General features: G+C 37.1%; 1 protein-coding gene, 1 non-coding gene and 1 pseudogene across 2 annotated transcripts; all 3 read right to left on the reverse strand.

Annotated features, from left to right (window-relative positions):
* Positions 1-44,128: 44,128 nt before the first annotated feature.
* HCN1 (hyperpolarization activated cyclic nucleotide gated potassium channel 1) lies at positions 44,129-486,907 on the reverse strand. The gene is made up of 8 exons (XM_065905565.1): positions 486,501-486,907; positions 425,324-425,747; positions 246,659-246,820; positions 170,845-171,063; positions 125,206-125,352; positions 95,664-95,904; positions 48,495-48,659; positions 44,129-44,997 (listed from the first exon to the last, which is right to left on the reverse strand). Exons 1-8 carry the CDS (start codon positions 486,905-486,907, stop codon positions 44,129-44,131), a joined length of 2,634 nt encoding a protein of 877 aa, XP_065761637.1.
* On the reverse strand, positions 195,104-195,206 carry LOC136146779 (U6 spliceosomal RNA). The gene has a single exon (XR_010659065.1). It is a non-coding gene; the product is annotated as a U6 spliceosomal RNA (small nuclear RNA).
* A 22,667-nt stretch (positions 486,908-509,574) lies between the features above and the next one.
* On the reverse strand, positions 509,575-555,762 carry LOC136146418 (translation machinery-associated protein 16-like; annotated as a pseudogene).
* Positions 555,763-576,716: the final 20,954 nt, after the last annotated feature.

Below are 576,716 nucleotides of genomic sequence, written 5' to 3' on the forward strand. Positions count from 1 at the left end.
TCCCGCTCGGGGATTCGGACATCGGGCATAACATTTGGGGGCTCGTCCGGGATCCCTTGACCGGGAGAAGAGAACGCTTCCAGGACAAAGGGGGAAGGAGAAATAATAACACCGGTGCTCAGGAAAGACCACAGTAAATTCAGGGCCCTGTTGGGGAGCAGGAGGGTGCGTATCTGGCACAGAAGGAAGGCTTTCTGTAAAGGGGGATTAGCCGGCGTAAGGCCAAGGCCAGCGGACGCGCTGGGAGGCAGCCGACTCTGCAGGGAAGGCTTTCTAGAAAGGGGGGACCAGCCGGCGTAAGGCCAAGGCCAGCGGACGCGCTGGGAGGCAGCCGACTCCGCGGGGAAGAAAGTTCCTCTCCCGACCCCGAGTCTGGTGAACAGCGGACGCCATTCGGTAAGGTGAAATTCAGGGGGCCCGAAAATCCAGCGCTGTGTCGTCGGCCGACGTTTGTTTGTCCGTGTGTTTGTCTTCGGCTCTCCGTGTTTTTGTGTGTGCCGGCATTGTCTCTATTCTCGTTCTCTTCTGGGGCATCGTTCTTTTCTCTTCTGACTTATTCTCCTTCTCTTCTTCTCCGATCTCCCCTCCACCCCTTTTCTTTTCGGGAGTTTCAGTGAACAGGCGAACGGTTGTGGGGCAATTGATGAATCCTGGCCAGGGCTACACTCTGGCGGACTCTGAAGGCCCTACAATAAGTGAGCCTCAGTAACTAGAGCCCGACGGGGTGAAACTCTCCTTTAACATCCCTAACTGAGGACGTGGCCTAAAATTCTTCTTGTGGGCACGGGTCAGGCACTTAAAGGCCATTAGGGCGCCTGCCACTTGAAGACTCCCGTGAGAGGATAAGGGGGTCACGGAACGGGCTAGAAACCCCTAGGGTGCCCGCCCCCAGCAAGAAAACTTCCGTGCAACGACGTAGGCACATAAACAGTTCCAAAAGCATACCATAAGCCCAACCTCTTGGCCGCCACCACTCCCGATAGGATTTTTGGTGGTCGTTCTCAGTGACTTTCTCTCTCTTTCTTCCTTACCATTTATTTTAACCATGGGTCAGAGAGAATCTACCCCACTTTCTCTCATGACTGACCATTTTTCGGATGTCAGGGTCAGGGCCCATAACTTGTCTTTGCTAGTCAAGAAAAGTAAATTAATAACTTTTTGTTCTGCAGAGTGGCCCGCCTTTCGGGTAGGATGGCCTCCGGAAGGCACCTTTCAACCGTCCATCATACAGGCTGTGAAGGAGAAGATTATGGCTCCTGATCCCTGGGGCCATCCGAATCAGGTCCCCTATGTCATGGTCTGGCAGGATTTAGTGGAAAATCCACCTAAATGGTTAAAACCTTTTGTTTATACACTTCCTAGTTCCTCCAATTCACAGGTCCTGGTGATGGAGATCCCCCCGGAGGAAACCAAAAAGAAAGAAGACCCAAAACCAGTCCTTCAGGAATCATCTTATCCAAACCTGATAGATCTAGAAACGGAGATAAGGCCTCTGCCATATGTGCCCTCCTCGCAACCCCCTCCGAGGAGAGAAGTTCCCACGGGTGAACCGAGAGGTTTAAAAGGGCCAACGGGAACTGACCATGAGGGGGGACCGGCACTGGGGACCCGGGGGAGAACTAGGGGAGATAGGGGTGGGCAAGACCCTGGGGACCCAGAGTTACCTTCATCCACTGTTCAGGCGCTCCCCGTCCGAGTGGGACCAGCTAACCCGGACGGAGAGCGAACCTATCAGTACTGGCCCTTTTCCACGAGTGACCTGTACAATTGGAGAACCCAGAACCCTCCTTTCTCAGAGAAACCCCAAGGCCTCATTGACCTCTTAGATTCCATTTTGTTCACTCATAACCCCACCTGGGACGATTGTCAGCAGCTGTTGCAGGTGCTCTTCACCACGGAAGAACGGGAGCGAATCCTGGCAGAGGCACGGAAACGGGTCCCGGGGGCCGACGGGAGACCAACCGCCCAGCCTCATCTCGTGGACGAGGGGTTTCCTCTGTTGCGGCCTAACTGGGATTTTGAGCGGGTGGAGGGTAGGGAGCATCTCCGAGTGTACCGCCAGACTCTAATGGCTGGCCTGCGGGCTGCAGCAAGAAAGCCGACGAATCTGGCAAAGGTAAATCTAGTAAGGCAAGAGCCCACTGAGAGCCCAGCAGCCTTCCTAGAGAGGCTGATGGAAGCTTTCAGGCAATATACACCTATGGACCCCCAGGCTGAGGAGTCAGGCGCTGCAGTTCTGTTAGCGTTTGTAAATCAGGCAGCCCCAGATATTAGGAAGAAATTACAAAAGGTAGAGGGATTGGGAGAACAGACAATACAGGATTTACTGAAAGTAGCTGAAAAGGTATTTAATAATAGGGAGACCCCAGAAGAAAGGGAAGAACGAATTCGACGGGAGGAAAGGGAATTAGCTGAGAAGATCAGGAAAGAAGATAGGGAACATAGGGCGAGGGAAAACCGGAAGAACCAGAGGGAGCTAGCCCAGATCCTTTTTGCTGGGATAAAGGCCGGAACAGAATTGAGGGAACCTCGAGACCCCCGGATGGGAGAAAAAGAAAAACCAAAAAGGCAGGCCCTAAAGAAGGATCAGTGCGCCTACTGCAAAGAACAGGGGCACTGGAAAAACGAGTGCCCTAAGAGGGACTCAAAGAGAGGAATGACCCAGAGAGAGAAAATTTCCCCTGGAACTCGAGTTCTATATGCGGGGGAAGACAGTGACTAGGGGAGTCAAGACTCGGTGCCCCTCCCCGAGTCCTGGGTAACCATACATGTGGAGGGGAAACCCGTTGGCTTCATGGTAGATACTGGCGCCCAACACTCTGTTTTAAATAAAAAACTGGGACCAATGTCTAAAAAAACCAGCTTAGTGCAAGGAGCCACGGGGACAAAAAGATATTGTTGGACCACAGAACGGAAAGTAAATCTGGGGACCCACCAGGTGTCCCATTCGTTTTTGGTGATACCAGAATGCCCAGCCCCTCTACTTGGACGGGATTTGTTGACTAAAGTTAATGCTCAGATTCATTTTGACCCGGGGGGAATGTCAGTCACGGATGGACTTGGACAACCGATACATGTCTTGTCCCTAGCCTTAAGAGATGAATATAGACTTTTTGTGCCTAAGCCCTCAGAGACCATAGCACTAGATGTACAACCGTGGGTCCATAAATACCCATTGGCCTGGGCAGAAACGGCAGGGATGGGACTAGCCAAACAGAGACATCCGGTCGTCATTGAGCTAAAGGCAGAGGCAGTTCCTGTGAGGGTGAAACAGTACCCCATGAGCCAGGAAGCTCGGCGGGGGATCACTCCCCACATTCGATGTCTCATGGATGCCGGAATTCTCAGGCGATGCTAATCCCCTTGGAACACCCCCTTACTGCCGGTGAAGAAGCCAGGGGGGACAGATTACAGACCTGTCCAAGACCTGCGAGAAGTCAACAAGCGGGTCGACGGAATTGGACCCTGGGTTCACTGCAATCACGTGCGGCAAGCCACGCCGGAAGAACAGGAAAAAGCACGAGCAGAATGGAAGGCGAGTCCTCACCCGTCAAATCCTTTGAAACTGAAACTTGCCCGCCGGGAGGCCTCCTAATTCTCCTGCTGATGGCAGCTCTCATCGACCCAGGAGCGACCAGTCATAACCCCCATCAACCTGCTAAGATCACCTGGAAACTCAACGACGGGCAAACTCATGAGCTGCTCAATGAGACATCAGGAATCCACCCTCCGAACACCTGGTGGCCGGACCTGAACTTCGACCTCTCAAGCCTCTTCGCAAAGCAGGACGGTCTCTATGATAAGTACTATAGGGATGGGATAAAAAACCATAGGTTGGGGTTCTGGGCTTGCCCGGGCTATGTAAGAAATAACTGGAAAACCTGTGGTGGCATAGAAAGCTATTATTGCAAGAGCTGGAGTTGTGTGACCTCTTGTGATGGGCCCCAGAGGTGGGATGTCGGAAACAGAGATCTAGTTAGCTTCACCTTCAAGGACCGTAGACACCATGGCCCTCAGGTACGAGTACAATTTAACCAGGAACGGGCGAAAAAAGAAAACCGCTGGACCTCAGGACTGACTTGGGGTTTTCAGCTTCATGTAAATTGGCCCGGCCCCTACCCAGGCGAGCTTTTGATCATTAAACAGGTTATTGAGCCAGTGCAGGTACATAGTTTAGGTCCCAATCTGATCAAAACGTTACAGGGGCACAAGGCAACCCCCAAGGCAACTACCTTCAGACCAAGTTCGCTGGGAACATTTAACATCTCCTCTACTCCGAGCCTTAGAGGCAAATTGACGGAGACCCCTGGCCCTCTGGCTGTTACCATTAGCTCAACAATTCAGGACCCCCTATGGGCCTTAGTGAATGCAGCCTTTACGGTCTTAAACCATACCAACCCTAACGCGACCCAGTCCTGTTGGCTTTGTTATAATCTTCACCCACCCTTTTATGAGGCTATAGGCCTCAATGTCTCTTACCACTTGTCTTCAGGTCAGAACCCGCCCCAATGCCGATGGGAAGAACGCAAGGTTGGCCTCACAATGAATGAAGTTTGGGGACAGGGACTCTGTTTGGGCACAGTGCCACGTGATAAAACTCCCCTCTGTGCCCGGACTATCAGTAACCTACGCTTACATGGCAAAAATTGGATTGTGCCAGAGGCTGGGGGTTGGTGGATTTGTTCACATACTGGGCTAACCCCATGTTTAAATGTGAAGGTTTTTAACCAGAATCAAGAATTCTGTGTCCTGGTTGCTGTAATGCCAAAAATCTTATACCACTCTGAAGAGGTTATGTACTCACATTGGGACCGGGAATTGCTAAGACAAAAGAGAGAGCCAATCAGTGCGATTACCATGGCAGCCTTGTTCAGTCTTGGGCTGGCAGGAGCAGGGACAGGAATAGCTTCACTGTCTCTGCAAGGCCAAGGGTTTTCCTCCCTACGAGCCGCCATAGATGAAGATACAGCTCGCATAGAAAAATCAATCAGCCACTTAGAGAAGTCTCTGATTTCATTGTCTGAAGTGGTCTTGCAGAATAGGAGAGGATTAGACTTAATTTTTCTCCAACAGGGTGGGGTCTGCGCGGCTCTGGGAGAAGAATGTTGTTTCTATGCGGACCATACAGGAGTGGTAAGAGAATCTATGGCAAAAGTGAGAGAAGGGCTGGCGCAACGTAAGAGGGAACGAGAGGCCCAACAGGGATGGTTTGAGTCTTGGTTTCAACGCTCCCCCTGGCTGACCACCTTAGTTTCCACCCTCCTGGGGCCACTTATAGTGCTATTATTAACACTTACATTTGGCCCTTGTATTTTAAACCGGCTAATGTCATTTATTAAAGAACGTCTCAATACAATTCAGATTATGGTATTAAGGCAGCAATATCAGATGGTAGCCCAGGATGAAGAGAAAGATTCCTCTACAGGAACAAGAAGACAGGGGGGAATGTGAGGCTGACAGGGTTAATTCCATGACAGGCAGCCTGGACCTAAGTTTTAGCTTTCCCCGAAATGGTAAGATTCCCCACCCCCATCAGGTAACCTGAAGCCAGCCAATCAATATGCGCCCAGTAAGAGACAAAGGGGAAAGCTGAAAAGCCCGCGAAAGCCCAGGTTTGAGAAAGCCCGCGAAAGCCCAGGTTTGAAAAAGCACGCGAATGTCTGTACCAATAGAATTGCTTTGTAAACATGTAACCAATCCGCTTAAGCCAGCTACTAATTGATTATGCATGTCCTATAAATTTCTGTAACAGCTTGGGCTCAGGGCTTTTCTGACCCTGCACCACTGTGATGGCGGAGGCAGAAGGCCCTGGCTCGAGTCAGTAATAAACTTCCCTTTTTTTGCGAGTTGCATTGCCTTGGAAGCCTTCTCTCTTCCCGCTCGGGGATTCGGACATCGGGCATAACAAGATCAAGGTAAAAATTCACTAGAGGAACCAAGAATCATGAAGCTTTGCAAGACTTAAGGAAATAGAAATATCAAGCCAAGAGAAAGTGAGACAAGTTATTTAGAGGTAGTGAGAGCAATATAAACAGTAGACAGAGACAAGAGTGACTGAGTTGTCCATGGAGGCAGAGCGTTGGAGTAAAGACCAACAGAGTATTCTGATAAATGCCTTACATCCTTGGAAAATCTGAAAAGGAGGCCAGTTCTACAGTATCTTTACTCACAAAAATACTCATATCAACTAAATAAAGTTGATCCTCTCATCTCTGTTACCTGAAAGAGATTACAATAGGGAAAAACAAATCTGACTCCATATTAGATGTGTTCTATTACCTGTGATTTGTCACGCTGGCTTTGCACCTTTTATAAAAGAATGTTGCCTATAGCCTGAAGTATATGTGACAGTCCATTCTCAGTGCTCTGACCTTAAGGGTCCACTCATATAGAGATAAAAAGTTGCAGAACAGAGAACAATTTTCTTGTTGGAGCTTTGTAGGAGCATGGGCTGCTACAAGAAAAAGGATTCTGATACCAAGAAATTTGCAACAACTAACCCTGCCCCTCCCTCACCTTGCTGTTAAAAGTGCTTTGTTGAAGCCCTTGAAGGGATTTGGGGCACTCAGTACCCATCTCCTTGCATGGCACTGCAAAGAAACTTTATCTGCTTCAAACTCTGGTGTTTTTAGTTTGTTTCACTTCACTGTGGGCTTTCCTGTGGCTCAGAGAGTAAAGAATCCACCTGCAAAGCAAAATCCGTTTGTCAGAAAGATCCCCTGGATAAGGAAATGGCAACCCACTCCAGTATTTTTGCATGGATAATTCCATGAACAGAGGTGCCTGGAGTGCTACACTCCATGGGTTCGCCAAGAGTTGGACACAGCTGAGTGACAAACACTTTGACTCTTTCACTTCACAGTCAGGCATAGAAACTTGCTTCAGGTATCAAGATTATCACAGACCAAAAGTTAATTTCATCAAACATTAAAACTTTTTCATTGGGTCAGGAGTACTGTGACATCAGTCAGTATGCTTATTTAATGAACAGCTATTTGCTTACTGATTCAATTAAAACCTCAATGCTGAGAACAAATACAGGTTAAAAGTGTTCGTGTTTGTCATCAAAATGTATAAGACAGATAAAGAAACAAAGAAATATAGTGGGAAAGGGTAGTATGTTGAAAGTTGACATGGACTGGTATGGAAATACATAGAATGGATATTTAACTTCCTCTGAAGAGTGATGGAAGCATTTCTGGAGGAGATGACATCTGAACTGGTCCTAAAATGATGCAGAGTGGTCACATAGTTGCAGGGGAAAAGCACTTCTGACCATGTTGGAGCTGCTCTTTGACTGGCTTTTTGATGCTTTTGTTATTACAATCATACACAATGGCCTCCTTCATAGAATCCTGTTCCTCTGCTGGACTGTTAAAAGAAAGTGTCATTGTTCAGGATTCTGTTCGCCTGTGGATATCAGGAAGGAAAAAATTAACACATTCCCTGCCTAAGGCTTGACATTCTAGGAGATAATCGTAAGACTAATGGCCTTTTTGTTTCCTTAACTCCTGGTCTTTATTCTGTAAAAGAACCTGACATCCAGACCATGTAAGATGGTTATTTTGAGACATTAGCCAGCCATCTTCTTGGTCAGCTGGCTTTCCAAATAGTTGTATTTCTTCCTGGTCTCAACACTTCTACAATTCAGTTGGCGGGCAGAGGGAGCTTGGATTTGATAACAACCTGTGAAGAAGGGGCATTTCTTTGGTAAATTATTCATGCCATTTTTTAACACCAACTTTTCACAGGTACTATAGGCCAAGTATATTGCTTAACACTACAGAACTGCTACTCTAGTTAGAGAGCAATTTAGAAAGAAACAAAGTGCATTCTATTAATTTCAATTCTTCTGTAATCTCTATCAGTCTCTTCTCATTTTCTTCTTGGTAAAAACAGGGATGTCGTCAGACCTGAAGAGAATGCAGCTTGCTTGGGAAGCACTGCTCATTTTCCTAAGTTTCAGAATTTCCCACAGTTTGTGGTGATCCGCACAGTCAAAAGCTTTGACATAGTCAATAAAGCAGAGATAGACATTTTTCTGAAATTCTCTTGCTTTTTCAATGATCTAACGGATGTTGGCAATTTGATCTCTGGTTCTTCTGCCTTTTTAAAATCCAACTTGAACATCTGGAAGTTCACGATTCACGTACTGCTGAAGCCTGGCTTGGAGAAGTTTGAGCATTACTTTGCTAACGTGTGAGATGAGTACAGTTGTGCGGTAGTTTGAGCATTCTTTGGCATTGCCTTTCTTTGGGATTGGAATGAAAATTGACCTTTTACAGTCCTGTGGCCACTACTGAATTTTCCAAATTTGCTGGCATATTGAGTGTAGCACTTTAACTGCATCAACTTCTAGGATTTTAAATAGCTCAACTGAAATTCCATCACCTCCACTAGTTTTATCGGAGAAGGCAATGTAACACTCCTAGATAGCAGATTCAGGCACACAGTCTATCATCTGCATGTGTGAAACTAAAAAAGCTCTGAAATATTTTGGTTTCTCATTTAAGAGAAAGGACTTCCCTTGTGGCTCAGCTGGTAAAGAATCTGCCTGCAGAGCAGAGACCAGGGTTTGAGTTTGATCCCTGGGCTGGGGAGATCCCCTGGACAAGGGAAAGGCTAACCACTCCCGTATTCTGGCCTGGAGAATTCCATGGACCTTATAGTCCATGGGGTCGCAAAGAGTCAGACACGACTAAACAAACAGCTTTCACTTTCACTTAAGAGAAAAACTTGACCTGACAGGAATTAATGGGAAGTTAATTATAATCTTTATTTATTTCATGTGTTATAATGTCGACATATTGGAAAGTTTTTGTTTTAAAAATGGGTAGAAGTTTTTCAAATAGACTGAAAAACACCAAAGTTTTATCTAGTGCTTTCTGCTACAGATACTTCTAAGAGCTTTGATGCATGCAATCCATGAAGGCATTTTAAAATAAATTAGAATCAGAGCATGATTTTTGTTGTAAAATCAGATATCAATTCTAAGATAGGTTATTTGGTAATGAGGAAGGAATAATAGGGAGCATGGAAAACAAGTCTTCACTGTCACTAACGTATGTGAAAAAGTAAATTACCTTCTTTGGACCTCAATTTCAGTGATTGCATGTGGGAATATTAAGGAAAATGTCATTAAATTCTCTTTCAGTTCTTAATCATGTGTACTCTATTTTTTTAAGTATTGTTCTGCATTTAAATTTTTAAAATTTTATTAATTTATTTATTGGCTATGCTGGCTCTTCATTGCTGCGTGTAAGCTTTCTCTAGCTGTGGCGGGCGGGGGGGGGGTAGCTATTCTTCAGTTGCAGTGTGCAGGCTTCTCCTTGCCATGGCTTCTCTTGTTGCAGAGCACGGACTCTCAGGCAGGGACTAAGTAGTTATGGCACGTGTAATCTTCCTTGACTAGGGATCGAACTCATGTCCCCTTTGAGTTCTTGGTAGGTGGATTCTTAACCACTAGATCACCAGGGAAGTTCCACTGGTACTATTCTAAAAATAACACTCTCTGGTTGTGAAGGCATGTGAGTGAAGGCAGTTATCCTTTCCTGCATCATTAACTTAGCAGTAACCATCCCACAGAAAAAGAAATGCAAGAAAGTAAAGTGCTTGCCTAAGGAGGCCTTACAAGTAGCTGAGAAAGGCAGAGAAGCCAAAGGCAAAGAAGAATGGGAAAGATATACCCAACTGAATGCAGAGTTCCAAAAAAATAGCAAGGAGAGATAAGAAAGCCTTCTTAAGTGAACCATGCAAAGAAATAGAGGAAAACAACAGAATGGGACAGACTAGAGATCTCTTAAAGAATACTGGAGATACCAAGGGAACATTTCATGCAAAGATGGGCACAATAAAGGACAGAAACGGTATGGACTTAACAGAAGCAGAAGATATTAAAGAAGAGGTGGCAAGAATACACAGAAGAACTATACAAAAAAAAAAAATTAATGACCTAGATAACCACGATGCTGTGATCATTCACCTAGAGCCAGACATCCTGGAATGTGAAGTCAAGTGGGCCTTAGGAAGCACCACTATGAACAAAGCTAGTGAAGGTGATGGCATTATAGTTGAGCTATTTAAAATCCTAGAAGTTGATGCAGTTAAAGTGCTACACTCAATATGCCAGCAAATTTGGAAAATTCAGTAGTGGCCACAGGACTGTAAAATGTCAATTTTCATTCCAATCCCAAAGAAAGGCAATGCCAAAGAATGCTCAAACTACCGCACAACTGTACTCATCTCACACGTTAGCAAAGTAATGCTCAAACTTCTCCAAGCCAGGCTTCAGCAGTACGTGAATCGTGAACTTCCAGATGTTCAAGTTGGATTTTAAAAAGGCAGAAGAACCAGAGATCAAATTGCCAACATCCATTAGATTGTCGAAAAAGCAAGAGAGTTTCAGAAGAACATCTATCTCTGCTTTATTGACTATGTCAAAGCTTTTGACTGTGCGGATCACAAAAACTGTGGGAAATTCTGAAAGAGATGGGAATACCAGACCACCTGACCTGCCTCCTGGGAAATCTGTATGCAGGTCAAGAAGCAACATTTAGAACTGGACATGGAACAACAGACTGGTTCCAAATTGGGAAAGGAGTATGTCAAGTCTGTATATTGTCACCCTGCTTATTTAACTTATATGCAGTGTACACCATGAGAAATGCCGGATGTGCTGGATGAAGCACAGCTGGAATCAAGGTTGCCGGGATATATATCAATAACCTCAGATATGCAGATGACACCACCCTTATGACAGAAAGCAAAGAAGAACTAAAGAGCCTCCTGATAAAAACTAAAGAGGAGAGTGAAAAAGTTGGCTTAATACTCAATATTTGGAAAACTAAGATCATGGCATCTGCTCCCATCACTTCATGGCAAAAGATGGGGAAACATTGGAAACACTGAGAGACTTTATTATTTTGAGCTCCAAAATCACTGCAGATGGTGACTGCAGCCATGAACTTAAAAGATACTTGCTCCTTGGAAGATAAGCTATTGCCTACCTAGGCAGCATATTAAAAAGCAGAGGCATTACTTTGCCACCAAAACTCCATCTAGTCAAAGCTATGCTTTTTCCAGCAGTCATGAACACATGTGAGAGTAGGACTATAAAGAGAGCTGAGCATTGAAGCTTTTGGAACTTAGCTTCCAATTAGTTGGCCTAATTGATGCTTTTGACTTGTGATGTTGGAGAAGACTCTTGTATTCCTTTGGACTGCAAGGAGATCAAACCAGTTAATCCTAAAGGAAATCAGTCCTGAATATACATTGGAAGGACTGATGCTGAAGCTGAAACTCCAATATTTTGGCCACCTGATGTGAAGAACTGACTCATTTGAAAAGACCCTGATGCTGGGAAAGATTGAAGGCAGGAAGGAGAAGCGGATGACAGAGGATGAGTTGGTTGTATGGCATCACCAACTTGATGGACATGAGTATAAGTACACTCTGGGAGTTGGTGATGGACAGGGCGGCCTGGCATGCTGCAGTCATGGGGTCTTAAAGAGTCTGTCACAACTGAGTGACAGAACTGAACTAATTACATTATTACCCATGGTCTTCTGGAATGTAATGCCATCAAGCACAAGACTTTAAGGTGACCATTCAATGCCTAAAGGAAAAAAGAATGACAAAAATGCAGTCTCTTGGATAGGCTGACGACTTCTAATTGCTCTGTAAAGCTTGAAAAAGGATAATAATCTGGAAATTTTTTTTACTTTTGGTTCAAGTCAAAGGTAAGTGTTGAATAAATGTCCATAAAAGTATTAAATAATTTTTTTTATTTAAAACTAGAGGAATGAGGTAGCTCAAATCCAAGTGCAAAATTTAAATGTTATCTTACCTCATAACAACGTCAATTGAATTTACCATTTTCCTTGGCTTGTTTGGTTTTGTTTAATTTAAAGCAATAATTAGGAAATAAGAAGTCCTTGAAAATTGGAGTGGAAAATACATAGAAAAAATGAGAACAAATCTAACTATCCCAAATTTTTAATATATTGTCAACTAAAATCATTCTCTTACTTAAAATCTTGATTGAGATAATTATTTTGCAAGATAAGGTTATTTCCTATATGACTAAACTGCATCATCCATCAATATCTCAAGCTTTAAATACTAAATACTATTAGATCTCCAGTAGCATATTGGGTACCTACCAACCTGGGGAGTTCATCTTTCAGTGTCCTATCTTTTTGCCTTTTCATACTGTTCATGGGACTCTCAAGGCAAGAATACTGAAGCAGTTTGCCATTCCCTTCTCCAGTGGACCACATTCTGTCAGATGCTTAAAATTCTCCAAACCAAGCTTCAGCAATACGTGAACCATGAACTTCCAGAAGGTTAAGCTGGTTTTAGAAAAGGCAGAGCAACCAGAGATGAAATTGCCAACATCTGCTGGATCATTGAAAGAGCAAGAGAGTTCCAGAAAAACATCTATTTCTGCTTTATTGACTATGCCAAAGCCTTTGACTGTGTGGATCACAATAAACTGTAGAAAATTCTGAAAGAGATGGGAATGCCAGACCACCTGACCTGCCTCTTGAGAAATCTGTATGCAGGTCAGGAAGCAACAGTTAGAACTGGACATGAAACAACAGAGTGGTTCCAAACAGGAAAAAGAGTACATCAAGGCTGTATATTGTCACCCTGCTTATTTAATATATATGCAGAGTACATCATGAGAAACGCTGGGCTGGAAGAAGCACAAGCTGGAATCAAGATTGCCGGAGGAAATATCAATAACCTCAGATATGCAGATGACACCACCTTTATAGCAGAAAGTGAAGAAGAACTTAGATGAAAGGGAAAGAGGAGGATGAAAAAGTTGGCCTAAAGCTCAACATTCAGAAAACTAAGATCATGGCATCCGGTCCCATCACTTCATGGCAAATAGATGGGGAACCAGTGGAAACACTGGCTGATTTTATTTTGGGGGGCTCCAAAATCACTGCAGATGGTGATTGCAGCCATGAAATTAAAAGACGCTTACTCCTTGGAAGGAAAGTTATGACCAACCTAGATAGCATATTGAAAAGGAGAGACATTACTTTGCCAACAAAAGTCCATCTAGTCAAGGCTATGGTTTTTCCAGTGATCATGTGTGGATGCGAGAGTTGGACTATAAAGAAAACAGTGCCGAAGAACTGATGCTTTTGAACTGTGGTGTTGGAGAAGACTCTTGAGAGTCCCTTGGACTGCAAAGAGATCCAACCAGTCCGTCCTAAAGGAAATCAGTCCTAGGTGTTCATTGGAAGGACTGATGTTGAAGTTGAAACTCCAATAATTTGGCCACCTGATGCGAAAGCTGACTCATTGGAAAAGACCCTGATGCTGGGAAAGATTGAGGGCAGGAGGTCAAGGGGATGACAGAGGATGAGATGGTTGGATGTCATCACTGACTCAATGAACATGGGTTTGGGTGGACTCCAGGAGATGGACAGGGAAGCTTGGTGTGCTGCGGTTCACGGGGTCGCAAAGAGTTGGACACGACTGAGCAACTGAACTGAACTGACTATTAGATCTCCTTGTGGTGTGTGTGTGTGTGTTTGTGTGTGTGTGGTCAGTAAAGCCCACATCAGATGAAGAAGTATTCACATCAAAAAGAATCTAAGACATTGATAAAGAAAGTGAAAGTGAAGTCGCTTAGTCGTGTCCTACTCTTTGCGACCCCATGGTCTGTAGCCTGTGAGGTTCCTCAATCCATGGAATTTTCCAGACAAGAGTACTGGAGTGGGTTGCTGCTTCCTTTTGTAAAAATCAGGAAAATACATGTGTAACTTGCTCAGAAAGTATTATTTTTCAGCCACTCAGTCCTGTCCAACTCTGTGATCCCATGGACTGCAGCATGCCAGGTTTCCCTGTCCTTTACCATCTCCTGGAGTTTGCTCAAACTCATGTCCATTGAGTTGTTGTTGCCATCCAACCATCTTGGCTTCTATTGTCCCCTTCTCCTCCTGCCTTGAATTTTTTCCAGCATCAGGGATTTTTCCAGTGAGTTGACTCTTCACATGAGATGGCCAAATATCGGAGCTTCAGCTTCAGCATCAGTCCTTCCAAAGAATATTCAGGACTGATTTCCTTTAGGAATGATTGGTTTGATCTCCTTGCAGTCCAAGGGACTCTCAAGAGTCTTCTCAATACCACAGTTCGAAAGTATCAATTCTTTAGTGCTCAACCTTCTTTATGGTCTAGCTCTCATATCTGTCTATGACTACTGGAGAAGCCATAGCTTTGGCTCTACAGATCTTTGCTGGCAAAGTAATCTCTTTCTCTCTCTTTTTTTTAATACGCTAAGTTTGTCATAGCTTTTCTTCCAAGAATCAAGTGTCTTTTAATTCATTTCAGAAAGTGTTGATCTTGGTGAAGGAGAATGCAATTGTCAAGTGAATTTTGCTTATTGAAATATTACCTGAGATTTTAGGTCAAATGATCAAATGATCTTTGCTAAGCAGTTTAAAGATATCTCTAATTTTCATCTTGATTGATTGATCAAAACCTGAATTCAATAGTGACCTACTCTAAAAGAATTTGAAATGTCAGAAGTTTTGTTATATTCTGGAAACACAGACCTAAAAATTTTGATGCTAAGGCACAGTTATCCTGCATTGCTCTTCTCTCCATCTCCCAATCATGACCATGAGAAATACCTTAATCAGACTAGTGAGTCTACCATCTGTGAAATACATTTTAGGGCCTGTTCTGTAAACACCAGCACTCCTTTGTAGTTAAAACAGGTTGTCTCATTTATTGTTGTGATCTTAAATGAGTTTCTTATCCTCTTTGTGCTTCAGTTTGCTCATCTATAAAGTGGGTGGGTAGTAGTGGCTACCTCACAGGGGTGTCATGAGAATTATATAAATTAATATTAATATGTGCAAAACACATAAAATGACTGACATACAGTAAGCAGTATAAGAGAGTTGATAAATAAAATAATATAACTTTGGACTTCTGCTCCAGGTCAAGATGGAGCAACAAGTACCAAATACATCTGCTCACCTGAAATGATTAAAATATTGGGAAAACTATATGAGAGAAATCCCATTCAAGTCTCTGAACAGCAGGCAAGCAAGGACAGCAATCCCTGAGAAATGGGAAGCAAAGGAAGTGAGACCTGTAATTACCCACTATTATTGTCTGAGGAAAGTTTCCCAGTAGGGACTCTGGAAGGAGATCCCAGACAGAGCCAGGTGGAGCTCTTCAGTTTAGGAGATAGTGCTGTGAATCTGGGGATGACAAGGCGGCTAGAACTTATAGGTCAGAGTATTGGAGAGAAGGAAGATGCAACCAAAGACAACTGCAGACAACTGCAGTCACCCTCAAGTGCTCAGATAAAGATCAGAGCTTGCCGGTGAGAAACTATTCCAGGCTGGGGATACATAGCTGAAAACACTAGAGGGAAAAGTACTAGAAGCTTTCATAGAAGGAAATTGATAAAAGATGAAAACTTAGATCTACATAAAAGTATAAAGAGAATCAGAAATAGTTAATACATACTGAATTACATTTTTTTCTTATTTTATCCCTTCCATAGATAATCAACTGTTTAGAGAAAAGATAGGAACAATGTATGGGAAGTTTATTGCATATATAGAAGTTAAAAGTATAAATAATAAGAGCACAAAGTCTTGGAGAAAAGAAATGAGAGCATTATGAGAGTTTTGAATACTCAGTATTATGAGAATATTATGAAACAATTATGTGAGTCCCCTACTGTATGTGAGGGGCTTCCTTGATGGCTCAGATGGTAAAAAAAATCTGCCTGCAATGCAGGATACCCACGTTGGATCTGTGAGTTGGGAAGATCCCCTGGAGAAGGGAATGGCAATCCACTCCAGTATTCTTTCTTGGAGGATTTCATGGACAGAGGAACCTGGTGGGCTGCAGTCCATGGGGTTGCAAGAGTCAGACACAACTGAGTGACTAACACTTTCACATTTTTCACTTTTCACTATATGTGAAATAGTGTAATAAAACTTGAAAAGTGTAGGTGATTAAATATATATCATAGATACATAAATAAAAATCATAAAGCAACCACTTAAGTAGAGCAACAAAAAGATAAAGTTAGTAAGCCAAAAGAGGAGATGAAAGACAATTAGAGAGACTTAATCCAAAATAAAGCAATAAAAGGGGAAAATCAGTAAAACTACAAGAAATATCAGAAGCTCTCACTTTCTATCTTCCTCCATTTTAGCTCCTTGGATAAACTTTTGTTCTATGTACTTTCTGTTTACTAGTTCAAAGTATTTAGAGTGGGTGGGCTCATGAAAATTTCTACAACAACTCCATTGTTTAGTGTTGATAGCTTCTTAAGAGTCTTTCTTGATTCTGGAGTAACAGAGCAGTGAAGTGAAAATTCATTCCTTGATATCCCAAGTCTCCTTGTCCTCACATTACTTTGTTGCTACTAATCCACACAAAGGGGAAGTTTGACCTTGGGTATATTTCCAAGTCTTACTATTTTCATTTATAGTCTCTTCCTCAGGCAGGGTGCCTTTTATTTCAGCTACTTTACTGTGGGTGTGGTGTGCTCAGTCATATCACTCTTTGCAACCCAATGGACTGTACCTTTCCAGGGTCCTCACTCCGTGGTATTTTCCAGGCAAGATTACTAGGGTGGGTTGCCATTTCCTACTCCAGGGGATCTTCTTGATACAGGAATGCACCTGCCTTGGCAGGCAGATTCTTTACCACTGTGCCACCCAGGAAGCCCTGGAGTGAAAGCAAATGAAAATAGAACCAAATACAGATAAACAAATCCGAGACAGAGTGTTTGTTGTCAGTTTTTTTTTTAATCTATCTTGTCCATTGCTAGTTCCCCCAAACCTATAGCATTCATGAAATGTTTAATTATGCATAATTTTGAATAAATGAATGAATCTTAGATTACACAGTTTATACAGTTTCAATGTTGTAGTTTCTTTTTCATGCTCCATGAATTTATAATCCTTACTCTAGTTCTTTTTTGGTAGAAATGAACAAAGATGAAATTTGTGCTTAAATATTGAAATTACATGTAGTAGCCACATGAACTTGAATGAATTGTTTAACTTAACTGAGTCTTAGATTCCTCGTTGCAAATAGAAAACTATTTAAAAATAAGCTAATGCATATTACAAAATAATTAAGAGTTTATTTGGGCAAAAATTATTGGAATTGGCTAACAGAGCCAAGAGGCTTCCCTGGTAGCTCAGACGGTAAAGAATTCACCTGCATTGCAAGAGACCTGGGTTTGATCCCTGGGTCAGGAAGATACCCTGCAGAAGGGAATGGCTATCCACTCCAGTATTCTTGCCTGGAGAATTCCATGGACAAATGAGCCTGGCTGGCTATAGTCCATGGGGTCACAGAGTCAGACATGACTGAGCTACTAATGGCTTCAGATTCAACAGAGCAAAACTGGAAGCAGTTAGGAGCACTTCCTGGACAGAAGCTAGTGAAAAGACTTATAGAGAGGAGGAGTAAGCAAAGCCTGGAAATAATCTGATTGGCTACATCTTCAACATTTGCCTTATTTCAAAAAGCCGAGTTGTCTGTGATTGTTTGTCTTTAGGTTTTGAATTTTAACCTTAAGTCATTGACATACTTAAGTTTCAGTTTGCTTGCTAGGCTGCTACAGTATTAGAACCAACTCTGTCTAATGACCTCCTTGTTTAATTAATTTAACAGACCATTATAATTACCTTAAAGAGTGGTTGGAAGGGTAAAAGTGGATTATTTCCTTAAATGCAATGGCAACTATGAATGAAAACAACAACAATAAACACATTCCTTTTACAAATATTTCTTTTACTTTTCTTTTGTATCTGGTCCCTGAAGGACTAAGAAAAATATATATATATACACATATATATATAGTGTGTCTTCATTCTCCTATGTCACTAAGACAAAATTAAGTCAATTTCTCACTCTCTAGAGTTTACAGTTTATGGAACACTTCAGTTAGCTTTTAATGCCCCAACTCCTCATATATTTTCCACTTGCCTCATTAATGTTCTGTCTTCTACCTTCTGACTCACAGAGAGCTTAATTAACTCAGTTCTGGGGTTACCTATTTGCTGACTCATTTTACCTAACCTTCAATCCTTTAACTTTGCGCTTTGCTTCAGGTTATCTGTCTAGGTTTATTTTGTTTCCTTGAGGACGCATGCGGTATATTCTTCAGAATGAAACATATGTTCACGTTTAAGCATAAATTTATAAAATTTTAGGTGATCAGAGGTTGACTAAGAGAACCATTCCTCTTTAGAAACAAAAGTCAAAGTTTTCTCAATAGTGGAAAAAAAAAAAAGGAGTTCGTGTTATGAGGGAAGTTTGAGAGACAGAGAATGCCAGAAAGAAAATGGGCTTTAAGAGTGTTCACTAGTAGAGGGAAGTCTGGAATTACAGGAATAAAAAGAAGAAACTGTTGGAGTCATGGAAAAGTAGGTATTTCTGCATGACTTCTGATTCAGTTCTTGAATGTTTAAATAAAGCATATTTAACATTTAAGGTGTGGGTTGTGTCCAACATGGAAAAGTTCTGCCAGACATAATTTGAGATTCTGATTTGAAGACATATAGAAGCTACAAAGTGAAGTGAAGTGAAAGTTGCTCAGTCATCTCCGACTCTTTGCAACCCCATGGGCTATACAGTCAATGGAATTCTCCAGGCCAGAATACTGGAAGGGGTAGCCTTTCCCTTCTCCTGTGGATCTTCCCAACCCAGGAATTGAACCAAGGTCTCCTGCATTGCAGGCAGATTCTTTACTAACTGATCCACAAGGGAAGCCCAAGAATATAGGAGTGGGTAGCTTAGAGCATACCTATAGAATTATAGCCTAGAGGATACCTATAGAATATAGAATATAGGAGTGGGTATCCAGTGGCTCTTCCCGACATAGGAATTGAACTGGGGTCTTCTGCATTGCAGGTAGATTCTTTACCAACTGAACTATCAGGGAAGCCCTGTAAAAGCTACAGCTACAGGTTCTATATCTAAGGTTGAAGGGTAGCCATTTTAAATAATTTCTGTGATTGCACAGAAGTAGATCTTAAGTAACGTGGATTTTCTGCCATTACCACATTAAAAGATTAGCCTGGAAATGTCAATAGAACTTTTTAGTGGCTTTCCCATAGAGCATAATTAAGCTCAGAAAGTTTTAACTCAAATGAAAATGCGCAATTCAAGAGAATCAATATCCGGAAACCAACTCCATTTTATTTCTCCTTAAGGCGTTGCTTCTCAGAGTGTTGTCTACCACCTACCTGCTACACCCTGGATGTTTGTTAAAGATGTGGATTTCTAAGCTCTACCTAAGTCTCACAGAATCACTGACCTAAAACATAAAAACAAACAAACAAAAAAAAGATTCCTCAATTAAGGTAGGAGCGCTACGAGTCTAATGCTCAAAGTACCCAAAGACATCTGACTGTTGAAATACTGATGATACACTTGGTTTAAGCTATTTTTAGTTTAGTAAATGAGCAAAACATCATATTCTAGCCATAATTATGCTAGCAGGTGTGCATCAGGTAATCAACTTGACTGAATATACATCTTGGCTTCATATAGGCTGTATGAAAATTATTAAGATAAAACTGTTGGTCTTCCTATCATGATCACAGGGATGGGGAGGGGGCATCATAGAAAGCAATGTTCGATTAGAAAGTATTTGTTAGGGGAAGATCTGCTTGTCTCATTAGTTATATTTTAAGATGACACTTCATGGTCATAAGGTAGGAACCTATGCTCAGATGTAGGTACAAAGCTTAATGTAAAAAGTCAGATCCCTAATAAGACAAAGAACATTACTAGATACTCTGAATGTGGGAGGATTATATATAGTTTAGTAAAATGAATATTTAGTCGTATAATTCTGCTCTCTTGAGCCAGTGCAAGTAAACTTACTTCTTAGATACTTGTACTTTTTGTCCAGATCTATGAGTGAAATGGTTCCAGTTATGATTAGCTTTTTTAATATCGTATGATTTTCAGTTCAACAAAAATTTTGGGGGTACTTGTTCTCTAGGTATTGGGGAAACTGGTGAATAAGAGAGAAAATTCTTAATGATTTAGTAAAGCTTGAATTGAATGGAAGACATGTCATTCCTGGTTACTCCCTTCTCATAGTCATCAGAAAATAATATGCTAGTGATAGCACTTCTGTTCTGGACAAACACATATATTAGGTTGTTAGCATCATTGGCAACCATACAAACCTTGTTCTGTTAATCTTATGGTCAGCTAAAAATTCTGGTGGTCCAAGTTCAAAAATCAGAAGATCATTGATAGAGCAGCTAATGTAGTCTGGGAATTGGATTCTTCCCGAAGAGGGCAATAAAAACATTGAAGAGATTGATAGAGTACATACTGAAAAAGAATGCAGTCTACTTTGGATAGAATGGTTTCCAAAGTGTCTTAGTCAGGAGTCATTTTATTCTCAAGTAACAGAACTCATATTGGGTCCAAATGTTAAGAGATCAAGGTCTCTGATTTATACTTTGTTCATGTGGAAGATGCATTTATTCTTTCTGCTCATGCACAGTCTTCACTCTATTAAATAAAGGATCAATCCATCTCCAGCTTCATCTTGCCTTTTTAAAGCTTTATTAAGATATCATTGATACACAAGAAGTTGCATACATTTAATTTACACCTCTAGATGAGTTTGGATATATGCATATATCCTTGACACCATCACTACAATCAAGGTACTAAACATAGCCAATACCTTCACAATTTTTCCTGTGTTCTTTGTTTGTTATGTGTGTGTGTAGGTGGGTGGGTGGCATAAGAATACTTAATATGAGATCTATCTTCTTAACACATTTTGAAGTGCACGAATATTCTGTTAACTATAGATATTATGTTGTTTAGCAGATCTCTAGAACTTATTCATCGTGCAAACCTGCAACTTTATACTCATTAAACAATAACTCCAAATCCCCTCTTCTTGCCAACTCTATTTTCTGTCCCCATGTATCTGATTATTTGAGAAGCTCAATAAAAGTGGAATCATGATGTACCTATCCTATCAAATACCCAACAGAAATTATATAGCCAGCCTCAGGCGAGGAATCGATCCAGTTGACAAGTGTTTACCCCTGGATCTTCTAATTCAGGATGATCATACTGACAAAGTGTAAACATTCCATACATCAATGATACTTGGCAAAATACCAATACTAGATAAGCCTTATTATCTTGACTTCTCTATACCTACAGGTAGTAGTTGATATTTGCTGAGGAAAAGGATATAACTATGCCAAATATTTTCTGATTGAAATATGTCATCAGAAAAGTCAAAAGACACTTGAATGTGACCAGTATAGTAATGGATCTTCTTTCTACAAGTCTCCCCTTTCTGCGTTCCGAGATTTCGTATATTCTCTCTCCATAAACAATCCTCTTTCCTTCTTCACCCTCACTTAGGAATGACAGGCTGGTCTCAAAGTTGATTATGGAAACAGAAATCATCTGCATCTCCAGGCCACCCTGGACATCACCATTAACATCATCATCATCATCATCATCATCATCATTGTCATCAATTATAATGCTAGTAATGACATCAGCAATAACAACAGCAATTGTGCCTGTATCATTTTTTTTTTCGTTTGTTACAATGGAAAATGTCACCTATCAATTCTACTAGCACTTATGTCTCCATCTCCTTTCACTTTTTAAGATAATTTTTTCCTGCAGCTACACTCAATTGCTGTGAAAATATGAGATAATACAAATTCTTCTTAGATTCCCTGACCCAGAATATTTGGGAAACTACAGAGATTCATGGTTCAGATAAGCATTTTAATAGGTCTAACACCATATACAAAAATAAACTCAAAATGGATTAAAGACCTAAATGTAGGACCAGATACTATATAATTCCTAGGAAAATAGAGGCAGAACACTCTTTGACATGAACTGCAGCAATAATTTTTTTTAATCCATCTCCTAAAGTAAAAGGAAGAAAAACAAAAAATAAACAAATCAGACCTAAATAAACTTAAAAGCTTTTGCACAACAAAAGAAACCATTGACAAAACAAAAAGACAACCTAATAAACAGGAAAGATATTTGCGAATGATATGACTAGTAAGGAGTTAGTATACAAAGTGTGTAATCAGCTCAACAAATAAAACAGCTCATGCAAGTCAATATCAAAAAAATAAAACTCACATTTTAAAAAATGGACAGAATAATTGAATAGACATTTTTTTAAAGACAAAATGCAGATGGTCAACAAGCAAATGAAAAGATGCTCAACATCACTAATCATCAGGGAAATACAACTCAAAACCACATGAGATATCACCTCATGCGTATCAGAATGCCTACCATCAAATTAATACAAATAGCAAATTTGGGGGAGGATATGGAGAAAAGGGAATCCTCTTATACTGTTGGCAGAAATGTAAATTGGTGTAGCTACTGTCGAAAACAGTATGGAGGTTTTTTTTTTTTTTTTTTAAACTAGAAATAGAATTATGGTATGACCAAGCAGTTCCATTCCTGGGTATATATACCCAAAATAAAGACAAAAATACTTAATCAGAAAGATACATGCAACCCAAACTTCATAGCAGCATTATTTAATTATCTACACTCACCAAGATACAGAAGCAACCTAAGTGTCCATCAACAGATGATTGGATAAAGATTTGGGGTGGGTGTGTGTGCGTGCACATGTTCAGTAGCTCAGTTGTGTCTGACTCTTTGTGACTCCATGGACTATAGCCCACCAGGCTCCTCTGTCCATGGAGTTTTCCAGGCAGGAATACTGGAATGTGTTGCCAGTCCCTTTTCCAGGGTCATTTACTTGCATTTAAGCTTTATTCTGTTTCACCTGCAAATGTTTTTCTCTGCACAGTTAGACACCTGGGTTTACATGTACTCGTATGCTACCAATTTGACAATCTAAGACAAAGACAGTATCTTCCTCCCAGTTCCAGGTGAATATGTTCCAAGGAAGAACTTGTGCTGATCTGGCTTGGTCTAACCCATGTAATCAGTCACAGTAGCTGCAGAGGTGAGACTTTATCTATTAACTCTTGAAGTAAAACAATCAACCCCAAAAGTTAGTGGATTAAATTGCAGTCATTCATTTCTAATATAATTCTGTAGCGCAGTCATTTTGAATTGGGTTTACTGGGTAATTTTTCTGGTCTTAGCTGGGATTATGTATATAGTTGGGGCCAGCTTCTGATCACTGGAAACTTGCTGGCCTTAACTAACATGTGATGTCTCCGCTGAATGTGGTTTCTCATATTTTACCAGGTTATTTTGGGCTTCATATATTGTAACTGGACAGGGCTCCAAAAGAAAGAGTGGAAATATGCAAGGATTCTTGAGGCCTCTGCTTGGATCTTGACTTTACCAAATTGTACTGTGTCTTATTAGTCAAAAATATCATAAGGCCAGGTCAGATGGAAGAGGAAGAAATAGGTAGGTTTAATGGCAGGTTAATGGCAGAACTTGCAACTAGTGAAGATACGGGGAAAGGCAAAGGATGTCAACATCTATGCAGTCACCCACAGAGGTAGTGTGTTGAGAAGAAATAGCATAGCACGCACACAGCTAGTGAGATAATTCCTTTGACTTCACTTTTATTTCTGTTTCTGTCACCTATCTTCTTCTATGACGACTCATTGGAAAAGTCCTTGATGCTGGAAAAGGTTGAGGGCAGAAGGAGAAGAGGGCATCAGAGGATGAGATGGCTGGATGGCATCACCAATACAATGAACATGAAGTTGGGCAAAAAGGTTGAGGGCAGAAGGAGAAGAGGGCATCAGAGGATGAGATGGCTGGATGGCATACACCAATACAATGAACATGAAGTTGGGCAAACTCCAGGAGATGGTGAGGGACAGGGAGGCCTGGCATGTTGCAGTACATGGGGTCACAAAGAGTCAGACACAACTGTGCAACTGAAAAACAAAAATAACAACATGCATTGCTCAACAAATATTACCAGTGCTTTCCTGCCTTAGTACTGAGCTTTGACTAACTGCCCATGTTTCTGATGTTCCTGACACCTCGCTGCATATCTTTTAGCTCTCTGGCCTTTAAACTCATTTTGAGTGGTGGTCTATGGAAAACCCACCACCTCTGGGAAACCTCATATGATTACTCCAGGTGAAGGAAACTTTTTCTACTCAGGACCTGTAGCAGTGGCTTTCAGTGGCACATTGAAATTTTGTGGGAAAAAAATTAATGCCTAGGTTATTGCTGCTACTGCTTTTTATTTGCTAAGTCATGTCCAGCTCTTTGTGACTCTATGGACTGTAGCCCACCAGGCTCCTCTGTCCATGGGATTCTCCAGGCAAGGATGTTGGAGTGGGCTGCCATTTCCTTCTCCAGGGGATCTTCCCTACCCAGAGATTGGAACCACATTTCCTGTGTCTCCTTTGGCAAGCAGATTCTTTATGACTGAGCCGCCTGGGAAGCCCCTATGTGACACCTTAGACCAATTAACCAGGATCTCTGGGAGAAGAGATCCTATCATCAGCTCCCCTGGTGATTCTAATGTACAACAAAGGTAGAGAGCCCCTTTTCCAGAATAATTTCTGATAAAGTTACTCATTTGTTAATTGCCAATGCAGGATTACAGTGGTTTGTTTGATTTTATACTGTGAGCTCTTTAGGGCAGGCATCTTGCTTGTTGCCTTGTACCTCGCTGGCACTCAATATGGGATTGCTGATAAAGTGAGCTAGAATTAGGATCCATTTTTACAATATAATTTAAAATGGTCATATAAATTTTAAGTGAAGCATCTTTTAAAAGATCATACATATTCTTATTTTATAAAGTCAGTAGATAAATTAATTTCTCAGAATTATTTGTAAAGTCAACCAAATTTTTAACATTAAGAAATTGATGTGTATTTTTAATATATTAGTTTGCAAATCTATTTTTTGCACATGGATATACTTGATTTTTTCTTCCCAGCTACTGTTACATTACAAGAAGTCTTTATTTTACGTTTCTTTTCAATGATTCCCCTCTGTGGCCCAGCATAGTGCTAAGTGATTGCTATATTTATTGGTATATTTTAAAAATAATTTTTAACTAGATTACAAATAATTTGTGTATATATAAAACTTCCATAGAATTAAACATTGATTGTTGCAATGGCAGCATGGATGACTAGAAAAATGTGAGTTATACTTGCCTCCAGACATTAGAAAACAATATCCATCTAAGCAGGAAATCAATTCTAAAATACAAATGTTCCTTAATATTTGCAGTAGATGAAGAAATGATTGACTTGAATTGCTAAGTCATTTCACACAATGATAGCAGGGTAAAATATTTCAAAATTGTTCTCACTGAATATTCTTCTATTCCTCCCACATACACGGAAGAAAAAGAAATCACTATACAGTCAAAGTAAATTTACATACATATATACAATCTGAACTCCCTCAGAGGAATGAGAACAAGAAAAATTGCCTGTATTTCTTTGGAATATATTTGCTTAAAGCACAGAGACCTTGTTCCTATTACACTGAGTACTCGTTCTTCTGTAGCTGGAGTATAAAGGTGGATAAGATAATAAAGAGGAAGGGCAAATAGATTTCTTTATGTAAGAGTGTCTGTAGGTGGAGTATGTGTTTACACATATTTGACCTACACTTTTAAAAGACATTAATTCATCACTCAGTAAACATTGCACTGTTTCAACTTCCCTCAAAGGAAAAAAGTAAAAAGCAGCAACAAAGACCAAGTTAGGTATATCTAACAAAAGGGCAGAGAAGGACTGATGTCCTTGAAAAGAAAAAATTGTCCTTACTCACAAAGGCTGTGAAATATAAGCAGCAGCTTTAACATGTGTCAAACTTGACTCAAGACTTTCAGATTTCATAACCAAGAATGAAAAAGTTCTATCTAGACTCACCCACCCAGACTCAGAAAGAGATAGGCAAAGTGACACATTTATATTTACAGCTATTTAACTTGCTGTTTGCTGCTATCGTTTGATTTTCCTATTATTTTGAACTAATTAGTGATCAATATGAAAAAAGCAGATTTGGGAAGCCTAGTGGGGAGACACATTAGGAAAATTAAATACTTAATAAAAAACCCTGTTTTTCTTTATTTTGTGAGAGGGAGAAAATGAATATATAAATTATGAGTTTTTATAATCCCCTCCCTTTCCTCCTCCCTCATAGAAGAGAGTTTCTGCTAGTAGTTGATCACTCAGGTTTTAGTTATACAGAATCAACAGAATCAAGTTAGTGGGTGATAGAGGAAAATACAAAAGATTAATAGATTTCAATTTGGAAAGAGCTTTTGCTCAGAGAGGTTGTCTTGAAGTAGAGAAAGGGAATCCAAAAAACAGTAATAGAGTAGAACTGCTAATATTATACTAATGGAGTTGTTGACTGTATGAGGCCAAAGGAAAGGAAGTGTGGGTACGACTTTCAGATTCATGGGTTGGGCACCTATGGTGTGTGCATATGTGTGCTAAGTTGCTTCAGGCATGTCCGACTCTTTGTAACACTATGGACTGTAGCCTGCCAGGTTCTTCTGTCCATGGGATTTCCCAGGCAAGAATACTGGAGTGGGTTGACATTTTCTTCAAGGGAATCTTCCCGATCCAGGGATCAAACCCATGTCTTTTGCATCTCCTACACTGGCAGGCGTGTTCTTTACCACTATTGCTACCTGGGCAGCTATCATGGTATAGTAGTATTAAAATGAAAAATATAGGAAGAACAGTAGGTTTGAGCATAAAATATAGAGTTTAGTTTTGGATGTGTTTGGACAATTGTGGAATAAACATATGGAGAAAGCAATTGGATGGGTGAGTCTGAAGTCAGAAAGAAGATTAAATGGAGCCGGAGACTTGGGAGTCTTCAGTATCATAACAACTAACACCTGAATGGCGTGTGCTGTGTTTTAGGCACTGCAGTAACATTCACATCAGAGATCCTGGCATTTCAGTACAGGAATCTTGTGAAGAAGGTGCGTCACTATTATCATCATCTCCACTTCAAAGATGACCAAATTTAGGCTCAGAGAGGTTGAGTAACTTGCTGTAAATTATTGAGGTAGGACATGGCAATGGGAATGGAAATTGTTGGGTAAAATTAATAAAAAAAAAAAAAAAAAGGAAGATATGAGTATGCCTATACAGAATAACTTAAAAGAGTTTAGCTCAATTAAGTTGGAGATCACCTCCAACCTGGACATCAAAGTGACACAGTGGTATATGAGGAAGATTATGTGGAATGTAAAGAGGTAGAATGGTGTAAGTGGAGTAAAAGTTTTACAGAAACTGAAGATGAAAAACCAGAGTTAGAGACAAGGGCTTTGATTTGGGAAAACTATAGTGAAAATGGGGTTGGCTGACTAAATATAAGACAATTTGGAGGATAAGAGTAAAAAAGGCAATGTGACAAATTTTGTTTAGGCATAAAACCAGGAAGGGTAAAAAGAGTCATTGTAAACTTAGTTTCTAGCTTGGGTATCAGTAAAAATCTCGTACCACTAAAAAATGTAGGAATATTGAATAGGAAACTTGTGGTTTAGGAGAGTGAAATAATTCAATCTTTAATCCTTTAAAATTGAAGGGGATAAAAGACAATAACAACAGAAGGTGTGCTGTAACAATGTATTAGAAAATTGAATCATGGAAGTCAAGGGAGAAATCTCAAGAAGTGTATTGTTTTATTGGTGGAATAGAAGATAGCTTCAAAAGAAAAGAGAGATTGATAAAAATGTGAACTGTGAAAAAAACTATATGAGGCAATAAGGAAACTTTTGTAACATAGTAGCAGTAGAATTTTAGAAAATGAGGCAAGAATAATGATGAAAATGCAAAGGAAACAGGTCTGAAATGAAATGAGAGAGAAAGGAACAGGACTGGATTGCAGCTACAATGTATAAAAGAAAACCTTTACCTGACCAGTGAGCTGGTCAAGTTTAACTTTGATACTATTGTAGTAGAGAGAATGAACACAACTTTGCTGAAAGAATAGGTGGGAGCGTTTTTAAATGCTAGGGTTAGCTCCTGGAAAAGTAATATTGCAGAAAGTTTGGTCAATGTGATTAGGCCATCCGTATGTTTGTTAGCTGGCATTTATTGAAATTAGGTTCCTACCCTTCCTCAGAGACTAGGAGGCAGGAGCTCTAATTTTCTTGATGATTATATTTCAAAAGAGATGACCTCTAGTTTTTTGAGAAAGACATTCCAGGTTTGTAGATTTACATCTCAAAAAAAGAGACAAAGAATTTACAAAGCAAGATTTCTAAAACAAAGCAATGCTCTTAGAAAAGAAAGTCAGGGGCCCACCATTAGGAAGAAGGCTAATTAAAGTTTAGTTAAGCTTAAGAAGGACATTGAGGATATCTTAGTCAATTGGGATCCACAGGTAGATTTGCTTTATTTAAGATGAAAAATATAACTTTATAGTTAACTTTGCATGGTGATGTCTGACTAATGATAATTTTCTTTGGCACAAAAACTGAGAAGCTATACTTCCATGAGATGATTCAACAGTTATTATTGTAGAAGTTCTCAAGCTATAGAAAGTTATTATTATTTTATACATAGCTTTTTTTGAAGCACTTAATTTCAGATTTACCCATTATTTAGATTCAAGACACAATTTTTGGAAGCTAAAACGCTGAACAATAAAGGATTGTGCACTATCTTAAAGAATTTTGGTTTTATAGGTAATCTTACATGGCAATATTCCTCCAGTTATTCTTTAAGAGAAAGAAGCAAAAATTTTTAATACAGATACCAAATATTCTTTAATTTCTTCTAATATGATATTTAGAATAGTTATCCTTCATTCATTCAATCAATCATTGTATAAAGAGTAGCTACTATGTAGTTGACACAGGCTTCAGTTTTTAAAATTTGTGGTTTATACAAATCACAATATCATTTGTATAAATCACCAACTTCATTGTAGTTCAAATCACAAATTGAACCTCATGTCAGGAGCTCTGCACAAATTTGTTAACTTTTCCATAATATTGAGGCCTCTGCCACCTAATTCATCCTTTACAGTCATCCCTTGGTATCTGTGGGAGATTTGTTCCAGGGATCCCCAGCAGAAACCAAAATTGGAAGATGCTGAAGTCTCTTGCATATAACCTATACAGTTTCCTTCTGTATACTTTAAATCATTTCTAGATTACCTTTAACACAACGTAACACCTAATACAATGTAAATGCTATGTACATAGTTGCCAGCATGTGGCAAATTCATTTTGCTTTTTAGAACTTTCTGGATTTTTAAAAATATTTTAATCCAAATTTATCGAGTCCACAGATTTGGAAACCACAGATACAGAGGGCTGACTGTGGAATGACATTGCTTCTAAAAGGCTTTGGTTTTCTACTCAAAGGCCATCAGTGGCATTTGCCTACCAAGATTGAAAGTTTTCAGGGTTATAATGAAGTCTTTCCTTATTAGTCTAATACCTCTTCTCTATAAAATTTCTTCCCTCCAGTCAAATACACCTGGGAGAATTAAAAGCTAGTTAACTCACTTTAAGTTTTTAGTGGTAGCAGATCTATTTTACTGCTGGTAAAAGTACTGAAAGACTGCAGAATAGTGGACTGCTACAGAACAGGGTAGTTTGATGATTCAGAGATGAATTCACTTTTATCATTTCTACACTAAAATATAAACTGTAGGTTTTGCTTATGCATGACAGGAAGGAACTTATCACTGAGGTAAGAAGTGTGCTAGCAAAAATGACTCAAGTGGTAATAATTGGCTAGGACCAAGAGGAATCAGACTTGATAAGAGCACAGGAAACATTTAAACTCATCATGTCATGCTTAATGTCAAAATTCACACCTATAGGTTTTAGGTGATGCTTGGAGGGATTGGGGGCAGAAGGAGAAGGGGCCGACAGAGGATGAGATGGCTGGATGGCACCACCGACTCGATGGGCATGAGTTTGAGTAAACTCCGGGAGTTTGTGATGGACAGGGAGGCCTGGCGTGCTGCGATTCTTGGGGTTGCAAAGAGTTGGACACAACTGAGTGACTGAACTGAACTGAACTGAAACTGCTAACCTGTACAAGCACCTTATTTTAAGACAAAAAAGGCAAAAAAAGTCACAATACTGTGATTGGTGTGTATAGTAAATTACCTCCCTTAAAAATAGCATGTCTCTTTCATAGTTCATAGTTACATAGTAACTAAATTTAATGTTAGGAAGTAAAGGTAAATTTACTTTCTTCTCTTTTTGCCCTAACAGAGGTTCATTTTCCCCACCCTAATCTATTAAACCTTAATGTCTATTTTAGCAATAAACAGTCCATGAAGTGAACAGGTCTGGTCTTCTACCGACAGGTCAAGTATTTGATTCAATAAATGGAGCTAATTTGAAATTCCTAAAAGTTTCAATTTTCAAATTTCATAATTCTTTGATAATTTTAGTTCTATACTTTTATCACCTATTTACAGATCTCTAACACAATGTTCACCCAGTAACACTAATGCATTCTGACATGAGATGGATATTTTCATATATATATATATATCACAAAATAATAGTGAGAAGTTTAGATCTCAGCTCCTGCTGGGAACAAAGCTTTAAGGACTGAGTCCAGATAATTTCCTGCAGAGTTTCCTCGCTCAAAAGATGTTATGGTTTTGTAACTACAGTAGGAGATTTTAAAGTATCAGTTCTAAAATATGGTCTTGTAACTAACCCTGACGATCTTGCTGCCCAGCCAAGAGCCTGAATTTAAAGGAAGGGTCAGGACAAAAGGTCAAATTCTTAGGGGCAGTATACTTGCCTTCTGCTGGACGAACTGAACTACACTTAGACACTTACAGAGCTCCAGTTCTACAGTTGTAATCTCTCCCAGAACATCAAATAGAAATAGGCAACAGACACTTTAACTGGATCTGTACTTCAAAGAGGAGAGTACTTGGGGGTGTGCTGTCTTTCAGAAACCTTCCTCTTCCTAAATACATCAAAAAAGACAAGGCTTTATATGTGTAACCAAACTCCTGTGTGTGTGTGTGTGTGTGTGTGTGTGTATGTGTACGTACTCTCACATTCTAATCATCATCAACTTTAACAACAACACAGTGACTACTGGCATCATATTACAGGTTCTTCCTTTAAAGAGGTAAGATTATAATAATGCATAAAACATCCCATGTATCATCCATGCTGTCCCATCTGGAGCTTCTCCTCCCAGACACCATGCCTACCTGGCAATCGGGTGAATCCTACCGTCACAAGGTTTATGTTAGGATCAGGTTCATGCTACCATCTCTGCTTCATGTCTCCCGGAGAATCTCTCTGGGACCAGTGTGACAGTGGAGGGTCACTGCCCTTCTGCTCTATTACCCATTACAGGACAGATATAAGAAAGAAACCTAATCAGTAGTAGGATTGATTGATGTTGAAAACACTGGAAATATGGTTGTCAGCTGTTTACAGAGGGCATCTGAAAATACCAGCTGCCTAAAACCTGGGTTTCCTTGGGAGCTCAGACGGCAAAGAATCCACCTGCAATGCGGGAGACCTGGGTTCAATCCCTGGATTGTAAGATCCCCTGGAGGAAGGCTTAGCAACCCAACCAGTATTCTTGCCTGGAGAATCCCCATGGGCAGAGGAGACTGGTGGGTTACAGTCCATGGGGTCACAGAGAGTTGGACACACCTAGGCAACCAAGAACACACACACAATGCCTCCAAGTCTTGGGTCATGAGGAATGGTGTAGTAATTAGAAGCATGACTTCCCATAGAAAATTAAGATTGCATGTATACATAGTTCCTTCCTCTTGGAAAGCTGGGCACGAGATATCAGATTCATCTAGTTCATATTTCAAGCAGACCAGCATGACTTAGAAAATTCTGTTCTTTGCAACTAGAATGTTTGATGTGAGTCAAGCGTTGGGAAAAACTTTTTTGAAAAGTTTATCTCATTTAATACTCCTAATCACCCTGGCAGGCAGAAAGTATTTCAATTCTTACTTGTCCAATTATGGAAACTGAAATATAACAGTTTATATAATTCTCCACAGTGAGGACAGCCAGTTTTGTTCCTGAAAACTGAAAAAGCACTGAAGATGCTTCATGAATCTTCAGTGACTAGAAGCTCATTTATAAAGCATTGTCCAAGTTTATTTATTTTTACAGTGGTAACATGGTATTGTTAGCATTAAAAATATTACAAAAAGCACTAAACATGTTGGATTAATGTGAGATTAAGAAAAATGGCTGGCTATGGCACCAAAATTCATCCCAAAAAAGGAAATGGTAATATCTAACATGTATGAATTGCTTCCTATTTCTAAGCAGTGCCAGAAGGCAGACTAGGAAAGTCAGTGTGACCAACAGTAAGTACATGGATCAGTTTAGTTCAGCTGCTCAGTCATGTCCGTGTCTTTGCAACCCCATGGATCACAGCACGCCAGGCCTCCCTGTCCATCACCAACTCCCAGAGTTTACCCAAACTCATGTCCATTGAGTTGGTGATGCCATCCAACCACCTCATCCTCTGTCATCCCCTTCTCCTCCGGGCCTTAAATCTTTCCCAGCATCAGGTCTTTTCAAATGAGTCAGCTCTTCGCATCAGGTGGCCAAAGTATTCGAGTTTCAGCTTCAACTTCAGTCTTTCCGATGAACACTTAGGACTGATCTCCTTTAGGATAGACTGGTTGGATCTCCTTGCAGTCCAAGGAACTCTCAAGAGCCTCCTCCAACACCACAGTTCAAAAGCATCAATTCTTTGATACTCAGCTTTCTTTATAGTCCAACTCTCACATCCATACATGACTATTGGAAAAGCCATAGCCTTGACTAGACGGACCTTTGTTGGCAAACTAATGTCTCTGCTTTTTAATATGCTGTTGAGGCTGGTCATAACTTTCCTTTCAAGGAGTAAGCGTCTTTCAATTTCATGGCTGCAGTCACCATCTGCAGTGATTTTGGAGCCCCCCAAATAAAGCCAGCCATTGTTTCCACTGTTTCCCCATCTATTTGCCATGAAGTGATGGGACCAGATGCCATGATCTTAGTTTTCTGAATGTTGAGCTTTAAGCCAACTTTTTTACTCTCCTCTTTCACTTTCATCAAGAAGTTCTTTAGTTCATCTTTGCTTTCTGCCATAATGGTGGTGTCATCTGCATATCTGAGGTTATTGATATATCTCCTGGTAACCTTGATTCCAGCTTGTGCTTCATCCAGCACATTTGACATTTCTCATGATGTACTCTGCATATAAATTAAATAAGCAGGGTGACAATATACAGCCTTGACGTACTCCTTTCCCGATTTAGAAATAGTCTGCTGTTCCATGTCCAGTTGTAACTGTTGCTTCCTGACTTGCATACAAATCTCTCAAGAGGAAGGTCAGGGATAGTCATGGGTAAAATTATTAAATAGGGAGTTTGTCATCAGTTTCAATGTCTTCATTAAAAAACTTCAAAATTCTTGCCATGGATGACTCTGTCTATCAACCTCATAATCCTTCACACTGAGATTCAACTAAACTCTAGCATGACTTCTTTTGGCCCAAGTTCACCTCCCTAGAAGGATTCCAGGTCCTTTCAAAATATCTGCCTGAGAAAATTCAGCATTGCCAAAGGAATTTACTGTTTATTCCAGCCAAAACATGACTATGGGCCTCTCTCCTCACTTTTCATAGAGTAGCTACTTCAAAAAACTTGCAACTATGAATCCTTTCTCTCCCCTTTGAGACATTAATGCTCTACCAAACCAGAAATATTTCCTCAAAGACTTAGAAGTCATCTCTTTGAAATGTAGGCATCTAGAGACATAACTCTCCTGTCTCCTATTTCCTGTGAGAGGGTAAGAATGAATGAACCTACTGTAAGTAGCAAGGCATAGGAGGATGCCTAATTATACTGACTGATAAGTCCCTTTTGGCCATAAAGGACTGATAAATCCCTTTTAAATCTATGGTGCTCCTGGCTTCAATCGCAAAATTAAATTCTCTCCTGAAGATATAAAAGTTGTTTCTCTATCAAATAAGTGCCAATCAGCAAACTACATTGACTACCTCTACCCCTCTTAACATCCTTACTGTTTTTCTTTAGCAAGTATATGTATATGTACATGGCTCAGTTGCTTAATCATGTTCAACTCTTTGGGACCCCAAGATCTATAGTCCACCATGATCTGTAATCCTCTGTCCACAGGATTATCCCAGCCAGAAAACCAGATTGGGTTGTCATTTCCTCCTCCAAGGGATCTTCCCAACCCCAGGGATCGAATCCGTCCATGTCTCTTACATCTCCTGCATTGGCGGGCCGACTGTTTACCATTGAGCCACCTGGGAAGCACACTTTGGCATTTAAAAAGCCTCCCACCTTTTTCTTTACCCCGGTGGAGTTTGAGTGAGCTCAGTTTACACTGAGTCTCTTTCTCTCCTACTCTATTTGTCTGAATGATATCTGACTTACTGGCAGTTCTCTAAAATGCCCTTATAATTTATTTACCTCTTCTAAAACTTTATTTGCCCTGTACTTTTCAAATATTAATCCACATATGGATCACCTGGGGATCTTGTTAAAATTCTAAATCTTGCTTGTAGATACAGGGTAGGCATCGGATTCTATATGTCCTTCAATCTCCCACATGATACAGATGAATGAACCTACTTTAAGTAGCAAGGCACAGGAGGATGCCTAATTATACAGACTGATAAATCCCTTTTGGCCATTGTTTAATATTCAACTCAATGACAATCTTGCTGATCATGCTGCTTAAAATAGTAAACCCTCCCAAACTCCCATCCTGATGCTCCCTTCTTTCTTTCCTGCACTGTTTTTCTCTAAAGCTCTTTCACCATCTGCATTATTATGCATTTTCTTATTTATTTATGATGCATCCCCTCCCAGAAGGATATAAGCTTCACAAAGGAACACATTTATGTCCTTCTTGTCCACAGCCATACCACATTATCCAGAATACTTCTCACCACAGCATAGGTGCTCAGGGAGTGATTTTGGTGAACTCATAGACCATCTAAATTATACATAGAACTAATGGCTTAGTATGATTGAACCACTAAGGCAACATGTATACAAAAAATGCAAGCAAATGGAGTGATTAAACAGCAAAGATTCTAAGCAACACAGGGGAAATATTATGGATAAAAGGACTAACAGATCTTCCTTAGGTGTCACCATCCAGGTAAGTCCTCTGGCTCTTCAAAGAATCAGCTGCTACTGGGCAGTTGCAAGGTAGAGTGGTTGATTGCTTAATTAATTATTGCAAAATAAGGCCCATGTTCCTTCTTTTTTTTTTTTATGTAAACATGTCTACTCAATCCAGTTGTTCCTTCTATTTTTGGCTATTTTAATAACTATATTCTGTTTTTTAAATTTTATAAATCTGAAAATAGGAAACCTGTAGGAAATAGAGTTCAATTCTTATTTTCAAATTAATCTGACAACTTTTCTTTTGCTGCTGCCTATGCTTACTCACATTTATTCTTCCTAATTCCAAATATTTATTAATATTTTCTATTATAAAAGGCACAATTATATAAAAGTTAGAAGTCCATTTAGCAGTGATGCTATTACAGAGAATGCAGCACAAATTCCTGTGCATGCAGGCATGCTCGCTTAATCATTTCAGTTGTGTCCGACCCTCTGCCATTCCATGGACTGTAGCCCACCAAGCTCCTCTGTCCATAAGATTCTCCAGACAAAAATACTGGAGTGGGTTGCCATGCCCTCCTCCACAAATTCCTATACACATCAGTATTTAGGACAATGATTCTTAACCCTATCTATACTTTCTTTTTATAACTAGTATTTTGTAATAGCCCCATTACTCTTCTGAAATGAGTGTTATTGTTAGAATAGAAAAATTAAATGAACACATTTTTTGTGTGTAATGTGAATCAGACCTAATAAAAAGATTTTTGTAATAAAAGAATTTTAAAATTAATGTATAAATACTAATACATAGCTAGGGCAGATTTTATTTCTCTTTCTTCATATACAAACCCATACACCAAGGATTGATACCCATTAGACTGGAACTCTTTACAAAAAGAATTCTGCTGTTGTTAAGTACAGGTGGTACATATCTTTGATAGTATGCAGTTTTGTGTGAGTGTACCTAGGATTAGTGGATTTCTTGTGTTTAAATTCTGTAATCCCCTGACAACCTTTCACTCTTGAGTGTGCTCCAATAGGAGCAGAAATCTTCTGTGCATCCTGCCCTAATCTCCTAGAGAGTTCCCTTTCTGCTGAGTCATTCCTTGTTCACCAGTGGGTGTGCTACTCTTTCAGTTGAAAGCTGCACTTTGGTTCTTTCCTATTTCTGAATAGGCTGCATTTTCAGACCTTTTCATACTCATAGTTCAATCCACACACTCTCCTTTCCAATAGTGACTTTTTAAAAAAAATACCCAGTATTTATATTGATGCTATTCTTAATATCTCATAGATAAGAAGTAAGATTAGTTCTGAAACATAGGCATAAAAATAACTCAATGTTTTCCAAAACTTTCCTCCTTCCTAATGTATCCTAGATTTTTAATATGTTGAAACAGAATTCCTACAACCTATGACTTCTCCCTTCACTTTCACCATTATAAGCTAACTAGCTCTGCCTCATAGTTGTATTTGTTACTTATAAAAGCTTTGTGACTTCCTTTGAAATGCTTATCTTCATTTAAGGCATACATTTTTAGCTACATTATAAACAAGAGCACATGATTATTTGAGATAATAATCATAAAAAAAATGTCACTTGTCACAAAAAAATAAGATTACTAGGTGCTTTGTTAAAAAGGAAAAGGTCCATAGAAAATATCTTTAAAGAGACTGAGCCATCTATGAAAATATAACGGAAGGAAAGTAGGAAAAAATGTGGTACTAAATGAAGACAACAATCTCATAATGACCCAAATTCTAAGCCACGTATTCTAAAGTAGATCTCCATGAGCTCTTCAATGTCACATTCCTTTTTGTTATTTAGAACGAAAAAGGTGACGCTCTTCACTATCAAAATGAATATTTAAAACTCTTCTCATGTATATTTTTGATCTCCTTCAGTGTCATTTTTCCTCTTTTCATGCTCTGAACTTGAATTGCTTCTCCAATGTATATTGATGGCCAAGTTTGTTTCCTCGTGGATCCAAGGCCCTGTAACCCCTTTGAATCTTAAAACAATATAAAGTCGGGATGCAGAAGTCTTGAATTGTGTTTATGTACAGAAGATTATATTAGGATAGCTTAAGAACTGAGATGTGAAGTGTCTTAGTTTTTGGCTGATGATCAGTTCTAATTTTTCTTGCTCTCAGATCTAAAATAAATGAATAAAAGTCAGTTTTCAAAATTCCCAGTCATGATCTCCTTATATAACATAAGCCTTTGAGTCTGGCAAATACTTCAGAATCTGGAGAGATAAAGCATCTTTAGAAATGTCACAACTTTATTTTTTTTTGGTTAAGAAACTTTGTTATTTTTGTCATCAGAGAAACACATGTTTTGAGAAATAAGCTGAGACAATAGGTAGGAATTACTTATGGATTATTGCAGATACTTAACATTTTGCAGCTATAAACTAATTCCTTAGGTAGATATTATAGATTGAAGTCACTTTAAAGTGTGTGCAGAAAAGTTTATCATTTATTGTCATACAATGTATTTTACAAGTTAAATGAAAAAGATATTTCTCAAATCTACTTAGGTAAAGACTGCCTGCAATGCAGGAGACACAGGTTTAATCCCTGGGTCAGGAAGATCCCCTGGAGAAGGAAATGGCAACCCACTCCAGTACTTTTGCCTGGAGAATCCCATGGACAGAGGAGCCTGGTGGGCTCCGTGGGGTCACAAAGAGTCAGACAGAACTGAGTGACTAACACTTAGGACCAGAACTTTTCTGAGACGTATTTTACTGTCTTTCTGGAAAGCAGTTAATATTCATGGTAAAATGAGCAGTTTTCTAACAAACTTTCAAGAAATTAAGATCTTTACTGGGAATATGTCCTCACCCACTAGACTCAGACTTATAAAGGGGTTAATAACCTTTAACCAGGGGCTTCCTAGGTGGCTCCAGTGGTAAACAGTCTGCTTGCCAATGCAGGAGACATGAGACACAAGTTCGATCCCTGGGTCAGGAAGATCCCCTGGAGGAGGGCATGGCAACCTTTTCCAGAATTCTTGCTTGGAGAATCCCATGGACAGAGGAGCCCTGGTGTGTTACAGTCCATAGGGTCACGAAGAGTCAGACACGACTGAAGTGACTTAACACACACACACATACACACTCTTTATTTAACCACATAAGTTTCTAAAAAAATTATTGTTGAAATGATATTTTAATTTTTACTTACAAAATAGTTCTATCTAGATGGAATCTTTGAACTGGCTTACCCAGAACTCTCTTGTCAAGTTTGAGCTAATTTTTTTACATACATTTGTTATTCATTTATGTGACAAATTATTTTAATAAAAATATAAAGTCTCAGAGCTTGTCAACATTCATATCTTGGAGTAATTAGCAAAATTATGTAGTAGATTTCTGTTTATGTTGTTTACATAAAGGCTAACAATAAATTAACTTGGGAAAGACTAAGAGTTCATTAGAGGTTTCAGTTTAAGAAGCTTTTATCTGAGAGTTTCAAATATGGAGAAATTAAAATTTAATACCATTTATTCACAGAAATATGATGTCATATGTATGGTAACTAATCATCCCTTCAAAAAGAACCATGTAAAACAAGCCCAAATCAATAGATTTGATCATTGTTTTATATTAGTGTAAAAACAGATGCTTATGCTGAATTTAAAGCTATAGCTGTTTAGTTGCTAAGTCGTTCCAACTCTTTGAGACCCCAGACTTGTAGCTGGCCAGGCTCCTCTGTCCATGAGATTTTCCAGGCAAGAATATTGAAGTGGGTTGCCATTTCCTTCTCCAGGAGATCTTTCCAACCCAGGGATTGAACCTGTGTCTCTTATGTCTCTTGCATTGGCAGGCAGATTCTTTATCACTGAGCCACCAGGGAAGCAAACATTTAGAATCTAGACAGTCTGAATTTGGGAAGCTATATATATTTAAAGGGTCATGGAACATACCTAGGTGGCCTACAAAGATCATTTATGAGCCACATACATAAAAGTAACCACAATTGTTTTTGATCACGAAAGTGATGCCAAACTAGGTGATCTATTGTATTAAGAAAATTGAACTTCAAATGAGTTTTGACTGCTTTCCAAAATGGAATTTACTGTTACCAAGTAGAGGTAAACCACAGTTGGGGATATTTGCATCAACTTGCTACCAGTCCTTAGATTGTACTGAACTGGGGGTCAAGCATATTTTGATTCGTTCTACTGGCTTTGTGATTTATGTTTAGTGTTTTAAGGCAATTACTGTGAAAAGTACAATCACTGGAATCTTTCCATATGCTTGTTTACAAGCCAATATCGTTAATAAAGACTTGATTTTTGGCATGGAGTTATATGCAGACTATATGCTATATAGTGTATGTAAGCTTTTCATCCATTTAATACTATTTAATATTTCTCAAATGAAATACTTCATTGTGTTAAATACCTGAATATCACACTTTGAGAAACTCAGAACTATATGTACCTTCTCAGTACAATTGAGGGGGTAATCAAGTCTGAAAAGCAATCAAATATTACAAAATCACTAAGATTTTCTTCTAAAAAATTATAATAAAATTATCTTCTGGGGGCAGATTTGTGAATATGCCATAAAATTTTTCCTGTAAAGAAAAGTTCATGCTTTTCATACCCTAAAGCTATGAAGGAAATGATGAAGAACAAAATGACATATTAATGGAAATGTCAATTGTTCCCAGCTAAGGAAGGAATGTGGCCTCTGGTGAAAAACTCCAAAATGGGAGAAGGAGAAATATGGCCAGTCTGTTTCTAAATTCTTCATGAATTTAGGCAAGGTATTTCCTACTTTCTTTGTTCTCTTTTAAAAGCAGACATTCTCATCATGATTAACTTCACTGTTGGCCAGTATATAAATCATAGATGCTATTTTTATTAAAAGGAAAGAATCAAAATTATATAAGAAAGTCACTGCTTTCAAGTGCCAGTAGCAGGTATACCTAACCCTGAATACAGCAAATCTTTGTTTCATTCTGTTTTCCTGAAAAAGGACAGAGTGAATAAAGTTATAGAACAATTCAGTGCATGCAGCCAGTCACACTTTTAAAAATTTCTGACCATTCTTTTCAGCTATTGATGCTCAGCATCCAATTATCCTGTAAGCACCTCATTTCATTCATATTGTACAATATAAGTAATTTTTCAAATAGAGCATGTAGTTACAAGCAAAATAATCACACCTGGGTTTCATGGCACATATTCTAGAAGGAGGGGAAGGAAATGGCAACCCACTCCAGTACTCCTGCCTGGAGACTCCTGTGGATGGAGGAGCCTGGTGGGCTCCTGTCCAAGGGGTCTCACAGAGTTGGGCACGACTGGAGCAACTTGGCATGCATGGCATTCTAGAAGGATGGAGGCAGAAGGGAGAGAAACCTTGTTCAAAGAGCTTAATGTTGCAAATGATGATAGTGAGATCCACAGCAGGAAAGCAGCATAGTGAAATTAACACATATAAACACACAAGTGAAAAAGGAGGTGTGTGGGGTGTTTAAAAATAGGCTTGAAGATAGTACAGATCATTTGCATTTTGAAGTGTAAATAATTCAGGATTTGAAATAATACATCTAAAATTCAAAACACATCACATTGTTTAAATCACCCAAGTCCATTAGTTTATTCTAGCAATTTGACTGAGTACTTTGTAGTGTCTTGCAGATGTTACATTATTTTTTTTGTAAATGGAAAAACAGCCACCTACGGAAAGTGAGGCAGCATTCACTTAAGGAGTGGTGATAGAGACGGGGAGACAGGCCATTTACTTGATGACTATCATCTATTTCCACTCCTGCTAATTTTGCTTAACACTTTTGAGAATCCTTCACTCATTGTAATATACTCTGTCTCAAGCTTTTAGGTCTCATTCAAAATTCATTCATTGCATACGGAGGTTCTGTCACTATCCAAAGTCTTTAGAAGGCTGATGGCTATCATAAAATAGGTTTGTATACATAAATTATAGGGCAATGATTTCTCATCCCCATATCCAATAAAGCACAGAAATATTTGTGTTTTGAAACTGGATAAAACCACATGCTAAGAAAGTACAACGTGAAGAAGAAAAAAAACTCGACTTGTACATTATAGAAGAGGAAGAAAACACAGGGATAGCTGGAAAATCCATGTTCTATTTAAGTTCTTTTCTTTCTATAGTGAGAGAATACCTATAATTAATTTTATGATGATTATCAAGTAAAAGCCCTCTTGGACATCTTATGACATAAAGACAGAAAGACAGGGGCAAATCTATACTCTTAAATAAAGTGTTTGACTAGTGCATATTGATAAAATAAAATATTCATGATTTTAGTTTATTTTTTGTTGAATTTATTAATAATCTTTATATATATTTATATATGTATGGCTTTGAGCAAAGACAAAAGAAATTCTCTAATTCATCCCTGATCATACAGTTGTTGTAAGAATCAGCTATTCTACTATTTTCCCAGCAGCAGAAAGATCAATCTTTTCAGTAATACATTTCTTTCTGTACAGTTTAAAACTCCATACTTATGGGCTTAACTATGTACAGAGAAAAGTGGTCACTTTTCAACTAGTAATGAACTTTTATGTTACAGGAATGTGAGTCAATTTTCTTCTTAACCTAAGTATATATATTCATACATGTATATGTATATAATTTACCCTGTACCACTTTATTAGTTTAACATATAAACCTTAGGGTTTTTTTTGTCCATTCTATTACAAAGTGAATAAAAACTTTATGGTTGCACTGAAAGACCATGCAATTCAATTTTGCCTATGTTTCTCAATAGTGCTCAAAATAAAAAATCAAACATTTATATATATAAAAATATTTCACTACCAAACCCATTAGTTCTATCAAATGTAAACCTTTAATAATTTAAAGGACCAATAATGATCTTAATAAATTGAAGTTAATTATCAGTATTTTAATAAAATAAAGGAGTTTTTGTACTGATATGTAAATGGTCTTGCAGCTTCCCCATAGGTCCTAGGTAGACTAAACAAGCCCTTTCTTACACCACTCCTGACACTCCATCATAGGTCACCAGCATGTTCACAATTACACATTGTCTAGCACTGTTGATTCCTTTCACACAAGCTAGAATTTGTTAGAAATTAAACATAACAACTCATTTTGGTATTATAAGTAGTATATCCATAAAAGGCATAACAGGCAGCATGGATCCGTTTTAGAGTTTTGCTTTTGTTTTCTGTCCTCAAGTCTATCTGGAGGGCCTGCCCCACTTCGTGCATGATCTTTGTTAAGTTCTTAAAAGCATCGCCAGTGTCAAAGACACGGAGGACCTCCACTTTAGGTCATTCTCTTAACTTGGGTTATTTACAGAAGTCTGTTATTGGGAATCTTCCAATTGTGTTCCAGTCATCCACCATATCCGAGGGGTGTGTTAGGCACAAATGATTTCTAAGGGACTTCTTTGAGAAGAAGCAGATGTTCACAGATCATGAACAGAGTTAAGGAAACATACAAACAAACAAACAAAAAACCCCGATGCTCGCAGACATTGACTTTGACCTCCTGCTTGATGTCACCAGGTCTGTACTTTTTCCAGCACATTTAAAATAACAAACCTCGTTTCTAAGGACTATGTTAGTCACCACATTCCTTAAGATTTACTAACCATTTAGTTAACAATACACAAAGAGCAAAGTGTATGTTCCCAAACAGGTGATACTATAGTGTATTTATTTTTTTAAATTAACACCACAGTAAACTACCAACTACAGTGAAAGACACAGAACACACTGGCAACTCCAAATCAAGCTGTAGTTTACAAATTGTCATTTAAATGATAAAGATAATAATAACATTAAATGAAAGTGAAAACCTCACTTCTAGACTTAAGTCAGAGATCCAAGTCAGCCTTACAGGAATTTTAAGATAGGCAATTAATGAATGGTTATACTTTTCTAGAAATGAGAAATACTGTAAGCTTTCCCCTACAATGACTGCTTTGAACCTACTTTTTTTCCCCCCAAAGCATGCAGGGCCTATTTTCAGATGCTTGATTATGGCAAGAAAGAAGAAAAGTAATGATTTTTGGTATAATACAAGCAATTTGTAGAACCAAGCATACAATTTTGCATAAAACATTGCAGGTTAAAATAATATTGTAGGTTTCAAGCCATTGCATTACAGTTGAATAGTTGTCACAATTAGGTTTTGTAAAATTTAAAACTCTAAGTTTTGAAGTGAAGCAGTAAAACTAAATTCTTAAACAATGACTTTTACCTTCATACAGCACAGAAGAACTATTTTTATTTGGGTTGAAACAGTTATTTACAGCTAACATTGATTGAGTCTTGGTAAAAGTCTGATAACACTTGAAGAGAAATATCTCTTCAGCTTTCTGAAAGATCAGTGAACATGTTTGAGGTTAGAGATGGTCATATCTCTATGACTATAGAGATCATAGCCAATGCTAGTCTCCTACCATGGCCAAGCATATGGTGTGTTCTTTAACCTAATTTAAAATTCAAAGCACCAAAGTACAATTTAGATTTAGAAAATGGGATCTGCTATTTAATCCTACATAATTAATGATTAACAATTTAGATGCAGAGACACAGCTAATGAGAAAAGTTTTGATTGGTGCTATTCAGCTCACTTGAGTTGCCTTTTTAAAATCAGAGTTTTGTTTCCACAGAATCCAAGAACTCTTCATAAAATAGAGAAATACATGTATCAAAGGAATTAAGTAAAAGTAGGTTAAAAATAAATAATCTTACAACAACATTTGAAATCCTTTAATGATTTAAAGAAAGGAAGACATATAACACTGAATGCTAAACAAGTCTTTTGAACTTCTCTTGAGATTTTCAGATATAGACTTAATAGCATATGTATATATATATATATATATTTTACATTTTGCATGTAGGCCAGAGCTGTCTAAAATATCTCTTCATAGTAGGCTAGAGGGATCTATCAGGAGATAGAATAAAATCAGATCTGAGAAGCGCCTCAGTTCGTTAGAGTATTTCTTTCTGCTTTGACAATCAGCAGGGATCATAAATTTGAAGCAAATCGTGGCTTTTCCGCCTCTGGGTCTGTCGTTAAGACTGAGGGCGCCTCCCTCGGATGAGCGGCTGCTGGTGGAGGCGGGGCCGGGGGGACTCCTCGGTTGGGGGGGATGGCGCCCGACGACATCTGTCGGAACAGGGTGACTCGCTGGGGGACGGTGCCCCTGCCCCCTGCCTGCAGGCCCGAGCCGTGGCCCGTGGTCACGGGCTGAGGGATGGAGGCCAGGGACTCGCCCACAGTGGGGTGCGGTCTGGAGATCAGGGTGGAGACCTCATGGGGCAGCGAGGGCTGCGAGGCAGAGAGGGGCCTGACCTCTCGGCTCAGGCTGGTGTTGTGGAGCGCCTGCGTGCTCTTGTGCACTTCGTTTTTCGGTGTGGAGCTGCCGGGGGTCTGTGGAGGCTGGGGCGGCTGCTGGGGCTGCGGTGGCGGCTGGACCTGCTGCTGCTGGATGAGGGACAACTGGGACGCCGTGGGGGAGGCATAGTGGAAAGTTCGAGCGGCGAGCGGGCTCTGTACAGGAGGGCTGCAGACGGCGGTGGTGTAGGAGCAGGGCGAGAGGATGGCTGACGGCTGGGGGGTCTGGGTGCTGGGGCTAGGGGAGTGCAGGCTGCTGTGAGACAGACTGGTGGCTGTGTACACCGGCGGCGACTGCGTCCTCACGCGAGAGGTCGGCGTGGTAGTTGAAGAGGTGGAATTCAGGGCGGTCACCTGAGGGTAACTGAGGGGAGGGATTGCCTGCACCATTTCCCTGTCGTGTTTCACAATCTGCTTCAGGATCTCGTTCTCCTGATTGTTGAAAACACCCGTGTTCAGGTCCTTCTGGAACTTTTGCAGGAGAATTGAATTTTTCTTCCCTGTCAGCGAAAGGAAGATAGGCACTTAGAACATCTACAAATGACTGATGACAACTCCAAGCGCCGGGGGCTCCTGCAAAGAGGATGACGGCAGTGTTTCATTGAAGAGGCTTCAAAGTGGAGCACTTACCTTTAGACACCAAATAGAAACGCGGCTCCTGCCTCTCATGCTTCCTGTCTCTTTCTGCTAAGTCTTACCTTCTCCAGGAGTCAAGTTGAAAAGTCTGTAATATGGCAAAAGCCATCTTACTGAAGAAATGGAGAGATTAGCCTGAGGGCTACCCTGAGAGAAAAACAGGGCGCTTGGAGCAGGATGGGTCTGACATCAAGATTTCAGTTTCAAGTTCCTTTTTCAAGAAAGCTCAATGGAAAACACACTATGTGACAGGCACTCTACCCAAGGCTCCTGTTGTTGTCCAGTTGCCAAGTCCTGTCTGACTCTTTGTGATCCTGTGGAGTGCAGCACGCCAGCCTTCCCTGTCTTTAGGCAGATTTATTTTATTTAATCCTCAACTCTTTGAGGTAGGTGTGCTCACGATTCTACTTCATCTAAAAGGAGACTGTAACATAGAAAGGTGAAGACCGATGCCCAAGAAAACATGGTTCGTAAGTGACAGAGCTGGGCAAGGAAGCCAGTGGATCTGATCATAGAGTGCCTGCAGACTAGGAAGCAGCAGCATCTGCGTCACGTGAGTGTTTGCTGCGAATGAAGTCTCCTGGGTCTCACCCACTTGTTGCACTGGTGCCGCCTTTCACTCTGATGTCTGGGGGGCTGTTACATGCATGTCTGAGAAAGAAAGGCCTTTGCTTTTGACCAGCGCCCTACTCCAGTGATTCTCTGCTCTACCTGTATATTTATCTCATTGCTGGATTGGTAAGAGTTACTGATTTCCAGCTGCACCCTAACAGCTAAATGAGAATAAGCAGACAAGGGTCCAGATTTTGGTACTTTATAATCAGATTTTGTCAGGGGATTCTTGTGTGCAGCCAGATTGAGAACTTTTTCATAATCTTTCCTCTTCTGAGAGGTTGTTGTGAGGATCAAAGGGCACTGATGTATGGCAAGTGCTTAGCTCCCTCTAGAACCTCAATAAGCACTCTTCTCGCTATTGTCTTTGGTTTGCATTAACAAGACATTCTTTGGAAAAATAACAATTAGCATCAATTGCAGGTTGATGAAAAGGGGGGAAAATTAGTGATTTTTTTAAATGACATCAATAAAAAATACCTTCGTAAATATGGTAACTGAAAAGTAAATCAATTTGCCATATCACTAAATAAAGTATCACATCTAAACTAACAAGGAATATCTTTGAATAGAAATGTGGTGTTATAATTTACTTGGCTGCTGGAAAGGCAATCATTTTGAATGAATGCCAATATGAACAGTTTCTTCTCTTTTTACAGAATTGTCCTAATTTCCCAAAGAACAAAGACTTCTATATTAGTCGAAAATATAAATTCTTACTTAGCATAGTCACTTTAACTACAATGTATGCATTTATAAGCAATGAGCCCAAAACTGAGGATATTTTTTGTGGTCATGTGAATAGTCAACATTTCATAATCTGAGTATCTGGGCCCTTGTGGAAAAATACTATAACTTTTAATGCACTGCTGGAATTTTGTGAAGATTAAAAATGCAAATAGTGGTGCTTACTTGCAATTTTATTGCCTGCATTATGGAATGAAAATAACTTCATGCAAATTTTTCTTATAAAAATTAATTGTAAATTATATGAGATGCGCTATCAGAGTAACAGAAAGTCTCTATTGAAATACCTTGATTTTGATGCCTTTCTAAATATGGTTAGTTGGCTTAGGAAAAACTCATATGTTCAGAAATCAGTCTCTGATTCTACCATGAACACTCACGTACCACAAAGAGGGAAATTATTTTCAAATTAAGTAAAGATGCTTTCAGGAATACTCACGTCTTTCATGGGCACTGTCTCCTGGACACTCCGTCCTGTTACAGCCTCTAAGTTATCAATATGATTTTTAATATGTGTGTTGTGTCTAGTGTGCATGTGTGCTCAGTCATGTCTGACTCTTTCCAATCCCATGGACGGTAGCCCTCCCGGCTCCTCTGTCCATGGAACTTCCCTGGCAAGAATACTGGAGTGGGTTGCCACTTCCTTCTCCTGGGGATCTTCCTGACTCAGGGATTGCATTGACAGGTAGATTCTATTATTCATTACTATTGTGCCACCTGGGAAGCCTTGTTGTGTCTAACTAATGGTAATGTACAAATACTACCTTTACTTTTCCTAACCAAATTTCAGATCCTTATGAAGTCTTCTGTCCTACTAATATAGAGGAAAAGAAAGATGTAAAGTGCAGAAGAAAAGCTAACATAACCATAACACCAATCAAAAGTCCTTACCTTTAATAAGAATGAAGCAGTTGAAGTACCTCTTTCTTTACTTTTCAGTGATCCCAACCCCATCTCCTTTGAGTTCATTGATTCCTTCATCCCTCCCTAACTCTCTTCAGCAATATTCATTGTGTACTAGGTACTGTGAATGTAATAGTGAATTAGACATGATCTCTTCATTCATAAAGCTTAGCATCTCTAGAGAAATTTAAATAATAAAAGCTGTACTGTGATGGAGGAACGTCTCAAGGGTATGGGAGAACGTATCCAGGGTGCTCACACTAATAAGGAGGAGTGGAAGGTCATAGGTTTCTACAGGGAAATGATGTCTAAATTGAAATATGAAGGCTAGTAGGATTAAACTTTTAATCACTAAGCTGGGAAAGGGAGCAGAGAAGGGTCTTGTGGGGGAGGAGAATTTGGGTGTGGAAAAGGAATGCATACCACCTTCTGACATCAGAATGTTCCAGCATATCTTGGGAAGTTAACAGCAAGCCAATCTGATCTAATTTTACTATGGCAATTATTCAAATGTTTAAACTAGTGTAACTAGTAGGGCCTTATATATCAATATTTTAATTTGAAAGCAGAAAAGATTTTAAAATAAGTTGATGTTTGCAAAATAAAGCATCTATGTGGGCATTTCTATTAAGGCTTTTTCTGTTTGAGTCTATATTACAAACATTAAAGTTTCTACTGTGACAAGTAAAATGCACAGGTTTTCAAATCTTAATGTAAAAATAAATGTAAAGTAGATCCCTAAGATTAAAAAAAAAAACTTGTGATAAAATATAGTTTGTAATGTAGACCCATACTATTGTATTTTTAGTTCTATTTTAATGCCATCTAGAATTTGTAATCATTTTTTTTACCTTTTGATATCACTGAGGAAATCAGACTGTGTAGCTAGTAAAAACAGAGATGAATAAACAAACCTAGAATACTTAGAAGAGAAAGTTAGTGCCTCAGATCTTTCTAGAAATATGACTACAGCTAGTTGCTATTTCTATGTTAGTTAATAAGCAATCTGTAAACTAGCATTTGGGACTTATGACTGCAAATATATACTCAACCACTAGATTAAAAGTGAATTGTAAGTAAAGAAGAAAATAAACAGTACCTATCCTATCTAATCGGTCAATGGCAACCGTCTCAAAGGCTCTTCTCATCATTGGATATTCCTCCAGGACCTCATTGAAATTGTCCACAGAAAGTGAGTAAAGACGACAATATGTATCAGCTCGAACACTGGCAGTGCGCCGTCCCTTGGTCAGCAAGCAAATCTCTATAAAAACAAAGAAGAAAGATATGTTAGGTAATTTTCTTTAGAAGGTCGTTAAGACCTACCTTAATAAAAAAATTCTCATGGTTTGAGAAACCAATGATTAGCAACATTTTATATTTTATCAGAAAATCCCTTTTGATAATTAAAAGTACCCAATTGATAATAACTTAATATTAAAATACTTTTTCTTAAACAATTGAGAAAAGCTGAAACAAATTTATCTCCCCCAGCTCTCATTTCAATTCCCCCAAAATAACTAAAAGTTGCAGAAAAAAGAATAATAAATGTAAAATGAGTTGAAAACAGGAAGAAACCATGCTCAGATAAAAGTTTTTATGAATTCTGGAAGGCAGAGAGGAGATGGTATGTTATAGACAGAAACCAAGTGCTCAAAGTAGTTGCTCAGTCGTGTCTGACCCTTTGCAACCCCATGGACTGCAGCCCTCCAGGCTCCTCTGTCTATGGAATTCTCCAAGCAAGAATACTTGAGTGGGTTGCCATTCCCTTCTCCAGGGAATCTTCCCAACCCAGGGTTCGAACCTGGGTCTCTTACATTGCAGGCAGATTCTTTACCATCTGAGCCACCAGGGAAATGAGCACCAAATCATTGGCTTAGAAAGTCCTATGATCAAGCAAAGTTGGATTGCAGGGTCAGATTTATGCATTATAGGAATGCTTTAAGTAGTTCATATATTCCAAATAAGATCAATATAAAAATTATGTTCCAAATGCATAGAGGAATTTTTCAATTATGTAATTTCTAAGGAAAATCCTTTGTTGAAATTTTGATTCCCAACATATGGTAAGCAAATATTTGCAAATTTGGATTTTCATATTAGGTAAAATCAATGATAAAAGTGATGATTTTTTTACTTCATTTTCAAAATTTATTTATTAAAATTCTGTAGATTTTACTTCTTCAAAAAATTTAAAATAATAGAAAAACATTGCTTCAAAATAATGTATTAGAAAAAAAAGGAATGGGAGTATTTCTGAAATACACACTCCCAACAAAAGGAAATATAGCAAAATCATTATTGCACAGGGCCTAAATTCATACTCCTCTGAATTTATTTAAAGAATTTCAGTTCATGTTGATAAACATCATAAGTAAATTATGTTGTAGGCATTATGTCCTTGATGTTAGAATTGGAAACATTAATCAAACAATATCTTCTTTTGTATTAATTATATGCTGGTAATAAAAAGAAAAAAATCATTTTAGTTAAGAATTTATTTAAACTCAATCTGGTAAGAATAATAATATGCAGGCACTGTGGGAGTACAAAAGATGTGCATCTGAACCAATCTGGCAATTGAGAAGATTTTAGGAAATGCCACCTAAGCCATCAGTTACACTGTTATTGTTCATACTGGTAGATGTTTCAAATTTAATAGACAATATTGTGGTGTGGCCAAGGTTTCAAAAGAGGAAGTCACTGAGGTCACCTCCTCCTTCAGGCACACCAAAATTACAACTGCTTACAGAGCAATTATTGATGTGAATGACCAGAAGACTAGCAGGAAAGATCTTCTTCTACAACTAAAGATATAAAGAAGGAATTAGAGCAAGATGGGTAGAAGAGGCAGACACGCTGTGCAGTTAAGTCCCATAACCCTGGGTAGGTGACCCACAAACACGATAATCAAAATGGCAGAGATTCCTTTTAAGGAGAGAGAAGCCTGAACCTGATGGTAGGCTCCCCAGCCTGTGAGTCCTGAAATAGATCCCCAGAAAGTCTAGCTTTAAGGCCAGTGGAACTTGCATTCTGGAGAGTGGGGGTGCTGTGGGAAATAGACTCCAGTCTTTAAGAGTATCTGCAAAACCTCATACCCTCCAACACTGAGTGCAAAAGCAGTAATTTGAAGGATCCGGCATCAAACCTACTAGCTGATCTTTTAGAGTCTCCTGGATTGGCAGGAGGCAACTGGGACATACCCTGAGGACACAGATACTGCTGGCATCCATTTTTGAGAGCTCATAATACCCTGAGGTCACTGGTGCTGGCAAGCACCATTTTGGAATCCTCCTTATATCTTATCAACACTAGAACCCAGCCCCAGCCACTAACTGGTCAGCACTAGCCCTGGGACTCTGGCCATGCAGCCAGCCATGCTGGGATCAAACCTAAACAAAGCAGCAGCCAGAAACCTCTACAGTAGCAGGAGTAAAAGGTACATTAGCTGATACAGAGGCCTGAATCAGCAAACTGGAAAAAAGAGCAGTAAAACATAACTCAGTCTGAACAGAAAAAGGAAAAAAAAAAGTTGTTTTCTTTTTTAAAGTATAGTTTAAGAGACCTTTGGGACATCATTAAGCTTACTAATATTTGCATTATTAGAGTCCCAGAAGGAGAAGAGAGGAAAAGGGGGCAGAGAACACATTTGAAGAACTAATAGCTGAAAAATTCCCTAACTTGGGAAAGGAAATAGACAGTCCAGGTCCAGGAAGCACAGAGAGTTCCAGGGATGATCAACCCAAGGGGGACCACCCTGAGACACATCATAATTAAAAAGGCAAAAATTAAAGATAAAGAGACTATATTAAAAGCAGCAAACTAAAAGCAACTAGTTACATACAAGGGAACTCCCATAAGATCATTAGCTGAGTTTTCAGCAAAACCTTTGCAGGGCAGAAGGGAGTAGCACAATATATATAAAGTGATGAAAGGAAGAAACCTACAACCAAGAATACTCTATCCAGCAAAGCTATCATTCAAATTAGAAAGAGACATAGAGATTTCTACCAACAAGAAAAAGCTGAGAGTTCAGCACCACAAACCAGTTTTACAAGAAATGTTAAAGGGACTTCTCTAAGCAAAAAAGAAAAGGACAGAAAGATAAATATGAAAGCTATGAAAGAAAAAAATCTCATTCGTAAAGGCAAATATACAATAAAGATAGTAGATCAACCAAATATAAATCTAGTAGAAATGTTAAAAGAATTGTGCATTTAGAAATAACATAGTGTTGTAGGTAAATTGTACTTCAGTTATTTAAAAAAAAATGCAGACATGGAAGAAATGCATCAACACGCTAATGGTAGTTATTTCTGGAGGATGGGGTTTCTAGGTGATTGTTCTTTTTTTACATCATGCTTTTATGTAGTTCTATTTGTTTGCAATGAACATTCCTTACTTGTAAAATTAGAAAGAAATAGATGTGATCAAATTGAAAAAAATAATATTGTGAACTGTTCACATTTGTGTGCATGTTTGTGTGTGTGTACCTTTGGTGTGTGTAGGAAGACAAATCTCTATTGGTCATTGTTTAAGTATAAAGTATATTATTATACCATGAAATCTAGGCTTTTCTAATCTAAAAAATGTAATAAAAAGTATTTTAAACCCTATCTTAAAATTAAGCTCCTGTGTCACTATAGTGCTAGTGTTATATACAACTTATGATTGCTAAATTATGTCAGACAAACTGATGAGAAATATTTTTATTGCTAAGTATTGCTTTCCAATCTGTATTAAGTTGTCATATAGAATGATTATAAGCCTCATGGAAAATAACTCAATGACACATAACGAAGATTTTAAAGTGTATCCATACTCTAACCAGAAATTTCACTTGACAATCTAGCCTAAGGAAATAGTCTGTAATCAGAACACTGATATGGTGATATACATTATGCATTTATGGATATATCTGAAAATACGGAATTGCCTTAAATAAACCAAGAATCAGAATCAACAATGTAGTAGTTATTAAAAGTAAAGCTTTTAAGGTCTCTTTTAATAATAGAATGGTCATGAAAGCTGGAATGAGAAAATCAGGATACAACATTGTAATTATAGCATGATAAAAATGATCACATATAGTGTGAGTAATAAAATCTACCAATGACAATAAAATCTACAATATGCACTGCTCTGGTTGGAAAATATTTCTTTATGTAGATATACTGTTTATATTTTTTCTTTTTTTGACTTTCCTTTATCTAAATTGGTTCTTTTTATTTTTTCTTTGAAGGATAGTTGCTTTACATAATTTTGTTGTTTTCTGTCAAATCTCAACATGAATCAGCCATAGGTATACATATAACCCCTCCCTTTTGAAACACCCTCCCTCCCCATCCCACCCCCTAGGTTGAAATAAAATTTTTTAAATGTTACTTAAAAATTAATATCTAAGTGCATAGAATCAAAAAAGAAAACAAGACAGGAGGGAACAAAAACAAACCTAATAATGGTGAATTACGTGTGGGAGATTTCCTCATTTTTACCTTTCATTATTTTTAATGTATTTTTATTTTGGCACTTACATTTTTAATTTACAAATGCTTTTAATTTTCCTATTTCTGTGGCTTTTTCATTATATCTTCCTCTTCTGTTGGGGATGTAATACCATCTATCTTCCAGTAGTTGTTAAGAGTTCTAGGTTTTTTTTTTCCATTTATTTTTATTAGTTGGAGGCTAATTACTTTACAATACTGTCCATACAGTGACATGAATCAGCCATGGATTTATATGTATTCCCCATCCTGATCCCCCCTCCTACCTCCCTCTCACCCGATCCCTCTGGGTCTTCCCAGTGCACCAGCCCCGAGTTCTAGTTTTGAACAATGGACATATGCTACAATATGGATGAACCTCAGAATATTTCACAAATATAATGAAAGAAGCAAGGCCTGACAGTCCACATAGTACATGCTATCACTGATATAAATAGCAAATCTATAAGGACATATAACAGATTAATCCTGGAGAAGGAAAGGTCAACACACGCCAGTATTCTTGCCTGGAGAATTCCATGGGCAGAGGAGCCTGGAGGGCTACAGTACCTGGGGTCATAAGAGTCGGACACGACTTAGTGACTAAATCAACAGATTAGTGGTTGCTTGGGGAAGTGGGTGGAAAAGGAGATCAACAGCAAGTGGGAAGGAAGAATCTTATGGGGATGATAAAAACTTGAACGTGTTTGGTTTGCATAGTGTAGGCGTCATAATTTGGGGAATTTCTAAAAAGATTGAATTGTTTACTTTAAATGACTGAATTATATATGTAAAACATGTTGCAATAACAATGTAAAAGAAAAAATCCAAGAAGTTTTAAAATATATTTTATTTTTGTTATATTTTATATTTAATTTCTGTCCTGTTTTCTGAATTCTTTCTTCTTACTCTAGAATCATTCTTTCTGTCTCTGTGTTTAGATTTTCCCCTTATAATATATTGAATGCTTTTTTCAAGGAACCTATTGATGTCCATTTCTACTTGAGGATGAAAACTCCAGTGATGTGGCAGAATATGTGAATTTGGAGTTTTTCTTTATGGGTGAAGTTTATTCTTACATTTCCCTAAATGCTACAATGAGGAAGGTTGTACTCCAAGGTTGCCAATATCTCTCTTACTTGTTCTAGGTCTCTGCTTTGTTCAATTGCTTTAGAGAAGAACCACTGGCTTTTTTCTCCACTCAGGAAAACAAATGCTTGGTTACAGGCTGTTCTGCAATGTGGAGGGAGGGACAGAGAGTCTATTGTACCGTACATAGACCTTCCATAAATCTCTGTTGTCCGCTTCACTTTTGAGGTGGCCCTCTGTTTCTTAGTAGCAGCTTTTCTAGTGTTCTGCCAGGAGCTTTGCTCTCTTTGGTCACAGCTCTGTGCTTATATATTCCAAGCTCCCTCTACTTTTCCTTCAAGTTTCATCAGTAACCACCAGCATAATTAGAAAGAAAAAAAAAATGTCCCCAACATCAGAAATTTATTTCTTCACAGTTCTGGAGGCTGGAGGTCCCAAATGAGGGTGACTGTATAGCTGAGTTCTGGTGAGAGTGCTCTTCCTGGCTTGCAGATGGCCACGTTCATATTGCATTTTCACATGGCAGAGATGGGGAGAGCTCCCATCTTTTCCCTGATGAATATGCTCATCAGTCCCATCAGGAAGACACCACGCCTATCACCTCAACAAATACTCAATGTGCTCAGTCATGTCTGACTCTTTGTGACCTCATGAACTGCAGTCTGCCAGGCTCCTCTGTCCATGGGATTTCCCACGCAAGAATACTGGAGTGGGTTGCCATTTCCTTTTCCAGGGGATCTTCCTGACCCAGGGATCAAAACTCATGTCTCTGACATCTCCTGCATTGGCAGGCAGATTCTTTTCCACTGCACCACCTGAGAAGCCCCCTATCACCTCATCTAACTCTCATTATTTAAGTTTCCACTTCCAAATTCCATCTCATTGCAGGGTAGGGGTTCAACTTAACTGAATTTGGATTTGGTTGGATTCATGGACACTGAGTTCATAACACCATTCCTCTTGTCCTGAAATACAACTTATATCCTTATTGTTCTTTAAAAAAAAAATCCAAATCCAGCTTTATTGAGGTATAATTGATATGCAAAAAAACCTGCACATATTTAATGCATATGATGTGATGAGTTTGGACATCTACATGTACCTCTGAAAACTTCAGCATATCCTCTCACTTCCAAGTTTCCTTAATTGCATGTTACAGAATACCTGAATTATACTGGTTTACCAATAAAATATCTTAATCATATTAAAAGCAAAAATCTGGGAGTAGGCGGGGCTAGTGCTAAGTTAGCATCTCAGTGATGCCAACGCGCTGTGCTGACATGACTTTATTTTTTTGGTTGACTTCTCATGATCACAAGCTGAAAGCAGCAGCTATAAAAATCTACATCTTCACATAAATGGCGTCCATACAGGGAGAGACTTCCTTCCCACATTTGTTTCTTTTAATTGTAAAGGTAAAACTTCACAATATTCTTTTACTGCTTTTAATTTTGTTTCTAGAAAGGGAAGATATAAAGATATGGTAACATCTTAAGAAATGGATTTTTATTTACTTTTTTGTATGCTGAAAAATTATTTGAACACTTTTTACAATGAGTATGTGTTTCTATATTTTGTATTTTAAAAAATACATATAAAGATTAGAAAAAATATAGCTACTCAATACTTATACTCATTTTGGAGATACAGTAAAAATAGTTTTACTTCAGCAGAGATATAAATGTACTCATGATTTCTCTAAATTATCCTCTAATGATTGTTGGCCTCTATCATCTGGAGTTTTCATATAATTAATGTACAATATATGTAGCTAAATGAAGCAAAAGGACATGCATTACATGGTAAAGGTGCCCATTACTTACTGATGAATCAGTTAAATACTGCCTTTGGTAAGAAAAGAAATCTTAATGGAGGATGTTTTTTAAATAAAAATGAATACATGTGTTATTAGACCTTACTGTTTTTATGACGTTGTTCAGTCTTTTTTCGCTGATTGCTAAGTTGGTAAAGAATCTGCCTGCAATGCAGGAGATCCCAGTTTGATTCCTGGATCGGGATAGACCCCCTGGAGAAGAAATAGGCTTCCTACTCCAGTATTCTTAAGCTTCCCTTGTGGCTCAGCTGGTAAAGAATCCGCCTGCAATGTGGGAGACCTGGGTTCAATCCCTGCGTTGGGAAGATCCCCAGGAGAAGGGAAAGGGTACTCACTCCAGTATTCTGGCCTGGAGAACTGCATGAACTACAGTCCATGGGGTCACAAAAGAGTTGGACATGACTGAGTGACTTTCACTTTTCAGTCTCTTTAAACCCTAAAATTCCTATATTGCTGTCTCGGTAAAGCTTCAGAGATGTTATTGTCCAGCAAATCTTACTTCTTTAGTTCAGTCAGTTCAGTTCAGTCGCTCAGTCATGTCCAACTCATTGAGACCCCATGAACCGCAGCACGCCAGGCCTCCCTGTCCATCACCAACTCTCAGCGTTTACTCAAACTCATGTCCATAGAGTTGGTGATGCCATCCAACCATCTCATCCTCTGTCAACCCCTTCTCCTCCCATCTTCAATCTTTCCCAGCATCAGGGTCTTTTCAAATGAGTCAGTTCTCCTCATCAGGTGGCAAAAGTATTGGAGTTTCAGCTTCAACATCAGTCCTTCCAATGAATATTCAGGACTGATCTCCTTTAGGATGGACTGGTTGGATCTCCTTGCAGTCCAAAGGACTCTCAAGAGTCTTCTCCAACACCACAGTTCAAAAGCATCAATTCTTCAGTGCTCAGCTTTCTTTATAGTCCAACTCTCACATCCATACATGACCACTGGAGAAACCAAAGTTTGGACTAGACAGACCTTTGTTGGCAAAGTAATATCTCTGTTTTTTAATATGCTGTCTAGGTTGGTCAAAACTTTTCTTCCAAGGAGCAAGTGTCTTTTAATTTCATGGCTGCAGTCACCATCTGCAGTGATTTTGAAGCCCCCAAAAATAAAGTCTGACACTGTTTCCACTGTCTCCCCATCTATTTGCCATGAAGTGATGGGACCAGATGACATGATCTTAGTTTTCTGAATGTTGAGTTTTAAGCCAACTTTTTCACTCTCCTCTTTCACTTTCATCAAGAAGCTTTTTCGTTCCTCTTCACTTTCTGCCATAAGGATGGTGTCATCTGCATATCTGAGGTTATTGATATTTCTCCTGGCAATCTTCATTCCATCTTGTGCTTCATCCAGCCCAGTGTTTCTCATACTCTGCATATAAGTTAAATAAGCAGGGTGTCAATATGCAGCCTTGATGTATTCCTTTCCCGATTTGGAACCAGTCTGTTCTTCCATGTCCAGTTCTAACTGTTGTTTCTTGACCTGCATACAGATTTCTCAGGAGGCAGGTCAGGTGGTCTGGTATTCCCATCTCTTTCAGAATTTTCCACAGTTTATTGTAATCCACACAGTCAAAAGCTTTGGCATAGTCAATAAAGCAGAAATAGATGTTTTCCTGGAGCTCTCTTGCTTTTTCGATGATCTAAAGGATGTTGGCAATTTGATTGCTGGTTCCTCTTACTTCTTAATTAAATTTTATTGAAAATAAATGCAATTATGTAATTCTTTATCTTTTGTAATTTTTGAATCAAAACTGATTTTTCAGTTTGGTCGATTTCTTGCCAACTAATGAAGTAGAGTGCTTTCTCGGTGATTATCTACAGCAGTGATGGTCACCTGCTAATTCAGCTATATGCATGCATGCTCAGTCATATTCATGTCCAACTCTTTGTGGACCCATGAATTGTGGCTCGCCAGGCTTCTCTGTCCATGAGGTTTTCCAGGGAAGAATACAGGAGTGGGTTGCCATTTTCTCTGACAGGAATCTTCATGACCCAGGGTTTGAGCCTGCATCTCCTGCACTGAAAGTGGATTCTTTACCACAGATCCACCAGGGAAGCCCCAGGTCAGCTATATACATGCATTCAATTTCTTGGGTTATTTCAGAGTTTGTTTTTTTTTTTGGATGTAGCATAAAGAGTATTGGCCTGGGGGTTAGGAGTCCTGTGTTACTCTTTCAAACTGACTGATCTCGGGTGTGAAGATTTGAACAAATACTTATATTCTCTGGGCCTTCATCTATTCATCTGTAAAATGTAAAATGCAATTGCATCTCTATAGTTAAATCAACATTTAATCTATAATTTCAGACTTCAGTCATATTTTATATCTAAAGTTCCATTGGTTTTTATATCTTTAGTTCCTCCATGGTATCTGGTAGGTGCTTAATGTTTGCTGAATTGAATCACTGAATCAACATACAACATGTTCTACAAAATGGATTTCAATCACCCATGGAAAAACTAAGGGCTAAAGATAGATTTATACTAGCAAAGTCCTTTCAGAAGTTATCCAATGAGCTGTGTTATTTCCCAGCACAAAACTCCTTTGCCATTCTCTCTCAGCATCTCAATAATTTCTTAGTGAGAAACAGAACAAATTATATTCATGAGGTATATTCTAGAAATAGTCACTGGTTAGTGTGGAAAAGAAAAAACAATTTAAATAGTTCCTTTTGTGTTTAATGCCTCCAAACGCTTTGTTTCATGAAGTGAAATAAACAATGCCACACATTTAGCAATGAGAAAAATTAAACTTGATCTTAAAAGTCTTAGATTTCATGAACTGAATTTCCAGATTCCATATGAATGGAGTAGGTCTTTTTTTTTGTAAATTAATTTTCTCTTGATTTTTAGTTATTTTGGGTATCCACTTATTAAGTGAAGAGAGTTCTGTTTAGATCCTTTGCCAGTGAGCTACCAGGTAAGCCACATGATATATCTTTGGGGTTTTTGTGCAATGTGTATAATGGAGAAAGTATCTAGAAGGTTTGATAATGTTTTCTTCAATGTAGATATGTTCCTACTCACCAAGTAGAAAATTAACTTGCTTTTGTGTTCAGATTACTACACAAGGAAAATAAAACAAAATGGAATTGAAAAATGAAATAAAATTGAACTCCAAAAGAATAAGCAGAGTGCAGCTTACAGATGTAACCTTTTAAAACAGATTTTCTAGCATATTTTCTAGATCCTGTTGCTTGATTCAATCTTTCTGCTTATTTTCCTTGTTTGTTTACTCTCTGAGAACTCAGCTAGGAATTTCTAGAGGTGTAATCACTGCTTTTAAAATTTCAGTGCAAATTTACTTGGAAATACATCCTTGCATCAGGATACAAATTTCTAAATGATAATTAAGTGCACAAGTAATGGAAACTTGGAATATTAATTTTAATTCTGCATGATTCTCCTGTTTTTCTTTACAAAATAAGTTATTTTCTTCACAGGTTAAGTTATTTCACTTATCTAAGAGAAAAACTGGAGCTTCCCTGGTGGCTCAGTTGGTAATGAATCCGTCTGCAATGCAGGAGACCTGGGTTTGATCCCTGGGTTGTGTAGATCCCCTGGAGGAGGGTAAGGCAACCCACTCCAGTATTCCTGCCTGGAGAATCCCCATGGACAGAGGAGCCTGGCGGGCTACAGTCCATGGGGTCACAAAGAGTCAGACACGACAGCAACTAAGCATAGCAAAAGGGAAACTGAGAGTAATGCATCCATTACAGGAGTGTCAGAAATCTCTGTTTCCCATTTCAGTATCATACGAAGTGTGTCCAGGAAGATTAAATCTGGCCTCCCACACTACATATGCACACACACACACCTGCTAAGCCACTTCAGTCCTGTCCAACTCTTTGCAACCCTATGAACTGTAGCCCACCAGACTTCTTTGTCCATGGAGTTCTCCAGGCAAGAAGACTGGAGTGGGCTGCCATGCCCTCCTCCAAGTCATCTTCCTGACCCAAAGATTGAACTCGTGTCTCTTAAGTCTCCTATATTGCCAGGTGAGTTCTTTACCACTAGCGCCACCTGGGAAACCCATATGTGTGTGTGTGTGTGTGTTATTCACTCAGTTGTGTCTGACTCTTTGCAACCCCATGGACTTAGCCCCCCAAGCTCCTCTGTTCGTGGGATTCTACAGGCAAGAATACTGGAGTGGGTTGCCATTCACTTCTCCAGGGGATTGTCTCAACCCAGAGATTGAAACTGGATCTCCTGAAGTGCAGGCAGATTCTTTACCCTCTGAGCCATATACCACATATATACATATGCATACTTTCAATGAGCTTCCCTGGTGGCTTAGATGGTAAAGAACCCACCTGCAATGCAGGAGGCCTGGATTCAATCCCTGGGTTGGGAAGATCCCCTGGAGGAGGGCAAGGCAACCCACTCCAGTATTCTTGCCTGGAGAATCCCCATGGACAGAGGAGCCTGGCGAGTATGGTCCCTGGGGTCACAAAGAGCCGGACACGACCAAGTGACTAAGCACAGCGTGGCACCCCTACTGTCAATGATCTTTAGGGTATGTATCAACCACCCAGTGCTATTTGTGCAGACATTAGTTAATCCTGACTATAAACATTTCAGTCCACCTGACATTACTATCACCTATATAAACAGTCATTTACAAGGTAGGTCAAATGGCCTCAATTTTGCAATTCAGCACTATTTCTCTGATCTCTAAAACAGAACTTGAGAACACTGTAAATAGAGTTAATCAGGAACTCATGACGGAAATTTCTAAGTCAATTAAAATTTTTCACCTGAGTTTCTAGAATTTATGGGAAAATCTGTACTTGGTTGATTATATTAACCTTATACTAACCTTTTATTAACCTAAGCAAGAGCTGCTTCCTTCTTTTGCACCCAATATGAGGAAATAAAAGTAATTCTGTTGTGTCTTAAAATCCTAAGTTCCTAGAATTTACTTTGGTTTCTAATCCAGTGTGTCATAATAATGTATGAGAGGAAATATCACTTCTTTGTTTTCTATTTGTGTTTATAATCTTTCCATATTCATACCAGTGAATTAGTAAATTGACATAGGATACGGTAACATCTGGCTTAAATCAATTTGTATATAAAGCATGGTGACAGAAGCACTTTAAGTGTCAAATGGATCTGACTATAAGGAGCTAAAGAAATTTAGAGCAGGATAAAACATGGGGGTTCAATCCCTGGGTTGGGAAGATCCTCTAGAGAAGATGGAGTATTTTTGCCTGGGAAATTCTGGGACAGAGGAGCCTGGAAGGCTATAGTCTATGGGGTCACAAAGAACCAGACAAGACTGAGCATGCATGCGTGTGAAAACATAAAATAGATATAAATTTTGTGGTATTTAATGTATTTTGAAAAATTTTACTTTTTATAATTTTCTGAAACAGAGACTAGATATAATGTATTTTGATATACAGATTGCATTATATTATATGTAGATAGATTTTACAGCATGATAAATATCCTAAGAAACCGAACAACCAATTTTGCTTTTTTCTAAAGATCTGATTATTTTAATCCCGAAGACACAGTCATACTTGCACAGTTAATAGTGTCCTCTACTGCTGCTTATTCTGTTATTTAGTCATTTAAAGTTATTGCCTTGTAATATGAGCTCTCCCCATATGTTTGGTCAATTTATTTCTTTTAAAAACTAGGAATAGGGTGATCACCTGGGGCTGTGAGTATTGAGTCCAGTAGTGACACCGCAGACAAGTTATGCCTTGGCAAAATTGTTACGAGGTTTACCTAAAACAATGTCTATAAAGTGCCTGGTACAAGCTTAGTACAGTATGGACCCTCTCACAACATGAGTTCCCTTCCTTTTCCTTTTAGGTTGCTTCTCCTATCTCTGAATTTTTTCCTGTGATTTTGTTACTAAGTGCTAGAACCAGGAAGAAGTGATGCTTCATATATTCAATAACCCTCTAAATTGGTGAAAGATAATGACCATCTCCCACACCCACCAAACTGTTTATGAAGCAATTTGTTCACAATCTAACCATCCCAATTCTTTAGATTTGTCTCAAATAAGATGGCTTCATATGGATGGATATCTTTTTCTTAATTACCCAGGGAGAATTCACCTTTTGCCTCCAAACAGTTTTGATCCTCTTGCAACATAGCCTCTACAGTACATTATTGCCCTTATTTGTTCATGTGATATTTCTTGATGCTAAACTATGAGGTATTTAAAGAAAACTACACCAATCTAATTTGCAATGTCAACCCCTTACCATATAATATCACACAATAGTCTAAGTCATGCAATATAACCTGGTTCATGAAATGAGGAATGAAAGAGTCAACTGATAAGGAGCAGAAAGACTTAGATCAGGTTGGAAGCATTCTTCATAAAATAAGGTACTCACATTTGAACACAACATCCCAAAGAGCCAGACTTTTCTGACGAGCATTGATGCTATTCACCAGATGCTACATTGCTCTTCTCTTTTATCTGGTTCCTACTGATTCCAAATACTTTAGAACATTATTGTTTTATTCTGCTGGATACATGGAAGTTTCTATTAAGGTTTATAGTTTTCACTCCTTAACCCCTCTTCCCTTCCCCTTCCTTAGGATCAGTTCAGTTCAGTCACTCAGTTGTGTCCTACTCTTTGTGACCCTATGCCAACATGCCAGGCCTCCCTATCCATGGCCAACTCCCAGAGTTTGCTCAAACTCCTGTCCAAGGAATTGGTGATGCCATCCAACCATCTCATCCTCTGTTGTCCCCTTCTCCTCCTAACATCAATCTTTACCAGCATCAGGGTCTTTCCAAATGAGTAAGTTCTTCGCATCAGGTGGCCAAAGTTTTGGAGTTTCAGCTTTAGCATGAGTCCTTCCAATGAATATTCAGGAATGATTTCCTTTAAGATTGACTGGTTGGATCTCCTTGCAGTCCAAGGGACTCTCAAGTCTTCTCCAACACCACAGTTCAAAAGCATCAATTCTTTGGCACTGAGATTTCTTTATAGTCCAATTCTCACATCCATATTTAAGTACTGGAAAAACCACAGCCTTGACTAGATGGACCTTTGCTGGCAAAGTAATGTCTCTGCTTTTTAATATGCTGTCTAGGTTGGTCATAACTTTTCTCCCAAGGAGTAAGTGTCAAATAATTTCAAGGCTGCAATCACCATCTGCAGTGATTTTGGAGCCCCCCAAAAATAAAGTCTGTCACTGTTTCCTTTGATTTCTCATCTATTTTCCATGAAGTGATGGGACCAGATGCCATGAACTTAGTTTTCTGAATGTTGAGTTTTAAGCCAACTTTTTCACTCTCCTCTTTCACTTTCATCAAGAGGCTCTTAAGTTCTCTTTCCGCCATAACATTGGTGTCATTTGCATATCTGAGGTTACCCGGCAATCTTCATTCCATCTTGTGCTTCATCCAGCCCAGGGTTTCTCATGATGCACTCTGCATATAAGTTAAATAAGCAGGGTGGCAATATACAGCCTTGACGTACTCCTTTCCCAATTTGGAACCAGTCCATTGTTCCATGTCTAGTTCTAACTGTTGCTTCCTGACCTGCACACAGATTTCTCAGGAGGCAGGTCAGGTGGTCTGGTATTTCCATCTCTTTACGAATTTTCCAGTTTGTTGTGATCCACGCAGTGAAAAGCTTTGGTGTAGTCAATAAAGCAGAAGTAGATGTTTTTCTGCAACTCTTTCTTTTTTGATGATCCTACGGATGTTGGCAATTTGATCTCTGGTTCCTCTGCCTTTTCTAAAACCAGCTTGAACATCTGGAAGTTCACAGTTCACGTACTGTTGAAGCCTGGCTTGGAGAATTTTGAGCATTACTTTGCTAACGTGTGAGATGAGTGCAATTGTGCAGTAGTTTGAGCATTCTATGGCATTGCCTTTCTTTGGGATTGGAATGAAAACTGATCTTTTCCAGTTCTATGGCCAATGCTGAGTTTTCCAAATTTGCTGGCATATTGAGTGTAGCACTTTCACAGTGTTATCTTTTAGGATTTGAAATAGCTCAACTGAAATTCCATCACCTCCACTAGCTTTGTTCGTAGTGATGCTTCCTAAGGCCCACTTGACTTCACATTCTAGGATGTCTGACTCTAGGTGAGTGATTACACCATCATGATTATCTGGGTCATGAAGATCTTTTCTGTATGGTTCTTCTGTGTATTCTTGCCACCTCTTCTTAATATCTCTGCTTCTATTAGGTCCATATCATTTCTGTCCTTTATAGAGCCCATCTGTGCATGAAATATTCCCTTGGTATCTTTAATTTTCTTGACGGGATCTCTAGTCTTTCCCATTCTATTGTTTCCCTCTATTTCTTTGCACTGAGGCAGGCTTTCTTATCTCTCCTTGCTTGCTATTCTTTGGAACTCTGCATTCAAATGGGTATATGTTTCCTTTTCCCCTTTGCTTTTCACTTCTCTTCTTTTTACAGCTATTTGTAAGGTCTCCTCAGACAGACATTTTGCTTTTTTGAACTTCTTTTTCTTAGGGATGGTCTTGATCCCTGTCTCCTGTATAATGTTACAAACTTCCATCCATAGTTCATCAGGCATTCTGTCTGTCAGATCTAATCCCTTGAATCTACTTGTCACTTCCACTGTATAATTGTAAGGGATTTGATTTAGGTCATACCTGAATGGTCTAGTGGTTTTCCCTACTTTTTTCAATTTAAGTCTGAATTTGGCAATAAGGAGTTCATGATCTGAGCCACAGTCAGTTTCAGGTCTTGCTTTTGCTGACTCTATAGCACTTCTCCATCTTTGGCACAAAGAATATAATCAGTCTGATTTGTGTGTTGACCATCTGGTGATGTCCATGTGTAGAGTCTTCTCTTGTGTTGTTGGAAGAGGGTGTTTGCTATGACCAGTGCGTTCTCTTGGCAAAACTCTATTAGCCTTTGCTCTGCTTCATTCTGTATTCCAAGGCCAAATCTGTCTGTTACTCCAGGTGTTTCTTGGTTTCCTACTTTTGCATTCCAGTCCCCTATAATGAAAAGGACATCTTTTTGGGGTGTTAGTTCTAGAAGGTCTTGTAGGTCTTCATAGAACCATTAAACTTCAGCTTCTTCAGCATTACTGGTTGGGGCATAGACTTGGATTACCTAAGAATATCTCTTTTCATTGTGACTTCTTCAATTGCCTAATGTCTGCATAATTTTAGCTCTACATGATACTATTTATAAACTGATATATACGATACATTTATACCACTTGTCATTGGCAAGTTAAAATACTTTCTGAAGTATTGCATTGATTTTCAGGATATCTACTGGGTAGATAAGAAGCCATCACTGGTATTCCTGTGGTAGCTCACATGATATACAGAAGATTAAAAGGGATGTGTTTTGTGATTGGAACAAAAATCACATAAAAATATCAAAGCTAAGAAGAGTAAGGCCACAGTTTTCCTGCTTCTATCCATCTTTAAAAATCTATCAGACCACTCCAAATCTTTCCTTTTGATTTTAAATCTACTAGCACTCAACTCTTTAAAAGTTAATCAAACACCTTGAATTATAAATGCCTTTAAAAAGCAGCCAGCTTTTTAAAAATTCATCAAATGATTTCTGCTCTTAGATATCTCAATTGTAATTTTTTTGAAGTAATATCTTGACAGCTCTGTTTTCCTATGTGGTTTAACAGAAAATGGGGAAAAAAAAGTACAGCAGAAATAACAGTTTAAATAGAAAATATATTCACTAGATAATTATGAGGTGAGTCTACTAAAGCAAAAAAATGCTTATCCCCCAAATTTTCCCCTAGTTCTCTGTCTTCCTCTCCTTTTCACACAACACACATATACATGTGCATGATAAAAAAGAGACATGATAAATACACATTTTCCTGGCTTATTGAATGTAGAAATCCAAGATCACTGATTCAGAATGAATTCTTTAGTGCAATGCTTCCAACTGACTCAGACTGGATTCTTTAGTGCAATATTTCCCACATTTTAATATGCATAAAAATCACTTTATGCATGCTAGTGTCTTGCTAAAAAGCATGTTAGGATATAATATGTCTAGAGTGGGGCCAGAGACCGCATTTCTAAAATGTCTTAGGTAATGGCAATGATGGACTTTTTTGGGGAAATTAATTTTTGAAGCAGTCAAATTTGCATATAAAATAGGGTTTTTTGTTTTAAGATAAGTTGGGAAAAGGTGGCAAAAAGAAAAGGAATTTCAGGGATAGAATAAATTCAGGTCACTGAATGATTTTCTTGTACCAGCACATTGGTGGAAACTTTAGGAACTATAAAAGAAATGAAGGACACTGATCCTGATTCAAAGGTTTTATAATTAATTAGAAATTCAAGTACAGTATGTAACAACAGCTTGAGAATAATCCCAAAGCTAAATCATCTGTTGGTTTATAAAAATCTAAAAAGTTCAGTTTGTAGAGCTTTGGTGGCATTGAAGGTCTTAGGTAGGCTCCAAAAGAAGTATAGGAATTACAGTGCTTAGGCCATGAGGATGGAGAGGACAGGGAAAAGGGAATGGGAGGGGAAACAAAGGACACTGGAATGAAATAATCATAAGAACAGGTTCAGAGAAGAATTTATAAGGAGATTTTCTTGGAATTGAAAAAATAGCAGTTTCATAGGATTATAGGATTTTGATTAGGCATAGAGAATATTCCTCCTTAAATAAGAAGATTGGTCTTGATCCACAGTGGGATTGCAATGCTTTTAGGGAAAAAATTTGTTTATAAAATATTGTCTTGGAAAAGGAAATTAAATAGAATAGTATGGGGAGAACTAACTCTCTAGATACCATGCCAAATTTTGGAAAGGCATTCAACCCCTTTTTCTCTTGAAGGCAAATTTATTCTTTCAAATTTTCTGGTTTATGACACAAGAATATAGATTTAGGTTTGTCTTACAAAATGAACAATGAAGATTCTTACCAGTTAAAATAAAGAGTTGAAAAGAAGTTTTGACAATAATCAGGGGTATGAGATGATGGGAATCTGCATGAAATAAAGCTACAGAACCAAGAAATGATCTCTTCCGAGAAGCCCTATGAAATGAAGCTTCAAAAGGACTTGAAAGGTGATGAGTCACCCACAATTTTGAATGTAGATGTAAAGGAAAACCACAGAAGGGTAACTGTCCTCTAAGTGAACATAAGATGAAGGTTGTTTTGGAAAAAAAAAAAATCAAGCAAAACTTTGGCATCTAGAGAAACCTTTCTGACATTAAACCTACTAGTAACTCATTTCTATCAAATTGGTTAGAAGCAATATTTGTCAGGTATGACCTAAATCAACTCCCTTATGATTATACAGTGGAAGTGATAAACAGATTCAAAGGATTAGATCTGATAGAATGCCTGAACAATTATGGATGAAGGTTCATAACACTGTACAGGAGGTGGTGATCAAAACCATCCCTCCAAAAAAGAAATTCAAAAAGGCAAAATGGTTTCCTGAGGAGGTCTTACAAATAACAGAGAAAAGAAGAGAAGCAAAAGGCAAAGGAGAAAAGAGAGGACATATATCTGAATGCAGAGTTCCAAAGAATAACACAGAGAGATAAGAAAGCCTTCCTCAGTGATCAATGCAAAGAAATAGAGGAAAAGAGTAAAATAGCAAAGACAAGAGAGATCTTCAAGAAAATTAGAGATACCAACGGAACATTGCATGCAAAGATAGGAATGATTATGGAATTACGGAAACGATATGGATCTAACAGAAGATATTAAGAGAAGGTGGTAAGTTCTTCTGTCTTAATGACCCCATAACCATGATAGTGTGATCACTCACCTAGAGCCAGACATCCTGCAGTGTGAGGTCAGGTGGGACTTAGGAAGCAATACTATGAGCAAAGTTGGTGGAGGTGATAGTGTTCCAGCTGAGCTATTTCAACTCCTAAAGGATTATGCTATTAAAGTACTGCACTCAGTATGCCAGTAAATTTGGAAAACTGGGCAATGGCCACAGGACTGGTAAAGGTCAGTTTTCATTCCAATCCCATAAGGGCAATGCTAAAGAATATTAACTACCACACAACTGCATTCATTTCACATGCTAGCAAGGTAATGATCAACATCCTCCAAGCTAGGCTTCAACAGTACATAAACCAAGAACTTCCAGATGTACAAGCTGGATTTAGAAATGGCAGAGGAACCAGATATCAAGTTGCCAACATCCACTGGATCACAGAAAAAGCAAAAAAATTCCAGAAAAACATTTACTTTTGCTTCATTGACTACACTAAAGCCTTTGACTGTGTGGATCACAACAAACTGTGGAAAATTCTTAAAAAGATGGGAGTAGGGAGCACCTTTCTTAAGAAACCTGTTTGCAGGTCAAGAAGCAATAGTTATAACTTGACATGGGACAGTGGACTGGTTCAATATTGGGAAAGGAGTACATCAAGGCTTTATATTGTCACCCTTCTTATTTAGCTTGTATGCAGAGTACATCATGCAAAATGCTGGGCTGGATAAAGCTCAAGCTAGAATCAAGACTGCTGAGAGAAATATCAATAAACTCAGATATGCAGATGGCATCATCCTAATGGCTGAAAGTGAAGAGGAATGAAAGAGCCTCTTGATGCAGGTGAAAGAGGAAGAGTAAACACACTGGTTTAAAGCTCAACATTCAAAAAAACTAAGATCATGGCATCAGTCCCATCATTTCACAGCAAATACATGGGGAAAAAATGAAAACAGTGAGAGACTTTATTTTCTTGGGCTCAAAAATTACTACAGAAGGTGAGTGCAGCCATGAAATTAAAAGATGCTTGCTCCTTTGAAGAAATGCTATGACAAACCTAGGCAGAGTAGTAAAAAAGCAGAGACATCACTTTGCCAAAAAGGTCTGTATAGTCAAAGCTGTGGTTTTTCCAGGAGTCACGTACAGATGTGAGAGCTGGACCATAGAAAAGGCTGAGTGATGAAGAACTGATGCTTTCAAACTGTGATACTGTAGAGGACTCTTGAGAGTCCCTTGGACAGCAAGGAGATCAAAACAGTCTGCTAAAGGACTGTTAATGCTAAAGGAAATCAACCCTGAATATTCATTGGAAAGACTGATGCTAAAGCTGAAGCACCAATACTTAGGCAATATGATGTGAAGAGTTGACTCACTGGAAAAGACCCTGATGCTGGGAAAGATTGAAGGCAGGAGGAAAAGGGGACGACAGAGGATGAGATGGTTGGATGGCATTATTGACTCACTGGACATGAGTTTGAGCAAGCTCCAGGAGATTGTGAAGGACAGGGAAGCCTTTCATGTTGCAGTCCATGGGGTCACAAAGAGTTGGAGATGACTGAGCAACTGAAAAACAACAAAGTATTTATTTGTGTGTGCCAACTGGTAAACTTTTATCCTCTGACTGAAAATCTGTAATAACTGATTCCAAGATTGATGCCTATCTGAAAGATGGTAATCTGTAATCCGGTTCGAAACCGACAGGATGGCCTGGCTGGAAAGCTCTTCCTGATGGGAATGCTTTATATTGGATTGTGACTAACAGGCTTGATTATGTCTTCCTATGAGGAGACTGACAGTAACGAATGAACAGCTAGAAAAGTCAGAGAGTGCGTAAATTGCGGGACTGGTATATACCTACAGTGGTGCTTCGACCACTGGAATCACTGTTTCTTGAGGGGTGTTCCCACTTGCCATCAAGTTGACTTCTGACTATCTGGAGGTAGCTTGCTGTTCTTCCTTTCTTCATGTGCTCACTTACAATAGACTCTGTCACCTCAGGTGACCTGAGCTTGACTTTGAGCCATTCAGCTCAAAAGCGCCTGACTCATATACACACGTCCATCTGTGACCTCTTTCTAGATGTGCACAGCCATCTATTTTGCTAAAAGCGTCTCCCTTTTCTTTTCTTTCCCTCTCTTGAGAGGCTACAGTGAGTTCTGCAAGTCCAGTACATGAGTACCATAGAGAGGTCTTGAAGTGAGTTGAAAACTTATATCCTATTTGTGTGGAGTTTTCATTTTCTACTTCTGCATAATCCAAAGTATCAGTACACAAGTCAGCCGGAAAGTTCTTTGTGTGCAAGATAATAGCAAAAATTTATTAGGCAAAAATGCAATCCTACTAATATATCCTCACCAAAAAGAAAACAAAATATATACAAAAACAAAAACTTAGGTACATTAAAAATTAATCCTAACAAAACTAAATATCTGTTTATCTTTTACCAACCTAAGAAACATTACTCTATGTGACAATAAATGAGCAAATTTAAGGTAATAACTATAATCATAAAAATGACACGTTTTGAATTTAAAAGTTTGTGTGTAGGCTCAAGTATGTATTATAGATGATAAAATATAACATACATCTAATCTAAATCTAATTAGTTTGTCTAGTTAGCAGTATGTATTACTTGATAGAGTTAAAATGCATTAAAGTGATAATAGCAGAAAGTAAAATATAATTTATTGAATGATTTTACCTGTTCTGTCTTATTTAGAATGATTTAAATTTGAAAGAAAAGCTAGTTTTAAAATGAGAGATTATATCTGGAGTCTTACAGGCAAATCCAACCATAATGTTGTTTTTGCTACTGAGCTAGCAATAGTTTTCACATTTTTAAAAGTTTGTAAAACAATATATGACAGAGACCACATATGGTCCACAAAGCCTTAAATATTTACTATTTGGCTCTTCACAGGAAAAGTAACCCCTAGTTTGTCAACCCCTAACTTAAATATATATATTTCCTATTCCTTTAAATAGATAGCTTTTCTTATATCTTTGCATGTGTGCATGCTTAGTCCTTCACTCATGTCTAACTCTTTGTGACCCCGTGGACTGTAGCTTGCCAGGGTCCTCTATCCACAGGATTCTCCTGGCAAGAATACTAGAGCGGGTTGCCATTTCCTCCTCCAGAAGATCTTCCTGACCCAGGGATCGAACTTGATCAAATAACAAAATCTGGAAGGAGTAGAAATCAGTGGGCTAAAGATGTATGAACCACATTTCAGCTTGTTATTTTAAGCAAAGTGAACTGAAGAATTGGGTCAGATGCCCCAACAGTTTATCTGAACTACATTTTAAAAAAATTCCTCCCTGACCTACTTGGTCAGTATGATAAATGGACATCAGGACAGTCTCCCACCAGAGAGAGTCTGGTTCATCACGGAGAAGTGCTTTATATATTTTCAAATCATATCCAATAAAAGCTTCACTTAACCAGATACTCAGTCAACCAGTATTTTCTTCTCAGTTTTGTGGAAAAATTTGGAGCACGGGAACGTGAAAGTGAAAGGGTTAGTCATGTCTGACTCTTTGCAACCCCACAGACTTTAACGTGCCAGGTTCCTCTGTCCATGGGATTCTCCAAGGCAAGAATACTGGAGTGGGTAGCCATTCCCTTCTCCAGGAAATCTTCCTGACTCAGGGATCAAAACTGGGTTTCCTGCATTGCAGGCAGATTCTTTATCCTCTGAGCCACAAGGAAAGCCCCTTGGAGCAGGGGGAATACATCTAAAAAGACAAAATTATAAAAAGGGCTAATATTTTATCATTTTTATTGCTTTCATTGTAGAATATTTAAGTTGATAAAAGAACAGCATACTATTAAGTACTGTAGGATAGCATAATATCATAGTCAAATGAACTTGTACAGTAGTATAAATAATAACCGTAAAATAAATCCCCACACGTTCATTTTCCAGCTTAAACAATTACTGACTCAATTAAACTTGTTTCACCAATACTCACATATTTCCCATCTCCTTTATTATTCTGAAGTAAACTGCAAATATATTAATTCAGCTTTACATTTCTGTATGCATTACTAACATATAATCTTTCAATAAAAATCACCATAAAAGTTAACAGTTATTTCTTAATATTATCAAGCATTCAATTAGTATGGGGGAAATTTCTGTATTATGTCACAACTCTCTCTCCTTTCTGAGAAGCCTAAATAGAAATGTCCCCTGAACATTTACATGTAAAATAATTAAGTTTTGTAGGATGAAAGATATGCAATCCATTATAGTATTGCACCAGCATAAGAAAAGCCTATTAATGTATTTCCCAAAATTATAATAACCTATTTTAAAAGAACATCAAGTGAAAACAAATAGGGATTTTGCTGTTGTTAGATACCAGTAAAACATAACTAAGATACCTTAGATCTGGAATATCAACTTATCAAGGTATATCCTTATTTACTTTCTCTTTTTTTTTGCATCATCATTATCATCATTAGCGGAAATCCCTAAATAGAAGGATGGATGACAGTGGAAAATTCAGAGATCACATAAGAATGAGGAGCTGAAAGGATTGCAGGAGAAAAAGAAAACAAATGCAAGAAACTTACTTATTCCTGTTATTGAATGTGTTAAATATTGGATCTGTTTTCTAAAATATCAAACTGAATGAGGGTCTTTAGACCAGGGTTTCTTTGCCCCTACTGGTATTTGGGTCTGGATAATTCTCAGATACCAGGACTGTCCTCTGTGTTGAACAATGTTTCTTGGCATCTTTGGCCTCTGTCTACCAGATGTTGGCAGCAAACCTCTCATACTAGAAGCGCCATCACTTTGGGGTGACGGTAGTATTGATGAGGACACATTTTTGGGCTCACGTCTCTGTAAACCCTGCTCGAAAAATCTAAGGTGGCAAACACGATATTGCTTTGTGTGTCTGTACAACTTTCACATCAACTCTACAACAGAAGCTTAAAATTGTATTTTTGATATCAAAGCATTCATAATTAAACTCTTTGGGACATTTGCTTTCATTATGCAGTCTTTTTTGGATAATCTTGGAACACTGTAACATGAATGCTAATCACTTTGTTGATGAGAGAAAGCTATTTAAAACATGTTAAAAATCCTTTTTTGAAAGCTCCATCGATTTTCCTCTGCCACTCAAGTCTCAGGTAACTCCAGTGGTTTACTACTTTAATTATTGAACAAAAAGGATAAAAGAGATCTGCAAAAGAATCCATGGACTTAGATACATAAAAAAAAATGAGAAAAAAGAAAATAAAATTTATATTAGTGTCAATAAATAGCAACCAATGTGCAAATTGCTTATAACAGATAAAGTTTCATTAAGTTGGGACTTTCTGATAGTTGTGGGGACAAAAAAACATCTGAAGATATGGAAACAAAGAATAGAGGTAAGCTCTCTTATGCAGACAGAGTTCACATATGAAGGTGTTTCTTTAGTGTTGGGATGTCTGGTTACATTTTATAGCATTTTCAGCAAAGGAGACACAGATGTAAAGAACAGACTTTTGGATTCATTGGGAGAAGTAGAGGGTGGGATGATTTGAGAGAATAGCATTGAAACATATACATTATCTTATGTAAAACAGATGACCAGTGCAAGTTTGAGGCATGAAGCAGGGCACCCAAATCCAGTACTCAGTGATAACCCGGAGGGATAGGGTGGGAAGGGAAGTGGGAGGGGGGTTCAGGATCAGGGGGGCACGTATACCTGTGACCAGTTCATGTTGATGTATGTCAAAAACCATTACAATATTGTAAAGTAATTATTTTCCAATTAAATAAAAATTTTCATAGCATTTTATCTGATAAAAAGGCAGAAAGTTTTGTTGTGTATGTGTCTGTGTATGTTTTGAAGAAAAAAAATGAATGAAATATGTCCAGTATGTGTCACATAGCACCACCACGTGACACCATGAGGAAGAGCCCCAGCAACAAGCTTATTGTCATGGTGATGACTGATTCCATGGAGTAGATGGTGGGGGGGGGGGGGGGCGGTAATCCATGTCAATCCAATTAAAAATGGTGCAGTACTGGTGCAATACCTAGCTATGGGAAACACTTGCCAGAACTGTGTTGCTGTTCTCAATGCATTTACAACTATCTGGAATTATTTTATTTATTTCCCTTTTGTATTGTCTGTCTCTCTTGATGAAGATGTAAGCTGCAGGAAGGCAGGCTATTGTTTCTCTTCCTCATGACTGTATTTTCATTACCTACAATAGTAACTGACACTTTGCAGTTGTTCAAACATATTTGTTGAAGAAAGAATGAATAATTTAATGAATGAAGTTACGCTACATTTAGATATTATGGATCAATAATGTTAAAAAGTGTTTAATTGGGACCAAGAAGTTGTCAGTACATCTTTTCTAGGTTTGGACACAGATAAAAAATAAGAAAAATATATGAAATAATCATCCACCATCACCATCAGTGCATAAAAGAAAAAAAATTTAACATAGAAATAGCCAGAGTAATTTCAAAATAAAAATTAGGCATAGAATAAAGGACAAGACATTTATTTACTTTTTGGCCACACTAAATGGCATGTGGGATCTTCACTCCCCAACCAGGGATAGAACCTGTGACCCCTTCTTTGGAAGCATGGAGTCTTAACCACTGGACCATCAGGGAAGTCCTAGAACAAGACAGCTAAATAAACACATCTCTAAGGATAACTTCCTCCATTGCTGTTATATTACTTATTTCATCATAAATCAGTGACACACCAGTGTGTTCACTGGGTTTTAGGGAAACAGCTATAAAAAGTGGCTTTCCATCAGGAAACATGGAGATGAATAACTATTAATTGTTATTTTTATCATAAACTCATATGTTTCTCCTGAGCCCCAAATTACTGAGTTAGACTAACTATATATATATGTATATGTATATGTATATATATATAGTAAGAATATTTGGTAATTGGTTTTAGGGTCAGAGGTTTGTCTTCATTCTCCTTGTTCTTAGAGTTGGAGACTTGTCTTTGTTCTTCTTGTCCTCATTGCCAAAGCCCTTCTTGCTGAATAACTTTCTTTAAGGTCTGGTATGTCTTCCCAGCTCCTTTCATTCTCCTACATAAAAGTTTACAGATGGCCTGTATCTTTCTACCATCTCAATGAATTGTCTTTTCTTCTGCAGAGACAGCTGGAGGTATTCTATAACATTTTTTTTTTTTTCACAGACTAATTGACAAGTAGAATACTAGACAGCAGAACTGGATAGGGACCTCTGATCCTTCTCTCCTGTGTAAAAATTATATAACCAGTATTTTGTATAAGAATTCTGGATATTGTAAAGACTATAGACTTGTAAAGACTTTAGACTATAGTCTATAGACTTGGGCTTTCTGAGAACAGACATACCTAGTAATATGTAGAATAGTTATAGAAAATGTGTAAAAAATGTGGATCCAGAAACTTACCTGAGGTGGGTAAGGAAACTGAATAGTAACCTGAGTGAGAGGTGTGTCAAAAGTTTCTTTTGTTTTCCCTGTCTACAGCTCAGAACACTTTCTATGGGAACTGGTTGTTCTAGTATTAAGTGGAGGAGGAGAGACTTTCTAAGTGAAGGCTTCTAATCTAAACCATATAACACAGAAAATTATTTCAGAGATTATTTTAAGAATTCTCACAAGGATGGTACATAAGTGAATACATAAATGCTAAGTTAATTCATTACTTGTAATATATGCTTTAAGACAATAGGGCTTGATTCTGTCTAAGTTCTGGTTGAGAGGCACTGGAGGGTAGTAGAATAACATGAAGTGACGTGAACTGAAGTCGCTCAGTCATGTCCGACTCTTTGTGATCCCATGGACTGTAGCCTACAAGGTTCCTCCATCCATGGAATTTTCCAGGCAAGAGTACTGGAGTGGGTTGCCATTTCCTACTCCAGGGGATCTTCCTGAGCCAGGGATCGAACCCGGATCGCCTGCATTGCAGGCAGACACTTTACCGTCTGAGCCACCAGGGAAGCCTAAATTGGGAGAGGAGTAAATAAGTTATAATAGGAACAATATACACTCATAATTTTGTGAGAATTCCTTATGTTTATGAGGCTAGTGATCATCTCTGTTCTCAAGTTAGTGGCAGCTTTCAGCAGGGAAATTAATTGTCTTAATTTATTGTGAACCACATTCATCTTAATCTTCATTATATGATTTCAGGCCTGGGGTACTGCAAACAGGCTATTGATCCTCCTGAACATTTATAAGCTGCTTGTTCCACAGGCACTCATTCATCTACTCGCCAAATAGATATTAGGCAAACACACGTATTACATAGTTGCAAACATGGCAGATTTTGGTATAGACTGTAAATACAATTCATTCTTTGAATGTGCAGTCAAAACCCAACTCATTTCTTACTTCCTCCCACCGCAAACTCTGCAAACCTGCTTTATCACTATCCCTGCTTTATCACTACCAGGGATATTCACTATCCCTGGTGGTTCAGTGGTAAAGAATCTGCCTGCAGTGCAGGAAGGGCAGGTTCAATCCCTGGGTTGGGAAGATCCCCTAGAGGAGGAACTAGCAACCCACTCCAGTATTCTTGCCTGGAAAATCCCATGGACAGAGGAGACTGGCAGGCTACAGTTCATGGGGTCACAGAGTCAGATACGACTTAGCGGCTGATCTTGAGTGTCATGGTGGCATCACATTTATCAGTTATCAAACCAAAAATATGCTACCATTTGTGGATCCTCCCTTTATCTTATTCTTCATAGAAAGCAGGAATGTAAGTTCCATTAATAATTTACTTTTTTCTTTAGTAGTTTTTCTAATCCTTTGTTGAAGATTAAATCCTCATAACTTCTTGTCTGAGTTATTTGAAGACCTTTCTAACTATCTATTTAGTTGCCCAAGCACCTATGTCTATGAGGATACTCATTTCCAAAAGCAAATGTCATCATGCCAGTCCTCATGCTAAAAGCCTTCAACTCTTATCTATTACCTGTAGGATGAAATCCTAATTTCTTACAAAGACATAGGTCCACATTTACTCATCTCCTGCGGCTGCTTGCCTCCCACTCTGCATCCCCCAAATTTTGAATACTGTGCGTGCTTTTCTTCAAACGGCCATGCTCTCGCCAGCCTCTGCTTTTCTAACTTGCTGCTCCTTCCACTTGGAATGCTCACTCCACAAACATCCTCTTAAATCCACCACCTCCTACTCAGCCTTTGGAACTCAATACCTCCTTCACAGAGAATTTTAAACAGATTCCTCCATTTTAAATTGTTATTTTATTTTATGCTTTTAATGTATTGAATTGTGTTGATTTGCATATTGTTTTGACTTCTTACATGTTTACTTTCTGAAAGACATACTGATTATAGGACACAGTGACTGGCATAATTGGAGTCTCCATAAAGCTTGTTGAACAAATGAATATTAGTCAAAGCATGAACTGGTAATATTTAGTGGATTATATTACTTAATCAATGTTTAATTTTAATGATTACTAGTGTGTAATGATAGATTGAAAATAATGTTATGATAATAAGTCAGTTAGGAAGATAGTGATATGGAATGGGGAAGCAAATGATGAATGAGAAACAAAATATGTTTGTGTTCACATATGTATGTGTCTGTGGATGGCTATTTTGACACACATTATTGATGATCTACAAAAGCCAGAGTCAGAAAATGACATTACAAAGTTTAAAAGGATCTAGTCCAGTTGGCTAGCACAGATAACTTAATTGTAATATATTCAATAAAGAGATAGAAATACACTGAGAATACCATAGACCAGCTTAGAGGTTCACAGCAGGCTTGTTGGAGGAGTAAATATTTTAAAGAATAAATTCAAAGTAGACAAGTAAAGATGAGAAATGACAAGTTTGTGCCACATGTGAAAATGTAACTAGCTATATTATCTTTAATCATTAAATCTATCTGAAGAATTTCACTGGAAAATGATATTTTTTAGAGTTACTCAGACCTTGGGAGAATGAAAAGACATTGAGAGGGTCAATCACTGCAAGCACACCACACTATGGCAAATAATTATCTTATAAAATGGATATAGAGATACATGTGAATATGTATGGACTATTATAACAAACAAATGTTTCAATTTTACTTGTGTCCACTTGCATCCACTTTACCGAATCATGTCTGGTATGTTACACACATGTACACCCCTCAAACACAGGTATATATAAATATTCCTTGCAACTGCCCTACAAAATGAGTAGTATTATCCTGATTTTATATAGTACCATACTCAGCTAAAAGAACTGAATAAAACTACTTAAGGTCGAATGACCAGTTGGTAACAGATTCAACATTTGATTCTCTCTCTGTGTGAGGTCATTCCTGTTCTGTCATGCCACCTTGACAGATATTGCATTGAGCTGCTTAAAATGCTACTCTTAAGGAAAAAAGACTATTTAAGTATATGGTCAGCTCTTTCTTTCCCAGAAAGCATGTTCTGAAATCTTAGAGGTAGCTGATCACATTCATATAAATCACTGTAAAGATGAAAATTAAAAGAAACTGAAACAAAAATATATTTAGTTGATAGCTAAGAAGGAGCAAAGTGATCCAAAGCATAGTTCCAAAGAGACTTAGCATCTGTGCACTGAAACGCTTGTTTTAACAAGTCCAACTGTGTTTCCTAACTATGCCAATCCTTTCCCTTGGCTAATGCAGCATCCAGTTTACAGAATATATCAAACTGCAGCTTTCTTGCTGAGAGGAGCTGAATGCTGCTTTAATTTCCCAGCCGGGAGCTGGTATTTCATCATGAACCAGGCATATTAAATTGTTGTGTAAGTGGAAGGACCACAATGTCAGCCATATGGCAGTTTCTCTTTGCAGAAGAGGAGAGACCTTCAAATCAAACTGTTAAGTCTGATGTCAATTATTAATTTGGAGATATGGACAAGCGATTTGTCTCCCCTAAGGTATTTTTCCTCCCTCCTATGCCCCACAAAAGTGATGAGTACATTTTAAGTTGAAAAAACAGTGTAGGTTAACCCTAATATATCACATTATGAATGTGACTTCCAGAAGTTTATATTCTATAACAGAGGGGAAAATGCTTCTTTACAATCAATTTTCCAAGTCTACATTTAGGGTTGTACTTCACTCTGGAATGAGCTGGATAGATTTCAGACCATCAGATGTGGGTTTCTTGAGCTGAAAAGGCAGAAGTGGTTCCACATCATTTCCATCTCTAAAACAGGTCACCCTTCCTTTCAATGAGGTATCTCCACCCCAATTCTTCTTTGACTCAGCACACTATTGTCCAGTTTTTACAGAAATTGCTTCAATTGTCCATCCAAGAAATTTATATTATAGTGTAGTGGTGAATTTGAGCAAATTCTGGGAGATAGCCGAGGACGGAGAAGCCTAGTGTGCTGCAGTCCATGGGATCACAAAACTTGGACACAATCTAACAACTGAACAACAACTAGTGTGTATCAGATCTCATCCTGCATGTTTCAGGTATAAAACAAGTTCCTTATTCTCATGGAACTCACACTGCAAATAAATAAGTAGATGACCTGTATAATACTGACTGCTATAGAAAAATAAAACAAGGTAATGTGATGGAGTGATAGTGCTTGTCTAAGAATGTGATCATCGCAGAACAGTGGGTGTTTTAGGACTTTTGATATCTCTATGAATAATTTTGTTTGTTTTAATGATTAGGTTTTCCTTGCAAGATTTTCTTCTCTTCAGTTCAAAACATTAGAAGTTTCTGAAGCTGTGATCTAGATTACAGGTTCTTCACTGACATGTTCACAATCTCATCTTCTCTCCCCACTGCTGCTGTAGCAAATTCTAATACTAATCCCTGCAATGATGATGCTGTTAGACTTACTGATGAGGATTTTGAGAGAAGGAAAATCCACTCCTTCAGAGTCACGTGCAGTCAACCCCCTGAAGGTCATCACTTTCACAAAATAATCACTTCTCTCTCCTGTGGGACTCCACCTCATGCCTCGTCCTGGCTCCTCTCAGAACCTCAGGCATTTGGTTCAGGCAGAAGTGGGCCAATGAAAACAGTAAAAGCAAAGAACTGAGCATTAAATCCAAAATCTCTTTCTAAAAAGTTATCCTCTGGGCTGGAACTAAAATTTCACATTGCCTGGTGCCATTTGTTGCTCTCATTTTTCACTCTACTTATATCATTATAGAATTCTCACTCAGAAGCCGGTGGGAATTAGGTTTATTCTTAGGTATTCCTGAAGCCCTATAAACTTAGACTCTTTAAAAACAACAAATTTCATTAGGGAGGGAGTCCACTAAAACCTTTTTACTAAAAAAAAAAAAAAAAAAAAAAAAAAACCTTTTTACTGAATCTTTTCAGCTTTCAGTTATTAAAGGTTTCTATGTTTTGATCTCTTATTTGTTGCCATGGTCTCTGAGCAAAATCTTAAGACAACAACCTGAAAATGTAGCCAAGAACAATTATCACTCCTCTTTTTTTTTTCTTCACACTTTTAGTGACAAAAGGACTTGGGTCCAAGAGGTTCAAACTAATGATGGCAGGGAGTTGATTTTTTTCCCCTAAAACAATACATACCTTCCAGCAAAACTGCAAGGTATAAGGCTACATCCACTTAAAACACATGGGAATTATGACAAATGAGTGATCTAGAAGGGCTCAATAAAACAGAAACGACCTAAGATTTATTCAGCTGGATTCTGACTCCCTGATATATAAGACATCAGGCACCATCCATTCCCATTTTTCTCTGATAAACTCTTTATTGTTTTGGGGAGAACTACAAAAGGAAAATTTAAGTTTGTTTTTTTTTTTTTTTTAAAAACACCTATTTTAGGGCTTTATAACAACTAAGGTTCTGGACAGCAGCAAACTTTCACTGGATAAAGTTCCTATTTAAGGGAAAGAGTTTATGATTCAATTTAAAATTTCTCTTTCTTTATTACTGAAATAGGAATGTATTCTTCAATAAAAGCCCAACATGCAAAATGATACTTTCACAATGCATTTGCTCAAGAAAATTATTTTCCCTGATTTAACGTGCCTAAAAATTTCCATGTAAAATTCTGTCTGGAGCACCAGCATTTTGAAATCCTGTTATATATTATTCTTTATGGTAACACTCTCTTGTCCTATCAGAGATAATCTTATTGCAGCTCAAAGAAGTCACATCTAGTAAGAAAATTAATCTCCATCTGTAATACAGTATCTTGGTAAAGCTGTGTCCACACAGTGCAAGGACGTGAGCCGGCAACTGTGTGTTTAATTTAACCCAAGGTAAAGTCAAGTCGACTGAACTGAACTGAACTGAACTGAAAGTCAAGTCAGAAAATCAAAACTCTAGAATGAACAAATGGCTAGTTCAAGTCCTTTCTTTACTCTGAACTATACAGTTATAACCAGAATGCCCTGATAGTAAAGGCACTAAAACCAAAAAGCAAACTAGACCAGGTCAAGATTCTCAGAAACTTGGAGCCACCTTTTCTTTAGAGCTTATCCCTTCTCCAGTGGATCTTCCTGACCAAGGAATTGAATCAGTGTCTCCTGCAACGCAGGCGGATTCTTTACCAACTGAACTATCTGGGAAGCCCATTTCTCTAGAGCACGTACTTCTTAATCAGATAGGGAAAGGATGGATATATAGAGCACAATATATGGAAGTATTATTTTGGTTCTTTTCTCACTGGAAACTTCATAATGATAATAATAATGATACCTCTACCCATTTATGGGCTTCCCTGGTGGCTCAGGTGGTAAATAATCTGCCTGTAATGTGGGAGACCTGGGTTTGATCCCTGGGTTGGGAAGATCCCCTGGAGAAGGGAAAGGCTACCCACTCCAGTATTCTGGCCTGAAGAATTCCATGGACTGTATAGTCCATTGGGTCACAAAGAGTTGGACACAACTGAGCTACTTTCACTTTCACCATTTATATTGTTTCTTTTAAAAAGATAAACTGTTAAAAATTATGAATCCAAGCATCTCTCTTCTTCAACTTACAACCAGACAGGCAAAAATATGCCTATTATTCACATAAAAATGATTTGGTACCAAATGTTTCCAGTTTCCTGTTGAGCAGAAAGCAGTGGTGATTGTTTTACAATTACAAGTATCTTGTAAACTCCAAGAAAATGATAACTTTTAATGTACTCATATTAAGTCCTTACAATAAGAGGATAAATATATATGAACTAAATTAATAAGTGTATTGTGCAATGGATTCAATTAAGATTTCAAATGTTCCTCCTTTAAGGAGTCTAGACTTTAATTAATGTTCTCATTCATGTGCAGTGTGAATGTATAAGTGCGAGTGGCTATTATTGACTTACTAACATCAATAATATCTAGACACATCTTTGGAACTTACTATTCCTTTTGCTGGGGTGCACATACATATCTCAGAAAAGGGAACCACTCACTGCTTGTCACTAAAACATCCTGTTGTTAAATGTGTTCCTCTTGTGATTTACAGTATGAAGTACAAAGAAACATTTTAAATACTTCTGGCATTTTAAATTTGCTAAGGGTACTAAAACATTTCAATAAATTTACTATACCTTGCAAAATAGGTGATGAAAAGCAATTTAAAGTGATTAAACTTTTCCTACTTCATTATCTTTCTGCTGAACTATTCTGACTGGTAATTTCAGTATTCCCTTCTAAGTAAATTCAACCATGGAGAAATGTCTCTATGGACAGCAGAAGCATGCTTAGACTTAGGAAATGTAGATTTTCTAGCAACAGGCCAGGAGGGAGCAATTGTAGGTGTGTGTGTATGTGTGCAATGTGTTTTATCATCCAGACTAATAGGAAAGGATCTTTGTTCTCTGAAATGCTATAAACTAATAACACTTTAATGACTTGCAGACAATGCACCTGTTACTGCGTGAAGAGCAATGGCCTAAAGTCAGTCCATCTCTGTCACTACTGATCTCTGTGGCCCATGCACCGCTCAGGCTCCTCAATTGCACAAAAGAATGAAATAATGCCTCCTTCTTAATTCCAAATTTTACAAAAATGTTTCTGAATAATTTAACTTTTGAAAAATATATATGTCTTTTCTCCCATTTCCCTTCTAATGCATTTGGGAAATAGATATTGAAAATGATAAAGATCATGCATTTTTGTAGTTACATTAATCTAATGTGAAATTATGTGATATACTTGAAATGAGTACAATGCGGGACACATTAAAGTCTATTTATTTGAAGAATTTGGATTTTATGAAATCTTAAGTGTTTTTTGTTGGGTGTGTGTGTGCATAAACACACATATGTATACAATAAGGGTACTAGGATTTCCAGCGATGAGGTGACCTTTAATTTTAAAGAGCTTTCAAGACTGTTTATTTCATCCTCACACCCCCACCCCCACCATACACACAAACTGATTTCTCATAAATTTCATTGCTATTGCATTAAGACTAACAGTGACTCGGGAGAATATACAAATTGATTATTAGATTCTCTGTTAACCCAACATGAGCACTGATTCAAGAATACTTCAGTAACGTCTTACACGTGTGTCTGCTTCTCTTTGATGCCAGCCGGTGGCATTTGTTGCTACCTGTCATCACAGCACAAATCTATAAGCATTTTGTATATGTTAAGCCATTTAGTCCTCTAAGCAAGCCTAATGAGGTGGAAGTTATTATTATCCTGATGTTACCAATTTGGAAACAGGGGCATAGAGAAGATAGTGACTTTCTCAAAACCCAATAGCATCTTAAGATCCAACTCTAACGCCTACACTCCTTAAGCAGCATCCTTCTGTCACATTTCAAAGAACTTCGCAACCAGCCCCTGACACTTTCTATTTTTCACTACTCATAAAAAAGAGTTGTAGTTAATTTTCATCCACTAGAACATGAATCATCACAAATATCACCTTCCTCCATTTTTTTCAATGCTGGGATCTTGTCCTGGAAAATATCCTCAATGGTAATCCTTCAAAAACATTGTGAACTCTAGAATAAGCAGGAAGACATTTCAAATACTCAGAAAAATATTAAAACAAGCACACTGGCAAAGAGAATATGTCCCCAAGAGTCCCATTCCGACAGCATCACAGATCCGGAAAAGTGCAGATAGTATCTATTTTAATAGTCTCCTTTTACAGATATGAACCTCAGCCCTAAAATGTTAAACAGTCTGCCTGGGGACATGCAGCTGGGTTGGGGTCTTATTGACAAAGAGGGGATTGGTTCCTGACTGTGGATGCTGAGTACTCTGCCATATCGTGTTGTTTCCTAATCCTCTTTACAGTTGTGTTCCTAAAGATAGAATTTGTTAATTTAATTTGCAATATTATGAGAGTAGAACAACCATGCAATGAAATATGCTTAAGCTACTCACACAATCTTTTAAATGGTTCATGGTACAAGGTTCAATAAGGCATGCCACTGTGAAGTTGCAGCTTCAGTGATGTGGACCTTCAGATTTGAAGGCAGGATCTAAATTTAAGAGTAAGTAAAACATGGGCACAGAATAAAAAGCCTTTGTTATCAGCTTAAGTGGACGGCCACATGGACAAGGAGCATGCTAGAGATAGAGTTGAAATGAGGACACAGTGAGAACCTATCCATCTGTCTACCAGCAATTATGCACATAAACTCACCACAGGACATCACTCCAAATGAACCTGTTCAAAGAGTGAATTTTTTAAGGCCATAAACACTATAGGTTGGGGGCATTTATCAAATAAGACCTTAATTATGTTTTATACTAAAATACTATATTATGGTAAAGAGCCTGGCCTGTTTTATATGCATACCTGTTAACTCTTTTATAGGATAAAAATGTAACTTTGGTGCATTATAAAAGTTTTAATTACTTTCAAATGTATACCCAATGCCTCAAAAGGTAACACATATTTTCCACAGAAAGATGGTCTTACTTCACCTTATCCCACTCCGGGCTGATAGTATAAAATAGAAAATGTGAAAGGAAAACAAGCTAATATTAAAATAAAAATTTGGACCTCCATCCTTCCCATGCAATTGCTATGCTTTTATACTTTATTGAAGTGTGCCTACTCAAAGACACACTTCTTCCTGCTTTTTGCACTGAGATTCCACAAGTATGATGAAGTATGATAATGATCCTTAAAGAAAGTGTCACGACAGAATAATAGTTTGCACAACTTTCATCCACAGAACTCAAAGTACTTTACTAATGTTAGCTCATTCATCGCACCTGCCTGTGACAGGGGATGAGCAGATCCACTGAAGTAGGGCAAGAAAATCTTAGTCAGCAATGTTGTACTGAGGCTCTGAAAGCTAAATGTGAGGCTGGAGAGCAAAATAAAAGAACAAAACCAAGAGCTTTAAAAGAAGCAGCCAAGAAGGAATCTAGCTTCTCTATTCAGCACTAAGTAAAGTTACATTTATGACTTCTGTTAAAAACTTATAGGAGAAAAAAGAAGAGCAGTCATCATAATTTTATATTTGAAAAATTGAAAGGAAATATAAATAAAGATCATTTATTAAAAACTTGATCACTGACTTCATGATATAAAATATTATTTAATTAAAGATGACTTCAAAATTAGATTCAATGCCACAAATATCTATCCAATAAAAAGGATATACCAGGAAATGTGCTAAGGATGAAGACACAAATAAAAACATAAAATGATTAGTATAACACAAATCTTTATGTCCCATAGTTTCTGCACATCATTTACATAAATGTTCCAAATAAATCACAGAGAAAACTTAGGGAAGAACAGAAAATAAGAAAATGAGTATAAATAATATATGAGAGAAAGAAGTATTAAGAGTGTAATATTCATGAATTCTAGGGTTTTTATCTTCTTTGCTACTCTATGACAAATACTTAGAACCCTGTCTGGAACACTGAAGATTTTCAATAGCTGTATGTGGCATCACAATGGATATGAGTTTGGGTAAACTCCGGGAGTTGGTGATGGATAGGGAGGCCTGGTGTGCTGTAGTCCATGGGGTCACAAAGAGTAGGACACGACTGAGCGACTGAACTGAACTGAACTGATGTGGAAGAAAAAAGGGAAGGAAGGAAGGAAAACAATATAACTTGCTCCATTTATGGCATAAGTTGAAATAATGATTGTTTTGAAGATTGAAAAATTTCTAAGAAGGCAACAATAGGGGAGAGATAACAGCCCTGTATATTATTCCAGATACAATTGCCTTATAAAGCCCTTTCACCCCATTTTTTAATCTGCATTGTGTTTTTGTTTTTCATTAAAGTATAATTGATTTACAGTTTCAGGTGTATAGCAAAGTGATTCAGTTTTATATATATATTTATATATATATCTATATATATACATATATATTCTTTTCCAGATTCTTTTCTTTTATAGTTTATTGCAAGGTACAGTAAGTCCCCTCCAGACGAACCTTCGAGTTGTGGAGTTTTAAGATGTGAATGTGTGTTCGCATGTCTAGCCCTGTAAGGTGTGAGTGAAGCTGCGGTTTGCCCTCCGTCTCCTGTGCTGACAGTCCTTCGCTCTACCATCTTCCACTTCCTCTCCCTCCTCCAGTCAACTCTTTTCCCCTGTTCCCTCGATGCCAGCCCCTGTATGCCAGCTGCTGTACTGTATCTACTCACTTTTCAAGGCACTGTACTACAAAAGATGTTTTCTTAATTTCTTTTTGTTTTCCTGTATTGCTTGTGTGAAGAATATTACAAGCCTATTACAGTACAGTGCTATATAGCCCATTGTGCTAGCTAATTTTGTCAGCTAGGCTAAATTTGCTGGATTTACAAATGTGCTCTTGGAACAGAACGTGTTCCTATGTAGGGGATTTACTGTATTGAATAAGATTCCCTGCTGGTAACAGAAGCCTGTTTTCTATGTCTGAGGGTCTATTTCTGTTTTGTAAATATGTTATTCTGTATCACTTTTCTATCTTCCAATATACGCACAGTGTTTCTAACAATTGAGATAACTGACACTTGAGTCTTCACATCAAGATCTAGATCTGGTTTTCTAAGCAGATGGGATGACTGGAAACACAGGGCCTCTTTAATGAGTGAGGGTCATGAGGGAGACCTGGGTGGCCGCCATCCGTCTCATTTGGGTTTAGAAGAGCCAATTCTTGTGAATCCTTGACTCCAAGACAGAGCATTGGCTGCCATCAGTCACCGTGTTTGTTCTGATGTTCACATCACACTGGGTTCACTTCACTGCTTCCTGGCTCTGGGGCATCTGAGTCATCATGCTTGACAGGTGCTGGTACTCCAACAGAGGGCCTGATGAGGTCCTTTCACCCTATTTCTACAGCAATCTAGAATAGTTTTATCCAGTAGGGTAGGCACTAGCCACATGTGGCTATTTACATTTAATCTAAAATAATTGCAATAGAATGACATTAAACACTCAATTACTCAGTCACACCAGCATCAAATGCTCAATAGCTGCACACAGCTAGTGTTTGGGCAGTATTAAATAGAGAATATTTCCATCACCACAGAAAGTTCTAGTGAATGGCACTACACTAGATTCTGTTGGTTTTAAATTCTAGAACCATATTATTTGATTCTTAATATAGTGAGATTCATCTAAAATTAGATAGAAGGTAATTTAAATATTAGTAGTGAGTTTCTCAGAAATAGGTAATGCTTTGTGTTTCATTTGGTGTAATTTATAATTTATCATTATTATTTGCATTAGCTTCCTGTCTTGACATACAGATAATGAGTTTAGCATAGTATAGTACCGAAGTGAATGGGATGTTTGGTTGCTTTTTTTATTTTAGAGCTGGAAAGAAAACAGAAGAGAGAGAATAAGGAGTAGCAATGAGGGAAAATATATCTGTTGATCGATTCACCCATTGACTCATTGTACGAGTTCTCCTTGAGTTTATGTAAGAATTCAAGCACTATTCTTTGGTGTTGCAGATTTAAACTGGGAAAAGTCATTGTGTCAAAGCTCAGAAATTTCATAATCCATTATAGAAGACTGACATATAAATGATAACAAAAACAGTTCAATAATAGGTTAAGTGGTAGGAAAGCAGAAAGAAAAAAAAAAAATCTGCCCGAGGGAGACTAAAAAAATTACATTTCAGTGATGTCTTCATATGGGAAGCGAAGTGTCAGCCTAAAGAATGGAGAGGATTTTTTGTTTTATTTTGCTTTCTTTTTTTTTAAACTAAAGGGATAAATCTTTATAAAGGCAACTTTCATTCTTTGCTAATGTAAGAGCTAGCAGCCTTGATTTAATGATAAATCAAGGTTGATTTAAGGATATCTAGAGGGGAAGATACGCATTGAGATTAGGAAAATAAACTGGGCCAGATTGTATAGAGTTACTGAGATTTTGTTTAAAAATTTGGATATTATTCTTCTTCATACAAAGGCAAGGGACACAATTTAGATGAGCCTTCCTAAAAGAGGAATAGCTACAAAAGGATGAAAACACAAAGCATATATAGGTCTGGAGTCTCCTCTCCAGGATCCTGGGAAACAGGCATGACTGGGAAATGTTGGGCTTCAAAATAAGAGGCCCATTGGTCACTCTCAAACCACTAAGGCATGTTTACTTTAAGGAGAACCCTCAAAGAAAACATGAGAGCTTTGCTGGTGCTCAGTGGTAAAGACTCCACCCGACAATGCAGGAGACATGGGTTTGGTCCCTGACCCGGAAAGACCCCATATGCCAAGCAGGGCAACTAAGCCCGTATGCCACAATGAATGACCCTGAGCTCTAGAACCCAGGAGTCACAACTACTGCGCCCACCCTGCAGCTACTAAAGCCTGTGTGCCTTAGAACCCATGCTCCACCACAAGGGAAGACCCTGCAATGAGAAGTCTCTGCCCAGCAACTACAGAGCAGGCCCGGCTCACTGTAACTAGAGAAAAACCTGCATAGCAACTAAGACCCAGCACATTCAAAAATAAATAAACAAAATAATTTTTTTAAAAGATTTCTCTTTAAAAGAAAGAAGAAAAAAAAACATCAGTCCAGGAGATAGTTCTTTCTTAAGACTATCCTTATTGATGATGTATATTCTGCCTAAAAACCTTTTTCCTCCAGTTATGCTTGATGGAAAGCCCTGCTTCTTTCTACCTTTGAGCTATGCATGCAAAATGAAAAAAAAATCTTCCATCTGTTCTTTATTACCAGACATTCCCTTAATAGCATATACAGAGTTTATTACTACAGAAGGTAGCATTTGAATAATACAAATAAAATGCAAATACCAATAATGCAAATAAAATATGAATACCAAAGAAAGCTGGTAATCAAAATGTCACAATTTTTGCTTTCAAGAGAATGAGAAAGAGTATGTCAAAATAGTCAAAACAATTGTACATTCTAAGGTGAATCATAAGCTGCTAGATTTGTTTTGCCTTGCAACAGAACCCCATACTTTTCTTTAAAATCAATTACCTCAGTTTTTGATAGATAGTGAAACTTAGGAGCCAGGTAGAGGCACATTTTAGAAATGAAGTATGTGAATTAGAATGACACACTAGAAATTAGAATTAGAAAGCACATTTGCCTTAAGGGGTTTTTATTTGACTAGGTTCAAGATATGGCCTGGCCTCTCTAATTATAAATACTTCGAGAGTGGTGACTTGTGAACAATCACAGGAATACAAGAAGATCCAGAACTGTAATAAGGACATTTTTGTTTTTTCCTTTTCCTTCTCTAAAGAGAAGGAAACCTCTGCTTCTTTGTCTCTTTTATTAAAGAGGGGAAAATATCATGACTTCAAAGTAAAATGTCTTAACATTCATCCTGATTTTCATAAGTGTCTCAGACATTTGGATATAATCCTTTATCCTGCATTGATGTATTTATACATGACACTACTGAATTGAAGAACTAGAAGGTGAAGATTTAGATGGGGATTAACACCTCTCTCAACTCAATGATTTAGCAAAGATTCATCCTGTGGTTGTACATTGTCTGGTATTTCTAGGTGGGACAGAACCTACAAAAAGATCCAATGGAGTTGTCTTCTTATCATAGAATCAAATATTTCATTAATCAGACCTAAGAAGAGAATGAATGAGGAAGCAAAGGAAAACAAAACAAAACAAAAAGTCTTGAAGAAGATTGATTGTTTTTCCCTGCTGCCACCTCATCTTCCTTATATTTTGGGAGAATGTTTATATTAGTTAAATTAACATTGAACTAATCAAATTGTAACTTTATTATCAACAGATTCCTCACATCTCCTAGTAAATCAGTGTCAGCTTTTAAAAATGTACGATGGACTAGAAATGGAGTAAACTGTAAACCACGGATTGGCAGATGTTTTTAGTCCTCTTACAAACAACGAATAATCACCATGACAGGGGTAGCCTGTGGTTTTTCTAACCTGCAGCTCTACATTTAAAAATGACAGATCATTGTAATCTGGTCAAATGCATTTTGGGCATAAAAATCATAAATATGCACTTTAGCTATATAAAGTGGCTGACAGTCTCGTTGAGGCTGTCAAATTTTAGACATGATTAAGTAGCATTTAATACCAAATGATTTATCATGGCAACCATCATGGGAAGTATTTTCTTTCTTGTAGGTTTATTATACACCACTTTTTTTGAACTTTCCTTGTGGCTCAGTTGGTAAAAGAATCTGCCTGCAATGTGGGAGACTTGGGTTGGAGACCCGGGTTCGATCCCTGGGTTGGGAAGATCCCCTGGAGAAGGGAAAGACTTTCCACTCTAGTATTCTGGCTTGGAGAATCCCATGGAGTGTATAGTCCATGCGGTCACAAAGAGTCAGACACGACTGAGTGAATTTCACTTCACTTCACTTCACTATGTTCTAAGAAGAACCTATGAGACAAACATTTTGAAAGATGTAAAGTCAATGGATTGAATCAATTAGAACACTTGGTGTGGAGAGACAACCACTACGAGGTGAGTGGACAGAAATATTAATAATGAAACACTATATTAGAAAAAAAGCTTTTCTTTAAAATCATGAACTATTGAATACAAAGATACACTATTGGGAATTTTAATGAAGTTAACCTCTCTGGACATATATGTATATCTAGAAACAGTCCTGTATTATTGTAGAAATAAATCAAGTTAGGAAGTTAGATACAGAACACAAAATTCTGAATTTGATCTTTTGAATGTCTCCATATCTCAGTATTTTGCTTGTCATTTAGTTGGAGTGTTTTCTGTAAATTGATTACGCTTACTCACTTAAGACACTTTGGAAGAGTAGAAAGAACATAACGAAGTTGATCCCCAGCTCTTCTGCTTAAAAACACTGTGAACTTGCCATGTTCAACTGATGCAAAATATAAAATTAATATACTACAAAAGTATGCTCTATCACTTTCAAAATTTCACATTAGATACTTAAAAGGGTATAAATTTTAAACCCTACCATGTTAAATAAGTACAAGTTCTTATTATTAGATTCTAACAGCCTTTATCTTATTTGGTGTTTAAATTGAACAAATATCAACTGTATGTGTGAAATTACTGAAAGTAATGCAGACCTACTTTTTTCCATAAAGTGTACACCAAAGAACAGGCCCACTAGCAGCCATTTCAAATCACCATAATGAAAATATGAATGACAGTAAAAGCACTGAACCCAAACCAATTGCTATTTTGGAGAATTTCTTACTGAAGTGAGTTGGATTGAATAAGTAGATATTTGTTTCACAGGAATAAACTATAGGTGAAATATTTGTTAAATGGTTAAAATGAGGGATAACTTCATCAGTAATTTTGTAAAACTATATTTAAAGATGATCATTTATGTCTTAAGAAATTTAGAAAAAGGATGGAGAAAATTTTTATTTTATGTAACTATATAACCTAGTTATAACTAGATTTAGTAATTGAAGATCACCTCATTCCCTTTTTAAAATAAATCTCATTTAATCTTATCTTTCTTACACATTACTTATTGCCAATACAATTTATTTAACATCTTTCATATTCTGTAATTCTCCTATTCAAACATTATATGTGCTTTTTTTTCTCTACCATTCCATCCCCAAATGTTTCCATTTAAAATTCTTAAAGATAATTTAAATAAAAGATAACTCATATACTATACAATGAATCCAGATGGAAAGTGCAATCTATTTTTACAAAGCAATATTGAAATACTATATTAAAAGTGCAGTGGAATTTAACCAAAGCAGTATAGACAGATTTATGTGTACTATAAATTGCAGTCATCAAAGATGAAGAGTAGTTCATAATAAATATAGTAGCTTTTAAACTCAAGAAGCTAAAAGAAGTAAAACTAAAGCAAAAAGTAAAATGAAAGAACAGATTTTATATAGAAAAAATACAGAAATTAGTGAAATGAAAAGCAAAAATAAAAACTGCTTCTTTGAAGATACAACAAAAATAACAAATATTTAAGTAGCTCTGAAAAAAGTGAAGAAAATTAAAAAAAAAAACAGTATCAGGGAGAGAAAAGGCATAGAGATTTAGTAGAGATTAAACACATACGAGGTAATACAGGTGTCTCAGTGGTAAAGAATCCTTTTTCTAATGCAGGGGATACAGGAGACCCGGGTTTGATCCCTGGGTGGGAAAGATCCCCTTAGAAGGAAATGGTAACCTGCTTCAGTATTCTTGCCTGGAAAATCCCATGGATAGAGGAGCCTGGAGAACTATAATCCACGTGGCTGTAAAGAGTGGGACATGACTGTGTGACTGAACATACACATTCTTAATGCATAATGACAACTTTCAGAAATTCCTTTCTAACTTTTATCTATTTGTCACACTTCCATTAATTACCTCAAAAACCTTTTCCCCCAAACCACTCTCCCCCAAAGCTGGATTATACTTTTACTTTTTACTACCAGATTTTATTTATTTTCATCAACTCTCAATTTCTACTTTTTCTTCATGTGAACACTAATTCTCTGAACTTACTAAAGTAGATTTTTTAAAAGTTCTTAGCTTTCCCTAATTTCCTCTTTCTTTTTTCTTAGCATAATCTGCACAATAGTAAGGGGCTGATGCAATGCAGAATCACGACAAGGAAGAAGAGTGGGAAGAAAGGGAAAGATGAAGAATTAAAAATCATCCTTAATGAATGGGGAGAAAGTCAAAGAAGCTAGTCATTGGGTTAACCAAAAACTGGCCAAATATTTTGAGCTGATAGGTTTTACTCAGTTGCAATAAGTTAATGAATGAGAACCTTATGGTTATTTTGGGCTTCCCTGGTGGCTCAGCTGGTAAAGAATCTCCCTGCAATGCTGGAGACCTGGGTTTGATCCCTGGGTTGGGAAGATCCCCTGGAAAAGGGAACGGCTATCTACTCCGGCATTCTGGCCTGGAGAATTCCATGATTGTATAGTCTATGGGGTTGCAAAGAGCTGGACACGAGTGTCCGACTTGCACGGAGTGACTTTCACTTTTCGTACCTATGGTTAATTTGATATATTCCGAATAAGCATTTAATAAAATTAAAACTTTTCCCAATAAAGCTTTATAGCTGTTATTGAAGAAAACTTCTTAAACTCAGCATATTATTGTTGCTTTTATAATCATTATTTTAAAATAAAAATGAATATATTGCCTAGTTTTCAGATTAGCCAACATTTCTAATTTGACTTGAATACTTTCTTTTTACTGATTTTCAGGGGCTCAAATATGCTGGTTCTTTATTATCTAATTGAACAAACAAATAAAATATTATCCCTAGTCTGAATTTATTGAATTAGAGTCTCTGAGAGGCAGAACCTGAACTTAAACAATTTCTCCAATGATTCTGATACACACGTTTTTGCCATCTAATATCAGAAGGAAGACAGGTAATTAACTACAGTGGTCAATATGAGGCAGAAAGAAGTCAGGGCTCTGGAAAGCTGTGAGAAGCAGTGTGTTCACACAGAGTTGGGAGACATTAATTCTGACAGAGAAAACTTCTAAAGGCATATTATAAAGTCTGTGAAGAATTAATCAAAGCAATAAGAGCCATTTATTGAATACCTCACTCATGATAAGAAAAAGTTTCCCTTGAATTTGTCTTATAGAATAAACCTGATATGTTAAGGCAGATTTCCTGACTTTTTCTAAAGAGAACATTTCAGTTTCCTACTGTTGAGTAATATTTAACTATTAATCTTGCCAATGTCTGACACTGTCGTATTAATCATTGTCTTTAATGTCATATCAGAACTGGCACTAAGAGACGTTAATAGTCATTCCCCGTCACTTGTTCTAACAAGTTAAAACTGTAATAACAATGTAGTGAAATGAAATAAAATAGAAGTAAATACAGAAAACATCTTCATAATTTAGAAGTGCAGAAAACCCACTTTAGAAACACAAATGCTCTGATTCAAATTGAATAGACAATAATGAAGATCAGAATGATAAAACAAAAAATTAGAAAGAAAGTTTTAAAGGAAGCAATAATTTTTGAGAAAACAGCTACAGTATATATAAAAAAACATTAGGGACATTTCTGTAAATTTGTTTAAGAAGACAAATAACACATTAAAAAATGCAAAAACAGCAATAGAAAATCAAATAAAAATAATCCATATCTATGAAGAAATGCCTCAGTATCACTGTTAATAATGGAAGTACAAAGTAAATAATAAGGGCATGCCAATTTTACTTACTAGGAGGAAAAATGTAAAAATCAATGGGCAAAGCAAAGTAGAAATTGGCAGTTTCATCAAAGAAATGATTTGATGTTTCTTTCAATTTAAGTGTATGCATAGATTTTGGCCCAGTAAATCAACTCATAGGCAAGTTTTGTACATTTGCACAAATATAAATATATACCTTATTACCATAAAAAGCTGGAAACAACTAAAAATGTCAGAAATTTTAGCAAGGCAAATAGCCCCTTGTGATGGTTAATTTATGTGTCAATTTGACTGGTCATAGGATGCCCAGAAAATTATTATTTGGGATATGTCTACGAGGGTGTTCCTAGATGAGATTAGTATATCCTATTGCTTCCATTTTTCTAGAAATCCCTGACTAATATATCACACAATTAGAAGCTACATTCCCCAGCCTTCCTTATACCTAGAGGTAGTCTTTTAACTACATTCTGGCGAATCATGTGTGAATAGAGGTGAAACTGGCCATTCTGGGCACACATCTAAAGAGCAACTGCTCATTCTCCAATTCCTCTGCCCCCTTCTCCCTTCCTGTGGTCCTTATTGTGGAGAGGGACCAATTTGTCTTGTATAAATAAGGAAAATACTCTAGAGGATGGCAGATCAGCAAAATAAACAAAATCTGCATGCCTAAAAACTGTCTTGGAGGCAGTCATTAAATCCTCTTGGGACTTCTGTGTGAGAGAAAAATATATTTTCTATCTGCTTGCTGCTGCTGCTACTGCTGCTGCTAAGTCGCTTCAGTTGTGTCCGACTCTGTGCGACCCCAAAGACAGCAGCCCACCAGGCTCCCCCGTCCCTGGGATTCTCCAGGCAAGAATACTGGAGTGGGCTGCCATTTCCTTCTCCATTCTATCTGCTTAAGCCACTGTTATCTGGTTGTGGTTTAAGAGGCTGAAGCAATATTCTAACTAATATAATAGTAAATGCATATGCACTGAACACGTGACACTGAAATGTGAAAATATACCAGTTTTCAATGAAAAAATGTTGCCTGCCATATCAGTAAACAAATGATATTCAGCCATCAATCCATCACATTACAGCCACCCAATGGTGAGCCCAGAGCAAACAGGAGAGAAACAGGATGCCCACCACCTACCAGTCAACTTTTGCAGCCACCCCAGACGATGCACTAGAGAGACTAAGGATGAGAAAGCATGGATACCAGCCCCAGATAACTGAAGTGCATATCAAAAGAATAATTTCAATGAGCCCAGACTCTTGCATCTTTTCATACAAATAAAAGCGCTAATTCTTTAATTTGAGATATCTGGGTTTCTCTAGCCAACAGTAATCATTCCATGTTCCAATTACCTGGTCTTTGTTGCAAAAACTGCTATATACCCTGGCTCCTCCCTTACCTCTTGGAGCAGTCTCTCAGAGGCATCTGAGATACTGTGTCCTGGGCTTAAGTCCTCAGTTTTGTTGCCAAATAAAACATAATTCTCAACTTTTAGGTTGTGCATTTTTTTCAGTCGACATACTATAGACACTTTTATCAGAATTCAAATACAAGTCCACATTCAAACCCAATAAATCAACATTCTGACATCTCCACAATTCTGATAAAGATACATATTGCAAGCAAATTAGATTTCATCTGAGTTACATTTTCTTTTTTACTAACCTCCAAAGTATGAGCCATCTGTCAGCTTCATTTCTTTACTGGATTTTGTGATGACACCAGCAACACCATGTTGAATGAAATACATTTTTTTACCCACAGCTCCTTCTCGTATGATATAATCTCCAGGTTGAAACACCTCAAATCTCAACTTGCTCAGCATGGCAGTCACGAAATTAGGATCCGCATTAGCAAAAAGTGGCATTGTAGCCACTAGTTTTCGGCAGTTGAAGTTGACTATCTCCTAAAGATGGCAAGAGTAAAAAAAATTAAGAGAGATTAATCATATCAGGAAGCAAAACAGGTGCTTAAATTAAGATCTCTATATAGTATAACATTGTAATTTAAATTAAGAAACAAAAATACATAAATTCTAATAATCCACATATTTCTTCAAAGTCAGGGATTATGTTTTATTATTGCATTGAAATGTTGTATTCCTAGCACATAGAGTAGTACAGGCAAGTATTAAACATCAATAAATATTAAACAAATGTATACAAGTTCACCTTTTATAACTTCCCATTCCTTTATTATTCTTTATATAAAATTAGAATTAAAATGCAGAAGGGTTTTAGTCTCCCTTTTCTCTGTTTTTATGAAGAGAAGAAGCCACGTCACTTCCTATTAACCTTGATGTTACTGCTTCTGTGGCCCATTATGTTGAACAATCTAATCTGTACCTACTGGCTGGAGTTCTGAAACAAGAGCCCAGCTGCCAATAAAATGCCAACAGCATTCTGATGTTTTTTCTTAATGTCATTCATATTATGGGAAGGAGACTTGATATTGTTCACATTACACAAAGGAGACTCTAATTTGACTATAATCTATAATTATAAATTCAATTTGTTTCTGGGTTAGATCAGAAAATTACCCTTTCAAAACCTCCTGGGTTATCATTGGAAGTTTTGGACTGGACAGAGGCCATATTTTCCTTTTCCTAAATTGCTTTATGTATGGGATCGGGTCTGCTCTAAATTAGAAGATTTATACACCAGATTAGACACAGTGCTATCACTATGAACCAAAACAAGGATATGGGACCAACCAGTTTTGATGCTGAAAGCTAGATATGGAACAAAATAAACAATGGGAATCTAAATTTCATTTCAATGCCATTTCTCAGAAATACCTTCTCCAATGCCCCACCTCCACCCCAAAGAACAGGGATGGACCTGAATTTGTGAGCATGCTTAAGAGACATATAAAAACAAAGTCACTTCTGCCAAGAGACGGAAAAAGGGAAAAAAGATTCAGAAGTATTAAAAGAGAAGGAGATCTGAATTCCTGCTTTGGGAATACTTCTAGATTTCAATATGGGGAAAAAAACTTTCCTCAATCTTCTTCATAAAATAATTTGATATTTGTTATTCCAGGATACTTAAAAAGTTCCAGTTGATGCAGAAGGAACAGAATTTTAAGTCCAACATAGAAAAGAAAGTGTTTCATCCTCAACAATATGCAGTGAATTCAGCAAAGCAGATAAGTATCTCTAACAGTGGAGTTTCATGGAAACTGGTAAAATATTTAAAAATCAGCAGCAATAACCAGAAAGTGAACATAAAGACAAAACCAAGAGAAGGATATTACATGTGGTACTTGGTACAGTTCATCCAAGCTCTATAATGCACAGTAGACATTTGGGTGGCTATATCTAGGGGCATTTGTGATCAATTTTAACTGGTGTTGAAGAGCTGTGGTTGGAGTGGGGGACTATAGTAAGTTCAGCACATAGTAAGTGTTCAATCAATATGCATAATGTATGAGTAGACAGAAAGTGAAGTCACTCAGTCGTGTCCGACTCTCTGTGACCCCATGGACTGTAGCCTACCAGACTCCTCCATCCATGGGATTTTCCAGGCAAGAGTACTGGAGTGGGTTGCCATTTCCATCTCCAGGGGATCTTCCTGACCCAGGGATTGAACCCGGGTCTCCCACATTGTAGACAGATGCTTTACCATCTGAACCACCAGAAGGAAGTGATAAAAAAGAAGAAAAGAAGGAAGGAAGGAAGGAAGGGGGCTAAAAGGGAAAGAAGGAAGATGGAGTTTTGGCACTGGAAAAGAAAGTGCTCACAAAACTTAGTTTATATTCCAATTGGGAAGTGGCCATTTAAAATTCTTAGAATGCTTTCATAAGTCAATAGCTTGAGAAACAAGCCTTATGTATATAAAAATGTGGTTTTTCACTATTAAAAATATTGAGTCTTCCATACAAAAAACCACATGAAGATAAAGGTGAACCACTCAAGGTACCCAAGGTAAAAATTAAAAGGAGACCGAAATATATTATTAAAATGATCGACTGCTTGTTTGAAAGTTAATAATATTATGTGTAAAATGACAAAAAAGTATCCTGCATAGGAAATTGAAAATAAGCCAGGCTCAGGCTGCAGAGAAAATAAGTTTTCAAACAAAATAATGAAATAATCTTTTCATCTATATTCTTTAATTTGAAGTATACAGATTTTTCTCTTCATTGTTTTTTCACTTTTATTTTAGAAAATAATTGAAAGCATATTTTATAAGAAATTAAACTGGTCCTTATTTACAAGGGCAATTCTTTTCTATGATGCATCCCATATTCAGGTGCACCACTGGAGCTGCCTTGATTATATTACTGTGAAAATAATTTCATATTATTGTTAATTTCAAGGAATCCATTCATTTTCTCTGTCTCTGTGGAACTTTTACCTCCTTGTGAATTCTTTCTGATTTAAACTGTAAATTCTAATAGAACTTGGACAGAAAAAAACATAATGGGACAGAAAGTTATTGGCATTTAAAAGCTCTTCCTCTTCCCATGAAGTCTGTTTGCTTTGAGGGTATATAGTTTAAAGGACTTCCCTGGTACCTCAACTGATAAAGAATCTGCCTGCAAAGCACGAGACTCTGGTTCAATTCCTAGGTTGGTAAGATTCCCTGGAGAAGGGATAGGCTACCCACTCCAGGATTCTGGCCTGGAGAATTCCATGGACTACAGTCCATGGGATTGCAAAGAGTCGGACACAACTAATTGACTTTCAGTTTAATGGAAACAATCAAGTGAGTCTTGAGGTTAGTGAAAATTTTAAAAGCTCTTCTCCATCAATCATATTTCTTTATAGCACATTTTCTTAGAGAGAACATATTTAGTTAAGTTATTAATATCACTCTATTAGTAAAACAAAACTTTTAACACTCCTCCTCTTTAATCACAGGTCCTTATAGCACATTCACTTAAATAAAACACACAGTTAAGTTATTAATATCTCTACTCTCCATCCAGATTCTTTATGGCAGTTGTTCTAATGAGAGTTTTTAGCGACATGTCTGGCTTGAATTAGGAGCATTGTCTATATGCAATATATTGAGGAACATTCACTCCCTAAGGGAATCGGACACATGGCCCTGACCTTGAGATAATAAAGTATGACCCCATGAACCCACCAGGCTCCTCTGTACATAGAATTTTCCAGGCAATGGAGTGAGTAGCCATTCCCTTCTACAGAAGATATTCACAACCCAGGGATCAAACTTGGGTCTCCCACATTGCAGGCAGATTCTTCACCATCTGAGCCACCAGTGAAAGTGTTAATCGCTCAGTCATGTACGACTCTTTGTGATTCCATGGACTCATAAAGCCCACCAGGCTTTATCTACCTCAGTGATTCCTCTTTTGCTCTATCTCAGTGATTCCCCTGTCCATGGAATTCTCCAGGCAAGAATACTGGAGTAGGTTGCCATTCCCTTCACCAGGGGATCTTCCTCACACAGGGATCATACCCAGGTCTCCTGCATTACAAGCAGATTCTTTACCAACTGAGCCACCAGGAAAGCTGCAAGGGAAATCCACAAGGGAACCAGACACATGACCCTGACTTTGATGCCAAAGTCCTGCAGATTACTAAGTTTACTTCAAAACTTAAAAAAAGGAAAATTATTTCTTCCCCAAGTATCTTATCATACCAGATAGTATGGGAGTGCTAGAAAACAAATAAAGAAACCAGCAAAAACATCAACAAAAAGCCCACACAATGAAAAGGATATTTCAAAGAACCCAACTAAAAGAGCTACCAAGCTAGTGCTGTAACAACTTGAGTAACAAAACAAATAATGTAATATTGGTTTAACCTCAAATTGAAAGATAAATATGAGCCTGAAAAAAAAAAGTGAAAGAGTTAGTTACTCAGTCGTGTCTAACTCTTCATGACTCCATGGGCTGTAGCCACCAGGCTCCTCTGTCCATGGAATTCTCCAGGCAAGAATACTGGAGTGGGTTGCCATTCCCTTCCCCAGGGGATCTTCCCAACCCAGGGATCGAAGCTGGGTCTCCTGAATTGCAGGCAGATTCTTTACTGTCTGAGCCACCAAGGAATCCCAAAATATGAGCTTGTACATATATAAATAAATAACTTAGTAAGTTAAAAATTAGAGGAAAACAGACAAATCTCCTTTTCAAATTCCAAATAAATCAATGTTTATATATTGAAAACACAGCATAATATAACAGCAAGACAATGACAATGAAGAATCCTACATTTGATCTTACTTTGACATGTCAGTTTAAGATACTGAGGAACATTCACTCCCTAAGAGAATAGGACACATGACCCTTTCTTTTTCCGCAGTCCATCCCAATATTTTGCTAAAGTACAACAGGATTATTCACATTAATTGTTAGTGTAGAGAATACTTTTTAAACTATATTATGGATATTGTTAAAATGCATATCTTAAATATACACAAATCTTAGATGAATTTTTGAAATATATATGAACCCATATAACCTCCTGGATCCATGTACAGAACAATTTTTAGAAGGCTTCCTGTTTTCTTTTTCCAATCAAGCCCAGAGATTCTCACTCTTCCGACTTATATCACTATAAGCAGTTGAACTTGAAATTCACACAAATGGCGTCACATACTGCAGACTCTTTAATGTCTTGCCTCTTTTGCTCATCATCATGTCAGTGTGATTCATCCATGCTGTTGTGTGGCAGCAGTTGTTTCTTTTTCTATTTCAGGCTGTATTTCATTTTATGACTATGCCACAATTTATTTCTCCATTCCACCTTTCATGACACTTGGGTTGCTTCCAGTTTCAGGCTAATAAAATCAGCCTGTTATGAACATTCTTGAAGTGCCTTATGCACTGATTTCTCTTGCATATTTACCTTATGTTGGAACTGCTGGGTAATTGGATAATCATGTTTTTAACTTTGGTAGATACCGCCAAAAGTTTTCTAAAATGATTATATTATTTTCCACATATGCCAGCAGTAAGTATATTGAGTTGCCCTATATCACTGGAAAAACTTGATATTTTAACTCTTAATTTTAGCCATTAGCCATTAGGGCTCAGATGGTAAAGAATCTGCCTGAAGTGTGGGAGACCTGGGTTCGATCCCTGGGTGGGGGAGATCGCCTAGAGAAGGCAACCCACTCCAGTATTCTTGCCTGGAAAATTCCATGGACAGAGGAACCTGGTGGGCTGCAGTCCATGGAGTTGCAAAGAGTCAGACATGACTGACTAACACTTTCACTTTCATTAGCTATTAGGAGATACGCGGTTTTACTCCACGTTTTGCCAGTGATTAATGTTGCTACGCACATTTTCATAGGTTCACTGGTCAAATGAATATTTTGTTTGGTGAAGTGTCCAGTCAATAGTTTTCCCTGATTTTTCTATTTAAGGAGTTCTTTTTATATTCTTGACAGGAGCTCTTTGTTGGGATATGCACTGCAAATAGCTTCTTCCCATCTGTGGTTTGCCTTTTCACTCTCAATGGTATCTTTTACTGTTGGTAATTTGATTTCTAGTTTAACTTTATGACAATAAGAAAACATGGGATTTGATATATTTAGATTGCTTCAAGGATTTATTTTAACCATAAATCTGTGCTTTGGAATCACACATATTCTGTAACCTTGGGAAATTTTATGCAATATCTTCTTTGTTATTAAAAAGAATAGCAATATTTTAAGGTTCCTTCTAGCACTAGAATTCTTTATTGACAACTCAAGTATCATTCTGGAAAATTTTGTAAAACATTTTGTTCTCTTTCATTCTATATTATTTTATTTCACACAGTATAGCTCTAAAAAGTTTTAAGCGTGGTCGCTATAAATATAATTACCATCATTGCAATAATGAATCATAGAGTAATCTTAACAAAACAGAGTTGCTGCTGCATTGCTAAATTCCTACACCCAACACGCTCTGTATTTTTAGACTGTATGAAGCTCACAAGGTTTCCTTCTAAGAACTTATGTTAGACAGACGTTCAAATGGCAGCCAATGTGCAGACTTTTATGTGAACTTTAGAAACAACTAAGTGCATGCAGCCAAATCTGTATCAAATGATACTTTATCACCTAGAGCATCCTATAAAACGGTGCTGCTGATGTTGTCCTAGTTTTCTCTTTTCATTCAGTTGCCTGGAATAGGCAGAATCAAAACAGAGTAACTGGGTATGTTAGGAGTTTCTTTAAAGTAGAAATAAGTTTAAGGATGAACACAATAAAAATAAGAGATGATATTTATGGGGTTCTTCTTGGTTCCAGGTATTTATTTAAACAAAGCTATACAAGTACTGGATTTTCCTGGTAGCTCAGACGGTAAAGAATCTGCCTTCAATGCAGGAGACCTGGGTTCGAACCCTGGGTCAGGACAATCCTCTGGATAAGGGAATGGCAGTTCACTCCAGTATTCTTGCCTGGAGAATCCCATGGACAGAGGAGCCTGGTGGATCACAGTCCATGGGGTCACAAAGAGTCAGACATGACCGAGTGACTAACACTAGGAGTGGAGTCTTTCTCCCACTACTACCACAAGTATTAAATTATTTTATCCTCACAAAATCCTATGCCTTAGGTATTATTACTACCCTACTTTATAGAAGACATTGAATAATATATCAAAGACCACAAAATTTCAAGAAAAACTATGGTTTATTGGATAGCCCTTGACCAATTCTAAGAAGTCATCTTGCATGCTCAGCTTTTAAATTTTTTATTATTATGATCATTTTTATGTTTTATTTATTTTGAATTAATTTTTATTGAAGTGCAGTTGATTTACAGTGTGTTCGTTTCTGCTGTATGGCAAAGTGAATCAGATTTGCCACAGTTTTTAAAACATGCTACTTCATACAATTTGGCTATCTGACTGGCTTTGTAAATCAACAGATTCTGAGATCTTTGAACTGTAAAGCAAGAGACTGCAAGAAGACGGAGGGTGACCAGAGTTTCTTGTTATTGTTTGTTGGGGTATGTCTTGTGTTAAAGGAGACAGTGTCAATGTGTATCCTTTACATCTCCCTTTTAAGAAATGTTTCTTCAGTTATATCTCTGGTTCGCCCTATATACCCCACAAAGGAACACTGTAATTTGACAAATTAAAGATGGTATGTAGAAGGGAAAGAAAGGGAATAATATATATTAGGCACCCATTTTAAGTAGGTACTTTACATATTATGCCTCATTTTTTCCTGGAGAATAAAAACCAAAGGATGAACTTGAATTTGATTTTATTTCCCCACATATATAAAGAATGAAGATAGTGGAGCTGAGAGAGAAAATACATTGTTCAAGGCACAAAGCTGGAATACATCTAGGGAAACTCGTCATTATTATTTGACTAGCCAACCACTGTTCATTCACTCCATTATGGGCCTCCCTATTACCTGGGTCAAAGTCACAAAAGCTGAGCAGTTAAAATTAACTCACACTCCTATATTTTGCAATTCTCTATGCTTAGGAACAAATAGTCACTTTTATTATTTCATAACTTTTTCAATCAAAAACTTTACCCATTTCAGATAAATACCTATTCTTTTTTACATCAATTATTTCTACTTCTCCAATGTAGAAGAATGTAGTTTACATTTTAAACTAATTTGAATGCATTTAAACTAATTTTATGCAGTATACACATTTTCAGGGCAATATATTTGCTGTTACATAATTCTTCAAAAATAAAAAATTCTAGCTAATATATATTAACTATATATATATAGATATATACATGTAAAGGATCTTTGAGTCTATTATATGTGATCCAGTTGCTATGAAAATATAGCTGCTTGAACAATAATTATCAAAAGTTATTTTGAAAACTGAGAAAAATAATGTTTCTTTTATGTACTTATTTAATCTTCAATTATCAACATTCATTTATATATCTAGTAAATAAGAAGCATCTTCTCTGTCCAGAAATTAGTGCAGAATGTAAATATGCAAGAAGACAAATGAAATCTTGAAGCACAGCTAAATTATTTGAACTCATGAACTCATTTCCTCAAACAACCCCATGACATAGTCACAAATGTTGAAGGGAAATAATGAGATATTGGTGTCAGAAATTATACAATAGTTAATTTAAAAATAAGCATCATAAACCTGGAGCCTAAAGATACTTAAAAAGGATGTTAGGCTTCAGGTGGTTGCTCTGAACCTGAAGTTTTATGAGAAGAGATATATACCATATTAGTGTCTTATGGGATACAGATGGTGCTTTCATAGGATTTTGAAAGGAGCCATTACTCATAAGAGGGTAAGTACCACTAGCCTAAATGTAGTATAATGACTTTGATGATGATTATAGTTAATATTTATTGAATGCTTATGACAGAGGAGCTTGGCAGGCTATAGTCTATGGTGTTGTAAAGAGTTGGATATGACTGAACACTTGTCAGTCAGTCACTGAATGCTTTGGGTTTTCTCCTTTAATTACAACAACCTGATATACCTATATCATTAACCCAGCAGTACAGATGAGCCAAAAATTTTCAAATAGATTGTCATTTCACAAAAATCACATAGCATGTAGGAACTGAGTCCAATATTTAAAAGTATACAGTCTGTTTCTAGAGTAACCTTGTCTAATCTAGTAGTCATTGGCCATATTGAGTTACTGACCATTAGTAAATATTTATTTAATTTTAACCACTTACCAGCTTTAAGTTTAAAGCTGATATGAGTTATTAGAAAATATTAAATTGTTTGCAAAAACTTGGAAAGGTGACTATATTTCTTAACTGCAAATTTTATGAAACCTATATACATATCAAGCAGTATAAAAAATTAACATTCTAACTGAAATGTTCTGTCAGAATGGCTATCATCAAAAAGTCTACAAATAATAAATTCTGGAGATGGTGTGGAGAAAATGGAACCCTCCTAAACTGTTGATGAGAATGTAATTTGTTCTCGCCACTATGGAGAACAATATGGAGGTTCCTTAAAAAAACTAAAAATAGAGCCACCATATTATCCAGCAATATTAATTCTGGGCATATATCTGCAGAAAACAATAATTCAAAAAGACATAGGCACCACAGTGTTCACTGCAGCACTGTTTACAACAGCCAAGATATGAAGGCAACCTAGATGTCCATCAACAGATTGATGAATAAAGAAGATGCAGTGCATATATACAATGAAATATTACTCAGCCATAAAAAGAATGAAATTACACCATTTGTAGCAACACAGATGGACCTAGAGACTGTCATAGTAAAGGAGACAAAGACAAATACCATATGATATTGCATAAACGTGGAATCTAAAAAAAGGATGCAAATGAACTCTCTTATGAAACAAAAACAGATCCACAGACATAGAAAACAAACTTATGGTTACTAAAGGGAAATGGAAGGGGGAGGGAGGAATTAGCAGTTTGGGGTTAACATACACACACTATTATATATAAAATAGATAACAGACAAGGATCAACTGTAGAGCCCATAGAACTCTATTCAATATTTTAAATAATCTATAAGCAAAAAGAATCTGAAAAGAATATGTATATTTACATATGTATATATATACATACATATATATATATAACACATATAAAACTGAACTACTGTGCTGTATACCTGAACAACATTGTAAATTAATTATACCTCAATTTAAAAAATAGAGCTGATTCTGGACTTAATCTAAAAAGATGAATGTAAACTATCTCATTAAAGATATTTTTTAAATTGATTACATTTTGAAATTATAATATGGTGAATATACTGAGTTAATAAAATTTATCATACTTAGTTTCATACATTTATTTTTAAAATGTCACTGCTAGTGTGAAGTCAAGTGGGCCTTAGGAAGTATTACTACGGACAAAGATAAAGGAGGTGATGGAATTCCAGCAGAACTATTTAAAATTCCAAAAGATTATGTTGTTAAAGTGCTGAACTCAGTATGTCAGCACATTTGGAAAATTCAGCAGCGGCACAGGACTGGAAAAGGTCAGCTTTCACTCCAATCCCAAAGAAGGGCAATGCCAAAGAATGTTCAAAATACTGTACAATTGTGCTCATTTCACAGGCTAGCAAGCTTATGCTCAAAATTGTTCAAGCTAGTCTTCAGCAAAACATGAAGCAAGAACTTCCAGATGTATGAGATGGGTTTAGAAAATGCAGAGGAACCAGAGATCAAATTGCAAACATTCGCTGGATCACTGGGAAAGCCAGGGAATTCCAGAAAAAAATCTACTTCTGCTTCACTGACTACACTAAAACCTTTGACTATGGAGATCACAAGAAACTTGAAAATTTTTCTTAAAGGGATGGGAATACCAGACAGCCTACCTGCCTCCTGAGACACCTGTATGCATGTCAAGAAGCAACAGTTAGAACTGGATACGGAACAGTGGACTGGCTCCAAATTGGGAAAAGAGTACGTCAAGGCTGTATACTGTCACCTTGAATATTTAACTTATATGTAGAGTACATCATGTGAAATGCCAGACTAGATGAATCACAAGCTGGAATCAAGATTGCCAGGAGAAATATCAACAATCTCAGATGTGCAGATGATACCACTCTAATTGCAGGAAGCAAAGAGGAACTAAAGAGCCTCTTGATAAGGGTGAGAGAGGAGAGTGAAAAAGCTGGCTTAAAACTCAAAATTCAAAAAACTAAGATCATGGCATCTGGTCCCATCACTCCATAGAAAAGAAATAGGGAAAAAGTGGAAACAGTAGCAGATTTTATTTTCTTGGGCTCCAAAATCACTGCTGATGGTGACTATAGCCATGAAATTAAATGATACTTGCCCCTTGGAAGGAAAGCTATGAAAAACCTAGATAGCATATTCAGAAGCAGAGATATCAGTTTGCTAACAAACATTCATATAGTCAAAGCTATGATTTTTCCAATAGTCATGTAGGGGTACGCGAGTTGGACCATAAAGAAGACTTAGTGTCAAAGAATTGAAGCTTTCAAATTGTGGTGCTTAGAAGACTCCTGAGAGTCCCTTGGACAGCAAGATCCAACCAGTCCATCCTAAAAGAAATCAACCCTGAATATTCATTGGAAGGACTGATGTTGAAGCTGAAATTCCAATACTTTGGCCAGCTGATATGAAGAGCCAATTCTTTTTCTGGGAAAGATTGAGGGCAAGAGGAGAAGGGGACAACAGAGGATGAAATGGTTGGTTAGTATCACTGACTCAATGAACATGAATATGAGCAAAGTCTGGGAGATAGTGAAGGACAGGGTAGCCTGGTGTGCTCAGGGTAGGATGTGACCGAGCAACTGAACAACTAGAAAATTTAAACTTACATATGTAATGTGATTCATCTTATATTTTGACTCAACAGAGAGCATTCTTGCAGAAAAAAGCATGATATAATATGTATGAAACGTAGATGCAGTTTTAGATTTTTTTTATTCTTCACGTAAAATATGTTACTTATTGAGGAAACCAACAAGACAAACATAAAGTATAATTTTTTGATATTTATTTCTACTTTGAAGAGAGAGGTGAAACTGAAGGTAAAATTTTCATAGAAGAGTAAAACATTGTTCAGTTTGATTCTTGAAAAGATTAGATTTAGATCTGCTGATTTCTAAGAAGAGCAAATGAATATCTGGGAAAAGCTAACCAACATTTTTTTTTTTTAAAGACCTCACTGAAAAGCTCTAAGAAGTGATCTGCAGTCATTACCTTTAAAACCATTACATGAAGTTTGTGAGGCAATAAATAAATAAAAGTGTTCATATCAGCTTCTGAGGAGTCCTTAGTGTCCTGGGAGAGGGCATTTCTGAAAAGACTGTTGAAATTGTCCAACACAGAGTGGGGTTCATAGCGATTGCCCAGAGTGGGTAAAGTTTGGGTTCGCAGTATGATGTAGAACCATTCTTGGGAAATAACAGAATATATTCAGGATTAGTCTATGGGACTAATCATGGCTCTTACGAAGACAGCGTCAATAAGGAAAAAAATAAGCTCTGATGGCCTGCCAAAGATGGCATTTTCCTACTTGGATGTATTTATAATATTTTTTCCCAGATACAGTTTATCAGGCTCCAGTCCAGATTCAGAGAATCTGAATCTAAATCTTTAAGGGATATGACTCAAAAAATTCTTGTTTTTAATACCACATTTCAAGTCATAAGCAGTCAGATATGGAAACTATGGTCCCTAAAATAAAGAAGTATCCGCAAGTTGAGGAAGGAAGATACATATGTATATATTCAGTGTAAGATAATTGTAAAAAGTAAAATAAACATGGGTGAGACTCTGTGTCTCTTGCTATGTATGTATCTGAGCTTCGTCATTGATACCAAAACCAGCTGACTCAGTGTCTGTACAAAGTGACTCATACCTTAAACTTTTTACTTGTAAGCAACTCTACCTAGATAACTGTAATGATTACATTAAACAATACAAGGAAAATATTTAATTTCACTGTGTTATCTATCATTTACCATTATAAGTAACAGTTGTATTATAAAACAAATGAATGTTAAAATCAAAGTAATGGTAGAGACTATATATTCTATAAAATTTCAGAGAAACAGGAGTTCAGAGTAATTTGGTAAGAAGAGCCTGCCAGGTTCCTCTGTCCATGGAATTTTCCAGGCAAGAATACTGGAGTAGGTTGCCATACCCTTCTCCAGGGGATCTTTCCCACTCAGGGACTGACGGGTCTCCTGCATTGGCAGGTAGACTCTTTATTGTCTGAGCCATCAGGGAAGCCAAGAATATATTAGGTCAGATTTTTTTTCTAAAAGTTGAGTTGAGTAATGGTTATTAAAGACAAAAGTCAAGATAGGAGCAGGGGTTCAGAAGATAAAAATGATAAGATAGTCTTCGAGCACAGTCAGTGATATTCCCTTTGGCCAAAGTAAAAATTCTTATAACTCCCTAATGATGTAGTAATTCAGAAATTGAATTGCAAATTAAATAGACAGTCCATTTTTTTTTAAAGAAGCACATAGTTGAAATTAAAAAAAAAATTCCCTCAGCATTTCCAACAGGCTTATAGTGATCTGGTGGTCTGTATTTTAATTTGCGAGATGGTTGACTGAATGTATAAGTCAATCACCCCATACAAACCTTAATGCTTGAAAATGTTTTAATCACTTATGCAAACATTGACTAACAAGTTAGGTAACTGCTTCAATTTCTGAAAGTCAAAGCATTTCCCTTGATTTCTGTTTCCCCATTACAGAAAATTTATGAAGAGCTGTTTCGTTAGTTGGGATAATGTCTTTTTTTTTTTTTTAAAGAGAGCATTTAACTATCTTTATAATTCCTAAATAATCTGAAAATTAAAAATATGTAATAAAATTCAAAGGTAAGAAATACATGTAGTATTTATTTGGGGGAATTTAAAGGAGTTAGAGATAAGAAAGTGAGGTCTCTTAAAAAACTTTGGTTAGAGATGTGCTATGTGCTTAGTAACTCAGTTGTGTCTGACTCTTTGCCACCCCATGGTCTTAGCCCACCAGGCTCCTCTGTCCATGGCGATTCCCCAGGCAAGAATATTGGAGTGGGTTGCCATGCCATCCTCCAGGGGATCTTCCCAACCCAGGGATCGAACCCAGATCTCCCGTATCATGGGTGCCTTCTTTACCATCTAGCCACCAGAGAAACCGAAGAATACTGGAGTGGGTAGCCTATCTATTCTCCAGGGGATCTTTCTGACCCAGGAATCAAACCAGGGTCTCATGAATTGCAGGCAGATTTTTTACCAACTGAGCTGAAATGAATAACATTTATATGGAGGAAGTTAAAGGAATTAGAGGTAAGATAAGGAGTTAGAAGATTGATGAATTAATGTATAGGGTGCCCTCAATTTTAGTTAACTGCAGTTTTACATCTTATTAAAAAAATAAAAATTGTTATATTAGCAAGCAATTGTATTTTTAAAAATCTTTAAAATCAAAATGAATATACACATATCCCTTAAAATAATAAAAGAAAAAAATCACTATATTTCCATCACTGAAAGTAATTTATGTATTCTTTTAATGTGATTTCTTATCCACCTTAACTTAATTGAAATCATAATAACACTGAATATCTATTATTCCCCACATTTATAACATAAAATGCTTACCATTTTGAGTTATGGTCTTCAATAACATTCTTTTTAATGGCCACACAATATTTTGTCTTGTGTTAATCATAGTTATATTAAGAGAAACCCAATAGAGATAAAGAGATAAATAGTCTGCAATGGACTCTTAAATACTGGCCAGCTTCAATATTTTTCACCATTTCTTATTTTTAAATTCGGCTATAGCATTAATTGCTAGGTTCATAGCCTCATCATTTTATGAGTTAAAAGGTAACTGGCCTAAAATCTCTGCATATACAAATGACAAATTATGATTAAGTGACTTAAATGAAATCTGCCTGCTTGTAAAGAATAGATCAGAACATGGTGAATTTTGAGAGATACAGATTCAAAAATTTAAATGTTTTCTGTAGTTACAGTTCTCATATGCATCTAATTTGGTTCTGAGATATTAAATCACATTTAAACTTTACCAGACGAATGCAAATGAAGCTTGAGATTAATTTGGTCTTTGCATACTCCTACTGTTTTGTCTTCCTAGAACACAGGAACATATTAGGTACCATGCAGGATGTCAGCAGATGACATAAAATTCTCTTAACATTCACTTAAATTTGATTGTACAGGAAAGAAAACAATGTAGAAACAGATCAAAAAGCCTAAATCAAAATATTGTATATTAAGACTTCCCTGGTGGTCCAATGGTTAAGAATCTGCCTGCCAATGCAGGGGACACAGGTTCAATCTCTGGTCCAGGAACTGAGATCCTACACACAGCAGGGCAACTAAGCCTGCGTGCCACAACTACTGAAGCCCGTGAGCTCTAAAGCCTGTACTCTGCAACAAGAAAAGCTGCCGCAGTAAGATGCCCATGCGCCACAAATACAGAGTAGCTCCCACTCGCTATAACTAGAGAAAGCCTGCAAGGAGCAACGACAAGCCTGCGTGCTGCAACAAAGACCCAGGCCAGCCAAAAATAAACAAATTAAAAAAAATTGCATACTGGCAATGACAGTGTTCATTAGAGAATGAGTATCACTGTCCCATTCTGGAATTCTAGGCTGAAGCTCAGTCAGGATTTGTGTAAACACGAGGGAGAGCAGCTCCAGTGGTCTGCAAACTGTGAGCAAGTTGTAGAGTGATTTACAGAACAGGAGTGAAGCCCACTTGGCAGGATAAAAACAGATTAATCTGGACTGTCAAATACAGTGACTACATCAAACAGCTAACCTAAAAAATATTATTCAAACAGGAACTGCGGATAGTACAATGAGAAAAAAATTCTGAGAAGGGATTTGGAGAATTTGATGAAAACCTATTCATGAAATTTTATAATAAAATCCACATAAATTCTTTTTCACCATTAACAGGCCAGCAATAGAAATAACAGTATGTGTACATGTGCAAAGGACATGAGGAAATCAGGCCACTCCCTGAAACTAAGCAGGCATTCAAAGCTGCATTAAACATTTATTTGTTGTCACATTAGTTAGATTTAAGCATTGCACGTGTTGGCCAAGCATTATGGGCTTAATGGTGACACCGCTACATTCATATGTTGAGGTCTTAACTCCCAGTACTTCAGAATGTGCCTGTGTTTGGAGACAGGACTATTAACGAGGAGATGAAGTTAAAATAAAGCTGTGAGAGTAGGTCCTAATCCAGTCTGACTGCCATGAGAAGAAAAAACCTGAGCACATGGGAAGAAAGGTAGCCTTCTGCAAGCAAAGGACAGAAGCCTCAGAAGAATCGAAACCTGCTGACACTTGACCTTGGACTTCAGCCCCGAGGAATGTGAGATAATGATTGTCTGTTGTTTAAGCCACCTTGGTATTTTGTGATTACAGCCCCAACAAATTAACATAGCGAGTTAGGCTGGCTAAAGTGTGGCAGGAAGGAGGAAGCTGCCCCCTTGGAGTATCTGTCAAGACACAGCAGCACGTCAGCGCTGGAAGTACAGCAGTGGCAGGGATAATACGTATGATCCAGCTCAGACGGCTCTGAGAAGCTGTAGAATACAGCCCACACACATCAACAGCTTCTGCGCTCTTCAGTCTGGGGTGAAATAAATTAAAAAACAGAAAACAAAAAAAAAAACTTTACTTACACGAAAAAAGGATTTTGCTTTATTTTTGTATTGAGTGTGAAGTATCATGGGCATTTAGTTGACAAGAGCTACAGGCAGATGGAAATGACTTTAGAAGCAGGACGAGAGTTATAATGATGGGTGCTATTTTATAAGATTCACTTTTTAGATGTTTATAAAATATATACAACAATATTTATAGTTTAAGCATTTCCATGTATACAATTCACAAGAACATTCATAATGTTGTTGAGCGTTGCCACTAGTGATTGTGCGTGCTGAGTCACTTCAGTCGTCTCTGACTCTTGATACCCCATGGACTGTAGCCCGCCAGACTCCTCTGTCCATGGGATTCTCCAGGCAAGAATACTGGAGTGGATTGCCATGCCCTCATCCAGGGATCTTCTTGACCCAGGGATCGAACTGGCATCTCTATGTCTCCTGCACTGGCAGGTGGGTTCTTTACCACTAGCGCCACCTGGGAAGTTCCTCTGTATCTATACCTAGAACATTCTCATGAATTTCAACCAAAGTTCTGTAACTTTTAAACTATAACTTTCTCCCTGCACTCAAATCACTGATAAATTCTACTCTCTGTTGCTATGAATGTGCTTATTCCACCAGCCTCATAAGTGGAATTATACAACACTAGCACAGGATTAATTTTTGAAGTCCTAAACACTGTCACCTAGAAAAAAATTGGGGTGGGGTAAGTACTGAAGTTCAGTTCAGTTCAGTTGCTCAGTCTTGCCTGACTCTTTGTGACCCCAGGGACTGCAGCACACCAGGCCTCCCTGTCCATGACCAACTCCCAGAGTTTACTCAACTCATGTCCATTGAGTCAGTGATGCCATCCAACCATCTCATCCTCTGTCATCCTCTTCTCCTTGCACCTTCAACCTTTCCCAGCACCAGGGTCTTTTCCAAAGAGTCAGTTCTTTGCATCTGGTGGCCAAAGGATTGGAGTTTCAGCTTCACCATCAGTCCCTCCAATGAATATTCAGGACTGATTTCTTTTAGGATGGACTGGTTGGATCTCCTTGCAGTCCAAGGGACTCTCAAGAGTCTTCTCCAACATCATAATTCAAAAGGATCAATTCTTTGGTGCTCAGCTGTCTTTATAGTCCAACTCTCACATCCATACATGACTACTGGAAAAACCATAGCCTTGACTAGACAGACCTTTGTCAGCAAAGTAATGTCTCTGATTTTTAATAGGCTGTCTAGGTTGATCATAACTTTTCTTCCAAGGAGCAAGTGTCTTTTAATTTCATGGCTGCAGTCACCATCTGCAGTGATTTTGGAGTCCAAAAAAATAAAGTTTCTCACTGTTTCCATTGTTTCCCCATCTATTTGCCATGAACTGATGGGATCAGATGCCATGATCTTAGTTTTCTGAATGTTGAGCTTTAAGCCAACTTTTTCACTCTCCTCTTCCACTTTCATCAAGAAGCTCTTTAGTTCTTCACTTTCTGCCATAAAGCTGGTGTCATTTGCATATCTGAGGTTACTGATATTTCTCCCGGCAATCTTGATTCCAGCTTGTGTTTCATCCAACTCAGTGTTTCTCATGATGTACTCTGCATGTAAGTTAAATAAGCAGGGTGACAATATTCAGCCTTGATGTATTCCTTTCCCGATTTAGAACCAGTCTGTTGTTCCATGTCCAGTTCTGTTTCTTCCTGACCTGCATACAGATTTCTTGAGAAGCAGGTCAGGTGGTCTGGTATTCCCATCTCTTTAGGAGTTTTCCACAGGTTGTTGTGATCCACACAGTCAAAGGCTTTGGCATAATCAGTAAAGCAGAGTACTGAAGGGATGTTAGGAAAAATCAAGGAAAAGGTACAGCGATCTGGCTCTTGCTCAATGATACAAACTGTGTTCCTCCTGACCCTCCCAGTTTCCCTTTCCTCCATGTCCTCCCCAGTACTTGCTATATCTTGTCCTTTGATAACAGACATTCCAATAGATGTGAGGTGATATGAGGTGATAGCTCCCTGTGGTTTTGATTTGCATTTTTCTAATAATCAGTTAAATTCAGCACATTTCAATATGTCTCAGGGCCATTTGAATGTCTTTTCTGGGGAAAAAAAAAAGTCTATTCGGGTCCTTCGCCCACTTTTTAAATGGACTACTTGATTTCCTGTTCTTGAGTTATGTCAGTTGTTTATATATTTTGAATATTAACCTATCCTCAGATGTGTGGATTCCAAGTATTTTCTTCCAGTCAGTGGGTTGTCTTTTTATTGTGTTGATTGTTCTGCAGAAACTTTTTAGTTTTATGTAGTTTGGCTAACAGTTTTTATTTTATTGCTTGTATTTTAGGTCTCATCCAAAAAAATCATTTTCAGAGCCCATGTCAAGAAGCATTTTTTCCTATGTTTTCTTCTAAGAGTTTTGTGATTTTAGGTCCATATGTTTAAATCTTTCTTTGGGATTGGAATGAAAACTGACCTTTTCCAGTTCTATGGCCAATGCTGAGTTTTCCAAATTTGCTGGCATATTGAATGTAGCACTTTCACAGTGTCATCTTTCAGGATTTGAAATAGCTCAACTGGAATTACATCACCTCCACTAGCTTTGTTCATAGTGATGCTTCCTAAGGCCCACTTGACTTCACATTCCAGGATGTCTGGCTCTAGGTGACTGATCACAGCATCGTGATTATCTGGTAGGTGAGTGATCACACCATCGTGCTTATCTGGTAGGTGAATGATCGTACCATCGTGATTATCTGGGTCATGAAGATCTTTTTTGTACGGTTCTTCTGTGTATTCTTGCCACCTCTTCTTAATATCTTCTGCTTCTGTTAGGTCTCTACCATTTCTGTCATTTATTGAGCCCATCTTTGCATGAAATGTTCCCTTGGTATCTCTAATTTTCTTGAAAAGATCTCTAGTCTTTCCCATTCTATTGTTTTCCTCTATTTCTTTGCACTGATCACTGAGGAAGGCTTTCTTCTCTCTCCTTGCTATTCTTTGGAACTCCAATACTTTGGCCATCTGATGCAAAGAGCTGACTCATTTGAAAAGACCCTGATGCTGGTAAAGACTGAGGGCAGAAGCAGAAGGGGAAAACAGAGGATAAGATGGTTGGATGGCATCACCAACTCAAAGGACATGGATTTGGGTGACTGTGGGAGTTGGTGATGGACAGTGAGGCCTGGCATGTTGCGGTTCATGGGGTCGCAAAGAGTCGGACACGACTGAGCAACTGAACTGAGCTGAACTGAATTTAAGTCTTTAATCCATTTCAAAGTTTAGTGAGTAATGTCTGCTTTGCTCTGGCAATTAACCATATGTAACTTCCTACATTTCTTGTATTTTTAGTAATGTATTTTAACTTTTTCTTCATTTTTTTTTCATGTTTTTCTATCTTTTCTTGACAAACACACAGTAAAGCACTGTGGGACTAGAAACTACATTTTATAATTTACCTTCTCATCATGCTTGAATCAGTATCTTGTACACATTAAGAAATCAAGAAATGGTTTTTGTCTGTTTGTTTTCTAAAAACTAGGAATACAAGGGAAAAGTTCTAAGATGAAAGACTCAATTTCTTTCCTTAGTAATGTGACCAAGATTAGATCACTTACATATATTTTCTAGCCTTTGGTTACTGTGCCTTTTATGTGAGTATATGACACACAATTCCTGTATAGCTTTATAATACTATGGGTCTGAAAGAAAGTGAAAGTGAAGTCACTCAGTCATGTCCGACTCTTTGCGACCCCGTGGACTATAGCCAACCAGGCTCCTTCGTCCATGGAATTCTCCAGGCAAGGGTACTGAAGCAGGTTACCATTTCCTTCTCCAGGGGATCTTCCCGACCCAGGGATTGAATCCAGGTCTCCAGCATTGGAGGCAGACGCTTTAACCTCTGAGCCACCAGGGAAGCGTCTAGGCTATTTTAATTAATCTGAACTAAACACATTTTAGGAGACATTTAAAAAACCAACAAGTATGTACTTTAAAAGTTTATTCTGAATTACACTAAATATATGTATGCAAATTAGGATTTTTTCCCTAACATTCTATTCAACAAATTAAAGGTCAGAAGGACAGTATTATACTCTCAGCCCAATTCATGTTCTGTGAAAATGAAATATACTGACGTCCTATATTCTGCTGGGACACATGATCTGTACCTATTTTCAGCCCACAGTTCTTCACATGCCATTGTTTAAAAATAGATCAGTTCTGAACTTTGGAGACAGACTTAGAAGTGCATTAACCTCTTTCTCGACTGTTAAGTTTGCCATTTTGCTCTAATCAAATCAGTATAAATCTGATCATGATAAAAATAGACCTTCTTACTTTGTACACATTCCAACAGGCTGTCATAAGCAGGAGGGTATGGCTCACTGAATTTTTCTAATTAGTTTTTTGTTTTAAATATACTCCTGCATTAAAGCGTCATCAGTCTCTGATCCTAGCGTTCCAATGCTAAGTTTTGATGCTAAGATGCTGTCTCCAGCGGGCTGGTTGTTAAACTGGAGGGAGGGCTTGTTAGCAGATTGTTTGAATAAATTCCAAAAGAAATGAGACATACGATAAACCTGGAGTTAGTGTCCCTCTGAGGTATGGTCTAACACCCTCTATATGACCTCTCATAGCACTAACACTCCGTTATAATTGCTGACTTAAATGTCTGTCTTTCATCAAGTTGTAAGAGCCGTGTGGGTTGCGACTATATACTATTTTTCACGGAATCATAGTAATACTAAGAATCAAATTTTACTGTGTACTTACTATGTACCAGGCACTTTTCAAACTTTTAATGTTGTTTTTTCTCACTTAATTTTAAAACATCTCTGTTAGATACTTATCATCATCATTTATATTTAAAGATGAAGAAAGTAAAATATGTACAAGTTGTGAAATAGCTCAAAGTCGTGCAGATACTAAGTTGTGGTGCTGCATTTATATGAGGGTATTGGCACCATGGAGAACAGTGTGGGACTTACCATATGATCCAGCAATCCCACTACTGGGCATGTACCTGGAGAAAATCTTACTTCAAAAAGATACATGCACCCCAATGTTCATTTCAGAACTACTTACAACAGCTGAGACATGGAAGCAACTGAAATGTCCATCCACAGATTAATGGATAAAGATGTGGTATGTGGGATTGCTGGATCATATGGTAAGTCCCACACTGTTCTCCATAGTGCCATTCAGCTTAGTTCAGTTCAGTCACTCAGTCATGTCCGACCTTTGCGACCCCATGAATCGCAGCACGCCAGGCCTCCCTGTCCATCACCAACTCCCGGAGTTTACTCAAACTCATGCCCAGCCATCTCATCCTCTGTCGTCCCCTTCTTCTCCTGCCCCCAATCCCTCCCAGCATCAGGATCTTTTCCAATGAGTCAGCTCTTTGCATGAGGTGGCAAAGTACTGGAGTTTCAGCTTCAGCATCAGTCCTTCCAATGAACACCCAGGACTGATCTCCTTTAGGATGGACTGGTTGGATCTCCTTGCAGTCCAAGGGACTCTCAAGAATCTTCTCCAACACCACAGTTCAAAAGCTCAATTTTTTGGTGCTCAGCTTTCTTCACAGTCCAACTCTCACATCCATACATGACCACTGAAAAAACCATAGTCTTGACTAGATGGACCTTTGTTGACAAAGTAATGTCTTTGCTTTTTAATATGCTGTCTAGGTTGGTCATAACTTTCCTTCCAAGGAGTAAGCTTCTTTTAATTTCATGGCTGCAATCACCATCTGCAGTGATTTTGGAGCCCCCCAAAATAAAGTCTGACACTGTTTCCACTGTTTCCCCATCTATTTCCCATGAAGTGATGGGACCAGATGCCATGATCTTAGTGCCATTAGCCTCATATAAATGCAGCACCACAAACTTAGTATCTGCACAGCTTTGGGCTATTTCATAACTTGTACATATTTTACTTTCTTCATCTTTAAATATAATGATGATGATAAGTACCTAACAGAGTACATACAATGGAATATTATTCAGTCTTAAAATAAGTATACCACACATACAATGGAATATTATTCAGCCTTCAAATAAGTATGAAATAATGCCATTTGCAGCAACATAAATAGGCCTAGAGATGATCATACTAAATTAAGTCACACAGAGAAACACAAATCTAAAAAATGATACAAAAAACTTATTTGCAAAACAGAAACAGACTCACAGACTTAAAAATAAACTTGTGGTTACCAAAGGGGAATGGTGGGGAAGGGGGCTATAAATTAGGAAATTGGGATTAACAAATACACAGTATTATATTAAAATAGATCATCAAAAAGGATCCACTATATAGCACAGGGAACTCTACTTAGTATTCTGTAATAACCCATATGGGAAAAGAATCTGAAAAAGAATAGACATATGTATAACTAAACCACTTTGGTGTATACCTGAAATTAACATAACATTATAAATTAACTATTTGTTATTTGATTGATCAGTTGTGTCTGACCTGTTGTGACCCCATGGACTGTAGCCTGTCAGGCTCCTCTGTCCATGGGATTTTATAGGCAAGAATTCTGGAGTGTGTTGCCATTTCCTTCTCCAGGGGATTTTCCCGACCCAGATATCAAACCCGCAAGTCCTGCATTGGCAGGGGGATTCTTTACCACTGAGCCACCAGTAAACTTCAGTATAAAATAAAAACAAACAAAAATTGAGGCCAGTGGAACCAGGGCCATATTCTACCCCTGACGCTGCATGGCTCCTCCATAGTTGGCTTTCACTCATACATGATGCTATTCAAAACACTGAGAATATTATAAAGGCAATTTAAACCATTCAAAACAATGAAACAGAAGACCTCTGAGCCCACAAGGCAAAACAGGTGCATATTTTAAGTGGATGGAAGAAGAATAGGAGGGCTCTGCAGGCAAACCGGGACTGTGTACAACTGGGACGGAGAGGAGGTTTCTGGAGATCACTAAGTCCATTTTTGCAGACTCAGAATTTTAAGCAGACACAGACACAGATCAACCAGAGAGTGAAGAACATAGATGACAGATAACTAATGCATCACTATAGTGGCTCTAATTTAAAATGCCAAGTTTCTAGGTACTATTCTAAGCAATTTTTTTCAGAAAACTGTAGTTGTTCCTGTATTCTCGGCTCCATGTATATTAGTTGACAGTGAAACAAAGATAGTTTTTTTAGATGACTTTCCAATCACTTCTCAGGATGCTGACAATGCCAGTGGGGCCAGTGCTGTGGTCATATGGCCTAGCTCAAGGATGAAGAACACACAGACTTATGTGTCATTCTGAATTTTCTCCACCTTGAGTGGCTCACTGCTTAGCTTCAGACAGGGAATCCAGCAACTTCTGTTTTACGAACCACTGACATTACCCTAGGCACACCTGGCATAACAATGTAAGAAAAATAGTATTTGTTTTCTACCTATCCCATGGATACTATTAATATTATACAGTTTGGACAAAACACTCAGATACCTTTAAAAATTGTACTGCCTTGGCATACTCCCCCACTCCTCAGGTTTACTCAGAAATAAATCACTAATGTGTATAAACATTGAGAAAGTTAAAAAGAAGATAAAAACAACTGCATGCAAAATAGGACCTTCTGGGTTTTTAGTGTGTATATCAAAACAAACTCACAGAGGAATCTAAAGATGCCAGCATCCTTTCATTATATGTTAGAAACCACATTCTCTATAGTACAATCTAAAGTGATACTAAAAACGTTAAGTGGCCACAGTACACCACAATTCTGGGTATCACTTTTCTTCATGCCAGCATCTCTATTGTGTCTCCAAAATGCTCCCTTCAAGTTCTAATCATCTAATAATCTCCAGCCTCTAACAATTTGACTTTATTTATCCAACAAGCAGTTATTAAAGATGTACTATGGAGGGGCTGGAGCTATGGTGGAAATCAAGAAGTCCTTACATTTTTGGGTCCTGAGTTCCTATAGCAGATCAGACAATTAACAAATAAATAAAAAGAGACAAGACAACAAAGTGATATATACCAACAACAAAGCTCATGTGATGGAGAATGCAAGGAAATTAACTCAGATGAACTTCTCAGTGGAGGTCCTGCTAAGGAGGTAACATTTTATTGAGACCTCAACAATGAGTCAGGTATTTATTGAAGGCATTTCAGCAATTTGTGTCCAATGTATGAAAGAGATAAATCACCTAGTTTCTGCACAGGAATTCTTTCAATAAAGTAGTGCTCTTGAAATATCTACTAGCTAAATTATTTTGCATATGCATGATATGAGTTTCTGGTAAGAACTTTCAAAGGTCACACAAATGAAATTCTTCCTGCCATTTTACATCTAAGAGATTCTTCATATTTAAAAATATTCAAACACATTGAAAATAAAGGATGAAGAATAAAATAGATAAAACACAGATTTAATTGATTATGAGTAAGGAATAATTTCACATTCCTGTATTTTCAAACAATGGGTTTTTTAATGTTTTTTAGAATCTAAAGTTTGACCTGACTTTCACTTTTGTACATTTGTGAGTACCCAGACTTGTGTTAGCAGAAATTGTTGCTCTAAAGTATATATCAGCATCTCAAATTATGCAAAATACTTTCTTAAAAAAGAGGATTCTGGACAATGAAGCATTTTAAGCTAGAAGTCTTATTAAAATGTAAGATAATTGTTGGCTCAAACTTGAATATATGATTAACAATTACATGTGGTATGTGTTTGTGCATACAATGCACATCTTATATTTTTACCTTTTATTAAAATATACATATCAAATAATCTAGTTTTCCCTTTCTAAGTGTCTTGGTTTCATTCATTTTATATTTATAGTATCAATCATTCAATGTCTTATATGCCAGGCACTTTCTGGACACAAGAGGCACAATAGGGACCAAAATACATCTTTGCATAAATTAACACCTCATCTTCTAAATTAGAATACAGCTTTTGAAAGACAGAATGATGTATTTTACTACTTTTAAAATGTTTCTTGTGATCGACCACTATGACCTAAATATAGCAGGTACATAATACTCCAAGTTAACAGAGAACATGATATATTTCCCATTGTTCTTACTAAACTTTTCTTTGTAAAACATATCTGGCTTTTTTAGATCCAGGTTTCATTTGAATAATGACTTCTATTACCTGCTGGCCAGTGTCTTTGCTTCCCTTCCTACGCTACTCTTCCTGTTTCTATAGGTTTAGTTCATATTAAAGTTTGACTTTTGTCTGACTCTGATGCCAGAAGAGCAAAAGTTGAAGAACAAAGGAACAAATATTGTTTTTATCTTTTTAAGGTGTTAAACATTTCAGCATTTCATGCTTCTACTTCTAAGATCTTTAATTTGATTGAGTATCCATATTTTTTTGCCCTGCTTTTCACTCATAATTCAGTAAAAGACCATTTTTCTAATAAACATTTAATGAGCTCCTATCAAATACTAGTCATTGGAGACACCAAGATACTATGGCAGTCTCTATCCTCAAGACGCTCACAGTCTTGAAAGAGACGAAGAGTAAGCTGACAAATGAAATACAGTGATAGGGAGTTTTCAGAGAAAATTTATGAAGAAACTCATGGCTAGTAAGACTGTTTGATGGAAAATTGAAGGAAAGTTGGGTAGAAAGGATTGAAGATAGAGAGGGTAGCATAAAGAAAGGCCAAGAGACAATCAGCAACATTTTTCCTCCCAGGGAAATCATCCACAATTTTCTGTCAGTGAATCATGAATGTAAAGGAGGAGGCAGACCAGAGAGCTTCTCCAGTGCAATTCAAGCAGCTTGGCCTTTTTCTTAGAGGGGATAGGAGGCCATAGTTAGACTCCAAGAGAGTAACATTGAACTTGTGTTGTATATCATTCAATATGAAAGCCAAGGGATGGCATGCATTTGAGCTAATTGATATCACAGGCAGGGAGGAAAGTGGTGGGTGCACGTCAAAAAGTGAAGTAAAAGATGCTGAAGCTTTGAACTATGCTGCTGCTGCTGCTAACTCGCTTCAGTCGTGTCTGACTGTGCAACCGCATAGACGGCAGCCCACCAGGCTCCTCTGTCCCTGGGATTCTCCAGGCCAGAACATGGCATTTGAAAATATAAGGGAAAGATTATTATAAGTGAATGACAGAATAGTTGTAGGAATTGAGGGAATTGGGGGCATGTGTATGGATGTGAGAGTTGGACTATAAAGAAAGCTGAACACTGAAGAACTGATGTTTTTGAACTGTGGTGTTGGAAAAGACTCTTGAGAGTCCCTTGGACTGCAAGGAGATCCAATCAGTCCATCCTAAAGGAGATCAGTCCTGAATATTCACTGGAAGGACTGATGCTGAAACTCCAATACTTTGGCCACTGGTGCGAAGTACCACCTCATTGGAAAAGACCCTGATGCTGGGAAAGATTGAAGGCGGGAGGAGAAGGGGACGACAGAGGATGAGATGGTTGGATAGCATCACCGTTGCAATGGACATGAGTTTGAGTAGGCTCTGGGAGGTGGTGATGGAGAGGGAAGCCTGGCATGCTACAGTCCATGGGTCGCAAAGAGTCAGACACGACTGAGCAACTGAACTGAAGGGGATAAAAATGAAAAGTGGAATTTTTCCACTTAAGATCAGAATCAAAGTGTGGCAGTAACTAATAACAAACACATGATTAAGAAAATTTTCTTGTTATCCTGATTTTATATTACATTAAGCATTTTTAGCATGAAGAAATGTTTCTTAATCATAGCTTTTTAGGGTTCACTTTTATTCTCACTTTCTGTTGGCTTTCTATAGTCCCTCAATGACATTTCCTGTTGGAATCCTTTTCTGCTTCTTTCAAATAAATCAGTAGATTTATTGTATCCATCTGCCTATTGATTCCATCTTTAATCCCTGATACTGTCTATTTAGTTACCTTTGTTTCTACACTATGGCCCATCCTACCCCACCTTTGAATCCTGCCTGACCCTTGAGAACCTAACCTGGTATCAGTATCCTGTTTGGCCCCTTAGTGAAGAGGATTTATATTTAAAACAAAATCTATAATCCAACAAAGATATAAAGCAAAACATATTAATAGATTAAAAAACATGATATATAGCTTTTTAAAAAATACAAAGGTTTAATTCTATTTCTCAAAGCAAAAAGATTTGGATGTTATTATTTGATTGAGGACTCTGTAGAGAAAATAAGTTAATCAATAGCAGATATTCAGCTCCTTCTGTTTCCAAAACTCTTAACTGATGTCTTAAGGCTTAAAAAATATAAATAACTTAAAAAAAATATAAATAACTTTTAATGGATGTAGATACTTAGGGATGGTTATAAATGGTAAAGATGCTAGGTGAAATGGACATATTTACTGAGTATTTTTATATTTGCTACATATAGTAGGAATTTCAAGAAAAATTTAAAATATAGAGGAAGTGACCTTTGCTCTTAAGGAACTTTCAAGACAAAAGTGGAGGAAACTAATGTGGAAAAATTGTGATAATAGACAAAATGGAAAGTAGTACTCAAGCATTATGGACTCGGTGCCCTGGGGGTCAGGGAAAAAAGAGACCAGATCTAATCTGGACAATCAAAGGAAGTAAAAATAAAGAAGTATTATTTGAACTACATTTGCCAACAGATGAGAAACATATCTGGAAAACATATGATGCAAGTTGAGAAATCAGAATTGCTTTTTCCAAAATAGTAAGTTGCACAATTTGGCTATAGGCCACTTTGGAAAATATAGGGCAATAGGGAAAAATAAAGCTGGAAATTTAGCAAGGATCAGAGCATAGAAGGGCTCAAATATGAGCCCAAAGAGGCTCTATTTGATGTAACTGTAAACACAATGTTTCTGAGCAGAGACATGACTATCTCATACACGTAAAAGAAGATTAATTTGGCATCACTGCTTTAAGTGGTAACTAGAGAAAACAGACCAAAGGTTGGAAGGTAAACTAAAGGGACAGTGCAAATAGTCCATGTGACAGCAATAAGGTTAGGGTCATGAACTTGATAAAAGAGACAAGGACACAGGTGTAAGATACATTGTTACAGTGAATTGATAGCATTTGGTGATTGACTGGATGTGCAGAGCAGAGAAAGATTAAAAAAGACAAAAGTTTTACATTCTGTATGACTCAAAATAATAACTAAAATATTTACAGGAAGAGAGACTTCAAAGGATAAATGGCTTAGTGATGGAAGATAATCACTTTAATACATAGTTTACTATATATGTATGGCAAATGGAAATCATGTAGCAATGGCAAAGGGAAATCATATAGCTTTTAAGAAAACAGAGATTATGTCAAGAATTTGGAGGTCAAATTTCCAGAACTAAAGAGAGACATGAAATAAATAAGAAAATAAATCCAGAAATGGAAAGTGAAAAGCCAAAGGCAGTAATGGTTTAGTGTTAGAGGAGCTCCCCCAAAAGATTCAGGATATAGGTGTTATTAAGTGTTTAAAAGAACTGCCAATGGATCCAAGACAAATGATGTCATGACTAAATGTTCACTGATAATTTTCAAGGAAACGATTTTGGTAAAGAAGTGGAGGTTGAACCATAGTGGAAGATAATTATAGAGTAATCTTTCTAGATTGGTAGTAAAAGAAAAGAGAAAGAGAAAACCAGTGTAAGAAACACAATCATGAGAATGTTCTTTTGATCTAGGGGTGACCTGAACATTCTAGTGGGCAGAGGGAAGACATCTAGCAGGGGAAGGAAGGGCCACTTGAGAAAAGAGGTGGTTATAGATGTTGCAAAGTGTTTTAATGAGGTAATATTAAATGAATGACTCACAAGGGTCAAGTAGTCTGTGATTAGGGTCCAGGAGATAAACAGGGAAAACAAAAATAGGAAAAAGGTAGAAATCACAAAGAAGTTAATGAAACAGTTTGGTGAGCAGGAGATGAGAGAGTGGAAGACTGGGAGGCTATGGACAATGAGGACCAATGAAAGGACATGTAACCAGGGATACAGAAAATAAATTGGTATCTTGAGAATCATAATTAGAAGAACAATTCTCCATTCATTTTTTAAAAACACAGAGCCTGTAAATGTGAGAACATAAGGGTGAATAAAGGGAAAAATTGTTTTAACATTCAGTTTTAAATTTTTTTGAGTAATGTCAAAACATGGAATTCAGGATTTTCCAGGAAAAGAGAAAGTAAACAATTACACTCGTGGAGACTGAGGACAATAAATCTTACCTCTCTTAGAGGATCATTGAGTTCATTGAGAATATTTTCCTCATCAAAGATTTTCCCTTGGTATCTGTGTTCATAATAATCATGTATCTTTTGACGCATATCAGCTGGTAACTTATGGAACGACATGTATTGCTCCACTTGCTTATACTGTAAGGAAAGGAAAAAACAAAAATTAGAAAACGTTGTTAGGCTGTATGAGAAACCATGATGTGATTTTGTTATGCTATATTTGACAACTTTTGAGTAACAGTAACAAAATGAAGAAATTCTTTAAGGTGAAAGAATTAATGTACTAGGTTGTAAAGTACCTACTCGATGTCACATACTATAGATGGTATGTGTTTAAGTAAACATTTCCTGTAAAGACCTGAAAAGTTATGGAGAGGAAACGTGGAAGGAGTTCAGAGTGAACTGGGTGTAGCCCCAAAAATCCAGTGATGAGGCAAGATAAAAAATGTAACGCTATTAAAAAAAAAAAATAGCAGTTCTAAAAGAAGTATGCAGTTGCTGTTAAGGATTTGGAGAAAGAATCTCATAACTTTGGATAGAACAAAGGTTTTATCTTAGACCTTATAGCTAAAGATAAGACCTAATTAAAATTTTAATCTGGATGCACAAAGTTTGGCAACCGTTTGTAAGTCATATATACTCACACGACACTCATGCCCTATAAATTAAGAGATTATGTTTGACTTAAATTTACGATGTAGAAAAATATCAGAATGAGACTAGATCCACATAGTTTTATAGCTTAAACTGAATTCAGACACTTAATTTTATTTAAATAAGTACTTTTTAAACCTGATTGTTTATAAAACTTGGGCTGAGGTGGTCTTTGGGGAATGATTTGCATTCCTAACTCCAGAGATTGATTCTGTTGAGGGACTTGCCTTTGTAAATTTATATATGTACTCATATACATAAACACACACTTTAAAAAAAAGTCCCTGCAAATGAAACAGGAACCCAGAAGCACGTATATTACTTGGTAGCTTATTAGAGGAGAATTTCAGGCTTTAAAAAATCAGAATCTGCATCTTAAGAAAGATGCCCTGGATGACTCACACACATTTAGATTTGAGAAATATTCCCTTGATATTTCAAATGCAGGCAGTCATAAGACTATACTTTGAAAAAAATTGGTTAGAACCCCCTAAATTAGTTCCACTGTGCAGATGATAAAGCTGAGTACAAATAAAAAGGTAGGTAATAAAATTGGATAAAGATAATGGAAAAAAATCTTTCCTTAAACATGACATATTTGGTGTATTATCTATGAATATTTTTGTTTCAAATCTTTTCCTGATAACGGAGCTCAAGCCAGAAGTTCTAAAGGACTGGACTCCTTGCCCATAATTATTGTAAATATAACTGGTAATTGATAATAAATATACCTAATGGGAAACAGCAACCCACTGTATTGTGCTTCTTCAAATATTTTTAAGTACATTATTTACTCATAAAATTCATATTTTTTGGACATTCTCTTTTAGAGATTAGTATTCTCAAAGGAAACACAACTTTGTCATGAGATCCCTTTATTTGGTCACCAGACTGTTCCTTAAAGTAAAGCCTGCTGGCCTAACTACTGTGAGTGTGTATGTGTATACCTACAGTAACCCTAGTAGGTTACACACATACACACACGCACTTACATATTAAAATAAAGCCTGCAGGCTTACTGCTACTGTAGGCACACACACACATATATTGATGATTTCGAGCTGTTGTGCTTGGGAATACTCTTGAGAGTCCCTAGGACAGCAGGGAGAACAAACCAGTAAATCCTAAAGCAAATCAACTTTGAATATTCATTGGAAAGACTGATGCTAAAGCTGAAGCTCCAACATTTTGGCCACCTGATGTGAAGAGCCGAATCTTGGAAAAGACCCTGACGCTGGGAAAGATTGAGGGCAGGAGAAGTAGGGGGTGACAGGATGAGATGGTTGGATGGCATCACTGACTCAATGGACACGAGCTTGAGCAAACTCCAGGAAACAGTGAAGGACAGTGAAGCCTGGTGTGCTGCAGTCCATGGGGTCACAAGCAGTCGGGACACTACTGAACAACAACAAATATATATGCATATGCATGTGTGTATGTTCAGTCGCTTCAGTAGTGTCCGACTCTGTGAAACCCTATGAACTGAAGCCAGGATCCTCTGTCAGTGGGATTTTCCATGCAAGAATGCTGGAGTGGGTTGCCATGCTCTCTTCTGGAGATGTTCCCGACCCAGGGATGGAACTTGGGTCTTCTGGTTGCAGGCAGATTCTTTACTTGCTGAGCCATCTGGAAAGCCAATATGGGCTTCAGATATATATACAGACACACACATGCTTATATGAAGCAAATTGATTATGATTTCAGGCTCTGAATTTAGGTACCAATGCTGTCACTGTCATTGTGTGTAAATGGCTTCTTGTATATACTTGAAAAGGACTGGGTTAATTTTTCCTGAAGAAGTCAGAATCTGTGTGCCTAATTAACCTTGGTAGCCTACCCCTAGCTAGAGACCTGGGATTCAGCCTGCTTGACCCCTTGGGCAGCTGGTTCTAAGGAAAGAAGTGTCAGCTTTTCTCTGTCCTAAAAGATTGCTGTGTGGGATAAAGTTCATTTGCAGCTGGACTGGAAAAGCTCTATCCTTATTTTTAGAGACATTTGTATATCTGATTTTTACTTACAGCCAAGAAGAAGGCAGTGGGATATTTGATGTACTGTTTAGAATCTGAAATACCACCGAATACCCACAAGGCTAACTTATGCATGAATGATTGGCAACTAGCCTAGTTGATTTGACTAGTTTGGGTGAACTATTTAAAGACCTACTGAGAGCTTTGTGGTGAGCGCTCCCCAAACCAACCCTTTTGTGACTTCAAGGACAACTGCCAACCTGGTTCCTGTGTCCATAGGATTTCTCAGGCAAGAATACTGGAATGGGTTGCCATTTCCTTCTCCAGAGGATCTTTCCAACCTAGGGATCAAATCCGAGTCTCCTGCATTGGCAAGCAGGTTCTTTACCACACTGAGTCACCAAGGAAACCTGAAGACTGGTCAGCTCTATCAAATATCCAAACTTGGGAAAACAATAAAATAGCTTCAGGCAACAGAACTGCCACAGTTTGGACACTTACAGCATTGATGAAAGTCCTTTCTATTCTGGGCAAATGAAGAATTCTAACCTGCAGAATTCTTTCTGTAGGACCAATATGTGTCAAGTGACCTCTACTCACTTTTCTCAACTGATTGCTTGCCCATACAATGCTTGGGGTGATGAGAATCTAAATGTTAACTGGCATACTGAGCTCTAGATTTCTCCCCTCTCTACATGCATCTCTGGGGTATGGGAGGCAGCATTAAAATTTAGCAGCATTTTAATCATTTTGGGAAATTTGTGCCTGTATACAAAAATCTGCTCATCTAGAGAAAAAAAAATAATCTGCTGTATGAATAATCTGTGAAGTTAAAAAATTAATACTTGATTAGCTAAATAAAAATGTGACCTATAAAATTATTTGATTTTCATGGAAATCAGGATGGGTTGAGTCTACTTATTTTTCCTTCTTTTCAATCCTTTTAGGCTTAAGTTTAATGATCTACAGTAAGAGGGTGTTATACCAATGGATCTTCCTTGTTTCTTCAGACAGAAGTTCTATGAATATTTTTTGTCACTTACTGAGTTCAGTTCATTACTGAGTTCAGTTGACTGTGAGCATATATTACACATTTTAGACATTCATTTGCTCATAGAAATGATTTATCTAACAAGTATTAATTGATTGCTGTGTGCCAGTGGTTTTCAAGGTGTGGTTGCCAAAATGTCAGTATAACCTGGGAACTTAGAAATTCACATTCGTAGTCTCTGCCCCAGGCCCACTGAATCAGAAACTCTGAATTAGAAAGTCTGGCAGTTTGTGTTTTAACAGGTCCTCCATACACTAAAATATCAGAACCACTTCTATATGCCAAGTACTGTGTTATCTTAGGACGTAAGGAAGTACATTTGAGGGAGTGTAGGGGAAAGAAAAAGAAATTCAGTTTCTGACAAGCTAAGTTTAAGATGCTCATGGCACATCCTAATGCTTATATGTAGGTCAGGCACTCAGAAGATAAAACATGCACAGAGTCAGTGACTAAGGGATCAGTAAGGATGCGTCAGATGAAGACATAAAAAGACAAAAAGTGGGACCGATATTTTAAAAGCAGTTGAGTCATGGACCTTGAGCAAGTTAAGGGAACTCACATTAGCCAGCAAGATGTAAGAGCAGACAGAAAAGCTGGGTTAACAAAACCCAAAGAAGGATAAAGTTTCAAACGATAAGGGGTCACTCAAAAGGAGTATATTCGGAGAGAAGAGATATTGAACCATGCTCCGAGAATTTGGGATTATGTTAGAACATGACACTTACTGAAAAGCTACAAATAATAAACAAATCTTTGAAGAAGATATCTAGCGGTAGATGGACAGGGAAATAAACTAGATGCTAAAATTATGCATAAGCTGGCAAAGTTTTAATAAAAATGAAAAATAACAGTTTCTGTTAATTCTAGTGATGTGTATATATATATATACACATGACACACACATATATATATACATATATATATACACACAAAAGATAACCTGCATATAGATAACTAATCAATAAATTTTTGAAAAGCAAAGATTCAAATACAATTATTTCTTGAATATATAAAATAAAAAATTCATTCGATCAGATTTACAAACTATAAAAGAGGTACCATCTAAAAGTGTAATGTACTTCTATTTTTTAAATGTTCTGTGCAATTAAAGTTATAAGAAGCTGAAGTTGACTGGTTCTATAAAGACCTACAACATCTTCCAGAACTAACACCAGAAAAAGATGTGCTTATCATTATAGGGGATTGGAATGCAAAAGTAGAAAATCAAGAATACAAGGGATAACAGGCAAGTTTAGCCTTGAAGTACAAAATGAAGCAAGGTAAAGGCTAACAGAGCCTTGTCAAGAAAACATACTGGTGATAGCGAATATCTTTTAAAACAACAATCCAAGAAACAGCTCTACACATGGACATCACCTGATGGTCAATACCAAAAGCAGATTGATTATGTTCTCTGCAGCCAAAGATGGAGGAGCTCTGTACAGTCACCAAAAACAAGACCTGGTCGTGACTGGGGCTCAGATCATGAGCTCCTTATTGCAAAATTCAGGCTAAAACTGAAGAAAATAGGGAAAGCCACTAGGCCACTCAGGTATGATCTAAATAAAATCCCTTATGATAATACAGTAGAGGTGCCAAATAGAGTCCAAGGATTAGATCTGGTAGACAGAGTGCCTGAAGAACTATGGACAGAGGTTCTTAACATTGTACAGGAGGAAGTGGCCAAAATCATCTCAAAGAAAAAAGAAATGCAAGAAGGCAAAGTGGTTGTGTAAGGAGACTTTACACATAGCTGAGCAAAGAAAAGCAAAAGGCAAGGGAGAAAGGAAAGATATACCCAACTGAATGCAGAGTTCCAAAGAATAGCAAGGAGAGGTAAGACGGCCTTCTGAAACGAACAATGCAAAGAAATAGAGGGAAATAATAGAATGGGTAAGACTAGAAATCTCTCCAATAAAACTGGAGATATAAATGAAAAATTTCATGCAAGGATGAACACAATAAAGGACAGAAATGGTAAGGACCTAACAGAAGCAGAGAGATTGAGAAGAGGTGGCAAGAATATACAGAACTACACAACATAGATCTTAATGACCCAGATAACCATGATGGTATGGTCACTCACCTAGAGCCAGATATCCTGGAGTGTGAAGTCAAGTGGGCCTTAGGAAGCATTACAACGAACAAAGTAGAGGTGACAGAATTCCAGCTGAGCTATCTCAAACCTTAAAAGATGCTTCTGCTAAAGTGCTGTACTCAATATGTCAGCAAATTTGGAAAACTCAGCAGTGGCCACAGGATTGGAAAAGGACAGCTTTCATCAATCTCAAAGAAGGGCAATGCCAAAGAATGTTCAAACTACCATACAATTACTCTCATTTCACATGCCAGCAAAGATATGCTCAAAATCCTCCAAGCTAGGCTTCAGCAGTGTGTGAACCAAGAACTTTGACATGTACAAGCTGTGTTTAAAAAAGTCAGAGGAACAAGAGATCAGATTGCCAACATTCATTGGATCATGGAAAGCAAGGAAGTTCCAGACAAACATCTAATTCTTCTTTATTGACTATGATAAACGCTTTGACTGTATGGATCACAACAAACTTGGAAAATTCTTAAAGAGATGGGAGTATCAGACCATCTTACCTGTCTCTTGAGAAACCTGCACGAGAGTAAATAAACAGCAATTAGAACTGGACATAGAACAATGAACTGGTTCAGAATTGGGAAAGGAGTATAACAAGGCTATATATTGTCACCCAGCTTATTTAACTTATATGTAGAGTACATCATGAGAAATGCTGGGCTGGACAAAGTACAAGCTGGAATCAAGATTGCAGGGAGAAATATCAATGACCTCAGATATGCAGATGTACCACCCTAATGGCAGAAAGCAAAGAGGAACTAAAGAACCTTGATGAAGGTGAAAGAGGAGAGTGAAAAAGTTGGCTTAAAACTCAACATTCAAAATACTAAGATCATGTCACCTGGTCCCATCACTTCATGGCAAATAGATGAGGAAAAAGTGGAAACAGTGACAGACTTTATTATTTTGGGCTCCAAAATCACTGTGGATGGTGACTGCAGCCATAAAATTAAAAGATGCTTTCTCCTTGGAAGAAAAGCTTTGACAAACCTAGACAGCATAGAGACATCACTAAACAATCTTAGAGACACCACTTTGCTGACAAAGATCCATACAGTCAAAGCTATGGTTTCCAGTGGTCATGGATGGGTGTGAGTTAGATCCTAAAGAAGGCTGAGCATCAAAGAATCGATCCTTTCAAACTGTGGTGCTGAAAAGGATTCTTGAGAGTCCCTTAGACTGCATGGAGATAAAAATCCTAAAGGAAATCAACCTTGAATATGCATTGAAAGGACTGCTGCTGAAGGTGAAGCCCCAATACTTTGGCCACCTGATGGGAAGAACCAATTCATTGGAATAGACCTTTATGGTGGGAAAGATTGGTGGCAGGAGGAGGTGGGAGTGACAGAGTATGAGATGGACATGAATTTGAGCAAACTCTGACAGATAGTGGAGGACAGAGAAGCCTGGCATGCTAGAGTCCATGTTGTCACAAAGAGTTGGACAGGACTTAGTGAATGAAAAGCAGCAGCAACAATTATATAATACACATGTATATGACATATATAATGCATGTGCATGATATTATAGGATTTCAGAAGAGGCATCTCCAATATGCACCACTTTTTCATGTTGACTATATTTTTGCTACAGGCAGTGGAGACCCTGTTGGCTCAAGATAAGCTATTACCCTTCAATTAATTACCTAGGATAATTTAAATTGGGGAATTTTCCCAAGAAAGAGTTATTTCCAGAGATAAATTTTATCTAAGTGGCCCCATCTGTATGAGTGGATAAACATCTAACTACCCACCAACCTTCTTCTTTTTTAATCACCCTGTGAGTTACCCTCCTGTCTTTGAGAGTTCCCGATTCTTCTCCCATTCCCAGAATAGTATGCATACTTTAGTCTGCCTCTTTGTCTCTGAACCTCCCCTGTATGTGGGGTCTCTGATCCTAGCAATTACGTGGGATTCATATACATAACAAAAATTAAATTTGGTTTTCACCTGTTAACTGGTTCAAGTTAATTTAGTTCTTAGGCCAAAGGGAAGAACCTAGAACGATAGAGGATATTTTCTTTCTCCCTGACAATAGTAGAAATAAGCTCAAATAGAGTGTTTATAACGATTACAAGTATTCATTGTCAATTCCAGCAGTCTCACTTCTCCCATGTCATCATTTTTATTTACTTTTAATTAGAGGATAATTGCTTTACAGTGTTTTGTTGGTTTCTGCCATACAACAACACAAATCAGCTCTAACTATATATATCTACAGATAGATAGATAGATATAGATATATATGGATATATGAGGAGGGCATGGCAACCCACTGCAGTGTTCTTGCCTGGAGAATCCCCAGGGACAGAGGAGCCTGGCGGGCTACAGTCCATGGGGTTGCAAGGAGTTGGACAAGACTGAGTGACTAAGCACACATACACATATGTTTATGTGTGTGTGTGTGTGTGTGTGTGTGTGTGTGTATGTGTGTGTGTGTGTGTGTGTGTATACATACATCCCCTCCTTCTTGAGCTCTGGGCCTCTCTCCAATCCATCCTGAATGCCACCCCTCTAGGTTGTCTATAGAGTGCCAGCTTGGGCTCCCTGCGTCATATAGCAGCTTCCCACTAGCTATCTATTTGACACATGGTAGTGTATATATATCAATCCTACTTTATAAATTCATCTCACCCTCTCCTTACCCCACTATATATGTCCACTATGTCCCTATATCTGAATCTCTATTCCTGTCCTGTGACCAAAGGTGTTTAGTCCATATCTCTAAGCAATATGCTTCTGTCTCTATTTCTCATATGGATTAATTATAGGTATCATTTACTGAATTTTTGCCATAGGAAAGAGGTTTAAATACTTACAGTCCCACATATCTTTTCAGTCCTTTTCTCATGCTAGAATTCTGTTACTAGTGCTAATTCTTCCCTATATCTCCTTTATAACTTGACATAATCTATTTATACCTTTATCTTTTGTTCAGAGAACTCTAGGCAAATTTACCAGATGAAAATAACAAACTTCCTCCTTCATCCTACTTTCTAACTTCAGTTATCTCTACTTTTAAGATGTAACAGTGGATATAATTTTGTACTCACAATTGAACCTACCAAACCCATAAAGTGTCTGCATTACTCTGATCATGTGTCATGATGCTAAGTGGAGCATTTGGTAACATTTTCTTTTCTTTCATGAATTTTTAATGACTTTTATTTCTTGCACAAATAGCTCTCATTTTAGTCTCATATTTTTCCAGCTTTCCTGTACTATCCAATATTTATTGAGTTTTCTTCAGGGATTTTCCTTTAGGATTTCCCTACAAGATCCCTGGTTGGGTTCACTGTTCCTAGATCCTATGTTTTTCTTTTGGTTTATGTATTCATGTTGCTGGAATCAATCCCCAAGTAAACAACTAAGAACTATTGAGTGGGAATATAGGTTTTTGGAATGATTTTTATGTCTGAAAATATTTCTGTTAGACTCAGACTTGACTGATAACCTGAATACATGACAGAATTCTAGGTTGAACTCCTCTAGTTGGATGTGGAGCTTTGGGATAACGAATTCACTTAGCTGGATATGGTCCACGTTTCCTATCACTTATTTCATATATTCTTTCTCTGTGTTTACCCCTACATTTCCCTATAATCCCTATTTTTCCTCTACATTTTCCTGCACTCTTGAATATTTCCTGAAATTCCTAGAGCTCATTTTAATTCCAAACATTTTTTCATTTTCTTTGAGCTTTTATTTTCATAAGTTTATTGTGTTCAGATTAGAAATATATCAATATATGAAATTAATAAGCATTTTAAAGGCATCCTTTTATTCCTGAAAAATCTGGAACATCTCAATAGAGGGGAACTGAAAAGTATCCACTGAGTTAGGTTCAGTCAAGTTTTTGGTGACTTTGCAGTTGGCGGTTTCATTGGACTCTGTGTACACAACAGGAGCGGGACAATTCAAAACAAGTTGCAAATGATTTGAGAGTGACTGGAAATAAGACGTGAAGATGGAAATTGCAAATGTGATCATCTCTCTGACACGGTCTAGTTAAAAGCAGAGAGCTAGAATGATGGCTCGGTAGAGGTAAGCAATTCAGAAAAAAAAAAAAGAAAAAAGAAAAAAAAACTATACATTTATATTGTTTTTCTGTTCATGAAATAATACCCTTACCAGAAAACTGAATCACTCTTATTTTAATATTCCCCAGTCCTTTGTGGCTCAGCTGGTAAAGAATCCACCTGCAATGAGGGAGACCTGGGTTCGATCCCTGGGTTGAAAAGATCCCCTGGAGCAGGGAAGTAAAGTAAGTAAGTAAAGTGGTTCAGTGTCCGACTCTTTGCGACCCCGTGGACTGTAGCCTACCAGGTTCCTCTGTCCATGGGATTTTCCAGACAAGATTACAAGGATGGTATAAATCCAGTATTCTGGCCTGGAGAATTCCCTTGGGGTCACAAAGAGTTGTACACAACTGAGTGACTTTTACTTTCATTCCTTCATCCTGGGCTTCCCTAGTGGATCAATGGTGAAGGATATGTCTGCCAACACAGGAGACTCCAGTTCAATCCCTAGGTTGGGAAGACCCCTTGGAGAAGGAAATGGCAACCCACTCCAGTATTCTTGCCTGGAAAATCTGATGGACAGAGGAGCAGTGACTAAACAAAAATAACTCCCTCATCCTAATCCTCAAGACATTACCAAGTTATGTAAATTTGACCTGCCTGCCAAAGTTTTAATAATTTGCCTTTTCTCTACATCACCATTATTATCATTCTAGTCAAAGTAACTTTATTTATCCTTTAAACTAATTCCTAACTTTCTAACCACATTCTCTGTATCTATTTGCACATGCCTTCTTACAATCCTAATTCATTTTTCATAATCCAGACAGAGAAGTCTTTTTAAAATGTTAGGCTTATTGTCACTCCTTTCCCTAAAGCCTTTTAATAGCCTCTCAGGATCAAGTCCAACTTCCTTGGCCTATATGGGCCGATCACGCTCTGCCTCACGCATTCTCTTTTGTTCACCATGCCCTGGTATAGAAAGTGTCTTTCATATTTCATATGAAAGCTCTACCAGTTTTATGGCTAAGAATATATTTTGCTTAATTAATAGTAGTATATACAAACACTACATTCCTCAAGCTATTTATATGGAATTTTATTAGATAATAAATTTAGTTTTAGTTTAATAAAATGATTTGAAAATAATCAGTGCTTCAAATAATAAACTGACTATGGATAATCATCAATAGGTATCTGTGAATATATATGTATATATAATATATATATATATATAATATATATATATGCATACATATATATAAAGTGAGTTTCAAAAACATATGCCAACCAAAATAAGTTATTCTTTTTAGCATGCACAAACATTGTTATTAAGGGCTTCCCAGCTGGTGCTAGTGGTAAAGAATACGCCTGTCAAGGCAGGAGACACAAGAGACTTAGGTTCAATCCCTGCGTTGGGAAAATCCCTTGGAGAAAGAAATGGCAACCCACTCTAGTATTTTTGCCTGGAAAATCCAGGGACAAGTAGCCTGGAGGGATACAGTCCACAGGATCTCAAAGAGTTGGATATGATTGAAGCAACTTAGCATGCTTGTTCTCTTCAGAATATATTTGATGATAGCTACTTTATGATACATTTCCAGAATATTGTTTTACTCATATAATTCATAAGGTTCATTTAATTGTCTTACAAATAGGCAAAAAAGAAAAGTATGACATAGATCATTATACCAAATATAGGCAAAGTAAAAGACATTTAAAGTTTTTACTTATTATTACACATACTATGTATTATACATTTTCAGCATACACCAAAAATAAATTTTAATTCAAAAACAAACAAGAGGAAAAAAAAGGTGTAACTCACTAAACACCTTTAGTATTGCCTCTAAAATTCGTTAAAGCATGAGGGCTTTTTACAGCCCTCACTTCTTGACATAAGTATAGATTTGCTACAGAGATAGATATTGTTAATACCATAAGATCCTCCTTAAAACTCTACACTTATTGTGATATTCAAAATCACATGGCCGCAATTCTTATTTCTAAAAACGTATTTTTCAGTTTTATCTTCAGAATAGTTTTGTTTTGAAAAATAGAAGAATAAAACATCTTTGCAAAGGACAATAAAGGTCAATGAATAACAAAAAATGCATTACGTGTTAGTATAAACCATTGTATAATTTAGTCATGCTATTAAAACATTGTTCTATTTACAAGTAATTGTTGGGAAAATCACTAAATAGCAAATAGTTTAAAAATCCAATTGAATTAAAATACATCTTATGTGCAATATAAATACGACATATAAAAATGATGTTTTTCTTATAGAATAAAAATTAGTGTAAGTTTTATTTTCAAATGATAAGATATTATAAATTTTTAATATAATGAGAAAAATAATAATCAATAAAAATATTTAAAATTTCCCATTAAGACCAAGCTTTTTTGTTTTTTTTAATGTTTAATCCACTCGTTATTGGATTTATGACGAAGCTATCATAACTTTCCAAAGATATTTTCAACATTGTCATTTCTTTACATGGTAAATGAATCTATTTTGTTATTACATTTAAAAATAAAAGAATCCCTTTTTATATGTACATTAAAAGCTAGGTTTCATGCAAGTGAGTTTACCAAGTACTATTTCTAAAATATTTACAGCAGATTGAATCATTTTCAAAAATAATGTTATAAATAGCAAAATGTTCAATTCATACTTACTAAAGAAAAGGTTTCTTTTAGCAAAAATGGATTCCTCGTTATTATGTGAAATTCTTTCAAGCAACATAGTAGATTAAGTCATATGATAATAAATGAATCCAAATACACCTAAATTTGACTTTCAACATATTAAATGTAAACAAAATTAAAAGCTAATGGTACATTTTCCATGGTTGTAAAGTTTTATTTTTTTTCCTGCAGAAATCTGTGTGAAATACTCGCTTTTTTTTTCTTCATTCTACTTTGTCTTTTTGGAAAGCTGAAATCAAATATGGGTTTCTCTATAAGAGAGTGAATTCTTTAGCTGTAAGAATATGGGGAAAGATTTTTGTGATAATGAATATGTATCAATTTGACCTGGAAATCTATCAAATTTATCACCTAACAGATGATCTTAAAATTCTTACAGAATATGCTACTAGATAAAAATAGTTATTCTTCCACCCAGAATGATCTTCCATTACAAGCAGACACTTGACCTCTTGTGTATGAAAACTAGCACTATCTATTTAGATATTTCACAAAATATATTTGATATAAAAGCAAGATTTAAAAAAAATTGGAAATTATATATCATACCTTTTCCTTCTTTCCTTCCTTCTTTCTTCCCTCCCTTCTTCCCTTTCTCTCTCTTTCTTTTTATATTTTTGGTTTTAAATGGCCAGATTTCAAAAAAGTTTGACAAAAGTCAGAGAAAAACTGTTTAAGACTTAACTGAGCAAGTAATTGAAAATCAGAGTAGTAATGAGAATTCAATGTATTTAGCAATTAGAAGAAAATGCTTAACTACAAAATAAATTGTTCATGTAAAACAATTTTAGAAAGTTAATTTTTAGCAGTTATAGAATAAAGGCCAAGGGGGATAGATGACTGCCAGAAATTGAAACAGTCATTGTTATCATTATAACAGTGTTAAAATACATGCTTGGATACTTTGGAAATCCTTTAGAGTGCCTTCCTGCTCTGAATGCTTTGATCGCTATTACTGCAATTTTTCTCAATATGCGTGTTTGTGTGTCTCTCTTTGTGGGTGCATATAAGAAAATGATTTTGATCCTTAATTCAACAAGAGTACAGACTGACATACCATGATCATCTAATCATTCTTTCATTTTTCAATGTTGCTGTTCAATCTCTAAGTCACATTCAACTTTCTGCAACCCCACGGATTGTGGCTTGCCAGGCTCCTCTGTCCTCCACTATCTCAGAGTTTGCTCAAATTCATGTCCATTGAACCAGTGATGCCAACCAATCACCTCATCCTCTCTCACTGCCTTCTTCTGCTGCCCTCCACCTTTCCCACCATCAACGTCTTTTCCAATGAGTTGGCTCTTCGCATCAGGTGGCCGAAGTATTGGAGATTCAGCTTCAGCAACAGTTCTTCCAATGAATGTTCAGGATTGATTTCTTTTAGGACTGACTGGTGGAATCTTCTTGCTATCCAAGGGACTCTTAAGAGTCTTCTCCAGCACCACTATTTGAAAGTATCAATTCTTTGGCACTCAGCCTTCTTTATTATCCAACTCTCACATCTTTTCAAGAGTACTGGAAAAACTGTAGCTTTGACTATATGGACCTTTGTCAGCAAAGTGATGTTTCTGCTTTTCATTATGCTGTCTAGGGTTGCCAAAGCTCTCCTTCCAAGGATCAAGGGTCTTTAATTCCATGGCTTTAGTCACTGTCTACAGTGATTTTGGAGCCCAGGGAAATAAAATTTGTCACTGCTTCCACTTTTTCCCCTCTGTTTGCCATGAAGTGATGAGATCAAATGTCATAATCTTTGTTTTTTGAATGTTGCATTTTAAGTGATCCTATTCACTCTACTCTTTCACCCTCAAGAGGCTTTTGAGTTCCTGTTCACTTTCTGCCATTAGAGTGACATCATGTATTTATCTGAGGTTGTTGATATTTCTCCAAGCAATCATGATTCCAGCCTGTGATTCATCCAGCCCAGCATTTCACATGATGCACTCTGCATATAAGCTAAATAAGCAGGGTGACAACACATAGACTTGTCATACCCCTTTCCCAATTTGGAACCAGCCTGTTGTTCCATGCCCTGTTCTAACTGTTGCTTCTTGACCTGCATACAGGTTTCTCAGGAGACAGGTAAAGTGGTCTGGTACTCTCATATCTTGAATTTTCCACAGTTCGTTGTGATCCATACAGTCAAAGGCTTTAACATAGTCAATGAAGAAGAAGGAGATGCTTGTCTGGAATTCCCTTGCTTTCCATGATCCAACAAATATTGGCGATTTGACCTATTGTTCCTCTGTCTTTTCTAAACCCAGCTTATACATCAAAAGTTCTCTGTTCATGTATTGTTGAAGCATAGCTTGAAGGATTTCGAGCATAACTTTGCCAGCGTGTGAAATGAGAGCAACTGTATGGTAGTCTGAACATTCTTTGGCATTGCCCTTCTTTGGAATTGAAGTGAAAACTGACTTTTTCCAGTCCTGTGGCCACTGCCGAGTTTTCCAAATGTGCTAGGATATTGAGCACACCAATTTAACAGCATACTCTTAGGATTTGAAAGAGTTCAGCTGGAATGCCATCACCTCCTCTAGCTTTGTTTGCAACATTGCTTCCTAAGGCCCTCTTGACTTCACATTCCAGGATGTCTGGCTCTAGATGAGTAACATACTATCATAGTCATCCAGGTCATAAGACCTTTTTTGTATAGTTCTTCTGTGTATTGCTGCATTTTCTTAATCTCATTTGCTTCCGTTAGGTCCTTATGTTTCTGTCCTTTATCATGCCCATCCTTGTATGAAATGTTCCCTTGATTTCTCCAATTTCTTTGAAGAGATCTCCAGTCTTTCCTATTCTATTGCCTTTCTCTACTTCTTTGCATTGTTCATCTAAGAAATCCTTCTTATTTCTCCTTGTTATTCTTTGGAACTCTGCATTCACTTGGGTCTATCTTTCCCTTTCTCCCTTGTCTTTCACTTCTTTCTTCAGTTATTTTTCATTTTTTAATAGGAAAATTTATAGCATTCTATGCTGTCAAAACACTTTCACTTCCCTCCCCTAACGAATTCTTTCATTTACAGATAATCACCTTACCTAAAATTTCAGAGGAATAGCAGCCTTCACACAAGTACATCCATTAACTCATTTAGAAACTTATCTATATTTTCCCCTCTTTTCTTCTTCCTCTTGCCATAATGGAAAAAGTGTCTTTTCTCTCATATGAAACTAATTGTTCAGTTGCGTTTGGATATCATTTCCTCACCCATCCACACAACCATTACCCTATCTGCTATACTTTCTATCTTGTATGTTCAGTGTTCTCTATGTATTGTTGGCTCCAGCCAAATAGCTTTTAAATAAACTCGCCTCTCTACCATTTTAATGAACATGAGTTTGAGCAAACTCCAGGAGACAGTGAAGGACAGGGAAGCCTGGCATGCTATAGTCCATGGGCTTGCAAAGAGTTGGACACAAGTTAGTGACTAAACAACAACCACCTCTCCAGTTAATAGTAATAAAAATAATATCTAATCCTTGGATATTACAAATGATTTTCCAAGAACTCGACTGAACAGCACTCACATATACTTGTTTAATCCTTACAACAATTTTAGGAAAGTGAAAGTGTTAGTCACTCACTTGTGTTTGATTCTTTGCCACCCCATGAACTGTATGGACTGTAGCCTGCCAGGCTTCTCTGTCCATGGAATTCTCCAGGCAAGAATACTGCAGTGAGTTGCCATTTAGCTATTCCCATTATGTTTATGTTACAGATAATGAAACTGAGGCACAGATAATTTAAATAATATATGTAAAATTATGCAGCTAGTTAGTATTTTAGCCAGGATTTGAACCCAGGCAATCTGGATCCAAAGTTCTTGCTCTTAATTCACTACATGATATTCTTGTCTTCAAAAAGTTCCTCTCAATTGAGCACAAATAGCTCTTCATCTACCACTCTATTTTTCTCCTTCCTTTTCTCAATCAATGTATTGAAAGAGTGGTCTACACTCATCATTTTATTGTCTTCTTTTCATTGAAAGTTTACACAATGAAACTTTAAAGAGCTTCCATTCCTTCTATTCTTTAATAATCCTCTTACATTTCCAAAATTTCCCAATGATTACCAATAATCCAATACTTGCAAAGACTTTTTTATTTTATGAACAGCATTGAAAATTAGTAGCAGACATGAATGATGCCCCATGCAACCCCTCTATTCCTGTAAGCTGGACAACTCTACCCTCACCTGTAACTATGGTGGAGAGTCCATCAAGATTTCTGACTCATGGCTTTCTGATAAGCCAAGAAAACTTGCTCATCTCCAGCTAGAGTTGCATGGCAGTTTGGAGATGGAGAAAGAAGTAGGTAATATTCAACCAATGAGGGACTTGAGTTTAATGATTATGTGTATCGCCTCTTAACCTTTGAAAAGACAATTATAAGGAACATTCTGCATGGTTCTTCAGAGAGACTCAGTAAGATTAAGTCACACTTGCCCACAATATAAAACAACTCAATAAATACTCAACTCAGTTTTCACATTAGAAAACAACTCAATAAAATGTGGAGTTTCCCAGGTGGCTCAGTGGTAAAGAATCTGCCTGCCAATGCAGGAGATGAAGGAGACATGGGTTCAATCCTTGGATCACGAAGATACCCTGGAATATGAAATGGTAACCTATTACCAGTATTCCTACTGGACACAATTAAGTGAATGAAAGCAATAGAATACATGTCATTGGTTTCCTTTTTTCCTTCAGCCTTACTCTCCCTGTACCCCGTATTTTCCTCTTGAAATTACTACACACCCAAATCCTTCTCTTAGGCTTTTATAGGACAACCCAAACTAAGACATTACTATTTATTCCTTCCTTTTAGACGTATCTTATCTTTTAGTATCTCCATGTATCTTCTCTTCCTATTTTCTTTCTCCTCTCTGGCTTCCCTCTGAAGTCTTACTCGTTGATATATTTTTCACTGTTGGTCTTTCAAGAATTGTGCCGAAGGCCTTTAAAAAATTTTTCACCTCACATATTTTCTTAAGCAAACTCTTTCTGCTCACATGATTCCAGTCACTATCAACATACTAATATCCAATTCAACGACTCCAGTAACAAACTAACTCCTGATCTCTATACTTATAAGTCCACCTTTCCCTTAAGGATCTTCCTTCAAAAAATGGCTCAAAAGCATATCAGATACAACTTACTCAAAACTGAGAAAATACTTCTCTCTGCATGGTTACTCAGAGGGTCTCAGTAAGACTAAATCACACTTGCTCACATTAGAAAACAAGAAATACTCAACTCAGTTTTCACATTAGAAAATGACACAATAAAACTCAATTCAGTTTTCATACTGTTTTCAGTATGAAAACATACTCCCTTCTCTATCCACACCTTCTCTATGTAACCAGCAGCCTAAGCTATAGATCTGGTTTACAGGACAATCATCTCTCTCCAACACATTTTACCTTTCAGGTTAGATCAGTCACTCAGTTGAGTCCGACTCTTCAAGAACCCATCAACTACAGCATGCCAGGCTTCCCTGTCCATCACCAACTTCCATAGCTTACTCAAACTTATGTCCATAGAGTTGGTGATGCCATCCAACCATCTCATCCTCTGTCATCCCCTTCTCATCCCACCTTGCCTTCAATCTTTCCCGGCATCAGGGTCTTTTCAAATGAGTCAGTTCTTTGCATTAGGTGGCCAAGGTATTGGAATTTCAGCTTCAACATCAATCCTACCAGTGAATATTCAGGACTGATCTCTTTAGGATGGACTGATTGGATCTCCTTGCAGTCCAAAGGACTCTCAAGAGTCTTCTCCAACACCACAGTTCAAAAGCATCAATTCTTTGGCACTTAGCTTTCTTAATAGTACAAATCTCACATCCATATATGACTACTGGAGAAAAGAAATCAAAACATTGATTAGATGGACCTTGGCTGGCAAAGTAATATCTCTGCTTTTTAACATGCTATCTAGGTTGGTGACAGCTTTTCTTCCAAGGAGTAAGTGTATTTTAATTTCATGGCTGCAGTCACCATCTGCAGTTACTTTGGAGCACAAGAAATTAAAGTCTCTCACTGTTTCCATTGTTTCCCCATCTATTTGCCATGAAGTGATGGGACCAGATGCCATGATCTTAGCTTTATAAATGTTGAGTCTTAAGCCAACTTTTTCACTCTCCTCTTTCACTTTCATCAAGAGGATCTTTAGTTCTTCTTTGCTTTCTGCCATTAAGGGTAGTGTTATCTGCATATCGGAGGTTATTGATATTCCTTCCAGTAATCTGGATTCCAGCTTGTGCTTCAGCCAGGCTGGCATTTCACATGATGTACTCTGCATATAAGTTAAATAAGCAGGGTGACAATACACAGCCTTGACGTATTCCTTTCCCAAGTTAGAACCAGTTTGTTGTTCCATGTCCAGTTCTAACTGGTGCTTCTTGACCTACATACAGATTTCTCAGGAGGCAGGTAAGGTGGTCTGCTATTCCCACTTCTTTAAGCACATTCCACAGTTTGTTGTGATCCACACAGTCAAAGGCTTTGACGCAGTCAATAAAGCAGAAGTAGATGTTTTTCTGGAACTTTCTTGCTTTTTCAATGATCCAATGATTGTTGGCAATTTGATCTCTGGTTTCTCTGCATTTTCTAAAACCAGCTTGAACATCTGGAAGTTCAAGGTTCATATACTGCTGAAGCCTGGCTTGGAGAATTTTGAGCATTACTTTACTAGTGTGAGAGATGAGTGCAATTGTGCGGTAGTTTGAGCATTCTTTGGCATTGCCTTTCTTTGGGATTGGAATGAAAATGGACCTTTTCCAGTCCTGTGGTCAATACTGAGTTTTCCAAATTTGCTGACATATTGAGTGCAGCACTTTCACAGTGTCATCTTTCAGGATTTGAAATAGTTCAACTGGAATTCCATCACCTCCACTAGCTTTGTTCATAGTGATGCTTTCTAAGGTCCACTTGACTTCACATTCCAGGATGTCTGGCTCTAAGTGAGTGATCACACCATCGTGATTCCTCTATTTCTTTGCACTGATCTCTGAGGAAAGCTTTCTTATATCTCCTAGGTATTCTTTGGAACTTTGCATTTAAATGCAAATAGCTTTGCTTTTCTCCTTTGCCTTTAGCATCTCTTCCTTTCTCAGCTATTCGTAAGGCCTCTCAGAGAACCATTTTGCCTTTTTGCATTTCTTTTTCTTGGGGATGGCCTTGATCACTGCCTCCTGTACAATGTCACAAACCTCCATCCGTAGTTCTTCAGGCACTCTGTCTATCAGATCTAATCCCTTGAATCTATTTGTCCCTTCCACTGTATAATCGTAAGGGATTTGATTTAGGTCAGATTAAATTGTTTTCTTTACAGGACAATCATATCTCTGTTTCCAACACATTTCACTTTTATCCTTCATAAACTAATCATATTGACCCTTGGAATTCATTTTTAATGTTACTTTCTCTGAGTACTTTTCCCTGATATCTGGCTCAAACTTGAATGTGCATTCAAATAATATGGGGATCTTGTTAACTAGAGATGAGCATTCAGTATGCATGGGGTTGGAACTGAGATTAGGTATTTCTAACAACAACATTGAGTTTGTTATTTAGTTTCCAAGTCGTGTCCAGCTCTTTTGTGACCTGTGGAGAGAGGAGCTTGGTGGGCTGCTGTCCATGGGATTTCCCAGGGAAGAATACTGGAGTGAGTTGCCATTCCTTCTCCAGGGGATCTTCCCAAGCCAGGGATGGAACCCATGTCTCCTGCAAGTCTCCGGCATTGCAGGCAGATTCTCTACTGCTGAGCCACAAGGAAAGCCCCAACAAAGTCATAGGAGATGCTTTTGATGGCTAACAGAAAATCACAGTAGTAAGAATCTAAATTAGCCTAGATGGGCCATTTGTCCTCTGATAACACCAAACCTTTAACCTGGTTCTTTTCCTACTATCAAAATTTCTTATTAAATGGTCTGTATTCTCTACTAGACCATAAGCAGCTTGTGATATTTGCTTACTGCTGTATATCTGTTCTTATTGCACACTGTCTATATACAGTGATTCACATATAATAAGTGTTCAATATTGCTGAATTAATTAGTTACATATATTCTAAAATATTCTCTCTTTTTTGCAAAATATATTATTTAGTTCTCCTTGGTATCAGATTTGAAGTACTATTTTAAAGTACTAACAAAAGAGCTATTTTCATTTGGTAAGGCCAATGTATACTAAACAGTCAAACTGTTTTACTTCTTTTTAAAATGCTAAAGATACATTGCAAAGGAAAAGCAAATATTTATTCACTGTGACAAAATGCCTAGTCTTTTGTATTTTTCCAGAGGATAATATGCCATATTTGAAAGAGTTGAAAGATTCATAATATATTCTTCAACTTTTAATTTAAATGATCCATCATTTAATTTTTAAAAATTACATGGTGAAGGGCAAAGTGTTTCCTAAACTATGAAGCCTATTAGTCACAAATCTAGACGTTATATTTCACCGCAAGTTTGAACCTTATGGGCTTCCCTGGTGGTTCAGATGGTAAAGAATCTGCCTGAAATGAGGAAGACCTCAGTTCGATTCCTGGGTCAGGAAGATCCCCTAAAGAAAGTAATGGTTACCCACACAGTATTCTTACCTGGAGAATCCCATGGACAGAGGAGCCTGGCAGGCAACAGTCCATGGGGTCACAAAGAGTCAGACACAAATGAGCAGCTTTCACTTGAACCTTACAGGTTACCCATGATTGCTGCTTTTAGACTAATAATTTTGGCTAAAGTGATTAAAATCATAAAAATTTAAAAATATTAGCTGCATTGATTGTTGTACATTATGTCCTATGTATGTGTAAGTGTGTGTGCGTGTGTGTGTGTGTGATTCTTCAATGGAATGATGCAGTTTTAGTTATGGTGTGCCTCCATGGGAAGATACTGTCACTCTGCAATGCAGAGTTGAACATTTCTTTTAATAGTGTATTTCCAATCTTCCAACCAAACCTTTAAGCTTTTACTGATGGGTAATAAATTATTTGGAGGCTTCCCTGGTGGCTCAAAGGTAAAAAATTTGCCTGCCAATGTAGGAAAAACTTGATCCCTGGGTGAGGAAGATCCCCTGGAGAAGTAAATGACAACCCACTCCAGTGTTCTTGGCTGGGAAATCCCAAGGCCAGAAGAGTCTGGTGGCCTATAGCCCAAGGGGTCAAAAAACTTGTACATGACTTAGTGACTAAATAACAACAACAATGATTATTTACATAAGCTTTATATAAGTGCATTAAAAAAGATTAATAGTTTGAAATGAAGGACATTGTTAAATATCACTGATACTCTTCATTATTTCTGGTTAAAATATTTAGTACTAGTAATAGCTTGATTTATTTCTGCAAGTCTCTCTAGTTTGTTTTTAATACAGCTGTTTCCATTTCACTGTGTTTAGCTTTCCAAATTTTAAAAAAACCCGAATATCTGATAATACACAACAATTACTAAGTGTAAATATCATCTGGAGAATAACTAAAAGAAGACAATGAATTAATGACTCACCAACAAATTACCATGGAGAAGCAACGTATTTGGTGAAGGAGCTTTTACGATGGTTAAAACTTACACTCTTTTCGATTTATTTGCTTTACAAAAGTGAACAGTTCTAACAAGGATATCATTCCTTCTAGGCAAATTAGAAGTGTAATATAAAAGAAGATTGAAATAGATGTTATTGTAGTACTCATCAACTCTGACATCATGTGGCATTAAGAAGCAATGAATCAGCACACATATAAATTAACCACAACCAGTCAAAACCCATGTTTCAGACCCAAGTATTGATATGTTGTCAGTTTTACCATGGACAGTTTAAGTGTCTCTTTTAATATGATGGAGCAGTTACATTATATAACTACTGTCATAATTTTCGGTAAATACCTACCAGAGAGCAGGGTACCTGCTCTGGTAGCATTGGTAGTTGGTAGCGCAGTCAGTAAAGAATCTTCCTGCCGTGCAGGAGACGTGGGTTTGATCCCTGGGTTTGGAGGATCCCCAGGAGAAGGAAATGGCAACCTACTCCAGTATTCTTGCCTGGAAAATCTCATGGACAGAAGAGCCAAGCTAACAGTCTATGGGGTCGCAAGAGTTGGACACAACTTATCGACTAAACCAACAGAGTAGGTAGATGTTATTAGAAAAAAATGTTAAGTATAGCCCTGTAGAATGAGAAAAAGTTTAGAGGTCTTATTTAAACAAGTCCCAGCCTTTAACAAAAGGTGAATACTGGTGACTGATATTAAAAGAAAATACACATACACATTCATGTTTGCATTCTGCATATACATATATATATACACACACATACACAGAAATAGATTTCTGAACATATGTTTATATACGCAATTCACTTTGAACAACAGTAATCTGCACTTGCCATGACTTATTACCATCTATTGACTCTGCTTTAAATTTGATAGCAAACCAACATCATGCATAATGGTATTAAGGGAAAGAAAACACTTTCAGAAAATCAGTCATGGAATTTATAAAAGAAAAGTATTAAAAGTTTATAAACTCTAGCATTATGAAACTAATACTCTTTGGTTGATATAAAATTTGATTAGTTTTCCAGAACCAAGTTGACACCAAAATTTCCAAATTATTTCCTGAAATGGTGAGATATGACAAAGACTTACAATCTAACTAGCAAAAGTGTCCTATTAAAGTGAACTATTTGACAGGAGAATACAAAGCACACTTGTCAGGGAAACATCTTAGCAGAAGATGAAAGTAATTGATTATTAAGATATTGGACCCCCCACAAGAACAGAGGCATCAGATACAGTATGAAGATGAGTCAAGACATATGAGTCATCAGAGTCACCATTAGTCAAAGTGAAGAAGTAGATCCAATAATGTGATATCCACAGTCAAAGACAGGCGAGCAGAGACAGTAAAATGAAGCAGCTTTCAGTTCTGTTCTATTCAATCAAAAAGGGGCCAGGGTTTTACATTGTTCCTAATAATCAATAAGATTTTTTGTTAATTTATCCTGACAGGAGTAGATCTCATTTCATTTGGTAAGTTTTCATGGCCTCAAGTTTTAATTATTCAAAATCATCTGACACTTCAAGATGATGACACTAGTTTGATCTTTCTTCTTTTCTTCTCAATGCTGGATGATCTTAAGGCAATACTTTCAATCAGTAGTCATTGCTAATGAGGATCTTTTTTAGCCAGGCATTTTCCTATAACTTAGCTGGCAGTTAGAGTGGGTTATAGGCATTTTAAATAGAAATGAGAGGTGACAGAGAAATTTGGAAAGTATTCTAGTGCCCTTCTTCTCTCTGCATCAACATTCATTGATAGAGAATGTTGTCTCTAGTTTTCTGGCTCTGAATTATATATATAATTTATATATAGGGAAGTCCTCACTGTATATCTGCACACTAGGTTTTTTTCAATCCATATTTATATATCCAATTGCTTAATTGGAATCTCTGCCTGGATGTGTAGTAAGGCATTCACATTTAACACATCCAATGCTGAAATTTCCCCCTCCCCATCTCATTTTACTATATAGCACAAATGATGACTTCCTACCAGTAGCTGAGACCAAAACACTGCAGTTGGCTTCCTCATATTTCTTTCTCTAATACACCATTTTGGTAGGCAACCTTATTTGATGCACATATTTTTTCTTTACTGCCTTTCTGGAGTATGTGTGTATGCTCAGTCGCTCAGTCACTCAGTCCTGTCTGACTCTCTGTAACCCAATGGACTGTAGCCCACCAGGCTCCTCTGTCCTTGGAATTTTTCAGGAAAGAATACTGGAGTGTATTGCATTTCCTCCTCCAGGGCATCTTCCTGACCCAGAGATCAAACCTGTGTCTCTTGCATCTCCTGAATTGACAGGGGGATTCTTTACCACTACACAATATCCTTATAAAAAGGGATAGTTTGGACACACAGCCAGACTTGCACAAAAGAAAGATGGTAGGAAGGAAGAGAGAGAATGCTGAGGCTGATAGAACTGATGAGACAGTCTGTAGCAGATTCCCCATCAGAGTCCTCAGAGGGAATCCCTTACTGGAGTATAATTTACATATAGGAAAATTCACGCCTTAAGTGTACATTTTCATGAGCAGTCACTACCATACCCAAATTTTTGAACACTTCCAGAATCTCCCTCGTTTTCCCTTGTGGTCATCCTAACACTCCCACCCCTGGTCCTAGAAAACTACCAATCTGTTCTCTGTCACTTATTTTGCCTTTTCTATAATTTTACACAGATGCAATGATACAATATGTAATCTTTTGCATCTGGCACTTTTTTCACAGTGTGACGTTTCCAAAGTACACTCATATTGTTGAATATGCCAATAAATGTTTTTAAAATCACCAGGTAATCATCCTGGGTCTGCTTTTTAAATATGTTCACCTATTCATCCTTACCTAAACAAACAGTCCAAGTCATCATTATCTCTTATGTAGTTGATTTCAATAAACTCTTAATTGGTCTCTAAATAATAGTTAACTTTTGACTATATTTGTAAGCCAGTAACTAGTACTGTCCTTCTAAAATGTAAGTCTGTCCATGAATAAAACCTGGTTTGTTTTATAAAGTCTGGCCTTGGTTAAAACCCTTCAAGTATTCTGGTCTTAGAGTGGGAGGTGAAAGCTTTCAGTGACCTACAAGTTCCTGCTTCTCCTAGTACCATTCTCTTTGCTCACTGAACTGATCTGACTGATACCTTAAACCTAGAAATACAGGACAGAGTACAAGAGTATCAGAGAAGACATAGAATTATATATCATATATGCCTGAATCATTAGCTTCCTTCAATGGTGAGAAAATCTAAAATGAGATAAATTGTAGAATATATTATAAAATTTGAATTCAGCAATAAATTTTCATATTGAGCCAAGTGGCCTTGGTTTATACTCCAAAACATTCTAGTGTATGTGTTTAAGTTTCTCTATACTTTAATTGTACTTGGTAAAGAAGTGTAAAAATCATGGACTTAATTGATCATTCTGGAACATGAGCATAACAAAATTTAGTTACAGCTTAAGCTGAACTAAGGTGACAAAGGAGAACCTCCAGGAATAGACAATGTGAACTCTGAACGTTGCTAAATCAAGTTTCCAAGTTAGTAACAACAATGACAGCAAGTCAATAGAATACTATGTTAGTGGATTCAATGTTTGATGAGAATTTTACTTTCATTGTGTGGAATTCAAACAAAATCAGCTAATTTTTATTTATTTTTTTATTTTTTTTATTTTTTTGGTGAAATAATAAAAATTGCATGAGATTTATCTTTCCTTCAAATTTTAACACCATATTCATGTGGTTCTATTTCTCTACTAATAGAGTATGTTAAAATACTACAGTGTGAAAAACAACTACTCACATATTTATTTAACAACAAATATATTTCCCTAATATTATCAAATTAAAAAAAAACAGAATGAAATAAAACCCTTGAAAATGGAAATAAATTTGGGATCTGCAAACTATCATAAAATAAAGTGTTATCTATAACACAACTCATTCAGATTCCCAATTTTCCAAACTTAAAAAAAAAATTCCAGCACTTTAATATTTTTCTGTACTACTCCAGATATTTTTAGTGCTTCAGAAAACACTGAGTACATCTCCAATAGCCTATTATAGTTCAGATGAGGAAAATTTTTGAAATGTAAATTGTTTCACATATCTTCTGTACTTTAGTATCAAGTTTATGAAGAAGGAAAGGGAAACTGGAGCTTATAAATAAATGAAAACATGAATGCTTAAATAATAGAAACTACATAGATTTTTTTTGCTGTTTGAAGATTTTATGATTATAAATTGTTTTTCTAAAGCAGACTAATACTTGCTATTTATTAAATTCATATGCCTCGATTATTCTTTTCCAAGTAATTTCTCTAGAACTCTGTTAAACTGTAGAAAATTGTTAGCGCAAGAGCAAAGACCAGAAAATTTTTCTCTTAATTGCAGAATATGTTCTTAGCCAAACACATAAAAATGTTAAAGATAACTATTCTTCATGTGTATTTAAAAAGCTAAACAGTAGTAGGACAATGACTAAGCCAAGCAAGTCACTTAATAACTTAGATTCTCCTTTTTCTTCTTTAAATTGACATTCCACAAATGTATATCTGTTGAGGAGTCCCATGGTTGTTTTATTTCATTCAAGTAAATAAGAAAGAGGGGAAGACTCTCTCAAGGCTAGAAAAGCCTGAAAAGGAAAGACTACAGAAGTCATACTGAGTCAGCAGACACTCGGACAAATGAATTATTAGAAAGCAATCCATGTTTTTAAAATTTACTGGGTGATGATTATAATAGTGAGTAATATTTTTATGATGATTTATAGTTTACAAAGAATATTTGTTCTTTCCATCTACCACATGAGGTAAGCAGAGAAAACCTGGTTATGTTTCTATCTTCATGAAAATATTGAGGAGGTAAAAAGCATGTCTAAGGCCATACAATAATCTCCTTGAGGAGCTGAAACTCTGAATCACATCCTTCACATGCAAAATATATGCCATGTTTTCTGTGGATTATGTGTCCCATAATGTTAATGAAGCTAGTGAAAATATGTTGTAGCTTCCTGATATTATTATTTTTGAATGCTTCTGTTGATTTGAATGTGCAGCCCAGGTTGAGAATTACTGGTCTAAAACAAGAAGAAAGGAATTAGGAATTTGAAATGTGAGGAAAAAAATATACGTAGTAGGAGCTGTTGAGAAAAACAGGATTGCTTTCCTGGAAAAGAAAAAATTTTTTTTTCCATTTATTTTTATTAGTTGGAGACTAATTACTTTACAATATTGTAGTGGTTTTTGCCATACATTGACATGAATCGGCCATGGATTTACATGTGTTCCCCATCCCTATCCCCCCTCCCGCCTCCCTCTCCATCCCGTCCCTCTTGGTCTTCCCAGTGCACCAGCCGTGAGCACTGAAAAGAAAGAGTGTGACTTCTTTGTTCAGCTGTCCCTGGCAGAACTAGGGCCTGTGGTTAGGAGCTGAAAAGAGAGATGCCAAATTAATAGATGGCTTGATGTTCATAAAATTAAAACATTTCAGAAGAAATGTGTGCCTTGTGAAGTTGTAAACTCTCTGTCAAGGAATGTGCTCAAGCAAAAATGAATCAATATAGATCAAGGGAAATGGCAGATACCAGTAAGGAATAAATTGAGATATAAAATCACTCAAAGACTCAAGGTTTTGAGATAGTTAAAGAGTTTCTCATTTTCTTAAACCTAACTTCCATTCTTCAGTTCATGATTAGTTGAAAGTTTGTGCATTGGTTAATGTGTTAAAAACAAATGTGTCTGTTTAAAAAATGGCTTCTGAACTCAGTCATAAAATTTAAGGAAGAAATGTGTTCCCATGGATTGAAGAGAATGCCTCATGTCCAACCTAATTAGTAACAAGCTCCTGCACTGGCATAAACAAGGACACCATGAAATATGGCCAGTGAAGTTCAGACAATGAAAGGGCACAAAACTAAATTATTTACATAACCATACTAAAAGTTTAACTACAAAGGAACATGAAGATACTTCATTTACCACCAAATCTCAAATTTAAAAATCTCTGCACAAATATTAAAACTCTGGGATTCTAAATCTTTCTCAAACCATTTACTTCCCGATCGGGAGTAAAACAGAACATACTGAACATAATTTAAATTGTTCTTGATGATTCGTGGTAATCATTATAAAAAATGCTTCCTATACTATACACAGTTTGGTAGTTACTGCCTGGATTTTTCCATATTTCTGGATGGCTTTTCCCCAGGGTGTCTGATTCCTTTCTCATCTCAGAGGTTCATTATGTAGTACTGTTGGCTTTCCATTAAATTGTCCTTACCTGCTGCTATTGGTGCTTTTCTACCTCCTTTCTTTGTGTTCTATTTTAAACTGTAACTTTCCAAATAGTTAGGGATCTGTATTGTACATGATCACACGCAAACTTTAAGGCCTAACTTGTCAGACTTCTTGCTCAAACTAGCCTAGAAACAATGGCTTTTGGAAAAACAGATAAAGATTAAGAATTTGAGAAGGCAAGAAATTCAAAATTTCCTTTTCTTTTTAAAAAATATTTATTTATTTATGTAATTGATGTATAGATGATTTACAATATTGTGCAAGATTCAGGTGTACAGCCGAAGTGATTCAGTTATGCAAACACTACCTACATGTTGACACCTATTTCCCTAAGATTCAGGAGCATTTTAGCTTAATTATTTTTGGTTTTGTGAATGGCCTACTTAAGACAGTTGGAAGTCAGGTAGCTGTGTGATTGGGTGTTACTATAAATGTGTAATGCCGTAACAATCTAGGTTGCAGCCACAAACCCAAAACTAGTGGAAGAAAATCCCCCAAGAGGGTATATCGAAATATAATATTTAGTATTAAAAATGTTAGCATAAGTCCTGAAAGTCATTTACATAGAATAAAATTTAAGAAAGAGAATTTACTCACCCTATATCCCCAAATATTTTCCCCAATATATACTCCCAAACTAGCACAAAGTATTAATGAATTACATTTATAAGGGTGACCGAACAGGCATTTAAAGCTTCTTTTGGGTCATCCAAGGAAAATTAACATAAATTTAGTACAAAAAAGAGACACTCAGAGCCCAGGGCACATAGAGAAAATAGCTTCCAATCCTGTCATTTCACAGATGAAGAAAAGTTTGCCACCTAGGGTGGCAAACTCGTTTATACTAGTTTAACATCTAGTTAGTAAATGTAAGGAATAAAACCAGGTTTCACAGTTCTTAAATTGTGCCTCTCTATTATCACCATGGCCACCGTACCATTCAGTATATTTTAATATTCTTTGGTACTTTGAAAAACAAATCATTCTTGAGTCAAATTCTTACAGCTCTTGCTATGGCTTGAATATTAGTGTCTCCTCAAAATTCATGTTGAAACCTAACTCCAAGGTGATATTATTAGGAGATGGGGACTTTGGGAGGATGGAGTCCTTATGAATGACTCAGGTTCAACTCCTGGGTCAGGAAGATCCCCTGGAGAAAGGAATAGCTACTTTCTCCAGTATTCTTGCTTGGAGAACTCCATGGACAGAGGAGTCTGGTGGGCTACAATCCAAGAGTCACACATGACTGAGTGACTAACACTTACATACTACAGATATATTTATACTTTATTTTGGAGTCAGATGATCATAATGGAAACTTTTTTGTTATTTACAACATAGGAAACTTTCTGGGACTAAGAGATTAAGACATCCTGTTGCTTGTTCAAATTAAGGTTAATTTCCTTATTCTTTGTAAAATTAGAAAATATTAAATGTTATTTCCTTTTCTAGAGAACATGGCACAGTCAAAAGAAGTGTGCTGTGAGCACAGTAATTATTACCAGCTATCTTCAGCTTCACCGAATCATACAGTGTTTTCTTTAGAAAGGAGATGTTATGATACTACAAAGCTCTTTTCAAGGGAACAAAGCAAGATTCCTTACACAATTTCCTAAAATTAATTTCTTTAAGAATCTTATTAAGTATAGGATTATCAGATGCATACAAATAAGTAGTTTATTAATGGGATATGGGGTATAGTCTTCATAAAACTTGATACCTCTGAAAATAACAATATTTTTTCTGGAAAATTTCAAGAGAAAATTTCAGAACCCACAGAAGTCTAATCTATAATATAAGAATTTCAGATAAGTTTTTATAGAAGTAATAGATCCTAGGGTGCCCTTTCTATCACTGTAGAAACATTAGGGCCAAAATTATCACTCAAATATTCTAGTAAATTGTTAGAGATTACTATGCCATGATATCTTTTGTATGTATAATGCCACTATGTCTTCTTTTAAATTATTATAAAATGTGGACTAATTTTCCTGAAAAAAAATTACTATTTGATAACATGAGTACATAAGTTAAAAATCTGCAGCTAAGTTTCAAATTCCATGAGGAAATTAAAAAAAAAAAAAAATTAACTTTCACTCATTTACAATAATTGGCTATTTCCAGCTAATGTCAATAATACTTAATATTTTAAAATACAAAATAGCAAAATATTAACATAATATTTCCACAGATTTCTCTAGATAAAAAATCAGCTTACACAGTATATCAGAAACATGTGCAATGCTGCTAGCAAAACTCATGAACTGACTTATTTACATTCTAAAACAGTGAGATGCCTGTGTCCTGATATGTTTTATAATCCATTTATACCACTGTTTCTCCACCCATTAAAAAGGTAAAATAATTCTTCTATAGATTTGGTGGGAAATTCTATGACAAATGCATAACAACTACAGCAAACACTGTTTATCTTTTTAATCTATATATTACTTAGGGTTTTTATAAGGCTATATACAGTGCCAAATACATCTTCTTTCAGATAAATCCAAGGTTTGTGTTTAAAATTTAATGACAAATGTAATAAGATATTAATAACCCTCACAGACATCTGAATGTGTATGATGCATCAAACTTGGCCAAAGAAAAACTTTGGAACATGATATCTGTGGGATATTATTTTATTGTCAATAAAAATCAGAAAATTGATTTCATAAAGTGCAAATTAACTATGTATAAAGCTGACTACACTGGCAAAATAATTTTTAAGTGAAAATTTATTTATGTTTGGTTTAAGTGCTCACTTATACTCTAGTTCACCAAATACAAGATCTGAACCAAGGAAGAATGTAATTAATCTGCTTATCGAATGTTTGACCTGAGCACTTCTGCCTTTTTCCAAAAAATTGTTTATATAAATGCTACAGTCTTAGAGTAGTAATTTTAGCTCATAGTGTGGTCTTCTTTGGATGTTATACTCTGCTTTTGGAGTTGGAAGAAAAGCACGGAGACTGAGCTGCAAAGTACTTCTGAAAATTGTATCCTCTTTAGTAACATTTACATCTTTCAAAGCACAGTGAATTGAAAAATAAGAACGCTGTTTTTTGTTAATTAGATGTGTGAATATGAAATGTAACTTAACATCTCTCAGTCTCCACCTTCTTATCTCTAAAACGTGAATTGATTGACAGCAAAATCATAATAAGGGCTTCCCTGGTAGCTCAGGCGGTAATGAATTCACCTGCAATGCGGGAGACCTGGGTTAGATCCCTGGGTCGGGAAGATGCTCTGGCAAAGGGAATAGCTACCGACTCCAGTATTTTTGCCTGGAGAATCCCACAGACAGAGGAGCCTGGCAAGCTATAGTCCACGGGGGTGCAAGAGTCAGTCAGGACTCTGAGTGACTAACACTTTGAAAACCATAATAAAGATATCTAACTAGAAAAATCTTCTTTCCAGTTAAAAGCAAATAAGTTGATTTAGCTTTTAAACTAAGAAAATGTTTATGCTAACTTCTCTAGATAGTACTAAGGATCTAGATGATAATTTAGCCATTTAAAAATGCAGATATGTCCTGTTGATCAGAAACAAGTAGACTGCCAGGTACTTCTCCAGCAAGGATGGGTTTATTGAGGATCAGCAGAAAACTGCAATTTGGAGTCTGCAACCAAGACGAGCCACGTGCAAGCCCCTGCACGAGGGGAGGGAAAGGGAGGTGGGATGGCTAGGGCAAACCAAGTGTGCATGCTTTTTGTGGCTGACACATGGACAGCAAAGAAGAGCACTCTTCCTTTTGGAATCTGCTATTGCTCTGGACTGTGAGAGACCCCCTTTCTGGTCTCCCAACTCTATTTAATTAAGGTTTCTGTTTGCTAGTTTTTTAATAGCTCTGTTGTCACTGTTCAGTTGCTAAGCTGTGTCCAACTCTTTTGAGATCCTATGATCTGCAGCCTTCCAGGCTCCTCTGCCCATGGAATTTTCCAGGAAAGCATACTGGAGTGGGCTACCATTTTCTCCTCCAGGGGACTGTCCCAGAACAGGGATTGTACCCCCATCTCCTGCATTGCAGGTAGATTCTTTACCACTGAACCACCATGGAAGTTCCAACAGTTCTCCTAGATATATTCTAATACTGATGAGCCCCACTACACACTCATTCTCAGAATACTATTTTCTTTGTCATGATTCATTAGAATTGTGTAGATTCACTTTCCAGTTATTAATATGTAAATCTGAGATAAGAGGATGCTATTTTAAAATACATTTATAAAATATATATGATATAACATTCTTTATGCTAGATTTTTCATATTGCTAATTTCAATCCCTGTGACTGCATAAATACTTTATTAATGTTTCAAAGTTTGGAATCTAGTCATCTGATTCATTTATAAAAAGAACAGAGAACTGATTTGTAAATTTAACATCTTAAATTTTGTGATTTCTCCAACATACAACTTCCTGGAGCGTGTATGACTAGAACGCTGTAATATTATTGCCAAGAAGAAGGGAAGAATGAATCATGCAATCAGGGAACAATGTTTCAATAAAGAAAAGTTCCAGGATGATTAAGGCTTTTATCCTTTCACCCTTTAAGAAGTTTAAACATATTTTAGAAAATTATTCTTTGTAAATTTTTCTGACATTTTAAGTAATGTTTGTTTGTGTGTGTTTGTGTGTGTGCTCAGTCACTCATTCGTGTCTGACTCTGTGATCCCATGGACTATATCCCACCAGGCTCCTCTGTCCATGGGATATTTCGCGGTAGGAATACTGGAGAGGATTGTCATTTCCTCCTTCAGAGGATCTTCCCTACCCAGGGATTGAACCCATGTCTCCTGCACTGGCAGGCAATAATTTTATTTACCACTGAGCCACCTGGGAATCCCAAGCAATGTTTCCACCTTCAAAAAAGTGTCCTTCAGTTTTTGGTTTTTTGTTTTGTTTTTTTTGGTTGGTTTGTTTGTAGAATTTCTGGTTGGTTTTTAAGTACTAAATATTGTGACTGAAAAATATGAGTGGATTACATGGAAAATGCAGCTAAAACTAAAAAGGAAAGTTGGATAAACTAGAAAAAAAAATGCCACAACTATCATCTTCCACTGAAGCTCCATGAGGCTGTCTGAGAATGTATACTCTATTGGGAGAAGTGTAAACTGTGTATTACTGTCTGGGTACTGACATTGTATGATTTGGAAGCTCGTCACTTCTAACAGCACCCATGACTCCAAATTCTCATGTCTGTAGGGCCAGCTGAGCTTTACAATCTGCATCAGATGCCAGCAAAACAGAAAGAACTCTCTTTGTAAAACACATTTTACGTGTGTGTGTGTTAGTCGCTCAGTTGTGTTCAACTCTTTGCGACCCCATGGACTGCAGTTCATGGCATCTGGTCCCATCTTCATGGCAAATAGATGGGGAAACAGTGGAAATAGTGACTGACTTTATTTTGGGGGGCTTCAAAATCACTGCAGATGGTGACTGCAACCATGAAATTAAAGGATGCTTGCTCCTTCGAAGAAAAGCTATGACTGACCTAGACAGCATATTAAAAAGCAGAGACGTTGCATTGCCGACAAATGTCCATCTAGTCAAAGCTATGGTTTTTCCTGTAGTCATGTATGGATGTGAGAGTTGGACTATAAAGAAAGCTGAGCGCTGAAGAACTGATGCTTTTGAACTGTGGTGTTGGAGAAGACTCTTGAGAGTCCCTTGGACTGCAGGAAGGTCAAACCAGTCAATCCTAAAGGAAGTCAGTCCTGAATTTGTTGGAAGGACTGATGCTGAAGCTGAATCTCCAATACTTTGGTCCCCTGATGTGAAGAACTCACTCACTGGAAAAGACCTTGATGCTGGGAAAGACTGAGGGCAGGAGGAGAAGGGGACGACAGAGGATGAGGTGCTTGGATGGCATCACAGCCTCAGTGGACATGAATTTGAGCAAGCCCTGGGAATTGATGAAGGAGAGGGAAGGCTGGCGTACTGCAGTTCATGGGGTCACAGAGTCGGACATGACTAAGTGACTGAACTGAACTGAACTGTAGCTTGCCAGGCTCCTCTGTCCATGGAATTCTCCAGGCAAGAACACTGGAGTGGGTTGCCATTTTCTTCTCAAGAGGATCTTCCCAACCTAGGGATCAAATCCAGGTCTCCTGTATTGCAGGCAGATTCTTTACCATCTGAGCCCCCAGGGAAGCATATTTTATAAACTGATCCAAATTTGGTGGAGCCCAGATACTGGGTGGGAGTCCTCCAATCAGCCTGATCTAAATGAGCTGAAAGCGACCCTTGGCAGACAGGCGAGTTTTGGTCCTACACTGCACTGTGCCACAGAGCTGAACGTGGCTTTTATTTTTTCTTATTTCTGATCTTGTTTACAGCTTTTGTCCCCCATTCCTCTCCATGCACCTACTTTTAGCAGCTCTTCATCTACTTTTAATGTGTTGCTTTTTCACTAAATTCGGGGCTGAAGCCTAATTCAGGAAGTCCTGATTACTATTAATTTGATCTCCAAGTAAGTGAGATATTTCTGTTAATAAACAAAAAATAATTTGATGCTCTAATGATCATCTGACCCCTGGAAAAGTAAGGAAGAAATCATACCATTGAAATGAAATTCAGTATTTTATGTTCTCATTGGGGAAAAAAGTTAAAATAATCTATTTCTGTCATTTAATAGACATCATAGATCCTCTTTAATTTTCAATTAATAAAAATACAATACTAAAGTTGAAGATCATTTTTCATAAAATATGCTAATGCTAAGTATTTCAATAGTGACTTTTCCTCAATTGCTTAAAATAACTTTCAAAATTTTACTTCATTAATTTTAATAACAACTTGGTGAATTAGGACAGCAAGAAATCTTTTAAAATGAATATACTATTCTAAGATAATTTCACTTGGCAAAGCTGAAGTAGTGAATGTGGAACATAATCATCTATCTTATGCTATCATCTGAATTATATTATGTCTTATATTATTACCTGATAATGCTCAATATCCTATCATTATATATTAGGTTGATAACATAAGATATACTTTAGGTAAAATTTTTGTTATTGTGTTTTGTTATTGTTAACAGTAGCATAATAATAAACGCAATAATCATATTGCATTTTCTTCTTGGTAAATATTTTATAATTTAAATAAAATAATGTATCTTTTAAGTAAAATATTCAGTTCAGTTCAGTTGCTCAGTCGTGTCCAACTCTTTTTTGCATTAAAGTGGTTTATACTTGTTTCATCTGTATATCAAATGCTCTAAAACTGTATTTCAGGTTCAGACTATCAGTATACTCAGTTCTAAACTCATGAGTTCTTATTTCATTGAATACATTCTTCAGACAAAAAAAAAAAATTCTGACTTTAGATGGAGAAGAGTGAATGCTATGTTATGACACATCTGGTGAAACCCTGTTTTATAAGAATTGTTTTTCATTGAAAATGACAGAAAAATCCACATTGATAATTCAGTATATATGATAATCAGACCACAATTGAAAAGCAAGAGTAAATAAAATGATTTGTACCTAATTTTTGATATAATAGATTTTTAACAGTAATACATCTGTTAATAAGAGTATATATTCCACTAATGTTTCATTTAAAGATACTTCATTACCCCTGGTAGATAAGTTATGGTGCATAAGAGGCATTCTAGATAAGACATTCCAAGTTTACCAACAGATGGCTTAATGGAAGACATAAGTTCTTCCCTCCATTTTATTCTTCTTGTTCATCCCTTTATTCTTCTTTGTCATCTCTTGTTCCATATATCTCCTCATTCTCTATCATCTGTCTTCTTATAGTGTCAGGACATATTCAAAATCTCAATGGCTCTCCATTACTTATCAAATCAGTACAAATGGCTTTAAGCCTTGGATTTATTTTTCAAGTACTTCATAACCCACCCAAAATGTATGCTTCCTAGAAAATCCCAAGCATTTTTCTGACTCCTCATTTTTACTCTAGTATCTGTGGCAGAGGCCATGAATTTCATACCTAAATCCATCTTCTGCCTCTTCCATATTATACAGAGTAGCTAATTGGTCACAAAGTTGTCCAGCTAGACAAAATGTCTCCTCTTCCTTGAAAAATTCTCATCAATTGAAAGTTTTCAACGAGATGTGAGTTGAAGTCATGTGTGTGTCTCTCTTTCCTCTTATAAGGTGGAAGGCAGACATGTCAAAGGCACAGCTTTAAACATACAAACTAGAACAATACCCTAAGGAAGTGGTTCTTGAAGGGTGGTCTCTGGACCAGAAGCAGCAGCTGAAATATTGTTGGAAAGTAAACCGCTCAGGCTTCACCCTAGGCCTAATGAATCAGAAACTCTGGAAGTGGAGCCCACAAATCTGTTTTAACAAGCTCTCCAGGTAATGATGATTCATAGGAAATGCTGGGAAATACTGTCCAGATGATAGTGGAGGAACAACTTGGAAGAAAATGACCATCTGGAGCAGTGCCATCCCACTGACCCAGCCTCTCATCCCACAGAGCTTTTTAGCAAAATGATGCAGCTCCTTAGGTCACTAAATTGTTGGATCTTCTTCTTACAGCAGCTCAGCATTTGCCCCGAGTAGTATTTATTCAACGTGGAATGGCTTGTTTAGTATTTCCATCCCATTCGATACTTTTACCTGGAAATTTGAAATCCTACCTGGGTCTCTACAAGATAGCACTGGTGCATTTACCTAATGACAAAGAACACTGGGATATGTTTGCTATCCTTTAATCTATTATGCACATTGAGGACTGAACACTCTTTTAGGAAAATAAATCTAATATACCACTCTTCTGCTTCAAGGCTTTACCAGACTCTTGTAGCATTTAGCTAAAATACAACATGGTTAAGTAGGCCTATAAAGTGCCATCCACCTTGACCTAAGTCAGTCTCCCAGTCTCATCCAGAGCTGTTTCACTTACCTCTGAGCTCTAGTCACACATTCCTTCTGTCTGTTCCTGATCCTGACAAGTTTTTTCACACTCAGTGGTTTTTCCCAAGCTGTTTACTTCACTATCGTACTTCTATTCATTCTTTAGGTCTCTTCCTAAATATTGTTTTTCTTCACTCCCACTACATCCCACATGAATCAAGCCAAAGACTTAAAATCTCTTAGCAGAGAGATTAATATACTTTTCCATTCTGAGCACTTAAATTTTTTATAATAATTGATTGTGCTCAATGAATCTTGTTACCGTGTCATGCCCCTCCCCACCCCATTGTACTACGAGAAACATGATGAGAAGACACCAGATATACTTGCTCACTTTGTATGCAAAACATCCAGCACCTGTCACATAGTAAGCATTCAATAAATACACATCAAATAGATAAAAACTGGATTCTGTGAGACTCAACTCACATGACATCTTAACTCTGAAGACTTTCTGGATTCTGCTTCTTTAGAAAAGACTGTTGTTTCCAGCAATTTTATTGACCCAAGTGTCCCTATCTACTTAAAAGGTTGGCATTCTTGTTCTGTTAATATGTTTGTGCTAGTGATTTTAACAGTAAGCATTTATGAAGTGATCTTGCTCTTGGACCCTTACAATCTCAGTTAGGAGTGCAGCATATTTCATGTACTATGATACTAGTATATATTTCATGTACTGTGATTCACTTTCTTAAAAGACAGTGTCGATGACTACCTCCCATTGCTAAAATTTTGCAAGGGATAACTTTTTCCTAGCACAACAGTCTCATCATTCCAGCCTTGAAAATTATTCTTAGGCAGAGCATAACCCAATCTTATTTCATACTTTGCCCATCAAGGTAGTTTTCACTTCATTCAAACTGGACACTTCAATATCTACCACACATAGCCACCTCTGGGCCTTTGCACATTTTGTTCCTGTCTGTCAGGAATCTTCTCACGATTAGTGCTTTTTTCTAGGACATTTCCCCCATGGTGACTACCTCTGTCTGCTGATTTCTTCTGCATTCTTCAAGGCACATTTCAAATGGATCTCAGTGATCTAATTAAATAAATGCAAATCCATGCAGTGATTCTTGTACATTGTGGGATCTTGGCAGATTAGTGAATCTTAGTGACAAGCTTTTGCCCTATAAAGATGCTTAATAATGTATTTATGTGTTATGACATATAAGGGACACAAATACAATACATCAAAATACTTGAAACACTGTCATACTGAGTGAAGTAAGCCAGAGAAAAACAAACATAATATGATACCCTTGACATGTGGAATATAAAAAGCAAATGAGCTAATCTACAGAACAGAAATAAAGTTACAGATGTAGAAATCAAATGTATGGTCTCTGGGGGTAAGGGGGAGAGGGAGGAATAAATTGGGAGATTGGGATGGACCCATACACATTACTATACATAAAGAAATAACTAATAAGGACCTACTGTATAGAACAGGGAACTCTACTCAAAACTCTGTAGTGGCCTATAAGGGAAAAGAATTTTAAAAAGAGTTGATATATACATATGTATAACAGATTCACTTTGCTGTACATCTGAAACGAACATAGCACTGTAAATTAATTATACCCTAGTAATTTTTTTAAATTAAAAAAAAAAACTTAAAGGAGGACATTCAAATGAAAATTCATACATTTCTAAAAGATAATATCCATACATCAATCAATAAAAGAAAATAGTAGAAAATGCAACTCTACTTTACAGCCATTACAAGAAACTGTCAGATACCCTGCCAATAGTAAATGTTCACTGCAAAGAACTAAATGAAGGATTGGTGAGAACAAATCTTTAGCAATTTTACAGTCCTTATTTACAACAAAGATGCAGGAAATTTCAGCACTTAATATGGAGTTTCATACAGAAATTATCCCTGAATGAAAGAGGTACCAGTGAGATATATTAAAATACAAAGATTGAAAATCAGTGGTAAAATAAAAATTTACAACTGGCAAAATTCTATTTTTCTCCTTGGTTAAATTAATAACTTCAAACTCTTTTTCTCATTGATTTTGTTCAGTCACTAAATGATGCCCCCATGGACTGTAGCACATCAGGCTTCACTGTCCTTTACTACCTCCAGATATTGCTCATACTAATGTTCGTTGAGTGGATAATGCCATCCAACCATCTCATCCTCTGTCGCCCCCATTTCCTCCTGCCCTCAATCTTTCTCAGCATCAATGTCTTTTCCAATGAGCTGGCTCTTCACATGAGATAGCCAAAGTATTGGAGCTTCAACTTTAGCATCAGTCCTTCCAATGAATATTCAGGGTTGATCTCCTTTAGGATTGACTGGTTTGATGTCCTTGCAGTCCAAGGGTCTCTCAAGAGTCTTCTCCAGCACCATAGTTCAAAAGCATCAATTCCTTAGTGATCAGCCTTCTTTATAGTCCAACTCTCATATCTATACATGGAAAAACCATGGTTTTGATGATACATACCTTTGTCAGCAAAGTGATGTCTATACTTTTGAATATATTGTCTGGGTCTGTCATATCTTTCCTTCCATGGAGCAAGTATTGTTTAATTTCATGGCCTCAGTCACCGCCTGCAGTGATTTTGGAGCCCAAGAAAATAAAATTTGTCATTGCTTCTATTTTTTCCCCTTCTATTCGCCATGAAGGTATAAGACTAGATGTCATAATCTTAAGTTTTTTGAAAGTTGAGCTTTAAGCCAGGTTTTTCACTCTCCTCTTTCACCCTCATCAAGAGGTTCTTTAGTTCCTTTTTGCTTTCTGACACTAGAATGGTATCATCTGCATGTCTGAGGTTGTTGATATTTCTCCCAGCAATCTTGACTCCAGCTTGTGATTCATCTAGCTTGGAATTTTGCATAATGTAATCTGCATATAAGTTAAATAAATAGGATGACATAATTTTGAACCACTCTTTTGTTCCATGTCCAGTTCTAACTGTTGCTTCTTGACCTGCATACAGGTTTCTCAGGAGATAAAGTGGTTTGGTATTCCCATCTCTTTGAGAATTTTCCAGTTTGTTGTGATCCACAAAGTCAAAGTCTTTAGTGTAGTCAGTGAAGCAGGCGTAGATGCTTTTTGGGAATTCCTTTGCTTTCTCTATGATCCAACAAATGTTGGCAATTTGATCTCTGGTTCCTCTGCTGTTTCTAAATTCAGCCTGGACATCTGGAAATTTTCGGTTCACATACTCATGAAGCCTAGCTTGAAGGATTTTGAGCATTAGTTTGCTAGCATGTGAAATGAGTGCAACTGTACGGTAGTTTGAATATTCTTTGGCTCTGACCTATCTTTAAAACAGTACTTATAGTTAATGTAAAAATATTTCTCCCAGTTGAACATGTAAAGTATTATTTGCCAGAGCCCAATTTGTTAGCAGCAGAAGTGGCAACATGAAGCTAACCCAAGGGCTGTGGCACTGTTAGTTTTCTATAAGAAAATCTCACAAATATTCCCAGTCCGAGGACTGTCCTGGCCTGAGAATGTTTGGCAGTACTACCACTTTAACATATCTGAGTACAATAAATTCAGCTCCTGGGAAGCAAAAGTATATAGAATAGCTGAATTTGAGACTTTTCCAACTAATTAAGGAACCATGTGGGAGTTCTGTTCATAGCATTCTCTTTTGTAGTGGAAGAAGACATTCATTTACTAATAATGAAGAAAATCATATGAAACATTTTGCCGATACACACACATTTTAGAACTACCTCTTCCCACTAAGAATGCTTCCAATGAAAATGAGGGCATCCGTCAGTTTTCCTTTAAATACTGGGTCAGTTTGATTTTCCAAGTTCAAGATAATTACAATTTCAAAGACCTTTTGTTCTTCTGAATACAAATACTATCACAAGTCTACACAATGAGTAAATCAAATTAGAAGCTCAACTGACTAATTTATTGACATAATGAAGATGGGGTGCAAAATAAGAGGCAACTTTTCTTCTTTTTAATGGAATAATAGTATTATTTATAAACCATCATGGCCAATGGTCATACTCCAATTTTTTTTCCCTTTGATCTGCCATTACTCTAGTCATAGAATGCTTTTTCAAAATTGAAGACTCAGAATCACATGACAGTCCTGACACTCTCTCCCATCCTTCTTTCTGAAACAAAGGGTTTCATCATGGCTTAAAGCAGAGCACCCTCCTGATCAACCCAGGAATCAAGAAATGGCTTCAACCCCAAAGAAAGATATTTTGATAATGTATCTTTTACTTATAGGAAATCAATCTCAGAATTCCAGAAGGGAAAGCATATTGAAAATTTAGTTTCCAAAACATGACCTGTGTGTAAGCCAAATGCATACATACATACATAAGTATTTGCTGTAACAGCTGAAGCAATATGTTTACATACACATAAATAAACAACAGATCAACATTTCGAAAAAGATGCTCTCATGTATATTCAAGTGACAGAATTCAAAAATTTCGAAGGATAAACTCTTATTCCCATTTATTTGCTAGAAAACAGAGTTGGACAACTATAAATATTCTTAATGCTTACTGTTCCCTCTGAGCATTGCAGCACTGAGGTTTCTGTTTATGGGGGAGGAAATACACAATAACAAAGACACAGATCTTCCTATCAGGGTATTATATTCCTCTGGAACAGATAGAATATACACAATAAACAGATTATTATAGGTTAGGATAATCAGGGAAGGTGTCACAGTCTTACAAAGGGAAGGGTAAAACCTGTGTAAACAGGAAAAGGGGTCAAAGTATGTCAGGAGGAGGATGAAAGGCATGGGGGCAGATCAGAATAATTTGGTTTGTTGTGAGAACAATAATTTTCTGTTTGGAAGAGAGATTTGGCTATGAGATCCATGAGTTTAAAAGTTGGTTTGGCACCATTCTTTTTCCAACAAATTATTTTTTAAGGGTATATTACCCATAATCAGTTCATTTTAAATGACCTGAAATTTGCTTTACTATAAATGGGATTTGATTAGTTCAAAAATGAGAGCAGGTCTTAGTGCCCAGTATTTTATCTTTGTTCATAACATTACCCTATACAAATCTGGAAGACTAGATTGATTAAAAATATTTCTAAGGAATAAGAAGCTTATGTGACAGTCCTGATTATAGTCTTTCATTACAAGAAAAAAATAGAATCTATGGATTATTCATTAAAACAAACAAACAAAAAACACTTTCCTGAACTGACTAGGTTTAGAATATAATATTTTTGATATGATTACATAAAATTGTACAACTGCATGATTTCATTCAGGATTATATATGTTGCCTGCATGGTTGAGAGCCTACTTATGTTAAATATACCTTCTTATCCAAAGGGATCATAAACATTTGCTGACATGATAAAATTTTGTCCATTTGGGTAAATTTAGAATGTTAAGTTTCTTATCATTATTAAAGTAAGAATCAGTAGTTTTTACAATTTTAGGCAACATACACAATATCTGAAGCCCAGAGCAGCACTGGCTTACTGCCTCGTGTTCTATCATTAAATGAATGATTTAGACAAGTCATTCATTGCTGAACCTGCCTTAGATTAATATACACTTTGCTTCTTGGATTCAGAAGCTATTCAGTACATAAAGTTATTTCAATTTGATAATTTCCTCATACAATTAAATACTTGCCATGTTCAAATTTCCACTAAAAATGAATCATGTACGTCAGGTACACCAAGGTGAGTTGAAAATTCCTTATTCTACATTCATAATGTGCTTTGTATTAAAATTCTTGCTTATTCCAAAGAAAAACTGCACACCTAAACACTGCTTTTACTAGAATTATTTGACAGGAAAGAGAGTGACAAGTTTAGAAATAATAGTAGGCTTCCCAGGGGTGCTGAAGTATAAGAACTGAGACACAACAGTATAAAGATACAGAGTGATCTAAAGCAATTTCATTCAAAAAGACGAGATGAACTGTGGATATATCTAGAAAAGGTAGTAACCACCCAAGGTCAACTTAAGAAAATGGAAAGCTCACTGTGAGGAGTATGTCTAGATAGGCATTTCCCAAGTGTTCATTAATCACTTAAAATACAAGGGAGTTTGGCATAGAGGGCAGACAAAATGTTAAATGTTCAGAGCACACACATTAATAGCAAAAATCTTTTCAGTTCACTGTTTCAATTAAGATGTACAAACTTATTTGACCAGGAAACAATTAAATAGGTAATTCAACAATGAGCCAGCTCTGTGACAAGCTAGAGGTATGGGATAGGGTGGGAGGTGAGAGGGAGGCTCAAGAGGGAGGAGACATGTATATTTATGGGCTGATCCATGGTGATGTGTGACAGGAACCAACACAATATTGTAACTATCCTTCAATTAAAAATAAATAAATTAAAAAACAAAACATATATACTCATATATATGTGTGTGTATTTTTATGATTTATTTATGTCATCTGTGGAAGAAGTTTTGAGAAGAGCTGAGATTTTAAAATAAACAGTCTAAAAATCTGCTAGATTAGGATTTATTCTTCCTTCCTCATGTTTACTGAGCTGCGAACCCGAGATATCAGAATGCTGGTTATGTAAGAGGCTCTCTCCTACACAGGTTTACAATTGTAAGTGGGGATCCAACGATGAAGACTTCTGAAGGTGTCAATCTCATTGAAGGTCTACAGAGGTCAGAGAGTAGAAAAAGAACTTTCCTAACAACAATAGTGAGTAGACTTCTTTGAAGGGAATGACTGCTCTTCTGTGAGTACCTTCGCCAGCCTGCTTTGGGATAGGCCTGTGGGAGGACTACCTTCTAACCCTTGACCTTTCAGAGGGACGTCAAGAAAATCACTTGGGGATCTTTGAAACGAGTTCACATAGTTAAGAGACATGAGTCTGGAGTTCAGTTCACATCTGAGAACATGCAAATAGCCTGAGGACACTGAGGTGTGACTCTGCCAAGAAACTGAAGAAGGCGAGACACGAGCCCTTCGTTGCTTTGGTGGAGGAGGCAGTAGTGCTGAGAGAGGGGCTAAGAGATGGATGCCTGGGGCTTCTCTGTGGACCAGATCTGAGTGATACAGCAGGGCTAGCCTGACATCTTGGGTCTCATCCAAGAGCGCCTTCTGGCAGAGCACAGAGCTCTCAGCAGAAAGAGGCTGGTGATGACTGCCAGGTTCTCAGGGCCTCTTTTAGGGAGATGCAGGAGAGGGACTCAATGCCGCTCACCTAAATGACTAGCTGTTTCTGACTAAATTGTTTCAAATGTCAGAAAGTAACAAAAACTTATTCCAGTATCCTTTATCCTCTACCAAACTCTGGTAAAATCAAGAATTCGATGATGAATTATGGCAAACATAAAGTGTTGAAAACTTTTGTAAATAAAGTCACAAATGAAATTATCTTTGGCTGTTTGGTGAAGAATTTATGAGTCTAAGCTGTTATTACTCATCAGGAGACATATTCTAGAACTGTTTGAACCACTACTTTCAGATACATTTTTTAGCAAGGTGCATATATATTATATATTCTGTTATGTTCAACAGAGCTCCCACACTAGAAATTCTTCCTTCAATTATAAAACATTCTTATCTGTAGGAAAGTTATTGATGTTTGTGAAGAATATAAGTACTGTCTGATTATCCAAGGTATGAAGTTAGTCACTCAGTCGTGTCCGACTCTTTGTGACCCCATAGACCGTAGCCCTCCAGGCTCCTCTGTCCATGGAATTCTCCAGGCAAGAACTCTGGAGTGGGTCGCCATTTCCTTCTCCAGGATAGTACCAACCAAATAATTCAGCATATTAAAACAAAATCCAATGAACAAATCAGTGCACAAATCTACTTTCTCTCTTTTGAGAAAAGTTTAGCACAGCAATCATTTCAATTAACACATTGTGCGTAAGAATGCATGATAGCAGCTGTTAGTAGGCATTTTAAAGACTGGAGGGCGTGTGGTGACTTATTTAGATATTAAGGGCAACATATGTTCAGTTATGCATATGGACAATATAAATTATGATTGCAACATGCAGAGAGGCCAAGAGAGATGTGCAACGGCCATCTCTCTGCATTTAATCAGCTCACATTTTTCTAACATGTACAAGAGAAGTCTTTATATTATCTTAACTGTTTAAAAATTATAGACCACAAACCATGACATCACCTCAAATCAGCTTCATACATTTGAAACATGGAATTATTTTTTTGTGAATGAAAATTCAGATTTTCTTTTAAAGAAAATATAGTATTTAAGAGAGAAACTGGAAACAAAAGCTATGAGGACCATCTTGAAGAAACTTCAAAATATGGAAACAGATTGTGGTTTCCTCCTTTGAACATTTTAGCTCATTATAGTTTCGATACAGGGCATAGTTTATTTATCTGAATACTATTAATTAAATTGACAAACCAGCTGGTTGAATATATTAGAGATGAGACTAATTACCTTCTCTTGATATTGCCGCCTTGAGGAATCCAAAGACTGGATGAGAGCCGTGGCGTGGCCGACAAACATGGCGTAGCACGTGGCCCCGACGATCATGCTCAGCATGGTGATCCACAGGTCAGACATGCTCACTGGGGCCTGGGCCCCGTAGCCGATGCACAGCATGTGACTCATCGCTTTGAAGAGTGCGTAGGAATACTGCTTTCCCCAAGAATCGTTCTGCAGCAGAAAAGAAGAGGGAAATAGAGTGAACCATTAGGATAGCAGAAGAAAAATGAGTATGACCGATACACAGAAGCATTATAACATTCTTGTAATAGAGCATTTACACAGATACTTTGCCCCAATAGTTAATCAAAAGACCTGTTGTTTTTTAAAACTTGCTAAATATAATGAAATAGAAATAGTCTACAGTTAAAATATGCAATCCTAGTCAGTTTTGTATGTTTTTAAAACTAAAAATTCCTTTTGGGACAGTGGTGTGAGTGAATGTTGATAAGCTCATTTTAAAATTTCCAGGAAATCTATGTCATTCTCTAGTAATATATTAATATTTGCAAATTGAGAAATGCTGCTGATTGATATGAAGCACATAGACCTAAGTATAAGAATTTTTATCAAAGCTATGATATTAAAATTTTGAAAGTCCAAATGATATATTTGTATAGACCTCAATGAATGCCTCAATACCTTAAATGAAAAATTAACATAATTTGGAAATACAGATCTGATAAGTGAAAAAACTTCCTTGAAGCCTTTTCTGAGTAATGTATATTGAAATTCAAATGTCAAAGTTGATGATGGATGAATCTTACTGGCTTTCTGTAGAATAATAAAATAAAATAAGCAAAATAATATCTTGGAGGACACTGAAAATAAAACAACGCTGACTTCTGAGATTAGTTATTAGATGCAATTTTTGATGTCATTTCAAAACTCTATCTTAAGCTCAATTCTACAAAAATAAGCTGTTCAATATATCTTATATATTGCCTGATAAAACTTAAAGAAATTTTTGATCAATGTATCAAACTGCCTAGTCCAGGATTTACCTTGTTTATGAGAATCAGGGTAAAATAAAAATTTGAAGCCTTTTAGTTTAAAATGTAGGGGGGAAAAGTATTATTGAAGATAATATATAAAGAATTTTCCTTAAAATATTTTATTCATTATAAAACTTGGGATAATAGTGCTACTTGAAAAAAAAATAGTGCTACTTGAGTAACAACATAAACTTATACATTTCAAAAAGTGAAATTCTGGTATCATAATTATATATAATACAAGTAATATGATACTATTGTGGTATCTTTAATGATCATACAATTTTTATGGCTTAGCTTTCTGAAAAATTCATTCCTTAGGTCATCAAAATTTATATGATTAATAATTTCATCTTCAGTGATAAAACTGAAAATTATATCAGCTCCTTTTGGCTAATGCAAGATCACAAATAATTTCTGATACATTTTTAATTTGGGGGAAGATCTTTCTGTTGATGCAACCTTTGCTGGAACTGGAGTATTTTATAGCCTGGGGACAACATTAGGATGAATGTTTGATAAATTATTTTAATATATAAATTTTAGTACATCTGGAGCTGATGATTCTCATGGAATAATTTCTAATAAATGATTTAACTCTTCATAAAATTATAGTCATGAAACTGTGCCTTATTTTTAAATTACAGTTTTTAAGATAACCGTAAATGAACATGGACATTGTAAGAAATAATAGAGAACTATCTCATGTACAATTCATCAGTTTTTCTTAAAGGTGAAATCTTGCAAACTATAGAGCAATGTTACAACAACAAACGACATGAATATAATCCACTGATCTCATTCATATTTCACTAAATGTGTACTCATTTGTATACACAAATTAGTTTTATTCAGTTTTATTACATGTATCGGTTCCTATATTCATCAACGCTGTCAAGATACAGAACAATTCTATCACAACAAAAAACCATTACACTGCTTTTCTATTGAACTTAATGTCAAATGTAAATGTATGCAATGGTATTTTAATGTTTCCTCTGACACTTCCTGTAGCTTTTAATTAAAGAAGGATCAATGCAAGAAGCCAAAAATAGTTTCATGATTCGTATATAACCCATAATACTTGATTATGTTTTATCTTCCTGTATTTTCAATTACAAGGAAAATTTAATTTAAAAATTGTCTTCCTTGTTAATAACTGGCTCATTTAAAACTTCGTATGAAAATAGTGTTATTTTCCACTATAAGTGATGATCTTTAAATTTCTTATTGCTAGGCGGGTGCATATTTGCATTGCAATGTTGCAGGAGTTGTCAAATCTGGGCATTTTAAAATCAAGAATTCTAATAACTCCCTGATAACTTTTATTGAAATGGCTATATGAATTCCTTTGTCATATAATAATTTATTGACAAAGTTTACTGTTTGAGCTCCACAGGGTCTGTCTTGGAACTTAGATTTAATATTTGTGTAGATATTTTGGGGATGGGTTCCTGGGGCTGATAGGGGAGTCTCACCATGGTCCTCCCCTGGCTGGCAGGGGAAGTCCTCTGTGTGTCTCTGTGGCCCAGGGTCTCACCACTGCTGCTTCTGTTGCTGCCCTTGCCACTGCTAACCTGGACCCAGTTCAGGCCTGTCCGCACCGGGGACACACAGCATCCAAGACTGCTGAGGCGTGCATATCTGTGCCTTGCTGCCAGGCCAAATGCTTGGCTTCGGTACTTCCTGCTGTGCCTGTAGGCTTGACCTGTGTATGCACGGCTGCCACCTTGCAGCTCCAATGCTCATATTCATGGCTCCACGTCCCAGTGCACTTTGCTTATGAACATAAATTCAAAGATAACGCTATTGTGAATTTCAGGATGGCTGCAGCAGAACACAAATCCAAGTGCGGAGTCCTTCCTAAAGTAGTTCCTTTTACAACTGCCAGATCATAAACTGCATACACATACAGTGTCTGTCAAATTAACTTGAGTCTGTCAAATTAACTCAAATTACCATGAATTTTAAAATAATGTATTAATATTACAGATATGTTGTTCATTGTTTTAATAGGGCTTTCTACAATTAAGTTTATAGATTAAAACAGAACATGATAAGTTTGAAAAACCCAGCCTCATAAACTTTGGAACTGCTTGAGTCTGCAGACAAATAAAATATAACCAGTCTCATTTAGTTGAAAGAGTTAAAGTTCTTAAAGTGAAAGTCATTTTATTTTTCAATATAATAGATCATGTTGCCATATTAAGCTACCCCTAGTCTCTGTCAGTATAAAATGAAATTCAATTTTAAAGAAAGAAAATTATTTATGATATTATACATGGCAAATTGTGTAATGAACTCATGCAAAAGTTTGCATTTTGGGGAATGAACAGAGCTCATACTCTCAGGAATACACCAAGGGTTCCCCAAATTCTAGATGCTTTATGAACAAGAAATGGAATATTTAATTAACAGAGCAATGTGCTCTATAAAAATCTTGAATGTACCTATTATTTAAAATGATACTTAAATTCTTGAAATTTGTTTTTTTTTCTGAATCAATTAACTTTTATCATAAATTTGTGCTCCAGAAAATTCTCTGTGACTCAGACATCATCAGACCTGACTGCACAAGCTTTGCAGAAAGTCTATGAGAATTAGAACCACATATTTAAGAATCTGACCAGATTCAAGGGTGTCTGAGCTGGAAGGGGCCATAAGAGCATCCATTTCATTTTCCACATTTTCCTGATGAGGACCTCAGGCCTGCAGAGAGGGAGAACTTATAACTGTGATAAATTGTTATAATTTTTTTAAGTGTTTAAAGATGTGGTCATTATTTATAGAGCAACTCTAAAAATTATGCCAACATAACCTTCTTAATAGACAGAGCACGAAGTATAAAATATCAGTGTTAAAATTTTCCTAAGGGTCCCCTGGTTCAGATTGCTTATTTTACTGATGAGGAAACTAGGGATATACTTTATTCTGTCTACTGCCAAGTCATAGCCTGTAGGTGAGTGTATCTAAGCAAGATTTGAGGTAGGAGACTGGTAAATGATAGTACAGCAGTCTTGAGTACTTTTTTCCAGAACAGTGTTGATAAACTGCTGCTCAAATATATTTCCTTTCCTTCCTTGACTGCCTGGTTTTATTTGTTGTAATTTTTTTTTTATGGAAAAAAAAATTCTTGAATTTTTACTCAGTTTCATACTGATAATACTAAAACTGGATACATTACAAACCAAACTATAAAATAAACAAAGGTCTTTTATCCTGTGATCCATTCAAAGAATGGATAGAAAGAAAACAAGCCTGACTAGTTTCTTTCTGGATTTAAATCTCTTTGGAGCTCCTAGAGAACTGTAGGTATTCACCTGTCATGGTGACTTCTACCCTGTATATGATGATCATTTATGCATTATATTTTCTCATAGAGTCTAAATAGCATAATTCAGTAGAGATACTCAACATTTTTTATTACTGTCAAAAGGAGTGAATAAATAAATTTTGACTATAATTAGTTAAAACTAACACAAAAATTTCTTCCTTTATGTTGTTTAGGCATCTTGAAGTAATTAAATATAGTGGAAATAATTAAAAAGTTTAAAAAGGTGTCCAATGGTGGTTGCACTTTCTGTTCATGTTGTTGGTTTTTTAGGAGAAGCAGCATGAGGAACTGGAGAGTAAAGTTTAAACCAATTTCTCTAAGTAATGCAACTAGAGAGCTGTCAAACTATTTTATATAAGAATGTGTGCTGTGTTCATTTTCAGTTATCTCCTAAGGAACACACAACATACATACAGACTCTCTCTTAAATGAGTTGAAATAAATGTCTATTATATATGCTTCATGATTCCTTTGAATCATGGAAAACTTTTCAACTCTTGTTTTATCCATCCCTTTCTCCTCTTCTCTCCATTTCTACTTCCTAAATCAGGCATGGTTTTCTCTGTACCTTTTTCCATATTTACATCAGTTCAGTTCAGTCACTCCGTTGTGTCCAACTCTTTGTGACCCCATGAATTGCAGCACGCCAGGCCTTCCTGTCCATCACAAACTCCTGGAGTTTACCCAAACTCATGTCCATCAAGTCGGTGATGCCATCCAGCCATCTCATCCTCAGTCGTCCCCTTCTCCTCCTGTCCCCGATCCCTCCCAGCATCAGGGTCTTTTCCAATGAGTCAACTCTTCGCATCAGGTGGCCAAAGTACTGGAGTTTCAGCTTTAGTATCAGTCCTTCCAATGAACACCCAGGACCTATCTCCTTCAGGATGGACTCGTTGGATCTCCTTGCAGTCCAAGGGACTCTCAAGAGTCTTCTCCAACACCACAGTTCAAAAGCATCAATTCTCTGGCACTCAGCTTTCTTCACAGTTCAACTCTCACATCCGTACATGACTACTGGAAAAACCACAGCCTTGACTAGACAGACCTATGTTGGCAAAGTAATGTCTCTGCTTTTTAATATGTTATCTAGGGTTGGTCATAAGTTTCCTTCCAAGGAGTAAGCGTCTTTTAATTTCATGGCTGCAATCACCATCTGCAGTAAATTTGGAGCCCCCCAAAATTAAGTCTTGACACCTGTTTCCACTGTTTCCCCATCTATTTCCCATGAAGTGATGGGACCAGATGCCATGATCTTAGTCTTCTGAATGTTGAGCTTTAAGCCAACTTCTTCACTCTCTTTTTTCACTTTCATCAAGAGGCTTTTTAGTTCCTCTTCACTTTCTGTCATAAATACATGCAAAACACACACACACTCAGACACACACACGCACACATTCTGAGATTGTGGCTTTTTATCCTTCAAAAATGAATTATATTATATATTTTTTCTGTATATTGCTTTTCTCACAGAAATATCCCTCCAAAAATCTAGTGATGCCACATAGCTAATTCACCCATTTTCTATTGTTTTCTAGTTTTTTCCATGACAAATTATTCTATACTAAACAACCTAGTACATATAACCCTTATTTTGATTGATCAGTTCTCAGAAAAGTGTTTACTGGGGCAAAAAGCAAAGTTTTAAATTTGATTTTAAAATATATGGCCACACTGAAAAAAACTGTGTCAGGTCAGTTGTTCAGTCATGTCCAACTCTTTGAGACCCCACTAACTACAGCACACCAGGCATCCCTGTTCATCACCAACTCCCAGAGCTTCCTCAAATTCATGTCCATCGAGTCAGTGATGCCATCCAACCAACCATCTTCTGTTGTCCCCTTTCCCTCCTAACTTCAATCTTTCCAAGCACCAGGGTCTTTTCCAGTGAGTGAGTTTTTTAGCATCAGGTGGCCAAAATATTGGAGTTTCAGCTTTGGCATCTGTCTTTCCAATGAATTTTTAGGGATGATCTCCTTTAGGATTGACTGGTTGGATCTCCTTGCAGTCCAAGAGACGCTCAAGAATCTTCTTTAACAACACAGTTCAAAAGCATCAATTATTCAGCACTCAGCTTTCTTTATATTACAACTCTCACATCCATACATGACTGCTGGACAAACAATAGCTTTGACGAGACGGCCATTTGTCGGCAAAGTAATGTCTCTGCTTTTTAATATGCTGTCTAGGTTGGTCATAGCGTTTCTTCCAAGGAGTGTCTTTTAATTTCATGGCTGGTCACCATCTGCAGTGATTTTGGAGCCCAAGAAAATAAAATCTCTCACTGTTTTCATTGTCGCCCCATCTATTTGCCATGAAGTGATGGAACTGGATGCCATGATCTTCGTTTTCTAAATGCTGAGTTATAAACCATCATTTTCACTCTCCTCTTTCACTTTCATCAAGAGGCTCTTTAGTTCTTCTTCACTTTGTACCATAAGGGTACTGTCATCTGCATATCTAGAGAAGACAATGGCGACCCACTTCAGTACTCTTGCCTGGAAAATCCATGGATGGATGAGCCCGGTAGGCTGCAGTTGCTACGAGTCGGACACGACTGAGCGACTTCACTTTCATGCATTGGAGAAGGAAACGGCAACCCACTCCAGTGTTCTTGCCTGGAGAATCCCAGGGATGGGGGAGCCTGGTGGGCTATAGTTCATGGGGTCACAAAGAGTTGGACATGACTGAGTGACTCTGCTTCTTCCACTTTGACAGCTACAAATTTCCTGTACTGGTTTAAAAAACTCCTTAAATCAGAGATTATTCATATGTCCTAAATTTCTTGAGATTATGTTATTTTATGTTTACTTATATTTACATCTTTTATCTAAGTAAGTTTTTTTGCCTTTGGTATACAGAACAAAGTTCACATTTTTCTTTCATTCTAAAGAGATTCTCTCTTGAGACAGCATCAGACTTCTTACCTAATCCCCACTGACAGAAAAAAATGTCTCCTTTGTTATATACTGACTTTACACTATGGGTGTTTGTTTCTGGGCTCCATATTTTGCTCCATTAACCTACTTGACTATTTCCATGTTGATAGAATATGGTTTTAAATTACAGTAACTTTAGAACCTATTTATCTATCTATCTGTCTGTCTATCTACCTACCTATCCATAAAGCAAAGACTCCTCTCAATCATAACAGGAGTTTAAACTGAGTTACTGACTAAAGGAATTTGAGCAAGACCATGTTTTAAGCAGAAAAAGAAAATCTGGATAGATGATTGCAGATGTGGAACAGGATATTTGGGAGAAAACTCTTATAGGAACAGCCATCAAACCCAGAAAATTCATTATCTATCTGTCTATCAAAAGAGTTACTCATGAATTAGCCAGTCTAAAATATAGAATGATAAGTAAGAAAATAAGAAATACACTAGCAAACATATTGATGGCCAGATCTGAAGACGTCACATTTTTTTGCAGTGTAATATGAAAAACTGAAGTTTCTCAACAGAGAATGATACAATCTGAAAGGACAAAATGTATCCTTTAAGAAGACTGATGAAGGATTGTTGCAGAGTCATTCTAAACTGAGGATGACTTTTTCTGCCTAAGGGACATGTGGCAACATAAGGAGATCTTTTTGTTTTTAGAGGGTAGAAGCTAGTGAAGCTGCTAAACATCCTAAATTCGCAGGAACGTTCTCCCACAGCATAGAATTATCTGGCCCCAAATGCCAACAATGATGAGCTGAGAAATCCTAGTGTGGAGGACAGACTTAACAATGGATTGTTGCTGTTACTGCTATTCAGTTGCTAAGTTGTGTCTAACTCTTTGGATTCCATGGACTGTAGCCTGTTAGGCTCCTTGTCCATGGGATTTTCCAGGCAAGAATACTGAAGTCGGTTGCCATTTCCTTCTCCAAACAATGCATATAGAAGTCAACTTAAAAGCTATTACAAGTTCAAGAGAGGTGAAATGAGAGCTAAAATCGTATAAAGGTGTAAAGTATAAAACAACAACAGGTTTTCATAAAATGGTAAAAGAAAGAGGGGTCGTTCCCTGGGGGCTCACTGGTAGAGAATCCACCTGCCAATGTGGGAGATGTGGGTTTGATCCCTGTGTTGGGAAGATCACCTGGAGAAGGAAATGACAACCCACTCCAGTCATCTTGCCTGGGAAATCCCGTGGACAGAGGTGCCTGGAGGGCTACCGTCCATGGGGTTGCAATGAGTCAAACACAACTTCACAACTGAGCACGCCCGTGAAAGAAAGAGGATATTAGAATAACTCAGAGGGTTATGAAATTTTTAGAAAGATTCATACAATATATGCTTTTCTTTATGGAGAAGAGTGGATCCCACCACCTAAAGAGGTGATAGGATCTTCTCTATTATTCTATGAGACCAGTATCATTGAATTTCCACTGCACACATTGTGTTTACAAGAGCCAATGCAGCCTTCACAGTGGTATGTAATATTTAGGTGGCAATCATGTGATTATGAGGATGTTGTTGAAAGAATCCCCCCGAGAGGAGCAGTATTTTATGCCATTAACTCCATTGTCTTTTATCCCTTCTCATCCTTCCCACCACCCCCCGTCCCACTACTGCAATCCTAACAGGAAAAATACAAGTTGGAAAATTAGATTGACTGTGATAAAATACAAATACAGAACTATCTTTGAAAATTAATATGATAAAAAGAGCATGTATAGCTCTAAATTGTTCAAGGCACCTATTATTATAATAAACTAGTATAGTCTTTTCACCATACAATTCTTAAGATGATGATGTTAAGGTGGAAAATATACTGACTTGCTCAAGGTTACCAATTTCTAAGTGGATTAATCCACTTTTATAACCCAGGCAGTCAGACTCGGGGGATAATATTATTATTAACCACTTTATTAACCCAGGCAGTCAGGCTCTAGGGACCATATTATTAACCACACTATATGATACTGATTGTGACTTTGTAAACTTAATTATATTTATAACTTCAGGCAAAATATTGAGGAGAAAGACTGACCAGTTCAAATTTCACATTTCAGCCCTTATTTAATATAGAAAATTAAAATAAGGCAAAGAACAGGTATAGAGAAAGAAAAGAGAATGTTAGAGGCTTTTGTGAAAAACCCAAGAATGTTTCTATTCCCAATACATTCTATTTATTTTATTATGTGTCTGTTCTCTTTTCATCTTTTAAAAATGATTCTATCATAATTTAGTCTACATCAATAATAACATGAATAAGAAACTGTATACTAACAGTGCTTTACCATACAATCTAAATATTACCAGTTTACATGTAATCTGAATCCTACTGAAAGTAAATAAATTATCTGTGAGCTCTGATTAAATTAGAGCTTATATTGTTTTCATTTCAAGTAATGATTTACTAACAAATTGCTCCTTATAGATTAGTTTTTATTATTCAAAGTATTGACTCATTTAATTCATCACTTCATTGACATATCATTGAAACTGATTATTTTTTGAGGAAAATGTACTAAGCCAAGTTATAGGAAAATGTACATATATATATGATAATTTTATTGTACCATCAGGGAAATTTCATATAGAAAAATTGTATTCTGAATTTTCTCTAGGTTGACTTAAAATCCTTTGCAAGCATTTGATTTGACACCCTGTTTGTACTGCTACTGAATTTGGGACAGAGTGAAGGGATGTGGCAAAAACAGAAATATTTATTCTAGAGTGTCTAAGATATCCAGACACAAGACATTCAAATTCAAACTAAACCACTTAATCATACAACATGGCAACAAAAGCTTTCCAGTTCATCATCTTTCACATTAATTAAATTTTTGTTAAGTTAGGAGGCCGATATAGTCCATCTTTGAATACCCAGCAAGTAAGAATATAAATATGTTAAGTAGGTAAAATCTTAGCAAAATCTGATACACAGAATTTAGAGGTTCAAAAATTCTTAAGTTATTAAAGAATCAGAGATAACAAAATCTTCTTTCTTTCAGTCACTCAGTCATGTCCGAATCTTTGCGACCCCATGAATCGCAGCACGCCAGGCCTCCCTGTCCATCACCAACACCCGGAGTTTACTCAAACTCATGCCATTCGAGTCAGTGATGCCATCCAGCCATCTCATCCTCTGTCGTCCCTTTCTCCTCCTGCCCCCAATCCCTCCCAGCATCAGGGTCTTTTCCAATGAGTCAACTCTTCGCATGAGGTGGCCAAAGTATTGGAGTTTTAGCTTCAGCATCAGTCCTTCCAATTAACACCCAGGACCTATCTCCTTCAGGATGGACTGGTTAGATCTCCTTGCAGTCCAAGGGACTCTCAGGAGTCTTCTCCAACACCACAGTTCAAAACCATCAATTTTTCGGCACTCAGCTTTCTTCACAGTCCAACTCTCACATCCATACATGATCACTGGAAAAACCATAGACTTGACCAGACGGACCTTTTTTGGCAAAGTAATGTCTCTGCTTTTTAGTATGCTGTCGAGGTTGGTCATAAGTTTCCTTCCAAGGAGTAAGTGTCTTTTAATTTTATGGTTGCAGCCACCATCTGCAGTGATTTTAGAGCCCCGAAAAATAAAGTCTGACACTGTTTCTACTGTCTCCCCATCTATTTCCCATGAGGTGATGGGACCAGATGCCATGATCTTAGTTTTCTGAATGTCGAGCTTTAAGCCAACTTCTTCACTCCTCTTTCACTTTCATCAAGAGGCTTTTTAGTTCCTCTTCACTTTCTGCCATAGGGCGGTGTCATCTGCATATCTGAGGTTATTGATATTTCTCCCGGCAATCTTGATTCCAGCTTGTGCTTCTTCCAGCCCAGCGTTTCTCATGATGTACTCTGCATATAAGTTAAATAAGCAGGGTGACAATATACAGCCTTGACGTACTCCTTTTCCTATTTGGAACCAGTCTGTTGTTCCATGTCCAGTTCTAACTGTTGCTTCCTGACCTGCATACAGGTTTCTCAAGAGGCAGGTCAGGAGGTCTGGTATCCACATCTCCTTCAGAATTTTCCACAGTTTATTGTAATCCACACAGTTGAAGGCTTTGGCATAGTCAATAAAGCAGAAATAGATGTCTTTCTGGAATTCTCTTGCTTTTCCGATGATCCAGTGGATATAGGCAATTTGCTCTCTGGTTCCTCTGCCTTTTCTAAAACCAGCTTGAACATCTGGAAGTTCTCGGTTCACATATTGCTGAAGCCTGGCTTGGAGAATTTTGAGCATTACTTTACTAGTGTGTGAGATGAGCGCAATTGTGCAGTAGTTTGAGCATTCTTTGGGATTGCCTTTCTTAGGGATTGGAATGAAAACGGACCTTTTCCAGTCCTGTGGCCACTGCTGAGTTTTCCAAATTTGCTGGCATATTGAGTGCAGCACTTTCATACTATAATCTTTCAGGATTTGAAATAGCTCAACTGGAATTTCATCACATCCATTAGCTTTGTTTGTAGTGATGCTTTCTAAGGCCCACTTGACTTCACATTCCAGGATGTCTAACTCTAGGTGAGTGATCCCACCATTGTGATTATCTGGGTCATGAAGATCTTTTCTGTACAGTTCTTCTGTGTACCTCTTCTTAATATCTTCTGCTTCTGTTAGGTTCATAGCATTTCTGTCCTTTATTGAGCCCATTTTTGCATGCAATGTTCCCTTGGTATCTCTAATTTTCTTGAAGAGATCTCTAGTCTTTCCCATTCTGTTGTTTTCCTCTATTTCTTTGCATTGATCACTGAGGAAGGCTTTCTTATCTCTCCTGGCTATTCTTTGGAACTCTGCACTCAAATCGGTATATCTTTCATTTTCTCCTTTGCTTTTCGCTTCTCTTCTTTTCACAGCTATTTGTAAGCCCTCCTCAGACAACCATTTTGCCCTTTTGCATTTCTTTTCCATGGGGATGGTCTTGATCCCTGTCTCCTGTACAATGTCACAAACCTCCGTCCATAGTTCATCAGGCTCTCTGTCTATCAGATCTAGTCCCTTAAATCTATTTCTCACTTCCACTGTATAGTCATAAGGGATTTGATTTAGGTCATACCTGAATGGTCTAGTGGTTATCCCTACTCTCTTCAGTTTAAATCTGAATTTGGCAATAAGGAGTTCATGATCTGAGCCACAGTCAGCTCCAGATCTTGTTTTTTTTCTGACTGTATAGAGCTTCTCCATCTTTGGTTGCAAAGAATATAATCAGTCTGATTTTGGTGTTGGCCATCTGGTGATGTCCATGTGTAGAGTCTTCTCCTGTGTTGTTGGAAGAGGGTGTTTGATATGACCAGTGCGTTCTCTTGGCAAAACTCTATTAGCCTTTGCCCTGCTTCATTCCATACTCCAAGGCCAAATTTTCCATTTCTCCAGCTGTTTCTTGACTTCCTACTTTTGCAGTTCAGTCCCCTGTAATGAAAAGGACATCTCTTTGGGGTGTTAGTTCTAATAGGTCTTGTAGGTCTTCATAGAACCATTCAACTTTGGCTTCTTCAGCGTTACTGGTTGGGGCATAGACTTGGATTACCATGATATTGAATGGTTTAATTTGGAAATGAACAGAGATCATTCTGTCGTTTTTGAGATTGCATCCAAGTACTGCATTTCAGACTCTTTTGTTGACCATGATGGCTACTCCATTTCTTTTAAGGGATTCCTGCCCACAGTAGTAGATATGATGGTCATGTGAGTCAAACTCACCCATTCCAGTCCATTTTAGTTTGCTGATTCCTAGAATGTCGACATTGACTCGCCATCTCCTGTTTGACCACTTCCAATTTGCGTTGATTCATGGACCCAACATTCCAGGTTGCTATGCAATATTGCTCTTTACAGCATCGGACCTTGGTTCTATCACCAGTCCCATCCACAACTGGGTATTGTTTTTGCTTTGGCTCCATCCCTTCATTCTTTATGAAGTTATTTCTCCACTGATCTCCAGTAGCATATTGGGCACCTACCGACCTGGGGAGTTCCTCTTTCAGTATCCTATCATTTTGCCTTCTCATACTGTTCATGGGGTTCTCAAGGCAAGAATACTGAAGTGGTTTGCCATTCCCTTCTCCAGTAGACCACATTCTGTCAGAACCCAGGTAGAGAATCAGCTAGGTTACCAAATTTCTATCAGTGTGTTTAATTACTTTCATGATTATTGAATAAACTTATTACTTATACCAATTATAGCAATGCCAATCAGACCAAAATTTGCACTGAGTCTCCAAGATAAGGAATATAACACAATTTTATATGCTTGAAGTCATAAAAAGTGTCAGTAAAACAGGTCACGAATTCCAAATATATTGAATTCACTTGAACATATTATGATTTTACTTTATCTGTATTTACAAAAACAGAATCAGGGCAGTAAACTTGTTCTCCATCAATTTCACAGTGCTGAAGAATGATACCATCAACGCTTCCCCTATAGCATGGTGTGGTGCAAAGTAAACATTAACCCCAAAGTTCACAAGATAGAGACCCTACCAACACTGTCCTTTTGCTAATTCTATGACCTATCAACTTTGCTATGTAACATTAGCACTGTATCTTTAAAAGTACTGTGGGTTTCCCTCACACCTCAGTTGGTAAGGAATATATCTACAATGCAGGAGACCCCGGTTCGATTCCTGGGCTGGGAAGATCCCCTGGAGAAGGGATAGGCTACCCACTCCAGTGTTCTTGGCCTTTCCCTGTGGCTCAGCTGATAAAGAATCCACCTGCAATGTGGGAGACCTGGGTTCGATTCCTGGGTTGGGAAGGATACCCTGGAGAAGGGAAAGGCTACCCACTCCAGTATTCTGGCCTGGAAAATTCCATAGACTGTATAGTCCACGGGATCGCAAAGAGTCGGACACAACTGAGTGACTTTCAGTTTGAGGAAATAGTGAATTATTTCTCTTCCAGTCACATGATAGAGGCTCTTGAATTCTTGGAATATATATTTGTACTCTTGATAGTAATAATTCCAAATAAATCCAAAGCCACGAATTTTAGCAATGACATTAAAAAAATCAGATATACAGTCACATGTATTATGTCAGTTGGGGAAATTTATTTTTCTCATTTGTAGTGTTATGATCTGCTTACAATGCTTACAGACATTTGCACCTTTGGCATCAAACCTTTTGCATTACAGGAGAGTTTAAACACTTTATTTTTAGCAGTAAAATATAAAGTAACTGAATAACTAAATTGTTGCTAACATAAACAGAATGATGGCTGGTCATTTTAAGAACTTTATTTAGGCACGTTCCCTGGTCAGTTAATCCTTTGAATTCTTTCTTGTTTCGTTAGTGATAACAAAATACAAAATCTGCATTAAGTAGGATTATAAATTAAAGTTTAATAGTGATTTAGATTATGGATATTTTCCTCACATTTTTTAAATGTTGGTGCATTATTTTAAAATAAAAGTTAAACAAATCAATAAATTACTTTTAAATTTGGCATGTCTATTAACTCAAATTTTTTTACTAAGAATTCATTAACACTTATAGAAAGGCACTAATTGGACATTATTTCAAGATTTTAAATGTGATTTTTTTATTAGAATTAGCATTTCAAGAAAAATATTTCATTGTACCTCTTTGCACAAGTAAATATAAGGAGTTGTATTTTACATATTTTCTATAATAAATATTGGTAAATATATTTTATATATACATAAATATAAAGGAACAATGGAAGAGATTAACATAAACAGAACATTTAACTCTGCAAGGTACTATTACATCATCTCAGGCTTCCATGTAGCTAAGTTGGTAAAGAACCTGCCTGTAATACAAGAGACCTGGGTTCAATCCCTGGTCTGGAAAACCCTCTGGAGAAGGAAATTGCAACCCACTCCAGTATTTTTGCCTGGAGAATCCCACGGAGAGGAGTCTGGTGGGCTACAGTTCATGAGGTCGCAAGAGTCAGACATGCCTTAGTGACTAAACCACCAGCATTACATCACCTCATTGCTCCATATAAAATTCTTTAAACCTGATATTGTTATTACAGGGAGGGAATACAAAGCTTGGAAAAATTAAATTTCTTGAAAAAAGAAATTTTTTTCAAAGTTACACACTTGTAGGCAACAAAGTTGGAATGCAGTGACAGGTCTGCTGAAGCATAGCATGATCCTCTCCATTCCAAAGATCATAGCCATGTATTTCGTAACCATTATATGAGTAAAATTCATGATAATTATAATGCAGATTTTCCAAGCACTTTAAGAACATAACTGTACACAGAAATTCTTTACAGTATGTACGTACTTTCATTGCAAGGGGAAAAGGAAATATCTACTGCACCTTAAAGCAATTTAGAGGAAAAATTATCTCAGGTTTTCATCAGAGAAGACCTCTGAGGGAAAATTCCCTGGAGCATCTGAGGTCAATAAAGATGGCTTGGCTATATGGTTGTATTTCACTTTCATATTTTCCTATTGGCCAAGAACTCTCAAAGAGTTCTCCTCCTTTCCTCCTATCCCCACAGCCAAGGATGGAGCAAACTATCTTGGTGTCTAATAAGAAGGAGTCTTTTGAAAGGAAATCCTTGTCTGAGACTTAAGGTGTCTAATAGGAAGGAGTCTTGTGAAAGGAAATCCTTGTCTGAGACTTAATCCTCCAGAGAGTTGGAAGGTGCAGGTGACATCGGGAGGCAAATTCAACATGAAATAGTAACTGATGCTATGTACTGTCACTCAGCACCTGGCTGAAGTAAAATAAGCAATTGATGTCATTTTCTATGTGCTTTTATTTAATATGCACGCAAAGAGTCAGACATGACTTAGTGACTGAACAACAAACATGTGTTAAATTAATTGTATGGGTTTTAGCAAAGCAGCCCTGCACTGATTATTTCCAATTAGCAGATCATCTCCTGTTTATGGCATTCTCAAGTTGTTTAACTCTGCTAATTAGAGGTTTTAGCATCTTACTAATGCTAAAAATGACTAAAATTAAAGTGAAATGAAGAATCATAATCTTTTTGCTAGGCTCAAACTTCTGCTCTTAATAAGAAAAGTAGCTACCTGAGACAGAAAAGAAGCAGAGTGTAAAGAATATTTTTCCAGTCTGAGCATAGCCTTTGAGTGGTTATTAATAATTATTAGATTATAAAATTTACTAAATATGCAATTTATTTATGTTGCCATATAAAAACAAGGAATTAGATTTTCTTTCTAGATAATTTGCACATATGTCAATTTGTATGGCAGATGGTGAACTGTAGAAAGAATCTGTTTTTTATGCAGGTTAAATCAATCTGTTTATTCAAAAGACTGATGCATAAAGTGGCTGTATATAAAAAGGTGGATATGGAATAAGATGTTTATGTGTTTTCCACATAACATAGTCCTCTAAATTTATGAATAGGCTGTGTATGTGTGTGTGTCTTAATTTAACAAGCCTGTTTACAGTATTTTCTATTGCTAGGTACAATTTTAACCTCTTTACAAACATGTAAGTCATGAAGAATTTTATTGAAATACAATGTTCAGAAACAAGTATAACTAAAATATAAAAAAATTTAGACCATAGAAAAAGAAATGTGTAAGCTGTCAAGAAGTTTACTTAATAATTGTTATTTATGTGGAAGTTAAAACAGAGCTTTTCCATTAACACAAAAGTCAGGCTTTCAGTTTTTACTCTGAATCCCACCTTAGTCATAGTAAAATTTGCTCTTAACATTTAACATATCCGTGTAATTTGGATGGTATGGTAAATAAACTTCTCTGCTTTTTCTTTTTATATCTGGATTTGCTACTGGGCCAGGGATCCCACCACCACTTGTAAGAAAGGACAGTGAAATAAAAGAAAACTTCAACCTTTTAAACATATTTATCTATGGTAGACTGACTTTTATCCATAGATTCATAGAAAGTTATAATTGTATGAGACTTGGGCAAAAATTCAGTCTATCCCCTTATAAGCAAACTGAGTTTCAGAATCTCCATGGTGATGATTAAAATGTAAAAACACATAAGTAAATAAACAAATAGTTACATAAGTGAGAGTACTCAGGCTACCCAATTTCATTTTAATCTAACATGCAAGGAACAATATACCTAAGGTCTCAACTCATCTGTCTAAGTATTGAAAAACAAAATGAAGCTCTCATGTCTCTACACGCTTGCAAGTATCACTTCCACTATAGCTGCATAATTACAATGATAATCACAACATCACCACCATCAACAACAAAGCCACCGAGTTCAGCTTATATAGGTCTCTTACAATTAGAATTTAATTTGTCTTTGTGATTATCACAATAGTTTTATGCTAGATAGAGCAGCCTTCATTATATTCATTTTACTGTTGAGGATGAAGTTCAAACTTTTGTTAACTTGCCCGTGGTCTCATGGTAAGAAGCAGTACCTCTCCATTTGTTCATTGCAAATACACTGTGTTTTAAGTTATAGCTTAACAATTGCTATTCTGTACTCTGTTCATATTTGGGTATTTAAGAGGGAAAAATCAGTCATGATATGGTTAAACTATTTCCATTCTGAAAGTGATAGTACAAGTCAAGTTATTATTACAATATATCTAGGTAAAATGATAAAGCCAGCCACTATAATCTGTATTGCTCAGCATTGCCCTCAAGTTATCTATTTCAGGGAAATATACTCTTATTAGATCAATGTCTAATTAAATTATACAGAAGAACATTTCCCTATGCTCAGGCTATTTCAATCACAACTTTGAAAGATAAATGACATCAGTTAAAATTATTGTGTTACTTTAGAGAAATATTTTAAAAATTCATCTTATTTACAGCAAAGTAGTAATTACATAAATCAGCAACAGTACATCTTATTTAATTCTAAACAGAAGACCTTAAATTGCAGACAAACAAATAAAGCCTTCAATTACAATCAATGCTAGAACTCGGTGTATTGATTATGCAATCTAATAAAATAAGCCTAGGAAATCCTCTGCTGTGTAAGGCTGTGCAAAAGGCAGAAGGTATTGAGCACTTAGAGTTATTTTTAGAAATCTAACCCACAACTTAAAGCTCTTTTTTAAAAAAAGCTTTTTATTTTATATTGCAATATAGCCAACTGACAGTGTTGTGATAGTTTCAGGTGGATAGCAAAGGGACTCACCTATAAATATAAATGTATTCATTCTCCCCCAAGATCCCTTGCCATCCAGGCTGCCACAGAACATTGAGCAGAGTTCCCTATGCTACATAATAGGTCCATTTTAAATATAGCAGTGTGTACATATTGATCCCAAACTTCTAACTATCCCTTACCCCCATCCTCCCTGGCTGGTTACTATAAGCTCCTTCTATAAGTCTGTGAATCTGTTTCTGTTTTGTAAATAAGTTCATTTGTATCATTTCTTTGTAGATTTCACATAAAAGGGATATCATACTACAATATTTCTCTTTCTCTGTTCGACTTACTTTACTCAGTATGACGATCTTCACTTAGTATGACAATCTCTAGGTCCACAACTTAAAGCTCTTATCCAATGACATGTATTTCCGTAGTGTTTTCGTAGCATGTATGGCTTGTGCATCAGAGTTACTGATCTGAGAGAATACTCTTGCTCTGGCTTCTAAATCTACACAAGCCTTATACAAATGTAAGTTTTATAACATGTGGACTGCTTGATCTTACCTACAACTTCAGATAAAATTCAAATATCAAATAGTACTTAAGGCAAAACATATCTTGATCAGTAGAAACAAACCAAATATACTTTTTACTAGTACTAGAATGGTTAAATGCTAGAGTCTCAGTTCTGTATAATAAATCAATTCTCCAATCACATTACATTTCATTGTGAGTGTGTGTGTGTGTGTGTGTGTGTGTGTGTGTGTCTATGCATATTAGAAAGAGAAAGGGAGGGCATGTGAGAGGGAGAGAGACAAGAGTTTCTTCTTTTCAAGGCTCAGACTATCTTCCTTCAGCCATATCCCTGAATTCACATACAGACTGACTTGGAAATCTGTAAGCAAACAAACTATAAAACAGACAAAAAAAGAGAGAGAGTTTGAAACAGCTTGTTTTACTTTCTCTTTTCCTTTTTTTCTCCAGCTCTTGGTTCTACCAGCTAACAAAAAGACTAGGAAAATGGTGATTCAGACATAATTCCCATCTGTGATAAGCTCCTTTCAATTCTATAAATCAGAAAAAAAATACATGCACGATCATCCCATATTCAACATGGCATTACTATCCAAAGAAAATGTTGATGTGAAATAAGTTCTTGTTGAACTTCAGGAGATTCCTTTGAAAAATATGCTAATGAGCATATTCTAGCTATTTTCCTGTGGCATGGAGAAGAAAACTAAGGTTATCTTAGTTTTAGAAAAGAAGCAGTTTTTACTCTAGTTCTGCACAATAAAAAAATATCATAATAAAAAGGCAAATGTTACAAAAGATGAAGTGTCCCTAAATTTTTTTGGTAGAATTCTTATCTATTTCCAATTCTAAAATTACCTAATGCCAATGCAACCCACAATTTTAACCACTATGGCTGTGGGACATGATAATCAGTGCTTCGTAAGAAACACTGCTTAGTACAATTCCTGAAGAAGACTGATCTACATCATCTTAACCAAATTTGCCAAATTTGTTACAAACTGGTCGACTTGAAGGAACACAACCAGACAGTTCACGTATATGTCCTCTTAAACTTCCTCTGATATGGAAGGAAACAACTCCACGACTTACTAGCACAGCTAGAGAAGGCCTTAACAATTAATAGCATGTATTTCTCAGTATATAGGGACTGTTCAGGAAAAAAAAAGAAGTAAATATTCAAAGCTTAATGATTTCTCTTGTGCCTCACTTCCATGACTCATGCCAAATTTTCCCAAGCTAGTTCTAAAACGGTTAATCTGCTCTGATGAGTGAACGGTCTTTCACCTTCAACGGGTTTGGGCACTAGTGACATGGGTTAACAAAACCATCTGCGTGAGTTTGGCTGTGGGTATAGGTGTCTGTGGCCCCAAGGCTTGCCTGGAAAGGGTATAACAGAGTGTGCAACCTGTGTGCTGTCCCAGGGAGTACTGTGATACTAGGTTCTCCAGGCAGTGGAGAAGCAGTAGTAAACCTCAGTGGTACCAACTTCCATCAGACTGCAGATGAAGTTTGGAAGGAGAGTCCCAAATTCTCCAGCCAGAGAATCAAGACAAGAAATGGCCTACTCAAAAGTCTCTCCCACATCTTCTAAGATGCTAGAAATTATCTTGAGTCTCTTTATTTTAGGTAAGAAAGTAAAAGCAGTGACATTTTCTGGATGGGCATGATTTAAATGCCTGTACACTACGCTACCTGTATACCAGGGCTTCCCTAGTGGCTCAGCTGGTAAAGAATTTGCCGGCAATGCGGGAGACCTGGGTTTGATCTCTGAGTTGGGAAGATCCCCTGGAGAAGTGAAAGGCTACTCACTCCAGTATTTTCACTTGGAGAATTCCATGGACTGTATTGTCCATGGGGTCACAAAGAGCTGGACACAACTGAGTGACTTTCACACTACCTAAAAGTCAGTATATGCTTCTTCTGTGGCTGGCAGTTCCCTTGGCTGGCCCCAATAAGGTTTAGCATTGACTCTCAAATGCTGGAACTGCATGAGTTTTAGATAGCCCCAAGCAGAGAAGGCAGAAGGAGCATCCCAAGATGATTTCTTTAGAGAAAGAGAGGTAGCTCAGAGGTTAAAGCGCCTGCTTGCAATGCAGGAGACCTGGGTTTGATCCCTGGGTCAGGAAGATCCCCTGGAGAAGGAAATGGCAACCCACTCCAGTACTCTTGCCTGGAGAATCCCATGGACGGAGGAGCCTGGTGGGCTACAGTCCACGGGGTCGCAAAGAGTTGGACACGACTGAGCAACTTAACTTAAAACTTGAATGCCATAAAATTGAAAGCAAATGTCAGAAGTAGACTCTCTCAATTGAAAAGATATAGGACTGGAGTCAGGTATGAATGATGAGGTGCAGACAGATTGCTATTGCTTTGGAATGGTCCATGGCTTGCCTTTGGCTATCATTGGAAATGTATTATTGGTTAGAAAGTAATGGTTTAAAGGATTTTTTATATCCTTTATTTTCTTTTTTAGAGTGAGGTGGCATGCTGGGTTAGTGAAGAGTCACCCTTGAAGGTTGGAAAAGGATAAAAAAGAAAAGATATATGTCTCCATATAAGAATTGGGTCTTTGCGACCCCATGGACTGTAGCCTGCCAGGTTCCTCCGTCCATGGGATTTTCCAGGCAAGAATACTGGAGTGGTTTGCCATTTCCTTCTCCTGGGGATCTTCCCAACCCAGGGATTGAACCTGAGTCTCCTGCATTGCATGCAGACTCCTTACCATCTCCATATAAGGAATGGAAAAGTTTATAGAAACTTGGGGTAGAAAAGAATAACACTCAAAAAAGTAAATCCCAGAGCATCATTTATGATGAAGGTGGAATCTGAGTAACGGGTAGGGAGAGTAGGAATAGAAGTCATAAGGGAAAAAAATATTAATTTTAATTATGTTTATAATGACATTAATACCGTAGAGACATAAGGTAGCTCTATGAAAAGACATAAAATGTATTGACATTCTTTGTAAACCAATAGATGCCATGAAAGTATAAATGACAGTATTAGTGTTATTATTATTATTAGTCAGCACTACACATTGATAATGGCATGTTTGCATGAGGATCTCAATTATATATGCCGATCTGAAGATATTCAGAGTTGATTCTAGTTATGTGTTTTTCTCCATATTTTGTTAGCCACATTATGCAGGAGTAAACTGCACAAGTAAAACGGATCAATATTTTGACAAAGTATAAATACAGAACTTTCAGAGGCAGACAATAAAGGTGAAGAAAAATTAGTATTCAGAATGGTAATACAATCACAGGAATAAGAAGGGACAGGAAATTTTGGTTAAACTACTGATCTTGATAACATTATCGATACAGGAAATATTTTATCTCAGAATTAAGTAAGACATTTCTAAAGACAAATTCCATAGTGAACTAAGAGATTTTCAAAAGCAATGGTCTAACTCTGAAATTTAAAAAAATGATAAATATATATCCATGAACACAAAACACAAGGGATTAAAGCTAAACTAGACACAGAATTCACATATCTCAAAGCCAACAGGTTGTCCCGAAAGTTTAAGAAAAACAACTGAGCCTTGTCATGTACTCCAGATGTTAACAAACTGGACCATTTGAAAAGGAAAGAAGTTCCAGAAAACAAATGTTCATGAGCAATGGACCTTTGTTATCCTAACAACATATAAATAACAACATATAAATCACAGGGGCACTGATGCCATTTACTAAACTAAGCAGGAGTTTCACTTCACATATTTTTATTCACGAGTAAAACATGACAGGTTTCACTTCAATCAAGAACTTATTTATTTGTTAACCTATTTCTCTCTTCCATGATGCCTTTTCCCGTAAAATAAGCAAAAACTCCAAACAAATCTAGTTTACTCTCATTACTTAGGTGAACAGAGTTGAATATGATTTATCAAAATAAGTAACCACTCCCCTTTCTTCTAGCCCTAACAATTTACATGGATGCCCTCTACTTGGCTTTAAACAGATGTCCCAAATTCTGTGTGTCCAAACAGAACTCATCTAAACCAAGCCTACCAGCATGGAAACCCACTGTTCCCAAATCCCCCAGCTCAGTTTACTGACTCCATATTGTAGTTCCCTTCTGTCCACTGGGTGGACCCAAAGCATCCATGCAGAAGGGCAGCTAAGAGGCTTCCCTGGCACTCTAGTGGTTAAGACTGTGCCTTCCAATGCAGGGGACCTTGTTCCATCCCTGGTCCAGGAACTGGGATTCCACATGCTGTGGGGCAGCTGGATCTGTGTGCCACACCTATCACCACAACTAAGACCTGATGATGCCAAATAAATATTAAAAAGAGAGAGCAGCTAAGCAGTATCTGTTTCCACTTTATCATCCGCTCTACCATAGTTCTCAGGCCAGCAGGCTTGAAAGTACATATTTATAACAGAAAAAGTGAAAGTGAAAGTGAAAGTATTAGCCACTCAGTCATGTCCACCTCTTTGCAACTCCATGGACTGTATGTAGCCTGCCGGGCTCCTCTGTCCATGGAATTCTCCAGGCAAGAATACTGGAATGGGTTGCCATTCCCTTCTCCAGGGAAATTTCCTGACCCAGGGACTGAACCGGGGTGTCCTGAATTGCAGGCAGATTCTTTACCATCTGAGCCATGAGGGAGACCCATTTATTACAGAACAATCAACCAAACCTACATAAACAACAATTTTTAAAAATCCTTTTTTTAATCATGTTTTTACAATATGGAAAACAACTTGACATTGCTAATAGTCATACTATTATCGTTCATAGTCATGCTTCTGTGTACTTCTTACAGAATCATGACTCTGGCCAGTTGTATCCCTTCCTACATTTTAAAAAAATCAAATTATACTTCCGTGATGGACATTATGTCATAATTAGGTGCTATCATCTTGTAAGTGGTGGCTGATGCTAAACTGACCCTTCTGTTCTTTTACCATCCTTAGACTTCGATTCTGCTGCTTTATTCCTAAAGCTGGTTAGGGTCTGTTTTATTGTCTACTTTCTCTCTTGAACAGAACATAAAGCTCCTTTCTTTTTATTCTAGCTTTATTGAGATAATCAGGCTCAGCAGTAAAGACTCCCCCTGCCAGTGCAGGGGACATGGGTTCGACCCCTGGTTTGGGAAGATTCCCTGGAGAAGGAAACGGCAACCCACTCCAGTATTGCTGCCCGGGAAATCCCATGGACAGAGAAGACTGGTGGCTACAGTCCATGGGTTTGCAAAAAGTTAGACACAAATTAGGGACTAAACAATACCAAATTTGATAATTGATAAATAACATTGCATTGATTTAAGGTGTACAATATAATGATATATGTATCTATTGTAAAGTGATTATCACAATAAGTTAGTTAACATCCACCACCCCACACAGTTGCAAAAATATAGAATGCTTCAGGAATGTGCATGTCACCCTTGTGAAGGGGCCATGCTAATATCTGTATCCTTCTGATTTAATGTGTGTGCTACAGAAGTGAACACTAAAGCTCCTTTTCTTCACCTCAATGAAAGAATGTTTCATTTTACTTGCATTTTTATTGTCTGGATTATTACAAACTAAGACACAAATGTGGAGAAGGAAATGGCACCCAGTCCTGTATTTTTGCCTGGAGAATTCCATGGACAGAAGAACCTGGCAGGCTACAGCTTACGGAGTCACAAAGAGTTGGACACAACTGAGCAACTAACACATACACACACACACACACACACACACACACAACACAAATGACTAGTTACTATCTCTACTTTAACTCCCTTCTAGTCCATTCTTTAGCAGCACATTCAATCTATGTACACACATGCTTAAAGCTTTCTCATAGACTCAAAATTAAGTCAAAAGTACCAAGGGGATCACACCAAGCTGACATCAATTCTATGTCTCTTTTCAGTCCCACTCCTTAACTTTGGTACCCGCTACACCAAAACCCAGACAGCTCTTGCCACCCTAAACTACTTGCAATTCCCCAACAAGCCAATTCTCTCTCCTCCATGCCTTTACATAGGTTGTTTTCTCTGACTCAGTATGTGCTCTGGCTTCCTTCTGCTTTGGCTAGCCATTTCTATAGTCTTTCAAGATGCAGTTCATTTTCAAACATTCTCAAAGATCTACCTTTATCTCTGCAAATCAGCTTCTCATCTGTATAACCCATCACTTATCATGTGATTGCGCTGTACCACCTGTTTCTCTGGTAGCCTTCACCAGTATAACCAAAGCTTCCTAAACATCTTTGTATCACAAACATCTAGCAGTGGTTGATACTAATGGAATCTAGGAAAAATACCTAACTGACTTCAAAACAGTATTGGAATAGTATTCTACTCTATAATGTTATCATGCATGTGTGTGCTAAGTCAGTTCAGTCATATCGGACTCTGCGACCCTATGGACTGTAGCGTCCCAAGCTCCTCTGTCCACAGGATTTTCCAGGCAAGAATACTGGAGTGGGTTGCTATGCCCTTCTCCAGGGGATCTTTCTCACGCAGGGATTGAACCCACATCTCTTAGGTCTCCTGCATTGGCAGATGGGTTCTTTACCACTAACGCCCCCTGAGAGGCCCTAATGGTATCATAACTACCTTGAATTTTGCTGGAAGTTGAAAAGCCAGATGCTTTCACCTGAACCACAAGAAAACCAAAATCTCTCTTTAAGATTTAGGGTATTTCCACTGTGATTGAAATGTGAACTTTAAACTTAATGAAATCAAACAGATGCTCTTAGCAGTTTGATCAATATTCTTCCAACAGATATCTGTACAGCAGATGGCATAAACAATTCAGCATATATTTAAATACTGATATAAAATTAAAATAACATAAAATCTTTCAAATTTATTAGGAATTTTTTCCTTCATGAGTGCCTTTTCAGGGGGCTGGCATCCCTGACTAATTTTCAGACATGCTCTTACAGATTTCTCCCCTCTTCACTTTCCTTCTTCTTCCAGGAAGAAGGCAAATGCCCCTTTGCAATGTTGTTATTGTCCAGTCACTCGGTTGTGTCACACTTTGCGATCCCATGGACTGCAGCGTGCCAGACCTCCCCATCCTTCACCATCTCCCGGAGCTCGAATTGATATCCATTGAGTCAGTGATGTCATCCAACCACCTCATCCTCTGTTGTGCCCTTATGCTCCTGCCTTCAACCTGTCCCAGCATCAGGGTCTTTTCTAATGTAATGCAATGTTACATTTATGCTTTTCTGGACTCAACTTAAAGCACCACTCTAAGAATGCAAGTATCGTCCTTTACATATTTTTTCAGGAAATAAAGTTGGCACATATACTCAGTATATATAAACTGACAAGAAACCTCACAGAGACTACTTTTGGTTTCCTCAGATGAGGATGACACACTTAGCACTGACAAAGGAGGAAAAAATGTTGTCCATTATTCAAATGTGGAAATGTCACCTGTGTAGTGAAGACAGACCCTATAGGTCTAATAAGACAAGCATGAGAGGCATAAATACGAATATGCAGTATTGTTTATGTGGTGTTATCATTTAGCTTCCAGTCATCCCTGTGCATATAAAAAACTAAATACAAAAACACCCCACTATTTTTACTTTCTCAGTTCAGTTCAGTTGCTCATTCATGTCCAACTCTTTGTGACCCCATGGATTGCAGCACAACAGGCTTCCCTGTCCATCACCAGCTCCCAGAGCCTATTCAAACTCAAGTCCATCACATTGGTGATGCCATCCAACCATCTCGTCCTCTGTCATCCCCTTCTCCTCCTGCCTTCAATCTTTTCCAGCATCAGGGTCTTTTCAAATGAGTCAGTTCTTCGCATCAGATGGCCAAAGTATTAGAGTTTCAGCTTCAGCATCAGTCCTTACAGTGAATATTCAGGACTGATCTCCTTTAGGATGGACTGGTTGGATCTTCTTGCAGTCCAAGGGACTCTCAAGAGTCTTCTCCAACACCACAGTTCAAAAGCATCAATTCTTCAGCGCTCAGCTTTCTTTATAATCCACTTCTCACATCCACACATGACTACTGGAAAAACCATAGCTTTGACTGGATGGACCTTTTTTGGTAAAGTAATGTCTCTACTTTTTAATATGGTGTCTAGGTTGGTCATAACTTTTCTTCTGAGGAGCAAGTGTCTTTTAATTTCATGGCTACACTCGCCACCTGCAGTGATTTTGGAGCCCAAGAAAATAAAGTTTCTTACTGTTTCCATTGTTTCTCCATCTATTTGCCATGAAGTGATGGGACCGGATGCCATAATCTTAGTTTTCTGAATGTTGACATTTAAGCCAACTTTTTCACTCTCCTCTAGAACATAATTAATCAGATATGATTGTTCTCAACATGCTCTGATTGTCTCTTGAGGGTAGATAAAATGGCAGAGGCTTTTTTCCGTACAAGAATAAACCATGAGTCTTTGGTGAACAAGGACACTGAAGTTTATCCCATCCTTTATTATCTCCCATTAGTGGGCTGGTCGCTAAGTGTGTCTGACTCTTGAGACCCTATGGAGTGTAGCCTGCTAGGCTCACAGTCCATGGGATTTCCCAGGCAAGAATACTGGAGTGGGTTGCCATTTCCCTTCTCCAGAGTATCTTCCCGACCCAGAGATCGAACCCTGGTCTCTTGCATTACATGAAGATATTGTCTGAGCCACCAAGGAAGTCCCACTATTCCCCATTACTCCCCCAACATATTAGGACAAAAGCAATTCAAACAGTCTATATTGCCTAATCTTAGAACTCCCTTGGGCTTGCCAGAATCACTCCCCATGTATGGACCAAGTAGCAGAGAATGCACTTGATTACACTAAAGTTTTAAGGTGCTTTGCCAGTATCCCTGAATCAGTCTGACATTCTATACAACTCAAGACTCAAACGCAGCTTTCTCTCAGTGCAGTATCAGGCACATAATCATTAAGTATCAGTATACTGACTATTTTTAGTGGGTGGTCAGAGGTATTGTGTAGCTACTTATAATTTAGTATTAAGAAAATTGCCATTAATAATTTACTTTTCTGCCTAGTACGTTAAGGCAATATTTCTGTAATATATTGTTCTCGGAAAAAGACAGAGCAATTACCGGGGGAACCGCTTCTATCAGCTTTTGGCACTATTAGATCAAGGTCAGAGTTAGGGGCAGAATCTATAGTTTGAGTTTACCAAGTCATGTAGTATCTGACCTTTAAATTGCTGTTTTGTCATGCCATAGCTATTTCAGAGAAAGTGATCCTGTTATATCCAGTTTCATTGCTAAAATAAATGCAAGGTCATTGCCTCCAGCAGGTGACTGGAAAGCATACAGTATAATCTTCTTGATCTTGACACCCAAAACACAACTAAGAGTTTTTCTCAAGGCCTTTTGAATGCACTGAGAGATATAAATAAATAAAACAATACGTTACTCATAGTCAGCTACGATCAATTTAATTTGGCCAAGCATACAAAAGCAGCTTACTTAAATAAGAGCTACCCAGGGTCTCATTAGTGCAGATGAAAAAAAAAAATCAAGGTCATGCTAAAGGTGTATGACTTCATGGTGGAAAATTTCAATCCTCCAAACACCTCCGGGTAAGAAACCGAAAAGCAAGAGGAACAACAACAGTCAGGCAGATTTAAAAATCTCGTTCAGACCATTGGACAAATACTAAGTTAGGAAAAAAGCTGAAATTCTAAATATACTGAGGTATACATTTTTACAAAGTAAGGTTGACATGGCTGAAGGCGGGTGTCGAATATCTCTCATTATAATGAGCAGAACTTAGCATTATCTCCACACAAATGTGAAAGTGGAAGAGTGGGCACCTCAGAATTCTAAAATGACCTTTTCATGTGAATTACATCTTGGGGAAAAAAAATGATTTGTGAATTGTTCTTATGAGTAGATAAAAATGCATTTTTCTGTTTATCTTTTAATCCTGTCCTGCCATATTCTGAATGATAGAAGAAAAGTGATTATAATGTCGAAATGCAAGCAAAGATGAGAAAACATTAATTAAACTATATTTATTGAATAATAAATGTAAATATTAAACATATCTGCCCCATTAAACATGCTTCTATCTACTTTAACATATACTTAATGATATATCATATATATTATACATGAATATATAAAACGAGAATAGTTACCTATCAGAGCTCATCTGAGCTAAAAATTAATGCTGATAGCATTAATGGACTTGTGATCTGTTTAATATCGCAGCTTTTAAAACCAAGAAGGCTGATCTTTTCTAAATGACGTTATGGTAGGAAAAAGGTTATGAGTGTAGACTGGCAAGTCCATAGGAAAATAGTAGTAAGTTTCCAGTTAGAGTCTGATGCTAATGAGTCAATATAACTGTCAACAGCTGGGTCCTAAGATAAATGCAGATGTGTAAAGAGAAAGCAAACAATAGTGGAAATGGAAGCAAACATGGTGCTTAAGGACATCAGCCATCTGGGAACTGCTCCTTTGAGGAGAAGTTGTAAATCAAGTCAGACTGCCTTCTCTGTAAAAGTGTTTTATTTTAATTTGGAGATTTATCTAATTCTATAAGTCATTGGCATAACCCAACCCAGAAGTATTACCAAAGCATAAATTGCACATTCACACTGGAGTTACTTGTCTTCATCACAAAATATTAGGAGATCAATAGCAGTGTCCTTGGGCTCCTCAGGCAAGTGTCCCTTTGTGTCATGAAGCCCCAGCGATGTACAATATATTTTTGCCTGGTATCTCCTTGGACACTTTAAGGAATTTAAAAGGAATATCATATTGTGGTAGTCTAGGTTTGCTTTAAGGTAGCAAATATCTTGTGCCTTATTTGAGGGAGCCTAGAGTGTGGTTCACTATGATACTGTACAGGCTTCCTTTGATAGACAAACTTAAAGACTGTGAACTATTATTTCATATCCTGAAAGAACTATGACATAGTTACCAGGATGGAAAACTCTCATGGAAACACTGGGACAGTTTACCAAGTGGCTATTTATCCAGTACCTACAAATAGTTATTGGGAGGTACCTTGAATGCAAGAAATCCTCACCCCTTGGGAGAGGTTGATACCCTCATATCATGAGGAATGAGCTAGGAAGAAGGCAATAGTTGGATGTCACCCAGAAACCCAAAGGAGTGCTGATAACTAGGCTGCTGGAAAAATCAAGAGCCAGAAGTTCCCTAAGATATTTGAGTAGATAAGCAAGTGTTTCTCTTAGAGACCTCGGAATAAGCTTTCCTGCTGGAAATCTGTCTACCCTTCCATATCTGTCCTTCAGCTCTCTCTGCCCTACCCTTTGCCCAGAAAACTGACTCGTTTGGATAACACAGTAACGTGCGGACTTCCAGTTGGGTTAAGTTAATGAGAAACCTTGACAGATGATCAGACAGAAGAAGAATGCGGTCAGTATTTTGGACTTCCACTTCAAAGAGAGTGAGTGGGCTGTGCTTTCTGTTAAAGGTAATTTCTGTCAAAACAGCCCCACCTACAACTTTGTCTTCTGGGTTTTAGTGTTGGGAGCAGTTCTCTGATTACCATCCTGGGCGCTCTGCTATCTCTTGTGGTCTCTAAATTCCATTTACAACTTAATAAATCGTCTCCTTTTGAAAACTTCCTTCAGTTTTGTAACTTGAGAACGCCAAGTATACTTTGTGTGGACCCTGGCTATGTAGAATTTCAGGTAGAAAGGGCAGAAATACTAACACACCAGGAAAGAGTAATAAACTTGCCCGAGAGTCAAGACATGTAGGCTTAAGATATCAGTCACTAGTGATTCTGTGAACTAATTAGTCATTTCCCTTCTCTGGGCACCTTTTCATTTTTAAAAACTAAATTTGAACTTCTGGGATGAAAATTTTATTTTTGCCTCTAAAATTCTTTCTCTTATTCTAGACACAGAAACAATTTGTTTGATTATAAGACCACGAATGCCTATTTTATACTCTTGCTGCACCCCAGGGCACAATGCTGATCACTTTATCAATATCCATTCCCCATTCCCTACAGAACCCTGTATGATTTGGGGTGACAATATGCCTAGTTTTATAAAAGACATTATTTATACTTCTTGGGGGAGGATGGGACAGCCAAGTGATTCACTACTGGTCAAAAGGTGAAAGTCCAGGTTACTGGGCAGAATTTCTGGAAATCTAAGAGGCTAATACTTTGGCCACCTGATGCAAAGAGCTGACTCATTTGAAAAGACCTTGATGCTGGGAAAGATTGAGGGCAGGAGGAGAAGGGGACAACAGAGGATGAGACGGTTGGATGGCATCACCGACTCAATGGACATGGGTTTGGGTGGACTCTGGGAGTTGGTGATGGACGGGGAGGCCTGGCGTGCTGTGGTTCATGGAGTCGCAAAGAGTCAGACACAACTGAGTAACTGAACTGAACTGAACTGAAGAGGCCATCTTACTGGAGTTACCCTTTTCTGCCCTTTGCCCTTTCTCTTCTTGCCTGAAGTGATCGATGACTGGGGTAGGGACGTCTTCCCTAGAGTGACAGCACAGGCTTACTCCATGGCAGATGGAGACTGGGAGCTGATAGCATCATGGAAGTGGCAACACAGCTATGAATACTACTTTTCTACCTACATGGTGCGTGCTAAATTGCCTCAGTCATGTCCAGCTCTTTTCAACTTCATGGACTATAGCCTGCCAAGCTCATAGGATTGTCCATGGAATTCTCCAGGCAAGAATACTGGAATGGGTAGCCATTCCCTTCTCCAGGGGATCCTCCCAACCCAGGGATCAAAACTGGGTCTCTTACATTGAAGGCAGATTATTTACCACTGAGCCATGGTAGAGCTTCCTTAATCTAGTCTCATGTTTCTGTAATGTAAAGTCTTCTATATTTCTCTAACTCAGAAAACAACCAAGTTGCATACAAACCATGTAGTCCTAGATAACAGGTCAGAGCTCTAGTTGGTGCCCCAGCAAACCCTTGCTTCCCCTTTCCTTATCCTGTATTCAACTTAGTCCCTCAAACTTTACAAGGCCTGTGCTAAAATCACATGTGGCTCTAATTTCTAAATCCAGAAGTGACAGCTAACTTAATTCCTGTGATTCACTTATATTACAATTTCTCAGTTCCACTTACAGTTAGATACCCAAGAGGAACTCCTGCACAGATAAGTATGCAAAGAAGAAAGTTCGCAGCACCATGGCTTTCAACAGGAAAGATCTAGAAGCAGTACATGCATATTGTGGAATATCATACTGCATTGAAAATAAGTGAATTACAGTAACATGCAATCACAGGGATGGATATGTCAACAAAATAATGAGTGAGGAAGCATATCCAACAAGATATATAGCTTATTAACTTTTCCATAAAGTTAAACAAAACAACTAAAACCAAATAGTATATTTTGAAAAATATAACATCACTGAGCAAGACCCTCTGAATAGCCCCCTACCTATGTCCTCTGCTTGCCTTTTGTTTGTAGAGAAACTTGAGTCAAAGAATAAATTTAATGAGATAACTGAAAAAACAAAGAGAGAAAAAAAGTCAAGCAAGACAAAACAATAATACTTTAGCTATTAAACAAAGTCAAGGACCTTTAGTTTTTCCTCAGGGATTATAGTTAATTGATGCCGTGTCCTTTGAACAGTTTTGCAGATACTGAAACCCCCAGCAGATGGAAGAAGTTAACTCTATGCTGCTTACAAGCATGTAGACTGCAGACTGGTTGGAATCCAAAGGCTGATGAAGCCAACTCCCAATTACTTCACTACCAACCAATCATAAAAGGTCCACACACTGATCATGTCCTCTCCTTCAGTACCCTCAGACTCCTCAATACCCACTCCAGGGTGGGCCACAGTTTTGAGGGCTTAGCCTGCTATGACCCTCTTTGCCTGGAAAAGCAATAAAAGTTACTTTTGTCTACTATAGACAAAACTCTGCCTGTGTTTCCATTTGGCACTGGTAAACAGAGGTCGAGTTTTGGCAACAGTACAGCTTAGATATGCACATGTTTTTACAACTGTAGTTTACAGGCAAGGGACTGAAAAATACAGAATTCAATATTGAACGTACACTTTCTAATTTATAATTATTAAATAATTATAACTATAGGTATGTATGTGTAGATAGATAGCTTCCATATCAGTTTGAGATGTATATATATGGTATGAGTTAAACAGGCAAAAAGTCTAATAGCTATTTCATAAATATTTTTAGGCTCACTTGTTTTTTTTTAATTGTTTTTATTGTGTTAAAAGTCACATAATATAAAACATACTATCTTAACCATATTTAACTATACATTTCAATGGTACTAGGGCTTCCCTGGGGGCTCAGACAGTAAAGAATCTCTGCCTGCAATTTGGGAGGCCTCCGTTTGACTCCTGGGTTTGGAAGATCCTTTGGAGAAGGGAATTGAGGACCCACTCCAGTATTCTTGCCTGGAGATTCCATGGACAGAGGAACCTGGTGGGGTACAGTTCATGGGGGTCACAAAGAGTTGCAAAGAGTTGGACACAACTGAGCTACTGACACTCTCAGTGCACTGAGTACATTCACATTTGTTGCAGGCCGGGTGGGAGCGTTGGGGGCTTAGGCTCACTTTTTAAACTACTCAAACTACTCTAGATAACCTTCCAATGTGAGCAAATTGTCCTCTCACTTGCCATAATTTATCAACCTGAAAATATATGTATTAATCAACTATCCCACCCCTTTCATAATTCTGCCACACATTTTACTTGCAACCACTCTGCATTGCCGAGATGCTGAGAAGAAATATTGTGCTCAAACGGGGACTGAAAGTAAAGAGTTAGTTGCTCAGCCATGTCTGACTCTTTGCAACCCCATGGACTGTAGGCCACCAGGCTCCTGTGTCCATGACATTCTCCAGGCAAGAATACTGCCTTAGGTAGCCGTTCCCTTCTCCAGGGGACCTTCCTGATCTAGGGGTTGAAAGTGGGTCTCCTGTATTGCAGGCAGATTCTTTACCACCTGAGCCACCAGGGAAGACCCTAAAGAGGGACTAGGCATTGATTATTGCCTGCAGTTTAAGAGACACAAAATCTTTCAGTGACTGTCTCGTAAACTCAGCTTCCTTCAGATCAGCATTTAAGCCCCACCCACCCAGGCCTCAGCCTACTTTTCTGCCTTCTCTAAGTTTATCTCCATGCTTCTCCACAACTCTCCCTGGCAGCTGAATTCCTTCTCACTCCCAAATAACCTGATGACTTTCCTAAATCAGAATTCCTCTCAAGGAATCTTTTTGTTCACTATATCCTGGGTGTTTGGAAAGATCTCCTCCTCACTTTCTATAGATTTGAAATCTATCCATCCTTCAAAATTCAGCTCAATTTTTGCCTCTTCTGTGGCAATATTTCCTAAGAATCCCTATGACAGTTATCCTTGGTAAAACACTCACTAACACATCCACACTCCATCTTCTTCCACTCCTGTCTCTCTTGCTCACCATCATAGCCCAGGAATTATCCCAGGGTCTGGCCTGTGATGGAGGTTGAATAAAGAGCTTCTGAATGTAAGAATTTGAAAATATCTTCAATCACTCTTTTGGGATATTTTTTAAATTATGTTTTTTTTTTTTTCCTTTCTCTTTTCTTCTCAGCTGAATTTCTTGGAGAGTGAGAACTATGTCAATCCCATGCTTCCCCTGATCGTGCCAATTTGATTGCTTATTCCTAAAAATCTGATTTACTTCAAAAGAATAAACAAAAATAGAATTGGGATTGAATTTATATTAATTGCTCCATTAAAAACTATACAAACCAAGTGCTAATAGCGTCTATAGAAATTAGAGAATTAATATTCATCTTCTGAGTAAGGCATCTAAGGTTCAGAATCAAAAGTTACAGGGACAAAAAACAACTCTTTATAACAAATTTACCAAAATTTTCCAAAGATTTTGGAGAAAATATTACTTTCACTAATAGATGGGGTGGAATGCCACTGTTAAATTACAAATACTATTAAGTTATATTATAAACTGCATTTGGGGATTTCTTTTCCTTAATAAACCATAGCATATTATTTTCGCTTTGCGTATTGCTGGCAATGTTGCAAATTTATCCAAATATAGAGTGCAATCTCAGTATTTTAAGTCTTCATTAGTAAACACATTTATTGAAACAAATGACAGAAAAGAGTGATTTCTTCATATAATGTTTATTATTTATTTGGGGTGTGCTGGTTCTTTGTTGCTGCACAGGCGTTTTCATTTGTTTCCTAGTTGTGTTCAGTGGGGGCTGCTCTCTAGTTGTGGTGTGCAGACTTCTCATTGCGGTGGCTCCTTTGTTGCAGAGCATGGGCTCCAGGGTACACGGGCTTCAGTAGTCGTGGTGCATGGACTTAGTTGCTCCACGGCATGTGGGATCTCCCCAGATCAGGGATTGAATCTGTGTCTCCTGCATTGGCAGGCTGACTCTCCACCACTGAGCCACTAGAGAAGCCCTCTATTGCTACTGTTTATCATGGAAAACATGCTCACTTTTAAAATACTGTGCATATTTTATACATTATATCAATATAAAGTATATATTATATATGCAGATATACACATATATGTGACAGATGTGTTACTCATAAGATATTATCTGCATCATCGCTAATGATAAAGATGTTTTAAATCAAGGAGTCATTGCTTATAATTCTCATTAACAGTCTTTAGTGTTTACTATGTAAACATAATGAAATCACAAAAGATGGCATTGATACTTTATTATAATTACTAGCATATAATTTCTTGCATGCAGTGAAAAATTAATAAGGGATGCATGGTGTTTTGAGCTTTTCTTGCCCCTTGTTGATTGGAATAGCATGAGATTATTATCATAAATACAAATGCAGTGATGTATGCTCACAATTAACAGCTTGTACCTTCTTACCTTGTGCACCACACAATAAAGCACTTATACAATTTATATTCATGTAATAGTAATTAACACCCTCTGTGTGGCATTTCATTTAATACCAAGTAATCCAATTATTGTGTCATTTGACAAACTCAAAAATCATGCATTAAATCCTTGGAGATAAAGGACACAAATGCATGAAATAACTATAAGCTGATTTCTGGAAACAAATTAGTAATGATGTCAAGCAATATTTTCAAGTACTACAGAGTGATTTAGTAATTTTAGCTGAATATGGCAGAAGATATTTCATATATAGAAGGTAGTGATGAAAGGGGAAAGCAAGAAGGCCTACTCAGAGAAGAGAATATTCTAATTCCATGTAAGAGAGAGCAAAGGGATAACTAAGCAGATAAAGGACTAAGTAATGGACCAGTGAGACATGACTTGTTTAAAGCATTTGGGAGAGAGCTTTGAATCAATTCCATGCTGTAGAGTTTGAAATGAATTAGAATCACTAGGTTTCTGGACTGAAAAACTGATTGTCTTTTGTTGATTGATTCATGAATTGATTAAGAGATTTTACCAGAAGGAGGATATGGAATCATCCCAAGAGAGAGGGAGACACTGGCAGATTTCACCTATAATTTAAAAATGAAATCATGATGACATGAAGCAGACCTCTGCTTGGAAATGGCAGAAGGAACACACACAAAGCAAATGACAAACTAAGATTTAGAACTTGATGATGTGGAATCCAAAATGAGTGATGAATAGTGTTGCTGTGATTCCGTAGGAATGAGATAAAAATAGTATACATTTACTTTCCAGAGCCTGGACAAGCGAGATTCCTCCATTCCTCCTCATCTAAAGAATAGCTTCATCTCTCCCTACAGTTAACCCCATTTAACAGTTTGAAAAGGGAAAATTTGCTTAGAATAAAGTGCGATGGATCTAATGAGTGTGATGGATCTAATGGGTGTGATTCTTCACTGAAACATTTACATGTATTCTGAATGCCATTCCACTCCATCTCCTTTAAGGATTATTAATTTGGCACCAGACAAACAAATGGATTATGAAGCAAATGAGAACGATTGGCCATGTCAAGCTCCCCATTCTCTTCATGGGAGCACACACTTTAATATGATCTACTCCCTAAAGAGAATTTAAAAACACTTAAATCTGCTCACCATATGAACCTAAAAAGGTTCATGTGTTTTTGTATTAACTACAGAGGGGGAAAAAATATTTCTTCTTCAATCACCTATTAACTAATGGAAAAGGAATTTTTTTAAACTACAGAGCATATAAAAGGAAAATATAATCCAAATTCACAAAATAACAAAAACTTAGCACTGTATATGCCTAGTTTATGAAAGTCATATTCTCATTGTCATGCTGTGCCTCATATTACATGTCTATAATTCATTTTATATGCCTGTAATTTATAATGTGAATTATGCTATAATATGAAAGGCATATTCATGTATTCTTGCTGTGCTGCAAATGAAATAAGATTAAATTGCTTTGGCATATCAGTATTTTCTATGAATTGACTCCTACACAGCTAACTGACACTGGCCAGCTTTATACTTTTAAAAATGCTTACTTCCTAAGGTGTTTTTTACAGCTGCCTGTTTCCAAGATACCAAGAGTTGAGTACATTGCAATTTCCTACCTTTAGATGTCAAAGAACAACAACAAAAGCCTAATGACTCTTGCTTGAATTTAGTTCACTGGTTTATCTTTTTAAAAAATGTTTCTGTGACCAATGTCCTAAAAACCCAGCTTTTAGTTTATTAAAAACACTAAAATAAAAAAAGAAAAAAAGATCTCCACCCTCCACAGTTTTCCATGTTTAGGGTTAACATTTAAGCCTTAAACTTACTCTGCTGAAATTCTTTTGCTTTTTAAAAAATATCTAAATATTTATCTTTGCTCCAAAATCTACTCAGTCTTTTCTTTTAGATAGCCTTAGCTTCTCTTGCAAATTAGCTTGCAAATATATGGGTATTTTATTAGGTTTGACCAAGCTGTAGATTTTGATGCCATCGTCTGTGAAGAAAATTTACTGTTTAAATGTTGTATTGTTTCAGTTAGTGCTGGAAAACATGTGATATTCCTAATACATGGACACATATATCAAAAGTATAGTTCCACTAAATTACTTTTATTTTCACTTGTGCTTATGGCTATAAGTTATTTTTTAAAATTTTTATAATTAAAACAAAGTGCAAAATACTTATAAATAATAAAAGTCACTTTGGAGTTTGATATATAAACTAGAAAAACACTTTCAACTTAAGAATTAATCCCTAAAAACTTTTATTATTTACCATTGATGAGATTACCTGATTGGATTCATGGTACAATATGTAATGACATTGTTTCTAGGTCATTTACAAAGGAGACAAGGATATACAATGGAAAAAAGACAATCTCTTAAACAAGTGGTGCTGGGAAAACTGGTCAACCACTTGTAAAAGAATGAAACTCAAACACTTTCTAACACCATACACAAAAATAAACTCAAAATGGATTAAAGATCTAAATGTAAGACCAGAAACTATAAAACTCCTAGAGGAGAACATAGGCAAAACACTCTCCGACATAAATCACAGCAAGATCTTCTATGACCCACCTCCCAGAATATTGGAAATAAAAGCAAAAATAAACAAATGGGACCTAATGAAAATTAAAAGCTTTTGCACAACAAAGGAAACTATAAGTAAGGTGAAAAGACAGCCCTCAGATTGGGAGAAAATAATAGCAAATGAGGAAACAGACAAAGGATTAATCTCAAAAATATACAAGCAACTTCAGAAGCTCAATTCCAGAAAAATAAATGACCCAATCAAAAAATGGGCCAAAGAACTAAACAGACATTTCTCCAAAGAAGACATACAGATGGCTAACAAACACATGAAAAGATGCTCAACATCACTCATTATTAGAGAAATGCAAATCAAAACCACAATGAGGTACCATTACACGCCAGTCAGGGTGGCTGCTATCCAAAAGTCTACAAGCAATAAATGCTGGAGAGGGTGTGGAGAAAAGGGAACGCTCTTACACTGTTGGTGGGAATGCAAACTAGTACAGCCACTATGGAAAACAGTGTGGAGATTTCTTAAAAAACTGGAAATAGAACTGCCATATGACCCAGCAATCCCACTCCTGGGCATACACACTGAGGAAACCAGATCTGAAAGAGACACGTGCACCCCAATGTTCATTGCAGCACTGTTTATAATAGCCAGGACATGGAAGTAGCCTAGATGCCCATCCACAGATGAATGGATAAAGAAGCTGTGGTACATATACACAATGGAATATTACTCAGCCGTTAAAAAGAATTCATTTGAATCAGTTCTAATGAGATGGATGAAACTGGAGTCCATTATACAGAGTGAAGTAAGCCAGAAAGATAAAGAACATTAGAGCATACTAACACATATATACGGAATTTAGATAGATGGTAACGATAACCCTACATGCAAAACAGAAAAAGAGACACAGAAGTACAGAACAGACTTTTGAGGGTGGGATGTTTCGAAAGAACAGCATGTATATTATCTAGGGTGAAACAGATCACCAGCTCAGGTGGGATGCATGAGTCAAGTGCTCGGGCCTGGTGGGCTGGGAAGACCCAGAGGAATCGGGTGGAGAGGGAGGTGGGAGGGGGGATCGGGATGGGGAATACGTGTAACTCTATGGCTGATTCATATCAATGTATGACAAAACCCACTGAAAAATAAAAAAATTTAAAAAAATAAAGTACAAGGGAGTGTTTCATGTCCTTGCTTAACTAATCTTTGGTTCTGGGAACAAATCCTACTTCACTAAGATTGTATGGAGGTAATTCTTGATTACTTTCCATTTTCATAATTTCAGGGCATTATCTGAGGGAGAACATTTTGTCTTTAGCCAGTTAACTATGCAGTATGGTAGAAAGATGCGGCATAGTTTAAAGTGAGATGGTCTTAAAATGTGTGTTTGGCTTCTCACTAGCTGTTTTACATTGAAGAGGCTGCTGAATCTCTCTGAGTCTGTATTATCTTATATAAAAATGCAGATTAAAACTTGCAGAATCACTATAAGGATTAAATGAGATAATGAATGTAAAGCACTTGGCACACTGGAAAAAAAACAGTAGATACTTTAAAAAATCTACACATCCTCACTACAAATAAATTAAGTAACATTGCACAATTTGATTTTAGACATGATTTTAATCAGTTTCAAATTTTTTACTGTGAGTTCATTTCTGCTTTGAATTTTCTCCTAAAATTTTGATTATTCATATCAAGGGTCATTTAGGTGTCTATTTTTCCTTCCTCTCTATCAGGATATCTGGTTTATATCATTTTAGCACTAACTTGAAGCAATACAGAAACATTCATTTAAAAAAATATTCAAGTCATTAATTTAGCCTTCACACTTTATGAATCTATAAAAATGAATTGTATTAGTAAACTTTATATTTAAATGGTTAATAGCTAATTTATACATATATTTAATTATTAATTTTGATTTACTAGAGGTAAAAGCTCTTGCACATTTTTATGTTAAACCTTTTTTCTGATTTGTAATGATTTAACATATTTCATCTATTATTAAACTCATACATTATTACCACTCTACAGCCTTAAAAATCAAATCTGGCCTTGGTCCAATACAGAAGAAAGATAGGAAGGCAGGAATGAGTAAAATTGTCCATTAAAATGAAAGAGAAAAGCTGGATTAGAAACAATAGGAAGGACCTATCATTAGATAAGAATGATAGGAAGGATCTATTAGAAATGATAGGACGGACCAAAAAAGCTTAAAAGGACCAAAAGAAATGATAGGAAGGACCAAAAAAAGCTTAAAACATATTGATAAAATATGGATATATAATATAATGGACTTCCCAGGTAGTGCTAGTGGCAAAGAACCCACCTGCCAATTGCTGTTCAGTTGCCAAGTTGTGTCCGACTCTGAACCTCACGGACTGCAGCTCTCCAAGTTCATCTGCCCTTCACTATCTCCCAGAGTTTGCTCAAATTCACGTTCATTAAGTCAGCCATACACATGAGTACTGACTAAAACATGTCTTTGTAGCATCTAGGCCCTGCCACCACTGTGTGTGGCTGACTTCACAAATCTGTTGTAATCAATAGCTTCCTCTCACCTCTCTGACTCTCTTCTCCTGCTAAGCTTTGTTTCCTGGCAGTAATTAAAACCTTCTGCCACTGTTGTAGCTACTGCTGCTGCTGGAAGCATCATAGCCGCCTTGGTTTCGTGGTGTGGCAAACTATTGGCCTCCACTACCATATGGGCCAGAACTTCTGCCTCCAAAGTTTCCGCCTTTCACGGGTCCAAAATTTGAAGATAGATTGCTTTAATTGCCAAAAATCACTGTTGCTTCCACCACCTCCCAAACTGCTCCTATCACTACCAAATCTCTCATGGCCATCTACACTGTCACTATATCCACCTGCCAATGTAGGAGACATAAGAGACGTGAGTCTGATCCCTGAATTGGCAAGATCCCCTGGAGGAGGAAGTGGCAACCCACTCCAGTGTTTCTGCCTGGAAAATCACAATGACAGAAGAGCCTGGTGGGCTACAGTCTATAGGGTCACAAAGACTCTGACACGACTGAACCGACTTAGCACGCGTGCATGCACACATATAGTATTTTACATATAATCTGAAAAGGAGAGAGAAAGGAATAGAGGATTGAGCAAAAAGATTGGAAACAAGAGTATTTTATACCCTAAAGGAAATACTTATTATACAAAGTAATAATAATTACCAAAAATTAATGAGAAATTATCATAAGCTCAATGATTATTCTAAGAACTTTAAATGCCTTATCTCATTTAACTCTCAAAATAACCTTAAGAGATTGGGATTATAGCTGTCTTTGTTTCCAGATGATGAAAGGCTTGAAGAGGTTAAATGGCACTCCAAAGGTCACAGAATTTCTAAGAAACGACAGCAATTATATTATCAAGATTTTGTCCCTATAATCACCTGTGATATCATGTATTATCACTTAACAAGTCACTGTAAAACTTACTGGTTTAAAACACAACATTTATTTTGCTCAGGGATCTAAAATGCAGGCAGGGATCAGCAAGAATGGCTCATCCCTGGTCTATGCAGCTTTATTTGCGGTCTTTCAATCAGGACTAGATAATACACTTCTTGGTTGTCATACACATATAGCTGACAAGTTGGTACGGTTTGTCCACTAACATCACCTGCTGCTGATGACTTGGGAAAGAGAACTCTTATTTTGGAGGGAAAATGAGGATATGAGTTGCATGAAAGATAAGGGGAAGGAGGTACAATCAATTAACTGATTATAGGTCCCAGTGGATTGTAAAAACTGTTGGCATTTTTGCAATTGTAGAAAATGCAGTGAGCTGGAAAGCTATGAGGTAGTGGTCAGAGAGCAGGATGTTTGCAGTCAAGATTCTCAAAGGGATGTAGGTTGGCAATGGAAATGTCTGCCTAACGACTAGCTCTGAGAGGAAATTCCCTGTTTGTTCAGTGGTTAGTGCCCTGAGCGTCTACTGCAGGGGTCATGGGTTCAATCTCAGGGAACTGAGATCCTGCAAGATGGGCAACCAGAAAAAAAAAAAAAGAAAAAAAAAAGACTATGTGTGAAGACGAGCTGTGGTAGAGTGGAGGATAATTTCACTGGAGATGACTCTGAGCTGCTGGAAGAGTCACCAGTTTGGATACTGAGATCGACAAGAAAAGTATCAGGATTACTAGTAGACACAGGACAGTGAGTATGAAGCTGAACCCTTCAAGGAACACAGGAAATAGTTTACATGGGAAGGAGAGGCAGTGGGGACAGACTGTAACAAGAAGGGGTAGTTAATGATACAAGGACACTGAAGCTGGATGTGTCAGGAAAAGGGCAAAAGAATGAACTGTAAACGGCAATACAAACAAGGATTGAGCCAATTATAAGTGCAAAGTACATATATTTTTACCCGTGTGTATGTATGTGCATGCTCAGTCAACCAAAAAAAATACATAAAAATTCTCCCCAAAGATACTGTTTCTTGTAAATCTCTGGATAATTAAATGAGTATAGAAGAGAACATTCAATATTCATTAAATACTCTGGTTTATAATTAGGGAAATTTTACAAAAAGCATAGATAACAATGACATTGGCTATCCAGAAGAAATTGCTTATTTGTGACGCAATCATGTTTTAGTCAATGTTTCCTTTCCAGGTAGTAAGATAGTTGCTTATGTTTCTTTCTCTTCCTTTCTCCTATTTTGTGGCTAGTCTGGTAAAATGTGCAAACTTAATGTGGTTTTCTGAAGGCTAAAATGCTCAGGATACATACCTTTTTCAGATTAGTTGGTTTCCTTTCTTGAGATGAACCCAAAATGTAAACCATATCTTTCTTCACTGTGCCAGCAAGACTTAGGGAATGCCTGATTCACAGTAGGTGTTCAATTAATGTTTGATAAATGACTGACTTCAAACTGATAAAATATCACACGTGGAAAAAATACAAAAATACAAAAAATTACATTGATACAAAAATGAATGTAACCTGAGAGGGAGGATTAATTCATGCACAGTGCACTAGTCAATCAAATGGGAGCGGCATCCCAGGTTAGAGAAACATGAAGGTGAAACGCTGGCTCCCTACAAGGTGTATTCAGTAGAGGTGATTTAATAGCAGTGTCAGGTACAGCTCAAAGTGTTTTTCATTTCTCTGGCGAGTAAAAAGAAATGCATTTAAGTTGGTTATGAAGGATTTATAGACTTAATATTTGAGTCTTGTGATACAAGGTAAGGATTTATAGAGAAAGTGGTAAAGTTTTCACTTTTATAAAGGTTTATAAAATGGTGGATTCCTAGCTACTGATAATATCCCTGGAGAGACACTTGAGGTCTTCCCTCAAACATCTGCCCTAGAAGTATTTCAGTCCAAAGTCCACACTACTGAAATGAACATCCCCAGGCAGCCTTCAGAAATGAAACAAAGACTGTTATTCTTTGCACACTGGATAAACCATAGTCAGTAGGACTCTAGAAAGAAAGTAGAACTGAAGAATTCCAAAAACCGAAAAACAGAAATTAAAGTAGATACAACCTGAAGGGATAAATTTGACATCTTCCTGAGACTAAATTAAATGAGAATTAGATCATCAGTATCGAAAGGCTGAGAAGGTATTTGGTCAAAGCCTGAACAATGATGAAGAATATGGATACATTTAAAATAGTTTTGCAAAACTTGGGGGCTAAATCCCTAATGACTAGTATTTTTGAGTGCTGATTATATGCAGCATATGTTAAGCATTTTGTAGACAGTGTTTATAAATCTTACAACAATCCAATGGAGAGGGCATTGCTGGGTCTTTTGACTTTGAAAAGGAAAATACAGATTAATCAAAATAAAATTTAGTTTTAGTAATATGTAAATTTTCTAAAACAATTATAATCTTTATCATCAAAAGAGCCAACAGATCATTTCAAACTATTGTAATTACAGATCACAGTTATTTCTTTTAAAATAGGACTTGCTATACTATTTTTAGGTTAAAACTAACACAAGAGGGTCCAAAATGAAGGTTAATGAAAAATATCCATCATATTAGACTAAGAACAGCATTAACTGTATTTTTTTCATGATGTAAGAAAATAGATAATTTGAGATACAACTTATATTATGAATTTATAAGGTATATAATGAAATCACTAATCTGTGTATTGAAAAGGGGAAATTTATTACTGCAGAAAAATTTTAAAAGAGATGAATTTGATGGCTGAAGCTTAAATATTATTAAGGCATTTTATTATTCTGATGTATCTTTTGAAGAAAAGAACAAGTAAAAATAAATTTTTTCACTTTAAAAAGTTTTTAAGTTTCTTTTCTAACTTCTTTGAAAAGTTATTCATCCCATTATATAATACTTCTATTTTTTCAGTAAAATTATATATAAAGAAAGAAGATGAGACAGATTTGGCTGTTTGGTAAATAGAAAGTGAAAATGAAGTCGCTTAGTCATGTCTGACTCTTTGTGACCCTGTGGACTGTAGCCCACCAGGCTACTCTGTCCATGGGATTCTCCAGGCAAGAATACTGAAGTGGGTTGCCATTTCCTTCTCCAGGGGATCTTCCCGACCCAGGGATCGAACCTAGCTCTCCCGCATTGCAGGCAGACACTTTAACCTCTGAGCCACCAGGGAAAGAACTAGAAAAATCTGTCAATAAAATGTCATAATTATACTCTAGAAAAGGCTCAGGCAACTAGGTTATATTAATGATATGGACTACATTTTAAAAAAATCAAAAGGATCAGTTAGACATAAAAAAGAATAAACTGTTTATAACACTTTTGGAGATGGGGTGTGGGTTTAAAAATCCATGAAGAGAATAAAAGAAATTATATGAGACTTTGGCAATCTGGAATCTACAACAGTAGTCAAAATGCTCAATGACATTTCCTAGTAACATTCTTTAAAGAAATGTCAATTCACACCAACCTCCTCCTCCAAAAAGATAAAAGAAAAAAAAAGTCACCCAAACATGATAAAATGAATAAATATTAGAGCTGCTATTTTATTCAATAGAACATTTAAGGAAAATCAATCTGTGAAAATGAAATATTGACATGTTTTTAAGAGAATGTGCATTTCAGATTTGCTTTACATGACCCTGCCCCTCCAGAAACCAAAATGAAGTTCTTGCTCATTAGAAAACTTAATTATACTGAAGATTCCATCATTTGAGCATTTTATCTGGACTTCCCAAATTATCTCATGCATGCTAACAAAAAAGACTAAGCTTCAATTTCCTCTATGTTTACAAATATTTAACATTTATGTGCATACAAATACATGACTCGAAGCATACTGTGACAGTACTTGTGCGTAACACGCTGTACGGCTTCTGTGAATGTCAGTGGATATGTCCTCCTTATGTCACAGATCTGCTCATTGCCACAGTTTTTATTTTATTTTGGCAAGTAGATCACTTATAGTTTAGTGTTTGTCCAATGGGCTTTAAACCCAGCAGACAGTCAGTATCAAATTTGTTACCTAAACCCAACAAACTATATGAGATGCTGCAGATATTCTTCTTAGCTCAAACATCTGATGTTGAAGGCAGAGAGGAGATTCTGCATTTTACCAACCTGAGGTACTTGTTACATTTATTTATTTCATATGGGAGGTTGTTTAAACCCACTGAATTCTTACATGGGCCTACGTATAGAGGACACTAATTATGACATAATGATAATAAAATGGTAATATTTATTTGGACTTGAGAAAGTAATGGCGATCTATTCTAGTATTATTGCCTGGGAAAGCCCATGGGCAGAGGAGCCTGTGGACTACAGCCCATAGGGTTGCAAAGAATCAGACACGGCTTAGCCACTAAACAACCGTAACAACAACAAAAATTTACATATGAGCTAGTAAAAAGTGTTTATGAGTTGATAAGAGCTCCAAAAGAAAAGCACTTTATTCAAATTTCATTTTTCATGAAAGGTAACATAACTGTTGGAGAAAGAAATGGCAACCCACTCCCGTATTCTTGCCTTGAGAATCCCATGGACAGAGGAGCCTGGTGAGCAGCTGTCCATGGGGGTCACACAGAGTTGGACGTGACCGACGCGACTTAGGATGCATGCATGCGTTGGAGAAGGCAATGGCAACCCACTCCAGTGTTCTTGCCTGGAGAATCCCAGGGATAGGGGAGCCTGCTTGGCTGCGGTCTGTGGGGTCGCACAGAGTCGGACACGACTGAAGTGACTTAGCAGCGGCAGCAGCAGTAGCAACATAACTGTTAAGTGGGTTCTACTGAATAAAATTTTGGAATATTATAAATACAATAGCTCTAGAGAGCACCCAATCCATTGGGGTGTCACACCATGTTTCCATCAACACTGACAGAGCCTTTGAAGGATGTGGGGAGATGAAGGTCTGGACTCCAGGGTCCTACCCCTAGCTTAGCCAGATCAGCAACATTTTTTTTTAATACATATTCATTTACTTAACATATTGGTCCTCAGTTTTTCACTGAATACTAAGAATTCTAAGGCTAACAACTAATAGTCCAACTTCCTCATTTTACAAATATGTAAAGGGAACTCATGGAAAATAAGTTCTGTTTATGAGATTAAACAATGCAGAAAGGGAAAACTTGGATTAAAGACTAGTGCTTCTAATTTTCTATCTAGTACCCTGCCTGGCATGATGTTGTCTTCTTAATGTTGAAGCATCAAATATCCCTGCTCTAGACACAGGTGAGTATATTCAACAGTTTGGTGTTAACAGATATATACTACTACATATAAAATATACAAAAACTTACTACATAGCACAGAGACGCAGGAACTATATTCCTTATTTTGTAGTAAACTATAATGTAAAATAACCTGAGGGAAAAATATATATAGATATATAGATATATATCTCTGTATATATTTTTTATTTTTTTAAATATATACATGCTGCTGCTGCTGCTAAGTTGCTTCAGTTGTGTCCAACTCTGTGTGATCCCATAGATGGCAGACAGCCAGGCTCCCCTGTCCCTGGGATTCTCCAGGCAAGAACACTGGAGTTTAAGTATCATTTGGGAAATACACTAGCAAAGATCTGCTAATATAATGAATTTTGTGGATACAAATAAATAGGATATGCTCAAGTCACAAAGGAGAATCAATTTCATTGTGTTGTAACCATTGATGTGAATAAATGTAAACATGATTACAGAACAAAAATTATGAAATGTTTTTACTTAATATATTTAAATTTATTTTTACATACCCATGCTTTTTAAATTTGCTTAGCAATACTTTCTTGTGAAAAGACAAACTTTATTTTGATTCCAAGTAACCACAAATTCTTAATTTATACTGAAGGCACTGTATTATTTCTAAGAATATTTCCTAATGACCTCCACTTACATTCATGGTGTGCATATGACAAATTTGTCATACCGTGCACTTAACGCAGGACACAACTTTAAAGTCTGAGAGTAGCAAAGTGAATGAAAACTTTCATAAAGAATGCAGGTTTTAAGGGATGCTCTAGTGGAGAAGAGAAATGGCGTGAAAGCTACTTCAGCTAGATTAGCATAAAATAAAAAAATATAATGGCAAGAATATCAGTATTCTATTGTGGTGCAGCAAACTGTTCGAAAACTGAACAGCTTAAAGTAACCAACACCTCTATCCTCATAGTCTCTGAGAATCAGGGATTAGGGAGCTGCTTATCTGGGTAACTCTGGCTCAGGATCTCTCCTGAGAGGGTCAGTCCAAAAATAAGACAGACACACATGGTCCAAAGGACTACTTGGAGGACCCACTTTCACCTCCTCATATGTCTGCTGGCAGGACGCTCTAGTGCCTTTCCACAGGGCAGCTCACACATGGCAGCTGGCTGCCCACACCCCTCCTTCTCTCCCAACCCCCTGCAATGGATGAGAGACACAGAGAGACAGAAAATAGGAGATGCACTTCTACCGTGTGTGTGTGTGTGTGTGTGTGTGTGTGTGTGTGTGTATTTGATAACACAGACCAACCCTGGTACAATGTGGAAAGTGTGAGTCTCAGGGGACAGGATCATCAGCAACTGGCTGCCACACCAGGTGAAATATTAGCATGCTGCTGCATCCAATTTTGATACCTGAAAAAGGTGCCAGGTTGGGGTTAAGCTGCAATTAAGAATTAAAACAGGCTAGATGCTATATACAAAATTGTGTTTCCTTGCCCCTCACACATACACTTTGTCCATTTGTATGTTGAAGCCCTAACTCCCAATGTGATGGTATTTGGAGATGGAGCTTTGGGAGGCAATAAGCTTAAATGAAGTCACGAGGATGAGGTCTTCATGGTGGGATTAGTCATGAGACCTTATAATAAGAGACCAGAGGGTTTGGTCTCTCTACTCCAAGTCAGGACAGTGAGAAAACAGTCATCTGAAAGCCTGAGAGAGAGCTTTCACCAGGAACCAAAATGAGAGACACCTTGGTTTTGGACTTCCTATCCTTTAGAGGAGTAAGAAATAAATATCTATTGTTTAAGTCATCTAGTCTGTGGTATTATTTTTTTATGGTAGCATGAGCTAAGACACTAATCAATAAAGTCCTAGATGTTAAGACAGAATGACTAAGCCATTAAAGAGCTTTTGTGGCTCAAAATTAGACAAACTTGAGTTAAATCTCAGCTCTACCACTTACAATAGAGATATTAAGGACTCAGAACTCCAGTGTCTTCATATAAAACTGAGACTAGCAATTCACACTTAAGAGTTGAGGATGATTAAATGAGATGGTGTGACCATCAGGGTTCCTAATATATAGTGAGCACAAATATTAAGTAGAAGGCCAAGTAAAATGAGAAATTCCCTGTTTCCTCCACAATAATGCTGAGTATCTCTTATAGTCCTAGCTACAGAAATAATATGCACTTAAATTATGTTTTCATAGAAAATCTGTGAAAATAATCATGGACAGCCTATTACATGCCTAATATGACAGCAATTGCCCTGAAAGAATTTTGTGATATTCTAAATACTCTTTCAGTTCAGTTCAGTTGTTCAGTCGTGTCTGACTCTTTGTAACCCCATGAATCGCAGCACGCCAGGCCTCCCTGTCCATCACAAACTCCTGGAGTTTACTCAGACTCATGCCCATCGAGTCAGTGATACCATCCAGCCATCTCATCCTCTGTCGTCCCCTTCTCCTCCTGCCCCCCAATCCCTCCCAGCATCAGGGTCTTTCCCAATGAGTCAACTCTTTGCATGAGGTGGCCAAAGTATTGGAGTTTCAGCTTCAGCATCAGTCCTTCCAATGAACACCCAGGACTGATCTCCTAGGCCCCATGAACAGCTTTCTTTCATTAAAAGAAAATTTGTGACTCTCATACAGGACTAGACGATATAATTTAATGAATGCTCTGCATGCATTCTCACTTTTTTTTCTATAAATCCCTATCTCCATTTAATAAATTGATTATTTTATGATTTCAACCACCAGTAATCAATTAAAATTTCACTGGAAGGTCACTAAGAAACAGTTTCCCTATGAGTTGAAGTGTAGTTTTCTCTTTCATAAAAGTGTTAGGTAATGGAGTGAGGAGAGAAAGAGCCTGAGTGTAACTTTTTCTCTTAAACTGAAGTATACAACTCAGAGAAAATCTCTCTCTCTTTGTCTCTAATATCATTCCATATATGCTTCAGAGTGGCTATTGTTCAAATTTGATAAAATCAAATTTCAGATAAGAAAACTATATCATTATCAGGGAAACATCATGAACCAACTGATATCTTAGCCTTCACATTAAATACACAGAATAATTTAATAGTTCTGGTAAGATTTTTCTTCTAGGAAAAGAAAACAATGAAGTATAGTGATAAATTAAAGTGATAAATATTATAAATATGTTACTTTTATCTTTTTTAGAAGGAAATATAAATATGTTACTTTTGTCTTTTTTAGAAGGAAATATTCAAATTTCTCTTTTAGTTATTGATTCATTTTTAATTTTTTATTTCACATTGGATGGTAGTTGATTAAGAATGTTGTGCTCATTTCAGGTGTATAGCAAAGTAATTCATTTATACATATACATGTGTACTTATAATTCAGTTGTGTCTGATTTTTTGTGACCCTTTGGACTGTAGCCCACCAGGCTCCTCTGATCATGGGATTTTTCAGGCAAGAATACTGAAGTGGGTCACCATTTTCTCCTCCAGGGGATCTTCTTGACCCAGGGATCGAACCTGCATCTCCTGTGTCTCCTGCCTTGTAGGTGGATTCTTTACCTACTGAGCCATTGGTGAAACCCACATATATACATGTACCTATTCTTTTTCAAATTATTTTCCCATTTAGGTTGTTACATAACACTGTACAGAATTCCTTGTGCTATATAGTATGTCCTGTTGTTTATCCATTTTTGAATATAGCAGCGTATACATGTCAATCACAAATTCCCTAATTATCCCTTCCCTCCACCCTTCCCTTCACCCATCCCCCCGGCAGCCATAAGTTTGTTCTGTAAGTCTAGGAGTCTGTTTCTTTATGTAAATAAGTCAATTTATATCATTTATTTTTAATTTGGCATATAATCCATATTATAAGATACTTCTCTGACTTACTTCACTCAGTTTGACCATTTCTGGATCCATCCATAATGCTGCAAATGGCATTATTTTGTTCTTTTTAATGGGTGAGTAATGTTCCATTTGTATATGTGTACTATGTCTTTTTTATCCATTCCTCTGTCAACAGACATTTAGGTTGCATCCATATCTTGACTACTGTAAAAAGGGCTACAATGAACATTGGGGTGCATGTGTCCTTTCAGATGATATTTTTCTCTGAATATATGTCTAGGAATGAGATTGTGGGACTACGTGGTAGCTCTATTTTTAGTTTTTTAAGGAACCTCCAAGCTATTCTTCATAATGGCTGTACTAATCTGTATTCTCAATGGTATAGGAGGATTCCCTTCTCACCATATGCTCTTCAGCATCACTGTTTGTGAATTTTTGGATGATAACCATTTTGACTGCTGTGAGGTGATACCTCATTGTAGTTTTGATTTGCATTTCTCTAAGAATTAGCAATGCTGACATCTTTTAATGGGCCTCTTAGCCATCTATACATCTTAAATGTCTATTTAGGTCTTCTGTTCATTTTTTGATGGGTTGTTTGTTTTGATGATACTAAGTCACATGAGTGTTTGTAAATTTTGGAGACTAATCCCTTGTTGATCACATCATTTGCAAATATTTTCTCCCATTCTGTGGGTTGTCTTTTCATTTTGTTTATTGTTTCCTTTGCTGTGCAAAAACTTCTGAATTTAATTAGGTCCCATTTGTTTATTTTTATTTCCATTACTCTGGGAGACAGATTGAAAAAGATATTCGTATGAATTATGTCAGAGAGTGCCTACGTTTTCCTCTAAGAGCTTTATAGTATCTGATCTCACATGTAGGTCTTTAAACCATTCATCAAAACAGTAAGGTACTGGCACAAAAGTAGAAATATAGATCAATGGAGCAGAATAGAAAACCCAGAAATAAACCCATGCACTTATGGTGAATTGATCTACAACAAAAGAGGCAAGACTATACAGTGGTGGAAAAAACAGTCTTTTCAATAAATGGTGCTGGGGAAAATGAACAGCAACATGTAAAAAATGAAATTAGAACAGTCTCTAACACCATACACAAATTTCCCTTTTATTCCAAGAGAGTTTGGCTATCATTAAGTTATTCCAGTCACCCTGTATCACTACATAAGTGGAGTGAAATAGAGCAAATGGCTCGTGGAGATGAAAAAAAAAAAATGCTCCCCAGAGTTAAAGACAGCAAGTGGACAAACAGTATATTACTTTTACAAGTGTAGCCTAAGTATTTTAAAATGGATCCCTAATGATTTTATTTGATATCAACACAACTACACAGAGTACTTTTACAAAGACTTCTTAGAAGTAGTGGTATTAAAGGAGATTAAAGGGATGACAAAAAAGAACAAAACTTAATAGTTGTTACGGTACACATCAACAAAGCATCCGCTTAAATTTGTGCTTGAGAGTCTTGCATATAATGAAGTCAGAAAGAAATGGAAAGGGACTTCCCTGGTGGTCCAGTGGTTAAGAATCCACTGTGCAATTCAAGGGAGGATGGTTAGCCCCCATGCCACAACTAGAGAGTCCGTGGGCCACAATGAAACATCCCATGTGCTGCAGTGAAGAGTCTATGTGCCCCAACTAAGACCTGATCCAGTCTAGATAAATAAATAAAACAAAAAACAACAATCAAAGAACTCAAGCATCACAAAAGGTCCGAGACTGCCAGAAATCAAACCTTTGGTTTCTCATCCTTGAACATGATACTTGAAGAAATCAAGCTTAGCCCCAATTATTCCTTGTATAGTAACAAGTCCAATTCAGATGTAGAATTCCCAAGGCAGGAATAACAGTACCATCAACGGGGTGTCTGGCACAGAGCAGACAATGAATAAATACTCGTTGACTGACTGACATAACAAAAGAACAAGTCTAACCAAATTATCTCTCATTAGAAAAACACGAGGTCAGCTTAGTATTTATACCTAAATTAAGTTGGTAGCCTCTCCCACCTATGTGACTGAAGAACCTCGGGCCCCCTCTTCCACCTGACACGCTAAGGAACATGTCACGTGTTTCAGATCAGTCTGATCTATTTATGCAGGCCACCGTGCTCCTTGGCTCTCCCCGGAGGGTGGGCAGCTGCCGCCCCATGGCCGGACCTCACTAATCAGGTCACGCTTCTTTGCTGCTGGCTTTGCCCTGCTTCACTGTCTGGAGCTTTCATTACACACAGCTGACCTCTGCACCGCTCTGGACTCCGCTGCCCCGACCTCTGCCACCTTACTTAGACATGCGCTCACACCCTGGCCCCTTAGCACCCAGGGCTGTAACTTTTTCTGTAAAATGAGAAAGTAGGACTTCCTCCTCTGCTTTCTGCCCTGGAAGGGCTTCTCACAGCGCAGGGCTTCTCACTGGGTCTCATTCATTTTCTTCTCATTACAGAGAAGAAAACCTCCCATCTTCGTGCAGTTTACAAGATGCTTTGTGATTTGGCTAGCCCCTGCCTCTCTTTCCAACATCATTTTTGTGTTCCTCTAGCATGCCACTCTAGCCATACCAGTCAGCTGTCCCTTCGTCCAGGACTGCTCGCCTTTAAATAGATCTGCTTGACCCAGGTCAAGCACTGTACTGTGTTCTCTCTTTAGATTTCTTAGTAGGATTTGTGCTGCCTGAGATTATCTTCTACAGCTGTTTATTTTGTACATCCCTGGGTAAAAATAGACTATTAGGGCAAGATTTTGTTTTATCAGTCTATTTTCCCGCTAGGGGATATGAATAGCCATTCAATAAATAAATAGGTAAGAAGGTAGCTAAGTGGAGAGAGAGAGAAAGTAGATAAAAAATGCTACTAAGGCATCCTTTAATCTCATGCAAATAAGTGGATGCAAATAGATATTGTGGTTTAGGGAGAGGAAGTCTTATATTTAATTACATGTATGATATTCTTCCAAATCATTTTTAGTCCAGCCAAGACACTTTATACTTAAAACTGAAAAACATCTCTAGTGATAAATTTAAGATGCTGGATATGTCTTTGATTTTATCACTACCATAAGGCTGAGTCACTAATGTGGTCAAATTCCCTTTCTCCCATGTCCCTCAGGGTCCTTTTACATTAACTGATTTTTTTTTCCCTTTTGTAAATGGAGTAGAGAGGAGAAATTCTATTAGGGCCTGAGTCTGCAAAGAAAAGGCCAATGAATGCAGGCAGCAAGCCTATAATTCTAGTTTCAACTCTATGAACTAAATGATTAATTTCAGAAGCTGGAAACTGATGGCCTATTGGATCTAAATCAAGCTTGTTGGTATTTTTTTCTTTTGGCACATCATTTTCGAAAAACAATAATTATGTAAAATAATATATATATATATAATTAAATAATAGTTCATATATATCCATGTATCCTTGTGTGTATATATATATCTTTTGTCTTTACAGGCATACCTCAGCAATGTTATGGGCTTGGTTTTCAATCACTGAAATAAATCTAGTATCACAATGAAGTCAGTCATAGGGATATTTTGTTTCCCAGTACATATAAAGTGTGTGCAGTATTATGTCTAAAAAAAATGTGTATACCTTAACTTAAAAAATACTTTATTGCTGAAAAGCACCAACCATCATCTGAGCCTTGAGTGAGTTGTAACCATTTTGCAATAGTAACATCAAAAATAACTGATCATATCACCATAATAAATATAGTAACAATTTTAAAAGTTTGAAATATTGCAAGAATTAACTAAATGTGACACAGAGACACCAAGTGAGCAAATAAAGCTGCAAAAAGGGTGCCTATAGACTTGTTCCATACAGGGCAGCCACAAACTTGCAATTTGTAAAAAAAAAAAAAAAAGAAAAACAAAATGCAAAATGTAATAAACTGAAGCAAAATAAAATTAGGTATGCTGTGTATGTGTGTATCTGTGTGCAAGTCTGTATGTGTGTCTGTATGTATATTAGTTGCTATATCTAAAAGATTATGGCATTTCCCATAAAAATCTGAATATCCAGCTTTCCGTGATCATTCTGGGCAAAACTAGATATAATATTTATGTGATAATTATCAGATGAAATGGAGGAGCAGCTGTGTTCCTTAGACAAGGTAAGATTTCCCTAGTTGACCAGAGGAGAGTGGCTGCTTTTTATTTTACACCTGGTCTAATACAGGCATCTATATTATTGGATTGGCTGGTATAGACATTTAAGCTTGTGACTCATTTGAAGTCAGTTTGATTAGATCAGATAATGTCTGGGTAACACTTTACAAAGGAACTGTGTTTTCCTTTTTATTTATTTTTAACATGCTTGCAACTTAATTTGATAGCCTTAAGTTGTTATGCAATTATTACTTTCTATGTGCAGTCAAATTCATTTATTAAATTGTATTTTTAGAAAGTAAAGATTCCTGCTTATTTATTGATTTAGTTGACTCTTATCAGTTCAGTTCAGTTCAGTTGCACAGTCGTGTGTGACTCTTTGTGACCCCATGGACTGCAGCATGACAGGCTTCCATGTCCATCACCAACTCTCAGAGTTGACTCAAACTCATGTCCATCGAGTTGGTGATGCCATCCAACAATCTCATCCTCTGTCAACCCTAATCCTCCAGCCTTCAACCTTTCCCAGAATCAGGGTCTTTTCCAATGATTCAGTTCTTTGCATCAAGTGGCCAAAATACTGGAGTTTCAGCTTCAGCATCAGTCCTTCCAATGAATATTCAGGACTGATTTCCTTTAGGATGGACTGGTTGGATCTCCTTGCAGTCCAAGGGACTCTCAAGAGTCTTCTCCAACACCACAGTTAAAAAGCTTCCCTCTTTGTAACTCAACTTTCTTTATAGTCCAACTCTCACATCCATACATGACTATAGGAAAAACCATCGCTTTGACTAGATGGACCTTTGTTGGCAAAGGAATGTCTCTGCTTTTTCACATGCTATCTAGTTTGATCATAGCTTTTCTTCCAAGGAGAAAGTGTCTTTTAATTTCATGGCTGCAGTCACCACTGGCAGTGATTTTGGAGCCCCCCAAAATAAATTCTCTTACTGTTTCCATTGTTTCCCCATCTATTTGCCATGAAGTGATGGAACCAGATGCCATGATCTTAGTTTTCTGAATGTTTAGTGTTAAGCCAACTTTTCTTTTTACTACTCCTCCTCTTTCACTTTCATCAAGAAACTCTTTAGTTCCTCTTTGCTTTCTGCCATAATGGTGGTGTCATCTGTATATATGAGGTTATTGATATTTCTCCTGGCAATCTTGATTTCAGCTTATGCTTCATCCAGCCTGGCATTTTGCATGATGTATTCTGCATATAAGTTAAATAAGCAGAGTGACAATATATAGCCTTGACATGCTCCTTTCCCAATTTGGAACCAGTTTGTGTTCCCATGTCCAGTTCTAACTCTTGGTTCTTGACCTGAATACAGATTTCTCAGGAGGAAGATAAGGTGGTCTGGTATTCCCATCTCTTTAAGAATTTTCCACAGTTTATTGTGATCCACCCAGTCAAAGGCTTTGGCATAATCAATAAGGCAGAAGTAGATATTTTTCTGGAATTCTCTTTCTTTTTTGATGATCCAACGGATGTTGGCAATTTGATCTCTGGTTCCTCTGCCTTTTCTAAATCCAGCTTGGACAGCTGGAAGTTCATGGTTCAGAAACTGTTGAAGCCTGGCTTGGAGAATTTTGAGCATTACTTCACTAGTGTGTGAGATGAGTACAGATGTGTGTTAGTTTGAACATTCTTTGGCATTGCCCTTGTTGGGAGCTTCCGTGGTGGCTCAGGATGGTAAAATCATCTGCTTGCAATGCGAGAGGCCCAAGTTCAATCCCTGGGTCAGGAAGATTCCCCTGAAGAAGGAAACAGCAGCCCACTCCATTATTCTTACCTGGAAATTTCCATGGATGGAGGAACCTCATAGGCTATAGTCCATGGGGTCACAAAGAGTCTGGCACAAATGAGTGACTTCCCTTTCACTTCACTTTTCACATTCTTTGGGATTGGAATGCAAACTGGAATTTCCAGTCCTGTGGCCACCACTGAGTTTTCCAAATTTGCTGGCATATTGAGTGCAGCACTTTCACAGTCTCTTCTTTTAGGATTTGAAATAGCTCAACTGGAATTCCATCACCTCCACTAGTTTGTTCACAGTGATGCTTCTATGGCCCACGTCACTTCACATTCCAGGATGTCTGGCTCTAGGTGAGTGCTCACACCATCGTGGTTATCTGGGTCATGAGCATCTTTTCTGTATGGTTCTTCTGTGTATTCTTGCCACCTCTTCGTAATATCTACTGCTTCTGTTAGGTCCATACCATTTCTGTCCTTTATTGTGTCCATCTTTGCAAGAAATGTTCCCTTGGTATCTCTAATTTTCTTGAAGAGATCTCTAGTCTTTCCCATTCTGTTGTTTTCCTCTATTTCTTTGCACTGACCACTGAGGAAGGCTTTCTTATCTCTCCTTGCTATTCTTTGGAACACTGCATTCAAATGGGTATATCTTTCCTTTTCTCATTTGCTTTAGCTTCTCTTCTTTTCTCAGCTATTAGTAAGGTCTCTTCAGACAACCATTTTGCCTTTTTGCACTTCTTTTTCTTGGGGATGATCTTGGTCACTGCCTCCTGTACAATGTCATGAACCTCTGTCCATAGTTCTTCAGGCACTCTGTCTATCAGTTCTAATCCCTTGAATCTATTTGTCACTTCCACTCTATAATCATAAGGGATTTGATTTAGATCATACCTGAATGGTCTAGTGGTTTTCACTACTTTCTTCAATTTAAGTCTGAATTTGGCAATAAGGAGTTTATGATCTGAGCCACAGTCAGCTCCCAGTCTTGTTTTTCACCCTTGTTTTTACCTTATTTGGCAAGGTTAGACTTGTCTAACTCAATGAAACTATGAGCCATGCCAAGTAGTCAGGCGGGTCATGGTGGAGACTTCTGACAAAACGTGGTCAACTAGAGAAGGGAATGGGAAGCCACTTCAGTATTCTTGCCTTGAGAACCCCATGAACAGTTTAAAAAGGCAAAAAGATAGGACACTGAAAGATGAACTCCCCAGGTCAGTAGGTGCCCAATATGCTACTGGAGAACAGTGCAGAAATACTCCAGAAAGAATGAAGAGACATAGCCAAAGCAAAAACAATACCCAGTTGTGGATGTTACTGGTGATAAAAGTAAAGTCCTATGTTGTAAAGAACAACATTGCATAGGAACCTGGAATGTTAGGTCCATGAATCAAGGTAAATTGGAAGTTGTCATACAGGAGATGGCAAGAGTGAACATCGACATTTTAGGAATCAGCGAACTAAAATGGACTGGAATGGGTGAATTTAACTCAGATGATCATTGTATCTACTAGTGTGGGGAAGAATCCTTAGAAGAAATGTAGTAGCCCCCACAGTCAATGAAAGAATCTGGTATGCAGCACTTGGATGCAATCTCAAAAATGACAGAATGATCTCTGTTTGTTTCTAAGGCAAACCATGCAATATCACAATAATCCAAGTCTATGGCCCAACCAGTAATGCTGAAGAGGCTGAAGTTGAACAGTTCTATGAGGACCTACAGACCTTCTAGAACTAATACCCAAAAAAGAGGTCCTTTTCATTACAGGGGACTGAAATGCAAAAGTAGGAAGTCAAGAGTTACCTGGAGTAACAGGCAAATTTGGCCTTGGAGTACAGAATGAAGCAGGGCAAAGACTAAAAGAGTTTTGCGGAGAGGACACTGCTCATACCAAACACCCTCCTCTAACAACACAAGAGAAGATTCTACACATGGAGATCACCAGATGGTCAATACTGAAATCAGATTAATTATATTCTTTGTAGCCGAGGATAGAGTTGACTCTTATAGTAATATGCAATTGTTGGTTTCTAAAGTTGCTGAACTATTTTCTATTCCTGTCATTTTAAACAGAATATTACAGAATATATTAAATTACTGTTTGATAATCAAACTTTTTGATTATGTTGTATATTCAACTGTGGCATGCTATGATGTACAGTATGGGACACTTACATGTTAAATTGGATTGAACTTTCATTAATTCCAATGGAGTCAAGAATGGTTTTTTAAAATAACTTTCAGATATTATCCCCATTTTCTCTTACCATTGAACTCTTGACCAAATTGTTGGGAAATAAGTGAAAATAAGCTATCTAAAGGCTTTAATTAATTGTGTTCTATTTATACTGATGGATTTAACTACAGGTGTTTGGTTGATTGGTTATTTATTTTATAACCCTTCTCCTGTGTTTGCTCTGGATTCTCTAAAGAAATGCAATTTCAGAAATGAAAAATTTATAGAGGAGTTAACTTATAATCTATTATCTCTTTTATCTGATAATAAAGAGATAAGCAATTTTAAGACACTTTTATGTTCAGTTTTCCATAACTTGGTTGTGATGAAAACAATCAATGAAACCAACAAGCAGATGCATTACAATTATATTTGGGATAGCATTATTTTTGGTGAAGTCAAATGTGAAATGTACAGCTTCTGACTTTCTTGCAACTTAATAAGTAATCTTTTGCTCTGATTGTGCTCCAAATGGAAACTGGCAAAAGACTAATTTAATCTAGGGGAATATTTCATTACAATTTTAGAGATTTTTCATATTACAAGTAATAAAGGAAAATAGAACTAATGAGACAAGATGTTAATGGTTTGTGGAAGCAGAGCCACATTACTTCTAAGTTTCTCAGTCAAGGATTCATCGGAGTGATCTGTCAAAATGAGTGATAGTAATTTATGAACTAAATTCAGCTACACAGTGAGTGATGCACTACAAAGAAAAATGCTGCACAAGAAGCCTTTGTTTCTTGTTTACATATTAATAATTGAAAAGATTAACTGTAAAAATAATGAACTCTCCTTTGTTCATCTTGATATAATTCCATTTCTGATCTGCACTCTCACTAGGTTTTTACAATATGTAAGTTGGCTTTAATCTTTCTTAATACCAAAATACTCTGTTAAATAATCAAGTGAGTTATCTGAGAAAAGTGGTTACTGAAAAAAATCAAAGTTAATTATTAATGTGTCATGATGTCCTTAATTTATCTTACATACAAATGAACTTATAAATGGATCAAAATTAGTTTTAAAAGTATAATTTCAGGTATAAAAGTGATAACCAGTGAGCATTTACATTTCCAATATATAATTAACTGTGTATCTTCAGGTCAGAAAATAATTGCATATAGAATTACCAGATCTTAGAATCCGATGTCCAAAATTAAATTAAGTATTTTTCTTATAAAATTATTGTCAGTTAGAATTTTTAAATTTATTTAACACGGGCAATATCTCAATTATTGACACATACTGAAATTATAGTCATCAATTTCCTATGCATTTTTCACATCCTTGATTCAGCCATGTTTGATTCCTGTACCTTTCCTCTTTTTGATTATTATTATAAGACCTTATATTTTGTCATATAAGAAATCCACTCTATTAGCCTCAGTTCATTTTCCTATATAACAAGATCTTCTTGAATAGTAATCTATAATATTGTATATTAGCTATTTATTTTTTGCTTTGTGTTGACTGCATCTTTGGAGGCTTCAACCAGGTTATTGCTAATATGCTGAAAACAACTCGGATCACATCAATATGTTAAAAAGACTTCATATCTTACAGACATCCACTAAACATTTTCTATATTGACATCAAGCTACTAATCTGCATTTTAGTGTAGGAGAGCAGAAAACATGCCCTGTCCAATTCTATTTTTGTTAATCAAAATATTTCATAAAATGTCATGAAGAACATGACAGAAAACTTGCAGAAAACGCTATACAAACTGTAAATACAAGTCTAATGCCCATCTCAAAGAGCATAAGAGTGGACTTTCATATGTCCTTAGCAATGTTTTCAAGAAACCGTTATTTTTTCTTTTATATATCATACATACAAAAGAAGAAAAATGAGAAAAAGTCTGTGTTTTTATGACTTGCTTTCATTAAATGTTTCTCTAGCCAAATACAACCTTTTCTCAGTGCTCACAAACAATTTATTTTATAATTTAGTGTAGAGTTTTGGTTGAAATTAACACGAAATATTGTTGTTGTTGTTTAGTTGCTAAGTCGTCTCCAACTCTTTTGGGGCCCCATGGGCTGTAGCCTGTGAGGCTCTTCTGTCCACAGGATTTCCCAGACAAGAATATTGAAGTGGGTTGCCATTTCCTTCTCCAGGGGATCTTCCTGACCCAAAGATCAAACTAGCATCTGCTGTGTCTCCTGCTTTGGCAGGTGAATTCTTAATCACTGAAACATCAGGCTGTCTTTAGCAGCATTTTTCTGCATTCTCTTTCTCAATTCACACATTATTTACATATACCGTGGGTAATCAGTGCTTTGTCCATTTTGTGGTTTATGAAAGAACCTATTCAATCAGTCCACCATTTCTTCTCAAATATATCACCATTTTAAGGAGCAATTCACATGGATCATGGGTCCAGTCCATGTGGAGTACCAAAGTATTGACTTGGAGTTCAATTTTCCTAGTGTACTCCATCTATTCAGTGTAAAATACTTTACTCCACAGACTGAATTATTAAACAAAATTGAAAATATCCCATACATGACTACTGTAAAATTATGACCAACCTAGACAGCATATTAAAAAGCAGAGACATTACTGTGCCAACAAAGGTCCGTCTAGTCAAGGCTATGGTTTTTCCAGTGGTCATGTATGGATGTGAGAGTTGGACTATAAAGAAAGCTCAGTACCAAAGAAAGGATGCTTTTGAACTGTGGTGTTGGAGAAGACTCTTGAGAGTCCCTTGGACTGCAAGGAGATCCAACCAGTCCATCCTAAAGGAAATCAGTCCTGAATATTCATTGGAAGGACTGATGCTGAAGCTGAAACTCCAGTATTTTGGCCACCTGATGCAAAGAACTGAATCATTGGAAAAGACCCTGATGCTGGGAAAGATTGAAGGTGGGAGGAGAAGGGGACGACAGAGGATGAGATGGTTGGATGGCATCACCGACTCAATGGACATGAGTTTGGGTAAACTCGGGAGTCGATGATGGACAGGAAAGCTTGGCGTGCTGCAGTCCATGGGGCTGCAACAAGTCGGACATGAGTGACTGAACTGAACTGAAAATATTCCATATTTTGTCATTTATTAATATTACCATTCCATGAATCCCAGGTGAAGGGGGCATCTATTTCCTGGTCTTTGGTCCAAGTATTAATAAATGTCATTACTGTTTCTCTTATTTTAAATTTTATTTACAGATATCATTGCGGGTTCAAACCACTTTCCTTAGTATTTCTGTAGGTGGTAGGAAAACAAAAGCAAAGTATTACTCAGATCCTTTTTGTTTTTTTCTTTACCCAGGCTTACGTATTACAAACATTTTTCTTTCCATGCCATTTAATATTTCTAGGTATATGGTATATCAGCTTCCACTTCAAGCTTTCATATCATCCTTTTTTTTTATGGGAGGGTTATACATAAATTTATAGAAAGAAAATCAAGTCTAGTTCACATGCAACTACAACTGTTAATACTGTGTACTGAGCTGTGAAACGTAAAAAGAACTGTTCTAAATATTTGGCACGTATAAGTTCCTTCATTCACTTCAAACTCTGTGAAGTAAATATAATCGCCATCCCCATATTGTGCGTGTGTTCAGTCACATCCGACTTGTGACACCCTGGACTGTAGCTCTCCAGGCTCCTATGTTCACGGAATTATGCAGGCAAGAATACTGGGGTGGGTTGCCATTTCCCTCTCCAGTAACCCCCACGTTTCCTTCTCCTGTAATTCCCACATTACAGATGAGAAAACCAAGGTACAAATAGGCTAAATCTCTTTTCCAAGGTCACACAGCTAAGTATGAGAGAACCAAAAGATGAATCTAATCAATCTATTTCCAGAGCTTGAGCATGTTTAGCCACTTTACGATCATACCATTTCTCATAGTTAGTTCAAGATTACTTGCATTCTTCCTTTCAGATTCTTATCACTTTGCCTTAACCAACAATTTTAAAGTAAACTTTCATCACTTCTATTGTGCTTTGCAAAATAATTTTGTCCATTAGGTAAGCCAAGAATTTGTCATTATTCTGCTTTATGGAGAGTGTGTACCTCCAGCACTGATATCCTTTCCCAGTGCTGTGATTTGCCACAAACCCACCTCCATTTAACTAGCTCAGTAGTATATCCTTTAACAATACCATTTTATTAATGTTTTCTCTGTACCTTTTTGTTTTAATCTTCTCTAACACACTACATTTCCAGTAGATGGGCACATACCTGACACATGGTCTATTCCAATTCCAATTGGGTGAAATTCATATTAAAAAAATATTCAACTGCAAATCTTAGCCCAAATCTGATAATATTTTAGAATTTGCATCATTATGCCCATGTTTATGCATTAGAATATTTGAAATCCAAGCCCATATGTTTTACCTATATCCTTCAAACTGATTCCTTTAGCGAGGTCCTGGGACAGGAATTTATTTTACTGAATCATCTGGACATATGATTTCTTCAAAGTTTTCAGCCAGTCTTCATTCATACATTAATGAAAATCAAGGGCGAGTGCAAGTCAGGATCCTACTGCCTTAGATCTCATTCTGTCCCAACTTTCTGCCTGAACTTTGACAGATCTTCTCAATGTCTCCTTCTTTAGTCATAATATATTCATAACATTGCTTATTGCATGCAAAAGTATCTTTAAAAGGTAAAGAAGTGCTGCAGGCTAGGACACTGAAATTAACCAGCTCTTTATTCATCACTGAATATAGACAATTTGCTGAGCATGGTTGTGAATAAATGTCACAAAACCAATAGATGCATAAAGAACCAAATAATAATAATAATAATAATACTTAATTGCATATACTGTATATTAGATACTGGATAGAAGTTTTAACTCTTATAATATTTTATTAGAAAGAAGTTGGTAGAAATATGCCCATAAACATATTGTTTACTTACTAGATGAGAAATGAAAGATCTTAATGAGAATATATCAGCAAAAGAAACCAGTTATTATAAACAACAGCTGCTGATGATAAAGGCATACATTTCCTTTCCTTTGACTAAGAACAGGCTTCAAAGACATCCAGTGACAATGGCAGATGGCCTCAGTGGTGAACAGAAAGCCCAAAAGAGAAAAGGTAATCTATGTTTTACTGCTTTAGCTATTTGTTTCTTATCTCCTACTTCTATTTTGTATGTTTTATTCTTATGTAAAATAAAGGGTTGGGTTGCTCGGGTGGCTCAGTGGTAAAGAATCCACCTATCCATACAGGAGACATGGGTTTGATCCCTGGGTCAGGAAGATCCCGATCCCCTGAAGAACGAAATAGCAGCTGACCTAGTATACTTGCAAGGAAAATTCCATGGACAGAGGGGCCTAGTGGGCTACAGTCCATGGGGTCACAAGAGTTTGACATAGCTTAATGACTAAACAACAACAAAATAATGGGTTTAGCTTCCTCTTTCTCTTTCAAATTTTGTGATCATTTAATTTTTTTAGTTCAGTTCAGTTCAGTTGCTCAGTCGTGTCCCACTTTTTGTGACCCTATGGAGTACAGCACGCCAGACCTCCCTGTCCATTAACTCCTGGAGCTTACTCAAACTCATGTCCATTGAGTCAGTGAGGCCATCCAACCATCTCATCCTCTGTCGTCCCCTTCTCCTCCTGCCTTCAGTCTTTCCCAGCATCAGTCTTTTCAATGAATTCACGACTGATTTCCCTTAGGATTGACTGGTTTGATCTCCTTGCACTCCAAGGGACTCTCAAGTCTTCTCCAATGTCATAGCTCAAAACCATCAATTCTTTGACTTTTATTTCTTTCTTAATTAATTAATTTTTAGAGAACACTAAACCACTATAATTTGTTCACACAATGCATTATGATACAAATTAAATGATAGAGAAATACATTAGAAGACATTAGAAAGTCATTCTCATAAGTTTTTGTATATAAATGGCATCCAGATCTATCATCTATAAGGTTTTCTTGTTTATATAGTTTATTAAATAAAAATTAATGCATGGAATCTTTTTCAAACTTTTCTAAAGAGCTATTTTTTTTGAAAAACTTCTGACTTCCTGGTAAAATAATAACAAAAACAGAGACAAAATATAATCTCCATGAGTGAAATGGCATATTATCCTCAGGAGAATGACTTTCATAATTGCTATAGAATAATATCAACTTTAACTTGATTTACTGATTACCTATTTCTGCCAAATTTCTTTTTGCTTTTTCTTCTTCCTTAAGAATCAACAACCCAATTGAGAGCATAATTACAAAAGTGCTAGACAGAATGTAATCGTTTAATGGAGTATTAATGCTTTACTTTTAGCTTGGGAGTAGTAGTGAGCTGGTAATGGGTACCATCTGAAACGGTATTTTTCCCAATCATGTTATAATTTTATCTAAATATTTTTAAAAATATGGATCAATAGCTGATCTTAGAACAAATACATAAATTTAAAAATCATCTAAAGGACAAAAACATAGTTCACAACTAATTAAAATGGTGAAACTGAATTATACCCTCATATTATACAACTGAAATTATTATTATTATTTTTTTACTAGAAGGTCTTTCCAAACTTGTATGAGTCAGGATCTTAGATTATCACCTTGACCACAATGGCAAAGGCTAGCACAAAAGTGTTCTGTGTATATAAATCAATTGCTTTGGTGGGTAGCATAAATAGATATAATCAACATTTATTTCTATCTTTTAGAATGTATTTAAAGAAAAATTCTGTTGACTTCATGTTATGCTCTGGAAAATGCTACTGGATTATACAGACTATATGATGGTTTGTTGTTATATATCTTTTTATAAATTAAAAAGATGTAGTGAATCCTCAAATTTTCCTATGTGATTTTTCATCATTATCAAACCTATTCAGTTAGGATAAATGGTTGCAATCCAGAGATGAATGTGCTTACAACTCTATGCATGGAGCATGAGTCAGCAGGTTGTACAGCTGAGCCAGGTGTTAATTAACTCACTTTGTTGGAGCAATGATTCTGAGGCTCCTGGCTGGTAATCCTAGAAAAGTATTTAAGTGCTGATTACACTGCACCCATCTCTATAGTCTCAAAACATAAAGAAGACCAGCCAATGATTCTAGCACAAATTCTTAATATCTTATTTGATAAAATGCCTATGATTTTTGGCATACTGTAAGAATATATATAACTGAAATAAACTAAAGATTCGCAAGCCAAATTCAATTTTTCTTAGGGACTACTCATTTCCAGAATATACTGCATCTTGAAAAATAAGAAAATACTTCTCAGAAATAATGGAGTATATAGTGGGACTATGAAAATGTTCATTCTAACATTCAGAAAATGTTCCCACTGTTGTTTTTTTTATATCCTTTACTTATCACATGGCTTTCTTCATGTCATGTAAAACTTTGATAGATGAGGAATTCAGAATAAATGGGGAGTTAAAATGTCTTTCTTTGCCAGATTCTTTTAGTTTTATGAAAGTAGTAAAACAATACACCTTAAAAACCAACAGACACAAACAAAATGCAATGAGTTTCTCAAATATTTTCATATATATTCTGAGGCCTCCCACTGGTGCAATCGATTTATAGTTGTTTTCTTCAAACCTGAATTGACAATTAATAATGGATGAAGCTCTTTTGGGCCCTGAAGTGAGATAAATAAGATGCTATGGTAAGTTCAGTATTAATTCAAGGGAAAAATCTGATCAGCTCCCATACTGTCATACATCAGTGCCTGTACCTCAGCTCTCATACTGTCCGCTTCTGGCTTCATATAAACCTAATAACAATTCTCTCGGTTAGACTATTCATCTGCAAAACAGGAATGAATGTGTTTTCCTTTTATTCAGAAAAATGAGATGATGTGTTACATGTACTATTACATTTCATCTGTGAAAGTCTCCACAGTATTCATACAAATATAATAGATAGAGATGGAGAATAAAGGTTAGTAAATTAATCTTCTTGGAGAAAATATTGAACAGTAAGATATTTTCCAATTTTAATAGGTACCACTTGTTAGATAAGTTAATTTCATGAATGGTGCTTCACCTAGCCATTGGTCATTTGAAATTTAAAATCTAGTCTATCTAAGAAAAAAATTTTGAAACTTACAGATTGGATTTGTTATCACTGAAGCATCTTGACTTCCCTGGTGGCTCAGAAGGTAAAGAATTTGCCTGCAATGCAGGAAACCCGGGGTCAATCCCTGGATCAGGAATATCCCCTGAAGAAGGGAATGGCTACTCATTCCGGTATTCTTGCCTGGAGAATTCCATGGACAGAGGAGTCTGGTGGACTATAGTCCATGGGGTTGCAAAGAGTTGGACATAACTGAGCAACTATCACATCTTACTATAGTCATAGCTAATATATAATTTAAATAATATCCTTTATTCTTTTCTACTAGGGGACTATAATTCATGCTAAAAAGTTTCTAAAATGTACATTGCATTTGAAAATAATACATCACATTATAAGTTATTTCCATATGTTGGTTCCAATAAAAGAATACACATCTGACAAGGAAGAAGACAGCATGTAAATTATTTCACTTCTGTGACGAGCCTGTCTTTCCATAAAATAGGGAAGAGTCACCAGGCTGGCTTTCCTAATAGGCAGAATGAGGATGGCAAAGGAGAATCAGAGCACTCAGCAGTCTGCTGACCTACTTTGTTATTATAACTCATTAGAGTTATGAATTTTTTTTTTTCAGTAAAGCAACATAGTGACTTGTCAGCAAATTAGGTAACTTTTGATAGGACTTTAAAAAACTCTGTTAAGGCAACACATCTTGTTTTAGAAAAAAAAAATCAGTAACCTAATAATATAATTTCTAATTTATAGAATTCAAATCTAAAATACACTGCTAGACCTTGAGAGGATAAATATAGTTCTAATTGAGATGCTTAGTTTCATTTCTTAGTTATATTATTTCAATCAATCACTGTCTAATTACTTTTATGACCTTTGCAAAACAAAATGTGAATCTATTTTAATTTTATCTTTGTACATTTGCTAGAATATCAAGAGATAATAATATACTCATGCTGTTTCAATATTAACTTATATATGGGGGCTTGCATATGAATAATATGTATTCCTTATTTTTTCAAATTATTCTCTTAAAATTAAAAAACAGCTGTTTCCACTGTAGCCCCTAAGCACATATTTATTTTGACTACTACAATTTTTGAGCTAGAAGTGACTGAAAAGCCTCAATCCCCACACTTTGTTGAAGGTTCCTGGCTCAAAGGAAATCAGTCCTGAATAGTCATTGGAAGGACTGATGCTGATGATGAAGCTGAAGCTTCAATACTTTGGCAACCTGAAATGAAGAGCCAACTCACTGGAATTTACTGATACTGTAAAGATTGAAGGTAGGAGGGGAAGCGGGTGATAAGGAATGAGATGGTTGAATGTCATCATCGACTCAATGAGTTTGAGCAAACTCCAGGAGATAGTGAAGGACAGGGAAGCCTGGTGTGTTGTAGTCCATGGGGTTGCAAAGAGTTGGAACAACTGAAGAACAATGACACTGTCACTCAATGTCTAGGGACCATCCCTCCCACAGGGTCCCACCCAATTGGAAGGGAGCTGGCAAATATGCACAGTGTGTGGCTTCTTGGTTCTTGTACTATGTCCCTGGTATATTATTTCAAATGAAAATAAAATTTTTCAGTAATTACAATTTTTCAATCAAATCTCATATCTTCTCCACATAAATTTTATTAATTAGACTCTTTCAGACACTTTATATCTCTTTTTTGCCTCCTATAATCTTAATATTGTTCATGCTTCCTAATTTTTCTCTAAAGGTATTGTTATTTATATAGATATGAAAGGCACTAAAAGGTCATTGATTTGGACTGTATGACTTTTGAGTACATTATATTGCCCACAAATTGGTCAAGTGAGTACTTATCTTTTAAGAAATAATTTGATGTACAAATTATTATATAAAACAAACTCCAAGGAATAACATTCAAAATGCAAAATAGACTCCTTTACACACCCTTTTCAAATGCTGTTGTTAATTTCCTGTTTGGTTATAAACAATTAATATTTATTTAGCATTGTGCACAGGATGGGTATAGGACATGTGGGGCACACAGACACTCAGAAGGCATATTGCTTGTCCTTTGGAACAGCATCTCTCAAAATGAAATAATACAGACTCCCTCAAATAACAAAACAAAGCATTATAAGGAATGATTTTTGAGTTGACTTAAATCATTTTAACTATGATTATTACTCAAATACAAGTATAAAAGCTAGATATAAGTTTCTTATCCTTAAAGTTCTTGTAAAAATGCTTTAAAAAAGCTAATAAGTACATTTCAATTTAAATTTATTGTGATGGATGATTTTTTTTTTTCTGAAACCAAATAGTTGTATACAAGGTAAATATAGTGCTGATTATTACATATCACTGGGCTTCCCTGGTGGAAGAGAACACATCTGTGATGCAGGAGATGTGAGTTTGATCCCTGGGTGGGGAAGTTTCGCTGGAGAAGAAAATGGCAACCCACTCCAGTGTTCTTGCCAGGGAAATTCCATGGAGAGAGGAGCCTGGTGGCCTATAGTCTATCGGGTCACAAAAGAGTCAGACAGGACTTAGTAATTAAACAGCAACAATTATAGGACTGGTTTTTCTAGAGTATGTAGTTTAAAGGGGTCCCTGATAGCTCAGTTGGTAAAGAATCTGCCTGAAAAGCAGGAAACCCTGGTTCTATTCCTGGGTTGGGAAGATCCGCTGGAGAAGGGACAGGCTACCCATTCCAGTATTCTTGGGCTTCCCTTGTGGTTCAGCTGGTAAAGAATCTGCCCGTAATGCAGGAGACCTGTGTTTGATCCCTGAGTTGGGAAGATCCCCTGAAGAAGGGAAAGGCTACCCAGATAGGACTTAGCAACTAAAAACCAATTATAACACTAGCTTTTCTAGAGTATGTAGTTTAATACATAAATTATGTGTCTTGTGATTAGTGACTTAGTTTTCAAACCTAGTTCTCCATTTTGTCTATGGTGATGAATCTGTATAATGTCTAATTTTATGTCATTTAGGCTTCACTCACTATAAATGGATCATTTATTTATTAAACCTATATGCTATAATTATTATATATAGCAACTCATGACATAATTCACTTCAACTACAAAAGTAAATCTAGAGGTTGATTTAGGGCAGGCAATACTAAACTCATAATATGTTAATACTGAAACATTTCAAACTGTCGCCAACATGTATCCATATATTTATTTACAAGATTGCTAGGAGAAAACCTGTATACTCTCTGAGATTAAACCTTCAGACTTTAGAGAAACATTGCTCTAAGAATGTATTTCTTAGCTGCAAATTCTTGTTTATTCTGTAAAATCATTCCCTAAATTTTGTCGTGATTAATATGCAAGTTCAAATGTATCATACATATTTTTTATTTTATTCATTAGATTCTCAAATAAATATTTTATAATATTTCATATTTTAATTGCCTCTGATTCCTTTAAAAATCAACTGTTACAATATTAGTATAACTGATACCTAAAACATAGTCATAAAGTACCATGGGAATGACAAGATTTTCAAAATTAATCTTATCAAACATTAAGTATCTGGCAATCTTCATCCAGATAAAAATCAAACATTTTTGTTTGATTCAAGCAAAAATAATTTCTTGAATGAAACAAAAGCAAGTATTACAAATGAGCAGCAAGATTAATCCCTGTTCAGTTTGGGTTTTGTAATTCAGTATCTCTTATCTCATCAGTTCAAGTAGCCCAGTATGCTTAGCAGTTGGCTTTTTAAAAAATAGTATTTAAGGAATAATTTTAGTGGAATTTATAAGGACTGGAAAGGAACTGGCTAAAAGAAATTAAGGTAACAATAAATTTACTGAACAAATTACCAGTTAGGGATGTAGTATAGTTATGGCAATGCCTCTGAATTTCTCATCACAGCACATATATGGATAAGTAGCTAGAGATGTATAAATAAGGATATAAATTAAAATGCAAACATCATTTGTTGTTGTTGATTCACTAAGTCTTATCCGACTCTTTTGTGACCCCATGGACTGTAACTTCCAGGCTCTTCTGTCCATGGGATTTCCCATGCAAAAACACTGAAGTGGGTTTCCTTTTCCATTTCCTTCTCCAGGAGATATTCCAGACCCAGGGATCCAACCCACATCTCCTGTTTGGCAGGCAGATTCTTACCATTGAGCCGCTTGGGAAGCCTGCAAACATCATTAAGGAAGATTTAAATATATATGTAGAGAAGGGTACAGATATATTAATATATGTTTATGTGTTTAAGCAAGACTTAATCCATATGCATTATATATATGTAAACAAGAACATAGATATAAATGCAAAAGTGGCTAAGGAGGATTCAAGATAGTATTTAAAATATAATTCATTTAAGAACATGACATGGAAAAGAAAGAAGATATAAGGAATTCACTCAACATTCTACATAATCATTATCTTAAATTGTTTAGTACCAATGTCAAATGTTAAAGCACAGCTGTTAACCCCACACCCCAAAATGACTAGTATCAGTCATGTCCTGCATCCTCCTAATCTGGCTTCTCAATTTTGGCCTTCGCATTTGACTTCTCTTTTTCTACAGTTATGCCTCTTATCAGTCTTGCCACTTTTTAGTGTCAGAGTTCAAATACTCTGATTTATAAACGACTTTTCACTTTAATTGGCATGCTGTGACTATAGGTCTCTTTTTCTTGGAATTTCTCTTTCCTGTTTTCTATAATCTATATACCATAAGGTATTAAAATGTGGTTTAGAACAGAAATCACAGAGTCAAATAGATATGCAGCCTAACCTTGATTGTATAATCTACTAAAGGTGAGAGAATGATTAATTGGTTTAACCACTAAAGATTTCAGTTTTCTGAACTGCAAAACGGAGACCAATGTTTACTTCATTCTTATGCAGCAAGAAATAAATAAGATAGCATTTCTCAAAGTGCTAGGGCTTGTATACTATAAGCATGTATACTATAAGCATGATAATGTAGACATAGGGTGCTTTTTTCTTATAATGGCTTTTCACTTCTTCATAACTTTCTTTGTATGTAAATATACTTTTCTTTGTTTTGTTGAGATGGATGAAAGTTTTTCGAGAACTTTAACATTGTTGTTCAGCCTCTCAGTCATGTCCGACCCTTCGTGACCCCATGGACTGCAGCACAACAGGCTTCCCTGTCCTTAACCATCTCCCAGAGCTTGCTCAAACTCATGTCTATTAAGCCAGTGATGCCATCAAGCCATCTCATCCTCTGTCCCCTTCTGTCCCCTTCTCCTCCTGCCTTCAATCTTTCTCAGCATCGGGGACTTTTCTAATGAGTTGGCTCTTTGCATCAGGCGGTCAAAGTACTGGAGCTTCAGCTTCAGTATCAGTCCTTCCAATGAATATTCAAAGTTGATTTCATTTAGATTTGGCTGGTTAGATCTCCTTGCAGTCCAACGGACTCTCAAGAGTCTTCTCCAGCACCACAGTTCAGAAGCATCAGTTCTTCAGCGCTCAGTCTTCTTTATGCTCCAGTTCTCACATCCATACACGACTACTGGAAAAACCATAGCTTTGACTATATGAACCTTTGTCAGCAAAGTAATGTCTCTGCTTTTAAATATGCTATGTTTCTCATAGCTTTTCTTCCAAGGAGCAAGTGTCTTTTAATTTCATGGCTGCAGTCACCATCTGCAGTAATTTTGGAGCCCCCAAAAATAAACTCTCTCACTGTTTCCATTTTTCCCCATCTATTTGCCATGAACTTATGGGACCAGATGTCATGATCTTAGCTTTTTAAATGTTGAATTTTAAGCCAGTTTTTTCACTCTCTTATTTCACTTTCATTGAGAGGCTCTTTAGTTCTTCTCTTTCTGCCATAAGCATGGTATCAACTGCATATCTGAGATTATTGGTATTTCTTCCAGCAATTTTGATTCCAGCTTGTGCTTCATCTAGTGCAGCATTTTGCATAATGTACTCTGCATATAAGTTAAATAAGCAGGGTGACAATATATAGCCTTGACGGCCTCCTTTCCCAATTTGGAACCAGTCTGTTGTTCCATGTGCAGTTCTAACTATTGCTTCTTGACCTGCATAAAGATTTCTCAGGAGGCAGGTCAAGCGGTCTGGTGTTCCCATCTCTGTAAGGATTTTCCACGGTTTGTTGTGATCCACACAGTCAAAGGCTTTGGAGTAGTCAAGGAAGTAGAAGTACATATTTTTCTGGAACTCTCTTGTTTCTTTGATGATCCAATGGATCTCTGGTTCCTCTGCCTTTTCTACATCCAGTTTGAACATCTGGCAGTTCTTGTTTCACATACTGTTGAAGCCTAACTTGGAGAATTTCACGCATTACTTTGCTAGCATGTGAAATGTGTGCAATTGTGCAGTTGTTTTGAACATTCTTTGACTTTGCCCTTCTTTGGAACTGGAATGAAAACTGACCTTTTCCAGTCCTGAGACCACTGTTGAATTTTCCAAATTTACTGGCATATTGAGTGTAGCACTTTCATAGCATTATCTTTCATATCTTCAAGGTCAAATGACACTGTTGAGAGTCCCTATTGACTAAGGATTATCTTTTATGGTTGCTATCTCTTTATATCATTTATATTCACAATATAGAAAAATTTCTTATCTTTATGGTTGAACATAAGACAATTATTTCCTATGCTCTACATTAGAGTTAAACATGGAAAAATATTAAATAAATGTGAAAGAAAACAGGAGCCAATTTTATAAGCAAAACTGTAGCCAAAAAGAAAAAAAAAAAAAACTAGAAGAGGCAAATTGCAAATGAAGGAGAGGATTTTTCAAATTTTAATAATTTATTTATTTGGCTGCATTGGGTTTAGTTGCAGCATGTGGGATCTAGTTCCCTGACAAGCGATAGAACCCAGACCTCTGACATTAAAAGCTCAGCATCTTAGCCAGTGGGCCACCAAGGATGTCCCAGGAAAGATATTTTGTTCAACATTATAATGTAACAAGTTTGACTTTGATAGATTAAATACACACAGAACCAAAGGAGTACATCCAGTGGTATTTAAAGAAAAACAAGTAAGACGTTACAATTTTTCTTCATTAAATGTACTTAGCACTACACATATTAAGTAGTAAATTTCCTATCATTATAATTATACAATTACATTCCATTTATGGATACCTAAAAATAATCCCTTTACTCTTTTAATAATAACTGCTATTTTTGCAAGATACCTAGAGAGAATTTAAAATAAAAATTATTTGCAAACTTAAATAATAGTTGGCACCAATGATGAATCATATTTTGGCAGCAGTGTTATTTAGTGCTTTTTATAACTATTCACTCAGTCAGTAGTGAGTTTATATGAGCTTCTGTTTTTTTTCTTCACCCCCTAATATCTTTGTATTGTCTTTATGTTTTGCTTCTTCAGTGATAAGAAAAGTGACACCTATAATCAATGAGAATACATAGATTAAAAAGTGAGTTGATCAAACTCCTTGATTTATTTTTTAGATATCAGAAGTTCCATCTAGAACATTTCTCAAATTTTTGATGATAAGTAGTTAGGTTACAACAAATTATTGTGTCTGGTCTGTTCAAGGCACCGGAAATAAAGTATAGAACAAAATCCAGACAGATTTGTTCACCTAATGGCATTGGCATTTACGTTCCAGTGGGGGAAAATAGAAAAATAATAAGTGACAAATGTATGTGTGTTTGTGTGTGTGTGCGGGCCCATGTGTGTGTGTGTGTGTCTGCTGTTAAATTCTTTAAAGATAAAATATAAACTAATTGAGTAATGTATTAGTGTGGTGAGGGAAGGCTTCTGTGAGGCAGAAACCTTTAACCGGTATAAATGAAATGAAGGACAGATCCAGGTGAAAACTAAGTCTCAAAGAAAAGAGTGAAAAGAATAAAGAATGGAGCAAGGAAGGGAGGGAAGAAAGTATGGAGGAAAACACATAGGAATAAACCACAAAAGATAGGAGAAAAGACATTCGTCTTAACACAGGCTATAAACACCTCTAGCCTTCAAACACAAAGCCTGAGCTTCAGTTATTAGGAGATAAAAATGTATATTAAGATGTCAATGTCATTTCCACAATAATAAACTATGGTTAATAACAGAACAGTCTGGGAAAGAGGAGGGTATTTGATTTATGCCAAAGTTAAAATTTTGTGAAAGTCTCATAAAATTTGCCTCTTACAAAATGTGAAACATAAGAGAAGGCAACTCTAATGCACAGTTAACTAATACTTTATTAAAAAGAAAATATGAGAACTTAAAAAACAAATCATTGTGAATATATATGCTAAAAATATTCACCATTGTTTCAGTTCTTTGTGAGTGCAGAATTATGTATTTATATCAAAATGTATGCACTTAAAATTAAAATAAAGTACACTTAACTTTGGAAATAAAAATTTCTATTTCACAGATTTTTATTTTATATTTACATCTTTCTATGGTAAAGTTTAAAGGGCTATGTTTTCCATGATCTTTTCACTAGATGGAAGTACTATCTGAAATAGCACTGCATGTCATACATACCTCATTTGCATTCATATTCACATAACATGTCTTCATGTTTAACCACACCTAAAATTGCATGTCTTGAACACAGTAAATGTTAAAATCATGTTGAAAGGGAGAAGAAGTTATCCTAAGTAATAGGCATTTTTAAAAGAACATACTACTGTGATTTGTGTGTGTGTGTTTGGATGTGTACCTTTGAAATAAAATGTCTCAATATACACCGAGTAAGATCTAAAAATAGATGCTATAACATATACACCACCACCACCTTCCTGTAAATAAAATATAGTTGTAGAAACAGGAACATAACATCTGATTTTATATCCACAGAAGCAAAATTTTCTCTTACCAGTTAAGGAGGATAATTAGATCATTCTAACATAAATATTTAGAACTTTTTTGGCAAAATGTAGAAAACACAGTGTAAAGTAATATGAATTACTTACAACCATCTCATTTAGAGATACCCAGCAATCTGGTGGGAAGTCCTGCAGCAGTGGTACCAGGAACTGAAGACAGCCGTCCCAGTGGCAAAGGAGCAGCATCATGCCAATGAGGTTAAAAATTCTCACCACAGCGCTGGCAAGATCATAGGTCATGTGGAAAATCTGTTGACCAAAATAAAATCAATTCTTATAATCAATGTTTTAAACATTAAGAATACTACCAAGGTCAGTAGACTATCTGCGCTAGATTTATACACTAACTCTATTATATAGTGCTCACAGAGTCAATTTCATAAACTGTCTCCCTTTTGGACCTTTAACATTGTGTGTTCTAAAGTGATCTCACTTTTTGGAGCTATCTCAAAACATAACATGGGAAGAAACACAGAAATTTGGCTATTTTGACACCAGCTAATATCAGAGGCTAATTACAAATAGTCAAATCCATGTAGCTCCATCCTGATTTATCGATCTGATGAAAAAAACCACCATAATGTATGCAGTATTACTTTTGATGTATACTGGACTGTGTGTAGTTGGCTGGGCCCAATTGGATTGTCTGTTGAGCTCTTATAATTAATACACCTCAGCAAGCATAAACTTCAGGTGTGAACAGTTGCTGAGATAATTATTTATTTAATATTTATTTTTTATTGAGATAACACTGGCTAGTAACATAGGTTTCATATATATGACATTATATGTCTACTTCTGTATACATTATAGCATGCCTAGCCCCCAAATTTGGTTTCTATCCATCACCATAACATTTATCCCCTTTACCCATTTTGCCCATCCCCTGCTATTTCCTTTTTGGTTACTTTCTCTCCTTTGGTTACTACTCTTCTCTGTATCTATGTGTCTGCTTTGTTTGTCCATTTATTTTGTTATTTTTTGTTTATTTATTTATTTTTATGTTCCACATAGTAGTGAAATAACATGATGTTAATCTTGCTTCATCTGACTTATTTCACTTGGCATAGGACCCTGAAGGTCCATCCATGTTGTTGCAAATGGTAAGAATTTAACTTTTTTATAGTTGAGTAGTATTCTACTGTATTTGTAAACCACATCCTTTTCATCCATTCATCCGTGGAGGGGCACTTAGGGTGTTTCCACGTCCCGTTTATTATAAATAATATTGCTTGAACATACGGTGCATATATCTTTTAAGATTAGTGTTTTTCATATTCTTTGGATAAATACCCACAAGTGGGATAGCTGAATCATGGTAGATTATTAATGGCCCTGGTAAAGCCTTGCTCACAGAAGATTTGCAATGAGAAGACTGCTTCCTCATGGAGCACATATCTGCAGACAGTCATGCTAACCGAAGAAGGAAGCACCTGGTCTACTTTAAACCAAGCCACAACTTCTTATTGTCTAAGGGTCTTCCCTGGTGACTCAGGCAGTAACGAATCTGCCTGCAATGAGAGAGACCTGGGTTCAATCCCTGAGTTGGGGAGATACCCTGGAGAAGGGCATGGCAACCCACTCCAGTGTACTTTCCTGGAGAATCCCGATGGACAGAGGAGTCTGGCGGGCTACAGTCCATGAGGTCGCAAAGAGTAGGACACGACTGAGTGACTAAGCAGAGAACAGCTTGTAGGGTAAGTCTCAGTGCAAACTTTATTCAACTTCTTGATCAAGTGGCTAATATCACTGGTTAATATTTTCAGTTTTCTTCCATCTATGAGGTAGACATTCTAAAGTGATAAATTCCTATCTAAATCTATTCTTGGTGCCACTGCATGAAAGCCAGAAAACACAAAAACAACACTACAGATGATACTCAGTGAATTGTTAAATGAATGAATGAGAATTTTGCAGAGTTAATAGTAACAGCAAAAGTAACCTGTGACTTTGAGAGTGTAAAGGTTTTGTTTTTGTCTTTTAAGACAGGAAATTTTTTTAAAAATTCATAATTTGCTACCATCCAAGTAATCTGAATTTGAAATTGATTTGATTTCCAGGGTTGTAGCTAACAGAAAGACCATTCTGACCCACTAGCAATACGTTTTAAGTGGTACTTATGAGTCAGCGGAATAAAAAGTAATCAAAATACGTTTTAAAAGTAGTGCTTTAATTTTATTTTCACCAAACCAAACTACAAAATAAGTCAGTGGAAGGCTACTGTGCTTTACATTTGCCCAGATCAGAACATTATGTTGTTCATATGACTTCAAGGTGAGGAATGAGCTGGTTACAAATACTTACTGAATTCTTTTTTATAATATTATAGTTCTAGAATTCTGTCCAGTTGGAGTCTAATAAGTCTAGAGAGAATAGCTGGAAGAATATTTGATTAAGATAAGTTGATTCAGAATACCAAATCCTGCCCTAATATTTGCATAATTGTCACCAGAAGTACAATTTTTTGTAATATTTTCCCCAGGAGCAATGCATAATCCACCCTGCTCTTAAAAAGGTCAAATCCTAGACTGTGCTATATGAATATATCCATAAATTAGCAGAGTAATTCCACAGTGCTTCCACATTCATACTTGATAAGTTAAATTCAAGGTCCTCTCAATCTAATAATCATCTATGAAATCAGTGAGCCTTAACCTATCCTCAAGTATTTGGTTTACTTTACAATGGTTACTTAACCAAAAAATCATCTAGAGTAATTCAAGACTTCTCATGGAATATACTGATCTGTTCTTTTTGGTTTCACAGATGGGAATCATTTAGAGGTTAGGTTGTTTCTATGATCTCAGTTACCAATTGAAGGTTTCAAATATGCTTTCAGAATTCTTACTATTGTAACATTAAGAAAATCTAATGGGCCAGAAGAGGCTCTCTTGACACAGAACATTCTTACTTTTAAGGTATTAAAATAAGGTCAGGTTCTTTGGTTTATCTTTATATATTTGTACTTGCATAACCTGTCATGTCTTTTAAGATGGGAGTATTTCTATGTCATGTTGACACAGAATATAGGAACACAAATAATTAGCTACTCAGTTCATTTTCCACCTAACATATATCCAGAATTCAATATGTGCTAGTCCTAGTCAATGGTAAAATAAGAATTTTAGGAGTCCTTTTGCACCTTTGGTAATTCTTACCTTGAAAGTTATCCAGATTAGCCTACCATACTTTAGGCAAAGTGCAGAAGGTTTCATCTGGTATATGTGAGAAAAGTATGCTTCACAGACATCTTTTTGAACTCTGACAATGACTACAGTCATTGGAGTAATTTTATCAGTTCCTACTCTAACCAGGAACTTATTTGAATGGCCAGCCCATAATCTTCAGAAGAGTCAACCAATTGGCCTCTCATCTTTATTGGTCTGTATCCATAGTCAAAATGCAGTTACCTACTCCTCAGTTTCCCATACCTATTATCAGATCCTCATGCTCTTGAGTGTTTGGGGGGGTGGTGCTTTCTTCTTTCCACTGTTACATCCAAACTCCTACACTGCCCATGAATTCTCTCATACCTCAGCCTCATTATAGAATTCTTCCTCTCCTACTCTACTTTTCCTGAGATGTATGACTGCACCTCATCATCTCCTTAAAAACTCAGCTCCTCTGATAACTTTCTAAATAGAGCTGATTCAGCTCTTTCACACTCCATAAGCCTTAGATTTTGATGACAAGGCCCTCATTTTCTCAGGTCTCCTTCGCCACTTTCAGATGGTTATTTGTCTAGGCATAGCAAAAAAAAAAAAAAAACAAATGCCTTCTCTTCAGTGCCCACTCTATCTAGCTGCTCCACCTGTATCTTTCCCTCATTTCTAGCATCTTAACAACCCCTCAGTCTACTCTCCACACATCTCCATTTATTAAAGGCTGTGTTTTTCCACTGTCTTTTTTCTGCAAAATGTCAATTTCTGAATAATCAAAATGGCCACTTTCTAAACCTAAGCCAATGAAAATTACTGGGTAGGAAACTGTAGATTCTGTTTAATATTTTTTAGAGGATAGTTACCCTATTTGAAGACTTCAACTATGGTTATGCACTTCTTTATTCTTAGCACCTATGTTTTTCCCTCTTACCACCAAAATATCCTATTTTTTCCCCTCTTTTCTTAGGTTCCCAAAGACCATGACCATGCTGCTGAATTTCAGCTTAAATATTACCTTTCCAAAGGGGACACATTCTTATGCTTCAGTTCCCTCACCTCTGATCCCTCATGCTTTCCAACAGACATATATCCACAGCTTTTCTTACTGACTTTTTCCTAGTATCTAAAGATGTGTCTTTTGATATTAATCTGACCTTCTTTTCTTCTTCAGGAACCTAAATAATTAGTTCAGAGCTCTTAATCTATGAGTGGACATTTTTTGTAAAGCACTGAAAAAAATGAATTAATGTAAAAATTAAAATTTAAAAGCAAATACATCTGTAATAATAGTCAACTGCAAATCCTCTTGGATGTCTCAGGAATATCAAATTACTATAATTACTAGATTATGCTTTCTTCAGAATTGCTAACTTCTACATTGATTATACTCCACATATTTAGAAATAATAAAATTTCTCATCTCAAAAATGTTTTAAATTGAAAATGAATCTTCACTTCCCAGGTACTTTCCTACTTTTTTTTCTTTTTCCTTTTTAACCTTCTTGGCTCACCTTCTCAAAAGAGTCTCTTCACTGAAACTTTGAGACAGAAAGAGATCTGGCCTGCTCTGGAGTGGATAAACTGGTTTTCTTTCCATAGCTACACATGCAAATCACCACCTGGTGCAAAATCTGATTTCCTGAAGGACATATTTGTCATAGCTACACGGTACTTCTTCCCTCTCCCTCCTCCCTACATATTAGGGGAACTTAGAGATATTTAAAGCTAACTCCATTTCCCTACATGTGGAATTGAAACTTTAAAAAAGTATGTGCATCTATTTAAGCATTCTTTTTAAGTTGTACAAATATCCTATCATTGAAGCTACAGAGAAGGTTATCTCTTACCACACAACTTCACAGTGAACTAAATAGTACTTATATAGTCAGAACAACTACATACTTAGAGAAGTATAGTTATGGAATAGACTGTATTAGTCATCAGTCATTATCACTAAAAATACACAGCTGACTCTGCATGTCTTATTTTGATCATATCCATGTAGTTCTTTAACAAATATAGTGAAGTCGCTCAGTCGTGTCCGACTCTTTGCGACCCCATGGACTATAGTCTATCAGGTTTTTCTGTCCGTGGAATTTTCTAGGCAACAGTACTGGAGTGGGTTGCCATTCCTTCTCCAGGGTATCTTCCCTATCCAGGGATCAAACCCGGGTCTCCCTCATCACAGACAGACACTTTACCATCTGAGCCACCAGGGAAGATTTAACAAATATATATATATATACACACACACATATATATATATATGTTTCTCATTATATATAATGAAAAAGAAATAAATTTTAGTCATTGCTGTTGTAAAAAAATTGTCATGTTTCCTAGCTATGTTTTATCTTGACTGAGGTAAACTTGACTATCACTGTCGAAGTCTTATCTTGACTAGATTGTAGAAATTTGTTTCATTTCTTTGATACTGTAAAATATATCAGCCATTTCCTATTGTACATATTTTTACACAGAATTTTAATTCCTTATAGCCCAAAATTTAGAAAAAGTATTTCTTCATGAAAAAATTGTTCTTTGTTAAGCTTGCTAGCCAGAGAAAGAGCAGAGATTATGAATTATGAAGAAAATATGGGGAAAGTAATATAATAATATGAATTCTTTGATGATTTTGGTAGGAAACAAAGAAACAGTTACAGTGTAAACCATGAAAGTACAAACCTTGAAAATGGAAGCACAATGTCTAGTGGTACAGAGTTTTGCTCAGCAAAAATTTTTTTTTTCTCCCACAGAGGTTACTCATCTAACAATGAATTTGCATAATTGGGTCAGTGTTAATGAGTACCTAACTGAGATGAAGCATTTCTTCTAAGATCGCTCATTTTCCTTGGAATTTAAACTCAATATAATCTCACAAATGGAAATAGGTCAGAAACAAAAATGCTTATGATGGGTTACATTTTGTTAATTGAATATACCCAAATCTTCACATTTTAAAACTCCTTAGGAAAAAATGGTACCTCTTGTTAACTTACATGAGGACTGCATAGTGTAACAGAACATCTAATTATTGGACAGGGCCCTAGAGAAATGAAAGAGCAAGCATAATCCCCATTTGCATAATTTACTTTAATAAGAAGTAGCTTACACATTGGGAAAATAAAATTACGAATGAATATTGAAAATGACCCTATTAAGAAGAGAGTTGAATGGATTAGTACTATAGAAAAAAAATGAAATTAATTAAAATTAAACAATTTAAGATCATTATTCCTCTTTTACAAATTTCAAATGACTGTAAATGTAGACAATATATACAAATTGTGCAACTACTAAAATACATAGATGAAGAAAATAAAAACAAACACATATTGTATGATGGACCTTTAAACCTTATTTTAATGATGGTTGTGTGAAGGTTGTCTTTTGCTTAATATACCTTTATTTCATTAAGTCAGGACTTATTTTCATGAAGTTAGCACTAAGATATTGATTTAATGAAATATGTTTAATATTCTTCTGAACTTTTTTCCTGTAAAATTAAAGATTTATAGTTATTTTTAATAAAAATTTTAATAATCCCTTTTTATTGTCTAGTAAGTATATGGGTATAACAAAAATCAAGAAAATCATTAAGTGGCTATGTAAGTGTGTGTATGTGTCTTTTTATGTGTAGAGAATGAAGGTGAAAAAAGTCAGACTAATTGGAATATTCTATCAAGTCTGCATAGCTCTTGTGAATTAATTTAAATGATATTTCCCTAACATTGTGTTTTTGGGAGAGGTTTAGGGAATACTTCATTTAAAAACTAACATAATGCTAGTAACAATCCCATATATTTTTTTATAATTTCTCATCAATCTTTTGTTTGCTCTCTCTTTTTTGTCTGTCTTACCAAACTCGTAGTATCTTACATGCTTCAATAAGTACAAATGCACTTATCTCTGCATTTTGAGCTACAGTTAAAAGTATTCTACTTTTTATTACCATGTAGCTCATTTCCTCAGCATACAAAATCCATCGCATGAATTTATGTTTTTTGAAGGGTAAAAATATACCATACAAAGAGATAGAGAAATGTACCTAATACTGATAAGAACAAATGCTTTATTTTGAAGGCTTCAAATCAATAATTTGTGTTTTAATATTCATCTAAATAAGGAACACACTTAAAACAGAGAAGACCACTTCAGCGTACAATCTCTGGTAACTTAACAATATAAGCAAATGAAGCAAGGGATGTTCCAACTCATTTTATATACTCAGTAAGCTGTTTCCCCATAGATAGTTATTCTATAAATATTACATAGTCAATAAACAGCTACTGAAATGCTTAAAAATTACGAAGTAAGGAGGTGACATATTTTTCCATTCTACTCATTTATTATCCAGAAAGAATTTTTGTATTAATCCCCAGTTACATAAATTCTATTAAATTGTCCACCTGACATGTATAAAATTCATAATATATTTCAGTGGTCTCTTGCTAACATATTAATTATACTCCCAAATAATATTATATATTGTTATAGCTTCCATCTTCTATACATTCTGTAAGAAAGAATCTACTTCAATATTTTTGGCCTCACAATCATGAAATTTGTTAAATTCACAAGTGATGATGAGTGTTTGGCATCTCAAACAACTTTTTTGGCTTAAAATATTGAAAATGTAGTGTTCATAGTGTGATAAAAAAAATCTTTAAAATTTGTCATGTACATTTGCATGGAATGTTAAATTGCTTGGTATATAATATATGCTTTTCAAATCTTTGAGCAATTATTTTATTAAATAATAAAGTTAATATGAAATCAAATTACACTTACTAGCCAAAAGTTTTCCCAAGTAAAGGACTTAAAGAACTTGTCTATTGGGCAAATGCATAACTTCATAAGACTGAAGTTCTGCATTAATCAGTTTCTAAAAATTTGCCTTTACTTTTCCACTAAAAAATGGGGTCAAAGAGTTCTGAAATACATAGTACATGCAAAATTCCACAAACTTTTACTTTACAAATTAAAAAGTACAATTTTTTAAAAAGTGAAACACACAGGAAAGTCAACATCTCACACATACACACACACACAGAGACACACACACATCACATCAAAGAGAAGGCAGAGGTAAAATACTATCTTATGTAAGTACTTTGTTGATTAAACAAATAAAGTATCATAAAACTAATGGTAACAAATATACGGTAAAATAAGACAAGGTAGAAGCCATTATATTTAGGTAAATTGCATAATGTGCTTCTCGACATCTGCAGCCTCTATTCATCAATCATAGTCTAGAGAGTTCATGTGCAACCAGCACATAGCCCCATTTGCCAGAAGTCAACAGGGGAAGCAACATAAAGGGAAGCTAGCTTCTGGGGGAAAAAAAAATTGTTAAGTTGAAAATAATGCTTCTTCATAATATTTTAATAGTGGCCATCAGTTACATCATGCATTGGTATGTCATCTAGGTAATTAGATGAGCCAGCTAAGTTCAAATTACTAATTTATTTGAGTGGATTTGTGTCAGTGATGATGTGGAAAAGAAAGTGGTGCTGGTTCACTGTCTTGGCAAATGTCTTGGAAAAAAATCACTAAATACATGATTTGTGGCATGAAGCCAATAAAATAGAACTATGAATCTTAGTGAATAAACCACACCTTGTGCCATTTGATGAAACCTAATAAGTGAGAAGGGGCTTCCCTTGTGGCTTATCTTCCCAGTGGTAAAGAATCCTCCTGCCAATGCAGGAGCTGCAGGAGATGTGCATTTGACTCCTGGGGTAGGAATATCCTCTGGAAAAGGAAATAGCAACCCACTCCACATTTCTTGCTTGAGAAACTCCATGGACAGAGAAGCCTGGCAGGCTAGAGTCCATGGGGTTGCAAAATGTTGGACACAACCAAGCAACTAAGCAAAAACACAATAAATAAGAAAGATATATTATTACTGCAACTTCCTAAAAAGAAACTAAAACTTTATTATTATTTTTGGTCATGCTACGTGGCTTGTGGGATCTTAGTTCCCTGAATCGAACTCAGTCGAACTTAGTCACCCCTGTGGTGGAAGTGCTGAGTGCTAACCACTGGATCACCAGACAATTCTCAGAAACTAAAACTAAAAATAAACAAGAGCTGGCAAAGTTGTTAGCAACTACAAGAAACATTTGAGTAAGATTTGATCTATTGGAAAATAGCATGATTTCATATTAAGCAGTTGGACAACTTTCAGAACTAAATATGCATTATAATGCTTCTTCAATTTACAGGATAGTACATCATGATATCTGGTAGACAACATGAAGTGTTGAAAATATTTAAGTATCAGATTTATTGTAAGAATCACATAAATTGATATATGTGTCATGCTTAGTCACTTCAGTCGTGTCTGACTTTTTGCCATCTTATGGATTACAGCCCACCAGGCTCATCTGTCCATGGAATATTCCAGGCAAGAATACTGGAGTAGGTTGCCATGCCCTCCTCCAGGGGATCTTCCCAGATCAGGGATCAAACCCATGTCTCCCCTATTTCCTGCACTGCAGGCCAATTCTTTACCATTGAGCCACCAGGAAAGCCCAATATATGTGGAAATAACCTTAAAAGCAATAAGCTATTTTTGTATAAATTTAATTTTTCTTATAACCCAAAAACCACCTATCAAATAATGGCCCTATGCAGAAAACTAGGCTAAGCTCAGGATTCTCTGTTGCTCATCAATCACCTCCACCACACATTCACACACACCTGTTTTGTCCCCCCCACCACCCGGACTTCTCCCACCTGTTTTAAGAAGGACTCATTTTTCTCTAGACCTGCTGAATTATTGTTTCCTTTAATTATAATAATATTATTATTATTGTTTCCCTTAATGCATCTTCCAGTATTCATACTTAATCTCAGTTTTTACATTTATTTGGAGAAGGAAATGGCAACCCACTCCAGTATTCTCGCCTGGAAAATTCCATGGACTGAGGAGCCTGGTGGGCAACAGTTCATGGGGTTACAAAGAGTCAGCCATGACTGAGTAACTGAGCACATACCTTTATTTGGGGTGGGAATGTGGTAAGGTCAGTAAGCACATGGGTGAGTATCTTTCTCTCTTACTCTGTTGAGAATAGCTTGTCTGGGTATAGAATTGTAGATTGAAAAGCACTTCCTTCACTTTATTTGAAGACTTGACTCCATTCCTTCTAGTCTAGTGAAACTGTATCTTTCTCCAATTATAAGTTTAATCTCTTGAGTGAAAAGATGATCATTTTTTAATGAGGATAAATGAAAACTTCCCCAATTCTTTACATGTGTGTGTGTGTGGGGGGGGGGGGGGTGTGCACATTGTGAGAGATGGGTTAGGCCTTAAATGAAGCATCCTTCTTGTGATAGCCCTACTGCTCAATTACATTCTGCATTATGCTTTATAACTCCAACAATAAGTGTCTCAAAGATTTCACAGTACAGACTGGCTCTCATGTCCTTTGCAGACTCTTTTGCAGCACATTCCAGAATGCTATTTTCTCTCCTTGTGCCATCTCTCATTCTGCTCCCTTTGGTTTTCAATCTTTTAAAATCTTTGAGTATTTTCTCTTCTCAGTAAGAGTCTTCGGCTCTTGTTCCATTCTGTGTTATACATGCATTTCTTTTTTTCATTTTGATTCTTCAATTGTGTTGGAGTTTAAGACAGGCAGAAGGCCCAGCTATGTGTCTTATCTATCTTCTGGAATCAGAATTCTTTATTTTACAATTTGTCTTTCTGTAAACCTCTAATATAAAATAACTTGTTTCAGTCACTAAATTGTATCTGAATCTTTTGTGACCCCTTGATCTGCAGCCAACAGGCTCCTCTATCCATGTGATTTCCCAGGCAAGAATACTGGAGTGGGTTGCCATTTCCTACTCCAGATAAAAGAATTTACACAAACCAAGTCATAATTGCATATTCTTTTTGGATTGACTGACTTATTCTAATGATCTCTCAATCTAATCAAATGCCAAAAAATTACTGACTAGTTTATCTTTGTAGCATATTTTTCAGCCTAAGTTGCCATCTATCAATAAGTATCCTTGTAAATAATTCATATTTCACACACTTATATTTAAACATATACTTAGAATCACTTTGTCAAGTCCCTCTTCCACTCACGAAATCATGTTAGGCTTTGTTGTAATTGATTGAATTTGTGTTTCTCATTGTTTTTTTCAATATTACTTACCTCATATCGCCAACTTTAGTCTCATTGTCTTTGAAAATATAGTCTACTTGGTATCTAGACTTAGCATTTTATTGTTCGAACTTGATCATAGAAGTTCCCTGCTTGAACTTTTGCAAGAAATCCAGAGAAGCTTCATGATGTTCAAACTCTAAAGGTTCCTTATGATCTGCCCTCTGTCTACCATTCACTGTCATCTTTTATCCTTCCTCTGAAAGTATTCCATGCTTTGGGCAGACAAAAATATTACAGTAGTACTGGCACTAGTGGTAAAGAACCTACCTATCAAGGCAGTAGATGTAAGGGACACAGGTTCTATCCTTGTGTCAGGAAGATCCCCAAGAGGAGGACATGGCAACCCACTTCAGTATTCTCGCTTGGAGAAACCCTTGGACAGAAGAGCCTGGAGGGCTATAGTCCATATGGTCATGAGTAGTTGGAACATGACTGAAGTGACTTAGTATGCATGCACACTTTCCACAACATGATTGCATCCCTTGACATAATATTCTCTCCTGGTATAGTTTTTTTCATTCTATCCCTTTTCTGACTGATGAACATATTCATACTTCAAAACTTGGCTCAATCATCACTTCCTCAGGAAAGACTTGTTTGATCTCTCCAGGAAAAGAATTAAGAGTTTCCTCCCACAGGATCTAGTCCACAACTCTTGAAGTTGTTTAACACTTGACTATAATTATGTGTTTATATATTTGTGTCCTCACTAGACTGTGAGGCCCTAGAGGTCAAGGGCTGTATTCACAAAGCAAAAATTTAATACATGTTTACAAAGTAGAAGGAAGTGAATAAGAGAGGAAAAAAGGAAGGAAAAGAAGGATGGATGGTAGGGAGGAAGGAAGGAAAGGTGGAAAGGATGGAGAGAAGGAGGGACAGAGGGAAGAAATAAGGAAGGGGTTGCCAGTTTAGAAATAAGTGGCTCATTTTACTACATGGGAACTTTAGGATTATTATATATTTTTCCAATTTTTGTGTGTGTGTATATGACACAACGGAGATTTTTATTTGAAGAGAATCATCATGTACTTGTAATGAAATAAATTGATATACAAATTCATTTTTAACTTTGTACCCAGTAATTCCAGAATATCTCTCAACCTTTGTCACATCCTGGTTACACAATCAATGTCCATACAGACATTTTCATCATTGTAGCTTGTCCTTCATTCAAGCTTTAATTACCAAAATTTACTTTTCTAATGACATTTTTCTATCTAGTTTTTTCCCCTCACTGTATTACTCTCACTGAACTTTCTTTCAATTGTTTGAGATAAGCAGTCTTGGAAAAGTTCTATTTTCTTTCATTCTCTACCTGTTCATCATCACTTCCATCATTATCCAGTCTGACACAAAAATATATTATTTCAACCAATGTCTTATCCAAATAGTCAATTCTCTTCTCCTTCACTCTGCTCTCATGGTAATACACTGTTTCAAAATTAAATGACTGTCCACAAGATCACTCTTGTATATGAGCTTCTATATATGATAGAGAGAAGTCCCCAAATGTATAGCTAGCTCATGGTTTTAATATCAACAAGGTTGTCAAGGTTGTTTAGTGATATTGGCATGTTCTAGACCACACATGTCTGATTCTCAAACTTTACCAAGTCTCCCGAAGTCTACGATATCATGCCTGTTCTTCTCATCACAAGAAAATATTTAACTTCCAATTTTACTGAGAAATATTGTCATTTTAAAACATGTGACATCCATTCTACTTCTTGTTTTACAGTATGGTATGTCTCTTTCTCTCTCTCTTTTTTCTATCTTTCTTATTTTACCATATGCTCAGTAAATATGCTTCATTAATTATCCCCTCTCTTCCTTCATAGATTCTTATCTACATTTATCTTCATCAACATTTAAGAATGTTTAAGTGTCTCCTACAAGTATTTTAAAAATTGTACATTGCAACTATAGTCTCTTTTATAATATCTACTTCTCAAATACAATAAAAACATGTTAACACATTCTTTACTTTTTATCCTTATATTCAACTTATAAACACTTTGTAGTTGACACAGAGGTAAATAATTCACCTGTCAATGCAGGAGACGCAAGAAATGAAGGTTGGATCCCTCAGTCAGGAAGATCCCCTAGCGTAGGAAATGGTAACACATTCCACTATTTTTGCCTGGGAAATCCCCATGGACAGAGCAGCCTGGCAGGCTACAGTTCAGAGGACCACAAAGTGGCAGACATTACTGAATGAAAGCACGCACACGCACGTCACCTGTCTGGCAACCAAAAACATTCAAGGTAAAATTGGCGTAGATTGTTGTCGCAATGCATTAAAAAACTTCCAAATCTCATTTGCTTAACTTCACTTCATATTCACTAGGTTATATCTTCTCCTTCTTGACACTCTGTTTTCTCTAATTTTGAGAATGCAATGTTCCTTACTACTCCTTGTTTACTCCCATTTATCTGATCAATTGTATTCAATGTCATTAAGCTACACATTCCATTCTCTCACTGTGTGCTTGTATGTTTAGTGGCTATGTCATGTCCAACTCTTTGTGACCCTTTGGACTGTAACCCACCAGGTTCCTCTGTCCATGGGATTTTCCAGGCAAGAATACTAGAGTGGGTTGCGATTTCCTCCTCCAGGGGATCTTCCGGACCCAGGGATCGAACTCATGTCTCCTGTGTCCTCCTGCATTTCAGGCAGATTCTTTACCTGCTGAGCCATAATTGAAATTACTATAAGTTTCCACTCCACACATTCTCTCTGAGGAATGCTTGTGTGTCCATAACTTCATCTATTGGTTATAATTAGGGGAATCCATTCCTTGACCTCTACTCAAGATAGCACTCTTAATTTTAAAACTCATCACCCAGTTATTCTGAAGATGTCCAAAATGATATCTCCTACCGTCCACATTCCAGGTGCATTCTCTGTAGGAACTAATACATATACAGCTTCAAAGTAGCTTTCTATCACAGTTATGCCAGATTTACTGTTTCCTCACCTTCTACATTCAACTGGTTACTATGTTCTTTAAGTCTCCCCTTAGAAGTTCTTAAATTACAAATTCCTTAATTTATAGTCTTCCTCTTTCACATGGGTTATTTAAAATCTTCTTAAATTATTTCCAACTCTTTAGATTTGCCCTCCTGTACATTGCAACCAGAATATTTTTCTGAAACAAAAATATGATGCCATCACTTTCCTGGTTAGAAATCTTCAACCATCCTGCAATAAATTTGACTTAAAGGCTAAAGTCCTAAGTGTAGCATATACAGTCCTTTATGATCTGGTCACAGCTTACTTCTCAAGACTCATGTATCCCTTTCTCAGCCTCCACATCATTTACTTCTGATTATCATATTTAAACATACCCCTGTCTCTATTAAAAGGGAAATTTGATGGGAAGGGTTATATCTTAGAATCTCAAATGTCTTAGTATCTCAAATGCTTTGGCACACTCTTAATTAAAATAAACATATTGAATTACAGAATAGATGAGTGAAATTTACCACATGTTAACATTAATTCAGTTTCAGGTCTATATAAAATAAATAGCACACAAAGACTGCAATATAGGTGTTATTCAAAAATGATTTGTATCATTTTAAAACATCTGAATGATTTCAGGCTGATGTTTCAGTTAAGTCCAGCTCACTTCAGTCACTCAGTAATGTCCACCTTCTTGCAACCCCATGGACTCTGTCCATTACCAACTTCTGGACTTTACTCAAATTCATGTCCATTGAGTCAGTGATGCCATCCAACCATCTCATCCTCTATCGTCTCTATGTCCTCCCACCTTCAATCTTTACCAGCATCAGGGAACCCAATGATTCAGTTCTTCACATTAGGTGGCCAAAATACTGGAGAGTCAGCTTCAGCATCAGTACTTCCAATGAACACCAAGGACTAATCTCCTTTAGGATGGACTGGTTGGATATTCTTGCTGTCCAAGGGACTCTCAAGAGTCTCCTCCAAAACCACAGTTCAAAAGCATCAATTCTTCAGTACTCACCTTCCTTTATAGTTCAACTCTTATACCCATACATGACTACTGGAAAAACCATAGCTTGGACTAGATGGACCTTTGTTGGCAAAGTATGTCTCTGCTTTTTAATATGCTGTCTAGGTTGGTCATAGCTTTTCTTCCAAGGAGCAAACGTCTTTCAAATTCATGGCTTCAAGTATCTTTTAATTTCATAGCTGTAGTCACTGTCTGTAGTGATTTTGGAGCTCAAAAAAATAGTCTCTCACTGTTTCCATTGTTTTCCCATCTATTTGCCATGAACTGATGGGACCAGATGCCATGATCTTAGTTTTCTTAATGATGAGTTTTAAGCCGACTTTTTCATTCTCCTCTTTCTCTTTCATCAAGAGGCTCTTTAGTTCTTCACTTGCTACCATTACGGTGGTGTCATCTGCATATCTGAGGTTATTGATATTTCTCCCAACAAACTGGATTCCAGCTTGAGCTTCATGCAGTCCAGCATTTCTCGTGATATACTCTGCAAAGATGTTAAATAAGCAGGGTGATGATATACAGCTTTGACATACTCCTTTCCTGATGTGGAACCAGTCTGTTGTTCCACGTCCAGTTCTAACTGTTGCTTCTTGACCTGCATACAGATTTCTCAGGAAGCAGGTCAGGTGGTCTGGTATTCCCATCTGTTCAAGAATTTTCCACAGTTTATTGTGACCCACATAGTCAAAGGCTTTGGCATAGTCAATCAAACAGAAGTAGATATTTTTCTGGAATGCTCTTTTTCAATGATCCAAAGGATGTTGGCAATTTGTTCTCTGGTTCCTCTGCTTTTTAAAAATCCAGCTTGAACATCTGGAAGTTCATGGTTCACGTACTGTTAAAGCCTGGCTTGAAGAATTTTGAGTATTACTTGGCTAGTCTGTTAGATGAATGCAATTGTGCAGTAGTTTGAACATTCTTTGGCATTGCCTTTCTTTGGATTGGAATGAAAACTGACCTTTTCCAATCCTGTGGCTACTGCTGATTTTTCCATATTTGCTGGCATTTTACATGCAGAACTTTCACAGCATTATCTTTCAGGATTTGAAATAACTCAGCTGGAATTCCATCACCTCCACTAGCTTTGTTTATAGTGATGTTTCCTAAGGCCCAGTTGACTTCACATTCCAGGATATCTGGCTCTAGGTGAGTGATCACACCATCGTGGTTATATGGGTCATGAAGATCTTTATTGTATAGTTCTTCTGTGTATTCTTGCCACCTCTTCCAAATACCTTCTGCTTCTGTTAGGTCCATACCATGTCTGTCCTTTATTGTGCCCATCTTTGCAAGAAATGTTCCCTTGGCATTTGTATGGAAATACTAAAAACCTCGAATAGCCAAAGTAATCTTGAGAAAGAAGAATGGAACTGAAGGAATCAACCTGCCTGACTTCAGACTCTACTACAAAGCCACAGTCATCAAGACAGTATGGTACTGGCACAAAGACAGAAATATAGATCAATGGAACAGAATAGAAAGCCCAGAGATAAATCCATGAACCTATGGACACCTTATCTTCGACAAAGGAGGCAAGAATATACAATGGAAAAAAGACAACCTCTTTAACAAGTGGTGTTGGGAAAACTGGTCAACCACTTGTAAAAGAATGAAACTAGAACACTTTCTAACACCATACACAAAAATAAACTCAAAATGGATTAAAGATCTAAATGTAAGACCAGAAACTATAAAACTCCTAGAGGAGAACATAGGCAAAACACTCTCTGACATAAATCACAGCAGGATCCTCTATAACCCACCTCCCAGAATATTGGAAATAAAAGCAAACATAAACAAATGAGACCTAATGAAACTTAACAGCTTTTGCACAAGAAAGGAAACTATAAGCAAGGTGAAAAGACAGCCCTCAGATTGGGAGGAAATAATAGCAAACAAAGCAACAGACAAAGGATTAATCTCAAAAATATAAAAGCAACTCCTACAGCTCAATTCCAGAAAAATAAATGACACAGTCAAAAAATGGGCCAAAGAACTAAACAGACATTTCTCCAAAGAAGACATACAGATGGCTAACAAACACATGAAAAGATGCTCAACATCACTCATTATCAGAGAAAGGCATCTCTAATTTTCTTAAAGCGATCTCTAGTCTTTCTCATTCTGTTGTTTTCCTCTATTTCTTTGCATTGATCACTGAGGAAGGCTTTCTTATCTCTCCTGGCTATTCTTTGGAACTCTGTATTCAAATGGGTATATCTTTCCTTTTCTCCTTTGCCTTCAGCTTCTCTTCTTTTCTCAGCTATTTGTAAGGCCTCCTCAGACAACCATTTTGCCTTTTTGCATTTCTTTTTCTTGGGAATGGCCTTGGTCACTGCCTCCTGTACAATGTCACGAACTTCTGTCCATAGTTCAGGCACTCTGTCTATCAGATCTAATTCCTTTAATCTATTTGTCATTTCCACCCTATAATCCTAAGAGATTTGATTTAGGTCCTACCTGAATGGTCTAGTGGTTTATTTTCCTATTAATTTTGTAAAACTAAGTCAAATCTATGATCTTTTGTTGCTTGAGTGTCAATAATGCAATATTGGTCCGCATAAAGAGGGTGTAAAATAAAATAGTGATTAACCAAATTTTGATTCCACATAATAAATGTGTGAAAACAGTTTAATTACTTTCATGGTCATTTTCATATGTTATATAATAAGTGCTCTTAAACAGAAGAACTTTGTTTCTGTGTTTTGAATGCATGATATGTTAGAAGAATTTTTAAAATATTGCAGGATTGTCAATATTCTCTTTATGATGGTACAGACTATTTTGAGTTTTTGAGACTGTTTTGAATTAACCAAAAATATTGTTCACCTGTGATACTGGATCCAACAACATCAATTCCACTGTATTTTAAGGCAGTCCAGAATCATTATGAATTTGAGCTAATGGGCTAATCCTATAACAGTCAACTAGACTGAGCCAAAATTCACTCTAAAAAATTGCAGATGTGGATGTATTCCTACTGAGTTGGCACAAGTTAAATTCAACAGAATTCAGTATTTCTGATAAATTCTAAATGGAAGAGTCCAAAAGGTTACTATCATTATTATCTGGGCTTTCACCCAGCATTGAAACTCACAAATCACTGTCATGTTTTCTGCTAAAATCAGCATCGATTCTGGACTCCACTTTATTGGATTCACTTGGTGTGTTTATGTAGTATGAGAGTTTATAGAAAATTTTTGTATTATGCTTAGTAGTTTATTTAGAAACAAAAACATGCATTTTCATTTTAGACTAACAAGAGTGAAAAGATGTAATATGTCTACCTCTGTTTTTACATTTCTGTAACCCCTTTTCCTAATGTTCTTCACAAAGAATCAGAATTTCCTAATAGAGATGCAGATGTAGAGAGCAGACTTGTGGACACAGAGGGGGAAGGAGAGAGTGAGACAAATTGAGGGAGAATCGCACTGAAATATATACATTACCATATATAAGGTAGATAGCTAGTGGCAAGTTTTATGATACAGGTAGCTCAACCTGGTGCTCTGTGACAAGCTTGGAGGGGAGGAATGGTGCAGGGGATAGGGGGAAGGGTCAAGAGGGAGGGGACATCTGTATACTTAAGGCTGATTTCATGTTGTTTCATGGCAGAAAACAACACAACTTTGCAAAGCAATTATCCTCCAATTTTTAAAAAATAATCTGAAAAAGAAAAGAAAAATCAGCATTTTCTAAAGGATATAGGTATATATTCAAGGGCCCTGTTTCAATGAGACAAATCCTAGAATTAAATTTAAATGAAAATATCTAGAAAGCATTTCTTAGCTGAGAGGAACAGAAGCTTATATAGGAGCATTTTTATCCTGAAGTAAGACAAAAGCATCATCAAGATTCCCATGGATGCAGTCAGTACCACAAAGCTCTTCCTTGGTTACCCATCAACCAAATTTACACGTAACCATGCTTTCAAACGAAATGCTTTGGAATGGACTATGTCCTCCCAAAATCTACTTTGAAGCACTACCCCTGGATGTGATAGTATTTGGAAATGGAACCTTTGGGAGTTAATTACTGTGAGGGTAGAGTCCTTATGAACACATGGGTGTTCTTATATCAAGAGACCAGAGAGCTTGCTTTCTCTCTGTGCCATACAAGGATACAGCAAGAAGGCTAACATCTGGAAACAAGGAAGGGGACCTTCACTGGACTTCAAATCTGCCTGCATTTTGATCTTGGACTTCCTAACCTCTGGAAGTATGAGAAATATATGCCTTGTTTAAGTGACTCAGTCTATGGCATTTTGTTTTAGCAGCCCAAGCTGAGTAGGATGAGGAGGTATTAGTTTTACTGTTAACCTGCAAATCAGAAAAGTCACATTCATTTAGTAAATTTAAAAAAGCAAGTTAAATATATATTTAAAAAATCATACATCTTGAAAGATTTGACTATCATATTATCAGTGGGAATTCATCCTGAAATCATTACTGTATGTAGTAAATCTAGCTTTAACTGAATGGTATGCATTAGTGTGTAATATGTGTGTTTTTAAGTATATACAAAAATATTTGAATTTTATGGTCAAACAGACTTGTGTCCTAGGAAACCACAGAACCTAGGAAACAAGTTCAGGTCCAAACTCTGGACTAGCGAAGTTCACAAGACTTGCAAGGTCAGAAGTTAACACAGAGTAAAACTGTCATTGCTAGAGTAATAGAGAAATTGGAGAAAGAATAGATAAGTGTTAGATAAATTTGAAAGTAGACTCAATGTCAAAAATTCAGAGAGAAGAGGACTTAGCATCTAAGAGGAACATAAGACCCAGACACTTCCAAGTGTGGCAGGACCAGAGACCAGCTTCACACACTCAGGGAGTTCACTGTTTCAAAAAGACTGGAAAAGATGCTTAGAGACTCATAATCATTCAATTAGTCAGCAACCAGTGGATTTATTCTCTTTTCCCATTCCTTCTGCTTTATTTATATTCTGAACCTATATAATTCTTGATTGGGTGGGAGTAACTGCTTTCTAGATAGCTTCCCTGGCCCTTAGCTGGCTTTTTCACCATTTAATTCTTCTTGAGGGCTTCCCTGGTGCTTCAGAGAGTAAAAATTCCACCTGCAATGCACCAGACCCAGCTTCAGTTCTTAGGTTGGGAAGGTCCCCTGGAGAAAGGAATGGCTATTTTTTTGCCTGGAGAATTCCAGGTGTGTGTCAAGACTTCAGATTTTATGCTACCCAAGCCCCAGGTCAACCACCATTTGGCAGGGGTTGTGGGGGGGAAAAGGTGGGGGGAAACAAAGGAAATTTAATCCCATGTGATATCCTCTTCTATTTTTTTCCCTTAATTTGAAGAATTTCTGCAGTTTAGGTTATAAACCTATTTATGTTTCAGTCATCCTTCAAAAAATAAAATTAAAGAGAAATAACAACAAAAATAAAATTGGAAAGAACTTCACTCAAATTCTCATCTGGATATCATTCTTTCTTTTCCTCTCACAAACCTATGAAAAACTCTGCTCATATTGACTATTTATACTTCCTTATTTGGTTGGATGGCATCACCAACTCTATGGACATGAGTTTGAGCAAGCTCAGGGAGTTGGTGATGGACACAGAAGCCTGCCGTGCTGCAGTCCATGGGATTGCAGAGTCGGACAGGACTGAGCACCTAAACGGAACTGAATTTTCCACTCACTGCCTTATCCTGTAGTCTAGTTTTTGGGCCCATCACCTTTTCCTGATGCAGTCTACATCAATAACCTCTGTTATAACCAATTTATGCTTTGCAGTCCATAATTTCCTTTAACATCTCTATTGCTTTTTACACTTTTGATTTTTGTCTTTCTGGAACTTTCTATTCCCTTGGTTTTCAAGACATCTACTCTATAATACTACTTATTCTAGCCTCATTAATAGATTTTATTGTTATTATGGTTGCCCTTTAATGAAAATTCATTTCCCTAGTTAACTTCTTTCATTCAGCCCCTGCAAAAGCCCCTCTTATAGGTCACATCTTCTCTATTTTATTTTTAAAATATTTTTGTTGAGTTATATCTGCTCTCTATATTTGAGTCTGTTTCTTTTTTTTATACACATTCATCTGGGCACCTTTTTAGATTCTACATATAAGTAACAATGGACTATTTGTCTTTCTCTATCTGACATTTCACTAAGCACAATGCTCTCTAGGCCGCCCATCCATTCTGTTGCAAATGGCATAATTTAATTCTATGACTGAGTAATATTCCATCATATATATGTGTATATACACACACACACACCACAACTTTTTCCATGCATCTAATGATGGACATAGATTTTTTTCCATGCCTTGGCTATTATAAACAGTGCTCCTCTCTGATGATGATTAATAGTGTTGAGCATCTTTTCATGTACCTGTTGACCACTGTATGTCTTCTCTGGAAAACTGTCTATTCAATTCTGCTGTCCATGTTTTAATATATTGTTTGCTTTTTGTATATTGAGTTATATGAGTTGTTTATATATCTTGGATATCAACCCCTTATCAGTCATATAATTTTTAAATATTTTCTCCCATTCATTATATTGCCTTTTCATTTTGTTGATGGTTTCCTTTGCTGTACAAAAGCTTTTAAGTTTACTTAGGTTCCCTTTGGTTATTTTTGCTTTTATTTATTTTGCTTTAACTAAGAGATAGATTCAAAAAATTATTGCTCAGACTTATGTCAAAGAGTAATCTGTCTATATTCTCTTCTAGGGGTTTTATGGTTTCAGGTCTTAAATTTAAGTGGTTAACCATTTTAAGCTTATTTTTGTATATGATGTTAGAGAATGTTCTAATCTCATTCAATTACATGTAGATGTCCAGATTTCCCAGCACTACATATTGAAGAGGCTATTTTCTCTTTATTGTTTACTCTTGCCTCCTTTGGTATAGTTTAATTGACTCTGAGGGCATGGATTTAATTCTGGGCTTTCTATTCTGTTCTATTCATCTAGGTGTCTGTTTCTTGTGCCAGCACCATGCTGTTTTGATTCCTGTAACTTTGTCTGATCAGTGAGCATAACACCTTCAGTTTTGTTCTTTTTTCTCAACATTGTTTTGCAATTTCTGGTAGCCACAGAGAATAAATACCTTGACCATCACAATTATAAAAATCAAGAATTAGTATTCCCACTGCCTTAAATGATTTTCTTATCACTAAGATGAACTTCTCTGACTCTGCAACTGGCTTTTATTTTCAAAATACTCCAAGAGATGTGTCTGCATATGTATTTTTTGTCTTTCATTTGAAATATATCTGTTTATCTTTGACATCCTCATCATCCAGAATAACAGAGAAATTTGGGGATTTATATTTTGTCTAAAAGAGTTTTAATTAATATAATCTTCTAGTTAAATTTCTTACAGTGCCCTTACACTGATATGTATATATCTTACTTAGTCAGGTAGTAAATTGCATAAGGGAAAAGCATATTAACACATTTTGGCTAATGTACACTTTTTTAAAGTTGAAACCTAGGTTGAGAAAGAATTTATTCACTCTTTGAAGTATTAAAATTAAAAAGTACAAACCCTAAGGTCTGTCAAATTGTTCATCATGATCTATAAAAATATTTTAGACATTTATTCATTGAAGTTAATAGAAAAAGACTTATCTTCCTGGCAATTAAAGCAGATGATGTATTTCTGACAGAGAATTCATGTTCTATTTGTCACTACGAAAGATTAAAAAAATATATTTTCCACTGTGACAGAATTGTAATGATATTATAAAATATACACACCAGAATTTACTGCAAAGTATGATTCTGTTTAATTCTAAATGGAATCAACATTCTTTCAGATAAAGATAATGTAATTTGCACTTAAAAATATTTCTTGTTCTTTATTGTTTGTCTTAATTTATAATCTTTTAAATTTATTATATAAACTTGTCCTTAAATCTCTCATATCATCTTTACTGAAACTAGGACACAATAATAGAAACGGTTTGTGATGCATTCCTTTGATTACATTTTAGATTTTTATATCTATAATATATATAAAACATTTTATATATAATACTATATATATAGATTTCCCTAAAGACAGGAAACAAGTTATAAATTAGAATGTGTAGAAACCTTAATTATATTTTTCAGCAAAATATATTTTTCTTTGCTCAAAGAAAAGAATTTATATTTATATAAAAATATAAGCTAGAAAAACAAAGTGGCTTTTTACTATACTTAATTATGTAGAGCAGTATTCTTTCTAATAGACTTCTTTATTAATAATGAAAAGTGAACACGGGGCTAATCTGTAATATTAGCAAACAGAAACGAAAATTTCCAAATGACATATCCATGCATATAGAATGAGCTCAAAAATAAAAACAATAGTGTTTACCATGAATCACATTTGCACCACTATTTTTTTTAATTTCTTTAAAATAGTTCATTATTTCACCATTTAAACAAACAGCTTTAGAGTGGCCGTGATGGCCTGTGAATTTCTTGCCTTTGTTTTCATCTTCTCTACAATTTTAACTCCCTTACAAACTTGGTCTCAGCATAGGCTTACTTCCCCTAAATAATCTTCCCTGGGCCCCTTGGAATTGTATTGGAAAACCATTATGCGTTTCACAGCACCCTTAAGCTTTATTTTAGCACTTATCATGGGGTTCCCCGCTGGATGGCTCAGCGGGTAAGGAACTGCCTGCAATGCAGGAGACACAGGAGATAGGTTTGATCCCTATGTGGGGAAGATCCCCTGGAGAAGTAAATGACAACCCACTCCAGTATAACTGCCTGGAAAATCCCATAGACAGAGGAGCCTGGCAGGTTATAGTCCATGAGGTCCAAAGAGTCAGACACTACTGAACACAAGGCACATGAAGAGGCATAATTGACTTTGTCTATCCTCTTCATAAACGTGCTCGTGTACAGAAGGGCTATGGTTTGTTTTTCATTTTGTTTCCAGTATTTTATATGTATTTTTATCTTTGCATATAGTTGAGTAACATTTATTGAACTGAAAATTTTAGAATTTAAACAAACTTAGCTGATTTCACTGCATATTACTTCCAGAAAACATTTTTATCACTTTAAGATGCACTCAAAGAAGCCATTATAAACACACCAAGACATGACATTCAACCTAATTTCAAAATCTCACCACATAGAATAAATCTGCACTGTATCAGTGACAACACTTTGCATTATACCATCATTCCCAAAGTCAAACAAATCATTCTTTCCAGAAACAGAAAACCTTCATTTCATCACTTTATTGAGAAGATCTGGAATCAACAAAGTGAGGAGATAAGTAGACTAAGCTATCAAACCAATATATTCAAGATTATGGGCGCAGCACGTTGTTCATGGAGTGATTCTTGAGGAAGATATCTATCATTCAGAATGGTGATCCAAAGTTTGTCTACAGAAGAAACATGACAAAAGAGTACCTAGAAAGTGCTTTGAGAAATAACAAAGTCAAGACTAATTCTTTTAGAATCAAAAGCAGATTTTGTACAAAAGAACAATAGAAAGAAAAAGTCAAAGAGAAAAGATATACCCCTTTGTTTTGTTGATGAGGTCAGTAAACTTGGTAAAAAGCGTTTATGAAGCTAGCACAGGCAATGAACAAAAAAGCAGAAGACAAATTATGAGAAAAACAGCAATGAATTTTTAGTCAAATATTTTTAAGTTAAAGGGATGGTGTAATTAATGTGCACAAATATATTACAAAGATACAAGAAAAATGCTAATATTCAAATAGAAAATTATGCAAAGATTATAATTATACAATTTTTTTGTAAAAGAAAAAAAATTTCTTGGATGAAAAATATAAATAATGTTCAATCTCTGAATCTTCCCTAATAGCTCAGCCGGTAAAAAATCTGCCTGCAATGCGGGAGATCTGGGTTCGATCGCTGGGTTGGGAAGGTCCCCTGGAGGAGAGAATGGCTACCCATTCCATTTTTCTGGCCTGGAGAATTCCATGGACTGTATAGTTCATGGGGTCACAAAGAGTTAGACACCACTGAGCAACTTTCACTCAATCTCTGAATAATGTAAAGTTATAAGACAATTTTGAAATAAAAAGTCATTTCTCAACAGTAATATAGGTTAATCCAGAATTGTCTTCTATTGATGATTTGGAAAAATGGATTCATTGACTTCTTTTTGGTGTATAAACTGGTATAACACCTATGCAAAACATTGACAACAATGCATCAATATTTCAAAATACTCCATGTACTTTGAAATAATAACTAGATATGTAAGGGTCAGCTGTGTGAAAATATACAGCCTTGTGTTAAAATATTTACCTGTGGCTCTCATGATACATTCATGAATAAAACAAAGATGTCCATACTCCTGAAGCTTACATTCTAATGGTGAATTAGGAGGTACACACACAAGAAAAATAAACAAAAAAAAAAATATTTAAACCATGTAGTATATTAGAAAGGAGATTATAAGTTTTACTGCCACGTAGGAAAAGAAGAGCCATATCCGAGAGATCAGTAAAGGGAAGTGACTTGGCTGGAATGGAGCAAAAGTGGGCAATTGCAATTTAACTGGGATCATCAGGGTAGGCGGGTCTCAAGAAAAAATTCTTGAAAGACATGACAGAATAAGTCAATTCTGGAAGAAAACAATCACAGTGAGAGACCTCAATCAATGAATGGAAAATTCCTAAAGTGGCAGCATATCTGGCATGTTAAGAAATTGCTAGGTGACCCAGTGGGTCAGTGGTAAAAGAATCCATCTGCAATGTAGGAGATCCAGGAGCCATGGATTCGATCCCTGGGTTAGGAAGAACCCCTAGAGAAGGAAATGGCAACCCACTCCAGCATTCTCGCCTGGGAATTGCCATGGACAGAGGAACCTGGTGGGTTACAGTCCATGAGGTCTCAAAAAGGTTACAGCTGAATGGGTGTGTATGTGCACGTGTGCGCACACACACACACACACACACACACACACTGTGGCTATAACAGGGAGCAGAAGAGCTTTCCTATAAAATAAATTCAAAGAACTAATGCTTGTGGAGTGCATATGTGTGTGGATTTTGTGGAGGGAAAAAAGAACCTGACTGCAATCCACAAGTTTGCTAAATCAAATGATGATGGGAATGGACACTGAGGAAAAATGAGCTAAGCAGAGAGATGAGCTGGGGAAGAGCCTGGAAGTGAGAGGCCCTGGTATGCATGAAACTTTTAAAAAGACATTCGTATAAAGTACCAAAATGCAGAGTAATGAAAAAGAGAAAATTGGGATGGAAAGAAAGGGTTGTGATGAAAAATGATATTGAAAGCTTCAAATATAAGTGACCATAAGCCTTATTTACGAAAGTAAGAATACTATCTATGAGTTTTAAAAAAGGGGATGAAATGACCGGGTACAAGCTTGCTCAGACTCATGTCCATTGAGTCAGTGATGTCATCCAACCATCTTATCCTGCCGTCGCCTTCTCCTCCTTCCTTCAGTCTTTCCCAGCATCAGGGTTCTTCCAACGAGTCAGTTCTTCACATAAGGTGGCCAAAGTATTGGAGCTTCAGCTTCAGCATCAGTCCTTCCAATGAATATTCAGGACTGATTCCTTTAGGATGGACTGGTTGGATCTCCTTGCAGTCCAAGAGACTCTCAAGAGTTTTCTCTAACACCACAGTTCAAAAGCATCAATTCTTTGGCACTCAGCTTTCTTTATAGTACCACTCTCACATCCATACATGACTACTGGAAAAATGTTTTAGAGTTTATAATAAAAAATCCATAAAGTTTTTTTTAAACTATCTATCTCTTTTATTTTAGGGAAAATTTTAGAATTGAAGTAGCATCAATGCAATAAATTTATAAACCAAAAGTCTTAGTTTATCATATTTCTCAGAAAGCTGAAATGAGGGTAAGATTATCAAAATGAGAATCTAACAAAAGGGACATTTCCCCCCTCAGGTAACACGGCAGGATAATTTTAGTTCTGTGGTTATTTAAATTATGAATCAATTTTATACATTAAAAAAAACACTCAAGGTAGGCTGAAATGTGTGACAAACTATCAAAGTAAGCTACAATGGCATGGTAATAATTATCTTTAGCCTGTACTATCCTGCTTGAAGAATAGGAAAAAATAAGACAATTCAACTCTGCCCTTCCAGTTAATGCTAGACTATCTTCTAAAATACAAGTGGACAATTGGTACATTCATTGTGAATAAAACTTAAGGCATTCTAAAATCATCCTTCTTAAAAGCAAAATGAATTACCATAAGAAGAATATTGTTTTAACCACCACTTCCCCAGATTGGCTTTGTTTCACCCAAGTTTTCATTTTTCAGCGTCTGTTTCCTCAGGAAAGAATACTGTCCTGACCACATAGAGGAATCTTCAAGTAAAGACCATGTGGTGCTAAGTGAAACTGCCAAACACTCCCCACAAGCTATAATGACAACCATCACAAAAGGGAACACAGTCCGTCACCCATAAAAATATTTATCTTTAGAAGGTAAAGACGGAAGATGATCTAAAAATGCAAAAAGTTCAATGTTTGATGGAGCTTACAGAAATTTATTTTGCTAAATGTAAACCAAGTGTTTGTTTATAACAGGAGTTAGATTGATGGCTGGCTTGTATCCTGTAAGTACATCATATTCCAGGAGTAATTTTAACATTAGTAACATTTTAACACTAGTAATTGATTTAAGTATGGTAATATAAGTGTGAATGGTTTAAAGATAAAGACAAAAGGTAATAATTTCATGTCTTTTAGCCATCATGCTGTTCTGTTTGATTCACCCCTTTTATCCCCAATTTAAGTCTTTGTTGAGAATACGCTCTCACCTTGGTCTCATCCCAGCCTCCATTAGTTCTCCCCAGGGAAGATCTATGGTATTCTGTCCTTTGCCCTCACCCCTTGTTCCATTCTTTGCTGCCTGACACCTCACCACATTATTCATAACTCACACATTCTTCACCTAAGTATTTGTCAATAATAACTTTAAAGATCTTTAGGATATGCTATATATCAAAGTTCCTTTTTTAAACTATAAAATGCCTATCCCGATACACCTAAAGACCAATGATCTCATCCTGTGGAAAACTGATAAAAATCTATTTCATTCTCCAAACCATCTCCTTCTCCTAATTTCGATAACTGTCACTAGAATGATATTTCACTAATAGGTTGAACCTAAACAGAAGACAAAATACAAGTAAATTCTCAGTCTGGCATGCATTTGAATGTGTGAAAAGCTCGCTGGTTGCTGGTTTAGACGCTAAGACGTGTCTGACTCTTGCAACCCCATGAACTATAGCTCACCAGACTCCTCCGTCCATGAGATTCTCCAGGCAAGAATACTGGAGTGGGTTGCCATTTCCTTCTCCAGGGCATCTTCCCAACCCAGGGATCGAACCTGGGTCTCCTGCATTGCAGGTAGATTCTCTACTGACTTGGCTACGAGGGAAGCCCAAAACAAACAAATGAAAAGCTTGTTCGGCATCAAAAATGTTCCTGCCTTGCCACAATAAAAGTGCCTCTTACATATTTATTGGACTAAAGACACTTTAAACTCGGCTTTTTAAAAGTGTTGTCAACAAACTGCTTACATTAGAATCATTGTGATTCATGTTAAAGTGAACACAGGTGTGATTCACACAATTAACACTTTACTGGAATCTCTAGGAAAAACTCTTGGGCATCTGCAGATCTAATAAGCCTCTCTTTGCATGTTAGAGTTTGATAATCTCTATATATCTGATTTATTTATATATTTAGTTATTTAATATTGCACTCATCCTAAAAAGTTTAAAGTGGTTTACAACACAAGGTAAGTGATAATGAACTGATTTAGGGGAAAAGGGGAAGTAGAAAAAAACAGTAAAAAAAATGTAAAAAGTGATGAGGGCAGGGCATAAAACATCATGTTTGATGAAGGGAGGAGCTTTGCTAGATGAACTACACAAATGGCTACACATTTTTAATTAAAATTTATGACAGGAAATGAAAAAGAACAAGTAAAATCTCTGAAATGAATTTTCAAAGTTAGCTCTGTAATGAAGGGAGTTTTGACGGCTACCTATGATTTGCTAAGAAGCCAGTCTCATAGCCTACTCCTTTTTTCAATGTCCACTCATGGTTTTTAAAATTAAAGTTATCCAAATACCATTTGTATTTTTAACTTCATTCTGTGATAACTCTTTAACCATTATTGGGTTGAAAATCAGTGAGATCAGTGTGAAATTTGTTTTATTGTTCATTTTGTTTGTCTTTTAGGTCTGCTAAACTTTGGCACTGCAAAATAATACACAAGCACTTTCTCTTTATGAAAGTTCAGACAATACCATGGTGGCCTAAATGAGAAGGAAATCCAAAAAGAGGGGATATATGTATACATGTAGCTGATTCGCTTTGCTCTACAGTAGAAACTAATACAACTTTATAAAGCAACCAGCTCCAATAAAAATTATTTTAAAACTAAAGAAACATGTAGAATAAAAAGCAAATGTTTTCTTCCTCCTTTATAAAAGTCTTATATTTCTAACTAGTCAATTCACACACTCATACATTTTACCTCAATATATTCTGGAAATCTGTGACAAGATCAATGACAGATCAAACTTCCAAAAACACATCTGTGGTTGAATGATGCCCTAAGTCCCACGATTTAGCATTCTCTTCTGGAGTAAGTACATTGTCCTAGCCTATCAATTAAGGCACTTATGTCTCAACTGGCAAAATGCCAAAATAAACTCTTAGATGTCCTCTTTGCTTATGACTAATTGAGTTATTTGTTTTCTCACAAAAATGTTTACACCGTCCCACATATTTACACTTTCCTATAGTTTATACCATTCTTAGTAAAACCACATCACCAAACCTTACTTACTAAAAGGCTACTCATTCTTCTAGGTCTAGAAATCTCTTCCCTAAAGCCAACTAACTATAATACAAAGATCATCAGTGGTTTCCCTCTTGACTCCGTGAACTTTTATTCTATAGTTTTCATATGCTGACTTGGAATCCAATTTTTAAATAAAAATCCTATACATATCTCTAAATTTTAATCACTTGGCATACGTCTAGTTCTTAATACATATTTGTTAAATAATGAACTGTATAAAGAGGTTAGACCTAGGCATCCACTGAAAACTCTGATAAGTTCTTTAAGCATGCAAGAGTTCACTGGGAGAGAGAGCATTTACAAGCCAAGCATCAGAGAAAGAGAAGATGGACATGTCAAAACTGGTGATCTGTTCCAGGACTGAGAGTCTAAAATGAGAAGAAGGAATAGAGATCATGCCTTAACTCTTGGACTGTGCCTTTAATGGACATAAAATTCTCTGAAAAGTCAAGAATAAAAGTCCAAGGATGAAGTACAATAAGTTTTTAAACCTGAGTGTGATACTATCCGATGTCATTAACAGCATGTTTCTTAACTCAGTCTTGAGGGAAATTGCCCTTGACATTTTCCCCCACAATTAGTGGGCTACAAGAGAGTTAAAAAGGAAGATAATTAAGAGATACCTGCAATATTAGGGACATTGGATTCAACGCCACTATTGGAAGTATCCTAAGAAATTACACAATTGAATTGAGGAGACTTCCTGCAATATAACTTGAACTTTTCAAACACTGTCAGGTAGGTTTTGAGAATTATTTTTCTACATATTCAGAAAACTCCAATGTTCAGTTTTTTAATATTATGTTTGAAGATAAGGCTTAGAATTTAAATACTGTCCACAAATGTATATAGTTTGTTGGTGGCAGAGAAAAAAGTTGAATAATCACAATATCCTGCCTTACACAGCAGCAAAGCATAACCTGGTGTGGACCCATCCCACTCGGAGACCAAGAGAAGAACAATACAGGTGACATAGTGGCAGAAAAGCAACTAACACTGATGACTGCTGACATCTATCACGACACCAACAAGGATAAATACATCAGCTTCTCTTCCCGTCAGAAAGATAAGGGATTTGAGTCAGTTGTGTTTCAAAGACTCTAATAAAGCTTTAAAATTAGATATTAATCTGCTTCTGTACATATCACTTATTTGTATCTTCTCATATTTCAGTCAGATGGAAAATAGGGAAGCAGATGATGAAACAAAATAGGATCCAATCAGACAGGGTTTAGTGAGAAGGTGACAGTTTGAAGAGGAAAGAGGATTGATTTCAGACATGACTGAAGATTGTGCCTGGGCTGATGGCCTGGAAGATGGATGGATGAGAAGGAATTCAATCTGACACCGTCGCTGAGGGCAAAAGGAAATAATCTGGAATACTGAGGAAGGATCTGGAGTAAAGAGTGAAACAAGGCCTCTCCTGGGGAGGTATGTTTTTGACACGTTGGATTTCTTATCTTGCCTCTTGTCATATGCATCTACTTCATTCTCCTTTTACATTATGCTAATTAATTAGCAGGTGAACACAATCTAATTAAGGTAGAGAAAGGGGGGATCATCAGGTGGTTTTTTTGTCTCTTTCCTTTTCCCATAAAGGAATCAGTATAGCAGAATAAGGGCTTCCCTGGTGGCTCAGATGGTGAAGAATCTGACTGCAGTACAGGAGATATGGGTTCAATCTCTGGGTCAGGAAGATCCCCTGGAGAAGGAAATGGCATTCACTCCAGTATTCTTGCCTGGAAAGTTCCTTGGACAGAGAAACTTGGCAGGCTACAGTTCATGGGATTGCAAAGGTCAGACAGAACTGAGTGATTTTCAATTTCATGGTGGAGTCAAAGGAACACGGCTTTGAAGTTTGTTCATTCATCCAGGTATGAATCTTTTTCTGTTAACAACTGTAATTTTGAATAGCTAGTTTACTCTCTGGGTCTCTGTTTCCTAATTTATAGAACAGAGTCAATAAACTGTCTATTTTGAAAGGCTGTAATTGAGGATTAAGACCTTGATGCTGGGAGGGATTGGGGGCAGGAGGAGAAGGGGACGACAGAAGATGAGATGGCTGGATGGCATCACCGACTCGATGGACATGAGTTTGTGTAAACTCCGGGAGCTGGTAATGGACAGGGAGGCCTGGTGTGCTGCGATTCATGGGATCGCAAAGAGTCAGACATGACTGAGACCCTGAACTTACAAACAAGCACTGAAGATAAGCATTTGATAGGCACTCAAAAAAAGATCTTGATTAGTTTTTTTTAATTGCTTTCCTTTTCTCTTCAATTTGCTTCTTCTTCTTTTGCTAACATCTGATAAATTGAAATCTGACTCCACTAGTATTAACAACCTGGCAAAGATGAAAAAAAGAGGACAAACGCTGAGTCTGAAGCATTTCCAAGATTTATTGATCTTCCATGTGCTGCAATGTCTGGAATAGAAGGTAAGCAGGTTCACAAACAGTGGTGGCACCAAACGGCAGAGAGAGGAACTTCATGCTCCCGACTCACAAACAGGGTCTGCCCCATTTTCTGATATAGACTAGAGGCAGGTCTCTGTTTTATGTAAAAGGCTTTGCCTCTGCAGCTGCCAACACTCTGTACTTCTTCAGCCACCTTAAAAAGATTCCCACCCTTAATCTCCAAAAGTAATGTTGGGTCTATTACCACTGAAAAAATTCGAAAAGAATACTTTCTATAGCAACACAGATGGGGGCCATCAACAACTCTAAGATAGTTTCAGGACCTCCAAAGAGATTGCTGAGCATCACCAACCCTGTGGACCAGAACCTCGGCAAGCAGTGCCCTCATGTAAACTAAACTTCAAACATTACTGTTATACATGTATTGTCCCTAAGCTAAAGTCAAAAGTTAAAGTGTGAGTAGCTCAGTCATGTCTGACTTTGTAGCCCTCCAAGCTCCTCTATCCAAAGAATTCTCCAGGCAAGAATACTAGAGTGGGTAGTCATTCCTTTCTCCAGGGTGTTTTCCCATCTCAGGGATTGAATCGGGTCTCACACATTGCAGGTATATTCTTTACTATCTGAACCACAAGGGAAGCTCACCCTCAAGCTAGGGCATGAGTATATAGAGGTTCCTGGGTGTGTGTGTGCTCAGCTGTGTCCAACTCTTTGAGATCCCATGGACTGTAACCCACCAGGCTCCTCTGTCAAAGGGATTTTTCAGGCAAGAATACTGGAGTGGGTTGCCATTTCCTCCTCCAGGGGATCTTCCCAACCCAGGGAATGAACCTGCATCTCTTTCATCTCCTGCCAGGCAGATTCTTTACCACTTAGCTGCCTGGGAAACCCACAGAAGCTCCTATGGGTACCTATTTGCTGAAATGTTTTTGGATACGTGATCTAGCTTAAACATAAACAAATAAATTAATATATGAAATCAAAACAGATTCACAGACACAGAAAACAAATTTATAGTTACCAAAGGAGTACGGAATGGGGGAAGGACAAATTAGAGGTATGGGATTAACAGATACAAAACACTATACATAAAATAGATGATCAACAAGGATATACTGTATAGCACAAGTAATTATATTCAACATCTTGTAATAATCTATAGTGAAAAAGAATCTGAAAATGTATATGTGTGTGTGTGTATATATATATATATATATATATATATATATACATATATATATAAAAAACTGAATCACTTTACTGTATCCCTGAAACTAACACAATATTATATCAATAAATCAATGCTATTTCAACTAAAAGAAAAAGAAAGGGTATGGTAGAGATTCAAAAAAAAAGAGAGATTCTTGATTTTCTATCTAAGAGCCCTTAATACTTTCTTCCTTAAAATAACTTCATTTTGAAAGTGTCAGAAAGGTTTCTAGTTATAAATAGCATTTTTCAGGTTCCCTCACAGATAGAAGTAGGCAATGAAATGTAAACAGCAGTACTTCCTTAGGGCTTTCCGAAAAGGTCTTTAAGAAGGAAGTGACTCCGAGAGGGCTCATCTCTCCACCTTCCTCTTCTTCCTTTTACAATGAGGACAAGAAGATGAGGGCTCCAGCAGTCATATTGTGATTATAATGTGACCTTAATCATGGAAACCACAGAGTAGGCTGGCGGAACAGAGAGAAAGAAATGGCCTGGGTCCCCGAGGACCACAGAGATCTCATATAACCCTTGAACTCTAGTGTTATTTTGGATCTCTGATAATAATCCCTGAACCTGCTCCTAACTGATAAAGAGCTTATACTTTTATCATGTTAGAACTTTTCAAAAAGAGATTAGAAGATGTTTAGAGTCAAGGTGAAAGTCAGTGTTCGGTCCCGAAGTGAGCACGGATTCCGTGATGAGCTGGTGCCGGGCGTGCGGGAGCAGGGCTGGCCCAGAAGTCATCGGGGAGCGAAGCTGCTCTGGCGATGTGCACACCTTCTTATATAGGGCACAGGTGGCAGCCTGGCAACTGCAAGCCTGGCCTTTTGAGCCATGGCCAAAACTCCATTTGGGTAAGCTCATACCTGTCCATCTGCCCTAATTTCCTGGTAGATTTCACTCATTCATGGGAGTTTTCTGCATAGTGTCCTTTACCATTTACTACATTTGTCAGTGGAAAACATGTTCTAAGAAAATATTCAAACGCAATTGATTGGTGTGTATGTCAATGCGGGCTCTAAAAGAATTCGTTTAACTCAAGTAAGTGATGATTTCCTGCCCTATGAATATCTCCTATGCACACTTTATTCCAGTCCTTCTTACTTAAGCAAATGACTATCAATATTATTAAACTCTGAATGAAAACCATGTTCTTCTTCCTCTCCTCCTCTCTTCCAGGGTTTTCAGATTTATCTCCTCTTTCTTTTGAATGTACAACAAAAAATCAGGGGAGATTACTACAACAAAAAAGCAAGTAGGGACAATGATAACAAAATAAAATTTTAGTCTTACTGCTTTCTTGGTGGCTTAGATGGTAAAGAATCTGTCTGCAACGCAGGAGATATGGGTTCAATCCCTGGGTGGGGAAGATCCCCTGGAGAAGGGATTGGCAACCCACTCCAGTATTCTTGCCTGGAGAATCTCATGGACAGAAGAACCTGGTGGCTAACCAGTCCACAGGGTCACAAAGAGTTGGACACAACTGAGAGACAACACTTTCACTGCTTATTAAGAAATAAAACTGCGTTCATCTTGTTTCAATCATTACAAGTGGTTTCTATTTTATAAATTCCCAATAACTTTTTCAGTAAAGAAATATTAATATATTTTAATAAATATATTATTAAATGCCAGTATTCAATGGCACCTTAGACTAAAGAGTAATTTGTAATTTATTTGTTAATGAAAGTTATTACCTCTTTTTCTCTGAAGATGAGTCAAAAGAAAATCTATTCACATATTTAGAAAAAAATAAAATTCAGGGTTAGAAAAGAAAATGTGCAAAAGATGTAGTGCTGTGATTCACAGCTTTACATACTAGGGAATATTCAAAGGGTCAAAACATGTATTTCTGAGTAATGAATCTATTTACTTCTGTGTGGTGCAGGGGTGAAAGTTAGTAATAGAAGTAGCATGGGTAGATGATGTCAACCATGGTAATTCCATGTGTTCAGAAATAGTTTGGGAAATTATCCTCCTTCATAGATTTTGTAATAGGAGGAGGCATAGCTATTTCACATTTTTTAATTGTCAGGGCTTATATACTTTTAACCCTCAAACATGCTTCAAGATTTATATCATCCAACTATCTCCATTTCACAGATAAGCAAACACTAGGTCATGGAAATTAGGTAATTTCTCAAATTTTACCAAGAATGGGGTCGTAAAGAATCAGATAAAACTTAGTGACTGAAAACAACAATAAAGAATTGGTGAAGCATTTTTCAAATCCATTCTATCTATTACTAAAAACTTGTTTTTTAACCAACACCTCAGGGAGAAAGAACTATTTTTTTTCTAAGAGTCATACGAAGGAGAAATATTACATGTGATGTTTGTCTTATATTTATAAGACAAACCACTCAGGGATGTATCCAGAATTATATACCATCATTTATTGTTGTACCAGTTATATCTCAATCCTTTACATAGGAGTCATTCGTTCTTCATCATTTATGACATATATTTCATGGTGAATTTGTAAGCCACTTAACAGAACGAATAAATAAAATTCATTTTAATAAAATTATTAAAAAATAAAATGAAGCACTAACAAATAGATGATGAAAAATTATCTCACTATACTTTCACAGCTCAGCCTTACTACAGGGAGTAGACGTGTCTCCATGTACAAAAATAATTTCTCATCAAAATCTTTAATGTGTAATTTAAGTGAAATGTTTTAGGAATATTATAAAGGAAAATAACTATAAGAAATATTATAGGAATATAGATACATACATAAACAGTATTTATATATAAGATAAAAATTTTATGTTTTTTAAATTAAGAGATAATATATATCTTCAAATATGTAGGGGGCTTATTGTAATAATCAAACAAATCATCTATTTCAGCTGCTAAAGTAGATACAATTATCCTAGTTGTATAAATTTCAATCCCAATTGTCTACTTTTAAGAAGCATCTCATCTACATTTCCATTAAGGTCGCCTATAATTCATCAGAAGCTTTATATCCCCTCTGACAGTAATTACTTTTTACTTTCTTAAACAAAACAATTGCAACCAATATATTAAAACTGAGCATTCTTCTACCTAATGCCAAACGGAGTTGAAACAGTAAAATCACAGCATTAATAATTTCAGGTCCTTAATATTCATGGCATATTTAATAATAACTTGGGGTCCTGAAAATATTTCTGATTAATACACTTAAACTAAAAATCCAGTCATAATATCAGTTCTATAAAGAATATCAAATTCTATAAAGAATTTGAAAATGGTAAGCACATATCTTTTACCATTTTCCGCACTTGGTGAGTTTACACAGGGAGAATACAAGTTCTATGTGGTGACACAAACTGAGGTTTTCTTAAATATCTTTCTTGTTCAATATTAACTACATTTTTGAGAACAGCACTGTAGATTTAAAAGATCAGTAAGATGATGGAAATTGTGCAGAATCAGCTCTATATATTCTTTTGGTTAGAGCAATGTACGGTGAACCTATCACTAGTTTTGATATATCTAGGCCATTTCAAAATTAAAAGACATATTCTATCAGAGCTTTGCCCGAGTGCAAGCATCACCAATATGAAAATCTGTTATCATATATGACTTTTTAAAGACATATGTGCATACACAAGGACTTCCTTGTGATTTTTTTTATTCCTCCTAAGAAAACAGGCAAAACAGTTCTTTTTCCAATTTCTATGACTTGAATGTTTTTTAATATTTTAAAAATAATTTATATCAAAGAATATTATTGTTATAAAGTAGCATTTTATGTATATCAAGATTTGAAGAAAAATTCACTGAAAACTTAATTAAACGATTTCTTCCAGATGTACATGTCTAGATAGACAAATAAAATAAAATTAACATATTCAGGCCAAGTTCTTAGAAAATACAAGGTTGATATGTGTACCATGTGGGTGAATTAATCCTGGAAGCCTGGATTAAATAAAGTCATAGACCCCAAAGGCTGAGGGAGAGAGGAGAAAAGCAGGTTTTTGAACTGGAAATATTGATTTGACTTTTTCTATTATATTTTTAAAAGACAGAACACAAATGATTTTCACACTCAATGAGAAGCTGGACTACACTGAAAATATAGTAATCTTGACTGGGGACTATGCAACACATATTAAATTAAGATCGTCTAAATTTGGATGAATGTATACAGGACTTACCATCAACATCTGCCAATATTCCTTGTTTAAGCCTTCGCTCAAATTTTACATTTCACTGAGGCCTTCCCTGACCATCTGGTTTACTACTGCAACCTGCTTTCTCCCAACACTTCCCAACAACCCTCTTCCCGCTACTCTTGATCTTTTCAACTTCTTACAATTTTTACCTAAAACTTTTTGAGCTCATAAAACTATGTCATTTACTTTTTATTAGGTTTATTTAGTATTGTATGCCTCTCTGTTAAAATAAAAACTTCATAAGAAAGGGAACATTTTTTTCTATTTTTTCACTAATAGATCTCAAGCACTTAAACTCTAAAAGGCACTTCATTACAGCTTAATAATTATTTGTTAGAAGACTAATAATACTTGGCATTGAGAAACATTGGACAAAAATACTTTTCTGTTACAGAAATCCATAACTATCAAAGAACAGACTGCTTATATTCACTGTAATACAAAAATAATAGCACAAGTCAGTTTTACTTTCACTGCATTCAGAATAATACTGTTTGAAAAATATATGGCATTTCCATATTGTCATAAAATATACTAAAATATCCTTGGGGCTACCAGAGTTCAGAAAGGCACTCTTTTGAATCTGCTGTAACAATCTTTATGCTGGGGGAAGAAAGGAAGCAATTGAGAAACTCCAAAGTTTGCGGTCCTAGAGGGCTTTCAGGCATGTAGTAGGTAAGTCTGAGAATATGATACCCAGAACCATTTAACTGCAGTAAATAATAACACAGCAACTGCTATTCTCCCCTCCATTCCTATGGTTAATGCTTACGTACGTTTATTTAGTCTATGATTTCATAGTGGTTGTTGTAACCACAATTATCTCAAGAAATTAAGAAACCAGAAGCCTTCAAAGCTCATCTCAAAGGCAGCAATGTTTGTGTTATGACAGGTTCTAGCCCTAACGACTTGACTATACAATTCACTGGGTAAAACATTTACTGAATGTCTGCCATAAAAACAAATCAGACCACATCTCTGTCTTCAAATAGTTATTGAGAAAGGCTGGCATGTACCTAATGCACTGTAACACAGGTAAGGCCTCAAAAAATTCCCAAATAGAGATGAAGGACAATGTGCACGGACATCACAGAATGTATGCTGCTTTACTGGAGTTGCAGTTTGGAGTAAGATTTCTGAAGAAAAAAGGAAGAAGAATTATAGCATAAAGTTGTTGGGATGTAAAGTTTCACTGTGCTGTGGGGAAGAACTAATAGTTTTGTCTGATGAGAAGTCACACATGTAGGGGAAAAAAAAAAAAGCATTGTGGATGAAAAGAAAAGTTGAGATGAAGAGCCATGAAATACATGTAATAGAATTTAGATTTTATTCTGGAATCCCTAAAGGCATTTAACAAGAAAATAAAATCATATTTGGAACAATTACAGGGAAGAAAAAACCTGTTTTTCCAATAATAAGCAGTTTGACAAGTATATAAGAACCACCGGAATACAGAAGATTGGTGATTCTTCAGAAATGCCATATATCACTATTGTCATTGTTCAGTCATTAAGTCATGTCCAGCTCTTTTTGACCCCATGGACTGCAGCACTCCAGGCTTCCTTGTCCTTCACTATCTCCCAGAGTTTACTCAAACTCATGTCCATTGAGTTTGTGATGCCATCCAACCATGTCATGCTCTATAATATGTTCCCCACACTCTAATCCACCCAGAGGACAAAGATATCCTCTGCCCCTAAAACTGATGACCAAAAGTATGGTCAGCTGTACCCTGGTTGCTTTTTGTTTAAGCCCACAGCACTAAGACAGCCAACTTGAATTTCTCCAATGAAGACACTAAACTATTTAGCATGATGAGCCTATGATAAATCAACCTATGATACATCAGGCATTGTCTACGTGATAAGTCCAGCAAAATGTGTCCCTAGTCTAAAGAAATTTGATCATACTTGACAGTATGATATAGGCTATTATAGTGGGTGATACGTTATTAACAGAACATAAAAAACAACTAACCTAGTCCATCTGGGGCTTATGATTGAGGTTGTCAAGTTTAGCAAATCCAAACACAGATCATTCAATTATATTTGAATTTCAGATACACAATGAATTATATTTTTACTGTAAGTATAATCCCAAATAGTCAAATGTAAGTGGGGATCTTACCTGGCAACCCTACTGATAACACTTCTTAAAATGTTTCTGCAATAGTATCTTAAAGGATAGGAACTAATCAGATAAAACATCATAAAAAGAAAATTTGAAACAGAGAGAGCAGAATGGCAACTTGGGTAACATATGGTAGCATGAGGGAGAATCACTCATTTGGGAAATCGCAAGGAAATACAAACATGACTAGGTCACAAAATTCCAACAGTGCATGGCAAAGAAGTAATTTAGATAATTTACTAATACAAGGACAGTCAGGGGTCTGATCATGTTGGAATTGGCCTTGCTGATAGATAATTATGAAGTCATGCTTTCCTGAATTGATTGGTCCCTCAGTGATGTCTCACAAATGTATTGGTCATGGGCTCTTTGCTTAATGTATCTAAAAATACTATTACTGTTTTTGAAACAGTTATTTCAAACTTCTGCATTTTCTTCCAGCTTCCTTTTGTGCTCCTTCATCTTAGAATTCTAACCAAAAAGACTTTGCTTCTTTCTTCCCGGAAATAAATTGTGATGCTACAGTTCCCAGTCCACCCCTATCCATTACCCCTCCTCCCAATCTCACCCCCACACAGTGGCCATTGCTGCAGAAGACAGAAGCATAACCATCATTACTGAATTGTTTGACCAACTTTGCTTCTTTCTGACCACGCCACATGGTTTGCAGAATCTTAGTTTCTTGACCAAGGATTGAACCCAGGGCTCTGCAGTGAAGTGCTCTGTCCTAACCACTGGATTGCCAGGGAATTCCCGAGGAATCTTTCCTTTTATCTAATACATACTTTGCTCTAGAACTGACCTCATCCTTTACCAATCACACTTGACCCTTTCCCACCAATATCATCCCTGCTCACCCTGTTATTCAACTTCTCCTTCTCAAGTGCCTCTCTATTCCGTATAAGGACTTGTTCAAGGATCTTCCATCTTAACAGAATCTTCCATCTTAAATAGAAAACCCTTCTTCATATTGTCCACCTTACCCACCTAGTGGCTTCCCTACCTTAAAAATCTTTTCGCTATAAGCCCCTTCTCATTTGAACTCACTGAGACCAGGTTTCTGCCAATTCTCCTCTATAATGAGCCATCTTTCAGCAAGATAATAAGTGAATAAGACTAAGAGTCTGCATACGAAAATTTAAAATTTGCATGTACTGCCCCAGAACTCTAAAATATCACACATATTTTGGAAATAAATTTTTGTTTCCATAAAGATACATGCAAGCTAATTCATATTTGATAAGCCTTGTCATGTCAAACCCTACCCAAAATCAGCCTGAAGTTCATAGATCCTACAGTATAGCACAGAGAACACAATATCTTGTGATAACCATATATATATATATACATATATATGTATATATATATTGTAGTATTCTTGCCTGGAATATCCCACGAACAGAGGATCCTGGTTGGTGATAGTTCATGGGGCCTCAAAGAGTCAGACACAACTGAGCAACTAAGACTATAACTAAATCACTTTGTTGTACAGGAGAAATTAACGCAACATTGTAAGTCAATTATACTGCAATAAATTAAAAATCATCCCTTAATCTCTTCCAAGGTTTACACAAAATGTTATCGGCGCTCTAAGTAATATATAATACTTTGGGAAACCTATTCTCATTTTAGGCAATCCTTTGAGACACTCAAAAACAGAATTGGGGGTTTCTTTCCTGGGGTGTGTAACCTCACTTCTGGTGCCCAGGTCTTCACAGCGTACAGACCTCTGCCACTTCCTCACACTTTCTCCAGTCTCATGCTGAGTCCCTTGGTAAACTGCTTAACCTCCTGAATGTTTTTGACTCCCTGTATGCTCAAGCATTTATTCTGCCCATACAGTGCCCTTTGGTATAAGACATGCCTTATGGTATGGAATATCAGATTATCTTAATTTGAATAATGTGGTTCTGACTCTCAGGGTCACTCATTTTAGCTGGGAAAATCAAAGGAGTATTATAAGAAAAACAATGGAACAAATAAGAAAAATAATGTATGCAATTTTTTTGGAATAAAATTGTATTTCTTACAGAAATGATACAGAGTTTCTTAAAGAAGGTAAGGAAGTAGGCTCAAGCTCATTACTTTTCTTGAATTCAAGATCTGCCCTAGACTTATTAGATAATTATTAAGCACTACCTACCTATAAAATCTATCTGACACTTAAGACGTTTTTTTCATAACACAAATAACAGTTAAACAAACAAAAGCACTTCCATTGATTTCACTTTTTCACCTGAGAATTTTAGAGAACCACTGAATTTCCGGGCACCTAGTATCACACTGCACAAGCAACAGATCACTCACACCTATCAATGTGCAATAGTGAGTGTCAGCCCAGCGGCTCTCTCATACCGTAAGTAATCACCACACATATAGAGCGTTTAACAGGTATTTAACCACAAAGCATTTCTTAGAAGACTCTTTTCAGCATAGAAAAAAAGCGCAGGGACAAGGAGCTACTTTTACCCTTCCAAATTAAAAAAAAAAAAAGTCTTCAGTAATTTTGACAAATAAGTCAACCCAGATCCTTAGACTTCTTTAAATGAAAGAAGACTATGTGTTTCTAAGTAAAACCCTCTCTATCTAAGTATGCCAGGGTCCTTTGCTAAAATTATGTGAGATTCTGGAGTTGGTAACAATTGCGCTCTATTTTTTAAATAATAACATTACATTTTAGTATATTTCTGTTTAGGTTATAAGTATTTTCCATAATCCTCGTATTTTGAATTTAATCCTCAGAACAACCGTTTGAGGAATTAGAAGGAACCAGACACATCCAAAAAGTCAATGGATTGGCAAAGCTGTGACTGTTATTTGACTTTATATAACTTCTAACCCCAGTAGAATTTATAAATTGTTTCACATTTTATATTTGATATGGAAAATAGAATTTTTCTTTCTTATGTATCAGAACAAAATAATTGTGGACTACTTATAAAGATTTTTGTAAAAGATTTTGTTAGACCATTCTACAAATAAATTGAGGCTAAACATGGACTATTGAAACTTTATACTTCAGTTGATTCTGTGTTTTAAATATTAAATTTCACCTGTATAACTATATAAATCTGCAATGAAAGATAGGTATATGAACAGACAGATAGACAGATAGATAGAAGGAAGTAGATATGATTTTAGTTACCCAGAAAAAAAAATGAGGTTTCATGAGGAACTGAAAATTAAAAAATATTTTTAAATGGCATTGGAATGCACACATCTTCATTTGGAAATCACAAACATAGAAATAAGAACTAATTTCTTGTCCAGATTTAAACTCATATAAACCAAAATTTTGAAGTCCACATTTATTCTACCCTTTCTCTTCTCCTCTATATCCATGGCACTTAAGGCTCTAACATTAAAATAAGTTCAGCCTCTTTTCCTTCCTCTTCCTGGAACACACTAGCCTGACTATCCTCATCTCTCAGCTATATCACAAGAGTAACCAAGGCATCTGTCCACTTGTACACCATTATCAACTTAGCAGCCAAATCACTGAAACCTAAGTTATATCCCATCATTCTTCTGCTAAACCCTTCAAATAATTTCCCAACACCAGTTAGAAGACAGTCTTTACAATGGTTTATTAGGTACTAGAGCTACATCTCCACATGTGGCTCCTGAGCAATTGAAATTATACAATCAGAATTGAGATGTATTGTAATTTATGAAGCACACACTGAAATTCAAATACATAGAAAAAATAATACAACAGATTCCATTAATAATTTTATATTGATTATAACTGAAAATAAGCTTGCATATTTTGGGGTAAATAAAATTTAAAAATTTATTACATCTGCTTATTTTTATATTTTTATCATGGCTTCTAAAAAATAAACTTATGTGGTTCACATTATTTTTTCTTCTTGAAAAGCACTGTACTAGAACGTCTGGTACCAGTTACTTCTATGACTGCATCTCCTAATTCCCATCGCATCTCTGGCTAATCTATGGCCACTCAGGCTTCCTTGTTAATTCATTCAATATCAGGCTCATACTTGTTTTAAGGTCTCTCTCAATTCAAGAATAATATCAAATTTTCTATGTCTTACAGCTTATAAACTATGGAGCCAATCAGTGAACAAACTTATAGTAAGCATCAACAATGTCAGATAGCCTTTTAGCCACTGAATTTTTATGGTTAACAACATGCACAGATTCTCTGTACCCAAGAAGACTGCCTTCCATTTGGGATTTGTTATAATGCTTGGAAAATGCAAACTGAAAGGATCTGCATGCAGTCAACATAACGACTGATTAAACATCTGAAGCTCTGCAAAGTGAAGTCTAATCTATTGTGATAAAAATGTAGAGAATTTTGCTCCAGAAAATATCATTGCTATGGAAGCGAGGAGAAACAATTTAGACAGACTCAACAAAAATCAGTCTCTCTCTCTCTCTCTGCTTCTCTCTCTTAACTATACAAAAACATTACCCAGTTTTTCTTTTTTCTGCAGCTCTTCTTTTCACCAAACATTATACTTTAGTATTGCTAATTTGCATATCTCATTTTCCCACAAACAAATGTAGGATATAGTTTATCATGACACGTGGTAAGCACTCAATACATATCCATATATGTCAGGTGCTCAGTTGTGTCCAACTCTTTGCGACCCCGTGGACTGTAGTCCACCAGGCTCCTATGTCCCACAGAGTTCTTCAGGCAAGAATACTGAAGTGGGGTGTCATTTCCTTCTCCAGGGGATCTTCCCAACCCAGGGATCGAACCTGGGTCTCCTGCATTGCAAGCAGATTCTTTACCATCTGAGCCACCTGGGAAGCCCCGTTACATATTTATAAGTGAACATATTAATTAAAAGTCAAATATGCTGCAGTTGCTACTCTAAGTTTTCTGAAATAAAATTAGTATCCTAATTGAAACTGACATTTGACTTTTTGAAAGAGTAAATGAATATTGTAAATTTTTTAATCTATTTTGATTAATTTTTTTTAATTATTCTGTACTTTAAACCAAGTGAATTTAACAGAACTGCTTATCTATTACAGAAAATACTCGATAATAAATTAATGAGAAAAATGATATTTAAAGGACGGTTGATTGTTAATACATTATAATCTTTTGGTGAACCTTTGTATAAGATGAAACTTTTTATATACTGCACACTCATTCTGTTTTTGCTAATAACATTTTTTATTTATTTTTTTAACATTTTTTATTGTATAGAATTTTTCATAAAAACTACACATTTAAACTAGTATTTCTGACAACAGTATTGCCATTTACAAATATCCTGCTAATTGATTATTTTATTCAAAATGAATAGCAAATAAAAAAACAAAACTTCATTCAAAATAATCTCATTTCGGGAGCCAAATAATATAATGGATAGAGGTGTGTAATGAAAGAGGATACATAATATTAATAAGAAAAAAAGTATTAAGGTCCTTACAATCATTTCCAGGTCCAGCTTATTATTTTAATCCTTCACATCGCTTCAGTAAAAAATATTCTAAAAATAATATCAAGAATCTCAGGACATATTTGAGGCAAATCAACATATGAAAGGATACTTTTACTACAACTGATATAGAAAAAATGCTATTATGTTTAATTATTAATAATATTTTCTAATACAATATTTTTTTTTTCAAAAACATTGAAGCATCTGGTGCTATCTGAAGGTTCTCGGATACCTTTGGAATTTATATTATTACAAAAGAATATAACAATGTGCTTTATCTTTTTACCAATTCAAATTTTTATCCTTAATCAAATACTTTGAACATCATTGCTGATTCTCATTTTAAAAGAATAATTTTGCATTTATATTACTAAGAATATTACTAACCAGCAAACAAAACTCGTATGTGTTGCTTTGAGATTTTGAATAATTTTTAGGGATATCAAATAATGAAATACTACCTAGGAATTAAACTGAAAGTTGGCAAATTACAGGGACTCCTAGATCATTTTATCTTATACAAGTACACATAGTATAGGACCATAGAATTGTATTTTTCACAGCTCGTTAAGAAATATATGTATATTCCCATTAAGATCAGTAGTAACAACAAGTTAAAAATACATTATTAGCCTCAAACAGGAGAAGGCAATGGCACCCCACTCCAGTACTCCTGCCTGAAAAATCCCATGGACGGAGGAGCCTGGTGGGCTGCAGTCTATGGGGTCGCAAAGAGTCTGACAAGACTGAGCGACTTCACTCTCACTTTTCACTTTCATGCACTGGAGAAGGAAATGGCACCCCACTCCAGTGTTCTTGCCTGGAGAATCCCAGGGACGGGGGAGCCTGGTGGGCTGCCGGCTATGGGGTCGCACAGAGTCAGACACGACTGAGGCGACTTAGCAGCAGCAGCAGCCCCAAACATATCTTTTTGTCTCTACGTTAATAACATAGTTTCCATAAAACACATATTTCAAATGCCTTAAATCTCTTCTGATTACACAATGTTATACGGTACTTTTATGATGAAATAATGATAGCACATGATTTAAAAAGTGTAAACAGTTCGAATGTTTGTATCTTTTCAAAGGTAACTCTAAAGTCATTTCCCAGAGGCAACCATTGCCAATAGGTCCTTTCTTTTAGAATTTTTATGCATATACACATACACACAAACACGTACAAGCATACACATCTTTTTAAAATAGACATAAAGAAGAATACTTTCATGTGAGTTAATGATCTTGTTGTCTCTATTATTTTGTCTTGAAAGGTTTTCTTTATTAACACATAGAATATGCCTCAATCGAGTTTTAACATCTTCATAGTGTTTTACTATGTATGTCCTAACATTCATTTGACCAGTATTTTGTAGATGAATATAATTTTTAGTTTAAAACAATGGGCTTCCCTGGTAGCTCAGCTGGTAAAGAATCTGCCTGCAATGCAGGAGACTCCGATTTGATTCCTGGGTCAGAAAGATATGCTGGAGCAGGGATAGGTTACCCACTCCAGTGTTATTGGGCTTTCCTCTCCAGTATTCTTAGGGTTCCCTGGTGGCTCAGCTGGTAATGAATCTGCCTTCAGTGTGGGAGACCAGCGTTTGATCCCTGGGTTGGGAAGATCCCCTGGAGAAGGGTAAGGCTACCCACTCCAGGATTCTGGTCTGGAGAGCTCCACCGACTGTATAGTCCATGGCGTTGCTAAGAGTCAGACAGGACTGAGCGACTTTCACTTCACAATGCAATATCAGAAAACCATTTTGAAAATATAAATCTAATGAAAGAAGAAAGTAAGACATTGAACTACACACATATTTCCATCTTCAAGTATTCACTCACAGTTACCATTCTAATACATGACCTTACAATACTTTTATAGTAGTGTAAGGAAATTACCATAAGATAAAATTATTCATGTATTATTAAAATCAGTTCAGTTCAATTTCATTTAATTTGTTTTAACAAATAGTACAATCCTTGAGAGAAAATCATATCTTATTCATCACCTCTCCAGGGTTTAGGACAGAAGGAATATTCAGAAAATAAATTTGACATAGCTTTTATTTTATTTTATTGCTTTTATTTTAAATAGCTAAGAGCTAATTTAATGCTAGATTCCCATTATGTTTATTTTCCTACGAAGGTACTAAAATATTTAAAAACTCTTCTGAAATGCAAAAATTCATATTTTTTTTAGTACAGTTACATTATGCACCACATTACCTAAACTGTGATTATATGCTCCTTTAAATTGTTCTCGAATTTCGTTTGTATTGAAATTGCCCACACAAACATATTGTAAATTTTAGGATAGAAACAAAGTTTTGTTAGCCTCCTGTTTTTTCCATATTATGTGCCACAGTGGTGAAAACACGTAGTTAGCTTAGACCTATAATAAGTTTAAATTACAATATATGTTTGTATTATATTAAAGGTAATTTCAATCTTGGACTATTTTACAACAGCTACAATTGGTTTAGTCGCTAAGTAGTGTCTGACTCTTTTGTAACCCTGTGGACTGCCAGGCTCATCTATCCATTAGATTTTCAAGAAAGTGTACTGGAGTGGATTGCCGTTTTCTTTTTCAGGGGATTTTCCTGACCCAAGGATCAAACCAGCATCTCCTGCTTTTGCAGGCAGATTCTTTACAACTGAGTCCTCAGGAAAGCCCCCAAAGCTACAATACCATTTAGCACTTAACAATCACATTCAAGGAATAGTCTCTAAGATTCAAAAAGATATGATCTCACAAAATAAAATTCAAAAACATAGAAAGGATTTTAGTACAACTACACTTTTATACAATATTTATATCCTTAAGAATGGCAAAATTACTTCTGGTAAACAGATGGACTGAGGTTGATGTTAGCTGATGTATAAATGAATATAATCTAAGAAGAGGAAAAAAGGGAAAGGATACGAACAGACAAATATCAAAGAACAAATCAGAATGGCCAATAAATAGATGAAGAGGTTCAATATCAGCAGTAACTAAAGAATGCATTCACTACTGTTTAACGCGTAAGGCAATCCCGAGTCAAGTAATTTTGATTCTACTCCTTACTAGCTATGTACAAGTTATTTAATATCTGTGCCTTTATTTTCCACTTGTAAACTCAGAATAATTATATACTTAATAAAATTGCTATAAAATTAAACAAGATTATGCTATCAAAATATCTAAAATTAGAACTTAATATAGTAATCACTCAGAAAATGTTAGCCAATAATAATGACAATTATTGACAAGTGACCCATGAAATTAAGAAGAAGAGGAATGAACATTTCATAAATCAGTAAATTAATTAAAGACTAAACTGAGAGAATGTTGGGTCACGAGAGACTTTTATGTTCTGCATGTGAGAAAAATTTGGAAATAATAAAGTAAGAATTATCAAAAGGTATTAGCATTACATGGCAGCATTGTTTAAATCTATAAAAATTGGAAACAATGCAAATGTTACAATGATATAATACATTGTAATAGTTGAAATGAAATATGTAAATAAATAGAAACAATCCTCTTCTTTTCTACATGAAACTTATAGTAGGTTAACACAATATCTGATAAGATGTTAGATATTCAGCAAATAAGTACAGTACTTGAATTAGAATAGCACTGCTTTGAAACCTTTATTGAAAGAATGAATTTAGGCAATGACTGCTAACTTCACAAAGAGAGAGACAGTATGTTCCTTCTGAAGTAAGTACCCACCACCACCTGTGATTTAGTCTTGCCAAAAAAAAAAACCACAAACAACCTGAATCTCACTACCAATTTGAAGAAAATAAAGAGAAAAAAGAACATTTTTAAATTAGCAAACTCTAGACCTTTAGAAAACTCTAAAGGAAAATGAGTAGGTTTCTCCCACAAACAAACAGTTATGGAAAGCAAGAGAAAGCAACAAAGACAGAGATTGATTTCATATCTACTTCATATTAAAAAATATTTAGGTGACATCTTTATTTGGATTCTGATTAGAAAAAAAGTTTTCTATGAAAAAAAGGAAGACAATGTGGAAAATTTGAGCAGTAAATATTTAATGAAAATAAATATTGATTTGCTAAGCATGATAGCATTTTATATTTTCTAAAATCTCAATTTTTAACAGTTGTGTGTTGAAATGTTTATAAAATGAATGGAATTCTATATGGGATTTTCTTCATAATCATGGACAGAGAGCTTTGCCTACAGATGATACAAGACTATGCCAGTCTTGAAAATTGCTAGAACTGGGATGGGATAAATTAAAGTTAATTATACCATTTATTTTTAACATGTTTAAAATTTCTCTAATAAAAAAGTTTTTTTATAAATGGATGGATGCATATGTCTGTAGCAAAAAACATTAAAACACCAATTTGAAAAGTACACATGTGAAAAGTTGTTATTTTCTATCCTTTCCACATTAAAATGTGCATTAATGTATGTTAATTATATATATAATTCACATGTATAAGCAAATACATAATATTTTACCATTCTCAAATGATAATTCAATTTTTCATCAATACAATATGACTATAGCTGAGCACATAGTAGAAACAAGGAATGTTGGTTAACGGAGCTTGGTCAATACATCATCATCTTGAACTAAAGAGTGTTATTATGTCTTAGCAATATCAAGTAGCCTATTGTAAATAACACAAAGTGCAAATTTGGGGTTATCTACAATAGGTTAATAACCCTGCTAACGTCTTCATTTTGTTGAAGTAACAAGGATAGTATAATTATGTATGTCAGAATAAAATAAAATGGGTATTTCTTCACCCTCCTAGATAGAAAATAATTGCAGTTCATACCCAAAGAAACAAAGTCTATTATACCTATTTTACCTACTAAAATATAGTTTAGACAGTAAGATTGCCATTTTCTATGTGAAAATGGAAATTTTTTGGAAAAAAATCATTTTATTATTCTCAAGTCAAGTGACACATTTTAGTTCTAGGAATCAATGTATAAACAACCACATTTTCATGTTTGTTAAGTAAATCAAAGGTGCCGGTTATCAACTGACTGATACCAGTCTACAGGAAACAAAATGCCTCTCAAATTTGATCTTCAATTTAAATAAATAAAATAGTATTGGAATAGAAATGATAATTGAAAATATTACATGTTTGTATCTGGTTTTGATATTTTCTCATTTTAATAAAGAGAAAAATTAAAACAATACCAAATATAAGTTGTGGTTTATTAATAAGAAATTATAGCTCAAATGTATTTTATTTTCATCTTTAACATGAGTAGGAAAGGTTTTAACACCTCTCCCCTAGAACTATTTACTTAAAAGTATAGCTGTCTTTAGAGATCTGTTTTTTGTTACTAAATCAATTGTTACTCTTCCTTTCCATTTCCATTCATTTAATATTAATCTTATTACATCAGAAAGCTCTTTGAGAATAGAAAACCCTTATTAACTCTAAAGAAACATCTCTAAAAATACTTAGAACATGTTATATATTTAGAAGCTATAAAGCTACAAACTAATGGTGATATTGCCTAGTAAAAAGAAATATCCTCAGTGTCGCTATCAACAATAAACAAATATATTATTAATATTTGATTAATATATGATTATTAATATAATGATCAAGAGATCATTAGTCATAAGACTGAGATAAGTAAAAAATCAATTTTTAGAGGAAATGTTTCATAGCAAGTCTATTAGAAGTTTTATCATGAAGTTTTTTTTTTTTTAAGAGTATAGACATTAGCATGTTTCACATCAATTAAAAAAAAAACTAGGGAATCTAGGTTTTGCATTAACATGGACACCCTCAAGTGAACAATTACTCAGCTTATGTGATGCTCCATGGTTTCTGCCCTTCGCCTTCTCTTTGCATCTTGCTTATCTATTGGAGAGGAACACAGCCAAGTTCAATTCATCACGGCTACACGCAGCTTCCCTGCAACGCTGCCAGGGGCGCCCACTCCCTCCATCTGGCCTGAGTCTGAGCATGGCTTCCTCTACAACTATTGCCAGTCTGTTGCCATAGCAGCAGCTAAGAGGGCTGTGACAGTATGCGGAAAGAAGGGAAGCACACTTTATTCCATGCTCCTTGGTGAGGCTGAAATGGTTCCAAGGACCCACTGAGAATGTGACAGGGGAAAAACAGAACAAAACAAACAAACGAAAAAAACAGCTTTACCAAAGATATCCACGATAGAGAAACACCTTTTCCAAAGGGAACTAAATGTGTACTAGTGAGAAATGTTCTAATCCTGCAAACTGAGAGCTAAGGAAAACCATCACATGTTCAAAACGTGAACCATGGATTATATGATGAAGGGCTGAAAGTGATAAAGGAGGGTTTCTAAGCTTTAATTAATGGAAGAGTAGAAAGACAAGCTACAAGCAAAAGTGTCATCAATGTTTGGACATCTCTTTTTAACTAAAATCATGCACTGACTTTTCAAATTGCTATGTCAAAATCTGAATAATATATGGTAAAAACTTTCTAGCTACTATATTATAATTCCATGTTAAAAATCACTATCACCAATATTTAATTCCTGGTTTTAAAGGAGAAATAGTATAGCCTCAGTTTCCAGAAAACTATGTCTTATCAGAATTCACCAAAAATCTATTATATTTACTTAACAGATTCTAAGGGTGGTTAAAGGAATATACAAACATTGTGTGCAGAAAGGTAACATGTCATAAAAACCAAGCACTGAAAACTAAAAGGACAATAAAAATCAATGAATTCTAATCTTAGCTTTAACAAAGTTTGCTGTGAAAGCTTTTGACAAGTAGGAATATTACTAACACTTAGGTTCATGTGATGACTACTGAGTTGGAAATCTGTCTTGAAAGGTCATCTTGTTTATCTCCTCCCTCGAAAAGACTACAGAAAAACCCCAGAAAGGGTCTCCCTGTTCTACTTCTGAAAGTCACAGGGAGTCAGATTATGCCACCTGTTTTACAACCCATATTATTCTCCATGTTTGCAATTTTCACATTTTTTGTAATTTAAATAACAGAAGCAGATGGCCAATTTTTCCTTAAACAGTCAACATCACTTCTGTTTCTATAATCAAAATTGTGCATTATCTTTTCTGGGAAGAATTAGAAAAAGAGAAAGATAAGGACCTTGTATAATCTAAGAATCAGAGCACTGACTGAACAGCTCCAGTCCACAGGGCGGCCTCAATGAAAAGACTGACATCTTCAAGCATTCTCATTAAAGGTCAGCCTTTCCTATATAGATTTAATATTAGCCAATGATGTAACTTTACTAACAAAAGAAGTAATGGTTTTAATGACAATGAGTAAATCTGAGACATTCAAACAATACAAGTGGGCTGAATTTCAGTAATAGAGAAACTTAGAGATAAACCACAAAGCTCATTTACAAGGCTAAAGCATTTCCTTCCAGATTTAAGCCTTTCAAAAGTCAAACTCAAAATTCCTATGGCTGCTGAACAAATAATCTACATCATTATCCCATATATAATTTTATCTGAGTGTTCAGCCTTTTTTTTTTTTAATGCCACTACTCTGTTCTGTCAATCCTGCAAATATTCACTAAATGTCCATCCTGCCTAAGACACCTGGATAAAAAAGAAAATTTCCTTACTTTCAAGGTCTGAAAACATTATCAACACACAACACATTTCTTTTTTGAGTCTTATAAATTACTATCAATGCTAGTATTTAACATGTTCTTAACACCGTGTCATTTTCTGATAAATTGATCTTTTGCATTTGTAACTATGAGGGTACCTCCACACAAACAAGAACCACCAATGAGATTACCACTCAATGAATGTAATATCCCAGAAATTAAAGTAACCCAAGTGGTTTGAATTGGTTGTTCAGGGGAGTGAAACACATTTAGGCTATTTGGGTAACAATAATGCTGCATGATAGAGTACATTCCGTGGATATTAAACTTAACAATTTCAAGTATACATGTTCACAGGCCTGGAAATAAAGACAGGTAAAGAATGAAGAAAGAAAAAAAAAAAATGGAAGGGAAGGAGGAAGAAAGGAAAGGAGGAAGGAAAGGAAGGAAGAAAGGGAAAGAGAGAGGGGGAGGAAGGAAAGAAGGAAGAAACAGGGAAGGAAGGTATGGGGAAAAAGGAAGGGGGAGGATGAAGGAAAGCAGGGAAGTTGGGAAGAGAGGAGGAAGTAGCAGCAGAAACCATTGGAACAGTTGAGAAGACCCCAGTCATTTCTGCACTCCAAGCCTGCATACTGCAGTGTGAGCATGTAAAACACTCAGAAACATCCAGGCTCCTCCTTCCCACTTTATATGTGCCTCTCACAGGACGAGCATCTCAGTGGGTCAAACGTGGTTCCAATGTTTAAAGATAGGACTTCATCTAATATGGCCCCCAAATCCAGGTCAATTATTTCAACTTATGTTCAACTAAGATAAAGTGTTCTATTCTAATTTGCATGAGAAAGTTGGCTGTGTTAAAGTTATTGGCAAATACTATCTATGTGGCTGTTTTGAGGGATTTCCAAGTTTGTTTATTTTTTTCGCTATAATGACATATAACTTGGAATCTAAAAGAGATGTTCCTTGCGATGTATCTTTTTGTGGACAGTAACTATTCTTCAGAGTTTGTCATGTCCTGGTTCCAACAACCTACCAAGCCACACAGGAAAGCTGTATTTTGATTCTAAAATCATCATGCAAACTTCTGGCCATTAATGTAATCTTCCTGCCACCTAGATAAGGAAGAGGGAATTCCCTGAATAGTATAGTAGATATTAATATTATCATCTTTCAAATGGAATGTCATCCATTGTAAATTAATAAAGTTGAATTACGCCAGTATCCTTCATCTCCCAGAATTTTGTCAGATGACAGTAATGCTTAAGAGAAAACATGCAAGACTCTTTGGAGAAATCAGGGGAGATATTCCTGAAGAAGATGCTTCTGTTTAGTCTTAACAATTAGGAGGTTTTCATGCAATCTCACAGGCTTCCCTTGTGGCTCAGATGGTAAAGAATCCCCCTGCAATGTGGGAGACTAGGATTCATTTCTGTGGTTGGGAAGACCCCCTGGAGGAGGGCATGGCAACCCACTCCAGTATTCTTGCCTGAAAAATCCCCATAGACAGAAGATTCTGGCGGGCTATAGTCCATGGGGTCTCAAGGAGTCGGACACGAATGAGCGATTAAATACATCACACACATAAAATCTCACCAAGTGAGGGGCATCACGAGCAGAAGCCTGTATACAAAGAGGACATAAGAACTGATCTGTGTGGTCAGGAAACTTCTTATCACACAACTAGACTACAGCCTCCATAGGGCAATGACTCTTTCATTTGTTCATTTAAAAATTTCTTCTTACCCTTTACTACAGAGCCTGGTTCACAGAAGGTGTTTATTAATCTTTATTTAATAAGACATAAGTAGATAGAACACATAATCATCTGAATTGGGAAGCTGTTGAGCAACAGACCAAGATGTATTCAAGATCATATCGTAAAATTATGATATACCAAATATAATTAGCATTAGGTTTGAGTGTGAATGAGAGGATGCTCCAAATAACAAGGAAGTAAAAGAGAAATTTTTATGTCTCTGGCTTTTTTTTTTTTTTTTTTTTTGGCATCCCAGAGATTGTATGAAGACTACACAGAACAGGGTCCTGACACTTCCTATCATGTCATCATACTTAACATGGCTGCTCTTTTCTCTCACCATCATATGAACATTCCAGCTATGCAAATAAAGAGACAAGGGTATGCCTCCTCAATTTAAGGACAAGAGGATACATAAAGATTTCAGGTTCATCCTGTCTTCAATAACTGTATAAAACCACACCCACCTGCAAGAGGCCCTAGAAATGTAGGATTTATTTTTGATGTCTAGATCTAGTTAAAATTTAGGAGTTCTATTAAAAAGAACAAAATAGAAAATAAATATTGGGTTTGCCAAAAAGTTAGTCTGGATTTTTCTGTTATACCATATGGAAAAACCCAAATGAATTTTTTGGCCAACCCAACAGTAGCAGACAACCAACAGACTCTGCCACCCATTCAATGGAGTTTGGATTTTAACATACGAGAAATATATTTTAATCAGTTGCCTGTGGTGTGTCTCTCAGTCATATTCAACTCTTTGCAACCCCATAGGCTGTAGCCCTCCAGGCTTTGCTCTGTCTATGGGGATTCTCCAGGCAAGAATACTGGTGTGGGTTGCCATGCCCTCCTCCAGGGGATCTTCCTGACTCAGGGATTGAACCCAGGTATCCTGCATTGCAAAAAGTTTGGTGAAAATTTTTGAAGTATACAAATGTTAAGTATACCCCTGTTACAATGATCACATCCAGTGCCTAGATGTTGGTTCCTAATATCATCTTCCATGAGTTTTCAGTTACAAAAAAATGGAACAATTTAAGCAACAATATAAATAGCATAATATTAGACTAAGTTGTTGTTATTCTCGCCCAGTAGTGTCTGACTCTTTGTGACCCTATGGACTGCAGCATATCAGGCCTCCCTGTCCCTCACCTTCTCCTGAAGTTTGCCCAAGTTCATGTCCCTTGCATCAGTGATGCCATCCAGCCATCTCATCCTCTGGCATCCTCTTCTTCTGCCCTCAATCTTTCACAGCATCAGGGACTTTTCCAATGGGTCCGCTGTTGGCATCAGATGACCAGAATACTGGAGCTTCAGCATCAGTCCTTCCAGTGAATATTCAGGACTGATCTCCCTTAAAATTGACTGGTTTGATCTCCCTGTTGTCCAAGGGACTTTTAGGAGTCTTCTCCAGCACCACAGTTCTATGACATCAATTCTTTGGCGTTCTGCCTTCTTTACAGTTCAGCTCTCACAACCGTACCTGACCACAGGGAAGACCATGGCCTTGACTATATGGACCTTTGTTGGCAGAGTAATGTCTCTGCTTTTCAACACACTGTTTAGGTTTGTCATCATTTTCCTGCCAAGAAGCAATTGTCTTCTGATTTCATGGCTGTAGTCTCCCTCTGCAGTGATTTTAGAGCCCAAGAAGAGGAAATCTGTCACTACTTCCAACTTTTCCCCTTCTATTTGCCATGCAGTAATGGGGCCAGATGCCAAGACCTTAGTTTTTTAATATTTAGTATGGGACTAGAATCCAAAATACAAAATAAATATCCATGAGTCCTTAATAATATAAATGAATAATTAAATCAATAAACAAATGTCAGACAAGAGAAAACTCTTCTTTGCAGAAGACTTATAGATGATTTATATAAATAAATTTTATATACACTCCCCTGAAAAAAATAGAGCATAACTTCCCACTCCTTAAGTGGGCTATACCCAGTGATTTTCTTTCAAAGAGCACAGCATAATAAGGGGGGAAAAAAAAGAAACTTTATAGAGGAAAGACCTGAAAAATGCTTCCTCAACCAGGCAATCAAAGTTAACACACCAGGGATAAGTCATATTAATGACATGTACTTTTGATATAAATGTACCATCAGAGAATAGTGTCTTACCTCTGTGGTCTTCTTTCCTGAAACTTGTAATCCTTATCATAAGAAAAATATCATACAGTCTATTTAATATTATCCTTAAAACTGTTAAAACTGTCATTAAAAAACAAGGAAAGTCTAAGAATATGTCACAGTCCAGAGGAACCTAAGGAGACATGAGGGCTTAATGTGGATTTTGCTTGACATCTTAGAACAGAAGAAATTTTTAAAATCAAGAAAATCTGAATAAAACTATAGACTTTGGTTAATAATATTGGCCCATTAGTCTGACAAATGCATCATACAATATAAACTGTTAATAAGCAGGGAGACTTTTTGTAAATATAAAACTATTATAAAATTAAGTTTACTTTTAAAAGTTTTGAGGCTGAGTTTAACAAGTTACACAAAAAGAAGCCAAATTTAATTTGTGACCTGAAATGTTAAGGATAACATCTTTACCTTCACACAAGGTACTAACATCTGCTGAGTGTATAACAATGAGCTGACTTTCCTAGGTGAATTCCTAATCACTCCACTCTATTTACAAAATCTTATTTTATTTTTCTCATTGGCTTCAGACCAAAATTATTTCAATCATATGCAATTTGTTTCATATATTCCACTGTGTACAGTCCCCCAGTCCTGTCTGACTCCTTGTGACTCCATGGACAGCAGCATGCCAGGCCTCCCTGTTCCTCACCATCTCCCAGAGTTTGCTCAAGTTCATGTCCATTGCATCAGAGATGCCATCCAGCCATCTCATCCTCTGGCATCCTCTTCTCCTTCTGGCATCAATCTTTCCCAGCATCAGGGACTTTTCCAATGAGTCGGCTATTGGCATCAAATGACCAAAATACCAGAGCTTCAGTTTCAGCATCATTCCAATGAGTTGGCTATTCGTATCAGATGACCAAAATACTAAAACTTCAGTTTCAGCATCAGTCCTTCCAACAAGTATTCAGGTTTGATTTCTCTTAAGATTGAGTGGTTTGGTCTCCCTGCTGTCCAAGGGACTCTCCTGAGTCTTCTCTAGCACCACAGTTCAAAGGCATCAATTCTTTGGCGTTCTACCTTCGTTATGTTCCAGCTCTAACAATCATACGTGACTAGCAGGGGGAAGACCATCACCTTGATTATAGAAACCTTTGTCGGCAGAGTAATGTCTGCTTTTCAACACGTGGTCTAGGTTTGTCATAGCTTTCTTGCTAAGAAGCAAACATCTTCTGATTTCATGGCTCCACTCATCATCTGCAGTGATTTTAGAGCCCAAGAAGAAGAAATCTGCCACTACTTCCACTTTTTCACCCTCTATTTGCCTTAAAGTAATGGGATCGGATGTCATGATCTTAGTTTTTTTTTAATATTTAGTCTTAAGATGGCTCTTTCACTCTCTTCCTTCACACTCATCAAGAGGTTCTTTAGATCCTCTTTGATTTCTGCTATTAGAGCAGTATTATCTGCATATCTGAGGTTGTTGATATTTCTCCCACCTACCTTGATTCCAACTTGTAACTCATCCAGCACGGCATTTCTCATGATGTGCTCAGTGTATAGATCAAACAAACAGGGTGACAGCAGACAGCCTTGCTCTGCTCCTCTCTCAACCTTGAACCCATCTGTTGTTCCATATGGGGTTCTAACTGTTGCTTCTTGACCTAAATACAGGTTTCTCAGGAGACAGGTAAGATTGACCTGGTATTCCCATCTCTTTAAGAACTTTCCACAGTTTATTATGATCCACACAGTCAAAGGCTTTGTCATAGTCAATGAAAGAGAGATAGAGGGTTTCTTGAAATTCCCTAGCTTTCTCTATGATCTGAATGTTGGCAATTTGATCTCTGGTTCCTCTGCCATTTCTAAACCTAACTTGGACAGCTGGAATTTCTTGGTTTGCATAATGCTGAAGCCTAGCATGCAATATTTTAAGCATGACCTTCCTAGCATGGGAGATGAATGCAATTGTCAAATGATTAGCATGTTCTTTAGAACTACCTTTCTTGAATTAGGATGAGGACTGACCTTTTCCAATCCTGTGGTCACTGCTGGGTCTTCGAGATTTGCTGACATATTGAATGCAACACCTTGATGGCATCATCCTTTAGGGTTTTGAATAGTTCTACTGGAATCCCATTGTATCCTCTAGCTTTATTAACAGCAGTGCTTCCTAAGGCCCACTTGACTTCACTCTCCAGACTGTCTGGCTCTGGGTGACTGACCACACCATCGTAGTAATCTGGTTCATTTAGATCTTTTTCATACAGCTCTTCTGTGTATTCTTTCCATCTCTTCTTTACCTCTTCAGCATCTACTAGGTCTCTACCATTTCTGTCCTTTATTGTGCCCATATTTGGGCCAAATGTTCCCTTGATATCTCCAATTTTCCTGAAGAGATCTCTAGTCTTTCCCCTTCTGTTGTTTTCTTCTAGATTTGTACACTATTCATGGAAGAAGGCATTCTTACCTCTCAGTACTGTTTTCTGGAAATCTGCATTTAGTTTCATACACCTTTCCCTTTCTCTCTTGCTTTTCACTTCTCTCTTTCTCTAGCTATTTGTAAGACCTTCTTAGATAACCACTTTGCCTTTTTGCTATTCTTTATATTTGGGATGGTTTTGTTCACTGACTCCTGTACAACATTATGGACCTCCACCCATAGTTCTTCAAGCACACTGTTTAGAAGTTCTAATCCCTTGACTCTACTCACTACCCTCACTGCATATTCATAGGGGATTTGATTTGTACCTGGCTGCCTTAATGGTTTTCCCCATTTTCCTTAGTTTAAGCCTGAATTTTGCTGAGAAGCTGATGATCAGGGACACAAGTCAGCTCCAGGTCTTGTTTTTGCTGACTGTATACAGCTCCACCATCTTCGGCTACAAAAAAAATATAATCAATTTGACTTCGGTACTGACCATTTGATGATGTCCATGTGTAAAGTCATCTCCTGTGTTGCTGAAAAGGGTATTTGGTATGACCAGTGCATTCTCTTGGCGGAATTCAGTTAGCCTTTGCCCTGCTTCATTTTGTTCTGCAAGACCAAACTTGCATGTTACTCTAGGTATCTCTTGACTTCCTACTTTTGCATTCCAATCCCCAATGATGAATAGAACATCTTTTGTGTGTGTGTGTGTGTGTGTATGTGTGTGTTAGTGCTAGGAGGTCTTCATAGAACTGATCAATTTCAGCTACTTTGGCATCCGTGGTAGGGGCACAGACTTGGATTACTGTGATGTTGAATGGCTTGCTTTGAAGCAAGATCATTCTGTCATTTTTGGTGTTGCACCCAAGTATTGTATATTCCACTGGTCAAAGTCAATTTTTTTTTGGCAAAATGCTACTTTTTCAGAGTACCTGAATGTTTTCTGAAGACTCAAAAACCATGACATTTAGAAAATGATATGGCTAATGTGACTGAAAACTCTAGAAAACTGTTGAACAGCACTTGCGTCAGATGTAATCTATCTCTTTTGTCTTTTCCCAGTTTATGGTTCAAGATTTGACTTCAAGCTAAAACATTAGAAAGCTAGCTTCATATGGCTGTTTCAGACCCAACTTAGTATTAGCATACAACTAATACAATAATATAATTCTGTGGATCTTTATTAGCCAGTAATTTAGATTAAATGTAGAGTTATATAATCTGATTTTCCATATAAGACTCAACATTTTTAGAAGAGCTATGTCCCAGGCATGCTTTTATATTTTTTGTTGTCATTCTTAAAAAAAAAAATACTACTCTAGAAGACAAATGCTCTAGTATTGAAACCCACAGTAGACACTGTCACTTTGATATAAAGGATTCTATGAAACTTACTCTGAATCTTACAAAGGAATTTAGAAGACTTGAGATGAACAAGAAGAAGATATTGAAGAAACTAAAAATTGTACCAAGTTGCAGTAAAGCAATCTTGATTTGCCAAAATATAGGCAAGTATCTTCCTAGGTGGCTCAGTGGTAAAGAACCTGCCTGCCAATGCAGGAGACAAAAGAGGCATGGGTTTGATATTTGGGTCGGGAAGTTTCCCTGGAGGAGGAAAGAGTAATCCACTCCAGTGTTCTTGCCTGGAAAATTCCATGGAGAGAGAAGCACAGGGCTACAGTCCCTGGGGTCACAAACAGTCGAACGTGACTGAGTTTCTGAGCACACACAGACAGCAAGTACACCTGACTGATACAGAAGGTGAATGTGAGGTTTTATACAGAGTGAAGTAACATTTAATAGAATACAAACATTTTTTATTTAGCAATACTTATTTACTATACTCATGCCCCAGAGTGACACAGACTTAAAAGATGGATACAGTACAGCCCAATCTTTCAAAAAAACTTACTCTTCCAGTGAAATATAAAGATGTAAATATAATATTACAATGGAATAGACTGTGGATTACATTTGCAAAAAGTCCACAGTTAAACATATTAAGAAAACATATGGCAGAGTGACAGTACTCAAAACAGATGCCTTAGCATTTGGCGTCACCAATGAGACATGAATACATCAAGAAAATGACTGGAGATTAAATTTTGAAAAGGAGTCAAGAACCAAGTACATCACCTACATCTACTTTAGAAAACAAGAAGTACAATTATAATGTAAATAATTCAGAAGAACCCTGGAATGAAGGCTCATGGGAGGGTACATTAAATTTTTAAAAGGAAGGAAGGAGTGTAGTGGAAAGGTGAGAAAGAAATATGTAGAAACTACATTTCCTACATGATTAAATTGCAGAATCAAATAATCTCCACCTCCATTAAAAAATACATATTTCAAATATATAAAACCATTCAGGTTAGAATAAACAATTATACAGACTATGTTGTTGTTTAGTTGCTAAGTCATATCCAACTCTTTGCAACCTCATGGACTGCAGCCCGGCAGGTTCCTCTGTCTGTGGGATTGCCCAGGCAAGAATACTGGAGTAGGTTGCCATTCTCTTCTCTAGCGGATCTTTCTGACCCATGGATCAAATCCAAGCCTCCTGCCTAGCAGGCAGATTCTTTACCACTGCTTCAACTGGGAAGTCCCTCACCACCTAAAAATCTACATATAGTTAGGATCACATAAAGGAAATACATAAATATCAAAAACTTGCAAGTCAACAAGATAAATATTTTAAGGGGACATAAATTCTCTGGGGCTAAAGGGACACCAAGAGACAAGAAGAAAACATCCAGATATTGATCAACTTCCTTGTTTTCTTTGCTAATAGCTTTTTATCTGCAAAGTTGTTCTCAGAAAAGGACAAGTGAGGATTTTTATTACTGAACGGCCAACAATAGGGCCATCTTAAGCCCAACAGATAAAATATTAGAACGCTGAATAAAATTTCACAAAATTATGTATCCTCCTCACCTTCTAAGTTCAAAAAACAAAATCCTGTATCTACTCATACAGATATATACATATCCTGTGACATCTGCTCAAATATCTTATGCTACTACTCAACATTGTTAGGAATCAATATGTTAAGTTTTAAAAATTTTACCTCAAATACTCTGCCCTGTCTTGCCTTCATTTTCCTGACTACCTCTTATCATCCTTTATTTGGATCATGAAAACAGCCTCCTAAACTTCTCTTCACGTCCACTATATCTGCTTCAATCCAACACTCATATGGCAACCAGAATGACCTCACTATAAAACACTAACTTGATCATGTAATTCAAAACCTTCAAGGAGTATGCTTCAAAAAAGAATTAAGTCTAAATTTCTTCCTGATTTCAAGTCAATATAAGTTGCTTCAATTTTTTTTTCCCAAGGATATTTCTCCCTCAATATTTAATCATTAGTTATCAGGACACAATCCTTCCCCCAGTTATTTCCTTATTCTTAATGAGACAGGTTGAAATGACCTTTGCCTCATCTCTCCCTAGCTGCTGAAATTCTTCCCATTTTTCAACATCCAATTAGGAAGGATGCCGTCAATAAAGCCTTGAACGGAACACACATTTCGTGAATATTTGTGCCCAGTCGCTCAGTTGTGTCCAACTCCTTGTGACCCCATGGACTGAAGCACACCAGGCTCCTCTGTCCGTGGATTTTTCTTTTTTTTTAATTTTTAAAAACTTTTTTATTTTAATTTTTTTATTTTTTATTTATTTATTTTCTGTGGAATTTTCTAGGCAAGAACACTGGAGTGGGCCACCAGGGATCGAACTGTGTCTCTTGCATCTCCTGCATTGGCAAGCAGATTCTTTACCACTGGACCCACCTGGGAAGCCCCTTTTGAAAGTCTGCAGAATTGATTTAAAACCTGTTCCCTCTATCCATGTAAAAAACTCCTGGCCAAAAATTCAGCCTTTACTTGTGCATGTTACTCACTCAGTCATGTCTTATTCTTTGCGACCCCATAGACTATAGCTCGCCAGGCTTCTCTGTTCACGGAATTCTCCAGGCAAGAATACTGGAGTGGGTTGCCATTCCCTTCTCCAGGAGATCTTCCCAATCCAGGGATTGAACCTGGGTCTCCCACATTGCGGGTGGATTCTTTACCATCTGAGCCACCAATTTCAGTCTCTACTTGAATATTTCAAGAATAAGTCATTGTTTCATGAAGAATTCAATGATAAGTATTCTTCTTTACTTTTTATTGAATTGAAATGTGTCTTTTTGAAATTTCCATCCAATTATCCTGAAATTTTTGCTTAGATTGTTTTTAAATGTTCTTCATTTTATGTGTTATCGGTAATAAAATCCCTCATTTATTTTCTGTTTATCCAGTGATAGCTTAGAGATAAGAACTATTCACAGATGTATGCCTACAAAACCTTATTATGGTATACAGGCCATATGGGCTTTCAATTTAACATATGGAGGGCATAAGGAAAATCACAGTTGATGTCAAAACACATGACAACTGCTGTTATATTCTGTGAAGTCCATCATGCTGTATTAAGTTCTAGGACTTTTTTTCTTGTTGAAAACCTAGTTAGTTGTCCAAAGATATTTTAATTATCAAGAAGACAACAAAGTTCTATAAAGCAATTACCATTCAATTAAAATATAAGTTAATTAAATGGGAGCTACCTGGTTGCATGGTGTCAGACTAAGGGATTTCAAGAACTTGCCAAAAGCTATCAGCAGAGTCATTGTTAAAACTACTGAGGTCCGTTAATTTATCCATTCAACAGAGAATGGACCCGAGTATCTGTTGATGTCTTATAGAAATGTAAACAAAATACTGTAACAATATATAGTATTCAATTCAAGAAAAACGTATCGAGCTTCCTCTCTACACAAATCACTTTCTTGCTTAAAATGATATCATTTGTCTTCATGGTTCTTATCACATACCAGGTAAGCTAAATATGAAAATTATTACAACAGCTAGGATTGTATAATGTATAAATAGATACAATATCCATTCAATGATACCATAGTGAGTGAGGTACAGTTCTACTAAAGTCTCACATGGAGTGGATGAAAAGAAAGAGTTCACCAGTCCAGCCAGATATTAGATACTCAACCATGCTATGAAATATCATGTTCTTTCAGATTCTAATAATATCTGCTACTGGTTTCAAATAGTAAATATATACACTTTGAAATGTAACTTTTAAAAAAGTAATGTTAAAATGTACTCCCCATGATAAAATATGAATCCATAAGATATTTTATTAAATTGACTACCAAACATTGCTCTTTCTTTCTTCTAAGACAAATGCAAAACATGAAGGCAGGTATCTTTCCATGATATACAAATGCAAGTCAACTTTTTATTCATGACTCTAAGTTGAGAACTTCCAAGTAGCTATTTTGTTAATATCTCAGCACTACTTATTTGATATATGTGTCCATCAATCATACCTCAGCCAATGAGATTTACTTTCACTACATAAACACATAGATCATTCCCATGCGTGCCCTTCTGTGAGCTGTCTCCTCTTTGGAGTTGACTTCTCTAAATCTGACTCATTCTTTCAGGCTAAGTTCACATCTTTTCTCCTTAATGCAGCCTTTCATAAGAATTACAACACTGAAAATTTTCATCTGTTTACATTTTGAAAATAGTTGAAATTGGAAAAAAAAATTGGCATTTGATTAAATATAGTATACCATCCATATACCCAGAAGAATGGTTCATGGAAAGTAACACATGTGTTAAATTTGTTTTTTAAAAAGGAATAAAAACTGAGAAGTGACATTACTTTTTTTGCTTCTTTTCTAGTCATTTAAGCATTTCTTGAGATGCAAAGATAAGATGGCTAAGAATTCACAAGTAAAACCTCCTCCAACTGGAGAAAGTCATAGTCTGAATTTAGCAAGTGAGTTTATGGTAACAGAGATTTTTATGTAACTGTATTTTCATGTATTATAAACTGCTCTAAACTTTGTCACTTCCAGGGTGATTTGCAACTAGGTTCATGGAATACTCCATCATAGAGTAATCTGATTAATAAACTCAAGCTAATAATGCCTCTGGGGAATGAGTACTGTCTTGAGAATTACTGTAGTCCCCTTCCCTTACACTGTGATTTTTTTTTCATATTATCAAATTAGGATTCAATCTTATTAGAGTCAAAGTTTATTATGTATTTAAAACTCTCCACATCATGTCCCATATTACAGATTCATTAACTTATTAGTTATCTCATCTAAGATGTAAATAAATTTCTACTTGTGAAATTTATCAGGATAACACTGGAGAGTAGAAGTATGTGGGATTTAGACACACATCTTCTATTTCTAAATTACTCTAACGAGAACTTTACGGCCTTCTGCAAACCTATGTTAGGAACAAAAGTATAAGACTTCTTGGAATTTCTATTAACATATTCTGAGCCTTTGTGAATTTGGATATATGTATGCTTCTGTGGAGGTAGAGTGGAGATTAAAGGAAATGCATGCAACCAACTCATCCAAAAATATTATAGATGAATCACTATAGAACTACCCAAAAATAAGCCATGGGCATGTATGATCTCAATACAGACTCTGGGATATTTATGGTTAATAAAAAACTGCATCAAGAATCAACCATGGTAATCAGAATTAGCAGGAATAGCCTCTAAATAATATAATTTGTATTGGGTAAAATGAGGATATATTCAGATAATCCCTTTATTCTTAATTCTATAGTGATGAGTAGATATTTTTGAATAAGTTGTTTGCATGCATTTTTTCTAAGCATCACCTTCAGTTCAGTTCAGTTGCTCAGTCGTGTCCAACTCTTAGCGACCTCATGAACTGCAGCATGCCAGGCTTCCCAGTCCATCACCAATGCCCGGAGCTTAATCAAAGTCATGTCCATCGAGTCGGTGATGCCATCCAACCATCTCATCCTCTGTCGTCCCCTTCTCCTCCCACCTTCAATCTTTCACAGCCTAGGATCTTTTCCAATGAGGCAGTTCTTCACATCAGGTGGCCAAATTATTGGAGCTTCAGCTTCAGCATCAGTCCTTCTAATGAATATTCAGGACTGATCTCCTTTAGGATGGACTGGTTGGAACTCCTTGTAGTCCAAGGGACTCTCAAGAGTCTTCTCCAACACCACAGTTCAAAAGCATCAACTCCTTGGCACTCGGCATTCTTTGTATTCCAAATCTCATATCAAAATATGAATATTGAAAAAAACCATAGCTTTGCAAGACAGATCTTTGTTGGCAAAATAATGTCTCTGTTTTTTAATATGCTGTCTAGGTTTGTCATAGCTTCTATTCCAAGGAACAAGTGTCTCTTAATTTCATGGTTGCAGTCACCATCTGCAGTGATTTTGGAGCCCAGAAAAATAAAGGCAGCCACTGTTTCCATTGTTTCCCCATCTATTTGCCATGAACTGATGGGATCTGATGCCATGGTCTTAGTTTTCTGAATGTTGAGTTTTAAGCCAACTTTTTCACTCTCCTCCTTCAATTTCATCAGGAGGCTCTTTAGTTCTTCTACACTTTCTACCATTAGGGTGGTGTCATCTGCATATCTGAGGTTACTGATGTTTCTTCTAGCAATCTTGATTTTAGCTGTGCTTCTTCCAGCCCAGCATTTCACATGATGTACTCTGCGTATAAGTTAAATAAGCAGGATGACAATATGCAGCCTTCACGTACTCCTTTCCAGATTTGGAATGAGTCTGTTGTTCCATGTTCAGTTCTAACTGTTGCATCTTGACCTGCATACAGATTTCTCAGGAGGCAGGTCAGGTGGTCTGGTATTCCCATCTCTTTCAGAATTTTCCACAGTTTATTGTGATCCACACAGTCAAAGGCTTTGGCATAGTCAATAAAGCAGAAGTATATGTTTTTTTGGAACTCTTGCTTTTTTGATGATCCAGTGGATGTTGGCAGTTTGATCTCTGGTTCCTTTGTTTTTTCTAAATTCAGCTTGAACATTTGAAAGTTCACCTACTGTTGAAGCCTAGCTTGGAGAATTTTGAGCATTACTTTCCTAGCATGTGAGATGAGTGCAATTGTGTGGTAGTTTGAACATTCTTTGGCATTGCCTTTCTTTGGACTGGAATGAAAACTGACCTTTTCCAGTCCTGAGGCCACTGCTGAGATTCCCAAATTTGCTGGCATATTGATTGCAGAACTATCACAACATCATCTTTTAGGATTTGAAATAGCTCAGCTGGAATTCCATCACCTCCACTAGCTTTGTTCAAAGTGATGCTTCCTAAGGTCCACTTGACTTCTCATTCCAAGATGTCTGGCTCTAGATGAGTGATCACACCATCCTGGTTATCTGGGTCATGAAAATCTTTTTTGTATAGTTCTTCTTTGTATTCTTGCCACCTCTTCTTTATATCTTCTGCTTCTGTTAGGTCCATGCCATTTCTCTCCTTTATTGTGCCTATATATGCATGAAATGTTCCCTTGGTATCTCTAATTTTCTTGAAGAGAACGCTAGTCTTTTGCCTTCTATTGTTCTCTACAATTTCTTTGCATTGATCACTGAGGTAGGCTTTCTTATCTTTCCTTGCTATTCTTTGGAACTCTGCATTCAAAGGGTATCTTTCCTTTTCTCTTTTGCCTTTTGTGTCTTTTCTTTTCTCAGCTAATGTAAGGCCTCCTTGGACAACCATTTTGCATTTCAATTTCTTGGGATGGCCTTGATCACTGCCTCCTGTACAATATTGCAAACCTCCGTCCATAGTTCTTCAGGCACTCTGGCTATGAGATCTAATCCCTTGAATCTATTTCTCACTTCCACTGTATAATCGTAAGGGATTTGATTTAGATCACACATGAATGGCCTAGTGGTTTTCCCCACTTTCTTCAATTTAAGTCTGAGTTCGGCATATGGAGTTCATGATCTGAGCCATAGTCAGCTCCCGGTCTTATTTTAGCAGACTGTATAGAGCTTCTCCATCTTTGGCTGCAAAGTATATAATCAATTGATTTTGGTGTTGACCATCTGGTGATGTCCATGTGTAGAGTCTTCTCTTGTGTTGTTGGAAGAAGGTATTTGCTATGACCAATGCATTCTCTTGGCAAAACTCTGTTAGCCTTTGCCCTGCTTTGTTTTGTGCTCCAAGGCCAAATTTGCCTGTTACTCCAGGCATCTCTTCACCTCCTACTTTTGCATTCCAGTCCCCTATATCAAAAAGAACATCTTTTTTGCATGTTAGTTCTAGAAGGTCTTGTAGGTCTTCTTAGAACCATTCAACTTCAGCTTCTTCAGCATTACTTGTTGGGGCATAACTTGGATTACTGTGATACTGAATGGTTTGCCTTGGAAACGAACAGAGTTCATGCTGTCAGTTTTGAGATTGTACCCAAATACTGCTTTTTGGACTCTTTTACTGCCTATGAGGGCTACTCCATTTCTTGTAAGGGATTCTTGCCCATAGTACTAGATATAATGGTCATCTGAGTTAAATTCACCCATTCCAGTCCATTTTAGTTCACTGATTTCTAGAATGTCAATGTTCACTCTTGCCATCTCCTGTTTGACAACTTCCAATTTACCTTGATTCCAGCACCTAACATTCCAGGTTCCTATATAATATTGTTCTTTATAGCACTGGACTTTACTTGCATCACGAGTCACATCCACAACTGGGTGTTGTTTTTGCTTTGGCTCCATCCCTTCATTCTTTCTGGAGTTATTTCTCCACTGATCTCCAGTAGCATATTGTTCACCTACCAACCTGGGGAGTTCATCTTCCGGTGTCGTTTTGCCTTTTCATGCTGCTCATGGGGTTCTCAAGACAAGAATACTGAAGTGGTTTGCCATTCCCCTCTCCAGTGGACCACGTTTTGTCAGAACTCTCCTCTATGACCTGTCTGTCTTGGGTGGCCACACATGGCATGGCTCATGGTTTCATTCAATGAGAAAAGGCTGTGATCCATGTGATCAGATTGATTAGTTTTCTGTGACTATGGTTTTCATTCTGTCTGCTTTCTGATGAATAAGGATAAGCAGCTCATGGGAGCTTCCTGATGGAGAGACTAACTGAGGGGGAAACTGGTCTTGTTCTGCTGGGTGGGGCCATGCACATTAAATCTTTAATCCAATTTTCCTTTGATGGGTGGGGCTGTGTTCCTGTGGGCCTCCCTGTTGTTTGACCTGAGGCCAAACTATTGCAATGAAAATAATGGTGAGCTGCTTCAAAAGGTCCCATGCACACACTGCTGTACTCAGTGCCCCCGACCCTGCAGTGGGCCACCATCGACCCACACCTCCACCGGAGACTCCTGGACACTCTCGGGCAAGTCTGGGTCAGTCTCTTGTGGCATCACTGCTCCTTTCTCCTGGGTTCTGGGACACAGAAGATTTTGTTTGTGCCCTCCAAGAGTCTGTTTCCCCTGTCCTGTGTGAGTTCTGGTGGCTCTATGGTAGGGTCAATGGTGACTTCCTCCAAGAGGGCTTATACCACCCCGAGGTCTGCTGCACCCAGAGCCCCTGCCCCTGTGTCAGGCCACTGCTGACCCCTGCCTCCACAGTAGACACTCAAACACAGTTCTGACTCAGTCTCTGTGGAGTTTCCTGGTGTGCACAAGGTTTTGTTTGAGCCCTCCATGCATTTCTGATGGGTATAGGGGTTTGATTATAAACATGATTTTTCCCCTCCTACTGTCTTTCTGGGGCTTCCCCTTTGCCCTTGGATGTGGGATATCTTTTTTTGGTGGGATCCAACATTCTCCTGTTGATGGTTGTTCAGCAGCAAGTTGTAATTTTGGAGTTCTTGCAGGAGAAGATGATCACACGTCCTTCTACTCCACCATTCTTAGGTTTTGGTAAGGTAATGAAGATAATGGCGACCTCTTTCAAAAGGTCCCATGCACGCACTACCTCACTTCTGCACTCAGTACCCCCGACCCTGCAGCAGGTCACCCTATCCCCATACAAACAAACATATATGCAAATTCACATGTATCTGTACTGTGGAAAACAAAGAGATATTTTCCCTACACACAGATTATCATATAGCCTCAAATGCTATTTGCTTCTCTGAGGCAGAGACTATTCCCAATTGGCCCCTTTTTAAAAAACAGAACAATGATTTTTGTTAGGGATTCACTTATTGCCCAGGTATATTTCACTCTAATTCTAATAAACAGACATGTCTATGTAATAACGTAAGTCAAAGTGTCAGCACTGAGGTTCCCAGGGAACTGATTCAAGTGGTCTGCATGCTATTATCACTGGCTCTTTAGCTCTTTTTAAAAGGAAAAAATGGTGTGGGGCATAATGGTTTGAGTTCCAAATATCTTGTATGCTTGAGGACAAAAAAACCACACCTGGAGATGTTTGCTCATTTGACTGAAAGAAGATCAACATTTCTCTAATGAAATTGTGTTGTTATCATACCAGGTATTTACTGCCTATCTTTGGACTTGTCTCAGCATGGTGGTGGTGGGGGTTTAGTCACTAAATTGTGTCCGACTCTTGTGATCCCATGGACTGTAGCCTGCCAGGATCCTCTGTCCATAGGATTCTCCAGGTGAGAATACTAGAGTAGGTTGCCATTTCCTTCTCCAGAGGATGGGGAACAAACACAATCTTTTACCTACTGTAATCTGGAAATTTTGCTATATGTAGTCTAATGCAATCCTTACTGATACACTGCCATAAGTATTATCAGAAATAAGTACTTTTTTTTGGCTGATGACACAGCATTTAATTGGTTCATCACTAAAAGGCTCTTACCACAAATTAACTAATTCAGTTGCCACAAGTTACAAAGAGACAAGTTAATCTTAGAGGGTTTACCAGGAGAATACATCCCTTTAAATTAGGGCCTTTCTAGGCACTTGATTAACACTTTATTTGGATAATGAGTACATTTGATAAAATCTCTTAAATATTTTCCAGGCTAAAATATATAATCTACAATGCTGAAGATTTGGCACTTTAATCATTGATTTCTCATCTCATTAAAGCAGATCTGAGCTTCTTGTGGGCAAAAATCTCAATTGTGTTTGTAGATATCCCATTCTTCCACATCTACAAAGCACTTGAAGAGCCTTCTTTTCAAGCTCAAGTGCATGTTGATGTCCTTACATTGTTCAAGAAGTCAGCCCCTGGGTGAAGGCATGCTGGTATGGCAAGTCAATCACAGAACTGGCAGAATTACACTGGCTGCTGGTGCCACCGAGATCACCAGGGGTCTGAGCAAAATAAACACATGGAGGAGGTCACATTGAAAGTAGAGTTGACCTAAGATACATACTGCTTGAGGAGAAGGCCCAAGAAAGGAAGTGCTATGACACTACCAGTGTGAAAGAAGTGGCAAGAAGGGACAGTTCTGTGGACATTTCCTTCAAGAGATAAAGAACTGCATGTAAGGATGGATTAGGGAATAGGGAAAATTCAACCTGATGGTCATTATTCACCAAGAAACAACAAAAATAACCATATGGTAATACACTTTGAGCAAAAAGAGAAGCAAAATGTACACTGAAGATGTGTGAAGTTTCCTAAACTAAGAAAAATCAAGAAAATGCCTTCAAATAAGATGGTGAGTGGCCCAAATGTGGACATAAGTACTGATGTTTACAAAAAATAATATACATATAAATTTCAATATAAGTTTCACAGAGAGTGCTAAGAACATCCTGGTGGTTGTGTAGTAGATAGGACAAGAAGTCATCAAAATCAAAGTGTACTCCCACATATCATAGCCATGTTAATCACAGGCAGTATAATTAATTTTATTACAAGGAGTTTAATGTTTCCACAGGGATAAACAATAGTCAAAGCCTGGATCCTGAGGCTAAACGACATTGGAAAGTCAGATTTTGAGTTTTCCCTTTCTAATTTATCAAGATATTAATATAAAAGTAAGACCACTGATCATTGGCATTATTAAAAGTATAAGCTGCCCAGCTGAGACTAAGGAAAATTATTGGATCCTGGAAAAAAGTTTTCATTTTTTTGTCAAGTATAGGCCATACTATAAATTAAGGGTGCATGCACATATGTGCACACGCACACACACACAAACTCTTCAGTATGGGCCTGCTAATCTGTAAGTCAACAGTTCCAAATACTGGGCCATGGTAGTTCTACATTTTATGCTAAGATTTGTTAGCCTTGGATTTGTAATATTTTAAAAGGAAGCAACATGCAGTTTTCTAACTGAGGATATGCAATCAGCATTATGTGAACTTCTCCCTTATATGTTTCAACCCAGAACAGCAAAAAGAAATACATATGGAGTGTGAGTTTTCATCACATAGACTTTATAAAGATTATTTATTCAATAATATTTTTTACTTCATATAACTGATTCAAGGCTCATCTCATTAACCATTGAAACCTATTTTGGAAAATGTAAGAAGGACAAAAGGGAAAATTACATTTTCTGACTTTTACAAACTTGTTGTATTCATTCATTTTGATACATATTTCTATTTTTATCACTTTTATCTCTTACTTTATTTGTTAAATACAAAGTCAACTTAACCAGGTGATTGAAAATATTTATAAGCAGTTTTGAACTCATAGCCAGACTTTCTGTAAAAATACAGGTTCATCTATAACAGTTACTGTTGTTCAGTTGCTGAGACGTGTCTGACTCTTTGTGGACCCGATGGACTGCAGCATGCCAGGCTCCCCTATCCTTAACTATCTCCTGAAGTTTGCTCAAATTCACATCCATTGTGTCAGTGATACTTCTAACCATCTCATCCTCTGCCACCCCTTTCTCCTTTTGCCTTCAGTCTTTCCCAGAATCAGGGTCAAAGTACCTATAAGACTTAAATTCATCACTACAAAGTATTTATAGAAATAATAATAAGAAAAATAATATTATGTGTAAAGTTTATGATACAGATATTTTGGGCATGAATCATAATGTTACCAAAACTATAGTCAGTTCATATATTCTAGGTCTTCTGAATGTATACTTAGACTAATCCCTTCTGTCAGGGCACCTAATTAATATTGCTTTGCTTAGCCCACTTGGTTGGAATTGTCCTTACTGAGCATTATTGGGCATTATACCATTGGTCACAAGAGAGCATGGTACAAAAATATCCTTATGAAACTCATTTTCCAATTATCTGAAGGAGAATATTGAAGTCATTGTTCACTACATGACATGCTGGGTTGTTCCTGAAGAGTCACTGGAGATTAGTCTTTGCATAAGCCTCAGTATTTGGAGTATGTGTGTATTGTGTAACTGATTAGTTTGTATTTGACTTATGGACATTGTGCTTCATGTAACTGGTCTCCTGCTTCCATATTATCTATTAGAAAACACAAAACCATACGTGTTATCTACTTCTTGCAAGTATATAGCATATTATGACCTTTCATGTGTGTGTGTGTGAAGTTGCTTCAGCCATGCCCTATTTTTTGTGATTCTATGGGTCATAGCCCACCAGGCTCCTCTGTCCGTGGGATTCTCTAGGCAAGAATACTAGAGTGGCTTCCCATGTCCTCCTCCAGGGGATCTTCACAACCCAGGGATTGAACACATATCTCTTATGTCTCATAGCAATGGCATGCTGGTTCTTTACCACTAGCACCACCTGGGAAGCCCATGACTTTTTATATATTAATCTTATTCTATTTTCTAACCTTATTATCCTTTAGTATTTATTTCTTCATCTATGAAATCTTAATATTATATGATGCTCATTTTTGCTAGTCACCTAAATTCTCCTTTTTTTGTAGACAAGATAGGAAATGCTAAAATCTTAAAACATTCATGTATGCATTTATTCAGTAAGTATATTTTGAGGACTTAAATTATGACAGAACCTGTGTAAGGTGTTGGTTTTCAAATAAAGAATAAATAGCTCCAGGGAACTTCTCTTTTAGATGGAAATATTTATTCAAACAAATAATTATAATACGCTAAGTGTTATCATATGTACTATGGACAGAAAGCAGTATAAAGCAAGAAGGAGAGGTACTGAATTAGTTCAAGGTTGTGCCAAGATAAAGCTATCACATCCAAAGCAGATGTTTTTATAAGAGTTTAATAAAAGGGTTATTTCAAAGTATGTGGGAAAGATTTTGGTGCATGGAGATGATACCTGGGTCTGGGCCTTGCAGCATCAAGGAGCCCTTTGAACATATGAACATGAAGGGGCAACGAGGGAGGGCAGCTTCAGAAATCCAGAGAGTAACTGTGTGGAGAGAGTACCCTAAAGGAAAGGACAGCCAACCCAGGGGTCTGTCCAGAGGGAGCCTGGAGAACCAATGCCCTAACCTGGCTGGCCTCATCCTCTCCTCCCATCTTCTGATGCCTCCCGTTGGCAGAACTTAACAGGAAGTCAGAGGGCAGTGGGTCAGTTTCCAAGGGCTGTGGTTTACAAAGTGCCCAAAACTAGAGGCTTAGAACAACGGTGATGTGATGTCTCATAGTTCTAGAAGCTCGAACTCTAAAATCAAGATGCCCTCGGGGCTGGTTTCCTCTGAGGACTGTGATGGGGAAACTGCTGCAGACCTGTCTCCTTGGTTCTATCAGCCTCAGCACCCTCTCTGTTTCCTCCTACCATTCTTACCTTTGTGCAACTCTGTCTCTGTGTCCAAACCCTCCCTTTTTAAAGGGTATCAGTCATTGGATTAGGGCTCACGCTCACTTCAACGTGACTTCCTAGTAATGACCCAATTCCACACAAGGCCACATTCTCAGATACCAGGGCACAGGACTTCAACATATTTTAAAAGAGACACAATTCAATCATTCACAGCAAGTAATTTCACTAGCGTGGTCTAGATAGTAAATGATTTTTGTAATTTGACTTACTAACTGTCAGCAAAGATACAACCCAGTTTTCAATAATCAACCATATTATTAAAAAAGGAAACTGCTACCTTTGGCAGAAAAATATTACAAAGTACTGGAGACTTATAAAATATAACTAATCGGGTATAAGATTGGGTAGAGAGGGAGGTGGGAGGGGGGATAGGGATGGGGAATACATGTAAATCCATGGCTGATCCATGTCAATGTATGACAAAAACCACTACAATATTGTAAAGTAATTAGCCTCCAACTAATAAAAAAATAAATGGGAAAAAATATAACTAAAACTCAGATGATTTTAAGAACATTCTAGAGTCCAGCTGTTAATGGATTAGACTTATTTAACTCAACTTATTCTTAAACTTTAAAAGTCTATAAATTAAATGACTTTGAAATTTCATTCAACTGTATTTTCCTATCTTACATAATGGTCATACAAGCTAAAAACCTTGATCTTATTCCAATACTTTAAAATACAGAAATTTATTTTCTTAATAGAAATTTATTTTATTTTCATTCCCTTAAATTATTACAAAAGTCATCTGTCCAGTCATCTATCCAGAAATGGTTTTGCTTTTATTACCTTCAGTTTCATTTTAGTCCACATTACAACTTCACCATATAAATAATTAAATATCTACGACAATTTTAACAGGTTAAAGAAATTATCTTGAAAATCTTTGGCAAAACTCCCACTGTCTTAAAAAGTAATGTTATATTTGCTCATTTGGATTAAATCATGCATGGATTTTCAAATTTGTGTACAGTGAACCACAGTGTGGCCTTCAGCAATAATCTCAAATTACAAGCATTAATCAGTACAATTCTCCTACCACCAAGATCTAGAAGGAAATGTAACTTGAAGGGATAATTCTTTTGCTGACATTGCCAACAGTTTTACCCAGAAGATTCTTTGATTTAGGAGAAATCCTTTAAAATGTGAGACTCTTGTGCCTCTATGTTAGAGAGTATTGACCATCTGCCTCAAGTAAATGTAATGATGTGACAATGATGAAAATAAAGAAGTATTTTTTCACACAGTAGTAAACAGATGAAGTCTTGTACAAACCCAATTGCTTCTTTAAATCCTTTTTTAAATGGCCAGAAAAAATATTAGCAAGTAATTAAAAAGCAAATTAAATATGTTCAAAAAATCATTATTAAGTCCTCCAAACAAGTTCAAATGCACATAAGGAGTATGAAAATAAGAAAGGCTAACTGATTTGTCAAAGTCACAGAACTACTCACAAGCACAAGGTAGGGTTTAAAGTCCTCTGCTACTCTGCTCTGCCCATAGATGCTCTAATAGAGTTCATCCTTGGTCTCCTGGTTGCCTAACTTTCAAAGAGTTAGAGAATTGGTAATAAATTATCAGATTCTATTTCTCAGTTTGGGCCAACCACATCTCCCATTGTGGGGGTCACTTGAGATCCACCTTCAGATTTGTTTCAACCTCAACTTCTGGATTAGTGCTTATCTGAAATGGTAGGATAAAGAAGTTTTGACTAAATTCTCAAGGATATAGCAGTAAATGGCCACTGTTTACTTGACACTGGCTATAAGTGCCCCAGTTTCTACAACTGCGCTCCCTGCATTATGTCAAACTTTTCATCATAATAATATGTCTGTTGCCTTCTAGGTCCTTGACTCCACCTTTCTCTTGCCTGTTATAGTTCTTCATGGCAAATAGATGGGGAAACAATGGAAACATGGATAGACTTTATTTTCTTGGGTTCTAAAATCACTGTAGATGGTGACTGCAGCCATGAAATTAAAAGACATTTGCTCCTTGGAAGAAAAGCTATGCCAAACCTAAACAACATATTAAAAAGCAGAGACATTACTTTGCCGACAAAGGTCTATCTAGTCAAAGCTACAGTTTTTCCAGTAGTCATGTATCGACATGAGAGTTGGATCATAAAGAAAGCTGAGTGCCAAAGAATTGAGGCTTTTGAACTGTGCTGTTGGAGCAGACTCTTGAGAGTCCCTTGGACTGCAAGGAGATCCAACCAGTCCATCCTAAGGGAGATCAGTCCTGAGTGTTCATTGGAAGGACTGATGCTGAAGCTGAAACTCCAATACTTTGGCCACCTGATGCGAAGAGCTGACTCATTGGAAAAGACCCTGATGCTGGGAAAAGTTGAAGGCAAGAGGAAAAGGGGATGACAGAGGATGAGATGGTTGGATGGCATCACCGACTCAATGGACATGAGTTTGAGCAAGCTCCCAGAGTTGGTGATGGACAGGGAAGCCTGGTGTGCTGCAGTCCATGGGGTTGCAAAGAGTTAGACATGACTGAGCAACTGAACTGAACTGTTCCATTCTACCATTCCTTCTGCCCAAAAGCTAGACACTGCTAGTCCTTTATCCAAGCCTGATGACTCTGAGTTTTCCAACCTGCTCTTCTGTAGATTACCATTTTATCTGATCCTTTGGTCTTGGAAAAATTCTTTCTCCTAGAGATAGCCTTCTTTTGGTTTTCCCATTGCCCCTGTCTTTCAGGTACCTTGACTCATCTAATGGACTAAATTTCTATCTTCCTGGGGCCCAGAGCTGGCGAGTTTGTACCAGCATCCCTTTGATTGCCATTCTATACAAACCTTACTTTCCAGTTCTCCATCTTCTTACTGTAGGCCTTGGTTTAGTTTCTAGCCACTTCCAAGACAAACTGTCAAGCTCAGTCAGATAGGTTTCCAGTGTATTATCATGTTTAACCCTCCTGTTCCCTTCGAGTAGTACCCTTAGAGTTTTCTCTTCCAAATTATAAAAAATAGAATGAAAGCTAAGCAAACTGCTGAAGGCTCAAGTTTGGTTTCAGCTCTCTACCAGGAAGTTTTCAATCTCTGCTCACCATACACACACACACACACACACACACACACAGACATATACAGAGACTGACTTTCACATCATTTTACTCCTAGACTAAGACAGATATTCTTACTTTGGGATAAAAAACAACTTTTACATTTTTATTATGTCTTTTCCTGTTTATTTCTAGGAATAAAATCTGAGAAGACTGCAGGTAGATGCTGGGTCATACTAATTTATATATTTATATTATATGACACATACTATATATTTAATAAATACTTAGTAGTTTAAATTGTTGAAAATGATGTGGCCCATAGTCATGTTGGTGGCATATAAGACAAACTACATCTGATCCAAATTCAGGGCTAGCTATGTTTTTAATGCAAAGATACTCCATAGTCCTATAAAAAGGAATAAATTTTAAATGAAAAATAAAATCAGTAAGTTAGCTTTACTTTAACTATTTCTTTACGAATATGTAAGTGGATTTTCTGGTGTTTTAATCTTGTAAATAAGTTAAAACTAAGCAAAGAAATCTTCACCTGTATGCCAGAGTGTTCTCAAACATGGCAAATGGAAGAATTCACTACTTATGAAAACTGACATGGTACATTCTTGAAGAACACTTTTCCTTCAAATACCTGACCTCCCTTCCTTAAGTCCCTCCATTATTTATTTGTACTTATAAATTATTACTTATAAAGTTTCTCTGTTATGACAGTAACCTACAATATTCCCTTGAACAATATTACTAACAGCTTATATTTATGTATAGCATTAGAATTATACCAAGTATTTTAGACCAGTACTGACATTTAGTCTATATGCACCAGTACTATAGAACAGTTGACTTTTATTACTGGGTTTAACTGACTAATATTAATACTTTTCTTCTAACACAGAATTTTTTGTTTTGGTTTTTGGTTGTTTGAACAAGTTTAAGAGGAAGAAAAAGAAAGCATCGTTATAACAATTTTATCAGTGTGGAATCCAAATTTCACGGAGGTTAGGTAACCTTCCAAAACCTCATGCTGTGTAATAAATTTTAAAAGTAAGCAAAGATCTCCAGAAAGAGGAAACGGAAAGACACCAAAGAAAACAGTCTCTTTTCAAATCTTGCCTTAGGGCAATATCTGTGAACTAAGACAAGATAACTCTTTTGAAATGTCTTTGCTTGTGACTTTGTCTCAATAATAAGAAAACTATAGACCACGTCACTAAAACTGAAAGCGAAGTTATTGAAGGCAAATTTAATTGGCATGGTAAATAAAGATTACAGACATGATTATGTAAGTAAAGCCAAGTAAAATTTAGCGAAGGTGCCATTAGCCATACAGAATCTAAAAGTTTACAGAGACAAATGAGGAAAGAAATATCCTACTCTTAAATAAATTCAAGCACGACAAAGACTGATATATACCTTTAAGCTTTAAAATAAAAACAGATCATTTGTAAGTCATTATTCTCTCTTCATTAGTGCTTAAAGTTCCTTAAAATTTTTCTTAATTCTTCAAGTTCTCAAGATCTTTTTGCATTCGGCAGAAAGGAAAACGAGAAGTTCATCATGACATATTAATATTATATTTTTTCTCTGGTTTGATGAATTCAAAGACCCCTCTCCCAAACGTTTCCTTCATTTACTAGACACTCATTGTAAGAAAGCAAAATGCACTTTTTCTCACTTCACTATAAACATAAACATTAGATTTTACTTTACTCTTTCAACATGTATGAGCTAACTAGTCACTAATTAGGTAGATAATGAATAATGAGTGCAACCCAGAGATCAAATAAAGCCAATTTTCATGATTTCCTAAGACAACTGGGAGGTGAAAGTGAGTACAAAGGTCTTTGTGGAGGTTTATTCTAATAGTGAGGTTGACCTATGTATTTCATTTGAGACACAGACTCCGAGTCATCTAAAATGTTTCAAAATAAAGAAGGAAATTCTGTGTAGTTTGGGAGAAAACAGCATGTAATTGATGGTGACTGGAAAAATCCAGAAATGAGGAGTGTACTGAAATCAAGTCATTGTGATCAGATCCAAATGGTATCTTGGGCAGAACACCAAACGGAAACAGGCAAAATCAACAGTACTCATTTGAATGATAAAACAGCTGAAGATAAACATTTTCTCATAAAATAACTCTTAAGAAAATCTAGTATTCTCCACAGTTGCCAAATCACTTTTTATGTTTTATTAAGACATGGTTTGCAATTTTACAGCTTCATTAACTGCAACTAAGCAATTATAAATGTTTCCATATTTTAAATTGAATTAACCTTTAGTATTTTCTACAAAATTGCCAAATCTTCATAGATCAATGTGAAAAATTATAGATGTGACAATTTTATAGTATCATGTAGATAGTCTAGATTCTTTTAAAAAAAATAAATAAAGATACACAGAGCCAAGTAAGGCAAATTTCTGGACTTTCTTATCTCTTTGCATATTTACCCTCCTATACTGTTGGTGGGAATATAAATTGGTGCAGCCACTATAGAGAAGAGTATGAAAATTCCTTTAAAAAAACATCTAAAAATAGAGTTACCATATGATCTAGTAATCCCACTCCTGGGCCTATATCTGGAGAAAATTCTATTTCGAAAAGATGCATGCACTCCAATGTTCACAGCTATTTCCAATAGCCAAGGCATGGAAGGTTTCCCTCATATCTCAGTGTTGGTGAAGAATCTGCTTGCAGTACAGGAGACCTGGGTTCAACTCCTGGGTCAGGAAAATCCCCTGGAGAAGGAAATAGCAAGCTACTCCAGTATTTTAGACTGGAGAATCCCATGGAAAGAGAAGCCTGGCATACAGTCCATGAAGTCACAAGAGATGAACACAATTTAGTGACTAAACAATCAACCAAGGCATGGCAGCAACCTGGCTGTCCAACAAAAGATGAATGGATAAAGAATATACATATACACATATGTATGTGTACATAAATATATATACAAACACACACACACACACATATACACACACAGAATACTACTCAATCGTAAAAAAAAAATGAAAAGATGTCATTTGCAGCAACATGGATGGGCCTAGAGATTATCAAATTAAATGAGGTCAGACAAAGACAAATATCATATGACAACATTTATATGTAGAGTCTGGAAAAATGATGCAAATAAGCTAATTTATGGGAAAACACATAGACTCACAGACATTAAAAACAAACTTATGGTTACCAAAGAGGATGGGGGCAGGAAAACAAATTAGGAGTTTTGGATTAGCATATACATAAAACTATACACAAAATAGACAAACAATAAGGAACTGCTGTATAACACAGGAAACTATATTCAGTATTTTATAATAATCTATAATGGAATACCAGACCACCTGACCTGTCATCTGAGGAATCTGTATGCAGGTCAGGAAGCAACAGTTACAACTGGACATGGAACAACAGACTGGTTCCAAATAGGAAAAGGAGTACGTCAAGGCTGTATATTGACACCCTGCTTATTTAACTTCTATGCAGAGTACATCATGAGAAATGCTGGGCTGGAAGAAGCACAAGCTGGAGTTAAGATTGCCGGAAGAAATATCAATAACCTCAGATGTACAGATGACACCACTCTTATGGCAGAAAGCAAAGAGGAACTAAACAGTCTCTTGATGAAAGTGAAAGAGGAGAGTGAAAAAGTTGGCTTAAAGCTCAACATTCAGAAAACTAAGATCATGGCATCTGGTCCCATCACTTCATGGCAAATAGATGGGAAAACAGTGGAAACAGTGGCAGACTTTATTTTGCGGGGCTCCAAATTCACTGCAGATGGTGACTGCAGCCATGAAATTAAAAGACGCTTGCTCCTTGGAAGGAAAGTTATGACCAACCTAGACAGCATATTAAAAAGTAGAGACATTACTTTGCCAACAAAGGTCTGTCTAGTCAAGACTATGGTTTTTCCAGTGGTCGAGTATGGATGTGAGAGTTGAACTATAAAGAAAGCTGAGCACTGAAGAATTGATGCTTTTGAACTTTGGTGTTGGAGAAGACTCCTGAGTCCCTTGGACTGCAAGGAGATCCAACCAGTCCATCCTGAAGGAGATCAGTCCTGGGTGTTCACTGGAAGGATTGATGTTGAAGCTGAAACTCCAATACTTTGGCCACCTGATGTGAAGAGTTGGAAAAGACCCCGATGCTGGGAAAGTTTGAGGGCAGGAGAAGAGGACGACAGAGGATGAGATGGTTGGATGGCATCACCGACTCAATGGACATGGGATTGGGTGGACTCCGGGAGTTGGTGATGGACAGGGAGGCCTGGTGTGCTGCAGTTCATGGGGTCACAAAGAGTCGGACAGAACTGAGCGGCTGAACTGAACTGAATAATGGAAAAGAATCCGAAAAAGGATGTGTGTGTGTATGACTGAGTCATTTTGCTGTACATCTGAAACTAACACAGCATTGTAAATTAACTATACTTCAGCTATTAAAGTAAAGCCACTAAAATATAAGCAAGAATAATTTTCATTCAACTGTATTCAAAAAAAGCTAGATTGAGAAAAATTACATTTACAAATCATGACTCTAGGTATTAATTCTTTCTATCACCTTTTCTGAGAATGAGAGAAAATCTACCCTTGAATTAAAACAAATAACCAGAGTGCTATAAGTTTTATTTTTATCCCAGCATATGGTACTCAGGCACTTCTCAACTGCGTATTAAGAGATTATCCTACAGTATTTGTTGTCCTTCAGTCAAGGTGGTCAGAATCTCTCTACTGTGTTCATTTGGACCCGTGTACAGTATTCTGAGCTGAATTTTTAAAGTAAGGATATTTTTACTGTGCACCATTTATTTTGACAGTGGTTAACCTGCACTTTTCCTTGCAAATGTAAGTTTGTAAAGAAAAATGTATGTAATTCCCTGAAATATAACACATTCTAATGCACAGGTTCTCTTTTTTTCTTGAAAACTCATCTTATTCAAAGTGACTGTGAGACAAAGTACCCTGGCATGAACTGCCTCTTGAGAGCATGTCACTGGCAGAGACAAACGAGCCCTAATGAGTTTAGGGGAAGTTTGACAGCTAAGATTTTGAGCTCTAAGGGATGAGCTCCTGCACTGAGGAGACAATTCTAAATGGTGTCAGGTTCAGAACAAGCTTTGGAGAATCGGTGCTCTTGGTGTAAAGGGTGCCTTTTTGTGCATGAAGTCTTTTTGTTTTTTAGTAAGCATTGTACATTTGCTCAGTGAGAACTGTTTAGAAAAATAAAAACCCTTACTTGTTCAAGGCAACTCAAAATACAGGCAATAAACAAAAGCAAAACCATTTCACTAAAAGATTGCACGTCAGTTCCTTCAAATGTAGGCTTATTTCAGTGAAATGCCTTATTAAAATGTCATTTCAAGTTTCTCTAAGCCAAGGAATATGGTAAAGCCCTTGTTTTGCAGACTGAAGAGACAATCTCACATGGACTGATTTGCCTTTTATGGTGGGTGATAATTGGCTGATTCATATCCTCATCAATGTATTGCACTATTGAAAGCAATAGGCAGCATTTTCATTACACCAAAAGTTCACATGTACCCTATGATACGTGCACAGCTATAGAAACAGAGCAAGAGTTGGAGAGAGACTCCCACTCCAGACCAGTAGATGCAGAAGAAACAAAAAAGCCTTCCCTTTGGGCAGCTTGCCAAGTGAATAAAACTTGGGGAACAGAACCTGATCTAGAATTCAGCTCCTACTCACCACTCCAAGAGCCATGGTGTACTGTGCAAACTACAGGATTCCTCAGAAGGTAAAGAGTGCAGACAATAGGGTTATTAATGGCTGTGGAGCTCACAGTTCTGTCGGCTTGAAGCCATCTGCTAAGTGACCAGCAGAGGGGAAAAGAGAGAAGAAGCAATGACAAAATGCTAACATCCTTTTAAGATGCGCTATCTAAAAGTGTGAAATTTATAAGAAGATTCAGTTCTACTGAGCAGAGATTTTTTGCTCTCAGCCCACCTATGAATTACTAAAAAATATGCACATCATATGTTCTGATATGCTTATTTAAATGGGAAGTAATAAATCAATGACTCTGGATGAAACTGGTGCACTTTCCAGGGGTTTGCTTCTGCTTGAGATTTTAGGGCAGTCCTGAGATGCTCCAGAAAGGAAGAAAGAAATCAAATATGTAAGAAATTGACAGGAGTTTCTGAAGGAAGATGGAGATGTAGGTGGAGATGCTTTTCTAAGCAAGGGAAAAAAAAAAAAAAAAGCAAGAATCAGGCTCCACATGCATGCATCAATTGGTTTGCCAAAATTAGTTGGGAAGAATGATTTTGGAAATTACAGAACTAATCTTATGCTTTGAATTAATTTACTAAATAGCCCATTATAATGGTTAGTAACACATGGTTTCTTTTCAGAGCAAAGAGAAGGAAAGGTATCAGTCTAAATTAAACATTTCTTCCAAAGTGTAAAATTCAAAATGTGAAAACCCATTTTAAGCATAAATGCATATTTTAACATACACATACATAAATTATATGCTTGACTTGAAAGCTATTGAAACACTAAGACCTAGCAATCCCATCTTTTCAAAAGAAAATATACATGTTCTGTTCAGTGCCACAATTTACCTGCTGTGAAACTAAACCATGTACTACAAAACAGAAAACAAAAGCATCATGCCCTTTGTGTAAAAGAATGCAAATCAGCTACACTATGAATAAAGAAAATAATCTTAACCTAAAACAAAAAGATGAATGATGTTTACACAAAAAATGATGTTCACATTAACATATGAAACAGCAGACTATATAGTACAAACATAAGAACCTTGTTTGGCCCTCATCCATACTATGGATACAAATATCTTAACTCCTTAATGATATCCTCCTAATGAGAAAGAAAATAGGGAAGCAAAACTGATCATTCAAAAATGTTACATATAATTCAATTAATGTCATTGTTTTACATTAAATATTAAAATTTTAACATTAAAGCATTTCCATCATCAACTTTTCAGTGTTAAAATTGAAAATATACAGTCTGCTATATGAATATATATGTATATACATTGATTGCATCTGGTAGTCTTACTCCTTCTTGTAGATTCGGTTTCCATCTGGTGCCATTTCCCTTTGGATTTAAGAACCTACTTTTCAATATCCTATAGTACAGACAGCTTAATGATGAAATATCTGTTTTTATCTATCAAAAATTGTTTATTAATATTCATTTCTGAAGGAGAGCATCTCCATACACAGAATTCTGATTAACAGTTATTTTTGTTTCTTCTTTATCATATTACCTACATAATTATAAAAATTTTAACTTTACATTTCAGCAGTTTGACTATGATGTGCCCAAGATGTGGTTTTCTTTCTTTGTATTCATCACTCTTGGCGTTCACTACATTTCTTGGATCTGTAAATTGATGTCTTTGGGGAAATTTTCACCATTATTTCTTCAGTTTTTCTCCTGCCATAATTATTGTCTCATTTTATTCTGGAATTCCAATAACATTATACCACATGAATTGTCTGTAAGGCTCTGTCAATTTTTCTTCAATCTTTTTTTTCCCCCTGTTCTTCAGATTCAATAAATTCCATCTTCAAGTTAACTGACAATTTGTTTCTGTCACCTTCTCCAATTTTCTGTTAAGGCTACCTAGTGATTTTTTCTCTTTCATTGTAGCTAATGAATTTTAAGCTTTAGAATTTCCATGTCATTCTTTTTATAAAATACCACCGGTATCCATTCATTATGTGCTTATTTTTCTTTAAGTTCTTGAAAATGTAATAGCTGCTCTGAAATTTTATCAACTAATTGAGACAACTTAACCCTGCCAGTGTCAGTCATGGTCTTATAACTGCTTATATTCTTGATTCTCATTTTCCTGTTTCTTCAAGTGGACTGAGTTTTGTTTAGATGCTGAATGTTTAAAATGATAAGTTGAAGAAAATCTGGATTTTGTTACATTTTTTTGAGAATCTTTTTTTTTTTTTTTCCCCTACAAAATAGTCAACTTATCTGAACTAAACCTTCCCTGAGGCTGATAGGAGCTAAATCCCCTATTTTTTCAGGTACTAACTGCTGCTTTTTCTTAAACAACATGCATAATTTATAAGTCAGACAAGGTTTTAGGTAGAGTTTGTACTAAGATTTGGGTGTTTTATCTCTTCTGAAGAAATACCTCCCTTTGAGGATTTCCCTTTACATTTATAGCTTCACTTTTAGTCTCAAATTCTGTCCCTGGACAGCTGAGGCTCATCAGTTGCAGTTTCTGTTCTGAAGGCTCTATTAGAGTAGAATATCCTGAGGCATAAAAAACAACAAATGTAAAAATCTCCTAAAGATACAATTCTTGTCTTTTAAAAGTAGACCCTGTCTCTTACTAATCTCTAGTACTTCCATACAATTAAAGATATATTTTCCCCAGATTTTATGCTTTTTATTTGTTGAAGTTTTACCAAATGACGCAAGCTTCACTATTATTTTAAATTGCTGTCTTAATGCTCATGTGGCCAATTCAGACAATGAATGGACATGAACAGGACCCCTCTCTGAATACACTTGTCAAACATGTTGGAACATGATTTATTGACAAAACATTGGCATTTCATTGTTGTTTTATTGAATTAAAGTACCATGAGATCCCATGGTCCCTTTATTCCTTCCCACCCCCTTCCCTTTCAAGCTGAATGTTTTGGTTTCCTCCAATGTTTCTTGCCTTTTCACCTTTTGCCCTTTGTGCTCTTGGCCATTTGAAGATAATCAGGTAAACAATGTCCCTATAGTCAGCTACAAAACTGGACATGTCAGCTCTAAAGAGTAGCACTAACTTTGTAACTTTGACATTGTACAGGAGGCAGTGATTAAGAAATGAAATGCAAAAATGCAAAATGGTTGTCCAAGGAGGCCTTACAATAGCTGAGAAAAGAAAAGATACAGGCAATGGAGAAAAGGAAAGATATACCCATTTGAATGCAGAGTTCCAAAGAATAGCAAGGAGAGATAAGAAAGACTTCCTCCGTGATCAGTGCAAAGAAATAGAGGAGAACAATAGAATATTTCATGCAAAGATGGGCACAATCAAGGACAGAAATGGTATGGACGTGTAACAGAAGCAAAAGCAGAAGATATCAAGAGGTGGCAAGAATACACAGAAGAACTATACAAAAAAGAATTTCATGATACAGATAACAACAAAGGTGTGATCACTCACCTAGAGCCAGACATCCTGGAATGTGAAGGCAAGTGGGCCTTAGGAAGTATCACTACAAAGCTAGTGGAGGTGATGGAATTCCAGTTGAGCTATTTCAAATCCTAAAAGAAGAGGCTGTGAAAGTGCTGCACTCAATATGCCAGCAAATTTAGTTAACTCAGCAGTGGCCAGAGGACTGGAAAAGGTCAGTTTGCATTACAATCCCAAAGAAAGTCAATGCCAAAGAATTGGTATTGCAAACTACCACACAATTGCACTCATCTCACATGCTAGCAAAGTTATGCTCAAAATTTTCTGAGGCAGGCTTCAACAGTATGGGAACTGTGAATTTTCCAGATGTTCAGGCTGGATTTCAAAAAGGCAGAGGAACCAGAGGTCAAATTGCCAATATCGGTTGGTTCATAGAAAAAAGCAAAAGAGTTCCAGAAAAACATCTACTTCTGCTTTATTGACTATGCCAAAGCCTTTCACTGTGTGGACCACAATAAACTGTGGAAAATTCTGAAGGAGATGGGAATACCAGACCACCTGACCTGCCTCTTGAGAAACCTGTATGCAGGTCAGGAAGTAACAGTTAGAACTGGACATGGAACAACAAACTGGTTCTAAATAGAAAAAGGAGTATGCCAAGGTTGTATATTATCACTCTGTTTATTTAACTTATACACAGAGTACATCATGAGAAACACTGGGCTGGATGAAGCACAAGCTGGATCAAGATTGCCGGAAGAAATATCAATAACCTCTTATATGAAGAGGACCCCACCCTTATGGCAGAAAGCAAAGAAGAACTAGAGTCTCTTGATGAAAGTGAAAGAGGAGAGTGAAAAAGTTGGCTTAAAGCTCAACATTCAGAAAACTAAGATCATGGCATCTGGTCCCATCACTTCATGGCAAATAGATGGGAAAACAGTGGAAACAGTGGCTGACTTTATTTTGGGGGGCTCCAAAATCACTGCAGATGGTGACTAAAGCCATGAAATAAAAAGATGCCTACTCCTTGGAAGGAAAGTTATGACCAACCTAGACAGCATATTAAAAAGCAGAGACATTACTTTGCTGACAAATGTCCATCTAGTCAAAGCTATGCTTTTTCCAGTGGTTATGTATGGATGTGAGAGTTGGACTATAAAGAAAGCTGAGCACCAAAAAATTGATGCTTTTGAATTGTGTTGTTGGAGAAGACTCTTGAGAGTCCCTTGAACTGCATGGAGATCCAACCAGTCCATCCTAAAGAAATCAGTCCTGAATATTCATTGAAAGGACTGATGTTGAAGCTGAAACTCCAATACGTTCCCAACCCCGGGATCTCCCAGGTCTCCCGTACTGCAGCCAGACTCTTTACCATCTGAGCCACCACGGAAGCCCACCTGATATGAAGAGCTGACTCACTGGAAAGAACCTGTTGCTGGGAAAGACTGAAGGCAGGAAGAGAAGAGGATGACAGAGGATGAGATGGTTGGATGGCATCACCGACTCAATGGACATGAGTTTAAGTAAACTCCAGGAGCTGGTGATGGACAGGGAGGCCTGGTGTGCTGCAGTCCATGGGGTCGCAAAGAGTCGGACACGACTGAGCGACTGAACTAAACTGAACTGAACTGAAGGGGATGACAGAGGATGAGATGGTTGGATGGCATTGCTGACTGGATGGACATGAGTTTGAGTAAGCTCCAGGAGTTGGTGATGGACAGGGAATCCTGGCATGCTGCAGTCCATGGGGTCACAAAGAGTTCAACATGACTATGTGACTGAATCGAACTTCGTAAGAGGTTCTAAGGTCAAAAGACCTTTGAAATAGTCAAGATACCCTCCTTTAGCTGTGATATGAAAATAGACCTACTGAATAATGCCATTGAATAATCAATAGTCCTGCTAGAGTTTATACTTTAATTCCCGTATGCAGTATTAGTAAAAATCAAATTACACAGTTAAATTAGTGGTTACCTGAGGGAAAGTAACACTGTAGTTAACAGTTAAATGAACACTATGTTAATTTAACAGCATAAAGTGTGTTAATTCTTGGTGGGGCTTGGTCTGCCCAAATGAACTAAATGAAACTGACCTTGTCATTCCAAGTCTTATCTTAACTGCATTTAGAAGTAGTGAATTCACACTTTAATAGTAACCACTGAGTTTCTTCACATTGGAAATAAGAATTTACTAGTTTCCATGAAATAATATTTTATTTATTATAAAATCAAAAATACTAACTCCATTAATAATAATAACCACATATTAAATAATTACCAAGAAGAAAATATCTAAGATGCTCCACAAATCAATTATAATTTATCCAACAACCCTATATGATAAAATCTATCATAATATTGCTTATTTATAAGGTAAGCTTCATGAATCTAAATCATTTGTTCAGTTACACAGGAGGCAAGTAGCAGCACCAGGATCTAGTATCCAATGCTTCCTTCTAAATGCCCAATAAAAAGGGTTAGCATGAATTTATCTACTACATATGCAATATTCAGTGAATATTTTTGAAAGAGCGAAGGGTAAAAATACAGTACCAAATTGATATCAAGAAATCAGGTAATACTTTAATGTTATTGTAAATAAAATGACAAAGTTCTTAGAGAAAACACACACACACAAATTTAAAATCTTCATGTAGCAATCTGAAGAAACAAAGAAAATCAAGGTTATTAAATGCCCTCAGAAACAAATTTAAGAAGGGCCTAAACCTGGAGTTGCTGTTGTTCAGTCACTTATTTGTGTTCGATTTTTTGTGACCTCATGAACTTTAGCCCTCCAGGCTCCTCTGTTCATGGGGTTTTTCAGGCAAGATTACTGGAGTAGGTTGCCATTTACTTCTCCAGGGGATCTTCCTGGACCAGTGACTGAACTCGTCTGTGTCTCCTGCATTGGCAGGCAGATTCTTTACCACTGAGTCACTGGGAAAGCCCAGACCTAGACTGCTTAGATCCAATAGCTAGTTTCCAAGTTCCAGATACCATGAAAAAGATTCCATAGTACCATATTAAGTTTGTGCCAATGGGCTTTCTTTTCCTCCTGTATACAATAAATAATATTCTCTCCCCACTCTCTGACTTCACAGAGAGGCAAATATGGAAAGAGAAAGCATATTTATTCCACAGGTTGGGGTTTAAAAGCCAGGCCCAATTCTTTCTACCTGTAATGAAGGGCCAGTCTCCAAAATCTCAAATTCTTCTAAATCCCTTTAAACATCAGTATCTTCATCTATCAAGTGAAGATAATAATATCCCTATCTGGATTTAAATATTAAATCACATAGAGAGGTATTCTGGTTATTTTCTTTTCCCTTTTTGTATGTTTTCTATCTGCAAGTCTTTTTAATTTCAAAATATAAAATGAACTTACACATAATAAAAAATATGGAAAACACACAAAAGTGTAAGCACAATTCTATCATTTGAAGATAATTTTTCACACACACACACTCTGGTGGCTCTGTCTGTAAAGAATCCACCTGCAATGCGGGAGACCTGGCTGTGATCCCTGGGTTGGGTAGATCCCCTGGAGGAGGGCATGGCAACCCACTCCAGTATTCTTGCCTGGAGAGTCCCATGGACAGAGGAGCCTGGTGGGCTGAAGTCCAAGAGGATGCAAAGAGTCATACATGACTGAGCGACTAAGCGCAGCACATACTTTTTGCATAATTTCAAGTGAACTCAATGTATAATTTCTCTATTTACTTTAACAGTATATATATTTTTAAATCCCAATGTTTTTAATTGGTATACAATTATATTTGAAAACTCAAAAGTATTTCATTGTCAGACTAGGCCTTAGGTTACTTAATTATTCTCTTATTTTATGATATTCAGATTATCTCTAATTCTAAATAACAATAAGGAAACTTGCAACAAATGCTTTTCCAAATAGAGTTTTTTAATACATTTTGCTTGTTCATCCAGCTATGATTCAAATATTGAAGTCAGACAATATAAATTTTTAAAACTTTAGGTAGAATTATCTAATGACTTTTAAAGGAGTTCTTGCCAACATATACAACAACAAAAAAATGCATGGTGGTGAATTTCTCCCAAAAAAGTATCTTATCTTTGCAATGATTTTCATAATATTTGTTAAAATAGTGAAATGTGCAATGTCACTATTTTATTGGATTTTTTAAATTATTATTCTGTTTTTATAATTTGCCATGTGTTTGTAATTTCTATAGGTGGCCCTAGCAGTAAAGAAACCTCCTGCCAATGCAGGCGATTTAAGACACCTGGTTTGATCTCTGTTTTGGGAAGATCCCCTTGAGGAAGGCATGGAAACCCACTCCAGTATTCCTGCTTAGAGAATCCCATGGGCACAGGGGCCTGGGGCTATAAGCCATAACTTCACAAAGAGTCAGACATGACTGAGCAACTAACATTTTCACTTTCACTTTTCAACTTTTATTTTACACATTTTGCTACTGGTGTTTTTATTTTCTCTTATCAAGCTGTTCAAACTCTACATATACCAATGACAGTAATCTGAAAATAATACTGATATGTTCTGCTTGATGAAAATATTTTACTCTATATTTTACCTTTCAGTTCTAGTAGTCATTTCTAACCTCACATGATCTTAAGTTTCAAAAAAGAAAATAGACATATGCTTATTACATGAAGTAATAAAATGCATTTCAACTGTTGGTTTCCTTTCAATATAATAAAACAAAATTAGAACCCTAAAGCAATTATGTGTATAACTGATTTGCTCTGATGAAACATAATTTTTTGTTAATATACTTTAGTTAGTGCATACCACAATTATTTCATTAGATCCATAAAGAAAAAAATGTTAATCTAAGAGGATAAAATCTAAAATAATGCTCTATTACAAACTGAATAAAACATATGGCCTCTGCTCCACATATATTGCTACAAAATGTCTGTTATACAAATGAATCTATATAAAGTAATTGATGGCAGTGGGACACTGTATTGATAAAGACTCCGTAAGTGCTATCCTAATTCTATACAACATGCAATAACTTCTTGATTATCTAAACCTATCAATCACTTTCAGATGTACAAGCTAGTCTTAGAAAAGGCAGACAAATCAGAGGTCAAATTGCCTACATTTCTTGGGTCACAGAAAAAGCAAGAGAATTTCAGAAAAATGTCTACTTCTTTCTTTGACTACACTAAAGCCTTTGACTGTGTGGATCACAACAAACTGTGGAAAATTCTTAACGGACTGGGAATACCACACTATTTTACCTGCCTCCTGAGAAACCTGTATGCAGGTCAAGAAACTACAATTAGAACTGAACATGGAACAACAGACTGGTTCCAAATTGGGAAAAGAGTACATCAAGGCTGCACAATGTCACCTGGCTTATTTAACTTATACGTAGAGTAAATCATGCAAAATTCCTGGCTGGATGAAGCACAAGCTGGAATCAACATTGCCGGGAGAAATATTAATAACCTCAGATATGCAGATGACATCACCCTTATGGCAGAAAGTGAAGAGGAACTAAAGAGCCTCTTGATGAGGGTGAAAGAGAAGAGTGAAAAAGCTATCTTGAAATGCAACATTCAAAAAACTAAGATCATGGAATCCGGTCCCATCACTTCATGGCAAATAGATGGGGAAACAGTGGAAACAGAGACAGAACTTATTTTGGGGGGCTCCAAAATCACTGCAGACAGTGACTGCAGCCATGAAGTTAAAAGACACTTGCTCCTTGGAAGAAAAGCTATGATCAACCTAGACAGCATATTAAAAGTGGAGACATTACTTTGCCAACAATGGTCCGTCTAGTCAAAGCTATGGTTTTTCCAGTAGTCATGTATCAATGTGAGAGTTGGACCATAAAGAAAGCTGAGCACCGAAGAATTGATGGTTTTGAACTGTGGTGTTGGAGAAGATCTCTTGAGAGTCCCTTGGACTGCAAGGAGATCAAATCAGTCAATCCAAAAGGAAATCAACCCTGAATATTTATTGGAAAGACAGATGCTGAAGTAGAAGCTCCAGTACTTTGGCCACCTGATGAGAAGAACTGACTCACTGGAAAAGACCCTGATTCTGGGAAAGATTGAAGGCAGGAGGAGAAGGGGACAACAGAGGATGAGATGGTTGGATGGCATCACTGACTCAATGGACATGAATCTGTTCAACTTCTGGGAGACAGTGAAAAGCAGGGAAGCTTGGTATGCTGCAGTCCACGGGGTCGCAATGAGTCAGACACAACTGAATGACTGCACAAGAAGTAGTCTCGCCAGCTCTCCCAGGCTATGACCCAGTGGCATCCTCTACACTCCGCCCTCCAGCTGTCCTGAATGTGACTTCCCATTTGCTGACTAGGGTCAGCCCATCTCTGCACATGCCTAGAACACCCAACCCCATCCCTGCTTTAGTCCAGCAATCTTCAAATCAGTTTAATGTTTTTTACCTTAAAGACATCTTCACTGATCCTTTTAGACTTGGCTAAATAGGGCAGCTGTATTTTTTCATTGAATCTTAATTTAAAACCATTACATTTATCACACTTTATTTTACTTGTTTTTTTGCCTGTCATACCCAATAGAAAGTGGGTTCAACAACAGCATAAAACATATAGAATGCTCAATAGGACTGCAAAATTTAAATGATGTTATGTTAATTTAACATCACAATTCTTAATGTTTTAAATAAAACTGGTATTTTTAAAAAGGAATTTTGCGGGGCTTCTCTTCTTGTCTTTTATTTTTCACTGGGGAGAAGCTCAGTAATAAATGAATGAAGGATAAAGTGTACAGAATTTACAAAATTTAAATTCAAATACAGAATAAAAATGAATAACTATATTGTAAATAGTTTTCAATCTCTTTCTTGAACAGTTATGGCTGTGAAACAAGAAATGGACTCCTGAATGGACACATTGTAACACATACATACTTGTAGACATAAAATATCAAAGAAGCATAGTATGTTTAAGCCTTAATTATCCATAAACAAAAGGAGTTAATTTATATTAATTCAATTCAAGTGAAAGAGGCAGATAACTAGAAATGGAATACAATTTAGAGGTTTAGTCAAATACCAATGAAAAAATAGTACGCCGTTAAGTTCAAGTCACATTTAATCCAAACTCTTTCACATTTTCTACCTCAAGGTGCTAAGTCACTTCAGTCATATCCAACACTTTGCGACCCTATGAACCACAGCCCGCCAGGTTCCTCTGTCCATGAGGATTCTCCATGCAAGAATGCGGTAGTGGTTTGCCATTTCCTCCTCCAGAGGACCTTTGCAACCCAGGGATCAACCTGCATCTCTTAAATCTCCTGCCTTCGCAGGCAGGTTCTTTGCCACTAGCACCACCTGGGAAGCCCTCTACCTCATCAGTACCATAAAACCTTAACTGACAGACTGATAGCACTTATAGGGTACAGGAGTTTGAATCACCAAAGGATTACTTAATGTTCACTAAATACCACTGCATTTATTGAAACATGAAATAGAATATAGGAGGTATGTGTATAAGAGATATAGAAAGAGAAAAGAAAAAGAGGAAAAACATACAAAGAAAAGCAAGATCATATATGAAATCTAGTTTAAGATAACGGCTACCTCCAATTAAATGGTAAAACAATCACAGGTAATAAAATTACAGATAATACAATTGCAGAGGGTCTTCGAAGTTGATGACACTGTTCTATTTCTTAAACTTATGAGGATACCTAGATATTTATCAGTATTATTTAAAGAATGGTACAATGTGGACATTTTGAAAACTATATTATAATAAATTAACACACTCAACATGAAATTTCAAAGAAGTTTAAAAATGAATATTTTCTACTGAAGAGCCAGGTAAGACATGAAAATTAATTCTTTTCCTGAGTATTACTGTTTCATAACCCTGGACATAAATATGCACAACCATGAGAAGTTGTCATCAAAGTTTTATGGTTTAACACACATTTTTCCTTACTTAAACAAGAATATGCATAGTCTTAATTGGTAAAAAAAAAAAAATTAGTATGTTTGATTATAGAATACAGCTTCATCTTTTCCTCCCTAATTATTCACATGGAGACTAGAACTCTGAAGATTAAATCTACACAGAGGCAATGTTAAAATAACCAGTTACTATAAAATATAACCAATTTTGTTCTACACTATTCATAATGGCCTAAATTTATTTTGCTAAATAACTTCCCATAAGTTGATTAATGCCTTTCTTTGTATTTTAGCCTAGGGTACATACATCACATCATATCCCAATATCTGACTCTGTTGCGTGTTGGAATTTTTTTTTTCAAGTGCATATCTTTTCTTCTTACAGTATCTGTTGACATAATTTTAATGCTTTTTTAGCCAAGGGAAAAAGAAGTTAAAAAAAAAAAAAAGACTTTTTTCATATTATCAGTTCTTTGGGGACACCGCTGTCCTTTCTCTGAGGTGTTATTTTGATGACTACTACAGTGCGGACAGAGGGAAGAAGACCACCTAAGAGCCCTCGAATAAAGTTAGCTAAGAACTATGACAAGCAATAAGCAGGGGAAAGTCACTTGAGAGGTCAGAGCTGTCCTGTGTATTTTTCAGTGACAGAATTTCTGCTGCTTTTGTTAGGCTTGTGTTTTCAACAGAGCTTAGCTGAAATCAGATCTTGATGAAGTTGGGAGAAGCTATTACACTGAGATATGAAGAGCAACTCTTCAAAAAAAAAATGTTCTGGCCATTTAGAGTACAGTGTATGTTCAGGCAACTGGAGACTTGTTCCAAACAGAAGAGAGCTGGGCTCTCTCATATCCTGTTTTCAGGATATGTTTGATTGGGTAAGAATGTGTACAATAGAAAAATACAAACGTTCTCATCCCTATGTCTTTGCATTATAATTATTTTTTACCTCAACCTGTACCTAAGCGAAATAACTCCAGTCGAACTAGTTTTGTGGCACAAATTAAATTAACTTGATTCTAAAGTATCATGATGTTTTCAACAAAAGCCAAATATGATTACATTATAAATAGTCACCAAAGTTGCTACATGACATATTTCTCTCCTTCTCTGAAGAGTTATAGTACTCTTCTAATTTTAGATTCTTCTTATTCCCATAAGGAAAAACTTTTTGAGTTTAGATGTATATTCAGAGTGATTGTTGATTGCACTGTATCTGGTAAATTAATAAGAAACCATTTCAAAAAAAAAAAATGACAATCAAAGCTGATGTATCCCAAACCAAAAAGTTTACTTTTTACAAAGATTATATTAAAAGACAGGTATTGTTTTGAAATAAACTCAGAAGAAAACATTGGGGAAAATTCTATGGAAGTGTGTTACTTTTCTAGCTAATGATAAACAAATGTCTTGCTCTAGAAATCATTTAAACTGTTACTATCATTTTATTTATATATATACATCTCTTGTCACTTAAAATTTCTACACTTTATTCCAATCCTGTTAACATTTTTAATCTCTTTACTAGGGATATACACCATTGAAAATACAGTTTTGTAGTCTGTATTTGGTAACCATTTTTTCAATTTTTAGATGAAGGAATGAATGAGTAAATGAATGAATGAATATCGTTAGTTTTGCTCACTTCCAAATCAGCTCTATATAACTCCAACTCTACTGACAGAATACACTGAACCTACTGAAAAATCATATGAAGGGACTGCAAAAGTGGAAGTTGACTCCTAAGCTTCTTGTATACGTAAATGAGAAAGCAGGAGCTTCCAGAATAGTAAAAGTAGAAAGGTGGAAAACGGGGTGGTGAATTTCTGGCTTCTACATGTTGATATGAGTTACCTATTGATATTACAAGAACAATATAAGCTATAGAATAGAAAAAATATACTAGTTAGAGTATACATTCATTAAAGCAGCATTGTTGAGATCAAATTAGCAGTTTCCCTACTCAGTCAGGGTGAAAATTCAGGCTGAACTTAACTGCTTACTGAGTATTCTTCATATGGCTTCACATTCATATATATATCTATATTGCTTATCTATATTTTAATATTTTGAGTATGTGCTGAACACTGGTACAGAAAATACATCCTTGTTTATTAAAATCTATCTGATTTGAGTTGATGGATCATTCTTGGTCACTGCAATGTTTGAGGCCCTGATTCCTGTGTCAAGTCACCTTTTAATACGTCAAGTATCTTCATTTACAAATTTGGCCAATAAATATTTAATGTCTTCATCAAAGAAATTACAAAACATTTTGACAGCTAGGACATTGAATAGACTCTTTCCAGAAATTGTCTTTCAAATTTTTTGTAAAAGCAAAGAAATTGTCTTTCAAGTTGATACGTTATGTGAATCCAATATTTTATCAATCATCTCCCCATATCTCACTATCATGTCCAAAGAAACTCTATAAAACAGACTTCTAGACTTAGAAAACAAACTTATGGTTACCAAAGAGAAAAGGTAGGGGGAGAATTCATAGGTTAGGATAAACATATAGACACTACTATATATAAAATAATCAACAAGGACCTACTGTATAGCACAGGGAATTCTACTCAATATTCTACAATAACCTATGTGGGAAAAGAATATGAAAAAAAAATAGGTGTATGCATATGTATAACTGAACCACTTTGTATACCAGAAACTAACACTATATCATAAATCAATTATACTCCAACATAAAATTAAAAGTTAAAATAAAGAAGCTTTGTAAAATGCTTAAATGTATTCTAGACACAATTCATTTTCTATATTTTTTGCTCAAACAGAATAGAAATGTTCTCAAAGAAAAAAATAGGGTTATTTGAATGATATGTTCACAGAGTACGGTGTCATACTCATCTACTTTTATCTCTTTTCTCCAGCATTCAAAAATCATATACTTAATAAATGGTTTTAGAACTGCCTAGTCTATCATCAGTCTTCTGATATGTATCTCTTATCTTCCCAAGAACTTTATAAACTTAAAAAAGCCATGTTTACTGGATTATTTTGATTTTACACCAAGACTACTAAATAACTATCCCCTGCATAGAGTGAAAATTTAAATAATACAATTTTTATAAATAAATTTTATAAGACTAGATTTGACCAAAGAAATAAGTTACGCTCATCATGCATCATTAAGAGATAATATGAGACTTATTATTTTGCGTGAATAAGGTAAAAAAGCCAATGACAGTTTGCTTTATTTTTTAAAAAACAAGTAAATAGTGTATTAAATGAGCTTTTCATTTTAATAGAAAGCATCCATTGCTAAAACACTTACATTTATTCATTCCATAAGGGTTTCCAAAGCTTCATTTAAGCATTACATTGAACTTGAAAAATATGACCATCATCTTCAAAAAATATACTTAATGTATTTTGAATTCACAACCTCCCATCTGCACGTGCTTAGAAGAGCAGTAAAAAACTCATTTGTGGATTGAAGTTTCCTTCAATGTGGTTTCTAGGAAACCATTCATAAAATCACAGCTGCAGCTAATTTTTATTTCTATGGCTTTTGCATTCGTTAGAAAAAGAGAAAAGGAATCAAACTACTTTTGAAAGCAATGCACAGAAAACTAAATTACATCATCTTTGGCTTACAGATCTTAATAATTCACAAAATGGCAACTCATTATCCCTATTCTTAAGCAAAACTTTGATACACACTGGCATCCTATAATAGCCATTATATCTAACTTCTTCACTAGTCTAAATTCGGGGAAGTCACTTTGTATTCTGTGATATGCATGTCTAACTGTCATAATTTTCTGCTCAAATGCCTGGCTGGTTATTGTGATGAAGAAATGGCTAGTGAACAATAATGAACAACTAATCTATAACCAAATGATAAAAATGTACCATGCTATTACTATTACACATCTAATTCATATCAAACACACAACAAAATGCTACCACCGATTTTTAGTAAAATCTTGCTAGCAATTTTTTATTCCATGAAAAAAATGGATATAAATTCAAGTCTAGATAAAAAAGAATAATATCCCAAGATACTAATAGAACTCTCAGATGTCACAACTAAATGTTACCTCTGAACAATCATCAAGAATTAGAAAGTAGTAGAAAACTGGAAATGGGTAAAAGTTATCTTTATTTTCCAAAAGAGGGCAACCACTACCCAGAAAACGCATTGTTGATTCAGATTACGGTCAACATGATATGAAACGTCATTAATTACTAAAGGACATCCACCTTATATGCATCTCAGCAGTAATACTCATTTCTGGCAATTATCTTTTGCTTTTTGGCCAGTTCAGCTTAGTAACTGGAAGAGGACTCCAAGCAATGCCATCAAGAATTTATAATACCCCTTTCATTAAAGACCAGAATGGTGACGGGAAAAAGAAAAAAAAAAAAAAATATATATATATATATATATAATAAAAGATAACTTGGAAATTAGTGGAGAAAAAATCTTAAGAGAGGACTATTTCTCAATTATGTATAAGGCATAACAACTGGCTATGTTTGAGAAGTAATTTTATCATACATGAGTAGCCAAAAGGGTAACAGATTAAGAAGCATAAAGGTATTAGTTGTATATTAGAATATGTCCAAATTCCAAAATAAATTTAGAATATATACATAGTGATCATTAACTTGCTCTCTGACACTTTTGCCCAAATTTTAATTATACCTCAAGAGCGTCCTACATTCTTCAAGAGAAATCCATGAACAAGATGGTGGTTAACAGAAGCAGACTCCTCCTGAAATTCTGCATCTGAGCTTCAGCTGAGGAAAAGGCTGTTCTATAAATAACATCTTCAGTGAAATCTATCACATTCCTCTGAAGAACTGCAGAGGCTTCATTATATCTGACTTCTCCATTAGCTTCCACAGTGGTGCATTCCCACTTTAATGTTTGAGAAGTACTCCCCTTCTCAACCGAGAATTTATTATGTTGTTGTTGTTGACACAGCTCAGCTTTAGAAAAAGCAGCACTGAGCCAACAAAAGAAAGAGAAACAGTAGCAGCAGCTTGTGAACTCTTAGCTGCAGCATGTGGGATCTAGTTCCCTGATCAGGTAGGGATCGAACCCAGGCCCTCTGCTTTGGGAGCGAGGAGTCTTAGGCACTGATATTCTGCGTGTTGCAACAAAGATCTGTGTGCTGTAACTAAAGATCCCTCATGCTGCAACTAAAAATCCTGCATGCCTCAACAAAGATCAAAGTGCCATGTGCCACAACTAAAACCTGGCGCAGCCAAACAAATAATAAGTATTTCAGAAATATAGTAGTCAACAAATTTTCACAACATTTTATTTTACAAGGCAGTTGGAAGTGTTCTTTGCAGTATAGTTACATCTTGCAAACTTGCAACCAAGAAAACTACCATATCCACAGTATTTTATACTACTTAAGTATTTCTACCCATAAATATAATCATGAGCCTTGAAATATGCTCCTTGAACAAACAGTGCAGACTTCCATGACAAAGATATAATTGCATTTAATTTCATTGAAAATGCCATGTCCAAAACAGTTTTTATTCATGACATCTTTCCTTTAAGGAGGAATTGAAGGTAAGCACTTACAAAGACATGAAGGATTGGAAAAGTTTAGAAATATGTTATGTTTTCCTCATCTACTCATTTATCTGACAGAAGTAAAATCTCAGGAAGGTCACGATGACAAATGAAAAAGATTTTCTTGTTGACCAAATCCTAGTGGGGAGTCTCTGAACTTATTTCTCAAGTAGGCCCTTACTTTTGGACTTGTGTGTTCCTTTTCTCATTGTCCAACTTCAGCAAAAATCCCACTAAATCAAGTTAGCCAGAATTCCCACCTTCAACATCTGACCACCTTTGGTATCTGATCAAAGTCCCCGTCTTCCAACACCTCCAGATGGTGTCTCTTTACCTCGGCCTGTCTTCAACGAGATTCCTGTCAGGTCTATTTGGCCAGCATCCCTTCTTAGCCTTAATGTCTCCTCTTAGTAATTTTTCATCCACTGACCCTCCAAACTAATCTTTGGCTATATTTCCCAATAAGTCCTCATCTTACTAGGAATTGAGCTCCATCTATCTTCTCTACTGCAAAATCTCCTTTCAGTAGTCCTTGTGTGGCCGTCCTCCTGGATAAAGTCTGCATTAATGCGTTAACAAGTGTCATGAATAACTTTTTCTTTAAAACTAGCTGCAAAGTTTTACAGATCTGCCTTCATAATAGTACCTATGAATAGACATTAAAGAAAGGTGGATTGGGTAATTTCAAGGATAAATGTATTCTGCATGATATAATGTATATGAAAAGTAGAAAGCACTGCCAATGTAGATTCTCTTAACAACAGATGGAGGCAAACATATGGGGATATGATCTTAAAAGAAGATCACATAAGAATGATAAAACTAATCACAGTCACAGATATATCTGAAAGTACACTGCAACGATTCTATCTTTAAGAATGACAAAGGAGAAATATCATCTGACATCACTTATATGCAGAAGCAAAAAAGAAATAATACAAAAGAACTTATTTACAAAACAGAAAGAGATTCACAGGCTTAAAAGGTCATTTCCATTGGGGAAAGATGGGAGGAAGGAATAGATAGGAACTTGGGATAGACATGTACACACTGCTATATTTAAAATGAATAACCAACAAGGACCTACTATATAGCACACAGAATTCTGCTCAATGTTATGTGGTAGACTGGATGGGAGGAGTGTGTGGGGGAGAACTAGATATATGTATATGTAATGCTCAGTTGCTAAGTCATGTCCAACTCTGCAATTCCATGGTCTGCAGCCCACCAGGCTCTCTGTCCATGGGGTTTTCCTGGCAAGAATACTGGAATGGGTTGCTATTTCCTACTCCAGGAAATCTTCCCAACCCAGGGAAGAAACCCATGTCTTCTGTGTCTCCTGCATTACAAGTAAGTGGATTCCTTCCCAATGAGCTGCTGTGGAAGCCCACATATACGTGGACTGAGTCCCCTTGTTATCCATCTGAAACAAGCACAACATTGTTGATCAGCTACACTCCAGTACAAAACAAAAGGCTAAAAAAAAGAATGCAAGAGTGATATATTCTGTCACTTCTATTCATTCACTGTAGTTGATACCTCTGCTTTTCCCCATCTACCTCAAATTCTTACTAGACCCAAACATCCACGTTAGTTATAGGATGCCTGACCTGGCCTCAGCTCTTTCCCTAGACACATGGTCTATCCTGAATTTCAACTTTTCCTACTCTATCTGACTCATACCTCATAGCAACCAAGCCCAGCACAGTCTTGATAGGGCAAGAAGAAGTCTGCAACTTTGGAGGACTAAATAAGAAGCTGTTGTTTACTATCATTAACACACAGGCCCACTGAAATGTGGAATAGGCAATCCTCATGAAATTGTGACTCCCCGGCAGTGAGTATATAAAATTAGAGGTCAGAGTATTTGTAAAGGGGGTTTTCAAGTTAGGAGGAAGGTTGCTCTGGAAGACCTCTAGGTTTCCTTTCAATTTTAATGCTCTGTTTTTTCACAATTTTGATAAAATTTAATACAGAAAGTTCTTTTTAATCAAATGCAATACTCTCTTACACACAGTCTTTGAACTTAATGAAGTTCAGGCTTAATCTAGAAGAAGGGTCTCAGTCCATGGTTACCAGATTGATTATTTCCTACAGATCGTAAAACCAGGTTAACACAATAAACAAATGCTATTTAGCTGGACACACTACAGTCTAATACAATTTGTGGGGATTCAGAACAATCCTGAAAGCAACTGGCATAAAATCAAGTAGACCAGTGACACTGGGCAAGGAACTAATAAACTGCTGACTTATCAATGTGCATTTTGCTAAGGTCAACTTTTCTTAAAACGTGATCCTTGGTCTGACAAAATGTTTAACTCTTCTTAATAATATGTACATGGACATCTCATTCTTTTCCCTAAATCTAATGGAGGCTCGGAGATAGAGCTGAAGCTCACGCATGAAATATAGATAAGAGATTTCTTTCAATAATATTTTTTTTACATTTTTATAATTCCTTTGATGAGCCTCCTTCAAAAGTGTCCCTAAGGTAAACACCCAAATTAAAACACTCTGATTTGAAATAAACAAGTCTATACTTTTAAATCTTCACAATTACTATCCTTTAAAAATCTTGCAAAATGTTCACGTGGGTCACTTAAGAAATTCTGAAATTCTCATTTTCTTTTTCTTAAAGAAACAACAGAAAACTTCACAAACATTGGTATAATCATGTAACTAAAACTAATATTTACTTATTTGATTCAGACTTTGGAATTCTTTCTCTTCTCCTACTATAGCAATTCATACTATGAATCATGTTATATTTCTTTAATCACTAGTAAACAGACTTATTTCAGCATCTGGAAACTGTCTCCTTCTTGGCAGGAGCTACAAGGCCAAGTGAGGCACAGTGGTTTCACTGGTCTGCAGAGGTTCCCTTCCTTTCTGTGTGGAGAGTCCTCCCTGTTTGAGTCCTGCTGTTGGCACTTCTTCCCACATTGCTACAGATGGCAGAGTAGAAGGACATGCACTCATCTTCTCCTGCGAGAACTCCAAAATTACAACTTGCTGCTGAACAACTATCGACAGGAGAATGCTGGATGCCACCAAAAAGAGATACCCCGTACACAGGGACAAAGTAGAAGCCCCATCAAGATGGTAGGAGGGGTGAAATCACGTTTAGAATCAAACCCACCATACCCAAACCCATACCCACCAGAGATGTTCAGAGAGCTCAAACAAACCTCAGGACCCAGAGAACCCACAAAGACTGAGCCAGAACTACGTTTGGGTGTCTCCTGCAGTGGTATGGGTCAGCAGTGGCCTGGCACAGGTGTAGGGGCTCTGGGTGCGGCAGACCTGGGTATGGCATGAGCCCTCTTGAAGGAGGTTGCCAATAACCCCACCACAGACCCATCAGAACTTACACAGGACTGGGGAAACAAACTCTTGAAGTGCACAAACAAAACCTTGTATGCACCAGGACCCAGGAGAAAGAACCAGTGACCCCACAAGAGACTGACCCGGACTTGCCCATGAGTGTCTAGGAGTCTCTGGCGGAGGCCTGCGGTAGCCTGCTGTAGGGTCAGGGGCACTGAATGCAGTAGTGTGTACATGGGACCTTTTGAAGGAGGTCACAATTATCCTCATTACATCCACCATAGTTTGGCCTCTGGTCAAACAACAAGGAGGGAACACAGCCCCGTCCATCAACAGAAAATTGGATTAATGATTTACTGAGCATGGCCCCACCCATGAGGACAAGACCAGTTCCCCCCTCAGTCAGTCTCTCCCATCAGGAAGCTTCCATAAGCCTCTTACTGTTATCCATCAGAGGGCAGACTGAAAACCACAGTCAAAAAAAACTAACCAAACTGATCACATGGGTCACAGTCTTGTCTAACTCAATGAAACTATGAGCCATGCCATGTAGGGCGACCCAAGGCAGACAGATATGGTGGAGAGTTCTGATAAAAAGTGGCCTACTAGAGAAGGGAATGGCAAACCACTTCAGTATTCTTGCCTTGAGAACCCCATGAACAGCATGAAAAGGCAAAAAAGATAAAGGACACTGAATGATGAACTTCCCATGTCGGTAAGTGACCAATATGCTACTGGAGAACAGTGGAAAAATAACTCCACAAAGAATGAAGAGACCAGGCAAAAGCAAAAACAACACCCAGTTGTGGATGTGACTGGTGATGGAAGTAAAGTTTAATGCTGTAAAGAACAATATTTCATAGGAACCTGGAATGTTAGATCCAGGAATCAAGGTAAATTATATGTTGTCAAACAGGAGATGGCAAGCATGAACACTGACATTTTAGGCATCAGTAAACTACAGTGAACTGGAATGGGTGAATTTAACTAAGATGACCATTATATCTAGTACTGTGGGTAAGACTCCCTTAGAAGAAATGTAGTAGCCATCACATTCAACAAAAGACTCTGAAATGCAGTACTTCGGTGCAATTTCAAAAACAACAGAATGATCTCTGTTCATTTCCAAGGCAAACCATTTAATATCATAGTAATCCAAGTCTATGCCCCAACCAGTAACGCTGAAGAAGCTGAAGTTGAATGGTTCTATGAAGACCTACAAGACCGTCTAGAACTAACACCCAAAAAAGATGTCCTTTTCAATATAGGGGGCTGGAATGCAAAAGTAAAAAGTCAAGCGATACCTAGAATGACAGGTAAATTTGGCCTTGGAGTAAAAAGTGAAGCAGGTCAAAGGCTAACTGAGTTTTGCCAAGAGAATGCACAGGTCATAGCAAACACCATCTTCCAAAAACATAAGAGAAGGCTCTACACATGGACATCACCAAATGGTCAACATCAAAATCAGATTGACTACATTTTTTGTAGCCAAAGATGGAGAAGTTCTATACAGTCAGCAAAACAAGACCGGGAGTTGACTGTGGCTTAGATCATGAACCCCTTATTGCCAAATACAGACTTAAATTGAAGAAAGAAGGAAAAACCATCAGACCATTCGGGTATGACCTAAATCAAATCCCTTACAATTATACAGTGGAAGTGAGAAATAGAGTCAAGGGATTAGGTCTGATAAACACAGTGCCTGAAGACCTATGGATGGAGATTCGTAACATTAAACAGGAGGCAGTGATCAAGATCATCCCCAAGAAAAAGCAATGTAAAAAGACAAAATGATTGTTTGAGGAGGCCTTACAGATAGCTGAGAAAAGAAGAGAAGCTAAAGGCAAAGAAGAAAAGGAAAGATATACCCATTTGAGTGCAGAGTTCCAAAGAATAGCAAGGAGAAATAAGAAAGCCTTCCTCAGTGATCAGTGCAAAGAAACGGAAGAGAACAAAAGAATGTGAAAGACTAGAGATCTCTTCAAGAAAATCAGAGATACCAAGGGAACATTTTGTGCAAAGTTGGGCACAATAAAGGACAGAAATGGTATGGACCTAACAGGAGCAAAAGAGATTAAGAAGAGGTGGCAAGAATACACAGAAAAACTATACAAAAAAAAAAAAAAATATATATATATATATATATATCTTCAGAACCCAGATAATGACAATGGTGTGGTCACTCACCTAGAGCCAGACATCCTGGAATGCAAAGTCAAGTGGACATTAGGAAATATCACTACAAACAAAGCTAGTGGAAGGGATGGAATTCCAGTTGAACTAATTCAAATCCTAAAAGATGATGCTGTGAAAGTGCTTCACTCAATATGCCAGCAAATTTGGAAAACTCAGCAGTGGCCTCAGGACTGGAAAAGGTCCATCGTCATTTCAATCCCAAAGAAAGGCAATGCCAAAGAATGTTCAAACTACCACACAATTGCACTCATCTCACATGCTAGCAAAGTAATGCTCAAAATTCTCCAAGCTAGGCTTCAACAGTAGGTGAACTTTCAGATGTTCAAGCTGGATTTAGAAAAAACAGAGGAACCAGAGATCAAACTTCCAACATCCATTGGATCATCGAAAAAGCAAGAGAGATCCAGAAAAAAAATCTACTCCTTTATTGACTATGCCAAAGCCTTTGACTGTGTGGATCACAATAAACTGTGGAAAATTCTGAAAGAGATGGGAATACCAGATCACCTGACCTGCCTCCTGAGAAATCTGTATGCAGGCCAAGATGCAACTGTAAGAAGTGGACATGGAACAAGAGACTTGTTCCAAATTGGGAAAGGAGTACCTCAAGGCTGTATATTGTCACCCTGATTATTTAACTTATATGGAATGTACATCATGTGAAATGCTGGAATGGATGAAGCACAAGCTGGAATCAAGATCGCCAGAGGAAATATCAATAACCTCAGATATGCAGAGGACACCACCCTAAAGGTAAAAGTGTAAAAGAACTAAAGAGCCTCTTGATGAAATTAAAGGAGGAGAGTAAAAAAGTTGGCTTAAAATTCAACATTCAGAAAATAAGATCATGACATCTGGTCCCATCAGTTCATAGCAAATAGATGGGGAAACAATGAAAACAGTGAGAGACTTTATTTTGGGGGGGCTCCAAAATCACTGCAGATGGTGACTGCAGCCATGAAATTAAAAGACACTTACTCCTTGGAAGAAAATCTATGATCAACTTAGCATACTAAAAAGCAGAGACATTACTTTGCCAACAAATTTCCATCCAGTCAAAGTTATGGTTTTTCCCATACTCATGGTTAGATGTGAGAGTTGGACTATAAAGAAAGCTGGGCGCTAAAGAATTGATGCTTTTGAACTGTGGTGTTGGAGAAGACTCTTGAGAGTCCGTTGGACTGCAAGGAGATCCAACCAGTCTATCCTAATGGAAATCAGTCTTGAATATTCATTGAAAGTACTGTAGCTGAAGCTGAAGCTGAAAGTCCAATACTTTGGCCACATGATGCAAAGAACTGACTCACCAGAAAAGACCCTGGTGATAGGAAAGATTGAAGGCAGGAAGAGAAGGGGACAACAGAGGATGAGATGGTTGGATGGCATCGCTGACTCAACGGACATGAGTTTGAGTAAACTCTGGGCGTTGGTGATGGACAGGGAAGCCTGGTGTGTGTAGTCCATGGGGTTGCAAAAAGTTGGACATGACTGAGTGACTTGACTGAACTGGACTGAAAGACACTCTGCAATAGAAATCCAACTAATCCCCTGTGTTTCTGCTGAAACCTTAACCCTAATTTATCTTTCCCTTCTTTATTAACACATTTCCAAGTAATTCCAAATGTCAGCATAGAAGGTGAGAACTTCTGATAATGTCCTATCTTTCTTCACAGTAAAATGAGTTGACAAGGCTATTGTCCTGTGTCTGCAGCTCAATATCCTTTTCCAGTTCTTTCGCTCTATTAGTCCTATTTCACTGTGCCTCTGTGTAAGCTTTCACAGAGCCTGTGCTTTCTCTAGTCCAAAATCCCTAGGAAAACACTGTACTACCGTAGTATTCCTTCCTTGCTCTTCTGGTTTCCTTCTACTTACTCTATTCCTGTTCGATAATGTGAGAATCACTGAAGATATAGAAATAAATATCTCAGTCTCTCTGTCCCCAGATACGTACTCGCTTCAATTATCTTTTACCTGTTTCAGAAATTCCTCTTCAAACTCTAACCTCTAATATAGACTGTCCACAAAACTCACTTTTCAGTATGTCTTTCCATCAGTTTCCATCATTCTTACTGATTCTCATAAAATTCTTTGATGATCACATATATTTACCACCCTGATCTCTTCTCTGGATTGCCAACCAGCAGCGGAAGTTCATCTTTTGGAGATTTTATGTGTACTTCAAAAATTACATGTCTAAAGCAGGACTCATCTCTCGAACTTTCTTTCTACCCACTCCTAATTTGTATTTTTCTTAACAACTTCATTTTCCAATTTCTTCCCATCTCTGTCAGTCATCTCTATTTCTGTTGCCACGGGTCTATCACATCCTTCCCATGGACTTAGCACAACCTCCAATACCACTGAAAGTTTAGAGCCTTGTTTTTTTAAACACCATTAAGCTAGTGATATCAAATCTTTCTGATGTCCCCCAATGTTCATTTCCAGAATTTGAGGATTTTTTGTTTTTTCATTCTTAATTTGCCTTTTCCATTTCATTCTGTTTTTCAATACAATCCACAGTGATCTAGAAACCCAAATTCTCCAAGTGTTCCTCATGGAACCACTTGAATTTTTCAACAAGAAAGAACTGCAGCTTTTAAATCTTTTACTGTCAACTAACTGGATTTTTGGTGTTGCTGACTTTCTCTACTTGTTCTACATTACAAAATTTTTAATCTATTGCATACTTCTTGTAAATTGCTTGAAATGTCTTATCATTTCTACTGCGTCATGAATATAGGACTTTCTATTTATTACTGTTATTTATTATTATGCTAATTCCTTAGTAAGAAACTGAAATATTATGCCTATGATTTAATGTATATTTGCATAATATTGGAAGTGATAACACAAAGAAAACTCCCACTTTAATATGATTTGTAAAATTACTGCATGGATGAAATAATATTGGGTAAAATAACACTGGATATAATTTTTCATTAAGTGCAGTATCTGAATTTATCAGGGTTGACTTTCTGCAAGTCCTCTATAGTCATTAAGAGCAGACTCTAGAGACAGATGGCCTAGAATTCAAATCCCTGCTCCTTTCAGTTACTAACCATGTGACCTTAAACAAGCTACTTAACCTTCTTGTGCCCTGGGTTCTGCCTCAATAAATCAAATATACTAATTATATCTATTTTATACAGTTGATATGAGACTAGTTGAGTTGATATATGTTATAGACTTCAATTCATATATTGAAGTCCTAGTCTCCAATAAGTCAGAATATAACTGCATTTGGTGATAAAATCTTTAAAGTGGTAATTAAGTTAAAATGAGGTTATTAGTGTGGGCCCTATTCCAACATGACTCATAAGAAGAGAAGTTAGAACACCGGAGGGAAGCCTATGTGTAGACAAAGGGAAATCTGGTGATCCACAAGCCAAGGAGAGTTGCAAGAAGAAACCAACCATAGTCTCCAGAACTGTAAGAAAACTAATTTCTGTTATTTAAGTCATCTAGTTTGTGGTATTTGTTACAGCTGCCCTAGCATAATACAGCAAAAGTAAAATATACTTAAGCACCCAGTAATTGTAAGTACATGATTTTATTCCAGAATTTATGCTTTCATGTGTTCAGTGTTTAATATCCACTTAGTCTATGGTCTCAAGCAAAAATAACACAAACATACAAATGTGTTCATAGCACTTCTTATATCCAAATTTAAGAAAGGGGCCACTTGAAAATTTTAACATTGAAAAAACCATCTGAAGTTGTTCACGGCACACACCTTAATGCTATAGGATCTTTGGAACACTGGCCCTGAATTTGAACCTGGTCCAGAGAACAATCTTCCAAAGTACCTCTGGTACTCTAGTCAGTCTAAACTTTGAACATGTATTGAGAATCTGATACACTTAAGAAAAATAAGTGGGTTCTCTTTTCAGTGGCATCCACTTCTTTCTAAGATGACTGAGTGATGTTGTTAAATACAACAAAACCAAATAATCTGTATTCTAGTCTTACCACCTGGAAAAATCAAGCAGGATACAGCACCCATCATGATAGCAATGATAATCTTTTCCTGATAATTGTATGAGAATCTTCTTAAAAATATATACCAGGAGGCTATTTCCAAATTACATTATGTTTCAGTGATTGCTGAAATGAAAGATAAAATAATAAATCCAATGTGTTTAAAATATCAAAAGTGATATAACTTATAGGTAAAAGACATTCTCTTTAATAATACACTTGAAAAATAATCTACAATAAGATAGAAAAATCGCTGTTAGAACTATTGTTTGATAGAAGGGACTAAATTATTTAAACAAAAATCTGTTGAGTTTATAATCACAATAATCATGCCACAAAAAACACTGTCATATTAAAGTATATAAGGAAAATGAATGCCTATAATTTTATAGTCATATTTAATAACCAACCATTATATAGCTAATTGCAAACATGCATTTATAGGTAGGAGAACCATTAAATCTTTTTTCCAAACCAAAAAGAAAAAAAAATGAAAGTGAACTATAGAAACAATGAAAATTATCTATTTTTGAAATATTTACATACTGGTAATAAATTAGTTTTATTATATTGATGGAACTAAAAATAATCCGATCAAATTGTTTTCAAAACTAAAATAATTTCTAACAAATAAAATGGGATTCTCCAGGCAAGACTACTGGACAGGCTTGCCGTTTCCTTCCCCCGGGGATCTTCCCAACCCAGAGACTGAACCCATATCTCTTAAGTCTCCTGCATTGGCAGGCGGATTTTTACCACTAGTGCCACCTGGTAAGCTCAACAAATAAAAACAATGCATGTATATTAATAAAGAAATTAAAATGTCTAACATAAAAAAAAGTAGAATAATAATTATTGGTATATTTACATACTCTAATTACTTTCTGTATCTGAGCCTCATACTGCATATCTAAGTATTATTCTGAAGAGTTTGTTATTTAACACAGTCATATTGTTTTTTATATTTTTTCTTCAAGGATTCATTTTATGAAAAAAAGTTCTTGTACTTTTCATTAACCTTTCCCAATAGACTACAAGTATTTTAACTGAGAAAAGAAGCGCTTTTATAGGTGCTTAAGGGACCTGTTAAGCTCATATAAAGTTCTGATAAGTTTAGAATATTCTGAGTTTTTCATATCAAAAATGTATAACTCTTTCAGCCCAAATATTTCTGCAAGTCCTATCTCTCTGCTTCTACTCAGAGTGCCCTTTCTTCAACAAATATTTTTAAAAGAGAAAACAAATCATTTGTCTGTTAACGATTTTTTGAGTGTTCACTAAATATATATTTTACAAAAATTTAAACCTTCCCATTTTCATTCCACTCTGGCATGAAAAAAAAATAATCTAAGTAAACAAAGAAATTTCATTCGAGTCTATTCCCACAATGCAAGATATTCCAAGGCTTTTGATCTATCTTCATTTAATTTGTTTAGTTACACTTGATTTTATAGAAAATCTTAAGATGTTCCTCTTTGCATGTTTATCTTTAATTATTTCTAACTGAAAGCTTTCAAATGAGATTTTTGGCATATCATTTGTCAAGTTATTTGATCAAATTTCCAACTTATCTTAAACAAAATGCAAATGAAATTTAGAAGACATATCAGCAAAACACTTAATACCATAATAACACTTACATCATTTTCGAAAGTCATTCCCAAAGGTTAATATATTTTGTAAACCATACCTCTAGCAGGGAGTAAGAAAAAGAATACATGTATTACCAAGATTTTATATATAAATACATATATATACATATACATATATATACTTCTATAAATAATATCAGATTCTTCACTATTGTAAAATAAAGAATCTGACTGGCTTTTGTCCCAGGTTCCTGGGAAAGAACTCAAGTGATAGGAGTGTCTTTGTTATTTAAGAACACATTGGATCACACCTGAGTTTATTCTAAGGCTATTTCTCAGGACTGGAACTAATCATCAGAAAGATGAATCAGGTCATAAAAAGGATGGGGAATTTAAGCCAGTTTACCCCCAGGGAGGGAAGGGGGCGCTGAAAATTAAGTTCAATCATATGGACAATGATTCAGTATTTTAATCATTCAGGTCTAACTGATGAAACTCAATAAAAACTTTGAACACCAAAACTTACTGGTAGGTGACCACATCAATGTACCTAAGGGTGATGCTACCTGATTCCATGAAGATGCAGAGGAAACCTCTTTGTTTGGGACACACTCAGACCTTCTTCTTTGTGTTTCTTCCTTTAGCTGTACCTGATTTACATCCTTTGTCATAAAACTGTAATCATAAGCATAGTGCTTTCATGAATTCTATGAGTCATCCTAATGAATTATCAAATCTGAGGGGCATCATGGAAACCCCTGGACTTGCAGTCAGTTGGTCACAGGTATTTGTGAACTAAGGGTGCCCAGATTTGTGACTGACATCTGAAGTTACAGAAGGCTTCTTGGGTTTCATGTTCTTAAACCTATGAAGTATGACACCCACTCCAGGTGGTTAGTTAGTATCAAAAATGTGTATTAGAATATACCCAATAACACACCTTTTGTGGTTTTGTTTTCTTATTATATCTATATGTATATATGTCATAGCTTCCTAATCTACCAGAGTGCATTTCCCAAACTGCTCTCTCTGACTATCCAACAGCAGAGGGATATCAGAGAAAAAGGTCCTGGAAAAGTCTGTTGACTTAAAATTTAAGCAAATTTTACACATACACACACACACACGCACACATCATAAGCAAAAGCTATGAATGAGTATTTCAGTAAAAAGAAAAAAAAAAAAACCACAGAGTCAAAAAGGTAATTGCTTTGAGATAAAGCCTGTGATTTAGAATATTAAGTGAGAAATGTCAAAATGAAAGTAATAGAAAGATCAAAAGGAGAATGATCACATTTCCTTCCTACAGATTCCCTCAGAGTAAGAATGGCTTATGAAATGAAACACACTCTTGTGTAGATCACACTTAATATAAATTTAATGATTTCCTAACACCAATGGTAACATTTTGCTTTTTGGATGGACAAATAATAATAAAAGATAACAGTAATTTGCCTGTGAAACTAGCTCAGTCATGTCTGAGTCTCTGCGACCCCATGGACTATACAGTCCACGGAATTCTCCAGGCCAGAATACTGGAGTGGGTAGCGTTCCCTTCCCCAGGGGATCTTCCAAACCCAGAGATGGAACCCAGGTCTCCCACATTGCAGGTGGATTCTTTATCAGCTGAGTCACAAGGGAAGCCCGAGAATACTAGAGTGGGTAACCTATCCCTTTCCAGCAGATCTTCCCAACCCAGGAATCGAACTGGGGTCTCCTGCATTGCAGGCAGATTCTTTACCAACTGAGCTATAAGGTATGTGATGGACCATGCATTAATAAAAGTAGACCTTGAAGAAGAGAAAAATATACTGTATTATAGCATAATATAGAAGAATACTGTACTGTAAGTACTATAAGAGCTTAGCTCATAGAGAAAAATTCATAGGAATAAAATTAAATATTTTGATGGATTTTCCTCAAACTACTTTAATCAACCTAGGCTAAATAATTTAACATACATAGATTTATTTTTTATAGTGAATTCATGTAGTAAATTTATGATATGTAGTAAAATCCCTACATCACTTCACTTATCAGTCGAACATATGATGAAAATAATATAAAATTTACAAATAAAAGAATTCCTACATTTTTAAGAAGCCAAACTTCAGGCTAAGTCGCTTCAGTCGTGTCCAACTCTCTGCAACCCTATGGACTGTAGCCCCTCAGGTTTCTCTGCCCATGAGATTCTCCAGGCAAGAATGATGAAGTGGGTTGCCATGCCCTCCTCCAGGCGATCTTCCCAACCAAGGGATTGAACTTGCATCTTTTACATCTCCTGCACTGGCAGGTGGGTTCTTTACCACCAGAGCTACCTGGGAAGCCCAGAAGCCAGATTTAAGAATTCTTAAATCAGAAGAGCATATAAATTAATCCTGCAAAAATTCCAATGACTTTTCACATAAATTCATAAACAAAAGTCTGACAAAATTATAATTTTTAGGAAACTTACAATGACTGCTTATGAACACCCATCATATGCCAGACACTTTTTATGAGGTTTCTTATAAACATTATCTCTAATGCTACTAATAATCCTTCAAGGTAAGCCTTCTGATTTCTGCTTTATACATGAATAACTGAATCTCAGAAAAGGGAGGAGACTAACAAAGAATATATAGCTCTGGAATAACAAAAAGGGAGATTTTAATCCAGGTCTCTTGGCCTTTAAAACTATAGTCCTTTAAGTTAATTATATAGGTTTTTTCCTAGTTTCTATAAATTTTGTTCCAATATCTTCCTAGGTTAGTTTAATTTTTATTTGGTATAAGGCGTTCTTCCATCTTTGCCTCTGGGTTAGAGCAACTTTTTAGTTGTAATTGTACAAACACATAAGGAACCTAGGAGAAAGTATCAAACTCACCATTGACCATTTGGGTCCTCAGACTCACTCATGTATGTAGTAAAATTTGTCTTATCTGACAGAAGGTAATTTGTTAATTAATTAATCAAAGGTTAAACTCTCAGTTAATTCTGCTTCATTCTTGCTCCACACTGACATTTTCAATGATTGATCCCATTCTGGTATTTCACAAATGTATCTCCCACTCAGTATAAGTAATCTGAACATGGAAATTAAGTGCAGACACAACCACAGGAAATGGTTACCTCCAACTCCAAATGTCTATTCTACTAACTGTCATGTTCACATTGAAACAAAGTCAATATTTTTCTCTGCTGTCTTAATGGTATATTCTTAAAATAGCAATTAATTAAGTCTGAATATACATTCCTTTAAGTCTCATTTTATACCAAATATGCCAAGCATTATTTTTATTCTTTATAGAGGATTATATGTCATAATATGATTTTAAAACAGCCTTCTATAATTACCAGTAGGAAGGAATATGAGATGATAAAAAGGAATCATCTCAGATAAACAAGGGACAGTTGGCAGCTTGAGTTACATCTGGTATTAATCTGTTTCAGAGGGAAAGGAAAGAAAGACAGCAGGAGAAAATCATAAAGGGATTTGTAAGGCACACTGGAGCTACACATTTGTATCTGTTAAAAGCTTCCTTTCTTTCTCTGCCCTGTAAACTAAACATACCTTATAAAATAGCCCAGAGTAATTATCTTGTCAGAAGAATCTTGTGTGTATTGTAGTCAAAGAAAATTGAACTGAAATTCATCATGAGAAGAAGATACCGGGCTGGGGGTGGTGGCAGGGGGGTGACAATGAAAACATGAATTAAAATTGAACTGTCATATTTAAGGATCAACCAAACAGAAGTGAAAAATAAACTCGTGAGTTATGATACACAGAATAGATATGTTCTTCTTTGATCCCTTGAATCCTCTGCTACATTAACTAATGTTATATTTGGGGGATGTTATCAAATTCACTATAGATTTTTTTTTTTTAATCTGAGAAACCAATGGAAATAATGAATGGAGGAAGTGTCATCACTAAGTGACATCTTTCCAGGGCATATTCATTCTGTACCCTTGGGTGGCCTCACAAAATCAACCCAAATAAGACATGATTTTCTCCGTAGAATATATTTGTATGAATAATGATACCTCTTTCATCATCTCTAAACAATGTGGTAATGCATAAGATACTTTCCTTGAGAAGTAATATTTTGCATGCAAAGGAATCAACTTATTATAAGATTGTTAAGTCATAAAAATAATAAGTAAGCATTCTATTTGATAAGATCACTAAATTTAAAGGTTGTGTCAATTACGTGTAACTCTATGGCTGATTCATATCAATGTATGACAAAACCCACTGAAATGTTGTGAAGTAATCAGCCTCCAACTAATAAAAAAATAAATAAATAAATAAAGATTGTGTCAATTAAACAGGATTTAAAGCCTTGAGACAAATTACTTTGAAGAATATTCTCATACTGGCAACAAAATACAATTGAATTGCATCCTTGGCATAACTTGATATGGTGTGGAATGAGCTGTGGATAAGCAGCAGAACCTGAATGCTGCTATTTCATTGTGGTTCTGTTAAATCGAAAAGTTCTCATAACAGGTCAATATTATTCTCTTGCCAACAGATGCCAGTGTTGATTATATCATCCTAACAATGGAATTTCTATAATTTTTCTGCATACCTGCTAATCTGACATTCTATTACCACCAATCAGTATAATACCTCCTTAATCCTACACATGTATGACCCTCCTTCTATGACCTCTGTACCTACTCACACTGTTTTCAAGAATGAAATAGGCCTAATAATTAGGGGAAGGTGATTATTTTAAACAATAATTCCCTCACCATTACTCTCCCACATTTACAAAGTCTATAAAGTTCATCTGTATGCAGATCAGGAAACAAAAGTTAGAACTGGATGGAACAACAAACTGGTTCCAAATCAGGAAAGGAGTACGTCAAGGCTGTATACTGTCATCCTGATCATTTAACTTATTTGCATAGGACATCATGAGAAACACTGGGTGGATGAAGCACAGGCTGGAATCAAGATTGCTGGGAGAAATATCAATAACCTCAGATATGCAGATGACAACCACCCTTATGGCAGAAAGTAAAGAGGAATTAAAGAGCCTCTTGATGAAAGTGAGAGAGAGAGTGAAAAAGTTGGCTTAACACTCAACATTCAGAAAGCTAAGATCATGGCATCTAGTCCCACCACTTCATGGCAAATAGATAGGGAAACAGTGGAAATAGTGGCTGTGTCTATTTTGGGGGGCTCCAAAATCACTGCAGATGGTGACTATAGTCATGAAATTAAAAGAAGCTTGCTCTTGCAAGGAAAGTTATGACCAACCTAGACAGCATATTAAAAAACAAAGACATTACTTAGCCAACAAAGGTCTGTCTAGTCAATGTTATGGTTTTTCCAGTGGTCATGTATGGATCGGAGAGTTGGATTGTAAAGAAAGTTGAGCACTGAAGAATTGATGCTTTTGAACTGTAGTGTTGGAGAAGACTCTTGAGAGTCCCTTTGACTGAAAGGAGGTCCAACCAGTCCATCCTAAAGGAGATCAGTCCTGAGTGTTCATTGGAAGGACTGATGCTGAAGCTGAAACTCCAATACTTTGGCCACCTGATGTGAAGAGCTAACTAATTTGAAAAGACCGTGATTCTGGGAAAGATTGAAGACAGGAGGAGAAGGGGATGACGGAGGATGATATGAGTGGATGGCATCACTGACTCAATGGACATGAGTTTGGGTAGACTCCAGGAGTTGGTGATGGACAGGGAGCCCTGGCATGCTGTGGCCACGGGGTCGCAAAGAGTCGAACGCAACTGAACTGAACTGAACTGAAAAAGTTAATATTCAAATGCTCAGTTTTCATCATTCAACAATTTTCTGCTACTAGATAGTTCGATACTTCAGTATACAGAGAATTTTTACAAGGATGTCAAGTTATATTTCCATATATCTTTAATTACAATATTAAATTTTGCATTGTGTTTTTAAATAGCCTTGTCATAAAGGACAACCACAAATTTACAAATCAAAATCCAGAATTAAAAAAAAAGAAGTATTTACTGACACAATTCAAATCAGTAATCAGAAGGTAGAAATTGATAATATTCACCCTCCCCTCAAAAAATAAGAATAAAAAGCAGAATACAGAGGCAGACTAAAATAAAGGATGCTTTTGATTCCAGGCTCTATGCTTAAGTGTAATTTTCCCATCATAATGGCTTTCTGTAAGATCAAGCCTTCTGTATTCTGGGGTAGGTTTCTCCCTATGAGGGAAAATGCCTGAGCAAGAACTCTCAGGTCATGTACTGTGTAACTAACAGGAGCTTTACAAAAGCAGAAACCCTTTGAATAAGGACACATCAAAATTGGGTTTAGTCATAGACACCAATAGTAAAATGGCCAGTCTGTCTCTTCATTGTTATTTCCTGATGCAGGTCAAGAATACCAAAGAATTTGGACACACCCTCCAGGGAAATTGAGTTGCTACTGAAGATTTGTCCTCTTGAAGCTCAAGAAATGTTCGAGGATTTGATACGTTTTTCTTTTGTAAATTAATTAATTTATTTTAATTGGAGGCTAATTCCTTTACAATATTGTAGTGGTTTTTGCCATACATTGACACGAGTCAGCCATAGGAGTACATGTGTCCCCCATCCTGAAACCCCTTACTACCTCCCTCCCCATCCCATCCCTCAGGGTCATCCCAGTGCACCAGCCCTGAGCATCCTGTCCCATGCATCGAACCTGGACTGGTGATCTATTTCACATATGATAATATACATGTTTCAATGCTATTCTCTCCAATCATCCCACCCTTGCCCTCTCCCACAGAGTCCCAAAGTCTGTTCTTTACATCTGGGTCTCTTTTGCTGTCTCACATACAGGGTCATCGTTACCATCTTTCTAAATTCCATAAATATGTGTTATTATACTATATTGGTGTTTTCCTTTCTGACTTACTTCACTCTGTATAATAGACTGCTGGGCATACACACTGAGGGAACCAGAATTGAAAGAGACACATGTACCCTAATGTTCATCGCAGCACTGTTTACAATAGCTAGGGCATGGAAGCAACCTAGACCCCCATCATCAGATGAATGGATAAGAAAGCTATGGTACTGATACTATGTTTTAATTCATAAGGTAATGTCACTTAATTGCTTTAGAAATTATGCACAGCATACAAAAGAATTAAGACAATCAAGATAATTGCATTAAATGGATTAAGACATTTTGAATTGAAACGTAATTCTGGTTTTCCTAGGTGGCATAGTGGTTCAAGAATCCACCTGCCAATGCAGAAGATGCAAGAAACATGGGTTCAATCCCTGGGTCAGGAAGACCAATATGGAGGAGGAAACGGCAACCTGCTCCAGTATTCTTGCCTGGAAAATTCCTTGGACAGTGGAGCCTCGCAGGCTCCAGCCCACGGGGTCACAAAGAGTTGGACATAACTGAGCACTGAGAATACACATATCAGGTAACACTCATCTACCTGCCTTACAAAAATTTCTTCCTCATTTTTGATTTTTCTCTCTCGGTTTTCCCTTTCTTCAAAAATTATTCAGTAACCTACTAAGGGCCAGAAACTGTTCTGGCTCTGTGAATACAAAGTCAAATAAAGAAGGTTCCTTTCTCATATAAAGGTGAAGAGATCTGGTAATAGAAGAGTCTTGTAAGGTGAAAGTACTGTGATGAATATCCACAGAAGGGAAAGAACTGGGGGAGGAAGGGCCAGGTAGCTCTGAGCTGTCCTCAGAACTAAGCATTGGAATGGAGAACTAAATCTTAAGGGTTAACAGAGGTTATCTAGACATGGAAGGTGAGGGAGAAGAGAGCATTTATTTTAGGGAAAAAAAAGAAAAAAGTGCAAAAAGCATGATGACACAAAATACCACTTCTCAAAAGAATTGATTTGGAAAAGTGTTCTGTGGGAAATATTGACTAAACAAGAGTCCTCAACCAACTGAGGGTAAAACTGAGTTCTAACTCCGAACTCCACTGAAGCAGCCATTTGTACTTACCTTGACATGCTTTTAGAACAAAACTGGATTCTGGATTCAGCCTTTTTGGCGTAATTCTTAAAAGCCTGTTCCACTTGCTTGCATTCAATAACCTTATATGTTTATACCTATGCCATCTCTATATTACTTTAATAAATAATCAGAAAATGATTATGGTACCTAAATGCTCACTAAAAGACTTGGCCAAAATTATACTGTCAGTAAAGACTTAAAACCAGTATTATCCTAATACATGACAGGTCTTTCTTTCCACTACACTCACATATAGCCAGGGTTATTGTTATCTCTATAAGTCTGCTTATTACTGTCATTTTAATTGTACATTGAAGAAAATCATTTTATAGACTTTTTTCCTTAAACTACTTTTGAACCAAAATAGTACTAGTCTCGAATGACCCCTCCATGCCTCAATTTCTTCATCATTTAACAGGCACACTACACTAATAGTGCCCAACGCTCAGAAATTATTTAATATGTGTAGTGTATAACATTTTTTAGAAGTACACAGAGTAAGTATATATTAAATGTAATTATTCCATTCTTATTATTTAAAACAAATCCAGCAAGTATTCTACTATTCACTAAATTGGTAAGCAAAACAAACAAACAAACAAAAAAAGAAAATCCTCATTAAACTTTAAAGTATGCTTTAAAACCTTAGAGGAAATAGGACAACCAAAACATCTTTGGTGGTCCTAAAAAAAGAAATTTTATTCAAAACACTGTTTTTGAAAAAGCAACTTTATCTTTAAATGGTGTAATTCTGAAGTGTTTGCCCATGTGGAAAGATAGACTGATGCTTTGGAAATTCAGAGATGCTGGTAAGACTGTTATATACAGTTCAGTCTGTCTGACACGTGAAACCTCAAGTTTATGTGAGTTTACAAATTGGAACTTCAGTGTAAAACTTTTCACCATGTTACCCCTTACGTTTAATTTATTTTTTTGATTGTGTCATACTTTTGTCTTGGTTGTTAATATTTTACAACAGAATAAAAACTATTCACTATAAAGTTCTTCAGTATTATATGATTTGTCTAAATTTCAGCCTTTATATCTGTTCTTATAAAATTAAAATATTCAGCTTTTACACTGATACAAGATTATAGCTAACGTCTTACTATTGTCAATGAAAGCTTAAGAGTAACAAGTACAATTTTAATTTATATTTTTTCAAGTTGGTTATATAGACTTTTTATTGTTAATTATTTGCTTTGAGGCCAAAAATAAAGCATATCGTCTTATGACAGTATATTTTCTTCTTAAGACATAGGATGGCCAATACATATAACTTGATGGTAATATCCAGCTTTTTAACTGCCAAATCTTCCAGAGAGATTTGACTAGTAGCAACCATCGACTGAAGTAAGGAATTTTCAGTGCTTGTTAAACGAATTATCTAAAGTTGTACAATAAAGTAATAGTGCAAATTAAAGTTCTATCACTATTTTAAATTATCAAAGTTATATTTTATTTTAATTATGTTTTATCCATGTTTAATTCAATCTAATCTTTCTTTCCCTCCCTCCATTACCACCCTCTCCCTTTCTCCATTTCCCTACCCCCAAGCAATGTTTATTCCATTTTTAAAGCTGCCATGTTCTTCTGCTGTCTCTGTGTTTCTTTCTTTTACATTTTCCTAGATTCTATGTCATCAAGAGCATAGAATCCACTGACATAATCATTTTTCATCTTATGTCTATGTTTGGCAGGAAGGTTAATCTATTATTAAAAGACTTTCAGTAATAGCCTTTTCATCAGCATACTAGCTCTTTATAGAAACTTCAGAGAAGCAAAAATTAAAATAGAGATAAGACAATCTATTGTTGCTCTCTTGGTTCACATAGAAGTTACAGAAATCAGCAGACCAAATATCTTCCACACTAGATGTCTGAAGCATTACTTAGATCATTCAACTAACTCTTGCCTACATCCTATCCACTCTAAACTGTAAACTGGATAGCTGAACTGACCCAGCTGTAAGCAAAATAAAACAAAACAAAACAAAACCCCAAATACATGACATTATTACTGCTTCCATTGTAAAAAAGAGCAAAACATTCAGAAATCCAAAGACAAATTGGAGACTAAGTCTTTGAGGGTTTTATTACCTTTATCCTAGAATTATTTACCGTTTCTAGCATAAATGTACAAAGAAATTTAATATCTAAAAAACCACTAAGGCTATTTCAAATTCTTGTGTAATAATTTGTCCTCTTCTCTCATGCTCAGATTTTATACTCTAGGAATTATAATACTGCTGAGGATTACAGGCAACCTTGCCCACTTGATAATCTAAATATCTGCTCTGCTTGTATTGTTGAAGAAAATAGTGCAGAGGTCTATTTGTGTATTTCATCTTTCAATGTGGTCTTTATCAACACATTTAATTAAACAGTCCTGAGTTCTAGTGCTTCTCGCTTCCTATAGCAGGCACAATTGGTCGTCCAATTATAGCCAATTTCTCAGTGTTTCCTAAGCACACAGAGAAGTTGATTCTACTGATGCGTACACAGGTCCTTGTGCATCCATATGAATCCAGATTAGTGAACAAATCTGGTAACCATTCCCCTTGCCAATAACTGGTATAAAATTGTGCATGTGGGAAACTTTTCATGGGTGCATCTCGAAAATATCTCTAGATTCTGTAGAGAAAACCAGAGAAGCTAATTTTCTCTCTTCCGGGAATTATAGTACCTGTAATTTCTCTACCATTTTGTGATCTAAGGCAAGCTGGAATGAAGACCAAACCAGACACACTAAAGATGGTAAGACTGAGAGATGACATAAAAGAACTTGGATTTGTGATGAGGACTTTGAGTCATCAAATTAATAAATTCCATACCTGTCCTATCTTAGGATATATCTAGTATAGATTATAACAAATATCCCAATTTTAAAGTCAGTAAGCATTATGGCCATTTGCATTTTATTTCTAAATGCATCTGAAAGCATACAAATGCTTCTTCCTTGGGTACTGTGGCATTTGAGCCAACCAGACCAGAGAAGCTGGCTTAAGCAGTGACATATCTTCCACTCTCCCTTCCATTCACCTGTAGAGACAATACCCATTATTATCTTTCACTCAAATGTTCCTCACTCTATACATTGTTTTGATAACTAATTAATATTGAAGGCTAAGTAATAAATACACACTCTTCAAGAGGCATTTCCTTTCCAAAAATGTACTTTAAATCAGACCTTAACTGATAGGAATGGAGTATCTAATCAACGAATTAGAGGAACTATGAAAGATCTTGGAAGGACTTTTCATTGTCCCTTAATATTCTCCCAATGGTATCTATCTATATATTTAGTCTGTCCTTGGCCTTAAAACTTTGTTCTGTCAAGAGTGCTCAATATATTTAAAGAGAATGAATTTGGATATCTTACGGTCTATTCATGTTGCTCAGTCACTAAGTCCTGTGTGACTCTTTGCAACCCTATGGACTGCAGCACACCAGGCTTCCCTGTCCTTCACTATCTCCCAGAGTTTGCTCAAACTCACATCCATTCAGTCAGTGTTGCCATCCAACTGTCTCATCCTCTACTGCTCCCTTCTCTTCCTGCCCTCAATCTTCCCCAGCATCAGGGTGTTTTCCAATGAATCAGCTCTTCGTATCAAGTAGCCAAAGTACTGGAGCTTCAGCAACAGTCCTTCCAATGAATATTCAGGGTTGATTTCCTTTTGGATTGACTGGTTAGATCTCCTTGCAATCCAAGGGACTCTCAAGAGTCTTCTCCAACATCACAGTTTGAAAGCATCAATTCTTCAGCTCAGACTTTTTTATGGGCCAACTCTAACATCTGTACATGACCACTGGAAAAACCATAGCTTTGACTAGAGAGACCTTGTCAGCAAATTGAGGTCTCTGCTTTTGAATATGCTATCTAGTTTTGTCATGGCTTTTCTTCCAAGGAGTAAGCATCTTTTAATTTCATGGCTGCAGTCACCATCCGCAGTGATCTGGGAGGCCAAGAAAATAAAATCTGTCACTGTTTCCACTATTTCCCCATCTAATTGCCATGAAGTGATGGGACCAGATGCCATGATCTTGGTTTTTTGAATGTTGAGTTCTAAACCAGTTTTTTCACTCTCCTCTTTCACCCTCATCAAGGAGCCCTTTAGTTCCTCTTCACTTTCCGCCATTAAAGTGGTATCTTCTGCTTATCTGAGGAAGTCTGTGTGCATGCTTATTCGCTCAGTCATGTCCAACTCTTTGTGAACCTATAGAGTGTACTCAGGCCTACTACATTATGGTGTCATTCATTTGGAATATATCTGCAAATATTTCTCACAAAAAAACATGGCCTGTCATTTTTGTATTCAGGGATGTACAATTGTTGCATTTCAACCAATGTATAGCCAATGTTGAGGATGATATAATCATACTGTTTAATTGGAGAAACATATTTATTCACTTTTAATGGTGAAATAGTCTTACCACATGTAAAGAGTATTTATAAAGAATTTCAAGAACTAATAATTGACTCAGAATTTATTGATTCATTCAACAAAATGATGAGCACATGTTATGTGTCTGGCACAAATCTAGCTGCTCAGGATATAGCACTGAACTCAAGTCACTGCCTTCGTGGAGGGACTATATAATGATGTGGGTTGAGGAAGAGATTTATTAAAAAAGTGCAATATACAAAATGTCAAGTAGTGATTAGTTATATGGAGAAAAATGCAGAAAAGTAGAATAGGGAGTGTGGAGATAAGGAAAAGGGTTATCTTTTTTTTTTTTTTTTTTTAAATAAAAAGAGGTCAGGAAAGGCCTATATGAAAAGGATATTTGAGTAAACACCTGCATTACAAATTGCTATGGCACGTTGGGCAAAATATTTTGGCACACAGAAACTCATGCTTGAGAGTTTGATGATAGGAGTTCATTAGCTTTTGAAAATTGCTGTGTACATAATTGTGACTATGCATATAAAGGTCTCTATTCAAATTTCCCAACAAAACCTCAGCTTCAAAACATTTAAAACAAAAGTCATCTTCTCCCAAGTCGATTTCTCCTTCCTCTCCTCTCACAACTTAGTATTGTACACAACCACTCATGCATTTTGGTTAAAAAATCTGGACATCATTAAGAAAGCCTTCCTCTAACTGAAGTCCCAGACAGACAAAGGTATTATCTCATCGGGGTGATGCATTTTCTACTACCAAAATCCCATTGCTGACATTACCTGTGAACTTCCTTTATATTTTGTTTATAAATTTGCGTATCATGTCACAGAACTAAAATCAATAGAAGAGGAAGAAAGTCATTTTGTAAGCTACTAAGAGGAATGAATAGTGCTTTCCAGAAATAGGCTTGCAAATTGCTCCCTGAGTGTCATTCCATTCACTATACTCTTTTTCAGAAAAAACCTATGTGGACTGAAAAATGTTAAGATGATTGATTTAACATGTCTATTATTTCCGACTGCTAACATTTAGCCTTGGGAAATTACATTCTGAATCATGTTTTAAGAGCTATCAAGTGAAGTTTCTGGGAAAAAAAATGTATTTATAGGAAATATTTTTAGGATTTGCGATTTTAAAAACCATTTTAAAGAGGCTTCTGAACAACAAAAGCATAAGAAATATTTTTAAGATCTCTTATAAAATTAAAATGTATAAGCATTACTTAAATTTCAGTAGATGCTCAGTAGCACATACTCAATGGTACACCTTACACTGATCATTAAATGTAATATTCCATTTGAAAATGCCATTAAATGACAAGAATGACTGTTTCCTATTTATGATGCCATGAGGATACATAGCTTTTACAGCTGAAAAAGATTTACATAAGTTCTTCCAAACTCCTCAATTAGTCCATCCACCAGATTTTTTAATCACCTTGAACTTAATCCTTCACCTCACCACCCCGAAGGAAATATGCTAAGGCATTTATTCTTGTATTTTAACCTGAAGTATTCTTAGTGTTACAAGTCATGTTTTCAGGTGCCTTGTATCACATGAATAACTGACATCGTATTCTCACCCTGAACCTACATCTTTATTTTGACTAGGTTGGAGTATCACTAAACTGTTTACTGACAGGTACCCTCATTTCAAAGACAGTTAATTGACAAATATTATTAGCAATAATATATTTTAATTATAGTTTTGTGGAAGATAAATAAAATGAATAAATTACTCTTCCTTTCAATGTTACTACAATCTATTATATGAAAAAAACACACATAGAAATTATAGCAACATAAATGGTACATGAAAGAACTGCTAGAGGTCAGGGGAAGATGAAATTCTTCTGACTGGGACCATCCAGAAAGTTTAAAAAAGGAGGTAACATCTGTGCTGGGCCTTGGAGGTTAGATATAATTTTAAAATGTCAAGATGGGAAATTAGCTATGCTATATCATACTGCATTTGGTTAAATGTACCTAAAACTAATTTCACAAATTACCGTTTATTTGCTTTGCAAAACATCTTTTAATTTTAAACATATTCACATAAAAATGTTGAAACTGTAAAACTATAGGCTTGGCATAGATCTATTATAATAATTACTTATAAATACCACTCAATTTTACAAAAGATTTTGCCTCCAGTCCTTAAGTAACAAATCTTCACATGGAGAAAAAGTCATTTAAAATATAATTAACATAACTTTCTAGTTATATTAAAATTTATATTGACAACTAATATGCAAATTATAAAATGAGCTTTATGAAAAACTTTCTGACAACGCACACCTTATTTATGAAATATTTTCATCTTTATGTCTGAGATCTAATTTCCTTAGGAATATGAAGAAATGTATCTGCCCTTTGAAATGAACTTGAAGGGAAAAAAAAAAAACTTACAAATTAAGAAAAAAATATTGTTTTCTGGATTGACATCAAATGTTAGAAATCCTCAAAGTCACACTGACCAGGAATCAGCCTGGTTGGAATCGTGCAGCTGCTCTTTTATATCTCACTTCAAACTCACGGTACTGGAACATAATGTTTGTAATTCATTGCATCGAGGAGATGCACAAACATTGCATACTATGGTTGGTTACAGTAGAGTTAAACAGACTTAAACCTCTGGAAGGAAGGACTCCTCTCTCTCAAGTGCGGTAAGGGAAGATTTGGTTGTTTTCACTGTTATTGTTTTTTCCCTCTTGTCCTTTTATGACTCGCCATTGGGTCCTGAGAATCCAAACTGGATAAACAGGCTCTAAAGGAAGCGCAGATTAATCCAGCACGCCTGTCTTACAGGGCTCACACAAGGACATCAGAGACGTCAACAGCAGGCTCTGAGAGCCTTCCAGGCAGCGAGTAGGTGGTCTCTTCTTGGCAGTGGATATAAATGACTTTAGATTCAAGCTCGACAGTAAAATATCTGAAGCCTTTTGACCTCACACACAGTACATGTTGTTCCTTCCTTGTTGCCATAGAGAAAAAAGAAAGGACAATGCACCGGTAGTCAAGCCTACTTCAGTGTGTTCACAATTGTACTCCAGTGTTTCTGGGAAGCATTAAATAAGAGTGGGCGGCGGCGAGGCAAACTCCACAGTGCCACGCTGTCTTGTAGGGCCACACTGTCTCTAAGCCAAGTTTAGAGACTGCCTGAGTCCTCAATCATAACATTTCATCAGTACCGAGGTATCTGCTTTTCTAAACAGGCAGTGTTCTAAGTTCTTTTCATGTACTAACTCACTTAAATTCTCCCAGTACTCTACAAGATAGACTATTAATATCCCCATTTCACAGATGAGAATATGGAGGCACAGATAAAATAACTCAGCCAATGCCACACAGATAAAAACAATAGGATTGAGATTCACACATGCCAGCTTTGCTCTAGCAAAAAGAGGAAGTTAGATTTTTTATTCTGAGATGGAAGGAAAGATACACAAAATAAAAATAACATTTGAGTTACATGTCCACTATACTCTGTTGCCATTCAAGGCTAATTAGTATGTGCAACTGATTTTCTGCAGATGTCATCACTGTTATTTCATGACTTCAAACTTCCTAAAGTAGCCTCTCATGTCAAAAAGGATGTCTTAAAGCCAAGCTTTATTATTTGTGTATTGTATAAAAATATATGTTTATAAAGGCTAGTCGACATCGTTGTTGTTTGGGCACTAAGTTATGTTCAACTCTTTGCGATCCCATGGACTATAGCCTACCAGGCTCCTCTGTCCATGGAGTTCTCCGGGTAAGAATATTGGAGTGGGTCGCCATTTTCTTCTCCAAGTCAATATACAGAGAATTACTAAATAAACAGAGAAGAAATAAAGCATGAAGTCACTAATTCTAAAACTTGAAGATATCCTAAAAAATGAGTCTACTCCTCAGAGTTGACAAATGAAAAACAGAAACACTGTGATGGTCACATAAACTCCTCATAGCTGATCTGGGTAAGTCTTTTTCCCTCTATACCAAGCTGTGGGGTACAAAGTCATATTTTTCCTACAGTCACCAAGTTCTAGGTTGTACACTACTTCATAAGTTGGGTCCCTTTAATACCAACTCAGACAATCTCCCACGTCCTGTCTCAAGGAACACACAGGAAGAGAGTACCTTCCCTTCCTCCTTTTGATCATGCTTCTATCTCCTACAAGTACCTGCCAGGGTCCCTCAGAAATCCTGAAAAAAAATTAACAAAGAGTAAAATCATCAAGGGGAGAATTTAGCTGTGATGAGTACTCAGTTAAAACAAAAAGAGTACACACTTCAAAAGAAAGAAGTTAAATAAGTGTTGATTTTAAAATGAGATTTTAATTGTTCATATTACAAGTGAACGTTTAGATATCAAATACAGAAAGAAAAACAAAATATTTTCATATTTCGGAGGAAGGAAAGGAATATCACATCAACCTGAATGATAAATTCAAAATAACTGTTGAGTTATATCTGTATAGATAAAAGAGGAGAGAAAGGAAACACAATGGTTTTTGTTTTTAAAACAGTGCAGCTACAGGGTAGAATAAGTGAGGGAATTTCTCATTTTGGTAAAGAATTAATGTATCTGAGATAATGTACCTCCATGGGCTCCCCAGGTGACATGAGTGCTAAAGAACCCAGCAGCCAATTCAGGAGACATTAGAGATGCAGGTTCAATCCCTGGGTCAGGAAGATCCCCTGGAGGAGTTTATGGCAACCCACTCCAACATTCTTGCTTGGAGAGTTTCATGGGCCAGCGCAGCCTGGTGAGCTACAGTCTGTGGGGTCGCAAAGAGTCGGACACAACCGAGCTACTTAGCACGCAAGCATGCACTCAATGCACCTCTTTAAGTCGACAGTTTGCCTTCTGGATAAAATGTACATATGCTAGGAGTCAGAAGAGTAGGCAGTCTTTATGACAACGTTCCTCTGAAATATTACTTGAAAGGTATCCTAGTTAAAGACAGGGTCCTGCTGACAGTTTAAGGATTCAATCTACACAATGACATGAAAGATGTGAAAGGCCTTGAAAAGATTCCCATGTCCAAATTCCTGGAACTATGAATATATTAGGTCACATTGTTAAAGGAGAATTAAGTTTGCAGGATGGCTGTTAATCAGTGGATCTTAAAATACGAAGACTATACTAGACTATCCAGATAGGCTCAATGTAATCACAGGGGTCTTTAAAAGTGGAAGAGGGAAGAAGAGAGTAAACGAAGAGATATGACTAAGGAGTTATACCAAAGCAATTCAAATTGAGAAGGATGCAACACTCCACTGCTGGCTTTAAAAATGCTAGAGAGCCACAAGCCAAGGAATTTAGGCAGCCTTCAGTAACCTGAAAGGCAAAGAAACAAATTCTCCCCTGAAGTCTCCAGAAAAAAACACAGCCTGTCAACACCTTGATATTGACTTAGTGAGCCCACATCAGACTTCTGATCTACGGAACTATGATATCTGTTGCTCCTATAAGCCACTAAATTTGTAGGAACCTGTTACAACAGCAAAACAAAAGTAATACACAGGCCCGGCCCAGCACAGTTGTTTAGTCATTTGTCTGACTCTGCGACCCCATGGACTACAGCACTGCCAGGCTCCTCTGCGGTCCAGTATCTCCCAGACTTTGCTCAAATTCATGTCTATCAAGTCAACAATACTATCTAACCATCTCATCCTTTGCTGTCCCCTCCTCTTTTTGCCTTTAATATTTCCCAGCATCATGGTCTTTTCCAATGAGTCAACTCCAAAATACTGGAGCTTCAGCTTCAGCATCATTCCTTCCAATGAATATTCAGGGTTGATTTCCTTTAGCACAATTAACAGAAAATACATCAGTAAACATATCTGATCTCCTAAGCTAACATGATTTTGCTATATGTAGCAGAATATCTTGGTAAACATTTTGGAATCTGTTATGTTTTAAAAAGTAAATTTCAAAATCAAAAGAAAGAAAAAAAAACAAAAAACAAACAGACATTTCAATTCCACTGGCCATCGATAGCCAAAGTTAACTACAGTCTTCCCATTGTACCTTCAAAATGGTTATAGCTCAATGACTTTCAAATCTATAAAATCAACACTTCTATTTGTAAGAAATATTAGCACCATTTTTATAGCTTTTTATAACTTAAAATTGAAAGGAATAGAGTATTTAAGCTACCTATACACATATATTTTAAAGTACATAATCCTTTATAGGTTAATATGTAGGATAAACAACAAGAAAACAAGATTAATAATGGGCTTCCCTGGTGGCTCAGACAGTAAAAAAAATCTGCCTGCAGTGGAGGAGACCCAGGTTCAGTCCCTGGGTTGGTAAGATCCCCTAGAGAAGGAAATGACAACCCTCTCCAGTATTCTTGCCTGGAGAATTCCATGGACGGAGGAGAATGGCAGGCTGGAGGGCTCACAAAGAGTCAGACACAATGGAGTGACTAACATGTATACATGGTAACTGTATACATTACAAGATTAATGGAATAATGTGCATTTATGCACAGGCAAGGCTATACTAAAAGACTAGTCAAACCTTTGGCCCACAGGTAGAATCACCAGCACAACTGCACACTCAGTGAGATCTGTTGTACTGGTCACTCAGACACTGAGTGGAGTGATTTTGTGTGATACTGAACAATATTGTTTAAGTTCCAAACCAAATGTTACATAATCTCTTCTTGATTTGCACAGCAATTATTTTACTAAAAAGCAGTGTATTATAGCCCCCTTTTTAATTGTGTTGCATTTACAAGATGGAGAGACCTGGTCAGCCAGATGGTCAGCCCTGGTCTGCAGGTATCAGTCCCATTCCCCTCAACTCCCATCAGTCATTCAAATAATAAGAAAAGACTCAGGATTCCATTTTCAAGTCTTTGATCTATTGACTACTTCCTGTTCATCCTTACAGATTCAACTCAGAGGTCATTTCCTCCAGAAGAACTCACTGTCTGCCTGGGAGGCTAGTTTAAGCTTTTGTAACCTTTTTACACCCCAAAACAGGGAGAGGAACAGGATTCTATGAGGCAGGCCATTATGCATGATTATAATAACCTGTATGCTAAGTGGCTTCAGTCGTGTCTGACTCTTTGTGACCCGATTCATTCCGTCCATGGGATTCTCCAGGCAAGAATACTGGAGTGGATTGCCATTTCCTCCTCCAGGGGATCATCACCCTTTGAACTACATTAGTCAAATTTCCTGCCATATTAAGTAAAATAATACATTCTGAACAGGGACCCCTGTAAAACTGAACAGTTTTAAATATTTAACTTTTAGAATCTTAAAGTGTTTAGGATTTATAAAGAAAATAAAAGAATGAAGGAATCCTTAAGTGGAAATGTAATAACTGAAAATACTTCACAAATGAGACAGATCATAGAACATCAATGTGAGTCATCATTTGACTGACTTAGAATAATAGCATAATCTTTCATTTTTCACAGGGGCCAAAAATATCTTAGAGAAAAAAATAAATAATAGAGGATTTCAATTAAATGTTGATTTTCAATTGTCTACATAATCTTCTTTTCACACATTTAAATGGCTTTAATACATTTTATTTATTATATCATATTTTCTAGATGCTAATGTTTGGTTTTGCTTAGGAGCTTTTCTTTTTCTGAAGTGGATTTTTTTTTTATTCTGTTTTTTTGTTGTTAATTTTCTTCTACTTCACTCAGTACAAATAAATGGATTTAAAGAAATGTAGTTAATTTTAGTAAAACTATACAAATGCAAACACTCAATTATTTTCTAATACCTTAGAGGAATCTGTATTTGCATGCCATAAAATATGACTTTACAAACCACCCTAGGTAGTCTCCAGCTCCATGTAAGTGCAAAAGAAAGGTTATTGAAGATTTAGAAACAAGGTGGATTTTCTTGTTTCTCTAGATACCTTCATTTAGGCATTGTCTGAAAATTCAGGCTACTTCTTTAAGAAATTTATCATCAATCAAACTATTTAAATTTTAGAAAATTTAAGGAGATAAAATGCATCTTAAAACACCCTAATGCTTTCATTTTAAATATTATTTAACAAAATCACCTTTTTTAATTTTCAGAAAGCTAATTTTAAAATAATAGATTTTTACCTCAAACCCTTTGGATTACCATTTTTTTTCATTTATGCTATACATCCTTTTCTTATTTTCAGAATGACTTTATTAGTCCTTACACACATACACACACACACACACACACACGCACATATATATTACATATAGGACACAGTGTGCAATGTACTTATTGGCAAACCACAAGTTCAGTCTCCTCATGGCAAACTTACTTATCCCTGACTGTGAGCCATATTTAGCAAGACAGTAAAGCTGGTAAATCTCTGTAACACCTGGGCAGAGCTCCAATGGGAATACCCACACATTTAACAGTCAGGCAAGAAACCTCATTTAACCTTGCTACTGCCACCACAAAGATGAAGAGGAGCAAAACAAATGCATTCCAGGCTTTCTAAAAGGCTACAAAAGGTATCGATATTTGTTATTGTTGTTTTTTGGTTGCTAAGTCATCTTCAACTCTTTTGTAAGCCCTGGACTCCTCTGTTGTGGGATTTCCCAGCCCTTTCTCAAAAGGCAAGAATACAGGAACAAGTTGCCATTTCCTTCTCCAAGGGGTCTTCTCTACCCAGGGATCAAAGCTGTACCTCTAGCATTGCCAGGCAGATTCTTTAACACTGAGCCACCAGGGAATCCCATTTTTATTATCATTCCCTAATTTTTCCTAAATTTAGAGTATCTTGGTTCTGCCCTGATCCTGAGCCAGACACCTTGGGAAGTATACTAATACTTGCAGAGTTCTCAGGGAACTCTAATAAGAGTATCTTGTACTAAATGGCTTCCTTTAGTGAAAGGAAAGTGACATTATGCCTCTCTCCCCAAGTGCCTCAACATCCCAAGACTCAGGAAAAATGTGTTTCTTCTGCTGTCGGATAATGATGCACCTTCTTTGCTTTCAAGTGGCCAACGATGCATCAAGATGTCATGATTTATGATTCTGTTATTTTGAATTCAGATAATTTGCTGCTTCTGGCATCCTCTCTTTGAGATGAAAGAAGAGGCAACAGTTTTACTGAATCAGTCAATCAGTCACAGATAATAGGAATTCTAGTCAAACCAGCCCACTGAGGCATTCCTGACTTGTCTATTGAACATGAGGAGCCCTGGAAACTAGCTCAAAAATGTGTACCATCACCTAACTTTTCCGGGTCCTAGGTTTCTCAACTGAAAAGCAAAATCAGCAGATGAATGATTGCTAAGGCAAATTCTAGCTGTAGCATGAGCTGACTTTCAGGCAATGAAACCCCATCATTAGCAATGCTACAAGGGAGTCTGACAGAGAGAGAGGGATGGAGGCAGGAAGAGAGAAAGAAAGAGGGGAAGGAAAGGAAAGGAGAAAGGAAGAAGAGAAAAGAAAGAAGATAAAGAAAGTAGGTAGGGATAAATAAAATATAAATAGATAACATGTTCCATACATACATTCTCTATTTCTCTAACCTATAGCTTTATCTAATACAAAATTCATCTATTTACTCCAACTGCATATTAGAGATATCTTCTTACATTAATCACATTCATCATCTCTCTCACCCCTAGAAAACCTCACCTCTACCCCCTCCTCCCTGCCTGTCTTCTCTGGTTTGAATAATGACAGAAGGCTAGAAGTCACATCAGTGAAGGTGTAAAGAATGGAATTAGAAACGGGCAGGAAAGTTACCTGGAAATTCTGGCCTGTAGAATGCCTAAGTTAAAACATCTGAAAATAATCTGGAATTGGTGCTCAAGGCAGAAACTGGAGGTGAAATATGTATGTGGGAATCTTGATTATGGTAAGTTATAAATGTGGAATGAGATTTCCAGATAGAGAAATGCAAATAACAAAAAAGGCGATACTGGGGGAGGGGAGGATTTGTTTTAAAGTAATAGAGTCCAAGAGGCACTGAAATGCAGATAAATCCAAACTTATAAAAGCTAAAAGCCAGAAGCCTTCTAACATCCTAGCTGCCAGGACCAGTTAGGCATAAGGAAAAATTCAACATTATCAAACCTGGTTAGTTCACTCATGTTCTGGTCTAGTTGGGGGCTGTAAGGATAATTAAAGTGATATATAACTTAAGAAAGAGATGTCCAAACATCCTATGGAACTTTGTTTCATATAATTATGTTAAATCAAATATGCTTACTTCTTGATTATTCCACATTTAAATTTCAACAAATCATTGTGCAACTCTCAAGATGTGTTTAAAGTACAACTTTGTGGAATGAGTATACACTTTGAGATCCTTTAGTCCAGCATCTTATTCTAGTTCTATCACTGAATAAGTCAGGTAATTTTAGTTTTTATTTGACTCCATTTGAAACACTTAAACAACTAAAAGGCATTCTGTGTCTCAGTGTCTTATGGATAATCATGGCATTTGGCTGACTGAGGTTACTGAGAATTAAATAATTCAGTGCACGAACAGAGCCTTGTCTATAGTAGGTGATCAAAATTATTAGCTATTCTAAGTTGCCATATCATAGGAGCTATACATTGTGGCAACGCCTTATAGAGATTGCAATCTATAAACAACGCATTTAATCTGACTACCTATTCAAAAGAAGTTCAGCTGACCAAATAGGAGAATCAAGGAACAAATAGTTTATGTACACAATCATGAGTGGATCAGCAGTACACACGGAGACAGACATGAAACACATCAATGGCTTAAACTCCAGCTGCTGCTTTTTCAGAACAAGGGATTAGAATATGGACCAGCGGGGTGAAGTTGTGTTTTCTCCCTGTCAAATGACCATATAGAGACAGTTTTTAAACAAGAACCTCTAGCTGGGGTTGAAATTGATCATGAGTCTTATAAAACTTCGTGCACAGTCCTACGTTCTGTTACACACATTATTTTTTTCATGGAGGGGAGTCCATAATTTGTAAGAGAATTAATATTGAAGGAAAAGTCGCTGACTGGATAAACTAAATTAGAATAACTCTGGAACTTTTGAGTCATCCAAAATAAAATTAGAAAAATATTTAAACGAAGAAAATGCTAGAAACAGAAAAGGTGTTTAAAATTTCCATCAAAGCACACAGTACTTTGACTTGCTTGGCTGCTCATGATTTGTTTCTTTATCTTAAAAGAGAAAGTTACTTCTTAGGGGCTCAGATAAAAACTGCTTAAGTTCCATTTAAAACAAGAGACAATTTCTTTATATCTGCGGTTTAGGAGAATTTGAAGTTCCTGTGGTATCCAATCGTTCTTAGAAAAACTATAGTAAGTTGCTTTATCACCGTTGGGAAAAAAAGTTTTGTAATATCTTAGATTCTAGTAATAGTTTCCAGGCGGGCAACAGGTATCGGTGGCTGAGTAGACTCTGTGGGCAGGCTGCACAGTATCACTTTTTATTTTTTAAAACCTTTTTATTTTCTGTGCTATTTATTTCACCGAAGCAAACGTGAGACTGAATCCCCTGCAGAACTTAACAAGGAACTTTCTTGTCTCTCTAATAAAGGACACACAAACAATAAGCTTATTAGAAATGATAACTAAATCATTACCATTTGTCCAGGCCTGCTCACAACTCAACACCGACTGGCTTCAGGAGAGAAACAAGAAACGTCATGCTGGCAAGGGTAGTTACGGTAATTTGTTTAGATTGTGTGGCCATGTCACTTTACACGAAGGACAGATTAAGTAAGTACTCTGATTTGCTGTGTAAAAATAGAAAGAGTTATAAGAACAATTTTCCATCATGCAGTCTTTGTCTCCCCCTTTTTCATTCTCGCTTCACCCGTGTGTGTGTGTGTGTGTGTGTGTGTGTGTGAGCGTGTGTGTGTGTGTGTGTGAGCGTGTGTGTGTGTTATGTTTCCCCCTTTCAGTGACATCAACAGAACAGCTGTAAGAAACAGGTGAGTTCTCAGCAAAAATTTTTAACTGAACCAAAAATATTTGTCCTACTCTCCCATCTCTTACCAAAAATTCTATATACCCTAGTCAAATATGTTAAATTACATCCTTAAAATCATGGTATGTTTCAATAAAATTAATGACTAATGCAGAATCATTGGAATTCTCACTTATGATGAAATGTTTTAGTAACTATAAGAAACTGAAAGTTTATGGAAATATTCTTCTTCATGTAACATTATACTAAAAAATGATAATGTCCGTTAGCAGATCCTACCAAAAATCTACAGGTTGGCTCCAAAGGAAGAAGAGGTCTTAACGGCACCTCGCTTTGAAGCTATTAGACTGGAAATAGTTGGAGGAGACAGGATGCACTCTGTTGGCAGTTCTTGACCTGAGAAACAGCAAATTCATAGGGATATTGAACAGACTTCCTGTTGCTGAGAGGTCTGCAGTCCATTTAAGGAAAATGGCACACACCCCCCAAGATGAGTGCCAAGTGAAGTGTTCCAGCCAGAGAGTATTACTTAGGACTCTAGAGAAGAGCTCTGTGGGTTAGAGAAGTTAGGAAGCACTTCACAGGGAAATGGTATTTAAACATACTCTAAATAGTCTAATTTCTGTCTGCAAAGAAAAGCAAGACTGGAAAGCAAAATGGGAAGAAGAAGAAAAATAAAGTTGAAGTACTTCACTTCTCTCCTATTGTTAAGTAGATAACACAAATAATAAAGGGCATGGGAAATGGGTACAGGGTTGTCAAAACAGAGTTATTATCCTTATTTAATATTTCTAATATCTGTCCCCTGATAAGAAAGAGCTAAAAATGAATAACACTTCTGGGAATTAGAGCAGGGAAGGAGTCACGTGGATTAGTCCATCCTGGGTGATGGGTGAGTGTCTGACCTTTGTTACATATCTCTCTGGCATTTGACTTAATCTCACTGAGTAGATTTCTCGTCTATGGTTCAGAAAATAACAACAAAAAATGTAATGAAGTCTCTGTTCCACTCTGGGTAGGTAATCTCAGCAGTAATTTTCAATAAGGAATAACTTCTAGAACCTGAGACGATGGAATCCAATTCAAAATTGGCAAGCAGCTCATCTGAGAGCTCTAGATATGCAGCCAGTAAGACAGGTTAAGAGTCTTTCTGTAATTCAGGAAACCCATGTTCAATCCCTGGGTCAGAAGATCCCCTGGAGAAGGCGATGTCTACCCACTCCAGTATTCTTGGGACTCCCCTGGTGGCTCAGGCGGTAAGGAATCTGCCTGCAATGCAGGAGACCCAGGTTTGATCCCTGGTCAGGAAAATCCCCTGGAGAAGACAACGGCTACCCACTCCAGTATTCTTGCCTGGAGAATCCCATGGACAGAGGAGCCCGATGGGCTACAGTCCACGGGCTTGCAAAGAGTTGGACATGACTCAAGGCAAGTTTTAATGTAGATTCTGCCACTGACCTTTGGAGCCTGTGTTTCTCACTTGTAAAATCAGCAGCTGGGAGATGACAGTGAAAATCAACTTCCTTCTCACCCTAATTAATCCCTTTCTAATGCTACAATTCCAGGAAACCAGATTATCGGTTTTTCTTACAAATATGTATAAATTTAAAATAAATCAGATCTGTGTTGGAGCCTAAAATATGTTCCTGAGTCAAGCAGATGATCTTTTGCACATGGATTTCATGATATCTGTTTTGGCTGCTAGGCAACTTTTAAAAAATGTTGGTAGAATTGCAGTTATTTAGTTACAATATCCAGGGATTCTTAATAATGCCTAATATTTTTGTATAAAATGAAAAAGAAGACCCTTATCTACATGTTCTGATAATGTATCTATATTTTTCAAAGAGAAAGTAAGAAGGAATGGGATGTGTGTCATCATGGGCTTATTTCTGTTCTCCCAAAACTCGTAAGTTCAAGTCCTAAACCCCAGTTTCTCACAATGCAATTGTATTTGGGGTTAAGGTCTTTAAAAGGTCATTGTTACTGTTGTTGTTTAGTTGCTAAGTCATGTCCAACTCTTTGTGACCCCATGGACTGAAGCCCCCAGGCTCCTCTGTCCACGGGATTTCCCAGGCAAGAATATGGGAGTGAGTTGTCATTTGCTTCTCCAGGGGATCTTCCTGAACCAGGGATTGAACCCATGTCTCCTGCATTGCAGGTGGATTCTTTACTGGTGAACCACCAGGTAGGCCCTTTAAAAGTAAATTAAGTTTAAATTAGGCCATAGGGTGGGTTCTAATCCAATATGACTGGTGCCCGGCTATAGGAAGAGGAAATCTAGATAATCAGTGACATTGGGGAAGCAAATGCAGAGGAAAGGGTGTGAGGAAACAGAACACATTGGCCATGTGCAAACCAAGGAGAAAAGTCTCAACAGACACCAAGTCTGCAGATATTTGACCATGGACTTTTAGACTCCAGAACCATGAAAAAGAAAAGTTCTGTTGTATAAGTCTTCAATTTCATGATATTTTGTAGGGTAGCCCAAGTGAACTAATGCATTTGTCCTCCTCAATTTCTACTTATCTAAAATGGTTAAAATTTTTTGGCTGCTTCTTATTGAATACTTTTGTGATTGCTGACTGGGAAAACAGTGCCAGAGTTTCTCTTTCTTTCTCCTGTGATTAAGATAGAACATGTATTTATAACTTCGTAATCCTCTCTTCAGATTCAAGTGTCTGAGAAGCACTCTCTCTGAGTGTTCATTACATTACTGGCAAATACACATACACACAGCTTTGGCACAGTGGCACAAAAAGCTTGGATGTTTTGTGATCAGATTTCTATTCTCATTAACAATCACTGAAAGTAGATGCATGTTTAAGCTCTTTTTTTTCCTATTGTTTAGAGGCAATCAGTGCCCACAAATATCAACACAAACATCTGTCCAACTCAGTGGAGGAAAATCATCAAAGTGATTTTACAGAAAAGAGGAATTTAAAAAATCTATTTGGATGGATCCTGACTATTTTTTCATAGGTGGTGCAGGGTTCCTACCTCTCATCCTTTCGGAAGTTTAGGAAGAGAGAGACTCATAACTGATAATATTATAAATGATAAATCCATGTTGTCACAGTATCTGATGTACTCTCAGTCCATTTCCTTTTCTAGTGTTGCCAAAAACATATTTTCGAACCAGTTATCTGTTTTCAGGTATCTTTTCAAGCAGACGCTTTTTCATATGGATCATAGATACTTTCATGGCTAGAATAATTACCAATTTGTTTCCAGTAGTTTTCTGAATAAAATATATTAAAAAATCATAAAATGTTATGCAACAATAAATATGAACAAGACAATTTGGCCTACAAAAGCATTTAAAACGTGATGTAATCTTGCTTCTTACAGATGAATACTGGATGCAAGTCAGTAACAACACATCTTCCCGGTAGTTTTTTAATGTAACAATTATTTTATGTTCTCTGTATAAATGGATTCTAAATATAGCATTAAATGATCAAATTTATTATAAGAGAAAAACAGATTTATATAGCTTTCTGCATGCAATTTACAGCTGAAAGCCTTGCCAACAAATCTCTACTACCATTAAAGTGGTAATCGATTGTGGAGGACCATGCCCAAAGGAATAGCAGAAGACAAAATGAAACCTAGCCAGTTATGAAACACTGCCAATATGGATTTTTAAAATATGACTAGTTGTATGACAAACTTTTGATATTAGTTACTGCTTGAAGCTACAAAGCTAAGCCTTTTTAAAGAAAATAAATGGTCTCTGGTTTAACTTTTTATCACTGCAATAAATCTTATGTTTGTTATTGAACTTTTTTTTCTTCTTTTTCCAAAATCACTTTTGGATTGTTGCTACATGTTTAAAGAAGCGGATAATTAAGATTGCTATTCTGATAATATAAAAATAAAACATTTAATGTCATCATTCCTGGATAATTCCAGGTAAAAGTTTTTGGAGAAAGTATAGCCATAGATTGGGGGCTTCTCAGATGGCACAAGAGGTAAACAACACATCTGCCAATGCAGGAAGCATAAGAGACACAGGTTTGATCCCTGGGTCGAGATGATCCTTTGAAGGAGGGCATGCAACCCACTCCAGTATTCTTGTCTGGAGAGTCCCATCAACAGAAAAGTCTGGCAGACTACAGTCCATAGTGTCACAGAGAGTCAGACAGAACTAAAGCGACTTAGGACAGATAGCCATAGGGATCAATATCAGCTCTCTCGCTTTCTCACACTGTCAATAAGACAGAGTCTGACTTAGTCTGGGGAGAGCAATGAAACATTAACATCCCGTCTATTAATAGTTTAAAAAAAATAATTGATGAAGACAATCTTATATAATTATTTTTTCTTAAAGGGGAAAGGATGTATTTCAATATAGCTGGGATTTTTTTTTTCCTGGTTGGTGGGGCAGGGTTGGGGTGGGGGGCTTCCCTGGTATCTCAACTGGTAAAGAATCTGCCTGCAATGAAGGAGACCCCAATGTGACTCCTGGGTTAGGGATCCTGGAGAAGGGACAGGTTACCCATGCCAGTATTCCTGGGCTTCCCTGGTGGCTCAGATGGTAAAGAATCTGCCTGCAATGCGGGAGACCTGGGTTTGATCCCGTGGTTGAGAAGATTCCCATGGTGGAGGGCATGGCAACCCACTCCAGTATTTTTCCCTGGAGAATCCCCATGAACAGAGGAGACTGGCGGGTTACAGTTCATGTGGTCACAAAGAGTCAGGCAGGACTGAGTGACGAAGTACAGCACAGGGTTTTGCTTTGTTTTTTATTTTTGCATGTAATAACCCCACTTTGAAGTTTCAGTATTATAACGAGTGCTTCTTCAATTTTGGCTCTTTTGTGCTAATACGCTATATCAATAGTACATATTCAATTGTCAACTACAATATGATGAAGAAAGTCAATTTTTTGCCTTCCATCCCAGATACCACACTCACCCTGGTTTTATTTTCTTCTATGCACCTCACCTTTATTAAGGTTCCAGCACCTGTCAATATTCTACATGGATGATACAAAAATAGATCTCCTACTCACTCAGATTTTTAAGTACAGTGTGTTCTTTGTTTCTCAATTTTGGTAAAAGATTTCTTTTGGGGACTCTTCAAACAAATATTTTGGAGCTATTTTCCTTCCCTGAGCTATTTTTCTTATAGATTTTTCTATTAAAACAAGTTTTAAAACTCTCTCGTACTTGAAAAGCAATGCCAGCAAGCAACGCCAGTTCCAGCAATCTAAAATACATTTAAGTTTTGAATTTATTTCCGTGTTGTTGTGAATGATTGTTTTAGGGTTCAGGGAAAACCACAAGCCCTGGGCCCTAAAACAATCATTCACAACAACACGGAAATGAATTCAAAACTTATATGAAGTGATTTATTTATATATAATATATATACAGAATCAAATGATTAACAGTAGATTGTTACAAACAATCCAACTATCAATACTATTCTAAGTGGTTTAATCAAATCCCCTCCCTCCCTCCCTCCCTCCATCCCTCCCTTCCTTCTTTCCTTCCTTTTTTCCTCTTCATAACAACAGAATGAGGAAGATATTACCCTTGCTCCCATTTCACAGATGCCATTACCCAGAGGAGATAAGGATGTTGCCCGTCTGAGATGGCATTGCCAGCTAGTGGCAGCGCCAAGGTTCCAACACACTCAATCTGGCTGGTAATCACACATTCTTACCCACTGTGCTAGTAATGTCATTATTCAACACTCAAGTTAGGAACATTAGAAAAATATCTGTGCTTTTGACACACAATAAAGAGTGGCGTTGTAAGAAATTAGTGAGCCAGCCACATAGGTGACAAAACGTCTATCAACGAGTGTTCTGTGGTCTGCTGATAAATGACCTTTCAAAACGTATTAATAATAAAGGGACAGAAATTGCATGTCTTATGTTCACAGAAGCTAAATATATCAAATTTTTTTAAAATGATACATTTGAGTTAATGAATGCTTTAACATTAAGAACTGGTAAGTAAATGTAAGTGGACAATCTTCTCAGATAAGACGTTTACAGAATACTTGTAAAAGCAATAACAATAAAACCAAAGATACAACTTCAAAATAACAATGACTTTCATAATTCACAAATATGGGCAAAGAGGCTATAGCTTTATAATTAGCAAATTACCCAAAGCTTACATCTAGACAGCAATTCACTTTAATTACAATATATCAAGCAACACTACTATGTCATTGGTTTGGACACAGAAATAAAGGGAGTTAGCCATGTCCCGACAAATACACAAAACTTTATTTTGCCTTACTGTATTTTCTGATTTATTTTCTGCTATATTTTCATAGAAATAAAAAGTGAACATGAACACTGAAACTTTTTACATTTAAGGCTTATCAAGAGCTATTGAAAATGAAAAGAGCATGCTATCTTACAATGTAAGTATATAATCTAAATCAAACAGCCAATAAAAGCAAGGTAAGTATTTGCCTATTAGTTGGCATATATTTGAGACAGATGCTTGAGATGTGCAAATGGCTGAAATTAAATGGGTACCTCTATTTATCTGTGACTATAACCAAACATTTAATGATTTTATATCTCATTTGAATGGTATCTCTTCAAAATTGAAAACACTTATGCCTTTAACTCAGTAATTCTTCTTCTAGAACTTATTCTACAAAAAAGAATTATAGAACTCATCAATGAACTGTGTATGAGAACATTTTCTCTAGCATTGTTACTAATAGAATGAAATGAAATCAATCTAAATATCCCTTAGTTAAGAACAAATTATATTGTATAGAAACAGAAAACAATTCTGTGCCATTATTTAAAATAGTAGCACTAGTATGAAAAGATATACAGGATGTATTTTAATTGAATAAAACTAGTTTCAGAATAATACGGGCAGCATGGTGAATTTTTTAATTGCACAGATTGTATAAAGCTTTTATATTTGTAATAATTGCATCAATACAGAATCTGGGGATTATACATTAATTAACAGTTGTTACTGTTAATTAATGTATACATTAATGTGTTGTATACATTAATGTATACATATTAATTATATGTTAACTGTATACATTAATGTATACATATTAAAATATGAAGTATTTTTACTTAGTAGCATATTTATGATTTCTGTTAACCTTTTAAGAAAATAAGATAGCTGCATCAATCTTGTAATATTGTTTTAAAAGTGAATAATATTTCAAAAAAAAAGTATTAAATTCACATGTGAAGACTACAGGAAAATTTTTTGAAAGATTTTTTAAAAGAGAGAAATCAATACATTCAGGGAAAGAACACAGTTCACATTTCTAACATGTGTGAACAATGAAAATTATAAGAAGTAAAATCAAATTCACAGATAAGAATCATTGATGAGAAAAATTAGCTTAACGTCCTTTAATTTTTTAATATAAAACTTCTGTCTCAAATTCTTATGGAGGCAAACTTAGAAGTGGTAAGTCGGCAAGTCCTTCCAGTTATAGTCCCGCAGTAAAATACACCACTACTCTTCTGCAATTAAAACATCCATTTACAGAAAAATCGTCTCACTAGCTATACCTTAATAAATTTTCATTTGTTTTAAGCTAACGAAAAACAGAAATAGAACAAACTGACTTTTGTTTTGTAAAAGATGACAAAGTGCATGTACAGAGAAACCCCACTTAGTATAGATTAATGAGGAGCAGGGGTTGGTGATATACACATTTATGTATGTGAGTGTACACTCAGTTGTGTCTGACTGTTTGCAACCCTATGCATTGAAGTCCACCAGGCTCCTCTGTCCATGGGATTATCCAGGCAAGGATCCTGGATAGGGCTGCCATTTCCTCCTCCTGGGGACTTACCTACACAGGGATCGAACTTGCATCGCCCTGTGTCTCCTGCATTGGCAGGTGGACTGTTTACCACGGAGCCACCTGGGAAGCCATATATATATACACATACATATATATACACATACAAGCTGATGAAAAAGGAAAACATAATTAAAAGATAGGAACAATAAGAAAATATGATTTTACAGTGGCAACCATAGGAGCTGGAATTCATCCTGAGGAATTAAGCCACATTCTGCTGGCCTAGAATATGTCTGAAAGGACTATATAGACTTAGTGAAAAAGGTGGGTGAGCTGAGAGGAAGTCCAGGCCTCCTCTGTTATTGCTGTTCAGTCCCTAAGTCTTTAGCAGGTGACAGCTGGATTGGAGATGCTGATATCCCAAAATACAGTACAAGAGCCCCATTTCCAGTTGACAAATCAGAGTAAAATCCATCCCACAAAGGCCTGGGTTTAGAATAAAATCAGGTAAAATGACTAAGTGTTTAGTTATGTAGTAGTGAATGGGGGGAGGGGATATAAAGTAAAAAAAGATGGACTAAAATCCAGGAGCAACAAAGTTTTAAAAGACATTAAAATAAAACAGCTGCAAAAAGGGAAATAAAATAAATTATTGGGAATGAATCTATGAATAATCTAAAAACTGACGATAATCTTTATCTCCAGATAATAAATGTAAAACTAGGCAATAATGAAGCCTCTATATATGAAACTTATCAGATGTACTAAAGTGGTACTTAGAAGTGTGTGTGCACATATATGCATGTACATACTTTATATATTAGGAAAAAACACAAAATTAATGAACTAAGCATCTAACCTGTCAAAAAATAAACAGAATAAAATCAAAGAAAGTAGGAAGAAAAGATGCAATGATTAAGAACAGATACTAAAATGATTATATGAAATGACTTATGCCCTCACATTTAAAAACTTATGTAAAGTCATATTTTGGAAAATAATTATAAATGACCAGAAGTGACCTAAGTAGAAACAGAAAACTTGAATAACAATTTGAAAACTGAATCATTATTAAAAAATATTGCCAAAAAATATCTCAGGGTCAGATACCAAAAGGGAAGCTGCACTAAACATTCAAGGAAAAGACATATTCAATTAAACCAACTTTTTAAAGATAACAGAACAAAACAGGTAGCCTAGTTTATATGGTTTCTGTAATCTTGATTACAAAACTAGAGAAGATCATTTTGAGAAAAGAAGCTTCAAATATAAAATAGCTACAAATATACTAAACAAAATAATAGTAAACCAAAATAAAGTTAAAAAAAGCCTAAGATATCAAAAGCAAATTGAATTTATTCCAGAAATAAATTGGTTCAGCACTAGATATCCCGCATATAATTAATTCAGCATATTAAAAAGGAACTACATAGACATTATAAATACTATACATTACATAATGCATAAAATATAAAATTATATTCCACATAATTATATTCAGTTCAATATTACTTCTATCTAGGCTGGTAAGAATGCATTTGGTGAATGATGACGGAGTCCCTGTCTGTGTCACACCATATACCAGTTTCAGGGCATGCCTAGGTAAATAATGGAGCCTGAGCCCTCTGAGATCCTGTAGTCTAGTGATAGGGAGAAACTTCTAAACAAAATTTAACCACACAGTCTTAATATTACACTTTGGAAAAGGAGCAGAGAAGAGCTAAGTAACTCCACCTGAGAGGGATAGTGAAATGCCACGGCTCTTTTGAGAAATGGAGAATAACTGTGTGAAACTTGAATAAAAAGACTTTGACAGGAGATGGCAGCAAAAGTTTCCTCCAATGAAACTTGAGGTCTGATCAAAAAGAGTCTTGTATGTGATGCTAAAAAGTCAGAATTTTATCCTGCAGAAGATGGGGAGTCAGGAAAGGAGTTAAGTAGGGAAGGAAGAGGATAAGGCCTGTGTTATAGGAAGATGGTGGTGCAGAGGATATAATAAAAGGAGCCATGACTTTCAGATAGAAATGTCCTCTCCAGTGATTGGTCTCTACAGCGTGAACTCTTTCTCTCTTTTTTAAATGGGTTTGATATTCTGGCAGCAAATAAACCTGAGAATGTAGGAAATACATAACAAGGAACACTAAAGGAATTATCTCCCTATGAATTTATCAGTGAAAATATAAAATCATGAATCTACGTAGCAACATAATTGTGAATGTAGAAAGAATAGATTAAATACGAAATGTGATACTGGAATATATGTTGACTCTTTATTCTGAAATGAAGACTGAAAGTCCATTTAAATTTTATTCATTATATTTCAAGAAGATAAACTGATACACACACACACACATATATATTGACTAATATATGTTCTAGGCTCCCTAAATGGTTCAGTGGTCAAGAATCTGCCTGTCAATGCAGGAGACACAGGTTCAATTCCTGGTCAGGAAGATATACTGGAGAACAAAATGGCAACCCACTCCAGTATTCTTGCCTGGGAAATCCTATGGACAAAGGAGCCTGGCAGGCTGCAGTTCATGGGGTCACAAAGAGTCAGACAAGACTTATTGACTTGGCATGCACACACAATAAAAGTTCTAACTCCAAGCTTCTTAAAATAAAACATTTTAAGACTTTTATGTTATTACATTCAATAATTGACTTTTCATTAATTAAGATATTAACTTGTACTTTCATAAAACATAGTTTAACAATTTAATGGGTAATAAAGAGAATGCTAGATGAATAGGGAACTTGGAATATTCTTTAAATTGCATGCCTACTTTGTTTTGTAATAGTTAAATTACTTCTGCATAGATAAAATATCAGTTCAGTTCAGTTCAGTGGCTCAGTCATGTCTGACTCTTTGTGACCCCATGGACTGAAGCACGCCACACCTCCTTGTCCATCGCCAGCTCCCAGAGTTTACTCAAACTCATGTCCATTGAGTCTGCGATACCATCCAATCATCTCATCCTCTGTCGTCCCCTTCTCCTCCCACCTTCAATCCTTCCCAGAATCAGGGTTTTTTCAAATGAGCCAGTTTTTCCCACCAGGTGGCCAAAATATTGGACTTTCAGCTTCAGCATCAGTCCTTCCAATGAATATTCAGGACTGATTTCCTTTAGGATGGACTGGTATGTGTCTATAAAAAATTACTATAAAAATAATAATTGTTATATTCTTTAAGATTGTTTTTATCTAGAGAAGCATTTCTGTTCAAGAAGCTGGCATTTTTTGGCTCTGTTTAATGATTACAAAATATAACTTGTAGAAGACGACCAAAAAATACAATGAACATATTAGGGTTGTTACCTTAGTTTTGTCACTAAAATTTAATTATGAAAAGGTCCCTTTCTTCCCATATGGAAGAAAGCTCTGAACACAGAACACAGGTTTCCATCCTTTAAGGAAAGTTAGACCCCTTTATGAAGCTGGCAAAAATTATGGACCTGAAGTACTTCCTATAAACATTTATGTGTACGGGCAACATTCTTAAATTTTTTTTTTTCAGAATTTTACTTGAAGCTTATTCTCAGATTAAAAACCTTTGACATGTAGCTAACAAACTCTATTAATGCACTCACAACTGCAGTTACTAATCTTCTCGTAAATAAATATCACTATATTATTTCTGGTGTTTTGACTTATTTTTCTCAGTCTCCTCTCTTTTATCCAAATAACATTTTTATTTTCATGTAGTAGATAAAGCCCTTACTCCTTTAGGAAATCATCTTTGATGGTGACTTCCAATCTTTAATAGCAATTGTTATCTGCACCACTAATATACTTATTTACCTTTTAGCCTATAAAAGACATTGTTCTAAGTTTCTGACTGAATGGCCTATAAGCCTCTTGAAGGCAGGCTGTGTGTATTATAACACTTTCATTTCCAGTGCAGAGCTTAAAGGATACTACAATCATAATTGAAGTTAACACATATTTATTAAAATTTAAATAATTTTATTATCTCATTTTCAATAACTACAATTTATATAATTCTAAATACTATGATGTAATCCAAATAAAAATTTGTTTTCAGAGACCTAAGTACGTACAATCTGCACTCTATTGATTTGTGTCATGTTATTTTCTGAGCTTTTACACCCCTTTGGTTTGTGTGTATTTACTAATCTCCCAACATTGATGAACACTGAATACAGAGATTGCATGTTTCAAACCCAATAGGCACCAGTTAATGTCACTGACAATTGACAATCTTGATTACATTACCTTTGCCTCAATCTGTTTAAATAGGTTAAATGAAAATGACCTTGGAAAACAGAGGGGTACTTACCTTTATACAGTGAGTATGTTCCAGAAGAAAAAAAGAGAGAGAAATAAAATGTTGATAGACGCATATTTTTATTTTAGGCTATTTTCAGTTGGCCACCAGCCCTAATGATTATTTTCAAGTAGTTAATTATTTAGAAAGACAAATAATGTTTGGTAGAAGAATCGATTACTTGATGTGATTTAATTTTAACTTCTAATTCCCTGATTGCAGGGGTAGGGGTGGGGAACTCCTGCTGCATCAATAGTCAGTAGCAAATTAGCAAGTTTTGCACTCTGGTAGAAATTTTCTCAAGTATGATCCATGGTATTGTGGATAATTACAATCTATGGGTCCACCAAATTCAAGTGTAAGGAAACATGATTATTATATTAAAATGTTCCAGTAATTTTTTTTTTTTTTAATTTAGGCTGTTTGGACTCAGGTTTATTCTTCTCAAGTAGAGCAGGCAGGAGAAAATGTACTAATGGCATGCCACATCCTGTTTTATCCCTATAGCTTAGATGGATAGTAGTAATAGGCATCTCCTGCTCATTTATAATCAGGAATACTCAATTAACCCAAACTGCCATTTCCAAATATCCCCCTCTCAATCTCTTAGTTTGAAGATCAAAAAAAAAAAAAAAAAAAAAAAAAAAAAAACCTCTACATTTTCGTTTCTGCCCTAAGGCATTTCTCGCATTTATTCATGTCATAGTGTCACATATAACTATTCATCCATCTATCTCTTAGTTTCCTAAGGAAATATAAATCCATTATTTTTAATAAAATCAGTGATAAACATTCATGAAGAAAATAGGGATTTGTTTGTAAAATAGACATCTTGAAACAAGCTAGGTTTATCCTGGGGTTTTTTTGTTTGTTTGTTTTTAATGTTGGGGGCATGGGCATGGCCATGATGTTCAACCACAAAAGTTGCCAAGGTGAGAAAGGAGAAATCTGAAGTAGATCACTTCCCTCTGCTGACAATGGCCAGAGGTTTAAGGTTACCTTAAGGTTTCTTGCTATTGATAAACCTTTCAAATCTAATTGTCTCTCAATTATTTAAGGGCAGATTACTCAAGCAGTACCTAAATATGTCTCCTGTTTTTCTTCCTCCTTTTCACTTTGGCTATTTCCCTTTTAGTACTAAATGAGCTAGGCAAAAACAGGTAAGAAACTAAAGCACTAAAATCCAGTACACATAATGGGTACCATTCAAGAATTGCAGTTGTGCCCATATGGTTTTGGATTTTCAATTTTCTGTGTTATATTATTTCCATTTTACACATTCCAAATGATCTCACTCCATCCCCAACAGTTATCTTCACACAGAATGTGCAAAATTTAACTAATATCAAGGTGTTTGCATTGCCTCTTTCAGTCCTTTTATTTGTAGTAATTTAAACAGCAAATATTCATGACCATTGCTGGAAGTAGGAGCTATCAATGGTATTCTAAAATATAATCAAAATTGTCTTTAAAAGGTTAGTTTTAACCCTTAATATGCAAAACAATTGTCAAGCTAGGATGAATTAACAGCACATGGGATTTGTGTGCTAAAAGCAAACTGGTACAGCCACTGTGGAAAACAGTATGGAGGTTCCTAAAAAAAATTAAAACTAAAATTGTCACATGATTCAGAAATTCCAAAGCTGAGTATACATCCAAAGGAAACAAAATTACTATGTTGAAGAGAATCTGCACCCCTCAAGTTCACTGAAGCTTCATTTATCACGATCAAGACATGGAAACATCCTAAGTATATGTGTGTGTGTGTCCCTGTGATTTTGTATGTGTATACTATTCACCCATTAAAAAAGAAGAAAATGCTGCCATTTGTGTCCAAATGGATGGATTTTGAGAGCATTATGCTAAGTGAAGTAAGTCAGATAGAGAAAGAGAAATACTGAGAAAGAGAAAGAGAAAAAGAAATTCATGATCTCATATATGTGGAATTAAAAAAAAAAAAAAACATGAAAAGAGATCAGATCAGTGGTTATCACTATTGGGATGGGGCTATGGAGTACGGGAATTGAATGAAGGTGATCCAAAGGTACAAACTTTCTGTTATAAGATAAGGTACTGGGGGTATAATGCATAAGATGATGACTCCAGTTAACATAACATGCTTGCATGCGTGTATGTGTACTAAGTCACATCAGTCATGTCTGACTACTTGTGACTCTAGAGAGTGTCAGCCACACAGCAGGATGCTGAAAGTTGCTAAGGGAGCAACTTCTAAAAGTTTTCATCATAGGTAAAAAAATTGAGGGGATTAACTATATGAGGAGATGATTGTTAACTAAATTTATTTTGACAATTGTTTCACAATCTATTATGTCAAGTCATGTGGTCTATCACAAACTTATACAGAACTGTATGTCAATTATATCTCAACAAAAATGAGAAATAAAAGAAATAAACAGATGAATAATGCTGTTTTTAAATGTAGGAAAATAAACATTTGTGCACAGCATATATAACTACAATTAACATTTGAGTTTTACAATTTCCATTTGTTGGGAGTTGTCTTATTATTGATTCAGTTTCATTTCCGGTAAATAGTCCGTTCATATTTTCTATTTGTTTATGGCTCAATCTTCAGTGACTGTACATATCTAAGGATTCATCCACTTCTTCTACATACATTTCTATGTCCATTTTACTGGTGTATGATTGTCCATAGTAACTCTTATTATTCTCTGTATTTCTGAGGTATAGGTTGTAAATTTTGACTTTTAACCTTCCTACTAGCTTTTTATGTGCCTTATTTACCACCATTACTACACGTCTGCCTTTACCAATGAGACATTTTCTATCATAATTTTCATATTCTAGTTGTGACTTTTCCTGCTTAGATAAATCCCTTTAACATCTCTTATAAAACTACATTGGTGTTGCTGAACTCTTAACTTTTGCTTGTCTGTACAAATTTCAAAGCATTTTCATATACACTACCTCACCTTTTTCCTCATAAAAATGTTATGATGATAATGGGTAAGGGTACTGTGGTGATTTTAAATAACTTCTATCACTTTACATGGCCAGGAATTATGAGAGTCAAACTTCACACCACGGTCTCTTCTTAAATAATATATCTACAGATATATAACAGTAGCTTGACACACAGACATGACACAAGTTAAATAACCACTTTTCACCTCTGCATAGCTGATGATAGTCTCTGTGATAACCACTAAATTTTAAATCTTGGGCTTTTAACAAAATATAAGTTCATGATGCTCACTGAAAGTCAAAAGGGTATTTCTCATTAACAAGTGTCTACTCCAGGTAGAAAATTCCGGGATTCAGGCTCCTTCCATTGTGTGGTTCCACTGTCTTCCACAAAGCAGAGACCATGGCTCAAGCCAGAAAAAGGAAAGGAGGATGGAAGAGAGAGTGTGGGAAGGTTTTCTGTGCCAGGCTTAAAAATGAAGTGCATTATTTTCACTTGCATTTCACTGGTGAGAACTCAGCCTTGACACTTCATTGCCCACCTTATCGGTAGAATAGAAAAAATGGTATATGAGCCCAAGAAGATGTTTTAACAAACTCTGCCTCTGCCTTAATTTCCTCATTTGTAAAATTGGAAAGAAAAGCCATTTTACAGTGTTTTTTAATGAAGGTTAATTGAGAAAATGCATGTAACAAGTTTAAAAGTATTTTAAATATTCACTAAGGAACAACTAACGATGGTTTTTGTACTAGTTCTCATCCATTCCAGCTTAGTAGCAAACATAATGAATTTCTAGAAATAGAATTCAAGAAAGGACATTCTAAGAAGACTATAATTGTCCTCCCTCCACACCAGTCTGCTCCAGCCTACTCATCCATTCACTCCAAAAGATACTACAGACCTACCATCCACCAGAAACTGCTTATCACTGATGCTAAAACAAAGGGAAGGTCTAGTGCATTCCTCAGGTGCTCACTCCACTAGAGAAGTAAAAACAAATGGGGAGTTATGATACAAAATTAAAGAGAGATGAAAAAGATAAAGTAGGTAAGCAGAGTGCTTGGCATTTTTAAGCAAACAATAATGAAAATAATGACAAAAATGCAGGTAGCAACAACTGCACTGAAAATCCACTAAACCACCCAAAACATGAAGTCAGAGAAGGAATTCTGATAAGGCTTATGTGTTTGTGTGCATGTGTGCTGTCATGAGGGGTAGGGACTGGTGCTAAAGGAAGCGACAGGGAGGCATCCTTCTCACTCAGAGGATGCAACTGGCAAAAACCAGAAAGTCACAAAGAAACAGAAGCCACGGCCTGAATGTTAAGCATTCAGTGACTGTGGGAACAATGAGCTTTAGGACACTTTGTATATTTTAAGGAGCTGGACTTATTTCAGTAAATAAATTTCATTTAAGACTCATTTGAGAGGATGTAAGCAGAGGAGTAGGCTTTCCTGTTAGCTCAGCGGTAAAGAATCCTCCTTCGAATATAGGAGACACAGGTTTAATCTCTAGGTCAAGAAGATCCCCTGGAGAAGGAAACGGCTACCCACTCCAGCATTCTAGCCTGGAAAATTTCGTGGTCAGAGAAGTCTGGCAGGCTAACAGTCCATGGGGTCTCAAAAGAGTCAGACACAACTGACCAACTAAACAACAACAAGCAGAGAAGTAACAGGCTAAGATTTTTGCTAGAGCAGGGAGAAGAATCAATATAGGAAAAAGGTTACATAAACAAGACCAGTTGGGGAACAGGTACAACTCACCTAGTGAAAGGCAATCAATTTCTGAGCTAGAACAATATTAGGAGGAGAAGAGAGGAAGGGAGACCAGCGGAAGGAAAGGACCTTGATTATATTGAGAAAGTAGGATCAGCAGGACTTAGTCATTGATCAGATTAAGTGAGATGATGGAGACTCTAACTTAAATAGCTGCCATTAAGATATATAAAAATGAGAGAGTAAGCTTATAGGATGTGTGAAGAATGCACCTTTCATTATACTGAATTGAAGATACCACATAGATTTTCAAGTAGGAACACCTAACAAAGGGCTGGACACATAAATCTGAAACTCAGAAGTGAGTCAGTATACAATTTTGGGAATCATGACTTTGAAACCTTACTCTTGTTGATATTTACTTTTTAAAATATTTAATTAGTAGAAAAACATGGGGAATCTATAATCAATCATATTAAAGTCTTCAAGTGACAGGTATAATGAAAAGTGGTAGAAAGCAAGAATCCAAAGAAGTGTTTTCATATAAATACACATCTGGATTAAAATTGCTTCTATCGTCTGACTGCTAAGATGGCCTAGAAACCATGATACTTTAGTGGCAATGAGCCCAACTGAGGCTCAGATCTTAATTTCTAAATAGCATTTCAATAAAACAACTAGGGCTCCTTGAAGAAATTACAGATTCAAAGGCTAGAGAAAGGAAATACAAGATGAATCCAGAGCATCAAGAAATGTCAGAAAGCAATGTTGGGGAAAACACGGTTAGGGTATCTTGAAAGGATACAGGAGCCACCCCAAAAGAGCTGACTACAGCTGGAACAATCTCAGCAACAACAACAACAAAAAAGCATTGGATGAGAACCCAAAGAGTAAAATACATACTCATGAGACTATACTGATATAAACAAATGATTAAATAAATCAGTATAGAAGAATGGCAAATTGTCCTTATAGAAGAATTTCAAATATAATAAATGTAGACGAAATTGCATTAGAACACCACAGTAATGGCTGCTGCACCCAAGCTCCACTAAAGGCTGATAAAAATAAATGAAACAAACTCTAAGTAAACAAGCTCATCACATAGCCTAAAGCTACTACTCCTTAAATACTATTAATTATCAAGATGATTTTAACTCATTTCCACAGAATCTTCAATATTCCATATCCCTCCCTCCAGGTGGCCAAAATCTCTCTCTTTCCTCTTGAGTATGGGCTGTACTTAGGTTCTAGCTTCTAAAAAACAGTGTGGAAAGGTAAAATACTAGCTTTACACTGGAGAAACTTGGCAAACAATACCTTAATCACATGATTAAGGTTAACACCACCAGTGATAGGTCGTGATGATGTCATATACCCCTAAAAGATGAAGAGAACATTTCACTTCACTGATATCCTTTCTTTACTCAAGTCTAATCATGAGAAAACTTCAGAAAAAAGATTCTATGAAATAGTTACCAGTACTTTTCAAAGTGGGGCTCCCCAGGTAGCTCAATGGTAAGGAATCTGCCTGCCAACACAGGAGATATGGGTTTGATGCCTGGGTCTGGAAGATCTCCTGCAGAAGGTAATGGCAACCCATTCTAGTATTCTTGCCTTGGAGAATCCCATGGACAGAGCAGGGTGGCAGGCTACAGTCCATGGGGTCATAAAAGTCAGACTTAACTTATCGATTAAACAACAACAATTCTTCAAAGTATCAGGGTCATGAAAAACAAGAAAAGACTGAAGAACATTACATTTCTCTGAGGAGACATGATAACTAAATGGAATGTGGTATCTCAGAAACCTAGAATATGAAAAAAACATGAGCGGAAAACCGGCACAATCAAAATAAAGTCTGTAGTTTAATTAACAATGTCATACCCATGTCCAACGCACCAAAATTAATTTCTCATTTTTAATAAATGTACCTTAGTTGTGTTAAATTTTAACATTAGGGAAATCTGGGTAAAAGGGATATAGCAACTCTGTCCACTATCTTTACAATTTTTCTGCAAATCTAAAATTACTTCAAAGGAAAGTTTAAAGAAATAACTAGTATCAGAACGCAAAGATTGGGAGCATTAGGAGACGAAATTATGTGAGGAAATCAAACAAGACATACTTACATGATTATTATACTATAGCCAGTTTTGTACTATATAAATCACATATTTACAGAGGGCTAGGGTCAGAAACACAAATACACACAATAAATGACCTAGATGACAAAATAAATTTCACCAAATTTCCAGAAATCTAACCTTCTTTTATGAGCAGAGAAGAAAACTCATTCAACTCATTCGCACATTTCCCCCATAGTACTGCTCCCTCATAGCTTTCCTTGAAGTTTCTCTGACACACCTATAGCACCTCAAGCAATAAAGCAAACTAAGGAAATATAATGACTCATTCATTCACTCATTCATTCCACCTACTATTTGTTGAGTTGCTATTATGTGCCAAGCACTATTCTGGAAGACTGAAATACACTGATGTTATTTAAAGTTGAACTAAATAATCCATCCCTGATTATTTGAATAAGTAACCTGAGGTTAAATGACTTAATCAATGTCACACAGTTGGTTAAAAACACAAGCAGACTAGAAATTAGGCTCTTCAGCAACTTTCTTCTTATCCAAAGGATCGTTCTTAGTAGCGGAAAAACCCTGGGAAAGGCACAAAAAATGTCTGTTTCCTCTATGATTAGGAAAAAAATTCTCTAAACATTAAGGGTGATTTGAGCTTATTATAAAGATATGCAAAGAGGTCTAGTTTCTAGTAATCTTTATTCCAGGAATAGGAAATTCACACAGTTTAATCTTTGGAAAAGCTTTGTTAGATAAATCTCATAATTGTTCTACTACTTTTTTTTTCTTCAGAAGTGGAAAGTCAGGCTTCAAAAGGTTAAATGCTTTTCTGAGTTCATTTCATGAGATAGTGACAAAGCTGAAAATAGAAGTCCCTGATTCCTCATGTTTGCCTTAGTTCACCTCACATTATCTCACTGAATTAAATTCTATTTTTCTGTAGTACTCTTACTATCACTGTAAGGTGTTCTGTTTCACGGTAATGGATAAAAAATGGAGATCTCAACATAGCATTAATATAATTAGTGAAACTCACAATATGTATATCATCAAACACTTTTCATTTAAAGAACAATTTCACTGATTTCCTCTCAGTTTCTCTGAAACTGAGTTTTCTCACTTGTGAAAAGGATAAATAATACCTACCTTTGTAATTACTGTGTGGATTATTTAATATAACATATGTGAAGTGCTAGCATTATACCTATACACCCTATTAATAATTTGTTTTCCCTCTATTTTCCCATCAATTTCATCCCCACAAATCAAATTTAGAATGTAAGTTAACTGAGAAACAGTTATGTGTATAGCTACAATGTGAATAGAGGGAAAATGAAATCTCTGGTAAATGAAGATTTTGGAAATATTCTGAATATCACATAAGTATAGATGCTGAGCCTCCATGAAACATAAAGTATCAAACAATCTAAATCTTTAATTTGATCTACATAGGTCAAAATATATTATCTGGGACAATATAAGTGGAATTTTGTAAACAGGTTAACCTAATATAAATATTTAAACATCAATATCTGATAAGCTGATCAGATGTTTCATTTACTAATTAGTATAATTCACTAATTAGGACAAATTTTAGAAGATCAATATAGTATACTAGGATAAATTATTTCTTATGTTCAATAATATGGAACAAAGTATTTTACAAATACTTTGTAAAATTTGTACATTACAAATGTCTTAACTTCATATTTTTCTTATTATTCATCCAAGACTTCCATATGGTAAGTCTTATAAGCCTTTTTCTTAAGTAGGTTAAATCATCTCCCTTTCAACATTTAAACAACGAATTTACTTGGAAATTTTGTGTCATGGATAACAAAGAGAAAATTCAAATGACTTTTCATTATTTCCAAAATGTAATTTCTTAGTTTAGCTGTATTATTATTTTAAACCACATTTCCTTTGGGTGGAAAAAAATGTGTGATAATTTTGAGTTAATCTAAAATTTCTGAAAAGGAAAGAACTCATCAAGCAACAAATAAAAATCATGTAGAAGGAATTTTTAAAAAATATTAGTGGGTGTGATGGGTAGCTTGTGATAGGATAGTTCAACATCTTATTGGTCACCATGATGAAAGGTAAAAGATGCTAATCATCTTCCATAGCTTCAGAATTCACCATTAAACTAGCTGTGTCCATATATAGACACTCATATTTCCCTAATTTTAAAAAGTGCACCTGGAGCAGAATTTTTTCTCCAAAAGACAGAGCCAGCTGTAGAGAGAGAGACAATTAAGCTTGATTGGATGACTCAGCAATAAAAATAGGAAACTAGCTGGATGAGAAAAGATGAGCTACAAAGAACTAGATTGTCAGGAGAGGGCTCTTTGAAAGAAAGAATGAGGAAGTGAAAATAACTCCATCAACACAAACAACTGGAGAGGTGAACTTTTCAGCTAATGGCAAACGCATTCCTAAAATGGAAAGAGAAGGCAAAGGAATGCTTTATTTGTAGTTAAATTATGTATAAGGCTATATATGTCTCAGTGGCTATTATGCTTTAATAAGCAGTTAATATAACACTGAATCAGGAGTCTAGCACTGTCAAAGGTCACTGAAGCCTTTCTACCATCAGGTGACACCACTGTGCTCCTTCCTGCCTCTTCCAGGAACAGGGGTCTGATCTTTTTGCCAGAAAAACAATCAGTTCCCCTTCCTCTTGCTAGCTCCTTGTCATCGCTCAAAAGTCCATTCCTTTCATGATTACACTTACCCAGGGAAGGGTCACTTTATCCTTCAGATTGGGTCAGTCTCCCCTCATAAATGTATCAACCACGGTCCAAGAATGTACGTGTTTAACTTCACTATTTTTAACATTAATCTCCTTTGCTACTTTAAGATCCATCAGAGGAGATCTTGTGACTGTTTCCGTGACCACAGCATACCCTCAGTAGGAATTCAGTAAATATTCACTGTTGAGTGAATGGATTCTGAATAGAAAATAATGAGGCAGAGATGCAACCCCGCCTGACAACTGATTAGTTCCATTATTGTGGACAAGTTCACTTTGCCTCTTTATGTCTTACTTTCCTCTAAGATTACATCCATTTATAAACCTCCAAGCTCTGATAAATAGGTTATATAATGTCTTTTCCTTGAGTTAAATGCAAAATTTTCATGAAACTTTCATCTTAATTACTATGATATTATTATCTATATTCATTTTCTGCCCATTCTCTGTTATTTCATTAGAACTCGGTAAAGTGAGCTATTCTTTGAAAGTAGGAGAAACATCTCCTAGTGATGAAAATGAAGAATACTATCCTCTTTAATTCAGAAGAGTGATGAGACAATTTAAACATTCATTCAACAAATAATGAATATAAATCAGCTAGATCCTAAAAATCGCTCTAGGTGAAGAGGACAAAATAATAAGTTAAAAAAAAAGAAAGTCTCCTTTCTCCTAGAGCTTTCATTTTAGGGCAAGTGAGGTAAATAAATATATAAGATAGGGAGTTGTAATAATTTTTATGTAGAAAAATTAGATCAGGATGGATAAAGAACAGAGAAGACTGATGCTTTATATACAGTAGTCAGAAGAGCTCACTCATAACTTGACCTTCTACCCATAACTTGAGTAGAACCTGAAAGAAGAAAAAATAAGAGACTTATCTGGTCAAAGAGCTTTCATGATAGAGGAAAGAGCTGGTCCAAAAGCCATGAAGGATATTCTTGGCAAAGTTCTAGATACAGAAGGGGTACAGTGTGGCTAGAAGGATGTAAAAAGAGCCTTCCAATAAAAGATGAGATTACAGGGGTAGTCAAGGAGTCAGACAATGCAGGAGGACCTTATGGGACTGAAAACCACTGCATTGTTTGGACCTGTGAAGTGACATGGTTTGCTTAGGTTTTCAAAAGAATGCACTGACAGCGATATGAAAAATTAGCCCAAAGGATGCAAGGGTAGAAATAAAGAAAACATTTAGGAGGTGTTACAATAACTCCAGTGGGAGATGAGGATAGCTTGAAACAGAATGGTAAAGGTGGCAATGGTTCAGAGATGGTCACATTCCAGATCTATTTTGAAATGGACTCAGTAGATCGGATACGGACATGGTGGGCAAGAGGAGTCAAGTAAGCAGCTGGCTAGAGGCAGGGGAGTGGGGTGGCACTGAGGAGGGTCAACACCCTCTCTCACTTGCAGCGCCCAAGAATAAGCGGAAGAAAAGAGAAAAATCACCACTTGCATGGGCTACAGGAGAAACAGTGTCTTCAAGTGAAAACTAGGTTTCAGTTTGAGAAAACAAAAGGTGAATGGAAGAATTTTGTTGAGAGGTTTCTGGATACCTATGACCCGGTGGACAGTTCCAAGGATGGAGGTGGAGAGGGTCGCAAGAGGGTTAGGGTAGTACATGCATGGAACCACATGGGGTGGAGAAAATGTGGTAATCTGAGAATTCCTGCATTTACAGAGGCAAACTGGGATCCAGGATATCCTGGCATTAGTCTAGATGACGTTTCAGGCAGACTGTGGTGATGAGGCTATGAGTCAGTCCTGGAGGAAGGAGGCCTCTTTCTGCTAGAAACCTGTCATGCTGTTAGATAATAAGGACGTATTAAACACAAAATCTGTTTTCTGAGTCCTCAGGTTCTGGGCTAAAACATCAACCTTGATTTTTCTCTCATGGAAATACTTGATCTAATAGCATATAGTACTGTCATGTGAGATGACAGATGCACTATATTCAATATTTACAATGCTCCCATGAGTTATCTATTATTCCTACTATGTAGATTGGGAAATGAAAACTTAGCAAAGTTACATATCTCAGAAGAAGTTAAACAGAATTTCGACACAATCATGTACATCAGTCACATAACATTGTTCTCATTTATTAATTTTATGATAATTGTGAAAGACTATTCATGTCAACTGCAAATAAACATCTAATAATGCTTCTTTGTTGAAAATAGTTACATGACCGTCTAGACCAGCAGTTCTGAATATTGATGTGGAAATCATTTCAATACCACCATCAGTAGTGATTGCTCTCATGAAATATCCCTCAACAATCACTACTGTGTTCTCTCTGTACCAGGAACTACTGAAGCACTGAGAATTCAACACTAACAGAGAAAGCTGAAGTTTATACTCTCAACCAACATCCTGGTGGAGACACACAGAGCAGTAAGTCATGAAACACATAAAACCATTCTTTTTTTTTGGCTGCGCCAGGTCTTAGTTGCAGCACACAGGATCTTCAATTTTCATTGCAGCATGCGGGATCCTTTTTAGTTGGGCACGTGGGATCTAACCAGGGATGGGACCTGGAGCCTCTGCATTGGGAGCATGGAGTCCTAGCCACTGGACCACCAGGGAAGTCCCAATAAAACCATTTTAAGTGCCAAGAAGCAAAGACCCACGATATGGTGAAGGTGAATATAGAGGAATAACAACTTGAGCTAAATGTGTTCACGAAATATCACTCTGAAAAGATAACGCTCAAGTTGTTTACGAAGGCAGAGAGTACAGCCAATACAAAAAGTCCTAATGAAGGATCCAGCTTCAAGAAGAAGTTTAATGAAACCAGTGAACAGTCTGCAAAGGAGACAGTAGAAAGAAAAGAAAGAAAGTGAAGTAACTCAGTCGTGTCCAACTCTTTGCGACCCCATGGACTATAGCCTACCACGCTCCTCCATCCATGGGATTTTCCAGGCAAGAATACTGGAGTGGGTTGCCATTTCTTTCTCCAGAGGTTCTTCCCAACCCAGGGGTCGAACCCGGGTCTCCCTCATTGTAGGCAGACGCTTTACTGTCTGAGCCACCAAGGAAGTTTTTAAAAGAGAGAGTGATACAAGCTAATTTTGGAGAGAGAGGCAGGGAGTCAGATCATGCAAGGTCCTGGAGGTCATGGTAAGGCATATTCAGACTTTATTTTAATAAAATCACTGGGAGGTTTTAATCAGAGGACTCAGAGGAGTTAAAAGATCCAATTTGGAAAAGAAAGTTAAAACAACCTATCAGAAAAGACATTACTATGTACACAAAATATAAACATATGCCTATATATGCCATATGCCATGTATGCACATAACATATATACACATATATATATGTTATGTGCATAAATGCAAACAGGGTCTATCTATTTGCCTACAATTCTACTTCAAATAGATTTCTCAAAGTCAAATGCTTAAGAACTGATGCTAAATAAGAGGACTGTGGCTTCAGGCAGGAGGAATACAATTTTATAATTCTAGTAATTCTGATTTCATTTTATTCTTCCTCTCTAAATGACAGGTTTCTTTTTGGTTACTGACATTGAAATGTAGAACCTGCAAAATCAGCCATTTATTATTCCAAGTCACTAGATGGAATGTCTTCTCTTACTAAGTTACACATGTGTCATTTCTTCCCCCAAATAATTGGGATATTATTGCATACGATAGTTTCCATCATGTGAAAAGGATGCATAAAGTTGTCTCTCATCCTCTTGATGATTCACTTTAGACTGAGCCATCACTCCAAAGGCTCCTCTGTGGACCAGGAGGAGCCATGGTGACTACTTACACTGACCTGGGGAAGCAAGAATTTTTTGTCAACTATTCATCATGGCTTCTTTTATTTCTTGTGTAACGAGAAATTGTAGTAATAGTAGATTGTAGATTTTTTAAGTCACTTATTGTCAAAATAAAAACTAACATGACTACTTTTTACCACACACATGCTCTGAGAAAAAATAGATTGTCTATGAAATAAAATCTAGAACCACCAGTTTTAGGGTACACAGTCAAGACAGATATAGTCTTTCATGTATACTTTTATCTATGAATATAATGTGTACTTTAGGTAAAATGGACATGACAGAAAACTTACATTTACTTTGAGTGGCAAAGGAGGTATTATAATTTTCTGATTTCCATTTCCCAAGAGTATGTGTACAGATTAAGGTCATAACATAAGGCCAAATGTAATATTTACTGAAAGCATTAACATTCCTTGGTTTTATAAACCATTTATAGCCAAAGTAGTATTCTCAGTTTATTTGTGAAATTTTAAATACCCTGATCTAAGTATATCACACTTTATTTATAGAACCTATAAAAGTATTGAGGAAAAAAGAATAATATATGGGTTGTCATATTACAATAGAGAATGGGCAAAGTAGCAACTTCTTGGACACTTCAGTCAATAAGCACTAGAACCCTATTGGCATAAATATGCAATAAAATGCCAGACAACTTTTGTTTTCAAAGTTAGTTTTTTACTTGACTTGATGAAATAAAAGTTGGCTCTATACTGTTAAGAATGGACTGAACTTGAACTTGAACTTGTTAAATAAACAACAAAAACTGAACAGGTTAGTGTCTTCCTAACATAAGTGACTATTTTATACACGGCCCACATGTGCTTGCAGACCACTGAAAGCTCACACTTGAATAACAGAGGCCATGGCCCTACTTACTGAGAATATTTGTTACTTTGCTGTGTGTTTTGCTTAGTCACTTAGTCTTGTCCGACCTTCTGAGACCCCATGGACTGTAGCCTGCCAGACTCCTCTGTCCATGGGGATTCTCTAGGAAAGAATACTGGAGTAGGTTATCATGCCCTCCTCCAGCGGCTCTTCCCAAGCCAGGGATTGAACCCAGGTCTCCCAGATTGTGGGCAGATTCTTTACTGTCTGAGTCAATCAGGGAAGCCCAAGAATACTGGAGTGGGTGGCCTATCCCTTCTCCAGGATATCTTACCAACCCAGGAATCGAACTAGGGTCTTCTGCATTGCAGGTGGATTCTTTATCAGCTGAGCTACTACGGAAGCCCTATTTGTTACTACTAGTGTTTTACTTTCTACACTGTGAAACTTTCACATGCTGTCAATAAATCACCTACTTTGAAAAAACTCACAAAAGGGAAAGCAATTTTTTTTTAAGCTATAGAAAAGTCATAAAAGTTTTTTTCTGTATTTTTGTAAACATATTTGGTGAATAGAAATGGGTTAATTAAAAAAAAATGGGTTAATAAGCAAGCAATAAATGTTTACTAGTAGAAAATCATTTTCTTGCTACCCCTCCTCCAACTACATTTTGAATACAGCCATAAAGAATACTAGTTTGAAAAGTCTTCAAATTATTTGCTTTTACAAATCATAGCAGGGTGCATCTGAGGAGTTGGGAGAAGAAGTATGAGGGTCAGGGAATTCCAGGCCTAAAAAAGATATTCATGATCACCCAATTTAACCTCTTCTTTCCAGAGGGAAAATAACCAAGACCAAAAGGATGCTAAGAATATGTTACAATCTAAAGACAGTCTCACTAATTTAATCATAAAAATCACTAAAGATTAAAGAAACTAAAGGCATTAAAAGTATGATATTTGTTAGATAAACATAATCGTGGTGGAACCATTATTACTAAAATGCATATTTGAACTTTTTAAGGTTACTTAATGTTCACAATATTATTTACATTATTTGATCATTTTTACTTTTGTTATGCTATAAACTATACTATATCAGAAAAAGCATTCTATATGTCATAGTACATGTACAAAATTGAGAGCTTAAAGATGGAGCATTTGATGCATGCTAAAATATTTGGAGGAAGACTGTGAAAAACTGTAGTTTGCATTTTCCTTTGAAATATATCAAAAGAAAAAAATGGTATATGAATAGAAGAATAAATATGTGGTACAGAAAATGTACTAAGATGTTAAAGAATCTAGGTAGTGAATATTGCTAGTATTCACTGTGAAATTCTTTCAAAGTTTGTACCTTTGAAAATGTCCATAATTCTTTGTCAGGAAAAGTTTAATGCTTAAGAAGATCTGCTACTCTAGAAGAAAGTAACCAAACCAATTGTTAACGGATAAATCTGTAATAATTGCAGGAATGAAGTCTCATATACTTTAACTTTTCAGAGTTCTTCATTTGTTTTTCCACATAGAGGCACAAAATGTGTATGCACATTTCCACCTATATCCATAAAAACATACTGTTAATGATGGAAGAAGGATGACTCTTTGCAAGCTTATGGACCATAGCCCACCAAGCTCCTCTGTCCATGGGATTCTCCAGGCAAGAGCACTGATGGGAAAGAACCCGCCTGCCAATGCAGGAAACTTAAGAGATAGAGGTTCCATCCCTGGGTCAGGAAAATCCCCTGAAGAAGGAAACAGCAACCCACTCCAGTACTCTTGCCTGGAGAATCCCATGGACAGAGGAGCTTGGCGGGCTATGGTCCGTAGGGTCGCAGTCAGATACAACTGAAGCGTCTTAGCACGCACACATATCATACCCATCTCTGAAATAAAAAATCTCTCTATAAAATATGATTTCTTCAATTCTGAAACAAAGCATATCATCCTATTTTTGACCAAAATGGAATAATAAGGACCAGTTTCCCTTCCTGCTTTAACCAACTACAAAACCTGACAAACTATGAGAAATGATGGTTTTCAGATACTGGATCACAGACAATGCAGAAGAATAACTCCTGGAAGAGGGGAAGCACCAGCTCCCTGCCTAGAGTGAGTTCTAGGGGAGAGTACAGATAAAAGAAACCAAGATAGAGCTTAGCGGTCTTGTTGGAGTTGAGAGACAAAATATAGAGATAGGAAGATTATGGTAGCTGGAACTTATGAGTCAAAATACCAAAGACAAGGGAGCTGTACAGAGCAAGAGCGCCAAGATCTGCAGAAGGACCATTCAATGAGTCTTTGAGAACAGGACATGCATGTGAAGTCACCACAAAAACCAAGAAATATTATCAAAAAAGGATAGAGGAAACAGAAACTATATGAAGAAATAATGGCCAGCATTTTTACAAATTTATGAAAACTGTAAACACACAGATCAAAGGCACTCAACAAATATCAAGCAGAAGAAACATGAGGAAAACCATATTAAATCACTTAAAAATAAAATTGTTGCAAAGCAATGCTAAAGAGAAAATCTTAAAACCAGCCAGAGGAAAAAGTCTTATTACATACAGTAGAACAGAGAAAAAAGTAACATCAGGCTTCTCATCAGAAACAATGTATGCAGGAAAAGAAATAAACTCATATCTTCAGAGTACTAAAGAAAAAAAAAATCTCCTTAGACTCCTTTATGCAGAAGAAATACTTTTCAAAAATTAAAACAAATAATGACTGTCAGGCACATGAAAGTTAAGAAAATTCATCAATGGTAGACGAGCACTACAAGAAATGTTTAAGGAAGCTCTGCAGAGAGAAGGAAAATGATACCAGATGGAAATTTGGATCTACACAAGGAAATGGCAACAGAAATCATAAAAAAAGCATTTTAAATTCATTTTAAAAACATTTTAAAATACAATTATCTGTTTGGAGCAAAAAAAATTACAATATATTTGGGTATTTATAACAAACATAGAGATAAATTATATGCCAAAAATAGCACAAAGGCCTGCAAGGAGACAATGAAAATATACTGTTTTAAATTTCTCAGATCAAATGTAAAAATGTATAATATTTTGTGAATGTAGATTGTGATAATCTGAAGATGCATACTGCAAACCTCAGAGCAAGTATTGGGAAAAATACTGAAGTATAGTTACTAATTCTGATGGAGGGAATGGCAACCCACTCCAGTATTCTTTCCTGGAAAACTCCCTGGACAGAGGAACCTGGTGGGCTACAGTTCACGGGGTCTCAGAGTCGAACACGACTGAGAAACTAACATTAACACACAATAGTTACTAATTCAGTAGCTGAGTCATACAAAATAATAAATATAAAAAGGGGAGAGAATTGGAGAAAATAACAAAATACACAGGGATAAATAGAAAACAAATATCAATATGGTATACTTAAACTCAACTGTAGGATTTACATTACATGTAAATAGTTTAAGTTAAATGTAAGAGGTTGTCAGATGTGAAAATTTAAAAAAAGCAAGATTCAAAATTGCACACAAAACATTCACTTTAAAATAAAAACAGATTGAAAATAAAACATGTAAAAATATATACCATGAAATATTAATCATACAAAGATGAAATGGCTATATTAATGTCAAAGTATATATCAGAGATTAAAAGGGTCATTTTATGGTGCTTAAGAGAGAAATTCATCAAGAGAACATAATAATCCTACTATGTACATCTGAAAGTTCTCCAGATCAAATACTGCTAAAGCCTAGCTTGAAGGATTTTGAGCATAACCTGGCTAGCATGTGAAATAAGCACAATTGTACAGTATTTGGAACATTTTTTGGCATTTCTTTTCTTTGGGATTGGAATGAAAACTGACTGTTTCAAGTATTGTGGCCACTGCTGAGTTTTCCAAATTTGCTGACATACTGAGTGCAACACTTTAACAGCATCATCTTTTAGGATTTGAAATAGCTCAACTGGAATTCCATCACCTCCACTAGTTTTGTTTGTAGTAATACTTCCTAATGCTCACTTGACTTCACACTCCAGGATGTCTGGCTGTACATGAGTGACCACACAACGTGTTTTCTCCATAACGGCATTATTCACTATTTAAAAGGTTGTTTATCTAAGACAAGAAATATTGTTGAAAGAAAAACATTGGATGATCAAGTAGACTCACAATTTTATTTTTAATATAATAGACCCAAGTTTATATGCAAGTTAGCCATTGGCCAACTTACTGATCCATTCCAGACAACCCTGTCTCTCTCTCTCAGCTATTCCAACTCCTTAAGTAACACTAATATGCAAATAGCTCCAGCTCATTGCCTCCCATGTGCATAGTAAGACTGCCCTTCTTGACTTCTGGTGGCTAGGTGAGGTCATGTGACAGATTTTGGCCAAAGAGTCATAGAAAGTAATATATGTCACTTGGAGGCGGATCATTGAATTGTCCACTAAGACCCTATGAGAAGCTGCTAAGATATCTTGGGCCAAGTGATAACATCTCAACATTAAAAAAACAAAGACAAAATTTTGTCTCCATAAAAACATCAGAGACCACATGCTGGGGCATACTGAATATGATTTCTAAAATCTCAGAGCATGAGGGAAACACTTCTAAGGAAATCCTCTCCCAAATCTGAAGACATCTTGATTGTTTTTTGCTAATGATAACATGCTTGCATGACTGAACTGTAAGAAAATTATTATATTTCTTTCCTTTAAGAAACTGTTAGCAGCATAATTTGGGAGAAAATGTTTATAAATAGTTGTGAAATTTTATCACATTTAAATTGTATTTTTAACCTGAAGCATTTCCTCTCCACATCAAATAAAATAACTGAATAAAATAAATTATCATCTGAAGATCCATATGGAATAAAAAAAATTAATTGTGATATGTTGGGTCTTGCAAATTAACATTTTCTGGTTAGGAGTCTTGTGCAAAAGCATCCATACTATAGAAAAGAGAACAAGAGAGTAAATGAGTGAGAAACTAGGATCCTTCTGTTAAATTCTCTCACTAATTACAGAGTTTATAATGCTATGTATAAAACTTAAGTATAATGTTCTTTCTGCTTCCTAAAAAGTTCTCTGCATTTATAAATCTTTCATAAATGTGTATGATTTGAATGTTATGATAATGTTTCATAGTCCAGTAGTGGGAGGTAATTTTGCAATCAACACAGTATTGATATTATTTTATTAATAAATAAAATTGTTTTTACTGCTTGTAAAACTCATCAAATTTTACACTTTCGTGAAGCATGGAATTTTACAGCTTTATTTCCATTTATTAATCAAAGGAGGATAAATATCTAACTCAGACACCAACACTCCCCACTCCTGCTCCTTTAGCAGACTTACTGAATTGACTGTGGAGTTCTTTGTGCCTGAGATGTAGTCTTACAAAGATGCTCAGAATATCCCATTCAACAATTTCTAATAGATATCTGTTACAATTGTTTATTTCCTTTTCTAATTCTTCCACTAGATTACAAAATCTTGTTTAGCAAAAGTCATTAATTATCTGTCTTTGTATCCCTGTATATAGTATAGTACTCAGCATCTGGTTGGTAGCCAATTGATTTATATTACATACTACATCTGATAATAATATAAAGATATGAAGTTCGCAAATGATGAATCAGCAAAGCATTTAATTACGTAGTCTCTTAATTTTTGTTAGAATGGTTAGTTTGTGATTACACTCACAATGTTTAATTGGAGGTACAGAATAAGAAGGAGGTACACTTAAGAAATGTGCTACTAAATAGAATTCTCTCAAAAACAGTAGAATTTTTCTAGGACATGTGCTAACTAGAAATCTTTTCATCTGAAACCACAGAGTCATCTTCTAATTTCAAGACACAGGAGGTTTTTGGAACATCAGAAGTAACAATTCAACTAAATGGAAAGGGGGATGGATGATTTAGTTGGTAAAATTCCCAGCAATAAGACTTGGAAACATTAACACATTTATCTCCGACATTAGGCCAAAACTGGTAATTTGGCAACAAAGACTTCAGCAAAACTGTGTTTTTTTCAAGCACTTTCTTTCTCCCCTCAGCCCAACTCAACTTCTCACAAGAGGCAGATCCCCTCTCACCAAGTTGCAAAACTCATATTCATACACCATCTTTTTTTGTTTAAGAATTACTCAACTACTTGAGAATTTTTCTCACTACCTGACAACAAAGAGCCTACTAAAATATTACCTGGTAATGGTTTAAACTACTTATTTGAAGTTCTATAAAATATTCTTGAAGGAACAAAAATGAATCATTCCTCAATGGTTAAATTTTAGTCATTAATGTCACAATTCCCAAAGTATGTCTGGAAACAGAAAACTAGTCACTTAGAACTTGCAGAGCTCACTATACACAACTTGGCTTTGCATGTCACAGTAATAAATACACATATAACTTTTGAATCCATTCATGTTCTAGTATTATTCTAATATATATATTATAAATCTATTGGCAGAAGTTCTTCAATAACTCTTTTATAACAAATACAGGGGAGCCTGACATTCTGCAGTCCATAGGATTGCAGAGTCGGACACGACTTAGTGACTGCACAGCAACTAATTATTGTCATTAGAAAATTATTCTGCTTCTACAACAAACATGCCAGGGAGAAGAGGAGAGGTAATCCTCCACCAGATTAAGGACTATCTAAGTTTGTATTTCCTATTGAATAAAAATGGGGAAGCATTTTTAATTTCACAGTATTATTAAAATCTGTGAAATTGAATGCTTGTGATTCAGTGTCAATCAGTTGGAAGGAATTGCTCTGAACATTTATCCGTATCATGAGATTAATATTTTTACACAGTGGAGAACAGCTTCCCATACTAAAAAGAGTACAGCCTCCGCAAAATTAGTTGATTCCCCAAGCACTTTGATTAGATATTATTAGGGAGTTAACAACTCTTGAATTCTCAGTCTATCTATATTAGATTTTACACACTATCACAATTCAAATTCCCCCTTACACTCTGGTATGATGTCAAATATTGAGGAAGATAGGAATTTCTTTTTTTTTTAGAGAATCTATGAAAAAAAAATAGTAACATAATTTGACTGTCTAGTTATATAGTACATTACTATTCTCTTCATACTTTCAGTTTTAGAGTTTACAAAGCATTTTCACATGAATTTTCTTTTTGATTATTAAAACAACCATATTACCTAAGTAGAAGCTGTCATCCTCATTTTTTTCCCTTGATATAAAAGTGTCTAGAAACGACTTGTGCAAGGTAATCTTGATTTTCATTTCAATTCAGCTGAATTTCTTTTGTTTCATATGTTTACCCAGTTCATATCTCACACCAGTAACAACGAAAAATGCAGCACATTGAAATAATCAGCATATCACTGCAAATATTCCCACTGATGACCAACCTTGATGTCGATGATATGAAGTCGCTCAATTGTGTCCGACTCTTTGCTACCCCATGGACTGTAGCCTACCAGGCTCCTCCGTCCATGGGATTTTCCAGGCAAGAATACTGGAGTGGGTTGCCATTTCCTTCTCCAGGGGATCTTCCCAACCCAGGGATCGAACCCGGGTCTCCCGCATTGCAGGCAGACGCTTTACCATCTGAGCCACCAGGGAAGCAGCACCAACCTTAATGGAAACCATTTGATTCCACCACTCCTGACAGATAAGATTATCTCAAAATTGCTAGTATTTTCTTCCTTTACAACTGCTTTAAATGATAGGAATCCTGGGACTAGTTTCTAGAATCCTTACTCAATGTCTACTTTCACTTTAAGATGTAATAAGAAAAACATTTTGTCTTTTTTTTTTAAATATGGCCTAAATGGCAGGCTTAACTCAAAATAGCCACCAGAATTATATAACCAACCAAATGTATTTCCCTTTCACACTAAGACATGACTTCTCTAACACAAAATCTAAAGTGCATGCATCAGCAAGATAGAAAGAAAAGTCAAAGTAGGTCTTGCTCATCCATTGCTCAGTGCAATTCAAGGGGTCTAATTTTATTTATTCTGGAGTTTTCATAACACAGTAATAATACCTTATAAAGCTGAATTTCTGTTACAATTTCTCATATATTTCAATACTATGGTTTGTCCAATGAAATCTGAATCAACTACTACTTTTGACATAATGTGAGAATAACTTTGTTTTCTAAAATATTTCAAATTAATAAAAAACACTTTGACATTGTGTCTGACTAAAGTAAAAGATTGACTTCTCAGAAATTGACAATAAAAAGCACAAATTTTCTGTCTATGAGTAGATAATTACATTTAACATTCCCTTTAGAGATCAGCTTAATTTCACCTCATTATTTGTAACAACAAAATATTCTCGGATTTCACTGTACCGTTTTCCACTTACATCATGTCTCTTCACATCTCCCCTTTTGTAGATATGTGCATCACAGAATACAAGGCTAAGCAAAGTGACCTGTTCAGCTAAGATCATTACCCAGACAATTAAAGTAACACAATCTACAGCAAGGTGTTTTTACGAAACACTCTGGCAGTTGAACTAGAATTCAAGTTTAAAACAGAATCACATTACAAATTTTGGATCCACTACTCGGGAAACAACCGCATCCCAGTTTGCACTCTAACAGCACCCAGATGAGTCTAAAATAGCAGGAGAAGTAATACATGCTGTGTCGACATACACAGTGAAACAGAAAACTGAGACCGTTCTCCAGCAATTCTGGAGAAATGAAAGGCTGAATGTGCTTTGTCCTAAATTAGCCTGATTCATTCACTACTGCAAATTTTTACTAGGTATATATTGGAAAGAAATAATGCATAATAGTATTTACAGTGCTTCCTGCGCTTACAAAAGTAGTAAGCACACTACTGAACTTTCTGTTGAAATTTTACTTATTTTAAACTAGTGGGGACTTTTATGATAACAATAATGCACATTTCTATAAACCTTAGAGTCTCTAAGTATGTTCAACAGTAACATATCATTTGAACCTCAAAGCCCTTCTGAGAGACTGAGCAGAAAATCATTATTATCCCCATAAATGATGAGCTAGATTGAATTCATCCACGATTTCTCAATTCTCTTGGAATATTTCCCAGGCCTATCCCATTTGGAAGGACATACACTTTCAAGCTGGGTTTTCAAAGTGGCCAATTTTATCAGGATGCCCTATTTAATTTAGAGCTTCTCCTCTACCCTCTATCACACTCTCACGGCACATCTTCGGTTTTGTTTTTCTTCTATACTAGAAAAATTGCCTATTTTAGATTGAAGACACTCTACGCTTTTCTTATGTTTGTTTACACTTGCTGAATTGAAATTCCTTTGAGGTCATAATTTAACTCATTTAGTAAAGTACTCTTGTGCCCCATTATTTTCCAGACACGAAGCCAGCAGCTAAAAACACATGAAGTCTATGGTTTCTGCCCTTCTGGAGTTTAATAAATAGTTGGGAAGGCAAAGTCTAAGAGAAACTATGAAGGTGAAGAATGTTACAAAGCAAAAAGCATGGGGGTATGCCAACACATTACAGATGGAACTAACATTACCTGAGAGATTCACTAATCCACCCCAGGGTATCTTAAGTCAAAGTCAAAGTCAAAGGAACAAAATGTGATGGATGAATTGGGGTTGGCCAAAGGGACAAAGTTCTAGAAAAAGTGAACAACACTTGTAAAGGCCTTAAAAAAGCATATATGACAAACATAAATATGTTTAGACTAGTTAAAAATTAATGAGAAAGTAGTTTTCCAGGCTGGTGTGGGGAAGATTCAGATTTCAAAGGACCTTGATTATGGAATTTGTCCTTATGATGATGAAATGTCATAGAAATATTTCCAGCAGGTGGAAGATATGCTAAAATTTGCTTTTCAAAAATATCACTTTTGAGGCCCCTGGAGGACAAGCAAGAGAGAATTTTTAAACCTAGTAATGACTCTACAATGAAAATGCAAATAAGAAATGACTGATGATGGCTTGGACTAGGATGGTGACAGAGAGGACTGAGTGAAGGAATGTTAGAATTCAGACCACATTCCAAGAAGCAGAACCCGTAGAACTTGGTTACTGTTAACTATGGAGACTGAAAGCAGAGAAGTCAAGGATACCTCTTGGAGTTCTGAATTGAGTAACAAGAAATGAACGAAGGAGGAGACCTGAAGCAGAAATGAACATACTGAGCTTGAGGAGCTCATGAAATGTCTTTATAGCAATGTCATGTAAATTTGAAGTTTAGGGATACCTAATTTGGAAGTTTGGGTTACAAGTCTAGTTATCAACATATAGCAATGGGAGCATATAAACACGTGCAAAACAGGAACACAGATTGGGGAATGATGGGGCATTAAGAAATTCTGATATTTTAATCTTAAAATAGGACCCTGGACATTTCTAAATTAATCTTATATTTTAGCATTAAACTGATAGTTCCATATCAAAAGCATCAGTATTATACATATTAGCTTCAGGGTTCTAGCCAAAAAGCATTCATAAAAGTATATATCTTACCCCTAACACACACACATAGACATACACCAACACATATTTCGTCAACTTCTTTTTAATTGTCTAGACTTAATAATACTGCCTATCCAAACAGAACTCATCACACAGTACTTTAGAACTCCAGAGGATCTGCTAAAATATCCTCTTAAAAAATATATGGTAATGTTGAAAATAATTCTCTTGAAATAAAGAATTATTTTTAGAGAACAAACAAACTCTTTCTTTAACCTGAGGAAAAAGTACAAATACAGAGAAATCATCTTTACATATGTGACTAGCCACTGCCATACATTTTATCTAAACATAGATAGACAAGAAATTAGGTGATTCTAAGAGAGTATAAAAGAATAATTTCAAGAGAAGATAGTTTTGGTATTTCCAAATATAGAACCCTGAAGTAAAACAACCAATAGAGGACACCTAGTGGTCTTCAGCAGAATCAATATCTGCCTGCAAAAAATATTTGGCAACTCACACAAACACAATAATATTTTTGTTAGTTGATGCACTAATCTGAGAAAGATGACATAATGAATCTCATATTTGTAAATATTATAGGCATATATCACTTTAAATATTTCAAATAGTTTCCATGTATCTCATTTCCTAAGATTAAAATATTAGAATTTAAGGTTGTAGGCACAATTAAGTCACTTTGAGTATTTCTCCCTAGAATAAATAGAAAATAGAAGGTACAATTTGAATAAGCATCCATAAGTGCTAATTTTGAGCATAAGATCCATTTTACACCACCATGTTTCTGGTGGTATGAAATAAAAATCTCAAGTATCATTGTATCAATAATAAAATTATATAAACATACTGTGAATATATTATTATATTAATGATTATTAACTATATAAAATATTAATACTTAAATTGTAGAACACTACAACTCATATAAGGTCTTTTCATATTTTATTTGATATAAATATTTCAATGGCAAGAATACTCAGCAAAGATAAACCTCCTTTTAGCTATCTAAAAAACATCCTGCCTGACGCTGGCTATATATAAAAAATGCAACTGTGTGATAAATCTCTCTCTTAACTGATATTATTAGTTCTATCCTCAGTTGTCTCCAATCCTCTTCACTCTGCAGCATTTTAAAATGCAAACTCCCTGCCTCTAAAGCCTCAATGACACCCTACTGGTTGAGTCAGTCCTCAGCACCAATTCCTGCCCATACCTCCAAACTCACTGCCTTTGCAACCCAGACTCTGGAGAGGCAGAACTGGGCTGACTGCTTGGGTTTCATGTCTCACTGACTGTGCTCCTCTGTCCCATGTTTCTCATCTTGGTAATCCAGGCTCCAGCTTCAAAACTCAGTTTTGAGTATCCCTGGAGCTTTCTTCTGCAAAAAAATAAGCTGCAATTGTTCACTCCCTCTTTTATGCCATCACTCACCACACCATCTGTGATTATTTTCTCACATGTCTCTTTTTCCTACAAAGCTGGGGTATGCTTTGCATTCTCATGTGTAGCATCTGCACATAGAAGCACTCAGTATATGCTTGGGAGGGAAGAATTAATTTTCCTTTGCAATTATTTAATGGATTTAGACCATGGAGGACTACCATGTCTTCAGCGGATAGGTATGCCTGGACAACCGATTGTGTTTAGAACTCTGGACTATGGTACAAGGAGACTCAAAGGCAAAAAGTTGACACTGATGTTCCCTACAGACGTTTATGCCCAGGTAAAGAAAAGAAATGCATACAGGAGAATTCACAACCAGACTATGAGCATGAAAAAATGCAAGCAGAGATAGTAGAACTGTTCAGAGTAAAAGTACTGATCATTATGGCATAGTCCCTCAATGTAGGATATTTTCAGAGGTGTTTGAGCATTAAATGAATAATGGAAAGGGAAGGCTTTCCAAACCTGAGCTGTGGCACATGCAAAATTAGCAGATGCAAGGAAAAAAAAAAATCCATTCTCTGCCAGAAGCATTATAAAATTAAAAATCAAATAGAAAAGAGCTGTTTGGTGCAAATAGGAAGTGACAGTGGTGAGATGGGGAAATGTTTCACCGAGAGCCTTGAAGGCAAGCAAAGAAACACAGATCTGATACCACAAACAGGGAGCCTCCCTAGATTCTAGCATAGGGAAGGCTTATCAAAACAATGGTGTTTGCTTATGGCAAGTCTCAGAATTCTATGTGCTTTCTAAAAAATGGAAGTGGTTTTAATATGCATGGCATAATTATAAATAGGCAATTTATAACAAGAGTTAGTTTCTAATCTATACCAATTAGAATGCTAAAATTAACGAAAGGCAGAAACCACAGTCTGTATTAGCTCCCTGTGGAATACATTTCCTTATTAATGTCCTGTTGTTAAACATAATTTGTACATATATCTGCCTCTAAGCCAACATAAAAATCTAATACTGATTGCTATAAGAGCATTGCAATATTCCAGACACATTATTCATCTGAAATTTCTATAGACATACATGAAAATCAGAACCACAGCCCTCTTTTCTTGCCTCAAAATAAGCATGTTGCTTGTGATAGGTCTAAAATCTACACCTAAATGGTTGAGAGGCTAGTAAATGAGGAATAAAAAATAAAATATTATAGGTATGTATTCTAAGCCATAGTTATTACAGGAGTTTCGTATGTTTACCATACCTGTATTATACTGCCCATGAAGAATTTCTACTTTCTATGACATTGAATCCAACAAAGAGATAACCACTGCAGACTAATATTTCTCTTTTCAATTACTGTTTCCAAAATATCTAATAATTTCAAGGATCATCTGCTTTTGATAAAACAACAGGGATCAGCAGCTGTAACATTCAAGTTTCCTGGAACTCTTCACCTTTTCTAACCAAATAATCTCCTATTTACTAAGCTCTTAATCTACCCTTTATCTCTTCAGTGACTGGTGATTGTCAAAATTGTTAATAACATTCCATTTAATTTCTGAGGATTTCCTCACCATATGTCTCTTTTAGGAGGACCACAGAGAATGGGTTCTTTCTGTGATAGTTGCAAACCAGCACTCTGAACTGAGTCACTGACTTCACTTGAAATACAACGATAACAACAATAATGCTGAATTAAAGGGATGCTTTTTTTAAGTCAAAATACAAAACTGAGAGAGATTCCATTTTCTGGAGATTATAGAAAAAGGAATTTTCTGACCTGATTTATCTAAACTATCACCCCAGATCTTCACCTCACATGGCCATATATATAAAGTTTCAGTACAGTGTCAGAGAGCTTTAATTTTGCATCCTTAGGCCATTGATCTTATCATTGCTTCTGGAAGGCAACTCCCCATGCTCCCTAACACCATGTTTCATAAACTAGTTGGCCAAATCAGCTCCTTCCTTCAATATTAGCCACTATGTTCGACTTTAGCAGCCTAGTAACATAAGGGCTAAAATGTGACACTTCTCTATTTCATTCACAATATTTCTTGAATTTATCTGGCTTTGGCACTTCTTGTTGCTTTTCAGTTGAACTAATTCAGACCAGGGGGAAAAAAATTTCATTGAAGATGGAAGCAGTTTCCTATAGAAGGCAGCCACTTTCCTTGGGAATGATTCATTTAGAACTGTGGCAGCTTCCAGACTTCACACATTACTTCCCCAAATTTGCTGAATTTAGCATGAGCCAGCTTGGTACTAAAACACTCAGAACTCAAAGACATGTGGGTGAACCCACATCTTCCTCTGTACTCTTATTCCAAATGCTCACAGAGAAACCTGATTACTTGTTGTGCTTCTACTTGTAAACACATCCTGGTGGCATTTATAAAACTGAGGTAGAGACATACTAATTTGGAACCATTAACATTTTTTCATGACTTTGGTTTCAATCATGCAGGTATTGCAATCATGAAATAATAAACCCGTAATAAATTTGGGATTAATTACTACTGTTTTTTCCTCTAACAGTATTACAAACAGATATTAAATAGCCATGATATATGTGATATTATATGGGGGTATCATATAATCAAGAAAACATTCTTCATGAAATGAGTTTATGGTTCATTTACTATCAATGTCATTTATTTATAAGTAAGATTACGCCAACTCACAACTCGAGCCTGAATGGGTTTGGTTACCAAATGTCTGTAATGGCATATCAAATTTCATTTTACAGTGATGATGGCGATGAGCCAATGCCATGAATTCTATCATGGCATCTGTAAAACACCATCGAGTTACACACACCTAAGTGCCTCTGACCGCTGCCAGGAGCCAGAGGACAACAGTGTTCAGGAGCGTGCTCTTCTATGACCACGTAGCCTGGCATTTTATCTGATAGAATGCCATCTGTTCATCCTTCTGCCATTCTCTAGGGTAATTGGGTTCAAACTACAAGACACTGAAAATAGTCACATTGTCCACTGTATTTTTAATTGTCTGGGTATTTATATCAGTGACTTTTCTTCTCACAGGCTACTCATTAAAATAATTTTATGACCATGTTTCAAGAGGCAAATATTCAAATCATACATTGCTTGGACCACAAAGCTCAGTTAAGAAAAGTTTCCCACATATTTTATTATACATATAAAATGGTATAATATTAAATCATTTATCAATAAAAGAATATACGTTATAGTGAGAGGCTATATAGTTTTGTGATTAAGAGCTTGGGATCTGGAGTCAGGTTACCAAGGTCAGACCCCCAGTTCCACCTACTACTCTGTGAATCTGGGCAAATTAGGAAGCTTGGATGAACTAATCCATGGAAAGAATCAAATATATTACTTGACATATAATAAGCCATCAGTAAATATTAGCTATTTTATCAATAATTACCTCGCCTTGACATTAACATTAGCATAACAATGTTTGAGAACCAAACATTTATTACATGTTAGATGGAATGTGCTACATAGAGATACATTACAAGATGAATCAGTTTCTCAAATGAGCTGCATCTGATTTTAAATATAATTTGTATCCATATTTTAAGAATGATCTATTTTTATGCCTTTTAGCAGTGTCTTATACTGGGTTTTATTGCTGCATTCATTTCCTGAAATCCTAGGAACCAAAATGCCATCAACAAGCACACACAAAACACTGCCACAGTCTCACAGAAAGCAGAGCTAATGTTCACAGAAGTTTCATTTTATGACTTGTTAAACCTAAATTTCAAAATATAATTCATCCTAAAAAGCATTTCTGTAGCTAGTAAAGTGGCAATTAATCCCTGGTCAGTGTGTTGTTTTCTTTAGTGTAGGTTTAGTCAACTCTGGAGGCCTTTTTGACCCTTATTTTTATGCAGATAATAAAGTTCAAGTTATAATTAATTTTTAAGGTGTGTTTAGAAGGAAAAGAAAATCAAAAAACTAATGCGCAGATTCTAAAATTAGAGACTCAACCTCCCTCGCTTGGTGATGGTACATTTGACTCAGATCTTTAGAAACTCCAGTTTCCAAAGCCCTTTCAGTTCCCACCCAGTTTCTAAGCCCTTTCAAGTCCCACCTACTGCCTAAGAACAATGGATGCCCTACTCAGCAAAACACTGGCCAGATTCACTGTTTTTATTCACTGTATTATTATTTGTGTTTTCTATGTAATAATTTCCCTTCAGGATATGCTGCTTTTCAGTATTATGAAATGACCTAGTACAGATAATCTACAATAAATAACTATAACACAAATAACAAAGAGCAAAATTATTACACTAAAATGTCTTTATATATACAAGTTGGAAATACTCAAAAGAATCATTTCTCTTCAAGCATGATTCTCTGAAATTTCAATATGAGGAAACATATTCCACATTATTTCACAGAACTAATGATACAAACTAGCAATCGGACCCTACAATTTTGTCAAAGATGGCACTTGATGTGTTAGATAAAACAAATTAATATTACATAGTAGATAAAAACAGCCTCCCATGGTGAAGGAGCAGTTGCATTGTTTAAGATAAAAGTTTGCTGATTAAAGTAGATTTGCTTTTGAAAAGACTGAATTGGCATAAGACAATTGCTTTACAATCGCTATCTTTTTCACTTTGCTCAAATTCAATTTTAGACCATATCTTTTAAAGTTGCAAACGTATCACTTATGTACCAAAAAGAAAAAAAATGAATTTTTTCTTTTTGAACTTCATAAAACTAATTATACATAGCATAGCTGTTCATTTTAAAACCACTATAGTTTAAAATATCATGATATAGAAACTTTATACAAAGGAAAAGATATGTCTTACCTCTTCCCACTGATGTATGTATCTAATTAACCTTGAAAGTCGTAATAAACGCAAGAGACTGAGAATTTTTGTAAACCTCACAATGCGAAGTGCCCTGGCTGTCTTGTAAACTTCCGAATCCATTCCTTTTTCTACAATGAGAAAGATATAATCCACTGGGATTGATGAGATGAAGTCAACCACAAACCAGCTTTTTAAATAATTCATCTTTATCACTTTAGGGTCCAGGATGATTTCAGAACTGTCTTCATTGACAGTCCCAGTCCTGAAATTCATGATCAAGTCCAAAAGGAAAACTGTATCTGAAGCCACATTGAAAATAATCCATGGTGTTGTTGTCTGTTCTGTAAAGAATGTGATTCCAACTGGTATGATGACCAGATTTCCAACCATCATTATAAGCATGATTAAATCCCAATAAAACCTACAATAAATAAAAAAAAATCAGATTTTAAGATGTAGACAATAATCAGTCCTCCCTCCCACCACCACCATAAAAATTGTTACAGAGTCAGACACAACTGAGCACAAGCACAAAGTGAAATAAATAAACAAACTGCTTGTTTTGTAAACAACATAGCTCTTTCAATGGTCATAAAGTTAAATCTAAGTAAAATAAATATATTCCTAAAGCAAGGCAGTGTGACTACAGAATTCTAAAAATTATTTGAGATAAAGTGCTATAGAAATAAGTTCATGAACACCCATATCCCCATTTATCTGGTAAAGAAGTAAAAATAAACTCCCTTTATAGTTACAATATGGACGAAAACAGGGAGATCTATATTATAAAGAACTACTGTAAAGAAGACTCTTTGGAGGTGCTTTGAAGTATTTTATATATAAAATCCTCAATCATAGAGTAGAATAAACAATAATAAATAGGGCACATAAAAACTATTGGTACTGCAAATTTATAACTACAGATTAGGTCAATCACAAATTCTAGAACTGCCACAGCTTCTTAGCACTCCAAATATTTATGCTGTATTCTTCTTAATTTGAAAAGAGAAAACATTATCAATTTTGTTCTGAGGTTAAAAATATCTGAACAGACACTAGGTTTGAAATCAGAACCTACCTAAAATTTGAACTTTTATCACTGCTTAATTGAACAACTACTTTAAATAGATTGCCACTATTTTTCCAAACAATTATTTGTTTAAAATTTCTGATTTCATTTTCAACATAGCTATGATTATTAGCTACCTTTTGAAACATTCTTATCCCACATTATATTAAAATTAGGAAGTTTATTCCAGGTTAATATTGTACTAATATAGAGTTAAAATTATTAATATATGACAAATTCATCATAGATTATTTTAATATTGCTTTCATTTGATTTCTTTAAAGTCTATTGACACTGTAGTTAGACTAGGTAATAGACCACACTTTGGTTACAGTATAGACTTGTAAAAGTAAAGAAACAAACCAATTAATACAACTCTATGGTCGTAAGACAGTCTACAGAAACATGAGCTACTGCATTCTGGTTGAAGATGTAGTCTCTGAGCAGTTATTTTTTACAAAAATTATATAAATTTTCATGACAGACATTTCTGTTAACTAAGAAATTTTTATTTTACATTAGTTCTCCTACTTAGATTATTTGGGCTACATCTTTTTTAAGGCATACATTTGCATGAACCTTTCAAAGTTATTATCATTACAAATTATGAGTAACTTCGGTTAAAAGTAGTAGTACAAGAAAGAACTATAATAGTCCCACTCTGCCCTTGTTTCTACTCTCACCTCAGAATTGTATAACAGATTATGCTTCTCATTTTGAAGATCTCGCCAGTCTTTCTGTCAAAACTTACCTACAGATTTATGAACAAGTATACAAATACCCATGTCAATCATACATCATGCACTGGTAATTTCAACAAAATCCTTTCTCTTTTTTTTTTTTCTCTCCTAATGGAAGTGCAAAATATGCCATTTAATACACTAAGGACAGAGGAGAGATGTAGATAACATGTAATACTGTAATAGCTATTTCACAAAAAAGTGACATCACTGAACTCTAAAATGAAATCATGTGTGCCCTGAGGATTTTCACTCTGCTGGACACTTATCATCTCTTCTCGGGGCTCCACTCTGCTTTTCCTTGAAAGGCTGCTGTTCCCTTGGGTGTCACACATAGCCCTTTTATCTTCTATTCTACACATGCTCTTTGGGCAATATTATACACTCATCCATGTCTTTAATGATTAATTCATAACTGATGACTACAAAATGACTATCTCCAGTCTATTCCTGTCTTCTAAGCCTCCTAATCCTTATAATCAACAGTCTAATTAAATCTGCCCCCTTGCATATCTCATAGTCACATCAAACAGCACACCCAAGCTCAATCTCATCACCTTCCCTCCCACAAACATCCCTCAGATGTTCCCAATGCCAGAAAATGGTACAATCTTATACCTCATTTGGAACCATCCTAGATAGTTGAAACCAGCCTAGGTAACCCATGGCCAAAAATCTACTCAATTTCATTATTCAATCAATTACCAAGGTTGTTTGGTTCTAACATGTAGATGTAAGTTGAATTCATCCATTTGACCTTTACTATTCCCACTGCAGCTGTCTTCAACCAGAAATTCTCACCAACTGTTTAATTCAGAAAGAAGTTACTTAAATTATCTACGCCTAAATTTTCTTATCTGTAAAATAAAGATTATTATAGAACCAAATGTTGTTTTTTCTTAAGTACTATATGCAAATCACAGATGCTAGCATGTAACAAGCTGTGGCATGCAACGCTGGAGTTATACTTAGTATTCATTTACCCTCCCTGTTTACCAAAAGAAAGCCAATTTTGGGAGAGGAGTCAGGAGCCTTTTGAAAAACACTCACTTTTAAAAACATGCTTGTATTTCTGCTTTTTTTTTTAAAAGGGAAAATCATATTCTACCCTTCTTAGTCAACAGAAATGAAAAGGATAACGTGTCATCCACTCTTTATTATAGCAATAATGTTTACCACACCATGGCTTTTTATTCGTGGTGCTTAGTAAGGATTGAAGCCCTTAGATATTTCAATATCAATATGATGCTCGATTAAACCTTATAGTTTCCTTTTTAAAGTATCATTGACCCTATTTTGCAGTCATAAACACAATTCTGTAGACTTTGCATAATAAAACACTTCTTTGGTTAACATGGATTCATTCCTTAGATAGCAAGGAAAATATAGTTATCACTCATTCTAGAAGTTGCTTTAAAAAACAGCAATGAAGATGTTCCTGAAAACTGACCTCATGAGACTCACACCTCCCTGGCCACGAGTTTCTTTTCTCAACTCTTTGCTCTGAAAGGTTCTTTTCCCCTTAACTCAATTTCTATGTCTTGTACATTTTATTACAGAATTGTCTTTCCTACCCACTCCCTTTCTGCATACCCACTGTTGTGTCTCGACTTGAGGTAAAGCTAGCTCTTGCTTGGAATATCTCAAAAAGTCTCCTGGCTATGTTATCTGATCAATTCTACCCACAAGTTCCAGAGCAACCATCTAACATGTAACATACAGGTGAAAAACCAACATGGACCCTCTCATTTAAGTAAAAACACTAAGGCACTCCCTAATATAGCTTTCTCCTCCCTTCTTATCTCTTCTTTAACATTTTATGGTAAGTACCTCATAGCTCAAGCAAGATAGTACTTACTTTTAATTGCCATCATCATGTCTAGGTACATATGTAGGAGACATGGTTACTTCCATTCTACTAGTTCCTTTTCCTATCAGCATTCTACTGTCCTTCAAGTCCCGTTCTGGCAATTAATTTTAGTTGTGCTGTTGTTTTTTTTTTTCTTTACAACCCCCAGAACATTTATTTTCAGTATATTTCTTATTTCACTTTTGCTCTTGTTACTAATTATTTGAAGTTCAAAACTATACTATCCTTACATGTATATGTATGGCTGAGTTCCTTTTCTGTTCATATGAAACTAACATAACACTGTTAATTGGCTAGTCTCTGATATGAAATAAAAAGTTAAAAAAAAACTATTGTGCCTTCTGTTTAACTTCTGCAGTAATGCAAACAGTATCCAGGACAGCAAATGCTAAGAAAATATATTAATTAAATTTTAAGTAGAAACATATACTTCATGAAGATATTTAAAGAAATCCTTTTTCAATAAGTCAAAGGTCATTAATGTAGTAAATACTTTCCTAATACAGCTTTTGGGCTTCCCAGGTGACCCTAGTGATAAAGAACCCACTTGCCAATGCAGGAGACATAGAAGACACAGGCTCGATCCCTGGGTCAGGAAGATCCCCTGCAGAAGGGAATAGCAACACACTCCAGTGTTCTTGCCTGGATAATTCCATGGACAGAGGAGCCTGGAGGGCTACAGTCCATGGGGTCACAAAGAGTCAGACATGACTGGGCAACTAACATTTTAACTATATCTTTTACATTGTATAACTCCAGATTTTATTGATTGAGGACTTTTATAATACAGGACACATTAAAATAAGCAGAAAAATAAGAGATTAAAAATATATTCTTAGATCAGACAGCCTGCAGGCAAACAGTTTTGGATTTGACATTTGGTTTTGAATGTTATAAAACCCCTCTCTTATTCATCCTGCTCTTAGAGATAGTAGTTGTCAAAGATAATGATTAGACTTTGAAGGGTCTAGGGTTCAAATCCTAGCAGCATTAGCTGTAGGAGAAGGCAACAGCACCCCACTCCAGTAGTCTTGCCTGGAAAATCCCATGGACGGAGGAGCCTGGTAGGCTAAAGCCCACGGGGTCGCAAAGAGACGGACACGACTGAGCGGCTTCGCTTTCACTTTTCACTTTCATGCATTGGAGAAGGCAATGGCAACCCACTCCCGTGTTCCTGCCTGGAGAATCCTAGGAACAGAGGAGCCTGGTGGGCTGCCGTCTATGGGGTCGCACAGAGTGGGACACAACTGACGCGACTTAGCAGCAGCAGCACCAACGTTAGCTGTATGGTTTGGGGCAGGGTATTTAACTGCTGTGACCTTCAATTTTCTCCCATTCAGAGTTTCTCTGCCAGGAGGACTGCATAAAATCACGCATGCAAAGTCTATAGAACTTGTGTTATAGAAAGCTAACTTTCTCTATAAATCCAACACTCACCAGAAAACCAAATCTTGACAATTACAATAGAATAATAACCTAGGTAATCATTTTTACCTTATACTAAAAGTAGATAAAATTCACAAACTAAAATGGTATTTCAATGATAATTAATATATCACTAAAAACTATGATTGCTTTAATTACTAATAAATGATATTCATAGACAAATTATTTTTATGTTAGTCAATTTCCCTCTGTAAGCATTTAGGAAAAAAACTCCTGGTTAAACCCTTCAAATGGTACCAGATGTACACATGGCTATATGGTTTTTCCAGTAGTCTTGTACGGATGTGAGAGTTGGACCATAATTCTTTGGCTGAGTGCCAAAGAATTGCTGCTTTTGAATTGAGGTGCTAGAGAAAACTTTTGAGAGTTCCTTGGACAGCAAAGAAATCAAAGTCATCAATCCTAAAGGAAATCAACCCTGAATGTTCATTGGAAGGACTGAGGCTGAAGCTGAAGCTTTAATACGTTGGCGACCTGATGCGAAGAGCCGCATCTTTTTCATTGAAAAAGGCTCTGATGCTGGTTCTTTTCCTGATCCCTGATGCTGGGAAAGATTGAGGACAGGAGAAGAAGTGGGTGACAGAGGATGAGATGGTTAGAAGGCATCACCGACTCAATGAACATGAATTCGAACAAACTTCAGGGAACAGTGAAGGACAGGGAAGCCTGGCATACTGCAGTCCACGACGTTGCAAGGAGTCAGATAGGACTTAGCAACTGAGCAACATCTCTCTTACCTACGGTTGAAGTCAGTTGATACGATAAACTAGTCCCCCTACTCACACTTAAAAGTCACTCCTAACAATTATATCTTTAGATGTCAAACATAAATTGGGCATACACTTGTAAACCAACTTATTTACCAACCTAAACAAATAAATAAACAAAGGTCCAGCTGGATTTACTTTTTTATAAAACACATAGTCTTTGCAATTATGTTTCAAATTTCATATAAAACTGATTCAATTTTCAAAAGTCCAATTAACAGCCTGATCTTTGGGCATATATCTCTCGAATAACACGATGTCTTCTCTTAAATGCTATGTCCCCTTCCTAGTACTATCAGTGGCAATTCACCCCCACCAAGTCTTAGCAGCCAATACCTGAGCTTTGATCTGACAGGTTCTCGGACATCCTCTGTCACCTTACAAATCTCACTACTTACACACAGAATACTCACACTGGGGTTAATGTTTTGTAGGACATATGCCTATCCTAAGCCTTGCAAAGAAGTTTTCCAGGTCAGCCCTATTATGGAGTCTAATGCCTTGTTGTTTCACAGGGACAAATTCATGTCAAAACGGGGTGGGGAATGAAGGTATCAGAAAACACAGACAAATATAAGTATTTTGAAGTGAAAATACGCTAGCTTTCTCAGTGCAGTAAATATCCCAATTTGTAGGAAAGTTTAGCTTAACTTATGGATAAAATTAATTTAAACCGTATTTGAAGACAAATGCTTTCCAGTAAACAGCAATTTACCCAATAAGAACTTGAGTTGGATGGGAGGTACATTATGTTTTAGCTAATCTTATTTATTAAAATGAGCTAATGGGACAGAAATTTAATCCCTAAGAAGGTATTGGATCTGTCCCAGTCCAGGAAAAAGTAAACATGTTTGTTCTGCTTCCCCCTTCCTCTGAAACTGCAGTTTTTTCTTTGTGTGTTAATTTTCCTCCATAATGACCTTATTGGTCCATATACTCTTGTTTGTGGCATTTTAAAATTCTGTTCTCTCCTCCCCCAAACCTTCAGTTTCTATGACTCTGCATTTTCATAATTCTTCACTCATATTTATATATTAGCAGAAATTAACTTTCCTCAAGATTTACCTGACATCCCTTTTTCTACCATTAAAGTGGGCATTCCATAAGATTAGGTCATCCCATATTTCATCCCTGTATTCACTCTCTCATTGGTCTCATCAGCCACAACATGCTCACCTGATATGGTAATGTGAATGGTTATCACTGGCCTTAACCTCTGAGATAAACTGATGCATTTCTAATTACATCCTGCATAGTTAGTGGCCTCTGAGTATCCCAGTGGAACAGCCATCTCAAAGACTGAAATCCAAACCAATGAACCTTACAGCCTTAAAATAATTCTCCTGATATTATGTCTGCTTATTGCAGCATAACTTCTTTTTCTTTCTGTTAGCCAGCCACTGAGCAGAAAATTTTTAAATTATCCTTGATCCCTCTGTCATCCCAATTCTGGCCTTTGGTCATTTGCCCAGGCTTACATTCCTTCTAATATAATAATTTTCATATTCAGCTTTTCACTTTGTTCCAATGCCATCATCCTCTATGAAGTTTATATTACATCATTATTTTGCTTACTAATTTTTCTGTTTCTACCTGCCCCAGGAAATTACTTCCTATTTATATCTACCAGACTTTTCCTATTGCTTGCAAAGTGAAATGTAATCATTCAAAATCCTCTAGAGTATGCACCAATCCTATATCCTGAAGCTTATCTTTTTGTACACAGATGATCCTCAACTAAATTCACAGTGGGAGAAGGAGAGGGTAGGATGGGCTGCAACTAGCATTGACATGTATATATTTATACAATCCCACGTGTAAAACAGATAGCTAGTGGGAAGCTGCTGTGTATACTTAGAGCTGGTTAACGTTGTTCTACAGTAGAAACCAATACAACATTGTAAGGGGTTATTAAAAAAAAATTGTTTTTTAATAAACAATAAAAAGACTTGTTTTTCAGACTCTGTCGTTGCCATTGCCAAACAAATGTCTGGGATTTTCTTTTCCCAAAACCGAAACTCTACCTCTACATTAATGGTCAGCTTAAATACCAGATTACCAGATTCCTTCTTTTATTCCATTCCCAGATGAGCTGGAGCTTTGTCTTCTCCCTGCCCCAAACTCTTAACTCAAGTTCTCTCTGTGAGTTCCAGCATTTGAGGGCACCAACTAGTAAACACTGAATATCACACCACAATGAGATGTCAGCAATAATTTGATAGACCATTTAATAAAAGATATCTGAAAATACTGCTTTTGTGCCTATTCCAAGTCAAACTCTATGCCAGTTTTCTTTACACTTAAATTGCCTAGTAAACAGTATGTATGTTTATGATTTCCCAATGATCAAATTCCAAATAAATCAAATTTATGTTAGAGTGTTAATTACAATATTATAAGATTTAAATTAAAATACATATGACCACTTGTTCTTTTGTATGGTTTGGAAATTAATAACTATGTATTTATTTTTCACTTCTTCTTGAGTGGTATGTCATATTTTTACACATATTTTCTTGCTTTAAAAAACAGGAGAAAAGATGTAATTCAAGGATACTTTCATTATGTTATTCAAATGAACTTCACAACTTTTATTCCTCTGAACCAAAACATCTGCTTAACCTTAAATTTCCCATATGAAATACATTTCTATAAGTCAGAAGTTACAGAATGAAGAACTCCCTGAGAATTAAGTAGCCCTATGCTGTGGTATTCTCTTTATGATGACATATAGATATTACATAAAAATAAAAATCCTAAATGTATAAAAGGTGAATAGAAAATGTATAAAATAGTTCCTACTCTTTTTTAGAGTCCTTTAAAAAGTCCAATCTAAAACTATTTCTTAGCTTCTTAGTATTTTTTTTAATCAAGTGATTTTCTTAAATTTTTCTCTCCTTGACTCTCAGTATTTAATTCTTTAAGGAAAGCAAAAATATTGTCAGAAGTCGTGCCAACCAAAATGTATTCTAGTACTATTTATTCCAGGATAAGAGTCACTAAGTTGAGTCTATTCCTTAACTGTTTCCAGGAACAGACTAAAGGACATAAGGTGATGTCCTTTATATCCACACTGATGGATGGTCCCATGACATAGACAGTGAACGCAACTTTATTTTGAAGCTCAGTTAAACGACTATCAGTTGCAAAGGGCTTTAAACTTGATGATATACTTTCATCTGGCCAATCTGAAATTTTGAAAAGAAGGACGGTGACTGATTGCTCCCTGTCTAAATGCATGGCTAGCTTAAGGTGTATTCAGATTTGGAGTTTCCACTCCAAAATAATTCTTCCCTCGTTGCTAACATAATCTTCTCATGACACTGCTTATTTTCAGATCATCCATTTTATCTCTCTTGTTGCTGATAAAGCAAGTCACTTCTCCTGTGTTTCTCATTACTCGATAGATCTCAGTAAGCCTTCATCTTCATTGTTCACTCTAACCTGCTGATGCCACGTAGCTTTTGCATCATTGCTCCAGTTTGAGGATGTGGTTTAAGGTTCAGAATGAATATCCAAAAACATTATTGTGTCTGGAATTCTGCAAAATGTCTACATTTTATGGATGTTTTGAAATGTGCCGATGATCCTCATTTTTATATATAATAATACCTCATTGAATTTTGAAAAAGAAAGAACATCAAGGCACTGAGGGTAAGTAATATTCATTAGATAACAGGCATTTTGTAAACAATTTTGATTACAAAATTTGATACTCAAAACAACCAGAGACATTGGCAGCATAATCTAAATTTAATAAGAGGAAACAATCTCATCCAGCAAAAGACCTTTCTTAAATTCTTGTGTCAGGAAATGAGAAAACCCTTGAACCCATGACAATTTCCCATGTTTACACTCCTACAAAATTCAAAGCCTGAATAAATGATTCAAGGATTTTAAGTGGCATTAAAAAAAAAAACAAAAAAAACTTTCTCACAATATAGCAACACATTCACCTGTCCTTATCAGTCACCATCTGAAATGAGAACAAAATTGTTTTCATAGGAAATGTAAACCCTAACAGGGAGCAGACTGTGGTGCTACATATCTACAGATATGGGCTTTCGTTTCTGTGCCTTTCCATGCAGAAACCACTGAGAATTTACCTACATCTCCAAGAATCAACATGACAGCTCATCTGTCCCTATGCCCAGTAGCACACATCAAATAAAAAAGCTATGGGATTACCTGTTTCAAACTCTTTTTGCTTTGGCCTGCAAAGAAACCTCACCAGTGTATAAAGCAAAGTCAGTTCAGAAGCTCTGTAGGTAAAAAACACTTGGAAAGCTAGAGTCAAATTTAGCACCAAGCAAATATTTTCTCCAAATACATTATAGTAACTCCACAAATATCTTCCACATAGCATGAAGATATATTCTGAGAAATGGAAACAGAAATGACATACAAATTCTATACTTAAGAACTTCCAACTTAATGGAAAAAGGAAAACTTGTACTTATTAATAAGACTAGAAGAGAATTTAAGACCTGGTCATAAATAGTACACTGCAGGCACTATGGGTTTTCAAAAGAGAAAAATAACTGGTCATCTGTTTAAAGAAACTACTATTATTAAAGAAACTCAAAGACAGCATTTGCTGAGGACTTCCTAAGGTTGCCTCTTACTTGTGGCACAAACATTAATTTATGAACACGTATGCTCTGCTTCCTGAGCTTGTCCTTATGCACACAAATAGAATTAGACACAGCCATAATCCTCAAGAAAATAAGGACTAGCAAAGACAATCAAGAGTTTCTAAAACAGACTTAGAAAAAGCCTTCCTAAGGCATACAAAGGAGAGAATGATCAAGTCTTCCTTGGGGGAAGGAGAGGTGGGCAGGGTTCACATAGTCAGTTAGTTTATACCTTCCCCACACAACTGCAAAAACTTGTTTGGCCTAGACAGTTCAGTTCAGTTCAGTCGCTCAGTCATGTCCAACTCTTTGAGACGCCATGGACTGCAGCACGCCAGGCCTCCCTGTCCATCACCAACTCCCAGAGCCTACCCAAACTCATGTTCACTGAATCGGTGATGCCATCCAACCGTCTCATTCCCTGTCATCCCCTTCTACTCCTGCCTTCAATCTTTCCCAGCATCAGGGTCTTTTCAAATGAGTCAGCTCTTCGCATCAGGTGACCAAAATACTGGAGTTTCAGCTTCAACATCAGTCCTTCCAATGAACACCCAGGAATGATCTCCTTTAGGGTGGACTGGTTGGATCTCCTTGCAGTCCAAGGGACTCTCAAGAGTCTTCTCCAATACCACAGTTCAAAAGCATCAATTCTTTGGCCCTCAACTTTCTTTACAGTCCAACTTTCACATCCATATGTGACCACTGGAAAAACCACAGCCTTGAATAGACGGACCTGTGTACAAAGGAATGTCTCTGCTTTTTAATATGCTGTCTAGGTTGGACATAACTTTCCTTCCAAGGAGTGTCTTTTAATTTCATGGCAGCAATCACCACCTGCAGTGATTTCAGAGCCCAAAAAAATAAAGTCAGCCACTGTTTCCCCATCTATTTGCCATGAAGTGATGGGACTGGATGCCATAATGTTAGTTTTCTGAATGTTGAGCTTTAAGCCAACTTTTTCACTCTCCTCTTTCACTTTCATCAAGAGGCTCTTTAGTTCCTCTTTGCTTTCTGCCATAAGGGTGGTGTCATCTGCACTATACTGCAAACATTTATTGAGCAACAAAACCATTAGTCTCTAGGTTGACACTAGGCAGTTGCTAGATTTGTCACTAGGAATGCCAAGAGAAATAGTTACCAAAAAGGCAGATAAAGGGAATAAATGCCATGGAAAAGTTAAAAGGCCTGGTGAGGTATTTAATCCCTTAGTTAATGCTTTAGCTCTAAGGCAGTACCAAGTGTTTTCTCTTCATAAATTTTAAAACTTGGCTTTCTCAGTTAAAATGAAAGATCATGATCAAGGATAGCCAAGAATGTGATCAAATCAAAGCTCAATTAAAAAATGCTAAGTTCTGTTTACAGTTATAAATTTTACAGTACCATATTTTTTCCTCAAAATGCTTTTAAAAATAATATCCATTTAACAGTCAACTTCTGAAGGTAAAGATTGACTTCCACAGATTCCAGGTTGTATGTGGATAAATAGGAGTAATACTTCCATTTATTTGACATTTTTCCCTAAAACAATGATACTAAAAGATGTTATTCCCTTTTTGAATTGCACTGAGATTTTTCACCCACTTACAGCTGCATGTTATCTGAGGAGCAGAAGGAGTGATGTGTTGAGGAAGAAAATGCTTCTACCAGGAGCATATGCTGCCAGGTCTGTAACAAGTTATCAGGGTGTGTGGGCAGAGTAGCATTTGTTGTGGAATACTTAAGAATCGAGGACCAAATTTCTTTAATAGCCTGGGCAACTCACACAAACAAGCAAATATTAAGCAGAATTGCCAGGATAATGAGAAATTTCAGTTGCCTACAAAGGAATCAAATGAAATACACTTCAATCCACTTCAGTCCCCACGAACAACTCACATGTGTACTTTTCTGCATAGCTGTAACTAGAAATGTTTGGCCTCTCTTCATTCACCTCACCCTTCTACATTCAATGATACTTACCAAACCTTTTTTTTTCCTTCAAAAAGAAGCAATAGGAGGTTGCTCAGCAGATAACTGAATATCATTAACATGTTGAAGATAAATGTGCTTTCACTGTAGCCCAGTGACTTGAAGGAAAATGCTACACTTATTAAAAATTTACTAAATTTTGCAAGAAGATTTTGTGATTTGTACATTTTGTACATTTCAGTTCACTTTAAAAGACATGGCTTCCACATTCAGGTAGAAGTGATAGGTTGAGTGTTTCGTTTCTTCAACAGCTAAAAAGCAAATACAAAACAAGAAACTTGTAAAGAAATAAAATCTCAGACGTGTCTTGGTAGCAGAGAGATAACTGAAAAAAAAAGTGAAGATTCAAGAACTGATTTTATATATGTATCAAAGGTAGCAATTCTAGGAACAATTATTTTGTTGTGTTTTGTGATTAATAACTCAAAAGTCTTTATTTGAAAACCAATATGGTATATGTGACAATATGAATATTAAAAGAAAATATTAACCTACAGAATACTTTTATGAGGATTAAATTATGCCAAAAGTGTTGGCAGTTTAAAATTTGTATAAACGTCTTAATTTACATTTCTACCTGTCTCTGACCTTTTCTTTCACTAATCCTCAACCTGATCACAGAGCTTTAGAAAAGCTAATCTAATTACTAATCCTCCCGTGCCTCCTTTTCTTGATTTCTTCTGCATAATTCCTCCCTGCAAGTGCTTGAAATATACTTCAGCACCTTACTTCTCTTCTTAACCTTCTCCATCCTCAAATGGACCACCAATTCCTCCAGCCCACTCCTAAATTCTCTAAGACAGTCTCTTCTTTTTCTTCTACTTGGGTGGCACATGAACCTTCATTTCAGTTCAGTTCAGTCGCTCAGTCATGTCCGACTCTTTGCAACCCCATGGACTGCAGCACGCCAGGCCTCCCTCTCCATCACCAACTCCCGGAGTTTACTCAAACTCATGTCCATTGTGTCAGTGATGCCATCCAACCATCTCATCCTCTGTCGTCCCCTTCTTCTTCTGCCTTCAATCTTTCCCAGCATCAGGCTCTTTTCAAATGAGTCAGCTCTTTGCATCAGGTGGCCAAAGTATTGGAGTTTCAGTTTCAACATCCGTCCTTCCAATGAACACCCAGGACTGATCTCCTTTAGGATGGACTGGTTGGATCTGCTTGTAGTCCAAGGGTCTCTCAAGAGTCTTCTCCAACACCACAGTTCAAAAACATCAATTATTCGATGCTCAGCTTTCTTTAGTGTCCAACTTTCACATCCATACATGACCACTGGAAAAACCATAGCCTTGACTCAACAGACCTTTGTTGGCAAAGTAACGTCTCTGCTTTTTAACATGCTGAATGTATTAACCCTAATCTAGCAAGCAGTAGCATCCCCAAAATACCTTTACGGGTCATAAGTTGGGGGGCAAGTTTTCAATGTGGAAAGGGATTTAAGAGGAATCTGAAGTAAAACTATTTCCTTAGCCAGCACGCTTTTTTTGCTTAATTAATTATGGGTCAATAAAAAATAACAATATATCCCAAGGAGACTTACTCACACATCATACAAGATTGCAAAAATCATTTATTTGGGTAGGCATAAACTCTCACAAGCCATCTCTTGATATTTTTTTGGAAGGTAAGGATCATGTATTCTTCTATTACATTTAAAGAAAATCTCCAACAGTGCAGTGCACACAGTAAGCCCTAGAGAAGCAGTCATGGACTGAATAAAGAAACTACCTGCAGGCATGGCCAGGTGCCCCAAGCATACAATCCTTAAGTACCTTTGCTTTTCTTTCACACAGAAAAAAATGCTTTGTATTTTTTATGTGTATAGGAACAATTTTTAAAAGTCTATTTCTCCAACTACAATGGGTGTACCATGGTCAGGAACCACATCTGTTTCTCCTTTCCACTGTGTGCCCACTGTCTAATTCAATGCCTGCAATTAGAGTGACTTCTCTAAACATCTATTGAATAAATGATGCACGAATACTCAGGGCTTTAAGAAATAAAGGCACAGTATCGGAATTTCAATCTACAAGTATCTGTTCCTTGAATATTTCGTTCTTAATATCAGGAAAACATGGACAAGCTAGAAGATATCCAAAAGAGAATAAGGGGAAAGAAAATTAAAGAAATTAAAACCTTCCTTGTGAGGAAAGACTTAAAAAGCTGACTACACAAAACTGGACTAGATTAAAACTCTGAAGAAATGTGAACAGATTCCACACATTTTTTAAAGTAAAGAAGGACTTAGTATAAACAGTAGGGTGAGAGCATAGAGGAGGAGCCAAGGAACTCCTAGTGGCTGGTCTCACAAACCCCAACAGCTCCCAAGAAATCAGTCACAGAGGGCAAAGTAAGAAAGTGTGTTGTGCTTGGAAGAATATTTTTCAAACACCTTGGGCCCCTGAGGCATCCAAGTGGTTTGGTCTTGAGATCAGAACCCAAGGACTGTTTGGTCTTCAACCCATCCAGAGATCTATGATGGTTTCTAGTGAGTGGAAACTTGTCATTCTCACATTGCTGGTGGTAAAACAAACACCCAAGGGAAAACGCTTTGTTTCTTATACTATAGTATAAGACAAATAGTATAAATTTGTCTTATAGTGTTTCTCCTTTGAGTAGAAACTTTAGGTCAGATTTTAAAAGAATTTTAAAAATGTATGTCATTTTAGAATGACAAACCCATTCACATTAAAAACTATTAGGTTTTCCAAAAAGTCATGATGTAAGACTAAAAGAATCTTGTGTTAGTTATCAGAAAATCTGGCTTCAAGCTTCAGATGCCGCTAACTAGCCATGAGATCTTGGTTAAGACACCATTTTGTTTCAGATTTCTCATCTGCAAATGTAGAACTAATAAAACATTTTATGTCCCACAGAACTGTTGAGTAAATACAATGAAAATGATTACTGGGAAATTACTTTGTGAATACTAAGTTGTTTCATAGCAATTGGGAAATAGCTATTGTCTGACAAACTCCTAGTATCCCAGTAGTTTGACAGCCAATTTGAAAGGTAACAAAATAGTTCTATAATGGTGATTCCCCTTACTAGTGTTAGTTCCTAGAATTTCATCAAGTTACCAATACAATTCAGAGAATTCTAGAATGTTCAGGATGCTAATCTGTAAAAAATTTCATGTTGATATTGTACATAGTTTTTTTTTCAATTTGTGTTTTACAATATAATGTAAATTCGTTGAGGACACCAGTCTAATATTTTTTTCAGCATGTTTGACACTGTACTAGTACTTAAAATGCCCCAACATACGGTTATTTATCTTGGAGTTTTTTGGAAAACCTAAAAACAGTATTGTTTATGCCATAGCCATAGCACAATTTTCCTTATAGCACAGGAATGACTTACTGAAAAATAGTATTATCAAAATAGACAGAAATGCAAAATTATGTATTTCTCTCTTGCTCCATTCCAAATATGTTCTACTGAAAATGCACCCTAGATAGTAGAGTCATAAATTGGACTTAAATATCCATTTCTTAAATTCCTACCTTTATGGATACTAGTAGACAGGTAAGCAATCTATTGAGAAACAGAAGTCTTATTTAATAAGCATAATGTTTGTTTTTTGCTTTAATATTTTCCAACTTAACTGCTCTTTCTTTTAAAATAAATGTATAGAAAAATAATAGTTATGTCTTTTAGCCAAAAATAGTAGTCTGTTATCTTGTCAGTGGTATTTTTCTATTTTGATCAAGACAAATTTATTGGTGCTAAGGAAAAAAAAAAAAAAAAAAACTACTTAAGAATAAGAATAAGCCTATTAGAGTAATCCAATCAGAAAGAAGACTAGATTAGAAGCAGAAATGCTGAAATTCTGATATTTAATATTATCGCACCCTTATAATCTTGAGAAAAATCCCCTCACTATGGGTGTCTATCTTCACCCTATAGAAAGTAAACCTAGAGGGGCACCAACAATCTTCTCAAATCTAAGAATTTTTAGGACTTATCTGTGTATCAGAGCAAGAAACTGAGAGAATTGAAGCCATCTTTAAGAAATTTAATATGAAAACTAGCTGGGAAAGGGAGAGAAGAAAAGAAAGAGCAGTGGGGTGGAGGAAAGAAAGACTGGGAGACTGGGATTGGTAGATGAAAACTATTATGATAGCTCAGTTAGTAAAGAATCTGCCGGTGATGCAGGAGACCCCAGTTGGATTCCTGGGTCGGGAAGATCCACTGCAGAAGGGAAAGGCTATCCACTCCAGTGTTCTTGGGCTTCCCTTGTGGCTCAGCTGGTAAAGAATCCGCCTGCAATGTGGGAGACCTGGGTTCGTTCCCTGGGTTGGAAAGATTCCCTAGAGAAGGGAAAGGCTACCCACTCCAGTATTCTGGCCTGGAAAATTCCATGGACTGTATAATCCATGGACTGGTAAAGAGCCAGACAGGAATGAGCGGCTTTCACTTTCAATTTCATAGAATGGATAAACAATAAGGTCCTATTGTATAGGATAGGGAACTATATTCAATACCCTGGGATAACCATAATGGAAAGAATATAAAAGGATGTAGGTATGTGTATAAACTGAGTCACTTTGCTGCACAGGGGAAATTAACACAACACTGTAAACCAGCTATATTTCAATGAAAAATAAATTAAGAAAAAAAGACAGAGTAAACAATCCTTATTGAGAGAAAATAAAATATGACTAGATTTGTGGAGAAGGAAGTTAAAGGAGTCAAATATGCCAGAGAAACTTATGCATCTTATGCCAGAGAAACTAGAAAATGACAACATGAAAACTTGGAGAGAAGAGGTGGGAAAGATTATCAGATCAGTTTTAGAGATAATGAGTTGAGTATGATTTATATTTACATGACAGAAGACGGGGAACTGTAATATTCTAGAACTCAGAAGGGGTGTCAGAGCTCGGGAAACAACTTAAGAATCTTTGTGTGGATTTGAAAACAGAAACCATGGGAGAACATGAGTCTTTACAGAGGACATTTTGACAGGAAGGAGGAAACAGCGAAAGTGATGGTCATGAGCCAAGTCCCTTCTTGGGCAATAAGAATATGAACCAGAAAATGAGGCTGAGATGGAATCTCTGAGAGGAAGCAGTGTTTGGCATGGGGATACAGAGAGACATCTTTCCAAGAATGATGGAGTGACTTACCACAGAGAGTTAACTTTAGTTCTTACATCTCTTTACAAATATTTACAACTAATATATTTCTCTGCCACTTATTTGCACCATTGTGACAGGAAAGTTTTTCTAAACTGAAAGCTGAATATTTTATATGGTTCAGTTTTAGGAATAAATATATAGTTACATAAGTCTGTCATTAGGCTACATTTCAATAATATAAGCCAACAAAGGTCAACTAATCATGTATTAATAATCATAATAATCAGTGTGAAATGCTATCTTGGAATAATTCTCTAAATTTAGCATTAGTAGTGGCATATTTTGACTTCAATCCAACTAAATTTTATTTCAATTCAATGAAAATTTTGATGTCTTATACTTTGCAAGGAATCATGACAAGTGTAAGATGAATGAAAGTCACAGTATACAAGATACAACATGATCAATTTGGATGACAATTAACAGAATATAAACAAAGCCGCTCTGGAAATTCAGGAGAAAGAGAAAATACTTTCGTTAGTTCAGGGAACCGGAAGAAGCTGCAGAGAAGTGACATTTAGCTGACTCAGGGATTTGCTAGGTGAAGACTATGTCGGGGCTAAAGACAACATTTCAGATGGAAAAAGAAAGGAACTAAGAAAGGCCGAGGAAGTAAATATAGAGACTGTAACTTCAGAATTTAATTTATTCTTGGAAGAATAGGTGATCAAATATATTTGTTCTACTGATGAATGAGTAAGTTAATGAATTAGCAGGCAAGTTTTGTCAATTAGGATGTAGATGGAATAAAAACGAATGGACACAGTTTTGGTTATTAATACTCTTGTTCTCTGCCCATATAGAAGAGTTAAGAAGAATCACTGTCTTCACTGAAAAACCTGCACTCAAACTGCAGAAGCCTGACTTTAAAAATTAAGAAAATTATTAAAAACTGTGCATAAAATACTTGGTCTAAAATTTCATAATTTCTTACATGTGACACTACAGACACTTCAACAGCTATGGTATCAGAAAAATCTTGAAAATTTGCATACTGACCATCTAAATATTTCCAAAGTTTTACTGTTCTTTTCACATTAAGTGTGTATAAGGTCTACATTCCTCTTCATGTGCACAGATTAGCTCTTCATCCAACAACAGGCTCATGGGCAGTGATGCCAGTTGAAGTTTCATAAACACAGAAGTAAAACAAGTAAAGAAATAAGTAAGAATAACTGACCTAAACAGCTGGCTGATTTTTCTAGACTCAGCCAATAACTACTACTGGTGGCTCAGACGGTGAAGAATCTGTCTGCAAATCAAACCTGGGCTTGATCCCTGGTTCGGGAAGATCCCCTGCAGAAGGGAATGGCTACCGACTCTAGTATTCTTGCCTGGAAAATTCCATGGACAGAGGAGCCTGGTGGGCTACAGTGGGCTTTACTCATGGCAAAGAGTCGGCCATGACTGAGTGACTAACACTTTGTGTTATGAATTCCTAAAAATTTATTTGAAGACAAAAAAATGGAACACACCTGGCTGGAAGGGAGAAAGAAGGGGTTGATGAAGCTAGATCTGACAGATGGGATTTGGGCAGGCAAAATGAAAGGGGCAGGGGAAATAAAATATGCCACTATGGTAGAAGAGTGGAAATATCTGAAAGACTGGGCAGAAAACAACCCTTGCAAAGCCAAAGAGTAAATCCTGGAAAGAAGCTGGAATTAGAGAGAAATACATACAGTGGAGCACAATGCATTAGAAAGCAACTTAAAAGTAGCTGAAAGAATTTGGAGTCAATACGCAATACAATAAGACAATTTGGAAAATCTTGAATAACTAAGTGGCATAATGAAATATGAGCTTTTCTTTTGCAAAATTGCTTTGAAAGTAATGCAAATGATAAATTGGAATGGAAAACAGTCCAGTTAGAAGGAAGATTCGGTATTACTATGTAGTACTGGATTAATATGATGGTGTGGTTAGTCACCCAGAGCCTGACATTCTGGAGTGTGAAGTCAAGGGGGCCTTAAGAAGCACTACTGTTAGTAAAGCTTGTGGATGTGATGAAATTCCAGCAGAATTATTCAGATCCCTAAAGGGTGATGCCATCAAGATTTTGCACTCATTGTGTCAGCAAATCTGAAAGACCCAGTAGTTGCCACAGGACTGGAAAAGGTCACTCCTCATCCCAAATCCTGACAGGAACAGAACCAGAATTTGAGTTCTCTGACAAGAGGAGGTGATCAGTCTCTAACCCTCAGCTCAGGCTGAGGCCCTTTGACAAGATTCCTGCATTTAGCACTGGTGGACTAGATAAAAGGGGAAGGGTAGGAAGGGTTAAGGAGAGGAAAGAAAGAGTGGAGAAGAGAGAGGTCAATAAAGTCTCCTGTTCCTTACCAGTGAGAGGGTAACAGGCAGGAAGGCCAGGGGTCTCCAAATGGAGGAAAGAGGCTGTAAGTGCCAGACATTTTTCTCTCTCTTAACCGGCAGGAAAGAACAAACCAGCGATCTGGTTTTCCTTCTCTATACAAAATTAAAAGGAGATTTCTCCTAACATTCTGTGTGGCCATGACACCTGGTCTCACCTAAAGCTAACTACTCCCAAACCTTGAGTTAACCAATACATTTCTTTTTCGTATGGAAATGTTGTCTTAAGCTATGTTAATGAACCCCAGACTCCATCTTCAAGTTGGTTCCGCCAAAGGGCCTAACTTACTTGTTCAGGTATTGTTCCCCTAATCTATGTAAACGAAACTATTTGTTGGTACGAGGTGCAAGTCAATAGTTTTATGGCCTGGGATGAATTATCTGGTGCCATTCTAGATTTTATGACATTCCTTTCTTTTCATTAACAGACTGTGACTATATAACATACAGCTAAAGACTAGGAGGGGGGTACTCTTTTGCCCCCTTCTGATGCCTATGTCAGAAGCTTTCTCTATCTCCTTTATACTTTAATAAAACTTTATTACACAAAAGCTCTGAGCGATCCAGCCTCGTCTCTGGCCCCGGATTGAATTCGTCTCCTCCGGAGGCCAAGAATCCCGCGTCTTATCGTTCAGCAACAACCTTTCATCTTGGGGGCTCGTCCGGGATCCTTCAGGACAAGGTAAGGATGCTTGGAGCTCTAGTTCTTTATTCTCCTAGCGAACACGTTTTCCGCTGTACTTTACTAACTCTACGGTGTGCTTGTGTGAATAAATGAAAGGCCCTGCTCTGCGGTTCCTCGGCGACCTCATAAGGCTTATGGCAGAAACTTGTCGGGGGTTTATACCGACCTGCCAATGCCAAGAGGCAACCAATGTCCCCTTTGGGAACCGACCAGAAATGGGCAAAGCATGTGGACCGAACTCTTTTTTCTCGGTCAAACTTTTCGGTCTCTTTGACCATTTCATAACTCCTTGGGAATTAGAAGTACTAACCTTATCTATCGGATCTTGGGCTTTCAAGAGACTTGTAACCTATGTTGCTACTCTACTGTGGTCTAGGTCTCAAACTTGGATTGGTAGTCAGGAAGCGCCTAGCCTCGCTAGGCATGGAAAGTTTGGAAGCTAGATGGAGCTCTAACTCCCAGAGCATCTCTGATGTTAAAGGTTACTTGGATTGGAACTGCAATGGTTTTTTTCTTTTGGTAACACTGGCTCTTAGTGGAGCAGAGGAGGCTCTTATACCGGTGTGGTGACTCTTGGAAGGAACATCTCAGTTTCATGTTTGTATCAGTCTTATTGTGGTCAGGAATATACTCCGGGTCGTGCACAGGCACTCAGGTGATGAATGTGTCCCCCAGAGGTCTTGGCTTGGGAGGCATTCCGGAAGGTTACTCTGATTGCACCCTGGGTGGCATCAGAGGCAAGCGAGGTGAAGAGCTGGACGTCAGTCAGGGATGCCATCAGGTCTACCCCTGGTGCATCCCCACCCCGTCTCGGTGGTAGAACCGGGAGGGACGAGTGTGACGCCTGCGTCGGTAAGGGACAGACTAAGTCCGACCAGGAAGGAAAAGCTTTTGGTGTAATGTCTGTCTACACCCCCATCTAGAGCAGGGAGGGACGCCTCCGGTAGAAAAATGGCGCTGGTCGCTTTTTTTCTCTCTTACAGATGGGAGCTAACAATTCCAGCCTCACTCCTTTGAACTGTATCCTGAAAAACTGGGATAGATTTGATCCCCAGGGCTTAAAGAAGACACACCTGGTCTTCCTATGTGATACTGCATGGCCGCGGTACCCACTGGAGAACGGCGAACGGTGGCCAGTTGGAGGGTCTCTTAAGTATAATACTGTTTTACAATTAGACCGGTTCTGTAAAAAGCAAGGGAAATGGGTAGAAGTAGCGTATGTGTTGCCCTTTTTCTCTCTGCGAAATATGCCAGACTTATGTCCTAAGGGTGTAGATTTGGGCGTGAAACCTTCCGCTCCCCCCTGTCCTCCTACTTTGCCTCCGTATCCCGGGCTCCAAGCTGAGGTTCAAACTGCTTTGGTCTCAGTGGAAACACAAACTGAGACTCAACCTGCTTCGGTCTCAGTGGAAACACAAACTGAGACTCAAAGTGCTTCGGTCTCAATGGGAACCCAAATTGAGATTCGAACTGCTCACGTAGAGGTCCAAACAACTCCTGTCTCAGTACGACTTCAGACTACTCTGGTTTCAGTAGAAACTCAGACCATCAAAGTAAGAGATGAGATGGAGGACAGGAGGCAAAGAGATAAAGAAAAGCAGGTCTCTCCAATATATCCCTGGGATATGCACAGAGCAGCCAGAGACACTGAGGGACAGCCACTCATGCTGTTGCCTCTTCATGAAGTACCCACCGGGAGAAATTATCAGTCTATGAGAGTTAATAAGCCTTTTTCTTATCAAGAGATACAAAGAATTAAAGAGGATCTGGGAGACTATTTAGAGGACCCAGAAAAATATATTAGAGCTTTTAAAGGTGTTACTCTGCATTATGACCTTACTTGGAAGGATGTGATGTATATCTTGGGACAAACGTTGACTCCTGACTCAAAAGCTCGAGTTTTGGGTAAAGCGGTTGCTTATGGAGATGAATGGCTTGGTAATGAATCAGTGGGAAAGAGGGAGGACGAGATGACTGCCCTCCCCACTGGGAGTCAGGCGGTCCCAGCTACAGAACCAGACTGGGACTATAACACTGCTAAAGGAAGATGGGATCAGAGTCATTTTGTCAGATGTATTCTTGAAGGACTCAGGCAGGCGCGTTCTAAGCCTTTAAACTATGGCAAACTGGCAGACATAGAACAAGAAGAGAAGGAAGCTCCTGGTAAATTCCTAGACAGACTGAGAGAAGCCCTTCGCAGATTCACTGAGATTGATCCCGAAAGTGAAGAGGGGAAAGTGATCTTAAAGGATAGATTTCTCACTCAGTCGGCTCCAGATATTCGCCGTAAGTTATCAAAACGGGCGTATGGACCAAATCAGTCTTTAGATAATCTGTTACAACTGGCTCAGACAGTCTATTATGGTAGAGAATATGAGGAAAAGAAAGAAAGGCAGAGAAAGACGAAGGAAAAGGCGGAAGCCCTCGCAATGGCTATGAAAACCGTTCTTAAACAGCCTGAGAAAAATGCCCAGAGGGACCCAGGTGAAAAGGGATGGGCTTGCTATGGCTGTGGAAAGGAGGGGCATCTCAAGCGGGATTGCCCTCAGGCATCTAAGCCGCCCCCGGCTCCATGTCCGGTCTGCAAGGGACCACACTGGAGGAGAGACTGCCCCCAGAGGCGTAGGTCTCAGGGGTCTGACTCTCAAGACAATCAGGACTGAGGGTGCCCGGGGGTCCCCACACAAGCTCCCGTCCTAATTACACCTGAGGAACCCCGGGTATTGATAACGGTGGGAGGCCAATCCGTCAATTTCCTTTTAGATACTGGGGCAACTTACTCCGTGCTTACTGAAGCCCCTGGCCCACTTTCTTCCCGATCCGCTTCCGTAATGGGACTGTCTGGACGAGCCAAAAGGTATTACTTCAGTTATTCTCTATCGTGCAACTGGGATTCTGTGCTATTTTCACACGAGTTTCTTATCGTGCCAGAATCACCCTCACCCCTTTTGGGGAGAGATATACTGAGCAAGGTCCATGCCTCTGTTTTCATGAATATGGAGCCCTCCCTTTCTCTCCCTTTAGTTGAACAAAATGTGAATCCTAGAGTATGGGCTGATGGAAAATCTGTGGGTCGAGCACAAAATGCTATTCCTGTAGTTGTCAAGCTCAAAGACCCCCACTTATTCCCACATAAGAAGCAGTATCCACTAAAACCTGAGGTTAAGGAAGGGTTAAAACCCATCATTGAGAATTTAAAGGAGCAGGGACTATTAGTTCCCTGTAACAGTCCATGCAACACTCCTATTTTGGGTATAAAGAAATCAAATGATAAGTGGAGATTAGTTCAAGATTTACGAATAATAAATGAGGCTGTGGTTCCTTTACACCCCGTGGTGCCTAATCCTTATACGCTATTGTCTGAAATTCCTGAACGAGCCAAATATTTTTCAGTAATTGATTTAAAAGATGCCTTCTATTCAGTGCCTTTGGCAGAGGAAAGTCAATTTCTATTTGCCTTTGAAGACCCTACTCAGCCAGCTTCTCAGTTAACCTGGACAGTTTTGCCCCAGGGATTTCGTGACAGTCCCCACTTATTTGGACAAAGTTTGTCACGGGATCTACAAAACTTTAATAGCTCTAAAGCAGTAGTGTTACAATATGTAGATGATATTTTGCTCTGTGCTGAGACAGAGGAAGCTTGTTCACGAGCCTCAGAAGATTTCTTAAACTTTCTGGCAGGCTGCGGTTACAAGGCATCAAGAGAAAAGGCTCAGCTTTGTCAACAATCTGTTAGATATCTGGGCCTAATCATATCAGAAGGGACTAGGGCCATAGGCCCCGAGAGAATTAAACCTATACTAAACCATCCCCTACCTATGACTTTAAGGCAATTGAGAGGATTTTTGGGAATCACAGGCTACTGTCGTATTTGGATTCCGGGTTATGGAGAACTTGCCCGGCCTTTATATAAACTTATAGCTGAAACTCAGCAGGCCCAAACCGACAAACTGGTTTGGTCTCCAGATACTCAAAAGGCTTTTAAGGTTCTTCAGACTGCTCTCCTGCAAGCTCCAGCTTTGAGTTTGCCCACAGGGTCAGAATTTAACTTGTTTGTCACTGAAAGGAAAGGTATGGCCTTGGGAGTTTTGACACAACCCCAAGGGCCTCACCAGCAACCTATTGCTTATCTAAGCAAAGAATTAGATGTAACTGCACGTGAGTGGCCCCACTGCCTAAGAGTAATTGGGGCAGCTGCTTTATTAGCACCTGAAGCTTTAAAAATAATTACTGGACGAAACCTTACTGTACTGACTTCTCATGATGTGAGTGGAATCTTAAACTCTAAGGTTAACATTTGGATGACAGACAGTAGGCTTCTTAAATATCAGTCACTGTTGTTAGAAGGACCAGTAACTAAGCTTTAAGTTTGTAGAAATTTAAATCCTGCTACTTTCCTTCCTGAGAAGGAAGATGAAACACCTGATCACGATTGTTCCCAATTTCTAACTTTAAACTATGCAGCTCGGGAAGATCTAATGGATACCCCATTAGACAATCCTGACATGGAAATATTTACAGATGGCAGTTCTTTTGTTCGGGATGGAAAGCGTAAAGCAGGTTATGCTGTGGTGACGGCTGAACAGGTTTTAGAAGCAAAATCTCTCCCCCAGGAAACCAGCGCCCAGTTAGCGGAGCTTGTGGCTCTGACCCGAGCTCTAGAGTTAAGCAAAGGGCAGCGAGTAAATGTCTACACTGATTCTAAGTATGCTTATTTGACTTTGCATGCTCATGCTGCAGTATGAAAAGAAAGACAGTTTCAAACAGCAACAGGGGAACCTATTAAGCATTTCAGAGAGATCCAGAGACTTTTAACTGCTATCTATTGTCCTAAAGAAGTAGCGGTTATGCATTGCAAAGGGCACAGCAGGGATGGGAGTAAAGTAGCCACCGGTAACCTGTTAGCAGACTCTCAAGCCAAAAAAGCGGCACTTTATAAAACCCCCTCCCTACAGACGCCTTTGATATGGACAGGTCCTGTAGAACAAAAAAAAACCACAATATACTGAGGAAGAATTAAAAAGATATGAGAAAAGAGGAGCAAAGATTACTGATAAAGGATGGTTACAGTCCGAGGATGGACGATTAATAATTCCTAAAAATGCTCAGTGGAAAATTCTTAAGGGTTTACATCAGAGTTTTCATTTGGGTGTAAAAAGTACTTGCCAGATGACTTCTCGTTTGTTTGAAGGTAAAAATATAATGAAAACTTTAAAAAACATTATCAAACGGTGTGAGGTTTGTCAAAAGAATAACCCAAAGACGGAAAAGCTAGCAAAATCTGGATTACAACGAAAGGGAAAGTATCCTGGAGAAGACTGGGAAATTGATTTTACTCATATGCCAAAAGCTAATGGATATTCTTGCTTACAAGTTTGGGTGGATACTTTTACTGGATGGATTGAGGCGTTCCCCTGTCGTAGTGAACAAGCTAAGGAAGTTATAAAGATTTTAATCCATGAAATTATCCCCAGGTTTGGGCTGCCACGGAGCCTTCAGAGTGACAATGGCTCCGCCTTTAAAGCTGCTGTAACTCAGGGGGTATCTAAAGCTCTAGGAATAGAGTATCACTTACACTGTTCCTGGAGACCCCAATCCTCAGGAAAGGTTGAAAAAGCTAATGACATTATCAAAAGACATCTGCGCAAATTAACTCAAGAAACGCAGGACAACTGGATTAAAGTCCTACCCATAGCTTTAATGAGGGCTCGAACTGCCCCAAAAAAGGAGGGACTGTCCCCCTTTGAATGTATTTATGGAAGGCCTTTCTTACGCACAGACATTGTTATAGATCCTGAAGCCTTAGAGCTAACTAATTATGTAACTCAGCTCTCAGCTTTTCAACAGGCATTAACAGAACTCCGGGAGACGACTCCTGACCCAGCCTCTGAATCCAGCAAGCCTCTATTTGAGCCAGGAACCGAGGTCCTCACAAAAACATTGGGATCTGGGGGCTCATCCCTCGAGCCCCTCTGGGAAGGCCCTTACCAGGTTATTCTTTCTTCTCCCACAGCTGTCAAAGTGCCAGGAATTGATTCTTGGGTACATCACACTCGAGTCAAGAGGTGGCACCCTGACCAGAACTAAGTGATGTCATTTTATGTTTTTACTTTCTATGCTCTGACTTTGTATGTTTCAGATGGGCCTGATAGTCTATGTGAGCCTACTTCTGCTGACTCCAGAAATCCTGAGTCTGCCCTTTGATCCTCAAGACAATGCCTTCCTGTCCTGGGCTCACTCCTATGCTGCATTCCACAATCGGTCTAACTGCTGGGTCTGCGGAGCACTCCCCTCTTCATCAGTGGAAGGCTTCCCATGGTGGACATCTCCACTTCAAGGAAAAGACTTTCTCCAAGTCTGCGAATACCTTCGACAACAATCGCATGTGATGCCTCTTCATCTGATGACATCTAACAACCCTAGAATGGACTGGTGTAATACTCTGTACCTTAACTATGGACATAATGTGACTTTTAATTTTGATTATACACTGTCTCAGTTTAATCACTATTTTGCTGCACAAGGAGGAACTTGTGCCATCATTCATACTCAATGCTGTACATATATACCTGATAGGAGCACTAATGTTACTCATTTTACTAAACACATGAACAAGATGATTGGGGCCATGGATACTCCTGAAGCCTCAATCGCCTCACTTTGGGAGACATTAACTAATTCCCCATGGTGGAAAACTATCTTAATTACAATAATTCTGATTGTTTTGTTTTTGCTCTTTGCTCCCTGCATCTGTAACTGTGTAACTGGATTTGTTTCTAGTCGCATGAAAGCTTTTAAGTTACAAATGGTTGCTCAAACTCCTGCTATCACTGCAGCTTCTTCCGATTACTATTTGGGGCCCCTGGATCAGACATCCTCACTATGAGGATTTAGGAGAATATGTTGCCTCACCAATTTAGGGACAACGCCCCTTGTCAGCTCGGAAGCAGTTATGGAATGAGAACGACGCCCCTTTTCCCTAGGCAACATAATTCTCCTAAAAGAAAAGGGGGGAATGAGAGGGTAACAGGCAGGAAGGCCAGGGGTCTCCAAATGGAGGAAAGAGGCTGTAAGTGCCAGACATTTTTCTCTCTCTTAACCGGCAGGAAAGAACAAACCAGCGATCTGGTTTTCCTTCTCTATACAAAATTAAAAGGAGGTTTCTCCTAACATTCTGTGTGGCCATGACACCTGGTCTCACCTAAAGCTAACTACTCCCAAACCTTGAGTTAACCAATACATTTCTTTTTCGTATGGAAATGTTGTCTTAAGCTATGTTAATGAACCCCAGACTCCATCTTCAAGTTGGTTCCGCCAAAGGGCCTAACTTACTTGTTCAGGTATTGTTCCCCTAATCTATGTAAACGAAACTATTTGTTGGTACGAGGTGCAAGTCAATAGTTTTATGGCCTGGGATGAATTATCTGGTGCCATTCTAGATTTTATGACATTCCTTTCTTTTCATTAACAGACTGTGACTATATAACATACAGCTAAAGACTAGGAGGGGGGTACTCTTTTGCCCCCTTCTGATGCCTATGTCAGAAGCTTTCTCTATCTCCTTTATACTTTAATAAAACTTTATTACACAAAAGCTCTGAGCGATCCAGCCTCGTCTCTGGCCCCGGATTGAATTCGTCTCCTCCGGAGGCCAAGAATCCCGCGTCTTATCGTTCAGCAACAACCTTTCACCAGTCGGGGCACTCTGGCCAGTTGTCCGCGTCAGGAGGAGACCAGGGACAACAGGGCCCCAGCTGTGGCTGCTGGGTCTGGTCCATCGGCAGGCAAGCTGGCCCCTGAGTACCCCGAGTGGTCGGGATGTCAGTTGCACTGAAGAAGAGTCCCCACCAGAGTCGCCATTTGTTGCAGGAAGGGGGACCCCCTTCCAGGGCCCAAAACTGGACTCTTGTCTAACACTTGGAAATTATTTGTCCAAGGAGACACATGTGCTGACAAAGCAAGAGATTTTATTGGGAAAGGGCACCCGGGTGGAGAGCAGGAGGATAAGGGAACCCAGGAGAACAGCTCTTCCACCGGGTTTTTTTTTTTTTTTTTTTTTTTAAATATTATTTTATTAGTTGGAGGCCAATCACTTTACAACATTTCAGTGGGTTTTGTCATACATTGACATGAATCAGCCATATAGTTACACGTATTCCCCATCCCGATCCCCCCTCCCACCTCCCTCCCCACCCGACTCCTCAGGGTCCTCCCAGTGCACCAGGCAAGAGCACCTGATTCATGCATCCCACCTGGGCTGGTGGTCCGTTTCACCATAGATAGTATACATGCTGTTCTTTCAAAACATCCCACCTCACGTTCTCCCCCAGAGTTCAAAAGTCTGTTCTGTACTTCTGTGTCTCTTTTTCTGTTTTGCATATAGGGTTATCGCCACCATCTATCTAAATTCCGTATATATGTGTTAGTATACTGTAATGTTCTTTATCTTTCTGGCTTACTTCACTCTGTATAATGGGCTCCAGTTTCATCCATCTCATTAGAACTGATTCAAATGAATTCTTTTTAACGGCTGAGTAATATTCCATGGTGTATATGTACCACAGCTTCCTTATCCATTCATCTGTTGATGGGCATCTGGGTTGCTTCCATGTCCTGGCTATTATAAACAGTGCTGCGATGAACATTGGGGTGCACGTGTCTCTTTCAGATCTGGATTCCTCAGTGTGTATGCCTAGAAGTGGTATTGCTGGGTCATATGGCAGTTCTATTTCCAGTTTTTTAAGAAATCTCCACACTGTTTTCCATAGTGGCTGTACTAGTTTGCATTCCCACCAACAGTGTAAGAGGGTTCCCTTTTCTCCACACCCTCTCCAGCATTTATTGCTTGTAGACTTTTGGATAGCAGCCATCCTGACTGGCGTGTAATGGTACCTCATTGTGGTTTTGATTTGCATTTCTCTGATGATGAGTGATGTTGAGCATCTTTTCATGTGTTTGTTAGCCATCTGTATGTCTTCTTTGGAGAAATGTCTGTTTAGGTCTTTGGCCCATTTTTTGATTGGGTCATTTATTTTTCTGGAATTGAGCTTCAGGAGTTGCTTGTATATTTTTGAGATTAATCCTTTGTCTGTTTCCTCATTTGTTATTATTTTCTCCCAATCTGAGGGCTGTCTTTTCACCTTACTTATAGTTTCCTTTGTTGTGCAAAAGCTTTTAATTTTCATTAGGTCCCATTTGTTTATTTTTGCTTTTATTTCCAATATTCTGGGAGGTGGGTCATAGAAGATCTTGCTGTGATTTATGTCGGAGAGTGTTTTGCCTATGTTCTCCTCTAGGAGTTTTATAGTTTCTGGTCTTACATTTAGATCTTTAATCCATTTTGAGTTTATTTTTGTGTATGGTGTTAGAAAGTGTTCTAGTTTCATTCTTTTACAAGTGGTTGACCAGTTTTCCCAGCACCACTTGTTAAAGAGACTGTCTTTTTTCCATTGTATATCCTTGCCTCCTTTGTCAAAGATGAGGTGTCCATAGGTTCGTGGATTTATCTCTGGGCTTTCTATTCTGTTCCATTGATCTATATTTCTGTCTTTGTGCCAGTACCATACTGTCTTGATGACTGTGGCTTTGTAGTAGAGTCTGAAGTCAGGCAGGTTGATTCCTCCAGTTCCTTTCTTCTTTCTCAAGATTACTTTGGCTATTCGAGGTTTTTTGTATTTCCATACAAATTGTGAAATTATTTGTTCTAGTTCTGTGAAAAATACCGTTGGTAGCTTGCTAGGGATTGCATTGAATCTATAGATTGCTTTGGGTAGAATAGCCATTTTGACAATATTGATTCTTCCAATCCATGAACACGGTATGTTTCTCCATCTGTTTGTGTCCTCTTTGATTTCTTTCATCAGTGTTTTATAGTTTTCTATGTATAGGTCTTTTGTTTCTTTAGGTAGATATACTCCTAAGTATTTTATTCTTTTTGTTGCAATGGTGAATGGTATTGTTTCCTTAATTTCTCTTTAGTAAAGTTGCAGGATATAAAATTAACACACAGAAATCCCTTGCATTCCACCGGGTTTTATGGTGATGGGATTCGTTTCCCGGTTGCCTTTAGCCAATCATCTGACCCAGAGTCCTTCCTGGTGGTGCACGCCTTGTTCAGTCAAGACAGATGCCAGAGAGGAGGATTCTGGGAGGTGGTCGGACATGTGGTATCTCCTTTTGACCTTTCCTGAACTCTTCCAGTTGGTGGTGGCTTATTAGTTCTGTGTTCGTTACCAGGACCTCCTGTCGTAAAACAACTCACGCAAATGGTTACTATGGTGCCTGGGCAGGGTGGGCGGTTTCAGTCAGTGTGCTTCCCCTAACACTAACAAAGAATGTGCTAACCACTGAACAATCACATTCATCTCCCGTGCTAGTAAGGTCATGCTTAAAAACTTGCATGCTAGGCTTTAGCATTATTCAAATCAAGAACTTCCAGATGTCCAAGCTGGATTTAGAAAAGAAGAACTAGAGATCAAATTGCCAACATTTGCTGGATTACAGAGAAAGCAAGGGAATTTCAGAAAAACATCTATCTCTGTTTCATAGACTACGCTAAAGTCTTTGTGTGGATCATGACAAACTGTGGAAAGCTCTTGGAGAGATGGGAATACCAGACCATCTTACCTGTCTCCTAAGAACCTATATGTGGGTCAAGAAGCAACAGTTAGAACCCTGTATGGAACAAATGATTGGTTCAAGATCGAGAAAGGAGTACAACAGGGCTGTCTGCTGTCACCTTTTTGCTTAACCTATACGCTGCGCAAATCATGAGAAATATCAGGCTGGATGAGTTACAAGCTGGAATCAGGATAGGTGGGAGAAAGATCAACAACCTCAGAAATGCAGATGATACCACTCTAATTGCAGAAAGTGAAGAGGAACTGAAGAGACTTTCGATGAGGGTGAAGGAGAAGAGTAAAAGAGCTTGCTTAAAACTAAGCATTAAAAAAACTAGGATCATGGCATCCAGCCCCATTACTGCATGGCAAATAGAAGGGGGAAAGGTGGAAGTTGTGACAGATTTCCTCTTCTTGGGCTCTGAAATCACTGTGGACAGTGACTGCAGCCATGAAATCAGAAGATAATTGTTTCTTGGCAGGAAAGTGATGACAAACCTAGACAGTGTGTTGAAAAGCAGAAACATTACTCTGCTGACAAAGATCTGTATAGTCAAGGCTATGGTCTTCCCAGTGGTCATGTATGGTAGTGAGAACTGGACGGTAAAGAAGGCAGAATGCCAAAGAATTGATGCCTTTGAACTATGGTGCTAAGACTCCTGAGAGTCCCTTGGATAGCAAGGAGATCAAACCAGTCAATCTTAAGGGAGATCAACCCTGAATATTCACTGGAAGGACTGATGCTGAAGCTGAAGTTCCAGTATTTGGTCACCTGATGCAAACAGATGACTCATTGGAAAAGTCCATGATGCTAGGAAAGATTGAGGGCAGAAGGAAAAAAGGATGTCAGAGGATGAGGTGGCTGGACGGCATCACTGATGCAATGAATATGAACTTGGGCAAACCCCGGAAGACGGTCAGGGACAGGGAGGGCTAGCATGCTGCAGTCCATGGGGTCTCAAAGAGTCGGACATGAACAACAACAACGGTATTATGAGGTGATGAGGATAATGAGTGTTTGACTTGGTTGAAGACAGTGGGAATAAAGGAAAAAGGGGGAAAGTTCTGCTTTTTGCCAATATCAAGTGTAAAAAATGGAAGAAAAGATGGAAAGAGAAGCTGATTCTAAGATTCCCAGCCAGAGAACACTAAATAAATACAATAATAGGTACATGCATGCTAAGTTGCTTCAGTTGTGTTCGACTCTTTGTGACTCTATGGATTGTAGCCCACCAGGCTCCTCTGTCCATGACATTCTCCAGATAAGAATACTGGAGTGGGCTGCTATGGCCTTCTCCAGGTGATCTTCCTAACCCAGGGACTGAACCCATGTCTCTTATGTCTCCTGCATTGGCAGATGGGTTCTTTACCACTAGTACCACCTGGGAAGCCCAGTAACAGGTACAGAAATGAGCAACTGGGAAGATCTAGTTTTATGGTAAGATGTGGACATATTCATTTTAAGGAGGCTGAAAGAATACTCTGGGAAAAATATTCTATTTCAGTTGGAAAAAAAAATTTTGTGTATAAAGTAAGACTGGGGTCTGGAGTGGAAGTGCTGGTTGAGGCATCATGTGAGTAGGGAGGATGTATAGTGAGTGCAGGAGAGATGAATGGAGATTAGGTTAAGGATAGAGAGCAGAAAGTTCAAGATCGAGAAGCACAGAAAAACTAGGAAGTATGCACAAGGAATGATGCTCAAGATTTGAGAAAGAGAGAGATGGAGAAGAAATTTTTTGGATTATTCATGCAAAGACCAATATAAAAATAATGGTAGTAAGATATTATGAAGAGCAAATTACAAATTGTTCATTCTTTTTCTTATCTAGATAAATAGTGATACCTCCCTCTGTGATTGGAGTGAGGGGTAGTGTATGTTTGTTCACTGTTTTTCAAGACTAGGAGAAATCTAATTATACTTCAAAGTTGATTGTATAGAATCCATTAATTTTAAAAATTAATATGAAGAGTAAATATACAGGAAATGAGGTTGTCAATGAGGGATAAAAATGGGATACAGACCACATGGGAAGAAATTTGCTTTGAGTCATCAATGTGATATATTCAGTCCACACAGATTGAAGCAAAAGGAGGAAAGGCAAATTTAAGAACATAGCAAAAAATAAACAAAAACCCTGAATCTTCAAATTATGCTTTATCAAAGCTTATTTTTTTCCTGAAAAAAAGAAAGTTAATTGAAACATTCTAAATGTAACACATGCTATATATTTTTGAGTTAAATCACATAATCGAGGAGAGAATTTTAATTCCTAGTGCAAGCCCTGGGCTTCTTTGGCTTCCTTAAAATATTACTCCCAAAGGAGCTTATAAACACAGCAGTACATTTTCCTTAAGAGATGTAGATGGAGGTTGCTAACAGGGAATCATCTTCCATCAGAATATGATATAATTCTGGACCATGCATTTGAATAGGAATACCTTGTTAAACTCTCAGGTTCTTATACTACTGAAATCCAAGGAAACCTCTATAGTTACTACAGTAATAAACTGCATATTTGTTTGATCTATGTCAAGCATAAACTCTATTACCTCAGGATTTATCTACTGGTGAAAAACATCTCATTTTTTTTTTGTTTAGAAAATTATTAAATCCTCCTTTTAATGCATATTTTTCAAAGGATATGAGCAACCTATATAATTACAAAATTCTACAAGGTAATTAATTGCAATGCATTTATCAATAAAGAGTCTCCTCCAAAAAAAAAATCAGTTATCATTGGAAAAATGCCAAGTGAATAACATATGACACAATAGGTTCAAATAAATATTCCTAAATCTCACTTTACAAGAGTAAGTAACACATACATATGCATGACACAGAAATGTAATTACATTTGAAGTCATTCAATCAAATTATTTTTAATATAATTCCAAATGGTTCAATTCCTTGGAAAAATGACAATACTTGTATTTAAAGCATTAATTTAAATGCATTCTCAATCAGAAAACCAAACCCACTCCTCCATAATTTTTGAGAAAAAATTATTTTCCATATACCTTCCTCGATATCTCCCACAACAAACCCATTCCTCATTTTTTAGAAAAAAATTGTTTTCAGTATTTCCTCCTTGATATCTCCTACGACCCTTTCCTTCTATTCTGTTGTTATCACTCATGTTGGACCATGTGCCTTAAACACTTGCTCTCTCCTCTCTGTCTCCACCACCCAAATCCTACTTCTCGTCAAGGTCTAATTTAAATGCCACCTTCCTCCATGAACTATTCAGAACCTCCCAGTTTTAATTGATTATTAATTCTAAACTTTATTACCAGAAAACTATTTTCAATACACATTAGTTTATCAGATGGTATGTATGATATTGGGCTTCCCAGGTGGTGCTAGTGGTAAAGAACCCACTTGCAAGAGAGTTAAAAGACATGGGGTTTGATCCCTGGGTTGGAGAGATCCCCTGGAGGACGGCATGGCAACCCACCCCAGTATTCTTGCCTGGAGAATCCCAAGGACAGGAGAGCCTGGCGGGCTACATTTCATAGGGTTACAAAGAGGCAGACACGACTGAGCATGCACACACAAATGTATGATATACATTAAAAGTACCTTATATAAATGTACCTTATAAAAAGTACCTTATATAAATGCTACATTCCTCACACCTATCTCATTAGACTATAAGGTCCCTGAGAGCAAGATTCATATCCAAGTCTTTGAATATATTTCAGTACCTAGTAAGTACATGATTATATATAACTCCCATACTTGTATGTTGAGTAAATTTTGATTATTCTCTGATAATTACCACATAGAAAAAAACAACTATGAAGGTGGAATCAATTCCAATTGTCACATAATAATTCAACTCAATATATTCACCTTCAGTAGTAAAGCTTGGAATGAAATGTTCCACTATACACACTAGTTAAATATTAAGACTGTGTCTCTGTGAGACTGGAGGGGTCTCAGTTCTGAGTTACCACTAATATAAATGAGTCAGAGCGAGCAGAGAACCGTTAAGAATTTTACATTAAAAAATTTTCTTTCTGCAAAATCATTAAATCTGACTGAAGAGATAATACATTTTTTTTTAGTTTAAAATGTGTAAACTATATAAGAAACATGTTTACAAGGAGAGAGAAAGTTAAAGATTGCTATGGGATAGATGTCATCTAACACTGCATCTATTTGGATAAACTGCTTCGACTATTGGAATGCACTTGACCAGTCACAAAACACCAAAGAACTGTGGATCACAAGGTTTGCATCACAAGCCTCAAACTACATATGAGTGACCTATCAAACCACATTATCTGCTGTGGATAGTACAGAGATCTCTTTTACCCAATGTTCAATTTCCCCTATTTTTACACCTGACATTGGTCATAAGGAATGAACCAATATTGATATATTACAATTACTCAAAGTCTCTAATTTATTCAGAGGCCACTATTATTTACCTAATATCCCTTTTCTGTTCCAGGGTCCTATCCAGGATTCTACATTATGTCTCAGCTCCTCTTGGTTGTGAAAGTTTCTCAGACTATTCTCAATTTTGATGACTTTGATATTTTAGGAAAGTACAAGTCATATATTTTATAAAACAGGCCTCAAAATTAGATTTGTCTGATGTTTTTCTCATGATTAGAATGGAATCATGAGTCTGGAGAAGGAAGAGATAGAAACCACACCATGTCAAGAGCACATAACTAGTAACATAACTTATTTATATTAATCTTGATCACGTAGTCATGTTGGTCACTTTTCTCAACTGTAAATTTACTCCTGTTTTCACTCTCACTATGAAAGAAGTCACTACTAACAGCCCACAATTAAGGAATGAGAAGGAACAGTGCACTTTCTTAAGGGATTAGGAGCTACATAAATTATTTGGAACTCTTTGACAGAGAGATTTGTCTCTTCTCCATTTATGTATTGATTCAGTTATTTATTTACATCAGTAGGGACTCACGGACACTTATTTTACACTTTGAGTTATAATTCAATACTACTTTATTTATTTAGTTGTTCAATTTGTTCCATCTTTGGCTGCTGGGACCTCTTTAGATTATCTTTTCAAATTCCACCAGACAACACTAGTCATTAGAGGATTTTTCCAGTAGCTCGATTCTTCGCTTATATCAGCACCACAAGTCGGGGGTTAGAGGTGATAGAGAAATGTGTTTGTCTTCAAATAAAGTTTTAGCTACAATCAACTGATAAGACATTCTAAAATAGACTCCTAAGCAACGGTCACAAAATTGACCTTATGCTTTCCACCACAAGAAAGGCACAGCTGAATCATTCAAGTACTAGCTTTTATTTCATTACTCATAATTTCAAGTATGAACAAATACATTCCCCCAAGTCACTGCCCATTATTTATTTTCACTTTTTAAGTTAGATTTCTTTAACATGTAGGGTACAATACTGTTCTTCTCTTTGATGAAACAACAAACTAGTGTATTTCAATAATAATTAAAAACCTTTGAGGTATCATATGAAGCTTTCCATGAGATAGTTATGCTTGCAATTTAAATATGATGTTAATTTTCATTGACTTTTTAGTCTGTACACATACACAAATGTGCCTTAAATTAAGCTGCTCATTATGATTATGAAAATTAGCTCCTTGGGATACATACTCAAAAATCTTTAGTATCTCCAGTTAGAATCTAATTATTTATAACTATTTCATGATGAGAACTTAAAGGCCTATATTTTTTAAATGCCACAGGACTCTCTGAGAAGGCAATTATTAACACCATTCAACAAAAGAATAATGAATAAGAAGATGAAAATATAGATCCTACAAAAAATATATTTCTTCAGAGTATTTTCTATCTACATAATTTACCATATTTGTTCATTATTTTATGTCAAGCTTACATTATGAACTTTAACAAAGTTTTGTAAGGAAGAAATAGAGAATATTTATTTTGTGACATACCAGGACTAATAGTAATGCATTTTTATTAGATAAAAGTTAGCGTTTGTGTCCTCTTCCACTTCTTAGAATTAATTTAGTATTACCTTTTGGATTTCCCTGGTGGCTCAGACGGTAAAGCATCTGCCTACAATGCGGGAGACCCAGGTTTGATCTCTGGGTCTGGAAGATCTCTTGGAGAAGGAAACGGCAACCCACTCCAGTATTCTTGCCTGGAAAATCCCATAGACAGAGGAACCTGGTAGGCTTCAGTCCACGGAGTCACAAAGAGTCAGACACGACTGAGTGACTTCACTTTCACTTTTGGTGTACTTTTAGGCATTACATGTAAATCAGGAAATGATGCTAAAACTGACAAAATTCTTCAATATTCTTCAATTTTCAATATGAAAATTAACTGCTTTTTTTAGTATATTTTAGAGTAAAAGTAAAAGAACTTGTGGGATTTAAAATAAGAAATGGAATACATTTTCAGTAAGAGATATGTGGATATAGAAGCACTTACTTTAATTGATATAAGTAGCCAATAAATTCTGAATTCCCAAACATTTATTATCACTTGGATACAAATAAGTGGCCATATAATTTCTGGAAAAATATGTTTCACTAACCTTTCTGGAATCAACAGCTCTCACTAATACTCTGAATTTTATAAGATATATCTTGGGAGAGATCAAACCAGTCAACCATAAAGGAAATCAACCCTAAATATTCATTGGACGGACTGATGCTGAAGCTCCAACACTTTGGTCACCTGATATGAAGAAGTGACTCACTGGAAAAGACCATGATGCTGGGAAAGATTGAAGGTGGGAGAAGAAGGGGATGACGGAGGATGAGATGGTTGGATGGCATAACCAACTCAGTGGACATGAGTTTGAATAAACACTGGGAGTAGGTGATGGAAAGGAAGGCCTGGCATGCTGCAGTCCATGGGGTTGCAAAGAGTTGGACACAGCTGAGCCACTGAATGGAACTGAACTGAACTCCCAAACTAGAGCTTGTGAATACTAGAATACTAAAATACTCACCTCCATATTCATTATCTAGCCCACTGAGTCACTATCGACCATTTAAACACATTCACCAGCCAAATCCAAATGTGGATCTAGGCTACAATCTGAATTGTATACAAAGAGATGCTGAATTGTTAGAGAAAATCCAGACAACCATATCAAGGATGGCACTATAAATTTATGTTCCTCAACCTCAGTCCCATTTGTTACACTCAGCTGTACTTTCTGACCTTTCCCTGGATCAGTCCAAAGCATTAAATCAGCTTTACCTTCAGGAAGAGCCAAGTAAGCCTAATGTGATTTAAGGGTCATCTCTGTACAGCTCCTATCATCCACCCACATCCAAGTAATTTGCTTACTTCTTTTCACTGTGAAAAATTTCTTGTGTACCATTAGATAAAAAAATATAAGTACAAAAATAGGATAAAGTCACATCAGTGTTCATACACTTAAGTCTCAGCATCATTAGTAATGGTTGATGTCAGAGACATTCTGTTTTAATGGGAAAGAGGCTCAAGAGTAAAAAGGGAAAATGCTGTTGAAAAAGACACATTATTCATAGTTCATGACTTGCCCAGACTCTGCCATGTTGGTCCCGAAACAGACCAAGACAAATAGCTCTCTACTGCAGTTGCATGTGTGGTTTTATGCTTCACATATTTTATAAAACATGCATGTGCATGAATGTGAAAGTGTGAGGATCTTAACATGGCTGGACTTGATGAACACAAGCTCTACTCCCAGAAGATGTGTTTCTTGAGGTATCACTTTATTTCAAACTCTCATATGTTAATACATTTAGTTACTTAACTTTTTCCAGTATAATCTGCTTATTATCAGGAATATTAGTCAGATTGTCTATGAAATCTTCGAGAAACCACCACATTCTTTTGACCTTTTATTTTGTATTGCAGTATAGCCAATTAGCAATCTTGTATTAAGTTCTGGTGGACAGCAAAAGAATTTCGTCATACATATACATGTATCTATTCCCCCCCACACTCCCCACCTACCCAGGCTGCCACATAACATAATAACACACTTCTTATCATTACATAAAGAGTAACAGGGGGAAAACTTGCTCTACAAAACACACAAACACAAGCAAGTCTATATAAACCTATACAGTTTTATTCACCAACCAGATACATTAGAAGTCATTAAATAAAGTAAAACCATAACTGTACTATTAAAATATTTTTGGTATCTGTTTCTCAATAAGAGAGAAGAATTTTAACATGTTTGCAGTTAAGATATGTTTGGATTACATTTTAGAACAAAACATTCAGGTTATTCAGATAAATGGTAGGAGAGAGACCAAAACTAAAAAAACGCCCAAGACATAAATGCTCCGGAAGGAATTTGAAAAAAAAAAAGAGGAAAGAATAGAATGGCTAAAATAACCAGAAAATGCATGGAATCTCAAGATAATGAAATATGAATTTTAAATAAATTCTAAGAGAATGCAGAGTAAAGGAATGGTCATTTATGTGTTGAAAGATTTGTGGGAAATCTGAACCTTGAATGACAGTATATTCAAATATTTTCCTGGTGGCTCAGTCAGTAAGAATCTGCCTCCAATTTAGGAGACCCAGGTTCGATCCCTGGGTCAGGAATATTCCCCTGGAGAAGGAAGTGACAACCCACTCCAGTATCCTTGCCTAGAAAATCCTATGGACAGAGAAGCCTGGCGGGCTACAGTCCATGTGGTCACAAGAGTTGGACACAACTTAGGGACAAAACCACCACCACTAGAGGAAAAAATGGGCAAAGGCTGTAATGACACATTACAAAAGAAATAAATATGCAGCATGAGACTTAAGAGGTACTTAAATACTAGCTATCAACTTTTTTATCTTCTCTATCCAAATAATACTGGTGGAAAATAACTCAAAATATTACCAGCAGTTATTTCTTTACATGTCATTTTTGGGCTTTTAGTTCTATCCTCACCTACACCTGAAACTACTGGTTTACCTCACTAGTTCCTATCTGTCTTCGAAGTCTAAGCTCAGTTGTCACATTTTCATGAAGGCTTTTCCTAATCCTCTGGATTAAACTAAACTCTTTGCTCTATACTTTCATATGTTACCCTGTAGTTTGTTACAGTGATTATCTCAACTCATTCAATGCAAGTCTTTCATGCAAGATTGTAAGCTCAGAACAGGCAAGTGTGATGTCTCCTTCTTCAAAGCTCTATCCTGGGTCTAGCTTAGTGGCTGGCACATCCTAGGTGATTAGCAAATCAGTATAAAGTGAACTGCAGAGCTGTGGGGTTTCAGAGCATTTCTCCAGAGCCCTGCTTCTTGAATTTCACTGCCTGTCTGTCTCTGGTTTATTATATCTTGTGTAACTCAGCACTATTTTTCTGCCTAACTGCAAAGAATAGATAACTAGATAAGTTGTCTATTTAGCTTTTAATTTTGATTTTGTCCTTAGACACGTGTTAAATAGTTGGGAAAATGTGAAAAAAAATAGAGAGACATGAACGACCATTCTATGTATGCTGAGCAAGAAGCAAAATGTAGTAGGTACAACAAGATATTAGTTTGGAAGACAGAAGTGGAGTCACACTAAAAGCCAATGGATGAGTCACAATAGAAAAATAAGGGAGGAGAAGGACATGACTGGGGGTAGTGGTAGGCATACTCAGGAGATATTTAGGAGGTAGAATAAGTAAGGCATGGTGAGTCATGCATGCATGTGTGTATACATGCCGAGATGCACACCCATGCACCAGAGGCTGAGTGCCAGGGAAGAACAAGTAGGAGCCCAGAATAATAATGAGATTCAGGGTTAAGAATGACTGTTAATCCTCCACCCATAAGGAAACATAAGTTGAAGAACACTTTTGGCCAACAGGTCAAAAGTAACATAATAAATCAAGGAGGCAGTTGGGTATGTGGTCTGATGCTATGGAATACACTCTGGGCTGGACTACGTCAAGAGAATCATCAGCATATAGGCAGTGGCAGTTCAGAGCAGGGCAATGGATAACATTTCCCAAGGAAAACATGTACAGAGAGGAGAGAAGGAGCTTTGAAGCTAGACCTTTAGACTCAGCAACATTTAAGCTAAGGGTGAAAGAGCTAGAGCCTGACAGGGACCTGCAGAAGCACGGGGCAGAGATGGAGGAAGACAATCAGAGGGGAGAAGGGTCAGAGAAGTCAAGAAGTGTCAACTGCCAATAAGGGCTGAAGTTAAATGAGGGCTGGGAAGTGTTTACTAGATTTAGAAACAAGGAGGTTAAATGACATTTACAAGATTTGCTGTTTGGTTGTTGGTTGGTTTTGTCAGCGCACTGCTCAAATGGAAGGCCAGGTGATGCAGGGTCAAGTAATGATAAACAAGTGGGAGAGAGTGAATATAAATCAAGGCTTATAAAAGTCTGTAAAGGTAAGTGGTAAACTATGGGTTTGCTTTGTTTTGCGTTGTTTAAAGTGGTAAATCAAGGGTTTGTTTTGTTTTGTGTTGTTGAAAGTGCTTTGAACACATTTCTTACAGACAGATAATCTAAATTTCCTTAGGGAGGACAAATGATGAAGCATATTTTTGAATATCCATTATTATCCATGAAATTCTGATCTTGATGACTGGTGATAATATCACATCTCATTTTTTCAAAAATTTTAAATTACTTATATTTTTAAGCAGATAAGCTTCATAAGGATTTTTTTCCTAATTCTCCAGTAACTCTCTTTTTAGTTCTAATTCTGTCAGGGATTTAGTTTCTCAGGTTACTGCTATAGCTCCTCAGGAAGTAATGGTGAGTTATGAAAGAACTGTTTTTGGAAACCATGCCTCCATTAGGTGGACTACCCTGTTAATCAGACTTCAGGAAACCTGAAGAAATCATGTCAGACATATAGGAGGACCATGCATGCATACGTGCTAAGCCGCTGCAGTCGTGTCCAAGTCTGTGTGACACCATGGACTGTAGCCTGCCAGGTTCCTCTGCCCATGGGATTCTCCAGGCAAGGATACCGGAGTAGACTGCCGTGCCCTCCTCCCTCCTGACGCAGGGATCGAACCCGTGTCTCTTACATCTCCTGCATTGACACTCAGGTTCTTTACCACCAAAACCACCTGGAAAGCCCACAGCAGGACGATAGTTCAGGGGAATTTCTGGGGAATCTGTCACCTAAAACCTTACACACTGCTCCTTGCCTTTATTAGTTGCCTTTTTTTTAGTAGACTCAAAGCCTAATAAAAACCCTCCTAAATTTTCCCAAACAATTGCAGTCCATTATTATTCTAATGAACTCCAATTTGTGAACTATCTAATATATAACATTTATATGGTGGTAGACTGTAATCTAATGGCAAACATTGACCTTTTAGTGTAATAATTATATCTCTTCAAGAGTATCTGTAACTAAAGTTTTATAGTTTCTATTTCCAAATACCTTTCAATGCCTTCATTATTAGTATAGCTCTTTGTGGCTATTTCCACTTGAATAGTCTATTCGGTTTGGTATATAAGCACTATCATTTAAAAGAAGGCAAATAAACATAATGAAAGGAAATTGGAAGTATTTTAGGAAGTAGAATTGATTTCACATGTTGTTATATTTTCTGGAGTATTAAACTTAAGTAGAGTTGAAAGAATCATTATAGTTTTATTTCCATTTTATTTGCCTGCCTGGATAAGAACATTTCAATTTTCAAGATTTATCCTTAACTCTTTACTGTCAAATATTTAGCTTTTTAGAAAAATGAATGAGCATCTGAAATAATTAGGTACTGACACATAGGATCTAATTCAACATGATGAACTAGAAATGAAGCTCTTAGAAAACTGCAGCCAATCTTTGGCTAAAGGGGCACATTTCCCACTCAAGACTATCTGCTAAATAACTAAGATTCTTATAGCCAGAAAAAGAAAATATAAATTCTAACAGTACACTTTTTATATATATATATAACATCAGAGAAAAAGACTGGATCACTGGATCAGGATATGACTGAATTCCTCTGGGACAAAAGACAGGGGTTAATATCCTGAGCTCTCATTCAGATCCTTAAATTCAAATCCCAGCTTCTCCATTTAGAAACTGACCACTTACCCTCTCCATAATCTGGTTTTCTAAGCTCTAGAATGACACAAATAGTACCTGTTGGGCTGTTCTAAGGACTCAGTGAGATAATATATATAAAGAGGTTTACAACTGTGGCCCACAATTTTACTAGGCAGGTAAGTCTGCATTTTGACCATCATTCATAGAATAAAACTCTTTTCCCATATGTGCCCAGTTAAAACATTTCAACAATAATCTCACCTCCACTAAGTTAACATAAAAAGAACAGTGACAGGTAATGTTTAATTTCTTGATTTACTCTGGACATTTAAGTCAACATAATAGCATGCTTTGTGAAGAAAACAATGGATGGTATTTCTAGGCACACAGATTGCATACTTTGTGAATTTTATTCTAATTCAGATAAAGTAGAGGTCTAGTTATTTGATTGTGGTGCTAGAGAAGACTCTTGAGAGTCCCTTGGACTGCAAGAAGATCAAACCAGTCAATTCTAAAGGAAATCAACCCTGAAGATTCATTGGAAGGACTGTTGCTGAAGCTTCAATACTTTGGCCACTTGTTAAGAAGAGCTGACTCATGATGAGGGGAAGGATTGGCGGCAAAAAGAGAAGGAGGCAGCAGAGGATGAGATGGTTAGACAGGATCACCAACTCAGTGGACATGAATCTGAGCAAACTCTGGGAGATGGGAGATAATGGAGGACAGAGGAGCCTGGTGTGCTGCAGTCCATGTGGTTGCTAAGAGTCAGACATGACATAGTGATTGAACAACAAACTTATTGATTATGAAAAGAATTTGAGACTGTGTGAGTATTCAGCTTGTTTAAATACTTGATAAGAGAAATAAAATGTATAAAACTACAAAATTATATATTTAAAACATCACAGTGATGTTTCTAGGAAGAAGTCCTATTTTCAAACATTACTGGCTTCTAAGTATTACCTTATTTAATTGTATTTCCTAGTCATGAAACGTTTATTTCATTGTGCTTGTGGCATCCTGGCACTGATTTAAGGAGACATTTTGGTCATTACTATCTCTTGCTGTTTGCCTACAGTGAACTCTCACATAATTAGGGCTGAATACACTGCACTTTTAAAATTAAACCAAGCCTCTGGGAAAGAATCATGGAAATAGATGGTTAAAGGACACCCAGGCAATTAACAAGCATGATAAAGTTAAAAATTGAAGATAGGAAAGTAGGTTAAGAGCTTTTCTCTCTCTTTCCAACATGATTTGTTAATACAGAAGGATAGCCATTAGCTTTATTTTTACACAGGAAAGAGATACAGAGGCAGTCCACAGTCAATAAATAAACTCCTTTGCTACATTCCAAATGGATTTTTCTCTCTTTTAAGTACACAGTTCTGAAATAATTCTTGACTTGCCTGACTTTTAAGACAAACCTGAAAATATGTTATGCTTTTTGGAATACAACAGTGTAACAATGAACTAATAAAGATTTAATTGTTACAAATTTGAGAGGATTTTACCTCTCAAGCAGGTAAGCACCAGGGTAATTGCTTTTACAGGAAATATATATATATATACATGCAAAACTACTGAGTATTTGTAACGGCTTACCAAAAAGAAATCTGAGAAATAAATAGTGAAAAAATTCTAAAATTTAGTTGATGATTAAATATTATAGAATTAAGGCATCATGATTTTCTCCACTGGTATATTATTTTATACAATTTTCCTACTGGCATTCTTTCCTTCCATTAAAATTACATCCTTATGTATACACTGTCTTTTTACTAGACAAAAAGCCTCTCAAAGGCTATGACTTAGCGTCATTCTTTTTTGCATCTAGAATACTTAATAGTCCTTGAAAACGTACTCAGTTTTCAATAAATCTTTACTGTGTGAGCTCATGTGTTTTAGAAAAAAGCACTATAACATATATTTGTACCTATATAATATTAACAGGATAACAAAAGAAAGTGAAGGGAAATTTAATATTTATCACACATGGGCTATGTGTCAGGCATTTTTCACATATTATTATCATAACATTCATAAGGGTATAGATATTATTTTCTTGAATTTTATAGATTAGTTTCAAAGAGGTTGAGTATCTCCTCAAATCAAGTTAAAAGGTTCTGACTTTTCTGAGATTATGTCTGGGTCATTTTCTTACCATAAAGTTGCATCCCATTGCTTTGCCTTAGCATTATTACGATTTTGTTGCAAATACAAAACAGGTCTGTGAGTAAAACAGAGAGATAAACAGTAAGAGTCAACTTCTTTTCATTATATTCTGACCTTTCTTTTTGAAAATTAAGACCTCTTACCTTTTTTCCTTTCACTCTTTATTATAAAACAAAACAGATATAGAAAACTGGAGAAAACAGTGACTTATCATAAGCCAAATAACCTTGAAATCACCACCCAGGACATGAAATAAAACTTTTCTACCCACCCAAGAAGCTCATCCATCCATGTTCACGGTCCCAATCACAGGCCCCTCCCACCCTCCAAAATAACAGCTCTGCTTCACGTGTTGCTTCCTTAAATATATCTATAATTTCATCACAACTGTATATGCCTAGACTGTATACTTTGCTCTGCCCAAGCCTCCATTTCCAGAATGTCTCTTAACTTAGAAATTCCCCTCCATCACGTTCTTATTACAGAACTGTCAGTTCTCTAACACTGGATTTTGCTGATGACATGCTCCAGGAGAAAGTTCAGCACTTTCCCCCACCCTTTGTATTTGATACCTACTGATACAACATCTAGATGTAGTCACTGAATGGTCTAAATGTATCATTAGCTTTTCATGTATTAGCATTAATGATTTTATAAGAACAATCTTTTCCTCCTCTACTATTTGGTTATACATTGGTTCAGATAACTGAGGAAAAGCAGGGTCAGTATTTGATTCTTCCCTTTTATTCACTTAGATTTCAAGGTAATGAATCAGGCCCCTCTGAGTTTCAGTAGGTAATGATTTCTTATATTATGATGAACTTAAATTTAAACATCTAATAAGCTTTAATTCTTTGAAATCCTTATGCTTTCTGAAGCCCATCTGGCTTCTGCAAGCTGACTCTTAAATACTTTTTTTATATTATCCTGGTTCTCTTTGACAACTTCTCTACTATCTGAGGTTTTCAGTTGTTCCAGGCCCTTAAACCTACATTTCCTGCCTCAAACCTGGGACATCATTTCTCCTCTTCAAATGACTGCAGACTTCCTGCTACTGGATTTTGCAAATCTCATCTGAGTTTCAGCAGCTCTTCAAGCAAATACTTGGGGGTATACGGAAGGGACACCTGCTCTCAGGTCTACCAGATGACCTTGCTTCCCATTACTTGCCTTCTTTGACCTACATGGAGGTTCATAAAACACAGATCTTGCAGCTGTCACAAGGTCAGTCCCAATTACTTGTCTTTTAGGTTCATGGGGACAGTTTTGCTATGAAAGTTGTCAGAGGTTTTTTTCGTTTCTGCAAAAACCAAACTCCCAGTGTCTTCTAAGATTCAGGTTCCCTTTCCTTCTCAAAATTATGTCAACTTCAATCTTCTTGTATCAAGATCTATGATCTCCTTTCCATTAACTATACAAGAACCAATTTAACCATGCTTTATCAGAAATTTTTGCTTGAATTTTTGTTTTTTGTCAAACACAAAAAAGTATCTACTTAGCACAGAGTTAAAATTCAAAATTAATCCTCTTTCAAAACATTGACTCAAGGCTTCCCTGGTGGCTCAGTGGGAAAGAGTCTGTCTGTCAATGCCAAAACATTGACTCAACCTTTATTAGGTATACCTATAGATAGTACTAATTTTCCACCTCTGTACTACTGGGCTTGAAATGAAATGCTTACTACTGTTATACCAAGCAGTACAATTTGGCAAAAGCAAAAATGAAAAGAAAAATGATATAAGTAAATGTGCCATTCTTCCTTAATATCACTGCCCAGAGAGATGCATTTTCAAATCTATTTCAATGAAGAGAACATTGATTCCAAAGGCAATGACATTTAAATAGTTGTATAAGCCTGTGAAACAAGAGCTATCCCCAAAGTTCCACAATATATATTCCCAAAATTCCTTTAAACAACATAAAAACAAGCATTACAGCAAACAGAATTAATACAAGTATGTATTATATTAAGTGACATAAAATCTTATTTCTAAATATATGTTTCTGTGTATCAGATTAAGGTATCCACACTAAATTAAAATAGTTTTTTATAGCAAATATTGGGGAAAATACCACTTGGTTGTTGGAAATTAGGTACAAAAACTAAAACTAAGCATAGTGTTCCTAGAATTTCTTCATTCGTTCATATTTATTAAGCATGTACTTTGTGTCACACACACATGTATCCTGAGAATAAAATGGTTAAAACAATAAAAAACCCTCATCCTAACTCAGGCTTAAATTATAGATGAGGGTTGATAATAAAATGAAGTAAACAAAACATTTAGCATAAATAAATTATGTGAAGTACTATGAAGAAAAGCAAGTCAGGGATATGGAGAATAACTGATAATAAGGGGTATAGAATAGAGCTGAAATTTTACTCAGGTTATATTTGTTTATAATTTTCTATTATTATGAAAAATATTTATAGGAATCATTCTTATATGCATATATTCACATGTATCATTTTTTAAATAAAATAACACACTGGGCTATAAGTTTTCAAAAACTTTTTATATAGTGTCAAACTGACGTTTAGAAAAGTTGCAACAATTTACATGGTCTTTGGAGCCATATGCTGGAAATCTCTCCCCCAAAGCAAGTAAATAATTTGCTAATATTTTTTAGGAACTCTGATCTATTTTTACCTTTAATAAAGTTAAACCTATTTGGATTTAATTTTGCTATAAACTGGTAACAATGGATTTTACTCAATTATTTCTGTTGACTAATACTACTTATTGTAAAACTCATTTTTTTATATATAGTTTATATTTTTGGTTTTCATAGGCACTGATTTTTCTATTAACTATCCTCAGAGTTGTTAATATATAGGAAAGTTACTAATATTTTTAAATATATTTGTCTTATAATAAGTTCTCAGTGAATTGTGAAGTTAATTCTATCATCTATCTCGTTAAGGTAGATAAACGTATCTGCAAAAAAAATAATTTAGCCTCTTCTCACCCCAAATATAATTCTGTGCCTGATTATACTGACTGGCCCAACAACATAATGATCTTTGCTCAATCCCTGTAGACAAGGTGTGTGCGTGCTAAGTCACTCAGTCGTGTCCGACTCTTTACAACTTTATGGACTGTAGCCCTCCAGACCCCTCTGTCCATGGGATTCTCCAGGCAAGAATGCTGGAGTGGGTTGCCATGCCTTCTCCAGGGGATCTTCCCAACCCAGGGATCAAACAGTGTCTCTTATGTCTCCTGCCTTGGCAGATGGGTTCTTCAACAATAGCACCACATCTAGCCTCAAAATTAACTAACTTGGCTGATGGAATTCTGTCCCTCTCAAGGCAAATTTTTCTAACTGTAGCTCTAACAATTAAATGTCTAAGCAAAACTCTATCTCCCTGTATCTTCCATGCATTGTTCCTAGTATCATACATCTGTGGTAAAATATTCAATAGTTTAAGAAGTCTTAACTTGGAGTCCAAAAATAAATGTGCTTGAAGGGAACCAAAAACTTCTTAAAATTACAGACAAAAATTTTGAGAACACGTGTACTTTTCCAGGCAGAGAATCCACAGATTTCGTTTGATTCTTAAAGTATTTTCTGAGCCTGAAATTTAAGTGTCACTAACGTAAATGGTTAGTCAAGGAACAATTAATATACAGCAATTAATTTCATAGGATTTGGGGGTTATTTATATTATTCATTATGTGTACAACCATAACTAGGTAATTGCTATTCTATATCTCTACTATTTTGTATACTTTAAAAATGCATCTAAATCCTGGACAATGTTTCTAATCTTCATCCTAATTCACTTACATGATTTTCCAAGACAAATACAAACTTTTATGCTCAGAACAAAAACCTTAAAAAAAAAACTATTTAAACAATTAATGACTCTTCTACAGAAAAACGGAATACTCATTCTCCCAATAAGTATACTCATATAACCCTCAATAGTCATTTTCTCAATCTCCACTCATGTCTCTCAAACAATCAAGACTGCATAATTTTTAATAAGATATACTCTTTTAAAAAAATAATAAGGCTAACTCATTCTGCAAGGGCAATAAATGACATCTGTTGAAAAATGATATAAAAAAAGATTTTTTCTTAAACTATATTTCTAAATAACCATTTTTCACAGACTATTAAATTTGACAATTAATAATAAATAAAGTGACAGGGATTAAGAGATGCAAACTTCCAGCTACAAAATAAATAAGTCATAAGGATATAACATACAACATGGGGAATATAACTAATAATATTGCAATAAATTTGTACAGTGACAGATGATAACTAGACTAATCATAATGATCATTTTATAATGCATAAATATATTGGGTCATTATATGGTACACCTGAAACTAATATAATATTGTACATCAATTATACTCCAAGGGAAACTAATTGACAATTTAAAAGAAAAATGAAAGAATTTAGCAAGTTATGAATCATCTTATTTGGCTCATAGATAACATTTAACTGATTTGAAATAAGGCCCCAAATGGTTTATGCCATTTTCTGATGAAAATAAAGATAAATGGGAAGGAGTATACAACTCAATGCCATTAAAATTTCCCCCAAAAGCTATTTCTAAAGTGTTCAACACTGTAGCATTCTATAGTAACTTAGAAGATAATGCTACTATATCTAGAAAATTTTGCGGATAGAAGCTGTATTAGAAGTTGTCCAATGCTCATTGTCTCATGAGTGAACTTAAGCCACAGAGCACACAGAAAAACTGCCACCGCTCATCAGGGTTTCTGCTGCCCAGTCTTCCCTGAAGATACAAAGAAAGCAGAACAGCACATTTACACGGCCCTCCCTTCACAGACACATCCACTGGGGGAATTTGGAAGACTGACAAGCATATAGTTCACACTTCTTAATTCGTTTCAATTTTACTTTCATAATAGCTAACACAGAGCGTTAAGAAGCAGAGGATACTATGACTAGGCACCACATATCTGCGCTTTGTCACTCAGTCGTCCAGCTCTTTGCAACCCCGTGGGCCGCAGCGCCAGGCTCCTCGGTCCATGGGGATTCTCCAGGCAGGAATGCTGCAGTCGGCTGCCATGCCCCCATCCAGGGGGATCTTCCCAACCCGGCGAATGAACCCAGGTTCCCGCATTGCAGGCAGAGTCTTTACCTTCTGAGCCACTACATCTAGACACTAGATAGTCATGACACAAAAATATGTATCTTCCCAACAACCCAATACTTTTCCCCTCATTTTTATAACTAAGGAAACTGAGGCCCAGATACTGAGGTGGTGGAATTCGGATTCTAACCCTAACAGGCTGGCTCCAGAATCTGTGTTCTTAACAAAACTATGTCACCTCAAAACATACCCATAATCTTTTTTTAACAACTAAAATAGTATTAAAGGATTATAAGATGATTATAAACTCCATTCTTTTCACTCTACACACCCACTTCCTTAATTCAAACATCCTAATTGTTTCTTCTGACATTAAATTCAAAAAGACATTAAATTTAAAAAACGAAACTGATACATCAACTTTAAACCCTGCTCATTTTCAATCATACAGCTTTTTTAGAACACCCAACCTTCATCTACCTTTCTCTTTCCTTCCGGAATAACAGGACCATAATCTTTGCGTAAATCATCCTTATTTACTTTACAATGGCCAGGTAACTGTTATTCATTGCTGATCCAAGTAATGTAATTTTTTTTTTCCTTTAAAATACTTGGCTATCCACTCGCATATTCTTGCCTGGAGAACCCACGGACAGAGGAGCCTAGTGGGCTACAGCCCATGGGATCACAAAAAGCGGGTCACGACTGAGCGGCTAACACTTTCTTCCTTGAGTTGATAAAGGTCTTTTGTTTATTTGCTTGTATTAAGTGCCTGCTAAGTCCCTTCAGTCGTGTCTTACTCTTTGTGAACTGTAGCCCACCTGGCTCCTCTGTCCATGGAATCCAGGCAAGAATACTGGAGCGAGTTGTCATGCCCTCCTCCAGGTGATCTTCTGGATACAGGGATCAAACCCGTGTCTCTCATATCTCCTGCATTGGCAGAGGGGTTCATATTCAACATTCCCAGTAAGTATTCCTATGACAGTCATAGATACCTTGTTCCAAAGGATCTGCCTAGTAACATTACTTTTCAAATGCTGATTACCGTTTTTCTCTCCCCTGAAAGCCTTTGTCCAGGGCCCTCTGCTTTCTGGCCCCTGTTTAGATGGGTGTCTTTCAAGACCACCCAGTTACTCAGAACTCCTGGAACTTTCTTTCAAGGTTCTTCTCTGTCAGATTCCATATCCCATCTTTTGTCTTCACACTATTTGATGTGATTCTTTTACTGGAGCACATCATTCAGTAACTTTGTAAGAAAGGATACATGGGTGATTAACATTAGAGTTCTTGAATTCTGATTGGTTTTATTAAATCTTCCTATTAGGAAGGGTTTAGAATTTTTTAGAGGTCACTTTCTCTCACAATTTTGTAGACTTTATCACACTATCAGTTAGCTTACAGTATTTTCTCCCTTCTTGAGAAATACTATAAGTTTGTAACTTTCTCTTTGGAAAGCTTGAGGGTTTTGTTTTTCGTTGTTGCTTTTTTTCTTTTTTTCTCTGATTCAGAGGAGTTCTGAGGTATGTGACGACCCTTGGTGGGGTCTTTTCCTTTCATGGTGCTGAGCACCCTGAGAGTTTCTCAGAAATGCTATTTCACATCCTGCTACATGGAAAATTTTATTTAAAATGTCTCTGTTAATTCCATATGCCCATTTTCACTCTGTGTTTTCATTCTGCAACTCCTCTTATAAAATTTGACCGTATAAGTTATTTTTGTATTTATACAAAAATATAAACTTTATATTTTAACTTTATATTATAAACTTTATTTTTGCTTATATTATCTATTCTCTCTTTTTCTTTTGGCCCAATTATGAGGGGTTTGCTAGACTTCATGTGCCAACTTAATACATCCTGGCTATTCTCTTCATAGCATACTGTTCTTACTGTACAGATGAAATACCCTGCTGAAGATATGATTTTTAGAGTATTTTAAAATAATGTTGAGTTTTCCGTTATCCCAAATGCTTCTCTGTTCTTGGGACTTTCTTTTGCTGTTTGACTTAGTTTTTCTATTTTATGATCAAGATGTTTCTCAAAAGCCTCATAATCTTTTTCTTCTAGATCATATTAGATGATTTAGTACCAAAATATACATACAGTCTGACTCTGTATACAAATGTAAGGCTTTCTGCAAGGTTATTAGGTAATAAATAAGAAATTTTACTGGAAGACCGTGAAGTGTCTTCCATGAAGGTAATTTTCCTGTTTCCTGCCTGGGGAGAATTAACCAAGCCTGACACAGCCTTCTATATTAGGATTAACAGTTCTGCATTCACCAAGGAGACCCTTAATTAATCCTCCTGGTTTCAGACTGGTTTTCCTGGAAACTATTTCTTAACTGGTCCCTTCATGTCCTGAACACTTCCGGAGTTCAGTGGTGAAGGATTGGGTAAGTGTTAACAGAGTGACTTCATTAGCTTTCTTTCTATTTCCCAGAATGTTTCCACATCCCTTGTTCTCTGCTTTCTCCTTTTTATTCTAGTTGTCTGTGTTTCTTTGTGTTTTTTCATATTATTTTGGGATGGTTTCAAGAAGGAGGGAGAATAAATGGTTAGCTTTAACATGTTTTCCTGCAGATGTGGAGAATTATTTATACTGGCAGCCTTGTTTCTTTGTGGTAAAAGAGCCGGAGTAACAGAATCAAGATTCCAAAGCGGGACTTCCCTGGTGGTCCAGGGGCTAAGACTCTGCATTTCCACTTCAGCATGGGTTCTATCCTTGTTCAGGGAACTAAGAATCCACATGTCATGCAGTCCAAAAAAAAAAAAAAAAAAAAAAGACAACATACTTGCTGAAAAATAAAGGTTATTAAAAAAAAAAAAGATTCCAGAGAGCTAAACTTCTGGCCCAGTTCTCATCATCCATCCATGTCACCAGGTTCATGGTGCTTAACCTCCTTCAGTTTCATTTAGTCCTCTCTAAACTGGGCAGGAAAATGTAACGGCTGGGACATGTACTTACAGGTGCTAACAGGGAAAGGATGCCAAGTATTACTGTAGGAAAAGAAAGAGATTTCTTTAACTGGATTATTAATGTAAAGAATAAATGTGGCACACCCTGGTTGGAGTGTGCATTCATTCAAATTTTTCTTTTTTTTATAAACTGGGCCAGAAATTTCCCTTCTAAGACAAACAGAAATACATCTCTGCACACACACACACACACACAAAAACTACAATAGCATTCATACCAGCAGTAATCATAAAGACCAAAAACAAAGGTATCCATCAACTGATGAATCAACAAAATTTGGTGGACGTGTCTGTGTGTTATTTGCTCAGTCGTGTCGGACTCTTTGCAATCCCATGCACTGTAGCCCACCAGGCTCCTCTGTCCATAGGGATTCTCCATGCAAGAATACTGGAGTGGGTAGCCATTTCCTTCTCCAAGAGACCTCCTGCACTGCAGGCAAATTCTTTCCCATCTGAGCCACCAGGGAAATCCAAAATTTGGTATATCCATACCAAAATAAAGAACTGAAATATGGTATAGCACAGATAAAACATGAAAACATTATGCTAAGTGAAAGAAACCAGTAACAAAAAATTATATATTGTATGATTCCATTGATACAAGATTTCCAGAATAAGAAAAAAAAAAAATCTATAGAGGCAGAAGGTAGATTAGTGGTTGGATAGAGCTGTGTGGGGGGAGGAAGAGAAGGAAAGAAGAGAATTGAGTGCTAATGGATACAGCATTCATTCTTAGAGTGACAAAAAATTTTCTAGAATTGATTGTGGTAATGGCTGCACAATTCTGTGAACATATTGGAAACATTCAATCATTCCCTTTAAATGAGTGAATTGTTCGGTAGATAAATACTATCTCAAAAACTTGTTAAAAACTAAACCATCTGAGAAAGTTTAGCAGGGAAAATGTCTATTATGTGCATTCTTATGGCATGAGGAATATAAAATGGAATAATATTGATGACATGAGGGAGCTTAAATTCTAGTAGAAAAAGATACATGAAGTATAAATTCTGATGAAGCAAAAAGCCCAGATAGAAAAAGAAAGTGGAGGGGGGAGGTGTTGAAGGTGATCACAGTGATTAAACTGAAATCCACATGAGGAGGAGAAACTAGTTATAATGCAGAATGACAAAGTGAAAAGAGAATTTCAGGCAATGGGGTTAAATGTCACATCAAAATCTGTGGCAGGAGAGAACTCAGCTGGTTCTGGGAGCTGAAAACTTACCCAGGTGGCTGAGGACAATGAGGGAGCGAATCGTGTGTGACGAGGTTGCCCAGATAAGTTGAAATTATGCAAGTCTTGTAGCTCGTTTGTCAAATATATTCAAGAGTAATGGGAAGCCCTCAAAGGATTTTAAGTAGTGTGATAACTTCATTAGACATAAGATAACATGGCATAAGAGCATTCTTGCCACTCTACGTACTCTGTGATGAATAGAATGGAGGACAATTCTGACTTTCTGTCCTAAAACTGCCTGTGACTATCTCAACACGAACATCAACACTGGTGTACCCACGTCACTTAACATTTTAAGAAGAGTCTTAGTTGGTAGCAGTATTACTTGATAAGATCAGTATGTACAGAATATAATGAAGACTAATGGACAAAGATGTTTGCTGCAGCACTGCTGATAACAGTGAAATACTTGAAAGAAACCTGAACATACAAAATTTGTAAACAGTTGCTAACTCTATGTGTGTGTGATTAGCCTTACTTCTTTTTTCAATTAATTTTTATTGGAGTATAGTTGCTTTACAACATTGTGGTAGTTTCTGCAGTACAGCAAAATGAATCAGCTATATGTACACATAAATCCATTCTATTTTAGATTTAATTAGCCTCACTTCTTTAGAGCTATAACATCTTGAAAAGAAAAACAAGTTTACGTAAATAAGATTGTTAAATTGTAAATCTGAGGCATGCATAATTTTGATACTTTAACTGAGTGGTCGTTATTAAATGAAACATAATATTACCAAGAACTTAACGAATAAACTTGAAAAGGGTCATGAAATCAATTTTTATCACTCATACTTGGGTGAGGTGTGTCTGATAAACGAGCATTTATCAGATGTGCTTAAATACAAATGTCCCTTGAACAGTTTCTTTCTTGCATGTTTATGTGGGCACGTGCACGCTCACACACACAGAATTAACACAGCCAGGAGGTTTATTTTGCAAAAACATAGAAAACTCCAAGTGAACCAAGGAGCATCACCATTTTCCCCTGATTTTTCTCTTCTGGGAAAATAATGCTAACTTGTACATCAAGATGCCTTCACACACACACAAAAATTAATTTTGGAAGAAAAGTACTTAGTGAAAGTATAAATAGTTTTTTATCCTAGTGCATGGAGACTTTTTCTTCATCACCACTAACTCTCCACCTAAAATATATTGTGTCAGCCTAATTCATAGCTTGCTACTTCTTTACCCAAAATGATGAAATGAAAATTTGTCACAGACCCTGAACTTGTTCAATACCCTTCCTGCAGTACTGGTGGTCTACCATAATTTTGCATTATATCTATAAGAAACTCTATTTGGAAGTCTTCATCCTAAATCCAATTTTTGTTTCCAGTAAGGAAGTAAACGGACTTAGCAGGTAAAGAATCCATCTGCAATGCAGGAGCTGCAGGAGACACAGGTTTAATCCCTGGGTTGGGAAGATCCTCTGGCAACACAGGCCAGTATTCTTCCTTGGAAAAAAAATCCCATTGGCAAAGGAGCCTGGCAGGCTACAGACCATGGGGTTGCAAAGAGTCAGAGAGGACTGAGGGACTAAGCATGAGTGAGCATAAGTGAATAATCTGTTAAACATAAGAATTACACTTGGGATGGCAAAAAGATCACATCCAAACCACAGATTTACCTCGCTAGCTTCATACTCACTTGGGGACACAGGTTCATTGAGTGGAATAATGCAAAATTACAAATACATTTAAATTGTTTTCTGATGTTGGTGTTGTTTTGGTTTGTGGTTTTTGATCAAGCAGATATAGTCTAAATTCTGTTAAATGAACCTATCCTAACAATGGTCAGTAATATATAGCTCCGATGCATTTGAAATTCTTTCATTATTATTCAGGATGCAAGTTCATCAATACAAGCCCACATAATAAAATGTGAATTGGTAAAAGTGCTTCTGCCTGACACTCAATTTACATAATAAACCTCAAAAGTAGGCTTAAAGGCAAAGTTGCTTGGGAAAAAATGGAAAATAATCTTGTAATATTTTAATAGTATAATCACTATATCTATTAAATGCAATTAAATAGTGAACTATTTAGCAAAATTTAAAGTTTTATAACTTACATGTATACTAAGAAAACGTAACTGAATAAATTGATACCTCCACATTTTTTCAAATAGTTTCACTATACCTGGGCTGAACAGTTGCTAGAGCCACTATGAAGAACTTAATTGAATTTATAAGATAGAAAAAGGTTCACCTAACAGAGGAAAAAAATAAATTCTTATGGTTAATTTTGGCTGTATTGATACAGAAAGCAAATAAAAGGAGCATTGCTGGGGAAAATACAGTGCATTCTGCACAAAGATAACAAAACAGTAGGCTAATTAGTCCTTAAACCCCAGAAGGTTGAATTGTTTTCCTGGGAGGAGCTCCTAGAAACAAGCAGTCTCTCTCTGACTAACTGTTATACAGAGGAAGCCTCCCTTCCCTAAAGAACACATCAGTGACCTCTGACATCACCACAGCTGTGGATGCAGCCTGAGGCAGAGAGGCAAAGCCAGATATGGCAATACCTTCAGGAAGTGACTCTGTCTCTAGAGTCCTTGAGTACTTACCACACAATAAGCTTTTCACAGTTGTTCACACTAATTGATGAAGTGGAAGAAATAATGAGTCAAGATAGAAAATCTCCTCCCTTACCAGAGGCAAGATGTTTCCTAGCAGTATATATGGAATGGAGCATTATTTTTTTTTTAAAAGGCACTTATGTAAGCATGATCCAACAAAATAATGTCAGAATTCTTGAACTGACAAATAATCTGTTGATAAATTCTTCTAAGGCAAATTACTCACGTAATAGCAACCATCCACAAGAGTCCCCTAGCTATTCTTTCAATGCATTTGAATGATTATATCATAAATGGACTGGCTATGAAATGACAATGCTTGCCCAGTATCACTTTTTTATTAAGTGAATGAAAAGTAAAGTTTTAGCTAATAAATATACAATCACTGTTAGTAACCTCAAAATCATGTTTAACCTTCAAATTATTTGTGTATGTGTGCTATTCACACGAAACTCAAGAAGACTGAAATCAAGTCCTCATTACACAGACATCAGTGTGATTTTATTTTTTAACCATGTTTTCCCTACTTTGGATGAAGTTAGGGTGATTCTATACCATGGTATAAACAAAAACATACTTTTTTTTTTTTTAACTGAATTCTGTAGCTCCCACCCAGTTATTTCCAACAGTATTGACGGTATTTGAGTCCTCTGTAGTCCCTGAAGGTTTCTAACATCATCCTCCCCTGAGAAGAAAGGGAAATACAGTGCATCTGCCCTACTTACACGGAGGCAGAGAAAACTACTCGCCAGACACGGCAACAGCACTCCTGGGCCCAGGCGGGTGAGAGTGCCTGGAGGAGCTGGCTCTCGGGAGCCTCAGTGGGAGCCCAGCCCCGCAGCCTGAAGGAAGAAGGGAGCCTGCCCTGGAAATCAATCATCCTGGGGAGGGACTAGATCACCAGCTGCAGTGTCTGAGTCCTGACATGCCCTGGAGTGCGGGCTCACGCTACACGCAGCAGCGTGGGGCTGACCAAAGAACTGACTGACGAAGCTTCCCTGGATCTGCCAAGGCTTAGAATGGTGAAGGGGGTTAAAAAAAAAAACAAAAAACAAACTGGGTATCTTTAACTTCTGGTATCTCCCCCATTCTCCACGGAAAAGTATTCTTAAATCTCACTTTCTCAGTCACTAAATTACCACTGAACTTAACTTTGGCATTGTACGAAACACAGCAAAGCACTTCCCTTAAAGTGTCTTCATCAGGAAAGGGTCTGAGGTGAACCGCTCATGACTATAACATTTCTATATTTTGTTGATTATTCCCACACTGCTTTTCCTTTAGAAAAACAAAAATGCCAACAGAATTATGCTTTTTTATTTTTGCTTTTTTCATTACTGTATCCTGACATGTTACAGATTTTTAAGAACACTTATATTGGTAGTGAGATGATATAAAGACATCAATGAAATAATAATGACTTAAAATATGCAAGCAAGTATTTACATTTCTTCCTTAGTTTGTTGTTTTATTGATAAGACCAGCGTATATAGTGAGTTTTAAAATCTATTTTTTTCAGATTTCTGCCAGTTAAAAATCTAAATTTTAATATTTACCTCTACCATTTTCTTTTTCCAGTTATGCAAGGGAAAATCAAATATTCCAAACTGTTCCACAGTAGTTTGTTTAGAATATTAACTCACTTTTTAATCATCTCTCATTTCTTTTAAATGCATGTAAAGTCAAACTATCATCTGATTTCCATTTCTTCCTCCTGTTTAGTAACAAATTTATTTTGTTTGTTTTAAAGATACCCTGTCTCATATGACTTACTTAGGAAAATGTGGAGAATCTCTAATTTCATGAACTTCATTCATTCAAAAGATTTTGGCACACTATGCCAATTCCTGAAAGGTGGCCCTATGTTTTTTATCTAATAAATGATGAAAGTTTACTTATATGCCACCATTTTGAAAAAGTATAGTCTCTTTTCACATTGCTTGAGAAATAAAAGTGTCATAAGTAACCATTTAATTGAGTGTAAATTAAACAAACAGAATGTAGCATTTTATTTGCAAGCAGATATTGAACTACATATATTTCTGGAAAGACCATGCTTAGTTTTGTTATTAAGACTAAAGGCAGTTTCTGTAACGTTCTTTCATGAAGAAAAAACAATATGGGTTGAAATACATTTCCACTGAAGACTGAGGTAGAAACAGTATTCTACATCTGATTTCAACTTAAAATTCTAAAGAATATGACAATGTTATATACCTTAGAATAAGGCCATTCACAGTTTGCTTCTATAAGTATTAGCCTACTGAAGGAAATATGTTTGATTATTTAGTAGATTACTTTAATGTGAACATTGTTTCAATCAAACTCTTAGTTTTCCATACACTATAAATGTTGTTATGTTTTGTAAGTCCTCCTTTGGAATTTGTTATGTTTTTCCATATAAGAACCTTAACATTCCACACTGCCTAAAGTACATTCATCCTATGCATAAATAAGATGGTTACTTATTTATGAGAATATATGTATTTTTACATATATCTCAGAGAAGGTGAAGACAGTTGCACCAAGGCTTTGTGCGGCGTAAGTGTGGGTTTTCCACTAAATGTCATTCAGAACTCTGGACAGCTCCCATCAAGGCGTGGAGTTGAAGGCAACTGTCCCTTAGTTTCTACAAGCAACTCAAAGTAATGCTTTTTATTGCTGTATTTGTTTATTATTTAACAGCCGCCTATTAAAATTGCTTAGTTTGCACCACATTCTTTTTCTTCTTTTTCTTTTCCAAACGATTTCAGCAGTAAATGAATACATACATACATACATACATATCTACATACATAAATGCCACTTTTGGCTTTTGCTTACTGGGTTTTGTTGTTGTTTTTTAATTAAAAGCTCAGCCTTCCTCAGGCGCTAATATAACGTGACCGCAGGGTGTTCGTACACTAATAAGAGGATCTACTTCACGACCTTCATTTGATAATCTCTAAATACGCTTCTAACCCAATGAAAACTTGGGCGACAAATAAGATCAGGAAACCTCTTAATGTTAATTCACCGAAGCAGAGTTTCCCTGACAGCTGACAGCTCTCCTGCCCTTGTTCCCCGAGTTGGGAAACAGGAAAGAGATTTTGGAAATAGACTAGTAGCCAAGGTCAAGAAAGGGTGCCCCTCTGTTTCAGGAAGGGGGCTCTGAAAACGCCCCCTGTCTCCTTTTCGGGAACTCCAGGCTTCCTGCCAGGTTCCGGCCCCACCAGGCAGCGCCAGCTCCACTGAAATCTCAAGTCAGGGGCAATCCAAGCGCAAATTACCCTTCCTCCGCCTGCCAGCCACTCTCCTGAAGAAAGGCATAAGCGGATGAGAAACAGATTAACACCCCCTATGGGCGAGAGAGGCTGGACCGGCCAGGACCCGTGAGTCACTGTCTCGGGTCGCCTCATCCTCTCCCCAAACTCGGGAGCGCCTTTTGCCCCTTCGGGACGGACCCACTTCTTGGGGGAACAGCGCGAGGAAAGGTGGCACCCCCGACGACTTTCTGGCCACTTTCTTACACTCTCATCTCTCCGAAGTGAAAGTTTCCCTGCACAACTTAGCATCCTCCCATCCGGGGGTCACCGTGGCCTTCTTCCCCGATCTGGCCCCAAAGTTCTCGAGGCAAAGGAGGAGAACCTTCCCCGGGGTTCCCCGGGCAACAGGAACTCATCAGTCAACCCCCTCCTGGGTGGAAACTAGTAGCAGAGTCGAGCCTGCCGCCTGGGTAGAAGCCACGGCGGCTCCGCCCGCGGCCGGCCGGGCGCCCCCGCCCCGCCAGTCCCGGGGCGACCCCTCCCAGGAGCCGGGAGCGCGAGGGAGGGCGCGCCCGGAAGGGAGGGTGGGGCGGCGAGCGCGAGTCCTCACCTGAAATCACTGTAAGGGTGGATAATCCAGAAGCCTGCAGTTTTAACCCTTTCCTGCTCCTTCTCCACCGCCTTCTGGCTCCCGAACATGCGGAGGGAGAATTTGTTGACCCCGGGCTGCAGCATGGAGGTGAACTGCCGCTGCATGAAGCCGTACTGCCGCCGGGGCCCCTCGGCGTCCTCGAAGCCCCCGGCCGATTCCTCGCCGCCGCCGCCGCCGCCGTCCACCTTGAAGCACACGGAGTTGCCTTGCTCCTTCGCGCCGGTCCCGCCGCCCCCCGGCGGGGTGCCCAGGCGCTTCTCGGCCGCGGCCGGCCCCGCGCCCGTCGCGGGCGCCTTGGTGGGGAAGACGCTGTTGCCATCGTCCCGGCTGTTGGACGAGGAGTTGGGCTTGCCGCCTCCTTCCATGCCCGGGGGACGCGGCCGGCAACGGCGCGGGCTCCAGACCCGCCGGCCGCCCGGCGCCGGGGACACGAGGCGGAGGGGGCAGGGGCCCGATTCGGCGGCCGCCGAGCCCGGCTGCCCGTCGCGGCGGCGGCGGCGGCGGCGGCGCCTTCTGCTTCCCGCCCGCGCCGCTGCTCGCTGCGCGCCTGGCTCCCGCCGCCGCCGCTGCCCTGAGTGGCTGCGCTCCGGGCTCCGGCGCGGCTGGTGCTCAGGCTGAGGCTGCCCGCGCGAGGCGAGGCGAGGCTCAGCCCTCGCGCGCCAGCGCCTCCCCTCGGCTGCCCTCTGCTGGCCGGAGAGGGACTCTACCCGGCTGCACGCGACACGCTCTCGCTCCGCTCTCGCTCCACTTCTGCCCAGCGTGACATTGAACTCCGGAGCCCTCGGAGACATTCATTTGTACATGTTGTGGGAGACTCGGTGTATGTTTGCACGAAAAGGAGAGAGGCAACGAGAGAGTGGGAGAAAGACTGGGCCAGCGGATCTTTATTCATCCAAAAGAGACAAACATCCTTGAACTCCTTGAGACCTTGTCACGTTGAACTCCTGTTTAAATGATGTTACAGATCAGGAAAGGGGGAAAGGGTTTCTCTGCATGCAGAAAATTCAGCGTACAGCTAGGTGTGCATTAGAAAGTAACGGCTGACATTAGATGCTAAATTTCGTGAATACAAGGAGTGTGTGTGTGTGTGTGTGTGTGTGTGTGTGTGTGTGTGTGTGTGTGTAGTTGAAGGAGAGAGGTAGACGGGGAAAGAGACTAGGTTCTTTGTAACCCAGGGTAATCAGTTGGGGCTTTGCAGATGAAGCTTTGCACCTAGGGACAGACAGCTGACCTCCTTACACTTATCCTTGTTTTTTCTCTGGAGCTTCGTATGCAGAAGATGGGATTTCTTCCTTCCCAAGACCACTCACATCAATTCGCTGGTCTTCCAGCAGCCAATACTGAGAGAAAAGTGTGTTAGGGAAACCTCACCAGAGCTGACCTAACTTTTCAAATTATATAATCTATAGAACATACTAAGAGCCTTGCATGTTGGTCAGTTTTCTTTGATGCCTCACCAGAAAGCCAAGATGCCTTGGAATTTAGACAGAATGTAATGACCCTTTCAGATGGGGAACGAATTCTCAAGTGAAACTTACAGCTTGCTGCTGCTGCTGAAGAAAGCATTCTGAGATTCCTCTTATTCCCTTGGTGTCTTCCAAACCCACTGTATTAGCTGAAGGATGCAAGATGTGCTGCCAAACTCACCAGTCACTCAGCAGGGCAGCCCCAAAGTCTGAAGAGCTTTAGGACTCCCAAATGTCCCAAAACATCTGTTCTAGTTACACGCATTGCCTCCCTGCCTGCAGCCTGGATAAAGGAATCCCTGCCCGGCCAGGAGTCCCTGATCTCATGGGTCCTGTTGGCGACGCCACATTTCAGAATGAGAGGAGTGGGCATCTCAGGGAGGAAATCTACCACAAGCTGGCAACCAGTGACTTAGCGTGAAAAATTATTGGGACCAGTCAAAGTGTTTTCCTGGAAAAATAAAATGAAACTGAACAGGGAGGAGGTCAATTGAGAACAGGAGAGGCAGGGATAAAGACAGAGGAAGGCAACTAGAAGCCCCCTTGTAGGGTTAACAGAGGCTGAAAAAGAAAGCAGAGAACAGAGTGGAAAAGAAGAGAGAAGCAGAAATGAGACTCCCTCCGGCCTAGCTGTGTTCTAATTCTGTACAATTCCCCTTTCCATTCTACTTACCAGAGTCTATGCTACATCTCCTTGTTCAGCACGCTCCACCCTGACTCAGACACCATCTGTTTTTAGCTAATCAAAAACCAGAACCTTAAGAAATAAGTATAGGTGGCCAAATTTCAATGGTAAGAAATAAGGAAAATAGGAACAACATACTGCTCCCATTTATCAGAGTAGGGACTCTGAAAACCCAGGAGGTCAGGTGAGGATACCAGGTGCTGAGGGAAGAAGGAAACCAAGGAGATGGATAAAAACCAACTCTGCTTAAAGCACAGTTCTTCCAAAGAAAGGCCCGATTACTCAGGCAGCTTCTCTTTATTGAAGATGTTCCCTACTTTTCTCCCATCCTGCAGGCTTCTCCAATCCCTCTATTTTCAGTCGTGAGTGTGACAATGTATATTTTAACATAAATTTTATAATAATTTAAAAATACACCAACCAAAACGTTATGCTAACTGAGTTTAAGTCACTTTCTCTTTTCTTCAAGCCAATCCTTCTTTTTGTTCTTTTTCAACTTAATCTTAATTATGATCAAGGCAGTTATTTTTGTCAGAATTTTTTCTGTTTCAATGTCTGAACTAAGCTAATATGACAGAATTACTGAAAAATAAATTTTCAATATAGAACAAAGAAGTGTTTAAATATGGTCACAAATTATTCATTGGTTGTTCCAAATAGAGCTTTTAGGCCACTCTTCATTCATTTAAATTCTCAAAAAGAATACTATTTTTTTAAAATTTGAAGAATATGCATATTATATTCATTCATTAACAAAGTTGCCAACAATAGAAAAAGTCAAGTTTCTCCATTTTCCTTTCAGACTGTTGACTTAAATTCATTTATAATGTGGACTGACAAAAAGCTTCCTTTAAAAAAAGGGAGAAATTGCAGAAAGATTAGGACAGAGTGAAAGCTATGAAAGAATGAAAGCAATCAGGGACAGAATTACCAAATGTGTTTTAGAATGTAACTCAATCATGAAACTTCTGTGGCTAACACAGATTTCTTTCATTATTTAGTTGTTCTATTCTATTTCTCAGTTCACTGAATGAATTAGAGAAGTGTTTGACCAAGGAAGATATTAAGGACTGATTATTCACTCAGAGTGATTTGAGGAAATCAGAGCAAGTTAGACTCTGTTCTTCTCCCTCTTCCCATTCTCCAGCCTCAGGCCTATATTTTACTTTCCTAATGGTAAAGAGTAAGCTCCTGGAGTTGGTGATGAACAAGGAAGCTTGGTGTGCTGCAGTCCATGGAGTCGCAAAGAGTCAGACACCACTGAGCATCTGAACTGAACTGAACTGAATAGTAAAGAATCTACCTGCCAATTCAGGAGACTCAGGAGACACAGGTTCTGCCCCTGGGTCAAGAAGATCTCCTGTGGAAGGAAATGGCAACCCACTGCAGTAGTCTAGCCTGAGAAATCCCATGGACAGAGGAGCCTGGAGTGCTACAGTCCACTGGGTCGCAAAAGAGTTAAATATGACTTAGTAACTAAAAAACATTTTAACCTCCTTTTCACATCATCCTATCCTTCCTCTAATCAATCCAGAAACACCTGTATCATATACAGAACAGGCCTGAATTTTGAACCTTTCCTCAGCATGTTACCATGTCTGTCATGAAAAAACCATCGTGTCTGTTCATGATAAACCATCTCAGGCTGAAGTCCATAGAGCTAAATTAGAGTGCTTTTCCTTTTTTTTTCAGTCATCTTAAAAGTAAGACAACTATCATGTTTCACTCCATGTCATTAGATGTGAATGATGTCAAAGTGCCATGTATTTCAAAGGAATCTGATTTCTGAGGTCTCATCAGACAGTATCAGTTATGACCTCATTTCAGAGAATGTCCCATCAGTAGTTAAATGAGTATTGTTCAGGATATACAAAGATCATGCATCTTTTTTAAATGTTCCATGTTCCTTTAATACTCTGCTTGAGATCAAATTGCAGGCAACAGCCAAAGATTGATAGGAAACTAAAATAAAATCTCCATGCAGCAAACGCAAGCACATGTGAAATGAGACCAAAATAAGATAGGTGGGCAACATGAAGTTTGACAACATATTGGAAAAATCTCAGTGTAATTTAAAGATTTAAGGGATAAAACATTTTAGTCCTCCTGTTAAAATAAAGGAATATATATTTCACATGTAAGGAAGTAAAGTCAGATCTTCCCCTGTTGAAGGCAATGGTAAGGAACAGTGAAAACAATAGAGGTCCAAAGGCAGTCTCACAACCTCTCTGTCTTATGTACAGGCAAACGTGAGTATCTGTTTGGAAAGCAAACACCAGTATCATGCTTAATGTGAAACACTGGCACTATTAAAGTTAGAACAAGGCACTCAGTTTCAGCACATCTATAATGCATAGTATTTTCAGTTGATAATGTTGCTTCCTTAAAAAGCCATCAGAATCAACTGCATAACCATCACAATTGATAATAGGATTTAGAATAAACAGAATTTAAAAAGTTTATACAAAGTAAACATGGAAAATTTATCAATGGCGAAAGGATGGAAAAAGATATTCTATGCAATTGTAGCCAAAACAGCAGAGGAGCCTGGTGTGTTGCAGCCCATGGGGTCGCAAAGAGTCAGACAGGACTTAGTGACTGAACAACAACAAGAAGGAGGGAATTTATAGCCACAAATGTTTACATTAAAAAATAAGAGATATCTCAAATCAGCAACAAAACTTTAAAAAGTAAGAAACTGGAAATAGAAAAACAAGAGTTAGCAGAAGGAAGGAAATAATAAAGATTAGAGCAGAGATAAATGAAATAAAGAATGAGAAACAATACAGAATATAAATGAGATCAATATAAATGAAATCAATATCAGTTCAGTTCAGTTGCTCAGTCATGTCCGACTCTTTGCGACCCCATGAATCACAGCACGCCAGGCATCCCTGTCTATCACCAACTCCCAGAGTTTACTCAAACTCAAGTCCATCAAGTTGGTGATGCCATCCAGCCATCTCATCCTCTGTCGTCCCCTTCTCCTCCTGACCCCAATCCCTCCAAGCATCAGGGTCTTTTCCAATGAGTCAACCCTTCGCATGTGGTGGCCAAAGTATTGGAGTTTCAGCTTCAGCATCAGTCCTTCCAATGAACACCCAGGACTTATCTTCTTCAGGATGGACTGGTTGGATCTCCTTGCAGTCCAAGGGATTCTCAAGAGTCTTCTCCAACACCACAGTTCAAAAGCATCAATTTTTCAGCACTCAGCTTTCTTCACAGTCCAACTCTCACATCCGTACATGACCACTGGAAAAACCATAGCCTTGACCAGACGGACCTTTGTTGGCAAAGTAATGTCTGATTTTTAATATGCTATCTAGGTTGGTCATAACTTTCCTTCCAAGGAGCAAGCATCTTTTAATTTCATGGCTGCAATCACCATCTGCAGTGATTTTGGAGCCCCGAAAAATAAAGTCTGACACTGTTTCCACTGTCTCCCCATCTATTTCCCATGAGGTGATGGGACCAGATGCCATGATCTTAGTTTTCTAAATGTTGAGCTTTAAGCCAACTTTTTCACTCTCCTCTTTCACTTTCATCAAGAGGCTTTTTAGTTCCTCTTCACTTTCTGCCATAAGGGTGGTGTCATCTGCATATCTGAGATTATTCATATTTCTCCCAGCAATCTTGGTTCCAACTTGTGCTTCATCCAGTCCAGTGTTTCTCATGATGTATTCTGCATATAAGTTAAATAAGCAGGGCGACAATATACAACCTTGGCGTACTCCTTTTCCTATTTGGAACCAGTCTGTTGTTTCATGTCCAGTTCTAACTGTTGCTTCCTGACCTTCTTACAGGTTTCTCAAGAGGCAGGTCAGGAAATCAATATAAATGAATATAAATGAAATCAAAAATTAATGCATGAGACAGGGTGTTCAGGGCTGGTGCACTGGGATGACCCAGAGGAATGGAATGGGGAAGGAGGTGGGAGGGGGGTTCAGGATGGGGGACACATGTTCACCCATGGCTGATTCATGTCAATGTATGGCAAAAACCACCACAATATTGTAAAGTAATTAGCCTCCAATTAAAATAAATAAATTTTTTAAAAAGTTAATTACTTGAAAAGATCACAAAACTAACAAACCTTTATCTAGATAGACTAAGAATAAAAGAGAAATAATTAAATTATTAAAATCAAAAATTAAAATGGGGATATTGCATTACTACTGATTCTGCAGATATAAAAAGGATTATAAGAGAGTGCTAAGAACAATTGTACACCACCAAATTGGATAACCTAAATGAAACGGACATGAAATGGACAAATTCTTAGAAATACAAAATCTACCAACACTAACATACAAAGAAACAAAATACATACATAGATGTACATACATACATACATCTAAATAGATGTATGACTAGTAAGACAATTGAATCATTAATAAACTAGCAAATCAAATTCAGCAGCATTTTAAAAGAATTATACACTGGTCAAGTGGGATTTATTCCTGAGTGAAGTTCTCACCACACGAAAATCATTCACTATAATACCTCACAGTAACAAAATGAAGGAAAAAACTCACATGGTCATTTCAATTGATGAAGAAGAGGCATTTTTACATCAGCAAGATCTCCATCCTATCAGGTAATAAAATGGAGACAATCTTTGCCTTATTAACTTAAAGTGAGATAGATATCTCTAAAGCACATTGCATACAGCCCAGCCCAGAGTAAGCTGGTGTTATATTGCTCATACTCTGGGTAAAAGATACAAATTAATAAGTATAGTCCACTGTGATCATCCTTATAGCATGAAATGCATAGTGATATATAAAATGAATTAATAGCCAAATTTTATAACAAAACAAAAGTACTATGTTAAATAAACGTCGTAAAAGCAAGTGTCCTTGTCTTGTTCTTGATCTTGGAGGAAGAACTTTCAGCCTTTCCCCATTGACATGATGTTTTCTATGGGTTTTTCAAAACATGGTTTTTATTTTGTTGAGGTGGTTTCCTTCCATCCTACTTTGTTCAAAGATTTTAATCACATAAAAATTTGACCTTTCTTGTATGTGACAGAGATACCTCTTGATCATGGTCCATCTAACTCCAATGCTGCCCACTCCGCTCACGGAAATGATGCACTTCTTATCTTAATAATACATAGATAGATGATAGATAGATAGATAGATCATGTTTCTTAGTTTTAAAAATTATTAACTATCACCAGATGAAAGAATAAGCCAGTAAACGAACAAGACAAAATGGGGTTAATTATTTGCCATGGCTGAATTGATGGATTTTGCTTCCCTTTTTAAAGTATTTTCTTTTAACCTTTCATTTCCAAGGCCAGTCCTCATGACCCATTGTCTGAGAGAGAGGAGGTGGTACCCTCACTAACAAAGAGGCCATTGATCAAATTGAGTCTCAGAGCTGACTTTTTCCACCTCTTTAGCAAGAAATTTCAGAGGAAGTCTGGATACGAGGTTGCATATTATTATAAATGAGACTACTATTGTTTTTGCCTCTGAATTCATTAGAATGCAGAAATTGGGTTAAAGAAGGTTAATTTTTGTGATTCTTGTCTCTAGCAAACCTACATTTTGAGGTTTTATTACCTATTTTGTCCCTCACCCCTTACATCCCAATAGTGGCAGTTTCTACACTATTCCATTCATGTGCCCTCTTCTTAAGATTTTTGTAAGCAAAAGATTTTTATTTTAAAAGACATTACTTAGAATTAAGGATAAAGTTTTAGCTGGAAAAAAAGAGGGTAAAGAATCCCACAAAAGGACAAATCTTTGATCTTATTGGAATTGAGAAATGAATTAAACAATATCCCAGTGTTCTGAAATTTTGGTGTCCATTTGGAGAAACTTCCTTTTGGTAAAAAAAATAATTTATATTGGTTATAAATATTTTAATATTGAAAGAGAGCCTTCTACTGACTTTCTTTGTCTATAATCCCTTTCTTTGAACTGGATCTCTTTGCAAATTTCACATGTTTAGGATTGGGCTCCAGAAACAAGACCCTGCTACCCCTTCCTCCCATCACAACTGTAGATGCTTGACTCAAGCCAGGTCAGGGATGTTAATCCCCCAGAATCTGAGCTCCTCGACACAGACTAAGAGAAAGTGAGCAGTTGGAGCTGAGTTTTCCACGATAACAAAGAAGAGATGAAATCCATAGATTCTCCTACAGGAATTCCACAGAGCAGCCCTCCTTCGGGTCACACTTTTCAGATCTTATTTACATTATGTGAAACTCTGTGTTGTATTTTCTTTATTTTCCCTCCAGATTTGATCTCTGTCCCCTTCTTATCTCTCTGTGCCCCAGAGGCTGGTACCCATGGCCTCCTCATCACCAGGATGCCATATATGCTAACCTCTCGAGGCAAATAGCAGGAACAACCAGAAAACAGAAGGCAAGAGGAGAAAAATTCTCCTTATGCCATGTTCCTTCCTTCTTACCATGGTGCTGTCCTAGGCAGATTTATTCTGTGGCCACAGCTCCTACTGCCTTCTCAGTGGCTATAACTTGTTAGTAATAATCACCACTTTAGGAGCGATGCTTTAGGAGTGATGCTTTCCTGCTGTTTCAGTTCCCGTGTGGCTGCTCCACCATCCTTGTGGGTAACTCTGCCTCTATCTCTGTTTGCCATATGTTCTCTCATTAAATACATTCAATGAAATCTGCTGAGTCCACCACCTTTTTCTTGCCAGGATCTTGACTGGTCAAGCTTCCTGTTCTTGTTGCTGTTCAGTCACTCAGTTGTGTCCAACTCTGCAACCCCATGGACTGTAGCCCACTTGGGTTTTACTGGGGAAGAATACTAGAGCAGTTGCCATTTCCTCCTCCAGGGGATCTTTCTGACCCAGGAATCCGTAGCTCCTGCCACGTATCCTGCATTGCAGATGGGTTCTTTACTGCTGAGCTACCAGGCAAACTTCCTTTTATATGTCTAACAAATTCTTTCAAATTGCTTCATCAAAGTTGGCAGCTGTCTTTCTTTTTTTTTTTTTTTTTTTTGGTGCTCAGGATCTTAGTTACTTATCCAGGGGTCGAACCCGTGCCCCTGCAGTGGAAGCTCAGAGTGCTAACCATTGGACTGTGACGGAGATGCCAACGGAGAGTTGGCATCTGTTTCCCACACCAGAGGATTCATAGATCCATTAGCCTATATTTTTGTCTCCATATTCATCAAAGTTGTTTAGTTTTATTATGTGTATATGTGAAATTATTAACTATATATATAATAATATGGGGCTTCACATGTAGTGATAGTAGTAAAGAACTCACCTGCCAATGCAGAAGACTTAAGAGACTCAGGTTTGATCCCTGGGTCAGGAAGATCCTCTGGAGGAGGGCATGGCAACCCACTCCAATATTCTTGCCTGAAGAATCCAATGGACAGAGGAGTCTGGCAGGCTACTGTCCACAGGTTCGCAGAGAGATATGGCTGAAGAGACTTAACACACGTGCACACACATGCATAATAATATCCTCTAATAATATTATTCAGCAACAATTGTTTTTGGAAAAATTTCTAAACCCATGTTGCCTTTTGTTAACAATCTTTGTGAAATGTCAACTATAAATTTATATATTCTACATTAAATTCTGTTCAGATTTTTTTAATTGATTTTATCATTGATATCTGTTTCACATCCACCTTATATCCAATTTGTCAACAATTCTTATTTTCTCTACATTTTGAATTCAGCAGACCACTTCTCACTACTTTAAGTCTATAATTTAAATTCAGACTCTGTAGCCAGAGTGAGTCCTTTACAACAGAAGCCAGGCCAGGTCATTCCCCTAATCCCAATCCTCTCAGGTGATGACTCTCCCAGTAAAATCACAGTGTTGACCATGGCCTCCTAAGTCCTGTCACCTCTCTGACCCCATTGCCACCACCCCCTCCCTCAAACTCGGCGCCAGCCACACAAATCTCCTTGGGCACCTGCATACTTAGTCGTGGCCAATTCTTTGCAACACCATGGGCTGCAGTCTACCAGGCTCCTCTGTCTATGGAATGCTCCTCTGCTGCTATTTCCTCTTCCAGGATATCTTCCCCACTCAGGGGTCAAACCCGAATCTCCTGTGTCTCCTGCATTGGCAGGTGGATTCTTTACCACTGAGCCACCTGGGACACCCTCACACATGTCCTTGTAGTTGTTATTCAGCCGCCTAGTTGTGTCTGACTCTTTGTGACCCCATAAACTGCAGCACACCAGGCCTTCCGGTACCTTACCATCTCCCAAGGTTTGCCCAAGTTCATATCCATTGCATTGGTGATGCCATCCAGCCATCTCATCCTCTAATGCCCTCTTCTCTTTCTGCCCTCAATCTTTCCCAGCATCAGGGACTTTTCCAATGAGTCAGCTGTTTGCATCAGAAAACCAAAATACTGGAGTTTCAGCTTCAGCATCGATCCTTCCAATGACTATTCAGGATTTATTTCCCTTAAGACTGACTGCTTTGATCTCCTTACTGTCCAAGGGGCTCTCAGGAGTCTTCTCCAGAATCAGTGTTCGAAGGCATCAATTCTTCGGCGCTCTGCCTTTTTTATGGTCCAGCTCTCACAATCATACAAGACCACTGGGAAAACCACAGCCTTGATTATACAAACCTTTGTCATCAGAGTAATGTTTCTGCATTTCAACACCACTGTCAACGTTTGTCAGAGCTTTCCTGCCAAGAAGAAAACCTCTTCTGATTTCATGGCTGCAGTCATCATCTGCAGTAATTTTAGAGCCCAAGAAGAGGAAATCTGTCACTACTTCCACCTTTTTCCCCTCTACTTGCCATGAAGTAATGGGGCCGGATGCCATGATCTTAGTCTTTTTGGTATTTAGTTCTAAACAGGCTCTTTTGCTCTCCTCCTTCACCCTCATCAAGAGGCTCTTCAGTTCCTCTTCACTTTCTGCCATTAGAATGGTATCATCCACATATCTGTGGTTGTTGATGTTTCTCCTAAAAGGTCAATCCTTATCCCTATTCCCAAGAAGGGTAGTACTAAAGAATGTACTAACCATCAGACAATTGCAGTCATCTCCCATGCTAGTAAGGTAATGCTTAAAATCTTACATGCTAGGCTTCAGCATTATGGAAACCAAGGACTTCCAGATGTCCATTCAAGCTGGGTTTAGAAAAGGAAGAGGAATCAGAGATCAAATTGCCACCATTGGCTGGATCACAGAGAAAGCTAGGGAGTTCCAGAAAAACATCTACCTCTGTTTCATCCACTACACCAAAGCCTTTGACTGTGGGGATCATAATAAACTGTGGAAGGCTCTTAAAAAGATGGGAATAACAGGCCATGTTACCTGTCTCCTGAGAAACCTGTATTCCGGTCAAGAAGCAACAGTTAGAACCCTGTATGGAAGAACTGATTGGTTCACAAATGTCCTTACTTTTCTTCAAACTTCCAGGCACACTTCTGCCTCAGGACTGGAAGATGCTGCTCCCTCTGCCTGCAGTGTTTTTCTCACACCAGAAATAGATGTTTACTTGAGGTGATCTTCTCAGTAAATGTTCCCTGAATGTTTTACATAAAAGGCAACCCTTACTGCTTTTTCCTATCTCTTTCTTGCCTTATTTTTCTGCTCTGCTCTTGACACCAAATGACACGCTCAATATTTCACTTCTTTATTTATTGATTGCCTGTCTCTCCAATCAGGATGTGAGTCTATAGGCTTTATTAACTGCTGTGTCCCCTCCACAGTGTTTAGAACAATTGACTGGCACCTATGGTTATTCAATAAATTGTTTTAGAAAAAAATGAAGTAATAGATGTATTTTCTCCCTTCAAGGTAAGAAGTTTATAATCAGATACAATTAATTATGTATTAGTAACTGCATAATTATTACATTCTTATTTTTAACACAACTGACTAAAGGCTTAAGAAGATTCTCTTACAAGATGGAAGAAAATTCACAGACTACTGCTCTACTATCATCTGTATTTTCTGTGGAAATATCACATTACAGAAGCAGGATCACTGTTTGCCAAATAATATAATAGCAATAAAATTATTGAGCCAGTGTTATAATTGAAAACAATTCAGGTGACTTAATACAAAGGAGAATTGACACTAAACTTTAGATGTAGCAATGTTTTTTCTAGAAAAAAGGAGAAGAAATATTAGTATATTATTACACAGACACTATAGAATTTGAGAAAGAAAGCACTATTTATGAATAATACCTTGAAAAATCATATTTTCTGTAGAAATAGAAGTTGGCAGCTTATTACAGCATATGTTAGAAGTTGAAGGAATTAGTAGTACATTATATTGAGGTCTTCAAATATGTAGTAAATGAATGAAAGGGGTTTATTCATCAGCAGCCTTATGGTACATACTGAATCACTCATCCTGGACCATTGCTTGATCAAACTTCTCAGGAATAGAAAGGCTTGAAAATAAAACAAAGTAATCATCCCAAGGGTGGTCCAAAGAGTCAGAAACTCACAGATTCACAGAGTATCAGGGCCTGAAGTAGCTTTAGGCAACCTGAGTACTGGCTCTAGAATTCAACTGAAGTAATTGGTACTAAGGGTTTTGAATTAAGGAAAAATAATTTTTATTTCTGTGGGTTGACTTTGGTTGGAAATTGTCAGGGTTAGTAAGTAGTGCATGGAAAGCTGATGAATGAACCACCATAAGACTACCTGTCTGAAGCCTGAGAAGCTTCATGGAGAAACTCATTGTAAGGAAAGAAGCGGGTGTCATAAACCTAAAACTAAAACAGTGATGAAGGATGCAGTGATTCTGAGTCAGTGTTAGTCCCTGTTGTTCAGCTGTACCCCTACCCAACTTCATACAAACAGTTACACAGTTCAGTCACTCAGTCGTGTACGACTCTTTGCGACCCCATGGACTGCAGCACACCAGGTTTCCCTGTCCATCACCAACCCCTAGAGCTTACTCAAACTCATGTCCGTCAAGTAGGAGATGACATCCAACCATCTCATCCTCTGCCATTCCCTTCTCATGCCTTCAATATTTCCCAGCATCAGGGTCTTTTCCAGTGAGTCAGTTCTTCACATCAGGTGGCCAAAGTATTGAAACTTCAGCTCCAACATTAACCTTCCAATGAATATTCAGGACCAATTTCATTTAGGATTAACTGGTTTCATATTCTTGTAGTCCAAGGGACTCTAAATAGTCTCCTCTAACACCACAGTTCAAAAATTCTTCTGTGCTCAGTTTTCTTTATGGTCCAACTCTCCACATCCATATATGACTACTGGAAAAACCATAGCTTTGATTAGATGGACCTTTTTTGGCAAAGTAATGTCTCTGCTTTTTAATATGCTGTCTAGGTTGGTCATAACTTTTCTTCCAAGGAGCAAATGTCTTTTAATTTCATGGTTGCCATCACCATCTGCAGTGATTTGGGAGCCGAAGAAAATAAAGTCTGTCACTGTTTCCATTATTTCCCCATCTATTTGCCATGAAGTGATGGGACCAGATGCCATGATCTTAGTTTTCTGAATGTTGAGTTTTAAGCCAACTTTTTCACTCTCCTCTTTGACTTTCATCAAGAGGCTCTTTAGTTGCTCTTTGCTTTCTGCCATAAGGGTGGTGTCATCTGTACATCTGAGGTTATTGATATTTCTCCCAGCAATCTTGATTCCAGCTTGTGTTTCATCCAGCTTGGCAGTTCACATGATGAACACTGCATATATGTTAAATAAGCAGGGTGACAATATACAGCCTTGATGTACTACTTTCCCCATATGGAACCAGTCCATTGTTCCATATCCATTTCTAACTGTTGCTTCTTGACTTGCATACAGATTTCTCAGCAGACAGGTCAGGGGATCTGGTGTTCCCATCTCTTTAAGAATTTTCCACTGTTTGTTGTGATCCACACAGTCATTAGCATAGTCAATGAAGCAGAAGTAGATGTTTTTCTGGAATTCTCTGGTTTTTTCTATGATCCAATGGATGCTGCCAATTTGATCTATGGTTCCTCTGCCTTTTCTAAATCCAACTTGAACATCTGGAAGTTCTCAGTTCACATACTTTTGAAACCTGGCTTATAGAATTTGGAGCATTACTTTGCTAGCATGTGAGATGAGTGCAATTGTGCAGTAGTGTGAATATTTTTGGCATTGCCTTTCTTTGAGATTCGAATGAAAACTGACCTTTTCCAGTCCTGTGGTCACTGCCAATTTTTCCAAATTTGCTGGCGTATTGAGTACAGCACTTTCACAACATCATCTTTTAGGATTTGAAATAACTCAGCTGCAATTCCATCACTTCCACTAGCTTTGTTTGTAGTGATGCTTCCTAAGGCCCACTTGACTTCACACTCTAGGATGTCTAGCTCTAGGTGAGTGATCACACCATCGTGGTTATCTGTCATAAAGATCTTTTTGTATAGTTCTTCTGTGTATTCTTGCCACCTTCATAGTTAGCTGAATATTCTGGAGAAAGGAAATGAAAGGATTGTTCCACTCACAAACATGAAACAGAGGGAAATAGATTTGGGGATGCTCATATCAAAGTATAAAGTTAATGGGGAGAAGATGATCCTCTCTAGTCTATAGCGACTCACACATACTCAAATATACCCCTGTTACATGCACAGCACAAGCATTTTTGACAACATAACAATCGCCAGCTTTAGAGCTGTGTCCTCTAAAAGGACAAAGGAGAAAGTAAAGACTATGGGATCCAACCAGAGATGTCTTGTCTTCCACGCACAAGCAGCTCATGGCAAGGTCTTCCTTGCTTAGGTTCCACAGAACAGTAGCACCACTGAGCGGGAACTTATGCTTCAACATGAAGGCAACATTTTAGGGACTCCCAGAAAAATGCAGTCAGGAGGAAGGTGGATAGGAACCAAGAACGTTTAAGTTATTTTTCAGATTTACTTGTGCGTGCATGCTAAGTCACTTCAGTCGTGTCTGATTCTGCGACCTCATGGACTGTAGCCAGCCAGGCTCCTCTGTCCACGGCCAGGTGCTAAATTACACGGATTTTGGGGTTACATAAGGATTGTTTTTACCTCCTGTCAAAAATCAGGCCTTTCAAGGTAGTGATTCTCTATGTGAAGAATAGAGAATAAAATATAATTGTAAAGATTTATTGCTATTTTTTTTGGGGGGGGGAGAAATTTTATTGTTTATTGTTATCACAACTCCCTATACCTCACTCCATTACCAGTTGACTCAGATCAGTCCACACTAATACGTCACATGAGACATCTTGTGAAAAAACCTGGGTATATTAATGACTTAATAAATAAACTTAAAAGCAACTTAAGTGTCCCTCTTTTCACTCATGTCTTCGTTTTTCTTTTTTTTTTTTAATTTTTTTTCATTTATTTTTATTAGTTGGAGGATAATTACTTTACAATATTGTAGTGGTTTTTGCCATACATTGACATGAATCAGCCATGGATTTACATGTATTCCCCATCCCGATACCCACTCCCGCCTCCCTCCCCATCCCATCCCTCTGGGTCTTCCCAGTGCACCAGTCCTGAACACTTGTCTCATGCACCCAACCAGGGCTGGTGGTGCTATTTTTAACATCATGGAACATGTGTATCTTCAATCAAATGTGTATAAGTATAGGTGTGATAGAGAATGGAATGACGACTCACTCCAGTATTCTTGCCTGGAGAATTCCATGGACAGAGGAGCCTGGTGGGCTATAGTCCATGGGGTCAAAAGAATCAGATACAAATGAGCAACTAACACTTACTTTTCAGTTCATAGGTGTATAAGAAAAATCTGGGACAAACAGAATAGCATAGCAATTCTGACCTTTAATTATCTTACTTAATTAAGACGATAGCAAAACTCTCCTTTGAATTATTGTGAATGAATTCTAAAGTAATATCTTTCATCGTTGTTCAGCAGCTAAGTCTGACTCATTTGCAATCCCATGGACTGTAGCCTGTCAGGCTCCCTGTCCATGGAATTTTCCAGGCAAGAATACAAGAGTGGGTTCCTTCTCCAGGGCATCTTCCCAGACCAAGGATCAATCTTGCATTTTCTGTGTCTCCTGCTTTGGCAGGTGGATTCTTTACCACTGAATCACCAGGAAAGCCTTGATATTAAGTCAGCTCTAGCCTATTTGGATGAATAGGAGACAGCAGCTAAAAAGTTGACTGCTGTTGATTTTTTTTTCTACTTCTTGGCATCCAATTCTCATCCCTATCAACTTTCCAATTTCCTTTTGACAAGTGGCCTCCCTAATTATCAGGTATCTTAGTGGTACACTGCATTGTTTCTCTTACATCACCTGTGAAATATAAAATAAGGCAGAGCTGTTTAAGAGACAAATTTCTCTTCTCACCATTCCAGAACTTTCAAAGGAAGAACACATGACCTGGGCTCTTTCTCTCTTGAAATTTTTGAATCCTAAGCAGCATGCCATAAGGACAGAAAAAAAATACACAAGATTTTGCCTACATATTCCAGCAATGGCAAATGAGTGAGACTTTTAAGCTCTTCCTGTCTCAAAATACCCTGGATATACTTGGTTTCTGTACTCTTCAAGCTGATTTCCTCAGCTTTCTTTTCAATCTTACGGGTTTTCTTTTTGATAAAGTTAGTTTCTGTGCATGCCTGCTAAGTCACTTCAGTCGTGTCCGACTCTGTGGGACCCTGTGGACAGAAGTCTGCCAGGCTCCTCTGTCCATGGGATTCTCCAGGCAAGAATACTGGAGTGGGTTGCCATGCCCTCCTCCAGGGGATCTTCCCAACCCAGGGATTGAACCCACATCTCTTGTGTCTCCTGCACTGACATGTGGGTCTTTACCACTAGTGCCACCTGGAAAGCCCTAGTTTCTGTAACTTGTAACCAGTTATCTTGATACAGACACGGAGTAGCATCAGAAGTAGGTGGCACCAGAATGGGGTGAAAATACAAACTTCTTGGTTTGAGTGTTTGTCTTCCCCAAAATTCATGTGTTGAAATCCTAATCCCAAGGTAATGGAATTAGGAAGTGGTTTCCGGGAGGTGACTAGTTCATGAGGGTGAAGCCCATAAATAGAGTGTGTTCCCTCTAAAAGAGGACAGAGAACAAAGGACACCTCGTAGTCTATACTGACTCATATAACTTCCTAGACCTTATGCCATAGAAGCTCACAGCCAGGAAGTCAGCAGGCTGCAGCCTGGAAGAGGGTTTTCACCAGAACCCTATTGTGCTTGCATCCTGATCTTGGATTCCCAGTGATCTTTCTCCAACAGTGAGAAAGAAATATCTTGTTTATCAACCAGAATATACACAGTATACAGCAGTATAGTCAACTCTTGGGGTTCACGGCACAGTGGTCCAGATCACTTCCCATGTGGATAACAGAATCCAAGGATCAGTTCAGTTCAATTCAGTCTCTCAGTCGTGTCTGACTCTTTGCGACCCCATGAATTGCAGCATGCCAGGCCTCCCTGTCCATCACCAACTCCCAGAGTTTACTCAAACTCATGTTCATTGAGTCGGTGACGCCATCCAACCATCTTCATCCTCTGTCATCCCCTTCTCCTCCCACCTTCAATCTTTCCCAGGATCAGGGTCTTTTCAAATGAGTCAGTTCTTCGCATCAGGTGGCCAAAGTATTGGAGTTTCAGCTTCAGCATCAGTTATTCCAATGAACACTCAGGACTGATCTCCTTTAGGATGGACTGGTTGGATCTCCTTGCAGTCCAAGGGACTCTCAAGAGTCTTTTCCAATACCACAGTTCAAAAGCATCGGTTCTTTGGTGCTCAGCTTTCTTTATAGTCCAACTCTCACATCCATACATGACCACTGGAAAAACCATAGCCTTGACTAGATGGACCTTTGTTGGCAAAGTAATGTCTCTGCTTTTTAACATGCTCTCTAGGTTGGTCATAATTTTTCTTCCAAGGAGTAAGTGTCTTTTTAATTTCATGGCTGCAGTCACCATCGGCAGTGATTTTGGAGCCCCCAAAATTAAAATCTGACACTGTTTCCACTGTTTCCCCATCTATTTGCCATGAAGTGATGGGACCAGATGCCACGATCTTAGCTTTCTGAATGTTGAGTTTTAAGCCAACTTTTTCACTCTCCTCTTTCATTTTCATCAAGAGGCTCTTTAGTTCTTTGCTTTCTGACTCCAACTTGTGCTTCCTCCAGCCCAGCGTTTCTCATGATGTCCTCTGCTTAAAAGTTAAATAAGCAGGGTGACAATATACAGCCTTGATGTACTCCTTTACCTATTTGGAACCAGTCTGTTGTTCCATGCCCTGTTCTAACTGTTGCTTCCTGACCTGCATACAGATTTCTCAAGAGGCAGATCAGGTAGTCTGGTACTACCATCTCTTTCAGAATTTTCCACAGATTGTGTGATCCACACAGTAAAGGCTTTAGCATAGTCAATAAAGCAGAAGTAGATGTTTTTCTGGAACTCTCTTTCTTTTTCAATGATCCAACGGATGTTGGCAATTTGATCTCTTGTTCCTCTGCCTCTTCTAAAACCAGCTTGAACATCCAAGGATGCCTTATATAAAATGGCTCTCCTTAAACAGTCAGAGGGTTTCACATCCTCTGACTCTGCAAAGTGCAGACCCAAATCATTTGCAGTCAGTTGAATCCATAAATGGAGAACCTATGTGTCCAGTGGGTAGACTGTGTTTTACTATAGCAGCCTGGACAGGTAAAGACACAGATTAACAGAAAGATATGAGGTATCTGAAACTGATTAAATGCCTGAGATAGAACTAAAGGCAACAGAACTCCATTCACAGCTTTGTAATGGAATGAAGAGCCTCACAGTACCAGTTGAAGTGGCCAAACAGCTAATTAAGTGCTCACATGGGCTTCCCTGGTGGCTCAGACAGTAAAGTGTCCATCCGCAATGCTGGAGACCCGGGTTCGATCCCTGGGTCAGGAAGATCCCCTGTAGAAGGAAATAACAACCCACTCCAGTACTCCTGCCGGGAAAATCCCATGGACAGAGGAGCCTGGTAGGCTACAGTGCATGGAGTCGCAAAGAGTCGGATATGACTGAGCGACTTTACTTACTTTTGTGCCCACTTAGAACCAGTTGCCCGCTGAGAGCAAGCCACCAGATTATCAAGTAACTAGGTTGCTATGACACAATATAAATAGCATATGAAGTTTCTAATTTTGTTGTTTTTGCAACCGTTATTTGAAATGTTATTTTTATTTGTCAAAACTGCTGTTTTTGGCCTCTCCCCTCTGGAATATAAACTCCAGGAAGACAGAGATTCAGCTCATTTTGTTCACCACTCTAATCTCTAGAGTTCCTTATAATATGGTAAGTATGAGAGAATATATGCAGAGGAATAAAATAATTCTAGAACAATGATACATGTCTATTACTGATGATGTGTTCGTCATTAAGCCATTGTCACTCAGATATAAACTGGCCCTTCTTTGCTTATATCTGGGGTTCCACAAAACTCATTTCTCTTTTGCCAGCCAAATCCCTGCTAGAGTCTCTCAAAAGGGAAGCTGTATGCATCTGTGTGCTCATTCACTCGGTCAGGTGGGATGCTTTGCGGCACTATGGACTTATCCGTGGAGGTCTTCAGGCAAAAATACTGGAGTGGGCTGCCGTTTCCCACTCCAGGGTACACTCCCGACCCAAGATTGAACCTAAGTGTCCTGCGTTGCAGGTGGACTCTTTACCAAAAGGACTAGAAATCTGGAAGGGGGAAAGGAAGCACATTTCTATTTCCCATTCCCGTCACCATCACATGCAATGGTTCTTCACTGTGAAACTGACTGTGTTTCTAGTAGCAGCAGCATGTGTTACTTTGCAGAAGTTTTTACACCCCGGGACCTTCTAGCATGTTCTGTCAGAGGCTCCAGCACCAGTGGAGCACCTAGCCTTCCTCACAGGTTAGAATCCCAGCATCATAGAAGGGTGAAGGAGAAGAGGGGCATCTTCAGTCCTTACTTTCCACAGTTCCAGTGTGCAAGAATCTTAGTTACTGGAGCACAACTATAGGTCTGCAAAACAGAGAATTGATTTAAGCCAGCACAATAGAGTCACATGCAATTCCCAGACACCAGCCAATTCCCAGAACTTGAGGTCCCTGAATGGAGGTGAGAAAGCATCCATTTAAGGAAGGACTAAATTATGGAGCTAACTAGATAGCCTGGATTTGATCTCCTTGGTTTTTCAGCTAGCTTGTTTTCTCCTTTACTCACAAAATGGTCCTCTTCTCATTTCTCTCCTTTGTCCTTCACTGACCCCTGTTCTTCTCTTGTACCCATCATCTCCAAGCAAACCCGTTCCTGGGGATTTAGACACCCCATAGTGTCACCTGGCCAGCCTGGGGTTGAAGGTAGCAAAGGATCACAGATTTACCACGATCTTGACAAGCTTCAGGGCCCTTACCTGGCCCAGCCTTGGGAGGACCCCCAGCAATGTGTCACAATATTTTAAAATTTGTAAACATGAAGTATTTTCATCTTCTTTTAAAGAAGGCGGTTTATATTGTCTTTTCATACTGTCCACAGAGTTCTCAAGGCAAGAATACTAGAGTGGTTTTCCATTCCCTTCTTCAGTGATGACAAACCTAGACAGCATATTAAAAAGCAGAGACATCACTTTACTGACAAGGTCTGTAGAGTCAAAGCTATGGTTTTTCCAGTAGTCATGTATGGATGGGAGAATTGAGCCAAAAAAAAAAAAAAAAGGCTGAGTGCTGAAGAATTGATGTTTTCAAACTGTGGTGCTGGAGAAGACTCTTGAGAGCCCCTTGGACAGCAAGGAGACCCAACCAGTCCATCCTAAAGGAAATCAACCCTGAATACTCATTGGAAGGACTGATGCTGAAGCTGAAGCTCTGATACTTTGGCCCCCTGATGCAAAGAGCTGACTTATTGGAAAAGACCCAATGCTGGGAAAGACTGAGGGCAGGAGAAGAAGTGGGCAAGAGAGGATGAGATGGTTGGGTGGCATCAGTGACTCAATGGCCATGAGTCTGAGCAAACTCTAGGAGATAGTGAAGGACAAGGAAGCCTGGCATGCTGCAGCCCACAGGGTCACAGAGAGTCAGACATGACTTAGCGACTGAACAACCTTTGTATCATATAATCTTCAGGCCCCACCAAACATGGATTTTCCCCTGAAAAGTTGTTAAACGGAGGTTTTAGGAAGTCCATATAACAGCAGGCACAATGGAAACATGAACCTGATCATTCCCACCTCCTAACTGTTGCCGAATTTTCTGTTGGCCGAAGACAATTGTTCACACTTATTGCCCTGGTGTGCTCTTAGATTCAGAATGTGTCTTGAATTTTTCACTTACACAGTATGGAGCACATTATTAATAGTTTCAGCTGAGTCAGTCGGGAAGTTTGTGTTAGATCTGTCTCATCTAGTATCATGTGAAACATGTGTAGTGAGTTAAGTTCTTACTGCAGTGCATGGTTGAATCTGCTGGATGACCTGGAACGATGTGCCGCTTTACCCCAGCATGTTTCAGAGATGATGAGTCTGACACCTCCCTTTCAGGGACAGCATGAAGGCATTCACTGATAAAAGAAGTTTACTTAGACATGAGAGCCTAGGAACATCAAACACTTTCAAATCTTCAGCAAGAGTAGAAGCAGGCCATGATGCCGCTATGAACAGCCCCTTGTACGGGGCAATGCACTTCAGACCATCCAGGAAACTGCAAGATACAGGAAACCACTATGCTGCACTTGGTGAAGTCAGAGTCATAAGATGCAACATTTTTTTGTTATGAATGTGATGGTGAATACAAATGAAATTAAACTGAGAGGTTTTGTGGTGCTGTAGCATCTAAAATTGGGTGAAACAGAACATTAAGAACATAAAAATAATTAAACATAAGTAAGTCATAAGTACAGACAGTATTAATGAGTTTCAGCTTGTGAAATATTAAGTGAAAATGATATGTTGGCATGGTTAAAATATAGAACTTTCAAGAATATTTGAGAAGTATTTACACATCAGGTGGCGCTAGTGGTGAAGAACCTGCCTGTCAATATAGGAGACGCAAGAGATGTAGGTTCAGTCCCTGGGTGGGGAAGATTCCCTGGGGAAGGAAATGGCATTCCACTGCAGTATTATTGCCTGGAGCATCCCGAGAGCAGAAGAGCCTGGCGGGCCAGAAAGTCAGACATGACTGAGTAACTGAGTGCATGCATGCGCGCAAGCGCGCGCACACACACACACACACACACACACACACACACACACACACACACATTTACATATCAAATCAATAAAATCCTCCCCAAATAAGTATTGTTCTACTTATTTTTAAAATTCACATAATTGAGAGAAGCATTTCGTACTACATACAGATATGCTACTTTAAAATTTTACAAATGATTGTATTTTTTTTAAGTATTTGAAAAGAACTATAAGTTCAGCAATATAATAAAGTAAAAGTTTGTTGCTCAGTCATGTCCGACTCCTTGCTGACCCCATGGACTAGCCAACCAGGCTCTTCTGTCCGTGGAATTCTCTAGCCAAGAATACTGGAGTGGGTAACCATTTTCTTCTCCAGGGGATCTTCCTAACCTAGGGATGGAACCCAGATTTCCTGCATTGCAGGTAGATACTTTACCATCTGAGCAACCAGGGAAGCCCAGTATAATAAATTTGTGAATTAATAAGTAAATACTCAGAAAATCTAGTATTAAAAAAAATTAGTGCCCCTTTTATCTGTTAAAGTATTCAGTTCATGAAGGATCCAGTGTGTTTTGATTATCTGGTTGGCTAGAATCAGACCTCCTAGGCAAGAGGCAAGAGGCAAGAGCATCTTAGTAGATTCCTGACCTATAAAATAAGTTATTTGGGTAGGAAGGGTCAAATCTAGATCTTAAAAGTTCTTCTCCCAATCAAGTATTTAAATTAAAAAGGGTCAAATTCTTTTTTGGGTCATAGGATTCTGTGCCACTAATTAAGACTTGAAAGATGCAGGGCTGTTGATTCATAAGTATCCCGATTTCCTCTCAAGTTTGTCCAGTGCAGAAAAAGAATGCGTCTTAGAGAACAGGAGCTGGTCTTTGTAAGCTAAACCTGGTGCGGTGGTGGCAGCCCTAGCTGCTATGCCGGTTACGATCTCCCTGATGGAATCAATCACTATAGTCCCCAGCACAGGGCACCCAACTGCTGTTACTTTTTAGTCTCTAAGTTGTGTCCAACTCTTTTGCAATTCCTTGGACTATAGCCCTCCAGACTCCTCTGTGCATGGGATTTCCCAGGCAAGAATACCAGAGTGGGCTGCCATTTCCTTCTCCAGGGATATTCCTGACGCAGGCATTGAACCTGTGGCTCCTGTATTGGCAGTCGGATTCTTTACCACTGAGCCACTTGGGAAGCCCACCCGACTGTTAGTCTAGTGAATATTTTCTTTCCTTGGTCCAATTGAAAGGAGTCTTCATACTTCCAAAGCAATTTGCTGCACTTTGTGACTGCATATTTCCCTGTGTTCTGACATAATTTTCATTACACAGAAGCATTTTCAATACTCACTTGTATCATGTACTGAGAAAAACACTAATCAGAGAGCTATTATCTTAGCATACCTGTGACATTAGATGCATCTGTGATTTATTTGACAGTCATCTATCCTAACAACTTTTCATGATGCTAATTTGAATCCTTTAGCATCAAACATGACTAGCATATTTCATCTGCTTTTAGCTAAATTGATTTTCTGGATGTTAGATAGCTGACTGAGGCCCTTCTGGATAAAATTACCTATTGTCATTCCAATTGCCATATCTTCCAAGTCTTTGTCTTCATATTTATTTATTTATTTGTCAGTGAGACAGAATGTGTGACAAGCATTTGTTTCATGCTTCTAATTAGATGCAATACAAAAGTAGGAACAGCTGACTCAGAGATTTATCATGTGAGCCTGATTTATGCTTTCATGAAATCATAGTGTGCTAGATGAAGGCTGGTCTCCCAACTCAACAGGAATTATAGTGGTATTTGTCTTTTCAAGTGGCATCATTTAACCAAGGAAAAAGAAAAGGCAGCCTTCCAAAACCCAGTGGGTGCCAGTAACCCGAAGTGCACTTCTGCAGGGTAGCTTCCTGCCGAGTGTTTGCTGGTAAACTTGGAACTGCTATACTGCATATATCAGTTCAAATTTAGCTGCTTCAGAGAACATTTTTAAAATAATACCATCCAGATAGGAAGAGAGACCAAAGAAGATGTGGAGGGTGGGGGGCATAAGAAGAAAAGGAGAGAAATCCTAGAGGGCGAGTAGGATAGATCATTATCTTCTGTTTGTTTTTTTCGTTTGCTCATTCTATTGCATCACCAAAATCATAGTCTTTAGACAACATGAAAACTAGTAGTTAGCAATATAACAAAATCTAAAAAGTGAATTTTTTCAAACTCTGTTTTGGATGAGCAGAAAGCTGATCGCCCCATGAAATTTTCAAGTTGTTAAATACCAGCAATGTGCAAGGTCAGAGTGGCAAATACTTAGCAAAAAAAACAGTGACTCCTTTCAGCCATGTCTTTGACTATTACTGATGGATCGAGGGGCTTCCCAGGTGGTGCTAGTGGCACCTAGCTATGGTGCCAGCAGACATAAGAGACTCTCTGGAAAGATCCCCTGGAGGAGGGCATGGCAACCTCCTCCAGTATTCTTGCCTGGAGAATCCAATGGACAGAGGAACCTGGCAGGCTACAGTCCAAAGGATTGCAAAGAGTCAGACATGACTGAAGCAGTTTAGCACATATGCAATGGATCACGGCATTATGTTTCTCTAAGCCCAGATAAGTCCTCATATACCATTTTTATTTTTTTTAATTATCACAGTGGGAGGACTACTGCTTGGTTATAGGTATCAAACAATATAACACTTACTCACCCTTTCTTTTCTAGATTAAACATTAAATGCAGAATGAAACTCTCCTTTTACCTTTTACCTGTCCTTCATCATCACCATGTTTCTCATTAATTCACAGAATGAAAGATGCGGTACATAGGGAAAGGAAAGAAAAATTTTTTTTTACAAAGCATGCTTGAACATTCTTGTATTATTAATTTCTGTTCTTTAGAAATAAACCTGCTTTATGGTATTTAATACCCCCACTTTTACCACAGTACACTACCATTATACTACAGGAAAATAACCATTTCCATTTCTTACTTCCCATTCATTAAAAAAAAAAAATAATGCATGAGACAAGTGCTCGGGCCTGGTGCACTGGGAAGACCCAGAGGAATTGGGTAGAGAGGGAGGTGGGAGGGGGGATCGGGATGGGGAATACATGTAAATCCATGGCTGATTCATGTCAATGTATGACAAAACCCACTACAATATTGTAAAGTAATTAGCCTCCAACTAATAAAAATAAATGAAAAAAAATGCTTTAGATGCTTTTGAGCTTCTCATAACAATCACAAAGGAACCAGGTCATTTCAAACCATAAAAAAGTGTTAGTCACTCAGTCGTGTCCAACTCTTTGCTATATATATTCATGAAACTTTCTCTACATCTTCCACTGCAGAAGCCTGCCTTTGCCTTAGTATCTCTTGTTTCTGGTATTAATTCAATGATGGATATCTTTACATTGTAAATTACTCTATTCTCTTGTTTTTGTTTAGTTGCTAAGTCATGTCCAACTATGCGACCCCATGGGGACTATAGCCTGCCAGTCTCCTCTGTTCATGGAATTTTCCAGGCAAGAATACTGGAGTTAAGTTACCATTTCCTTCCTTAGGGGATCTTCGCAACCCAGGGATCAAAGGCAATTTTTCTATCACTGATCACTCAAGAAATACCCACATTAACTTTCCAGCAAAACAGTTCCTGCCTCTGCCCGAATATGTGAGATTAGGTGATTCTAAGTAAACATGAGGAAAACATTGTAACATTTTTTGCTCTCATTCATATTGTTCTCCCAGCTCCAGAAATCCAGATTAGATGGATTTTGCTGAGCACTTCCACCTATTCTAATAAATTGACGTCAATGAAAACCAATATTCATTTTTGAGTAAAAATTATAACACTGTTTTTGAAACTGAAAATAAGTGAATAAACTAAACAGCAAATTCATGTATGAAGACAATAATTTATCATCATCAAAATTCATGTAACTAGAAGTCCTCAAATTATTTATTTTCAACTCAAGTAAAGATAATAAGGCCACTGCAGTCATTTCTTTGTGTCAACTGACGCATCTTTCAGTTCCAGTTCCCCCTAAATCCCAGTCTATAACTTTAACAGCTTTCTTCTCGCACCTCATGGGCACTGCATCATTAGCACAGATTTTTTTCATTTGAAAGTGTCAGTTGCTCAGTTGTGTCTGACTCTGCAACCCCATGGACTTTACTGTCCTTAGAAATCTCCAGGCAAGAATACTCCTCAGATCAAAACCCCATTCCCTAACAGTTTTCAGATTATCTGCATTTAAAATGTCTGGAATCCGGAGACCAAAGGCTCAGCAGTAAAGAATCTGCCTGCCTGTGCAGGAGCCTCTGTTCATCCCTGGGTCAGGAAGATCCCCTGGAGAAGAAAATGGCAACTCATGCCAGTATTCTTGTCTGGAGAATTCCATGGACAGAGGAGGCTGGCGGGCTCTGGAGTGCATGGAGTTGCAAAGAGTCAGACATGACTTAGTGACTAAACAACAACAAGCAGCCTTGGTACAGTGCCCAATCCTGCCCCAGGGTCTGCTTGATGAATACCTCTCAGGAACAGTGCTCATGGCCCTGTCATTTCCTTGATGCTATTCTGCACCTCAGTCCACTCCAGCTCACTGCTGTATCGATGCAAATACCTTTCAATTAATTTACAAGCATCTCTCTTTCAATATCCTACTTTTTGGGATCAAGATGATTTTGAAACCAGTGTGGTTTTTCACCAATAAGGTTGAGGCACAATGTCTTTCATTCTTCAATTTTTCCTTTTTATTTTTATTTTTTTGTTTGAGGACCTCTCTTATAGGATGGCTGACTTTTTTTCTTGCCCTACCCTTTTTCCTTTGGTGCTTTAGGCATGACAGCATCCAGCCAGCTTGGCACCTCCCTCCAGATCTCCGACTCCTCATGTGGGCACATCATCATCGGGCAGCTTCGGGGAGCTCACAAGGAGACCCCGGTCCATGCCTTACCAAAAATAGATAACAAACAGGTCAGTCTTTTAAATTTACAGTCTAATAGAAGAATAGGATTAGTAATGCCTTTCCTGCACATCTCAAAGGCGTCATTCCAGTCTCTGAAATGGTATACCTATGTGATTTATCCACTATTTTTTTCCAGTGGAAAAGTGCTTTTTGAATGAAATATTTTTCCTTCTTTAATTTTAGGCTGTGGATAAATATGTTGTTGCCACTGAATAAGTATATACACTAATATGAAATAATGTTTTTAGAATATCTGTGCACAATAAGTGGAGTGGAAACTCCTAGCCTTTACATTTTATTATACTTGAGCTTAAGCCTGTAAATTGCTTTGTTTCTCCCACTCTTTTTCTAAGCTTGAGGTCTTTCTTAGTCACCACCGCTCACTAAGAAGCTGCTCTTTGTCTGCACTCCCACCATGCATTCTTGCTTTCTCTCCTTCTTTCCCCAAAACACTCACAAAATAACCGCTCCTTTGTAGCATGTACGTTGCCTCTGAGCCAAATTTAGTAGAATTTTATAAAGGCCCACAAAGCATGGGCGGGCTGGCAATCCAAATGTGATGGTCCTGTTCTTCATTTTGTATGAGACTTCCAGAACTTCATACACAGAACTTATTTTTTTGCTTTTGAGATATTGTACACAATATATGCAAAGAACAGTCCATTTGCAGTCACACAGCATGGGTTAGATTTCCATTCCCTTTGCTTATAGCTGAGTAACTTTATTCTTTATCCTCGCTTGTAAAATTGGGGAAATATAAGTTCCCATAATCAAATGAGAATATATCTAAGTTATATAAACATTGTGTGTGACAATAAACGAGAACTTCATTTTCACTTTTCCATTTAGCTTCCTTTCCTAACTGGCTATATATTTTAAAAATCTTTCCATGGTTCTAGTAGTCATCCAAGAGCTTCCCTGGTGGCTCAGATGGTAAAGAAACTGCCTGCAATACAGGAGACTTGGGTTTGATCCCTGGCTCAGGAGGAAGATCCCCTGAGGGGAATCCCCTGAGCAGAAGGACTGGCTGCCTGCTCCAGTTTTCTTGGGCTTCCCTGGTGAATCAGGTAAAGCAGGTAAAGAATCTGCCTGCAATGCGGGAGACCTGGGTTCGATCCCTGCGTTGGGAAGATCTCCTGGGGAAGGGAAAGGTTGCCCGCTCCTGTATTCTTGCCTGGAGAATCCCTTGGAGCCATTTGTAATTATATGTAATGCTTCTGCAGTGATCAAAATAAGTCAGGGGTTGAACTGTAAACTCTTCCATAGAAATCATGTATATGTATGTTTGGGTCATTTGTATATTGTAAATGGTGTTGAAGGGCATTAGAGGGATATTTTAAAATTCAGGTATGAAGTAATTTCTTATGGAAAAATAAAACAATAGCATGAATTATGGCTCAGAATATGAATCTTTTATCCCTGGCTGAGGCAGAGTTTAGTACCACTTGTTAACTTTTTTGTGCTTCCATATCTGTCTGTTTCCCTCCGTTACCCTCTATTCTTTCCTTAGAAATGTCCAAACAAAATCTTTTCGCTTTTTCTTCCCAAACCCAAAGCTCTTTTCCTCTTCCTTCATTTTACTCATCTTTTCTGATGCCAGTGTTCCAGGCAGTGTTTAGACAGATTTATCTTCATAGCTTTGCCCTGATATATAACACACAAATGATTTCCACATTTTTGGAAAATGGTACTAGGAAATCGTTTCTTAAGACTTTTGAACTGAAAATAGTGATGCTTAAATTTCTGTGATGTTTTGCAAAGAAAAATAATAAATTTCAACAGTTGCAACAAATAAAATGCACAGTGTTTACACAGTGATACAGGAATTGTCTCCAAGCAAAACTAAAGAAACCAAAATTATTACAATATATAGAAGAAAACTACTTTTGATTTTAGCAAATATTTAAAATTATACATAGGTCATCTAAGCCAGACACCTGAAATCAGTGCCAACCGGTCTCTTTTCCCTACCCTGGAAGTACCATTGATAGACAAACCTTGTTATATTTTTCCTTTTAAACCTGCTCACTCCACAGATGTTTATTGTGGCTGCTTCTATCCTAAATACTCGAGAAAGAAACATGAATAAATAGACAAAAATTGATGTCGTCGTAAAGCTTACATGCTGGTGTGTGCACTGGTGGAGGGTTGGGGGTGTGAGGAAGTGGGACAATCAAATAAGTACGTAAAATACACAATATGTCAGAAATGCTTGGAGAAAAAATTAGTCTTGGGGAAAGAACACAGGAAGTGGCAGAAGGCACGGGAGAGGCTCACTGCTCCAAGAGCCAGATGGGGATTAGAGTCTGGGGATGAAGAATGACCTGGGAGTCCCTGGGCTTCTGGTGGTGACTGATGCAAATGGGGATAAAGGGCATAATGAGATTCTTACTGATGGTGTCAACAGAGATAATGGTGGTGACGCTAGCGGTGCTGGGAGGGGGCGAGCCAGCGCGGCCAGGAGCGGGGCGGGGGGTACTTCCTGCAAGGAGCAAAGCTAAGGCCTCTAATTCATTCTTGCCAGTAGTGGTGATGGGGGCAGGGAATGGCACCCCTGAGAGCCCGCACAATTCCTAGACCCTCTCCGGACCCCTGCCAATGCAGGTTTTTCCTCAAATCTCTCCCCTCCTGTCCATCTCCCCTAAGCCCGCTTCCAGTTCACACCGGTATCAGCTCTGCCAGGGCTTTAGTCTTGCTTCCAGGAGTTCATTTTTCACACAGTCAGATAAACTACCTGAAAAACAAATCCAGCCATGTAATTTTCACTCCAAACCTTTCTTGATCAAAAATCACGAGCACATAAGCTACCCCCTTGTTCCTGGATCGTATTTTCTGTTCACATCCTATTTTCGGTTCAAATCATACAAAGTTGCTCTTAGTTACTGGCCCAGAGCATTCTTTCATCCTACATATTCTTTTCTTGCCACTGCTTCGACGTGAAATGCCCTTTCTCCTTTCTTAACCTGACAAAATCTTTCTCAACTTTCAAGGCATAGCTTTAGTGTTCTTACCTTCAACATGCTTTTCAAGAAGCCCAGATAAAGTGCTATGTCTATGTGCTACCCCAAGCACACCTTTTGTGTGGTATCTAAAGTATCCTGGATTGTTACATCCACAAGGACAAGAACCATGCATTATTCATCTGATGCTCTCAGAGGACAGCAAGGTGTCTGTTTATTAAGCAAATAAAAATCGATAGGCTACATTGAAACTCTGGTTTGCTAATCCTGTTTTCTGACCTAGAATGCAGTCTTCAGGTTGCCACTGATGTGGTGAGAAATTAGTTTGAAATATACATTTTTATTATTTTCTTTTCTCCAGTTCTTTAGTTCATCAGTACCATCTAAACTGCTTCAAAGAGAAGTAGGATTGTTACGAAGGAATGACAAAAAGAAAAAAAAAATAGGCAAGGAAGGATTCAAGCTGATTTTTAAACTTCTAAACCAGTCTTTGAAGAATCAAACAAAAAAATTAGAAAAGTTGGGCACAGAGTTGGGGTTTACACTGATGGAAGGGAAGTGCAGAAAGGAGTGACAACCTAGGTTATGGGCAGACTTGAGACTGGTTTATCTTAGGGAAGAACACGTGTTGGAGAAGAGGGTTCTGATATATGATAACTCAGTATAGAGAATCAGGGTCAGTCTCTGGGATTACCAAGCATTTTAAGGGGACAGCACATGAACCACTATCTTTTTCCTGTTACATAAAGACCAAAATGAAAAAGCAAGCAAAATCTTTAGTTTTACAATTCTAAATGTACAATAAAAAAATCTAGACTCTTAGTTCTGATATAGGATTTTATTTTGGGACCATACCAGTGTCTCCCTCTGAAATCTTGGCAAATCATAACCTACACAGCAAGGAAAAACCAGAGAGAATCTTGTACAGTTCAGATCAGTCTCTCAGTCGTGTCTGACTCTTTATTACCCCATGAACTGCAGCACGCCAGGCCTCCCTGTCCATCATAAACTCCTGACGCTTGCTCAAACTCATGCCTATCGAGTTGATGCCATCCAACCATCTCTTTCTCTGTCATCCCCTTCTCCTCCCGCCTTGAATCTTGCCCATCCTCAGGGCCTTTTCAAATGAGTCAGTTCTTCACGTCCGGTGGCCAAAATATTAGAACTTCAGCTTCAGCGTCAGTCCTTTCAATGAATATTCGGGCTGATTTCCTTTAGGATGGACTGGTTGGATCTCCTTGCAGTCCTAGAGACTCTCAAGAGTCTTCTCCAACATCACAGTTCAAAAGCATCAATACTTCGGCACTCAGCTTTCTTTATAGTTCAACTCTCACATCCATACGTGACCACTGGAAAAACCATCACTTTGACTAAAGGGCCCTTTGTTGGCAAAGTAATATCTCTGCTTTTTAATATGCTGTCTAGGTTGGTCATAACTTTTCTTCCAAGGAGCAAGTGTCTTTTAATTTCATGGCTGCAGTCACCACCTGCAGTGATTTTGGAGCCCCCAAAAATAAAGTCTCACACTGCTTCCATTGTTTCCCCATCTATTTGCCATGAAGTGATGGGACCAGATGCCATGATCTTAGTTTTCTGAATGTTGAGTTTTAAGACAACTTTTTCAATCTCCTCTTTCACTTTCATCAGGAGGCTCTTTAGTTCTTTGCTTTCTGCCATAAGTGTGGTGTCATCTGCATATCTGAGGTTATTGATATTCCTCCAGGCAATCTTGATTTTAACTTGTGCTTCATCCAGCCTGGCATTTTGCATGATGTAGTCTGCATATATATTAAATAAGCAGGGTGACAATATACAGCCTTGTCGTATTCCTTTCCTGATTTGGAACCAGTCTGTTATGCTATGTCCAGTTCTAACTGTTGTTTCTTGACCTGCATACAGATTTCTCAGGAGACAGATCAGGTGGTCTGGTATTCCCATCTCTTGAAGAATTTTCCAGTTTGCTGTGATCCACGCAGTCAAAGTTTTTGGCATAGTCAATAAAGCAGAATATAAATGTTTTTCTGGAACTCTCATGCTTTTTTGATGATCCAACAGATGTTGACAATCTGATCTCTGGCTCCTCTGCCTTTTCTCAATCCAGCTTGAACATCTTGAAGTTCACGGTTCACGTACTGTTGAAACCTGGCTTGGAGGATTTTGAGCATTACTTTGCTGGCATGTGAGATGAGTGCAATTGTGCAACAGTCTGAACATTCTTTGCCATTGCCTTTCTTTGAGAATCTTGTACAGGGATCTACAAACTTGTTTTTTAAAGTAGAACTTATTTTTCAGATTAAATTTTATAGAAAATCTTGATTTACAGCCAGACAGAATTAAGACTTCCTTGGTGAAGGGAGGAAGCCCAAAGCCCCAGTATCCTGAGGCAGCCCCGACCCAGCTCTGTGAAATTTAGGGCTCCAAAGACCATGGCATATACATTACCAATGTAGGGCAACTTCCGTATTTTGTGGATGAGGAGACTGGGTTATGATGAATTTAAATGATTTGTGCTAGAGTAAAGGAAATCTGGAATAATGACATCTAGGGCTACATCCTAGAGTGTTTACTGATAACCCAGTTATTGAGTCATCTTTACCTTTGTATACATCTCAAAAGTATCCTGTCTAATTGAGAAGTAAATATGCATAGACATCTTCACTTGAGGGATTTCTGAGAGGTTCAGATCAATAAATGTGAGAAGAGAGTTTATTTTTTCACTAGGTACACATTATACAGCATATTAATATCTGTCCTGCAACCTCTCTATAAGTTATAAAAAATCAAATTGCTCCACTGTTCTTGAGCTAAGGCCATACACTACATTACTATTAAAGAATCATTTATGAACCAAATGGTTGCACAATTAGTGCAATTAAATTTATGATATTTAACAGGGATTTATGCCTTATGTTAAGTACCAAAAAAGCTTACACTTGACTTTTTAAATGTAAACTAGAACAGTCTCAGCCCCTTATAAGAACTCAGTGGGACATTATATCATAAATATGCAACACACGCTAAAAGATGTTAGTTAAGGAACTGTGGCTCAAAATCTGATCCTCCTCCTTTTCCGTTGTGTTATACTTTCATCCTTCATAGATCACAGGTCAACATGAGACACTTTTAAATAAAGAACTTGGATTTTGTTATTGCAGGCTAAATCTCACAATACCATTTTTTGAACATAGTTAGGAAGTAATTCTCTCTGACAATTTTCTGTTATTTTTACTATTCTCTTTCTTTTAAATGCTATCATAGAATATAAACATTTATTAAGTAATTTTATAGAAATCAAAGAAATTTATGAGGCAGCTCACTTTTTAGAATGACAAATGTGAGAGCAGAATTCATTTTAAAAACATAATGGAAGCTTCCAAATATATCCACATATATAAAGTATTATTAAAGTTTTTCCTGGTAATGTAATGCTTATCTTATCTAAGTGAACACTGAAATGTCAAAATTCCCTCCCAGTCATTCTGAGAGTTTATTTATTTATTTTGAGAGTTTAAAATAAATCTTAATGTGACCTAGGCACCAAATGCTTGTCCCACATAAAATTATAGGAACAAATTTTTGCTGGACACTTTGGGAAAGCTCTTTCTTTTCCCTAAATAGCTTTTCTGAGGATAGAATGCAGTTACCTTAATAAGAACTGTCACTTAATAAATTTTCCTCAGGGTATAGGGAAGGATTCTGCGGTTTGGCAGAAAGGTATGGATTCAGTAGTGGAAAAACCTAATATTTATAAACTTAAAAATCATGATAACTGCTATTTTAAAACACTGATATAAAGGGCACCTCAGAGTATAATTTGCTATATAGTTAACTCTGTAACAGCATGACTGTGACTATTTTTGTTTTAAGCCCAACGTTTACCAAACTATATCTCAATGCATTTATCCCAGATCTACATATTAAATGATAGTTTACTGTATGTCTAACTTGTTTTATGTATTTATTTCAACGTACCAATAAATAAATTAGCAGTTTCTGAATTCTTCCTATACACTTAAAATTGTGTGTGATACAAAATATTTAACAACAAAAAAAATCTCTTCTGACTTTTGATCCCAGGAAGGCAATAAATATACTTTTCCTATTCTTTCCTAAACATTACTAAACAACCCTTAATATTATTCATAAAATGAACATAGATAGCCTCTGGAAGATAGAAAAAGGCAGAATGGCTAGGAACTTGGGACCCAAAGAAGAGATAATGATACTTCCCTAGATTTTCTTTTCCTCATATATCTCAGACTGAGAGTTTCAGAGACTGATGATCCAAAAGCACAAGCAGGGACAAACAAACAAAAAAGTCCTAACAAAGGCATGCTTTCTCTCTAGCCAAAGAGCATCCAGGAAAACAGAAACCTTTTTTTGTTTTTTTAATAATAACCATTCTATTTCAGGAAACTACCACGGAAAAAAATATTCCTTGTACAATTACAGAAGCCAAATTAGACATTACAAAAATTAGACATTAAAAGTCAAATTAGCCAAAACAAAACAAAGCAAATATTATCAGAGACAAAATTTTTATATGATGATAATAGGGTAGTTCCACAAAAGATACATAGCAATCTTAAATATGTATGCACCAAGCAAGCTATAAAGCAAAAATTAATAGAACTGGGGAAATAAACAAATTATATATGGAGATTTCAACTTCTGTCTCAAAAATTGAAAGAATAACGAGAAAATCATCCAAGATATAGAAGAACTAAACAGACAATCAAGCAACAGAATATGATTGACATTTATAGAACAGTTGACAAAAAAAAGGAGGGACTTCCCTAGTGACTCAGATGGTAAAAAATCTGAATGCAATGCAGAAGACCTGAGTTTGATCCCTGGGTTGGGAAGAGCCCCTGGAGAAGGGAGTGGCTACCCACTCGAGTAATCTTGCCTGGAGAATTTCATGGACAGAGGAGCCTGGCAGGCTACAGTCCATGGAGTCACAAAGAATCGGATATGACTGAGCAGCTAACATTTTCACTTTTGACCAACAAAATAGAATTCACATTAGTTTACAGTACCCCAGAACAAATACCAAGTTAGATCATATCTATAGTCATAAGGTAAACATCAATAACCTTAAAGAATTAAAATCACAGAATATTTTAAATAACCACAATGGAATCAAATTAGAAACCAATAACAGAAAGAGGATAGAATCTGAAAAATCTTGGGAACTAACAACATACTTTAAAAAAACAAACAAAAAACATGGTTTAAAGAGAAAGACTCAAGAAAAAATACACTGCATTAAGTGAAAATTAAAATACAGCACATAAAAATTTGCAGGATACAGCAGTCCTTAGAGGGGAATTTATAGTACTAATTATATACATCATGAAAGATTTTTAAAGGTCTTAATCTATGCTTTCACTTCAAGAACCTAAAAAAAAAAAAAAAAAAGGCAAACTAAACCTTAAGCAAGAAAAAGGAAGGAAATAATAAAGACATGATCAGAAATCAGTGAAAATGAAAACATAAAAACAACAGAAAAAATTCAATGAGACAAAAATTTGTTTCTTTGAAAAATAGTAAAACTGAAACTCCAGCAATAAGACCAAAATAAAAGAGAGAAGACATAAATTGCAGATACTGGAAATGAAGCAGGCAATATCACACAGACCCTTCAGACACATCAGAAGAATAATCATAGGATAATAGGAATAATTCCACAGGTTAATTTTGACAACATAAATGAAACGGGCCGTTTTCTCAAAAACAAACTACCATAAATCAAATGTGAAATGCATAATTTCAATAGCTCCATAACTATAAAAATTAAATTCATAATTATAAACACTCAAAAGAAAAATCTCCAGGCCTAAATGGTTACCCTGGAGAATTCTACCAAATATTCAAATTAAAACCAATTCTACACAATTTCTTCCAGAAAGTAGAAGAGATAGGAACAATTTCCATTCATTCATGAAGCTAATATTACCCTGACACCAAAATCAGACAAAGATGGTACAAAAAGGAAAACTGCAAATCAATATCCCTCATTAACATGGCAACAAGAATTCCTAGCAAATTCAATTATTCAATATATAAAAAGAATAATATGACATGATCAGGTGAGATTTATTTCATGAGCAACAGTGGATTATTTGAAAATCTAGCAATATAATTCCTCATGTTAACAGGATAAAAAGAAAACTTATATGATCATATCAATTCAAAATAAGCATTTGACAAAATCTAATACCCATTCATAATGAAATCTCTCAGAGAAACAGACTAACTTACTTAATTGATAGAAAAAGAAATTCTAAAAAATAAAGCTAGCATTGTACTTGATGAAAGACTGAATACTTTCCTTCTCAGATCAGGAAACATCAAGTGTGATTCCCCTTGTCTATCTAAGGCAATATGCTGCTGGAAGTCCTACCAAGTGCAAAGATCGAAGGAAAAAAAAGAAAGAAAAAAGAAAAAGGAGACAAAAGGAATGCCTATCAAAAGGGAAGAAACAAAATTGGATGAATCTAAAGAATTATACTGAGTGACAAAAACTGAATCCGAAAGGTGTATACTATGTGGTTCCATTTATGTATCATTCCTGAAAAGGCAAAATTACAGAAATGGAAAAGAGATTACTGATTGCCAGTGGTTAAGAAGGAAGGAAATGGCAACCCACTCCAGTACTCTTGCCCAGAAAATCTCATGGACGGAGGAGCCTGGTGCAGGCTACTGTCCATGGGGTCGCAGAGAGTCAGACACGACTGAGCGATTTCACTTCACTTCAATTCAAGAAGAAAGTGCATACCCTGGTAGCTCGGATGGTTAAGAATCCTCCTGTAATATAGGAGAACCGGGTTCAGTCTCTGGGTTGGGAAGATCGTCTGGTGATGAGAATGGCAACCCATTCCAGAATTCTTGCCTGCAGAATCCCATGGACAGAGGATCCTGGTGGCATGCAGCCCGTGAGGTCGCAAAGAGTTGGACATGACTGAGCAACTAAGCACATCCATAAGAAGGTAGTAGGGGTGGGAGGGAAGTGGGGATGGTTATGAAAGGGCAACATGAGGATCCTTGCAGTAATGTCAATGTTTGGGTGTCAGTTCTATCAAGGTCAATATTCAGATTGTGATATTGAACCACAGATTTGCAAGAGGTTATCCCTAGGGGAAAAGGGAAGGCACAGGTTTCTATATTATTTCATACATGTGAATCTACAATTATCCCATAATAAAGACCTAAATTTTAAAAGATGGGAACAAAAAAATCCTCTTCTCATATAGAGCTGTCATCTAGTTTGGACATAGGAGAGAAACATAATTTAAAAAAAAATAAAAGAGAAGAAAAAGAAAAAGTTTTTGAGAGATATGCTGAGTTGTACTACACAGAATATTCTTAAGAAAGAACTAGAGGAAGGAGAAAAATGCATCAGCAGTATTATCTGATTTTTTAGAGAGGAGGGAATGGCCTGGAGTTTGAGGACTGAGGTGAAGATTCACAGGTGAAGATGGCCATCTTGGGAAGATGAAGAGCAAGACTAAGAAATTAAGTAATTAACTGAGAGGACTGCCTCTTAAAATTACACTGGTACAAGCAAGCAAACAGAACAAGCAAACAACCACATAGCACAAGCCTTGTGCTTCAATCTTATCAAAGGAATGGGGCATGAGAAAAAATGTTCAGTTTCGAAAATTCTAGTCTCTTTGGTGGATGTGATACTCTTGTCTTATATAAAATTGTTGAGAATCTAAACTACTTAATGATTTAGGGTGGAGAAAACTTTCTTCAGATTAAAAACAACCCTGAAGTAACTCCTGGGCTCTAATTATCAGTGGTTTCTCCTGACATTTATTCTTGGGAAATTCTTAGATCTGGTTCACCAAAAACGGCCCTGGGAACAAGATTTGTAACACCTTTATTGAGGACGCGCTTTTAGGAAACCCCTTAGGGAGGGATGGAAGCAAGAGAGAGAAGGGAAAGAAACCAGGGTGTTTGCAAAAGAAGGCACGTTCCCATGAAGGGCAGTTTCAGCCTGATTTTGGAGGGGATCTCAGAGTATATCGTAACCAGAGATGAGGAAACTGAAATTTTACATCTCCACACCAGTCAGTCAAGATAATGAAAAAATAAATGAGTAAAATACATGTTAGTTGTTGATGAATAGACAATCGGGAAAGACTTCACTGATATAAAGTTAATTTTGTAAAACTAAGGATGACTTTGAGAGAGAGAATAGGCCATATTATGTGCAGTTTCTGAAAGAAGAACATATCTGGTGTGATGAAGGAATCGCTATACAGAGTGAGCAAGAGAAAAGGGCAGAATGATACCAGCTGAGTTCAGAAAGATAACTGTGATGTGGTTGCAGAGAGTGAAGGTACAGAAGTTGAACAGATAGCATCTTATAAGCCATAGTAAAGGGCTTATCTGGTTGCTTAGATGGTAAAGAATCTGCCTTACAATGTGTGATATTTGAGTTCATTCCCTGGGTCAAGAAGAGCCCCTGGAGAAGGAAATGGCTACCCACTCCAGTATTCTTGCCTGGAGAGTTCCATGGACAGAGGAGCCTGGCAGGCTACAGTCCATAGAGTCCCAAAGAGCTGGACATGACTGAGTGACTAACACTTTCTCCTTTTTTCAAGCAATAGTAAAGTTTTTTATTTTCACTCTAAGATGGAAACAATTTGATTTTTTTTTTAAGCTGAAGAGTAGCATAATGTTTTCTAAAGAATGTCTCTTGCTACTTCATTGAAATTTTGACTGATGGTTGTCAGGGAAGGAAACATGAAACCATGAACCAGTTAGGAAGCTAAAGAAAAAATTCAGGCATAAAAGGATAGCTGCTGTTGTTGTTTAGTTGAAAAGTCCTGTCCTACTCTTTTTGCAACCCCATGGATTACAGCCCTCCAGGCTTCTCTGTCCATGGGATTTCCCAGGCGAGAATACTGAAGTGTGTTGCCATTTTCTTCTCCAGGGGGTCTTTCCAACCCAGAGATCAACCTTGTTTCCTGATTGGCAGGCAGATTCTTTACAACTGTACCGCCAGGGAAACCCTAAAATGATAGTACTTTTTACCAAAGTGATATTGGTAGAGGTAAAGAAAAATTATAGAATTCTAGATATTTGTTTTGAGTGTAGTCAACAGCATTTGCAGATGTGGTATGTAAGAGAAAGAGAGGAGGCAGGGATGAGCCCACGTTCTCCCAACTGAACCACTGGAAAGATGAGGGTGTTGATTACTGAGATAAGAAATGTCAAGAACAGGATTTAGGAGGAGGGAGAGTGTAAGAGGGCAGACGACAGGTTATTCATAACATGGCTTTATATTTCTTTAGAATAATTCTTGATGAGTACAAAATAAATAAATCAACTTCATTGTACTCTTTTCCTATTTGATTTTTACACCTTAATCTGTCCTTCTCATCTATCTTCTCATGTTTTCTGTCTCCCTTTCTGTCTCTCTCTCCCTTCCTCTCTCCTCTCACTTTCTTTCTTCCTTCCCTCTTTTCCTCCCTCTTTCTCTTCTCTCTCCACACAACTTTCCTCCATTTGCAGACACCAGTCTGGTCATGACTCTGGAGGCCAGAGGGTCAAAATAGCATTCAGATAGAGTGTTACTATTGGGAAAATACTCTGGGGCATTCCCCTCGATATAAAAAACATGAACAGAGGCATTATTGGGGAGCTTTCATTCATCATTATTTTGAACTCAATTTCCTTGCTTTTGTTAAGTGGAAAGAATTCCAAAGACAATGATCTTTCTATACCTGTTTTTATATACCACCTGATTTGTTTGGAACACCAAGTTGTTCAAATTATAAAGTAAATTAGGAGAGAGTTATTTACAGAAATACACAAAAAGGTGTCAAATTTAGTCCTTCTGAACTTTTTCACTTATCTTACCCATAATTATGAATAATGAAAATTAATGCATTCTATTATTAGTATGGAAATGATAACTAAAAGAGTATTTCTTCCATATACATTTTCATATTTTTGACTTTTTAAACCTTTTTTGGAAACTGTTAATTTGCTATGCTATATTCTTACACTTATACTGCTCCCTAAAGTTAAAAATGTAAAAAAAAAAAAAAAAAAAGCAAACATAGCTAAAAATAATGGGTCTCATGGAAACACATAAAAGTGGAGTCTTTTAAAATCTTTTTTAAAAAATGTGAGATGCAGAATATAAGTCTTGTTTGGGCTAACTTGACTATGATAGCATAGAGGCAGTGTTGGCTCTCCTCCAAACTGTCCACCCCTAGCCTTTGAGCCCTTTGGGTATCCAGCAGGTCAGACTTATGACTCCTAATGAGTAATGCAGTGGTACTCAAGCTGCTGCAGATGGGATGGGAATAGCAAAAACCACGCCTCTCTAATTACATGTATCAGCCCTCTTGCATTGGGATGCCTTCTAACATTTTAGGATGGGGGGGAGCCAGCTGAATAATCACATGGAAAATACAAATCTGTAGGAGCTGCCAAAGTTATCCCAGGTTCTAACTGTCAGAAAGTCTTTTCACTGTTCTGATGTCAGTATTGACAGTCTGCCTACCTCCCGTGGATGTCAAAGCCAAGGTCAAGACCAGTAAAGTGCACACGCTATCAACCTAGCATAAGAAAACAGGTAAGCACGTCCTGAGCAAGATAGAGAAGTCTCCATAATTGGCAGAAATTTTGGGTGGAAGCTATAGGTCATGACATTAGTGGAAATCTATGAGATTGCTCCCTTCTTAATGATCCCACAGGAAAGCAAAAAAATCAGTACTTGATGAAAGGTCAGCATTTTATGGACTGACTTCCTCTCAACTATACCTTTCAAAAGCCTTTCTTTTTTTGGACTTTACAACCTTTCTATTTTTAAAATCAGCTCTTTATTGGAATTTACTTAAAGAACAATGAACCTATGTACTAGTTAAGAATTAGGCAATCACATGGTCTTCAGCAGTTGCAAATTATGGGGTTATTTTATAATAAACTAATAGAAAAAGAAGTTTAAAACTGATCCTATCACAACTCCTTACAAAAGATTGTGTGAATGAAAACATACCATTATACTATGTGAAATAGTATACTAATATACTAAGTGAAATAGTAATGGTTAAAATGGGGAACTATAGAGTCACAATTTATAGTAAGGTACTAGGATTCTTAGTGGGTTAAATTACGTATACAGATATTATACATTTTACCTGATAATAATACAGATGATCATTAAATTCTTCTATTCTCCCAGACCTGAGGCTAAGCACTATTAAATACATTACTTACTTAATTCACAAAAGAAGTCTCTCAACTAGGTTTCTATGAATGGTTGCTTAGAGAAGACTGTCATCTAGGAAGTGGTGAGTTAAGGCCTCAAAATAAGACTTGTATGGAAAGTTTTACTTTTAATACTGCCATTTTCTCTATTTCTTCACAGATGACTCTAAAAAGATAGTGCAAGTGCAGAAGGAACACTCAGGGAAGTAGTAGTTTGAGAACAGGGCAAAAAATTGTTATTCAGTTGCTAAGTTGTGTCTGACTCTTTGTGATCCCGTGGCCACATGCTTCTGTGTCCTTCTCTGTCTTCCACTATCTCTTAGAGTTTGCTCAAATTCATGTCCATTGAGCCAGTGATGCTATCTAACCATCTCATCTTCTGCCATCCCCTTCTCCTCCTGCCCTCAATCTTTCCCAGCATCAGGGTCTTTTCCAATGAGTCAGCTCTTGGCTTCAGGTGGTCAAAGTATTGCAGCTTCAGCTTCTGCGTCAGTCATTCCAATGAACATTCAAGGTTGATTTTCTTCAGGATTGACTGGTGTGATCTCCTTGTAGTCCAGGGGACTCTCAAGAGTCTTTTCAAACACCACAATTCAAAAGCAATTCTTTGGCTCTCAGCCTTCTTTATGGTACAGCTCTCACATCCATACATGAGTACTGGAAAAACCATACTTTTGACTATATGGGCCTTTGTTGGCAAAGTAATGTCTCTACTGCCTAACATGTTATCTAGGTTTGTCATAGCCTTTCTACCAAGGAGCAAATATCTTTTAATTTCATGGCTGCAGTCACTGTCTGGGGTGATTTTGGAGCCCAAGAAAATAATGGAAAAAATGGAAGCCACTGCTTCCATTTTTTCCTCTTTTATTTACCATGAAATGATGCAACCAGATGCCATGATCTTAGTTTTTTAATGTTGAGTTTTAAGCCAGACTTCCCTGGTGGCTCAGACAGTAAAGAGTCTGCCTCAATGTGGGAGACCCAGGTTCGATTCCTGGGTCAGGAAGATCCCCCGGAGAAGGAAATGCAACCCACTCCAGTATTCTTGCCTGGGAAATCCCATGGACAGAGAAGCCTGGCAGGCTACAATCCATGGGATTGCAGAGTTGGACATGACTGAGTGACTAACACACACAAGTTTTAAGCCAGGCAATAAGCTGAGAAAGGCTAATTGGTAAGGATTGCTTTGGTTTCTAATTTGCATTATAATTTAATCTTGTCTAAGGCTCCTTTCCATAAATTCCTGAGTTACTTAAGAAATGCTTGATACAAATTGCAATATATGAGAGAGAAGATATTTTCTCTGCTACTTCAAAAATAAATATGCAATCAAAATAGCAAATGGATTATAGCATATATCTTCTTCACAGGATGAAAAAGCAGGTTCATTTTCAAATAGAATAATAAAACATACTTCCGTTGGATCAGATCTGGAAAATATGTTAGTAAGGTCAGATTTACCTGATTACTGATTATGGATGAAGCAATTCTAAAACTACTTTAAGTATGTTATAGAGTGAGTGAATGCGTTAATATGGTTGGGAGTCACACCGCACATAAAATTGAAAAAGACAAAGAAAAAAATACTCTGAGATGGGAAGGAATTGGAATTGTACACTCTTGTGCAAACTCCTGCTTTCTAAAATATGAACCTGTGTGCAGATATGGATGCATGTCAGTATATGCATATATGACCATGTATGTGTGTGTGTTTGTGTTTTTTCATAGCCCTGGCTATTGAAAGGGCCAAGAAATAAATATAGCACAATAAAAAAGAACCATACAGTGACAAGACATTATATATCTATTATTCACTTAACCCTGGGTTCCTTATAAAAATGACTGCAGGATTGGAGCAATTGAGATGGAAGATGATCCTGCAGCATTAACTATACAAAACAGTAAGAAGAGATCAAAACAATTATGTGGGTCTGTCATAAGAATATGGGAGCTTGAATGTGCTCCCACTCGCAAATCTGGGTTACTCTGAGCATCAAAATAATTATGAAGAAGAATAAATTATAAATTTAAAATAGATAAATAGTTAGATAAATAAGTGGGAGAAGGAAGAAGATCTTTTCTTACAGTAAAATACCAAGATAATGGTTTACTAGTAAAGCTCAATATGTACTACCCTTCAGAGAATCTACTAATTGTACACAAAGTGTAGGAACCACAGGCTAGAGAAATTAGATGACTGTTTGCCTTGACCCATTGATCAAAATTGTCATCAAAATGAGGGATGGATACACATCAATGTGCCTTCAGATGTGACTCCCTGAACAAGACACAATATCGCTTTGATATCTTTCCAGGCATTTATGCATAATCTGAATCTAATTATGAGCAACACATCATGCAAATCCCCAAGTGAGGAACAGTGCTGAAGAAAAGAGGGAGAGAGAGAGTTCTTCAAAATGCTGATATGAAAAGGAAAGAGTGTGAAAGTGTTTCAGATTAAGAAGACTAACTCATCAAAACCAAATGAAAAGCTTACTCTAGATGATTTTATATAGGAGGACAAGCAACTTTATAATGAACATTTTGTATCAATTAACAAAATTGGAATATTTAGGGTAGATTAGATAAAAGTATTCTATCAATGTTAAATTTACTGGAATTGGCAACTGTGAGAAAATATTCATATTTTCACCCATATCTTTGGACACTGCCAGCATCATGCTTAGAAAGATAGGATGCTTTGCTATTTTGGAATAAATAATACTGAAGGATAACAATTCAAATTGAGTACTCAATTTTTTTGTATGGCTTAATTTGTATTTTCTATTTTAAAATGAAACTAAAATTTTCAAACTATTTTGTATTTAACAAAATACAATGAGTATTTTGAGTAATTACTCATGAGTAATTACTAATGAGCTTAATATTTGAATGATGAATGAAACAAATGCTTATTGGTCTTCTTTTATTGAGAATAATTTTTCTGACAAAGCTTTACGGTATCACAAATTTACAGTCCTTTCCTCTCATTTGACTTTCATGCCTAAGTTACCCCTCAAAAATCATATTTTTGTGCACAAAAAGATTCATCAGCATTTTCTCAGATATATTAATTCCTTGTTGGTCAAAATGTTCTCTTCTGTGACACCTACTGTTCTCTCATACAACTTTGTCCAAAATTTACAAGATTCAAACACACATGCTCTTCATTCATTTTGTTTATTTGCTCTTAGAAATTAGTGGGTTTTTTCCTTGTGTGTCTCTTCAAACTCCATCATACCTTTACTGGTTAATAGTTTGGCACTGAACCTCAGTAGCTGTCCAGGATCTTATTAATGGCTTCATAAAATCTTGATGTTGCCAGTTTTACTTTGTCATCAGTTTACTCTGTACCGCATTGTACTCTTTCAAGAATTCAACATTTCGTAAAACACTGGCCATAAAAACACAAGTAGGGAGGGAAATTTGAATTCAGACTAATTTTATGAGTGTTCAGTTCACTAATGAATTATATTGTCTTGTGATTATTTTGCTTCTTCATTTACCTTGTAACCATGGAAACATGGAAAATGGATATTGAAAAATTAGAACCATTTGTATATGTTTCCTGGCATACACTTCTACTCCAAGCTATTCTCCTAAAGATTTTGAACCTTGTCCAGAATGTCTTGCTCCAACAATTAGAACATGGCTCATGTAAGACTCTACCACACTGAATCCGAAACTGGATGAAGACCAATCCTACCTAATTTGCATTGGGACCTTGAGCTGAAAGGGCTGCAGTAGGCTAGGGAAACCCTGGTTTTGTTCCAGTCTCATGCAAGAGGACAGAATAAAGCACTCTCAAACACAAAGAACAAATTAACATCAAATTGCCAACTGAAATATCAGTATATTTCATCTACAAAAGAAAAACCTGTGGGCACATAGATGTTCTTTGTTAAGATCCGCTCATTGATCCAGTCAAAGAATATTTAGTAGAGATCTTCCATGTGCGAAACACGGCTGTATTCTACAAGTCAGAGGTGGTAAAAAGGGAGTGCATGAAATGAAAAGAGAGTGAGAAAGAAATATTGTTTACCTGAAGCTCTACCTTTATAACACTAAGGAATTCCTATACTCCTGAACAGTGATTGACAGTGGAAAAAATTTATTCTGAAAATAAGATTGAAATTAATGCTTTCTATTATCACAACAAGTTGAATTGTTTTAGCATGCCTCAAATCTGAAATCAGTTTTTATTTCACTGATTAGCAGTTAAGAGGACTTCCTTGGTGGTGCCTGCAATGCAGGAGACCTGGGTTTGATCCCTGGGTCATGAAGATCCCCTGGAGGAGGGCATGGTAACCCACTCTGGTATTCTTGCCTGAAGAATCCCATAAACAGAAGAGCCTGGCAGGCTACAGTCCATAGGATCGCACAGAGTAGGACACAACTGAAGCGACTAAGCAGCAGCAGCAGCAGTTAAGACTATATATTGTTCTCTGGAAGAGGAAAACACTGACCCAACACACTGCTGTGAGCTGAGGATAAACATTTGATAAATAAATAAATTGCATGGGCCCAAGATGAGCTCAAGATGCACATGGTTATGAAATCATACTTCCATTTGTAGGCCTCTGTTCTACAAATGTGGCATAAGGAAACATTTATACAAAACTTCACATGCAGTTTAATGTATTACATTCTTTTAGCAGCTAGAATACAATAGTCCAAAAATCAAACCCAAAGGTCACATGAAGAATTTAGTGGTTTCAAAACAAGCAAAATGACATCCTACAGAGAATACTATAGCCCCTAGAAAATGTTTGATTCTACGTTTTGAGGCTTGTTTATCACAACAGAAACTTAGTTGGTTTTATCTATTCTTATAAACTTCAGATCTTTGCAGAATCTACAAGTTGAAAACTGTGCTTATAATGCCAGGGCTTCTTTTCAATTTCCAATGGATTGTTTCTCACTGTTTGTTATAGTATTTATAGTTGTACTATGTAACTGGATCATGCTTCCTCAATTATTTTGTTAAAAAGTACATAAATAATTTAATGAGATTATCAGTTGTACACCTTGCAAATGTACTTAACCTTATTCTAATCAGTCATTTGTTAACTGTATGTGCATATCATTATTATAGGACTAGAGGATTATTGACATGAAAAGAATACATTGGTCTCTGTATTGGAAGGTCACACTCTAAGGTGGAGACTAAGTCAAATATGAGGAAGTTTATTGATTGTGACCAAAGCAGAATGTTCCTTGCAGAAATCAATAGGGAAAACAGAAAAAAAAAATACAATTATATCCACAAAAATTACTTGCAAAATAGTCAAATATTTAATATAAATATAATATAAAATGCCACGATTCCCTGAGCTTGATTTGTCTCTTTACTAGATAAAGGTGGGAGTCATCCCTGCCGGTCCAGGTATATGTTGTGTGACCTGAGTGCCAGGAGATTTGGAGATTTCCCTCACGGAAGAGGTGGAGGGCAACGCCAGTCAGAATCAGGCAGTTATTAGCACAGTGTGTCGAGTGTTCTTCTCTTCCTTCTTGTGTCTTCCTCTCTTTTGACAACCAAGAATTTAGGATGAATTAGGAAGGACCTAACCTAACCTCTGAAGGAAATTACTGCAATGAGTCTCCCACCAGCAAATGCCCTGGCAAATGTCCCTGATTCTGGATGAGAGGCCCTTTGTGAGAGATCTCTCCCTCTTTCCTGCTGGCCAGAAAGCTTGCTGTCTGCACTCTGGAATTTATATCTGAGCTGAAGCTTGACTTGGCTCCCTACTGAACTCAAAAAGCTGAACAATAATAATAGCTAACATATATTGAGCACTTACAAAGTGCAGATCCAGTACTAATTGTTCCAAAAACATATCCCTACCAAACAAATGAGCCCTCCCCCACCTTCAACTCATGACTGAAAAATACCCTAAGACTAGTCAACTACCATTTAGAAAAAACTCAGATAATCTAGTATCTGACTCATTTATGGGATTCATTATTGATTGATCACATATTATTTAATAATACATTGCTTAGACTTTAATAAAATAAATTTGATTTCTCTAACATCCACTGCCATCAGCTGATGACAGAGATTTAGCCAGAACCAAAATATTTTGCTCTGTAAGACTCACTATATCTCATCTGAAAGAGAAAGCATCATATGATTGAAAAGCACTCAGTTTGGAAATCAATTGCTGATTCAATTCAACTTATGTTTCCAATGCCAGCACCCTCTTTTACTAACTTGTGATAGCAATCAAGTCATAAACTTATATGTAAAATGATTGATAATATGAGATGGCTATCTATTTTTCAGGATGACAATACATATAAAACGTTTTTTGAGGTTTTATATACATATTAATTGGGGTTCCCTGGTGACTTTTGATCTTATTATGGATTTACAAAAGGTAGAGGAACCAGAGATCAAATTGCCAACATCCATTGGATCATCAAAAAAGCAAAAGAGTTCTAGAAAAAGATCTACTGCTTTATTGACTATGCCAAAGCCGTTGACTGTGTGAATCACAATGAACTGTGGAAAACTCTTCAGGAGATAGGAATACCAGACCACCTGATCTACCTCCTGAGAAATCTGTATGCAGGTCAAGAAGCAACAGTTAGAACTGGACATGGACAAAAGACTGGTTCCAAATCAGGAAAAGAGTACGTCAAGGCTGTATACTGTCACCCTGCTTTTTTAACTGATAGGCAGAGTACATCATGAGACATGTTGAACTGGATGAAGCACAAGTTGGAATCAAGATTGCTGGGAGAAATATCAATAACCTCAGATATGCAGATGACACCACCCTTATGGAAGAAAGTGAAGAAGAACTAAAGAGCTTCCTGATGAAAGTGAAAGAGGAGAGTGAAAAAGTTGGCTTACAACTCAACATTCAGAAAACTAAGATCATGGCATCTGGTCCCATTACCTCATGGCAAATAGATGGGGAAACAGTAGAAACAGTGACAGACTTTATTTTGGGGGGCTCCAAAATCACTGGAGATGGTGACTGCAGCCATGAAATTAAAAGACGCTTGCTCCTTGGAAGAAAAGTTATGACCAACCTAGACAGCATATTAAAAAGTGGAGACATTGCTTTGCCAACAAAGGTCCATCTAGTGAAAGCCATGGTTTTTCCAGTAGTCATGTACGGATGTAAGAATTGGACTATAAAGAAAGTTGAGCACCAAAGAACCGATGCTTTTGAACTGTGGTGTTGGAGAAAACTCTGAGAGTCCCTTGAACAGCAAAGAGACCCAACCAGTCCATCCTAAAGGAAATCAGTCCTGAATATTCATTGGAATGACTGTTGCTGAAGCTGAAACTCCAATACTTTGGCCACCTGATGTGGAGAGCTGACTCATTTGAAAAGACCCTGATGCTGGGAAAAATAGAAGGCAGGAGGAGAAGGGGACTACAGAAGATGAGGTGGTTGGATGGCATCATTGACTTAATGGACATGAGTTTGAGTAAACTCCAGGAGTTGGTGATGGACAGAGAGGCCTGGTGTGCTGTAATCCATGGGATTGCAAAGAGTTGAACATTACTGGGTGACTGAACTGAACTGAAATGGTGGCGCAGAGGGTAAAGAATCTGTCTGCAATCCAGGAGACCTAGGTTTCTGCGATGCAAGAGACCTGGGTTCAATCCCTGGTTGGGAAGATCCCCTGCTGGAGGGCATGGCAACCCACTCTAGTATTCTTGCCTAGAGAATCCCCATGGACAGAAGAGCCTGGCAGACTACAGCCAATGGGGTCTCAAAGAGTTGGACATGACTGAGCATTTTTCACACACATACATATTAATTAGATTTTGGTTTATGCTATAGTAAAAAAGATATTTTTCTTAGAATCAAAAACTCTTCCTCATCTTGATACCTTCCTGTAGCACTCAGCACTATGCTTTATCCTAAATAGGAATTCAGTTAACATGTTGACATTTGTATTCTTTAGATTCAACCTTTCAATATGTAAATTACACATTACTTGGTAAAAACTTTTAAACATAAACTGTTAGCATTTTCTGCAAAACATCTTGTGAGCAGATTATTTTATATCAGTGCTTCTGAATTATATTGAGATTCCTATGAAAAGATCTCTAAGTCTTGAAACTAACAGATACATATATATATATCTCCTCATAATAGTTGTAGAGATCGTTCTTACTGCTAAAAGATTATCAGAAAAGAAATAACATTATTGAGATGTTAAGTGTTTTATCCAAAGGCTGGAGTGAGTTAGTGAGCCCCTGGGAACTGAGTGAATCTCCTGATCATTAAGAGGACATAGTTTCCTGGTCCTTCCCTCAGATTGGGTAACAAGGACCTTTTGCTCTGGATGCCAATCCTGAGAGGACTTCATGTATTACAAATACTGACACACAACACACCTAAGAAAAGTTTTGGATAGTTTTATAACAACTTGGACCAAGATAAAAATCCTCCCCCAAATGAACATTCAAACAAACTGTGTCACTCAGGCCAGAAGGGATATGAATGTGCATGTGCATGTGTGTGTGTGTGTGTGTGGAAGGTGGTAAGATGAGAAAATCATGGTTTTTATCTGGGGGGAATAAAAAATGTAACTGTTTTTGTTCAACTTTCATTGTCCCAGGTCTTTGAAGATGGGTGACATAGCTCTTAGAACTGCCCAGAAATTTGGAGTTAGAAAAGTGACTTGTTGAGGAGCTACTCTTTCTGCACTCTCTGGGGACTTTGTCTCGGTCCGGCAGGCTCTGTCACCACCCAGGCCCTGCCTCCAACCTGCCGTTGTCACGTCAGGTCTCTTCTACCACTCAGAGAATAAAGGATGGAGGAACTGAGGAGACATAGTCCAGGCCATGAGGATAGTTTGATTTACAACTTGTAAGTTTTTAAAAATACGTCTGTGGGCCTCTTGGCCTGAGTTCTACAAATGTTGGGAGAGGGTCCTTTCCACATTCTTTCATTTGCTCTCCTCCTCTCAAACCAGAAAAGCCTGATACAAAAGTCTTATTCATCTCAAAGCCAACAATAGTTGGGAGAAGAGTACAAATCTATCCTAAAGCTTCCCCAAATGCAATTGCTGCATAAGCTGACAATAGTGCCACTAAATAAAACTAGATCTGACAAATGCATGTTCAATACAAACTTACAAACAAACTTGAAGGTTCCTGGAAATTAATTTAACTCTTTCATATTTTCAGATAAGAAATTTGAAGTCAAGGGACTGAGCGAGTTTCCCCTGTTCATTTTGTTTTTTAATCTAATACCCATACAGTGTGCCAAATAGTAAGTGAAAAATAAGAGGATACAAAGTGACTTGGGGATTCTAATTCGGTTACAATGGTCATTTGAAAAGATGAGGCCATTTAAAAGGACATATGGATAAAGGACAGAAGTGAGTCACATGAATGTACAGAGGAAGAATATTGAACATGGAGAGAATAGGCAGATGAGTATACGTTTGTTGGCTCGAGATAGTGAGTAAGGTGGTAAAAAATGGGGTCAGAGAAGTAGCCAGGGCCATATCAGGCAGGGCTCTGTGCACAAGGGAAGGATTTTAGTTTTTAGACTTGAGTGAGATGGGTGGAAAGGGAAGACTGAAACCAGGAGAAGGACATGCTGTGACGTATGAGGACAAAGGATCATGGTGGTTGATGTGTGGCAGAGTTTGGGGGAGGAAAGAGGGAAGCAGGGAGACCAGTTAGAACCCAGTACATTAAGGGCAATTTGGTCTCCCACTGTTCTTTCTGCACACTCTACCTCCTTTTGTGCGAACAGCCTGTTCTTGGAAATTTACAACTCTTTGCTATCTTTAAATTTGTTTAATCTCGCTAATATTTCCTTTCAAAGGTAGGCATTGTTTCTTTTGCCCTTTCTTTCCTTATCTTTATTCCTAGTTGATAAAGCAAATTTGTTAAGATTATATATAAATACAGTGCTTTTCTGATGCTATTATTGTTGCTATTCTATAAATTGAAGCAAAATTAACATATTAAGCTGACAAATATCAGTGATGGGTTTTTTAATTCTGCAGAGTCTTTGATAGTACACTTCTCTCATTTAAATTGAGCCTGCTATATATGTACATTTATGCTAAATTTATGCATTTATATTTAATTATATTTTATGTACCACTGTATATTCACATATAAGGTTTCCCTGGTGACTCAGCAGTAAAGAATATGCCTGCAATGCAGGAAATGAGGATTTGATTCTTGGGTTAGGAAGAAACCCAGGAGGAAGGCGTGGCAACCTACTCCAGTATTCTTGCGTGAGAAATCACATGGACAGAGGAGCCTGGCAAGCTACAGTCCATGGGATAGCAAAGAGTCAGACACGACTGAAATGACTGAGCTTCATATATATATTATTACAATATAGAGCATGATAAAGATATATGTCACAAAAAATTATAAAAGTTGAATATAAATAGATTTGGTAAAATTATACTCCTGAACTCTGAAAGATCATTCTGTACATCCCTGGAGGGTGCTCTCCACTTTGAACACTCACTAAAGTTGTAGAGGCTTAATTACGTGAAAGGCACTGCCTTTGAAACCTGAGGGCCTACTGCAACTCTTCTTGAAACCACAAAGTCTGTGTATGAATTTTGAGATTTTGAGGCATGTCAAGGACAGAGATGAATAGAACAGGGATATGGAAAAAGTCTGAGAAGGTGAAATTGGTTGAGAAAAGGGATAAAGATAGAAGAGAAAGAATGCAGAGGTTCATCCACGGGAGCTGAAAAATGAACTGAAAAGTGACTTGAAGAGAAAAGTACAGAAGTATTCTGCTCTAACTTCCATGTTCTAATTGTCTGACTAGCTAATCATGACATTGGGCTTCCCTGATGGCTCAGTTAAAGACTCTGCCTGCAATGCAGGAGACACAGCTTTGATCCCTGGGTCAGGAATATCCCTTACAGGAGGTAATGACATCCTACTTCAGTATTCTTGCATGGCAAAACCCATGGAAAGAGAAGCCTGGCAGGTTGATGTCCATGGGGTCACAAGAGTTGGACTCGACTTGGTGACTAAGCAACCAATCATGATATTGCTTTTTTTCTGTATTATAGCTATATACTTTTTGAGATATTGAGGCCATTAATCAACAGGTTCTTCCCTAGTTAAGTCTGTATTCATAATCATTACATATTTATGTCTCTCTCTATACCCATCTCCATATTACTATATAGAGATATATATGAATGTCTGCCTATCTATCGATCAATCTATCTATCTATGTATCTATGTGTCTATCCATCTGGCATCCAGCTGTCTCTCTATATTTATGGAATTCTTATTGGTGTACTTCTCTTAGTATACAGATGTGTCAAGATTTATGCAACACACTCTACAGTGGCTTCCTGAGATTGGGGAGGACACATTTTTAACCATTTTTTCTGCCTTCATTTTCCACTACTGACATGAAAATATCCAAACTAATGGATATTTAATTTGAAAAGTGTCCCAAATGTACACACACAGAAAAAGAGCATTTCACAATGACTTTAATAGGCAAAATAACTGAAATTTCCCATTATTACATGCATAAATTAAATGCAATCCTGAATACTCTTAAGATTCCAGGTGACTCAGGCAGATACTACATAATTCTTTACAGTAAATCATCATAGTCTCTTTTTTCCCAATTCATTAAATGGTTTACCCTTGAACCAATAAGCTTCATCAACAAACAGACAGTTTGACTTTGCCCTCAAAAGAAACCTCGAATAGCCAAAGTAATCTTGAGAAAGAAGAATGGAACTGGAGGAATCAACCTGCCTGACTTCAGACTCTACTACAAAGCCACAGTCATCAAGACAGTATGTTACTGGCACAAAGACAGAAATATAGATCAATGGAACAGAATAGAAAGCCCAGAGATAAATCCACGAACCTATGGACACCTTATCTTCGACAAAGGAGGCAAGGATATACAATGGAAAAAAGACAACCTCTTTAACAAGTGGTGTTGGGAAAACTGGTCAACCACTTGTAAAAGAATGAAACTAGAACACTTTCTAACACCATACACAAAAATAAACTCAACATGGATTAAAGATCTAAATGTAAGACCAGAAACTGTAAAACTCCTAGAGGAGAACTTAGGAAAAACACTCTCTGACATAAATCACAGCAGGATCCTCTATGACCCACCTCCCAGAATATTGGAAATAAAAGCAAAAATAAACAAATGGGACCTAATGAAATTTAAAAGCTTTGGCACAACAAAGGAAACTATAAGCAAGGTGAAAAGACAGCCCTCAGATTGGGAGAAAATAATAGCAAACAAAGCAACAGACAAAGGGTTAATCTCAAAAATATACAAGCAACTCCTGAAGCTCAATTCCAGAAAAACAAATGACCCAATCAAAAAATGGGCCAAAGAACTAAACAGACATTTCTCCAAAGAAGACATACAGATGGCTAACAAACACATGAAAAAATGCTCAACATCACTCATCATCAGAGAAATGCAAATCAAAACCACAATGAGGTACCATTACACGCCAGTCAGGATGGCTGCTATCCAAAAGTCTACAAGCAATAAATGCTGGAGAGGGTGTGGAGAAAAGGGAACCCTCTTACACTGTTGGTGGGAATGCAAACTAGTACAGCCACTATAGAGAACAGTGTGGAGATTTCTTAAAAAACGAAATAGAACTGCCATATGACCCAGCAATCCCACTTCTGGGCATACACACTGAGGAAACCAGATCTGAAAGAGACACGTGCACCCCAATGTTCATCGCAGCACTGTTTATAATAGCCAGGACATGGAAGCAACCTAGATGCCCATCAGCAGATGAATGAATAAGGAAGCTGTGGTACATATACACCATGGAATATTACTCAGCCATTAAAAAGAATTCATTTGAATCAGTTCTAATGAGATGGATGAAACTGGAGCCCATTATATAGAGTGAAGTAAACCAGAAAGATAAAGAACATTACAGCATACTAGTACATATATATGGAATTTAGAAAGATGGTAACGATAACCCTATATGCAAAACAGAAAAAGAGACACAGATGTACAGAACAGACTTTTGGACTCTGTGGGAGAAGGTGAGGGTGGGATGTTTCGAGAGAACAGCATCAAAACATGTATATTATCAAGGGTGAAACAGATCACCAGCCCAAGTTGGATGCATGAGACAAGTGCTCGAGCCTGGTGCACTGGGAAGACCCAGAGGGATTGGGTAGAGAGGGAGGTGGGAGGGGGAATCGGGATGGGGAATACGTGTAAATCCATGGTTGAGTCATGTCAATGTATGACAAAACCCACTGCAATATTGTAAAGTAATTAGCCTCCAACTAATAAAAATAAATGAAAAAAAACAAACAAAAACAAAAACAAACAAACAAAAAAAGACTAACCCCTCTAAGGAAGTAGGTAAAATCTCATATGAACTTCAGAAATTTGCTAGGCTTCTCATAAGGCTTTCTGATGTCTGCTGTTTCTCATAAATGTGACTGAAGCCATCTCCTCAGTTCCACTCTGTTTTCAACTTTTTCCTCAAAATAATGTCTTTAGGTTCAAATTTATCAGTAGGCAATCAACAAGGAGAACGAAACACTGCTGATAAAGGTATGTTCTTGAAAGGCATTATCTCAGGAAGTTCATAGTAATAGCTGTATAATTAGAATTTTACTTTATTTTTTAAATTATGAATTCTATTAAATTTCATTAAATATGGAAAAAAATATAACAAATATCCATGAATTTACCATTCAGCTTTATCAATCATAAAATGATGGCATATTGGCTTATTCTTTGTTTATAGAGTTATTTTATGCTTATCATCCCCTTGCAAATCTTTATGGTATTGCTCATCTCTTTACCTCTGATGAGGAATATATACAGTGGTTTTACAAGTGTGCAATATTATTTGTCATAGCATTGCAATATAGTAATACTGCATACTAGGAATTTTTGATAACAACACACAAATACTATTCAGTAACTTGCTTTTTAATTTTTTTGTTTTGAAACGGAAAATACACTGATAAAATATTCTTATAGCTCACATTTTTCTCTCTTTAATTTCATTAAAATGTTTTTATTACTGCTTTTCTCCTCACTATTTCTTTGTCCTCCTTTGCCTTTAAGTCTATTGTTTGGTAAGAGATATGCTTCCTGGCTTGATTGTCTACATCTTACATTTTCCCCTGTTTTCTACCTCTATGTTGCTGTACTCTTCATTTTAAATTTCCTTCTCTATGTCTTTTAGTACCACTATGAATTTGGGGAGGGATTAATTAATTGGGGAGGGGATGGTTTCTTGAAACAACTTTTCCTTGTGCTCTCCTAATTTTGTTTTGAAGTAGTTCATTCTTGTTTAATTGGAGAAAACAATGACAACCCACTCCAGTACTCTTGCCTGGAAAATCTCATGGACAGAGGAGCCTGGTAGGTTATAGTCCATGGGATCGCTAAGAGTTGGACAAGACTGAGTGACTTCACTTTCGCTTTTCACTTTCATGCACTGGAGAAGGAAATGGCAACCCACTCCAGTGTTCTTGCCTGGAGAATCCCAGGGACAGGGGAGCCCGGTGAGTTGCCATCTATTGGGTTGCACAGAGTCGGACATGACTGAAGCGATTTAGGAGCAGCAGCATTCTTGTTTAATAGAAGTATTGTTTATTTAAACCAATCTGAGTATGGAAATTATAATTGTATTACCTACTTTGACTCTCAAAATGATTTGAGAATTAGTTGTTCTGTTTTTTCATCTAGGCATTTCTTATGCTGTTAATTTTCTCCAAGTGTCTTGTGATTCTTGGTTGTCAGTTCATATTTGTGAATAAAAGACCTGGTCAACTAATATGGGTACCTTGTGTGGGAGTCTTCCACCACTTAGTAGGCTTTTTTCCCTAACAAGATCTGTCTTCTAATGGTAGTACTAATCATTGTTCTATAAATATGGGTAGATGGTTTCAATGTTCAACTTCATCCTAGGTTATAGGATAAGGATCAACACTTCCCCTAATCTCTAGTCCCACAACAAGCTCATCTTTGTTCTTCTACATCTAGGCTCATGATCAGAACCTCTTAAGGATATAATTAAGTAAGTTTCCTAGGTATATTAATAGATATTTTAGAAGCAGCTCTCTCCTTTTAAACTGGGGGTAAATAAACTCCATATCATGACAACCATTTGCTTTGTAATAGCAAGGATAGATTTGTAAAAGTTAATGGAGCTGACTAGCTTTTCCCACAGATTATCCTAAATTAAATACCATGAATTCTGCCCAATAGGCCTGCTGTTGAGACAAGATGGCAGAGTGCTCTGATTTGAGAATAGAATACTTTTACTGTCAAATTTAGTCTTTTGGTACATATAGCTTTATGGTCTGCCAGAATTCTTTTGCTGGTAGGTATTCTCTTATTTTAAATAATTCTATTTCAATGAAATGAAAGGAAAAGCAAAACAAAATACAATAAGCAAAGAAAATCAGATTGTTTGTGAAACTTTTTACTGCTTGAAAAATAGTATCAACTGCTCAAAAATCCTGAGTAATAAACTATTATGCCCATAAGGAGGTTTTACTATACAAGCTGCTTAGAATAACCCTCCTTCAATCAATCCTACATTCAAAAGCCACATGCGCTTCCCAGGAGCTAACTTCCATGCCAATAAATTGACTGCATTCCACTATCCCGGGGTTGGAGATTCTGCCAAATTATCTCAGGCAAGGAATGCTTTGTCAGTGACACTGATGAGGCAACTAGAGAAGCCACCTGTGATGTGAGTGGAAAATCCATGCTTCCACTATCATGTAGAAGGGCGGGCTGTATTGGCTCTCAGCTGTCCTTAAACTTGGCACGGAGCTTGATGGCATTGCTTTCTCTTTGCCAGTTTTCAGAAGGCTAGAGGGCCTACTTATTTTTGACCAGATTTTATACATCCTGCTGCCAGGAAACAGAATAAATCAGATCCTAGGCCCTGAAAACATGATTATACAGGCAGTCTTTGGCCTACAAAAACGTTATTTGTTCCTCAGTTTTATGAAGCTTGGATGCCCTAGACACACATGTCAGCTTTCTAGGCCAGTCCAAGTTAACTCATAATATAGATGAATTGGAAAAAAAAAGAGCCATAGTTAACGCTTAGGTGATGAATTTAGTGATATTTGGTACATCAAATTCTTCTCAGGTCCAAAATTGGGAGGACTGCACCAGCAAAGTGATGAGGAGGACCAATGATCTCCCTAGACATAGAGGGAATGTATCTTCTGAACTGTATCACCACTCTCTCCTATTTACCCTTAACTTTTTGTTAATATATCTAAAAATTAAGATACAAATTTGACTTGTGTCTTCCTTGCTTAAAAGCTTTCAAGAATGTATAGTTTCTATTTCCTGTGACTAAAATGCTCTTCCCAACTGTTTCAAACTCATTTCTTCCCAAGATACAAAATTTTTTGTCAAAGTCATGATAACTACCAAGCTTTGGTATTCCTCTACAAGTATGTTTTATGGGGGGAAAAATTATAAAATCCTATGTTTTTCTGCATAATTTTTGGTACCATGTATAAGGTGCTGTGAATACAAGTTTCTAGATTGAGAAATCACAACATTTTGTATACCTATTTATATTCCCTGAAATAGTGCTCTGTAAATTATATCTAGAAACTATGAATCTACACCGTAATTCTAGCTTAAAAAGAGCATAAGTATTTTACATGTTGTTATATATGATTTTCAAAACTATGAAATTTTAAAACATCATTTCTTCATTGGTTTTATATAATAGAAATTCTAGATTCTGCAAGAAAGTCTATTTTTTTAAGCTGAACTGACTCCTGGATCTGCTTTCTCAGTCTTCAGCTTGCCAGGGATTTGCTACAAAATTCAATTGCAAAAAGGCATGTTTTGACAAATTAATTAAAGGATTAATTATGGACACCCATTCTATAACTTTTGAGTGCCAATACAACTAGAGAAATACTGACTTGTATTCACTTTATAGTTGACTCATTGATGCTAGGGGATGAATTTAGTACAGTAATGAATCTGATTTGCTGATACTCAGAAAATAGCTTTAAAACTATAAAATATGTATAGATATGATAACAAGGTATATATATATTGTTGTTCAGTTGCTAACTCATGTCCAACTCTTTGCAATCCATGAACTGCAGCAGGCCAGGCTTCCCTGTCCTTCACTATGTTCCAGGGTTTGCTCAAACTCATGTCCACTGAGTCGGTGATGCCATCCAACCATCTCATCCTTTGTCATCCTGTTCTCCTCCTGCCTTCTATCTTTACCAACATCAGGGTCTTTTCCAATGAGTCAGCTCTTTGCATCAGGTAGCCAAAGTATTGGAACTTCAGCTTCAGCATCAGTCCTTTCAATGAATATTCTGTTTATTTCCTTTAGGATTGACTGGTTTGATCTCCTTGCTGTCCAAGGGATGCTCAACAGTCTTCTCCAGCACCACAATTTGAAAGCATCAATTCTTCAGTGCTCAACCTTCTTTATGGGTCAACTCTCAGGTGTATGACTACTGGAAAAATCATAGCTTTCATTATACAGATCTTTGTCAGTAAAGTGATGCTCTGCTTTTTAATATGCTGTCTAGGTTTGTCATAGTTTTCTTCCAAGGAGCAAGCATCTTTTAATTTCAGGACTGTGGTCACCATCCACAATGATTTGGAAGCCCAAGAAAATAAGTCGGCTACTGTTTCCACTTTTTCCATGTCTATTTTCCATGAAGTGATAGGAGTGGATGCCCTGATCTTAGTTTTTTGAATATTGAGTTTTAAGCCAACTTTTCCACTCTTCTCTTTCATCCTCATCAAGGAGCTCTTTTGATCCTCTTCACTTTCTGCCATTAAAATGATATCATCTGCATATCTGAGGTCCTTTATATTTTCCCCAGCAATCTTGACTCCAGCTTGTGATTCATCTAGCTGGAAATGAGGTACTCTGCACAGAAGTTAAATAAACAAGGTGACAATCTACAGCCGTGACATACTCCTTTCCCAGTTTTGAAGCAGTCCATCGTTGCATATCCAATTCTATCTGCTGCTTCTTAACCTACAACTAGGTTTCTCAGAAGACAGGTAAAGTGGTTTGGCATTCCCATCTCTTTAAGAATTTCCACAACTTGTTGTAATCCACACAGTCAAAGGATTTAGCATAGTCAATGAGGCAGAAGTAAAATTTTTTTTCTGGAATTCTCTTGCTTTTTCTGATGCTGTAAAGAAAATTATTGTATAGGAACTTGGACAGTTAGTTCCATGAATCAAGGTAAACTGGAGCAGTAAATGGTAAGACTGAACATCAACATATTAGTAATCAGCAAACTGCAAAGGACAGGAATGGGAGAATTTAATTCAGATGACCGTTATCTACTAATGTAGGCAAGAATCCCTTAGGAAAAAATAGAGTAGCCCTCAGAGTCAACAAAAGAGTCCAAAATGCAGTACTTGAGTGCAAATCTCAAAAATAACAGATTTTGGTTCATTTCCAAGGCAAATCATTTAATATCACAGTAATCCAAGTCTATGCTCCAATCATTAATGCCAAAGAAGCTGAAGTTGAATGGTTTTATGAAGACCTATAAGACATTCTAGAACTAACAGCAAAAGGTGTCTTTTTCATCATAGGGGATTAGAATGTAAAAGTAGGAAGTCAAGTGATACCTGGAATAACAGGCAAATTTGGCCTTGGAGTACAAAATGAATAAAGCAAAAGCTAACAGAGTGCTGCCAAGAGAACACACATCTCTCTCTGCCAAGAGAATGGGTCATAGCAAACACCCTCTTCCAACAACACAAGAGACAACTTTACACATGGACATCTTCAGATGATCAATACTGAAATCAGATTGATTATATTCTTTGCAGTCAAAGATGGAGAAGCTCTATACACTCAGCAAAAACAAGACCTGGAGTTGACTATGGCTCAGATCACAAGCTGCTTATTGCAAAATTCAGGCCTAAATTGAAGAAAGTAGGGAAAATCTCTAGGCCAAATTCAGGTATGACATAAATTATATCCCTTATGGTTATACAGTTGATGTAATGAATAGATTCAAGGGATTAGATCTGGTAGACAGAGTGCCCAACGAACTATGGAGAGGTACATAACATCGTACAGAAAATAGTGACCAAAACCATCCCAAAGAAAAAGATATATATAATAATTATGTTTTCTCTTCTCCTCCTCCTCCTTCTTTTTCTTCCCTTTGAAGAAATTACTTTCTAAGAGTACTTTTTCCTTAAGGTGTTATTTACTTTTTTAAAGTCCCATTTGACACTAGTGACATGTCTAGTGAATGTCTGCTTGAGTTAATCTGCATGGCACAGGAAAGAACTTGGAGATTAGCTTTCCCAGCATAGAGGTGCTCTCCAGAGAAATGCAGATTCTCCCAGAGCTGATGTGTTCTTGAGTTCCTCCACATCTGAGTAGCCTGGACCGTGCAAAGCACCACAGGCACCATGGTTTGTAGCCTCACACAGACAGTGTCCTAAATGACAGCTCCCACAACGCATAGAAGGATGATAGAACATCCCCCCACCTTACAATAGCACAACCCAACCAGGACCTCATCAGCCAAACTCTCTTTTCATCAGTCGAAGCCCAATAAATTATTCAGCACTGTTTGGATCACAGGCACACTCATTGAATTCTGCATAGTCTATAAGAAAACAAATAAAATTCTGTAAACTAAACAAACTTTAGGTTAAAGGGTGTCTTTAAAGCACCAACTTAGCTGTTTGAATCTAAATCTTGAATATTTTTACTTCTGTATCCTACTTGTCCAAGTCTTGAAGACAAAGAACTATCTCCTACACTGAAGCCATTTAAAATTTCTCTCCATTCACTAGCCCCTACTGTCTCTAAAATTGTGGTATTCATTCCTAGCTGCCTTACATTAAGTAGGAAAACTCCACACATTTAAAAATATTTCATTCTGATATCATGTCATGAAGAGAAGATACTCAATAACTGTTTCTTTGGATGAACACTAGCATGAAACCACACTGTCATGTGCAGCTTTATGCATAGGAAGGGCCCAGAGCTTTCCGCTGTTCCCTTTGCCATAGCAGATATTTGCCATAGAAGACGTCTCAAGGCAGGGCTAATGTGCCAGCTCATTTCCAGAGTTGAGATGGTAGCTCTTCTGTTCAGTCCAAAGTGAGGAAGATGTATGTAGAGCCAGGAACTATGCAGAACTGAACTCCTCAGCCACAGAATTTTGAATCTTCCATGGCAAGCTAGAGTTTATTTTATATTCTGTAAAAATCACGCAAAGGAAGATAATTTATTTTCCAGTGGTACATTAATTTGCAAAGTAGATGACAAATCTTGTCTGTTTATATTCAATCTTCGATCATGCAGCTCAGTCATTTGGACTAAAGGGTTAATTACCATATTAGCTAAGGTCACATGACCCAGAGTTGCCATACTTTTTAAAAGAGCACTTGAGTATATAGACTGTTGCTTAGAATATATCTGGCCTGTGCTCTGCTCTGCTCTGCCTTGTTGCTCAGTCATGTCCAACTCTTTGCAACCCAGTGAACAGAGGAGCTTGGTGGGCTACAGTCCATGGGGATTTTCCAGGCAAGAATACTGGAGTGGGTTAGTCTGAGAGGAGATAGCATATTCTGCCAGCAATCAGCATGCCAGAAAGTGGAGAGAGTGTTATGAAGAGTGTGGCAGGTTGAAGGCAAAAGTTAACAATTCCTTACATTTGTACATTAAAACTCAATGGAATATTACTCAACCATTAAAAAGAATCCATTTGAATCAGTTCTAATGAGATGGATGAAACTGGAACCCATTATACAGAGTGAAGTAAGCCAGAAAGATAAACACCAATACAGTATATTAACACATATATATGGAATTTAGAAAGATGGTAACGATAACCCTATATGTAAGACAGAAAAAGAGACACAGATGTATAGAACAGACTTTTGGACTCTATGGTAGAAGGCAAGGGTGGGATGATCTGAGAGAATAGCACTGAAACATGTATATTATCAAGTGTGAAACAGATCACCAGCCCAGGTTGGATGCATGAGACAAGTGCTCAGGGCTGGTGCACTGGGAAGACTCAGAGGGATGGGATGGGGAGGGTGGTGGGAGGGGGGGTTCAGGATGGGGAACACATGTAAATCCATGGCTGATTCATGTCAGTATATGGCAAAAACCACTACAATACTGTAATTAGCCTCCAACTAATAAAAAATAAAGGAAAAATAAATAAATTAAAAAAAAAAAAACTCAACATTCAAAAAACTAAGATCATGGCATCTGGTCCCATCACTTCATGGCAAAATAGATGGGGAAACAATGGAAACAGTGACAGACTTTATTTTCTTGGGCTCCAAAATCACTGAAGATGGTGACTGTGGCCATGAAATTAAAAGATACCTGTTCTAAAAAAAAAAACCAAAAAAACAAAAAAAACACAACTGTTGTTTGGAAGAAAAGCAATGACCAACCTAGACAGCATATTAAAAAGCAGAGACATTACTTTGGCACCAAAGGTCCATCTAGTCAAAGTGATGATTTCTCCAGTAGTCATGTATGGATATGAGAGTTAGACTATAAAGAAAGCTGAGCACCAAAGAATTGATGCTTTTGAACTGTGGTCTTGGAGAAAACTCTTGAGAGTCCCTTGGACAGCAAGGAGATTCAACTAGTCCATCCTCAAGGAAATCAGTCCCGACTATTCATTGAAATGACTGTTGCTGAAGGTGAAACTCCAATACTTTGGCCACCTGATGTGAAGAACCGACTCATTGGAAAAGACCCTGGTGCTGGGAAAGATTGAAGGCAGGAGGAGAAGGAGACAACAGAGGATGAGATGGTTGGGTGGTATCACCGACTGAATGGACATGAATTTGAGCAAGCTTCAGGAGTTGGTGATGGACAGGGAAGCCTGGTGTGCCGCATTTCTGGGCTCACAATGAATTGGACACAACTGAGTGACTCAACTGAACTGAAATGCATTCATAGTATCAAAGTATGATGGTATCATTTTACTGAAACCCTCTTTCAAATGTATTATTGCAATGTAATATAAATGCATTATTACATGTGATAAATGCATTATTACACATAAAGTGTATTATTACGCATTTAACTTTGTGATCAAGTGAAATTCACTTTGCTTACTATACTTGCATTAAAAAAGTACTCAAGAGCACCTTATTACACAGTGGCCATTTCCCCACTAAAAGCTTATATTTCCACAGGTAGAAATAGTACTGTGACCTAGAAGTAATTGATAACATATAAAATCATCATAGGTTTCTTATCAATAGAATAAATGTAGTTAGCTCTAAATGGCCCCATATTAGCTTTCTTCAAAATTTACATAAATACATTTGATTAAGGGAAGTTTGAGATCCATTAAGTTTAAAATATCTTAGGGATAAGCCATTTTGAGAAAGATTTTGTGATATACCATTCCAAAGGTAAACACTGTCTCAGTCATGGTTCATTTTCTCTGTACTTGATCCACTGGAGCAAAGACTGATGTAAAAAGATGGAAAACATGGGGTATTGGTTCCAGTATAAAATAATACTTTCACAAGTTTAAATAGACATTTGATGTAGCAATCCCAATATTTATCTCCAGGCAGTTCATTTGTACCATTAATTCTTTATCTCATTTTCCATTATCCAATTTTTGTAACATTTTCAATTTTCTTCCAATGTACAAGTTTTCTACTCCTTGGAATAAAAGCTACATCTACAGCCTTTACATCACTCTTTTCTCTTGTCCAATAATGAGCTCTCTAACATTTTATTTAAGGTTACTTTATTGTCTCCAGAAGTCTTCACACAAAACAAAACAAAACAAATTTGTTCTCAATTAATCCTACTCTTTCAAACATTAAGTATCTCCCTCTCAATTATACCAGCTAAAAAAGAATTAAAAAATAAAACCTCTTTTAGTTCATATACCACTTCTCTGTGACTCAATAGTATCTATGTTCTAATTAATTTTCTGATAGAATAATTTCCTTGCAGTGGAATATATATCAGCTGTGTGTGTGTGTGTGTGTGTGTGTGTGTATGCAGAGGAATTATGAATCCATTCCCTCCAACTTTTAGGCATATTGAAAAAAACCCAGTTCAGACTCTGAGAACTTCTGGATGTACATATAAGATATATACAATTTGCCATGTATTATATATAAATGTATATAATCTACTATACATATTTATACATAATAAAATGTAAAGTATGAGAAGTATATGATGTGAATCTGATACCACATTTCAATCCTCCACATATATCTGTGACTTAGGAAACTGCCTCTACCCAGGGATTGAAGTTCTTGTATCTTTTTAAATCCCCTACATCATTCTTCTGCAGTCTGAATTATCTTGCCAGAACACACACTTCTTGCTACAGTACACTTACTATTGATTCATTTGACAAAAAACATTTATTGAACCCCTGTATGTTTGAATCTCTATTCTGTGCCAGGTTTTGTGCTAAGTATAGCAGAGCCAGACAGCTTCAGAGGGCTAATAATCTCATGAAAAAAGCTACTAACAAACAAGAAAATAATTTATGCAGTTCGTAGGGTTTTGTTTTTTCTTTCTTATTAACCACAAAATGTTAACACAGCACTGTAGCTGTGAAATTCTAACCTGAGACCTTTGTGTTCTGTAAATGCTGGGATGATGGTTGTAGAATCTACTTCTTAGAAACTGAACAAAAATCGTATATTTAATTGAATAAAACCATGGTTCAGTTCAATAACATCCCTCAGCCACAGTGGCCTGCAATGATAAAGATTAATGGAATCAATCACAATTTTACAATGGATAACAGAGAACAGAATCAGCAAATGAATTTTTTCAGCAAGACAGAATGGCCTGAGCTCCCCTGAGACATTTAAGTTGGTGACCCTAAAGAAAAGAAAAGGGTCATAGCAACTCTTGTACTGTACAACCCTCCTCTGTCTAAGCAAACTTCTTCTTGTTCCTTGGTGTGTGGTGGGTTAGGTGTTTTCTCCTTTGCACATGAAATGTTGGCTAGATAGTTTGTAGTTTTGTAGCCGAAGAAGAAGGTGACTGCCTTCACTTTTCACCTCCAATGAATCCTTAGGAGAGAGATTAAAAGAATAAAAAGAGGTCTAAAATAAGTTCTTCTAAACTTTCTGCTATTTTCCATCATTAATGGAGTTTCAGGTTTAAAGATGAGGCCAGATTAGCCATGAATATTAGCCACAAATATTAATTATGAGTGAGTAACTCAGACTACATTGAAGAAAGGGAGTAAACCACTAGATCATTCAGGTACGACCTAAATCAAATCCCTTATGACAAATCCCTTCCTATACAGTGGAAGTGAGAAATAGATTTAAAAGACTAGATCTGAGAGAGAGAGAGTGCCTAATGCCTATGGATGGGAGTTTGTTACACTGTACAGGAAACAGGAATCAAGATCATCCTTATGAAAAAGAAATACAAAAAAGCAAAATGGCTCTCTGAGGAGGTCTTACAAATAGCTGTGAAGAGAAGGGAAGCTAAAAGCAAAGGAGAAAAGGAAAGATATACCCATTTGAATGCAGAGTTCCAAAGAATAGCAAGGAGAGATAAGAAAGCCTTCCTCAGTGATCAATGCAAACAAATAGAGGGAAAGAGTAGAATGGGAAAGACAAGAGATCTCTTCAAGAAAATTAGAGATACCAAGGGAACATTTCATGCAAAGATGGGCTCGATAAAGGACAGAAATGGTATGGACCTAACAGAAGTAGAAGATATTAAGAAGAGGTGGAAAAAATACACAGAAGGACTGTACAAAAAAGATCATCAAGACCCAGATAATCATGATGGTGTGATGACTCACCTAGAGCCAGACATCCTGGAATGTGAAGTCAAGTGGGCCTTAGGAAGCATCACTACAAACAAAGTTAGTGGAGGTGATGGAATTTCAGTTGAGCTATTTCAAATTCTGAAGATGATCCTGTGAAAGGCTGCACTCAATATGCCAACAAATTTGGAAAACTCAGCAGTGGCCACAGGACTGGAAAAGGTCAGTTTTCATTCCAATCCCAAAGCAAGGCAATGCCAAAGAATGCTCAAACTACCACACAATTGCACTCATCTCACACACTAGTAAAGCAATGCTCAAAATTCTCAAAGTCAGGCTTCAGCAATATGTGAACTGTCAACTTCCAGATGTTCAAGCTGGTTTTATTAAAGGCAGAGGAACCAGAGATCAAATTGCCAACATCCACTGGATCATCAAACAAACAAGAGAGTTCCAGAAAAACATCTACTTCTGCTTTATTGACTATGCCAAAGCCTTTGACTGTGTGGATCACAATAAACTGTGGAAAATTCTTCAAGAAATGGAATACCAGACCACCTGACCTGGCTCCTAGATATCTGTATGCAGGTCAAGAAGCAACAGTTAGAATTAGACATGGAACAACAGACTGGTTCCAAATAGGAAAAGGAGTACATCAAGGCTGTATATTGTCACCCTGCTTATTTAACTTATACGCAGTGTACATCATGAGAAACGCTGGGCTGGAAGAAGCACAAGCTGGAATGAAGATTGCCGGGAGAAATATCAATAACCTCAGATATGCAGATGACACCACCCTTATGGAATAAAGTGAAGAAGAACTAAAGAGCCTCTTGATGAAAATGAAAGATGAGAGTGAAAAAGTTAGTTTAAAGCTCAACATTCAGAAAACTAAGATCATGGCATCCAGTCCTATCACTTCATGGCAAATAGATGGGGAAACAGTGGAAATAGTGGCTGACTTTATTTTTCTGGGCTCCAAAATCACTGCAGATGGTGATTGCAGCCATGAAATTAAAAGATGCTTACTCCTTGGAAGGAAAGTTATGACCAACCTAGACAGTGTATTGAAAAGCAGAGACATTATTTTGTCAACAAAGTTCCATCTAGTCAAGACTATGGTTTTTCCAGTGGTCAAGTATGGATGTGAGAGTTGGACTGTAAAGAAAACCGAGCGCTGAAGAACTGATGCTTTTGCACTGTGGTGTTGGAGAAGACTCTTGAGAGTCCCTTGGACTATAAGGAGATCCAACCAGTCCATCCTAAAGGAAATCAGTCCTGAATATTCGTTGGAATGACTGTTGCTGAAGCTGAAACTTCAATACTTTGTCCACCTGATGTGAAGAGCTGACTCCTTTGAAAAGACCCTGATTCTGGGAAGACTGTGGGCAGGAGGAGAAGGGAATGACAGAGGATGAGATGGTTGCATGGCATCACCGACTCAATGGATATGGGTTTGGGTGGACTCCGGGAGTTGGTGATGGACAAGGAGGCCTGGCGTGCTGCGGTTCATGGGGTTGCAAATAGTCGGACACAACTGAGCAACTCAACTGAACTGAACTTCAGGCTAGTGACATCAAATTACTGTTGGGAACATACTATTAATTAACCGCCGAAGTGGGGAAAATAAAAAAAGTAACAAGTTTTTCTTTTGCTGACTATCCACCCAAGTCTTGATTATTAAAAATCAGAAATCCAAGAGTATATATGAGTTTAATCCATAGAAAGATAAGACCATGTACAAATGTAAATAAGTTTTCTAAAATTTTACTGACGGTTATACAAACTTGGTAAACACATACACAGTATTTCAAAAAAGAGTTAGAGTTTTTCTTGATGTTCATTAATTCTGGAAAAAAGAGAAGAATGTGGGTTCTGGAATGGGGACGTCATGAATCCTGGATACCTGGTAAAATTATTAACAATCATTGGCCCCAAAGTAAAAGGATGGAAATTTCAGAACATATGATAGCAATAAAATGGATTTCCATTTATCCAAAATAGTTTCAGTGCCGTAACTATTTCTATTGTTTGAAAATATGACTTCATTAATTCTAAATTATATTTACTGCCAAATATATCAATAGCATATGAATTCCCTGGATTCAAAAGGAGAAAAAAAGCCACAAATTTGAACATGATATAACAGCTATCAAAATATTTGTAGAATGCTTATGAATGTTATGGCCTCAAGCTCTTCACTTTTGTGCAATTTCTAAGGTAGAATCTTGGCTAAATGTGTGAAGTCATTGAACTATATCTGACTTTCATGCACTGATACTTGCATTCCTTTACATTACAAAAAGCCTTTAAGAAATAAGAGGATTAATAAAGTCATTTATGTTTAAATTAAATGATTTCTGTAACATGCATATTCATGTTCTCTAGAAACAAAACACAAGCTTAAAACTTGCGTCTTACATGAAACAATTTTTTGACTGAGTTAGTGATTTCCTGTCTCTAAATGCATATAGTTATTATCTGCAAAAAATGTTTCCTTCCTGGAGTTCCAAAGCAGTATTTTGCACATTCACAGGGAATTTAAGTTAAGGATAACACAATGGAGTTTCATCTAGATAGCGAATGGTCAGAGTAATCCAGTCTCAGTTACTAACCCTCTTGAATTTAAAATGTCCCCAAGATATTGCTGCTGTGGTTGTTGTTATCTTAAACTTGGGCTGAATTTTTATGTCCATAGCTACATAAATGAAAAAATTTCTTATGTAACAGATTTTTGGAGAGATGAAAGAGAAAGAGAAGAGAGAGAGGATAAAAATAGTTAAAGGATAAAAAAAATCAAACGAATATCTCTTTTTCCTTTTTGAAATGTGTGAATATAAACTCACACACACAAATATATCCATCTACATACTCAAACATACATATACAGTCATATCCACATTGTCTTATTCAATATCCTTCTAATTATATTATCTTTACAGTATGGATTGATGAGCAAAAATAGGAAAAAGATTCAGAGCAAATAATCATATTTTCTCTCTTGAACTCAGCTTCTTTGTGTTCTGTGCTTCCTTACCTGACCTGTGCTTTCTGCTCCACCACGCATACCCCGCAGTTCATTTACAACCTTGACATTTGTTGAACATTCTCTCTACACCCTAATAATTTAGTTCCCATAATGTAGCTCTCTTAATTTGTGATAGGCTCAAAATATTAACCATAATTTTATATCAGCCAGGTATGTTAATTGGAAGAGAGAATATCAGTCGTTTCACTCTATTCAAACCCCTCCTTGCTAAGTAATACCACAATGTAGTACAGAATATTTCTATATATAATTGCTTCAAATTTTACAGATGGCCTGTGTCAGGCACTCCAGCATTATTTACCACTGTTCTGTTGGGAAAATGTTATTATTCACATTTTACGTACAAGGAAACTGAAACATAGGAGGTTAATTACCTGATCTTGATTCTGACCCAAACTCTAACCCTGGTGTTAGGGTAAATAAATCTATTTTGAAGAGAGATTTTAATTTAGTTGAGTCTTACCCTGTAACACTTGTCTTTTCCACTATTACATGCCCTACATTTTTTGAGGCATCAGTCACTAGCTTTTAATTAAGTGTCAGGTACATTTATGGGGAGAATAACAACATTTACAGAATAAGATATAGAAACCCCAATACAGAGTATTCTGTGTACAAAATAGAAAAAGCACATGTATGCCTGAACTGTCTGGTCCCACTGAGATGAATTATAACAACAACTCAAATATTTAAAATAGAGGCACTGCACAGTTTTCCCCTGTATCTACCAGTCACCAAGTCATTCATATTTTCTCACAATCAATGAATAAGTAGTTTTAGTTAACTGACAATACAGTGGGAATGGATAACTAATGCTCTGAGATCTTGTTTACACCTGGATCCAACATTATGTCAGGAATCATAAAAAGCCAGTTTTCTTGACAGTTCACTTATTTATGTTGGAGGTCACCAGAAGTTTGTTTTTCCCATAGATGGTTTTATTACAAGAAAACTACCCAATAACGCTTAAGGTCCTAGACTTAAATTTTGAGATAAACTTGTCATTGGAATAATGATATGCTGAGTGCTCCAGTGACTGAAAATGCCTGAAAATCTCAAAGAATATATAGATACACACACACACACACACACACACACACACAAGAATATATAGGCACAAAGGTTTAGCAGTACAAAATCTATGAAGTGGCAATTTCTCCATTTCTAGGTTAAGTTCATTTTGTAATTTCAGAAATTATTGACCAGGATTTCTACTTAAGTTTGAAAAGATATACTAAATACATTGATTCCATAAATTCGCATTTTTGCTTAAGGTTTCTGTCCCTAAAACCAAGGAAAAGGAGGTTATTTGATTAAAACTCAGTCACAGTGAATCAATGTAGCTTTGATCCATTCTCTGTATGTACCATGTTTTTTCATTTATTATTAAAGAATAGCAACTAAGGCACTGATGTTTGGGAGAATGGGTGGCATAAGGAGATAGAGAAGCAATTTATAAAAATGCCTATCTTCTCTGAAACAGAAGGAAATAGAGGCCTACTGTTTTGTTTTAGAGAGACAAGTAAAGAAAGTAATGGGGATTTTCCTTACACTGTTTCTATTATCATATATTCTTACATTTGACCCCCATTAAAGGGTGCTTACTACACATGGTGGTGCTAGAGGTAAAAAGCCTGCCTGCCAGCGTAGGAGACATAAGAGGCACAGTTTGATCTCTGAGTCGAGAAGATCCCCTGTAGGAGGAAACGGCAGCCCACTCCAGTATTCTTGCCTGGAGAGTCCCATGAACAGAGGAGCCTGGCGGGCTACAGCCCATAGTGTCTGTCAGACAACTAAAACAATTTAGCACACACATAAATAAGATAGTAAATGTACAAAAGGGCTATGAAGTAGGTTTTATTATCTTTATTTTAACAGATTAGAAAATCATGATCATACTAGTTGCCCAAGTTCATTCTGTTAATGAGTGCTGGAATTATTAATAGTATTAGAACATCAGAATGATCTGTGTTGTCTTTACCACACAACAGAAAACAAAGGGACATAAGGGGACTTTGAGGGGAAATGGGTATGTTAACTATTCAGCTGTGGTGAAAATTCTATGTGTATATACACAGGTCCAAATTCATCAAGCTATTTTCTTTAAATATGTGGTTTATTGTATTAAATTATACCTCAATAAAGTTATTTTTAAGTTCAAAAGCATGTATTTTGTGAAAGGAAGAAGAGGCTGAAAATTGACACAAACTATCACACTATTAAGAAGATAAAAGTAATGGGCTGTTATGTAGCAAGTTAAAAAGACAGACAGCTGGATTCCTGTTGATAATATTCAGCAGATGTTAACTCCAGACTTTTAAAGTGAAAGAAAAATAAATGACAAATGACTAATTATTTAAGGAACTACTAGCTGGTTTTTCTGTTACATGCAACTGAATGCAGTCCTGACTGATAACATATTAAGGTATAATGAATGGAGCTCTGCTCACATATGACAAGATAGAATCAATTTGCTTCAGAAATATGGACTGATAAACAAAAACAAATTGGAAAAATAAATATAGCAGAACAGCACAGGAGAAGGATAAATGATGCCAGAAACCAAAGAAGATTAATAGTTATATTTTGAGATAGTTCAGTCCCCTGAAAATTCTCAATATTTGGGTTTCACAAGTGATAAATAGGAGGTGAGAAGTCAGAACTGAAAAAGTTATTACCAGACAGGATATAGAAGAGTAGGGACTGGTCATGAATGAGAATTGCACTCAGCTAGAACCCAGAAGCTGGTCATTGAGGCAAAATAGAGATTCTGTGTAAGAATCCCGATGACCTTAAAAGCATATCTAATTCTTAACAAAAATGGTTAAACCAAAATAAGGGTATGAACGGAATGCAAGAATAGGAAAAGATCTAGTGAGAAACAAATTATCAGAAGACTGAGTCTAGATAAATATTAGGAATTTGAAGTAGAAATTAAGACCAGAGATAATAATTGTATCAAGAGAAACAACATAAGACAGTCAAGCCAGGGAAGCTTTGTTTTTAAAGCAGAATGCATTTCAAAATGCTTATCAGTTTTGAATGACAGCTGAATGAGATGGTACATGTGAATTTAAGTGCAAAAAAATTGCATAACACCAATTCTGATAGTATAGAATATGGTTCTTTAACATATAATTTAATTAATTAATTTGGGCTTCCCTGGTGACTCAGTGGTAAAGAATCTGCCTGCAATGCAGGAGACATGTGCAGGAGATGCAGGTTCAATCCCTGGGCTGGGAAGATCCTCTGGAGAAGGAAATGGCAACTCCCTACAGTTATTCTTTCCTGGAAAATCCCATGGACAGAGGAGCCTGGTGGGTTATAGTCCATGGGATTGCAAGGAGTTGGACATGACTTTGTGACTCAACAACAAAATGTATTAATTAACTAATTAAATGTAATAATTTCCATTCTTCATTTCACCTTAGCAGTGAAAATTTAGCAAAAATTTTGAGGCTGATGTTTCACCTCTTTTCTTAAATATGGTATGACTTAATTCATAGAAAGTTAATCTAGATGAAAGAATAAGAAACCTAACTCAAGTACTCAAGTTACAGCCATAATTGTAATTATCTGGTTGTATGTGAGAAACAGTCTCATTCAATGCACTCAAAATTCATCAGGTGGCTCATAGAAAAAGACAATTCAAGTGATGAATTGTAAAATAAAGTTTACTATATTGTGGACTTATTTTCAATCAATAAGCAACTCCATTGCTTTTATGAGATGTTGAGCAGCAGGTTAATAAATGAATATCTCTCCTTCAGGTTTCAACACCATGATTGTTTTGGGATCAAAATTTCTGATTTTCAAACCAGCTGATAAATGTTGTGTTAATAACTGCTCGACATAGAGCCAGTATTTTTCTCTAACATGTATCTGCTGTTTGAAGTAACCTATTGTATTTCCTTTCCTTCACCATAAAGAGCTATTCACAACTGGTTTTCAAGTTTTCCTTTCTATAAAGTGAAATGAAGACCTGGCCTAAAACCATGGAAAAGAACTCTAACTGCAGAGCCTTTTTTAGAGTTTAATGATTTTTCTCACCCACACCTAATTTAAAAGTATTTTTAAGGCAATTCACCTTCATCAGGCTTTTCCAAATTATTCAAAAGTGTTCAAGGAAATAGTTTTCTCTTTCATTTATTTACTTGCTATGGGTTGACATAATACTTTTTAAATTATGTAATTGGATAAGTACACCAAAATGAACTGCTTTGGGGGAAAAAACAAACAAGCAAACAAACAAACAACTATCCCTAAGGCTCAGTTCAGTTCAGTTCAGTCGCTTAGTCGTGTCCACTCTTTGCAATCCCATGAACAGCAGCACACCAGGCCTCCCTGTCCATCACCAACTCCCAGAGTCCACCGAAACCCATGTCCATTGTGTCGGTGATGCCATCCAACCATCTCATCCTCTGTCGTCCCCTTCTCCTCCTGCCCTCAATCTTTCCTAGCATCAGGGTCTTTTCTTTTTTTTTTTTTTTCTTTTCTTTTTTTTTTAATTTATTTTTTTTTAATTTATTTTTTTATTTTTCAGTGGGTTTTGTCATACATTGATATGAATCAGCCATAGAGCTACACGAATTCCCCATCCTGGTCTCCCATCCCACCTCCCTCTCCACCCGATTCCTCTGGATCGCCCCAGCCCAACAGGCCCGAGCACTTGACTCATGCCTCCCACCTGGGCTGGTGGTCTGTTTCACCACAGATAATATACATACTGTTCTTTCGAAACATCCCACCCTCCCCTTCTCCCACAGAGTTCAAAAGTCTGTTCTGTACTTCTGCGTCTCTTCTTCTGCCCTGCATATAGGGCCATCGTTACAATCTTTCTAAATTCCGCATATATGCGTTAGTATACTGTAATGTTCTTTATCTTTCTGGCTAACCTCACTCTGTATAATGGGCATCAGGGTCTTTTCAAATGAGTCAGCTCTTTGCATCAGGTGGCCAAAGTATTGGAGTTTCAGCTTCAGTATTAGTCCTTCTAATGAACACCCACAACTGATCTCCTTTAAGATGGACTGGTTGGATCTCCTTGCAGTCCAAGGGACTCTCAAGAGTCTTCTCCAACATCACAGTTCAAAAGCATCAATTCTTCAGTGCTCAGCTTTCTTTATAGTCCAACTCTCACAACCATACATGACTACTGGAAAAAACATAGCCTTGACTACACTGACCTTTGTTGACAAAGTGATGGATGTCTCTGCTTTTTAATATGCTGTCTAGGGCTAGTGAATGTTAAGTATGTTTCGGGGCCATGCAGGGGACTTCCCTGGTGGCACAGATGGTAAAGAATCTGCTGGGAATGCAGAAGACCTGGGTTGGATCCCTGGGTTGTAAAGATCCGCTGGAGGAGAGTGTGGCAACCCACTCCAGTATTCTTGCCTGGAGAATTCCATGGACAAGGGAGACTGGCAGGCAACAGTCCAAGGGGTCTCTAAGAGTTGGACACAACTGAGTGACTAAGCACACAGAAATATTGAACATTCTTCCTGGATTTGGAGAACTTCCCACATTCTGCATTAGGCTTCTCTGAAACAGAAGGTAGAATTTTTTCTGTAAATCTCCCTTGTAATTAAGATATGGGCACATTAGGAAAGAGGTAAATTACCTATATTCTCTTTCTGAGGAGAAATAGTGGGTACAAGGATTGATGTTCTAATAGGTACAATGGTGAGGAGCTACAACAGCAGTGACAGACTCTGATATGTGGTTGTCAGTTACGAACATTGACTGTCAATGGATCCAGCGTACCTGACTGCGCTCCTCCAAGCAAAGGCGCTAGAAACTGATGTACTGTTTTGGCCATGCCTCTCCCCATGAAACAAGAGGTCCACAGGACAAAAAGGAAGTACCCACCTAAAGTATCTGCTCCTAGCACATTGTGGCAACTCAAAATTCCAACAATTCCAGACCAAAGGGTCTTTTGTTCCTCCTTTTCAAGTTTATTGCTGGGTCAGTCTTGCTGAAGGCTAATTGTACCATACCTATGTATCTCTAGGCCACAGAGGCTTAATGTGGACTTGATTGAAGGCAGGAGAAGGGTGTCCACAGAAATGTTCATGAGGCCCCTCTTAGGGGAAAAGAAATCAGGCATGTGAAGTGAACAGAGGTCATAGCCAGAGTTCTAAACCTAGTAAGCTGCTCCAGCTCCTCAAAGGCTGGGGCAATCATGCATCAAATGGTGTGGTTAAGTTCAGTCACTCAATCGTGTCTGACTCTTTGTGAACCCATGAACTGCAGCACTCAGCACGCCAGGCCTCCCTGTCCATCACCAACACCCAGAGTTTACTCAGACTCATGTCCACTGAGTCAGTGATGCCATCCAACCTTCTCATCCTCTATTGTCCCCTTCGCCTGTCTTCAATCTTTCCCAGCATCAGGGTCTTTTCCAATGAGTCAGTTCTTCACATCAGGTGGCTAAAGTATTGGAGTTTCAGCTTCAGCAACAGTCATTCCAATGGATATTCAGGACTGATTTCCTTTAGGATGGACTGGTTGGATCACCTTGCAGTCCAAGGAGCTCTCAAGAGTCTTCTCCAACACAACAGTTCAAAAGCATCAGTTATTTAGTGCTCAGCTTTCTTTGTAGTCCAACTCTCACATCCATACATGACTACTGAAAAAAACCATCACTTTGATTAGATGGACATTTGTTGGCATGTAATATCTCTGCTTTTTAATAGGCTGCCTAAGTTGATCATAACTTTTCTTCCAAGGAGCAAGTGTCTTTTAATTTCATGGCTGCACTCGCCATTGGCAGTGATTTTAGAGCCCCCCAAAATAAAATCTCTCACTATTTCCACTGTTTCCCCATCTATTTGCCATGAAGTGATGGGACCAGATGCCATGACCTTAGCTTTCTGAATGTTGAGTTTTAAGCCAACTTTTTCACTCCCCTTTTTCATTTTCATCAAAAGGCTCTTTAGTTCCTCTTCACTTCCTGCCATAAGGGTGGTGTCATCTGCGTATCTGAGGTTATTGATATTTCTTCCTGCAATCTTGTTTCCAGCTTGTGCTTCATTCAGTCCAGCGCTTCTCATGATGGAAGTGCAACATTTCTCATGCATAGAGTTAAATAAGCAGAGTGACAATATACAGCCTTGACATACTCCTTTTCCTATTTGGAACCAGTCTGTTGTTCCATGTACAGTTCTAACTGTTGCTTCCTGACCTGCATACAGATTTCTCAAGAGGCAGGTCAGGTGGTCTGGTATTCCCATCTCTTGAAGAATTGTCCACAGTTTATTGTGATCCACACGGTCAAAGACTTTGGCATAGTCAACAAAGCAGAAATAGATGTTTTTCTGGAACTCTCTTGTTTTTTCGATGATCCAATGGATGTTAGCAATTTGATCTCTGGTTCCTCTGGTTTTTTTTAAAATCCACCTTGAACATCTGGAATTTCACGGTTCAGGTACTGTTGAAGCCTGGCTTGGAGAATTTTGAGCATTATTTTGCTAGCGTGTCAGATGACTGCAATTATACAGTAGTTTGAGCATTCTTTGGCATTTCCTCTCTTTGCAATTAGAATGAAAACTGAACTTTTCTAGTCTTTGGCCACTGCTGACTTTTCCAAATTTGCTGGCATATTGAGTGCAGCACTTTCACAGCATCATCTTTTAGGATTTGAAATAGCTCAACTGTAATTCCATCACCTCCACTAGCTTTATTTGTTGTGGTGCTTCCTGAGGCCTGCTTGCCTTCGCATTCAGGATCTCTGGCTCTAGGTGAGTGTTCACAGCATCGTGATTATATGGGTTGTTGAAGATCTTTTCTGTACAGTCCTTCTGTGTATTCTTGCCACCTCTTCTTAGTATCTTCTGCTTCTCTTAGGTCCACATCAGTTCTGTCCTTAATTGTGCCCATCTTTGCATGAAATGTTCCTTTGGTATCTCTAATTTTCTTGAAGAGATCTCTAGTCTTTCCCTTCTGTTGTTTCCTCTATCGCATTTCATTGAGCACTGAGGAAGGTTTTTTGTCTCTCCTTGCTATTCTTTGGAACTCTGCATTCAAATGGGAATATCTTCCTTTTCTCCTTTGCCTTTAGCTTCTCTTCTTTTCATAACTATTTGAAAGGCCTCTTCAGACAACTATTTTGCCTCTTTGCATTTCTTTTTCTTGGAGATGTGCTCGATTCCTGTTTCCTGTACAATGTCACAAACCTCTATCCATAGTTCATCAGGCTCTGTCTATCAGATCTAGTCCTTTAAATCTATTTCTTACTTCCACTGTATAATCATAAGGGATTTGATTTAGGTAATACCTGAATGGTCTAGTGGTTTTCCCTGCTTTCTTCAATTTAAGTCTGAATTTGTTAATAAGGAGTTCATGATCTGAGCCACAATCAGCTCCTTGTGTTTGCTGATGTATAGAGCTTCTTCATCTTCAGCTGAAAAGACTATAATCAATCTGATTTTGGTATTGACCATCTGATGTTGTCCATGTGTAGAGTCTTCTCTTGTGTTGTTGGAAGAGGGTGTTTGCTATGACCAGTGTATCATAAACTTGGCAAAACTCTATTAGCCTTTGCCCTGCTTCATTCTGTACTCCAAGGCCAAATTCGCCTGTTACTCCAGGTATTTCTTGACTTCCTACTTTTGCATTCCAGTCTCCTATAATGAAAAGAACATCATTTTTGGGTGTTAGCTCTATTAGTTCTAGAAGGTCTTGTTGGTCTTCATAGAACCATTCAACTTCAGCTTCTTAAGCATTACTGGCTGGGGCATAGACTTGGATTACTGTGATATTGAATGGTTTGCCTTGGAAACGAACAGAGAACATTCTGTTGTTTTTCAGATTTCATCCGAGTACTGCATTTCAGATTCTTTTGTTGAGTAGGATGGCTACTCCATTTTTTCTAAGGGATTCTTGCCCACAGTAGTAGATATAATGGACATCTGAGTTAAATTCAGCCATTCCAGTCCATTTTAGTTCGCTGATTCCTAAAATGTTCGATGTTCACCCTTGCCATCTCCTGTTTGACCACCTCAATTTGCCTTGATTCTTGGACCTAACATTCCAGGTTCCTATGCAATATTGCTCTTTACAGCATCAAAGGGTGCAGTTCTGGCTTTTCTGTGGTTTCTGTGGGCTATCTCATATTTCAGACAAGTCATTTTTCTACTCAACTTATCTGGAAGATTCTCCACTACAGGAAACTAACAATTAGCCTGACTGACTGATGCACTAGATAGGCATATGAGCAACAGATAAGGGCAGAAGGCTGTAGATTTACTGGAGGGCAAACTCCTTGTTGTCCAATGTCAGAAATATCAGTCCACTTTGTGTTCAAGAGGACTGAAGAGACTAAATGAACTAGTAAGTTCCATGATTATTGGTTAAGACAGCTTCTACTCTATTTCTGGTTATCATACATTTTGGGGCTTTAATTATTTGGATTCATGTCCAAGGTTGACCTGAAGAGCTAAGAGGGCATACTTTGGTACATGTATAGGCAGAATTGGGCAATGAGAGGAGAAATTATCAGATTAAAATGGTAAGTGATAACTCTGATTTTCTGTTTAGTATGCCTCAAAATAACTGTAAATTATATAGCAAAAAACTTATATACCAGAGTTCTTTTCTGAAAGACTGAGTCATTATAATAGCCATGGAATTTATACATTTTGATAATAACAAGTGCAAAATAAATAATCACAATAGAAATATGTGAATTATCACATTTAATGTTATTAACTTATAATGGATAAATTATACTAAAATTTTTTCTCACTTCTTTTCTTTCTTTCCTTTCCTTTTTTTTTTTGTTTTTGTTGAAGGTGGTTTGTTCTGGTAAAGTGCAAAAATGTTCAATAATTAAATTAATAAGGATCTATTTTAAGATTTTCTTTCTGTAAAAGACTGTGGCAAGTATATTACTTGTACTTGATAAATCAATTTTGTGATTTTTCTGATATAATTTGTCACCTATTATTTTACTACAAATTTTTTCTCCATCATGCACACTAATTCTGAATTATAGCTAAGTCCTGAGAAGGAAATGAACTGGAACTCAACATTAGTCAAAACCTAATCCCAAGTTCTCCAAGCAAAAATTTTTTATTTGGCCTATCCAGAATTGGCAAAATTTCAAAATATCTAACACTTGTAAAGACATTAGCCTCTATAGGAAAAAAAAAAAAAAAAACCTTTGAGGTTAATTTCACATCAGGAAAGCTTAAAATAGCATGGGATGGGCAGGAAATTGACTTACTGTGGTGGGTCTCCACTAGATCTATGTGATCCCAATTTCTGGTAGTATACTTCTGTACCAGTAACAAATAATCAATATTAAAAGAAAATCTATGCAATGCATTGGAGAAGGCAATGGCACCCCACTCCATTACTCTTTCCTGGAAAATCCCATGGACGGAGGAGGCTGGTAGGCTGCCGTCCATGGGGTCCCGAAGAGTCGGACACGACTGAGCGACTTCACTCTCACTTTTCACTTTCCTGCATTGGATTAGGAAATGGCAACCCACTCCAGTGTTCTTGCCTGGAGAATCCCAGGGACGGGGGAGCCTGGTGGGGTGCCGTCTATGGGGTCGCACAGAGTCGGACACGACTGAAGTGACTTAGCAGCAGCAGCAGCATGCAATGCACAGATAAGTTTCCACTGGGATTTTGTTTGCGCAGGCCTGTAAATCAGTTTCCTCTATTGATGCTACTTTTCTAACTCAGGCATGTAACCATAACTACCTTTTGTTTTTAAATTATTCTCATCTTGAACATAAATAAGACTTCTTGCTTAATTTTTCAGAAAGTGGTAGGGATGGCAAAACATCAAGTATTTCTCACTGCACATTTTTTCCACAATGGAAAATACTAACCTCCAAACACAGCATGAAGGACATTTGTTTTGCTTCGTATTGTTTAATTTTTGCTGTTCTCTACTTTGACCATAGTTATAAATTGCTTATTTTAATACCAACTTAGTGAAAACAATAAATCATACTATCATTGCCTTCAGGTAATATGAACTCTTAGTTTATAACTTTACACACACACAGAATAATAAAAGCACAATACATGTGCTACCTCCCAGTGGCTACTGATAGGAACTACTCAACTGAAAAATAGAAGTAGAAGCCAGTAAGTTTTTTATGTACTCTTGAAAACAGATTTTCAAAAGTGAACATTTAGCAACTAAGACAAATTGCAACTGATAATAAACTTTAAGCAGGTTTGAGAAAATGGGCCTGGAAATACTTATTAACATCAGCTGACATTTATATCCCCAAATAATTTTTAAAGTAATTTTTAAAAGAGTGTAATAAATGTTTTTATCTTTAATACAGCATTGAGTTTATTAGTCATTAACTGATTAAATCTTTGTTTCCCAGGCATGAATACACATCTTTTAATAACACAGAATACTATAAAGAGGAGCAGATTTTTGCCAGAAAAGAGAAAAAGTAAGAAGAAAGAACAAATTGAAGGAGCTGAGAGATTTGAAGAGAATAGAGAAAGCAGAAAGGTGCTAGAGAAATTTCCCTGATGCTTTATTGAAAGAAATATTTATATATTCTCCCTTCACAACCTTTATCTGTCTTTGTATTTTGAAAAAATAAATGCTTTTTTAAAATAAATTCTTAGAAAAATGTTTTTCTTAGCATTACCAAATCTCATCTTCTATGAATAAATATTTTTATACACAAAAATTATTATCATGTTCTATTAATCCAGAAAAACTTCATTACTATGGACAAGGAAAGGGGTAGCTAGAAATACACAGAGAGAGAGAGAGAGAGACGCAGTTAACCAGACTGTGAAGCAAAACACTAAGTCCACAGCAAAGTAGTCACTCTTGGGAATATAGACATTCTTTAAAAAGAGAATACCATAATCCCTTGAGGGAATTAGAATGGTTTTCCAGCCCCACAGGGGCAAAAATCACCAAAGAGTGCGAATATTTGATTAAATTGACTTCTAACTTGAAAATATGTCCAGGAGTATTAAAAGAAGTCTTCAGACTAAATCCCCAAGTTGAGTAACTCCTTCAGTAATGAATTTTACCTCTGTCTAAAACCTTTTCCATTACGTCGGAATGGACCTCTGCATGACGTCCTGTTTTTGACTTTGAAATTACTCTTCTGATTTGAATATCTGTATACCAGCCATCTGCTTTGACCCATAGGATAGTGATTTCTCAATCCCTCCTAAGAGTTTAGCAGAATCTCTTTCACTTCTGTCCTCTTCTAACTCTTAAACTAGTTGTTTGCTCTGATCTGTTTCCATCACATTTTTGATGACTGAATTAATAGAGTTTTTAGTTTTTTATACAAACAAAATTATCTGGGCTACTTATTTTATAACATAGTTTCCAGATTGCTACAAACTCCTCTACTGTCTGGAAAATCCCAAGTCAGTTGAGTCTGAGGAGGAGCCCCGAATTCTGGATTTTAATATGTCAGAGTGGAATAAATATTTATCCATCAATGGCCTACCTACCTCTTGCTGTGTTCTCCTCTCCTTTGCTGTCAGTCGCTAAGTTGTCTCTGACTCTTTGTGACCCCATGGACTGCAGCATACCAGGCTTCCTGTCCTTCACTATCTCTGAGAGTTTGCACAAACTCATGTCCATTGAGTCGATGATGCCATACAACCATCTCATCCTCTGTCACCCATTTCTTCTGCTCTTAGTCTTTTCCAGCATCAGGGTCTTTTCAGAGGAGTTGGCTCTATGCATCAGGAGGTCAAAGCATCAAAGTTTTTTCTATAATCCAATGAATGTTGACAATTTGTTCTCTAGTTCTTCTGCCTTTTCTAAACCCAGCTTGTACATTTGGAATTTCTCAGTTCACCTACTACTGAAGACTAGCTTGAAGGATTTTGAGGATTACCTTGCTAGCATGTGAAATGAGCGCAGTTGTATGGTAGTTTGAAAATTCTTTGGCATCACCCTTCTTTGGAATTGGAATGAAAACTGATCTTTTCCAATCCTGTGGCCACTGCTGTTTTTTCCAGATATGCTGGCACATTGAGTGCAGGACTTTTACAGCATTATCTTTTAGGATTTGAAATAGCTCAACTGGAATTCCATCACCTCCACTAGCTTTGTTCATAGCAATGCTTCCTAAGGTACACTTGTCTTCACACTCCAGTAAGTCTGACTCTAGGTGAGTGATCACACCATTGTGGTTATCTAGGTCATGAAGACCTTTTTTGTACAGTTCTTCTGTATATTCTTACCACTTTTTCTTAATCTGCTTCTGTTAGGTCCATACTGTTTCTGTCTGTCTTGCATGAAATGTTCCCTTGGTATCTCTAATTTTCTTAAAGCTATCTTTAGTCTTCCCATTCTTTTGTTTTCCTCTATTTCTTTGCATTGTTCACTTAAGAAGTCTTTCTTTTCTTTTCTTGCCATTTATTGGAACTCTGCATTCAGATGGATATATCTTTCATTTTCTTCTTTGTCTTTCACTTCTCTTCCTTTCTCAACTATTTGTAAGGCCTTTTCAGACAACCACTTTATCTTTTGCCTTTCTTTATCTTGGGGACAGTTTCGATCACCACCTTCTGTACAATGTTATGAACTTCCGTCCATAGCTCTTCAGACACTCTATCAGATCTAATCCCTTGAATCTATTTGTCACTTCCACTGTATAATCATAAGGGATTTAATTTAGGTCATACGTGAATGGCCTAGTGGTTTTCCCTATTTTCTTCAATTTAAATCTGAATTTTGCAATAAGAAATTGATGATCTGAGCTCTGGCTCTTGTTTTTGCTAACTGTATAAACCTCCATCTTCAGCTGCAAAGAATATAATCAATCTGATATTAAAGTTATTTTCCAACTTCACACACAAACAAAATAAGCAAGTAAGCAAACAAAAAATAACTCACAAAGTGAAACTGACACTATAGAGACTGAAATTTGCATTGAATCCTAGAAAATAAGAGGGCTTTAACCACCAGGAGTTATATTATAAATGTGTGTCAGTGTTTCTGAGATCTTCACATAACCTATTAATTAGTCAGCTCTCAATGTTTGCCTCATCTGCAGATTCAGATCATCTCGTTTTTTAAGATTAGGTGTTCCCTGGCAGAAGAATGTCTTGAGAATATTCTTGCTCAAACAGCCATTAACTCTGTATGAAATTTTGTTTACTTATTCAAACGGATTACTATCTAAATTCCCGTTGCCTAACTTTTTTATAGACTAGGTCCACATCTCCTAGTTCTCTTACTTTTTAAATTGGTCCCCCTTTTTCTTTTTCCAGCACCGTAAATTCGATTAGCTGCCTGATGGATGTATGCTATTTTATTCTTCTCTGGCTTATGCCCTCACTGGAGCAGTCCACATAATCTATAATAATTATAGATTCATCACTCATTCAATCACTCCCAAAGTTCTAGTTTATCATCAAACAATCGTTCCAACACGAATAGTTATGACTTTGCCTTGCTTCCTGAGAAAAAGTAAAAAGTCAAGAAATCAAAAAGAAATTTTGGGTGTTTCCTGTCTCCCCCTCCCTAATCATTGCCCTCTTAAAGGACATTTCCAATAATTATTTCATGAAATCTCATGTAGTTGCATAAACTGTACTATTTAATCCCACAAGAGACTTAGCCTGCTTGGACCCCTTGGTTGATATTTTTCAAGCTCTAAAGGATGAATACAGCACTTTGAACCTCCCATGATTTAAATGAAGGTACAGGGTATCCAACAGTATTTGTTAAACAATCCAAGGAATACCAAAATCTTTTATGAGGCAAGGGTCTACCAATGTTTACATAAGGCTAGAATTCAACGGGAGTGATGTTGAGGTCAGGAAGAATTTCCCTAAAGTGAACAAAACAAAAACATATCTACAGTCAAGTTAAGGTCCTTGTTGACTGAATATATTAAAGGAGTGCCTCTACTGAAATTTTAGAACACTAAAGTGAAATACTAACTGTGGTAATAAAAATTGGAAGTTATGAGAAAGAGAAAGAGAAATCCAACTGAATGCAGAGTTCCAAAGAATGGCAAGAAGAGATAAGAAAGACTTCTTAAGTGAACAATGAAAGGAAATAGAGGAAAGCAATAGAATGGGAAAGATTAGAGATCTCTTCAAGAAAATTGGGGACACCAAGGAAATATTTCATGCAGAGATGGACAAAATAAAGGACAGAAATGGCAAGGACTTAACAGGAGCAGAAGAGATTAAGAAGAGGTGGCAAGAATATACAGAAGGAACACTCAAAAAAGGTTTCAATGACCCAGACAACTATAATGGTGTAATCCCTCACCTAGAGCCAGACATCCTGGAGTGTGAACTCAAGTGGGCCTTAAGAAGGATTACTATGAGCAAAACTAGTAGAGGTGATGGAATTCCAGTTGAGCTACTTCAAATCCTAAAAGATGATGCTGTGAAAGTGCTGCATTCAATATGCCATCAAATTTGGAAAACTCAGTAGTGGCCACAGGGTTGGAAAAAGCCAGTTTTCATTTCAATCTCAAAGAAGAGCAATGCTAAAGAATGTTCAGTCTACCATACAATTGTGCTCATCTCACATACTAGCAAGGTAATGCTCAAAATCCTCAAAGTTAGACTTTAACAGTATGTGAACTGAGAACTTTCAGATGTACAAGTTGGATTTAGGAAAGGCAGAGGAACCAGAGATCATATTGCCAACATTTGTTGGATCATAGAAAATCAAGGGAATTTCAGAAAAACATATACTTCTGCTTCATTGACTATGCTAAAGCCTTTGACTGTGTGGATCACAACAAGCTGTGGAAAATTCTTTTAGAGTGGGGATACCAGGCCACCTTACTGGTCTCCTGAGAAACCTGCATGCCGGTCAAGAAGCAACAGCTAGAACTCGACATGATACAATGGACTTGTTCAAAATTAGAAACAGAGTACATCAAGGCTGTATATTGTTACCCTGTTTATTTTACTTCTATGCAGAGTATATCATGCTGGGCTGGATGACTCACAAGCTGGAATGAAGATTGAGGGGAAAAACATCAAGAACCTCAGATATGCAGATGATACCACTCTAATGGCAGAAAACAAAGAGGAAGTAAATAGTCTCTTGATGAAGGTGAAAGAGGAGAGTGAAAAAGCTGGGTTGAAACTCAACTTTCATAAAACTAAGATCATGGCATCCAGTCCCATCACTCCATGGCAAATGGGGGAAAAGTGAAAACAGTGATAGATTTTATTTTTTGGGGCTCCAAAATTACTGCAGAGGGTAATTACAGTCACAAAATTAAAAGGCACTTGCTCCTTGGAGGAAAATTATGACAAACCTAGACAAGCATATTTAAAAGCAAAAACATCACTTTGCCAACAAAGGTCCATAAAGTTAAATCTATGGTTTTTCCATAGTCTTGTACAGATGAGAGTTGGGCCATAAAGAAGGCTGAGCAGCAAAGAACAGAAGTTTCTAAATTATGGTGCTAGAGAAGACAGTTGAGAGTCCCTAGTACAGCAAGGAGATCAAACCAGTCAATCCTAAAGGCAATTAACACTTCATATTGGAAGGACTGATACTGAAGCTGAAGCTCCAATATTTTGGCCACCTGATGCAAAGTGAAATTTGCTCAATTGTGTCTGACTCTTTGAGACCCCACGGACTGTAGCCTGCCAGGTCCCTCTGTCCCGTGGAATTCTCCAGGCCAGAATACTGGAGTGAGTAGCCTTTCCCTTCTCCAGGGGAATCTTCCCAACTCAGGGATCAAACCCAGGTCTTCTGCATTGCAGGCAGATTCTTCACCAGCTGAGCCACCAGGGGAGCCCATCTGATGCAAGTGAAAGTGTAAGTGAAGATTGCTCAGTCGTGTCCGACTCTTTGCAACCCCACGGACTATACAGTTCATGGAATTCTCCAGGCCAGAATACTGGAGTTGGTAGCCTTTCCTTTCTCCAGGGGATCTTCCCAACCCAGGGATCAAACCCAGGTCTCCCACATTGCAGGTGGATTCTTTACCAGCTGAGCCACAAGGGAAACCTGATGCAAAGAGCTCAGTTATTGGAAAAGACCCTGATGCTGGGAAAGATTCAGGGCAGGAGGAGAAGGGTATGACAGAGAATGAGATGGTTAGAGAGCCTCACTGACTCAATGGACAGGAGTTGGAGCAAATTCCAGGAAATAGTGGACAGAGAAGCCTGGCGTGCTGCAATTCTTAGGATGTCAGAGTCAGACATGACTTGGGGACTGAACAACAAATGTCCAGAGTGTAGATTTGATGTATGAAATGGTGAAAGATAAGATTGGAGAATTAGGCAGGAGCCATTTTGTTAGAGGCATAATATGTGTCCCTGTAAACTTTTAACACTCTGGAAGTCAACAAAAAATTAAAATCTCACTGAAGTGGTTTGAGTAGAACAGTAAAGTGAAGTGAAGTCGCTCAGTCCTATCTGACTCCTTGTGACTCCATGGACTGTAGCCTACTGTGCTCCTCCCTCCGTGGGATTTTCCAGGCAAGAATACTGGAGTGGGTTGCCATTTCCCTCTCCAGAGGATCTTCCCAACCTAGGGAGTGAACCCAGGTATCCCACATTGTAGGCAGACGTTTTACCATCTGAGCCACCAGGAAAGTCAGTACATGATTATATTTGCAAATAAGGGAACTTATTCTAGAAGAAATGCAGAGAATAACCTGCAAAGGTAGAGACTGGAAGAAAAGATATAAATTAAGGCTCTGGGGTAGTAATTTCAATAAAATTATTTGTCACATCTGCACACTTTCATTCTGTGTTCTTGAGTTTACTTTGCCACATGTGTGTCATGCTATGATTTCACTTGCTTAAGCAATTGAAGATATTTTTTCAGGTAAATATTTGCATGCATATATGCAAATATATAATATGTATATGTATAAATATGTATATAAATATTTGTATATAGGTTTATAAATAAGCATATATGTACTCAAGCATTATTCAATACAAACACACATTATACAATACATTTAGGCATCCTCACTCTTAGGAATATTCCTTTTACTCTAATTATTAAAGGAGTCAAATACATTATCTGTGAAAAAGTCAATATCTATCTAATCTCACTGAAATGGCATATGATGAATTAATATGATATATGAGCAATTTTTAGCCCTTTTAATAAAACTCTCACAAAAATAATTTAGGGCAATGATACTATTACAAAGTTCTAACCATGGTCAGCCACATTTTTGAAAGTTTTATACAAAATAAGCATGTACAGAGTTAGAGAAGCAGGAAGAGCTAGAGGCAAAATATTTTAATGAAAAAAGGGTAAAAATTGAAAATGCTCATAAAAATAGATATTAAAAACATAATAGTATCCATTGCCCTGGGAACAGCACTCAACAATTACATTCCTCAAACTGGAAATTGATAGCAATGAAATTATTCCCATAAGGGCAACTTAAAAAATTCTAATATAAAGGAGAATCACTCTGGAAAAGACAATTTATTTAAAGTCTGAGAGAGGTTTATTTCTAATGTGATTATTTAAATGCAAAAATATTATTGAATTTTTATATTTCAGTTTTTATTCATGAAATTATATTTATATTACTTTCTACATTAAAGATTACAAAAATAAAATGAGAGCTCATATTGAGTTGCCACTTATTCTAAGCTTGGTAGACTATTCTTTCATTTCATTAAAAAGACATGAATTCTATTTTACTTAACACTGAATATGTTTTAATAACATGGAAAATAATTTCTTATTCTCCACTGTGCTATTAATATTATGGCAGTATATTTTCTCAATAAGAATCCAAAATATTCTCTTCAAAGTTAAACTGGATGCCATACATGTAGGACTATGATTCTTGGTAAAATATCCACATTTTTTCACCTATATATATATGTGAATCAACTACCCTGAAAGATTTACCTTTTCATGTATTGTTTTAGGAATGAAGAGGTAGTATGTAGTTCTCTCAATATTAATTTTCTCTCAAAATTTAAAGTTGACATATATATATAAAGTAGGATGAAAAATAAGCAATATAGGTATGTAAACTGTTCAGAACTTTGTTTCATAGTTACCACTTTTTCTATGTGTATAAGAAGCCATTTCCCCAGCAAAACAATTGCTTTAAGATGACTCTGTCCTTCTAAATTGGGAATGTCTTTGATTAAATAGATAAGGAAATACAAGATAACAAGACTTATAGTAACTACAACATATATTGGTTAAACATTACAAAAAATTATCTCCCTTTTAACAATAAACATCAATAAGAAACAGCACCAATCTGGTACACACCAATGCTTTGTCTCATTCACATAGAAAGAGAAACACACAAGAAAAGCTGCCACGTCTTCCAGGTTTTGTAAGAACTCTTTGAGTCAAGTTTCTGAGAGAACAATATGGCGTCTTTCTTTAAAAAAAATTATTCTCTAAAGCATTACTCTGCTGCTGCTAATTCGCTTCAGTCATGTCCAACTCAGTGAGACCCTAGGGACTGTAGCCCACCAGTCTCTTCTGTCCATGGGATTATCCAGGCAAGAATACTGGAGTGGGTTGCTCTGCCCTCCTCCAGGGGATCTTCCTGACTCAGGGATCAAACTTTCTTCTGTCTCCCATTTTGGCAGGCACATTCTTTACCACTAGCACCACCTGGGAAGCCCAATGCATTACTCTGAGATTCTCTAGTGCATGCTCTAATGATTTTTTTTTCTAAGTCACTAAAAATGGGGGAAATAAGAATATGATTTTAAGATTGTGAATCTGTCAGGTGTTCAGAGTGTTTGAACCTGGGTTCTCCTACTTGACACAAGTAACTGTACTCTTCAAGAAAGCTGCAGTGAAATGTAGGGGAGCTTTACAGGTAGCCATAAAAGACACTCACAAACATCTATCCTTGATTGAAAAGACTGGAATACACTAAATAGCTAAAGTATTCAGTAGGGTTGGGGCTTCTAATTAATAAAATTGTGTGTTTAATATGACCTTTCAAAACTGGCTCAGTACTAAATCAAAATATTAAATCACAACTATCACAAAGGTCCATCTAGTCAAGGCTATGGTTTTTCCAGTGGTCATGTTTGGATGTGAGAGTTGGACTATAAAGAAAGCAGAACACCAAAGAACCAATGCTTTTGAACTGTGGTGTTGGAAAAGACTCTTGAGAGTCCCTCGGACTGCAAGGAGATCCAACCAGTCCATCCTAAAGGAGATCAGTCCTGAGTGTTCATTGAAAGGACTGATGCTGAAGCTGAAACTCCAATACTTTGGCCACCTCATGGGAAGAGTTGACTCATTGGAAAAGACCTTGATGCTGGGAAAGATTGAGGGCAGGAGGAGAAGGGGACGACAGAGGATGAGATGGCTGGATGGCATCACCTACTCGATGGGCATGAGTTTGAGTAAACTCCGGGAGTTGGTAATGGACAGGGAGGCCTGGTGTGCTGCGATTCATGGGGTCACAAAGAGTCGGACATGACTGAGCGACTGAACTGAACTGAAGATAAATATTCTTTGTCAATTCATGTCACCTAATAAAAAGTGCAGTGAGATTCTAGAGGTCATTTGCTTTCTTGACAGGGGGCTACCTTTCAATACCAGTTGAATGAACACCACAATAGTAATTTCTGAATAAGTTATTTTTTGCCATATGAATTATCACCCCAAAATTAATGACGTAAAAAATAAGCATTTATTTTTCACATTTCTTGATTGAAATAAGAAAAATGCTTATGTATTTTTGTGGCTTTGCTGGATTGTTCTTATGGTCTATACCACTTTCCTGGGGCTGGATAGTCTATGAGGATCACATTCACGTGCCTGAGCCCTTAACTGGTATGACAATAGGTACTAAACATGGATGGCTGATGTCTTTCTTCATATCTCTTATCCTCCAGAAGTGTAGCCCAGCTCGGTCAGGCTATGAGGCAAAAAGAATCAAGACAGAGGAAGTCTCAACGTGAACACTCTCTTAAAACCTCAACTTGTGTCATGTTTGCTAATGACCACTAGCCAAAGAAAGTCATACATCCAAGCCTAGAAGAAACAGGTGGAGTGA

The sequence above is a fragment of the Muntiacus reevesi genome, chromosome 14, assembly GCF_963930625.1.
Source record: "Muntiacus reevesi chromosome 14, mMunRee1.1, whole genome shotgun sequence".
NCBI lineage: Eukaryota > Metazoa > Chordata > Mammalia > Artiodactyla > Cervidae > Muntiacus > Muntiacus reevesi.

Bases quoted from the DNA above. Each gene is read 5' to 3' on its own strand.
- HCN1 (XM_065905565.1), bottom strand. From the start codon at position 486,907: ATGGAAGGAGGCGGCAAGCCCAACTCCTCGTCCAACAGCCGGGACGAT. The intron at 425,748-486,500 runs GTGAGGACTCGC...TATTTATTGTAG, and splicing joins CACCCTTACAGTGATTTCAG to GTTTTATTGGGATTTAATCA. The intron at 246,821-425,323 runs GTAAGACATATC...TTTGGTCAACAG, and splicing joins ACATACATCAGTGGGAAGAG to ATTTTCCACATGACCTATGA.